At 38.7% G+C, this 561898-nt stretch overlaps 4 protein-coding genes across 11 annotated transcripts; 3 read left to right on the top strand and 1 right to left on the bottom strand.

The window, feature by feature from the left end:
- The first annotated feature begins 41840 nt into the window (after nucleotides 1-41840).
- On the top strand, nucleotides 41841-79106 carry znf618 (zinc finger protein 618). Of its 8 annotated transcripts, none has more exons than XM_044333305.1 (16): nucleotides 41842-42135; nucleotides 42302-42387; nucleotides 53100-53439; nucleotides 54984-55061; nucleotides 55382-55426; nucleotides 62142-62231; nucleotides 63127-63207; nucleotides 65058-65147; nucleotides 65538-65627; nucleotides 65890-65967; nucleotides 67727-67804; nucleotides 69108-69152; nucleotides 69891-69968; nucleotides 71031-71255; nucleotides 71675-72774; nucleotides 73156-79106. In XM_044333305.1, exons 3-16 carry the CDS (start codon nucleotides 53127-53129, stop codon nucleotides 73702-73704), a joined length of 2940 nt encoding a protein of 979 aa, XP_044189240.1. In that variant the 5' UTR covers nucleotides 41842-42135; nucleotides 42302-42387; nucleotides 53100-53126; the 3' UTR covers nucleotides 73705-79106. The 8 variants fall into 8 exon arrangements, with proteins under 8 accessions (XP_044189242.1, XP_044189240.1, XP_044189241.1 ...); XM_044333306.1 differs by having other exon boundaries at nucleotides 41843-42135; nucleotides 53100-53385; nucleotides 65890-65979; XM_044333304.1 differs by having other exon boundaries at nucleotides 41844-42135; nucleotides 42309-42387; nucleotides 65890-65979.
- A 17332-nt stretch (nucleotides 79107-96438) lies between these two features.
- Nucleotides 96439-189788, top strand: pappaa (pregnancy-associated plasma protein A, pappalysin 1a). Its single transcript, XM_044334387.1, has 22 exons — nucleotides 96439-97620; nucleotides 103569-104673; nucleotides 112599-112744; nucleotides 113011-113304; nucleotides 113676-113868; nucleotides 114170-114291; nucleotides 123697-124198; nucleotides 132477-132605; nucleotides 132753-132844; nucleotides 135142-135338; nucleotides 150309-150419; nucleotides 151091-151226; nucleotides 151359-151572; nucleotides 155088-155262; nucleotides 162874-163057; nucleotides 163621-163822; nucleotides 164005-164203; nucleotides 164912-165062; nucleotides 165470-165585; nucleotides 169497-169568; nucleotides 170522-170620; nucleotides 183756-189788. Exons 1-22 carry the CDS (start codon nucleotides 97230-97232, stop codon nucleotides 183858-183860), a joined length of 4935 nt encoding a protein of 1644 aa, XP_044190322.1. The 5' UTR covers nucleotides 96439-97229; the 3' UTR covers nucleotides 183861-189788.
- A 5147-nt stretch (nucleotides 189789-194935) lies between these two features.
- LOC122968412 (astrotactin-2-like) lies at nucleotides 194936-482075 on the bottom strand. Its single transcript, XM_044333604.1, has 23 exons — nucleotides 481424-482075; nucleotides 425158-425345; nucleotides 392675-393104; nucleotides 367034-367186; nucleotides 342719-342826; nucleotides 339030-339176; nucleotides 335064-335231; nucleotides 323453-323537; nucleotides 322401-322475; nucleotides 319120-319257; nucleotides 302107-302257; nucleotides 284327-284493; nucleotides 281653-281841; nucleotides 259878-260002; nucleotides 258601-258705; nucleotides 258058-258237; nucleotides 246345-246667; nucleotides 238093-238226; nucleotides 236278-236426; nucleotides 212544-212685; nucleotides 200555-200655; nucleotides 199651-199834; nucleotides 194936-196653 (listed from the first exon to the last, which is right to left on the bottom strand). Exons 1-23 carry the CDS (start codon nucleotides 481839-481841, stop codon nucleotides 196416-196418), a joined length of 4098 nt encoding a protein of 1365 aa, XP_044189539.1. The 5' UTR covers nucleotides 481842-482075; the 3' UTR covers nucleotides 194936-196415.
- trim32 (tripartite motif containing 32) lies at nucleotides 250935-255553 on the top strand. Its single transcript, XM_044333603.1, has 2 exons — nucleotides 250935-251045; nucleotides 251992-255553. Exon 2 carries the CDS (start codon nucleotides 252004-252006, stop codon nucleotides 254059-254061), a length of 2058 nt encoding a protein of 685 aa, XP_044189538.1. The 5' UTR covers nucleotides 250935-251045; nucleotides 251992-252003; the 3' UTR covers nucleotides 254062-255553.
- Nucleotides 482076-561898: the final 79823 nt, after the last annotated feature.

Below are 561898 nucleotides of genomic sequence, written 5' to 3'. Positions count from 1 at the left end.
AGAAGATTGATACCGTTTCAATCATTTAACTCTCAGCAAGAAAACACATATTTTCAAAAAAGTCTAACTACTCTTTAAAGATTTTAGCCAGAAGCACAAACTGAGTGAAGTGACCTTTTAGCCAGAACTACGAAGGATAAAACAAAATGCATAAAAGGCTTCAATTTTTGTATTTAATTTATACAGCATGTGTACTTTGAGGGCTGCCAAACTTACAAAGCATTAAAGAAAAAAGACATCGGAAACTTATTTCTCCATAGTCCCACAGACAAGCAAGGGTGTCTCTATTATATAATGTTGCGTAACACTGAAAAACTGCTGTAAATGAAAATAACACTCACTGTCACTCCATATCCTGATGACAAATTGTCACTTGACAAGAATGTAAGATAAGAGACCATCACGTTGGGGGAAACACAAACAACCATATTTGGAATAGCAGGATGCAAGAGATCTGAGCGGGAAATGCGAGCTGGCGAGTTTTGCGGCTCACGTGATGGCTGAATTTGAAAACAATGACAGACACTGTGATATGGTTTATACAGATGACAGAGAGGAAGGAAACTTGGGACAAAAGGATTTGGTAAAGGTATCCAGCTCGAGAGCAGGGCCTCCATTGTATGGCATAAAGGATGAGTATAAAAAAAAGAAAGAGAAAAAATAGAAGCGTGGGTTGCAAAGACAAAGAGACAGTCAACAGGGAGCGAGACAGAGAGGAAACAGGCCGAGAGAGGCGATAGAGGAGTTGATGACAATTCCTTTTTGGAAAAAAGAAACTGTCTGTCAAAACAGATGGCAGCTGGTAAAGAAGATTAGGCGCTGTTACTGTCTCCAGCACCACTTCAGACTGATCAACCCCCTCATGCAAACACAGACAAACACACACGCTGCCTCCTCAGAACTCCGACTGTTTCCTCTAATCCCACCCCGACAACTCCGTCTACGCTCAAACCCGGTGTCACATTCACTTGCTCTTCTTTTTAGAAAACAAGACAGCTAGGATCAAGGCTTGATGTCCGGCCTCACCGTCTCCACCCTTGTTGGGTTATTGATAAAGTTTGAAAACAAACTATTTTTTTTCAGTTTGTATGGTAGTTCAAAGATGTTCAAAACTAAAGAAATTTCATTTAATTTTCCACATCAGAAATGTTGTAAACAAACCAAAACCTCAGCAAAATTATTTAAACCAGTTTATTTGGAGGTAAAACCAAATTGTTGGAGGTACGTCTGTAATGTGTGATGGTTTGTTAAAACCTTCTTTTGTCACCATGCTGCCACATCTTAGTGGTACAATGTTATCATTACCAATGGGAATGATGGCTAAAACTATACAAATAAAATTCAAATTGTAAAAAAAAATCATTTTGGTTTTCAATATCAGATTACTTAAAGGAATAGTTTGACATTTAAGAAAATGCTCTTATTTCTTTCTTACAGAGAGTTAGATGAGAAGATTGAGAGTATCAATCTTTGCATCCAACTTTCAGCAAGAAAGTGAATGCATTTTTCCCAAAATTATCAGTTATTACCCAAGCCTTAAAACTCTTACAAAACTATTTCAATTCCATAAAAGCAGACATGTTGCAAACATATTTTTCTAAGTTTTCCTTTGTGCACAGCAAGTTATTTTAACATCATTTATGGGCATCGCCATTCCTGGATAAGAATTCAAAGTTTATTTTTTCCCCCATGTGAATTTTGTACACACTTCCAAGAATGAACAGTTGTAAAAATGCCTACACAAATAAAGACATGAAACTATGTTGGATATTACAATGATTATGAAACATTCCCATTTTTTAATACATCGATTAGATAAGTATAAATAACTATCTCAAAAGCAAACTGTTAAATTGTGTATTTGATATCTGTTTTCAGCACCGTGAACTGAATTTGTGCAGCAGTCAAGAGGCTTTAGCCTTGATTAATCCTTATAATTCCCAGATCAGCCTATCCTTTCAACTCTTGGCAGGTTTACAAAAGAAACATCATGTCTCCCTAGCTGCCCTCGCTGACTCAGTGGACCCCTCAATCCTGTTTGGTGTGGAGGGACTTGTGTGTTTGTTTGATGTCTGCTCTATTTTCTGCATGAAGCAACATTATCATTATCCCAATTGTCATTCACACAGCTTAGCATATGTGATGGACAAATAAAAGAACATAAGTTAAGCGTAAATGTGACGCATGCTGAAAATGATCGCTTCCCTTTTTAGGTGTAAATTTCTTCACCACGCTTCTTTCAGTTATTGTCATGTGTACGTGTTTTTTGCAAATATTTGCACTGTTGGTTTTGTGGAGTGGCCTCATATGAGAGTCTGTCTTATCTGTATTTGTTCTGCTACATGTGTTTCATCTTCTGACCCACTACATTGAGGTGATGTCACAATGAACGTCATGATACTTGTATTTTCTTGCAGCCTTGCAACTATACCATCTGTCAATTCACAGGTACATGTTTCCAGATTTCCCTCAGTCTGGCGCAAGTAAAAATTACCTTCATAAGCAGATGTTGTCACTGCTGCTGATAGACAGGGACGTAAAAAACAGTAGCAGACAGAGGAAGGCACAGTTGAAGGATGCTTATGTCAATGACCCAGTCAGACTAGATCAGCTTTACATACATATATAGATGTACTTTATTTAAATAGATAAGCTTTATACAGGCATTGCTGTACTGCTTCATGTCCTCCTGGACATGAAGGATTATCTTATTATCCTGTCTGTGACTTTGCATGTTTTTGCCTATTACATATAAACTGTGCATACTTTACGTCACTGCTGACCATTTTCTAAAGCATACAATATCTTCCAGGCAGCCGTTGCTTTCACTTCACTTTGAGATCCTTTCACACATACTTTGAACTTTTGCTTTAAACACAGCAAAGCTATATCTTTAAAGGGGACATATCATGCTTTTTGTGATTTTCTGTCATCATATGTATATGTAGTGTAAAATGTTTGATGATGTCTATGTTAAACATGGTCAAAGTTGAAGTAAACATATGTAAAATTGCTCCCTGAAAGTTCAAAGGACTTCAGCCTACTCTGAACACTTCCTCTGCAATGTTCACAAACAGCCATCTATTGGTAGCCTTTGTCGCTAAAGTTGTTGCTCAGTTTATTCCACGGGTTGTTCACATTGTCCCCTCACGTATTTCAGATCAGATCTGTGCTCGAAACATGTGTGGATGTACAGACAGGCGACGAATTAAAGGAAAAATCAGCATAAAGTATCTTAGTAAGGTGTTAGGCCACCACATGCTGCCAGAACAGCTTCAATGCACCTTGGTGTTGATTCGTCAAGTCTCTGAACTCTACTGGAGGGATGAACACCATTCTTCCAAAAGACATTTTCTCATTCAGTGTTTTGATGATGGTGGCGGAGAGCGCTGTCTAACACATCAGTCCAAAATCTCTCATAGGTGTTCAATGGGGTTGAGGTCTGGTGACTGTCATGGCAATAGCATACAAATCACATCGATTTCATACTCATCAAACCATTCAGTGACCCCTTGTGCCCTATGAATTGGGGCATTGTCATCCTGGAAGAGACCACTCCCATCAGGATAGAAATGTTTCATCATAGGATAAAGGTGATGACTCCATGACAGCAAAATGCCCCCCACAGCATAACAGAGCCACCAGATCCCTCCGCTGTAGGGGTCAAGCAATCAGGCCTGTACCAGTTTTTCGTTTAATTTGTCACCCGTCTGTATTTGAGAAGTTTTAGTTTGGAGTTAATAACAAGAAAATGAAGTAAAATCGTACTGTTAGTGTTTGTTGCTGGAAACCTTAAAGAGACTAAACGGCCTGTTTTACACAGAGGCTGAACTGAGGGGCTGCATGAAGAGCCAGGATAAGATAAATAAAGAGTTTTTTGAACAGTAAATCATGCAAGTATATTCCAGTGGAGCCCCAGAATATAAATATAGTCCTGGAAATGTGCATGACATGTCCCCTTTAATCTTATACCTAACATAAATACAATATTTCTAAACTTAATCCTAAACTTAATGATGATTTACGATTTATTTATAATCGAGTTTGGAGAAGGTCTATGTGTTTGCATGCATGCATTTGTATCTGTTCATCTATCTATGTACTGTATATAAGTATGAGTGAATGTGAGGACTTGATGAAAAACTTTTCCATTCATTCTTGAAACATGACCAATTTTTACAACAGATTCAGGCAGGCACAGCTGGACTGACAGGAAGCAGCTGTGGACCGCCGAATTTAACAGCCCACACAAAACACACATACTGTAGATACACACATTGCATAAAACGCTTGAAGAAACAAACACTTGAAATGCTCATCAGGAAGGCAATATGTGTCATGTGACGTCACAGCTACCTGACTTGCATAACATGAGAAACCTCATAAATCTTTAAGGAATGTCTTGTTTTCAGCACTTAACAAGGTACAAGAACAAGAACAAGGCCTCTTGAAACTTTTAAAAACCCTAATGTTTTAGTGTCTCGCTGTGAACTTGACTGTAGGAGAGCTGTAGTTGTGCATGGCGCAGTGCAATTTTGGTGTCATGGATTGGCAGATTACCCCCTCCCCAACCAAACTGTTCCTGTGTATAACTGCTGGTTCTGTTAAACTCCTCTGCGAATATCAGCAAACCATCAATTACATTACATAACAGTTTTTCTTCCAGGGACCAGAACAACACCTTAAAGCAATATGTTGTCTCATTGTCATTGTCTCCTCCTGTTATTTCAAGGTGCTATACAGTTTTCTATATATAGCCCTCTGCTGTTTCTGAACCTCAAGGACACAGTTTACCTCTCAGGAGAGGATTGAGAGGTGAAACCATTTTAGCACTCCAGATGGTTCTCTCCATAATGAAACAGCATTTAATCAAACCCGTGCATCAGTTTATTTTGTGCTGTACAACTGTACAATCAAAGTAACCTTCTACAAAGGACAAACAAAAGAAAAAAAAACCCAGACACCAAATGGAAAGCATTTAGATGCACTTGAGGCATCAGGTAAGAGATATTTTTCCTGGCTGTGATTCAGTCCATACGCCCACTTGAAACCATCTGATGTGTGACAGCTATTTCCACTTTCACGTTTCATTTCATTTCACGAGGTTCGATGACATTTGAGACATTTACGGTAATAGTGTAAGAGGATCTAGCCCTTTTTTTGGTCATGTTTCTATAATAACACTATGTGTTTACTTCCTGATATTTTCTTATGCCATCAAGCTAAATTATGCCCTTATTTTAACCTTTTACATAACAAGTGTTTTTTTCTGATTTTTCCTACGCAAGTGACTGTGACTTCTCACATCCCCAAACACCAGTCATATCCAAGTTCCTGAAGGTTTTTGTCTCACCGAGCTGTTTTGATATGAATCCTATTAAATGTCCCAATAAAGGGAAAATAAAGGAAGGCACTGGAGTAGGGAGTCGTCGATGGGAAGCCTGGAGCCACAGAGAAGCCAGAGAAAAAGGCAGGTGGGTTATTCCACAACAAAACACTTTAAATGATGAATGTTGTAAGTAGAGGAACACTAAGCTTAAATAATGCACTTCACTAATAGGATTGCAATCAACTGAAAACCCATTGACTTCATCAGATTACTCTACCAGCCAATAAAATCCTACAGATACCGTGTTGTTTCCTAATCCCCCTTCTATAATAGAATGGACAACATCTCAGTTTTTACTCAGTGTTATTTTGCACCTCTTTTGGGTCTATTGCTTGATCCGGTGGGTCCACTGATTTGTTCATTAATCCCCTACAATGCTGTCAGCCATCTCTTTGTCCTTTTACGGTATATTACCTTACTAATTGATTTATAAAAACAAAGAGGCTGTCCTCTCCATACAAATAACAGTTTTGCTTGTTTGTTACCTGTGTTTACATTCTGTGCCAAAGCAGGAAGTAGAGGAATAATCTTATACGTAAGGAAAAGGTGAAGGAATTGAGGTCAGTGTGGTAGGTGGGCATTTGAAACCTTTGATTTAGACACCCAGGAATGAAACTAGAGATAAAGTAAACAAACTTGTGCTGGAAATTACAGCTTGTAAGCCATGGGCAGACAGTATTTTGTTAGCAGTGGTGGTAAAGAGTAAAGACCACTGAAAAGACCACTTTTCAATGATGGATTTTTGTTTGGTCAATTATTAAACAAGCCAAGATGTCCTTGTTTGAACGTTAGCTTTAAAAAAAAAAAAAGGAGGCATTAGTAGGAAAGCTGTGTGTTGTTCAAAGTCTGTGGCGGTTGTGTTTTCTTTCAGGCTGCTATCTGGCTGTTTGTTATCATGCTTATAGACCGGTGACATCACTGCTTTATGCAAATGCAGCTTAAAGTTAAACAATTTGATTGGTTGTATGAAAACAAGCTCTCCATCTACATAGACGAAGAACAGGACTTTTCCATAGAAGACATTTTAATTTGTCATAGTAGGAACAGCACAGGTGTTATTATAATAACATTAACATGACTGTCTTGTGTTCAGCAGTGAGTCATGACAGTGAGCCAGCATGCACCAGGTCTGTGAAACTGAAGCAGCTAAATGGAATTGAGCCATCACTCATTTTATTATTTACACCTGTGCTTTTCCTACTGTGACATGCCAAAGTGTGTGCTGTGAAAAAGGCCTACTAATGTTATTTGGACTTGTTAAGCAGAGGACGCACAACCATGAAATCAAAAAATATTACTATAAATTTCTCCCTTTACGTTTCTGATTTCTTCTCAAAGGAGAACACAGGACATGTGATTTACAGAGCAGATATGTTATGCTGTAGTAGAAAAATCATTCAATTTAATTTAGGTTGGACTTTAACAAGGCAAATGTAGTCACCATAATTATACATTAACTAGGTAGAGGCTCAAAGTCAAGCTAATTCAACAACAGCAATTATATCTGTGGTTTCATTTTCTGCTTTGAATAGATTTTTTTATTCTGTGTGAAGTGCTCCTGGCTCCGCTGTGTAGCTTCCATCTCCAGACTCCTGATGACAGCTACAAACGAGCACTCTGTGCCAGTTACGACACTGTTTCCTGTCCATGTGCTTTGCAATGTTGATTGTGTGCCTTGATTCACATTAACGAGCCGTTTGAATCTGTGGTGAACTGGCATGAGTGAGTGAGTGTGTCATTCGAAGTGGGGAAGTGAAACAGCGGAAATGAATCAAGCTCATGATGTCAGTGCAGCTTGTCCTACCTAATACCTAAAATCTTGTTTGTGTCATGGGGCTGGTTCACGTTTCATTACAAATTACACATTATTGAGTAGCCAGTACAGAAGAATGCAGAACAATCCTGGGTGAGTTTTTTTTCTGCATCAACCACCATATGAGCAAGAATCTCTACCCAGGTTAAATGATAAACTCACAGTTTTTCATTCACTCCTCTCGCTGTTACAAACACAGCTGCACAGAAATGATGTTATGCTGTCTTGGTTTGTATCTGGATTCAAAGCTTATGCTATTCTTGGGACGTGTGAAATTATTCAAGTAAAAATAAAGTGGATAGAAACACTTTAAGAGACAAAGTTTCCCTTTTTATATGGAAAAAAGGTCATTCTAGCAGCTCAGAGGTGATGGAAAATTTGAAAAAATGAGAGGCATCACAAGAATGATGATCCATGACTGTGAAAAGCTCACACATCTTTTCATGTGACCATGAACTTGGTTGGAGCCAAATGCTTTCTTTCTTGCATATATATCTCCATGCGCTGAAGCACAGAACGCCACAAATATGTAATTTTACCCTCAGTTAGCTGATTTCACGCGTTGGCAAAAATAGCATCAACATCCTCAGCAACGTCAACACCTCATTGCCTGAGTCGACCAATGGCAACTGTCGGAAATACACACATTCTTTACATTTAAACACATGGCATTTATAATGTCACAAACCCTTTGGCAACTCTGGCTCGTAAAAAAAAAAAATCCTGGAAGTGTTATTGAGTGTACTAAAAAGGCCAGTGTTTGTGCCAGAAAACAGATAAAGGTTTGTGTACCAGTTCTGTTGTGACACTCTCAATTCTGTAATCACAGGATATGAATACAAGATTTCATGCATGGGAACCTCAGGGGAGGACAAGAATGACAGTAAGAACTGACACGCTCCATCTATCTCTCTTTTCTCTGTTTCTTTTGTACCGATCCCTAGATACACAGTAAGTCTTGAGTCCTTGAAGCTATGGATAAACAGAAGAAACTCCCATCAGCAGAAAAAAGAAGAGACACGTGAGGTAAATTTCAGGTCAGCTCCAAATAAAGTTGTTTGGTTGACGTCCATCCAGCTGTACTGCGAGGAAATGTTCTTTTAACTACTGTTCCGTTTGACCCAACTTTGTTTACCACTGTATAGTACAACCGGAGCCACCACACCTCTTAACCTTGCCAGATAAGGTCAAACTACTCATCTATCCTCTGCTGCCATGTGGCTCTGGATTATCTTAAGGCCACGGCTTGGAACATACACAGAGGCTGAGGCAGAATCAAGGGAAGCTCGAAGCAGAAGGATTTGGGATCTGGATAATAACTGTAAGACACAGAATTACGGGATGTGATTTTCAGTCATTTTTCAACTCTGGCATATTTTTAGTTACTGCTTGAATTTATGGACGAACAGGAGTGGGAATCGTTGGGATGGAAACTTGAACACAGATTTTGTCCTATTATTGTGGCCTGAAAAAGTCCAAAAAATGCTTCATGTAAAACAGCTGCTCTTAAACAGGCTCAAAGCGTAGATTCAGGCTACAACTGAAGTCAATTAAGCAACTCAGATCAGCTGACTTCCTTTATCACTTATATTTTTGATGCACCATCAGGGAGTGGATTTCACTCATGGTTCATCAGTAGCCCCTTTTATATGGCCTATTCAAAGCGGGAATGTTGCCATTATTCCGCATCGCCGTTCTGTATAAAACACACAAACACAGAACGGGGGGACGTTGTTGTTTTCCCATTAAGCCAGCAGTTGAGATAGTCACATTGCCACATCGACATCTGTATAAAAGGGAGAGTGGGAATGGCGTGACAGTCAACACTAGACGCCAATGCTGTTGCGTTACATGTCACACCTCTGATTCTGGGACGCCAGCATGCTATCTAAAATCACACACTGGGGCGGCATTATGCTGGCTTTGTTTGGTTCAGTGTAAAAAAAGCAAAGCCAACATAATAAGGGGTCTTCTTTAAGGCAATATTGTGGGATCTCTGTTTAAAAGGCCCACTGTACTTGCTATAGTTCTGAATGCACACAGTTTTTCTGCGTATTATTACTGTCATTACTGACAATCCGGGTGTGCTCACTTCTGGTTTTACCTCTAAATAAAATGGCTAAAATAATCAGGCTAAACTATTGGCTTCCGAGTGCTCAGGGTTCTTGCCCTTTTGAACTTCTGCTCAGCAATGTTGCGAAATTCCCACATTTCAGCATTTACTTTGGTGGAGTACAGTGTTACTGTAACCAGAAACACTGCCCCCTCAAATATTTGAGATTGTATGGTTTTAGACATCGTAAATTCACTTTTCACAGACAGTGTGTTGAATTAGCCTTAATAATACAGTATATAAACAAAAGCTGCTTTTCATTTTTTTTTTTAACTTCACATTAAATAATCAATAGTGCTGGCTAGCTAACTAGCTAACGTTATTCTTGAGTTTAAAGCCTTTTTCACAAACATTTTCCTGTTCAATGTGGCTATTTAATTGAATATATTGTCTATAGGTGTCATTCAGTTATAGTTCTAGATAGATAGATGATCATAAACATAGAAGACAAAGCAGACAATTACTGGTAACAACTTGCATTGTGAGACTGTACCCCCTCAAAAATATCCCTGATCATAACCAATAAACATAATGACCAAATCAACAAAAATAAGACATTGAATGTAACCTGGGGTTTTGCAGAATCAGTCAGTATTTACATTCTTGTCTGGTGACAAGGTTGCCTTTAAACCATCTAGTAAATGGTCTCATGCACAAATAACACTGAACAGTCTCTTCTCTCTCCAGGATTTTATTTTTGCCCTTAGGGGGTGGCTTTTTGTTTGGGCAGTGCTTTGATCAAGCCCATTATACCGAAATTATCTTTCTGTTAAAAAGGAAAATGAAAGGAAAAACATCCGAACCTCCATTAAGGACATGAAAAGAGGTAATATGTGGCATTTTTATTCACAAGCTAAAGAACTGAAGCCATCTCTTTGCCTTTCCATATCATATTCAGAATTTGTAAAGTCCATCTCCATCTCTAGCCCCTACAAAGCAGAAGGATGCTTCTTTATAAAAGTACACATGTCATGATAAAATCTTAACTTCCTTGTTTTACTAACACAAGACTGTTTTTTATCAAAGGTGCTCTGGAGACATTGTATATCTAAAACCCCCTCATGTTCTAAAGAGTGCAATTTCCGTTATTTTTGTTTTAGCAATTCATTATTCAGAGGCAGTGCACAAGATGGAAGGCATTAGTGCTTCAGAAATCCATGCTGTGGCAAACACACAAACATCACTTTATTTCCTGAGATACACACACAAACACAAAGCCACACACACACACACACACACACCTGCACAACTCTCTGTGTTGCACACACATGCAAACACTATCTACATGAACTAATCAATACAAGATTTACACATGGATTAGGTGTACTGAGCTGCATCTGCAGGTGTTTGCCCCATCTGAATGATTTATCCTTTTTCCGTTTCTCTGTCGCAGCCATTTGGTTATGCAACTATTTAACACTAACCAGACCGTCTTGGAGTTTTTCTTGCTTTCCATTGCTTCCGTTGTCGCTTTGTCTGTCCTCTATGTGTTGTTAATACATGAAGTACAGCGATATTTGCTGAAAGAAGAAGAGATTGTGTGTGTCAACCAGTGAACCTTATGCAGAAATAAGCCTTGCATAATGCTGTTTTTTTTAAGTTTTGTAACATGTATAAAGGTGTAGACAGCATGCACAAGATACAGTGAGATGGCTCCAACTGAGCTTGTTCAACAGCAAATATATTTTGTATGCAATTACAGCAAGAAGCCAATGTTCTGTTGTAGAAATCTAAGCTGTACCCAAGTGGTATTTTCCCTCCTCCTTACAGAGCAACAAAAATATCGGATTTCAGAAATAGGAACATCTTTGGGCCAGCTAGGTGGAAAAGAGAACTAAATAATTATTACTTCTATATGCAGGAGATTGGGATGCAACAGCTATTACATAATATGCATCTGAGTTACATCTGGCAAAGGTCTTACCCACTAATACAAAAACCTCCTTTGCAGGGAGAGAAATATTCAGGCAGCAAGCATAAATCTGAACTCAGTTGTATTAAGTTTATCTTCCATTACTAAGAGTGTGGTGACTGATGTCACTGGATGAACTACAGGGGTTTTCAACAGTTTCCATCTTGGCAATGAGTAATACATCTGCAAACTGGATCTCCCTGAGGATTTATGTGTCAGCCAAGTCTGCGCAAGTTAAAGCATGAGGCAGAAAAAACAAAGCAGAGGTTCAAGTAAGTACACTACATTTATCTGGCAATTAAGGTTCTTCAGAATGAAAAAACTCTGATGACAATGATAGTAAAAAGAAGATCTTTTAATGCAATTTTAATATAAATTATCATGATGTATTTGTTGGTAAACAAATGTCACAGGTGCATCACTCAGTGTTGAAACAGCACATTTAATGAAAGATGTGTTTCATATCATTAATTATAAATCTAATGTTGGTTTTTGGAGCAAGCGGGTAGTTCTGGGTCTTAAAAGTGAAGCCAATGTAGAAGTGCCTTAAACTTACTTTCTCTCTAATGGCCAGAAGCCCGATTGTATGGAGGTCTATGAGAAAATGACCCTACTTCTCACTTGATTTATTACTTTACTACAATAAACAGTTTCCTAATGAGTTTAGGGTCTCGATCGATAGTTTCAAGTCTTTTTCGATACAGCATGATGTTCATTTTGTAAAGTATGGTCCTATTTAATTTAAATTCAATGATAAAGCAGCATATGCTTTAGGGTGTGGCTATGCTAGGATTGCCAAGTCGCTACTACGGCGACAACGTTGGTTAGGTAATGTAAACATGGCATAACCTCATATTCACAGAGTATAGGCGTAGGAGCAGGCGTAGCTGTCGGTTTTTCAGTGTGTTTTCAGTTCATTAAGTTAATTGTAACATTTTGGTCGCCTAAAAAAGTCTTGCTCGGTGTTTGGTTGTACTAAAAGATCCTCTAAGGAGTCAGATGTTCAGTTTTCTGGTAAGTGCATTTTGTTTTAATGGTTTTAAGCCTGTTTTTTGCTAGCAAAAATTAGCATTAGCATTATCACAGTTAACCACGGACTGCAAATGCACCGTGCTAACCAAGCTAGCAGCTAGCAGTTAGCGTTAGGGTAACCTCCATGTTCTCATCCAAATATGGTCACTTCTCATCACTTCTGGCTCTAAAAATATGAAATGGCGACAGTCAAAATGCAAACTCGAGGCTTCAAAATGGGAGTCCACAAACCAATGGGTTACATCACGGGGGCTACGACCATTATTTTTTTTTACAGTCTATGGTTTTGAGAGTGTTACATGTGAAATGACTTAACAATTTTATGTTAGTATGAAACGTTTTGGAGGAATTCTATTAAGTCCAGAACTGTCATCATTCAAGTTTTTAAATAAAAAAAAAAAGAGTCATAAAGAATTAAAGTGGACAAGATTTCACCTAAACTAACATTAATTAATATACATTGACATTAATGTAAACATATAATAACGAAACAATTGATAAATACTGTGATTTCTTACCTCCCATTTATACAACCACATAAACAAAATGTTCTTAAATTTTGCACAGCAACATGTTTTCAGATCTGCTGACATGCTCCTTGTCCACAGTTTAGTGGCATTTATACTTTTCCTCGAAGGATCTGCTGAAAAGCCATTGTTGGCTCATGCCGTGTGTATGTGGGTATGCATGGCAGGAGAAAAATAGGATAAATATACACAAGGAGCTTGGCCACAGTTTACTGTGTAACTGCATTAAGTAATTTGTGACTGTTAACATGCAGACTCCAAAACAAACTCACTAGAACAATCCTTCAATACTTTGTCAGCCTTTTAAGTTTTTTATGGTTAACATGTCAGCAAGTATTTTTAAGAGGCACCTACGTGTCTGTAAGAGCCAGACAGACAAAGGGGGGGGGGGGGGGGGGGGCTGTATCCTGACACCCAGTGGGAGCAGTTATAGATTTGTTGAGGCAGGTTAGTGTCTGACATATGAATGACTTGTTTCCTCTGCTCTTCCTGTTAGTCTCATCACTCAGGAGGGCTGGGTGGCATCGGGGGTGTGGGGGTTTATTTGAGGAGTGGCACTGTCATACTGGATCAGAGGCTGACACATCAACAGCTGGTTTGTGCTGGCTTTAGGCCACATCCTGTGATTGCAGACCACTAATTCTTTAATGGTGCATTTATAGGCTGTGAGATAAAAATGGACTGTAAACTTGATGTAAAAATAGACCAAGAAAGGAGGGGTTGGGTGTAAAAAAGGAAGCACGCCGTAAATTATAAAGCAGAACATCAGGATGAAAGGTTGAGATAGAGTGGGTCAGGATTCAACATACTTTACTCCAACACAAGAAAGACTGTTTGTGCTAAGCAGTATTTACAGGAGATTATTCATACATTCTACCAAGTTTATATTGTATAAATGACTGCATCAATGTAGTTTCTTGACATTATAAAAATGTGGGCATTCACACCAAAGCTGAATGACTACAGGGCCAGCTTCTTTTCTGATACAAAGATTACTGTGTGTATATGAAGCAGACAGTTGTATGTCTTACATTTTCTGATGAAATAACACTGTTTTAAGAGAGAGAAGTTATTTCCACATATACGCAAAGTCCCCCTCAGGGATAAATAAAATGTTGCATGGCAACTATGCAATCCATCAATAATGAACACTAGGTGGGCCACATCCCAGAGTAAAACTCAGCATATTTTCGATCAAAACTACACAGTTTAAAATATTTGATATGTTGCAATTTTAAAAGCACAGCGCAATTAAGCTTTTAAGTTATCAGTTGAGCCAATGGAAGCAGCTGCATTGGGGCCATTTGAAACTACCAGAAACAAACAGGGTGATTATACTGTAGTTATAAAAAACAGTAGGGAATAATGTTCAATGCTCCAACCCTCACCTAAAGGAAAATGAGGCACTTTGGCTATATGTAAATGAGTAGACAAGGGTCAGTCTGTTCAGGAATGTCCAGCTGGACGATAGGTTTATCCCTGCCCTGCAGTTCCTTGTCAGTGATTCAGGTGATAGGAAATGTCACTGAGTAAACAAAACCCAGATATAAGTATATCATTAACCTTAGCAGCAGAAATGCATGCAAAGTGTAAAAGCCACCTTTTGTGTGTACCTGTCCTGCAGATAAAAACCTAGCAATCCATTGACTGTCACCTGGTGAAAACAAGCCTTTATTTCCAACAGGAAAATAAAGGTTTTGTTGAAACCAGTGTGCTTCCATGTGCTCCAACTAACACTAAATAACAACATCATAAGGAGTGAGGCCTGACGGCCATCTGTCTGCAGTGGCATGCAGTTTGGCGGTCATTATCACACATGAGGGAATATTTAGTCTCTTCTGATATACATCAATCCTGGAATTTATTCATAAAAAAGTCAAAAATTCCAGCAGATGATGGGTTGCAGCTTTTCAGTATTCTTTATTTTTCATTCTTTGTATGTCCTTTGTTGATTACGGCTCCTTCAGGCTGAAATCTATACACTGCACTCACTTTGGTTATGTCACCAAAAGCAAACACATGTGGAAAAAGCAGTGGTGCAGTCTTGGTATCCAAACAACTCTGCTCCTGAAGTTGTTCTTGTATTTAAAAGCACCTCTTCCTGGTTAAAAAATGACTTTAAAAGGATTGTTTGGTTGGTGGTTGGACAGAATAGCTGGGTTTGAATCTACAGTAGTAACCACAGAGGTCTAGTAAAGACCTAAGTGATGACAAATGAGCTTTTCCACTGTGTGACTGCTTTCACTTCCCTTGGATCTATTCCTGTCTCAGACAGTTTGTCCCACATACTTAGCTGGTGGCTTGAAAAAGTGCAGGTACCCAAGGATTCGCAGCAGCGTCAGGTCTCCTACGGTATTTTCTGTGAACCTCTTAAAAGCAGCAGAAGTTCTATTGATTTCTTGAGGTACGAGTTAAAGTTTGGATCATGTAAAAGCTTTCTCCTTCATGTCTCCTTTGACCATTGCAATCTGACAACACGCACTGCAGAGATGAAGTGAGGGAAACCATTTACATTCAGACAGGAAGTTCAAAGCACCTTTAAAGTATGTTGTACTAGTTTGCTTCTTTCTATCCTTCCTGGCTACAGCAATCTGTGATGCTTAAGGTTTATTTGTGATTCTTTAAAATGAGGTCTTACATTTGACCTTGACGTCATCTGACATCTTATGGACAATCAAAAATCAAATTCATCTCAAGAAGAACATTAAAGTCCTTAAATTTACAAGCAGGTTTCTCTTTCTTAGTTGCATATTTAAGGATTGTGCCCCCTGGAACAGAACTTTCTTTCAGTGACTCTCTACACTGAAGCTGTTTTGCAAATGGTACAGTGCTTGCTTGTTTGCTGAAATGCCCCATTATGCGCCTGTGTATAAATACACATAAATCAAGCTGTCATAGCTCCTTCACATTGTAGAAAAGGATGGAAAAGAATTTCTAAACATTTGCTGTGAAGTCTATTTTTGGTAATATTTTTCAATTGTTTGTGCATGTTATGCCTATTCTTGTATCAGGTTTGTTACTTTATGTGTGCAATAATTACCTTTAGTAATTATCTAATTATCTTTCTTTGTGTCAGTGCATAAATCTGTGTTAATGATGTACTGAGAGCAAGATAAATAAACGGCTCTTGCACAAAAACAGCTTTGTGTTAATAAAGCTCTCTCTTTCACTGCAAATGTCAAGGAAAGACCACAGTGTAGATTCACTTAATCGTGCTAAACCTAACAGGAACACATAGCCTCCCCTCGCCCACAGACGTGTTACCTAATACTACAACGGTTAATGTCAATGTGTACTGCCTGGTTTTTCAATTGGGGGACCTAAATTTACCAACTGTGAACAGAAGCTACAGAAATAAACACTTGAGCAAAGGTTAAGCAGGCTAAAGGTGAGGTGACAAATGATGTGGCGTTAATAAATATTCATGGAAACAAAAGTAAACAGATGTACCTTGTTTCTTACTACAACTTCTGTATAGATGAAGTGTGTACAGCTCATTGACAGAAATGTATTCTATTAATTTCAAAGTCTAAATGCTATCAATGTATGTGTGATTTTAAAATGATAAACAATGAATGAGATGTAACAAGAACACAAGTGCATTGGACTTATCCTGGACTTCATATAATGTACATTTACAACTCATTAACAACAAATCTTTTATGTTGTTTTCATCATTTAAGTTACAACCATAGTAAAAGTCTTGAGTGCTAAACCTGATGATTATAGAGTTGTGGAGTTGAAGGAGATGCTGGTTTCAGACGTGTTTTTTCCCCACTCTGTATTACCATTTCTTTAAACACGGGACTCTCTCAGTTAATGTAATGACCATAAAGGTTTATGTTCTGACCATCAGTTTGAATTATCTCAACTTCCTTTGTGAGAAATCAAGTTTTGCATGGTGAACGGTTCTAAAAACTACAGTATCCATAAGCTGAGAAGTCAGTCAGAGGTCCAAATCAGAGCAGTAATGAATTCAAAATGTTTTATTAAGGAATTTGTGAGCAAAATATAGTTGCTGAATTAATCCAAAATGGATAAATCAGAATCCAAAAGTAATTTGATTTAAGCTACAGATTGCATTCTCAGTGTGCTCAACAACGTAATCTTTAGCTTTCACTCGCTGTCAACGATGCACAACACAGAATTTTAAGCTTTAACTATTTATGAAAAAACTAGATAATTCAAACACAATTATTCATCTTTTGTACTGATGATATTGGGAGAGTTTCATGCTGATCAAAGCCATAGAAGAGCTCCGACCGTGAATCACCTAACATTGTCTGTAGGAACAACGATGGGACTTTAACTTACGGAAATGGCGTGCCTGAAATAGCTCCTCCAACTTTGCAACTGTACTCACCTGGAAACCAGTGGTGACTCAAGGAAATCACTGGTCTGGGTAGGAAATAGTTCCAGCACCCACAACTTGGTATTTTTACTTTTCTGTTCTTGCACAGATTAAACAAAGGAGATATAACATGTTAATTAGTTGTAGAGGTGCTGATAGGTGGATTCTTTTATCTTTGGACAGAGCCAAGCTAGCTGTTTACTCCTGTTTCCAGTCTCTATGCTAAGCTAAGCTAACCATCTGCTGGCTGTAGCTTAATAACACACAGTTATGAGAGAGGTATCAATCTTTTCAACTAAGAAAGTGCAAGAAAATGAATAAGCATATGTCCTAAAATGTCAAGCTAATTGTAACTGATAAAATCAGATGGAACCAGAGAATGTTTTTGCTTTATAAATGACTTAAATCATACTAAATTTTCATAATTGTTGATTCATTTTCTGTTAATCAACTAATCGTCTAATCATTTTGGCACTAAAAGTCTTTTTAATTACGTTATTATCATTACTTCATAGAAATGTTCAAAATGGGGTGACCCATATAAATTCATATAATCATAGGTGAGGGATAAAATGTCATATAATTTTGACCAAGTTTTTCTTCTCCTGAGGAAATGTTTCATCATGTGTAAGTTAGTAACTTTTCAAGGAATTGCTCCGTATTTTAGTTTCGATCCATGAAGTAATTAATCCAAGCACAAATCCGGCCTCATTGTAGTGACGTCACCAGAATATAAATAGCATTGGGGGCGGCCAAATGATGCGTAATAATTGCCGCTAACCTGCTCATCCTTCTCACTTCTCTAATCTCTGACACATAATCAAAGACACACAGCACAGATGTGTGTGTACAGAGAGACGTACAATCACACAAGCTTTGTCTTACTGTAAGTTCAATAAACTTGTTAAAGTTCTGGAGGGACTTTGCAGTGAGTCTCCCTCTGCGTAAAAACAATTACTGTTGATGCTGATGTTATCTTAGAGTCAATTTTCAGTGTGTCTAATTATTGGAGGGATAAACCTCCATAATTCTGAGTTGTGTCTTGAATTTAAATTCCTCTTGCTATTTTCATCCAGGAGCAGTGATCAATAAAATCATGTCACTCAAAAGCAGGCTCCCTGAGAGGAAGTGGGGTTGAAGATTAATGTAGGCAGATAGAGCACATGCACACAACCAAATGGATAATTGTATGAAAGAAAAGAAAAATGAGTAACGATTTTTTCCATAATGTATGATAGATGATTTTGTATCATTTCCCCTTCTAACTGTCTCTTTCCCTCACTTATACTCTGTGTTTTCCCTGGTCAGTGACTCACTCCTGCCATTCCTTTAGCCCCTGACTTTCCATTAGTCTCTTAGCAACCAGGACTTGATCCCTTAGGACGCAGTCAGGAAACTCCTCATCTCCTTTTTTTCTGATGTAAAATTAGAAAACAGGAACCAGGGACTGGCAACGTAATCCTTCATTCTACTCCCCACTGACTTGACAACCGGCCCAGGTCTAACTTAAGTCAACAGAGTGCTTTAGCATGGTGCTTTAATAAAGCTGCTAAAATGTCACAGCAATCATTAGAGAATAAGAGAGAGACAACATGGTGCCATGATTTGTTGTTGAATTGGCGATGTGTACAAGACTAAACACCTTCCTTCTATGTATGTATCTATGTAGGTATCTACCTTTCTCTCTACTCTCAGGAGTTTAAATTCATTTTCATGAATCTATAGAAATTATATTGTCTTATAACGTTATTCATATTATTTATATTCGTGCCTTGAGCCCAAGTACGTTATGCCATCGAGAGCTGCTGTGACTAAATGCATTGAAAAACATTTTGAGGAGGATAAGGATGAGCTAAAAGTCAAGCTAACGTTACCTCTGACCACCGACTGCTGGACAGCTCTCACAAACTAAAGCCACATCACGACTTTTCTTAAAATTAACAGGTTAGTTACTGGTTCACATCCCTAGTTTTAAGAAACGTGTGAAGTGAAGATATTTCTTGAACCGCCAAAGAGTATGAAGACCTTCTTGGTGCCACAAAACCCAGGAAACCACATCTAACATCTAGTATTTGAAATGGACATCAAATAAAATATCTTTTTCTAATATCCTTTTTACTTTTCCTTAGATACTTACGAAAAACACACATCAAAGTATGTGTAAGTTTAAATAAGTATTTTGACATAGGTGCACTAAAAAACGGATACTTACAATGTTTTCTATTCAACAGTAAAACTGTTTCTGAACTTAAAATGCAATATGGGACTAAAATAAATCATTTACACAACATGTTACTCTGAAAGTAACTGCCTCTTCAGCTTTTAGGTATTTTTTCTTCCCCTCAACATGCCAGTAGCCTACGCTAATATTGTAATTGGCAATACTCAGCAGGGAAAGGATGATAAAACACATTCTGCTGAACTGTCTCAGACTAAAAATAACTAATGAAATTATAGCAGAGGTTTTACCAGGAAGGCCACCTCACCCTTTACTCCGTATACAGGCTCCACGTCTCAACGGCCTTTTACAAAACATTCATCCCACACTTAATCTCAAAACATTAAGTCATTACATACACATAGTTTTTTTGTTCATCCACAAATGATTCCCTTAATCAGTATTTTTACTCCCAAATTGTCAAATATGTATAAATACTAGATGAACACAAGTTCATCCTCTCACCTACAGAAACTCATAAACCATTACTCAGATATTTAATATATTTGAGCCAGTGTTGGAATTGGTGCTAAAAAAAATTATGTAATTAATCCTTATTATAAGCGAAGAGCAACTCCACTGATCCACTGATATTAGTGTTTCAGCCTTTCCATCCATCATCATGAGCAGGTAGAGGTGTCAGGAAACAACGGCTAATTAAAAGACCCGGTATTTATTAGCAGCTGTTCCCTGACACCTCTACCTGCTGATGATGGATTTCAAAAGTTTCAAGCTGTTCCTTTATTGCAGTACTTCTACTGTTATATGCTTTAAATACCAGTGGATCAGTGGAGTTTTTTTCTCTGGTAGAACTGATGTTATAACAGGAATCGTCTGAGTGTGCCACTTAAATCAACTCCCCCTCACATCAATGGATGAGTGGTGTGGATGAGTAGATGGGTGTAGTGTAAACAGATCACTCAGCAGAGCGCTGAGTTCACTGAAAGAAATCTAGCTAGAAAATATTTGTAGAAATTCAATAACACAGAGGAAGTATGAGATTGAGTGTCTTTTAGTCTTTCTTTTTGACTTTTGGTGAGTTCAACGATGTACACACAGACACCATGTTTCATGTAATCATACCAAGCACATGCCCAAAAATCAGTTCAGGTCTAATGACGCAGGCTTAACGTCACACTCTGACTAACAGGCTTAAGCAGCTGTTTAAAGATTGTTTTGAGAATGAAAGACAAAAAATGCTGCTGGGAGGAGGTTAAACATTACACTGTATATTACTTCCAAGCCCCCCTGCTGGAAATGCTTCAAGAGAGTGTGACCAAACACCGTGGCTAGTGGCTACCAGAATGACGCCACTCCTGTCTCTCTCTGGTCTGAGAAGGAATGAGACATACAGTAGGGAAGGGAAACATATAGCAGGGGTTTTTTATGTTTATGGTGGATAACTCAGCATGTCCACCCACAGATTCAATTTTCCTGTAAAAAAGTGTAATTCTGGTGCTTTTTTTGGAATGCTGTCTCAATTTGTCTGACTTTCTCGTCACATGAGGTTATCTTCTGTGTTTTCCGGGCCTAAAATTTGCAGAACACAAGAAAGTGCGGGTTTGCTGCGGCCCACAGCAAAAGGTTGTCTGTTACCTTCAAAAGAGGCCCAGACAGAAGTCTGCCCTGCCTGTTTGTGAATGAACCACAATGATACGGCTGTCTGCTCTCACCAGTGTTCCTCTTGGTATCTGATGACTTTTAGTTGTATGGACTCTCTTGAACTTTTCAGTCATATTTTCTATTTACTTGACAGTGCTGGATATTTATCTTGTTTCAAGACATAAACAATCTATTGACATTTTTGACAGGTTTTAGTTAAAGGGGACGTATTATGCACATTACCAGGTCTATATTTATATTCTGGGCCTCTAATGGAATATCTTTGCATGATTTACAGTCATAAAAACTCTTTAGCATTTTAGCTCCTGTCTCGTCAAGGCCCCCCTTCTGATGAGCCCACTCTGTATTGATTGATTAGCTTCCAGACTTTTGCCAGCTCTGGAGATTATGTAAGCAAACAATATTCAGATTTCTCATTCTTTACTCAAAATGGATGCTTCTCAAATACATCCATACATGTTCGAACAGAAATCCGATCTGAAATATACGAGTGGACAACACAAAAAACCCGTGAAACAGCCTTTTGTGGGCATGCACGCATGATGTTAGCACGAGGAGGGAGTAGAGGTAACTTTGCAAATGAGGCATTCAGAGGAGACTGAAGCCCTGGCTTTTGACTTGCAGGGAGCATTTTTACATATGTTCACCTAAAGTTTTGGAACTTTGACCATGTTTAACATTGAAATCCGACATTATAACAGTATAAAAATAAAAGAGAATCACAAAACAAAGGATATGTCCATTTCAACACTAAGAATGAACATTGTAATCTCATTTCAGATCCCAAGATACAATCCATTGATTAACCAGGTTTTCATTCTTAATCTAAAATGATTTTGGTAATTTAATTATTTTATCTATTGCCTTGCCATGTTGAGTAATTTGTGGAACTTCGTTCTATAGTATTTTACTTACGTCAATCCTGTACAGATTTGGAGAGAAAATAGCATAATAGGGTCTGATTTACGGAACATGATGTAACAGTATGAAGGTGGTATAATAAATATCACTATGGGAGGTCCTCTCTGAAAATGTCTTACACTGCTCATGACTCACTCTTGAATGACAGAGTGCAGGCAACAACCTGACGCCAAGTCCATCCCTCAACACTCAGGGCAGTAGCATCAGTGTCTAAAGCATATGAATCTATTTAAATCTTTTGGGAAATGCGCCTTACGTAACTCCCAGACTGTGGATAAATGGTGGAGCAGAGAGGAGCCAAATGGCAGGAGGAGCCCAGAGGACAGTGGAGTCCAAATGGTCCATGACACCCATATCGCATGATTGTAGACAATAAATAAATCAAGACACACTGCTAGTAAAGTCTAAAAATAATCTTAACTGGACCTCATTCATTCACAAGTAAAACCATGACTGGAAGTCTGGTATAAAGCATCTAGGTCACCATAGAGCTCCATTCCCGCTCAAGCCTCGAAAATGAGATAGAAGCTGCCAGAAACTCATCCAGATTAGAGCTCACGTTTGGTTTAGCATAATCCTCAACTCTGGCAGCATCAGCAAAGTGTTATGATTAGAAATGATGCACAAACAAAAGTGCGCATTCACATGTGTATGTGTGTGTATTGGTGACCGCGCACACAGCTGCATTCGTAGCTCCTGACGTCACAGGAGGGGGAGTCATCCATTAAGGTTATTTGATGTCTACTTTTAGCAGTGTGTAGCAAAACAAAAGGATGAATGACATCACATTTGTGTTCACAAATGTGCAGAGAGAGAATTATGCAGCTTGTTGCTATGTTGGTTATAAACTTATAGGTCAAATCTTTGTTTAGATAATTGCCAGTGTGATAGGCGGGATGACGTTGAAGTTTGGTGTGATTTTCACGCTTAAAATGGATTGGTTTTTCATTTTCCTATACTAAAAATGAAAAACCAAAGAGTACATTTAGTTTGAATATTCTGTACTTCTGCACTATCCATTATACTCTCTATTAACCTTTTTTCAGTTGCAGCACGGTGACAGAGGATTTTAAGGAAAGGAAATACACTGGTGCTTTTACATTGCATGGAAACCATTGGCTGAACAATGAGAAAATAAAGGCAAAGAACAGCCTATTCCCCTGCTCTCCAAGCCAGTTATACCTGTAGGTCAATTATGTAATTTCACACAATTAGAGCATGTGCTCGAGTGGCTCCATTTCTGATGCATGTAGAGACAGAAAAGGGACTGACACAGTCCCTAAAAAGAGGGAAGGACGGACAGAACCAGAGTACATGATGAAACCAACAAAAAGTGCACTGCAGTACTGAACTGACCTATCTCCACCAGGTCTGCATGTGAATAACATTCTCATGACCCACTGAATTCGTTTTTAAGAGGAGTAAATTTAGACAACTGCACCCACACAAACACACAAAAGCTGCAGCCTTGTTTACTGGAGTCTGCAATGTAATAGATCTTTTTCCTTTCTTTCTTCTCATGTCTAAGATCTGCTGGTGTGTGATTGTATTCATCATACTTAGTAGTTCTACATATGTATTTTTTTTCTTGTTGAATATTGTATTTGGATTCTGAAACATCTCTTGTCTGGAGGCACCTGTTTTGCAGGAGAAAAAGGACAGCTTTGGTTTTTGGCTTTGTTCAAACACCTGTTGCTTGTGAGCTATCCACAGCCGTCCTCTGGCACATTAAGTAAATGTCACTGCTCATTCATGTCTATCATGCTCATCGAGTGAATACAAATATGTGGAGATGAGGTAAAAAAAAAAAAAAAGTGTCCTTCTAGTACCTCTCTGTGAAGGGCGATCATGACAGAAAAAGTATTGCTTTCTGGACCTGCTCACTTTATCCTTATGTGTCACCATGTCGCAGGCAAAACATTAGCTGCTTTGTGGCTATCTTTATAGTGGCATAAGCTTTTTAAATAACACCCCAATGTGGAGTATAGTATGTGCTTGAGTAGAGTATGTGATTAACGGAGCACTCAATTTATCTATGCATGAAAAAAAAGCTTTATCCTGAATGCAGGAGTGACTGACATCAAGGCCAACTCAGGATAAAGTGGATATTCATTTTTTGTCTTTACCGTAAGTATATGCAGTAAGCAGGAACCTGTATTTGAATATGATAATCCGTGCATTGGTGTGTGGTGGAAAATCACAAACTCATTGTGTGATGTAATCTCCCAAAATCAGCCAAAGCAGTGGCTGCTGTGAAACACGGACAGTGCATTAACATTATTCATTCAAGACCACAATATACAATCTATAAAAGTCATTTTTGTTAGCAAACCTACGTGCTGTATGTGACTCACTCATTTTGCACTATTATTAATGAACTATTTGTGAATCAATCCATTCAGTGTAGGCGTGTGTACATCCAAGTACAGGTACTGATGAGAAAGTAGGGCAGCTCTATGAATAACAAATGCTGCAGTGTTTTGTAACATTCCTGTGTAGGCCGCAGAGTCCCATTCTCAATCTCAGTCCCTGCCTCTTCATTCACAAGAGAGACAGACAGGGAGAGAGGAGGGGGATCGGGCAGGGAGGACCTTAATGACATTAAAGTGGAAACTAGAAGAAATGAAAAAGATGTGAGAGGCACTGCAGAGGAAAGAGGACAACACAAAGGTATTAGAAAGGAGAGCAAGAGGGAGAACATGCTCAAAATAGCAGCAGTTGGGTCAGATGATGAGAGAATCATAAGACAAATTTTAAAGACGAATAAAACAAAGGGCGAGTACAGAAAGAGCATGTTTCTCTCACATGCCATAGCTATAAAATGTCTCCCACCTACTTACAAATTAAGATTAATTAGGAGATTCTTTAAGGTCTCTCTCTGCCTAAGTTTATCTTTAGTTACTTATCATGTTACATTCAGGACAAGTGAGACCAAAACCAAGCAGCACAAGAGGATCCTAAGTGTAGTTTACACAGCAGTGATGCATACAGATAATGAAAAAGGCTCTTTACTTAAGAACAGTGGCTTTAACAAGCTGAATCCAGGTCAGGCAAGTATATTGAAGGGGCAAACATTATGTAACCTGGAACAAGGTTAAGGAGTCACAAAGGTGGAAGAGAAAAACAAAGAGGGATGAGGTGACATGAGTGCACAGCCTAGAACTAATGCTACAAAAAAAAAAAAAACTATTCATTGGCCCATTATGCATTGAAATAATCTACTCACCTGAATTATAAAAGTTCCAAAACAAGCTCCAAATAAATTAGTTTCTAAAAGCAGCAGAGGAGATTTTTAATGAGTCATAGTTTAGACTTAGTCCAGCAAAGTATTGGATTACCATAAATTTAAGTGACATCATCAGGGTTATTTTTTCAAACTTTGGAAAGTTCCCTCCAGAGCCACAAAAAGCATTACACAGCTGTTTTCTGTTATGAAGGTTATGAATCCTGCTGTTAGGTATTAGCAAATAAATGTTTGTGATGCGTGGAGACTCTGGTGACAAGCAGAATCCATGTCCTTGGATTTTGAAATATGCAGTAAGTAAACATCGTATGAATTTTTCAGCCTCGCGACAGTTATGGCGCTCACAGCATTTAACGCTTCTCAACGTGTTCGCAAATGAGAACTTTGACATGAACTCTTTTGTGGATGAGCCAAGGAGACATCTCTAAGTGTTGCATCACAGGCAGAATTGAAAGCCCCCTGGGTGCTTGAGATGCCCTGTCTCTATTATATCAGCCCGCTAATGAGGTTCCATTTATAGACTGTTCATTTATATGATGTCAATGCTCAGGTCAAGCCAACACACACACACGTATCTCCGTATTCTTCTTTTATTCATTAAGAATAGTCTCAAAGGAGAACATTCCTAATGGATAAATGTGATTTACGAATACCTTGAAAAGTCTTGCTTTCCTAGTTCATTAGTCCAGTAATTTATGTTAGGGATTCCACGTGACCAGGATGCATTATGTTATGGTTACATAACTGCCTCTTATTTGATTAGAAACTTGAGGATGTACTTGACAATGAGAGGCTTCAGCGTGATCTTAGAAACCGCTGACCAACATCACGAGAAACCATGACAAACCATGACCAACTGTAGATATCAAGGCTGCCACTTTGGGATGAAGCTGGAAGTATCTTTCTCTTTTGCTCAGCTCTGTCTTCATTATCACAGTCCAACAATGCTTGCAATAATGGAAAACTCATCCACTTGAGGCAGCTGAATGGCACAAACCAACTTTTTCCAAAAGAGATCTTCAAACTGCCTCACATTGAACAAATAACCATTCTGATGCATTTCAGGTATACAATGAAGGCCTCTCTATTGTATTCACACTGGACACTTTAGATTGCATTGCCACATTGAACATATTTGCGTTATGGCCAAGATTACCTCACACAGGATAGGAAACTGATCATAAGCCTTTTAATGATGACCAGATTTTGAAAATTCTATGACGTCTGGATAAAGACATGTTCACCCACAAGGTGACATGAAGCTACCAGAATTCAATTGTAACCATGTATCTGGAAAAAACTTGAAGTTCTAAATGAGTTCTAACTTAACATTGTAAGAAAATTTATGTGTAACAGATAAACGCCACAATATAGTTGTTTTATCTACAACTAACTAGAACAAACACATTTTGTTTTATTTTATTTACAAATTTATGTGGAGTTTTTTTAAGTTTTGTCCAGTAGAAACAGGAAGTATTGTGTCAATCTGTCTGTCTGGTCACAGATCAGACAGTCTGTCTCTTTTCAGCTGTCACAATCCTGTTCTGGGTTGGGACAAAGGTCAGCTTTAAGACAATGAGCGTGCCACATGGTGACAAATTTCCAAACTCATCCAGACATGCCAGAAAGAGGCATTCTTTGTGTGTTATAAATGTATGTCAAACTTACAGGACCCTTACAGGACGGCTTCTCAAACTTCTTCAGGCTAGGAAAAATGTTCCCATTCATGAGAGAGAGTCTTTACTACTCTGGTTGCACTTTTTGATTCAACTGAAACATTTTATATTCCAATACATATTGTATGCCTGACTTGGTTCACAGCAGTAAAGGGAAACATTGAAACTTGAATCATATAACTATGACTTAGAAACATTCAAACCAAGGGTCATTAACTGTACAGTTGTATTTATGCTCAACATAATAAAAAGCCATCTGTGCTTTTTCTGAAACTTTGTTTTGGTTGGCCATCTGTAGTTTCTGGCAAGTATATTATTCCCTCTGCAGATGGAAAAATCTTTTTCTTTTCCTTCATACTTTGGGTGCTTTGTAATCAGATGTCGCTTTAGCTCTCTGGCTTTGTACTCTAGCAAGTTATGACAGATGGTGCATTTAGGTCACTGTCACTATTTTCAATAAAACTAAATTTATCTGTCAGTGTACTTTTTTAATTAGGTGTGCTGGCACCAAAGATACGAAACACAACTGTAGCTATTCTGCATACTTACTGTGTGATTGCTGCACCTGCACTCCTCGCACTGACACACTGGAAGGTCACGAGGGGCCAGAGTTCATCTCCTGTTGACGTCATTTTGTTCCTAGATTGACAATCAAAAAGTAATAATTCTTACACAAAAAACACAAAAACACAAACTTGCCAGAGTTGTAAAATACTGACTTGCAGTAATCTGGACTACTTGCGTCATATTTCATCATCTCACAGCTACCTGAAGCAACATGTCTACACTAATACGGAACATCTTCGGTCTGAACAGGGTTCAGACAGAATTTCAGTCTGGTAATAGTTCAATATACAAAGCACTGAGTCTAGATATTCTTGAATAATTCAATACAAATATACTACATACCTCAGATTGCTGTACAAAGGGCAGTGTAACTTAGTGGTCAATTTGATACTGTGGGAACAGATTTAACAAAAAATATGAAATAATTCTTGTTACAGTCCTAATTCCTCATTATTTCAGTTAATAAGAGCTTCAAAACTTAACGATGAAATGCTTAAGTAATTTCTTAAATTCAAAATGTAACTATTTATCTGACTTACTAATACAATAGTTGCTTTCTGGTAAGTCAGGTGATTTAGTCCTCTTTAGTTCTAGATGTGCACAAAATATATGAATATGAACATTTGATTAGTTTACAAAATAACAGCCAAGTAAAAACGTCAAAAAGGAAATATGGGCAGGGTTTGAAGTAGAGTGTTTAGTCGTTTAATGTCTAAGTTGATCGAAAGAAAATTAATTAAGCAATTATATTTTGATGATCCATCATTGTTTCACTATCTTTTTAAAGAAAAAATGTCAAAAATGTGTTGGTTCCAAACAAATGTGCGGATTTGCTGCTTTTCTTTATTTCATATCACTGTGAATTTAATATTTTGGGGTTTGAGATTGTTGGTTGGACAGAACAAGACATTTGAAGAAGTTACCTTGGGCTTGGGGTTTTTTTTTTCTACTTTTTGACATTTTATAGTCTAAACTATTAATTGATTAATCAAGAAAATAATCATTAGTTGCAGACCCAGGTTGAAGTTGTGAGCTATTAGTTTATTTGACCTTCAAAATAGATGTGTTGAGTATACTAAAGAAACTAATGGACTTTTGAGTGGGACGTCATATATGTCAGTCTCAGCCACCCACACAATCAGTCTCTTAGCCACAGTTTTCAGTTCCTCGCTGAGTTATTCTTGGTCACTCACTACAAACCCTTATAAGTACACATTTAACTTGGACCGTTTGGTTACAGCTTGCATTAGAGGAGTGTGTTCATATTTTTATGTTTTATGTCTTTATCTGTGTACAATGCTCAGACAGACTGCACTACTTGTTTAAGTATTTACTTTTTGTTTTTTTATTACTTTCTAATTTTTTACAAATATTTATTAACATTTTAAATGAAGATGCTGGAGTGAGATGTAGTTTGAAAGAAACACCTTGAAGTTGTATAATTTGTCTTAACTTTTTAAGTCACAGTTCAAATGGCTGTTTATTCAGTGTTGTAAATACTGCCAATGTTAAATTATAAAGTCTCCCCTTCAGTCTCTACAGTTGTCAACCTATTACACTCTCCACTCTCCATGGAATACTTTCTATTCTTCATCATGGCTTTTTACCACATACGTAGATTTGCTTCTCAACTGTGTATTTTTGTTGGCCTTTATGGGTTTCTAAGGTGTGGTAATTTAGCCGACTCTTCTAATTCATTCCTTACCTAAATCAGTGTTTCATTTTCTGACTTCTAACTTTTCATCCCAAATTCTACTGTTTATTTCTGAAGTGCTCCAAACAAAAGGTGCTTGTTCCATTATTATTTCTCACACTGATTCCCCTTTCTGTCCTTCTATTTCCATGTTAACATTTTTAAAGCCCAGAAAATTCTTACACATCATCTCCTCTTTTTTTATTGCCTGATACTTATCCCATGACTAAATCTCCTCTTCAGCAACTGGGCCGCTGGTCCTCTTCAGCATACTCCACATACGTTCTACCTGACGTCATCCTCTTTGTTCAAAAAATCCCTCAAGACCTAAGACTCATGAGTAAGTCCATGAAAATTGTGCGATTTTCATGCTCCCAGGCCAACACAAGGCAGTTAAATGGCTTATTAAAATATTTTCTAACACTATTGGTTCATGTATTATCTCCTCTCAGCTGTTACAGTGTTCACTTATTATTAATAATAATTATAATAATAATCAAAGGAGTCTTCAGGCTTTGAGCTTCAGTTCCATCAGAATGAAACTGAGAACAAAAACAAAAATTACTGTTGCATGAATTATTTTTTTTAAACATGGACTTTTTTAAAAAACTCCAGAAAAGTGTTTGAATGTTCGGGTCAAAGGTCAAACTGTCTCCTTAAACCACTGTGGAAACATCGACGCTGCTCACTGTGAAACTCCAAAACTGTTCCAGACCTCCTCCAAACTATCAAAAACATTCTCCAAAACTATCCCAACCTTCTAAAGACTATTGCAAACCTCCATTTCATTGGCCGTGCTGAGTCACGCGGCAGTGTTTTTACAGTTGACCCTAAAAAGGTGAAATATTTTTATTGACCCCAGTGAGAGTTCTTAAAGGATTAGTGAGGTCGCAGCTGAATAAAAACATAATCAAAAGAAAGAATCAAAATCAGTGAAAACGTACTTACAGTCTGCATGCTGAAGGACGACCGGCTAGACGGATAGGGTTAGAGTTTGACAGACTGTGGATTTAATCTGATTACTGTGATTGCAATCTGATTACTTATGATACCTTTTGTGCTTTTGGAGCAATTTAAGTGAGGGCTCTTACAGCAGTTTTCATATCTCATCAGTGTGTGATATCAGGCATAGGTGAGAGCAGAGATATTTTTAGACCAGAAAAAAAAAAAATGTAAACACGTCTCATTCCCACAGTTTTAACTCTCATAGCACATATCATACCTTACATGTTACCACAAGCCTCCTCTCTCTCAAAATGTAAATATACTTCCCATAGGAGTTATAGTTTTTGAGATCTAAACCTTACTTTATAGGGAGCACACTGTCCGGCTCTCATTGATTGCAATACAAACTACAGGTGGTTCCTCCTGTTTCTTTAACTTACATATTCTCTCTTCCTCCAAACACTGTGAACAGATATTATACATCCTCATTCTCAGCTAATCCTGCTGTGACTAATGATATACAAATCCTGGTTTTACAAGCTTTAGTTTTAGACAAATCAATTCCTCTTCAACAACCTTCTTAACATGTCACAGGAGAAAAAAAGAGGAAATAGAACAGAAGATACATGTTGGAACAGAACGGCCTGACTTCAAATGTATAATGTTGAACACACAGTAAGTTGCAGATACTGAATGCTGGAACCACTTTTGTGATAAGGTACTATCAAGTGTAGTAATGGTGATAGAGAAAGTGCACTGGTTGCACAAAAATGTTATCTTTGCTGGTTTGGCCTAAATATGAATAATGATGTTTTGTGCAGATGACTTTAAATAATATAATACCAACATTCAAAAGTTGAAAACAAAGTTTTTTGGGTGTCTTATGGGTGGATCTCAGATTCTTCAATAAATACTGAAATAAATCTCTACAGGAAAAGAGGAAATATGTGATTGTTTGGTGTTCATCAAAGTGCAGACAGAAGGAAATAAGCCAGACTATGACTCCAAATGACAAATGAAGTAACAGAGTCTTTGATATAACCCAAATACAAAATCCCCAAACTTCAAAATGAATATTACTTCATTAAATTTTCAACTTCCTCATGGTACAGTATTACCGTATATTCCTCATTGTGCACTGTGATAAAGCAGTCTGATAAGACTGAAGGACCTTCAGCTGTGCTCTCACTTATAGGTAGAGGAAGAAGGAGTAATACTGTAGAAAAGGTATCAGAAAGAAAAGAAAGTCACAAGTACAAATGATGGCTGAAATGTCAATTAAAAGTAATTCTTCATATTGTTCACTGATGTTGGTTTCAATTAAGGCTCCTCAGGCAATAAGGAACAAATATCTACCAGAGCAAATACAGAAAACAACGGAAATTGTAATTTCCCAAAGAAAATCTATGAAAACAACACAAATTAAAGCTTAATCATATGATGCTGTTTTGGTAGAAGTTATACAAACGTTTATTATTGATTGGAGAAGACATGAATGGAATGAGCTGTTTACTTTGGCCTTAATGTGAACATTTTGGAGTTTTTAATAGAAAATATGTACTTTTTCAATAGCAATACACACTACACAGTGGATTATAAAATACAAAGTTGTAGGCGTGTGACAAATGAATGGAAATGGTGATATACAAATGAATATAGGTTGGATCTACTTTCTGTCCACAGTCAGTCTTTTTTTAGGACAAGTTTCTGTTAACCTAAATTGTAGTCACGTTAATGTGAACTTTCTTCATTTATACCTTACAGGCTTTCAAAAGTATGATGCAGTGTGACAGACAATAGCAAAAAAATAATCCATTAGCTGATAGTGAAAAGGGTGTTTCAGCCCTTCTCAACTTTAAAAAACTAACTTTATCATTTTAGTTTCAGAGATACATGACATTTTCACAAATCCAAGCATGGGTGGCTCTTAATGGTAAGGTTATAAAGGAAAAAATGGGGGAAAAATGGGTGAGAACTCTCTAATTATTTACTTACTAAAGTCTCTGGTTGCCTTGTTAAAAGGCTCTTTGTGATTATTTTTGCCGTGGGCAGAAAAAAGTATAAATATATCACATACAGCCTTTTATATTTTCAGTTTCTTGATGATGATTTTAGGTTGTGGCCTCGACTCAACAATGACCAAACAAAAAACAACATCCAAGTACAGAAAGTGGATAACTATAATTAGCTTTGGAAAGTGCACTGCTGTAATCAGATATATTTTGTCATTGTGGGCAGCAGTGGTTTACTGTACAACCATTGTATGTTTTATTCTTAGCTTCTCCCTCAACCTTTGTTGACTTCTTATGTATATGTTTGCTTAAGCATAGGAGGTTCAGTCAGTTCAAACAACATAACTATAATTATATTACTCACTCTTCTTTTCTTAATCAGGTGCTCACAATATAAGTGCAGAGTTGGCATTAGAGCAATCATGGGATTTTTTGCTACGTGCTCTTGTCATAGTTTGCAATCACGTAAGGAACAAAACAGCCAGGAGACTTTGATTACCTGCAGGTTGAGAAGAACATTATAATTTGTCCCAAAATAGACAAAGTGCTTCTCTTGCTCTTGTGAAATGTTTTGTTGCAGTACATGTACATATTTATACAAAGAAGCACAGCTTTTTTCACCCATAACCTGCATGTGCCCTCAAATACAATTGTACTTACAACTTACAGTTGTATATGTGTTACATAAATGAGAAGGGTAGAATTTGACAGCGGGTGAAACTAGCACAGCCAGGTAAAAAGTCACAAATACAAGTTGAAAGTAGCACACGAGTAGGAGTGTGAGATACTTGTATGAGGTTTATTTTCATATCATTATGGTTGTTTCATTGATTATTTGATCTATCATGTAAATTTATTAGAACACATTCAATCTCATAATGAAGAGTTAGCAACTACTGAATTAAATGTTCATAGATAACATTATAATCTACAATACAAGTTTTCAGTTTTTAAATATAAATGCTACGATAACAAATTTTCATTACATTACTCTTCTTATTAGTGCACTGATATATACATATCTCTATAGATGCAGGGCAAGTAGAAATCAACATATATCAAATTTAAACATCCAAGGTGGGAAAAAAGGCTAAGAGAATATAACAGGCCATATGTTAGTCCAAAATGTAGTAGAACTTGTGCATATGTAATAAAGAAAGTTATTTATGCAAATGTTCTGTACATATAACCAGCAGTATGGAAAGTGTGATGTGACCTGTGTATTTTTTGGTTTGATGGGGCTACTAAGGTCATGTGATTCTCTCAGCTTTTGTCTTTAAATTCAACTCAGCTTAAGTCCCAAACTATGTCTATCACAGTTAAGTGAAATATATGTTGATCCTCTCGACTAACTCCGTGTGAGATGGCAAATAAGTATACTTTCCAAAACATCAAACTGTTCCTTTAAATATGTCTATTAATTAAGCCTAAAGTGTTTCCCAGATTGTTTTTGAATCACTGGCCTTAGAAAAACAACACTATTCTATTTTTGGTGTGAGCTCAGCATTAGTACTTCACAAGTTTGCCTGGTTCCAAATAACACACTGCACATGAATAGAAGTAGCCTTTGATTGGCCTCTGACAAAAACCTGCAATTACCAGAGACAACGTAACGAACAGGCAAGATTTTTACCTGCTTTTATTTGTCCATGGTGAGCCAATAACTACTGTTTTCTTGTACCAACAATACATAAATATAATGGCTGGTTAGACTGACATAGCTTATATTTTAACTGACAACAAAGACCGTTTACAACACTATATAAGTGTAATGGACATCTACATCAACACTGTCATCATTCAGTGCTATAGCTTGAATGAGGCCAAATACATGTGTGTATGGTATATGTACACAGAATCGATGAATCTGAGAATACATCTGCCAATACCAGGGATGTAACACCGGTCATGGGCTCCAGTCCAGGATTTTTTGGGGCCCAGAATAATGAAAGTCAGACAGGTGATGATTCAATTACTGATTGATTAACTCTGCTCTGATCTTATTCTGCTTTTATGTAACTGAGGTTGAAAATATTCACTTTGTCAGGGGTTAAAACTTTGCATCTCCAGCATGGGAGGGAACATTTCAACCACTGAACCACCACTACTGAAGTAGAAGAAATTGAAATAACAGCTAAGCGTCTACGTTGGCATCTTGATATAGTTGTTACTGTCTTTGCACCTGTCATCAACTTTTTTGTTTATGTATACATGTAGGCCTACTGTGCACATGTATTAAGGCTTCTATCCTAGGCCTTACTGAGTGTTGTTTTTTCTACTAACCTAATGTGTCCAAGCGATTGCAGGGGCAGACTTTACCATTAGACAAAGCAGGCAACTGCCTGGGGCCCCCAATTAAAAGGCCCCCAAAGAGCTATAGGTTTATTATGATGTTTAGATATGAAAAAGATTGAATTATGTTACTATTCTAACTCACTGTACCCTGAAACAACTTACAAAAGGCCCCCAAAGCACTTCAAAAATATGCAACTGTATGCTTCTACTTCAGAGGAAAACATTGTACCACTACATTTACCTGACAGATAAATGTTACTGGCTACAGATTCAGATTTTATTCACTAAATATAATAATTGAAATATGATGCATTATTATTCTGTCCAGCATTATATAAAATAGTTAAAATTAAAAGCTCCACCTTGAACAGACGTTAAGTTAATTTAAGTACATTGTGTTAATAATGCCTCTCTTTCACTCTTCACTGTTAAGTAAACATTATGAATGCAGGACTTTTACAGTATTTTTACTGTGCAGTATCACTAGTTTTACTTAAGAAAACAGTTTTGTGTTCTTCTACCACTGCCAATACCAACGTTCCCGGTTTGATAAAGGGTGAAAGTAAAGCAAGACAGTGTTTGCCTGGGCCCCAAAAATCACTAAATCCAACCCTGAGTAATTGTTTTGGCTTTGAAATACTTCACTTCAGTACTTCAAGCCATGCTGGAAGTAGCCTATTGTCTATGTCCAAATTTATTGCCATGGCCAGAATTGGACTTTGGGGGAAAACCAACTTTTAAAAGCAGTGCTTGCTGGTCAGTTTTGGGCTTGTATGTCCTTCATTTTTTTCTGAACAGTGACCGTTGTGGCCACAAGTTGCAGTTACAGCAGGAAACATTGAATTTCCTTTCACTTCTGGTGAGGTACCATGTATTTACTTCTTGTTTTACAGTACAATAAAACCATTTAAATGTTTATCTGTGACAGGCTAAAACATAGAGTTGATTGTTAGTTACATTTCATTCCAGTTACATTAGCTGCACAGCAAGTTAGGCGGCAGCAGCAAAACCTGTTAGTGTATTTAATTAAATAAGAGTGCTTTTTATTGTTTATAGATTCAACTTTTCAACTTTTAAAAGTTACATAGTCTCAGTTTAAAAGTCATGCAGGGCTACAGATTATGCTTTAATATAAATGTGATGTTACACACTAATAGAAACAACTGAAATTAAAGTTTTCTTTGTGGAACAGTGACGATTTGTGGGATAAAAAGATAAAAAGTATATTTGAATATCTTTCTGCCATACCAAAGCACTTTTTAGATTTTACGCATGTTTTTTATTTCAAATTTTGGAAGACCTAGATTGTAGTCACATGAATATGATGGAAACTGTCTCCTAAATTATGCCAAGCTCTTGAGCATGCAGCAAAGGTCTGGCTGCTCTTAAGCCCAAGTAGGTCACAGAGAAAAAATAGCATCGTTGTTGTCAGCCCCTCTCACCTGTTGGTTCTTTTGCCTCTTGAAGGAATATATCTCAAAAAAAAAGTAGGCTGAGAGGAGGTCAGACCATGCTGTGAGGAAAGATAGAGTGTGTTTTGCAGAATTAGGGACACTGAGGTTGCTAGATTTTATCCCAAATTTCCGAGCTGCCACATGTTTTAGCAGCAGACAGAAACTCTTTCCTCAGTATTAGTGAGTTTGTTCTCGGCTCCTGTGAGGAACTTCCTCATTCACCACAGACATTTCGAAACATCCATCAGTCTCACTTGTGCATGAGATCTCCAAATAGAGTGTTGTCACCACTATAGAAGAAGTGAAAAACCTCTTATAGCAACATTGAGTGCTTTAAGTGTCACAGGAACTTCCGCACACAAATAGTGTGGTAACATGACTTCAGAGTTCACCAGTGTCCTCAACTTCCTGTTCACACAGTCCAAATCATCAATTGTTTTTCTAATACTTGTGGAGGATTTGGATTCCTTCAGTCCAATGGCACTGAAAACCACTGAAAGATGTTATCCTTCCTGAATTTTGGAGCCATTTCCAAGCTGCAATACTGGGATATGTATTGTCCTCACCCTTGTTCTGCTGTTGTTTACTTAACAGCTACATACAACAGCTAAATATCACCAGACTCTGAGAATGGATGATGAACTTTACACACAATCCCGGTGATACAAAAAGAGCAGACGTCAGAGGCAAGTCTCTCTGAAACTGGTGGGATGAGATGGATCAGACATTTGCAAAGCAAAAGCAGCAGAGGGAGACAGTGAGGAAAAAGGGAGCAGACACTAATGTGAAGAGTACTGACTGGCTGCTGCATAGGTGCAAAGAAAGTGATGATTCAGTGGTATGTTGGTGCTCTCTGCTGGACAGACAAGATAAATGCAGCAAGAGAAAGGGAGTAGGATGTTGGGTAAAATTCAAAACAAAAGATATGCATTGAATGCAGATCATGTTTATTAACAGACAATAACAGAAGACTAGTGTCATCATGTTTCAGGCATTCTTGAAAAAACAGGAAATTGTGGAAGCCTTTTTAATCATGTCTTTATACTAAACTGCATTTCTGTGCCATAATCTACATATTGAAGAAAATGGGAAAGGGGCCCAGCTTCATTTGATATTAAAAGTAAAATAAATCATGCTACGCCCATGAGGAAAGGAAAATTAAATCTCATAATGGAAACACTGCCTATAAAAAGGACTCACCCCTCTTACATTTTTCCTGTGTTGTTTTATAACAATAAATCACTGGATCAGGGGACGCAATTAGGATTTTTGACAGAAAAAAAGAAAAAACAATAAATAATGTGAAATTAAAAAAGGACTTGGAAACAGCAATTTCCAAGTCCTGCCACAAATTCTTGACTGGATTGAGGTCTGGACTCTCACTCGGCCACTCATTAACATTGTTGTTTTTAAGCCACTCCTGTGTAGCTTTAGTTTCATATTTGGGGGTCATTGTCTGGCTGGAAATTGTCTCCCAAGTTGCAGTTCTCTTGCAGACTGCAAGTTTTCCTTCAGGATTTCTCTGTTCTCTGCTGCATTCATTTGACCTCCCTACCCTCGCAAGTCCTCCAGGACCTGATGCAGAGAAGCATTAGTATGATATGGATGCTATGTTTCTGCTGATGTGTACAGTATCTTGTATGATGCCGCGAAACGTATGTTTGATCCAACCAGACTATTCCACTTCCTCCGCTGTGTTTCAGAGTCTGACGTGGTCCATCTGGAAAAAAACTTGAGCCCAGATGTCATGTGAGTTTTTTGGCTTTCTCTTTGCCACACAGCTAGAGAGAAGTGACTGGTGAGGCACCAGGAACCTTGCAGCTCTTTTAGAGTTGACACAGGCCTCTTGGTGGCTTGCCTTAGTGCCCTAAATTTTTAAGGATGACCTGGTTGTGGCAGATTTGCAGCCATGTCACATTTTTTCCATTTTTCATGAATGACTGATTGTACTTTGAGGGAAATTTTGTGCCTTAGACTTTTTTTGTGCCCTGATTAATACTTTTCAGTAACTTTATCACAGATTTGTGTGGAATCTTTCTTTGTCTCTTTGTCATCATGAGGCTATTTTTACCTGGAAATTGACCTTCCAGATACTGTACAGGTGTGTTTAACCTAAAATGACTTTGAACACCTTCATTTTATTATGTCAATTTGAAAAACAACTGGCATTGACAGATTTAGATGTGTCATAATAAAAGGGGACAAATAATACCAATTAACATTTTTTACAGTTTTGTAGAGATTTGGTTTACCAGTGTAAAAATAATTACAATCTATGTCTTAAATGTTGCAAAACAATAAAAACTACCGTAAATTCCCAGGTGGAGGGAATACTTTTGGCATTGTAAGTGAATCCTACTGAGAGAAAGTAAATATTGGGCTGACAATAGATGATGAAATAATACTGAATTAATATATCACACATTTGTGGATACATTTTTCATTTTTGCAGATTATAGATTTAAATGTCAATTATTGTGGATTTAATGTATTCATTTTTTGGACTTTTCACTAATAATGAAATCCATTAATTAGTAATTAACAACAAATTAAAAATTAATAAATGAAAACTGGACAATTTAAAGACTGATTAAATAATGAAATTGGCAAATAATGAATTAATTAATCTATTAATTCATCACATGACTGAGCATCCTTATGAAAGGTATGCAGAGATTTTTCTAAGGTTCTGAATGTGTCACTTTGGATCACACTATCAGAGAAACTCATTACCTCTTACCTGAACAGTCCACCTTGTCCTGACCAAAGAATAAATGAAGATTTAGATTCAGTGAAGTGAATATCAGGACAAAAGTTCAAAACAGCACAAAATAGAATTACCATCTTTGGTATTTACGTTATTGCTGGCAAATGCTGCTTCTGTCCATAGAAACTATTGCTATATTGTTACTGGGTGATTCTTCAACTATTGTAATTTTTGTGTCCCTGGAAGAAATAAGAAAAACGAAAAAGTCCTTCTATTTTTTAAATTTTTTTTATTACACTTACTTGACAGAATTTCAAAAATTAGCTAAGAACTCAACCATTATTTTTCAACATTCAAACCTGCTTAACTTTGAATTTAATGTTAATGTAATATTAATTTCAAATACAAATGACACATAAATGCCTATTTTAATGCAGTATATCATGTGTTGTAAGATATATTAATATTTTCTGGTATTTTTAATAAAAAGAACACCTGTCCCTTGGGGTCACTGTCATTTTCACCACAATGTACAAAATGTAAATTCAGGGAGAATTTTTAAAGATTTGTATACTTGGTGACTACAGCAACAGTCATGAGACAGGTTTTCCATTTCCAAACAGCTCATATTTCCTTCAAATGTGAAAATAATTGCAAAAATAACATTCTATATTGTGTATTTAGTGTATATTTGATGCTAACCCCAAAATTGACTTCAGTGGGCTAACAAATCATGAGATATTGAAAGAAATGTGACAAAATGTCATTTCCACAACAGTCATTTCTACCAAATATTCAGGGTGATGGAAAAGACATATTTTGATGGAAAAGAAAATGCCAAAGCTAAAAAGCAATTTGTTTGGCTTATGTTGAAATATATGAAATTAAACAAAACACTTGATTTGCGAATTCATGTATTGTATGGTAGGGAATTACAAGCAATGTGGAATTTCAAACTTTGTAAAAGGTAGTTTCAATTTGATTGCATTTTGAAATTCAAGTCACTAATTTCCAACTTAAATATATGTTTCAATTTGTTACATTTTAAACAGATTATATAATTTCAAACTATGTAAAACTGAAGTTCTTGTGGAATTTTGAGGTTATACAGTAAAATTCTTTGTTTTGCTCTTTGTTTTCTTTTTAAATAGTAAACTGACCCAAAATCACATATGGCAGAAATGTTATGTTGCTCTGTGTTGGAACCTTATATTGCACTTGTGACAATACCCCAGTTATGAGATAACATGAAGTATTTTCCATTAGCTGTCAAAGGTAAAATAGTGATAAACGACATTGTTCACCAATGTAGTTTCTTTCCACCACACCCAGTCTTGTCCACCACACCATGTCATTCCCAGTACAACACACATATTATTACATAAAATGTATAAAAATAACAGAGTCATGCTAATAATATTTTGTAGTTTTGGAAATTGTGCAATTATGGCCACAATTGATTAATAGAATTGGAAAACTCATGATTGTGTAATGTAAAAATATATCAAAGAATTCATGACAATGCTTAACGCTGTTTCTCATCTGAACAATGGGGAAAAAATATCTTTAAAATCCTGAAAATTCGAGAATTTATATATTTGGGAAGATCAGTGTGTGAGATTGTCTGAAATATTTTGGAAAACAAGGTGTGTCACTAATTTTGTTTAAAAAAAAACAGATGTTTTGTTGTGTGATGGAAATGACGATTTCCTCTGACTGTTGGAATAAAATGCCAAAAATGATATATTATTTAAAAAAATTTGGCACTGTCACTATCACCTGGATGCAGACAAAATGGCAGACACGTTTCACACTTGCTTTGGCAATGTAAACACGTTTCCCGTGCAAATAAAGCCAATAAAGCCCCTTTGAATTGAACATTGAATTGATAGAGAGGGAATACAGGATTGTGCACAAATGTCCCTGTTTGGTTTTTGGTTTCCAGCGCAGATTTCCTTTCTTTTCCAAAAGAACATCTTGTAGGTTTAAATTGCTGAGGTCAGTTTGACCCCAAACATAACAGATGTCTGTTTATTTTAACATAACAGTTGGGTTAATTTTGATTTTAACAACAGAGGATGCAATAAAAGTGCTAAGGGTCAATGTCTTTCATCAGCAGCTCAAAGGGTCTTCCAGTCAGGCATAGCCTAGTCACATTGTTTAATAAATTGTTTATAAGAAACTGTTTAATAAATACATTCGGTTTAAACATTACATAAAACATTTAAAAGAACTGGCGACTTTTTAAAGACTTGTTGAATTAACTTTATATTGACCCATTATTAAAATCTGTACTAATTGCAAACTTCTCAACTTAAATATTGTATGAAGCCTTTAAGAGAGTCAATTGACTTTTAAAAATATTTTTCTAATGATAAAATTTGTATATTTTTTAAAATCCTGGTGCTACTTCCCAGGGAAAAAAAACAAGAAGACCAACTTCCTCTGCTAAGGTCATGTGATTTCCTGTCAAGTGCAGAGGCAGAGGTCCAAGACGTCTGCCTTTGTGCCCGCCATTTTGTCTGCAGCCAGGTACTCTGGTAGTGGGGGGGGGGGGGGGGTGGGGTGGGGGGGGGGGGGGGGGGCAAAAATTGATCAATACAGTATATCAATACATTTCTATAGAAAAATTTTGATTTTCAAAAATTTCCTAGACCAAAATGAACCATAGTTGTTATAATGTCATATTATATTTAATGATTTCTATATATCTATATATCTATATCTATATCTATCTATCTGTATATATGTATACAAGTATAGTTGAAATAAGTCAAACTTCTTATTTCCAGCCTATACCTGCATATTAACTTTATTTGAAATACTGAATATTATTAGTTGATGAATCAGAGCGTGGTTCTTCAAACATCCTGTTATCTTTTTCTATAAACAAAAACTAAACTATTTCAAAAGAAAAAAAGATACGTAGTTAATTCTCAGAATAGGGTTTTGAAATCAAAATTTGTTGGCCAATCAAAAACTTTCTCTTGACAAGACATCCCTCAAACTAACTTTATGATGAGACTGCTGCAGCAAACAGCACTAACACGAGTGGATTTCGAAAAAAACAACTCATAATAAGTGTAGTTTGTTTTAATTGCGCACACACTGAACAGTCTCCCGAACTCAGTGTTGAACAGTTTGGGAACAAACAGCTCATAGAGAGTTGCTGTTATTCTTCCCATTAAAATTAATAATAATAATGAAAACCTTTTAGAAAACAACCGTGACACTAGAGCAATTATCTGACCAAGAGACTATAATTTTACAGAGAAATTGTCCATCAGCCAAACAGGCTCAAACACTGACCTAATCGGAAATCCTCATCTGAATAAGCAAACAGACTCATGTCTCAATAGCAAACAGTGTAGAGCTGCAGTAAAGTCTATAGTGCCTTTTTTCCTCTGCGTAATTTCCAGTCTCATTTTTCCCTGTGTAACTTCATAGTCGCCCAACCCTTTTTTCTGTCTTCTTCCCAGACTTTTTTCCTTTTTCTTTTTTTTTCATGTAGGCTAATACACAGGCCGGCGCTGCAATTTCGGAATCTGCCCTTGTATATGGCGGACGAAAATTTCCACAGCAGGAACCGCACCACAAACCCCCCTGTGCGAGGCAGAAACGGAGTAGAGCCCGCACGGACTGAGTAAAAAACCTCGGCTAATTCATCATTCATTGCGCCATTACTCTTTACCAAAATGTAACGTAGCGTGTCGCGGAGGAAAACCGATCCGGTGGAAAAAAAATTTAACATTTGGAATTTCTCATAACTAATTCACAATTTTTTTTTTTTTTTTTTTTTTTTTTTTGAGGAAGCAGTTGTGCAGTCACCTCTGGTCGGGGAGGGAAGATTTCTGGAGCGGGAGCCTGTTTCGCATGAGCTGCATCGTTTTTGGAGGTATGTCAAACCGCTGTTTGTGTTCTTTTTTCCCCTTGATTTAGAAATCCTAAATTTGAGAAATTTCACTTGCGGATGTTAAGTTTTTGTCCCCTCGACTTAATAAACGACACCCGGCAGTCTTTTTTGCACTACTGCTCGCCACTAAACCAGGTGCAGGCTTTGAAGCCATCCTAAATAGACCTTATCTGTTGATGTTTTTTGGCTGAATTTTTGTAACGAAGCTTTCGTGTAACTGCTGACCAGTCGTCTGCTCACCTAGTTTTGTTCACATATAACGTTACACCACGCAGGAGGAAAAAAACAGTATATTCCGATGAGGCAAGGGCTACAGTGGCAACATGAAGGACGATGAGGGGAGGAACAATCTGAAACACAAAAACCTCCTGCAGCCATGTTTTGTGAATTTTCCTGCAAATTTGAGCAGGGCTCCGGAGTTGTTCCCCCCTGAAACTCAGACAGCTCTAACGACACTTTGGGTCGTATTTGATGTCCTTACAGTCGTTGTAGACGAGCAAGAAAAAACAACAAAGTGTCGTCATGTCAAAATACATTTCGAGTTTAATTTTTAGGAAGATAGAGGATTTTAAATCTCGGTGGCATTGGCGCCACCTGTAGGCAGTCATTTTGAGAAATTACAAAAAAATTATAATGAGACTAGTTTGAGACTTGTTTATTGAATTGAATGTTAGTTTATGCGAGCCGAGACGCATGTTATAACGCCTTTTAAATGAATAGAAATCTTCCGTAATCGATTCCCTCAGATTAAAATGACAGGTACCCCGTGCTTTTCATGCTAATTAATGCACAATGACCTTTTAAAAAGGCTGCATTCAAAGCAAAGTGCAAGTTAATTCTTATCCTTCATTGGTTTTATTCATGATGAATATTCTGGCCTTGAATTATATTGATAAAGGTTTTAAAACAGTTTGTCATTTTCACAAATCTTATAATGTGCCTCTATTCTGGGAGACTAATATATAAAAAAAAAAAATCTGCTTAATCTATCCTATATCTTTTCAGTCAAGCATAAAACTTTGCATGAACTGTGATCCTCCTTGTTTACTTATGTATGAATGTTTCTTTTGTGATGGATACACAGATATTTACTATTTGGTAAACATGTGGACTTTTTTTCTTGTTGTTATTTCTAGAGATTGGAAATGTGTAAGCGGAAAAATAACTATCCAAAGTGAACTGAACAGCAGTGGAAGAAGAAAGACCCATGTCAGCATAATTTGAGGGCAGGAAAAACAATCACAACCAGTGCCTCTACTGTTTATATTAATCCTGCAGACGCCAAACAGTTTCCCATCGTGCATGGCTTGCTTTTATTTTAATGTAAGGGGAAACTGCGGAGGCCATTTTGCTGTGGGTAATATTAATGCTGACCTTCAAACCTGTATAAATTCAAAGAGCTGGTGGAAATTGTACATTTGGTATGTAAAATCTGGGTGTAAATTCTGACCTTTGCTCGGAAAGTTTAATCAAAATTCAGTTAAAGTGCAGAATTAAAGAGAGGCAACCAGTGTCATGAGTTTAATAGGGTTGGATTGCTCTGTGAGTGATGGGAATGTTTATGTGCAGAATACCTGAAGGACCAAGTAATATGTTATAAAGCTCTTAGGAATAATGCTGCTATGTGTTACAATGGAAAACACCTTACTTAAACTCTGATCTGGTTAATGAGAACTTGTATTCCAGGATGTCAGGAAGGTTTTTAGGTAAGGTAAGAGGAATGTTGGTCTGTCAGGACTTTAATGAACAAAAGCTTTGTTTCACTGAGGATATTCAGAGCGAATAGTTTGGATGGAGAGGTGAAACTTGTCCCTCCACGCCCTGATAAACACAAGATGGTGAGGGATCATATCACAGCCTGTGGGTTAGTGTTTGAAACATAGTTGCTGTTCTAACTGTCATTAACCGAGTACAGGTTTTGTTTTCCGTTTAAAGGGCTGATACACAAACGGTTGCTGTCTTGGATGTCATGTCGTTTCTTTTTGTCTTAATGTACAATCACAGATTCATGATTTGGGCTCAAATGTGTCTGATGAAACATGCATCCTTTTTAAAACGTAGCACACATCTCATGTTCTGCTGTTTTCTTAGTGGCATATTGAAAATGTCTGAAAATTGCTTCGCTTAAATTAGTCTCCAGGGAATGGCTTTTCAGGGGTTGGGGCTGCTGTATTAAAAAAATTCTGTTCATTCTGCACATATTTTTCCTGCCTCTTCCTTTGTAAAAATGAACCTTATTGGTTTCATGAATAATGCATAAGGACGTTCAATTGCTGCAGCAATGAAAATTAGGCCTGTTTACATGCAGTGGTTATGTACACAGAGGCTTCTTTTTTTTTTTTTTTCCTTGACCATTTTCTGAAGGTAGAGCAGAGCCTGAGTAGCTTTTCTGAAAATACAAATTTTCAGCAAAGCAAATCTCATTTCTTTGAGTGAAAAGGGGAGGGGTGAAACTCCCGCGGGTTTAATGAATCCATAAATCACAATAGTGCCAGGTTTGCTGCGCCTGCGTATGTGTGCAGTGTAATTTTGATTTTCATCAAAAATTTAATCTGCCAGCCTAGAAGGGTTTAGCAGCAGACCAGATGCCGCCCTGAATTTCTAATTTTAGGGGCCTGATCTTTCAGGATTTATTTTTGTATAATTCAAGTCTGCTTTTCAATATCTCTTGTTATTAAATTTTAATTCGTAGCATTAACATATAGATTGAAAAGGTTTTTATGGGGGTTTTTGAGTGTATGCTGATGGAATTTTACTAGACGACACAGTTTCTTTTTCCAGAGTATCCTGTGTGTGTGTGTGTGTGTGTGTGTGTATGAGGAGGTGGGGTTGGGGGGGGGGGGGATTTATCCATTTCTCTGCATTATTGCTTTTTGAAATCATTGGTCATACACCATCTTGGAAGACATTTATTACAGAGGACAGGAAAATGTGCATTTGATTAGAGAAACAGGGAAAGCAAAGCATTTAGTGTGAAACAGGTTTTTGGTCAACCCCTTGCTCCCAGGCACTGACTGTGCTTTGGATAATACAAACATGCAGTGAAAGCAGTGATTGAAGTGACCCCTCCATCCTCCATTTTAGCTGATTCCTATTTTTAATCCCTCCAGAGTATGAGCCTTAAACAAATTTGTATTTTATATTTGGAATTTCTATTCCAGTGTACTTAACATGCAAAGCACAGTGATTTTTGGCAAAGTAAGGTACAATTCAAAGTAAGAAAATCTCTCAATCTAAGTTAGAAGCACAACTTTTTTTTTGCTATAACCAAGCGCAGTGGTTGAATTACTTCATTATTGTGCAGAGGCAGATACAGTACTGCCCAAATATAGGCCAATTATTTTAAGTACCTCGACTAAGCGCTGAATTCTGAACAGAGGACCTAGAGATGTTTTCCTTGTATGCCTAACCTCCTTATTCTGTAACCCTAGATAAATTTAGTACAGTGATATAATATGCATGCATTGACATTTTAAAACACAGCTGGGCCAAATCACAAAGAGAAAACTAGTCTAATAAATTGACATAAATTACAATGCCACCAACCCCTGCTTACTGACTTACTCACTTATTGATCTTATCTATACATCCTTGATATGCAAATAACATTTGATGATTTAATTTAAAACTATTTCCTGGTCTTGTGGTTTTGTTTATCTCCTCTATTGGTCTTTTGTTTTAGTTGGTTAATGTTGTGCTTTTTTTGTAAGGAACATCAAAGAAATGTGCATCTGGTTTAAATTTATGCTCTTTCTATGGTGCTGTAGGTCACACCATATCAGAAGTTTCAGACTATGAAAGAACAGAAGGCCAGATGGCTAATTTTGCATTTTGACTTTAATGAGTGGAAAACAGGCCACAACTGGCATTTCATATATTCAGGGTATGCATTCAGAAAATTGCACAGGAAATATTACACAGGTGATATGCATGTGTCCTTGTATTATTTATAGGTTTATAGATGAGAAAAGTTGCTTAGTTTTTGGTTAAGGAGGTATTGAGATACATTGCTTTGATATTCTCAGCTCTTTTCCCCCCACACTGGGGATACTCCAGGCACCAGTCCATATTAGCTGATATTCATTAGAAATGCCGTTCAAGGTGGCTTATGGTTCTCTCTAACCCCACATGGACTTGAGGTGACTGCTGTGGGAGTGGGACCTTGTCAACTGACTCTTGTGACACATAGAGTAGGCAAGAGTAGCAGAGAATTTCAAAGTTTTTTTCAAAACAGGAACTTTTTTTTAGGGTAAGGATGCAGTTGCTAAATGTATTGAAATATAGATATAATGATTAAGCAATATCTCATGACTGGCCATGATATATTGTGATTATATCACAGCTAAGGGGCACTGTTCGTACCCCAACCCTTTTTATAAAACAGTTGGCAAATACTACAATACAGAAATTATAGACACAATCCAATAAAAACAATTTTATTTAATACATTACAAGTCATTTTACAAGAAAGTAATTCCCGGATTTCTGTGATTGCTATGCAATGTTAGTCAACTGCTGAACTAATGTTCAAGCTAGTCGGCGAGCTTACCAGAGTTTATTTATTCACATTAATTAGAACATTTCCGTTATTTGTACACCCGTGGAAAACTGTCCAGCGTCACTGGGGTCATGTTGCAAAGTGTTTGCAATAACGTTAGGCCTCCTCATTTTGTTAGGAGATGTTTTGCATTGGTGTGGCGAGGATGCTGCTCCACCTTCTCCGGACACTGAGCTTTGGTCGCCAGTAGTTCTGGAGAGAGTTCTCACATTTGTGCTCATGGACATTATCTCTCTTTCTTCAAGACCCGCATCTGAAAGATTTTACACCATGGTGCTGCAGAGAAAGTGGTTGGTGTAGCTCTGCGTCATCCCTGCTTGCTTACAGATTGTGGGCAACATTTTAACAGCAGCTGCGAAGTGATAGTTAAAAATAGAACTGTAAGCATGGACATTCAACGTCATAGCTGTAGTAAATGCTCATTATACCAGGGCTATCAACCAATCAGATCACAATGTTTTAACTACCTGTTTTAAAAGATGTAATGGTTAACTTTTAAAATGAGTATTCCTATTCTGTCACCAGTATTTGGTTCCTGTTGGGTGTTTTGCTAGTAGCAACCCCTACTGACACTGTTCTGTAGCATTTGCCACATCCAGCTGTTTGTCCAGTCGGTGACCAAGCAAATATTGACATTTTTTATCTAATCCCTAAATGCCCTTTTTGGAGCATTACCGGATTGTAATCTTCTTTTTTAAATTTCAGCTGTCTGGTGATTGTTTTTCCTGATATAATAGAATTTAGTTTTTCTGTGATCAGCTTACTGCTAACTAAGCTAGCCACTGTGCTAGCTAACGCTATCTGGAACTAATGTTTTGCTAATGCAACATTCTAAATACTCTTTTTACGTTTACTTTTGTGGACTCTGTGTATGTTTACTAAATGAATTATAATGCTGCGCTGGGTCTCAATTTGCATACTTCCATACTTACACTTGCTATTTTGAGTCAGTGCATTCACACTGACATGTATGGCAAAATGCAGTGCACTGTGAGTACCCGGATGGTGCACTCAAAAAGTTGAGTGTGGAACGCTGGACACTTATCACCCTCAGTGGTTGCCAGGGTCCACCGACCTAGCGTAGATTTTAAAGCAGGCTAAAAGCTGTTGTAAGTTTTGCTGTAGGACCGTTAATATGTCACTTTATAAAGTTTTAATATTTTTTCAGGCGAGAAAGTAATCAGTTCTATCCCCAATATGTGGTCAGTTTATCCAAATAACGCCTGTTTGTAAATCTGTTGCAACGTTTTCGGACATGTGAGGAGCCCCAGCTGGCCGGGTGAGACCAGCCGGTCATCTCACAGCAGCAGCCCGACTCCTGCGTCATCATCCCGGGGAGAACATGATCCGATGAACTGATCTGTGCAGCTCTTTGGTGATTTACCGCCGGCTCTAATGTCTCTGTAGCATTTTGATATATGATGTAATTCCTTTTGGAAGATAAATGTTGGTCTCACAGATGAAATCTAATAATTGTAGCTGCCACATTAATTTGTCTGAATGTAAAGTGAAACTTCATGTTTTTACTGGACAGAACAACAGTGCTGCCTCTGGGGCTCCATATGTACATTTATCACCACATTTCAATAAATATAAATGATTTAAAGTGACCAGATCAGTCTATATTAAATTTTGTTTTATTTTATTAAGCTACACAACAGTTTGGATTTTTATTGTAGCTACAATAGAGACTGAGTAACATAATTTACTGCATCTCTCTGTCAGTGAGGTTATTTTTTTGTGAGAAAAACAGTGTAAGTGGAGCTTTGAGTTGAAATTATTTTGTCACAGTACAGTCAGGTAGTTGTGTTGAAGCTGAGCTGCTGCTGTCAGCAAGGACGCTGCCGTTCCATTTGCAGAATGACGTAAAAGCACATTCATTTTTAATAAAATTCATTTGAATTGAAGTCAAGTGATATTTTGGTGGGCGACAGTCGTGGTCAAATGTTATAATGCTCCACGATAATGCTCCACTTAGTTGCAATTTGCGATTAAAAAAAACAGAAGAAGCGATCAAATGTTGTGATTTTCTGATAAGTGTATAACAGCCTTGTTAGATTTGAGACAACACTACCCTGTCAAAATACACGCAAATAAGTACACAGTGTACAGTATACTGCATGGAAGTGTAGTAACGGAAGTATCTGAATTGAGACACATGACTGGACTTCCTGTGGGGACTTCATGTTGACCTTCACTAGTGTTTCTTACTGGCATGAACAATGTAACTAGTTAATTTGACACATCCAGCAGTGCACTGTTGGATGTGTAAATAAGCACTGTTTGCTAACAAGTGCACCGTATGAACTTAATTATATATCAGAGTTGTATTCACAACTTGTTCCCTCTTCACCCAAATGGCCAAAACATCAGTTATCGCAGATTGGAACTGATTGGTGATTGGTATCAGATCAACTGATCCTAATGATATTACATTGGTGATTGGTAGTGGCCTTAAAAAAACCCCTCCACAATGACCTTTACCCAACAGCTTTGAATAGGTCTTATCAAATGGTAGTTAATGGCAGTATATCTCTTATATATATATATATATTAATAGATAAGAGATAAAGGTGTAAAACTTATTCATTACAAAATCATTCAGCCAGTGGTTGATCTCCAACAGCTTCATGCATTTCCTTTAGTGTTAATAATTTATAAACAAGTGATGAATGCAAGTTAAGAGTCACTGTATTTGTGCTGTGTTCATTTGTTTTGGGTGAAAATTAATCTGACAGAAGGGCCTTTAGCCTTGCGTACATGACAGCAATGATGACACATTGTTTTTTGTATGTGTGGGGGGATTAGACTTGTCATCGGAGAAAATTTTCCACACCAGTGTAAGTTCTGCCACACCACCGCCAAATACCGGTGTTGCCGACTTTGAAATCGTTTCCCTTAGGTTACATTTTAAGTAACACTTAGACAGAGAAGCCCGGCTTTACTGTGTATTTGACGAGTCACTGTTAAATTTACACAGAAACACACATTTCACACAGAATTTTCAGCAATAAGATGATTACAAAACCATAGCCAGTCACATTAAAATTGCTCATTTAAATACAGACTGTAGTTAAGCCTGTTAGTCTAAACTCTGTAGGTCTAGTGAAAATGAGAAACGGGCCTCCTGAAATGTCAGTTTCACATATACATTGCGCAAACTTTCCTGTAGAGACAAGCTGGTTTTACACGGAACCTAAACTATTGCTGTGCTGGACTAGTTTATTTTATTTTGGCAAACAAATTGCCTGCCATAAACTATCTGCAATTACATAATTTCTTGCTCCATCAGTCAGAAAATTGAATTTATTTATTTTTAGAAAATTATTTATTTTTGAGTATATCACTTTTGTTTGTACTGTGGCTTCAATCATAAATTGTGCAGCATGTCTGTGGTGACGCTAATTGAATTCATTCGAATTTTCCAGAAAAGTTACATGACATTTGGGATGTGTGGACTTATACTGATGTAATATTGTTGTCCATTTATCACTGGTGATCCTGCCCACTGCAACAACCCTTGTGGGGAATCTGTTCAAGAGAAATATTTTTGAGATAAACACCAGCAAATCTCTTGTCATGGGTGTGTTCTGTAATACAATGCTTGAATTCCAATTATTAAAAAATAGTACTTGTATGATTTGGACCCACTAGAGCAAAACATTTAGGGTCATTTTCTTGTCTTAACTCCACAATTGATCTAAAATAATAATAATAATGATAATCAATAATGTGTGTGCCCTCTGCATCAACATTTGAGGTTTTCTTGTGCATGGCATTTGAAAGGGAATGCCAGCCATTTCAAGAATTCACTTCAGTCCTAAAGGTAGAAAATGGAAAACTGACCATTAAATTTATGTCGCCAGGATGTAAAATTTGGCACTGCTGCATAGACAATAAATGGGCCACTAACTTTGCTGACCCATAAGATTTCTGTGGGAGTTGTTGCATCCAAATGAGCTTTAAAATCAATCTAGTACATAATTCTCCTACTGCAGTGCTAAATTATACACTTCATATTGCTATGACAGCTGCATTTCATAACAGCACGAGTGTCACAGTTTCAAAGGTTTTCTCAGATCTCTAGCTTTAGAAACAAAAATGTTGCATAAATACTGAGTAAAAATGAATTCTTCAAAAGGGTGATATATGCTTGCTGCTCAGTGGTGAACAGGAGAGGAATGTGGTTGTACTGGGCAGTTACCATGTGTGGATGGCATTAGAGCCTGACTGATAAATCAGCAGGGCTGATGTTATTGACCAGAACTAGATTTTCACAGATACTGATATTGGTGTACGTTGTGGATAGGCAAAAAGAAATTGCAGTGGAGTAAATCGCAGTCTCTGGTTAAAGCCTGGTTTATACATTAGTTGATACCATTGAGCAGCTGTCTGTTTCATTTATGCAGTCAAGTACAGTAGTTGGGAGACATTTCCTCTTTTCAATAACAGTATTTATGTTATTCAATGGTTTTAAAATGCATAACAATGTTGCATAGATAACCAGTGAATATAAATACAGCTTGTTGGCCAGTTCTTGCTCACCCTTTCAATCCATGGATGTTGTGGATAAAATTAAACATTTGTATCCCGCACATCATATGCCACTGGTGAAACTGGACACGGTGACTAGCCTAATGGAAGAGGAAATTGAAAAACCTGAAATGGAAATGCCCAAAAATAGCATTTGCCTTAAATGTCTTGAAAAGCTTTAAAAACATTTCCCACATAGAAAATGGCAATGGAAAATCAAAAAAGTAAGCATCTTTAATGAAACTGAAAATGGAAAATGACCATAATGGAGAACTTAAAATAGAAACACTCACATTAGAAAGCTTAAATGGCAATATTTGCCATTAAATGGATGGTTTGCCATGATATTTGGCAATCATTGTCCCCAGATCATACTGGTTTTTGTAAACCCCTGACCTTTCCTATTGCACCACCAGTAGGTCAAATTTCTTCTTGTCCGACCATTTTGTTCATTACAAGATAGAAAAATGTGAATTCCCTTGAAATTTGCTTTGGATTTTTATGGCACACAGAAGATAAATCCCCCAGTTTTTTTTCTTCTATTGAAACAGCCAGACTCAAATTTACAATTGTACATGAAATCTACATTAAAATCTTAGAGGCCATGTTCAAGCTTGTACCATGCAAAGGTTGTACAAGGTATTGGGTAAGACATAACTTACACAACTTTCAGGCTTGTTAAGTATTGCGCATACTGTATGATTTAGCTGACAGCACTCCAGTAAGGCAGTCATTTTTCTTTGGAGGAAGGGTAAGCAGTTTGAATTGAATGTTTTATCATGTTATCCAATTCACGGGCCTGTTTGCTGAGGCTTCCAGTTGGTCGTGTGTTATATCCAAAGAAAGGTGTATTTTGGCTATGAAAAGGCTTGTTGTTGCTGTATTGGTGCGCTATTATTAGCAGACCAATTTTCCCTCTTTCCATAATATCAGTCATCCTGGTATAACTCTGTTTTGCTTGGTTGCATTTTGAGCACATTCTCTTGACAAGACCTTTTATAGCCTTGTGCTGAAGTGGCAAGTTGTGTAATTTGGATATTTCTGAAATTAGAGCATTTGGGTGCCACAAAGCTGTGGATTTTATGGCATCAGAGGTCACTTATGAACAGTTAAGCCACTCTGTTCCTTGTGGCTCACCACAATTTTTTTTCTGTCCTCAAATCTATCACACTGTCACAGATATATATATATATATATATATATATATATATATATATATATATATATATATATATATATATGTACCTGTGCATTTTTGAGCTCACACATCTCTTGACTGTGAGGAAATTAAGGGTGGTTGTCACACAATTTGTGCCTTTTTAGACTTTCAATAGTTATCTGGTGCAGGCTATTGCTTATTTTGTGCAGGTTGCTCTTAGGTTCTTTACTCAAATTAGAGCTGACATTTAGAGACAGCCCTTTTTTTCTTCGATGTTGGATGTTACCATGGCAGTTTCAAAACAGAACATTTCTCTTTGACCTGGCAGAGCTGATATTGTGCTTAGGTACTATATATTGGACCAAAAGTCATGCCCCAATCAAGCCTGTATACTGCTACATGACAGTAAAGTTTGTTTCTCTGTTGTTTTTTCCCCTCCTACAGAAGAACGGGGTCAGAGGAGGCGGAGTCATGAGTGCAAAAGAGGCACCCAATCCTGGCATGGAGCAGGCAGACGGTGGGAGTGCAGCCACAGATGGCCCCTCACCAACCTTAGCCTCAACGACCAAGAGTACCAGTCCACCACCTGTCACAGTAAAGAAAGAACCTGGGACCTCGGAGACGAGTAACGGGAAAGTCGGTGATCCCAACCCTGCTGAGATCTGTGTTGTCATCGGAGGAAATGATGGAGGAGCAAGTAGAGGTGGATCCCGTAGAGCTCAGACCGAGGGTATGTTTGCCCTTGGTACTCCTCCTCCAACGAAGAGCACAGACTCGTGCATAGGTGTGTGAATGAATTGTACATATGGATATATATATACCTGCATTCATGTCCGGTGTCTCTTGACTTTGACCTTGCTCTCCAGAGCTGAACAACTTTCCTGACTTTTCAAAACAACATGAAAAAGACAGCACAGCATTTAAAAATGACATTTATAAAGATTCAGCAGCACTGTGTCTTTTCAGAAACAATGTCCTGGTTACTCTAGATAATCAGCAGACACTGCTGTGAGCCGTTTTCATTGGAACTACTTTCTCTAGAAGAAATAGCCCCTATTACAGTTGACAGTATGTTGGTGCTGCTGAATTTTTTAATGTAATTTTCCAAAGCTGTGAGCTCAAATGAAATTCCAGTCACCTCTAAGTATTGGCTTGGCAGCTGAACTCTTTAAGATATCCCAACACCTGGGTGAATAAAACCAAAACTATCTGCATGGCTAGAGAACGCACAATTAGAGAGAAATGAAACAATATGCATTTTTGCAGTTTGAGTGAGTTGTTTTTTTTTTTTTTTTGAAAGAGGTAGTGTGTTTTGTTCATGCTTGACTCTGCTTTCCATTGATTTCCAACCATGAAACTCTCACATGATGATGGCGATTGTTACTATTACAACACCCATTTGGCAAATTCCTTGGTGAAATAATTTGCACAAATGCACTCTGCAGGTGTACGTGTGCAAATGTGTGTGTGGGTGTGTGTGTACTGTATGCAGATTCATTTGCCAGTGTATTAGACACACTTAGCTAAAACTAATGCAGTTCAAATCAACAGCCCTGCAATAAATCATACCTTCACAATGGTCATAATGTTTCTAATATTTAGTGTACCCTCATTAATGTAAAGAAGGTGGACAAAATATTAGAGCCTCCTGTCATTAAATGCAGTATAACTGAACAACAGCACAAGCCACAACCTCCAAAAAAACATTAAGTTGAACATGTCTCTAAAACTTAACATTGTAACCTAGTCGACATTAGAACTAGCTAGGTGTACCTAATTGTCACTAACAAGTATTTGATCCTGATTTTGTAGCATTTTCAAATTATACTTGAACATTCACTTCTAGGTTTCTGTTTTAACGGAGCACAATGCATTATTTTTGGCTCATATACTCAGAGCACAATAAACAAAGACTTTGAAATGGAAGCAGGCTTTTTAAAGCTGATACTGAATAGTTAAAACACACCAATCTCGGCTCAGTACATGCTTATTATTTCAACCAATTAATCGGATTTGTAGTAATTCTTTCCTTTTTGGCAACAAAAGCTGAGTAAAGTTCTCAGTGGAATGTGTTTTCAGCTATCCTGCAATTCAAATTCAGAAAACAAACATTGTGTGGAATGTGACATTTACTTAGAGCTCAGAACATTAACTTGTTATTGGTAATGTTTTTGATGGTTGGTTTGGTTACTAAATAATTGGCAGATGTGTGTATATATTCACAGTAGTTACAACGAAATTCTCTTTAGAAATGAGAGAATCTGCTACATGCACTATCGACAACACCGTCGCTTTGTTTTTATGACACTGTTTTGAATTCTCATGCAGGTTCCTATGTATGTGGGGTATGTGGGAAGAAGTACAAGTATTATAACTGCTTTCAGACACACGTCAGGGCACACAGAGGTAAGACACTTGAGGTTTTTGCCTATGTATTCGGTCTTTATGAAAAGCCAAATAATGACTGTCTGCTCTTTTTGTTTTTCCTATCTTGACAGTATGGTCCTAAAATTATTCACTTCCTCTGCATGAGTCATACATGTCCTTTTGGCCAGGAATTGTATTTTATTTATTTATTTTTGGCCTCTGAATTGTTTTTTATCTGAGTGATGACAATTTTAGCACAAGTTGGAGGCAGCGAGCAGATGTGAGCACACTAGCATTCATCTATTCATAGAAATCTTTAAGGCTGACTTTTTTTTTTTTTTTTTTTTTTCCCACTATAGAATCAGAGACCATGGTTGGAGATGGTCTACCCCAGACACCCAACAGTGAGTACACTATTGCACACTCATCCACTGAAAACACTCAACTTTATTAGCATGCAAGCACAAGCTGTTTATTTCATACTGGGCTCATTTAACAGGACGGATCATTATGTTTTGTTACTAGATATCTTTGAGATTTTCATAAAAGCCGACTAAAAATAATCCACCACATTTTATAACTGAAGATACCTTTGTCTCCATGTTCCTGGGCAGGCTAAAAGCCACATTATGTACCCTCATTGTCCTCGTTTTTGATCTTTGGCTTATCATCCCCTTTCCTCTCTCCCACAAGCCTCCTCACTATAGCCAACTTCCCAGTGACATTTTTAATATAAGGACACAACCAACTCCACCTCAAACTTCCTGGCATGGTCATGTCACATGTGAACCGATGTTTTGATGGTCACAAAGATATTTTGCTGGTAAAATTAGTTTAAAGTTTAACTAAATTACCACAACTAAGCCAATTTAAGACCACGTCCTCACAGCCAAAACGGTCACACACCCGAGGTAAATCTGAAACTACCTATAAAAATAATTGCCGACCTGCAGGTATGGGGATGTTGCTCTTTTAATGGCATTGTATGTAGCTGCCAGGGCCTGTATTTATCAGGCACCTTAAAATCACTCCAAAAGTTTGATTAGCACTAAAAATACTCCTACCTCAGAGTAGCACTTGAGTTATTTATAAAGCTTCCTACAGGTACTCTCCGCAATCATTACATGAATGTGCACATAACTTAAAGGCGTCAGTATTAACTAGAGCTGGGACGATATGCTTATCTCCCTATTTGATAGTATCATGATACTTGAGTGCCGATTCGATATGTATTGCGATTTTTAAGTATTGCGATCCTACAAGTATTGCGATTCGATATTACGATTTATTGTGATTTTTGTTTGCTTTTTTTAAACAATAGACCATGGGCAAAAGTTAAATCATACACTTCTGACTGTATCATGAGTCATATTTCCAAAAACAATGCACATCACATATCAGTCAGTCTTTCTGCGTTTTATTTCAGCATTGCTATACAGCATATAAAAGTGTACAATAGAATAAATAAAACATATATATACTTTTTGAAGTAAACTGCTCCATTTAGCTGTTCCTGCTTATCAAGCTAGTGCCACAAGAAAATAATAAATCAAATAAGATGTTAGGCCAAAATAAATAGAGCCACTGAAAACTGCACACAGCACAAATGTGAGCCTTTAAATTAACATCCTTCACATAGGAAATTGAACTTGAAAACTGTCCTTTCAAAACCGTGGATTGCATATAAAAATGGTAAATAAAATGTACAACAGATTTGTCCCTGTAAAAATAAATATGCATAGCCAAAAAGCCCTCATTGAATAAAGGTTATAAAATATAAACATGAGATAATGAGACCAGCAGATGGAGCTGCAGGACCTGAAGCTGTCACCATCTGGTTTCATTTGCATCTGGGAGGGGAACAACTGTTTCCACATCTCACAGCTAAACAGCAAGTAGTCTGAAACTTTTCTAAAATAGTAGAATGAATACAGAATATACACTTTTTGAAGTAAACTGCTACATTTAACTGTTCCTGCTCATCAAGCTAGTGCTATAAGAAAATAATAAATAAGATGTTAGGCCAAAATGAAAAGAGCCTCTGAAAACTGCACAAATCACAAATGTCAGCCTTTAAATTAACATCCCTCACATATGAAATTCAATGTGAAAACTGTACTTTAAAAACCCAGGATTTGACTGCATATAAAAGTGGTAAATAAAATATACAATTGAATGAATAAAAAATATATACTTTTTGAAGTAAAGTGCTACATTTGGCTGTTCCTGCTCATCAAGCTAGTGCTCGGGAGTGTCAAGATTCTAGTGCAAAAAACAAGAGCTGGTCGACGTGCTCTGTGGTGAGGCTGCTCCTCTGAGCTGTCACAATGTACCCAGCTGTAGAGAACACACGTTCAGTAGAGACGCCGGTCCCTGGTACAGACACACAAGTACCGCTTGGCTAGCCTGGCCAAGAGAGGGTACTCAGGATGTTCTTTCCACCAGTCCAGCGGGCTTCCAGACAGTGGCAAAGGAGCAGCTGTGTTGTACTTTTTCACCTCCTCCTCTGCACTGTCAAAGGCTGACTGCTCTGGTGGTGCTGGTGCCTGACTGGCATTCCCAAAAGTGTTCCCAAGTAATCCAGCCAGTGCACAGGACACTCTTCTTTAATCAGATTGGGGGGGGGGGGGGGGGGCGCCCTGCGGAGCTGGTTTTGCTTTTTTATGTTCTATCTTTGACAGCATTCTACTTATTTGATAGTTAACATTGCAACACATCATGACATAGTATTAGCAAAGCAAAGTGTTCTACATATCATATTCATATTGTAACAATTGTAAAATAAATATACATCCAGAATATTCAATGTAAACAATATGCAGGTGAGCAAAGTATTCTGGACTGTTTGCTAGAATCAGCAAGGCCAAAGTTATATAAACATTTAATTTCAGCTACATGTCTTGCAGTGCCAATGTGCATGCGCACTCACACACTCACACACTCACACACCTGTAGTGTCTGTCTGTGTAGGGGAAAGCAGTGCAGCTGTGACTGCTGGCTGTTGCTTGGAAACATCTGACCATGTCATACACACTGTTCCATCTTGTTGATATGTCTGTTACTAGTCTGTGCTCAGGAAGCTCCAGTAACTTTTGTTTTTGCTCCACAGCATGGAGTCCTGTGGCACTCCTGTGGAAAAACCCAGTCACATGTCGTACTCGTCCGAGTAATCTTGCAACAGCTGGCAGCTTTAGTGCACGCTGTGAGGCCAGGTTGAGGGTTTGCGCGAGACACTTGACATGGAGAAAGGCGGCTAATTCTTTTACTTCTGACTTAACCTTGTAGAATTTTGGCACGACTGTCTCTGAGAAAAACTTAATTGATGGTATAACATACCGAGGCTGCAAGGTGTAAACCCTGTTTTGAAAACCTGTATTTTCCACCACACTATATGGACAAAGGTCTTTGCAGATAAAATGAGCAATTGACCTTGTGGTGCATTTTGCTTTCTTTGAACTGCTGGGCAGTTTATTCAGTGTTTGTCTGGGGTCCGTTGGCTTGCTGCTACAGGCTATTTGGCTAATTCCACATTTAGCTCTGGATGGTGTCGAGCAAGATTGGCACTAATGTTGGTCATATTGCTACAATGCAATACACTTAAGCATACAGCTTAAGTCATGTCTAGCTCTGCATTTCCTGGTAATGTGTGAAACCTATAGTGTTTTCATACTTTAGATTTAAAATGTGAGGGTGCTGGTTGTATCCCTGAGATTCGCGGGGATATGACCTGCACTGTCCGCCATCATTTGTTTTTGCTGTCTTGCTTCCGCTTTGTTTTTCTTGAAACGGATATGACATCACTTTACTCATAGATTACAACAAATACATTTTACCAGCTGCTGGATAAAAGCGGTAACTTCTCTCCACCTTGTCTAATAAGCAAAGACTAAAATGAAGCAATTGAATTTGAATTATATCGATTCAGGAGTCAGTGTATCAATTAAAAAAGCATAAAAAAAGAATCCTGTAATCGTGTTTCATTTTTTTTCCACCACACCTAGTATCAACATAGTGGAGAGATAAGAAACAGCTGTAAACACATTGGAACCAAAAGGTCTATGACGGTGTTAATAAGTAGGCCAGAGAGGCTGCTGCAAATAAAATGCTGATAGATTAAATTCTTAAGAGGATGGAACATGCTGGGATGCAGTTTTTTGGTTGACGCCACATATTTAGACTTTATACTTCATTATGACTGGCATGCCAATTTATAAGTGTATTATTAAATATAACTTGCTTCTGTGAGCAGTCCAAGTGGCCCCAAAATAACATGGCAGCAAATAAAGATAAAACAAGCTTTGTCAGTTACCTGAATAAGTTGAAAGCTCAGGTTTAGGGCTTCACAGTTAAGATATATAATCTTAACTTTAAACATTTTCAAGACCAGGCTTGTTCTAAATGATTGGTTACTGTAGCATCTTATTTCGATGAATTGTTAAACTTATCCTGCATTTTAAAACCCACTGAGGATTATTAAGCTAGGCCAACTGCAAACCATTTTCCATTTGTAACTTCACAAATGGAAAATGGCTTTCAACTTTGCATTTTTAGTTTTGTTGAATTACCAGACAGTGTGTAACCTAAACTTGAAAATGCAAACTGCTTTGACATTTGAATGTGAAATAGGTCATGGTATTAATGCTTATCAAATGAAAATGAAATGCCAGTTTGCATTTTCATTTGAATAATGGCAGGATTTTCCCAGGCTGTGTTTTTTTTTTTTTTTTTTTTTTTTGAAAGCTTTCATAGTCATCCATCAAAACCAATGAGCAGGATATAACATCCAATTGGTTGAATTTTTATAAAAATACCAAGAAATCCAAGGACATTCGGGTTTGTTTTTTCCAGAGCCACTTGAAAATAAAGATAAAAGCACAGAAACATCACAGTAAAGAGACAAGTCCGACCTTCAAAGATCATGCATCCATAAGCAATTATCTGTGTTGTTAAGCTATGTTATCGATTTACTTGGAATGTGTCCTTACCTGTGCTTGGAGCAATGATGTTATGTGAGCTTTTATTACATTGACAAATGCCAGGAATCCACTATTTTGTGGAAAATATTTTTAATCATTTTAATTGTTGGGGAAATGCATGGATTGTAAGCCTCGAGGTGAAGTAAATGCAATTACAGTTTGGCACCCTAATGATCATTATTGTGGCTGTTTTTCCTTAATGCTGTGTCAACTTTTTTTGCTGTGATGTGTGTTGTTTTAAATCAAATGTTCTCTTTTGATCATTTTTGTATTTTTGCATCTACCAGAAAATTCATAAATGGAAAGGTTTTTGATCTGCTGTAGGAGTTTCTGTATGTAAAATGCAGTTAATTAATATATTAATGAAATCCTATTTTTCCAAATCAGCTTCTTACTATGAATGATGGGGTCCTACATGAACACACAAGTTTCTGCCCAAGCTTGAACAGTTTTGGTTATTTCACCTGAGAGGTTTCAGAATTTTTTTGTTTCGTCTGTGCTCGTCTCACTGGTTTGAAGTGAGCAGGGCTCAGGTGTAAAAAGGTAATGTCATGTACTACCAGGCACCAATCAGGATTTAGCAACATTTGAATCAAAAACAATGAAAGTTGGGGTGTTGTTTGGTCACCGTCAATTAAATCTGATCAAACCACACCTGCACAGTACTGATGAAGCAGATTAACTGAGTGTTAATAGATAATATTGAAGGATGTTTTCCCCAATCCTTAACTTAAATTGCTGGGTATTTAATCAGGAATATTTAATGTTATAAGGAAAAGAAGGCAGCTGATTGAATTCACGAGGTCAAGACAGACTTAAAAAAATGTAGAAGTTGTTGCTGTGCTGTTAAATGATAAAACATTTGTCTCACGGGTGTGTGAGGTGAGGGGGGCCTTCTGCTAGGGCAGCATCAGTCAGGCATATTACTGTGGAGAGAGTCACTAGCCTCTGTCAGTGGACTAAACCTGGCCTGGAGGAAGTGGAGAAAAAAAAATGGTTGAAATTGATTTAGTCTTTTAGTTGCTCTCTGCCATGCTGTTTATGCAAGAGATTGCCTTCAGACAGGATTTCACTGTGGTGTGCTAAGAGGCACTTCGGGTGTTCTTAATTGTCAACAGCCACCTGGCTGAACCGTGCTTTCCACTGCAACAGAATTAGCGGGAGCAGAACAAGTAATCTGCATCCCTAATGTCCTTTCGCTTAGCCCTCTACAGACTTGGCAAGAAATGGCTGTGAAAGTTATTAAACTTTAAACATGTTAATGAGGGGCAATATTAATACGCATTCAAAAATTTATGCTTGCAGGATTTGGGTCATAGCAAAATTTCAGTTCAGTATCTCAGTTAAAATAATACATTTTGAATGTGCTAGTGGCATGTACAATCTCACAAATTCCAAATAAAAGAAAATTTCCCACTTTATATTATACTTTATTATACTTTATAACACAATTTTTAAATTTAATTCCAATGTAAAATGCTGCATTGAACAAATTGGCATTGGAATTTACATATTTGTAGCTCTGTGACCAATCTGATAAATTGAACACCTGATTTTTTTTTTTTTGCCTACATTTTTATATTAGCATTGTTTGTGTGTGTATATGCAGATGTTACTTAAAAGAATAATTGAATCATTATTAACTTTTCTCTCACATTTCCCCCCAAGGATTAAACCAAATATTTGTCTTGTTTATCCAACCTCATTTAGCCTTCCTGTCTGTCCAAATATAATCAAATACGATCCTATGTATTTTTATCCTATTTGTTTGTTCAGTTATCTATTTTTCAAATGTATAATGACTAAAAACAGAACTCTGCTCTCTCTGCCCCTGTTTTCTTTGTGGCACAATGAAATACAGTGTACACACTGTACCTACAATGTCCAAGGTTCACTTTAAGGCTTGTCATGTGTTACCTTCTCCTGTCTTGCCTGCTATCTGTACTGTAAACTGCACAGCAAAGCAAAGTGTTATGTAAAAAAAAAAAAAAAGATCATTATCATCAAAAAATCATTGTTATCAGTCATTATCTCTCCAGATTGCAGTTTTGGATTCAGCCACAAAATACTGTCCATTGTCTACCTGCCTGTGTGTTAGTCATGTATAAACAGTGCTCAACTCTCTCTATCTGTTTATCTGTAGATAGCTTCCGTTACTCCTGTGACATCTGCGGCAAGAAGTATAAATACTACAGCTGCTTCCAGGAGCACCGTGACCTGCATGCAGTTGATGGTAACCAGGAATTTTTGTGGACAATTTGCATGACAATGTATTTCTTCTTTGAAACACGAAGACTTGAACATGAAGGCCATTCATAAGTGAGCTTCCCATTTCACACTGTTGTCCTGCTACAGGAACTCTACTTCCTGCAGCAGCAGAAAAAGCCGAGTAAAATATTAAATTGGATCAGAAAAACAGAGAGCGTTTTAACTAAAAAAACACATCAAAAAGGACAAATGAGACGTAATAGTATGGCATACAATAGCAATTTGAGATGGGCGCTATTTCACTATTTCAGAATTTACTGTAATCTGCTTTAGTAATCTGCCAATGTCCGTGATGCACTTTACTATAGAGTATCACTCCATGTAGAGTCACACTTGCAGCTGTAGAGGACACTTGGTATTAAGGGAGAGGGTATAAATATATATACGTAAGTAAACTGAGACGGCCTTGCCGCTCTCCACTGTATTCAGGAAACAAACATTGGTACTAATAGACTCTCAGCATTGGTTGCTCTATTTTTCTGTGACATTGCCTCTTATCCTGAAATGAGCATGCTGTAAAATAACCTTAATTTTTATATGATGTGTACATGCTAATGGGTTCAAGTCAAGGGAATTTAGGGACATAATATTGTACTGTTTTATGTTTTAGCATCAATACACATTCTGTGATTTTGTTAAAATCCACCCTGAAAAAGAAGAGTAAGCAGATCAGTGCATGTAGTTTGTGACCAAATAACATTTGACAAAGTAGCAAGTTGAGACTACACTCAATAGGTCAACTTGAATGTTGATGCTGTGAATAATATATCTCAAAGATTTGCATTTTATGATAAGAGAAAGGAGTCAATTAGGAACAAATTTCCCATTTCTTCCCCATCTCTCTCCTCCATCTCTGCCAGATCCATATGAACAGGTAGTGTTACCTGTGGATGGCCTTAAAGAGGAGGAGCCAGTGGAACCCTATCAGAAAATCGGACCAAGTAAGACTGTTTGATGTACTTCATTTTTTTTTTTAGTTCCACCTCTTTTGTGATGGTAAAACTACAATGAAGACAGACTTGCCATAGCAGAACAAGCCTACAAAACTTAGGATAAATATAATTGCTGCTGCTTTTTTTGCATTTTGTGTTGTTTATTCCCTGCAGAGGAAATAGATTACTTTGGGATAATTTTTTACTTTAACCCTTTGTTTCAAAGTATTTTGATTTAATTTGTTTGTTATATTTCAATTATACGGAGCCCAGGAGGGGCCATGGAGGAAAAAATAACTAATTTTTGTTCTTGATTTAATAATTCGTGCTCATGATTTAGTAAATTGTACTCTAACCTGAATAATTTGTGTTCTTGATTTAATAATTTGTGCTTTCGATTTAATGAAATTCAGCTTCATGCCATTCTTTCTTCCTGCTTACACCCTCATTATGGATTGCTTGGGTGTGATAATGTTTTATTTTGATCTTTGACTAAGATATGTGGATAGACTTTGGGTTTTGGCTTGTAAGCAAAACACTGCGTTAACTCTGAGATCCCTTAAACGTACACAAAATTGTGTACACAAAATCTTAATTGACCACGCCGCAGCACATCAAGAAGTAACTGATGTTACAGAGGAAATCTTCTTTCTTCGTTGCTTTCTTCAAACTTCTGGCTGACTGAATGTGTTTGGTGTCTTGAACAGGCAAAATAGATAAATTGAGAGTACTAATTAAGTAATGTGTGCACACAAATTATTAAATTGAGAGCACAAATTATTAAAACGAGAGCACAAATTATTAAATTGAGAGCATGAAATATTAAATTGGGAGCACAAATTATTAGATCAAGAGCACAAATTATTAAAGGGGACATATTGTAGAAAGGGAGATTTCACTTTTTTTTTAATTATAAAGCAGGTCGAGATGCTGTTTAAATACTGTGAAAGTATCAAAACACTCCAGTCCACGGAGAAATGCACACAGCCCGTATTCAGGAACTGCTCTTTTAAATGAGCGGTTTGTACTTAAGTGAGGTTGTGATGTCACAACTATATGCTCAGCGTTTCCCCAATCTTTGCCTTGGAGGGACAGCCCGCCCCTCCTGAAAGAAACCAAACATGTTTATTTATTTTATTTACCTAATTTATGTGCACTCTTTTCATTTCAGCTCAGTGTGAGAGTCTCTACTGTGTTTTGCCATCATTTATGGTCACGCTAGTTTCTCTCTTGTCCTCTGCTCTCTGTGTGCTACAATCCTTTACTTGTGGTTGGCCTGGGCGTGCGTCACTGAGAAAACAGTCAGCCAATCAGAAGAGAGGGGCATTGAGCAGACAAAAAATAGCTGTTTCGGGCTGAGTGAGACAGAGGGGCTGCATCCATGGCTTTTCAGCTGTAACCAGGTGCTTTTTAACCACAAAAACATGCAAATGTTTACAAATAGACCACTTAGAAAGGGGCATAATATGACGTCTTTAAACTGAGCGCCCAAATTATTAAATTTAGAGCACAAATTGTTTTGTTTTTTTTGTCTGTGACCCCTCCTAGGCTCTGTACAATGACTATTTTAGAAGAGAAAATCAAAAATCTGAGTCAATACAGTTACTTGGCATTAAAACTCTGACGTGATTTCAGGTACATCCATCATTTCATTTGATTGCTCTTTACATGCCATTACAGCTTGACAGCTTTGAGTCCACCTGTGTCCAGTTTAGTGTATCGGACACCATTTGTAATGAAAGATTTTGAGTCATGGTGCTAATCCATGTTAAAAAAAAACAAAAAAAAACACTAAGCATATGAGCTAACTCCACACTGGAAAGGTTTCAGAACATGAGTCCAAAAGTCCTCCTTCGCAGGGGAAAAAGCACTCGCCCACCTCCTCAGAGACCGCGGGTTCAACCGACGGCAGCGGGTGTCCCTTCAAACACAATTGGCAGTGTTCGCAGGTGGGAAGCCTGCACTTGTCACTGAATTAATGACTCCTACTGATTGGGGGCATAGCGTAAAACTTCCACGCACTATGCAGGGAGACCTCAGTGTTTTTATGTTCTCTAATATTTGAGGTATTGCTAAATGTAAACTTGGGGGGGAAAAAGATGAGAATTTTCAGTCGAGAATCACAATCAGCAGCTCCTTCCTCTTCTCCACTCTATTATCACCTCTTGTTTTCTTCTTCTCCTTAATGACATAATACATGAATTAACAGAATGATTTTCACTAAAACTGAACACAACTAATCAACCGAATTAGATTTTAATGGATATGATACAGGTTTTTATCACAACATTGATTTTTGATGAAAACAAAGGTTTCTTTTTGTGTTTTCTTTTCTCCAGAAACTGGGAGCTATGTTTGTGAGTTCTGTGGGAAGCAGTACAAGTATTTCAACCCATACCAGGAGCACGTCGCTCTTCACACACCAATGGGTGAGTCTGTTTGCTACTGCTTATAAAGCCACTATGTGTATGATTTGAAAATGTCCAACTTTTAGAAGGATATGCATAAAGTAAATTATGGCTCTCTAATCTAATACAGATAGAAAATGACTTTGCATAGTGTTCTCTCTCTTGAATTTTTTTCTTAAAATTGTATCTTCTGTGAGGAAAAAAAAAATTGTGTTGGATATCTGATATCACTGGTCTAAATTAGAGCATTGAACTTCAATTCACTACAACTCTCTTGATGTAGGCTCCTTTGATATTAAGGCATCACGGGTACAGGAATGTGGGAGCATGGATATGAGTAAATTTGGCCACAGCCAAACTGGTAAGATAAAAAGTAAGCATCATTTTTTTCCTCCTACATTTTACAGTAGTTATGTAGATTGATTGTGTAATGCAGAACAAAGAAAATTTGGTAATCAGAGTTCACTGCCATGCACCTCGATAGCAGCTTTTTTTTTTTTTTTTACCTTTTTACTCAGAGCCAAGTATAATATTTACAGACCATACACATTATATATGTCATTGGTGATGTAGAACTTGAATGCTTTGTAATTGGTTGAGGTTGTCAACATGACAAATTGTAAAATTGTTGAAAGTCAGGTCAAAATTGAACAGAGATTGATGTTGGTTAAATGGGAAAACAACCTTGTGAACATGATCAGAAACCAAATACCTACTGCCTGCGCTATTGAATAATGTCTTTTCAGTGACTCTTGTCGCTCACATGACCACATAAGTACAGCCAGTCCGTTTACCATGATATTACCATGATGATTTCATAGCTGGGTTTGAGGGCAGAGACCGTGACAATAATATTTTGGTTCCTCATGGTTAACTCCTGCGTTGTAAATATCAAATAAATATCAATGCTAAATATTAAAACAAGCATACCTCACCATGGCTAATATGTGTTACACAGAGCCAGTGGAAAACAGAAATAAAGAACCCTAAGAGATTGGATTTAAGGTTCTAGGTCACCTTGCCACTGTATTTATGGCAATCCCTCTGGAAACTATTAACCTTTGGTGAATGGTTAAGTGCACAATTTAAGTGAGGACACGTTGAGATTTTTTTGTTGTTGTATTTCCACAAACTTAAATACAAAGATTTGTATTTTACCCTGTTATTTTAAACCTGCAGTGAGGAACTTTTACATATAAATGAACATCCATTACATTCAAGCCCTTGCCAAACAAGTTCTCACAATGCTGATTAAACTTATCACCTCCAGATAACTCTCTCTGTATTTCACAGTATACCGGAGTTTTTAATCTGGCGTCAGGTTTGACATTCCCACGCTGGCGGGGTGAATGCATACAGAGCATGCACACTAGAGACTTCCGCTGGCCAAGCCGGGGATAAAATAATTTAATCGTGCGGTTCTTCTAGACTTTCTAAATGTTATCGGACTGAATGGATCAAATTCTGATAGTGAAACGAATCATTTCGCGGGGGTTGTGTGGCGCTCAAAACAATTTATCCACCGTTTCACAGCCGCAGCAGTAATGACGGAGTAGGCTATGGCGGAGCCTATGACTTAAGCGCGTGTTGACAGTGTTTTGTAATTACTCTCACTGCTAGAAGGGGGAGACAAAAGTCCAGCACTCCAGCTTTAACAGCACAAATAGTCCATTGTCAGTAATGCAGTCAATTTTAGATTAGATTAGACTTAACTTTTTTCCAGCTGTCATATATCATTTTTCTCCTAACTGGTACTGAATTTTGTGGTACATGACACCCCCCCCCCCCCCCCCCTTCACAAATGTTTTACTGAGGAGCACTCTGCCATAAAGAACTATTTAAAGCATGGCACACGCTCACATCTTAAAAGTGGGTCAAAAAGATGGAATGAAGAGGAAGAATTAAGCCCATATTTAAATGTGATATGGACATTTGGATCCTTTTGTTAGGGCTGTTAGTGTGATTGATTTGCATGGCGCAAACTAAGATTAAGAATAAACTGCATGTAATTGACTTTGCTTCAGCTTAACTGTTGTATGAGCCAGTAGCTTGAAATATTTTTTAAAAAACGATCCACGTTATTTAGCATGGGCATGCCACTCATTGTTTTTCACTTACAGGCAGTCCATTCAGGCGGAAACTGGAGAGTGCGATTCAGTCCAGTCTGGTTGACACAAACAGTTCTCAGAATTCAAGCGGTGAGTACTGAGTCACTCACTTTATGTGGATGTGTGTGCATTTGTGTGGAAAATATATCATCCCTGCTTTTTGTATTTTCAGTTGTGCTACAGAGCAGGTATCTTTGCATAGATAGAGGCAGTATTTCTTTAGACGGTGTTTAGCTACTGATGCCTGGGCTAAAAATTGAGATGGAGGGGGAGTAAAGCATGTAAAGAGGTTTGTGTGACCTACCTCTCATCTTTTGATACTATATAAAACTCAAGTCCAAGAGCTCTATTATTATTATTCTACTCCACACTCAGACCATGAAAATGGAGAGCATGTTGGATCACATTTTGCTCCGATAACAGCTGCCATTCATCACCACAGTGACTAAAAAAGAATGACGTTAAAGGCCCTGAAAGCATATTTTCTTAATCAGCTTCTTACTACGAGCAATGTTCTCCCACATGAACACAAAACCTCCTGCCAAAATAATAAAAGTCTGATAAGAGAACTGTCTGTGCTGTTTTTTTTCCCCTGTATTTTTCTTACTGGTTTGGAATGGGTAGTGATGTAATGTATTTCTGCACCAGTCAGATAGCACACTTAGCACAGGCCGTTGTCAGTTAAATCTGATCAAGCCACACCCGCACAGTTTTGATTAAGCAGGTTAGCTGAGTGTTGAGTGATTGTTAAAAATAGATCCTTGCTTATTTAGTCATAAAAACTTAATTTCATTGAAAGTACAATTGTCATCCAATATGACAATCTTTTTCAAAGTTTATTAAATTGTGCTTTTAGCTCATTCTCAGTAAAATGTTCAGTGTGGAGTAGCTGTTGTGTCCTCCTATTTATAAAGTGACATACCCAAAAATAGAAAAGGGCATTCCACTTTTTCTCTATGGGTGTGGTTGTATTGTTCTGATTGATCACTGTGTGTATACTGAGCATGTGATGTGATGTAAATAAAGGATTTTGGTTTTTTTTAATGGGCTGATGTTTTTTCTATCTATCTTACCCTTCATCAGGCTTGATTGTCTGGTGCTTGAATTAATCAATAAAATGTGTATATGCCTGTAATGAATTAAAATTGATTATATACAGTTTACATCATCATCAGTCACTGATCAAAATTTCTGAGACGCCTTTAATGTTCTGTACTGTATGAAATCATAGAAATATAGAGTAAATGCTCTTTTATTACAAATCCTGTTTGTTTGCATAATTATCATTAAATGCTAAAGGTACTGATTGAATAAGGGAAAAGAGCACTAGACAATGGCCCGCTATGCCTGTCTGTATGTAGTCTTAACTCCCTCCCCATCTTCCTGTCCACAGGAACTCCGAGCCCTCTGGTGGCCAGCTCCTTCTCTACAACACAGAGTAAGTCTGAACCCCACCTTCCTGCTCAAACAAAACATATGCATGTCGCTCTCCATTTCATTTCACCTTTTTTTTTTCTGGTATGCTTCAATTTGTATGAATCTGTCATTGTTTGGTGCAAACAGTTTCTCTATAATCCATCGTGATTCTACAGATTTACTGCATTTAGCTTCATTATTGCTGGAGAATGTCTGAACAGGATAATTACCATTGGTCTTATTGTACATTTGCATTGTGTTCAGATATAGCCGTGTCCTGTGCTGACTGACAACTAAGCACTGGCTGAGTCATACTGTTAGAAGATTTTCTTTTGGAGGACAAAGATTGTTGGAAAAGCTAGTACAATTTTTATTTTAAAGATGTTAACAGTTATGTCTTTTCCTTGCCTTTATTCGATAGGATACTAGTGCAACAGACAGGAAATGAAGGTTTAGAGAGAGGGGGGATGGTATTCAACAAAGAGGTCAGATTCAGGGACATTGAGGTTACATAGTCAGCGCCTTAAACCCCTAAGCCAAAGTATCACGAAAACCTTTGCAAAATGCATCACAAATTCAGTCACTTTTGGAAAAAATACAAAAACAACATTGTGAGATCTTGGTGGGACCGACTTTCAGAGCTCCCGCATTTGGCCCAGATGCAGTATAGATCAGGGCTAGCTGATCGACAGATGCACAGTATTAACGTTTTTGCCTCTGACAAAGAGTCAACGCTCTTCTGGGCCTTGTGATTTTTTAGAACCCTACACTTGTGGTGCCTGTGGCATCCAGTTCCAGTTCTACAACAACCTGCTGGAGCACATGCAGTCCCATGCTGGTGAGTCCACTATTACAAATGCATGTTAAGCTCGACAGGAAAACATATGCAGAATGTGAACACACCGTCAGTGGCTGCAATGCATGTGGAAATCTGAATGATAATGCATAATCCTTTTATTGTTTATTGAGGTGTAGGCATTACATTCTTGTATGCAACACAGCATTTGTATACAGAGTTCCAAGGAATAAATTGTTGTAATGAGGGTTGTTGCAGATCTGGTTCTGAGGCCTGCTGGATGCGGTTTTTATGTTTTTGTTAGTGCATTATACATGTGACTTTGTATATACACAGAGAGTGCGTTGTCTATGTGTGCTTTGTCGACTGATTACAATCAATTAATCTCATAGGAAGATAAGGCAAAGTCCCATCTCATATATCTATAACCTAAAGTGATGACAAAATTATTTTTGTCTCACCAATAGTCACAACACAAATATTAATTTTACAGTGGTATGAAGAACAAAGATAGAAAGCAAATAACCATATTTCAGAGACTGTGACCACCAAATGTCTGGTATTTTTATTTGATAAATGACGTCAGGGTAGTTTGTTTACCCTCTTGTGTATGATTCATGTTGGCTATCTTTGCATGCAGTTTGAATTATACAGTTATCATTTGGACAGTCTTAAAACACTGTTATCCTGACTTCACCAATGAAAACAAAAATATATTTACACTAGTAGATAAATTACGATGAATTATTGCTGTTTGGCATTGCTGTAAGGTTCTTGCTTTTGGAATTATTGCTATGAGTCTGCTTTCATTTGATGACACACCATGCAAGATTTGTGGCTGATCTTATGTGAGAATTGACTTGGGAAACGATTCAGTTGATATATTTTTTTTAATTATAAATATGCACACACCTGATTTTGACAGACATAGGGAGCCTAAGTTATGTATTTTTGTCCTTTCTTTTGCTGACAGTTGTTTTGTTGGTTTAATTTAGAGTCATGATTTTATTCTTCACATTTTCCTCCACAAACATACACTTTCTCGATTTAAAACCGTTCAATATCGTCGCCTCTGCCTTATGTTTCATCTCTGTATCCCATCAGCCGACAATGAGAACCACACCAAAGGGGACTCTCCAAAAACCTCCTCAGCCTCGGGTCCTCAGGAGCAGATGTGGAGAGGTTCTCAGGCTCAGACCCAGGCTCAGGCTCAGGCTCAGGCTCAGGCTCAGGCTCAGGCCCAGGCCCAGGCCCAGGCCCAGGCCCATCCCTCAGTTAAACTACAAATCCAGCCTCAAAGTATCTCCCAGAGAAACCACACTCTCAGCCGTAAGTACTGCTATCAGCTTTATTTCTCTCTCTTTCACTCAGACAGACAGAGATACTGTCTGTATGGAGCTATAAAAAAGGTTTGTGCACCCCTTGACTCTTTCAAGACTGTATTGTGTTAGAAAATTGTTTAAATGGAAACATTTTGGGCTACAGGTGGACTGGTGGTTAAGACGCATACCCTAACCCTCATATTTTCCCTAAGTTTCAATTTTAATATGTGCTGTAAAATAAGGTTGTGTTTATTTCCATGTATATCTGTATTTATGTTTATGTTTATCATTCTGTATGAGTCTGTATTTATTTTTCCCTTTGAAGAAATGTTTTCTGCTAATATATCAAATAAAAAAAACATGAACACTAATTATATTTCTTATTTTTGCCTTGTTTATCCATCCATCTGCTGTCTGTGCTGACAGAGAATAATGGACTACCTGAGAAGGAGCGACAGCAGGTGGCTGAGCGGCTTTTACGGGTAATGTGTTCAGATCTGAGCATGCTAAACGTGCTCAACAGCAAGGACTTCCTTAAGTTGGCACAAACCCTAGTGGATACGGGGGCTCGTCATGGTGCCTACTCTACCCGTGATGCCCTTGGCAACATGAGTGCCTTGGCACTGCGCCAACTACCCCGCATGTACAACCAAGTCAAAGTTAAAGTCACATGCGCTCTAGGCTCTAATGCTTCTCTCGGCATCGCTGTCACCTGCCACTCCCAGACATCAGGCCCAGATGCTTGCTATGTTCTAACAGCCTACCAGGTGGAGGGGTCAAGACTGAAGCGCTATGTTCTCGGTGTGAGGGAGGTTGAGCTGAGGGAAGGGCCTGAGCAGGTTCACCACTGGGTGCAGAATGTTCTGTCTGAGTTTGTGATGTCAGACATTCGCACTGTGTATGTCTCAGAGCCCAGGGTGTGGGCAGCAGGATTTGGGGGATCACCACTGGGCAGTGGTGGCCGGGGGAGAATATGTTTGCGATGCGCAGGATGTTCACTTGGTGCAGTTGTCCAGGCAGTTCTTGGAAAGCGCAGCCTCCAGGCTCGAGGGCTCCATGAGTTGGCTGAGCTTCTCTCAACATGCCGAGATATTGCCTCCTCCACCACCCTGGCGTTTCGTGAGGAACAGTGCACCAACACATCCACAAGCACAACTGAGGAAGGTACACAGGGCAGCCCTGCACAATGCCCCACCCCTCCTTGCTGGGATCGTATGGCTGAAGCTCTGCTGCAGGTCCATGCCCACTTTGAGCAGATCTGTGAGGCTTATGGTCGCAGTAAGTCGACGGCTCCACTCCTCCAGGGTCTCAACAAGCATCTGCTAGGCACACTGGCTTGTCTGCTGGCACCTCTGCGTTTGGCAGCTCTGGAGCTCAGCAGCCAGAGGAGACCAACTTTACAACAAGTGCTGCCTGTCTACCTACGCTTGGAGAAGTTTTTCACATCCAAAGCTGGAGAGGCTGGAACCGGCACTGCCAGCAAACTCTGCCACTACTTCCTAGAAGCACTCAAGGAAAACTTCAAGGTATTGAACTGGTATTCCTAACATTAAGTTTCATAAATGACCCATTTGCTGTGAAAGTGAAAAGATTCACTTTAAGTTACTGAGATTCTGTAAGGGGTAGGGCTGGGTATTGTTTACATTTAACTGATGGTCAAACATGAAATCTTGTTGAAACAAAAGTCGTTGTAGAAGAACTGAAAAAGATTAGGAACTGTTTGAGAATGAATAAACCAGATTACAAATCTGACCTGACATTTGATGCGAGTTTTAAGTACTAGACAGTCGGTACAATTGATGCTAAAAATGGTTTGATACCCAACTCTAGTTGGTATGTGATGAATGTGTATGAGTAATTGCTCTTACAAAGGATTGACAGTCACTGAAATGTTTCTCTGTCTCTAGGTCGAACGAGCCCACCAGGTAGCCATGGTACTGGACCCACAGCTCAAGTTGCGCTCAGTCCCAGCCTACCAACATGAGGACATAATCTCCCGTGCATGCGAAATGGCTGCTGAATCCAGGGATGGAGGTATGACAGGTGGTGGAGGATCAGGTGGCGAAGAGCGTGACACCGATGGCCCGCCAACCCCTAAAATAAGCCGCATAGAGGGAGGTGGAAACAATGGTGGCAGTTCAATGGGGACGTCATCATCTTGCTCAGTGTCTGGTAATGATGAGAGTCAAAGCCAAGTTAGACAAGAGATTTTTCAATACCTGGCTGAGCCTGTTCTCCAAGGCACACCTGATCTTTTCCAGTACTGGAGCTCAGCTGTGGGTGAGAAGTTCCCCAGGCTCGCTCGCCTGGCACTGTGGCTACTTGCTGTGCCTGCTGTGGGCATACGCAGTGAATGCATAACTGTGTGCGAGCAAAGCCTAGCTATGAAGAGGAGGCAGCAGGTAACCGCTGAGGAGATGAACAAACTAATTTTCCTTCGCTCTAACATGGGCTAGAAGAGAAACCCAACCAACCAAACCTTCACCTCCAACCAATGACTATTATTTATATAGGTTTAGACCAACTGTAAACTTAAATGTGTATGGACAATAAATACTTCTTGAGACAGATATTTACCGAAAAAAACTCACGTTGTATAGGTTGCAAACACCCATAAAACAATAAGGCTTATATATTTTATATGGAGAAAGAACAGCTGTAAAGTACTGTGGACAAAATTTAGGGGTGGAACGGTAACTCTCAAAAGATTGTCCTGTTTGGTACGCCACCCTCGGTTTGGGATGCACATTTGAGCAGGATGAGTTTTGTCTTATTGTGGCCAGTGATTTGATTTACTCCAGCCTAATGACAAAACCGCTAAAAGGCTATATGCTGTTATTCTCATTGGATGGCAACATTGTCAGGTAATGTCAGCTCTCACTGCTTGAATTAACTGTCATCGACCTCTGATCAGAGATGCCTATGAGGAGTATGGCAGTAAATACTGTAGCATATACAGTAGGTTGTAGAATCATCCTTTTTGTTTGTGTACGACAAAAAAATCTGTGGTGAATCTTCACTGCCATTGCACCTCTGACAATTAAATGTACTTGGTTCATAGTTTACTATCATGCATCACAGAAAATTATATTTTTCAGCATTTTCAACCATAGGAGAATGGGAATGAATGAATGGGAGGAGATAATGTGGAGATAACTGCAATCTAAATCATTGCAGCTAATTTGATGGTTGCTTCAGTGGCCTCAAAATGTAGCTGTGGATCATTTGCATGCACCACACTGCTTGCATTTTTAATTCTAAAGGGTAAAAAGTAGCTGATTAAACATTAATTCCAATATGATGCCTTCCTCTTTGTTTATTACAAATTGTAAAGAAAAGTCATCCAATGGTTTTGTTTTCCTTCTAAAATTAACTTGAGGTCTTATGCTGCTAGATATGCAAGTCAAACTGCTAGACTCGCATAGAAAAGACAAAATTATGAAGTTAAATTGAATGAAGTCAAGCTTTTGGTTGAGTTTTCAAGGCAAATACTACATGCACAAAGAGGAAAAAGCATCATATTAGAGCGTTTTTGGTCAGACCTTACGCTGATTTAATTCAGCCTTATTATACAGTAGCTAGGTTGCACCAACAGGGAAAAAAATATTTTGATAAATATATTATCCTTTAACTTTTAATACTTGATGGTACAACCGAGCGTGCATGTCAGGTAAATACACAATACAATACAATAATAACATCTGTTGTCCATTTTGGCTGGCTTGATGATAGTTTCGGATAATTCCATCAGTCAACTCTGTGTAAAGAGACACCTACAGTCAACTTTAAGTTGCATCAATACACTTATTTTTACACCGGAGACGTTTTACCTGTGCATTGCCCTCAAATAAACAGCAGTAATGTTATTAGCCATCAGTTTCGTAAGCTAGAGGTGTCAACAAGCAGTAGGCAAGGATTTAATTCATAATTGTGTAAATCTTGTGTGGCTGCCCGCTGTGTGTGTGTTTGTGAGAGTGTGTGTGTGTGTGAGAGAGTGTGTGTGTGTGTGTGAGAGAGAGAGAGCGAGAGACTTGTCCATAGGAAACTTACTATCATTTTATTTATTATTCTTTCCTCATTTATCACTAAATATTGTCTTCCTTATGTGAGCTACAGATTTTCATTTTTCAAGGCAATAAGCTTTATCACAGGGCATAGTTTCCAACCTTCTCTATTAAACATGACTGTTCTAATAATGCTCCTATGGTTAATTATTAACAGTAAATTATTTTCAGTTTGTGAAATCAATGGGATTTTCTCAGGAATGAGTGCACCCAAGCAGGCACCGCCACTTTTTTCCTCACTGTACCGAAAACACACCAAACTGTGACCTCAATGCCGAGGCATGTACTGAACCATGACTTTTGTGAAACGTTCCACCCCGAATGCAGTTAGTGCCACTTGCAACAAACGAAAAATGGATCACTGAGGGTTTATTTCTTATTTTCAGGACGAAACCAATTCTACCAGTACATTCACTAAAGTCAACACTAATGAAGACAAGTTATTTATTTTTTTATGGATTCTAGAGTACATTTAGCTAATACCTCCTAAAATGACTTGGATGAATGGAAGCTATACTGTAAATGTGTTTGTTGCTTCTGGTACTAATTAGTCAAGTACTAGTTTGTCATCTCTGTGTTTGGGCCTTAAGTCACTTTCATGCAATCACCTTAAACCCTACAGTCAGAGCCAACATCATGCCTTTATATTGCTGATCAATGGCCTTCTTTTTACCATCTTCTATGAAGCTTGTAGTTTGTTTGTTTGTTTTTTTGTTTCTTTTTCCACTCTGGTATACTCAAAGGGATGTATGGCTGATGGTTGGAAACAGTGTCCTCTAGTGGTCAAATGTGGACTATTTAATCATGGACAACTGCTATTTGACAAGTGCTTTTATACCCAAGTTCTCTAAAAAGATAGAACTAATTAAGCATGTATGTTTTTTTGTGTTTGCTCTTGGTTTATAAAATAGGGGTCAGGAATTATTCTAACAATAACACACCCAAGCACAACTATCCACTGTATAAAGCTTATACTGAAATGACTCAGTAGTCGAGCAAAAATCAAACCAGTGCATATCATTGTTGCAGTTCTTCATTGGGGTCAAACCAGAGTAAGAAGGTATATCAATATACTGATATTTTGATATGAAACTCATTAGGATTTTGGTTTGAGACTCATTTGGATTTTGGTTTTCATAATATTTATAGTGGGCATATTTTTTACTTGGCCCTTTACCTCTTATTTAAAAAAATAAACCAATAATAGTCCTGAAAATGTTAATGTATTATCAACAGTTAAAAATATTATAGTCTTATAAATCTGTTTTTGTCGTGTGTCCTAGCTTGAGGCCTCAGTACAGTCACATTACACTTCTGCCCCATGAATAGTCGCTCCGTCTCCCTTTCATTTCAGTTGAAGCCTGTACAATTGACACATTCTAGCTTGTGTTTCCTGTTTCTGTGTTATCTCCATTGGTCAGAGCTCACCCTTGTTCAGCTTCGACCTTGCAAATGTGCAAGCCAATAGAAACTTGAAAATGGAGAAGTTACTATTCTAGCACTGTGTCACCACCTTGTTTTGTATTGTATCACACTAACAGACTGCAAACTGCAGCAATCAATCTCATATTAGATTGATCTAGAGCTGCAATGATTAGTCAGTTAATCGATTAGTTGACAACTTTAAAACGAATCACCAACTATTTTGATCAATTTAATCATTTTGAGTCTTTGACATTAGCAGATGTCACCTTGAGATTTGGGAACAGTGATGGACATTTTTCACCATTTTCGGACATTTTATGGACCAAACAACTAATCGATTAATCAGGAAAATAATTGACTGATGAATCGAATGAAAATAGTGTAGCTGCAGCCCTAGATTGATTGCCCTGATCAATGTTTATCACCCACATAAAAATCATGACATCACATCCTTTTTCGGAGCTGAGCATGGGGCAGTTTTGTTAAATGGAAGGCTAATGTGACTGTACCTTTTTAGGTTGTGAGGACATGGGAAGTAGGAAGTTAGCACACCACACACTGGAACTTAAAGGGCATGTGAGTGAACAGTCTAGTGTAAAGCCAAGAACAGATCAATGTCTCATCAAAATGAGAATCTGTTAGTTCACGAGTAAAGGCAGTTGTGACAGTTCTCATTTATATAATAAAATGTGTCGGCTTTTATTATAATTGCAAAAAATGTCTAAAATGCTGAAATTATGTTAATCAGTGGTCAAAGGCTCTGCATTATAAACTGTTTAACTACTACATGAGATGTTTTTTAATAGTCTTTAGGCCTCCTTACCTCCATTAACAGCTTTTATGTTGTTTCATAAATGTTTTTCTTTCCTAAAGGGTTTCTTAAAAACATCTTTTTTTTTTTTTTAAACATATAGGTTCTTGACACAAATTATTATTGTGTCTACGTTGATTTTAACACAGTTTAAAAACGCCGTTCATCTGTTTTACCTCTGTAAGGCTTTGAGAGAATGACTTTATTCAATGTATCCAAGACATACATCATTGCATTGTGATCATTTGCATTCCTGAAATCAATATATGTATACTGCTGTTTTAAAACTGATTTATGTCAAACATTTATATTTTGGTAAAAAAAAAAAGAAAGAAATTGCTGTAAATTATATTTTAAATTTAATTTTTTAAGTACCAATCCAATGTTTTACCTCAAGTACTCAAAAGGTAATATGGTAATTTAAAGATTGGAAATGAGCTGTTCATACAAAATTTAGGTTTGGTCAGAGAAATAGTCAAAATACTGTACATTGGTCTGTGGTTTTAGCGGCGATCCTCGATTGAACCGATGAAGGGATTTTTCTTACAGTTTTTAAATAAGTATTTTAAATAGGATATGCTCTGGGACAAAATGCCATTGTTGACGTAATGATGTCAACTTAATTTTACTTAGAAATAGCATTGTTTTTGTTGATTAAATGAGAATTATATCTAAGATATGCATGCTTTTAATAAGAGTACTGATATATAAAGTTATAAGCCAGTGTTTCTCATCAGGTGGAAGTGAATCATGTTGGCTCTGAGTAGACGTTACCTTAAGACGCTCATCGAGTCAGATGAGCAACCCCGGATTGAATTTGAACCTTTTCGAGGGGGGAGTAGCGATGCTGATCATGGGTTGGTGTTTCTGGGTTGACATCATCCATTTTCAGAGGATGTATTATGTAAATACAAGAGAACTGCTGTTTTTATGTCACAAGGGGGCGCCTTCATTTCAGAGATACAGTAGGGAGCACCAATAACATTATACCTCTTTTTTCTACAGTAGCATTTCAAAAGGTTTTGATATAATAGAAAACTCAACTTAGATACTGTTATTAGAAAACTGAGATCAGTTGTAAGTTTTATTTTGTTTCAGGATTTTAACTTATTCAGATAATAAAAAGTTCAATTGTAAAATATGGTATAAGAATGCTAACATGGAGATCTCTTCTGTTCAGCTATGGATTATAGTCTGCATTATCAATTCAGGTTAAGAAACTAGTGTTGCTTTCATTGTATTTTACAGGCATTTCTTCCTTTTATACTCTGCTAAAATGCAAAAAATGTGTTTGATTCTATTCATTTTGTCTTTTTTATCGCACTTTGGCAGCAGATTCCTGTGTAGATTCCAATCTGAGTTGTCTTATTAGTAAGCCTAATTTATACTTTTGTAGCAACACTATTTTTATATAATGGCAAAGAAAAGGGTTCAGTGTCTTTTTTTTTGTTTTGTTTTTGTTTTCCTGTGTCATATATGGCAGCGCTGTTCAATGTTTCTTGAATACATTACCCACTGTAGTATGTGATGTGTGAATAAACTCCAAATCTGTGTCAAACTGTTGTGTACATGCAGTCAGAGGAATGGAGCTTGAATGTATTTTAGTTGCCATAAAGTCCTGTTTATCCCCATGGAAGGGTGTATTCAAGGTGTCAGAGTAAGACTGAAACTCAAAATATTTCCCTCTGCCTGCATTTCGGATGGAAGTAGTTTCTTTTTCAGTCAAGGGGTGAAATTTAAATGCTTAGTTTAGAGAATCTGCCTCTGTATTTATGAATCAAGAGAACCTGAGAAGATATTTGACTACCTCCCTGTAAAAATGAGGCTGGTTGCTTATTTTCACTATGAATGAGGACTCCCACCTAGAGAGAAATGAAGCAGAGCTTTCCACAGTGGCTGAGAGGGAGAGACGGAGGGCCTCAAACACATGTAGAGGGGAAAGAGGCCTTATATAAGGGCAGAGCGATTGAAGACTCACACATGGGGAGTGAATACACAGAGGCTGCTCGGAGGTGCGTGCAAGGGTTCCCCAGGGGCGACAGATAGGGCAAAAGAGCAAGGGAGCGAGACAGAGAGAGGCAAAGAGCGAGCAAGCGTTCGCCACAGCCTGCTGTCTCTCTTCCCTCTCCTCTTGCACCCGGGTCAGTCATCCCCCAAAGGTGCTGCAGCCATGCAGAAACACCCGCACTCTTGTCTCCTCCACTGCTGCCTACACAAGACCTGCCTACCGAAGGCCTAATTTGCAGCACATGCATCTAAGTTTGCCTCCCCCACTCTTCCTCCATTCCCCCACCAACCCCCCTCACCCACCACACACACACACACACACACACACACACACACACACTACAACCACCTCCCTTGCTCCACACCCCACTGCTGAAGGTGACGTTTTTCCACCAGCTATTACTACAGTGAGATGCAAAGTTTGTTTTTGCTTACGGCACCAAGTGTTTGCGAGCCGAGCCCTCATTTTCAGTCATTTAGCAAAGCGAAATGTAGGGAAAACAACCCGCCCATTGGACAATTGCTTCCGTTTTGTTCAGGGTTATGGAAAAGTTGCAGATCAACTTTTTTTCTCAAGGAAAGTAAGAAAGAGCAGTATGTGGGGTATTTTGCAATCAGCATACATGCACACAAGTTACATAAACAGCTATTTTTTCCCTGGATGCAATTGTTCAAATTCTTAAATCATTAAATTTAGGCTTTAGCTGCATCAGGAGTGTCATAAATGCAGCTGAATAGAAAGGGGGTTCCCTCTGTGTACCAGTATAAGAACACTAGATGGCAGTGTCTGGCTTTTTATTAGCCACAGAGTTAATGCAATCAAAACATCACCAAATGTAGGATACAATATAGTGCAATCTACTACAGCAACACCACAAAGTTAGGCCTAAAAAATTATCGTATATTTGAGAACACAACCAGTTTGGACAAAAATGTAATATAAGGCAGTTTTGAATTACATCATGTTGCTTTTGTTTTGTCCACAAACCTTTGTGGAGAAGTTACTGCCTTCCACAATTAGTAAAGGAGTGTAATGCCTCTTCATTGGGTGTAGAGTAATTTTAGTGTCATTTTACTTGTGTTGTGGGTAACCCTTCCTTTTACTTAAATTATAGTATATTATTGGGTAATTACCACTGGTAATAAGTAGGTAAATACAGAGAAAATACTAAGAAAAACCTCTATATTACCCATCAACTCAACTTAGTGCCTTGTAGTTGTGACCCTTGTAGGTTGGTAACATAATTGCCTCCTTCCTAGGAAAGCAGGCAACCAATTCTTAGAAACACCTCCTCTGTTACCCATCAATTCAAGTTGCAATTGTAGTTAACCAAGGTTAATGTTGGTAACAGCCCAAGTTTAATTATGCACTATCTAGAAACTAAAATTCCTATAAATTACCCTTTCTTATACAGTTATTGTTCATGGCTACAGCCATTTATAGAGAGTAATATTAGATTTACCTTATACTTACTTGGTAACAACCTATGCAGGAACAGTTTTCCTCTAGTGTCATGGTACATCTTAAATACTGGGTACATTCTTGCAGATGTTTTTAAAATTTACTCAGTAAGTAAAGCTTAAACTGTACTCTAAAAAGAGGTCTTGTTTGTTTCCATGTTATTACCAGGCTCTTACAATATCCTTTGTAACAGATTATTCAATTGTACGTGCTGTACCATATATGTTCCATAACATTAATAAATAAAACATGACAATTTACTTAGTGATTAAGCTGAAACTGTACTGTAAAAGGCAGCCTTGTTTGTTTCCATGGTATTACCAGGCTCTTACTATATCCTTTGTAACTGGTTATTCCCTTTTCCATACAATAAACACAAACTTTTACCATTTATGTTCTGCAATGTTACTAAGTAAGACAATTTTACAATTTACAGAGTAAGTAAAGTGAAACTGTACTGTAAAAGAAAGCAATGTTTAATCCCATGGTATTACAAAGTCTCTACCACATCCTTTCATCAAAATAGATGGTTTCCTTTCCCATGCAATATAGACAAATGTGTACCATATGTTCCATAGTGTTACTAACTAAAACATGACCTTTTATTGAATAAGTACACTGAAACAGTAGAACTGTCAAAGAAAGTTACGCTTAATGACATGGTAGTTACATTGTACTAAAAAAAGTGTGCTTGTGATGTAAGGATCATAAAATAAACATGATAATACAATGTAACAATATGTACCAAGACAAAGCTTTAATTGTTGTTACCATGTAAAAATATAACTATTATACACTTAATAGAAACTGGGTTCAAGGAGACAACTCCCTACTGTAGCACTTGTATTCAGTTTACGCTGTGATGCTACTTTGTTTACCTGGGATCTGAGGAGTTAAATATGAAAAGATCGAGTGGTTAACGGAACAGCTGGCAGGTTTATTACATTGCATTCAATATTTCTCTTACAGTTTACACAAATTGGAAAAAATAACAAAACAATGAAATGAGCTCTCGCAACCAAAAACAAAATTAAATGAAATAAAATGCCTTACTGCCTCTTTTTTCCCCCTTAAATGTTTCTATTAGGGTAGGATAAAGTGGTTTGCGTTGATCATTCTCTATCTGGCAATTTTCTGCAAATTTGTTGCATCATTCCTGTAGAATGGGATCAATCACAAAGCCATCATGTTCCAGCAAAGAGTTAACTCCAAGCTACAAATTCAGGGTCATCAAAAAACCAATCAGCTCGTACAGTGCAGAATAAATCAGATAAATCATCATACAGTCTACTTACAAATGAGATCCCATCCACTTACTCAAAGCTCAATTTCGCAACCCTAATGTCTGGGGATAATTTTACAGTATTCCACCAAAAATTAACTTCATCTGGTATCAGTAAAGCAAGGCATTTCTCATACAAATGAAATACAATTCCCACATCTCTCGTATAACATAATTTTATCTGAGTTATTACCAATCTAAACACAGTACAACTACTGTACTGTGTACAGTAGTAGTTGATGGGTAATAGTGAAGGTTTTTCTTAGTATTCCAGCTGTAGTTTCTCTTATTACCAGTGGTAATTACCCAATAATATGCTATAATTTACCATATATTTACCAGGTACTGGTACCAGGTATTTAAGGTACTGTAAAAGGAAGGGTCACTGTGTTGGGTAAGGTGTAAAGACATAAGCAAGTTCTCCACTAACTTAATCCTTCCAAGTTCTCAGTTTATCACAGCAAATATTGTGGAGAAGGCACAGGGACAGCCTAAAGAAGTTAGGAGTTCATTTCATAGCTAACACAGGCATATATTTACAGTATATTCATAAATTTTAATACAGAGGATGTTTTTGGACAGTAAGAGGAAGCAGCTGGAAAGTTTGTAAACCCTACAAAAATAGACATGGAGTCAAGGTGATAGCTGTGAATCAATGAGATACTACTGTATGCAGCACTGTACCTACATAATTTACTCTTAACCTCCCTTTATGTCCACCGTTCACACACTAAGCATTTTTGGTCAGAACTCATATATGTTATCAGTCCCTGAAGCTGGCTGTTAGGCTCAGTAAGACACATTTAGCTGTCCGGCTACATTTACACTTACAGAGAAAGTTCTGTAGACTTCCCTTTGCCCTTGGCTGTTACACAACCAGAAGAGAGGCATCCAGGTTTCGTTTTCCAAGCCCAAATTAGGCGGTGCCATGCATCTTTGCTCCCACCTCTGGCATTGACAAGGTTGGCACTTTCACCCCTGCCCAACCAATGGCCATCACAGCTGTCCCGACTTGTCTGCTCAGTGAGCATTGGAAGGACATGGACGGACAGGCGGAAGGAAGTGTTCTCATCCTCCTCTCCTTGTCCTGTATGGAGGACCCGGTGGCACTGGCACTGTGGTTTCTCCTGCTCAGCAGGTGCTGACTTTTATCAGGAGTGACATGAATGTACAGAACTGCCAGAGCGCATCCACCTAGTTGCTGTCAGGTGTCGTTCCCGCTAACACTCCACCTAGCCCCTGACCTCACAGGCACCCGGTGGGCCTGTCTGTTCGCCTGCCTGCTCTGCTCCCTCTGCACACCTGTGCAGGCACACATACTGTATATACACATGCACACACATCATACACTGACTCAGATTAAAGTCTGTCCCCACAGTAGGCCAAGATACTGAGTTTGTGGCTTCTCATGCACCTCTCAGACTTTATTCCCAATGCCACATAAGATAAAATATGATTTACACAATGATGCCTTCACTGGCACACATCGTGAGTGTCCAGGTGTTTTTAGCACTCCCCATATGTACCAGCGCACAGGTGCTGGCAGCTTCCTCCCTGAAACAAAGCGAACACAGTCTGTGAAACTTGTGATGAGGAATTTCACTGCCTATTACAGCAGGCAGAGCAGCATTTGAATATTTCATATCTCAGTCAGAGTTATGAGATGACGGTGAAGTGTGAAAATATGATGTTTGACTCTTGGCTTGAGGAAGGCAAGTGTGGTCACTGTGAAAAAGGAGGTCAAGGTTAAATTTGCTCTGTGGATATAAATAGCCGTCCAGTGATGTCCCCCTGATCTCACTGTTATTATTTATTAATCACTGTCATGATCTGGGGAGCCTTACCATGCAGTTTCAGTCAGCTGAAGACAATGACAAGAGGAGGACAAATATCTCACCTGAATTTTAGACCCTTACAATGAAGACCATATATTTTGAGGTTTAGTGAAACAGGCCCATTTGTCTCATGTAAAGACGTCATTGCCCTTTTGTTTTTTCTTTACAACCATTGTTATTGCCAGGGCATATCAGTGGTTGTGTTCCCGACATGACTCTGCCTTTTGTTAAGTATTTTTTTCATTTACATAATTTCTCCATTCCACAATTAACGCACACCACAAGAACCTAAGGCTTGACAAGTAACATTGCACATACCAATAAAATTGTGTTATTTGGCTGGCAAATTATTATGAAATGTCAGATGTTGAAAATAATCAACTCCTCTGTCTTGGCTCATTATATAATCTATTCCTGCTGTTGCCGGTTTTTGCTCCCTTGTTGTGTCCCTCCTCTATAGTGTCTGCGTAGTCTTCGGCTGCTTGGTTCTGCCTCACCTTTCAAACTTTCCCCCTCTTCTTTCCCAGTGAATGAGTTGTTAGATATAGTCCCTTAGGCTGTGCTCACAGCTCACTAAGCTAAAACATATACCATGTACTTGTAACATGGTGAACTTCAATCCAGTTCATGATCTGTTTGTTCTTCCATTTTCCCTTTCCTCTCACTACTTTAGCAATCTGTCCCCTCTGCATGCAACCGTTATACTATAGGCCCAATGCAAAGGAACATATGAATAATTAAAATCTATGTATTAAAGGATTGGTTAACAATTTTTAAAGTCCATTAAAACAACAGTCAGGTACCCATATGAACACTGAAAGAGGTTTTCTTCACTGTAATCATTCATCCTGTTCATACTGGCTATTAAAAGATTCTCTTCAAATGCGCTTTCAATGTAAATGATGAGGGCTAAAATCCATAGTGAATCCACGCAGTATTTTTGTGTAAAAATGCATTTAAAGGTTTGTATGGAGCTTATATGAAGTTTTAGTAGTCTGAGTTAATCACATTTACAGTCTTTTTAGAATAAAATTCCATTTTTTAATGTTGAAAGATATCTAATTGATTTGACTATTTTGTGTGGCAGAAGCTTCATATTAGCTTCAGATAAACTTTTAAACACATTTTTGCAGAGAGACTTGTGGATTTTGGCCCCCATCACTTGCATTGTAAGTGCATTATGAAGGGATCTTCTAATGGTCAGTATGAACAGGAGGAATGCTTATGGCAAGAAAAACCTATTTCCATGTTTGTTTGGGTACCTGACTGTTGTTTTAAGACAGACTAAAAAAAATGTGAACCTGTCTTTTAAAGTCTCTTTGGCCAGTTAAATGTTCTTAAACTCAGCTATCACACTTCTGTTCTGCAGTATTTGTATCTTGTCTGATTACCTTTTTTTTTTTTTTTTAAATAAAAAAGTTGTTTCTTTTAGTTTTAGCATTGTGCTCACTCAGATCTGTGAAAAAAGGTCTTTTAAAGGCTAGTTCAACATTTCAGAAGATACACTTCTTTGCTTTCTTGCTGAGAATTAGATAAGAAGATTGATACCACTTTAACATTTTTTTTTGTTACAGCTAGAATATGCAAGTTCTGAAAATCAAGCTAGTGCTAGCATGACTCTCGAAAGTAAACCACTCTGCTCCACCCTCTTTCCCCTTCCGGTGAATCGATTTCTCCCCAAGAACTTGAAGTAATGGAGCTCTTAGATTGCAGGTATCGGAGCTTTCTTTCCTGTGAATAAGCCTTTATATGCTAAGCTAAAAGCTTGGCCTCCTCTGATTGGTTAGAAGAGCGAGGCTCACTTAAAAACTTTTGAAGAGAATATCTCTGTACTGCTGCCAGGCTTTTTAATGAGCCTCGGTCACAGACGTCTTTGACAACACCTCTCTACATTAAGATATATTTATTTCAACTAAAAAAAAAAGAAAAACTTACATTCTATAGCTTTAAATATGAACCTAAAGCCAGGAGACTTTTAGCTTAGCTTAGCAGGGACTTCCCTCTTCTGGCAGTCCTAGCGTCATCGCTTAAGTATATTGTATAAGTAAATATAACTATACCGTCTGATTTTAGGGCATTCAAATTGTATTACAAACGTTTTAAATCTGTTTTACTGCTGCATGTCATGACTGTGTTGTTAGGATATTGCCCTTAGTTTTAAAAGAATTATCTTTTACCACAGAACAGCGCAGGCCAGCTTGCTCTTTATGCTTGGCTCTTGGCCAACTAATGTCATGCAAGGCGTCGCTCTGGAGCTGAGGTAAAGAAAGGACATTTTTAATGATTTAGCATTGAGTGCCTTTCTATTCTATATTCCATCATCTCATTTCCATGATTTGTAACTACTTGGTGGCTGGAATTATTCCTTAGGGGGAATAATTCCTTGGCACAGAAGCAGACACTCAATTGAAAATACACACTGGGCAATTTTAATTTGAGAGAATACTGAAAAATGACCCATTTATTAAGTTTGATAATCAAAGCTAATGGATAATTTCAATTTTCTTAACTCTGCAATTGCTAAAAGGAAATGAGGAGAGGCTGCTTGTGTCTTGTAATTTGGATATATGAAATGAGGTGATGTATAATTAAATGGAAGTATGCTTTTATAATCGTAAAGCTTAATTGTTTGAGTTATTTTGTAAAAGCTGGGGGTTTTTTCCACTGTAATGATTCGTGATGAGTATGCACTTCTACAAATATTACCCCTTTTTAAAAATTATTGCTACCACTAAAGAAGACCAAGACGGTCGGTGTATACATGTGTTATTTCCATTACGTACTGATCACTATGCAGCCAGAGATCTAAATCTCTCACAAGGTGTCTCAGATGTGGAGCAAACACAGAGGGACCCAAGGGCATTACAGGTGCATCATGATGACGCACTGCACTCATCAATGTCCTAGTCCTTGACAATGTCATTCTAAACTAAGAAAAAAAAAAGAAGCTTCTGGGATCTGTTCAGCGAGGCAGGCTTGTTTACATTCTCCCTTTTATCCCTTTACTCCTCCTAATTCTTCCTGGCATTCTTTTTCCTCTCACTCCTTTGTTTTTATGGAAGCTGGTATTTTATTGGTGGAAAGGAAAAGACGAGTTGATTGATCGGGCCAGGGGGTATTGATCAAGCTGATCCTCTGCCATGACCCTTGACCTTCCAATTGACAGCAGCTCCTATAATGAGGCCTCAGAACAGAGAGCATGGGATAGGGGGTTTTGGGAAGAGCATCTGTGGGGAAAAAACTAACCCAAGGGGATGGGTAGCATACACACACACACAGCCCAGCTCAATCAACTTGGTGCCATTGTTACATTGCAGCGCCCTCAATAACCCCAATTTGCATAATCGGCTTTTGCATTGTTTGGCCCAGACACATTAAGGTGCGGCATTGCATTGTTGACTGCAAATCAGCACGTGCCCATTGTTTGCTCATCTCGATGTAGCATTATGCATTGTTTACTTATGCTGCAGCATGTGTTTTTCTGCTTATTGACTTCACCATCGCACTAAACGCATTATGTTTCCTCTCTCAGCCAGAGTAAAATATACATTACATCTTACGCAACACAGTGTGTCTACAAAAAACCACAATGTTGTTTACGTACTCCACAGAGCACTTTGATTATTTACGACACACCCAAAGAGCGTATAGGTTCTTTACAAAGTCCACTGCATTTTGTTAACATTGTTTACTGACCACATTTTAGACATTCCAGCCATTTTTCCCTCGGTTATAGTCGGCTAAGGACTACACGTCTACTGTGAGACATTTGTATCATTGGCACATGTCAAGAAAAAGGAGGGAAGTTGGGATTCAGACAAAGACATAAGCAGAAATATTGCATTCCATGTGTAGGTGTAGTAAACTCTGATTAACACATTCACTCTAACACAAAGTACATTTGTTTATAGATACACTGTATGCACCTAAACACAGGCTCCCACCTGCACTGTGCGGGTATTTCCACTTCTGCTCACACGCAAAAACACACTTCCATCAACCATGTCCAATCTATTGAAACGCAGTCATACAGATTAACACTGCTGTGCAAGCATGCACAGTCATACACATGCACAGCGCAGAGCCGTGATGCTGACGCCACCCTCTGAATCTGATGCTTTTATGAACATTTGGCACTTAGTTTATCTTTTATTGTTTGGATGAGTGTAAATATGCCCTGCCAATGAAACACACAACATCAAAGATATTGAGCAATAAGTCTTGGTTATATTGGTAAAGGGAAAACTTTAATAGGTGTGAAGCTTTGAGATGTGCTCACAAAGAATACTTGAGAGAATGTTGACTTTGTGGACAGGCCCTTTCGTTGGGTTTGTCCAACATTTGAAAGCCGCTGATTTAGTTTGAGTCATTCTTGCATCTACAGCTCAGTAGCACATACAGATATTCATATTTTCTTTTCGTATTTAAAATTGCAGACTGATAGTGAACACGAGTGCAGCTAGACCTGCAAAAGACATGGACACCCAGTGGTCTCTGTAATTATTCGTATTATTATGTTTTTTTTGTTGCTTTATTTAAAAATTGTCACTGTGTACAATGTTTGCAGGTGTTTTGTGTGAGTGAGGCAAACTCTAAAGCAGCATTTACCTCCACTTTGAAACCAATTAAATGGTGATGTACAGTTGTATCTATGGTATATCTTTCGTCTGTAACGTTTGTGGTTTTCTGTCCTTAGTGCCTAACAGTGTAACTGTGCTGCTCTGCGGTCACTGCTGTCAAATTTGATTCATCCCTTAAAAGCCTCTGTACAGCCTCATGCAGATAGTGTTAAAGTGTGCACAGTCATTTCATAAAGTTTTCCAATACAATAACTTCTCCCTACTTCTATGAAGCTTATACATTTTCAGTTTTTGTTGACATTGTCAGAAAGGTGACTATTCTACTTTATGTTTATTATTGAGCTTGTAGTGGGTGGTGGTGATGTACTAAAGTGCATTATATTGAAACGTGCGCCCAATATTTTTCCAACCCATGATGGGGGCAAAATATTAGGAAGAATATTAGATTGCACCGATGTTCCTAATAAAGTGCTTGGTGAGTGTACATGTTAAATACATTTGTTTAAACCTATGTTAATTGTGTTTTTGGCCACTTGGGGGCTGTGCAACAACTGTGAAAACAATATTGGTATCAGATGACAAAGTTGATAAGGCAAATGTGTTACAGTAGCATGTAGCGGCTTATTTTTTACATTGAGCAGACAAAGATTGACATTAGTGGTCATTTTGAGTCTATTTGTGTCCCCCTGAAGAACATATGTTCAACATTCACTCTCCTTTTAGCTCTGATTTGCTCTCCACCAACTCCTGAGGGAAATCTCTGGCTCTTTAGCTGCCGAATGCTCCACTAAGTTCACAAGCTAGTCGCTAACTGTGTCCGCCGTTTTATTCTGTGCAGATAGTGTAAAGTGGATTTACAGAGTGTTGTTGCTGAAAACAGCTGCCTGCTGTGTCTGGAAAACAAAGTTGAGAGTGGTGAGAGTGAAGCAAAACAGTAAAGTTGTGGGTCATAAAACTAAAACAATGAGCAAAGAGATGCTAAAGCTCTGTAGATCTGAAGGGAACTGATTCGGATGATAATTCTCTGTGGGTCCAGCTCTACAAGCAACAGCTTTGACAATGCATTAAGTCATTTGATCCATTGTTAATGTAAAACATATTGTTTATAGCAGCTTTAAAGCTAAAATAAGTTACTGTGTATTAACTTAAATTATTTGATTTAAATTGGGACAGGTTTGGTTTTACTTACATTAATGTAAAAAAAGGAAAGACGCGGTTAAATCATTGAGGGCTGCAATTTTTCATGCATATCTGACTTTCCTTTTTGCACAAATAAGTACAATTTTCTCATGGTATCAGGTTCCCTAATCAGGCCTGTGTAGACCTCAACTTGACTGTACAGTAGGTGTTGAAAGGAGATAATCTGCTTTAATCTACAACTCCCCAAATGTCGAAAGAGTTTAATGTAGATAAACTTTTTTTTCTCTTATGAGTATATTTTACAACGTGCAAGTCTACACAATATTTATATGTGGAACATCTTGCAAGTGAAGGACAGAGAGTTTGAGTTTTAGTTCAATGAGTTCAACATGTGAATATAAACCTGAAAATTCAGTAGTGACAAACTGGGAATGGCTGTTGCATGAATTTAGACTTTGCTCTCTCTTCCTCAAATCTTCCCTTGCCCTAAAGCAAGCAAACCCTAAATGTTTTTAATAAGACCAAGCCATTTTTCTTCCAATGGGCCATATCCCATTCACCTTACCAGACATTTTTCCACTCTTCCTCACCCAGATGGATCAGGCTACCTCAAGCAAAAAGTTCCAGAAATCTTCCAAGAAATAATTTCTTTCCTTATTCCTTTCTTGGAAAGCGTTCAGTTTCAGCCATCATTTGGTGAATTGAAGGCCTGCGCCAAATTGTTGTCAGTCCTGGGGGCTTGATGCCTTAACCTGGTTAATACCACTGCAGAAACCACTCTACTTTGTGTTTTTATGGACAAGCGTCACTGCAACTGTATTTCAAGTAGGCCAGCTAATGAGCTTTTTAACCATCTCCATATGGACGTGCTCTAACGTCTAGACGGAGGGGCAGTAGTGGTGGCAAGCGGTGGTGTGCTGACTGTGCCGTACTCTGCACCCCTGCACATATAATTCTTCCCCACAAGCAACAGAGTTAAACCAAGGGCAAGCCTTGGTTGCCGTTGGGGACCCATAATGGGTTATTGTTTACCACACAACTCACAACAGCAGCCAAAATCCTTGATGTGAAGATGATGAGGAACATTTGCTTATGTAAATTTACATATGTAGACAATGATGTGATGTTTAGCGTGGTTCTGTATTTCCTGAAGTGCCCAACTGAAATAGCTGCTATTTACTTTGGGACCACTTTGAGCTTCAGCCCTCCTTTTAAATTATTTTGTCATTCTTTCTACCTTTTTAAAATAATTGATCTGCTCAGAGAGTCCCAAGAATGCAAAAATATTGGCATGGAAAGACAATTCAGTGCTAAATTATTGTACTGACTAATCAATCTAGCCATGCTGGAGTGGTGATAAACGTGTACATCTTCAAAAGCATTGTTTGTTGAGTTTTGGCATTCCATCTTCATTCATTTCCAAGTACCAAAAACAGAACTTTTTAAAAAAAAAAAAAACACACACTCCAAAGCAGACACAGTTGAATGCCAGTCTTGCATTGTATTGCGGGTGGGAAAATTAAGCTATTGGAAAACACTGATGTATAATTTTCATGCAATCAAGCTTTTACAAACATGACATGCCACCTCCAACTCTGTTATGCATTAATTTGCTAGCACAGTTGTCTGACAACAGAAAAAGCAGGATGTTTGGATGGTTGATCAGATCTGCTAGAATGCAAAATAAGCGATCACAGAGAGAGTCAGCTGTAATGAAAGTGAGCTTCACCTTGCTAAGGCTGGGCGAAGTGCATCAGTGGTTTCTCAAAAAAATCCACCATTCAACCAGACTGCTTACCAGATACTGTTATATATAACCATTTAACCAAAATAGTGTGAAGAAAGAGAAAATTAGATTTTTTGGGAGGTGGTTTTTTAGTCTTACAGTGCAGATAAGCAAACTTTTAGTCAACAATCTAAAAATGCAAAAATGGACTTAAAACTTTCAACATGTAAACTGCATTTTCAGATGTATCCATGTTCCTCTGACTTAGCTGTGTTGAAAACCTGAGGTTTATCTGTGAGGACTGACTTATTTCTGACTGGGAAGTTTGCATAAAAGGTGTGAAGGTTTGTGTTTTACAGTCGAGTATGTATAATTTCATGATGACTTGAAACTACCACCAATAATGTGTGGATTTGATGTGTTAAAATGTGATGTCTTTGCTTCTTAAAATGTACTGTCAATTGTTTTTGTTCATCCTGAATTGTGTTAGCTGGCAACTTGGCTGAAACTGCTTTTCACTCTTGGAAAGAGTTGTAATTTAATAGCGAAAACCTGCCTAAAAGGTGCAGATGAACAGACAGGTGTAGTCTGACAAGGAGTATAGAAAGACAGAATTCTCTATGATGAGAAAAGCTAGAGGCAGAAATGTAACTTAGTCACATCCTGCCTTCTCTTACTTTCTGTTGTTCCACAGCTGGAGGCTATGACTAATAAATGATGTAGCACTTGGATAAGGGAAGATAGAGGGGCAGACTGGAGCATTAGGAGGGGGGATAGCGATGACATATGGGGAAAAAACTGGCTAGAATGTGATATATCATAGCATGGTGATACACATGCACGTAGGCGAGGTGATTAAATTACAGATACAAAACCAGGAACTTCTCCCTGTATGCCTGGATCTAGAATGATCTACTATCTGACTTCATTCAATTTTCTGTGATAAATTAATGTCAATAAAACAGTAGATTCCTTCACTAATCCACATGGAGTAAGATGGAATAGTTGACATTTCAGTTTTCATTTACAAAGTATGACGTTTTATTGATTTTCTGTATCCACACCAGACAGTAATCTGACCACTCTCTGCTATGAATTCACGTACCGTTCTGCCAACACACTGCTTATGTTTTGATTATTAAACCGTAACACAATAGCAGTCTCTATTTTCAACGTTGATATATAGTATGCCTGCCTGCCCTTCCATGCTAAGCGCATATAAATGACAGCTGTCATAAGCATTAGAAAAGATTAAACCCGATTTATGCGAATGTATACATTTTCTGTAATCTTTGCAATACTCTGTTTAAACAAACAACACCTACATCTCAGTTAGCATGACTCTTTTTGGGAAGTGGTTTCTTTTTTAGCAGAGACCACCTGCGTGACATGGAATCACAGAATCAAAGTTCGACCTTGTATGAGTTTGTAGGTAGCACGGGATTATACTCTTAAGGGCTTTAATGGGTATTCTGTAACGGCATTATATTTAGAAAGAGCCACCCTTACAATGCTCTGGGCTCTATCATGGAATCCTATTGTCGCTACAGCTTTTATTCCCCTTTTATTTCTCTCAAGCATTCAGAATTTCCCCATATTTATTATAAACCTAATCTGCATTATTCTTTAATGTGTTAACATTGTTGACACTCGGGGGTATATCATTTTACTCTCCAGATCATCCACAAAAAAAAAAAAAGAAGAGGCAAACGCATTTAGGTTTGCACTTTAGAACAGCCACAGTCACAGATTAAGCTCGGTGCATTAATGGATTAAAGGACAATGTTTTTTTCCTATTTATCTTGCACTGCTCCACAGTCACTCGGATGACGTAGTGGGATTATTGTACAATACTGCAACCACTTTTCTCCAAACAGAAGTGATAGGGGGACAGCAATGGTCAGATCACCATGGGAGCACAGAGGAGCTAGAGTTTATGAGAATATTTATGAACAACATGCTGTTAGACAGACTTAATATGGTTTCACATATCTTACTTTATGATTAGTAGCACATGCTTGCAATGTCAAAGCTTTGTGTTTGTCCAGTGGTGTTTTTATTCACTCTTGACCCCTGACTGATCTTAACATGCTGTCCTTGTGAAAGCCATGCAGTGGGTTCTACTTTATGAACCGCCTCAGATTTGCGGCGGGATTTGCAGAATAGCACGGGGCTCCATGACACGAAACATCACAGGTCATTGGGTTAAGATGGGATGTTGTCTTCCTGCACCATTGAATCCAGGAATAACTGGGAATCAGCTTGTTTTTGAAAAGGAGAGATACTGTGACGCTGTTTTACTGGCAAATGGCGGAGTCAGGGAGGCACCCAGTTTGAACTTTGAGCATGTTGATTGGTCCATGCCCTGAGGGGTTTTGGATGGTGGGTGCAAGACTAAACTAAAACAATTCAACTCAATCTCCTTGCATAACAGAGGGATGGTGGATGACCTTTATGTGGGCATGTTTCAGAGGTTTTTTTTTTTTTTCTCCCCCCCTCTAGTCTGTACATAGTGTACCAACCTGAAAGGATGCTGACTGTAAGACATTAGGTCATCTTTTCTATCTTCAGCACTCATGTTCCTTTACAGAGAGAGAGAGAGTGACAGTCTTGGGTAAAAAAGTGGAGAATGTAATTACAGGACTGGAGAAGTCTTTCACCTTCTGTCATGATACTCTGTCACCTCAGTGGGTTTGCATTTCCATTTCCCTTCAGTGTTAACTCCCGATATCAAGTCAGTTTTATGAGAATTGACTTGCACTACATCACAATACTACATTACATTCAAATCTGTGATCCAGTAGTATTTTGCTGACAAAAAAATATAGGCTAATTGAAAAAAGTTTAAAGTTTTATATTTTCAATGTGAGCACATTTAATGGCCATGATGCTCATGCAACTATAATGTCATTTTTAAGGAGATATAATTACCTGACATTTGACCACAATGCATACATCCAAAGCAAGCAGTCTCATGGGAATCAGGAGTGACCAGCATTAGAGCTGCAATGATTAGTTGATCGCCAGAAAATTAATCAGCAACTGTTTTGCTAATCAATTCATCGCTTTGAGTCATCTTTCAAGAAAAATGCCCAAATTCTCTGGTTCCAGTGTCTTAAATGAGAATATCTACTGTTTTCTTTAGTCTTCTGTGATAGTAAACTGAATATCTTTGAGTTGTTAACTGTCATTCGGGGCAAAACAAGACATTTTAGGTTGCATCTTGGACATTTTTTCCCCCAAACCACTAATTGATTAATTGAGAAAATAATCGACAAATTAATCAATGATGAAACTTATCATTAGTTGCTCCCCTAAAAACTCTTTAAAAGAGATGGAAGCGTTGCCACTCAACCAAATCTGAAAGGAGAATGTGTTAACAACCTGTCGTGTGATGGTTCGGATACTCAAAGTTATCCACTGTCTCCTTTGACAAGTTTTAAATTTGTGGTCCATGTGAAACTTTTCTCCCAGCAACTTTCAAGGTCATAACACCTTCCAATATATCATTCCCCCCCCCTGCCTCGAGGCACAAAAGGAAATATGCGGCCCAAAGTCGCAACACCATATGAAGAAGAAAGCAAATATTGAATGTTTGTTCCCTCTTCCCCTTATGGTAGGTGGCAAGTTTTGGCTGTCTAAACACACATTTACAACAAACAACCATGAGAGAACAGAGAGGACACGTTGACATTCCAGCTGACTGTCTCTATGGAAAGCCATTAAAGGTAAAAAGTCACTCCCTCTTCTGTGTCAAAATGTTCTTGGAGGAACAGTAACACTGAACAAAAGGATTGTTTTCATCTCACTCAGCAGCTGAGACTTACAAAGAGGTCTGTCACTGGTGTCAAAGACTCACAAACCTTAGTCGAGAGTGTGGTTTTCAAACTTACATCCATCTAAAGTGACGGGTCAGTAAACTTTAGTATGTGTGACTCAAGCTGAACCTTAGAAATCCCTTAAATTTTCTTTTTCAAATCCAGTTGACAAAAATCCTTCCTAATAGAAATTTGGGACAAACATTCGCAGTCAGAGAATACTCACATAAGTGCACTAATTGCCGTTTTGTGGCTAAAATCAGAAAAAACAGACATGTAATATGATCCATTAAATAAAGTTAATTCAAGACAGGACAAAAATTGCTATGACTTTGTTATTGTTCTCTCATTACTTTGATTTACTGCTTACTTATTTTAAAACGATGTTAATGGGAACTATGGCTTTGACAGCACAGTTCGGTCTATCTCTATAGAATAAATCATGCTTTGCCAAACCTAAAATGGAGGACTTTCCCAAAAGTCAGTGAATAAACCATGTTTTGAGATGATTTTCCTTGATTATTTCATTTTGCATCTTATTTATTTCTTTTGGTTACAAATGATAATTGTAATTGTTAATTTTCAACATTACAAAATACAAGCTTTGATCTCTAAATAATATTTGGCACAGTCTCTACATAATGTAAATATTTTAAACATTTACACTAAGGAGCATCCATTTAAGCTTCCATATATGTGTTGAGGAATGTGCCAAAATCTGTGACTTTAAATATGATATGAACTCTAAAGCAGAGCTTTCAGGAAAGGTTTCAATCAAGAATAAGACGGATTTGGATATTTCTTTAATGTCCTCCGAGTGCATGGCTATGGTCCTGTGTTGGGGACTTGATGGAAGTGTTGGATTGTTTAAATTGTAACCGCTAGAGGGATACATATACGCCTTCCAAACTCCGTAAACACCATCCTATCACTATGTGCCACAGAGAGAATTACCGTCAGTGAGAGTTGCCTACCTGTGTGACTTCCCACTTTGAAAAAAACACAGCCCCGGAACATTTGAAACATGAGTTGTTCTTAAAAAGACTTAGGGGAGAAACTGCCTCTAAAGCGGACGACGAGCTCCGACTCCTCCAAGTGTATCTGCTCCAGGCAATCAATGAGGACCGCGATGCTTACTTCTGCAGCTCTCTGTCCCTCTTTCTCTCTTTCGCCTTACCAGATATTATAGTGCATTTCAACTTTTGTGCAGGCACATAGGCAAAGGGAAGTTTGGATACCATTTTTGACCACAATTCACCTCTTGTTTCCTGTAATAAATATGAGAGGTCGGTTTGTTGTCACTTTTCTTTGGAATTTAATATGTGCAATTTCTTATGCTGTTTTACGGGTAGGATAAGGAAACAACAAAAAGGTGTGACAAGAGCTTGGCGGACAACTGTGGATTTCTGCGAGTAACTCCTACCGTCCAAAGGGGATGAGGGGGGCATCGGCCGGACCCCCCTCTTGATTGATTACTTATTAGTCATCCCTTTGGCTAAATGGGACCCATTGAAAAGGCACCGTGGAACACATACATGAATCAAATATTCCTGTGTCCCCTGAATGTCTCCAGAGTAGTTTTGCTTAAGAGAGGGGGTCGTGGCTTAGCATTATAAAGAGGGGAAAACAGCATAGCTTTATGGGTTTATTTAGACAGTTTCTACGGTTTGACATTCTACCGCTGTAAAAAGAGAGAAGGAAAAACTCGAGAGGATTCCAAAGAGGAGAACATTGTGGACATACATTTTTTCCCCTAGTTATCCCGTTGTTTCTTTTATTATTTTTTTCTTTCTTATTTTAAATATTTTTTTGCAATTTCCTCTCCCGAAAAATGAAACTTTGGACATCTCCCTGGGTGTCTTGCCTGGTGATTCTCATCTTGTGTTTTGGATCAGAGTGCGGGACAGTCCGGAGAAAGGGGAGATCCAAGAGGGAGTTGGTGCGCATTAGGGAGGCGAAAGCCACCTTCCCAGGGGCTTGTGCCACACGTCTGCCCCGGGGCAAACGGTCTTTGCCCGGCTTGGAGCGACGGGTGCTTCGCCAGCGTCGGCGCTCCTCACAGGCGGAGATGAACTCTCCAGACCGGGGGAAAGCTGTCTATTTTACCGGCAGGGGAGATCAGCTACGGCTGAAGCCTGGCGTGGAGATACCTAGAGGAAATTTCACTCTGGAGATGTGGATCAAACCGGAGGGAGGTCAACGATCACCCACGGTGATTGCAGGTAGGATAGTCTACACATCCTCAATCCACACTGTCAACCCAACTCCTTTTTATAAGTCTAACTCCAAAAACTGGTGAGTTAAATGCAAAACATGCAAAATCTGCAGCATTTTATCCCAGTGTCATGTAGTCTATCAAACAAAGCAACATGCAGTTTCAGTGAGTTGAAAATGAGTTCATCTATCAGACTAGACAATGATGTAATGCTCTGAAAAGTACAGCGGATATTTTAGGTAGTGCAACCATAGGGTCACTAAAGATTTTGATCACATTTAAGTTTGCCACCTTACAGAGAGATATCGCTGCAATATGGTTGCAATATTCAAATGTATTTTCTTCCCATTTTTCCCCACTATAGAATTATGATCATAAAAATCTAAGTGAGGAGTACGGGCAGCAGATATCGGCTACTGCATCATTTGACCGGCAGCTGATGTCACTGTGCGTAAAATGTAATTTCTCTGAGCCGACTTGGCTATTTTAAAACTATGATGTAATGGCCAAAACTTTGTGAGCGAGCACGTCACGGCAGGCACAAAGCGGCAGAGAGTCGCTGTATGTGGAGGCGCTCAAAGCTCGCAGCTCAAGCCGCAATCTTGAGTGTCCCCCAAAATCGACACCCTTGGATTGGCTACCGGAGTTACGAGACAGCACTGAGAGATCCAGGGTTTCCCCCCTCTTGCACGAAAATGTCCTGCTTGGTGCTTGTGCAGTGCATGGCGGTGCGCTTTCGTGGTCATGGTGACCGGCTGGGTGTTACAGTCTCTCCATAACGCAGAGCGAAAACACAGGTTATTGGGCGAGTTTCTAATTAAAGGGCGCGATCAGATAATGATGATGCATCTCTGTTAACTGACTGCGCAGAGGAGGACACACAGACACTTGAATAGATCCCTGTCGTCAGAGGAAAGCTTGATACTTTGTAGATGTCATCTGTGCGCACTCCTTTTTTGCGCTGCCAGGTCTGCAGCCATGCGTAAAGGCACACTAGAGAGGTGTTAAAAACTGTTCTGCATCATCTGTTTTGACCAATAGCGCTTTTGTGCAATACAGTATGGGACAGTTTTTTTGTAGCTGTGCCTTGCCGATAGGGAGCGTTGCATACACAACACATTGCCTGCTACAGTAATTGTGCAGATGGCTGCCTTTGAACTGAATTGAACTGAATTGAACTCAGTCCTCCTCAGCCTCCTGTATGTCAGACTGCACGTTCAGGGACTTAACTAAACCGTATGAGCAAATTTACTTGTTCCTTTATTTTCTATCTGTCTGGCTCTCTCAACCCCTCCTCCCCCCTTTACCATGCACCCACCCACCCACACCCACCCCACGCACACATATATACATAATCACTCAAGTGTGTGTGTGTGTGTGTGTGTGTGTGTGTGTGTGTGGGGGGGGGGGGGGGGGGGGGGGGGGGGGGGGGATATTGAGATGCAGTACACTTTTAGGTAGTGGTAGCCAGTTGGCAGGGACATGCTCTGCAAAGCCAATCCCTTGTAAGAGTCTGAAATTGGGGGGGTGGGGGGTGGGGGGGTGAGAGGGTCTGTTGTGACCTGAGTGACTCTTAGATTTACAGAGGATGGACACAATAACAGGAACATCTGCACAGTTTAATGCAATCCAGTACAACAACAACACAAAACTACGACCTCCACAGTTACCGCAGAGTTGAATAAACACCTTCTGACACAATTTTTAACAGAAAATTCTCATTATAGCCTTGACAGATGTGGTATTTACTATATGTCATGACTCTGGTATTGGATTTATTGTGTATTGGTATGTGTGTTTTGGTTCATGAGCATGAATATATGCAGGTCTTTACATGTACAGGTGTTGTTGTTGTGCCCCACCCCCATCTCGCACTGGCTTTTGCCTACTAGAGATTACTATTCATGTGTAATCTTATGTGTTCATTTTTTAAGATGTGCTCCCGTCGAGCTTGTGCCAGAGGGGCCCTAAAGAGAGCAGATATGATGATCAGACAAATTCAATAAAGCCTAATCTTTTAAATCCAATTCAGGCCTCAAAAATCCCAGCGCCTTTAAAAATGCTCCATCCCCTTGTTTTGATCCCAGCAGTGTTGTTTGCAGCAGCTGTTTTTTTAAAAACTGTGTTGTTTTGACCGACACAATTTCTCTCCCTCACTCTTTATTTCTTTTTTCTTTCTTTCTTACATAGTTGAATTTTCATACCTGTTACATGTTTTCTTATGTTGTTGTTTTCGGTGCATTTGCTAAGTTAAGGAATCATACAGGGTAACAAACAGACACATATACAATGAACACAGTCTCTGCTTGATAAATGAATACTCAAAGCCCCGCAGTATACTTCTGCGTCCTTGTCCAATCCTGGTGACGTGTTCTTGTCTTTGTTTTTGAGTTGTTTTTCTCGTGCCCACAAGATTCTTCTGACTCCATTTAGGAACAATAGATGAGAGGAATGTAATTGACCTCTTAAGATCATCAATTTATCATGACTTATGAAGGAGAAACTTCAAGTCACAGACTGATAAAGTTGCATTTGTATATGCTTTTGCCCTGGGTTGATAATGTAATGAACGTAAGTTGTTAAGTGGAATTAACTGGTTTTCTTATAAGAATTCTTTGGAGAGGTTTAGCTGATTTGGATGGGTTCTTGCTCTGCCACTTTTGGGTGAAAAGAAGGATGTTCAAGGATCAATAGCTGTTACTTTATACTCTACAGATGACTAATCAAACCATCGTCAAATACAAAGGTAGATAGTCTTGTGCCCTTTTAAGTGAACAACAACAAAAAAAGTGAGTCCTGTGCTGCCATTTCCCTAGTGTGACAGTTACATGTGGTCAGAAGTGATACCAGGTTTAAAAGCATTTCAACCGTTATAATGCACACACACACACACACACACACAAACACACACACACACATACACACACACAACCAGAACATCAAGTTCTGTGTCCAAATGTTATGCAAACTTTGTTGTGCCCTATTAGCCTTGTATCCGGGTCCTGTTGGGTTGTCCCGCATCAAAGGAAGAGGAAAATAAATCACAAGAGGAACAGAGGTTCTCTTCCATGACCTGCTGGGGACAATTATATGCAGACGTTGGCAGATAATTGCTGCGATAACAGATATATCTCGGTGCTGTCATCTAGTGTGATGATACAGAGGTAAAAAACAAATTTTTTCCTTGTTGAGGGTTCCTTTTTTTCATGGACACTTAAAAACTGGAGCCTCTCCCTTTTTCATTATAGTCAGATGTAACTGGAATACTAAGAGGACGATGAATAATCTTGAGAACATGACTAATCACCTGGCAAGTGGTTGGAGTTTGAAGAGGGGTTGAAGGCTGAGTGTAACACTTATCCTCAGCGATCATTACCTCAACCAGAAGCATCTTCATAGTCTTATTAGTTTGAACCATTATTATCATTGTGCACCGAGTGACTTATTGTGCTAATTTAAAATGTTCGGAAAAGTGCTGTTAAACACTACAAAATCCCAACTTGTGTCCTCATATTTAATGTGAAGGTTGTTTTTGTGATGTCAGTGTCACAGTGTAAATTACAGTGCAGAAAAAGTGGTGTTAATTTATGTCATCTGGCACGGAAAAACATTTTTTTTAAGTGAAACCTTTGTTAGATTATTTATGACTTATTAAAACCAGCATTTAACAGTTAAATTAATTCAAACTTGACAGCCAAGTTAAATGTTTAAAGTCAAGTGTTTTTAAGTGACATGATGACATTTTTATAATCAATATCCTTGTTATGTTCGTTAAGTTTGTTTTTTTAAGTATCAATGGAATTTTCCATTGTTTTTTCAGGGAAATTGCTGCGGCGGTCACTTTGGTATGACTATGAAAAGTGCCTTTCTTTGACCTTTCAGAGCCAGAACAGCTCAAAAGTAAACGGAGTCTTCATTGTTCCCTTCCTCCCTGCTTTTTATCAAGTCCTTGTGACATTTTTCTTTGTGTGTGTATGTGTGTTTTTTTACTTTTTCTTTTTTCCTGAGTGTGTTTTTCTTGGAAGAAGACAAATGGCAAGTGCGAGGAAGGTTGCCTTTGAACCTGACAGGAACAGCTCTCCACCGTAGCGTGTGCACATGCAAATCCCTTAGTGTGTGTGCCTGTGTGTTTGTATGTGTGCATTTCTGAGTGGACACAAATGTGTACTTCGTGTTTCAATTTGACTGTGCGCATGGGAGTGTGTGTGTGTGTATATATATATATATATATATATATATACTATATGCAGGTCTCTATAAGTATGTGTGTGTGGTGTGTGTGTGTAGGTGTGTTTGTGTGAGCCCGACCAGTCACAGTGCAGGGTCTGGAAAAGTGTAGTGTGTTAGATTAATTGAGCATGGCAGAATTATGACAGCTGTTTACACTAGGAGCCCTGCGAGCATTTTAGCACACCTTTTAGCCTTGAGTGCACTAGCTGACAGATGGAAGGCTTTTTCCTTCCAGTGTAGTGGAAAGCCTGAAAACGTCATCCACCAAAGGACTGACCTTGATGCTGAACCCAGCCCTCACTCTTTGAACATTAGTCCATTGAAAAACCAAGTTAATGAATGCATACTGGAGTGTGCATCTAATTAGAAACAGGTCAAAGTTTGCAAGATGGCAGTGCAATCACCATTAGCCAGCCACTTATTCCAGGCTCAGGTAGCCTAATCGATGGGGGACAAAGGCATCTGAAGTGGACAAGCACGTTGAGGCAAAGATGTGATGGTTACTGTTATAATCATCTTATAATTTCAGACCATACTGAGGGTAGCAGAGTAAAATATGAAGGGTATTTACAGGAATTTGTTGCACAGACAGAGAGAGAGAGAAAGCAACTGCAAAGGACACTTCACACCTATATGGGCTGGGTGTGCAGGTCACAGATTGAGTGTCACATTGTGGATTGATGTAATTGCCAGAACGCTCATAGTTTGAAGTGCTACTCTACCTGATATTAGCAAAAATGAGGGATGTATTCTTGTGACACGGCTGGAGTCCAGCTCTCTCCTCAGGATCACCTGTGAACACACAGACTTTCTCATGCTGAGATGGACCTTGTGAGACATGTCAAGGTGCTTTGGAATCTTTGCACACCATGACTATACTTTATGGATCTATGCAAGATAGTCACAAACGTGCATTAACAAACACACATACATACGCATAGACCTGAACTTGTGCGCCTGCACATACGTACCTCAACAAGCACTAAACAAACAAACAGTTAGCATTCAGAGATCCCCTAAGAAGTGAAAACACATTACCATGCTGAAGCTGACATACATGGTCCAAATGAAACAGGAAAAAGGTGTTTTGGTGCCTCTACAAAAACAAGGCTTTAGCAGAAAACTAGCCTTTTCTGGCTACCCCACTGGCAAGGGACATTTACACGAACAACTTTAAATGCATTCAGTGTTCACGAAAAGCCTATACAGAGAGATTTCCATGGGGTCTCCCTTAGTTAAACATGCACTTCAACCCAATTTCCAGGACAGCATGCCTTTAGATATCAAAAAATATATCATATTAATACATTAGCTCCCTGATCTCAACTACATTTTCAGTCTGCCTCTGGAAATAACTCTTCAAAATATTCCAGAATGATCCATACAGTGTGTAAAATGTATACATTGAAACCTTTCTTGTATATTGACCAACAAATACTGAATTAGCATTAAGAGTCGGATATATGTGGCTTGTGCACATGGCAAGTAAAGCTTTTAATGGAAATGGCAGATGTAGTGAGGGTGTCAATATGACATAACCAATTAATGCATTTCTTCCATAGCTGCCTTGTTGTTTTCACCAGGATAAATTAGCTCTTTTACAGGTGAATGATGAACAGTACTTTTTTGTTATTAATATTCATTTTGTCTTGTTCATATCCACATCCACACTTGGATATAAAGGCATTCACATATTGATTGACTTTTTTTTCATTCTCTTTCCAGGCCTTTACGACAAATGTTTCTACGCCTCCAGTGACCGAGGCTGGCTGCTTGGCATCCAGGCAGTTAGTGAATATGGGCACGGTGACCCTCGTTTCTTCTTCTCCCTTAAAACCGATCGTGCCCACAAAGTGACCTCCATCCACTCCAATGCTCGCTACATACCCAATCAATGGGCACATGTCGCAGTCACATATGATGGTGTATATATGAAGCTCTTCGTCAATGGCGCCCAAGTGGGTGTCAGTCGGGAGCAATCGGGTGATGTCTTCAGTCATTTGACCAAAAAGTGCAAAGTGCTGATGATTGGGGGGAATGCACTGAATCATAATTACAGGGGGGCAGTGGAAAGGGTGGGTCTATGGAGGCAGGCCCGAGGGCAGAGGCAGATTATCAGGGATATGCAGGGCCATGAGGACCTCCACGATATACCTCAGCTGGTCATCCGTGAAACATTTGAGCAACCAGGCCGGAAGTGGCTGACTGTGAAAGATGGTAGTTTTCCTCAACCTGAGCAGGGAGTGGGGGGACGATTAGGTTTTATGGGTGGTGGTGGAGTTGGAAATGCTGAAGGATTATTGGACACAACACTGGAGCCTCCAACTTGTGGCCAAACGATTTGTGACAATGTTGAGGTCATCAAAAACTACAACCACCTTTGGAGCTTCCGACGGCCCAAGAAAGTACGATATCGGGTGATAAATATTTGGGATGATGCACAGACGAGGCCAACCGTATCAGACCACCAAATCAGCCTGCAGCACCAGCAGCTAAATGATGCCTTTAGTCCCTACAACATCACCTGGGAGCTCAGCATTCACAATGTGACCAATTCCTCCCTTCGTAACCGGCTGATTATAGCTAACTGTGATATCAGCAAAGTTGGTGATGATAACTGTGACCCAGAATGCAACCATCCGCTGACAGGGTATGATGCTGGTGACTGCATGTCCGGGCACCGGAACCGTTGCCCTGAGCACAAGCAGGGTAATGGTATATGTGACCCCGAATGTAACTGGGAAAACTTCTTCTATGACCTTGGTGACTGTTGTAACCCCAATGTGACGGATGTGACCAAGACCTGCTTCAACCGCTCTTCTCCACACAAGTAAGTATTTTCACAATCACTTTCTTCAGATTTTGCATTTCATCAGCAATGATAATACTCTTTGTTAGTTTAATTCGCCAAAAAGTTTTAACTAACCACAACATTCCTTGCTTAATTTGATAAATTTTTTGACATGATTGAATAATTATGGTAAACCAATTCCACATCATGGCCTCACATGCTTAGAATAAATCAAACAACAAATCTCTCCATACATGTGTCCCTGAAGAGAGGTTTTGATGCCTAGTCCTACTGTTTCCTGACCATTTGGGCTGAGGCTGAGTGTAACTCAACTCCCAGCCTGTGTGGCCTGGGAAATCCTCAGGGGGCAGCTAGTCCAATCTAGCCTTGGCCTGGTTCAATCAGTGTTCCACACTTAAGCAGGGCAAAACAAACGCAACAGGATGAGTTTCCTGGTAGCAAATGCACAGGCCAGACCGCTCATTTTTGTATCCATTTTTCAACAACTCTCCCCACCTCTTTCTACTCCGTCTCCTATACCCAGTGGTCCTAATTAAGCTGGCTTGATTGGAGAGGGGAGTTGGTTTGGAAAGAGTGACATTGTAAACACAGTGTTAGAGCAAATAGAGGTCAGAAAAGAGAGTCCAGTATGGCTTTTGCTTGTAGCAATGGAAATCATTTCAAAGACATACCACTCTCTCCAGGAAACCGCTGACAGACATGTTTCCTGGAGAGGCAGGTATAGGTCCCAAAACGTGGGTGCCTAAAAGAATTTTCCACGAAAAACAGTGAAGAATGTTTACATGTGAAAACCAGTATTACAGACTCTCCCAGGTGTGCTGTACATGAAGCAAGATATTATGTGGTTTTATGTGACTACTTTAGAAGAATACAGAGGCTTTCATAAATGCATACAAATTTTTGTTTTTGAGGTAATCTCATTGTGGCTTGTAGATGATGAGTAAAAGCTGGCAAGGAGAATAAATCTCTGGAATTCGCTGTAATAAGGTTTGTGCCAGACCTCCAATTGTCGGATTGTTTGTTTCTTGGTACACTGAAACTCAACACAGTAGACTGAGACATTTTTGTGGACAATGCAGGGGGTGTTTATGGTTACGCCGGAAAAAGAGACAAAAATGACCGAAATTCAGATGTTTGTCAGTATTTTTTACCACTGTCACGTAGGGACAAGCAAAAGGGAGAAAAACTAGTAGACCTAAAGTGTGGGATTGTTTGGGTCTTTCTGATAGCATGAATCGAGGAATCAAGGAGGCTGTTTTCAATCATAGTTAAGCTGGAAGCGCTGTCTATTTGGCACTATCCTGTTGTTTAAAATGACCGCTAAATAGCTAAATAATGACATCTAATTAACAACATCAGAGGAGGAAAGCAGGTGGGTTTGCCGTTGCTTCCATCTCTCAATTCCCACCACATCCCTTCCAGCTTAGTCATCATTAGAAGCCCATTCATCAACTGGTGGGCAAACTACTTCATTTAGACATCAACAATTGGCAAAAAGCTTGCTGTTGCAATGTTCAAATCTCCCTGCGGGCATTTGAAAGATGGGCTTGTGAAAGGAAGGATACCAGCAAGAGTAGAGAAAGAGACAGAGAAAGGACAAGAGAGTTCTCATTCTAACGAAATAGATATAATCTCCCAAAGTGGTTGCTTATTTTGCTTTGATTATGGTATGTCTGGAGAGACTTGCAGAGAGCTGCACTACAAACATTTTGACATTCCTCCTTGATTATGGAATTCTAGATGAACAATGTACTGTGTATGTAGGGGAACAATGGTTGTGAGGTCCTGCATTTATTTTTGCAGCATTTGCACCTGTTACCACTTACGTGTAGTGTTTTCAAAAAATCTGGATAACATAGGACACAGGCAGCTCTGTGGTCCTGACACAGTCTCTCCTCTGAAAATACCATTGATAATAACCCTCCGCCCCCTCCCTCAACATTTGGCTGAGGGAAATATTTTGCATTGTTTTCACAGACCTTGGTTTTGACACTTCTTATGGTTTTGGTGGTATTTGATGTTATCTGACAGCATTTATTTTAAGGCTGAACATTCCTTTGTCTGGAGCTAGGGACATCTGAAATTGTGGCTGTAATTTATACAGTGTGGATTTATCTGATGTGTGCAGAAAGGCAGAAAACAAAGGGCACAAGGAATAAGTTTTTTGAGACACTGATATGCATGTTAAACTGTCAATGAATGATCAATGTAGTATCCGAGAAACTGGATAGAGGGCAATTTTGATCATACGCACCTGTCACTAAGACTTGTTTCGAAATAACTGGCTTTGAGCACCTGAAATTCAAATGCTCTTTGAAGCACCTCCCAAGCTAAAGCAAGATGGATACACAAACTTTGTAAGGTGGATCTTAGGACCATTTCAGCCTCAATATGTTTTTGGGAAATGAAGTTCTGGCTTGGCTTTGTCAGAGGCTAATAGGTCATCTGTTTTCCCTTGGCCTCTGTCTTTCTCACCCTCCTGAGTCAATACCTCTCACTGTGGCAGGTTAATGGATGGACCACCCTTTCTCTCTCCCTCACTCCCGCTCCCTGCTGTATTCTAGCTCAGTGCGGGGAGCTAATCTCCAGGGCCCTTAACTTGGGTGTTTTACAGTTGGTCGTCTAAACCTTAAGGCCCCATCCCATAAAACATAATGGAGTGCTTGGGCATAAATACCAGGACTTTGCACTTCCCCTTTAAAGCCATAGCACACTTATAAAAGCACCTGTTGTTGAAGTTTCACCTGTGCTCTCATGGTGGTTGATAGAAAACCCTCTGCATAAGGGAGAAGGGAGGGTGAAGTATGAAGCAGGTGCCATACATGGGCCACTAGTCAAGCAGGGGAGTTGTAGCTAGCTGTAATGGAAGATGTTCACAAACATCTGCCAGGACTGTGAGTATTCATACCGGTTCTTGATTGGGAGCTCCTACTTCAGATAGGAACTTGAAGATTTTGGGGGCTTTTGAATAGTCCCATCGTCCATTTAAATCCCACTTTTTCAAACTGTTCACAACAACAAGCAGTCACGGCAGGATCTCTGGAATCTGAGCGTTGACACAGTTCTTATGCATGTGTCTTTCTTGGAAAAAAAAGGAGGAGTAAGCTGGAAGGTTAAAGAGGAGCGTTCAAGTATAGTAATAAAGGCAGAGATGAATGATGGGTTTAGGGGCTGTGGTGTTGACCGACTTGATGACAGGGGCGCTGAGGGCCCCCTCCAATTTTAAAAGTGTTCTTGGCCGTGAGACTGTCATTGCCATGCCAGCTCACCCCTGCTTTCACACTATGCTGCCCCAGACATATGTATACGAGGCAAATTTATGGGCTTATATGAATTATATATGGATGTAAATGGATGAAGTCATAATCCCCCATTTAATATGTATCAGATATAAAAGCATTAACACAGCAGTTTGAGCTGCCACACGTACCCCTGGATCTCCCTACAACAGATGCCCTGCAGTGATGCTCAGTTTTCTGCACTTACCTTACCTTTCTCTCTCTCCCTCCCTTAATTTCTCTCTATCTCTTTCTCTTTCTGTTTTACAAGTTTTTTTTGTTTTTTTCCCAGGACATGTCTGAAAAGTGGTGTGGTTAAATGCATGGAAAATCTTCTCCTTCCCAAGTGGCTCATCTCTGCTGAAAAAATGTATGATGAGAAGCAAGAGAGGGGAGCAGGGGCTATGGGATGGGGAAATAGTTGAGGGGTGTGTGAGAGTGAGAGAGAACACCAGGGGCGGGGTAAAGCGGGGTAAAGGGTTATTGGCAAGGAGGTTTGAGTAAGATGTGGATGGACAGATAGAAGGACAGAGTGTTTGAAAGGCCCAAACTATTCATGTTCTGACTACAAACATGCATTACAGTGCATCAAAGCCTATACCAAATCTTCACATATGTGTTCATTAGACAATTGTGTGAAATCTAGAACATGCATATGTGCACACATACACACACACATGCAAACACAGGCGCACAAAGGATCTTTTATTTATCTAATCTGATCATTCTAAAACTGTGTGTTTTTGCTCTGAAAGCCTGTGTATCAATCCAGCATGTGATGCACATTGTTTTTTTTGAAACAGGGCCAAGGACGTTGAAATAATTGAACTCAGATTAGACAGGTTTTGACCTTACAGTAGGATTGCTGCTCTTATTCATTGCTGATTCAATCATTTCAGCATCAAACCCCTCTGACCCTTTCCCCCCTCATGCATGTCCAAAAACTCAGGACAAATTATTTTCTAAGGAAATAATGAAATTCCTGAAATTATTAGGAAGAGGGACCTTATATCTACTGTTCTCTCTTTCTCTCCTTTAACCTGGCCCCAGTGAGTGCCCCCAGTTGCTCTCACATAGGCTTGCAAAAAAACATTTGGTACACTGAACCCTTTATTCAAAACGTCTGTTTCGGGGGAACGGTGCATCTTCACTAAGCAGCTCTTTATCCAACTTGTGATTTGAGGCAGAGAGACTTGTCCAGCGAAGGTTGTAGAGATATTATGAAACATTTCGTGTAGCTGCATATGAAATGTGCATTGGTGGTAACCTTAGCAGGCTTGTCGCGGTGGGAAAAATTTCTCACTGGTGTAAATTCTTCCAGAACACTGCCAAACACCAGTGTTACTGACTTTTAAATTGCTTCCTTCAGGCTACATTGAACATACGCTATGAGACAGCCTGGGTTTACACTCAATTTTAATATTTTATGCAGACACTTGCTTTCCAAACATAGAACTATTAACCAAAAAGAGCACATTGGTGCAGCTGGCCACATTTTAAGTGCTTATTAAATACATTTTAAAAATGCTGAGTACGGAATAGATTCTGCATGTCTAATAATCAACTTCTGAGTCTAGACTCCAAATACAATGTTATGTTTTTTGATCGAAGAGAATAAATGGTCTAATAAAAATAACAGCAGCAGCAATTGGAATTTCCTTTCTACATTAAATAAAAACTCGCCAAAAGAGAGAAACAGGCTTAACACCGAACACCGAAGTGGTACCACTCAAGCTGTTACACTTCTCTTAGGTCCCAAATTCCCCCGTATAATCTAGATAAAATCATGAACTGTCAAATTTGATCCCCTCCACTCTAAGCTTATTATTATTTATTATTATTTTTTATCACAGTGCCATTCATCATGAATTGTGTTACATGTCAGAGATAACAGTAGTCACAGTAGTGAAATTTCACCAATGCGTAGGCTATATTGTTGGTGATAACCTCAATCTCCTTAGATTATACTCAAAAGAAATCAAATCAAATACAGAGTCTGTAAGTCCAGTGGGACTATGAACCACCTTGTAACTTTACCACAATGCAAAGCATAGTATGAATATACTTTATTTCAAGTCAGCCATTGCGTGGAAGAGTAAATAAACTTCACAGTCTTTGAAATTTTGCTTTTATCATTATATTTGCTCACTTAAGTGGACTTATATAAATCATACATGCACACAAAAACCAAAGCATGACATTTACTTTTACAAAACGATTCATTTGTAGTACAAAATTAAATTGTATATATGTTTAAAGATTTGTACAACGTAAGTGACTGAAATGACCAAAAACTGTGACAATGTTGCATTTTTCTTTGCTAATGTACTATAAAATATCAAAACTGATTTGTAGTTCATGTAAACAAATAATGTGATAATGTGGTACAAGTGCAAATTGACCCTGCAACATAGCATTAGCAACCCAGATATGACTAAGCAATCTTCATTATTTGGCAAACATTGTCACTGATAGCTAACAAAAGTCATTCCTACACTGTATTTCATGTTTACAATGCCACACTGTAATTTATCAGCATGTTTACCACCTACGTGATTCTCTTTTGTCTCTCCATCACCCTGCTTTTCACCATGTAGGTTCCGTTCTGAGAACCCTACTTTTATTTCACCTACTCTCTTTCATGCTTGTCCATTTTTATGCCAGTACACGCCAAACCAGACTTTATTCATTATTCCAATATGTAGCTACTGACTTAAACATGTATGATGGCAAGACATCGGCTACCATTTACAAAAGAGTGCCAACAGCATGTGGTTTATTTGTTCCAGCGAGAGATTACATTGTGTTATTTTACCGTTTATTACACATTTAACCAGAGAGGATGGTTAAATTCACGGTCGCCTCTCTCAGCTGTATTGGGTCAGGTGCTGTATGTTGTTTTAGCCTCACTGTTGTTGCACTTAATCTTATGATCCAAGAACGTACAAAATATGAGTACAAAAAAAATGAGGCGGGCAAGTAGGTCATGCAAACTAGGTCAAAACATCCAAAGAGGATCTAATTTGTGATAGTAAGGCCATGTTTTGTTTCTGATAAACTCCCATTTTTGTATCCATTGCGTATCTATTTCCAAAGCCTTATAAAGCCAAAGGAACAGAATAAACTGACACTTGAGCATATGCAACAGATTATGGACTCTTCCAAGAGATGACTGAGCTTGTTGATGCTGTTTGCCAGGACCACCAGCCAGGCTCATAGAGAACAATGTGTTTGATGTGTTCATAAAATGAATGACAGTTTCACTGCTGGAGATACCTCATTGTATTGAATGATTGCAGTCATTAGTGCTGCCGTTAGTATTCCCAGGGCCTGAGATAAAACATTATGTCATTGATAGGGAAGCAGAAGAATAGTTAAATACCTGAGTGATTAATTGAAGTCTCAAGCAGATTTGAATGAGTCAGGCTGATCTGAGATGTTGACAACACGTTTTGTGCTACGTGCAACCACAAAGCTCTATTTCATGGTTTTGCTAATAGAGTATAATACATTATGCAATATATTTGGGACTAAGGGTAAGATTTTAATATCTAATATCAAATATCATATGTGGATAAGATAGCTAAACAGTCATTCACTGTTTATTTCACTCATGAGTCTATTCAAATAAAACAAAATATTTTAATTTGTAATTTTATTGCAGTGCAGCCTGTAAGACCATGAGAAAACATTTACGTCACAATATTATGATGTCCAAAAATCCCAGATTATTTTTAGTCCTGCTGGTAAAGTAGATTTATTCCTACCAACACCTGTTTGGTATTTATGTGGGTTGCCATGACATCTCTTACTGTTACAAAATAATGGGAAAAAAATGTTTTATTATACTGCTTATGGGATGATTCACTGTCTTCCAACATAAAACACCCGACATCATTATGCGCACAAAAACATTGTGGCTTGGCATTTAGTGTCTCTGCAAGTGAGAATTCAACTCAAAGAGCACTATACGCCCATAGCTGCATATTTGGCCTATTGTACTGTTTATTTGCCTCTTGTACTTTGTAGACAACAACATCAACAACATGGTCTGTAATCTTTTTTCCATTACACAAGTGTAAGTGAGCAGGGACTGCAATTAAACTTAATGGAATGAGAACAAATTACTCAACTGGTCAACATTTTTACTAGCCCCATTCACACCCATTAATAAGTTATTATTAATAAATGATTTTGTGACCAGGGCTTCTAGTCACAAAATTACCAAAAAAATCCAGCCTTTGTAGTAAAAAGTGACAAAAACATCAATTGTTATGGGACTTTCAAACTACAAGGTGGTTTGCAGGCAGAGCAAAGAGAGAAGTTACATTAAAAGCCTTTATTTAGTTGGGCATATTGGCTTAAAACACCAACCGTTTTGACGTCATCAGGTTATTCATTCTTCTCCAACCTTTATTCTGTTGGTTTAAGGGCCATTGCAATTGCCAGTACACTTTAAGAAAATATTTGAATTCAACAGAGGCCTAATTCTGAGCTGTTTTCCTCAGAGATCACACTCCATAATCTCTTTTTGGCAAGGGACACTGTTGTTGTCTGTAAAACTTTGCCTTGGTGAGATCTGTATTCACTGCGAAGAGACTATTCTCATTGTAAAGCTATTCACTTAATGTGAAATACTCTTTTTCTCTCTTTTTTATTTTCCAGAGCCTATTTCGATGTGAAAGAGCTCAAAGAGATTCTGCATTTGGATGGCTCGACTCACCTGAATGTCTTCTTTGCCAATTCTTCTGATGAAGATCTGGCGGGTGTTGCCACTTGGCCCTGGGACAAAGAAGCCCTCACACATTTGGGTAGAAGACAAATAAAAACACATGCATGCATGCATGCGCACTACATGCACACACCCCCCTCTTTGGCAGCCCAGATTGTTGATTTTGAGTAATTACAGTTCAAGCCCCAAGCAGTTTCTGTCTTCATCACTGCTCTACCAGGGAAGAAGGTGATAATGAAGCTGAGGTGGCTCATGAATAATGCATTGTCTGAATCTTACCCTAGTTCCACAATTACTTACTCATGTACTTGTTTATGTGTCTATTCTTCATATGTATTTTCTCAGGTGGAATTGTGCTGAACCCTTCCTTCTATGGTACATTCGGTCACACTGACACAATGGTCCATGAGATCGGTCACAGTCTTGGGCTTTACCACGTGTTTAAAGGCATATCAGAGATTGAGTCGTGTAATGACGCATGCTTGGAGACAGAGCCCTCAATGGAGACTGGAGATCTGTGTGAGGACACCAACCCCACACCCAAATACAAAGGCTGCCACGATCCAGAACCAGGCAATGAAACCTGTGGCTGTCGACATTTCACACACACGCCGTTTAACAACTACATGAGTTATGCAGGTGAGATGGAGCCTCCACATGTGTTTTGCTGCTTACCTGGCCACAGTTATACCGTACCTCTCACATGCAAAAACTGACACACAGAGATCACCATAGAGGAATTTGTTGACTCTGTGTGCATACTGAGACAGGTGTGGAATTTAGCAGGGACATTTCATGGGGAAAACACAGTAGGGGGCACATCCTTTCATGTCACTCATTTTGTGCAAAAGTTTAATGTCTTTTGTTGTCATAGTTACACAGAAAATAGCCATACAGCTAAATAAGAGCATAATTTATTCATGTGATCTGGACCTTCTACCACCGTCCTCTATCACATATCAATCCAAAACGACATCTCCATCCCTCACATTGACCGACTTTTTCTGCAGATGATGCCTGTACAGACTCCTTCACTCTGAACCAGGTGGCTAGGATGCACTGCTACCTGGACCTCATCTACCAGACCTGGCAACCCGCCTCCAAACCTCCTCCAGTGCCAATGCCCCCCCAAGTGGTTGAGCAGCATCATAATTCCATCATCCTGGAATGGTTTCCACCGATTTCTGGACACTTTTACGACAGGTGAAATGAGCTAGCTAGGTTGCCAAACAGATGTGGGTGTGTATGGTAATAAAGTTGATCGAGATTTATTACATTATTGATTATTGTGTGAATTTATATAACGATGTGTGTGATTTAACATTCAATGATGTGTTTACAGACTACAATAATTGGAAGCATCATCTTTCAACTACGTTTAACTCTCATTTTTTGGAACATAATTTTACATCATACATCATCATTACTGTATCTTTACTGTATAAATTATGCGTATATGACCTGTATCTAAGTTGGTTGCTGTGCCTGTCTGTTGGTTTCCTAGAGAAGTGGGATCAGTGTGTGATAAATGCACTGAGGGGAGAGTTCTACTGCAGTATGCCTCCAACTCATCTTCCCCACGACCGTGTGCCCCTTCTGGACACTGGTCCCCACGAGAGGCTGAAGGTACAGTACAATATCATATAATATACCTACTGGGTGTTTGGTTTCATGTCATTGGATGCTGTCATTGTAAAGTGGTAGCTGGTTTGCAAGTCAGACACTTCTTTGGGACATGCAGTGGCTCAAGTGTACTGATGCTTATCATAATAAGAATGTGAATATTTTTCCTTCCTTATCTTGCACTCTGCATTGAATTTCAGTTCTAAGTCAGTTTTGTTGAATACAATGAGTTGTTTCTACTAAAATTAAATTAAATATAAAAGCTAAACCATATCCACAGTATAAAGTATGATAACATGATTTGAGGTTTGCCTTTTTTTGGCTTTATGAGTCAATACTTCAGCATGCAAACATTTTGGTGACTGACTCATCCTCAAAACATGCAAATGAATCAGTGGACTCATGACACTTGGGCCGTGGGACAACATGGAGGGATCGAAGAGGTCGCTTCCCAATGGATGGTGCTGTATGGTACCACAATTCCCACATGAAGGCTCAAGCCCAAAACCAATGTCAAAGATCATGTCTTAGATGTAATTCCACATTTTAAAAAAGTCACTTTAGGGGGATTTGAGTGCAATAAATGCTGAAATTAGCAGGATTTTCTATTCTTGCCCTGCTAGCGAATCCATATTAGAACAACTATACAGGGATTGGCATTAGGGATGAGGTATTAAAGCTATAAAAATAGTTGTTGTTGTCCCATCTGTGCACCTCTTATCACTGTAGTTCTGGCAGCGGCAGCATCAAGCATTCCCTGGATATTATGCATGTGACTATGTGCAGCTATATGTGCACATAGTAGTTAAATCAGTAACAGTAATAGTGTTTGTGATCTTCTACACCTTTGATCCCATATTAATATACACATACACTTTATAATAAACATTTATTAATAGCTTTTTAAAAAAAAAATCAAAGTCAATTACACTAAATAGACATCATGCATTGCAATGTTGTATTCAGTCAAATATCTCAGGATTAGCACATGTACCGATGTGTCTAGTGCCATATTGGCCTGAATATAGGACTTTTTAAAATGGAAATTAGGACTAGACATCTACTTATTCACAACAACATATTTCTTTAAATGGAGCAAGTACCAGCTGTGCTACAGAGTGAGTCTGTTGCCTTAAAAGCATGTCGCAAAGCGTGTTGTTTGCAGCCTTAATGTTGCAAGGCTTGCAAATTTTCAGTCCACATCTAGCCAAGTACAGTTCAAATGACCGGAAGTGTTCTTGCTCCGCCCGTGTTATCAGCTGACTTGTGTGGACTTGGGATAGACAAGTATTTCAGAATGCATTTTGCACCAGCCAGCAGCAATTGCGGAGATTTTGAGCCAGGCTAAAAGCTGTTGTAATTTTGGATGGCAATATCAGTCGTTCAGTTGGTCCATCACTATGGTCCAACCTGAAATATCTCAATAACTTCTGGATTGATTGCTGTGACATTTTACACGCACATTTCTGGTCCCCAGAGGATGAATCTTCTGAATTTGGTAATCCTGACTTTTCTTTCAGCACCACCATGAAGTTGACATTTGTGGTTCAGAGTGAAATATCTTGACAACTATTGGCTTGATTTAAGGCTTCAAGAATTAGGACTAACTGATTAATTTGACACATTTATCTTCGGTAAATCTTCCTAACTCCAATTATGTTAAAGAATAGGGCAGAACTGCTACACACACTGCTATAGTAAGCAGGGTATCAGTAGCCTACTTAGTTAGCTAGATTATTAATAGCTAGCTACTTAGCTGAAACCTCTGAAAACAGCTCCCTAACAGAAGACAGCTCCTCCGTTAATGTGGTTAATGATTCTCTTCAAGATGATGAAATGGAAAATTGTTAAAAATGTGATTGTTTGTTGATATATTTTTAATTGATTTAATTTAATATACATTTATATAATCAGAGTAAATGTATATTTAGGCAAATAGATATATTTTATAGATATGACAGTGATAAGTATAACACATATAGCAAACAAGACTTCCAAAACTATTCTATTTACAAATTTTGGGACAATTGGTCTGAGCATATGAATGGACAATGGAATTGGAAACAAATCCCATAGTTTTCTCATAAATAACAGTTTGGATTTCTCAAAGAATTGTCCAATTTGCTGTAAGTCCACAGAGACTATCATAGAGTGATGCCAATTGTGATTGTCCTCATGATTTTAAAATGTAGGTTTGCCAGGTGTCTGTTAATCAGGGCTTGTCAGTTTTTAGATGCATATTGCATGCAGTGGCCAGGCTCTTAACTAAATGTAGTCAGTGGTCCCATATGTGAATGTATTTATTCCAGGTCATGCTACCATTCATGGCTACCAGTAAACTGTAGCATATATTTTAATGACTATGGCTCTGCACAGTCAAATTTCAGCATCATTAATGAGATGCTGAAACCTCACTGTAAGGTCATGTAGCTAGTCTGACCAAGGTCTATTATCCATCCATTATCACACCTTTAAATCACTGTTTTGGCGCTCACACTCTGGAACTATCTTCCTCCATATAATATATCAACTGAATCTGTCAGCTACTTCATGGAGCATCAGATTCATTGATATAGGCGATCCCTTATTTGCTCGGGAATGTCATGTTGGCGCGGTACACCTTACCTATCTACTTTTTAATGACAACAACACCACACCAATAATAATAATGGTTGTTATAATCATATTAGACCAAACAATTGAATTTAATGCACTATTTATGTCTCTATCTCTAATTGTTTGGCTTTTTCTGAATGTGTGCATGTTCATGTCTGCTTCTTTGTGTGTGTGTGTGTGTGTGTACACGTGTGTGTGTGTGTGTGTATGTGTGTGTGTGTGTGTGTGCGTGTGTGTGCATGTGTGCGCATGTGTGGATGATCTATAGATTCTCTGAAGTCACTGAACCTTGCCTTAACACTGGCTATAGTGTGTGTACCAGAGGCAAGTCTGGGCTTGTCTAACATGCTGTGTGTGTAAACTGTACTCTATTTTCCCTCTTGGAAGGGGTCCCTGTTTGTGGCAGCTCCCCATTCCCTGTTAACTCCGCTTGGGCCAGCTTCTCACTGGATATCACAGCTGCCGTTTCCTGCTGTGTTGGTGCATACACGTCCAGCAGTTACTTTCTTCCAATAGACATTCTGTTAATGCAGTGACACTAAACAACTGACTGTAAACTAAACTATTTGCATATTCACTATTGGCATAACAGGCTTATATTGGAAGATAAACAACGCTGTGTGACTACATACATTCATAAGCAGTCATGCATACACATGGCACCTGTTATCTAAGGACTTGTGGGCTGTGTCCTCACACTACTTGACAAGGAAACACTGGCGTGGTCAGAGAGAGCCAGAGTACCTCTCATAAATCTTTCTATGCCCCAGAGAAATATGGCTGGAGGAAAAATCAAGCATGAAAAAAAAGGCAAAAACACAAATGGATATGGATTCAGGGAGTGGGTAAGAGAGGTTGGGTGGGGTGGAAACCACCCATGATAGTTAAGAGAATTGCATGTGGTTAGAGACATTCACAAGGGAGGATCCTGGGCTGATTGAAAACAGAAGTGTGCATGAATGGAAGTGAAAGGCCCAGGATGTGTATGTTTGCAATCATATATGCGTAAGTCTGTGTGTGTGTAGCTCTATGTATATTCACGTCCCTGTTGTTTCATAAGTGCAGCTGGAGATGTTTGGCGAAGAAGTAGTATGTGTATGTCTTTCATATATATTTACAATATAGTGCGTAAAAAAGTTTGCTTGTATGGCTGTACTCTGTAAGTCTTCACAACAAGCGTGTCTCTATGTGTATTTCTGTGTAACCCATAAAGGTCCAAGATATTATTAGAAGCCTCCGTAAGAGAAGCATAGTGTCAAACCTGGTTGGTTTATATTATGCCCTGACTTCATTCAAGAACAGAAGGCTCAACTTGTGGCATGCAGGTCTACAGTCCAAATGAGGACAGCCAATCAATATGAAAAAAGCATGTCTTTTCTTTAATTGTTAGATGTGTGACACAAAAATTTAAAGTGAAATATTTGAACACTTTCTCCAGTGATGCATATTTGCCTTGATGTACAGGTTGTTTCAAGTCACATCCTCTCAAAATCCAGTCATTCTTTAGCACACTGTTCAACCAAGCAACCTTTTCACTGCAGCAAAGATGCCAAAGCTCATCCACAGGTTTTAACAATCATGAAATTATTTGATTCAGTAGATTTGTTCTTACCTAATTAATTTGTCTAATTAACGTCTTAATACTTTCTCATAACCCGAAAAATAGTTGTACTTCAATAACACTTCAGTGAAACAGAACAAAGACACTCACTTTTGATACTAATTGTATCACTTATGGTGGTTTGTTACTATATACTTATGGTAGTTCATTGCTATATCACGTAATTAGGTATACTGAAACAAATGATCAAAGTTTGCCCATTTTATGATCAAACACACTGGCCATGTTTGAGATTAATGTCTGATGTAGATGAGTGAATATTTATTTTATCGTAACATTTGTACCTGTACTTTACAGTAACCCTTTAATGTACAGTGAGAAAAACACCCCTTCAAAAGCCCCCTTCAAAAATCATATCTGTGCAGGGGCAAACATTATACATTATATAAATATATAATGTTACAATGTTGGATGTTCATATTAAATGTGGCCAAAGTGTAAAATAACAAGGTAAACGTATGTAGAAGTAAACCCTGTGAGCAAAAAGCACCGGTTTCAGACTGCTCTGAACGTTCGGTTTCCAACAATTTTTTCTACTTTCAGTCTGGCCTGACGTCAAACCGTAACAGATTTCTTTATATGGTCATCTGCTCCACGCACAGCGCGCAAGTTCTCTGTTCCACTCTGCTAACATTATGGCATTTTTCCATTGCTTTGGGGGTAGTCATGCTGAGCTATGACTCGAGTGGAGCTGGCACGCTGTGAGTGTTTTTCCATTACACAGCAGGGCAAAGTAAAAAAAGTTGTTTACCTGTTGGAGGTGTGTTGGACGTCAGCAGCACATCATCAAACATCATCATGACGGTGGCTGTTTCTGCTTGTACTATTCCTCCCTGCATTATTTCTAACTGATCTGCTGAACAAATAGCTCCAAATTTCTCCATATCTTGTTGTATTTACTGTTTTAGAGCTGCTAAAGAAGTTCAGCTAATTTGATGAGGAACACGTTAAATTTCCTGTAAATTCTTCACAGTAAAAGTCTCCTGTTATTTAGTCATTTAAAAGCTGTTAATATGAAGCAGTAAAGCAGGAAATGTTGGGTTTGCATCCGCGGTAACTTAACACAACTTTGATACGGCTGCCCCTAGGCAGGCTTCCAGAAAGCTGGCCAATCAGAATAGAGTGAGCTCGTGGGGAGGGGGTTCTTAAAGAGACAGGAAGTAAGATTGCCTGTTCGAGACAGAGGCTGAACTGAGGGGCTGCATGAAGGGCCAGTATAAGATAAATAAGGAGTTTCTTGAACTGTGAATCATGCAAAGCTATTCTAGTGGAGTCCCAGAATAAAAATATAGAGCTGGAAATGAGCATAATAGGTCCCCTTTAATCGTTATTTTTTTCTTTTGGTAAACCACTTATTAAATTAAAATAATTAGCTATATTTAAGGAAGTACTTTCTAAATTTGTTTCCTATAGTTTGCTGCCATCCACTTATGGTCCTGACCTTTCTATTCAATGATTTTCCTTGGCTCCTTTCATTCAATAGGTCCTCCAAATTAAATGACAAAATATGTAGTAGGTCCATGCCCTCCAGAATGGCACACAGCCTTTTCTGACCTAATGCCCCTTTCAGCAGGACGGCGTCGCAGTTTAAAAATAAACAATTTTTTATTTTATGATCTGACAGTGCTATAGTATGGTTAAAGTTTGGTAAGATTTAGGCACAAAAACAACTTATTTGGGGTTAGAAAAACATCATGGTTAAAATAAGTACTTGGTTAAGATTAAGGAAAAATTGTGGTGTGGGTTAAAGTTTAAGGTAAGGGGACCTTTGTTGTCATGGTAACAATAACAACCACTTGGTTACAGTAAGGGAATGGCCACGGTCATAGTTAAAAGAAACAAACGTTGACTGTTGACAGGAAAGGAGAAAGGAACTGCGGCCTCCCATGTTAACATGTTAAAGTGCAATGTTTTGTTTATCCATCCATTCACCCAAACCTCCTGTATCTGCAGACTTTGTCACTGTAGTTCCTCTGTTACTGTGGCAGTTAAGAAATATAATTCCTATGGCCACTAGAGGCCTTTGTCGCTTGATTGTAAATATTTCTGGGCATTTGCTGAAACGACTAATGCTCTCATTTTTCTTGGGAGAACAGTTTCCTTCATCAGTTTGTTTTTTTAACTATCAAAAAATCTGTAGTGATGTGTACCCAAAAGTAGCACCTGTGCCATCTGCTCCATATGTAAAAAAAACAAAAAAACAAACCCAAACACCAGCTGCCAACAGCTATGACAGATTAACCTCTGAAATACCCTGAATGCAACGTGATGTGACATTGATTCCCAAGCCGTAGAGTGTCTATTGCCTCCATAAAGTGTGTCTGTGAAGTGTCTCTCTATTTGTGTCTGTGTCAGGGCAAAAGGGTTGGAGGGGGTTTATGTCTGCATTCTGAGTGAGGAAGTGTGTAACAGTGTGTGACAGTGAGTCATCGATAGTGAGAGCTAGAGCCAGACACTTCTTAGAAAGCATAAAGTGTGCATGCCCGGACATATCCCTGTCTGTTTATTCATCCGGCTCTCTGGACTTTTTGTGGATCACTATGATTCTCCAGAGCAGAAGGATTATGACTGGATAGTGGGCAGGCACCAGCATCTATCCTGGAGTTATACTTCACCAACCAGTCATTTTTTTTAGCTGATTTCCGCAAGTTGTATCAAACATTGATCATATACTGATCCTAGTGTCAAAGCAGCACAGTATCTGTATTTGTTCTTTCCCTGTGTATTAAAAAGATTATGTTTAATTCCACAGTTTCTGATTATGAAACTCCCCATCCCCTGGTGTTGCACAATTATCAGATATCAAAAAATTTTCTGGAAAAATGACCCCAGCAGTGTACAACACTGCCAATTCAGTTAGTGTTGGAAGTGTTAATTTGACAGAAAGTCAAACCTAAAAAACCTAAAAAAATGTTAATCTTTTCCATTACAACCCCCATGCTTCTTTGCCCATATCAGCCATAACCCCACTAAAGAATGCTAGTATTGCCAACCAATATGTCTAAAATTCAAAAGAAAAAAAAAGCTTCATAGATGAAGACTAAGGCTGTGTTCAGATTAGTGTTGCATGGAAAAAGTTCTCTTTGAGATGATAAAATGGAATACTTTGGTGGTTCGTTTGCATTTGCTGATTTGTAATCAATCCATTTTTGGCCACTGGAAAGGAGAAAAACATAAAAACAATCTGACAGATACATAGCTTCTACCATAGCCCCAAACCCCAGGAACAGTGCTGGCTTGTGCATCAATTTTGGCCGCAGTTGAAATGGCAGGTCACGTGATGCTCTCTGGCACAATACATAACCATTACCAACCATTCTGAGGTCATTATCAGAACATAAAAAGTTGTCAAATGAGATAAATCTTGATTTGTAATGAAATCTTTTATTTCCTCAATCCCTATTGTTTAATGTATAACAGGCAGGGGACATTTGAGGCCACCAGATTTTCCATAATTCAGTTGTAATCATTGTACTCTGCAAGCAGCAATGTGCTATTATTAAGTGTGTTACCATGATGGATACCATTACTGATCCCCAAAATTCCAGTGAGATGCAACCTTGTCCATTTCAGTCATATCTGTTTAGACCTCCACCTTTGCACCTAATGTTTTTGTGATACTGAAAAGCTTTGAGATCATAGATACAATGGCTTATGTTGAACCTAGGGGGCAATTACACTGCAGTTATGCCCACTGCATTTCACTAATTTTTCACAGAATGGGTGTTTTTGTCGACAGACTAATACCCAGATGGGATCAGCTAATCAACAGCGAATGAAAGGCTCATATTCAAAGCTCAGGTCTGGATGGTTCACTCACCTTGGGGCCCCCTCTCTCTGCTCTAAGGGAATTATAGGTCAAACACTTCAGAGCTGGGCTGTTTATGTAGCAGTAAGCAGCTGATATCCATTTTTGGGGGCCCATGTTCTACTGTGAGACATTCACATGATTTATACAATCTACTTTCTTTATTGTGAATTTTGATAACCTGTTGCAGGTAGCTGCTGTGTCTAAAGTCAAGCAGATGATTACATGTAAATCACTGAGGTTTTGATTTTGGATTTCGAACCCTTTGGTTGCATAGAGTGTATTCTTAAATGCATCTTTGCATGTTTGAAATATAGTTTACATTGCCTTAGGTTACACAGTGGATGACACTCCTATTTTGTCTCCTCTTAAATCTCCAACCACATTAGCAACAGCGCCAGAGCAGGAGTAGGGCCCATCATAACAGCTGACATTACAAAATATTTTCAGTGGCTACAGCTCCTTTCCTTGCAAAAGCCAGGACTACATGAGGGGGGAGCTGAGCAAAGCCAAGCTCTTGGAGTATCTTAGTTCATTCTCTCCCAGCTTCACCCCCCCACCCCCAACCCCCCACCCCTTTTCTTTCTCTCTGTCTCTCTTTCTCTTTTCCTTTAATTCACCTCCACTCTGGCCACACACACACTTACAGTACAATAATAAATGTGTTGAGATAATGTGGCTTGGAAACCATATTCAGTCCTCACTTGATTAAACACTGGAATTTTGCATGGTGCCCAGAAATGAGGTTAGCAAATGGCTTCGTTGGTTGCCAGCTTGGAAATGCACAAAAGGAAATCGAGGGAGAACATAGTGTCTGCCGCTTGCTGGCTTCTAAAAGTGCTTGATGAATGTTAGTGTACGTCACTTGGGATAATGCGAGTTAGCTGTGTGTGGACTCCAAATATGGCTGGAGTGTGACTGTTAGAGGTTGTAATGACTGTGCTGAAGTGAGAACCCTGCACAGGGCCTCTCTCAGAAGGTACACACCTCAGCTCTGCCTTTCCTCTGCAGATGGACTCACAATGAACTCTCAGTTTCACCTCTACCTTGATGTTGCATGAAGTGTAGATACACTAAAAAGATCATTGATGCAAATACTTGATCTGTCAGCACTCAAACATGCAATGAGCTTTGTTTAAGAACTATCTTACCTGTTCACTTTCCTGCATCCTTAAAGGATTTAAAATCATTGCACATCTTTATGTAATTTAACAATCCTTCATTATGTTTTTGTAGTAAATGGCCCAGTGGCTTTTGCTTACTGTGTCTGATTTATATTTAATGTGATGTTGTTGTTTCTGTCCCTTTTTTGTTTACAAGTTGGGTGTGACACTGTGTCTCTTTTTGTAATTTTATCCCACAGGCCCTCCAGATGCGGAGCAGGCTTGTGAGCCAAGTGTGCGCACCTGGAGTCCCAATTCAAGGGTCGAGCAAAGCATTGTTGGTCTGTCTGAGTGCCCCCTCCAGGGCTGCATGCTCCAGCTGGAGTTCCCCTACCCACTTATACCAGACTCCCTGACTGTGTGGGTCACCTTCTTAGGCCCTGACGAGACAGCACTGCCTGCTATCCATAACATCTTGCTACTGACCGTCAGTGGGGAGAACAGGTCATTGGGCCCCAGTAATGTCTTCTGTGACACCCCACTGACTCTGAAGCTGGACATAGAGGAAGAGGTTTATGGGGTACAGTTTTTCACTATGGAGCAACACCTAGAGATTGATGCCACCCTGTTGGCATCGAAACCAGACTGCACACTTTGTAGGCATTGCCAACCACTCCGCTACCGCCTGTTGCGCCAACCACCCTTCACCCATGCACCACACGGTCTGATTTTGAATGAACCTTCCCGCCGATATGTAGACAGGTGAGTGACCTGGTAGGTGAATATTTTGTGTGACTGCATAAAGTTCTACATCAGTCAAAACTGAGTGTGTCAGCACGATGCATAAAACTCAATATGTTATCTCTGACATACCGGAGTTCAGAAATAACTAAACAACATGTTCAGGGGTTGAAAAAGTCCAAACTTTCCTCCTGGCAGAGGAAAAAGCCATACAATATATTGGACTTGATTTGGTTTGAGACAATTGTTTTTATCCAAAGTATTTGTATTTTAGAAGTTGAGAATTGCTAGTGGGTACCATTTTGGTTCCTGCTTTGATGTGATGTAATTAGGGATATTTAGACCTGACAGTGAGAAGGTGTTTGTTTATCTGTGGAAACTATTCACGAAAATATGTGCTTGTAATACCAGATATCCTTTTCAATACCCACAGGAGCACTAGCAAGCCACCGCTGCTTCTGCAGTTTCAAATCTGCTGCTCACCATTTGTTTCCTAAGTCACAGGTCAATCGTTGCCCACATTTGTTTTTTCCCATGTTCCATGAAGCAAGGGCAAACAGATGGCTTGTTGAAGGTATTATCTGCACACTGTGGTGAGAGTTTAGTGCTTTGCTTTCATGGAATGTGCTGACTCGATAAAGATTGTGCTATACATGGCACTGCTGCGTGTTATGCCATCTCACTATTGTGCTGTCAGCGTGGTTCACATGAGAAGGAAAGCGCTTGATAAGAGGCGAAAGGATGAGTATGCATGTTATGCACGATGGAGTGATGATACCTGTTTTCCATAAAGTGCCCTCACACAACTTCCTGGTTGAATGGCAGTGTCTGTGGAAGGCTGTCTGCAAAGGGATATATTTATTTGGGGGTTTTGGCACACTTCAGTGATTATTGATGTACTGTAGGTAGTTTTACAGCTGTGGTATATTTCACTAGCTGTGGTTGCATTCCAGTGGTAGTGGTCAGTGGCACTGGCTGACTATTTTCTGTTGTGAGAGCATATGGGATCTTGTCTCTGTTAGATGGTCAGAGAAGTTTTGTAGCAAGTAAGTATGTGTGTTCCAACCATCAAAATCTTTAACTCATTCAAATATAACAACAACAAAACATATATGTAATCTTTATTCTTAAAACATTTATCTAAAAACATTCTGGAACAAAACCTAAAAAGAGGAATTTTAAAAACATCACACTGACTGTCTCACAACAAACATAGCCTTTGACATGGAGGAGTAAAGAGCAAAGTTCCCCCAGATGTTTTGGCATGCCACAAATCCAATGTAAAGTGCTCTGCTTGATCGCCTGGGTCCAGCTGCTGAAATGCTTTTGTTGACCACACAGTAAGTTGCTTCTTCTTCCAGCATGTTTCCATTGAGTTGGATAGAGTGATGGAAGTCTTGATGAGGGGGTTGATTGACCTTCCACTGTCAGGCCATTGGCCTTTACCTGAGCCGGGGGCAAACTGAGCAAGAGGACATCTTGGCTCCTTTGGCTCCATCCATGGGTGGTGGTTTGTTTGGCATTGCTAAGGGCTGGGAGGTCAGGGTGACAGGGTGAATTATGGTGGGGAGTAAGAAGGGTGAACTGAAGAGGAGATGCAGGGGTGGGAGGTTGGGCCATTTAAATCATTGCTAGGCTCGGGGTGGGGGGCATAAGGTGATGGAGGAGAACATTAGGGGGTCAAGAAAGTATGAAGAGACGGTAGGAGGATTTGGTTAGTTTGACCCCATCCCTCTGAGGCACCCTAGCCCAGGCTAATCCTCTCCCTGACACGGGGTTCAGAGCTGTCATTGAGTCAAAGCCTATCTCAGAGCTGATGTGAAGAGACCTCCCAGAGAAAAGAGAGGGAGTGCAACTCTCCCAGCATCACTATTACCCCACACCCCCTCTGTAATCGGACTCTACCCTGGTTCAACACAACTCTTCCCCATTATATGCCCCATCCATCCCCTGGACTCCTCTGCTGACAAGTCTGCTGCTGCTTGAGAACTCAGTCTACCTATGTCTCCTCTTAAAAATAAGATACAAGATTTTCTTGTCCATGTTTCATGCTCCAGCAGTCATCATTGTGGGTACCCTGTGTGTACACCAGTAAAGGTGCCAGTATACACCAACAGAAGTGCAAGAGAAAGAGAAAGAAGCATCCAACAATTGCAGTATCTTTCAGAAATCAAGAATCAGACATTAACGTCCATCATGCAGTGACTGGCTGGGTGTGTGGTGGTGAGAGAATAATCATGGTTTTAACTTCTCTATCACTCTCTATGTTTTCTTTCTTTGCACAGCTCTTTAAGGCACTTTCCATGTACGTACAAAAGAGGGCAACACTTGAATGCCAGGAGAGATTGTCTGAAAATGTGTGGCCGTTCAGAACAGCTACAAAGACTTTTGCCTTCCAACGTGGTCAGAAAACATGTTGCACGAACTAGTTGTTTTTGAGCATATCCCAGCCTTAAGTATGGAGCAGACTTAATCTTTGTTGGGGAGGCACAGTTTGCCCTTCGATAAAAACTTGATATAGTAATGTATTCCCTGAGACAATTTTGGTTCATTGACAAGGCAAATTTAAACTGTTTCAGTTTTGATACATCGTTTGATTTTGGTATATTGTTTGATTTTAGTAGACTAACTTTTAGTGTCATTGTAAAAAGATTAATCGATATTTTGAAGGCTCTGGCATCATTCTTTTTTAGTTCCCCATCAATTTTCATTCCCTCTCATCACTCATTGATTTTACTTCTTAAATTTTTTCTCTTTTCGAATCAGGCTGACTCGCCCCCGGCAGCATCCAAAACCCCTCTCTCTATAGGATGTTGGACTTAAGAAATGAGCCTTGCATAATCCCCCTAATATGAACCATACAGTATTCATGAGTTGCAGACAGAGTGAATAGTGTAGTCCTTGTAGTGAGTCCTAGGATGTCTGGTGCATCTGAATTTCTTCAGCAATATGTATTCCAGGATAGGAAACACACAAATCATGTATATATACAGTATTATATAGGCAGAAACTTAGACTTACTCCAACAAACTTTATATCAGAAGTGGATCGGCCAGTTTGTAAGCGTGAATGTTCGTGAAGAGGGTTGAATTACTTGGTCAGCGGCTGCATAGATAATCATATTTTTGTTTTTTTCCATATAAAGATAAAAAAATATAATCAATAGCAACAATTTAGATACTTTGCAGACTTATCAGCAGATGACAACAATCTTCAGCTTTCTAGTATTTTTGTGTTTGCATATGTTGGAACTCACAGAGGATATGAACCGTTGTACATGGGTTTTGGGGTGAGCTGGTCAGAATGCAAGGCCTGGTTCAGGTAGGGGGTCGGGTTTCAGAGGGGACGGTAATATTTATCTATCTATCTTTAGTATACCTATCTGTCTACATCAAGGAAATGCTGCTGAAAATAACACCACAGAGGCCCTCTATACGTGCATTATTTGCCACTAAAAATGATCTCCTATCGTTTTAAGAGTACCTATAAAAGTTAGAATTAGATTGTTTGACATACCATAGGTGTAAAATGAATAGCAGTGCAACCTCAAATGCATGTCAGCTGCCACACTGTCAAAAGGAGCATTGCCCTGTTTATTGTTCTTGCAGGTGCAATCTAAGATTTTCTTCTCAACTTCCTTAAATTTATCTGCTTTTCTCATCTGGGATCTCTCAGCCAAGAACAACAAGCAGCTACAGAACGGAAACACATCCATATGCATGCTCACACATAAGCCTAGTGCACACATCAGTGAAGGCATGAGCACACACAGATGAACACAGACACACATCGACACTCCTCTTACTCTCAGCAGCAGGCACATACGTTCGCACATTCTTCCATGCGTAATCACCTGGTGCTACGAAAACACCTTTGAAAGGCATATTGCATTGCCTTATGCCTGACTTTGAGAGTGAGCCAATATGTACAGGGGTCTTGAAAAGAATGTCTAGATGCACAAAGAAGCACCAATGATGAAATCTTATCACGTGACACCTTGTCTGTGACTGTAAAGTAAAGTCTTTTGTAGTATGAGTTGCATATCAGATCAGTTACATATCATATCATGTCCAGATGAAACTGTGGTTTTATGAATTCTGCGTCATGTGTCAAATTATTGTATATTAACTCCGTTGTCATTCTAAATGTTGTTCTGATATGTTCTTCTCACTAAGTAAGATGGGTGATGGGTGGATGGATAATTCATAGAACTGTGATAGATCTGCACCACGTCTTCTGTTTCATTCTTCTTAACACAGCATGGCTATTACCACCAAGGTCAGGAGGAATCAAGAATGCACCTAATTGGGAACAGGTTGAATGCCACGTTTAAACAGTTGTTATCACGCTATGAGGAGTAGCACTATTGACCCTGTAAAACCAAAGGTGCATTATAATACCCAGGTAACATATGTTGCTTGGAGGCATACTTCAAGTCTCAGACCAGCACAGGATATAGGAACACTACCAGTGGATTGGTAGATATGCCCTTGGATCTGTATTTATCTTCTCTCTACATCCACAATCTGTTTAGAAATACTTTGTTTGACCATGGCATGGCCTTTTTAAACCAGCAAAAAGACTATCAAACTGACAATAGTCAACTGCTTCACTGTGGAGCTTCTTGCCATTAGATAGCTTTGAGGGCAATGGCTAGTTTTGTGAGTGAGGTGCTAACTGTATAATTAGCAATCATGTTACTTATAAGACTATGGAGCCCTTTGATAGTGACCTGAGCAATTAGATGGGAGAACTGCTGTCATGTTCCGTGGGAGCCCTTTGTCTAGGAAAGGTGTATGTTTATCTTGCAAACTAGCAAACTGTGGCCAGTTTAATTTGATTAGATGCTATACTTTAAAGCTCGATGTGCTACAGAACCAATCATTTTATCTGGGACCACAGAGAAAGGCCACAGTGCTTTAGTTTGTGACAGGACAGAGGAGTCCACACTCAAGGCCTGCAGGAACTTTTTCAGGGTGAAGGAGCGGCCTTTGTGGTCAAAGTAGGTAGTGATGTATGACACAGAAGGCATCTGAGGTCTTAGTGTAGTCTGGAGAAACAATTGAGGATGGTATGGGTTGTTCCGCTGCTGCTGCTGTCCGGTAGAGTTATTGGTGTTTTAAATTGAAGCAATGACCCTGAAAGTGAAGGAAAAGGACGTTTAGTGAAAGGACTTTAAGGAAAACACTTTGGGATGCTGCTCAATGTAGGCTCAAGGCTCTAACAAGGGAAAGTTGTGGGCCCCGCTTAAAGAAGTGAAAGTGCGTTGGATTATGTTAGCCCAAATTTCCCATTATCCATAAAAAGGAAACTCAAGTGCTTCCTTGCTGCAAAGCAGTATCTGTTTCTCTCTTCTTTCTGTCTATTCTGTGTGTTTGCTCTCCTCAAAGATAAAGTCTCCTACAGCTTGACTTTTCCAGAGGCTAAACTAATTCAATTAGAGGGGGCATGTTTGAGTGTAGCCTAAGGTTGCACCGGCATGAGCCAACATCGCAGAACAGGACATACTGTAGCATAGAAGAGAGTCTGTCAGGTCAAACATTCTGTGTTGATAATGATAAAGCCAACATAAATATCTCATCCTAGGCACAATTTTTGCTGTGGGGAAATTCATTTTGTTATTTGATCTTAAGGTCCATCGGTTTTTATGTTTGGGACAGCAGTGATAACTTGAACTTTGTCTACTTTTGTCTGCCGGGAATGTGATGAACAAACACTAGAGAAATTGAGAAATGAAAATGAGGGGAGGGGGAAACAAAAGTCACCAAACATAGTCAGAGATGTCATGAAGAAGACACTCTTTCCTGTTGTAAATATTTTGTTTGTGTTCGTTTTAACACACATCACTTGAGGCAGAGCACAAGAGCACACACAAACAAACACACAAACATGTTTAACTTTCATCCTACTGTCCCGTGTATAATGTTTGGACATGGGTATGCAGAATATCTGCTTCTTCATATTCACTACTTTGCAAAAAAATTTCAACTGAACAGTTTGACTTAGGGCTCATCGAGAGTTATGGCTTCCCTGCACATCACTCAAAGACTTTCTTCATTTGATTGCTGACTGTAGCTTTGGCCTTGGATGAAACCTTTGTGGTACCAGAGTAATGTTTGCTGCTGGTGCTGCATTGCACTCACACTGGGGATTATATGGCAGCAGTGGGAATAGTGGTTTATGCCTGTGTACTCTTGTTTAAATTTGAAGGCCGTAGTTGGCAGGCAGTGTGTTACGAATAACAAAGGTATTGTGTGTGTGTGTGTGTGTATGTGTATGTGCGTGCATGCTTGTGAGTTGCTTTGTGTATGAATCCACATATGCCCTGGTACTTAAATGAACAGTACACTATCCTTGCATGCTTCTCATTGCATTTATAGCATTGCAAAGGGAATTCCAAAATTCGGTGTACTGTACTTTATGGTCCACATGAAATGATCTATGGCTAACATATTGGTCCTGTTTACCCTAGTTTACTGATGTTGTTTCCCAACCATGCACATACATTTTTTTGCCATATACTTAACCAATACTAGTCATGATTACACAAAACTATTATGCATTCCTATCCCCTTATGCATTGAATAATAGAGATCATATAGCATGCATTACAGTACATCCACTTATTTTCCTTATTTTGCTGATTTAGTTACGCTTAGCAAATACCATAGTGTTCTTATAAGTGTCATTAACTGGCCCGCAATTGATAAGGCGGCCAATAGGATTCCTCTTTGTAATCTGACATAGTGATCAGCTGATGTTCAAGCAAATTGGAATAGCAACACCAATACATGAAAGTTAAATGGAAACCTTGTTGTGTGCAGGACAATCTAACTACTTTAGACAACAGTCAAAGCAATTTAAAAAAGTAATTAATAAAAGTAGAATAAAAGAATATATAGAATTATATATAATTATAATTATATAAATCTGTATTTAGCATATTCAATAGACTGAGTACACATTCAAATAAAAAAAAAGTAGACTGTAAAGAAATTATATTTTATCTACACACACACACACGCACACACACACACACACACACACAATTTAGGGCCAAAAACTCTGAAAGCCAAAAAACGAAAACCATAAACGAGAAACCATGACCATAAGTGACAAATCACAACTATAAATGATGAACCAAAACTATAAGCAAAAGGGAAAAAAAGTCGAACTGGAAAGAAAACTGTAAACAATACAACTGCAAATGAGAGTGCTGATGTGAAATCAGTTATCCTGTTTTTTATTGTTCATGATAGTCTAAATAGATAAATAAAATAAATACTTATTGATTCTTTGGTTGCCTTTACATGTTTTTTTTAAAACCTTTATTTTGAGTTCCATTTCCTGTTAACAAGCTTGTTAACATGACACGAACTGTGTAGGAGCTAAACAAAAAGTACAGGCTACTTGTCCCATGCTACATGTTTATACAGTGCTTGCTTTAAGCAATTGAATCAGAAAATTGTCGATCACTTGATCAGTAACTTACAAGACTCAGTAAACCTGGCCATTCAACAGAATCCAACAGAGATTATTTGACCTAATGGGAAATACAAGAAACATGTAAAGGCAAACAATCGATCAGAGAGGAAAAGTAACTACTTGTCATCATAAAACCGGGACAATTAATGTCATTACAGCACTCTCACTTGCACTTGTTATTTCTCATTTACAGTTTTCTTTCCTTGAGTTTAGTTTTGTTGCTTTGCTTATGGTTTTGGTTTCTCATTTATAGCTTTGATTTTTTTTGTTTATGGTTTTGGTTTTCTCATTTATGTTTTTTTTTTTCCTTTCAGACTTTTTTTTTCAGACTTCCTTATCATGATGACTCAAGAAACCATCATGGCGACTTACACCGGCAAAGTGAGTAGTCCACAATATTTCTCCTGTCCATTGTGTATTCATCATGATGGTTCCTTGAATCACTATGATAAGGAAACAAATCAAAGCTGGACCCAAAGTGGGTAAACTCAGCCATATCAGTGGTTGACCCATGCTCTTGGTAGATGTGCGGAAGTGTGTGCTGAGACAGATGTTCTTATTTGTGTTGGCTTGTGATACCTTAGATGCTAAAAGATTGCTACAACACACACTCACTAGCAAACAGAGCAGCAGTTCTAGTGCTAACCGGTTCCCCACAGGCCTGGTCCGCATCTCTTTCTCAGTGTATGATCATTTACACTTTTTCTCCTTTTCTCCTTTCTTTATTTGTGATTCTTTATCTGACATTTCTTCGAGGATTCATGTTTTCCTACAGTACACAGACTCATTGTGATATTTGCCGCTCTCTGTGCAGGGATGTGGTGCCACATGTTGTGTACACCTATCAGGTTCAAACCATATCCAGCCGGAGTGAGAGTGAGCCCTCTCCACCTCTTGTGCATGAACTGGGGGCACCCTACTGCGGGGATGGACGAATACAGAGGTAACAAACACTGACACACAACTATATATATACAACTATATCTATTAAAATACATGCATACAGATGTTATAAATACCAGTTTTATTTGGTATTAATAAGTTTGGCAGTGTGTGGATGTTTTCTAAGAACTGCCTCCTTCTATTTTAGTTTCAAAGGAGAGGAATGTGATGATATGAACTCTATGAATGGGGACGGCTGCTCCAGTCAGTGCAAGAAAGAGCCCTTCTTCAACTGTGTTGGTAAGTCATATGGACAAAGGTAATCTTAAAGTTGAAATAGGAATGAATGCATTCACTGGTTTAATTCTCTGAATTGGTATTGAGATAAATACTGGAAATGTATCTACATTTACCCTCAATGCACCTTTGATCAAGGTATTTAATCCTTGATTTCTCAAGAAGATCTGCTCTATTGCCACTAGTAGAAGGATGTGGCTGTAATACAATCTTTTACAAAAATACTTCATGCTTTCTCAAGAATAAAAATGCCATTAGATATCATAATCACTTTGACCTCCTGTAAAAAAAATTGTTATAAAAAAAAAGAAAAAAAAAGAAAAAAGAAAAAAACAAATCTGGAAATAATTTTGTTTTAAAAGGGTGAGTCATTTTATTTTACATAGTTTAGTGATTGGCATCTCCTGTGTTGTTTTGTTTTATAAATAGATTGATGAATTCCTGTCCAGTTCTCCTGACAGTCCTTTTGCCCCCCTGTTGTGATAGTGTGTGTGTGCGTGTGTGTGTGTGTGTGTGTGTGTGTGTGTGTGTGTGTGTGTGTGTGTGTGCGCATGTAGAGTACATGCATGCATGCACACACATGTGTGAGCCTCTGTGAAGTGGCCACTTAATCCCTGTCAGATTGCTGGATGACTGCATTGGCTGTGCTGTTTTTCCACCAACTGCAGTGCTCAGGGATGTGTGCAAGTGTGTGTGTGTGTGTTTGTGTGTGTCCCACACTGTCTGACATAGTTGTAGTTTTGCACAGAAATCGGACACTATAATGACGGGACCTTCTGTCCATCTGTCTGTATGTGTGAGAGAGTGCCTGCTTGTCAGTGTGTTGGTAATTGAAAGGGAGAGTTGGATGGAGAATTGACACTAAGTATACAACAGGGCCAGGGTGCTACAGTCTGGATGAGCTTTAATAGACTATTCACACGATCGAGCCGAATTATATCTGCAATTGATGAAATGGACAAGTTGTTTTCACACGACCTCACCTGGCATTACAATCCCAGTGGCTAATTCTCTATAGGGCTCTAAGCCACAATAAACACAGGTGCAGATAAAACAAGGAAATGCAATCTCATTTTCTTTCGTTATATTCCTCCCATCACAAAAGTGATATTTTTGGAAGATCAGTTTTTGCCCAACATGTTGTTAAATGTAGCTTGTGGAAGATGTTTTGTCAAAATGTTTGTTTTGTCAGCTTCTGTACTTTTCTTTTCTAAATTTCTTCCTCTAACTCTAGGGCTCTTTTCTTTTTGCTCTTGCACTCAATCACCTTTCCACTTTTTCCGTTATCTGTTTATTCTATCCCTGTCCAAAATCAAGAAGCAATACTCTTTCTCCTTTTCCATCCTTTTCCTCCTCTCTTTAGCTCACACTCTACCTACAGTACAACTCCTGCAGCTTTCACGAGCCACTGTTTGAGCTTCCTCTTGTCTCTTTCCCTTCTCCTTTGCCTCTGTTCCTGCTGAGTGAGTGGCGGGAGCGTATTCTGTATGCCCCCTCAGTAGCCCCTCGTTTCACCATTGCCAGAGCACAGAACTGACTTTAGTTTTTGGCTGTGCTGGGGAGGGCTGGAATTTCGAGGAGGAGGCCCCGGCCAACTTGGCACAGAATGCCGCCTTTCCCCCTAACTGGAACCCCACCGGCTGACACTGCTTTAGCTGAGAGCAATGAGGCCCAGGCAACCTCCCTGCTCTGCTCCCCTCTCCTCCAGCCCATAAGCTTCCAGTTCCAGACCTTAACTCCGGGTGGGATGTCTGGAAAAATTACTGCTGTATCTTTCTTTACCTCTTGACTTTGTCTGGTTCCTCCCCTATACCCCCTTCCTCTCTCTTGTGTTTGTCTCTCTCGCTCTCATGTCATCACTCTCCCCCTTTAATTCTTTCTTGTTTCTTTCTTCCTTTCTCTCATCTCTGTTTTCAGAGCCTCACGTGCTCAAGAATTTATCCTCCTTTTTCCATGCACCTTTTATCCCTTACCTACCCTCTCTCCCTTCTGTATGGTCTTCTCCCTCTTCACCTTCTAAAATAATAGAGATATGGTTAGAAATGATATCCCAAAAGATCAGGGGGCATGTTCTATAAAAAAGGATGAGAGAGTAGTAAATGTTGGAATGTGTAAAACTCACCTGTATGGCTTTGCACAAATAAAGACATGCTAGACAAGGACGAGTCAGGTGGGGGATATGTAGAATCTGTACTCGATCATCACTTTACGTACAAAGTAACTTGCACTATACGGGTCAAACACAGATACTGATTTATTTGAAATGACAACTGTTTTTTCTGTTGTCTTTTCACCTACAGAGGAGCCAAGCATGTGTTACTATTATGATGGCGATGGCGTTTGTGAGGACTTTGAGCGAGAGACGGGTGTGATAGACTGCGGACTCTACACCCCCAGCGGTTTCCTGGACCAGTGGGCCTCCACTGTTGAAGTGTCCCATGAGGAGAAGCCCTACTGCTCTGGTGAGGTGGCTGCTGGATACCCTGCTGTTACTAAGGTAAGGTCAAACACAAGCACAAACACACGCTTGTTCTATACACAGTATATATATATATTTCATGGAATTTCTGATGTGAGAAAACAATGCCGCAACACTAAGCCGACTAACAAAATACAACAAAAAGCATCAACATGCTTTAAAATTCTCCACATGTAGACATGAAATTGAAATTGAAACAAGTTGTCCGTCAATGTAAGAGTATTCTGATATTAAACATACTGGAATATAATAGGTCATGTTAAAAAAAAACAGGCATTCTGCTTTGTTGTTTGGGTGACAGTCTTTGCTTTCTCATCCATAAATATTTTACACATCAATGCCTCAATGAATCCTCATTTTTGGGGAGACACTTTCAAAACAGCTTCTTTTGCTGGTTTGCCAGTAAAGTAATTTTAAAGATTGGGATATTTAATTAGATGTCTCCCAGGGTGGATGCAGAAGTTTGCTGCTCTCATTAAAGTAATGCTTATTGAAGACAGGACAAGACGCCATTGATTCCACCTAAGCCTGGTGGAAGCATTGATCTGTTGCTGTTGCGACGCAGAGAGGGGCTGATTGCCCAAAACATTAGGGTGATGCATACATTCATGTACACAGACAGACACACACACACACAAAGCTTCACATACATAAAAGTGCATTAGGCTCAATCCTATTTAATCCCCTCTCAAAGGTAAGTCATGTTGTTAGAATATAGAGCACTATCTCCTTTAAATCCATATTTAACATTTCGTTTCAATATTGTCCAGTCTCTTCATAGCTTTCAGGCTGTTTGTTCTTCAAACCAAATACAAAAGACATAAATCTGGCAGTATCTTGCTTTTATGTGAAGAGCGACATCAATATGTGTTGTTAAGTTTTATGCGCAGAAATATTTTAACCCTACAAAGGATAGACTTTAAAGGCAGGCATTGAAACTGTAAGGCTGCACACCACTACACTGATAGTGCTGTCTCGTCTGAGTCATGTGTGTAATGTTGGAAGTAGAGCTTGTTTCCACTACTGATGGTGCATTTTACAAGGCCAGTGAAGTAGTTATTCTTGAACAGCTGTGGGCAGGTGCCTTGTTCAAGCACATTTTGGCAAGGATTCACACAAAACAAAGGCAGGAGATACCATTTAACACATTTAATATGTATATGGCACCACTTCTGTCAGAGCGAAAAAGGGAATGTGTTCCAACCAACAACATTGCAGATGGTTTATTCTCAGAGAGGAATGAGACACCAGTGGAACATGTCCGTATAACCATAAAGAAAGGATTTCTGCTGTGAAGGACACATTGTTCATACAAAAAGCACTTTTACTGTTGAGAACACACTGTTCCCCAAGGGTCATATGTGATGAGATCACCTCGTTACAAGGCCACTGACTGTACACTCTATGTGGACACACAAGTGTATGTGCATGTGTGGAAAATATGCAAACGCAGGTTAACAAAACACAACAGTCTTGTCGGTATCTCTCCCCGCCTCTTCGTGTCTCCTTTTCACTCTGTCATCCGTCCAGTAAATCGTGTTTTGCAAAGCTTGCGGGTACACTGTTCCATCAAAAATGGTGTCCTCAAAGCCCCGTTCCTCTCACCGACATCAGTACATGTTGATGTAATCACTGACATTTATTTTTCCACTCCAGTGACATGCGCTACAGCAGCATCAAATACCATCTCTTCAACTCAAAATTAACTTTGATTACACTGTCCTGTCCTTGCAGTTTCAAACACACATACACACATACATGCACACTGAATCGTGCAGACTTGTTTGCTTATGGTAGTCCCTCAAAAAAACAAAATAATGTTACATGACCTCAAATAACTGAGTTGAGATTCTGGTTCAGGCTCCTAAGCAATTGTGCATGCATGCATGTGGCCATGGCGATTGTCCTAGAGGCTCATGCCACAGATGAAGCATGTGAGGATTGGCTCTGGAGATGAATACCAGGCAGTGAGCTTGTATGCGTTCATGGATCCAGTTTAAATGTGGCCACTTTAGAAAAAAAAACATATAAAACACCAGAGCGTGGCTGATCAGTAGGAAAACAAAGATGCTGAAGATGTTACCTATTTTCAAGAGCTTTCAGTGATGTCTAGCCATCTGGTATTTTAATCGGCCATAGAGTGCCCAATGAATAGTCATTCCTCAGGCATCTGGATTGCATTCCCCATCTAGTGTACTTCATTCTAGTTTCCTCAGTTTGTAGGGGGTTGTGTAAATAAGGGGTTTGATTTTCCATGGTGACTTTGAGTAGCTGATCTATGATCTTTGTTGAGATTTTGATGTAATTTTTCTGCGCAATGTAGTCGCACTGTGGCTTTGCTGATGCAGACCCACATGTTGGCCTTGACAAGGAGTTAGTGAGCTGTTGGGGTAGTAAATTGCATGGCAACTCTGAGATGAGTGTCATTAATATGAAAATGGTGAGGCCTGAGAAATGGGGACTGCAAGCTTGTTTTCAATGGAGACAACACTGAATACATTACTACTTTACATTTGAATTGGAAAATGATTATGAACTCAACTCATGAAGTCACCTTCTGTTGTGGTGGAACATAGCTGAGGTTGCTGTGTGACAGAGAAATATGCCTTTTGTTAGTAACAGATCAGTAATTACTGAGACTAAATCTAGTCTGCATGCCACCAGAGAAATGTGTACGGATGTAGACCAGTTTATAAGAAACAACAGATTTCATGAGTCATTATAAGAGAACTAATTGTGCTACATAGAGCTAAAACCTTGTGTGAATTTGATGAAACCGGTGTACTGTCATTACCTGTCCTTTTTCTTGCACTTGACTCTTATTGTCATTCAAGTTTGGTTGTTTTTTCATATATTGCAAGATGTGTATTTCACTCATAGAATTTTATAACATTGCTGGAAATGTCAAGCGTCACTGGATAGTTCATAGTTCATTGCCACTTCTTTAAATGAGGATGTGATTTATACTGTATGACATATTCATCAGTGAAAACACTGTAGCCTTGTAAGAATCTGCAAGGTGTAAAACATTAATTAATCACTCTATTTAATCATTTTGATAATGTATCTTCTACTTGATGTCACCGAGTTATTAATGCGGACCATATTGCGACATAGCATGTCTTCTCAAGAAACAACTGTTGAGAGAGTTGAGTGACCATGCATAAATGAGCTTAAGGGTGACCCTGCCAGGAGCTAAGCTGCTGTTGGAATGGCTCTTGGGTTAAATACTGTAGCATTCACAATGTGGTTACAACACACTCAATCTCTCTTTGTCATTCATCCTACCCGATCCATATACAGTAAACTTACTGTAAGTGAAGTTACATTTACCACAGTACTAAACAAGTACAAGGAGATTCTTCTGCTTGACAGGATCAGTAATAGAGATACAGGGGGGCACCCGTCATTTCTTGTTGGAGACTTGGCACATCGAGTAACCCTTTGATCTCAGCTAACCACATTCCCGAGACAATGTCATTACCACGGCACAAAGCCAAAATGACAGTAAAGTTCTCTGCTGGAGTTAGTGTCTGGTTAACCACTAGCATCCATCCCACAATATGTACCATTATTGTCCTTCTAACGCTTGTTTGGTTGCTGGTGTGTGTGAGAGAGAAAAAGACAGAGATGAAGGCAAAAGGAAGAGGTTATGAGTGCATAGATGGGTGACAAATTTAAAACAGGACTAAGTCAAAACCTAGTATATGGCTGGACCGTGTCTGACATCTTTGAAGATATACTTAGATCTATTTGTTTAAATGTAATATAAGATGGCAACTTCTTCAAGAATTTTATCTTATAAATGTAAAATTTGGCTAAAATAATGAGCAAATTAATGGCATATTGTTAATTAGAAGAAATTAGGATTGTTGAATATTAATAACAAATCATGTTCTTTAAGTAAAATTTCCTTACCATAACATATTTTAAGATCCAACTGAAAATCAGCCCAAAACATTGTCACATACACACTGAACAAACACATGCTAGTGTTTTCACCATAAAATTACAAAAAGAGCAACTGTCTTCTATATTAGGAATATACGTGATAAGCAATATCAAGCAAGGGAATGTTAATAGTTACTTTCTCACCTGAAAAAATGTTAAAACTAAATAAGGTGACATATTAACAGTCCTGCAGCAAGCACCACCATTGCCACCATTTGGTGCAAAATGCATTCTGGGATACTTGGCTGTCACAAGCTGCGGCAGCCTTCGGCCGACCAATGGTATAACGTCATAGCTCAGCTACTCACTCAGTCAGTCACGGACAGTTGCGGTTATAGGGCTGGCTCCACTGTTGTGGTCCAGCCAAAAAACATCAAGTGTCTTAGTAAGGCACGGGGTCACCGCAACATCTTCAGTGCTCCTTGGCGTAGATTCTACAAGTCTCTTGAACTCTACAAGATGGATGAGCACCATTTTGTCAGGCACTTGAAAAACAGGCTGCCTAAATGAACCAACAGCACATTGTCCTGCCTCGTTAATAGCTCACTTCATCCTCTGTGGTTTCATTTAATCATGTTCCCATGTTCATGGCTTACAGCTCTTTGGTAGAGTTGGGCTAGAGATGTTCTTCCCTGATACAGGACAATGCTAAAGTGTAACAAATTCTCAAGTGTTTTATGTTCTGAATGAGTGTGTTGGGGGTAGGGGGAGCGGACAGTACATCATTTCCTTCTGATCTAGTAAACAAGTCCCGTATTGGCTTTGTGTATCAGTTCTGTTTGATGTCTAAAGACAGTGTTGATACTGTCTGTGTGTGTGTGTGTGTGTGTGTGTGTGTGCCTCAGAGAGGGAGAGAGAGGGGCAGCAGTGATAGGAATCTTTGCGGATGCAAGAAAGCAACAACAGCACAAGAAGGCACTTGAGGAGAGAGATCGTGTATCTGCACGAAATCTCAAATGCTATGTACTTGTGTGTGTGTGTGTGTGTGTGTGTGTGTGTGTGTACACGGGAAATACACTGAAATATATTGTAAAAACAGACAAACAGAGATACAGAGGGATATTGAAACACATCCATGTATCCATTAAATCGCATGATGAATGATAAGCTCAATATGCAGAATTTATGCACAAAAGCTGAGCTTTTTTTTCTTAACTTCTAAATCTTCATGCACCAGAGCAAAGCCAAGGAGAAGGATGGGTGAATGCTCCCACATTTAAACCACTGCTGATGGAAGGTTCTGCATAAGAATATTAAAATAAGAATAAATGGTGCATAGAGCCATAAATACATACTGCCTTTTTTGTACACTATAGCGTAGTAGCCTGCTGTCCACCTTACAGAATGTAAATGTGTGCTAGATCTTTTAGATTTCAAAACATTCATTTTTGGATGATAGAGTGTGAATCCCAGCACTCACCTGTAGAGTTATGTACATTGTTGAGGTAGAAAGCTATTACAATGGCAGTGCAGTAAAATTGTCTTGGGGTAAGATGTACATGTTGAAATGGCAGGGAGTAAAACCAAAGAAGAGGAAGACAATGGAGGAGAGATTGAGATTTGTGAATGAAAATGAATACAAAGGAGAGTGCACAGCAGCCAGTTAAGTAAGAGTAAAGGTAAAGATACATTATATGACGGTGAAATGGCATATACGATAATGTACAGAGTGAGAAACATTGACAAATGACATATGGGGTTAGTGGTTGTAATTGGAGGTAAAACAATCTAGAAATTAGTGTGACTGACAGTCTTGCTGCATTTACAAGAAAATACATCATTGAATAAAAATTGTTGTGAAAGTGGAAAATGGTTCAAAACCACTCTCGTTGGCCATTCCCACATTAAAATGTCCTCAAACGAGCAGTTTGATCCAATCAAAATACCATATGGACACCAGAGAATGTATGAACTTAATAAAGTTGAGTCGCATTAATGATCACAAAAAAATGCGTGACTGCCAATGTAACATTCTAGCCAGGTTTAACAGTTGCGTTGTTTTCCTTTTTTTTTTTTTTTAACCTTTTGCCTCATTTAGTGTCAGACCCATAACAAAATGTTGTAGAAAACCTCTAATATGGGGTTACCTGCGAGCGACAGTAAAGTGGCTTCAGCTTATTTATAAGATTCTCCCTTCTTTCCTGATGAAGCTCACACACAAGTACACAGTCAGACAGAGACACACAGGCAAACACACACACACACACACACACACACACACACACACACACACACAGTGCCGACTCCATGCAGGATTATAGGGCAGGTCCATAGGGGACTGAAATGTACTACTGCTGTCTTTGTGGAGCAGAACATAATGTTCCCCCACTACCACACCATGGAATATGGTGAGCCAGCTCAACTTGCTCTAGGGGGATTGGATTGGAGAACTGGCCCTAGCAACTAACCTGTGTGTGTGTGAGTGCCCATGTGCGTGTGCAAACTGCTTTCCTTCATGTACATGTGTGTAGATGAGTTTGTGTTAGTGGGGAGTGCGCATGTGCATTCAAACTTTAAGATCAAACAGCAAGCCAGGTGATGTCTCCAGAGAGGGCTGCTGCCCAGGCAATCTCTGACGCAACCCCTGGGCACCCCTGGAGAACACTCCCCTTAATTATACATAAGCAACAGAAGGGATAACATTTTAGTCCTCTCACGCTGCAAGAAATCGCCTATATATGAAGTTCACCCATCTTGAGATGTAAAACAAACATATGGGGTCTGAGTTAAATAACCCCCTCTATATTCATATTTATGTAGGTAATGCTTAAGAGGGAAAGGATAAGGAGAGGAGAGGCACTATAAAATAAATAATTCCTGTTTGTAAAAACAAGGAAATAATAACTGGCCCAGTTTTGTCCTACAGTAGGTCCCAAAAAAGTAGGCGGCATGTATACATTAAGTGATGGATACATTTATGAAGGCTACTGCAGAGCACATTTCCACACATATTCCTGTACGAGCAAACAAACAACACAGGCAAACTTGCACATACCACTGCACAAGCTGTAACACACACACACACACACATCCACAAAAACAAAAGCTCATACAGTAGCTGAGCTGTTGCTTTCAGCAGTACAGGAAGGCCAGCTTCTCTGGCACTGTGTCTTCTCACCAACATTCCCTCAAACCGCACAGCCCTCGTCAGGCACGGTGCCAGTGACATAAGCGTGTGGTAACATTAAAAAGAAACCTCTGGGATGGCGTTCCTTTTTCCCTTTTACTTTTCCCGTTTCAATTATTATTGTGGTTCTGCCATGTGGAAACCTCATTGTGGCTGGTGTATTTTTTCATGGCACTGATGACCCCCCATAACATTTTCAAGCTGTTAATATGCAGGGTTTTGGCCCTGTTTTATTGAGCAAAGGGGGCCACTGACTGAGGGACATTTATATTCTCCGCAGACCCATCTGTTTTCAACTTGCTGGCATTGTACACTCACCAATCCCTATACATTAGTTTGTGGTCTGTGTTCCCTGCCACCCAGTCACTACTCATGTCTGCCCTGATGAGATGTGGATAGGTAAACTGCATAATTGCGCTCACTCACTAAGTTTTACTGCCCGTTCTCAGTAGGCCATGGAAGTCGCCCATCATTAGCCCCGGACCAATGAGACGGTGAGTTTCAGTGGGTATGGGTGGGGCCGGGTGACAGGACATTACCTCACACACCAGGCGCTCACCAGCATTCCAGTAAACCATGGGATGGTGCTTGGAAACTCATACTAGTTTCTCTCTGTTGCTCTTTCTCTCTTTCCCTCCACAAATGCCTCACAGATGCTCACCCCTGCTTCCCAAGCTCAGGCTTCAAATTCATATATATGGTTTTAACAAAGAGAGAGGGGGGAATGGAAAAGAAGAAAAAGAAATACCTTTTGATGGAAATAAACACGTTTTAGGAGGTGCTGTGACAAGATAAATATTCACATAGGAAATTGTTTTCTTAATGTGTCCAAAATTTCCATAAATCCAGAAAAAAGGTTGCTGTCTGACCTCACAGACGCCTCACAACAATTTGCACAGCAGGTATCTCTGACTTCTGGTGTACCAGTGTTTACATTGAGTCATATAAAGTGATTGGATATATGACTCAAAATGCATCAACAGTTTATTCACTGTAGTTTTTATGTTTACTGCTAAAGTGAATGAATGAATGAATGAAGGCAAAAACCATGTACAGAATATTGAGATTTAAGGCGATGGGGTTGGAATCATTTTGGGAAATTGGAACTTGTAGATAAAGGGGATTGGGGGAATGTTGGTTGACAGTCCGGACAACAGTGAACCAGTGTCCTTTTCTTTTGCGCATTCTGCCACATGGTACACAGTATGTGAGACATTATGTTGTCATGAAGGCGTCCTCATGTCTGTCTGTGTGTAGATGGGGTATGCTCCCATGAACACAACTTCACATCTCAACAATTCATAATGGTAGCATCATACTTATATAATGTCAGCATCTTTTAGCTTTGTGCTGAATACTAATTCCATACGTTAAAGGAGACATAATGTGATTTTCTTTTATATTTATACTGTTATGATGTTGGATATCTATGTTAAACATGGTCAATGTTCCAAAACTTGAGATGAACGTATTTTAAAAATGTTCCCTGCAAATCAAAAGCCAGGTCTTCAGCCTGCTCTGAACACTTTGTTTGCAAAGTTTCCTCTACTTTCTCCATGTGATGACATCAGATTGTTCGCACATGCCCACAAATGACCCTCCATTCCATAGCCTTTGGTACAGGTTGTTGCTTAGGCTCCATGAGTTGCTCACATTGTCCATATTTTGGATTGGATTTGGTTTGAACATGCACAGATGTATTTGAGAAGTTTCCATTTCAAGTAAAGAACAAGAAAAAGAAGTGAAATCCTACGTCTACTGTTTGTTTACATAGCCTACGGAGCCGCAGCTTACCAATCAGAACAGAGTGGGCTTTAAAGAGACAGGAGCTAAAACAGCCTGTTTCAGACAGAGGCTGAACTGAGGGGATGCATAAAAGGCCAGTATAAGATAAAAAGGGAGTTCTTTGAATTGTAGTCATGCAAAGATATTCCAGTACAGCCCCAGAATATAAATATAGGCCTGGAAGTATGCATTATTTGTCCCCTTTAAGAACAAGTTCATATTTATACCTCAGAAGATTTGTGAAGATGTTGACATAGAAATATTTGCTAGTTAATGTATTACAGGAACTAGCTTAATTATTGACCTTGTTATGTGTGGCCTGGCATTGTATGCCAATTTGAAAAATTACCTATCTCTCCCTCTCTTACGTATTTGTGTTGGGCTCTGTTCAATGCAATGTACAATAAAGAGACCTGTATATTGAGTGACAAAACTGAGTCAAGCTCAGGTCTTCCTCAGGCTCCTGGGCTGTCCTCTAGGGTTTGGAGGATACAGGGAGGACTTTGCAGGGCCTCCTAAATGTCTGAGGGTCTCAATAGTCTTTCAAGGACATATGGCCCATGTTTATGTGTGTGTGCTGGTGGGGTTTATTGATTTGGATCCAAGATAGGACATTTAGAAAACCTGGAGGCTTCAACATCAGTATCAGCACCAAGATAGGTGCAGCATATGTGTATGTTTGTTTGAACCTGTGTACGTGTTTGTACATGGATATGCGCTATGTGCCCTCTGTAGAGGTGATCTAACTTCACACTGGCACCAGATTTCCATCTCAGGGGGAAAGGCTGTGGTTGAGTTACATTATGCTGTTAGAGCCATTATTATTGTCATTACTCTGTCTTTACTAAGAGCGCCACTCTCTATTTCCTTCCCCTTTACATTTTGCTTCTTGCTCTTAATGAACGTTTTTACTGTACAGACATATTGTCACGTTAATGAGTCTGACAGTTGCACTCTGTCTTTCTCCTCACCTAAATCTCCTTTGGTTTCCCCTTGGCTCAAGACGCTTGGCTCTCCTTTTATCTAAAGCGGTGATTTACAAACACTAGTTTGTTTCTACAGACCAGGGTTGGCTGTTTTCTGCCACTCTGACTGGCCAGCTGGTACAAATTAAGACTGTGTGTGTATGTGTGTGTGTGTGTGTGTGTGTGTGTGTATTTTTGAGTTTAGGAGTTGAACTCATCTGCAGTGTTGCTGATACTGTTTTCCAAGGAAAGCGAGAAGCTTTTTCCAAATTGACATCTCAACATTTGTATTTATGTACTTGCAAGGAGACTGTTATGTTCTTGTTGTGAAATAGAACAAGGGAAACATGTGTTTTGTGTAAGTTGAGGGGTAGAGGTTATCAGAGCTAATCATTTTCGGCTTGTTATTTTACGAAATGGGCATCCCCTTTGTTTCTTTTCAGATTAGTCAAACAAGTGCTGCTTTAAGGCAAATCTCTTTAAAACAGGCATTATACATTATCAGCGATACAACTTTAGGTTGTCCTTTAACAGTTTTATTCATCTGCTTTTTACTTCACAAACAACAGATTTACCATCTCCTCCCCTTCTTTCATCCAGCTGAGAGACTTTATAATCTTTGGACTGTCTTTTTGTCAACTGATCCTGCTGTGATACTGTAGTTTTAATCAAGCACTCCATTTAAAGGTCTGCTGGCAGGTGGTTTATTTTATAGCCATAACAGATTGAAAGAGAGCAAACAAAAATATGTCTATGCTTAGATGCATATGTGCTGTTTCTTTACTTTATTTCCATCATATGCACAGTAGGGTGGCCCTGAATACCATATTCTACAAAGATTCAGTAAATAATGTATTTGACACCGATTACTTTTTCGTTCAAATGTTAGGCTAATAAAAGGCTCATGCCAAAGACATTGTAGAGAGATTGTTTTGTATTTGTCAATAACAGGTATATTTTCTATTCTAGAATAATAAGTTTATGCAGCAATAATACTGGGACGTTATGCTGCTGCCACAGTTGCTAAATTGGTTGAAGTTGCCTTTGTGTATTAATAATTGTAGCCATATGTTGTGAACTTGCAAATTCTGCGTAAAATGATCAGGTTTTGGTACTTAACCTGTGATAAAGTGAGTGCTATAAATGTTTCTGGGCTCCCATCCCTCTCTCCTCAGTGCATTAATCAATGCACGTGCCTTTTACTGTCCTTTGGGACTTACTTTTGAGACTGCATTTACCCCAGTCCTTAAATAACACCTGATCATAGTACAAATGAGCCACAGGAATTTTTATCCGTGATCTTCAGCAGTCTGAATTCATTTTCAGTCTCCTAGTCTAAAGAAATGACGGGATGCAAGGTTTTTTACACATTTTCTAGCAACATGAAAGCATTTAGATTAAACTTTCTCTGCTTATATTTTACACATAGAAAATACATAATGATGTTTTGTAATTCAAATGTGGTTTTATAGTTTTAGTATAAAGTTTCTGTGAAAGTAGCCTTATTGTTAATGTAAAAAGCATTTAGTTTTGATGCGTCATTGTAAGCTCATTCACAATAGCAACAACCATAGCAAGAAAAAAAAAGCTTTTCAAAAATGTATTTGCTTAAATATGAATTAATGTTCAATAAGATTACAAAGTCCGAAACTGTTGGTGTGATCTTCTCAAAAGATAAAACTTGAGTAGCACTAAAACACTGCTACTTTTGAAGAGAGTGGGACTGGAATTTTCTAATGTATGCAAAAGCACTGAAACATTGTTGAAGTTATAATAAAAAATAAAAAAATATAATAAAAATGTAAAAGTATTTTACAAAGTAATGCTTGAATTGATGTTGGCAACTGAAATAGCTTTGTGTCAGATATGTCAAATACATAACCAAAAGGAACAAATCTGAATGCCATCTTTACTATTTGGGCAGCCTTATTTGTAGATCTTATCATGAAGGGAAAACACATCTCAGAATTCATTTCAGTTTCCTATACAGTAAGATCTGTTCAACGATGTTTTCAAGAGAGAGAACTGGCATGATAAGAGAAAAAAGGGGTTTGGACTGTAACATAGTGCCTCAAGAAAACAAACAAACAAACAAACAAATAGAGGATTATGAGAGGATGTTTTTTGTGGCTTATCAACACTTATGTTTTTAAAGCTTGAACTAAAACTAAACTAAAATAGATCGTTAAAATAAGAAAATATGGAAACATGCAGAGTTTAAAGCTAAATTTTTTGTATAGAAAATAAAAATTGAAAGCAGTGACACTTCGGTGCAGAGTTTAGCACTGCTGACTCACAGCAAGAATCCAGACCTGGCCAGCTGGGGTGTTTGCATGTTCTCCCTGGGCCTGTGTTGCTTTCTTCCAGGTGTCCAGGGTGTAACCCGCCTTTCACCCAATGTATGATGGGATAGGCTCCAGCCTGTGACCCTGCAAAGGAGGTGTTAATGATGGATGGATGAATGGATAAAATTTGAAATCGCGGAACTAAGCTGAAGGGGTGCAATAGTGTATTACCATCACCACCCTTTCCTCCTCTTTTAATGACTGAATCAAATCAATGACAAATCTATTTAGAGTGCTCTGACTCGTGCCATTGCATGGGGAGGAGGATGTAGGAAGTGTAACGACCCATGGGAGACTTGTGAATTGCCTCCCACTAGTGTGATGGTTTACGGTGGGGGGGAGTGTTTGCTTGAGGGCAGAGGTTTTTGGCATGCTAAGCAGTGTTTGTCTGTCTCAAACAGTAAGTTGTTAGAAAAACACACCCAGAAAGGTGAGAGGAGGAGGAGGGGTGTGGAGGAAGGTGTAGCTAGTGCCACCTGTATTTACATGAATAAGTTTGCACGTGGAAAGGGTTTTGTCACCCTGCTCTGTCAAAAAAAAAAAAAAGGTTAGCAATGGAAACCAGCTCCTCTTGACTTCAATTCTTCATAATCAGACCTATAGTCACTGCAGCTGTGTCCACAAAACCTCAAAATAAAATGGAGGTCTACATGACTGTACTCAAAAAGACTCATGGTGATGGATCTCAGGTGTTTGTCACCTGCATTTCTCATTTCTGCCGCTTCAGCTCTAAGCAGAAAGGTCATGTCAACAGATCCAGGGGACAGATATATGGACAGATAGCTGGTCTGGCCAGTTTTCCACGGTGGCAGGATCCTACAGTAGCCTCTCCAGCAAAACTCTCATGTTACCGGTGTCTCATTTCACTAGCTCAGGGCAGCGGGCGAAACTCACCGTCCTTGAGTGTCTGCCCTCCCTCCCCTTTATCTGTGTTTATCTTCAATAGTCTTTTACTACTGTATCCATCTATCACCTCTACTCTCACTTTTCTTTCTTTTTAATCACAGAGTGTTCACATCATCTCATTCCTGTTTTCTCCACATCCCTTCTCGCTGCCTTGCTGAACATGGCTCACCCTCCTAATGTAGCTAATAAGGTGATGATGTGTAGGCCACAAATCCTAGAGTGGGTCCTTTGATCTTCTGTATGTCAGCAAAGCCTCAATAAAGAGGTGACTCTGTTTGGTGAATTTATGATGACTGGGTAAAGTAGTCATGATTTCAATTGCATTCCTTGTCCTTTTAAAGCTCTGTCTTCCCACCAACACTGCAACCATAGAAGTAAGCAAAAATGAAAACAAAAAAATCAAAATGCAGAAAACAAACAAACAAAGACTAAAAACAAAGACTAACAAAGACTTTTTAAAAGCTGTATGGTTTTGGTTTTCTACCTCCTCCGTATGCCTTGGCCTGTGGTCACACCAGATTTGGAAAAAGGGAAATTGGGTTGAAAGCTGGTTAACAAAATCATCCCACAAGTTGAAAATGATACACTTCTTTATCAAACATTTTGCCTTTTCTCTTTATCCCTGTCCTTGCACTCACTTTACAACCACCACACCCCTCCCCTCATGCTACTAGTATTCTTTAAAAACAAGAATACAAACAATCAGGAGGGACAATTCCCACCCTCTTCCTCAAACTGGCTTTACATTGATTAGTAATCTCTACATTCAGTCTCTTTATTTGGTTTGAGGAACAAACATACCTTTTCTTTAGTTGAAGTTGTAAAAATGGTTCAGGACTGGATCTAAATCATTCTTGTTTTTCACAATTAGCTGTAACTTTTAGTGCAGCCAGAGCTTGTGTTGTCTTTGTTTTACATTTAAACATTTCCATTGTCATCTCTCACCAAAATTTAAAAACTCTATATATTCCTTTGCTGGGATAGACCTCTGGTCACACTGAGTGTACTAGCATTTGTGCATATACAACCCTCTGGGACTTTGAATTTGAAAATCTTATATTGAAGGCTGAGTCTCATTGTTATACAGATCAGATTTCACACAGACCGAACTCTAGACAGTTCCAAATACATGTGATTAGCATGTCAAGGAAACCTAGACCACCTGCCAAATGATGGCTACTACACATAATTAGTGAATGTGTTGCATCTGTGAGACACAGGTGACTTATTCAGGTGCTACACAGAATCATGGAAACTCTCTGAGGGTGTCTAGTGGGCAGGTGTGGCATGACAGGGTTTAAAAACACATTTCAAGGTGAATACACAAAAACACACAGAGATAAGTAAGAGAGAAGAGGAGAGGGGAATATGGGGCATATGACGCATGACATAGTGCTGTGTTTGATGATAAGACACAAATAAACAGTACCACACAGAATGCACGTCATCTGCATGTCCGCCCAGACAGAAAACAGCTGACAATTGTGGAAATAAAGGGGTCACAGCATTGTCAAAAGGCCAAGACTGTTACCAAACTGCTCATTTCAACTTCATTTTAGCACGTGATCTCCTGAACTTACTACTCTGCACCTTTTCCCAGCTTTGAGGTCTGGTGTATTGTGATGAGAAACAAGTTGGCAAAAGCATCAAGCTTTTCAGAGATGATATCTGACAACAACAACTGATAGGAACAGAGATTGTCAAAGTGTAATTGCTTGCTGACTAGAATTACCCTGTTTGCTGTTTCAAAAAAGCAAAACAAGAAGCAAGTGGAATTCTTCCTAGTTATAGAACCAAAGATGCCATATCACAGATCACAGATGCTCCAACTGTTGTTGATACACTTTTTTTTGAGATAGGATGTAATTCGGAAGTAACTTTATCTTCTATTCTTTTTATGTTTCCCTAGACATGTCAATCCAAGGTGTTTGATCTATCAGATGGAGTGTCCCAGTACGCATGGTTCCCTTGTCGTGACAGCCATAAGTCATCCTGGGGAAATCCTAACTATTGGCTCAAGGTAAGACCTATATCCATTGAATATGTCAGGTGACATCTCAGACACTTTTTGAGAAAGCTAATGCATTTTGGTGGAGTGCTCTGTTATGTGAAGAAAAATGGACAGCATTATTTACATTATATATAAACATATTCAACAATAATAGATATAGAAGGTGTTGTACACCTTAAGAAAATAACTTAAAGAAATGAAACAGCACTGACCTCACTTTTGGGACAATGATTGGTTGTTTTCTGTCCAAAGTGCAAAGACATAGATTAGCTTCATATCACTAAGGTCCCATGTATAACAAGCTTCAAACCAATGTTTTATGCTTGCTTGTGGTCTTAACACTAAGACTGTCTGTTTTGGTCTTCTAAAAAAATACTAATGGTGATGCTCTTGTGAAGGGTTTATATTGGTGTATGTCACTGTTTCACAACTCCACTTTGAGTCATGGAGTTCCCTCAGTCTACCCTCTGGACTGAGGCTACCCTCAGTCCATTACATTTTGTGCTGGGACTCAATGCAGTGCAATTGTACATAATGGCATCCTTACAGTGGCTGACAGAGTACAACACTCTTATACTTGAAGAACACAAGCCAATGCAGAAGAAATATGCACCAATTTGACAACACATATGATTCAAATTTGTACTTAAATTTCATACATTTTCTTTTCTTTCATTCAGGCCCACTTTTCTCATCCCATGGTGGCAGCAGCAGTGATTATACACCTGGCTGCTGATGGGACTGACTACGTTGACCAGACTCAGTGTAACATCACTGTTCAGCTGGTGGACACCAAGGAGGGCATCCATAGTCTTGGTGAGAACTGTCTTAAAGTATATACTGTACTTCCAAACTGCAATCCACCTCATTCACCTTCGGGGTCAGATTGCTAATTATGATTCAATCGAAAGCTGAACCCTTAATCTCTTCTCCAATAACTTTCCACAGGTGAGTGGCACCTGAGCTGCCGCACCAACCCTTTGGTGATCCCAGTGAGCCATGACCTGTCCGTAGCCTTCTACCACACCAAGGCCATCCTGGTCATGTTTGCCTCTGAATTTGTGGCCATCTCTGGTGTAGGCCTGCGCTCCTTCCAGTCCTTCGACCCCATAACAATAAGTGGTTGCCAGAGCAATGAGATCTACAACCCCACAGGCCAGAGGTGAGGCCAAGAAATAACACTGGTGCACATGAGGCCTACACATGTTATATGCATCTCACAACCAAAGACATGCAGATGAAATCATAAGATTATCTACACAAGCATGTAGCCACACACACAACTTCCACCATTTCTTGCCTCTAAGGTACAATTTTTATTTGGAATCATATTTTCTCCAATTCCCTATATTTACTGTACTACAAACCATCTAAAACTACATAAACTATCAAATAACCGTTAAAAACCACCATAGATTATTCTTACCCTTCTTACGGAAGTCCTCATACAACATGGATAATTACAATATAGAGAAAAAGAATAGTAATGTGAAGAAAATAAATTACATAGCATGTTATATTAGGTAAATATTAAGTTTAATAAGTTAGAGGAAGATAAAATAGAGTTTCAGGCAAGATGTGAAACTGTTTGGAGTGGATCAGAGAGGATGTCAAGGAACTTCTAGGTGCTGCCAAGCACTGGTAGGACCTCAACCACAAAATGTCTTCTCTACCACAGAGACCTGGAAAGTTTACAGACTACACGTACACACAAGATGCAATTCAAGGGCGCCATTCACACAAAAGAAGAGGAGATATAAGATGCTAAAAGCTGTTTTTATATGTGTGTATTTGCGCCAGAGAAAGGGAGAGGCATACTTTAATTAATGATGCCAACAAGCTGTTTAATGTTAGACATCTGCCCAAAAGGTACAGTCATAACAGTAAAATGTTATAGGTAACAAATAGAGTATCACTGGAAATTTAAGTTGGAAAAAACTTTCCAACAAAGGAGCTGCTGCGTTGCCTCCAGCTCTACATGTTGTTTACCACCTCAGTTTGTTTTGTATTGAGTTCGGCTGAAGTGCACACTGTATACAGATTTCCTTTTTTTTGAAAAATCCTGCCAAAATGGACATGCTTCTCCTGTAATAGTGTTTGCATTGCTCGACACTGAGGCCGTCAGTTGCTGTTTTCTCAATTTGAACTAGTTTATTAAATAAATGACATGTCGATACAACATCAAAGGTAATGTCGTGGCGGTATTCCATATTTGGACATTTTTGTGTGTGTGATGAAACGATTAGCAACAGCTGAAAACTGAGAATCTGAATCAGGAAATAAAGAAGATCAAAGTAAAAAGCCATTAACAGTTATTGATAACATTTTAATGTGCAGTTCATAAGACCAATTTAGCTAAAAATTCTCATTTTTTAGTTTCCTGATACCTTTCATTTTAACATCTAACCGTAGGATGTCAAGTCACTCCTCGCAAACATAGCTAAACCAGGCTGCACACACGCAAAAGCAGTCACAATTTACCAATTTCCACACCACCGTCATGCATGAGACAATTCATGCTGATGATGCTCCCACAACCCTTTCAACACCAAATGCACTAATAAACATACCCATACACAACGAATGGATGGTCGGGGGGTCTGTGTGGAGAGATAGAGCTGTTTGTGGCTTTTGTTGTGTGCCAGTGAGACATCCAAGAGCACCTAAATAGATTAAAACTGCTGTGTATCTGCATCAGCCAGGAAATTACTTGTTACTGCACACACACACACACACACACACACACACACACACACACACACACACACACACACACAGACAGACTAGTTGCTTTCTCCCGGAGTTCTTGCTGACTTTCCTTTCTTTCATATTCTCTCTACTTTATCTAATTTCCACACACTTGAAAATGATTGTTAATATGTGTATATAATGGCAGTAAACTTATCTTTAGAAATTTTGACTTGCTGCAAGCTGAATATTATGATGTAGTATTATCATCAGTTACGTCGTCTATACCTTACTTTCCAAGTTTCTTGTCTCTCACTTCCATTTTACCTCTCTCTGTCTTTCTCTCATTCCCATTTCCTTGCTTTTCCACATCTCCCCTCCTCCTCCTCCTTATCATATCTGTTATCCCATGCTATGTTCTCATCCTTTACTTTCACGTCATCTCGTTCTGTTTGCCATCTCCCTCTTAATTCTCCCCTTTCTGTGCCTCCTGCTGCCGCTTTCCCTCTCTCATTCTCCTGGGCTGAGCAGCACATTTCCCGTAATACTTATGCCTCCACAAAACACCACATCCCCTTTTCCCTGAGTTGTTAACAACAGCAGCTATTAACATTACTCCGTTTTATGTTCCATGCTTGTCTGCAAGCGCATGCACATGTATGTTTTCTCTTTTTTTCCTCAGTTTTTCACTTGAGTCTTGCTTCACTTGAATGTTTTTTTCTTAAATTTTATACTTATCATCTCCTCCTACATAGAGAATTGTTGAGTTATGTTTGTTAGTGTATGAGGGATATTCACACAAGTTTTTGTTCTGTCCTCCCTATTGTTTTCTCTATTTTTTGTGCTGTATTGTACTGTCCTTCTCATTCACAAGGGAGGAGGATAGTTTTCCAGGTAGTTAATTGTAATTTATGTCAGAAATTCCAGAGTGACTAGCAGAAAACCACAAAGACATTTTGTTCCAAGCCAAGTGTCCACAGAGAAGGCTTTCCTAGTTTGTCCTCAAAAAGCCTAGATGTAAGGAACTGCTACTCCCCTGTTTTCTATATGCAGGGCACTAGCAATTCCCCTGCATATAGAGGCTGAGCAGGTTCCCCTCACCTGCTCAGCTTAGCATCTTGTTAACATGAGTGTTTTATTTTATTTAAAGGACAATCTAAGAGATTACTTTTAATAACAGGTTTTTCTTCTCAGTGTTATGTTGGGAGGGGCAGTGAGGTTGAGAGGATATAAGGAACACTGTAGGTGCATAGAAGGTTTGCATCATAAATAATTTGAAAGTATAAACATAGGGATAATTAAAATTATGTCTGCAATTGAAGCAGTAAAACAGAAATGTATGAAGACAGTAAAATAGATACTCCATTCTTGCAGGAGCAACTTGAACAATATTTCTCCAGACTTGTATTTTCTTTCTTTCTCTCTTTGCCCCCATACCTTCCCCACTTTCTCTTTCCCTCTTTCTCTGTCGACTTCATAAGGGAACCCTATACTGTAGAATGTGGACTGTTGTAAAAAGGTGCCTTGGGCATCCAAGCATTCCAAGAGCATTAAATGCCTTCTCCATCAGGCTACCAACACAGAGCTGTGGCCAAACACTGCTATTGTAGCCTGCTCATAATATATCCTGTCGCTCTTAATTCACAAACTACACTCTGCTGTGTGTGTGCGCGCACACAGACACCCCTTTCATGTGCACAGCAAATATGGCAATCTTTTCTCCATGTGGTTTATTGATTTGATATGTTAAGCAGTCATTGATGGATGGATGTGGTTGACTAAATGTGTAGCTTTTCTGTTTGTGAGCAAATGTGTGACTGCTTCCATGTTTGAATGTCTGCAGTGTTATATATACTCTAAATTTATGTTGGTTGTAACTTTGAATGTGGTGTTAAGTTTCTTTTCCTCTGTTTGTCTCTCTCTCTCTCTCTCTCTCTCTCTCACTCACTTTCTTTTACCACCCCCACATGCACACATGCTCCCTCGTAGTTGTGTACATTATTCGTGCGAAGCCATTGACTGCCAGGAACCCTTAATCCGCAATGCAGAGCTCAAGTGCAGTAGCCCTGGCCGCCACTTCTTCAATGGAGACCGCTGCACCATCTCCTGCAACTCTGGATATGTCTTGCAAATCCACCAGGATGATGACATCATCAAGAGCCAGGTAAGCACACTGCTACACACATGTTTAGACACACACATGCAATTAAAGAACACAGTGCGCAAAGAGGCAGACAAATGCATAAATGCACACATGCCAACACTTAAGTGCAAAAGCATCTCAACAGCATATGGGGACATGTGTGTAAACATGAATTTGTGAATGCACACATGAACATGCAACGATGAAAACTCTAGCACATGAGTGGCCATAAAAGAGAAGCACAAACACGGTTTCTCTCTGCTCTTCTCTCCATCTCTGCATTTATTTTGTCACCTGCAAAAACTAGGCTTGGCACGGCAAGCCTCTAGGGAGAATGACATCATGGACATCCAGGTAGATGAGTGCTGCACTGAGGAGTGGAGACGCCCCAGTCTCCTCCTCTTGCTGGCTAGCTGCACATACACATACGCCCATACACAAACACACACCCACACACACACATGTACATGCACGTGCACATACCTCACATATTCTGTAGCACAGACATAATAGTGTTTAGTCTCTTGCTGAGCATGCTGCACCATCACCTCAAACAGTCACTTTGTATCGCTACTCCACCGGGACGATGACATCATCGCATAGTGTCTGCTCCCTCTCCCTCCCTCGCTCCATCCCTGCTCATTTCGCACACATTGAAGTCACCGTTAAAGGGCAGAGATTTGCTACCGCTCTCACACAGCAGCACACATTCAATGCTTGCGTGTACTGTAGGCACCAACACACATACGGTAAAGTACAGACAATCTCACTCTCAATCAGGACACAGATGCAGGCAAATGCAGTATACACACAGATGCATGCACACCACAAGTAAATAAACAAACAGGGTAGTTGACACCACATCATAAACCTTTTGGACTGCATCCAAGCTGCTGTAAAGGCCGTATAAACGCTTTATCCCTCTCCATGGCTCTGTTAAGCAGTCTGCAAGATAATCTATTAATGCTCCCTTAGAGAGATGGGAGGTTCAGAGAACAAGGTAAATTTTGTTTTTATGTGCATTTGAGTCCCGGGAAAATATGCCTGTATGTGTTGGTGTTTGTGTGTAAGGGTGTGTGCGTGTACCAGACAGAAAATTGAAGAAAAGAGAAGAAGAGAGGAAGAGTTTTACAGAATTAAGAGGGAAAATAAAGACTTTTTTTTGGTATTTGGTCAGTGTTAACAATGTGTTCTTTCTCCCATCTTTCACATGGCTGTTTCTGGTATCTGTAACTTGTCATACAATAACTGAAGGGTTTCTATAACCACAAAGCCGTTCAGCTGTCCCTCTGTCTTCCCCTAAATGCCCATATTTACACATATACACACAGAAATAAGCACAAGTATGTGTGTGTGTGTGTGTGTGTGTGTGTGTGTGTGTGTGTGTACATGCATGGAAGCACATTTACATCCAAATACATACATGTGGTATGTACAAACACTATCAGAATAGTCCGCCATTGAGTCTGCACAGACTTCTAATTGCATTAGATTTTGATTGACAGTGCACTATGTGGCTATTCATCAATGCCAATTCATTTAGTGATAAATTATGCTTTTCAGAAAGGGAGAGGCAGGAAAAGTACAGAGAAAGTGGGGTGAAGGGGGGACAGGAGAGAATAGAAAAGGAAGCAGGGCTGTGCTGAATGGCAGTTTTTTGGGCTGCGAAGGTTTCCTACAAATGATGACTGACAGTTCAAGGGTATTTAGAGGACCTGTTATTTATGAATAACTCATCCTCATCTCATCCATTCACTTTACTGAAAGGGATCCGGTCAGTTTTGTTGGTCTAATATCATATTAGCATTTTGCTGTTTATTTTGATGAATAATGCCCTGCAGAATTAAATAAATATCTTCTGTATATCTGTATATTTTGAAATGCTACAATTAAAATGTTTAATCTCTATTTTTTGGAATAATGTTGCTTACAGATGCTGTGGTAAATTGCTCGGTGGGATGATTAAAATGATGGATTTTGTCATTCAAAATCCATAATTTGGCAAAACATATATACAGTACTTTCAGCAGGAACGACAGAAATCTATCAGCCAAAATCTTCTCCCTAAGTTCCGAAACCATTTCAAACTCAGCCACGCACATGTCCATAAGGATAAGTAAATAATTGTGCTTAGTTTGCGTCAGTGGTAAAAAAAAAAAAAAGCTGATGCTGCAAACTAGATATGCAGACTGATGTATATAATTACCATAACAGAATCCAATCCTTGAAGGGCAAAAGTGGACAAAAAAGGAAAAATAGAACAAATACAGATTTGAAAGAAACATCAAGAACATTCATTCTAGATCAAAAGAGTAAAAAAAGTTCATTGGAATGAGTCAACAGGCCAGTCATAAATCAATCAGGCCGTATTCACAGGGTACATCTGCTCTCATCTCCCCCTCAAACGGGCTGATAGATGAAAACCTTGTATAAAAAGTGGAAGGATTTTTGAAGTTCAAAAACAAAAGCAAAACAACAAAAGTGTAACAAAATAAAAAAAGATTGTCAGATTTTTCTTATCCCTACAGCACGCCTCTCTTTACGTATGCATTTCCTTCTTTTTTCCGCCAGTGCTTGAAAAGGCACACATATCCACACTAAGGTTGAAAAGTGCACCGTGAAGCACAATCTTGTCTCCTTTCATTAGCCAATTACATTCTTGTGTCAGTGATGTCAAAGTGGTTCTGGGAACACCACTTTCTTAGATAATGCTATCTTCAGAACAAATCTGTTTCCCTCACTCGCTTGATTTGTATATGTGTGATTTATTGCTGTCTGTCTTCTAACTTTCTCTCTTTGAAGTGGTTAGGGAACACTGAGTTCTGGCACTGAGAAAGGCCGTTCTATTTGACATAGGCATTTCCTTTAACAGGCCTTGTAGGCTTGACTTCTGTCCACCATAAAGTCGTACACTGAAACTTGCATATTACAACAAGCCCACCAAACCACTACTCTCTGCTCTCCATATGATCGCCTTATTCCGACTCGATATCGGTAAATGAACAAAAGACCATCTTCAGGTCTCATCAAAGTGAGGGGTCCTCATTCTGAATGCCATGTATGCCCAGGAACTATGCATGTCTCAAACTTTACCTCACTGGGTGTAAGACCCATTTAGAAATATCCTGGTATTATCATAATTTGAGCCATTATGTCCAATATAAATTTAAAAGCTATCAAGACACATATTGACATATATTTTTTGGTCATATTCGTACATCAAGCCAATTTATCCAGAGACTTTACAGTGTATGTGCTATGAGCATAAAAATGTGAAAGCTTGAAGAACATAAACACAGGATGAAGGCCCTGATGAAGCTCCGATTTGCCAAATATCAAAAATGCAACGTACTTCGTTGCGGTAGTCCAGGTCGGACCTGGTCAGACCTCAATTCATTCACCTGCTAGCTGCTAGCACTGATGACTTTGCTCATCTGCATCCCAGTATGCAAAGCTCATGTGGCTAGTGGAGCCATTTAGCTCAAACTTGCAGGAGTATGCCTTATAGTTGGGTCGGATCAAGGTTGAATCATGCACCCACCACCAATGAATGAGTTTGTTCGGGACCAGACCAAGACCATTCCTCAAAGGGTCTCAGTACAGTTGTTTTGGTCCATACATGAGTATGACTGGTGTGTTCAAACCTGCCCAAATGAATCACACCACGGGGGAAAATGAAGAGTCCAATTCAATTGGACTAAATAGTGCAGGTCTGAAAATGCCTTTGAAGACCTTATCCCCAGCTTACATCTCTTGCATCCAAGCAAGGAAGTGAAGTAGTGAACACTATGTACCTGGTCCAAATGAAAATCAGCAATCAAGCAAGTGCAGGAAGTCCACAAGGTTTGACCAATGACAGCACCCGCCATCATGTGCCCTCTGAATGATATGGTATGCGTTTTGCATACACTGTAAGGCAGGTACAGCAATGGTTTAGGCACCTGGCCTTAGATTTTACTTGGTTAACTGTGGCAGCTACCAGCCATTCTATGAATCTGTTCCTTCTAAATGGTAATGGTAATACTGAGGTGTCCCCTTAGGCCATTGGTGTAAACTGAGGATCTACTGGCAGCCTTCGTTATAGTTTATGTGCAGCAGGCCAACAGCCCCCCTACAGGTATGTGGGGGAGTGTTGTTTTCTTGCTTTCGCACTACGTAAATCCGGCCATGTTTGAATATGGCTTTTTACCTTCCCACCAACTGCGCAGAGGGGTCATGGAAGGGCATCCTGCTTCTGCGTGTCTGAGTTCTATTCTGCCTTGATAGTGCCACATCAGAGGATATCTGCACAGGGCTTCTCCCTTGTAAGCCTATAAACAAAACCTGTGTGAACAAGAGTGATGGTAGTGCATTATAATTCTAGTTCTTAAAGCATAGGCCTAGCCCTTAAACATTATCACCATGTTGCTCCTCAAGTGGCTGACTTTGTAGATGCTGAGTTTGGATGTGAAAGTTGTATGGCTGATACCAAGTGATTAGTGAAGCGCTTACTGACTGAACAAGCATGTGAATACAGATTTTACTGTGCTGCTCGGCAGTAAAGAATGGTCAAACCTATAGAGCCCATAAATTGTTCAATTGTAGTTGTGGGAAAAGAGTTTCTCTCTGAAAAATTGTCCATTTTCATTCATGCAAAAATCTTAATTCTTCCACTCAAAAGAAAAGTTATCTGATGATGGTTTGTAACACAAGTTGGTTTGAAATCCACAGTGTCCAGGCTGATGTGATTATCATTTAAATAAAAATAACTCTCCCAGAATTTTATGTACTTAAAAGCATGACTACTTCTAAGTACTGTTAGATTCTCAGTAACACCCAGCCGCATGTTGAACACATTCTTCTCCAGAGTCGTTTGTGTAACTGTTAAGTTTTTCTTCCAGAACGTGTGCATATTCCAGGCTAATAAAACCCCTCTGGTTCTAAGTAAAGCAGATTTCTGTTCTCCAAAACAGTTTCTTAAAGGCTTTTCCATGAGGACTAGACAATAATAAATCATACTTTATTCCAACACTGAGCAATACAGTAATAATTTTACCTATCAATGTACAACTGTGTGCTTTTACTATACAGTTTGCATGTGCTTATATGTTTGTGTGCCGTCCAAGGTAAGTCAAACCCCTAGTTTGAAGGAAGAGGCTGTCATTCTGTCGGTTCATTTGTCTGTTAGTCTGCCTGGCTTGAATTAGGCAGAGTAGCCAAAGGTTGTTAAAATCGCTACTGGAAGACAAATAGTCAGCTGTAAATTTTTTAAAGGAAGGAAAATTCCCACACATTTACACACATACACACAGGCACACAACCTTACACAGTATATACTTAAAGACTTGGGGATACATGTGTGATTAAATGCGAAAACAGCTCATGGCAGATGTACTTAAATGTAAATGTGTTTGTGTGCATCTGTGTTTGTACACTTGACCACAGTTTTACACACACATGTTTTTAGGATGGGCAAATCTTGTAACTTAACACACTCATACACAATTTCACAAACTTACTTAACATTCCATTTGCACACACACATATTTACAGTCAGCACATTAACACTAAATAGATCCTTCCACATTTCTTCCATGCAGGCTTAGTTCACAACCTCCCCTCATTATTGACTCATTCAACTCCACACTGAGATATTTTTCAGCAGGCACTCACATGCGATGCATATGTTACTTTGTTGGATATCCAAATATGAAAGGAGCTTATTTATTTTGAGGGAACCTGATACTGTTATGCAGTATCATATAATGGGATCAAGATGAAAGATAGAACTACATGGGAAGAGAGAGAGGGGGTTATGAAGCAACAGATACGTAATGCTAACTGAGTCCAGCTTGTGTGGCCTTAAAGTTTGGCCACTCTTTAGAAAGATGTGTGTAATTAAAGTGAGGCAAAAGGGGGATAAGATGTAATTCATGGTAAAAACACAGGTTTCCCCTTTTTTTGTTCTGAGGAGGAAAAGTCAAAATGATTGAGCTCTCACAGCTTTGTTGTGAGATTTCTTGGCACTGCTATCGATTTAAGCATTCCTGTTGTGTTACATGGTGCTATTTAATGGAAGAGGATGAAAACAGTTGAGGTTTGGATGATGCAGTGGCTCCCCATTTTGGTCTCATCTCTGCAAATATCATACCAAGCCAAATAATTTACAGGAATCAGAGCTATTTGTAATAGGAAATAGACCTAAGATCAGGAAAATTTTCTGGCAAGCCCTTAAAAAATTAGGAACAAGAGAATGTCATTTAGAAAATTTTGGAAACATTTTGGTTGCCTTTTATGTTTCCAGGAACTCACATACCAGCAAATGTTGTGTCCTTAATGTTATGTTTTTCTTATCACTCTTGATTAGGAACACGCACTGTATGTGTACAGGGTGTATAAACACTGAGTTCATACACACACACACTTACACACAATTAATGCAGGACATGTGGGCTTTGCAAGTGTCAATCAGACCTTGCTAGGTCATAGCTCCCCCAGCAGTAACCTGAGGCTGCTGTTTCTAATCAAGGGCTAGACTCTATGATACGTCCATAATGGGACTATTACACTGTGTATATCACGCTGTAGTTTTGAGCATTCCGTCGTCTTTGTTTGGCATAGTAGAGTGGACTTACCACTGTTGTCCCTGAGTAAGAAGGCACTGAGTTTGACTCATGTCCTGAGTCAGTTTCTTGTGGATTTTGCATGTTCTCTCCATGTGTGGATTTCCTCTGGGTTCTCCAGTTTCCTTCCACATTCCAACGACATGTAAGGGCCCAATCACACAGGATACATTTTGTAGGCTTGAAAATGTGAGACAGTCTTGCCTTGATTTTGAGAATACTATATATGAATAAGCACTGGAAAAATAGTTTTGTTTTTCTTTTGACAGACATCTGCATATTCGACTGCCATCAATCACCAAGCCATGCGGCTTAGCTAATGACATTAGCTAACGAGACAAGACAACAAGAACAAAAACTACTCACACATGGCACACATTTGTCTGCAAAGCTGGTGTGCGTTATTTTACTGTTTGTGCAACAGCCACATATCGACTTGTCCTTCCGTTTTCTTTGTTTCTCAACTAAAAAAATTGATTGATTGTCTGATTATAAATTTCACTGTGTGTAACCCCTCACTTATTATAATGACTACACAGGAACTACAGTAAGAAAGATGATAAATTCACAAGAGGATAGTGTTCTAGTTGTGGAAGATTCCCCCTATGTGTGTTTGTTTCTTAGAAGTTGTCACATTTCAGCCAAAGTCAATCTGTTTTGTGTTAGGGCTGATTGTGCAGTTGTTGGATATCAGTTGTCTGAGTGGCATGACTTGACCTTACAAATGCTATCAGCAGTTACTTGAGCTGCTGAGTGGCCTGTGAGGCTTACTGACATACAGTAAGGTAAGCCTGATTGAGCTTTGTTAGGTTACACACTGATGAGAGACTTGTTGGAGTGAGTGCTGAATTGCTGTAGTCATTTTTGTGAGGTAAACATTTATAGGATATGTGTGGGACATCAATCTGTCATGTCAATGCGCAATTGAATGCTTGTGTGAATTATGCATATAGTCTACTTCTGAATAGGTCTGTGATCCATCTATCTATGTCTATCTGACACTCACTTCATATCTTGTCTTGTTTTCCAGTCGGACTCTTCAGTGACTATAACGTGTGCAAATGGGAAGTGGAACAAACAGGTGTCATGTGAGCCTGTAGACTGTGGTCTGCCAGACAAATACCATGTTCACCCCGCCCATTTCAACTTCCCCGAGGGCACTACCTACGGCAAGAAGAGCACTTTCCAGTGTCGAGAACCTGCCCAGCTCGTAGGTGAGATGCATAGGGGACCATGAAAACATGTGTGCACACATAAGCATTTTTAGCCGGCCCTGAAAGATCTTTTGTCAGGTTTTCTAAGAACTATAGTTTCCATGAGATTAGACAAAACTGATTCTAATGTCACCTGCAGAGGCAGATTCACTGTATATACATTTAATAGTTAAATTCTGTGTTGTTGTTGTCTTTTTTTGCATTAAATTTAATGCAGTTTAGGATCCTTATTAATTGTACTGTATATTTTTCAGGAATAAATGGTCTTTGATGCATGTGTATTATTTTTCAACTTTTGAAACAATTTTACCAAAGATTTCACATTAAAAAACCTCATAACATACAGATTGGAATAATTTAAAGTCCGATTTTTTTCATTCATTTTGCTTTCAGCCACTTAATTGTCCTCAAACTCTTTTTCATTGACCATTTGACCAACTTTACATTTCATATTCTGTCCCTTAATCAGCATATTTTCATCATTTTTCTAGATTTTTTTTGTCTTCTTTTGATTTACTTTTTTGAAATTCACTGACCAGCACTGAATATTTTCATCTATCCAGGTACAAACAACACTCTTACTTGCCTAGAAGACGGTCTGTGGTCCTTCCCCGAGGCTCTTTGTGAGCTTCGCTGCCCAGCACCTCCTCCTGTACCCAATGCTGTGCTTCAGACGAAGCGCTGCAATGAGACAGGCCTCAAAGTGGGCACGCTCTGCAAGTACAAGTGCAAACCAGGCTACCATGTCACCAACAAACCTAAGAGGTAAAGAAAGAAATAGAAACAGCTGTGGTTGATTTATTTGGTTCTTACAGTCTTTCAGACTTCATCAGAAAAGGTTTCCATTTGAAAGTTAAATGATAATTATATTAAAAACATCCACCAAACCTCACCAAAGTTTCACAAAATCCACAAGTATAAACATTAATCTTCTGCTGTCTCTTCAGGCGTGCATTTAAGCGCCAGTGCACGGAGGATGGCAGCTGGTTAGAGGGGGCATGCGAGCCAGTGACTTGTGATCCCCCGCCTCCCATCTTCCATGACTCCTATCACTGTAGCGATGGCTTCCGCTTTGACAGTGTCTGCAAACTCAACTGCTCTGATCCTGCCGGTAATACCGCCGCCACAGGAGGCTCTGCCCATACGGTGAGGCTGCTGCACGCTCCATGCAAGCAGGTCTGTCCATCTCTTTCCTCTCTTTCTATCCTTGTTTTACCTATGTGTTTGTCTCCTTTTTGTCATGTGTATAAAAAGTAGACATTCTCTCTTTTTCTCTCTTCTACACATCCTTACTAGGCTCTACATGTGTTGATAGCACATAAGTAGAGAATAATATAATGAAAATAATTATAATTTATCAAAAACAATCTGTATTTGTTGGATATTTAGCACCTAAACCCTAGACTCTTGTCTAATATCATATAGGTATATATACATATGATAGCTGATGATAAGATGCTGAATTAATGAGTGAGAAAACAAATTTCCCCCAAAACACTCACTATCCTCACTATGTTTTATCAGATACTTCTTATACTGCCCTCACTGTCTGAATGCTTGTCTCTCGATGCCTGTTTCTCTCCCTGTCTCCCTTAGCCCTACTCAATTTGACGCCATGCTAATTAGATTGCTATTGATTTCCAGAATAGTCCTGCCGCCACAGACTTCTGAAATGTATACACCTTTTAATCTGTTCTGCCTCTCAGGCGTTGTGGGTTGGATGCCTGATAAAAATTGGATTGTATTTCCCCCTTTGCAACGGGATGCCATCTCAATGTCCTTGGTCTAGCAATGTTTGTGTGTCAGTGTGTGTGTGTATAATTGTTTATGTGTCAATATATGTGTTATTTTCAGGGCACTGCAGGGTCCAATGTGATCCGCTGTAGGAAGGATGGAAACTGGACAGGGTCATTCCGCTTATGCCCACACAGCAAAGGCCAGTGTTCTTTACCTCAAAACCTCCATTATAGCCTACAGTACTCATGCAAGCGAGGACACGGCATAGGTCTGTATACACAAATTTACTGTTACATAAATTCCGTTTTCTTGCTGCTGATGTCATGTTTTATTGTTCCTATTAATCACTGCTTTTGTTAACTATGCTATTATTCCTGATTGTTCGCATTACTCATTCCTTTTCAGTTTGTACTGCTTACAATCATTTTAATTGGTTCCTAATGAGAGTCAACAAAATGTCTAAACCACAGTTATGTGACCTAGCACTTTGAATATCACACAATATCACAATCATTTGAAAGTGATGGGAGGGAAGGGAGGAGTACAACTAAACAGTGCCAAAAGATGTGCATTGATTTCAAAGGTCTTTGATCTAGGTGTAGTTTGTGCATAATTTTATTGGTTTCAGTTTTCGCTCTCTCTCTTGCTCACACACATACACACACACACACGCAGGTGAGGAGTGTGAGCTGACGTGCAGAGAGAGTAACAACGAAGTGGTGATCCTCCCTAGCAACATGACAGTAGAAAATGTACTTAAGGAGCACTGGAGGAACCCGCACAAAGTCAAGGTGAGTTGTGTTTGTGTCCGCCTCACAGTTCTGACAGACGCACTTCGCAAAGTTCTGCGATCCACAACTCTTCTGTAAGGAATTTCACGTTTAGTATCTACATCCTGGCTCTATCACCCACAATGCAAAATGCCAGCTTGTGCCTGTCTTTTGTGCCCAATGCCAAGCAAATATTTATCTTAGAAGCACGGCAACCGTTCAGACATTTTTGATCCATTTTTGATTGGAAGTTCAAAAACATGCCTCTGCCCTCTTGCATACCCGCCTTTAATATGACATTTCCTTCTTTAGATTTAAATGTCGTCCCTTCACTCACTCAAATAAGTTATCATGCCACTTTTAACATTCAGTTTCCCTTGTATTTGTTATGCTACCAGAAATAACATGATGAAGAAAAAATACAATGCTCCGGTAGTTCTTTGTTAGTTTAAGTGGCAGACAGAAAAACATAGAGGTTAGAGGCTATGCTGGGAGAGGTCATTAAACACAGACCTGTACATCTTGTCCCTGTGGGGGTGCCACTCACACAGCCATGGTTTCATTTGGGATTTTTATGAAGCTTGTGGGTGGGGTCAAGAGATGGGGGTAGGGATATGATGTATATATATATATATATATATATATATATGTGAGTGTGTGTGTGTGTGTGTGTGTGTATACCTAGTCTTCTTATTTTACTGTAATATACTGATATACTGCAATATACAACATTCAGCCCCATTAGATGTCGCACTAGAGCACCAGCAAGTTGGAAAAAAAAAAGAAAGCAGCATCTGAGCACACGGCTCACAAAACTCGGATCTAACTGTCAAACTACGCAGTGCAGATCAAAAATGGATCAAGATTCTGTTACTGCATTGCCTATTTCTTGCCTAATGTACTGTTTAGCTATAATATAATTTGCAACCCGGCCACTAATTGAAGACGGATGCGGAGTGGACAAGGAGGGACTCACATGCACTAACATGCAAGCATGGCCGAACCGGCTTCTAAAACAAAGAACTGAGAAGCTTGGATAACAGCACACACAGAGGGAGTGTGACTTCATTCTCTGCTCAGGACGCCATTACTTCACTATAGCTTTACATAGCAAATAGTTGTTTGCTGACATCTAGTGGGGCTGAGTGTCATATATTGCACCTTTAATGTCAATGATGTTCAATTTGTTTTAAGTGTTTTTTTCAGCTGAATGCCCTTTTAGCTGTAGAGTCAGACGAGAATATTACCAAATAGCATCAAGTTTTATAACTAGAGAAAAAGAAAAGAGAAGCCACGGTCGAGTTAAGGAACACATTGTGTTTCTCACTATATTTTTTTCCCTACAACTCCTTTTGTTTTGTTTTAGAGTCACGCTGAGTCAGCAGCTTTTTGTGGTGACTGTATGGAGAGGGATGGTTCAGGCCACGTGGACATGAAATGATCTGTTTTTCATGGATTTGTGTAATTGATATGATTTGTGCTCAGTGGTAATTTTAGACTTGAGGCTATGCTGTTGGGGGCAGTGGAAAGCATAAGAGAAGTCAGAGAGGAGAAGGTGATGGGGTGAGGGTTTCAGAGGGGGTGAGTGCACCAGGGTTAGGAGGTTGGAGAAGGTACAGTTTTTGCAGGTAGTATGCACTGTTGCATGTCTCATGTTTTTCCTGTGCCACCACCTGCCAACTGATAGACTCCAAATAGCTATGTGTGTTGATAGACGCAGGTAATGCAAGGACAGTCAGACACACACACACATAAGCTCCACCTTTTTTTGAATGGTGTAATCGAAATGATTACAAACATACTAATGTTGAGCAGACAGAAATCATAAAGATCGCCAATAATATAAGGCTAGATTATCCTTATGGTCCACCTTGAGAGTGCTCCCCAATTAATTCCAACAACAGCAATATCGATGCAACAGAAAATGCAATAAATTCCCAAGGACTAAGCAGAACAGATGCATATCGTTGAGATACAGTATAAGATACAAAAAATGCACAGGGCAGGAGAAAATGCACAAGACTGTTACGAAATGGTATTAAGAAACAAGAACAGGAGGAGATTGCTGTGGTAGAGAAAGAAATCAATCATGACAATGGCTAGTTATATTAACAGTAGGAGTTTAGTAGGTAGGAGTAGACATCATAACATACAGTACTTCTAAACTCCCCTCTTGGATGGGATTCTTCATACAGTATCCAAAAAAGAATCCATGTCCCCAAAATGCACTTTCTAGTTCTACTTTGCTGAGTTGGAGGTGAATGTTGCCCACCTTAATAAGTGATGATGATTTATTGCCTTTAAACCAGTTGTATTTCGGTTCTTAGTATGACCCACTTAGAATTCTCTCCTGCTTTTTCTACCTCCACCTCCTCCTCTTCTTTTTCCTGTCCCTCTATCTCTAACGATCCTGCGCCCCCAGCACCCTCCTCCCCCTTTACCAGCAAAATTACCCTGTCGGGCTTGCTGTGGAATTAGTCATTTTCTATATGACATGACCTCGTCTGTGGTGGCGCTGAGATAGGGATCTATTTTTATGTGGTATCAGCGCCCCGGGGAGGCTTCAGAGGGTGAGGATCCCATACGTAGTGAGGGGTGAGGCCAGGCCACGATCATGGATTATCATGATTTACGGCCTTACTGAGAGAGGAAAAAAAAAGAGTGAGAGAGAGAGAAAATGAGAGAGAGGGGAAGAGAAGGAGTTTCTGGATGACATCATCATAGCGAGCACAAGAAAGAGAGAATAAAAGTACAGTAGTTGCAAAAAGTTTCAGTTCTAAGACAAAATAATGTGCTCCATCTTCCACTATATAGGGACATACCATCATATCCCTCACCACTGAACACAGTACACCACAGACGTCCCTGCATTCTGCTATGCAGCACTACATAGCAGTAGTACAACTGTTACTCCCGCAGCTCTCAGTTGTCCTCAGATGCTATGTTGTTCTTTCTCTCCACCTTCAACCTCCCATCTTTCTTTTTTGCATTGATTTGCTGACAGCGCTGAAATGAAAAATACCTTAGTTTGCAGCAACAAAAGAAAAGCACGTCAACTTTGTGAGATATTGGGACACAGGGGGTCTGAGAAATGGACTATCTGAGGTCAGCCAGTCCTTTGCTGTGGATGGCACTTTTGATCATGCACACTACTATCCAAGTCTGGTGACAACACAATTATGCTTTAAACAAAACCCTTCTCCGACTGCTGGCTCAAGTAGATTCGTACACAACTGCCCTTATGCCACACACACGCTATATGGAGACATGCTTACATACCAGAGTCATGTGAACATACGCATTGACATGTTCCTACACAGTACATGAACACATTAGTGCACGCAGGTACACATTCTATGCACGCCGCTGCCCACCTCCCCTGAGCATAAATGTTTTCTGTTGCATTTCATGGAAGAGCACAGTGGGAGAACAGGATGGGATTCCACACATTCTGCAAAGATATTTGAGAACATTTCTGCTCTATACCTCTTATCTCTCTCTCTTGCTCTCAGCTCTTTGCTCTCCAGGGGCCATGACTTAGTAATGAAAAACACCCTTTTTTTATCAAGTTATATCTTGTCGAAATCAATTTTTTCAGCTTTGTTCTAAGGTGAAAAAAGGTCAGTGTAAATCAAAGAAGGCTTCACAATGAAAGTATGTAGGTGCGTTTGTGTGTGTGTGTGCGTGCATTCATGTGTGTGTGTGTGTGTGTGTGTGCGCGTACCTTGAAGGTGCCCAGTGACCTTAGTTTGAGTTAGTGTTATGTGGACTGAAGTGCAGTTAAAAAGAACAAAGTCTTTGCAAAGCTGTTCAAATGCTGCACGTATGATAAGGAAATAAAATGTACAGACCAAACTATGTGTCCACTGTTTGAAAGCACTGGTATTTATTCATTGATTCAACCTTGCTTCAATTTTTTTTTTATCTTACAGAGTATAGTCTGTACAATGGGACTGAAGTGGTACCCACACCCAGAATTGCTCCACTGCATCAAAGGATGCGAGGTAAGGGCTTGTCTCCAATCTTTATTTTTTTTTCTTGATATGTAGGGTAATAGTCTCATCTATCACATGAGACTTTAGCACTTTAATCCTTCCATGTTCATTGATCTTAGATATATGAGGTACGTGTACAGTAAGGTTACTTTAAGCAAGTGGTGTGCTGAGAGATTTGCCAGATACAATATAAGATGCACAAATGCAAGTAAAATAACACACACACACACACACACACACACAAAACAATTTAGCTTTAAACAAATCACTCGCTTAATAACCTCCAAATGTAGTTTCATGAAACTTTATTTTTAGTTATTTCATTTTATTTTTACTTTAGAGTTTAAACAGACAACATACTGGCAGATATTGAACAAGTAAAACACTTAGATTAACCTGTAGGTGAAGGCTAAACCTCTTGTCAGAATGTTTGAATTTACAAGTCTTAGCATACTTCCAGGTCGGCTTGAGGTCATGTGCTCATGGGCTAAAACCGTCTTTCCTCTAAAAATGTTGCATTCACATGTGAAGGAATTCCACTCCACTGCATGGAAGGATGATGTCATTTGCTCAGTTTAGGCCAGTTGGATAACCTGATTGGTAACCCAAGTGGAGAGGGTGGGGCCAACCCTATAAATCACCTTATTGGAGTGTTTTGTGCAGTGAATAGTTTATGGTGTCCTCAGTTTGATTTACGGGTCTGGCCCACTAAGGGCTTAAAAAGTCACATTGAAAGATGAGGGAAATTTAATGTATCAGATTCATCAGCAAATTTATCCAGAGACTTCTAAAAGGCCGTGGAATGCACAAGAAAAAACTACCACCAGATCACAAGACTTCTTCAGTTATTTACCTTTATCAATTAGTTTGAAGATAAAGATGATTAATAGCGGTTTTGTATATGGCAATTTCCATTCTGTGTGTTTTTTTTCTAATTGACATGCTCTCTCTCTCTGGTATAGCCATTCATGTCAGACAACTACTGTGATTCGGTAAATAACAGAGCCTTCTGTAACTATGATGGAGGAGACTGCTGCCAATCCACTGTCAAGACCAAGAAGGTTAGTGGCATGCTTGTACCTCAGAATAAACATCACCCTTCAGACAAAGAGATGATGATGGATTTGGTCCTGGTCACACTGATCAACAGTCAGTGTTTGCTCCCCAACTCTGGAGTCACACATAGCTTAGGAATAAATCCCACCTCCCACATGTGAGTGTTTTCCCTTTTGTGCCTAACCCGCTTGGATTTATTTACTTTCTCACTGTTTCGCATCCATTTGAGGTTACATGTCGCCTTTATCAAGCCTTTAAATTTATAAATTATAATCTCTACCCATACTAGGAAAGTATAATGGAGACAACAAATAAATACACTGTTGAAGACTGCTGTATTTCAACTCTTGGACGATCTTTAAAGAGATTTTTCCCTCCTTTGCCTTGTGTCCAACCTTAGATTACTGGTAGACAGATTACTGATTCCACATCCAAGAGAGTGGGAGTTTTCAGACTTCATCAATGGTCTTTGTTTTTTTCTGTGGTATTCAGTTTCCTTATGTGTAAAACAACATCTATATTTGTATTTTTGTGCCTTTACTCATGTGAATTTATCCAATACCCAAAAGGTGGGTAGTAATTTTAACCTTACTTATCTGTTACAGAGTATACAATGAGTCTCTTGACTATAAGAACTTGCCATACTGTTTATTTCATTTTAAGATTAATAACTATATATATATATATATATATATATATATATTTTTTTTTTTTTTTTTTTTTTTTTAATTTATTTTTTTGTGTGTCAATGCTCAATTAGCTGTGTCACATTTCAGCATTAAGCTGTGCATGTCAGAAAGTTTGGTCATCCTTGTGGTAGTAACTCTCTTAATTCAGGGAGGTACTTTGTCTGGCTCGTTCTAGCCAGCTGGCAAGGGGTTTGATTGGAAGTGTATTGTAGCTTCTGTGCTGCAGCATCTGCTTCTCTGGCCTGGCCTCTTTCTGTGAATCTGGCAGGGGACTTTTCTTGTACTCCTGGCATATTCATCTGTATGTCTGGCTGGATTTATATTGCAGTCTATGTGTCTCACTGGCTGTGTCAGTGTGTCTGACTGGAGAGCCTCTTCATTTCCTCTTTGGGGACATACAAGGCACATCTCACCATCTTCCAGAGTACAATCAAAGAAGCCATGATTGCTTCCGGTCTAACTTCACAGAATTTATTTACGTACTTTTGTGTCCTCAGTCATGAAGACAGAAATAATCTGCAACAGTGTTTTTCCGGAGACAGCTTATTTATTACAGTATATGTTCCATATGTAAGCCTTTGTCTGCAAGTTGTCAATGAAATGACCCAGGCATGGCCTTCGCTAGAGGAACAAGCTTTTCAATCAGTATTGTTGCGTGTTTTTTAAATGGTCACATCCACATTGTTTTCCTGAGGGTTGAATACCAATAAGAAGCACTCAAGAGTATGTCTAGTACCGTAGAAGAGATGTGCTAGAACACCATGACCTGGCATGTATGTAAATGACTTACTAAATCAGTGGGGGAAGAAGAAGAGACCTTTTAGTTGAGTTAAAGTAGCAATACCGAAAATACTCCATTACAAGTAAAAGTCCTGCTTTCAAAATCTGCCTTAAGTAAAAATGCAGAAGTATTAGTTGCAAAATGTACTTAAAGTATCGAAAGTAAAGTGCTCATTATGTCATCAAATGTTTGGCATTTTTGCTTGAAAATGAATGAATAACAATTAATCAATTATCAAAATAGTTGCAGATTAATTTTAAAGGATTAATCAACTAATCATTGCAGCTGTACCCCTTGCTGTGTTATATTTATTATATATATTCAGTGCCTGTAAAAAGTATTAACGCCCCTTGCGATTTTCAATTTCATTGTTTTACAAAACTGAATCAAAAACGTGGCTTTTTTGACACTGATCACCAAAGAAAATACCCTTTAATGTCAAAGCGAAAGCAGACCTCTACAAAGTGACTGAAATGAATTATAAATAAAATAATAAATAAAAAATATATATATAAACATCCGAAAAATACGTCTGTTTCACGTGTAAAATCTAGATCTGATCTAGAAGTAACTAGCAACTAAAGTTATCAAAGAAATGTAGCGCAGTAAAAAGTGCAATATTTCCTACTGAAATCTAGTGGAGTAAAAGTATAAAACTGCATAAAATGGAAACACTCAAGTGAAGTACAAGTATCTCAAAATTGTTCTTAAGTATAGTACTTGAGTAAATTACTGTACTAAGTTACTTTCCACCACTGTACTAAAGTATTATCACAAAGGACTATCTAGGAGCCTCAAGCAAGTGAAGTATTACGACCCCATGTCTGTGTTTTGTGCACTGTATTCCCACAAGATGAACAAAGTTTGAAAACACTGCCTGCCAGCAAATTGTGCCTTTTCAAATGGCTTGTCGGTGCTTTGGTTGTAGATTTGATGGGCTAGCAGAGAAATTGTGCAAAACTTCATACTCATTGATTACCAACCCGATCTCTCAACCCTCTGTGAAATGGTCTCTTTGCTGTTATAAAGCTACTTGTGTCTATCCCATGTGCAGTTTTGACTAGAGTCTGCCAGTGGTTATTAGAAATAATGAGTAATAAAACCACAAAAATAAAAATAATGAGTGAAGTAATATTTTCTAACAATCAACATTTACAGTGAAACATGACAGGCTGATTTGTACAAGGTTAAGATCGCTGTGATTTTTGCAATGATCACAGATTACTGCATGTCAGGTAAAAAAAAGTTCTGAAGAAATGGGGTCTAAGAGGCCAAATAACAGTTTTTCATATATTTACGACTCATGCTACTCGGCCATGAACATATATTACCCACCTCCTACTGGAAAGAGGTTCAGAGGTCCATGATTTGTTTTTGTCCTTTATTCATAACTTCAGTATCAGATGTAAGGTATTTTACCCTAAGTTCAATAGCAGCAGGAAAGTCAGTGAGCAGCCTGCTGGGAAGTGACCTCACTCCTGAAGTGGTTTCGCTGCTGTTGATTGACGCTATCTCATCTCTACATCTTCTGGCCCCAATCCAGTCCAGGGGCTCAGCCAAACTTGCATAACTCACTTTTACTGACAGACCCCAAAGGGAGGATAGACCATTGAATTACTTCAGCAACAAGAGGTGGAGTTGGGTGAGAAGAGAGCAGGCCACGGGTCTTGTTTGAGTTAGTTCTTATGTTGTACATCAAAGGGATGCATGGTCAGTTTAACTGAACATCTTATGTTTGGGTAGAAATATTTCTTGGTTTTGACATTTTGGTCAAAAATGGGTTGGGATTAGTCCAAGACTCCCCCCAAAAATAAAAAAAAATAAAGTTCTTAGAGAAATTAACAATGTACAGTGTAGCACAAACTCAAGAGGTTGTGATATGTAGCACAACAAGCTAGTGAAGCACTCTAAACGGAACCGCATTCCTGTGCATGCACAGTGGTGTCTGCCTTACATGGAACTACTCTCCAGAGACTGAAAATCACCGTTATTAGTCTTTGGAGCTGTTTCCAAACACAGTGCTCTAACTCTTCGTAATGAGGGACCATGTCACCCGGTGCAGCAGTGTTGGCTCACTGATGTGTTTTGAATAGTTTGTGGACAACAACGGAGGTCTACAGTACAGAAGAGTAAGATACTATATCAGGTTTTGGATATACACACAATACTTGTAAGTAGGATCAATTCATTGTCGGTTTGGCTCTGCATATGAGACTTGTCAACAATAAGAAAAATACAGAAAATTGCTAGCCTTATCCTTTAAGGTGAGCACAGATAAACTTTCTACTTTCAGCAGATGAATGTGAAAACCTCTAGTGTTAAACTCTGCACATACAGTACCAGTCAAAAGTTTGGACACACCTTCCCATTTACTTGAATGAGAAACTGTGGCCAAACATTTGACTGGTACTGTACATCATTCTGCACAGTGGAGCTCAGACATCCAAGTGAAATAAGAAAAACACATTTTTAAATGGAGGCAGACTTAAATCAACATTTAAGTAAATATACTGTATTTACAGACTCTGACTCAATATTAAAGGACTCAAATCTGGCCCAAAAATCTTCATCGGGACATCCCTAACTGAAACAATGTTATTTTCAGTGGGTGGCCCCAGTATTATAAAGTAAGTGGATCACCTAAGCTCAAGAACTCCAGACTGCTTGCCCAAATCCTACTTGAAGGCATTTTGCCCTGGCATTATTTGAAGAAAACAGTCTGGCCGGTGTTTTCCACTTCTAGGTCCGCTGGAAACGATTCGGAAAGATACGAAAAATTGCTCTGAAATAGCCAATGATAATTTGATTTATCAGCTGCCAGGAGCAAGGGTCAGTGAAGGTTATTGTGGGTGAGAAACAAAAAGGAAACACTAAGGAATGAAACTGATTTGTGAAATTGATATGGGAGCAGAGGAAAAGCAAGATGTTTGATATAATCCCTTTTGATTGTTAGTTTGTAAGTCCATTGCCTAATTGATGCTGCTTGCTTGCGTACACATGTAGCCTAATGCCTTGGCTCATATAAACATAGCCTATTTCCATGAAACTCAGATTAACCTGAATATCGGTTTTAAATTATTTGCCAGACGATTTTCCTGACAACTTTATGTTGTTTTTTTATTGCATTACTTTGATATTTTTTCATCCACATTTAAATTTTCTCCATATTTATTTTCGTTCTGGTACTTGTGCTTGGTTAGGCATTTGGATTTAGTTGTTTATTCCTCTTGGGCAAAACTTATCCTCATAGTCATCCCTATTTGATCAACTCAGTCAAAACAGAAACAGGGTATTTTGCACCTGATTCTGATTTTCCCCAAGCTGAACACATGCGTGGCAGGCAACCAAGGACGGAGTTGCATAAAAACCTTTAAAAACAAAACAAAATGACACAATATATGACAAAAGGAATCTGTAACTCATTTATGACAGTCCCTCTACTCTGAGATGGTGAATAATAGATTTACTGGGTGACAAAGGCAGGCAGTGTTTTCCTCTTTAGTGGGAAGTCACTGTTTTTGTCAAGACCACAAGTGAAGACTTTGTCCCAACTTATTTAACTGTTCCTTAACACGGATTTTGTTTTCACAGAATTTGTTGTCTGTGTCACAATGGGGTCATGTGATGTCAGCTATGATTGATCTGCATTTAATGCGGGTCCTAACATTTATTTTATACAAAGATATTATATTGTGTTCTTACTATGTCTTTAACAGAAGTGATCAACATAAAGAAATTGAATGAATGGTCAAATAATACATTTATGAAGTTTATTTATTTGGTATAGTTTGATAAGCTACTCCATCAAACACCTAAAAATGTTAGTGTCTGATTATGAAAAACACTCACTTAATTTAGAAGTAGAGTAAAAGATATCTAAAGTGTATTTCTGGGTGAGTGTACTGTAAACCATACATCTCTTATTGCATGATCTGCTCTTTCAAACAAACATCAATGAAAAACACCTGTATTTAAACAGTGTAGTGTAGTGTATATATATGTATATAAATTAACAGTCTGGTGATATTCTATATATTTTTATGATTGTCAATAAATCTCATGGAGGAAAAAAAAGCAATAAAATGAATGAAAATGAAACTATATATTTATGACCTGTTTTTAAAGATTTACATCTTTAGTAGGAATAAATGGGCTTTGGGCTGAATGCCTAAGACAGGGTTGAAAAGTCATAAAGTTAAAGACACACCTAAACACATTTTTGGTTTTGGTCTTTTAGTGTTCTTTTATTCCCCTTTTTTTAACAATTCAAAAAATGTAGAATATTGCCAGCCATATTCTTTAACACCTGTTATTAATATTATTGATAGAGAACAGCTCTCATTATAGAAACATGGATGTAAACAATAAAGGTTTCAAATTATTCAAAAAAAAAAAATTGGCTTTGCAAATGTTTTATGAGGAAGGTGTGCATTCTACGTGTTTGTTAGACCTCAAGGATACAAATCATGCTTCTTTGGGTGGGAAACACTGAATGTAAACAGAACAGAATTTAATAAGACAACTGCACAGGGTACCTTAAAGTTATTGTTACTGAGTAGTTTTCAAAAGTTGTACTTTTGTACTGTCACTTGGTGGTGTTGTAGCTCATAAAAAAGAAAAACACATTTGTATTTATACAAATATTCACATGTATACACAGTTTCACGCCCTCAGAACAGCAGTTGTTACTTTTAGTGATTTTGGACATTATGGCTAGCCATGATGTAGGCAGGCTAATGACAGACTAATGTCCGTCTTCCCCCTCTCATTCTCATACACTCATTCACTCTCTCATTCAGCTTTTCTTCTACTCATTCACACTCTCACTCATTCACATTCTCTATTTCTCACTCTCATTCTCATTCTCACTCACAGTCTCTCTCTGTGACACACACACGCACACACACACACACAACCAACCATACGTCTCATGAATGAACACACCAAACACAAATTGTTATGTGCAAGAGGTCCCAGTGTGTTGTGACACAGCATGTGAGAACAATGATGTTACGCCTTCTATAAAACCACACACACACAGACACACACCTGTTATTTATTCCCTTTGCCAAAACGTTAATACTCTTTCCCTCTGATCTTCAGTAATGAGGTAAAAGAAACGAACAGGACCAAAAATAAATTTTTCATCAGACTTTAATTTTCCCTGATCATCTAGAGCCATATATCTTTTTGTCCTTTTAGTCTTACAGCAAATCATCCAAAGGTTAAATGAATCTTCCCTTGCTTCATTTGTTCATTTATTTATTAAACCAAATGTTCATACCATCATTATGTCTTATGTCCACTGAGATACAGCACACTGAAACATCTGCTCACCCCTCCTTAACAGAAGATGCTTCACTGACTTCTTCACAGCAGCTGCATGATTGTTTATTACTTTTTCCCAACATCAAACGCCGTTCTGCACAAATATGAAATGATTCAACAGTTTAATATGAAAAATCATAATTTTTGGAATGTGATAAAATTTCTTCCAGATACAACTATTGAGCAATTTCTACTCTTTCCAAAGTAGCTTAAGCTTTTGTAGGAATTAGGTTATTATCAATTATTAAAGTTTTCCAGATTCTTCCTGCTTCTTCTCTTGTCTTTTTCCTTGTCAACTCAGTTTCATCGTAAAAAAGCAAAAAGCAAAAAAGAAGCATTATTGTGCACTATAAAGCAGTGGAACTCAGCTGCTCATTTACTTTTTCTCCTCTTCCCAGCAAACACAGCTCTCGCCTTGTATTTTGGTAAAGATTTGTGTATTAAGGAGTTCTGGATGACTTGCTGTGTATTATTCCACAGGAGCTTTGAAGGTGCAAGGACTGGCTGCACGTAAGGTCACCACAGGATCTCCCCTTAATAGTTGCAAGCTGTTGGCTGGATTTGGAGAGGCAGGGAGGAGAGGAGGCAGGGGTATGGAGTATGCCTTTGTGAGGGTTGCCTGCGCAAGACCCTTTTTGTAGAGCCCCCCCCCCGCACCCCCCTTGGTTGGAAGGAATTCCTTTCTTGGATGCTTGAAGCAGTATGCAGAGGGCACTGATTATATAGTTATATGGCTTGGCCCCTCTAAAACAACTTTTTCTACATGTGTCTGTATGTTTTTCTGTCTGCGCTGGCAGTGGGGTCTTGGGATCACTCCCAGTCCCTCACCCCTGTTTACAACTCTCAGTCTGGCACAAGTACGCTCAATACGTGACTTGCTATGTGTCATGATTGATGTTTGTGTCTAAGCTGATGGTCCGTGATAACCACCACTGACCACTTACCTCTCCGTCTCTGTCGGTTTCAAACAGAAAAAGCCCTTTGCTCCCTTTCAAAATAACATTGCAAATTTTATTTGTCTTCTCTGAGTTTTTGGCTGTTACCAGATTTACATTTTAAAGGTGACATATTATGCATGTTTACATTTTAATCTGGGGATCTACTGGAATATATTTGCATGATTTACAGTTTGGAAAACTCATACTGACCCTTTACACAGGCCCTGAGTTCAGCCTCTGTCTGAAACAGGCAGTTGTAGCTCCTGTCTCTTTAAGGCCCCCCTCCCAATGAGCGCACTCTCTTCTGATTGGTTAGCTACCGGAAGCTGCTTCAGACAGCTACGTAAACAAATAGTAGTGGTGAGATTTCACTTCTGTCTCTCGTTCTTTACTCGAAACTTCTCAAATTCATCCGATCAAAAATATGAGAGTGGACAGTGCAAACAACACATGGAAAAACCTTAACAAAGGCTATGGAACAGACGGCTGTTTATGGGCATATGCAACAGCTTGTCCACAAGGTCGAAAAAAAGAAGCGGCAGAGCAGGCTGAAGCCAGGGCTTTTGACTTTCAGGGAGCCTTTCTAAGTATGCTAACCTCTAGTTTTGGAATGTTGACCATGTTTACCATAGACATCTGACATCATAACAGTATATAAATAACATAAAATCACAAAAAGCACGATATGTCCCCTTTTACGCATTCCTACAAAATCCACAATTTCTAACAGACTTCATCTTTTGCAGCTGCTGCGGATAGATAGATGTTTATCAGTGGGGAATAATATTAATTCCTATTTCTCAACATTTGAAAGCCTTTAATTTTCTGCTTTAACATGTTCTATATCAATTACTCACATAACCGGATGCCAAAAGCACATGCCATCAACAGCCCCCTATTTTTTAAACGTCTGAGGGCAGCTAAGTTGACTTTCCCGTTGCCAAAGCTCTGCCAAGGCAATTAAAGGGAAGGAAGGGGCCGGGGCACAGATAGGAGCAGGCGCCCGCACATGCAGCAGGGGGATTTCTTGGTCACGGCATTAAGAGTCGCTTTCTTACCTTCTTACTTTCTCTTTTTTTGTCAAGCCACTGCAATGCAAACAGCAGAATGCAATAGCTTCCTTTTGATCCTAACTTTTCTGTGTATTTTTGTGTGTGGGGAATGGGGGCTGACGGTTGTGGGGCAAAATGCATTTAGATGGGAGGGGAAGGAAGGGTAATGTGAAGGGTGGAGCAGGGCTTTTCTACACAGCTGAGCAAAGGTAGTTACACACCAGTGGGGACACACTCCCCGCAGTTTTTTTTTTTTTATCGCTTTGGCTGTTTGCGGATGCCAAGTGCTTTCACTTATTTTGCCAAACACAGTAATGTGTTGTTTTGCTCTTAAGTTGCCCTTTCTCTTTCCTAACCTCATCTGTTAAAACTTTTTTTTACTCAGTTTCTTTCTGTCTCTCATTTAGACATCTATTCAAGTTTTTTTTTATACAGTTACCACGACCAAGTGACAGTTCTGTCATACAAAACTGTTTGGAATCATGAGACTGTCTGTAGCATGAATTAGTTGGAGTACGGGCTACTATTTGTGTTCCTTTCACCTTGAGGTGGACGGGCAGTCCACGCCTTTACTTGAAGAGTTTACCAACTTTTATGTAAACAGTGTCATGGCTCTTGTCAATCAGATGTAATTGTCTTTTTAATATCACTCGTGTGCACAGAATCACTTGTGTGCACAGAATCATTAATTTTTTTCATTGATATGTATATATTCATCAATATGAAAACATGCTAAAGAGGTACTGTGATCCCCTTAGATGTCTCTTAATATATTTTGAAGACTGAAAAAAATGTTGCTAGTTATCATTCAGTCTAATAAGCATTGTTACTTACTACTGAACAGTGTGTTTTGCATCTCTAAATGTAAGGTCAGCCAGTTCCCTTCTCCCCTAGCTTGTGCCCCTTACACACCTTCTTCCTTTTAAGCACAGGCTGACATGTACATACTGCACACACAGAAATGAGAGGAACTCTGTGTTATTTTGACCTGTTCCTGAGATGGAAGGATGGGGCTCTGACAAGGTCTGCGTTCTTCAGAAGGGCTTTCATGTTGCAGTTAGTGGGTGTCCTCCCCCAGCCCTCCTCCAGCCCTGGGACACGGGGCAGCATGAGGGCCCCCAGGCCCACAAGGCCAGCCAGTCCCATTTCCCAGCCACCCTGAGAGAACCTCAAGTCAGGGCCAGATGTAGCAGCTGGCCCAGCCACCCTGGAGGTCAAGGTCAAAGGAAACCATGTCAAATTTGCCACCCACCATCATTCTCTAGATAGAGAGATAAACAGAAGTGGCCTTGGAGGGGAGATGAGGTGTGGAGGGGAAGTGGGAGGGGTAGTGGGGAAGTGTGCTGCAAGAGAGAGGAGTAATAAAATAAAGTTAACTAAGGAAGAGAGTCTGAAAGGAGACAAAGTAAAAGTGTGAAACTGAGAGATAGTGTAATTAAACTAGGAAAGGGTCAGGTGGGAGCGAGGAGCCCCATGCTCTTGGTTTCAAAATGCCACAGAGGAAGCACGCGTGAGTCACGCGGTTGACAGCTGTTTCTGAAGTGTGTCCAGCCCTGGGCTTGTAAAGTTGTCATATGTAGGCCTCATTTTCTCAGAGGAGTCAGGGCAATGCCCACTCCCCACCTGGCCCTCACATTAGGAACACCCCCCGACACAAACAACTTATTTTATACCCCATTTCAAAGGGGAGCCTGCGTCACCGCTCCTCAGTGACTAGCATGCTCCCCCATGTCATTCCACAGACCGGCTGTCTACAAAATCCCTGATTCTCACAAACTACTGGTGGTGTTTCCTGTGTGTTGCATTTAACACAAACTATAACTGTTTTCATTTTAGGCACTTACTTTACACTGCTACCCAGAGCAAAATAAGAGACTAAATTTACGACATACTTTTAGCATAACTAAAAGAAAGTGGTGAGTTGTAGGCTCATTATTTAAATCAGCTATAATCGTGTTTTAATCTAATATTATATCAAATGATGTGTAATGTCAGAGGTGTCACTTGTAGTGATGAACCTATCAGAGATTATCACCCAACTCTGCAGCTCCCCTCGGCTTTATGAGGGTTAATAGTGAGTTTCAGTTCATTGTTTAGCTGTCTGGCCCACAACTTTACTGTTTTGATTCACTCTCAAAACTCTCATAGCGTCATTCTCAGCCATTGTTTTCAGAGCAAAAATTCTAAAAACCCACCGATGCTCAGCATCAAACTAGCTGGTGAGCATAGTGGAGCATTTAGCAGCTAAAGAGCCAGATATTTCCTCAGGAGTTGGTGGAGAACAAAAACAGAGCTAAAAGAGAGTGAATATTGGACTAGCATGCACCAGGTGGACAGAAATATGACTCCAAATGAATGATAATAGTGCTCCATAACTGCTCGATGTGTAAATAAGCAACTGTTTGCTAACAAGTTTGCCATATCAACTTAAAAGGTTATAATATGAAAGTGTTGTGTTCATGTTTCCGCCCCAAAGTTGCAGTTTAAGTCCAGGTTTAAGGATATTATGTTTTAAAAAATCCTCAAATTTATTAGTCTTTATTTCAAAACTATAAATACAGGTATAAATGTGAGATTTTGAAAATCTAAATTTTAAATGAATAAATATGTACTCTTTACAACGGCACTGAGCTGTGGAATAACACAATCTAGATGCATGAGGACATTATTAAATCTAGATGAAAAGCAGTTAAAATGGATTTGCTCCTTTTAAGAAACCTTTGTGTTTTCTCTGAAAATCACTGAAAAACCTAAACAGCTAGCCTTCATTAAGCAACCTATCACAGCCCACAATGAGGTTGCCATCACTATCCAGCATAACAAGATGAATTTCGATTTGCCCATGTTAAGTCAGTCACTTGGAAAGTGGGCCTCAAAAGTCCCAAACTTTAAAGCTTATGCTGGCATAACAATGCCTTTTAGTGGATGGGAAATTGTTTCCTAGTCATTCTTTTCTAATGCATTCAGTAAATGCCTGACTAACCCTCCCAGATAGTATTAGCTGATGATGCAATTTGTTTGATGACATTACAGTACTAGTCTGGGTAATTATACAGCAGCTACTCAGACCATCCCCTGGAAACAAGTAGCAGCCACACAGCTCTCACTAATAGCATTTAACTAATAGCTGTCTTTGGCATTAGCTATGCTATCAACTTAGTATCTGTTTTGGTTACAGTGGCCAGTATTGTTGTTACATTTACACTGTATACTGGGATCCATTGTGTGAAAAAGGTAATACCACTTAACCCTAATAAGAAAAAGTGACACCGGCAGCAGGCCCCTACAAATTGATCTGATAAGTCACCAGGACACAAATGCAGACATGCCCTTGATCTGCTACTCACCTTCCATGACTTGGACCACATGTGTTCCTTGTTTGGCTTGGAGATGGGGGACACATTTTGTGTACCCAAACAGCTGAAGCAGGCCCCCCAAGAGGTGCGCAGACAAGGCAGCAGCAGCTGGTGCTGGTGATGCACTGCCAACGTTATCCAGTGACGTCAAACGCCGGGGGCAATGACCACTGATCTTCCGGTTCTATTTTCACATATTTCACTTTGGCATCAGAATATCAGAGAAACTGGGATATCAATTGTTCTGATTTTCCGAGACTGTGATACATTATGGGTCTTCTATGAACGCCAAATGCAGCACCATTTCCGACCTCCATGACATACATTACATACAAGTAAGATACCAACAGTACTAAGGATTCATGCAGTGCTAACAGTTTAGCTCTGAGTTCTGGTACACTTTGTACGCAAAGTTTGTGTACCCAATACAAAATGAGACAAATAGTGTAATGAGAACCATGCCATTTTAATTTCAAACCTGTTTGATATCTGCGAGAATCTGGACTACATCAGCTATGACGAAAGCGAGAGAAAGAACAATATGTATGTGTTCGGGTGCATCTGACAGAAAGAGAAAGAGAGAGAGAGGTGGGGAAAGCTAGGTAGTTTGCATGTCCACCTGAAATATTATACATTAACAAATATAATAAAACAGAGACATTGAAAAATAACAGTCCATACTGTATTTTGATCACATGGCAGATTGTATAGAATTCACACCTCTTGTCTACATGTTAGGTACTATACAGCGCCATTTTTTAATTTGCGGCACCATATCATCAATTGGAAAGATTATATATTTTTTCCTGGGATTTATATTTGTTGTTTTTGCAAATTGAGGATCTTGATTGGAATTTAAAGTTATTGCTGTGGATGAGAACCCCTTTTGATCCCTCAATATGCATTTGTAATAGATGCACTGATTGAGCCAGTGGCTTATAGAGTTACAGGCAATTACATATTATCAATGTGAGTATCTTTGTCTCTCCCACTCAGGTGATTCCATTCCCCATGTCCTGTGACATACGGGATGAGTGCTCCTGTCGGGATCCCAATGCTATTGAGAACAAAAAGGATAAACACGTCCCTTCCCTGGGGTGACCAACCTGTGCAGGGACCTCTGTTCAACGTCCCAGGACCCTTGCTCCAACACAACACAGCCAGAGTGGCCGAGGCAGACCCCCCTCCTTCATCCTCCTCTCGGCCTCCAATTTCCTGCACATGCTGCTTAACAGGCATACCTCTCCATCCATACTGCAACCCCAACCAGCTGAAATGCCTCCGACACCACATCACAGAAAGATCTAGAAAAGAGGATGGGACTCATGAGACTCCACGGAAAACTTCATTTCTCAGCTAAAAAGGAAAGTAATCCCCCTGCAATACCATCATTACAAAACATATATAGCAAGGAGGGAAAAAAATACATGAAACAGACATTTTTTGAGAGAATAAGAAAAAAAAAACCTAAACAAAAACATAACCAAGCCTAGCTAGCATGCCTTTTGTTCAGTTATGTGCTAGCTTCAGTGTCTATATTAGTGACCTTGCTCTACAATCACATGATTGAACCAAAGGTATTTCAAAATGTGCAAGTGGGGGATTGTGTTGTTGTTGGCTCTATGATTTGCAAATATGAAGGAAATTAAGACAAACGTTAAAAATAATCCTTAGACACTTTGAAGGCATGTCCACCACCTCTTTGGAGGGGCTAGAAGTTTGTGCTTATATCATTCCTGGTTTCAAACTGGTCAGACATTCTGTATCTCTGTCCTTTTCAGTAAACATATGTTCCTTCATAGGCACATCAGAGGCTATAGAGGTTATACCTAGCTTGGTGGGGAATGATACAGCCATATTGTTAAGTTTCAAGCCACAGATTCAACACAAAAAGCCAAAATGAAACACACAAATAGAAACAGAAATTGTCAGCTAATTGTTGAACAACCACAGAAACAATTTTCCAAGGCAATGTTATAGTTAGGGCAAAATTCTGAATGCATATTTAAAAACCTTTTTAGCATGGCTTCCGCTACTGTGTTTGCTGCTACTCGCCATCTTCATATTGTAATATCTAATAGGGTTTGACAGCTTTGTCTGCCTTGCTGCTTACAGTACCTCTTTACAGCATTCATCCACACTTGCATGATAGTACAGATACCTTCAGCTCACATGAATACAGAATACATGTTGACAACACCACATATGAAATGCACTAAGAACCCCAGAACCTCACTTGTTATTCCCATTTATCCCAACTGCCCAAGAAACATACAACATACATTGACCACGACTTAAAGAAAGTCATCAATAACACCTCACTTCGGGTTGGGGTGATTTTAGTTTCAGTTTGAACTCCTCCCTCATGGCGCTTGATAAGAACTTTGTTACCTCAAGCACTGATTCAAAATGTTTAAACTGAAAATAAAATGACTCCAGCCCTGTTCAGAATGTAGTCAATGCTTGTCAGGAGTCTGTGGCTTTTTTGATCGCACAGTACAGCACAGCACAGCACAGCACAGTCACACAAGAGTACAGACATAAAGGGCTGGATATAGGCCATGACTCTTCATGAGAATGAGTAAAGGTGGAATAAGACCATATCTGACACACACAAACACACGCAAACACGCACAAATAAATGCATACACACATCTCTTTCATTCTCCCCCTTCCCAGTAGTATTGGACTCTCAGCTGTAGCTCTGCAGGCAACAATGTTGTATATGAAAATGACATTTGGATGTATATGTCAACACAGCATTTGCAGTCACAATATGATCAAAGGTCCCTTAGATTCTCTGCTGGGTCTAGTGATTAAGTAATTAATTTAACCATTGCATTTGTCTCTGCAGTAAAAAGTGCACTTGGCTGCTCCGCACTTTTCAGTATTGTGAACTTGGGTGTCCTTCCCCACCAATTAACTTTATTAGATTATATGGCTGCTACCATCGCTTTGTATTTTGTTATTCTTCATTCCAGACACACATACACTAGTTTTTTCTCATGCACATTTGATAATGAAGGCTGCTTGGCATATTGGTCCAAATTTTGCTGCTCTTATTAGGCTGCAACCATAATCGTGGTTACAATCAGCATGATTATGACTTTTCATTTCATCCGGGCCAATGGCACGGTCCCTCTGACTCATATTAGGCTGCTATAGCATTCCAGATCATTCTCATCAGTAGGGGAATCATCATACACAGCAAGCTGTACAAGTGGCAATGTAAGATCAATTTCATGTCATTGTAGAACAACTTAGACAAAACCACAATATACAGAGAAAGTTAAAAAGGTATTATTTTCCACCAAATACAAACCAAAAAAAAAAGAAAAAAAAATCAAAAATATCATGTAAATATTACTATATGTTCTTGATGGACAGGAGCGTTGAAAAATGTTTTTAGGTTTTTTTTGTTTTTGTTTCATGTATTTCATTTTTACAAAATGTCATATTTAATCAGTGTTTGTATTATTGACCTCAGTTACTGCACTTTTTAGTTGCCATGTAAGAAGAAAAAGTATATCTTTCAAAAATGTTTAGAAGCTGCTATTGTCAGAATGGTGATCTGAAACAAACTGTATGATATTCGGTCATTTGACTCCCTGTGTTGCTATTAGCTTTCCTTTCATTAGTGTTTTATTTGTATCACACCCTAGATATTCCTCTCCAACCTAAACTGACTTTGCATTCGATGTTGTCAATTAAGTAGGGAGGTATTGTCACTATGAACCATATATCCACCCACTCGTCATCCATAGAGACTTCAAATCCCCCGAAAATAGGGTACACGCCAATGCATTTTATGTATAAAAATATTGTCACATATTTAAGGTCTGGCTTGACTGCAAATCTGTTTGTCTTTTGTTTTGCCCTGATGTTTGTATAATACATCATCTTAGGTTAAAGGTGTAAATTTTGGCAGAGAAACCAAGAGATGTCGAAGGAGAAGGAAAGCTTAAATGAAGAAATTCCCATTAAAAAGGGACTATTGAGAGACTTTGTAACTTTTATGAAATATGAAACTTTGTAAGGACGTTCTAACGGCTACATCATCTTCAAAGATTGCATTTAACACTTTATATGAACAAATATATAACCCTGGTAAAAAAAGACTTGTATTATGTTGATATTATAAAATGATATGTAATATTAGTACTCCAGATACTGCTGCTTTACATAGAACTGTTACCAGTAGGGAGAGACTGACCTGCAATCACTACACTATACCAATGACATGCAGTACTGTGGTTCATCATCTGCCATTGAGGTCACTGGAAAGCCATTCCAGCCATTTGAATGGATGAATCCGAAATCTGTCATTGGATCCTTCCTTTCATTCTATAAACTGAGTAAACATAACCGTTTGTTGCTTCCACCTACTTTGACTAACTTAGAAATATCCTCCTTAACAATTACTTGTATCATCAGTCAATGTCTGGATACAACAAATGATTGTTATTGCTATCAGAAAGGGATACAGGCTACAGAATGTGACTGCATGTCAACTTGAAAAATTATATTCTTAATATTGGAGAAGGTACCCATAAGCCATAGCTAATCAAGATATTCATGGAAGGAAATATAAGATTGCGCATTGGATGAGGACATCACCTCTCTACTGTAGTCATCACAGGATCCCTTGCTGTACCTCATGCCTGTAATGTTTGCTGCTTCTATATTTTTGGTATTTTAGTGACATTTTTGCGTCTCATAACAATGGTGTAAATAGTAGAACTATTTATTGAGAGTGTTATACTTTTTTAAGTTATATTTAATGTCCATGTAAGTTATTTTTTACATTGTTCTTACAAAACATTATCGGTTGTGAGTCAAAACTGTCATTTTGTCTCTGTCATCACAATCTGTTGGGATCATTGCTGCCAAGCCTTGATCAGACGTACAGTACCCTTCAGGCCCACAACCACAAAAGAACTTGTCTCATTGGTCATTAAGTGTAGATGGACACTGCTTGTATCCAATGAGGATTCACCACATGTGTAAATGTTACTGAGTGCAGTGTATCTTTTTTCCCTTTAAAACCAGAATGTAAAGTTTTTTTTTCTTCATTTGCTTATTTTCTTTTAAATGCACACAGCCATACATACAAAGAGTTGTGAAAAAAGAACCAAGTATATAATGGTCAAGTACATAAATCCATAATATAGCAAACTATGTTTTGAGAGCCAGTGTAAGGCACGAGGAATATATGTACACGGCCGGCTGAGGGCAGGAGAAAATGGACAAGTGGCAAAGAGAGGTATCAAAATAAAGAAAACAAGGACAGGAGGTCAGAAGGCAGTCGATGGTGCCCCAGATAGAGTGTTCCGGGATGGGGGAAAAGTAGGAGGTGGGCAGAGAGAGGGGAGAGAGGTAGGGATGGGTGGGCTGCTTTTCCTGGCCTGTCTAGGTATTTGTCCAGGTGTGAAAATGTGTACTCACAGAGGCTGCCCCTGGGCCAGGGGTTGCCAGCACTGACTGGCAACAAGCCGAGGCCAATGAGTCAGAGTTTCTCTTGGGGGTGGCAGCCATCCCTCTCTGGGACTCCCACCACCCCTCCCTCCCCCCTCCTACCTCCACCTCCCCACTCCTCAACACACTGCCTCATCTGTCACTGTCAGGTATGCCTGCACAGGGCGGCCAGGGTCAAGCTGGCCCTGTGAAAATGGGAGAGGATGTTTGCCCAGCTTACAGAGCCTTTTGAAGTTAGGCTGAAGGAACACAGTTCTCCTCACCTAGAGCCTGGCTTATCACATAATATGATTTGTAGAGCAGTCTTTTTTGACAGGCTTTGATACCTCTCCACATTTTCCACCAACAGTCGCTCCTTTGTTTCTAATTTAACACCTGGTTGTTGTATTGCTTGTCTAAAAGTGGCAGAACCTTTGTGGTGTCTAACTCATTACGAAGCGACGGGGCGTGTAAGAAAGAGTGTCTGAAGCCCTGATGTTTTTTGCTCAGATAATTGTGGAGAAAAATACTGATGTGCCATCTTGTTGTAAGACATTTTCTTTGTGTATTGTAACACATGAAGTACCTCTCACAGGCCTCTGGTTATAGAATGGTCCACATATGTCTGTTTCCTAATCCCTCAATAAATAAAAAGGTGAATTGTCCTTTTTTCTAAGTGGGAAGTACAAAAAAAAGTGTATTTACATATTACGTGGATATCTAGTGGTATTACTGCGATGTTTCGTACCCAATTGCTCAACAAATATATTTTAAGATGTAAATAATAATATTATATGATGATTGTATTTGCAAACAATGTACTAACTGTTTGGGAGTAGCGCTTGGATTGATTTTTATCATAACTATTATACAAAGAGATGAACCGTGAATATGTTGTGCATTGTGTCAAAGTATCACCTGCAAGACAGAAAAAAAAAAAAAAAAAGACCTGTGATGCTTTACCACACCACTCGCTGTCAGCATTTATTTGTTCATAATGGCTCAGTACAAGCACTGTTGTCAGTTGTCTAAACCATGAATTTATCCATTGAGTCATAAATTATTTATTTGTTGTCAAGATGAATAAAGTCATAATGATCATTTCTGGGTCTTAAGAGTCTAGTGAAATCGATCTTCATAATCCAACTTGACTGATCTTTATTATGCATTGAGAAGTTATTTCAAATTTGTCTTAGTTAACTGGCACCAACCAACAGCTTTAATTTCTCCTTACTTTATACTGTATATTGTTGAGTCTTATCCCTATGCCTATGAGTTTGCTGAAAATTTCACCAACACTGTAAAGGTAGCCATCAGACTCAGTAGTCTCTCCCTCCCTCTGATGGCCTCCTCTCTCTTTGGTTCTAACACAGTATGCACTTTTTCAGGCACATATACAACAGATTGGACTTTTATGTTTCAGTCGATGTTTCTCTCTGTCTTCACAGTTGCAATTATATATATTTTTGGTGCTCTGGTACATGGCAAAACATGTCTGATGTGTACTATATTTTCATAAGGAAGAGTCATAAAGATGAGTATCATGTTCATTTTGCTGTCATTTATTGTGTAGAAATAAAACACTGGTTAAAGTGAACATAAGCTTGAGGAGTGTGGTCAGTTCTTTGAAAGTTTTTTTTTTTTTTTGTCATTGCTGAAAACATGATATTTTTAACTTCTGTTTGCCTCTTAAGAGTAACTTTCCTCTGGAAGCCATTGAGGTACCACAAATTTATAGTGAGCACTTTCAACACAAAAAGCGGTTATACAAGAGGAACTCATTCTTTAAGCCATCATTGATACATTGGCATGGAAATGTGAGTGCTGTTCCTGGCACACCAATGACGTTAATGGCCTAATTTGTGAGAATGAACATCAAGCTACTGATTTTTAAAGTGCAGTTAATGTTGCATGACTGGAAAGAAACTGGATCTGAGCTTAAAGGAACAGTTTGTTGAGGGAGGTGGAAAAAGAAAATGCTTCCCAGCAGCTCACATGCAGAGAGGCATACCCACCTTCAGTTAATGATATAAATTAGAGTAATTCATAGGGGATAGCTGTCTGTTAGTTCAGTGACTGATTTCCACCCTTTCCAGCTCAATGTAAATATTTTTCAGCTGGATCATGTGGTAAATTGGGTAAAACCTGGGAAATAACAGCATCACACCGCATTCTACAACTGCTAACTCAAAATATGATTACAGTTATATTCATCTGAGTCTCATTTTGCCATCATGCTAATTAATTCTGATCCAAATATTTCTATTACATTGTGAAACTTCACTGTAGTGGTTTGTACTCCAGGGACTTAACTTCGGTGAGGTCTGTGTCGGTTCAGGCAAAACATATGACACATGTGCACCACATCAGCTGATCAAAACCATGTCAGATTAAGTTTGACCACTTTACATGGCAGTTCATTGAAGTCCACTCCACATTATCCTCTATGCTTCTACATGTTGGTGGTGATGACCTGTGCTGCTACCTACCTGGGTTTCACTTTATTACCGATATTCAAATACAGTCTGATAAAAAACAAACAAACAAAAAAAATCTACTCAAACTGTTAAACTTACATTTACATTACAACCCAACACAGTAACACACACTGTGATGAAACCTACCTACACACACTTCTGATTATCAATGACCTGTACCATACATGTAGGGGACACCGGGGATGTTATAACAAAGCATGCCAAGACAGTGGGTTAGAAAAACTGACAGGGGTGTGCCTGCACACATAGTTAAATCTGCATCGGATGAGGTGAGGCAGGGAAAGACAATAAAGTCCGTTGCCAAAGAATACTCTATCTGCCGAGTGACATTGAGCAGACACTGCAAGAAATTACAAAACCTCAGAGAACAAGGATCAAGACAGCTGTCCAGTGTGGGCTAAAAGTCAAAGGATGTGTTGACTGTTTACTTGACTGAGGCAGAGGTAGGCCTGCTAAGCATCTGACAGGTGCAGATAAGTGTGTTAGACCTAAGTAGGAATTGGTTACTAGTGTACGTATCAGTTCTTTATGTGTATGTATTCAGGTACTATTTTTACTTTCTTTTAGATCAGGAAGTTTGCATATCAACTTACAGTGGAGTACAACATCCAACACGCCCAGTCATAGGATAAGAACGACATGGCAGGTCCTTATTGGTTCTCAGGCTGCATGAAAAGGCATCTTAACTTTTCCATGAGAAGTATGGAGGCAACTAGCTTGGCGTAGGCTACAAGTTTTAACTGTACAAATGTTGAGGCATTTTTCAAGAAGCTTGGTATTGAGAGTTATAGCTGATGGATGTGATATATGGAATATGGACGAGACTGGTGTTACCACCATCCAGACATCTGATTGGGTAGTTGGGTAGCATGCTGTGGAGTGAGGCAGGTTGGATGAATGACTTTTGCTGAGAGAGATGCCTTGGTTTTAGTAGCATGTGCAGTGCAAGCACTGGCAAATTTCATCCCATCCTTCTGCATTTTCCCATGCAAGAAGTACAAGGATTTCTTCATGCACCTTGGACCACCTGGTAGTGCTGGGAGTGGTATTCTGGCTGAATGCAAAACAATGATTTTCTCTTGTTCCTGGAGCATTTTGCCAAGCATACTAAGGTCAGTCCAGAGAAGAAGGTGTTACTCCTGCTTGACAACCACAGCTCACACATTTCAATGAAAGCAGTTAATTACTGCAAGGCAAATGGGATCATGCTACTCCCTCTGCCCCCACATTGCTCACAGAAACTTAAACCGCTAGATCAGAGTGTTTATGGTCCATTGAAAACGATGGTGAACTCCGCCAAGATGATGACCATTTATGATGTGCCATGTCTTGTGAGGACAACTCTGCCCACAGCTGCATCACCCATCAACCCAGATGTTTTTCAGGGGCATGACTTTGCACCTTCCCAAGTCACTGATGGTCCAGACCCAGCTTCTGCAGCTTCCCAGCAAGACTCCTCTGCAGCCACCACAGCCCTCTGGGCCCACAAAGACTGCACCTTTGGCAGATCTACATACATCTGTCACCACTGCGACTCTCATTAAAAAGGATAGCACACAAACACTTTTTTGTTCACAGCATAGCTGATGTTCTCTAAGAAAGCTCTTCTAAAGTTTAAAAGGATAAGCACCACTGTCAAGGGCAAATACAAACACAATGACTCTGTTCTTTGTATAGCCTAGTGCATATGTTCTAGAAGAAAGTTCCTCTAAAGGTTTAAAAGTATCAGCAACAGCTCATTATTGTGGATTCATTCTTAAAAGTTATTTAAAGTCAGTTAAAGTCAGTGGGGAGTTCTTTTTGTTTTTGGTGAACCACAGGAAGATGTTGAAGTGTTGGCACATGCGCAATAAACTTATTTGGATGCATATTTTGTGGTGGGGTATCAATTTTTAATTCTTCACTCTTATTGTTACAGCTTACCCCAGGTTGTCTTACAACTTGTTGGGATAGTGGGGCAGGTCGTAACAATGGAACACCTTGTATTTGACATCAGTTAATGAATTCTGTAATATAGTTGAAGAAGTTGGAAACATTGCTATTTGTAGTAGACAAATAAGGGTACTTTGCGTCAAAATTTGAGAGCTCTGTCTTTGTTGAGAAAAAAAGTGTTACAACCCTACCAGGTTTCCCATACTGTATATATATATATATATATATATATATATATATATATATATATATATATATACTCTTTTTAAAAAAAAAATTTGTAACTGCAGTCTTAACAAGACTAAGATTAAACACCACACAGACTCTGAGATGTACTGGTACTTTGAACTAAATGCTACTGTCAGCATGCTAACATGCTGATGTTAGGTAATGTTTACCATCTTAGTTTAGTGTGTTAGCATGCTAACATTTGCAAATTAATAGTAATCACAAAGAGCAGCTGAGGTTGATGGGAATATCATTAGCTTTGCAGGTATTTGGTTACAAACCAAAGTATTGGACAAACTCAAAATTTGACCTAATGACGCCTCTAAATGAAATGTTAAAGAAACACTGTGGAGTTCTGTTGTAAGCAAACAAAAGTTATGTTTGCATTGAGTGTTACTTACCAAAACACATTGTGCAGTCTAACAATTGTGTTGAATGTATTTCCTTCCTCAAAAAACAAATGCAAAGCCGATTATTTATGAATTTTAAATTGTGCATTGTTTACATCCATGTTTACAAGCTTGCGGTCTTCTTCTTACCTATCTTTTTAGACAAACTGCTGTGTTTCTTCACATTACAGACACCTGCAGATCAGTAGAATAATGCAAAATCATTGGCAGGACTGTGTATTGCGACACCTGTGTGCATGTGCCACCTCATGGTGGTGCACAGGACAAACAAATGGCTCTCATAAAAATAAATAAATAATAATTTAAAAAAAGCTCCACAGCACTACTAGAGGTCAGAAACTCCACAGGGTACCTTTAAAAGTTCAAAGTTATCACAATTCATCCTGAGGGAGACATTAATGTCTGTACCAAATTTCATGGTAATTCACTAAATAGTTGTTGAGACATTTCACTCAAAACCACAAATGTCAACCTCATTGTGGTGTTAGAGGAAAGGTCGGGGGATGACCAAAGTCAGTTGCTTCATCTTCTGGGAATCATGAGTGTGTACAAAGTTTTATGGCGATTCATCAAATAGTTGTTGATACATTTCAGCCTGGACCAAACTGCTGGAATGACCGACAAACCATCCACTAGTGTGGCTAAAAAGTCTCTCACGCCATACCTAGAAAAAAAAGAAAGAAAAAAAAAAACAATTTCCAAGCAGTATAGAAAGTATGACGTGGAAAGATTTAGCAAGATCTATTATTTTCCACCATCGTCTGCTGTGGATGTGTTAACACAAAAAGTTAACATTGTAGAATCACTTGTTTTATACTTGTTTTAACCACAAAAATATGTGCTGCAGTTCATCGATTTTGAAGTCATGAATACATTTGGTTTTGGATGTGGGTGTTCCAACATGTGTTAGCACTTTCAAGTTGAAGCAACAACATCCCGTTCTTCAGTTTCTTCTGATATGAGGTAAACACACCACAAGAGGAGCACTCAAGATTACACGAGGAGGCGTGGGAGTATCAAGTACTAGAGTATCAAATGGGGTATTAACTAACACGCTGTGATGATTATTCAATCAGCTGTTTTAAGATGTGCAATGGCAGTGTGAGTGTTATTGGATTGAAGGGACGTGTAAGTTTTTCATTGCTACATCGGGTGCCATTAGCAGAACTTGATGCAAACTGAAAGGTATGTGGTTCCAAAGTTAAGTATTTTTTAAATTAAAATTAATCAGTACGATGGCACACCAGGAAAATAACTACCAGGTGGAAAGCAACAAATAATATTCATGAAAATTGGGAAAGCTTCACAGAAAATCATTAGTAAATACACAAGGAAAACATTTGATCAGCAGATGTGGTAAACAATTTTGGAATGCATTATGTTTGTGGGGGTGTGGGGGATTAAATTATTATGCCATTTGTGAGGTTAGATTTAAATAAATGGTCCACAGCTGTTCAAGTGAGAATAACTTTTTACATTCCATTGTAGCAATGAAAGAAAAGTGTTCCGATTTATATACATTTTTAATATTTCACATTCTTCAGAAAAAAGACAATCAAAGCCACATAATAATACAGATGTTTTTTTTTCTTTTTTACAATTTAAAATTTACAATATAATAATTTATTACAATTCATATAACATGAGATGAAAATATTTGAAAAAAAGGCATTGTTTATCTTCAATAAAACAATATCCATGGCTTTGAAGATAATGATATTGGACAGAAAAATAAGGGGATTAAAAGGACCACAGTTGATCCCTACAATCGCTGATACTTCACAATTCAGTGTACAGTACTTCACATGTTCATACAGTTGGCCCGACACAAACTGTAAATGTTCCTTAAAACTATTATCATATATTCACCTGCTCACCATGTTTTCTATGAGCGCTCATAAGTGAATAAATATCCAATTCTTCTGTGGGGGAGGAACTTTTCAAAGATGCATGTGATCATATTGTTACCATATTGTGACTGTAAGGTCATGTCTAATACTGCTCCTCTTATCTGTGTATTACGGCTGACTTAAATCTATTATATCGTCAACTGATACCATGATGACAAAAGTCACATTCCACTGACTAACTTATTATTAGATTACAAGCATTTTACACGGGTTTGCAGAAATCATTAGAAAAATTTGCTGTAGCATCTGGTTTTTAGTTTTTTTTTTTTTTTTACTATCAATACTGTTGGTGAGTTTAGTCACATACCAAACCCATCAAACTATGTAAAGCATTTACTTTAAAGACATCAGTGTGGCAAAAGCATTGTCTCTTTTGTCTTGGGTGCAAAATAAATTGGTGTTCAGGTCCATTTCTAGTAACATGATGACATGAGGATTCCTAGATTCCACCACTGAAGTTAGCACTAAATGAAAAGTTTATGAAGGAATGATGTTTGTATGATACCCTCTCTGTCTTTGCATAATTTCAACAGGCTGGTAGTAGCCTATTTGTCAATCCTGTTACCACACAAAGCCTTGCTATTTCAGTTGAATTTATCAAATGTAATTACAAGACTAACAACATCCTTTTCTCACTTACTGATTGCAAATTCATGAAGCAAAGCTTTATTTTTTCAATTAATGTGAACTTGAAAACAGGTAAGTGGTTCTCAAATGGCTTTAACACATTTTAATTTCTCCTTTCAAATGAAGGTATTAAAGGCAAATAAGTTATGCTATTGATTTTTCCTTTTTTCTCTCTTTTAAGTGTTCCAGGTAAGCTTCAAAGCACCGAAAAGGAACTACAATATTACATTCAAAGTATTTAAGCCAACCAGTTTTTCTCTTGGCTGAAAGATATTTTACATGTTCACACTGCAGTTTCTCACTGATATGTGCAATCACTGGCATTTTGCAGTTCAGAAATACATTTGCTCCATGTTTTCTTTTTTGTAATCTTCTGTCTTTTAATAAAAGTAGGCCGCACAAAAATACGTCTTTCGGTAGCTTTAACACAATGTCCAGTGAATTCTGAGGTTTTTTAGACTCTCCTGGTTTTCAAAGTACACCATTCACTTGAGAGATACCTGCTGCAGAGTGATGTGACGAAGTACATCAATCAATCAGTGATGTCATTTTGCAGGAAAAGAAAAAAAACACACCGCTTGTCTTCAAACTCTTGTCTCATCGGAGTTTGGTGTTGCTATATGTGTTACGCTGTACAGAAATGAGCTTTTCCATGCAGGCGGTGCGACTTTCATGTAAAGAGCCATGCCACGTGTTACTGGGAGGTCGTCCCTCTTCATTCCGGCAGTAGACATATGCCATGGTATCGGTGCGGCTCTGGATGTAGGTGCTGAGCAGGAGGGAGCGGCAGTAGTGGCTAATCTTCTCCACTCTACGAAGGATCAAGTTTGCTTTTCTGTTAAAAGAGAAGACAAAAGAATACCCAAGATCATCACAAAAATGTAATTTAAAGAATCCCATCAACATTACATTTCCTCTCAAGTTTAAATTGACATTCAGCATTGAGACATGCAGATGCAGAAGGACACATCAATGTAGGAAATTCATTTTAGAAATTTTGGTGACCATGGACATAAGCAGAATGCCCGTGAATTCTGGAAAAGGCTCTGGGCAGGATGATTCATTCCGGGATTTATTTAAGGTACGCACACAAACACACTTTTGGACACAGCACATCCCTCAACTTAGAGACTGCAGATTGGTGGCACATGTTAGTTCCACTGCTGTATGTTTACAGGGATTTGAAGAACTCAAAAGCTAGTCCCTTATACAACCTACAAGCTATTGTGTGTGTGTTGGTAAGAACAGCCCATGAACAGGTACAAAATCTGCATTAATGGTTGCATGTGTTTTTAAAATCTGTACTAAATGATACATTTACATCAGTTGTGAAAATCATGATAATCAATCATGCAAATAGTTTATAAAAATTTGCAGGCGAAGTGTGTGTCACTACCAAAAACACTATATAAGACATGCTTTTTTTTTTTGGGTGGATGGGAAATCAGTCACTATTTAGTACAAAGAATGTTCATTTGATGCCACAAAACAAATACATGCACATAAAATATGGTATTGTGTCTGCATGAAAAGAGAGCTTTATAATGTTACCGGAATTGAAAAAAAAAACTGCAAAAGTATCTCCCCTCTCACTCTGACTGGACTGCCAGCCTAGGTCAAAACTACCACATGCAGTGGCATTTTGAATTCTCGGATACTGTTCTGTCGAACACGAGAGGCAGCTGTCTAGAGTGAGTGAAACTAAGAATTTTGTCTCCAGGTCCAGAGTCTGGAGCTGCTGTTTACGACATGAAGGAGCCATATGTCAGGTCAGCTCAGTTTAGAAAAGATGCCTCACACACACACACACACACACACACATACACACACACACACACACAAACACACACACACACACGCATCCATTCAATACTGACAAAAGAGAAAAACACCTACAGAATACACCTATAGTAAGCCTATAAGCATTTAAGGTTGTTAAGCTCATATGGATACTGAAATGAGGAAAACACACACGGAGAAGGGCAAAATTCCATTTGTTTTGAAAAGCAGTGTCTGCTGAGCATCAACATCTGTCTTTAGTTAAGCAAGGAGTACAGACATCCTTTTCACTTATTTGCTGAAAAGGGGGGAAACATTTTCTCATTTCCCTTAAATTCTTATGTCTGAAACAACAGAATACCAAACACATAATCAAGGGAGGCTTGCAAGCACGTGAGCTAGGGACAAATTAAACATGTTTAATGTTATTTGACAAACAAAGAAACTAAAAGAAAAAAAAAAAGACACATTGAAAATATTACTTGTGTATTTCAGGTTGCAACTAAGGCAACTACTGATTCAAATACTTCATGAAATATCATCAAATACGTCAATGCTTCATGTGATTTAAACAACTAAATTCTTAGTAATTGATCATAGCACAAGCACAGCTTGAAAGGAATGCAGCCCAGGACTCAAATGATTAGTGTGACTGATGTGTGGGAAAATAATTATTGTGTATTATGTACTTTTTGTGTTTACAGTAAAAGTAAAAATAAACCAGTATCACAACGTGTCCAGAGAACAATACAATTATGAAAGGAGCTAGTGTTCAGCTGTAACAATGCCTGTGGACATTTGGGGGCTCCTGGGATTCTCGGCTCCTGGAGGAGTGCTGACTGTGCTTACGTTTCACTTGGCCATTCTGTTACCTTTTAAAAAGGCACCACCAATAGAGCCTGCTTGTAAATTACCCCAACGAGGCTCAACCCTGCCAACTTCAGGCAGTAAATAATCCATGCTCGCTCATCCAAAAGCCACCCCCACCCCCGCAGCTGCCTACACACAAATACACGTACACAAACACACCATCCGACCACCCCAATCCCTTATATTAGGGCCCAATGGCCAACCCGTGCCTCCCACCCCCCTTCACCAATCAGAGAGAGGCATAATCTTCCTACAGACCAAAGTTATTCCACAATTATTATATTATTTATGGCTTGAAAAGGAGCGCTTCCAGGCAGTGGGGGTGGACAAACCAAAACATTGGGCTGTAACTTAAGATCTTGTGTTGCTATCATCAGTGCTGGACCAGTTGGTGCCTTGTCAGACTTGCATACATGAATGTTTTTGTTCTATACTTTTTTTTCTTCTTCATACTGTTTTTTTAAAGTATTGTTTATACTTCCTCACTTGCAGTTTTGTCAGTCAGTGAGCTTCCCTTTATCTCCATGTTGTTGTAATACCTCAGTGTCAGTTCACACAGCAAGCTATCAATGGGGGTGTTGCTGTTTAGAGGGTCATGGGTGAGGGGATGTCCGGGTGGCATGTTGTAGACATGGAACTTTTTTTACGAGAAAGAAGAGGAAATGGTGTTGGAAGTTGAGTTAGTGTTAGCTGACTATCAAGTTTAGTGTTTAGCTTGGCTGACAGACACTGTTTTGGCATCACCATGGTAATGCGAGGAGTGACTGTAACCCCAGAGTTTTCACGGTGACCTTGCCCACTTGCTTTCCAGTAGAAGCACTTAGGAAAGGGGGAGGGGGGAGGGGGACTGGGGCAATTGTGCAATGGTGCTCCTGCTTAGAGGGGAGGAGTGGACAATGCCATGAGAAATGGCTGAACGGTCTCAATCTAGTAGTGCCAACTCAGACAGCTTTGGCATTTTGTTATGTAAGAAACCTCAGGATGACTGTAATTGATTCAAAACAACACAACAACGTCATCAAACAAGATGGCAAGGAGACTCTGATGAATAGCATCTGACTGAAATTTCTAGACAGGAAAACAACTGTTGCGCATTAAAATACTTAGACGTCTAACTGTAAAAATGGTTTTGAGCATCTTCTAAGCCTGCTTAATAGTTGTGCTTCCATCAAAATCTTCTCACCTGGGGCCCAGCTCATCCTCACTACGCCAGACAAAGTCTCCAAACTTCTCATAGTGGGAATTGTAGTGATGCTGGACTCTATATAGCAGCGGAGGAGGGATCTCCATCAGCGTGTTATAGGCCATTTGCTGCTCCTTGCCACTGGTGTAGCCATTGTACAAGTTGTACACCTTGTCCGCTATCTCTGTGAGTAGGTAAGAGACAGACAGAGAGGAAGGAAGGATTTAACATGAGTGAGGAAAGCAAATAAGCAGATGAAAATGTGTGTGACAACAGGAGGGAAGAGCGGCAGCTGAGGTACCCAAATTTTTAGCCCCTAATATAGGTCAAGCTTCTAAAACACTGAATTGCGCACTTCCCACAACCCAGCTTGACAGTGTCTCTGGTTAGACCTACCCCGTAAACTCCCCCATACTTAGAAAATTGAATTTGACATGTGCAATTGGTGGAGTGCTCTTTTACGTTTTGCCACAGCTTGTTTTAATAACCATAGTATGTAATCATACATGTGTACACATTGTGAGAGTTGTTAGAGTTGTGATCAAAGAAAACCATTTGTGTATCCTGACCTCCTTCTTGTGATGTTTTGTCTGAAATTTTGTAGCTTATGAATTAGGAGTCCATGGGATAAAAACCTGATACTAAATGACTGCTGTGTTGTGGATTTATAGTAAGCATTTAAAAAATTGGGTCTGACTTGCTGTATATAAAAACTATAACTGTAAAAAAGAAAGATTGAGTTTGATGAAAGGGTGTAGTACCAAAAATGTACATGGTCGTTTTTAAAATGGGTAGAAATTTTAGGCAAATTGTGATTAGATGAAATTATGTAAGATATGAAAAAGATGAAATAAAAAGACGAAATAAAGATAATTACAAGAGAAAAATTCTGAGGTGAGAATACCTTCAGCTCGGCTGTCGTCCACCATCGGGCAGGATGTCCGTACTGAGACAAAGCTTGACTCAGAGTGACTGCCTCGGCTATCCACTGCGTAGAGAGTGAATCTAAAAATTACAGGAAAAAAAAAATTGAACATCCCAAGACCAAGTGACGTGGCAGACCTTAAAGTACTCAGAAAAACTTCTTGAGAGCCATTACCAGTGTACCCTTGAGCAAGACACTTAAACTTCAAGTATCCAGATACAAATGGATAGTGCAAAAACAAAAACATACCTCATTCCTCAAAATGCATCAACTGACAGTGTCCACAAAAGTCAATTTGCTTGGGTTTGTTTATAGGTTTGGAGGATAACGATATTTTGTACCCAATGTTTGTGCTAGCATTTTTTTCCAGACCTTTGTGAGCTTGATGAGATGGGGTTCTTGCGAGGTGAGATTATGGATTGTGGGATTTAATTATATCTGAAAATGAGTGCAGCCAGTACCACAGAAACAGAGGAGAGAGGAGTAAAGGGGCATCTGGCTTGACTCCAAGTACCCTATGAGGACAAAGTTCTTCCCTCTGAAAATGTCAAACATCAGAATTTTTTGGGTTCCATGACAGACTTCAGGACCACTCAGTCCCCTGATAAGATACCGCAGCAAACAGTTCAAGACATTGAAACAGGAGATGAGACACACAGAATATGTAATGCATCTCAAGTAATGTAGGGCCACACAGCTCGGAATAGAAAAACAAATGACCTTTACATGTCCTTTTGAAAATGCCAATCTGTGTTCTTCTGAAAAAGTACGACGAGGAACTGGTCATACTGAATCTGAAAAAAAAAAACGGATCAAGGGGGGCACAGATTCAGACATCAATATTCTCTCAGTGGCAAAAAGAGAGAGGGCAGCTGCTACGCTCATGAACTCGCACGGCTATTTGCCGCTGCCATCTTGATGATGGTTTAAACTTAAGCTTGCCGCCGTGGCAACCACAGAGACCACACCAAGGAAACTGTAGCAGGAGCAACAGTACTTTTACTGGTTTCTGAGTTCCCTGAATTATACACCTCTTCACCAGCAGTAAACAAACAAAACAAAAACACAGAACACTAACATTGCCTGACAGCACAGCTGAAAGCTTGCTGTCTGAAAGCAGCCTCAAGACAGACATAACAATAAAAAGCACACAGATAAAGCTTGTACAAAAATGTAAACAAGACTACTGTAAGAGCTATGCTAGCAGTTCTATGAGGCAATATGGTGCTTGAGCTAAATGCTAAATCCAGTATGCTAATATACTCACAATGACAATACTAGCATGCAGAGGTTTGACAGGTAATCATGACTGGGGCAAAGGAGGAAATCAGGTGATATTATTATTTAGTGAAAAAGTCTGCGTAGAGAAGACGGCAGGGTGTATGGATGGACCAGCAAAACATTGGAACATTGTTTTTTCAAAAACCATGACCACAATCATCCCCTAACCTTAACCTTGATGACAAATATGGAAGATTTAGAATGCCTAAATGAAATGAAACAAATCAAAGAAAAAAAACAACAACAAATGTGTTATTTGCATTTCTTTTTTATGTATGCATAAAGAAAATCAATGCTTCAGTAATGTGGATTCCATTCACATGTGTTGGTGTGCAGATGGTGATTGTATGTCTGATCCGTTTATGTAGAATGGTACTGGTGTTGCTTTACAGGTATGGTAGCTGACTGCGCAGTGAGTGCTGTTTGTCCTTGGTCATCTAAACCGTTATCACTACTACTTCAGGTTCAAGGTTGTATGTAAAATTTACTGTATGCATGCTATAAATAATGCACACAGCCCAGTTGCCAGAATAAAATGTTGGCATTGCACGTTTCTGCAAACCACAGACACGTTGGATCTCTATGTTTCAATACGTTTAATATGTAGCATGTCAACATTTCTATAATATGTAACACAGGGAAAGTGATGTAGTTCAGATGACATCTATATGAGCTGACTTTCATATTAGGAGGAGGTGGTTTGGGTGCTTGGCTAGAAAATTGGTTGCATGGCACAAAGTTGCAAATCCATCAAAGCAGCAGAGACCACAGTTCGAGACCACTGCTCGCTTCTCGTTTCAACCGACAAAACCGGGTATTTTTAGCGAGACGTCAGGACATTTGCAGCCGTTTTTCTGGCAACAAAACTGGGTATTTTCACCCAAACCATGATCTTTTCCTAACCCTAACCAAGTGGTTTTGGTGCCTAAACCTAACCAGACCTTAACCACAGCGTTGTCACAACATAAAACATTATTCAACTGATAACAGCCATCTAATGCGATTTTAAATGACACGCGAAAAGCGATTGGAATGTAGAGATTCAACGTATCTGTGGTTTGCAGAAATGTTCAATGCCAGTGTTTTATTCGGGTGATTGGGTTGATGCACAGTTGTGGTGAAGGTTGTTTGAGTGAATTTTTTCTGGAAAAAAAAAAAGAATTATCCTTTGCTCCACGTGCACTGTTTTTCTTACTGCAGGGGGAGTTTTGAAAAAGTGAATTAAGTATTGAGAAATGTTTGTAACTAGTTATGAAAGTATTTCAGCAGTATTTCCACAGAGTTACCACTGTAAAAACAACAAAATGACAAAAAGGAAACCACAAAACACAGTGGAGACAAAATGAACAACTGACATGGCATTCCAGTACTGAATACTTGTAGAAATACAGGAAAATAAAGAAATGAGGATATTATTGTTTTTACAAAAGTTGCTTTTCTTCCTAAACCTATTTGCCTTGTTTTAAGTAATGTCTTTTGAGAGCTGTTCCAGTGTTGTCAAATGATTGTTTTGTTTGTAATATGACCTGTTTGGACATTGCTCACATAGTTTGTCTGATCTTGTTATTCAGTAGGGTGGATGCGGTATTCCCCAAGAACCTCACAAAAGACGCACGGGCCTCGCTGGCTCCTCTGCCCAGCAAAACAATGTCAGCATGTAACAGTCACACTGTTTAAATTATGTGGCCACATAACGTGCAGATGGATACAATGAGGTGGGAGAGGGGAGGGGAGCAGGACAACGGTGAGGCGGGAATTTTATCAAGGCAATTTGTTAAAAGTTTCATTTGGGATGCAGGATGTGAGCTTGCCAGCATTTTATTGCTATTTTTGGTTGTTTAAATGGTTGGCATCAATGATAGGTACTGTTTCCCCTTTCACAGCCCTTGCAGCAATTACAAGGTTGTTATGTACAGTAATAAAGCCATTTCTGCCAGGAGATTAAGCCTCTCAAGAGATCTGCATGTGCAAGGAAATTTGACATTTTGCAGAGAATGCCTTAACACAAAACCTTTAATTTTTTGAACACATTCATGCAAAAAAAAAGGACCCTATGCCAGGTGTAATTCACACTGTTAGGATCTCATTCATAGACAGATAGTTGCAGTAAAAGGGGGAAGGATGGACAGAGTGTGGTGATTCAGCTCAGTACAGGCACTCGGTGATGATAAAGATCGCCTGGGAGAACAAAGGAACCAGCCACGGTCTGGCCTGCCATGAGAATGTCAAAACATCAAGTAACAGAATTGGCAAGACACACACAACCACCACGGCCACCCACACACATACACACACTTTCCCGTGTCTCTATTTTTCTATCTACATTGCTTGCATATAGCTCAGCTCTGTCTATCCCTCTTTCTAATTCCCTGTCTCTCACATCTATTCAAAGGCTGTCTGGCCACACATGGCTCGGTTGGAAGCGGCTTGGTTTTGTCCGTGTGCCATAGTTTTGAAAGCTCAGCAAACAATGAAGTGGACAAATGGCAGATTAATGTTTGTGTAAATTAACAATGTTGCCATTAAAGTAACCATTGTCCTCTAATTTAATGAGACAGTGGAGAGATGGCTGAACAAGAGATGACATGACAGAAAGCTCGGAGACAGAGCAAGAGAGGAGGAATGAGAGAAAGTGAGAGTGAGAGAGGATCAATTAGGGCAGTATTTTTGGCATGCTGAGAGAAGCCAGGGCAGTAGGGGATGCCTTTTCCATGACATCAGCGTTTGGACACACATCAGTTGAGCCATTCCACAAATCAATCAAAGCCAAATAGAATTGTTTCTCACTGCCTCAAGAATTTGTGGCAGCTTCCAATATCTCATGACTTTGAAATCCTCAGATTTAAGTGGCATCACACTGGCGCAACAGCCATAAATAAAATATCCTTGCCTTTCATTGTAAATTAGAAAAAAATAGCTCAGCTTTGAATGATCTTACTTGCAGATCAGCAAGACATCATAGTCCAAAGTAATAATGACAACGCCCCATTAAAAGGCAATCAACAGTTTTAAATGCATGTACCAGATATTTCTGGAAACATATTTCTAGAAAACTCGACAGGACCATCATTTCATTAATACTTTGAATGGCATTTGACAAAATCTAGGCAAGCTCATCATGTTGGATGAACCAGTAGCAGGATGTGCTACCATGACTGCCACTTTTTCAATTGTGAGTGCACAGAAGTAAAATATGCATACATTAAAAATGGGCTATCAGTTTCCACATGCCTTTTTTGCTTTTTTAAATAATGGGACCTATCCTTCTATTGCTCCTCAAGCAGACACTAGGTTTTGTGCTACACTTTTCCAATAAAACCAACACAGGGAATGAGCTTCAATATCAGTATGTGTGACGACTGAGTAATGTAAACCAAGTTTCAGTGATATGCAGCACTGGACCATACCAATGTACTTTTAGCTAAGGTTTCCACTGGTCATTCACTTATTATATTTTGAATCACATATGTATCAGCACCTTTATGCAACCTGCACATACAGTATGATACTGCAAAAAGTGCATGCATTCACAGGCTGTCATGGTCAAATGGTTGTCATTGTTCTATTGATTGGTTGCAGAACTTCAAAAAAGGTGGGTCTTATCTAATATGAGGCTGTCAGAGGCACTGGGGAAAAAAAGTGGGGGAAGGAAACGAAAACACACCATGGTGGATGGACAGCGAATAATAACCCTTATCCCTCATATGTTCATGAGTCATTTTTGGAAAGAACACATGGGTTATTTTGGAACCGACAACCATTTTTGTCATGTGGATTTGTTTTGTAACTACTGTCTCATAAAATCTGAGTTATTATTTTAAAAATGTATTTAATGCTTTGTTTTATTCATATGTGAATAAAGCGCCTTAGTGTATTCATGTTTTGAAACATTCATGCAGGTTAGAGTGAGGAAAATTGTTTGCTGATAGACTGCAGGGAAAGATTGATATGTGTTGTGGCTAGACACTGCACACACTTTAGCCAGATTTTAAATTTTGCTATACTGTTAAGCCATAATAGAAGACAGACTGGAAATGGCTGAGTCTGGGCAGGCACTGCTAGCATACCAGTAAAGAGAGGAAACAAGATAACAAAAAAATCTGTAATAAAGCAGTTAATTCAGGCTGACAAAAACACGGCTAGGGTGGTAAAGGAATTCAGACAAACTGACTGACTGGGTGTCTGGAGATTCTGCCTTAAATAGTCTGGAGCAATTAGAAGCAGCTGAGGAGCAATCAGGAAGATGCAGGGCAGCTGGGACTGAGACAATTCAGGGAAGATTCAGGAACTCAAGTGGTGCAGAGGGCCATGATGTACTGTATATAACACACTGATCATTAAAAAGATGAAGGAGCACAAGCTCAATCTAATGCACACCCATAGAACACAGACATTAAAATATTTATATATAAAGCTTTTGATGTCATTTATAAACTCATTATTAACAAGTAAGATTTAAGACTTTGCTTCATTTAATTTCCTTTAATAGATTTTAAATATAAATTATGGAATATCATCTAAATACAGATCTGCACATAACTGTTTAGTATAAGTAGGGAAAGAAAAGTTAATCTTAAATTTAAGCTTCAGTTAGACATGTAATAAAACATTAATTAACAACACTCTTTAAACATTTTAAATATTGGTTCTGATTAGGTTGGATCCATCTGATCCTACTTGTTTACTGCTGGACTTCTACAGTATTGTACCTCTTCACTCACAAATGTAATATCTTTTGGATTACATTGCCACACTAGTGTTGCCTTTTATAAAAGGAAATGAAAGGCACACTGCATGTTCCTTCATGTGAGAAACAAACAAACAACAAACTCATACCACTCATACTCATATCATACACTAGAAGACTTAAGTCTGACCCTCTCACATCTAAAGACAATGTGTCATAAGTCACTGAGTTTTTGGTCACAGATGATTTTGCAAAGATTGGGGATCTTGCAGGGTTGCTATTTGCAACACTACAACTAGATTCCTCTTGAGATTATTTCCCATCCTGCTCCTGGTGGAAATTTACAAGAAGAAAAACAATGAAGCAGAAACAGAAGCCGCTTTTGGCCACAGCTGCCCTTGTGTGTGCAGTGGTTTGTTCTGAAAACCCAGCCAAAAACAAATCGTAAATTAATTAATTCATTCAGTTGTAACTGAACAACAAAAAAGTGAAGAGAAACAACAGACACTACATGCTGATTGTTCCTGTTATTAACTAAATTTTCATTTAACAACTTTTTTGGGGGGGGGTTAATGTTTCTTATCAGCTAGGACAATCACATTTCAAAAGTACTTGAAAAAAGCCTTAAATTTCCAGGTTTTCCAGGATATGTGGGGAAAACGAAGTATTTTTACAACTTTAAAACAGCTACACAGTTTATACAGCTGCCCACAGAAACCAACTTCAACCATTAACTATCTGGACATAGCACTTTCAGCTGCTGGATGTTGGAGTATTTCTATTTGGAAAACCCGCAAACTGCATGAAATACTGTAGAAACAGCAACAGCCTGGACAAAGGCAGAAAGTCACAGGTTTAACTCCTCCAACTGGCCTGAAATCATGCGTGAAAACCCAGTAAATACACTGCAGACACAGCAGCTGACAGAAAGAGGAGGTCATATTATACAGAGAAATATTAGCTTTTTCTGGGTGAATAAATGTTAATGTGACTTATAAAAAGGGAAGCTAAAGGGCAACGAGAATGCTGAGCTTTCAATTTTCATCAGGTGTCATTAATAACACCATCAAGCACATCATGTTTAATTAGGAAAGTAGAGTAGAAAGTAGTAAAACACGCACACAAAGGGCAAACATTTACTGCACACTTCCATTAGAAACTGAATACAATTAGCTGATACTTAGCCTGATCAGCCACTGTCAGTAATCAATACAAACCCACATTATTAGACTGTAAACCCTTAATCAAACCAATAACTAACATTAGACAATCTAGTGTTTCTGTAGTGGTGAAAAAATGTTAAAAAATACACTTATACATATTAGCAGTTCGAATTAAACTGAAGCTCCCTGCACCCTCCGGGGGAAAATATTGCGCCAAACTCTCTTTAATAGTGTGTTCACACCAAACATGAAGCAAATTTCACGTTTGGTGTGAACACATCATATGACATATTATCAAGATAAAAGGCGTCATATGTCGACAAACTTTTTGTCAATTTGGCATCAATATAATCCATAAAGATAAAACTTTATATTTTGGATTTTGTTGCCTCAACTCGCTACCAGCCCCAGTTGGTTAGCTATGCTATTTTAGTGGGAGAAGACTGTGGGAATGAGAGGTGAACCGTTTCAAAAATTCAGATTTCTCACTGGAATATGTGTTGATTGGTGGATCAGATACACGCGGAACTGAACACTGACTCATAACATTGTTAACTCACTGTCTATCATGTGTGTGCGATGGTATTTGAGTAACTACCCAGTTTGCTACTTCCTGTTTGGTGCTGGAGAGAGCGCACCTATTGGTTGTCGACAATGTTCACGTCATTGCATGTTACTGTTTGCATGAGCCAAGATTTAGGATAATATTAAATGTGTGATTTTATCAGAGTCAGGATGAGAAAAAGACTGACTGCTCGAACTGAGTTTTTTTACCACCTTACACCAGATGATCGAGATGACGGAAGCATGCCACAACTCTAGCAAAACTCTCATGATTTCATTCCGACATTGGAAATTTGACTGTGACAGTGAAATCGTTTGAAAAGTCATTTAGTGTAAGACGAGCATCATGTGATGTGTCAAATCTGCTGACGATAGCATGTGCCTCTTCATCAGCACCAAAGAAGCAGTTAGAAGCGTAGGTCCTCTAGTTTCTGACTTCTTTTTCTCACTGCTTTCTTTCTGCTTCTCTAGATAGTTTTGGTGATGATGACAGTTATGTTGGCATTGCCATTTTTGTGTTATGTACTTTTTTATGGTTGTTTGTATCTATTAAAGCTTTACTCAATGAATTAAGACACCACTTTGATAATCCCACTTATTGGTTTAGATGCACAAACTTGACAATAACATAAAAGGTTGTGGTTATAGTATGATGCTGAAAGTATGATAGTCCAACAAATATTTTATTGAGTACTATTTTTCTCTTTCTAGAGAAGGTAATTCTTGCTTAGTACATACTGCATACAACATGTGATGCATACTTTCTGGCATCAATGGGTTAAAGCACAAGAGACTGTTACATTATATCCAGTAAATTGGTAACTGCCAATTATTTTCTAAAAAATCAGCTTTTGAAATGAGGTGTGTAACTTTTCATAGAGCAAACAACCTTGCAGTTTGCAGGGAAACATTAGAGAGCCTTTAGCAGCCTTGGTAATGATCAAGTGTAAAGCCAATACCAGTAGAGGTCTTATCGGGCTCTTGATTAAGACAAGCGCAGTTGGCTGCAAACAGATGTGCTCTCAGACGTAATTCCGACGTAAATTCTGCTCTTATCAGAGAAAAACAACACTGTGGAGAATGCCTAAACAAAGATAACGGAGCTACAAAGTTGGAAATTAGCCTCTTGTTACAGGTTTTTGTTAGTAGAAGCTTGTCTTCTACAGATTAACCTAATAGTTGTTCCACCACTATTCTTCATCAACTGTCAAGGCTTGTAGGAAACTCAAAATCGTGATTTTTAACTAAATAGATGGTAATGGTGTTGTTGGCTTTGCCATTAGCTTCTAGAAATGTCAATGACTGTTGACCACTTCCCTTCTGTTTTATTACATTTATTTTATCTTCTTTATTTCCTTGTGTAAACGCTTAGTTAAATGCTCAATCACAGTCAGGGAAATCTTTCCAAATATGGAAATACTCTCTTCTGCCCTGGGTGCTACTTTTTATGTGTGATACACATACAAAGGCTTATTAGCTAGTGACCACATAGTGTAATGTTAATGTTAGATTAATAAAAAAGAAACTACGTGACACATATTTTACAGTTAGCTGTGTTGTTAGACATTAATGTTAAACAGCTTGTTGGCATTGCTACATTTCCCACTGGCATGAATAGACACACACACACACACACACACACACGCACACACACTTTGTTTTGCATGCAATGCATAACAAGTCATACACCTGTATCCCTGCTCTGTTAGTGTTTGACACAACTAAATAGTGAAGTTCCTCTTGTCCCCCAGTGTGTCATCATAGCAACCAGAGCCATGTGGATTTGTTTTGTATGATGCCTATAGGTCTTTTGCATTATTTATTATGTCATCTTGATTTGCATTTAATAGAATCTACCCTACAATCCTGACGTTTTTCCAACTAAACGACTGCATTTTTTTAAAGTTATTTGATGTTTTTTTTTGTTTTGTTTTTTTTTTTAACTTTGGTAAGTACATCATATGTATACCTAAGATTGGGAACAACATGACTCCAGATCAGGTTTCCCATAGTTTTAAATCCTGGCTGCTTCTTTTACAGGGGCAATGTTGATGTTCCCAAAACAAACCAAGGCCACAAAATAGCAAGATCATTATAAACATTAGACACTGAACAAAAGCTGAGAAGACATTGAAACCCCAAGAAGATAGTATGTTTCCTGCGTCCAGTGACAGCCACAACAACATCTGGGCCCTGTTTCACCAATTGCTGCTGCTCTTGCAACTTTATTTTTTTAAGATGTAAAGGGGGGCAAATAGTTCTCATAGGAAATGCTCATCACAGCAATGTACTAGTGGTATTACTGAATGTACTGCTCGTCTGGAATGTCCCTCAAAATTACTTTCAATACAATGACTGAACAACAAAATAGAAACCCTTGATCACTGTAGTGCAGATATTGTGATTAATGCTCCCAACTTTTTTAATTGTTGTGACACTGCATCAGAGACATGTTGATTCAGTTCTATGGTAATTTTTGAGGCTATAGTTTGTGGTGTTGCTGTATTGTGGTGCACTATGTTGCATGGTATTTTGCTTATTATTGCTCCTCCATGTATGTAAATGAGGTGAACAAAATATTAAAAACAGGTTTCAATGTAATGCAGTCTGGTGCAACACCATCACAGACTGCTGACTCAAAAACTAACACAGAACTGAGTGAAGAAAACAACAACTGATGTATTTAAGTAATTAGTAATATGTATTTATTGCGGGGTAGTTGTATTGCATTACAGTTGTATTGTGTTGCAATACGGTTGCTCGCTGTGTACTAGATATATGGATTTATAAAGGCATGTTCAAGTAAAGCTTTGGGGTTCACTACTTCACTACTTCACTACTACTATTACTACACTTTGTAGTAATAGGCCTACGAAGAATGATCCATTAATTAGTAACTCAAAAGTCATTTTTTGTTGATAAAATTGTGATATACGAAGATGTAAAACTGACAATTTAACAATGTTTATTGGACTGTGGACATGTGGGTTGTTTTTTTTTTGTATGAGTGACTTCACTGACTAATGACATAATCCCATTCACTAACAAATCCACAATCAGCCACCACAAATATACTGGCCTCTCCATTTCTCACTTTGACAGTTTGACTTCCTGCTGTAAATGCATGATGTGTCAGGTTGATGACCACAATGGATATGACCGTATGTAATGACCTCACGCGAGGTCTGTCTGTTAGCTAAATGCCCCCCAAAATCTACACAGACAGAGTGGTCAATTTGTTCTTTGAGTTTAACAAATAGTGCCTCTTAACAGGGATCCTTCTGTATTCACTAAAATCATGTTCCCTCTCTGACCAAAGAGAACATAAAAGAACGGAAGCATCCACCACTTCCACCATGTTGAGACTAAGTATGCTTCCCTGGTTAACTCAAGCCAGCTGTTGTTCAGGAGTAGGTAACAAAATTCACCCCCTGAAACAAAATAACATTTGCAGTGGGAATTGTAGACACCCAAGAGAGGATGTGGTATTGCTGATATTTGCCCAGTCATTGTTATTCAGGAAAGATGCAAACATGGCCACAACATAATGTTTAATGAAAGATCTTTATATGGTAATGGGAAACACTGAACTCATAAAAAATGTGGTGAGAAAAAAAGGATTAAGTCAATTGTGTTGCAATAAATTGCGAGTCGAGAACAAGAGCAATGTCACATAATACTAGGTCAGTTGGACACACATTTCAAGGTTATAAGAAGTTATTTGCTCTCTGATAAAACTTTAGTTTTAATGATACAGAATTAGATTTTTCATTCAAGTAAGTGCAGTAGTTTTATCAGTGCCATGTGATGATAAAAAATTCCTGTACCCATACTTTGATCCAGTCCAATTGTGCAATAACCTGATAAACAGAGGACACCCTCTCAGCTCAGCTGCTCACCTGGGACAAATGTGCTTTCAAAGATCCTAGAAGCTGCACAAGAATCACAGGGGCACAGAAACCCTGCCACCAATTCTCTTCAGGCTTCTAATACTTTGTATATACAGTAGCTTCATTAACACACAAACCATGTTTTCTCATAAGTTTATTTAGCCATTTTCTATTAATTTTACACCCATTGAGATCTGGAAATAATTAAAGGCTTTCCATACTTTACAGACTCATGCAGGAACCCTGAAACTATTTCTGCACTAAGTACGACACAATACAATTTATGACTCATGTTTATTCATGCAGTGAAGAAATAAACAGCCACAGTAAATCAGTTACTCAATTGTCTCGGAAAACTTGGCAAAGGCCATCTGCAGACTTACTTGTAGAGACTGTCGGGTTCCAGGCACTTGAAGACCACTGAATATAGCACAGAGTGAGGATGTTCTCCACTCCTTCTCCCGGCAACAACACAGGATGAACCCAAACCAGAGAACAGATCATCCACCAAGCTCAGAACCTCACCTGGTAGAGAGATGAAATAGGAAGAAAAGAAGAAATTGGAAGGACTGAGGAAAGGAAGGAAGGACAACATAAGGCCAGAAAGAAGCAGAGAAAGAAAATCTTATAAAAAGGCCATGTTGGAAATGTTATTTGTGCTGTTTTAACATGTATCATACTTTTTGCCAAGAAGGAGAAAAAAGACAAACTTATCTTTCAACATTAACTTTCATCTATTGTTCTTTAAAGTTAAACAAAACAATGCCACATGTCTTTGGTTCATGCACCACATGTTTCAACACAGGAAAAATAGTGCACAAAATAAACTTAGTCATGAATGAATTTCTACTTCTAGGAAAGTAGCTCTTTCCTCATCAATGATTGTGCCATTTGACTCTGGTGTAGTGAGTTTCACCTCTGCTCAGTCCTGTGGGAGTCATTTCACCAGCTCCAAGCCCAAGGCTAAATTCAATATGACTTTTTTCTGACAGCAGCCCATACACAGTACATTATAGAACAGTAAGAAAACAAGATTTCTTTCCTTTATGGGCACATGGTAATGTTACAATGATATCTCACTGAACACCCTGGCGTCTCACAAAACACTACTTCAAAAGTTGTGAAATATCTTTCATGTCAGCTTACAGGAAAGGCGAGCGACGCACACTTGTTCATTTAGACACACACATACACAACGCCAGTTTCCAGTGCTCATGGGGGTGATGGAAAAAAGAGGGAGCTGTCAAAATAGTTTAAAAGCTCTCAAACGGTTGGATTTCCAACTATTTCTACACGAGGTAAAGGGCAGCTTAGTTTTAGCTTATGATACATGGGCCAACATATAAACACAGGGAGTAAGTCTGGCTGGTAGGGCACAAGGGGATGGTAAGAAAAGGTTGAGAAGAGAGGAAAAAGAACTGCACGAATGAATGATTTGACCTTTTCACAGAAAGAGCTCTGTGTATAGGAGGTTTCCCCAAAACACATTCCTGCACTGTTGAAAGGTTGCTCTTTCGAAGGTTTTACCTTTCTAAACACAAATTTCAAATTGGATTCATTTATTCCGTTGTTAAAGTCTGCTTAATGTTAGTTTTTGTCAAAGTGTTGGACCAATCTGCCACTGGTGCTGATGAAGTAGTATGTTTGTGCTATACATTTCAATTAGAATTCTCATTTGTTACCTTTTACTATAAACAACTTACAGCATCACATACTTTCAAACCTCAGGACCACCTGCATAGAGTGTTGTATATTTTGATAATCTCTGGATAAAATCTTAGTCTAAATTAAAATCATTTACTAAACAGACAAATTATCTTGGTTTGTCAACAGGAAATTAAGAAGCCAGACGATTTACATAATGAGGATTTTCAGGACAGATGAGCTCGATTACATTTTATAATAAATTAACAGTCCATAGTGCTTTAGTATTGCTAAATGTAAACTCTAGCGAGAGAACAATTGCACTGTCTTCCAGTCCAGTATGGGATTTAAATAAACACTTTCCATCATTTGAAGTTTGCAGGCATTACTGGTCATAGAACAGATCTGCACCTCATTTGGTTGCCTTCTAAATGTTTATTTTGTTCTTTCTGACATTTGTTTTTATTAATTTAAATAAGTCTGTCTTTCATTGGTGCCACCTGTTTTGTGTTAGCTGCTAATAGGCGTGATAATGAAGATTTGCAAGGTTAGCAACTGGCTAAATCATAATTGCATATATAACAGATACTATACACAACCCTGTCTCCTTGAAATTACATTTATACACTAACTTGCAAGAGTAAATATGCTTTGGAAACGTAATGCTGCCCCAATTATGTTTTATATCAACATAATGAAACAGTTTTAATGAACCTATCTGCAAAGTCACAAAATTTTTATACTAAATGTATCTGTAAAACATTTAATGACAACATAATAAATTTGTTTTCCATGCAATACCAACTCAAAGCACTTAGTTAAAATTAGTTTTTGCAGTATTAGTTAAATATTTAAAAAGTCAATACATACTGCACATGCACAAGACAGGACATGACAAATCACAATCTTTCCCGAATTCATGGAACTCAGGATGTGAACCCGGGTCTTCAGTGTCAAAGTCCTGTGCTTTGTATGCCCACTATTTTAATTGCAACTTTGGACAACCATTGGGTCAGTTGTCAAGCATGGAATGGATACTTGAGCATAGGTATTAGAAATCATATTTCGCCATTTGATCCTAATGAACTTAAACTGTATAAAATGATTAATCTGTCTGGGATGCCTGTATAGTAGGTGGTCCAAGAATTGCAATTGTACAGCAGCATGAGGAATAATAGCCTGATAACATCTTCAGCTTTGTGGTAAGGGTAACACTTTTGTAATTCCAAACACTTGTTCATAGTCTACCAAAAGCAGTACTGTCTTTAGCTATTCTGCTGTTAATGTCCACATTGATGTTCACTTGTATGGAAAGTGTGCTGCCAAGGTAAGTTTTCTTCATTGACTATAATGCAAGGCTTCACAGAGGGTTTTCTTGAAGCAGGTTGATGAGTAACTTCCTTAACTGTGAGACTGAAATTATCACATTAGATCAATAATACCCTACATTTTTGTTCTTTAGGTGAAAAAAAATATTATTGGATCCACTGTTCCCCTTCTCCGTCAGGTTTAATTGTACAGGAGCTGTGCAGGAGCTAGTATTTGATTTGTCTGGAGGCTCCTTACACTCAATAATGCTACATTAAACTGAAAACTGTTTTGATGTGATAAAAACTCATGATATTAGTAGCTTATAGCCTATAGCTGTTACTGTCCATGGTCAACCTGGCTCAATATTTTTAATTAGCTCCACCTTCTTAGTTGGTTAGTGCCAGTTGATTCAAAATAGTGAACCAACCTTTTGGCCACTGCAGAAGTGTTTACTTCTCTTATTTTCTTTGCAATTAGTGTATTTAGTGGGCCAAGTATGCTAACACACCGCAATTTGGTGGAACAATAAATTATCCCTAGCAGACCACTTAATCTTTTGCAGAAATAATTGCTAATGATCTATTTAAGATTGACTGTTGACCTGATTCGGCCTGCGTTCATTATTCCTTTCCAGTGCATTGCCCCACCTTTCATTGCAAGCAGCTACGAGAGGAATGCCAATTGAATGCCAGATTTCTGTTACTTCACAAAGGCTAAAAGTACAGAGAAACAACTAAATGCAGGATGGGCAAACATGCGGTAAAAGCAGGGAAGGTCAGAGAGAAAAAGACAAAGAATGAGAGAGGAAAGGAAATGAAAAAGGACGTTGAGTCCTCTGATGTTTCATGATTTTGGAATGGGTCATGGAGAGGAATGATGATGTCAGTGGATGTTTTGATCATCTGAATAAATCAAATAGCTGATGCATGACTACTGTACAGTTCAGTAGCAATCATTTGTGAGTGGGGGTGAATTAATGTGTGTGATTATCGCATAATCTTTACCTGTAATTTTCATATTGCAGACCTACTGACTCATGCTGCTGTGGCATAATGTGCCCACTGATGGCAACCCATTTGTTCTGTCTGACATGGATGCTAGATACGGATCATTGCTGGGTTACAATATATACATTTTTTTTTTATCAATCCCATTGAAAATGTAGCTTGTAGACAAATACACAAACATGCACATTGACAGAAAAGCACAATCTCCTGTAACAAAAGAGCAAAATAAGTGTAAAAGGACAGGAGGGAGGAAGAGATGATATAGCAAGTTGCTTCCATCCCGTGTTCTGTTGCTGCTTTCTGCATGCATGGTTAGCTCAAAGTGAGATTACTCAAATGTGTTCACATCAGATGGTTATAACATACCTGCACCTGGTGACTTCCCGGAATTACAGGACCTGTGCCTGGGCTTTGCATAATATCAGGGGTAATATGTGAATAAGGAAAGGATTATGTGAGAGAGACATGTCTGGAAAGTAGCAGTGGATTGCCCAAACACAATGGAAAGTAATAAAGTTGTGACCAAGGTGTATACTGTATATATCATATATTTATCTTAAATTTAGACAATCTAACTTACTCAATATGTTTTCTGTTATGACTTTTTTAGCTAAAGTTGTATTTATGTTACCCTAATAATAACTTATGACCTAATGTGATAAAGAAATAACAAAAAAAATAAAATAACAACTTCAATTAATGTTTGTTTGCTGCTGTCTAAATTTCTTTCTTCTTCTCTCTAGTTGTCTTCATGTTTAGGGTAAACGTGTAATGCAGTTTTGATTTATTAGGAACATAAATCCCTGAATATGTAATTATCAAATGTGTTGATCTTAGTGTTTATACTGTAGTTAATTTGCAACACTATTCCTTAACAGTTTGCGTCCCAAACCAACACTTAAAATAAACTTGACTTTATATCCATGTAACAGAGTAAGAAATGTGTTATGTCTCCTAGAGGCATAAATAGAGTGGAGCAACATGAGTCTAGCTTAGCTCAGTGACACGAGGCAACGTGTCATAATTGGACATTACATGTACTGTGTGAATAGACCTCTTATGTCACTGACAGCACGAGGATGTGCTTAAGTAACCTTGATCCATCTGTAAGACAAACAAAAGACAAATGTTGGGCTGACTGGTCTTCAGTGGCCCTTGAATGGCTTACTGTATAATTATCAATTTAAGGACTCAGCAGGGGAACACAGTGTGTGTTTTAGTTCTCTTAACAATCATATACTCTTACCTAGAAAACTCTACCACACATTCCATGGGTCAAACTCTCTTTAAACAGAGCCATCTGAAAGCTATAAACTGTTATGCAATTACATAAATATAAGACCAGTATGCAGTAGTAGGGGTACACAATGTACCATCATGTGAACTCAGAAAAGGCGCTGATACTGACCCATCTTTTATAAATGTATATGTCAGTTTGCAATAAGCAAACCAATTGAAAATTACATACTGAAATATTCTTAACTATCAAACCAATAGTTGTTTCACAAGGAATAACATAGCATGTCATTAAAATCCTATCTGCTTTACATACAAGCAAATAACAGCAGTTTTTCACATGAAATGCAGCAAAAGCAATGTGAACAGGGGAAAGAAATAGTCAAATTAATGGCCCTGCCTCTTTTCCCCACTGATTTACGAGACATCAAATACAAGGTACAACCCTGTCAAACCAAACAAAACCAAACTTCTGTGTGTGATCTTATGACTGCAAAACCTTTAACACAAGTATTCTAATTCATTCATTCTACACCAAAATGCAAACTGAACTAAAACTTTGTCTAATTTTTCAAAACCTGGCTTTAAGCTTTTAACATATGGCAGTAGTCTCGCTCTAAATCTCTACTAATCAAGCCACTGTGTGATTCAAAGTAGAGAGAGAGGAAATTCCAGCAATGCTTGCTGCATGACAACTGTTTATGAAAAAGCAGCACATGTTTTTGACAAAGACAACACACTAAAGCACAATGGACTTTCAAATAACTATATTTTTTCTTTTTTCTCAGTGCTACCTGCCCATATTACGCATACCAGAATACTTTATCATTCACTGCCTCAAAACATATCCCAGGATTTGGTGTAGCGTTGGTTTCCTTAAAAACACTCCCTGTATTCACACCTTGCTCCTTCCTGCTTATTACGGCTCTCTGTTTGAGTGACTACAGATAAGATGAGCATACAGTACCTGCTTTCATTCAGTATCACAAGAGAGGAGAGGTATGGAAGAGGAGTTGTATGTGTGTGTATACATTTGAGGGAGTGGAGACTGGGATGGGGTGAAGAAATAACACAAGGTGATGAATTGAATGTTGAGTGTTCACACATGCAAAATGATGGTATGACTCAACTGCTAAACTGGAAGTGTTTTTACAAGCCATTGGCACACATGTATGTCTGTGTCTATGGGAGTTTTTCTAATTCCTACTGAACTACTGAGGAACAATCATCTACTGTCTCCAAGGTGGTAGCGTTTAACTGCTTGCATTCCTATCTAGAATGAGTTAAAAACCCTCAAAATCGAATCATTAGCTGTTGAATAAGATATTAAAACCCACCCAGGAGCAGCATTTAAGGTTCTACCCTTCTGAGGGGTTCCTCATTGGTAGGCCTGTGGTCCGTCAACATTTCTGTCAATACCAAAGCCAAAACAGCACACAGCTGGCAAAAATTAAGGCCCCCGAAATTCTATTACGGTAAAAGCCATTTTGCGTGTTCTCCAGCTTACATGGCGATTAAAACCTCATGGTAAATGCCAGGTGACCTTTTTAGTAAGCAGAAAGGGGAACAATTAATAGTAAATCATGAGAACATGATGAGACAAGCTGACGGACAGCGTAGAGAGAGAACCACTCTGATTCAAACACACACAAGCCTCATAACTATGATGTAGTTGCAAACAAGTCAAGTCAAGTTTATTTGTACAGACCAGTATCATATACAAAGTCTCAAAGGGCTTCGCAGGCCCACAACAGCAACAGTTCCTGACCCAGACTGACCCAAATTCGCTAAGAAGACAAGGAAAACCCCTCTCAAAAAACCTTGGCACACAACAAAAAACAAAAGAAAGGAGGGGGTGAGCACTGGAGAGGAAATTCAGAGAGAGACCATTCCTCATGGGCAGCATAGGGTGCAATAGGGGCTGTAGGCAGGAAAGGGGCAATTACAAAAAAGAGCAGAAAGTTGCAACAGCAGAAAAATTGAAACACAACAGTGGGATGATAAACCAACACATGCATACACATGAATATAAGCACATCCACATATAGGCAGTAATACATAAGCACAACACACATTCACCTAATTTAACCTTCTGTGAGACAAACTCATATATGGTGGCAAAGTAGCATTTTGTCTGATGTTGGAAGCCAGACTTGTTATCCCTGACATATCATTTCAATTACACTACTGAATTCAGGCAAAGTGTAATTACCTCAGCCATTAGCTGTGTGTGTGTTTTATGTGAAAGTGTGAGTGTGAGTGAGAGAGAGAGAGAGAGAGCGAGAGAGAGAGAGAGAGAGAGAGAGAGAGAGAGAGAGAGAGACAGAGAGAGAGAGAGAGTGAGAGAGAGAGAGAAAGAGAGAGAGAGAGGGAGAGAGAATGTGTAAATCCTCAAGGTCAGTGGGTTCACACATTAGGACTTTTTTTCTGCTGCAAGAGGAAATTTGAGGGAGAGTGGCGGAAAAAAACACTGTAGTAAGAAACTGTTCATTCACTTTCTTGGCTAAGAGGTGAATTTGGTGTAGATGGTGTAAAATGTATCTAGATTTCTATACAGTAAATAAGTGCAGTCATGTAGCTATTTTTCTATAATATAGGTACAAATTACAGCTTTCAGAAGTAACACTAAAACATTGCATTATTTAAAAAAAAACATGCATGGCACTATTGTTTTTGTTAAAACTGTCCATTTCTACAGTTGTTACCTTTAGTTTATATAGTAAATTATTTACCAGTAGAAAATCAAACATAAAAAACCTCAAAAACTGTACTGTAAAATGTTTTCTATTATAAATGACAATATCTTGTTTTTATCAATACTGTTAAGAATATTATGTTCCATGTCATTTAATTGAAACAATGTTAAATATTACATCTTGGTAACAACTAAAGAACCAATTTTGTATTTTCAAGTTTTTCAAAGAAAGAGGTGTTGTATTAATGTCACATACGAATGACCATCAGGTCACTAATATCTTGAAATAGGGCTCAGACGTAGTTGGTAGTGCAAATCTGAGTGCATGTGGGCATGACGGCAGCAATTGAAGTGGTGGAGGGTGGCTGTTTGTTGGGTTATCATTTACATTATCATTTCACAATTTAAGTTGACATACAGTATGTTGTAATAATATATTTAAATCAAATGATCATGTACTGCATGGATTTATCAACATGTGCACTACATTATGTGCTGATCTATTTTTTCTTACATGTTCTGTGTTTTTATGTTCATCTTTCATTCTCTTACTCAAACCACGATCCTGTTTGTCCTTAAAGTACCCTTTTTCTCCCTTCTGTTTTACTGCATCTCTTTCTCTATCGGCCTACTATCAGCCAAAGCAATTGCACAGTGGACTCATTTTAAACAAACAAAACACAGGCTTTATATTAACAAACAAATCACAAGCTTTATATTTCCTGTGGGCTGCCAAACCTGCTAGGTGCCTGTTCTGTTAAACTGTCAGCACTCAACCCTCCACTCCCCACACTGAGCCTACACAACGTCACCTACCTCCCTTCCCCTCTTTCTCATCCACACATGCACACACAGAGACACACAAATTAGATCTAACTCAGGTATACACACACTGCTGCATGGAACCTAACATCACACAATGCCATCTATGGCAGGATTTAAAGGTAAAAAGAAGAAGAAGAAACAAAAATCAAAAAGAAGTGTGTCATTTAAGTGTGTTTATGTCTGGGATGGGGTTGCAATTGAGGAGTGGGGATTTAATGCAGAAATCTAGAGGTAGGAACAAAGCACTGTGGGAAACAGATTTCTCCAAACAGGTCAAGTTGCATATAATTGTCAAAGTTTTTCTAATCAGGTAGAGGGATATCCCTTTGGACAACCCTGCTGAGGCATTTTGCTGGCAAACAAATACTGTACGTCACTTATTTTTAAAACAGTTTTTTCATGGTTTGAGAGAGAAGGCTACAATAGATTGGAATGGAGTAACATGTTATAATATTAATAATTTATTGACCCTGTGCACACAAAAACTCAATTCAAACTGTTCTTATGCAAATACAATATAAGTGTTGTGTAATAACCATCCTGTATCAGGTCATGAAGACCTGTGAAGGCCTGTGTGTAGACTTTCAAGTCCTGTGTCTTTTCTGATATTGAGTTGCTAGCTACTTCTTTTCATCTGTCAGCAAGGATCTTCACCTGCCTTGCTCAACTAAAGTCACTAACAAGGTGTCACAAATTCCTGAAGCCTTCAGATAAGATTTACAAGTTGATACTGCTATCTAAGTCATCAAAAAGTCAAGGCACTACAATGACAACTTTTTTTTGTTCAGTATACCTTGATCAACATCTCAATCAACTTATTATGGAAACATTACAAGTTGACTTGCTATAGCTTACATTGGACAGGTATTTTTTTCACATTTTGCTATCCTATCCAAAAATAAGCATGTGTGCTAGTTCAGGCCAACTCATGTTTACCACTATGCTCACGTGGCTTACTCCTCTTGTTGATCCATATATCCTATAACGTACATATATTGTCATATATCCAAACATATATCATGGCGGTGTACTTCAGCCATCAGTGTTCTGCCCTGCAGGTCAGAGTCTAGATGCCAAACATCAATACTGTACATTCTGCATTCACATAATAATCTATTCCACATGAGTTGGCAGGCTGAAATAACTTTTTGATAGGTGTGACAAATTTTATGGTCTGGGAACAACAAAGTCTTAGGAAAATGTACAGTGATCTGTGATCCACTGGCCAGGAGTTGGCAGCTCTGGAAGCAGACCAGAGTGCTGACTGTCCAATTTGAGTCAACAGTTTTGTTCAGCTTGACTGAAAGGTACAACTGTATATCATCAGCATATCAACAGACAGGCAGTCCACTACTTGTTCTCTGATTCTATGATGAATGTAATGAAGGTAGCATATGGTTAAAAAAGCATGATGCTCCAAGAATTTAACCTTTAGTACCTTTAGCATAAACTCGGAGATGCCAATCCACTGCCTCCATCTTTCAATTGGGATAAGATAGTATATAGTGCCAAATTCTACACTAAGCAACACTGACCCTGTTAAGTAGCATGAAGCATTATGGGTTGACCATTTTTAATTCTGATTTCTTTACTATGAAAGACTACATGACTCTGTCATACATTAACCTCTGTCAGACTGCATGCACTATACACATATGCTGGACTTTGATTCATGCTGCCATGTGTAAAGAGGACACTAACCTAGAAAAAAGGCTAGGAGTAAGCAAAAGAGCTGATTCTGTGGTATATGCTGTTCTCTGATAGGTTCATTGTGAAAAACATGTTGTTGAACTATGTCTCATGAAGTAATACATATAATGACCCAATAGGCTAGTAGCTTGGGTGGACAGTATCATGCTATCTCAAAACAACCAATCTTTGTAATGAGGTGTGTGTCTTGCTGTAAAACATAAATTGTGAATGGATCTGTAACTAAATCTCAGGTAATGCTCTCTCCAAATGTCATGTACATTGCATTTTGTAATTGTACTTCGATTCCCATCAAAAAGTGTTCTGTGTGTGTTTGTGTGTTTCATTCCTAAGTCCAGAGTGTTTACAGGCAAATTTTCTGCGACAGCACTTAGAGGACATCTGCATCTGTATTTGACAGGATCCTACAGCAGTTATAGTGTTATGCTGAAAAGAAGGCTCACGTTATTACTTTCCTTCATTCTTTTTGGCTGCTTGCATGGATAGTGCTTATCATTTAACTAAGAGCCCCAAGTGTATTCAGTGCTCATAGACATCAGAATTTGTTGTTGGTTGTTACGTTACTGCTGGACTGAGAGAGGGCCTACACCTGTTTTCCTACTTGTCTTGTTCAGCCGACAACCTCAAGATTTGCTTCCTTTGCGGATCATCAACAAACAACCAAACTTGAACAAGAACGTCTTCTAGGAAAACACTATTTGGGCTGGCCTCTGCTTGAACTAGTCTCTGCTGACGACCCACTGCCAGTCGGCCTATTTCTTTCCTTTTTCTTTCACACACATTATGTTAGAGAGGGACTGTAGTCTAGACACTGATAAATAGCTGACTCACAGTCAGAGAAACGTAACAGATGTATAAATCACAAACGCAACAGGTACAAACTATATAAGAAACAAAACAGACATTGTCATAGCTGTCCAATTCAAATTCTAATCCTGGCAGTGATGTCAAATAATCCCTCTGAATTTATCATTTTCCCAACAAACTGGCAATCATCTGTCATTTTATTTGTACCAAGGACAATAAATGAATTAACACTGTATCTTTTACTAACTAAATTATCTACTAAACACCACTTTTACAAAATATTTACTGAATGTATTGACTGATGAGCTTGTGTGTTATTGTTAAGCATTACGTAATACAATGGACAGCTCAGCCGAACACTTACATCTTGTTAAAGCTTTAATTTACAAGACTAATAAGAGTATTACATCAGTAATACAGTTATCTGAAATTAATCAACTTCCCTCCAGCTAATAATAATTGAGTTTTCCCCAGGCCATGGTATAATCAAAGATAAGATGTCATATTAGAAGCTAAAGCAACATATATGGGTCTGAATGAAAATACTGTACAAAAAAGTTAAGCAAATGTAATGGATAAAATTGATGAATTCATTATTTGATTATCCCTTAGGACACATATAATGTTTGATTTTACTGTCAACCTGTCAATCATACACAGTATTATAATATTTCTGCAGCTGTAACCAAAAACACAAATGATAAATATGCAGCTCCTCATTGATAGTCGAACTGAAAGGTGCATTATGCAAACATGAATGTATTGAACAATTCTTCACATTCATCAGCTTCATCTTAAATCTATAATGGTAGATATATACAGTGACACACAGCAATATATTGAAGAGTCTTTACATCTGTATGGCTTGTACACATAACGCCTGTAAAGTGATTAAAAACTCTTGGGGTAATTCTTAGCTCAAATATTGGGTAAGGACCCTCTCTTGGCTGAGAGGTCCATAAAGAGTATATTAGTTCAGTCTAACATTGGGATTTGTGCAGTGGCAACATGGTCAATGTCGTGGCTATTAGTCACATTCTTTGTATTGGACATTCCTGGATTCCTCTCATGAACTATGCAGCACATTGGCTTTAACAACCTAATGACATGCTGTGTGACAATGGGGTGCCCCTGCCCTTTCTGCATAGCAAGAAATTGGGTCAGGTGTGTTGGTTCATCACAGACTAATGGCCCCCTGCGTCCATGTCTACCATTTTGATGTGACCCGTGTGTGGTCTGTTTTTACTGCCCCTGGCTCCTTTTACTGTGGCTCTGTCTCCCCCTGGGTCTGTACTTAGCACTAAGAATAGACCTGTGGGTGTTGACAGGCTGTTGGCTTGTGTCTTACTGTGATGCTGCAGCGTATTGACTGGTTGATGTGCACTGCCATCTTCCACCTGCTCTACCACAAGACTTGTGGGCTCTAATGGCTTCAACTAGTTCTATGGCATAGACACTAGGAGGAAACTCGTGTAGGAGGAGCAATTGTTGCTTGTCTCTTACACTAAGACAAGCTTGTGCCAGTTAGCTTTGCCAGTATAGTGGCTAGTATAGTCACTGTGTGATTTTTCAGTAATGGTGAATGCATTGTTATTCTCCTCTAGCATAAAGTGACAAGAAGGTGACATAGAACATGGGTTATGCATTGTAACCCTTGTTCTATGGCTATAGGAGGCACTCCCTGTAGCCATGGAACTTGCGTTACAGGCAGAACTCTCTATCGTTTCTCCCATGCGGAAAAGGCTAAGCAAAACCTTTATTTGGGTCAGACTCCTTAGTTTGTCCCTGTATTGTTCATGTTGATGCTTTCGTTCTAAATGAACTCATTTTCTATCAACATTGCATCAAAACGCAATGGAAATATTTTGTTGATTACTGAAAAGCTGGGCTATTTGATTATAGATCTGTCACATTAGCTATGCAGGACAAATTACCATGCCAGTGTACTGAGTTGAAATGTAAGACTACAGTACCATGTTTTGGGGGGGGGGGGTTACATTTGAAAAAGTGGGGGTTGTCTTATATTTGAACACTAGACAATTATGTGTTTACAACATCAAGGATTCTTCTTTAATAGAGAGATCATTGCATTAGGGGTTGTTTGTAGCCTTAATGTTGCTAGGCCTGCGAGTGTATTCAAGTTTGTTTACAGTGTGTCTTTTAGAGATAGTCATCTCTAAAAAGTGTAAAAAAAGAGAAACACATGCCAGAAGAAGTAAAGTTCACTTCAGGGGTAGACATAGTATTAGAAACAGCTTTCAATACAATACAATACAACAAACTAAAGCACCAAAAAAAAGGTATAAATTTGAATCAACACCTATGTCACTGTCTCAAAAAAAGAGAGAAAAAAAGATATATATCTAGGTGTACTGGCAACCTAATTCATACTTCATTGCAAAATTGATTAATTGTTTAATTTCTACGGCTGTGGATGTTTTTATGTTTATTTACATACAAAAACACTGGATTTAACAGATGTAAGAGAGAAAATACAGGTTGATTGAGAATCTCATGAGAATTAATTGAGGATTTTACACAGCTACTGCATCACCACCAAAATGTGTCCGTGCAATGATTATCATAGCTTCTAAACAAATCTAGGCAGGGTTGTTGGTCCTTTCCTGTATACTAATACAGAGTGCAAAGTCCTAAGTGAGTAAATATTTATTTCTAGCTCTGTAAGTGTTTGTAATGCCCTGAATTGCAAAATGAGATTAATCAATCCCAATTTAATACTTAAATGTGTTTTAAAAATTGATTTTTAGCTAGCACCAAATTCAGCAAAGAGTTTGTCCAGATCACCATAAGTTGTGTCGGTGCGTCATAACACTCAAGGATCTCATTAGTATCATTAAGACTGATGGGGACAACACAGTATGATGAATGAAAAGGAAGGCGCTGATGAGCAGCATCCTTATTGCAGTATCTTGGACCAATTTCGTCTCAATTATATGTCCAGCACAAATCCATTAATGTGAGTTAGAGGTTCCATGTACACACATCACTTTATGTATCTATATCAAAACATAAGGAGACTGAGGGAGTGTAATGGTTATTGAGAGATGCAAAGACGAAGAATTAAATCAAGAAAGTCTAGACCTACGGCGAAGAGAGAGAGAGACTAACAATGTGTGTGAAGAGGCAAAATGGGAAAGAAAGCAAAAAGGGAAAGGGAATGCAGAAAGCCCTTGGCCCCCTGCCTGCAATCTGCAATCTGCTGATGGCGAGGCTCGTGACGAGGAGGTGCACAGCGTCCATTTTTAGCGATGAGGTCATCTTTAATTAACAAAACAAAGAGAGTCAGCTGTGTCACTCCAATCTGTTATCTGCACCCATGCTCAAGGACACCGTTTATCTCCATATAATTCAATCTCTTTGAATGAGGGCTTATCGACGCATTGGGGGGCATTCTTGGTCTCAACCAATAATGGAGCTGTTACATAAACAGGGGAGGGGGATACCACCGACCCTGATCGCAGAAGAAAGCGGGACATGAGGAAAGTAGAGAGGTATGTGACAGATGAGGAGAGTGAAGCAGAAGAAGATCTACATGCCATGTATCCCAATAACCTGGCTGGGTGAGCTGGGAGGAGGAAACTGGAACTAAAATAAGGGCAAAGATCAAATGGCTAATCTGTTTCTCAGTCCAACAGTGCCAGCATGAGGTGACATCATTGATGTGTAACCCTCAGTGCTACTGCTGTCTGCTTCCCCCTTCCTCTACTCTATGTTTTGATCTCTCTTCCCTCTCCTCCTTGTCTTATCCTTTCTGCCCCCTTTTTCTCTGTTCTTCTCACTTCACTGTGCCTTTCCACATTTTCATGCAATCTCTTCTCACTTTCTTGTTCCTGCCAATCCTTGTAATTCTCCTGCTCTGTCCTGCCCTCGGTTGTTCTTGGTGCCACAGACTCAGGTGTCATACAGCGGTGATGCAACACAAAGAGACTCACAGGTTTTTAATTAGCATTAAGCGTGTGCATTTGTGCAAGAGTTGTGGGAAGCACAGTGCTACGCTGATGAGCACATTCACAAAAAAGTGTCACCTCAGCAGAACTGTGATTTAAGGACAAGCCACCCAAATTAGCAGCTGACGAGACAATAGAGGGATTATAAAAAATGTGATGATGGAACCCAGAAGCATTCTGAATTCAGCCAATAAGAGGTACTTTTGGTTAAGCCTTTCATTAGACAAATTTCATTACATTTTTGGCGCCTTCCATTTTTTTCTGGGAACCCCCAGTGAGAGACAGGAAACAGAGCTTAAGGATGTCTGACATTATAGTGTAGGTAAACCACTAATTATTCCCATATAGTCAAAATATAACTTGCATTCTCCTGCAAAACAATCTGCAGTGGATGCTGTGGTACCTTAGATGATTAAAATTTAAATTAAACCAGATGTTTCTTAGTATTGGCCTTGTTACAAATGCCTAATCAATAGATCCTTAAAGGGTCATATTTGAAATTCGATTGCAGGCTTTAAAGCACAGGTTCAAAGGACACAGCTTCAATGTCAATAAAGTATCATTTACACAACTTACAATGGCTAATTCTTTTGTTGCTTTGTCACTTGTTTTTCGGTGTTGCAGGTATCAAAGCTGCCTCTAGAGATTTTCTAGCATTGGTCCATTTTAATGCTCTTATCAAATTTCTTAATATCATCTGTGATTGTCAATATCTCCTTACATATCACAGCTGGTTTGACCTATTGTTGTAGAGGAATGCTGAGCCCCAGACTAATAAAGCAGCACTGCCTATCTAACTGGCTTCTCTGTGAATGCTGCCTCTGCCTTGGTGTGCCATCTAGAGGCCTGTTTGAGCCCCAGTGAAGTGGATCACTCATTTTAGCATATCTATCACTGATGTGACTGAAATCAGAGGTGGAGAAGAGACTTGTAAGAGAAACCTCACAAGGGTCCAAGGCCCTAAGGGAGGAAAAGTAGGAGTAATCCAAAAGTGTGTTAAGTGTACATACAAAACTCCATATGGTGTTCTTATTGACTGTTAGCAGAAATGACAAGGGTAAAAAAGCAAAGAAAGAGAGCTTAATGTGGGACAGAGTAGTAGCTGTACATAATACTTTATGTGGACACTCCCGTCTGAAATGATACTTTTCAGTTATATTTTAATTCCAGCTAGTTTGACATGTTTGTATACTTTCCACCTGTGCCAATCTAGATGTAGCTTTCTGCGGCTGATACAATACACAATTAAATACTGATTACATATAGGGTTTCCAGAATATGATGCTTTTCCCTATAGCGTTGGTCACTTGGTTGAATCATATTTACAGGCAGACATACCACCAACAGGGTATCATTTGACTTTTGCTTCATATCTTGAAACATGAGGAATAGTAGACAGGAAGGGGTAATATAGGAGTAAATGATTCTGCAAAATATTTAAACACCACTGATAACCAGGGCTTCCTTTACAAACTGTAAAGCAGGGCACCAAAATTTAGATTTGAATTTGCTTGCCAATCGGAATAAGTTATCACATTTGGAGATTATATATGGGCATCAAATTTCACCTTTGCATCTGCTTTTTTTCTGCACTTGAGATGATTAACTGCAATCTAGGATGACCTCATCTTCACCTACACATCATCACAATGAGTCAGTGCCCCTCTTGCCACACTGGCCTTATAGGAATAGATGATCCCTCTATGTCTGCTCTATCTGTACATGTGGCACCAGCAGCATTGTGCCCTTTTCTACGCTAACCCTCCGGACCAGGATCTCGGCAATAACAACAGTGTCTGCAATACCAACCCCCTCCTGCTGTTAGCTTTTGGTGACAACTGACAAGCCAGGGGGTGCCCCTGCTTCACCTGTTCTCGAATGCCAGCAACTGGAAATTATGCATCACTTGTGTCCTATATTGAGCACAGCCTCTGTGAGCAAACAGCTATGGTGAAATCAAAACAATTGGCTTATGATTGTATCTCACAAGCAGGACACTCTTCCTTCCATTCAAACACACTCCACAGTAAGTATAGTGCTTTTTTAGACTGCTATGTTCAGTTGATCACTTTTTGTACTGCTGTATCTTGCTCTACAGCGTGTGGTTCCACAGGGCCCCTTCAGCACTAACTCCCCCAAACTAGATGATGGATTAATTGCACTCCCTCTCTCTATCTCTTTCTTTTAGTAGTTTTGTTTTATGTAATCAGGTGACTGTTATATATCAATTACTGTAATATCACAGTGTCCCCACCTTCAACTTTTCTGCAAGGATAGGTCGATTGTTCTGACCTGAGATGATCACAGCCTCTCCATGGATCTGCCCTAGGTGTGCAGGGTCTGTCATGGTTGTGGGGTGTCTTACTGAGTGATAAGTGGACAGTGATAGCATCCCTGTGTGCTACAGGGTAAGGTTGAGTGTTGCTCTGTTGTTATCACAGTCAATCAAGTATTTCAGATGGGCTCTTTCTAATAGGAGTGAGTTGCCTTAGTGACGTTGTCTCTGTTTGATGGCAGGGTTTCCCCCTTTGCCCTCAAAAGCGGTATGGTTTTCCAAAGATGTTACAGGTAACCTTAGTTTGCAGAGATTTGCAGAGAAGCCAGCGTGCCGCATGAACGCATCGCTCGGGTCTGTGCATCAAGCAAGTTGATTGGTTGATTAAATTCCTTTTGGGAAGAGGGATCAAACACAGATGAAGGCAAGTGTAAATATACTACATAGTATAAAAGTATATGAGCTATAAAAGTAAATCAAAAAACAGCCACATGGACATATCCGAGTGACCACCGTGCACATTTTTCTATGTGCAGTTTCTATGTGCACCCTATGTGAAATATACTCTTGTGCTCCATGGTCATTTTGGATTGACCAAAGAGGTCATTTCTCATTTCTCATTTCTCTGATTGGTTGGCATGTACTGTACATACTTTATGTAAAGGGCAAGGATCAGAGCAAAAAAAATCAAAAATATTTATAAATGACAGCCTTAGCAGTGCCTTACATTTTCCACAATGCACGCTGCTGCACACACGTTATTTAAGACACCTATACCCTTCCCACCTTCTGTTGTATACTGTAGCTGATACTTCCAATTAAATAGCAACATTTATAGTATCGAGATGGTGGTTCCAGCAATAGTAGTGTTCAGGCAGTTGTCAGGAGGTAACAAAGTTGATCAGGGCCAGACCATGCACCTGCCTGCTCATATTCCTGGCAGAGGAGGCTTTCAAAGACAGAAGGGATATGTACCTGCTACTGACAAGAGATTTTCCTTTTTCTTTAAGTGCCAGTGAGCAGACAATTTTTGTGATTAACTGCTAATAAGCAATAAGATCAACTTTGGTGTATGTCAGAGTTATTGTGGGAGGACATAATACAAGTCAATAAATGAGAGCCTGTTGATACATTTTATCTGTTACTATTTGGTGCTGACAGCCTTGAAGTAATGATGGAAAACAAAACTAATAGAGAGGATTCTTTGTTGGCCTCAGGATTTTTGCTGTAATGTCAAGCAACAGCTTTTCAATCCTTTTTTCCCCTCAAAAGGCATCTTTTTAATTCAAAATTGCTCTTGGAATGATAACTATATGTCAAGAAAGGTAAACAGTGATGAGGTGTTTCAGGGGCTGCATTGTCATAGTGTAACATTCTCTCTTCTTTACATGTGAGCTTTAAAACCATGTAAATATGGGTCCAGACCTGGGTGGTGGTGGGGCCACTGAAGGCTGCCAGGAGAGCATCATGTCCATATGAACAACAAGACCTATGAAGGGCTCAGCTGCTGTCTGTGCACATCAAAGCAGCATGGTTATCTCCCAGTCACTGCTGACCTCAGAAGAAGATTTGTGAGGGACCAGGGAGAAGCCTTTGAGGAAAGATGTCTTTTTTTTGTTCTAAGAGCACTGTAAGTGCGGTGATCTAAGGGGATTGGAGACAGGAGCCTTGTTGCTGATGGTTTGTACAGATGTGAGAGGGACAGGGTGGTGCTACAAAACAGCATGATCCCTCTGAAGCTTCCCTGATACACAAAAAAGATGGACAAAGACAAACTAAAAGAGACAGAGAATAGTGAGAGATGTCAACAAAGGATGTGAAAAGTGAAAAATGTTATCTAGTGCTGCCTGGTTTCAGAGGCCATATCAGTGAACGTGGATGGTTGCTTTAGCCATAATGGAAACAGCAAGTGGAAAAAAAGCAAGGTAACATCCTGACACATAAATCAGCTTTTTTATCTCATTTCGTTACCTTTTATAGCACCTTATTTTCTTGAATCAAGGGGAAGACAGGTAGAAATGTAAACTGCTCTGCACTGTGTCAACATGTTGCTGTCCTTTTCTTTGTTTACAGCCAAATGCAGAGCTATATTCAGTCAAACCTATGGCTGCAGAAAATGTGACTCTGATGCCATGAATGATGATGCATTTGTGTTCAGAGTCAGATGTAAGACAGAGGACACTGATCTAGAAAATGACAAATTGCAGGGAGAGGCCTCGGCAGCATTAGAAACAGTCAGTGAGCTAACACGGTTGATCCTTACACCACCCACCAGAATGATGGAGGGTTTATAACTTAAGAGGGCACTTCCAAACAACACACTCAAACTTTGACATGACTTTTCCACTCAGCACTGATGCCCAATGCCAGAAAATGCGCAGCCCTATGCTATGTTATGCGCAATATAATTTCCAGGGTTTACGTCAAGCAAGAGGGAGTCACATTTGCTACATTTATGGATATTAGCTTAGAAGAAGAAACCATTCACTGTCAAGATACTCAAGGACTCTATGATTGCATCCATTCATGCAGGAAGCTGTTACGGATGAAAAACACGAGTCAAAAGGGTGGCATATTACATCATTTGAATCAGCTTATTAACATGGATAAAACTCTCTATCCAGCTTGTGGAAAAACTCACTGCAATGCAAAAACAGATACACCTCCTCATGTGTAGTGATAACTGAAATGACGACGTGGGTTTTGGTGGTTTTACAAAACAATTTACCCCCATGTATCCCCATGGAGGTGATGACATTTGTAAATGACTCTTACTCTGCTAATGTTGCTAGGGATTTTTCTACATCAATTTAATCAGTAAAGATACACCAACATATACAATAGTTAACTAATAAATACAGTATATGACTCGATGTAGGCATTTGGGTGTCACTAAACTAGATTGTTTGTTTTCATAAGTGCATATCTCAATTAAAAATGTGAAATTCAATTGATAATAAATTATCAGTTGATGTTTATCTTTAATCCATTTTAAATTAGGCTGCTTGGATAGCTCTGAAAAAAAGTAACAGCATGATAATGGCAGGTAGCAGACAGAGTTTTCCTAATGAGCTAAATTACTGGAATCAAGTCCCCCTTGCAATTACAGAAGCCAAATCTGCAGAAATCTTTAAGCCAAAAAAAAAAAAAAATCAAGATATATCTATTCTCATTTTCAATTGATTGACTTTAACAATGTGCCGCTCAGGAGGGATACAGTCTCGTCTCCTATTCTAGTCCAGACAGCACTGACATAGAAATATGGCTTCGGGAACCCATTGAGAGCTGCATCCAAGTGTCTGCGTCTCCACATTCACTCTGTGAGTGTACACATTGCTGAATGTGTGTGCTCTGGGTGTGTGACTCATGCTCAGCATGGCTGAGTGTCTGTGTGTAGCTGTCTGTTTATCTTTCCTCTCTCTCAGACACCAGCCCGAAGCAGTGTTTCAACTTGGCAATGGATGCGGATGCAGCCTCCAGCCTCGGTGGATGCCTGGGCTGGTTGAATTCCATCCCCTGGATGCAGGTGCTGCCCTTACTGTTGACGATGCCCACGATGGTCAAAGTCCTGTCACTCCACCACCCCATGTTTGTCTGTGTCTCATCTGCCCTCTGATTTCAGTGGCTCTGTCCATGTCATTGTCCTTTTTGCTGGTTTGTCCCAGCACATATTGCAGCATGAGTATCTCTTTTTGATTTTGATTTTTTTTTCTTCATTTTTTAGCTATTTGGTGTGCTTTTATGTCCTTTCAATATGATAATTAATTTTATGCTTTGATTGATTGTTGTATATGTCTGAAAGATATTGTTTGTACTTCTGTGATTAGCTGTCAGTACTTCTGGCATTCTAATGTCCGTAATAATTGCCCTTATTTTATATGATAATTTATTATTGACCATTATAATTTTCATTATCTTTTCATTTGTGACATCAAACTGGGTGGAAATTCAAATTGTTCAAATTGTGCAGTTTGATCATATAAAAACTTGACAAACGTGACTAAATTGAGGAGTACCATCTCTTTGCAGCACTTAATAATGCAAAATCCACCCCATGTCTTGTTTTCCACAATATCCCCTCTTTAACACTGTATAAATGAATCTGAACACCTCACACTGCTCTATATTGCCAAGTATAAGCCTTGACTATCCAAATCCTTTGGATCAGGATTTTTCCCCTACGATTGTCTAGATTGTCAAATATGGTTTACTGTAAATCAGCCGAATAATCCTTTAGTGTGTACCCACCCTTAGATGTTAGCAGAAGAAGGCTTGACTGCAAGCTCACTGGTTCAAATCATCACACAGTCTTGGAAAATATGAACAGGGAAAAATGAAGGAGAAACACTTGCTTTCCAGAAAACCAACAAGATGCCCTCGAGCAAAGTATTTATCCCCAAACTGCTCCATTAGAGCTGCTCAGTGGCCAATGGTAGAAGACTGGTTTCACTGGCAGCTTACATAGGGGAAATGTATGTGTGTTTCTGTCTGCAAAAGTCAAAAGGAGAACTGCTGAGAAAAAAAGCAGTGAGGAATGATTGAGCTTGAGAGCATGAGATGAGTTTGCACCTTTGTATCCACAAGGTGAGCAGGGTGCAAGGCTAAACTGGACTTCTTATTTAGCTCAGCTTTTGGTGTCAGTATTCCATTTTCCTAGAAAGTGCCTCAAAGATGTTCCTTAAAAAAGAAGCCAGCAGTGGGTAGTACAAATCCAATAATTTCAAAATAAGTCAGAGTAAGTGTGAGAAAATGATACTTCTCAAACACTATACCCTTTTATTTGCTGAGTCCAGAGAACAAGATCTCATCATTTTAAGAGGCCCCTATTATTTCATAAATCTACCCCTGCAATCCTTTCCAAGTTTGTATCAGCAATATTGGAGAACAATGATGGTTTTTGAGTAGCTACAGTTTTCAGTATTTACAGTTAAAGTGGGAGCCATCCAGATGTGTGCCCATACAGTTCAAAATACATTATGTTTCCACTGAAGGAGAAGCTATAGCCTGCCAGAGTTCCCTGTCAATTGACATTACCTACTCGTCACCCACAGGGTCATATACGTCCACACACATTCATTCTACACATGTAAATTATACACAAGTATCACGATGTCTTTCAATGCACTCAACTAAGTTAGCTTTTTCAAAACTCACCAAAGTTCTATTTCAATTTTGTCCACATACTCAAAGAAAGCTGGGAGAGTAAACAAGACAGACATGACTAACAGGGAGAGATAAAGAGAGACAGAAAAAGGAAGCGAATAAGACAAAAGACGAAGACAGTGACTTATAATCTGTATTACACTGTCTGTTATGACATGATTTATAGTGGTGACTGGCACATAGCAGAGTGAGTCACCCACACCATCTGCCCCTTCCTACCTCACCTCTGCCAGCATGCCTGTGTCTAGCTGTCTGTACGCTCTCCTCGCTTGCTGGTGCCCACGCTTCATCAGCACTCCTCTCAGGGGTGATGGATGGCCTGTCCATCCTTCCCAATGACTAAAGCCAGCTTCTTCCAGACCACCTAATTTCTCCAATATTATTAAATTCCTATCACCCCTCTTCTGACTCACCCCAGCCCCTCGTCACAACCATGACCACTTTCCTAGCCATACGGCACAATGGTCAGCACCATTTATGGCGCCTGATAAATTGCCCTGCGTCATCTTATCCCATCCTCAATCTAATCTCCCCCTTATGTTCGGTATCCAGACCAAAATTTTAACCACATTCCCTTCAATTATAACTTTAACTCTTCCCATTGTAAGTCATCCAATCAACTTATTAAATATTTTTATTTTATCCATCCTTGGCATTTAACTCCTATCTGCCCTTCTTATCATTACCATCTTCATCTCTTCAGCCTTTGGAAAGAATACTCTCATGGGGAGAAAAAGCAAACTAGGTTACACAACAAGCCTGAAAGAGAACTTAGTTATCTCTGATTCCATCTTGAAATAAAGCATGGTTCATCACTGATTTCCCAACAATACATCGACTGACACGGGCCTTCGGTTTCCCTACAATCAAGATCCGATCTCAAATGTCCCAGTACAAAGTTATTAAGTAACTTCATGCATAGCTGATACTCTATTTATGTGAACACAGTTAACAATGTGATTTCCTCCTATTTCCAGTTGAAACGTGCAATGGAACACCAAATCTAATGAAACTTTCCCAAACTTAAAATAGTTACAAGGCTATCACAGCACTAATACAATTAAGAGTTCTAATCCACCTAATTCCAACATTCATGGACAGTAAAGGGATACCCATGAACATGGAGGAACATGCACCCTCCAAACATACCAACAGTGCTAATGACCATCACCCATGAGAGTTTATGAAACCACCAATATGATTAAAATACAGAAATTCTCTTTCTCAGTTCTTGTATTTTTATGTGTAAATATTTGTATACAACAATAATTATCACTCAAATAATAAAGATTAACATTAAGTAAGCTAAACAAAAAAATGGAAAAATGTAATCAGGATACAATTTTTTAAAGCACTGAGAAAAAAAGAATTTCATACCAACAGACAACCTGGCTTCATCACAACACTGTAATATTATTTGAATCTATACAGTCACAAAAACCAAATCAACTCAAGCCTGGAATTTACTTTTTATACCTGTGTAGACCTCTGCCTCCAAGGGGTCCTCCACTCGTTTATGCTGGATGATGTAGTCAGAAATCTTGCAGCCAATCAGAGGCTCCACATCCATCCACTCCAGGGCCACCATCGTGCTCGAGGGCTCCAGGTAAGGGGCTAAGCGCAAACTAATGGTGCAACACAGAGAAGATAAGGAATAAGAAATGGAACAAGTATAAATAGTATATTTATATAGGCTACCACAACTGTTGCCCCCATCTGGAATAACAACTTAAATTGTGTATATATATGTGTGTGTGTATGTGCGAAGTGGTAAAGTATGGGCCTGAACCTAGAAGGGACCCCATGAGGTTATTGTCCTGTTGGAGCAAAAACTGTCACACCTCTGCCTCTATCTCTTGGAACAGTAGGATGGCAGCAGCTTCTGACAAAACAGCATTCCGATGCCACCTGTTCTCCAGCAGTGTTCCCTGTGCAGTTTTCCCTCTTTAATCCTTCAAAAGAGATAAAAGAACAATATTTCCATTTTGCCTGCCCTCCAGCTGTGTCTGTGACAATGGCGTGAGAGAGGTAGGTCATCCCTCTTTCATAAAAATAATACCGCTCGGTTTCATCCTCATAGATAATAATAAGTACTGCAGGTTATTACCGGTCTAACACTCCAGCACTTGCCAGAGTTGGAGAGTTGGCTGCTGCAGTGACTCTTCCCTGGTCCTTTCGTGCCAGTAGGCATGGGCCCAGGGAGGGCCTGACAAAAACTCTGGTTGTGGCAGTAACATGCCCTTCCTCTCCAATTCCACAACCACAATCCACAAACAAAACAATATCAAAACTGCCATAATATCTCAAACAGCTTGTGCAATAATTGCGCAACATAATCCATGTCTCAACTGTCAATGCGTATATCCAAAAAAACACTATTTTTAACACCAATATTTTAATTTTTTTAAGTATTTAGAAATTAATTTCCCGGTGTTCATAGAGCTGTAAATGTTCAAACCTCCATTGTTTTCCTGTGCACTTTAAGGACTTCTTGTCCATGTTGGCTTAAACCTTTAGATTCAGTATTCATCTTGATAGTATGTATTGTAACACTATGTATTCAAGCCCCCAGGAACAGCACTGGGCTGTGAGGTGATTTCTGCATAGTGGCCACAGTCGATGTTGCAGAATCACATGTCGCACACTTGCCCACAAAGACTTTTTGTGGACAATCAAAAATTTAAAAAAGGCTTATTTTCCATTTCTTGCACCTCTGCCATTAAATCTGTTGCACATGGTGTGGAACTCGTGCAATTTCAGCAGCAAGAATAAAGCAAAACATTTGATTATGGTTGATAATGTGGGCAGAGCCTTTGCAAAAAAGGTCTTGGACCACAGAATCCTCTCTTGCAGCTACTACTATATTTTGTTCTTGTTAAGCTTGTATTGTTTTGCCAATACATGGAACACAATATACTAATAAGAGCCTTATCCTCTGAAGTCTTGCCCTTTCAACTTCCAGTTTCTCTTTGAAAGTTCTCAGGGCAACAATAGCTGGAGTGGATGACTCACAAAAGCCTCAAGAGTATTATTAGGACACCTTGAATGAGAGCATGTTCTTTTCAGAGGGGTGTAAGGGCTGACTGACAGCTATTAGAACTTTGAGGACTGTGCTTGTGTCTACAACTTTCTCAAGTGCCCCAGGAGTTGGTAGAGACAGGTGTGTGTGTGTGTATGTGTGTGCATTTCCACGTGCATATAGAAGTGTGCCTGCAGTGCATCAGTGCATGCATCCATGAAATCTCTCTTGTGCATGAATTCCTAGGTGTCATGGTGTCACATCACACTTACATTGGCTGCCTAAGGGGACTGCAGTTAGGCAGGCCATCTTTGCTGAAGGCACTCAGGTCACAGCGACACCAGTTATCAATGACATCGCCCTTTCCAGCACACCAGTATGAGCTCATTGTGGCGCTCTTGAAGGCCTGTAAAGGGTAACAGGTGAGAGAAATGCAATTATCTCTTGGAACATGCGCTCCCCGTCCATCTACCCTTGCCCCACCCCCATCTCCCACCCCGCCCACCTTCTCCACCATTGCCCTCCATATCCCAGCTCACACATTGGCACACACATCCTTGTACTTTTGTACATATCATGACTCTCCACTGACTATATTCATTTCCTTTTGCCTATCGCCTAAAATTAACCATGGGCACTAACATGTCATACCTCAGGCTTACTTTGAAGAAGTGAGGACTGGCCAAAATGTCCTCACTTTGCAAAAATGTCCTCTCTCTAAAGGTCTAGAGCTCAAAATGGGTCTCACAAAGATAGAAGTACAGGTAGACACACACACACCCCCACACACAGAGTGACCTTTTCATAACCACCGTTCCCAATTACCGGAAGGCAGGAACATCTCACTAACATCGACAAGCTTACACTGTGATATCATAGATGCACTGTGACTTGATGGAGGTGTGAAAGCTGTGACACTCCCCACCTCCCCCATTCTACGCGTATGTTTGTGTCTGTGTGTGCGTGCGTGTGTGTGGATCTGTCTGTGTCGCTGTCGGTCTGTCTATGGAGGGGATGGAAGGGGAGGGTGGTGAGATGTTAGGAGATGACATCATCTCCTAACATCTCCTTGTACTGCTTCATTAACGGGCGAAAGAAAAATGAAAGGCAGAGGCTCAGTCATCCTCTAAAAGGCAGCAAAATGCCAATATAACCGTCAAAGCAATAAAGTATAATGTCAGGGCTTTCCCTAAAGCCACAGGCATGATAGAGAGGAGTTCAAGGGAGTTCGCAAGCACTCTGGCTCCCCCTGTCACACTATGGATCAATGGAGCACTCAGTTATTTATGTGCTCTAACTGGTTGGCAGTGCTGCCTCATGCAGACAACTTTGGAGATGTGCTTGATCATGGTCACAAAAATAGGATGCTGGAACCATGCGGAAACATTATCACTGGGTACCAGGCATCCAACAAAAAGCAGAGAGGAGCCACTCCTTTGTTCCAATACACCATGACATTGACTTATCCAAAAGCAAAGGAACTGATGAGACCACACACATCTTTAAGATAACAATGCACATGCAGCGTGCACACATGGGTACATGCAAACGTGTACCCACAAGCACGCACTCAAATTAATGATTGATTTCCACAGTTGGTTGTTTCATTTCATTGGAGAAATGCCAGGGAAGATTTCTGCAGTGTGTTGATTAGTGGAAGTGACATTTTAGATGATTTTGGGCATAGTCCTGACCAGAGAGGCAGAAAACTTAGCCAAAAAAAGAGTCAGGGTATGCACTTAGAAGCTGATGTTAGCATTTCCACAACACTGCATTGTTAGCTGTAAAGGAGGCTCAACAGTCTTTCATGGGAACTGACTTCTTCCAATGCCACTTGCTTTCACTCCAGGCAAAGAATCTTGAGAGTGAAAGTGACCTAAATGAGCAACAGAGTAGGAAAGAGTGTAAAAAAAAAAAAGAAGATGAGGCTGGAGAGGCCAGAGGAAATAGGACAGTAAAATCAACAAGATAAACAAGGAAACAAAGGTGTGAAAAAAGAGACTCCCAACTCTCAAAGCATTCCCCACCTTGGGGGACAGGATTAGGATCCTTCAGCAGTCAAGGCTTTCCCATTACTTATCCTCCAATACAAGCCCCTCTAAATGAGCCTGCTGAATGAGCAGTTATTATAGGGGGGTAGGCAAGCACTGTAATCCATGGCCATATAATAACCCCCCTGGCAAACCAAAAAGGGGAAAAAGGTTATTACATTTCTCCCCCCTTGCCTGAACCCATGTGGCTAACTGCTGCCAGAAAACAACAGCAGCAGGGGTCTTGCCACCTCATGTCAATGGGAAGCAGGCCACAGACAAAGGCAACAAGAAAAACCTGGACTCGAGGTCTATGCACGCACACAGACTAGACAAATATGAGAAATGAGAAATGACCTCCGCTGCTAGGGGCGAAAGAGAGAAAAGACCACAGGACCGCCATGCGTTTACCATCACCAGATTCCTAGAAAAAACCCATATGGGTCTGCGCGCTTGATTGCATGGCTGCACATGTGAAAAATAGACAAAGCGATTACCGCCGTGTTTATGTTTGAAGAGTAATGCAAGCCAGTCTCCACTGGGTAAACAGGGAATCTAATTGTGGTTTAGAGAATGCGGTGGGGGGTTGGGTGGGGGGCACAGGAGGTAAAGCAGAGATGAGGGTTTAGAGAAAAGCAAGAAAAAATGATAGTTAGCTGATACATGCTAAGTGATAATATGTCAAGTGTGGGGTGGTGAAGACGGCAATATGTCCTTCTGGTGCAAGTAAAAAAGGGGCTTGAGTCAGTAAGGAAAATCCTTTAGTGAGATGAACAGACACATAGAAAGGCCCAGGAGAGGTTACTTCTACCATGTGTTCAATGCAGTTACAAGATAAGTCATAACTGAAAAGAGGAGGATACCCTATACTTTATTGATTAACTGCAGATCATGCATTTCCCAGAACACTATAGATCCATATACATTCTATCTTGGCCTAACAGGGGTAAGAAATTATCCATTATGCTCATATTAGAAAAGCCAGTGTTTTGACAAAGAATGTCCTATCTGAGCCTCAAATGTAACAGTGTCAGACAGTTTTTTGTGCAGCCCTGACAGATTTGCATTTAGGAACTGGTGATGCCCTTATGGTTACAATAACACACGGTTCTACTGTTTCACAAATGTGCCACAATTCATCTCCATTGACCTTATCGATACTGAACAAATTGAGCCGAAATGTAATCACCCCCTCCTTTGAACAGAAGACAAGATCAGTGAACTGCAAGGCCTCTGAGCATCAGCACAACTCCAGCCGCAAATTCCAAGCCTTGACGTCATTTAGACCCCACAGACTCACTGGCACCAAAATACTATTTGGACCTTTCACTTTCGTAGAAGCCTGTCGTGACTTACAAGAAGGCAAGGGAGGCCATTGTGACCTCTTTAATGTATTAATCTGTTTGTCTAGTCTAAGCTGACCATATTACTGTCCGTCTTCTGAGGCTAATACATGAAAACACTGGCCAGCTGGCCCACAGTATTGATTTATAAGATGATCACCAGTGGTGGTAAAGAGTCTAAGTCAGCACACACAGGACACCATCAATGGTGACCTAAGTGTGTACGTGTGTGTGTGTGTGTGTGTGTGTGTGTGCCTGGACACAAATGTGTTTATGTGGTCTTTCCAATCATTCAGGGCTAATGGTGTTAACAAAGGAACCAATGGGCTGCTTCTAGGAACCTTATAAGAAGTAGTACTTCCAGGAAATTGGACACTGGGGGCAGCTGGAGGGTTGGTTCACCTAGAGGTTGATGGGGGATTGCCATGTCACTGGAGAACCCTCAAACAGCAGGTATTGGTTTTTAGGTGTGCCAATTCTGTCTGGGGATGTTCTAAGCTAATCTGACCTGACCTTTCCAGCAAAGGAAATTGACCTTTTTATTAGTCTGCTATCTTATTATGTGTTACAAAACAACAAACTAAGCCAGCAATTTAAAAGAGACAACTGAGAAGGGGAATACAAATCTAATTGAAAACAAATACAATTTGTTTTCTGTTATGATTTAAAAGCAATGACAGATCCAACCCTAGTATATCATGTTTTTAGTCTTATTTTTCTTATTTGCCCAAGGGTTTATTTATTTATCTTTTTTGATGAATCTGAGGAAACAGTTCAAGCATTTCATTATTTAGACTAATAGCCCTCATGAAACAAGAAAATGAAATGCTGAATACAGAATCTGAGATGACTGGACAATTTTACTGGCAGCTAATGACAAGAACAGTTTGCTAGACATTACCCTCTATACATAGTAATAATTATCAGTGTTGCAGATGTTCATTGTTAAAGCACATAGGCTAGGGAAGTGAAAAAGTATTATTTGGTGGGGGGTGGGGAGGTGGGGTTGTGTCTTTTGTTGTCTAAAAGAAGACAACCTGGGATTTAGTGTCCGTGAAGCTGATTTGTGGACTAGAGTATAAAGGACAACCCTGAACTATTGCTGCTGTAATTGATGCTTTATGGACAAAATATTGACAAGAACAATGTACTTACTGGCCATACAGAGTTGATATGAAACTGCTCTATAAGAGCATGCACTCTCCTTGGTACTGAAGTAATGTTCCTGCAGTTGAAACTCACATTTTTTCTTTCCATCTGTACATTAGATTGTGAGAGCTGCTGGATTGAGCTGCGTGGCAGATTATTGCTTTGAGTTTGCAGTGATTTTCAAGATGTGTTGCTTTTTAAAATTTGGTGTTCTTCTTACATAATCAGAATGGGAAAATGCTAGTTAGAAGCTGACAAGATACTAGGTATATGTTAATGTGCTCCTCTGAAAGCACCCCCCCCTCCAGAAATGTTCTAGACACGGCCCTGTGAGGGGCTGCAGTACTGCGAGAGCATGACAGCGGCCACTCGGCAAGATATAGAGCATTCTGACCCATTAGACTCACAACCAATTTGTTCAAAAGGTTTGCCATAATTCAGTCACAGCAACACAGGACACAGGACCACTGGCAAGCTCCACAGGCATAAGCTTATTTATTTATCCACTGAGGTACTTTTCTCTGGCATTAAAACAGGGGAGTATCTGTGTGCGTGTGTGTATTTGTGTGCACACAACAGGCCTGTAAGCAAGACCACCTTAGTCGAGTCCAAGCCAATTCCAAGACCGGTTCCAGTCAAATTCAAGTCAAGACCAAGTTTAAACTGAGCCAAACCCGAGAACAGAGCAAATCAAGAAGTATTCAATACTAAGACAAAGAGGGAATAGATCTCAAACCTTTCCTTGAAGTGCTAAACATAATTATTTGGTTTCTTACAGATGAGTAAAGTCAATGAAGAACAAATTGCTACAAATTCAGTTATACAAGCAACTAAAGAATGCATAATGTTTAGTTTATCACATCATACAAGTTATTGAGACAAGTATCTTCACAGATAATTGTATTGCTAGGGATATAATAAACCAAAAAAATAAATAAATTAAAACATCCACATGTTATTCAGTATTTTAAAAAACTAACCTGACATGAGTATTTAGCCAGGCAGTTTTGTTTTTATCTGTTAAGGTTTTGAGATATAAATCTCCATACTAATACAATGGAGAATTTATACTTAAAACATTCAACAGCAACATCTCTTTCCAGAAAAAGTGACCCCATTACTCCGAATAATCCACAGATTTCACTGTGAACCGTTTTCATCTGGAACTACTTCCTACTGAAGAAATAGTCCCAATAACAAAAGTTGACAGTGAGGTCTGGGGATAATCCAGAATAAAGATATTGTTTCTTATAAGAGATGTTGCTGTATATTTTTTTAATGTAGCTTTTCAATGCTGTGAAAAGCACAAACTAAATTCCATCCACGTCCAGTGTATTGCGGAGACAAATATATTGGTGGCAAATATCTTAAAATCTGTGAGATACACTAGAGGTAAGTGAGAAAGTATGTTCAATATGTCCAATATGTTTACACTATGAATATTTGCATATCCTGGGCAATATTTTGTACATTTCATTTAATTCTCTTCAATTTAAATTTAAACTTGTAGCAGCTCTTCTCACTTATATATTATATAATATATTTTACATGTTTTTTTTATTGTAAATTTCTTTCTTTCTTTTTTATGTTATTTAGGATTACTTAATTTTGTGTATATTTTGTCTGCTATGCACTACAACACTAAGGTAAATTCCTTGTATGTGGAAACCTACTTGGCAATAAAACTGGCTCCGAGTCTGAGGACAGGATCAGTTTTCCAGGTATTATTCAAATCCTCAATTAGTAATTGATTCAATTAATGTCAATACTGGACATATGAACAAAGAAATACTTTATTCCCCATTTTCGTTTTTGACAGAGCCACACAGAGCAAGCTAAGAGGGCGGATATGTCTTTTTATTCACTTTCTCTTCTGTCTTGATAGTAGCCTTTTTAGGAAAGAGTTAATTTCACCTTGTAACAAAATCCCCCTCTGGCTTAATAATGAGTAGACTGATGTGAAAAGGACATGACATGTCCTGTCAAACAGTCAGGCAGCCAGGAAGAGGCCGATAGATGGAGGTAGCTGAGAAAGGGAGGAGGAGGGAAAGAGTGACAGATCCATGTAAACCCGGCAGTGGGCATACAAAGACACATACAAATAGGTATACACATATAGGTATAACCTCAGTCCACCTTATCATAACCTGGACAACTAAGCCTCTATTTTGATTACTTCAGGGGGTTTAGGGTCAAAAAAAAGAACCTCATCTCTGAGAAAGCTTTTGCAACATGGCAGCTGTCTTTCCCAATAGACCCAGCCAAGTAGAAAGATAGTCTCTAGCAAAAGTGTGTGTGAGAAAGACACACACACACACACACACACAAAGACAGGGTAAGAGAGAGGGAGAGGGGGAGAGAGAATTAGCGGTTGTGTGTGTGTGGAGGGGCAGGTTGTTGTGTCGCTAGTCTCTTAATGCAATATACGTATGTGCCTTTCAGACTAGCAGCAGCAGTTGGGGCAAAGAGAAGAAGCGAAAGAGAGGAAAAGAGGAGCAGAGTGATGGACTCTCCTCCCTCCCAAGAGGTCGATGACATCAATAAGAAGCTAATAATCCTGCCTCAAGCTACCTCAGAAGGGCTTGCCAGAGCAATCCACTGCAGTCTACCCCATCTCCTCCTCCTCATACATCTCACTCTCTACATCCCCAGAAGACCACGGGTTGGGTAGGGGGAGAGAGAGGGATGGATAGCGAGGTGTTTGGAAGAGAGGGAAAAAGAGACATTTTGCTCTTCCTCACGTTTAGCTATCGATGAAGCCCACTAGGGACCGTCTGCTATTGATTGTGCCTTCTTTTCTTTGGGGCTGTGGTGCTTGTTATGGGCGGCACGTACAGGGGGGCTTTGTTGTGTGTGTGTTCATGAGCGTATATATATGTGTGTGTGTTTGTCTTTTTGCCTCTGGTATTGTTGTTGTCTGCAGTAATTTCAGAAGGTAAGGTAATTAGACGCTTGATTGGGGGAAGCGTGAACCACTCTGCTCCCAATGGCGTGTGCATGCGTGCGTGTTGGGTGTGAGTCACCTGCAAACAGCTCTGTGTTGGCTAACATACACATGGGGAAGACATGCACCGGATGTTGAGTAGCAAGACAATGTCAAGATGAAGCCCAAACAGAACAAAATGTGGTAAACTAAATGTCAAGTGAAGCCAGAACCCCCTTCTAAATTACCTTAGGGAAGACTTCTCATACAGGATGAATCATAAACACAACATGTGGCCATTACGCTGATATTACATTCAGCTGTGTGTGCTTGTTTAGACACAGACACACTTATATATCTCACACATATACACATTGACTTCCCCACAAGGGGAGAAAACCATGATGTCATCTTTTTTATGTCCTCTGTATTACAGTGCTCATTTCCAGTGGTCAAAGATAACAAACTAATGCCACCTAGAGGTGATTTGTTACAACTGCATCAGTTAAATGCCTTAGAGGACAACGGATATGTACAGTATTAGAGGATTACGCCACTTCCACATGGCACATAATTGTGAATGAGTAAAATAACCTGATGAATAAATGTATGTCTCCTACACTTTTATCACAAGACAGCAAAACAAATTTTGCATTCATTTACTTCACACTATGTTGATGTCACATGCTAAATTGCATGCAAACGTTTTATTAATTAATCATTCAGTGAATGTGTGAATTTGTAAGTAATCCCTTTTTTAGGTATATAATATATGACTTTGTGTAGATATTAAAATCTTCTCTTTCAAAAATCCTTTGATTTTACAGAAAAAAGAAAAAAAATCCATCACAAGATAAGTTTTTTTTTTTATTATTTTGCTTTTGTCTTCCAACTCTCGTAGGTATGTTGATGTACTGTATTGCATCTCTTCACTCTCTTTGTTATTCTACAGTTATACAGTCACTTTGTTAGCCTCTCATTGACCTTTTATGCACACATCCACATGCACGTGCACACAAGCAGACACACACACACACACACACACACACAGACATCCTACCCCCTCGCTGCTTTCTCACCTCTTTGGTGACGTTGTCTTGGACCAGGCTGTAGAGGGGCACCACACGGCTGACTTCCAGCAGAACAGGGATGGGTGAAGGCTGTTCTCCACTCCTGCTGTTACCACTACGGCCTCTCCCCGACACACTTCCCATCATGGCTTGGTGATGGCACAGGTGGCAGCCAGCTGGACAGCTGCCTTTCTCCTCACAGCGGATCTCTACACCATTCACCATGTCGTCAGACAACAGCTGGCTCTTCTGCAGTGCCGACAGGTAGCTGATGAAGGGAACTGACTTCAGCTCACGCCTCCCACCTCCACCAACCCCCTGGTCTGTTGCCTCTGGAGGGGCAGGAGAGAAAGAGAGGGGGGGTATGAGGGGGTGCAGACAAAGATATACAAAGTTAACAACAACAATGATTTATATTATTTTAGGAAGAGGTTGGGAAAAACAGCCATCTCTTTCACTATCATGTATTCTTTCCAAATTGTAAAAACAATCTTTCTCCCTTAACCTTCTTTTATCTTTATTTCCATAAAACAATTTATGAATCTCCACTTGGAGTAGCAAAGAAAATTCACAGTCCCTCCGCTGCATAGAACGTCTGCATCTGGATTTACTTTTGCATGCTGCCAAGGAAAAGAAGACAAAACAACAACTAATCCCTTACTGTCATCAGCTTTCATAGACAAAGGATGAATGGGAAGGGGCAGGGAGGGGGGGTGGGGAGGGGTGTCACTGGCTTCTTCTCCTTAGTGTCAATAACCACTGTTTGTTGTTCTCACTGGAGTTTTGGGGGGGGGGGGGGGGGGGGGGTTGGCGGGGGGGTGTTCTTTCTCATCATTTCCTCTTTCAGAGAGAAAACAACACACCATGCGGAAAGAAGCGGGAGAAGCAGGGGAGGAGTAAAAGCAGGACAGAATGTATTTTGGGTGTTGAGTGTTTCATTTGGAGGACACATCAGGCCGCATGTTACAGTGGAGCAGATCTGCCATCTGCGCTGATGTGGCAAATGTGTCTATTTGCTTTCCAAGGACAGTGGACACATATGTTAGTTTTCCAAATGAGTGATAAGGGATTCTTTCTAGTCACAAAAAAAAGTTGTATTGCAGAAAAGTGCATTACAGTTGGAATTACTGGCCTATGAACATGAAGAATCATCACTTACTGTTCTAAAACGTGGATTTGAAATTTTTTCACTCTAAACCCTCAATATTCCAGTTTAAAAAACTGAGTTTACATTAGGTTGTCAGAGTATCTGGCAGCGTAGACCCTGTTCACATTAATTAAGCTTTTTTGTCTGAGGGAAAACACCATTAACTCTCGACATGAGACCAAATGTATGAACACGCTAATGTGAAAATGTTAAACTCACCATCACACACCCCCAATCACATACATACAGAGGCACATGGATGGATGGATAAGATTACCTATGTACATTACATAAGCACATATACACTTAACAGATAATATACTGTGCACACACACGGACCAAGTAAAAGGAAACCCCAAACCAGAAAGGAAGTGGATAGGGCAGCAACAACCCTTGACATTTTTCAAGGTGGGCTTATTGGGACCAATTAGGGTTAAGGTTTCAAATTACTCATTTCCTGTTAACAATTTTGATGGCAGTGAAATCAAATATCCTTCAAAGTATTCTCAGTGGCAAAAAGACAACACAGTGCATGTGGGTTTGTGTGAGATGTGTCTACGTGTGCAGTTTCACTTGGACACACTTCCTGTAATATCACATGATAAAAAAGTTTATCCAAGACACAGAGAGGGTGTGTAAACTTTCAACCATTAATTTCTCAAACACAAACACATGCCAGCACATGTGTTTACCAGCAGGCATTTAATAGTTGGGAGAAAAACATACATAACTCAGGTGGGGACGTTTCAAGGACTATTTTCTAACAAATATTATTTGTGCATAGGTGTCATGGGTAATTAATATGGAGGATGTGATGTGGCAATTCAACCATACGAATACAGAATGAAGAAATTATCTAATTACAATACATCTAAGACAGTTTTTCAATTTCACATCTGGTGATAGATGCCTTTATAAAATATAAAAGGCCTGTTGTTACAAAATGTGAGCTATTGTGTACATGTAACTCAATGGTAAAACGTTTTGGTTTTGTTGCACTGTTAACATCACAACACTGGCTTTATGTTAAAAGTTAAGATGCACACAGGAAGTTCCTACATCAGTCATTTCCATACTATAACAAACAAAAATCACATTCCATAATCTAAAAGAAAAGCATTTATTTCCTGAACTCACTATTAAAAGTACATGATGAATAGAAAACTTTATAAGAAGCCTGCATTGAGCAGAGAAGGGTGTATAGCTCCACCAACAATAAACCGCTACTGAAGAAAATGGCTGTAGACATTTTTTTAGGATTACTGAGACTATGTGTCCACTGGAGAACTACTCCTATATAGAACTAATATGTTTCTTTATATGTGTAACATTCAACTACCAAATGTAAATAGCATCTCAGGTCACTGATGCTTCCATATTCCTATAAGCAACACCAAGGACATGACCTTCATGTCCTCAATTGTAGCTATGACCCTGGTGTGTGTGTGTCTGCACATACATATGTTGTTGTGACTGACTCCTTGTGTGTGTCTGTAAGACATTGACAAGCAGTTGAAGGGGTGGGTGGTAACTTAATGTGCAACAGTATGTAAACAGGCTCAGGGGGTGGCCCAAGAGCCCAATTACATGCACTTCTTGAGGCAACACAGACGCAGAAAAGAGCTGTCGTCACCCAGCTCTCACAATAAAGCTCTGTAGCTCATGTTGGCTGTGACTAGCCAGTCTAATTCACTCTGACCCTTTAACTAATTTCACCCCAGATTACAAATGTTAATATCTATCTAAAAAATGCATTTGATTAAAATTTGGCATTGTCAAGTATTTCTAAACTGTAACCAAGGCAATGCAGTTGTCAGAGTTAGCTGACATTAATAGTGCACAGAGTCTTTCTTCATGTGCAATCATGCTTTCTCTACTTTTTAATTTTTTTATTTACTTTTGGAACTTCTTCCAATTTTCTTTAAGTGTCTTTACCATAAATCTTGTTTTGAGACTGTTATAGCACAGACTGCTGTAACATGTAATTTCCTTCTGAAACCACTAAAGTACTTTGTCTGTGTTTCTGTTTATTTGTGTTTGTGCAATGTACAGTTTCATTAAGATTTGACCGAAGGCGACTCCCTTCGCAAGGAGAAATTAAATTGGACCACATGTATTTTTTGTGCAGTTAAGGGAGTGGCCCATCATTTTGCCTCTTTATAGTGTAAACTATGGCAGCTCAATGCTGTGTGGAATGAATGTGATGCTTATGCAACACTTGCTTGTCAACAAACATACTGAAGAGATAAATGGAGTGAATTTCCCAGTCATTGATCTTGCACTGCCTTTCTTAATTAAAATGTCTTTGTAGACTGGTTGCAGTATAATTACTCATGAGGGACACATCCCCTCTGGCCAGGGTTATGTTGCCCAGGCAACAACAGCAAAGGTGTCAGATATCTTCCACAGCAATTTAATACAGATGTTGTTAGATATTGTTACTGTCGGCATTGCTGTTAATACTTTATTAAAATAGTTGCGAGTGCACTATATTGCTATACAACATTGGTATAGCAATAGAGACACATGCAAATAAAATATGCATGTGTGTGAGCTGTACCTTGTCTACAAAGTACCATTATGATTAAACTTTGTTATACTGTATCTTGCTATATCAGTTATTTCAACAGCATTTTCACTCCAAATTGCATGCTAAAATAACATTAACAAATATGTTAAATGGCTAAAAAAAAATGTTGATCTAAATGCATATTCTTATTTTCTTTCAAATTTATTAGTTTTAAAATTGTTTGACCAAAGAAAAGCAGACGGTTTCTTAGATGGCCCTGTCCCCTCACTTGATCTTTACACGGGTGCTGCCTGAGCATCTTTTTGAAGACTAATTCTGACATCTAGTGGTGTATTACTGTAACTACTGGCTTATGTCTAAAAACTGTTCACATTTCACCACATCTGGATGTTTTCAAATGCAGTTGTAGCCTGTGGGCAGTACTTCAGGTTCTCTCTGTGAGACTCATTTTCTCAGGTACACGTCTGTTTACTTCACTCAAGTTAACCAATCTTACATGTTTGTTTTTTTGCAGGGTATACGGGTGAAATAATGTCTTTCAGTTGCACATTAAAATGATTAGTTGCCTGTCAGAATAAGTCATAGTACATCTTAGTAATGTTAAACAAATTTGATTTTGGGAGTATTGCAGTAGGTATTGTGCATGAAAATCATTCAAATCCTAGTTGCCTAATATGAAAAACTCTTTTGCGGATTGTTCTGTGTGAAAAAGGGGAATGTTGGGAATTAGGCAATTAAAAGACAGTAAATTATTTAAATCTTTATGTAATCTGCTCGTGTTGTGAGTCAAATCACAGTAAAAGCCCATAAACTGCATCAGGACCGTCCGGACCCTCGCGTGGCCGCGTACAGGCGTACACAGCAGCCAATCAAAACAACCGTCAGGCTCAGCGCTGTGCGTATTGCGTAACACCCCTACTCTGCCTACGTAACGTCGTCAACACTGCAGTCTCTGACTAGCAGCTGCAGTAGCAGAAACACAGCACGCCCATCAAAACCTCTGTACTTTCAACCAGCTAACACTGAAGGAAAGGTAACGTTTTAAAGCAAAAATGTCAAAAGAGAAGCATTACGACGAGCCGCATACCTTATTTCTGAATGCACGTTCATGAAAGTCAGCCCTGTTGAATGTTGAATAACATTGTCGTCTTGTGTGAAAGGACAGCGTTAACGTTTGTTGTTTTGTGGAGAGGCCTCCGACTTACCAGTATAAAATTAGGGAGATGTCTGTGTTATTCGTTTTTAAATTCTGCAGTACAAGGTCAACCTATTTTTAAGCAACAAGACAGCTCTGTAGTGCCGCAGATATAACCTATAGTTAGCTTGCTTATCACATTGTTTGTCATTAGCATTGCGTGAAGCGACCGTGTGTCTTTTAGCACACTGATGAGTAATAATTACCTTTACTGCTATTATCATCATTGACTTAATGTGGAAGTTTATTTTCTTTTGCGTGCATGAGGATGTGATCTGTGACAGCTAATGTCAGCGTTGCCTAGTTATGGACACATCCTATTGACTTAAGATTGTTGTCACTTTTCGTCAGTGAATGCTTTCCTTGTTAACTGGTCGCCCAACAAGTAATCTCGGCCGTATCTTAATGTCACAGCTTGCCACATATGCTTCTGAATTTGCCGAGCAAATGAGCTGCAACTAGCCTCCTAACATTAGGTTTGTGACGATGTTCCGGACTTAATTACTCAATGTCACGCTGTCACAGTGACTGCATCAGATGACTGTCAAAACAGTCACACAGTACAAACTGTCATACTGCACAGTATACTTGCGTGCAATCTTCCTTGCATAATCTCAGTATCCATTTTCTGCAGCTGCAAAACATTGTTGAATCCAGTACAACACATACACACACACTGACTGTGAAGCATAACAAATTTAATACAATATGCACATACTGTAGTATGTGCCCATGTGAGTTAGTGACATATTTTCCTCTCTTCCCCTCTTGTTGTTTCACTCAGGCAAGCATCATAATGGCGTCACCCTCCTATCCACTGGACCCGGATTTAATGAGGGAGGTTCTCGAATGCCCTATCTGCCTGGAGACCTACAGCCAGGATCAAATGAGACCCAAACTCCTGCAGTGTGGTCACACAGTGTGCCGTCAGTGTCTAGAGAAGCTGTTGGCCAACACCATCAATGGTGTGCGCTGCCCATTCTGCAGCAAGGTCTCCCGTATGAGCAGTATCTCCCAGCTGGCTGATAATCTCACTGTGCTCAAGATCCTAGATTGTACTACATCTTGCAGTGCCGCTGCTGCTGCCCTGATGTGCAAGTCCTGCTGCAGCCGCCTACCACGACAGTACTGCCATGACTGTTCCACAGTTCTCTGTGAACTCTGTAAAGGGGATGGCCACCTGCATCAAGGCCATTCAGTCCAGCCAATTAGGGTGGCTGCTGAACAACGTCGTAAAGAACTGGGTGGGAAGCTGGCTGCTCTGCGCAAGGTTATGGGCGAAATTCAGAAGAAAAAGACAACTATTGAAAACATCTCCAAGTCCTTGAGGCTAAAATACCGAGCAGTGCAACAGGACTATACTACAGCTGAGCTACGTCTTCAAGAGGAACTCAGCAGGTCTCGAAGGACGTTCACAGCTTCTATGACAGAAGTGGAAAAGCTCAATGGGCAGGTCCTGGAGGAGCAGACATATCTCCTGAACATTGCAGAGGTAAAAGTGGTGTCACGCTGTGATTATCTGACAATGCGGGTGAGGCAGAGTGATGTCGCCTTGCTAAAGGATGATGGTGGAGGCAGTGATGATGAGGAGCTGGATCTGAGGAGCAGCTTGCCCACGATGTTTCAGCTGCAAGAGCCAGAGCTGATAAGAACAGAGCACTCGAAACCTGTAGAAGTGGGCCAATTGACCACAAACACTTATACTGTCAATACAGATGACGAGGAGAGTGGGTTGGAGATTGCACTTGAGGGTGATGTAGACAGCGTAGGTGGGGCAGTAGGCGCTACAGGTGGTGCAATGGGAGCTCCAGTGGATCTTTACCGAGATATTGACATGGTTACAGCTGTAGAGGAGGCGGTAAGTGATTCACCTGGCAACTTTAAGTCAAAGTCCGTGGATGCAGGGAGTGGATCACCTGGAGGAGCTGGGGCGAGTGCAGGGCCCCCAGTCTGCCAGTTTGTGAAGAAGATGGGTTGCAAGGGAACCCTACCTGGCATGTTCAACTTACCAGTCAGCATCTGCGTATCAGCACAAGGTGAGGTCCTGGTGGCTGACCGTGGCAACTACCGCATCCAGATCTTTAATCGCAAAGGCTTCCAGCATGAAATCCGCCGCAATGCCAGTAGCATTGACAACTTTGTCTTGAGCTTCCTTGGGGCCGACCTGCCTAACCTCATCCCCTTATCCATTGCTGTCACTCCTCAAGGTCTGATTGGGGTCACTGACAACTACGATAACTCAGTCAAAGTTTACACTATGGATGGGCACTGTGTGGCTTGCCACAAGAACCAACTGATTAAACCTTGGGGCATTACTGCCATGCCATCAGGCCAGTTTGTGGTGTCAGATGTGGAAGGCGGCAAGCTGTGGTGCCTTGCAGTGGACCGCAATGTAGGTGTGGTCAGCTACAACCGATTGTGCTCTGCTGTGCGGCCGAAGTTTGTGACATGTGACACAGCTGGAACAGTCTATTTCACCCAGGGCCTGGCCCTGAACTTTGAGAAACGCCACAATGAGCCCCACCTGGAAGGCGGCTTCTCCATTGGCTCAGTGGGTACCGATGGCCAACTGGGCAAGCAGCTCAGCCATTTCTTTGCAGAGACAGAGGACTTCCGCTGTATCACTGGCATGTGTGTGGATGCCAATGGGGATTTGCTGGTAACGGACAGCGGCAGGAAAGAAATCCTCCAGTTTCCCAAAGAGGGTGGATTCAAAATTCTCATCCAGGAAGGGCTGACCTGCCCTGTGGGAGTGGCCACTACCCAGAAAGGGCAGCTGCTAGTTCTGGACTGTTGGGACCACTGTGTCAAAGTCTACACATACATTCAGAGGAGACACTCCTCCACCTCATAGAGGAACAATCCAATCTAACTGCACATAAGTATGAGAGGTTTAGTAGGTATGTGTTGGTAGGTGTGGATGGAAGTTTGGAGAAGGTAGAAACACACTGTAATCTGTCACTTAAATTTGAGTGCAGTCCAAATAATTCTCACTCCAGCTTTCATTGGTTCATTAAATGAATGTTCTAGTCCTTGTATTTCAGTTCATGGCCTTCTGAATTTTAGTTGTGTTACCTCAAATTAAAAATTGGCCTCTAAAGCTGTTTTTGATTATGATTATTTTAATAGATCACAACACTAAAACTGATCTTGCAACAATTTACGTCAAAGAATGCTGGCACAAGTTGCCAGATTAAAATAAGCCATTGATGTCAAAGCTAACGCAGGCACAAAATACAGAGGATTTCCCTTCCTCTCTTACTGGCTGCTATATCCACCAGCCTGACTGTGTGTGATGCACGGCTTTCCCTGATTTGGCTCAGCTTTGCAACAAAAAAAAACGAGAGGAGGAAGAGCTAAAAATGAACCTGTATTTATATATGAAATAAAACATACCAAGGCTTCTGGCCTGTGAAGCACTTTATTGTTGACATGTCACTGTTCCCTAGTGTTTCTAGGTTTTATTAGCACAGACTAACATTGATGTTGCTGAATGCAGCTGGCAGCTTTAAAGTTTACTGTGCAGTTTGCTAATGGCACATCAGTAACCCAAGTATCAGCATTCATTGAATTGCATTCAGTAACATTCAGGGAACATACAGTAAGTGTAGAATATCAAGTTACCTACAGGGAAAGGAGTTGAACTACAAAATCACAAGCTTATGTGCTTTGATGGAAAGCTGGGGAATATGGGGCGTGGTGATATGACATTTACTGGGGTTTCTGTGGGTTTACATTTTTTACTGACATTGTCAGGAAAAAAAACTTTTGTATAGGTCTACAATGGTAAATAGGATATACCTTTAGCTGTTAAATTCATCTATTTATTTTTGTTAAAGCTGCTTTGAGGGTAGCTGAGTTGATACCGCCAGAATTAGACACAGACAATATTTATTATCATTTTTCTGGAACTTATTAATACTGCCTAGCTAGCCTGTGTTCGTGCTCCTTTATTCAACCAACTGCTCCTTACTTTCCAGCCACAGCCTCACTTATGTCACTACTAGGCAGGTTGAGGTAGAATTCTGCTCCAGATCGTATACCAGCTGTTTTGCTCAGTCATACATCTGAATCGCATTACTGTGGGCAGTTTTACTTCCGATCGCAAACTGTCCTGTTGACCGTCCAGTCCTACTTGAATACATCCACAGCACCATGAATAACAATTAATCGATGAAAGTTTTAGTCCTACTTCTCAGACAGAGCTGTTTCCATTATTAACAAAGTAGCAAAGTTCTGAGGTCCTACAGTAAATGTCCTTTGTAACAGATCTATTCGCTGTGGAAACTGTCAGAGCTATCTTTAATTTACTTTTTGTTGCTATGCCAATACAAGAAACACAAGCACCCAGACCATCAAAAATGTTTACACAACTCTGTCCAAACCCGACATTTATTCCACTTGTTCCGCCCTACCTAGTGCTTACACACTCTTTGTAGGGATCACTGGCAGGAGTGTTCAGAATAGCACTGTTAGGATAATGTTGAGTGAAAACTCCAGCAACACACACCAAACCTGGCTTTGTTACACTGCGATTTTGGGTCAGTGTTGCTGTGTCTCCCTCAGGTTTTTATTCAACACTAGACGACTTGCAACCAGAATTCTCTAGCGTTGGTAGATACGGTGAAGATAGCAGCCATATACAGGGTTTTCCTAGTTAGCGCTAGTGTTAGTCTACATGAAGTTGGTCTGTATCAGCATGCATTTTATGTTTTATTTTATCATGTTGATTTATTGAATTTTTGAGTCCATATAAAGCATGAGAAAGATGATGCTTTCAGGTAAAATAACAAAAGACGACACTTTTGATGAAAATATTTTGTGGCCTAACTATGGGGAATCAAATTAATCATTGAAACCCTCCCATCAATACTGTATCAAACATGTTCTGTTTCCATATAGTCCCAAATATGCCTGAGACAATACACATCTTTCAGTCCAGGTTCGCTCATAAGAGCATATCACATAGTTTGAGCCTTAAAAATAAATACTCTCACAAAGCTGACCTTAACTCTGCACGTGGAGCCCTATTAAACAGCAACATACAAATATACATATCTGATAATCAAACTGTATCATAAACAATAAGTGTTTTTAATATTTCTAGCTAAGAGATAAGGTGAAAAAAATAACAAAATTTAAGTATCAGATGAAGTCTGTCACAGTCATTTTCTTGTGCTTTTTTATTTCACTATGTATTTGTTTACCTCAACACTAAACTAATTGATTTTAATAATAGATTCAGCTGCATGTCAACCTTGCCATCAAAATTGATTTTTGTCTCAGTGATTACACTTTATGCAAGTGGTAACTAGAAGTAGTCATTATTAGAGAATATTCAGACTCCTAACAATAACAGAAAAAGGCATACAATGCTAGTAAAATCAAGTGTCCTTGTGTCAGTGTGCTGAACATGTGAGTGTGTCACATTATATGAATATGATTTATTTAATTGGAGGAAAGTTATGTCCTTGCATTTTTATTAGTTAATTGATTTATACTACTGGATTGTATTATTGCAATATGTCTATGAACCAAACTCCCATGTCCTTCAGGTGTTATGTCGTTTGGAGGTTGTGGATTTCACAATGTGTTGAACACATTACAGTCGTGTGTGTAGTCAAATTCATGTTTGTATTGTTGATTATCTGAGTGCAATAAACATTTATGAAACAAACAACAAAAAATGTCCTAAGCAGTTTTTTTTCATACATTCTAACCTATTATCAAATATGTATCCAGTTTTTCCATGTGACCCTGACTTGTAGTGAACCAAACGTATTTTGTCACAATAATTGTCTGGCTTTTAAGTTCCATTTAAATTTATTTTGATGTATAGGTAGTGGTGGGTGAAAAGGGCAAAAATAATATTGCTGATAATGATAAAGTACTGTATAGTATTTGCAAAAGTAAGTCTTACTCTTCTCAGAGTCCACCTTCAAAACCCACAACTGAAGCTAGTTTTCAAAAGCATGACGTGGCCATGTTATGTCTTGGAGTGTACTACTGAAAACAGTATACATTTGATAAGGTCTTATGTGCTTAATTTGGTCCTACTTACCTTCATACTCCTACTTCTGAGGTCTTTAGAACCAAGATGTTTGTCGGATGGTCAAGAGCATGCATATTTTACAACATTAAGAACACATTTTTACAGCACTTTTTAGGGAGTTGTGTTTGTTCAATGCCGGTCCTCCTTGACCCAAATTCTGTTTCTCCTTTTTCCTACAAAGTGAGCAAGTATGGAATAGTATTTGCTTTGAAACCCTGGTGCCAATCAACCACACTGAATCGCTAGACTGCAAATTAGCACTTTTTGGATCACAAAATAAACAGGATTAAAATAAAACAATTCAAATGGAACAGTGCTGCAAGGTAGTTTTGGGATGCTGTTAAGTCACACTGATGTTTAATTTGATTCATGCAGCTTATGCTATCTTTTAACCAGGAGGCAAATTAAGGGGGGGTGAAGTCTTCAAACATAACCCAGTTTAGTTTATATTCAGATGAAGTGTGACTCTCCCCTCCCACCTGTTAAATTATAAGAAATCTTTCTCTACTTCTGTTCATTGTGTATTTGCAGTAGGTTGCTTACCTTGATTTAAAAAAGGTTATAGTGTCTTGGTTACGTTTGATTGTAGCCCTATCAGCCCTGAAATTGTTTTACTTGCTGTTCTACCACTGTTTTACCTCTGCTGCTACACATTTGTTCAATTTAAAATTATATGTTACATAAATCTCTCTATCTTTCACAGATTTCCCCCAAAATCCTTATCTAGTACATAGGGGCAGCATCTTTCTTCATCCTTCTTGAATTCAGCCTTTTGTTCCTGTCTGTCAGCATGCTCACCTTTCTGGTACTGCAGCCAGAGCTGCTGCTGGGCCTTCTTGCTGGGGAAGTAGATGCTGCAGCTGAGCTCAGAGCCGTAGAGGGCCTCAGATACATAGTGGCTGCCATACTGCTGGAGAAAAGCCAACAGCTCCTCACGTGTGCTCTCTGCTGACAGTGTCTTCAGCACCTTGGAAAAGCCTACCAGGTCAAGACGGAGTTAGAAAAATTGTGATTTTGTATCCAGTATAGGGAAGATGGGGTTGGTTATTAAGGTCAGGCTTAAATGTGCAATTAACATTAAAATCAAGGTCTATCAAGGACACAGACAGATGCAAAAATAGGAAGATAGATCATGTGACAGCCCCAATTGCCATAACTGTAACTGGGAGCAGCTGGCCAATGTTCTGAGTCAAACCCATACACAATAGATAGGCTGACAATATGCATACTGTACACTACACATACTGTATACTAAACCTGCATAGCAATTCTCTAAGGCACTGACCAGGGAATTCTTCGTGATGCTAAGAAATTACAAAGTCAAATTATTCAGACACTGACCCGTTGATAAGGTAATGGAGCTGAGTTTGACTTTGTACAGATTGCTTCGGACTCTCCACTGTTGAACCATAGGATAGCCCACTGCTTCACTGAACTGGGCATCCCCTAAGAGAGACAGAAAAAAAGAGAAGACACAAATTAAGACAGAAGGACACAAGACAGACAGCAAATACAACAATATAAAACCAATTACAAAACTTAAATTCATAAAGAGCAGCTGAGATGAAAAATAAATGTATCAATAAATAAATCCATCATTTCATTTGAACAGTTTATTGCTGATCCATTGTTATCCATTATTGCCTTAACATTGTTTATTATCACAGCCCATATCCCAGCTGCTCCCAGATCAATGACAGATATATAGTGCAGCTTGAACTCCAATTGGATTGCTGACATTAGAAGTGGGAGCAATCTTGCTATTCTCCACAATTCAATTACCAAACTTTCACACTAGTTTAGAACTAAAGCTGCAAAAGTAAAGAGCAAGGGAAAAAAAATCAGCTGCTTATGGGAACCTTGATCCTGTGCCTCTGGAAAGCATTTTACACCTGAGACATTCATGCACAATGAGTTTTTTTTTTTGTGTGTGTGTGTATGTGTAAGTGTGTCCAATTCTGGTGAAAGCATAAAGCCAGTGAAAATCTCAGGGGTCAGTGTGGACCAAATGGCAATTTAGCTAATGGAGGGATTAGAGAGCAGAGGTGCAGGTGCAGGTTTCAAGCCAAATGTTTAAGTGACTCTGTCCCCCACGGGATGGGGTGGAACAGTCCAGAAAAGGATAAAATAATGAAATAGGAAGTTAAGTGTTTTTAAGAGTTTACAAGGTCCAGTACATATGTATGTGTGTGGATAAGTATATGCTTTATACTATGTGTGTGTGTGATAGTGTCTTGATGGGTTTTGGGATTTTACAGCACACAAGCACAAAAGAATGCTCTGTGACCAGCGCATATTTTAGAACACAGAGGTAATTCATTAACAACAAGAACACGTTGACTTTTTGCATTTCTCAGATTCTACACAAAATATTCTTTCAGGTATGTATAGCTTTGCTCATGCACCTTGACGATACATAGGTTTAGACTGCAAAGCCTTATAAAATTGCTGGAACATTTTAAATTCATTATTTGTTTAAGATGAACATAGTTTTCTTTAGCTCTATTTGCTTTAATCAGTTCAGAAATAGTTTTAGTAGAATTAGACTATGAGTTGAAAGTACAGGTGTAATAAAGACAAAAATAAAAGTTGATATCCCCAAACGTACACACCCTTACCTGTGAGGAGCTGTAGGTTGGGCAGGGGCTCAGACAACACGCCTCGACATTGTTCCTCTACTGGTAAAGGGATGACCATGAGACCATCAGCTAGTTGGGGAAAGTCCTTAATAAAGTTGTTGTCCCTGAGAAAGAAAGAAAGAAAGTCAGAAAGAAAGAAAGAAAGCAAGCAAGAAAGAAAGAAAGAAAGAACAGGTAAGCAACATGTATTTCTTCAGGTAAGAGTTTACAACAACAGTCCGTGGTGACTAGTCAGTATAACACCTCTACTTTATGTAAAGGTTTTGTTTAACACTCAGGGGTGCAACTACAAATTCGGAGCCTCATGAAAACAGCTCCACAATAGCTCACAATAAATATCTGCAATCCCGACATGTTCCTGTGCCCCGTCAAGCTGCTGGCCTCCTGAATCATTCAGAGACGGGGATTTGGAGATTTCACTGTTTTTCTGTCTTGCCAGTTATTCTATGATATTGTTTTATGTGCTGTAATTTTAACAGTCTCCTCTGGTTCACAGAGGTTAGAATAGAAGTGTTGGGTTGTTTATGATTATTAACAAAATATTTAACCTTTAAACACATAAAAGTGCACATACTATTTCATGCCTTGTCATGATGGTAATTCATTCCATCTTTGAATGATGGCATTAAAAAGTTCTGCACTGGTTGTGTAAACAGCAATAACATGGGTAAAACATGTACATATATATGTGTGCGTGTGTGTGTGTGTGTGTGTATAATGCTTGGCGGCCCAACAAAGAAAACAGTTGTGTCCCTCAGTTTGAGGGCAGAACAGAGTGCTGCAGGCAAAGATAAGAACAGACCTCTTGGAATCTTTCTCTTTCTCTCTGCTGGAGAGGATAAGTACCAGAAAGAATGATAACGTGAAAGGAAGTGTGAGGGAAAAATAAAAGAAGATGACGACCCACATTCTGTAGTTACAGTAGAGGTAACAAATAACACCCATAAATGCACACAGAGCTGATAGATTTGAATACCATTACCATTAGCTCTAAACATGTTTTCCAGTCTTTTCTATTTTTCTGTGTATCTGCACCTCCATTATATATCACATCAGACACATCACTTACGAAATAAATGGCAGTACTCCTGCAACTACAGAGATAGTGTATGTTCAGCTCCATTTTTGTTCAGTAGATAAACCGCTCTGGATTAGTAGATGGTTGAACCAAGCCAGTTGTGGTTCATTTCCTGTCAAAAAAGATGAGTTGTCCTGCTGCATTCTGAGAGCATGGCAAGCAGCAGCAACCCATCACCCATAATCCACTTTTATGGGACCGAGTCTCAGAGCACAGACCTTGTGCCATGGAGACTCATCCTTTCTCTCTTTTTGCTTCCTTTAACCGCAAAGCCTGTTAGATGCAATGACAAAGTTAGTGTTACATTGGAGGGGTGGAAGGATTGACTCAAGGGCAGAGGATGAGAGGAATGAGAGAGAGAGAAAGAGAGAGAGAGAGAGAGAGAGAGAAAGAGAAGAGGTGCTGTAAAAAGATTACCGTGGCTTATGCTCACAGAAAAACTATATTGATTGCTAAATTAAATCAGCCAGCTTCACGCAGAGGCTCAGAGAACATTTGGAGGCGTGTGGACCAAGATGACATGTAGTTTTATGGATTTTCAGGCCCAGATGTGGACTGTCCTTGACACTTGATCTGCAGAGTTCCTTTTCTTTAACCCCTGTGCTCACCCATTACTCACCAACTCACGAACACCCATTCATATTCTAGGGTTGAAAGACATCCTCATAGTTCACTGCAGAGTTGCTCAAAAATAAAATTGAAAACCAACTTTATTTGGAGCACAAAAAAGGTGTAAAGACTTGTGCCTCAGGTCTACGCAGCGCCTGAGCTCACGCAAAATTGCCTTCTTCTTCTACTATCCTTGACATTTGAGGCGAGTGTAGATTGTTGTGACATCTGTCCCTTTTTGCAGAGGTTTAAGCGGTGAGGCAGAAAATTCAGAACAGGTGGCTTGAAGCATCTATTCTGCCGACAGCTCATTAGAAGAAGACATTTATCTGTACCAGTACAACCCAAACAAACAATGTGGCTAACATGGTCAGACAGTTATCTTTCAAGAAAGATCATCTCTGTCTCACAGAAATGGTAATACTATGGTTTAGCTGTTAGCTGGCCATAACTAACTTATCTTACCTTGGAGCAACAAACTGACATTTGTTAAACTGACAAGATTGCCTTAGTTTAACAAGCTTAAAGGGCACATGTCATGCACATTTCCAGATCTATATTTGCATTCTGGGGCTCCACTAGAATATCTTTGCATGCTTTACAGTAAAAAACCTTATCCTATAATGGCCCTTTGTGCAGTCGCTCAGTTCAGCCTCTGTCTGAAATAGGCTGTTTTAGCTGATGTCTCTATAAGGGCCCCCTCCCGAGGAGTCCTCTCTGTTCTGATTGGCCAGCTTCCGGAAGCTGAACCTTGGTAATGTAAACAAACAGTAGTTGTAGGATTTCACTTATTTTTCTTGTTCTTTACTTGAAATGGAAGCTTCTCAAATACAGGTTGGAGCCTGAATCCGATCTAAATATGCAAGTAGAGAATGCAAACAATCTTAGCAACAAAGACTATGGAAAGGATGGCTGTTGTGGGCATGTGCAAACAATCTGATGTCATCATGATGGGGAAGTAGAGGTGATGTTGCACACAAAGTGTTAGAGGAAGATAAAGCCCTGGCTTTTTAATTCAGGAAACATTTTTACATACATTCACCTCAAGTATTGAAACTTTGACCATGTTTAACAGACATCCAACATCATTATAGTATAAAAATGACAGAAATCACAAAAAGCATGATATGTCCCCTTTAAGGAAACCAATTCTCATGGCTGACCTTTTGACTTGTGTAAAAATGAGTTATTACATTAACAACGACTGCATTCTACTAATGTGCTCCAGTACAACGGACGTGCTAACATGTCTGCTGACCCACTGATACGGCTTACTGAAACATAAATGGGATAGAGCCATCGTATATATTATTAGTCACACCCATGATTTTCCTGTAATCAGGTCAACATATCTGCTATGAGAAAGGTCTACAGATGACCAGCCACCAGCACAAAGATGCCTTCCCAGCTTTATTTTCTCTATACTAAATCCATCTGGTTGAGTTAGATTAATTATCTACATGACAACACATGCTGGTTGTATTATCCCTTAACCTATACCATGTTCCTACTAAAAGGCCTGAGCATAGGCGTAAATAATAAAATTAATGACGGCTGACTTCCATTTAACTGCATTGGCTTCAGGGTCCTGGTATTGTGCATGCTGGCTTACTGTCACACTGTCATGGCTTACTGGCAGACTTGAACTAGAATGAAGCCACTGTTAATGTAATTAGTTACACCTTTTCCTACTATGACGAGTCAAAATGCCTGCTGTGAAAAAAGGCCTATCCTCCACCATATTTATTAAATGTAAAGTTTACATTTCATCAAAAAAAGGAGCTACTGGCCAATAACATACAGTACCATGCCAAATGTACCTATCCAAAACATTTGATAAAGTGTCAAGTTTTAATTTCAGAGGTGCTCTTAGCTCATAAGCAAGGAATATCACAAATTGAATGATTGTTTTGACATGAATGCCACTGATGTAAATATAAAGGCTTATATTTTATTTTAATACTGGTATTTAAACACACAGAATTCCCAGTTTTTCAGTACCAAGAAAAGCACAGGTGTAACTAGTAGCATTATTGTTGGCTCAAGCCAGCACAATACCATGTATGTGCAACAGTCCCTGACTTAGACGAAACACAGTCCTTATACCGTTATTAATTACACCTGTGCTTTTCCTAATATGACGTGTGCTATGAGTAGGATTATTGACTTATAGTTTCCTAACCCTTTGAATGTATCTACAAAAGCTTGTACATTTTGCAGATATACAGTACTGTGCTAAAGTTTTAGGCACTTTAGATGTTTATATTCTTATCCATATGCAGTATCTTCAGGGAGGTGTCTGATCGGTCCCAAATTTATTTTGCAGCTTGACAATGACCCCAAACATACAGCCAGAGTCATTAAGAACCATCTTCGGCGACAAGAAGAAAGAGGAGTCAGATGGTAACAGATGGTATGGCCCCCACAGAGCCCTGATCTCAACATCATTGAGTCAGTCTGGGATTACATGAAGAGACAGAAGCAATTGAGACGCCTAAATCCACAGAAGAACTGCGACAAGTTTACAAGATACTTGGAACAACCTACCTGCCAAGTAGGAGAATTGGTGCTGTTTTAAAAGCAAAATGTGGTCGCACCAAATACTGATCTGATTTAGTTTTCTTCTGTTAACTACACTTTGTATGAAGTTAATTGATAAATAAAAATAACTTATGGTATTATTTTTGAAAGCATCTTCACTTTACTTTTAGTGCCTAACACTTTTGTACAGCACTGTATATCTGCATCTTCATGTTCATTAACATTTAATTTTTTCTGCTTCCATGATTTTGTCTGAATCTACTCTGATTCCATTAAATTATGGTCTTTTTGAAGCAGCTCAGGAAAGAGCTGTGTGTACCGTACATACTGCCTCTAACGACTTATGCAGGTGGCTGACATTAATTGACAGTAGAAAAACTTCATCCAGGACTCTAAGGGCAAGACTTTAATAATGTGCTTTAGAAAGCTACTTTTTAAACCAGGATCAGCTCTTCTATATAAAGGCCTATTCCTGGATTGATTTTTACTCTGTCCAGGTACCCAGCCTATTATTTTACCAACCGAGCTTACTTAAGACACACATTCACATACACACCAACCCAGACAGCCTAACCACACTTAATAACCTCCGATTCACCAGACCACATATGTGAGACTGGACTTCCTGGGGCACTGCCAACAAATCTGTCTATTTACTCATGTTTCATTCAGTACTTATGTGTGTTCATTAGGAGCAGTGGACACTGGGCTCCTTCCTGGCCAAACAGGCCTCCTATCCTACTTGAGTCCACAAGTGGCAAACTCTTCCCATTTGAATGAGAATCTCCAAAACACAAGCCCCGCCATCCAGTGTAGAATAAAATTATATCTGGTGGGATGAATACAAATATTCAAGGCCGGTTCATGCATATATATTAAAGCTTTCTCTCACTTTTACTCTCATTCTCTGTGTCTCTTCCTGAGCTCAGTGTGTGCTATTTCAATTCATAACACAGTAAAGATACATCTAGATACATAAAGATACTGAAACTCAGGTTTCATTCAAATAGTTTTTGTTTTGTTTTGTGCTGTTTTTTTGTTTTTTTTTGTATTTCACAACCGAGCTTCAATGTCAGTATTTCTCTCTCAATAGAGTGAAACAATTGTTCGCTGTTTGTTCAACGCAGTCCCCAACGGTGACACTCTCTGGTGTGCTCTCTGCATCCCTTATTCCTTCTGTCTCTTATTCACTCTTCCAGCTTCACCTGCTCTCTCTCCTCCCAAATCGCAGGCGTTGTGGTGATAGGCACAGATGAGAGCTATCTACAAGTCAATTTAGAAAAATGTTTGTGTGTGTGTGTGTGTGTGTGTGTGTGTGTGTGTGCATTTCTGTCTATTTGAGTGTATAATAGGGAAACACATGAGGGCTATCTACAAGTCACTTAATTTAAGTGCCTGTGTGTTTGTGTGTGTGTGTGTGTGTGTGAGAACAAGTGTGCTCACGCATATGTTTGACTGTGTTATATTTATCTGGGTTTGTAACTGTGTAACTGATATTGAGTGGTACTTATCTAAACATTGTCTGAGGTAATTGGCTCTTGTGCTGTTTAGAGGGAATGTCCGTGTAGAAACCTCATCCCTACACCGCAGCACTAAGCAGACATATACGACCACACTACATCTTAACTACACTGACACAAAGTGTCAGTTCTTATCTACAACCTCAAGACTTATCTCAACCACCATATAGGCGAATGGTGCTTTTCAACAGTGGCTTATATTGGGAAATCACATCCAACACTGTCCTTGTTATTTCTTTATTTTTTTGTCAATTTTTGCTTCACAGTGTTAAAAATTCTAACCCATCTACTAAATATGAGGTTAAAACACCTACAAGCAGCCAAAGGTTTTAAACGATACACTTTGGCATTCAGAAATCCCATTTTCTAAACAGAAACTACATTATTTGTGCAACCATTAGTTTCAGAGATGACTGAACCTGCTGGCTTCAAACAGTTCCCCTAACAATTAGGACTTTCAGAAAACTGTAAGCCATGCAGGATGCTCTTTTCCACTCATTTAGATGCAGCCTTTGTGGACTGATGCAAGCACTAACAAAGACTCCTCTAATTCCCTGAGGAAATGAGTATTGAATATACATACAAATCTGTGGTGCCAAGCTTACAAAGGATATATTCTAAGTATCAGTCTCTCTCTTGTGGCTCAGCTGCTAATTAAGAATGAACAACCTTCTTAGGTGAAAGCTGAACGAGGAAGTATAGCTCTATAAAAACTAAAAACAGTTGTGGGCGATAATTGATCATGTTTGTTTTCAACTCCAAATAAACATTTTAGATAGCTGCATTAATTTGTATGCAATGCCTTATGAGCCATACAGTTAAGCTGTGTTGAGTCACCATGTCTCAGCAATAAACACGGTAACTAAAATGTTATTGCCAATTACAGGAATGACAGCCAAACCCCTGACAATAACACATAATAGGAACTTTTGCATCTTCAGCAGGAACTAAAAGACACTGATTTTGACAATTCTACCAATTTAAGTTTGTAATGTCAACCTTATGTTTACATTTAAGTTAAGGTTAGGCAACCTCAGTTAAAGGTGGGGTCAACATAAGGCCAGAATGAGCCAGAAAGGTTTTATTAAAAACAAGCAAACCCCCCCCCCCCAAAAAAAAAATAAAAAAACAAAACAAAACATAACAAAACAAAAAAACAAAGAAAAAACACTTAACGTTTAAACACTTATAAAATATAAAATCATATTTAAAAAAAGCAGAAGTAGAGGTAGATTGATTGAGCTGACAATTGTGAACCAAGTCATACATCATTTGTCAGGATTATACGATCCTGACAAATGATCCATGGTAGAACTGCAACCTTACCACACTTTAATGTCCAACTGATAACTGAATGGTAGGAAAAGAAGAAAGGGCACTGCCATAATCTTCACCACTAGAGGCTGCTCTTTCTCTGTGCCAAAATAAAAGGCTAATGGTATCAGGAATAGTCCATGAACATCAGTGTTTGTGTGTGTTTATGTTACTTTATGTGTAGACTGTAGGGTGCTCTTGTTCTTGCTCTGTTGGACTCTAAGGAAAAACTTTCTTTGGTGTGTGGGAACTAAGGCATAGTGGTATCATACAGAGCATAAATAGAAAAAACAAGATAATTAACTGCAAGACATGCTGGGTAAAATCCCTCCTATTAGCTAATATGTCAATAAAAGGTGCACACATTATAATTACTTTACACTGTAATGACACCAATAAATGTCTAGCTATTGTGTGTGTGTGTGTGTGTTTGTGTGACAGAGATGCAGGATATGAAGGGTCAGGTTGGGCACAGAGCTGGGATTCAGGGGTGAGCTGAAAGAGGCAGCTTTCAGAATCTTTCAGAAAGGAAGTGATTACGGTTCTGACTGAGGTGGAAAAGATTACTTCACCACTGGGATGCCAGAAGGAGGAAGAACCCAACCTGAGAAGGGGTTGAAGAGTCAGGACATGTGGAGTGATAACCAGTTTGCCACAGAGAGGGAGGGACAGTGAGGCAGTAGCTGAGGGTGAGACATGGACCAGACTGTAGGGTTGGATCATGATCTGGAGATATGAGGGTTGCCGTGCCCTTGGTAGCCTCCTTGGCTAACAATAGTGTTTTGAATGGTATGTGAGCAGCCACTGGGTGCCAGTGCAGTGCAGATAGGCGGGGGGGTTATGTTGGAGAATTTATGGAGGCTGAAGACAAGCAGGGCTGCAGCACTCTGGATAAACTGAAAGGGTGGATGCAAGAAAACCAGGAAGGCGGCGGAACAGAAATGTAGATGGAGAAAATGCCTTTCTTGCTTGATGAAAAAAAAACAACACTTTTCTGAGCGATGTCAATCTTTTACAGTTGAAAATTTCTTAGAGGAGCAGGCTGCACTTTACCAGATCTTTCTCTTTTTGTCACATGACTTGAAGTAGAAGAGGACAGCTAATAGAACAAAAAAAATAGTATATGGAAAACACTGCAAAAATGATGCTGGCAGGAGCTGACTCTATAATTTGCCTGCGCATTGAAAATAAAAAGATACATTGTGAGAGAAGACATGCCCAAATGCTACATCTCTTGCTATATCTTTCAAAATGTATCATCAAGAAATCATTGCTCTACCAAGGGTTTAATAATTTTAAAGATAAGAAGACATGGTGCAGCTGCAAGAAGATAATACCAATTATGCTTGTGCACTGGGTCTCCTCCCAATCTTCTCCCTCCACATCCAGAGCCAGAAAATTTGACATCCAGCATGACACAGCATGTTTGTAATTTCTATGGCTGCCACGCTGTTTGGATTCAACCCTAAATGGAATAATTACCCAGCATTTGAAAGAGAAGCGTGCAACAAAAGGCAGCACAGACAAAAGAAGAAAAAAAAAGGCCTTATTCAAAACAGTTGTCTCTACCCCAAAATATACACAATATACACAAATGGCCACTGCATGGATGTTTTAATTTTAAGTTATTGTTATTCACCATTATGCAAAAGCCAACTGGCAGTGTCAAATACACAGGCTGTGTAATAATGTCAAATATTCAAAACGTCTTTATAGTACATCTCAAATTGCTCAAATAAATAAGTGGTTGGTTTACATAAAAACATATTTTGTCACTTAATTTTAGTTGTATCTACTATGCAGATAGTTTTGGCTTTATTAGTCCATTTATTGCTGGCATGGTTTGTGCTATATATTTAAATTAAAATGAATACTAAAATTAAAATGAATACTAATACACACACACACACACACACACACCACACATATATATATATGTGTGGTGTGTGTGTGTGTGTGTATAAGTATTCATTTTAATTTGGATGCTATTCAAACTTAAGAAATTTACATTCATTATAGCTGAATGATATTATATGTCATTTAATGTCTCCTATCACATCATCAATCAATCCAAACGGCTCTCATCCTGTCTTTCTCTACTGTTGCTTTGATAATGTTGCCACGCTTGCCCTTGAGAGCCATCCACCAAGTTTTTGGACTGCACAATCAAAGATTTATGAGGGCTGGTGTGTGTAGCCGTTCCAATTGCATGTAATATGCTTAATAGCTCTAATATCTGTGATTTGAATAAACGCTTGGTGCAAGAGGGGCCTGTCAGATGAATCATTACAAAGATAAAGCACGCAGTGTCACCCCCGGACACAGGCCCCAGATGAAGAATTAAAGACTTATTAAAGGACAGCATCCGAAAACAGGCTAATTCGTAGCGTAATAAAACAATCAGAGATGTTTACCTTGAGACTCGTGTTACAATCTGTTATTATAGCAGCAGCCACAGCTCGTTTGATAAATGATTCCACTGAGAGGAGGAGATCTGGTGACTTTTCATGGCCAATATTGATTAGGCTTGGGATGTGATGCTGTCAATGAAACAACCTCTGATGGTGAGTGTACTGAAGAGTTTGTGTTTGTGTGCATGAGTGAATGTGTACATGTGTGTTCGTGTTTATATGCAAGCTTCAGCGTAGACGATTGACTAATTTATGAGTAGCAGGATGCTGCCCGGCCAATCTAATTTAAGACAGAAAAGTTTTTAAATTCTGATTTAAAATATGCCTTCATGCAGTGATGCAAATATGTGTTAAGTAGGATGATATACAAAGTATTACACATGGTTCTTGTTGTACAATATTATATTACTCACTGTTTTTGTCACTCTTTCTCCCCTTTAGAAACACTTGCATGCGCGTGCGCACACACACACACACACACGAAACTACTCAACCTCACTTTTATTCCCTTGGGTTGTACATACAATTGAAATACAACGTGAGTGTGCACAGACATTTTTTTTTTTGTGCCTTGATATCTCTGTTGGCCTGCCTTAGGAAATTGTGGAAATTAACTCTGTTGGCCAGGAGCATTACCATAGAGATGGAGCTTGGTAATACAGAGTGCGGGAGGCATGCAGGCCAGCTAGCTGTGGAACTGATTAGAGACATTGCTTTTCTACTTTTTATTATTCCACTTGCACTTTCCCACTTTCCCTAAATTCGGCGTTTGTGTCTATCCATCCTAACAAACTTCTGTCACTCTTTTTCTCTTCCTCTTACTCTCATTCACTCACACCTGCACACACACACACACAGGGGTTAAAGTGGGCCGGAACGAACCAGAACAACGATTTTAGCCCCTCCACACTGGTCCTGTTGTTAGTATGAGGAGCATAAAGTGCCCTCAAAATGGGTTGAGTATTTCTCTTCTATTATTAAAGTATATTATTAACAGTAATGTACGATAATGATAACATTTAAAGCTTGCATAAGTAATGTCATTCATTTTAAAGTTGTTTTTAATCGGACAGTGGATATGTACATGATGTGTTGTTGAAGTTATCTGGTTAATTCAAATGCAGCAAAGCCCAGAGCCACAGCAAGAAACGGGTGCTTAAAAGAAGGTCAGCTGATCACATAGCCTGTCCACAAAGAAAACAAGTACACCAGACTTCACTGTACAAATTAGGGAGTTATTTTGAGTTGAGTCATTTTTTCCCCGCTGCACCGCTACACTGAATCTTAGGGTTCCCCCACTTACCAAATACCACTTTAACCCCTGCAAACACACATGTACAACCCAGAGTGTTATGACGAACCTTAACCAGCAGCTAAAAAATCAGTTCCTGACACGAGAGGACTCTCATGTCATCACTCTGAAAGCAGAGAAACACTTCCAAGTTTTGGATAAAGGACAACAGGAATACAACGGAAAGTTATCTTTTCTTAGTTGGCACAGAGTCAGATCTGTTTGACCATCTTCTATTTTGACGAAAAAGACAAAACAAATAATTCATTTTCTGTCTTTTTGAAAAAGACAATTAAATTAAATTGCCCATATTTTCATATTTCACGCTGCCAGAATGGTGATTTTGGATTGAGAAATTCATAGCAGTGAGTCTTTGCACAATAACACTAGCATAAAAAATTAAAACTGGCTGTGAAGCTCAAGATAGGAGCCCTTGATCCACTAGTATTTCTATTGCTTACAGTATATCAAGGCCTGGTTTATTTCCTGCCATCATCATACAGAAAATATACACATAGGACTTTTAAGTGTCTCATCACAATTTTCCTCGGTCCTATCATCTTATATTTGATCAGCAGTAATGTGCCATGACAGCATGTCACTCTTTGTATTTTTTTATTTTACAGTGTAATTACAGAGTGATAGGACTGACATTAAAGCGTGATTAAATGTTATTACGTTATCTGGTATTCTGTCTATCAATGTGGTATGACTAACTGAATCTGGAAATCATATCACAGAAGTTGTAATTAACTGCTTTATGGCCTTGCAGAGGTGAGCGTGGGCGAATATTCAGTGTTGTGAACTTTATATAATTAAATAAAATTGAGAAATTGCTTGGAACTGCCATCTACTTATGAATTGATATTTATGAATAATTTATGAAAGATAAATCTTGGGAAAGCAGGGCAGAGTGATGCGGAGAGAAGGATGGAGAAGTGGAAGAGTTAAGACAGATAGTAGTCCAGAGGGGATACAAAATTACAAATGCTGCCAACCTGCAGTTCACGGCTGCAGCAATAGTTCATTAATCAATACTAAAAACATCTTGCCACTAATTCAGGTTTTAGCCCTGGTCCGCAAATTACGCCATACAGTTTTCCTTCTGTGAAAGTGGGAGGCAGCTGAGGTAAGTTTTTGGAGGACTAGCATTGTTAGTTACCCCCTTGTGAGGCAACTCCATCACCTTCTGAAGTTTTAATGCTTTATGCTGCATATTCTCATTTTTCACCCTCCAGCCTACTATTGATCCACCGGCTGCTGCACACGCAAGTGATTTTATCAGTCTAGCACGACTGCACAATAGCATCACCAGCTAAGCTAATTAAATACACAAAATCCTTGTTCTTATTTCTGGTTGCCCCTAAAGCATCATCCATGTGGAATAGAAATTTTCAACTTCATAAGGTAAAGGTTTCAGAGAGAGGCTTGAGAGTGATTTTACAAAAACATGCAGAAGATAAATTAAGTATGCAGTCAGATTTACTGTGCAATTGCAAATTCTCAGAGTGGAAAAGTGAGGAGGCGGTTCAATCCATAAAAAATATACTTTCATTTTAATGATGAATTAGCTCGTTAGTTGAACAAGACTGTGCAAAACTACTTCAGCTGAACCACAGGTGGCAAACACTGATAAAACTGAAACCTCTGATTTAAGAATTTCTGTCCGTACTTGGTAATGGATGATTTTTTTACCATCTTCACCTCTTCCCAGAATAATTCACTCCCCCTTTTAAAAGTCAGTGAAATGTAGTACATTGGGTAATGTGTCCTAAACCCATATTTGCTACTCACAGGCAGAGTAGTAAAAAAGTGGTACGAGTGCACTCATAGTATGAGATGACATGGCCCCTTCTGATCTGGACATAATTCTAAACACGTGCATACTATAGATACGCCTCTTGCATTCTTCTTTCTTCTATACAATGATATTATATTACTGTATATAATGAATCTTATGAGTATAAAATAAAAGTCTTTGATCAGTTTATCATCTGATTTAATTCCATAATTTAATTACATATCAGATTACAGTTAGTAGTAAATATCTCGGTTTTTGTCCCTGCTGTCTTGCCTCTCCTTTCTCTCCCTCCTCTCTGCCTGCCTGTGCCTGTCTCAGTATGTTTCCCGAACAGCTGAATTACTGTTAGTGACAATGACTGAAAACCAAGTCAACAATTGCAATCTCCAATATCTTTAATGTATCCTGGCATGTATCCAACGGTCACCACACGCTCCAACTTTCCTGCCACAACAGTTTCAGATTCACAATCCTCTGTCCACAATAGTGGAAGATACTATTGAACAGTCTGGGAAACACTACACCGATCACTCATAATGACAGGAACAGCAACGGTGTATGTTTTTACTAGCACTTATCTTATAAAGGGGCTTTTATGTATGACTCATATCATGATCTTTGTCTTCTGACATAAGGGAACAATATATAGCAAATTCAGATATGTGTAAAATTCCAATAACACACTTTCTAGAGCCTGATATCAAGAGGATATCATTCACAAATCTCCTGAACAGAATGATAGAGCACACACATACACACACACACACACACACACACACACACACACACACACACACACACACACACACTCACAAAAAGAAAACTGGAAAATTCCACAATAAAGAGACCAGGATTATCTCCATGCAGTCTCTTTAAATGATCATTTACAGAAAAAGTAAATACCAAAATTGTGTCAGACCATACAGGCTACATGTACTTGGTCGACTGATAAAATGTGTATCAGATACAAGGTGATCCACATCAAGTGAACTACCATTTGCTGTCAAAATATGCGGAAAGACACGGGGTGCAGATTGATTTGACTTGACAAAGATCTATCAAAGGAATGAAACTCATGAAACACTCATTTCATTAAAAAAAAAAAAAGATGTGAAATGAGTTTTGGTGTGCAGACTCAACCTTCTTTGAGCTGCATATCCCTTACACCGTGGTCTACAGTATATGCTTTTAACTAACTGCACCGGTGTGTGATGTCTCACTACTGCCTCACAGTCCAGCATGCTTAAGAAGCCTCATTTGCTACACTCCTGCTATCTGTTTTTCCTCACATTTCTCTTGCAGTTACTCTTTCCCAGTGCCTCGCTCTCTAACTTTTGCTTGGCTCCGCTCTTTGGATTTAGCCTTTTCTCTTTCCATTTATTTTGCTATTCATTTTCCTTCTAAACTCTTATCGCTGCCTCTACCAATTTACCTCTCTCTCTCTCTTGCTCTACAGTCAAACAGCAGGTAGTCAGCTGTAAGCCCCTCTGACATTAGCTGATATTAGGCTAGGGTCTATTAGGTCCTGCCTTGCCATGTGAGTTATTGAGCACAGAGTGACTGCCTCAGGAATGATCACACTCGTGTATGCAGTTGCTCTGACTCACACAAGCAAACACATACCCACACAAAGGTAAACATAAACCCACACAAACACATGAGCACACACACGCAAAGCCTCTGCAATCTCCCGAACTTGCTCACCTTATGTCCTCTAAGTCATGGGGGAATCACTGAGGCTTTAAGAACTTACACTTACACGCACATACATAATTTTTGTGAAATTTCCTCTGCTAAGGCGTGAGGTGTGAAGAAAAGACACAATCCTTTCTTGTTAAAATTTGCACGTAACATATGTGAACACCAAGCCTGTAAATGGGATTAATAAAGTATGCAAGGCTAATGACTGATGTATCTGGATAGGTTACTGTATCTGGACAATGGCATCTGATCACTGGGCTTTGCATTTACATTATCAGTATCAATAAGTGTTCTTGTTATCTCAAGTTTTCCTGCAAGATTGGATCTTGGTATGCAAATTAGACAGGTGGAGCAGGCAGACTTGTCGACAAACGAGGGAAGTGATGCTACTCTAGGCTCTACTTATTTTCACTTTTCCAAGGGAAAGTCTCTAGCTTTTTACAAGGCTAGCCTTCGATATTGTGAAGTGGGCCATCTAGAATGTGGCCAAACCGTACAGATTGCATTTACACCTAACACATCCAGATGTGGCCTGGCTGTTCCAAAGGCATACCTATTGCAATACATCCCATGTGCGTCCACAGCTACCTTCACAGGCGTTTTTCCTTATCCAGATTATATCCAGATACAGGATTCATGTTATTACCAGGTGTAAATAGAATCTTGGTAGTTCCAATGCTCTCACAATGCAACAATAGAATCTTTTCAATCAATCCTCCTTCCTGGTAAACACACATCTTACAAATGCAAGGACCCCAGTCTGAATCGCCGGCTTTCTGTAAACATTTTATGGACTCTAAGCCTAGGCAGAGATAACCTTGATGACATTATCAAAGGTTATCTCAGCCATAGAAGCAAGCCACAGAGCCACAGAACATTATACAACTGTTTTCACAACTTGAATAGTACTATCCATGACTTAATGACTGAACCTCATGCATAAAAATGGTAAAGTGCCCCTTTAAACTACATACCCGCTACAATTAAAGGGTCAGTGGCAAATATAGTGTCCTCATTTCCAGGCTGGGTAGCAGTCATTTATGTGTCTACAAGCCTAACGCACTACATTTCAATATATAAAATTAAAACCAACTAAATGTGTGCAAACACTACAGGCAGTGTGTTAGTGATTGAAGTTAATGGTGACTGAATGCAATATTATTTGAGAACAACTGTCAGTGCTTCAGAGTCAGTGTCTTTATATTTGAACTGTTTTGAAACAGTATTAGAAAAAAAAATAGAAAAACACATAAATCTACATGAGTCCACAAATCTGCTCCACACACATATGCACACAGGGAGGAATAAAAAACTAAATTCTATGTTTGGAGCTTAAAAAAAGAAAGAACAAGCAGACCACTTATTTTAGGAAGAGAATTAAGAAGCTTCTGTTCAACCTTGAGCAGCTTAACCCTTCACCTGAACAGTCTGCCTCACTGTCTCATGGCTACTCATTATGTGGGAAGAAATTGCCTTATAATGTTTGTTGACTCAACTCCCCAGTAGCAGCTACCATGTGTGCACCAAGGAGATAATTACTGAAAATTACAGAGGAACATGGAAATGTGGCTGTGTTTGTCCCTGTGAGCCTTGTGGGCTGCCAGATTCACAAATTATTCATGTTGTGGCGTCGTCTTAGTTTGAGAGGTGAGTAGTGATGAGGAGTTGGTGTGGTGTGCCTATCAAAAGCGGTTTGGTCTCTTTTCTTCTTTACAGTATCTTTTCATTTTTTTGTAAAAAGCGTCGTCAACATCAGAGTGACAAGGGTAGCAGCTTCACCTTCACAAAGCAGGTGAAACTTCTTTCTCTTCTCTTTCTCTACCACTGCTTCTCATTTGTTACAACCCAAACTTCTAACAATCGTTCACAGCAGTGCATTCTTGCTGTGCTGGAGGGAAGGAAAACACTGGACAGAGTGTAAGTCCATAACAAGATGAACACACGAGCTTGATTCAGGCAGGACTCTATTCTCTGGGTGATGAGTATGAGAAGATATTCATCCTATCACTCGTCAGTCTTGACAGCTTTCAAATTTACATAGAACATATGTGATTGTTATATATACCTGGCTGTATTTGGAATTTTTATCCTCATTTAATTACATTTCCAGTAGCCCACCTGGTGCTGAAAAAATGAAGACAATGTTGTTTCATCATCAACAATGAAATTTCATCATTCTAAATTACAGTATCACTGCAGGGCCTCAAGATGTAACTGTTCACTTTTCACTTACACACTAACGCTGAGCTCCAACCCAAGTCCGGCCAGCTCCAAATTATATTCAATCTAACCAGGTCTGGGTAGGGTTCTGTTTAATTCCTGCTGGTCTCAAGTCTCTGTGTCAATATGTTCAATACCTGAAGTGGATACAAGCAGACTCGCTATCATCTATGATCATGTGGTGATTACAGGTTAAAAAAAAAAAAAAAAAGTGTTTTTTTGAGGTGAGACAGTGTGTGGGAGCAGGAAAAAGACGATGCTGTATGGATTGCTACACTTCACTTTTCAACCGCCTCTGCTTGTTAGGTGATGGTGCATCATGCTACTTGCTGCCAGTTTTTGTGTTCTTTCTACTACTGTAGGGTCTGTTTGGGTCGACCACATTTTGGATCAGGTCTAATTATCTTTGGGTCTTTTTGGATCAGTTTTTTTCCCTTTTGGATTGAGTCTCTTTTCTTGAAAATGTATTTATGCACATCAAATCCAGGTGGGTTTTCCAAGGTAACTCTGTGCTCATCTACTGTGGGCAGTTTAAAGGTTCAGTTTTACCTGACCTGGGACGAACCAGCCTTTTGTTTCTCCACTACATGCTATTTGTCCCTGCTCTCAATTTACATCCCCATGTAACGCATGGCATATGTGTTCATCTGTGTGTGTGTGTGTGTCAGATAGGTGTTGCAATTCATGTGAAAGGGCCACAAATGTTCTCTTCAGGACTGACGGATGGCCATTATCACTGTCTCACTACCCTTCACACATCCACATTCATTATCTACCTATTGTCATTTGGTTTGTGTGTGTATCTACATGCCTCAATGAGTGGCAAAGTGTTATTATCGTGCATATAAGGACACAAAGGATTAAATTGCTTGTGGACTTCAAATAAAAAAGATGGGATAGTAAGAGAAACAAGTGTTTTTCTTCAGACGCATTAGAAAATTGGATGGAGAGGCTGATATATGTTTTATTATCTGAAGGATATAAAGTGCTGTCAAAAAGAATCTTGTAATTAGCCTGCATTCACGTCACTTCACTGGAAGAACGTTTAAAAATGAAAATTAGATAATATACATTCTCTGTTGGGCGTATTTTCCTATTTTATACTACAAGTTGAAGCAACATTGCAGTCATAATGTAATTGAATTGTTCTCAGCCATACAATTCACATGTAACTATATCGTCCAAATGCATGATTGCATTGATTATTTTACTCTGTAATTTCACAACAGCAATTTGCAAAATTCATTCCCCTGACCAACTTCAAGAGGCTACGCAAAGTGAGATCAATTTGAAAACAAAACATATGCAACGCAGTGCATACACCATCCGTGATGCTGTGACTCAAGTCATATAATTCATCTCAATCATCTAACATTTCACTTTGAGCTGCTGATGCAAAGGGAACTGGTGATGTGAGACGGAGGGAATCAGAAGACAGTGGAGGTGAGGGAAAGAAAGGGACTGTGGGATAAGACTTGCATCTGCATATCAAAGACGGCATGGAGGAACATGAACATGAAAATTAGGTGAATAAAAATTTAAATTTACATATTGCTATAAATACAGAGAGTGTATGTGCTGAGTGTAAAGTAGAATCTTATGGGAGTGAGTCATTTAAGAGACAAAGCTGTCGTTGTTTTGACAAAAGACACAGTGGATTTGATCAAGCCCATAATACAAAGATGGCAGCGCAATGTTAATACAACAAAACATCTACTGCATAGTGAGCAATAAACAAAGCTTTTCCCCCAAATTTAGTGCTTAGTTCAATCATGGATTTAAAGTAACTTTTTTACTTACTTCCTTCCTTTTTCCTTTCTTTTGCCTGTCCTCTCCAATAATTGCTGAACCGTGTACGGTAGGTCGGTTTGCATAAATGTATGCTTCGTTTCACACTCTGAACCTAGAGACATGTGTGTTATTTATCCAAAAAGGCACATCAGCCTGGAAGTGCACTTTGCCTGTCATCTGTATGTAATCAGCGAAGTGTGCCTCTAACTGCAGGGAACATGATAAGTGCAGCTGAGTAAGCGCCTCGCAATTAGGATGGAAATTTCTCTAGCTCCTAGGAGCAGGTGCAAATTGTGCAGGTGTAATAAAATGAAGGTTGAGGTGGGAAAGAAAAAATTTAGTCGAGTCTCAAAGCAGACAAAGTGCGAGTGCACCACAAAAACATATGCAAGCAGCACTGATTTAGTTTTCTTAGACAGATAAATAACAGCAATATCTGACCATTTTATAACACCAGACAATGATTGGATGGAGAGCTGTGCTTGAGTGGCTTGGAACTGTAGAAAGACTGCATGGTTTACAAAATGTTTCTATAAAGATTATTAGCCCGTTATGAGAAGTTAACGGACAAGCAATAACATTTTCTCAGGTAGGGCTGAACTGTGGCCATGTATATGTTTTGTGGTAATGTTACTAATCAGTATTTCTCCTTCAGCATCACAATATTTTCTGAGCTTGCTGATCTTAACCAAATCCCTTCACTGGGCAGCATCTTTTTAGAAAAAGAAAAGAGTAGCTTCTGGCTCGTAAGGAAACATTATTCATTATTACCATGTGCATGGTTTGAAATGTAAATCTTGCAGCAGCAGAAGAATAAAGTGAATTTAATGTGATTCAAAGCTGGTTGTAACCAAAGAGATTCTGAGCATCAGTGGTGGGACAATCACTAAAATGCTGGAAATGGGAGACAACTGTGTCAACAACTGTGTCAGCAACTAAATGCACTCTGTTTTACTGGCTGATGTATTCTTATTTTTCAGGGCAACTTTTTAGGTATTTCATTTTCAACATAATAAATTTGACATAATAATGCTGGCTTTGTCAGCAGGATGTGATATCAAGAGGTGGTAGTTAAATCTATGTGTTGAAAACAGCGGGAGCCAAAACATGTCTTTCAATAAACAACAGAATGACCTGATTTTGAATTGTTCTCAAAGGATGCCATGTACTCCATGTACTTTCCCCCTCATATAAAGATCTTTCATTGCTTGTCTCGGTCTGCCAAGGTGTTTGACTAGTTTAAACCTGTCGTGTGTGTAACCTCACCGGAACCCAGGCTTGAGTGCAAATCCCCTGACTGGGCATAGTTTGATGTAACCCAGTGTGTAAAGCTGGAGTCTGGAGGCAGAGGACCCACTGTGCTCTCCACTGCTTGAGGGCAAATGGATCAAGACTGTCTGTTTCCCCTGGTTTTAAAATCCTCAAACTGTACCTTTGTTCTGTCTGTCAAACTGTGCCCTGTTCAGTGTATTAGAGATAGTTCCCAAATGGTTTAGCCCCTTCAACCTTTGGGAAGCATTAGGCTTTTAGTGTATTTCCCATATTAGTGTGCATACAAAAGCTCTTTAGAGGGGTATTAAGCCTGTTTAGCTTATAGCTCTTCAGGTAATCAATGTTAGCTATTCCTCTTTCAATGCAAGCCCCAGCTTATTTCAATCATAGCTCCAAAGTGTCACAGCTTGTGATGTGTGGTTCCTCAGTACACACTCACGCCATGAAAATGCAGCAAGGCAAAACAATGTGACCTTTACCACCCTGTGCTGATTGCTCAGCTAAATGACTGAAATCTTTCTAATCTGTGTTTATTGGCTACTTTTTAAAAATAACTTGCTCTTAGTCAATGCATGCAGCAGCCAGACGCTTCCTGCTTGGGTAGTTAGGAACGCCGCATCCCAAAGGCATCTTCAAGGACAATGCAGGCACAATTGTGTACGAGTGTATTAAATTCCAAATAACTTCGATTTAATGTCATTTGGAACTACTCTCTGAAAGACATTTATATTAAGAATATGAGAATATGAAGAGAAAAGTGCTTTTTTCATGCACTTTTCTGTGGATTACATTAAATGCTGACTGCTTTGAGGAATTACAAAATGCAAAAAGAAAATTACAGTACTAAATTATAATACATTTATGAGAGAAGACTTTACAAAATAAGCTTCATAAGTGAGCTTGCATTACTCTTCCTACATTTTCTGTGGCTTCATTGAAAAAAAAAAGACTTCTTGTAATAAAAGCCATGATGCAGCATTGTAGACAAGAAAGCTATTTTAAAAAAACATCCAATGGCCTTTATGTACAGAAGGAGATCTCTACATAGAATATATGTATAGAATTTGATTATACCCAAAGAAATTCTCCATCCATTGAAATAAAATTCCACGTGGACCTCAAATGTTTGTGTTTCATTTACACAAATATATGTGAGAAAGTTGTATCACGTGTTCCATGTATGCTGTGGAAATCCTGAATCATATCAATATACATTACAAAAGCCTGGTCTTGGGGGGCCTACAGCAGACAGATCATGTGGCTGTGTTAAGCCAAGCACAACTATCATGACCCATAGGGCAGAGCAGATAAAAACCATTTCATGGTTACACCCTTGAAAAATAGTGTGTGTAGTATTTGTGTGTGTGTGTGTGTGTGTAAGAGAGAGAGAGAGAGAGAGAGAGAAAGAGAGAGACCGAGACAGTGAGTTAGTAAATAAAAGACAGAGAAAAAGCAAGATATAGGTTGAGCATGCTTTTCTGTGTGCACTGTATTTGTGCATAGATAGAACGTCATCATCTCTCTGTGATTACAGGAGCATTTCACCACAAACAGCATGCGACTTATCAGAGTGAGCCAGGTTTTCAGAGGGATGACAGTTTAGCGAGAACTGCCATGGGATAAGTCTCAATCCTAACTCAACCGTCACTCTCTCATCTCCCTCTCACTCACTCGTTCTCTCACACACATACACATATATACACACACACACACATCTGTGCAAACACAGATGCAAGCACCCCAACGGCAAACCCTGACTACTGATTCTCTGAGCTGCTCCACCGAGATCTCAAGCCTTTCTATCTCTCCTACAACCTAAAACTGATAAAAGATGGCCGTTACTCCTGATAATATGTCTTTGGAGACGCAGAAAAATGTAAACAGTTAATATGTGAACCAACAGGTCTCGAGGGGGAATTGTAAGTGTAATCTAAACCAGTGAGTGGAAATAATGAATAATGCTTTTCAACTAGAAACAAAAAAGAACAAAAAAAGGGCTAAGAGAAAAAGGAATTTTTCATATCCTGTATTTATAAGATAAGACGAGATTATAGAAAAGATTGAATAAAAGGCAAAAGGAATATAGCGTATAGCCACCAACAATAAGAAATTAAATGTCTTTCAAGGAAATAACATCCATACTTCATTCTGATGATAACTGTGCATCTGTGTGAGTGTAAATGTGTGTACTTGTACACTAGTTACCGGAAGGTCATTTGGAATATCTGTCCCAAGTTGACTTGCTGGCTTTTGTTGTTGTATCCATGTAGCATCTCACCAAACAGGGTGTCATTGAAGTGGACATCCTGCCTTGGGCATTTTGGTCCCTCACAGTTGTCTGACTGCAGAAGGCAGGAGCGCCCATCCCCTGCCAGTTTGTACTCCTGCACACACCTATGGAGAAGGGAAAACTGTCAATATAATGTATAATATACAATGTGTGTGACTGTATTTACACTTGGAGTAAGAGGATAGCTATGTATAGTTGCTGGCAAGATGTCAAACATGATAAAATAAAATGTGGCATTCCAAACCAATCAATCTGTTCACACTTTACTACTTTAACCTTCAAATAATGAGAAAAAAATCTTGAACACAACCAACAGAAACAGAAAACTGCCATGTCAATATCTTAGCCCTTTTCTTTGGCATTTCTGATATCTGCAGACCACATAGAACCAATCTACGGATGCCATCCACCAAGCTAAACACAAATACTAGCAGCCAGCACATATCCTGGCTGTACTTAAGTGTTAATGCAAGGTTAGAACTTTCTTTTTAAACAATCTGGCTTATTTTTGTAGCTTCTGTAGCTTTATTGTTGTAGCTTTGGCCAAAACGCCTTTTACACTGGCAGAGCAGTGTACTTGCCATTGTCATGGTAGAGATTGTGGACACAAACGCTCTGCTGGAAACAGTTTTTAAACAGATGCCAATGGTGCAGAATTCAGCAGACTGTGCAGTAAGTGACAATTATCATATCTCCTCCAGTTATTTGCACAAGCCTCTCTTACAGATGGGGTTGAGTATATCTTCAGCTGTTGGCTGGCTCTGAGGTTTGGGCTCAGGCACTTGATCAGGTCTCAGCGCCCCAGCGGGAAGGAGGACTCCACTTTTAATGGCAACACTGTCCTGAAAATGCAACGTCTTCCTGTGGCATGAAGGTAAAGACATTTCACTTTCTATAAACCAAAGTGTTTTCCCAACCACAGAAGAAAACTACTATGCCATGCTGTACACTGTATTAATTTCCTCTATTAACTTCACAGTGCACTATTACCAAGCAGCTTGTCATTACACAGATTTTCATCCTCACACTGGACTGATCAATCATGGAAAGAATCAATCGTGGCTTGACCCGCCCTATTGTCCATTGATTGTTAGAGCCAAGTTGAAGAGATAACAATGTATTTGACTGACAAAAACAAATTCATCCTCTTGAGGTGTCCTTATTGAAACGCGAGTCTATTCAATTGTACTGATGGCATTAAAGAAAGTGGACATTGCTGCAAATTGTATTTTGATGTGGGCCTGTTCACTAGTGTAAGGGAACCTAATGTTCTAGGAAAAAATTATGCCATTCTATATTGTGGACCTGACACAGCTCAAGGATGATTAGGATATCTTTCACCTGTCAGCCAGCTCCGTCAGTAACACACTGTCAGCTCAAGGCTGCATGTAGACAAGTAGTCAGTTTCTTTGTGTCAGTTTCTTTGTGTGCATTACTGGGCCCAACATTGCATATGAATTAAACAACTTTCAATGTGGTATGATCAATGTTACTAGATCAGCATCTGGTAACCAGATCACCATCTTGAACTTGGCCTCTTGGAATCTTCTTAACTACAAAGACAGAATCAGTCAACTGTAATCTGTAGAAACCCCCTCAAAGATGACAGATGTTCAAAGAAAATGGAAAGTGCATTGCAGTAGTAATACTAAGAATGAGAAGACAGTACAGTTGGCAAGTAAATAAAAAGTTGTTTGGTGTACTGATCCATGATTTCTATTGTGAAATACCACTGACAAACATGGCATAAACAGCCTGGACCCATTGATCCATCCTACCTGATGTATAGCGCATAAAGGGTAGTAATGGTATAAATGGTATGCAAAATGCCTTCTTGCCACACATTTCACCACTTTGTAAAAAAGTATGTAATGTTACAGTGTTACATCACTGGTAATCAGCTGCACCCCTTCATGGCCATAGTATACCCATTTTCTAATGGAATGTCCTCAGAGATTAAGATACAGTCTAGTTCTAGGGAAGTTGCTGAAGAAGCTTGCCTAACCCCCCACATAAAGTATATCAGCTCAGTGGAACATGTGTTGAGTAAGGAAGAGGGCACTCATAGGGTGAATGTATCACTGAATAATGTACAGGAACTACCGTCAGTATGATATAATCCTTGATGCACCTTTTGAATACCTGCATTGAAAAATTCAAGCTTCTCTGCAGGCAAATAGGGTACCTACCTACTCACTGTGTACCACTTGATCTGAATGGCACTTGTATTTATACTATTTAAACTGTATACAGATATAAATGAAGGAATTGGTAAAGGTTGGATGTCAGAGTTGGTGAGAAAATACTGTAAAATTGTGACACATGAAAAAAAAACATACATATGTATATGACACCAATGCTTTCTTATTTGTAATTTTGGGCAAATGTCTTTCATCACATGTATATGTGAGCTGGTGATTATGAAGTCAGTGGTCATTTCTTATTTATATATCTAATTTTCTTTGTGTGGTTGTTTGTCTGAGAAAGAATTTATCGATTGAAAATACTACTCATGAAGCCTATTTCATGAGGAAGCTTTATTTCCAGCCTGCAGACACCTTTCAATTCTTCACTGTTAGTTATTCTCACCCGCAAAACATGAGCACGTTGCTGGAACTGGGGTCATCTTCAAGGGGCACAAGCTGCTGGAGACACAGCTGTTCACAGCCTCCATTGAAGCCATCCGTGCAGTCAATGCCCCTGGAGTAGTCATAGCAACCTGAGCCATCCTTCATTGGCCTCAGCCCCTCTGGACACTGTGAGAAAAGAAAAAAGAGAAAGAAGAAGAGGTGGTGGGAGGGAGACATAGAGAGAAGGTGAGGAGGAAGGCAGAGATTAGGAAGAGAGAAGAAGAGAGTGAGGCACAGAGGTCAGCATGTGCATTTTAATCAGGATCAGGCGGCACTGAGGAGGTAAAGATTAGAAAGATGATGGAGGAGAAGTGAGCGGTGGGATTTAAGAAAGGCGAGAGAGGCATTCATAGAAAGAAGATTGAAGGTTGCCAATTATCTTATTTGACAGAATACAGAAGGAAACACTTTGTCATTACTGCTCATCTCACTATTTGAGTTAAATGGCACTTTTAGTCGACACAGAGGTCTGTGCAAGCAAAAACCTCCACATGTTCTTCTAGTGAAGGTCCACACTGACAGGTGGTAAAGAGCATGCAATGAAAGCAATACAAAGGAATGTAGCGTAGGGGGAATCCTCCATTCCAAATTAGATCAAAAAAGGGGCATGCTTAATTTAAAAAGGATAATAAATGAGTGGTACTAGATATTCTTAACACAGAGGCTTTGAGGAGCAGAAATATCTCAATTTCATATCCAGAACCTTGAGGTGACATTAAGGCCTTTAATGGCGGCTATTTTGGTAAAATCAGTGGTGATGTACGGTACAGATTTTAAAGAAAGACTGTCAATGAACCAGCTACATGTTATTGATATCATTAGCTTTTATTACAGATAAACATATTGTTTCATTTAGGTCAAGGTCAAGGTAGAATTCAGGGGAATGAAATTGCAACTTTCAGTTTACCAATTAGACCCACCAACCTTCCACAACCCTCACATTTACCTGGCCATACACACCCTGAATAGAAATTTGAAGTTGCTATTTAATGATTTATATTTCCTCCAGCATTAGAAATACAAATTAAGCACAAATGAAACAAAAGGAAATGCATTCTATAACAAAGCTGGACTCCATCTCTCTACTAAAGTAAGCACTCAGGGTCCAATACACAATGACTGTAGTTATGCACGTGAAACAGAGAAAATACTTCCACAGACAGTTCATAATCAGTTTGTCTGATATGCTCCAAGACCATGGCAATTGTGAAGTAGGAGCACAAATGAGCGAACATACCTTCTCAAATCCAAACTGAAGGCACAGAAAATAGGAATGATCCAAGAGCCAAATATGATCAATCCACTTTATTTTAGGATGCACATTATTTCATTTTTAAGTTTCCAGTTCTGCCAAGTTCATTCCATTAGCTGCCTCTAAATTCTACACACTGCACCTTTAATACCTACTAGACTTAATAGCTAATGTTTATTATATATGTTACATTATCCATCTCAGATGTAAACAAAAGACTATCCCGCAAACAAAATAAAGAGGTTACGCTTTATTACCTTTCTGCTGGCTCAGCTTATTTGCTAGCAAGCATGACAGGAAACACTAATAACAACAATTGTCATAATGAAAAAAAAATCTTGAGAACAATGTCTACTTAGTTTATCATTATATATGATGATAATATTTCTTTAATTTTCTTTTAAGCAACTGTAAGATTTAGTGACTTAATGGTAACATTAACATATTTTGAATTATTTCATGCTATAATACAAGTTGCCCAACATTTTTACTCTTCAGATGTAGTTTTACATTTTTCAGCATCACCATTCAAGATCTACCAGTCCAAAATCCCAGTCTCTGTCTCATGATTAGTTACATAAAGCTACTGTTGTACAGCAGACACATGTTTTCCATTTCAGAGAAGGGAGCGATTACCTTAATCAGATCTTTGGCATTGGGAAGGGGATGCAAATTTCTCATATCCAGGGGTGTAGCAGCTGGTGGCAAGTCTCAGGCAAGCAGATAGGTGGTCATCTGTCATGGTGGATCTGAACTTGGCCTTTATGGTTTTCATGTGGGAAAAGGCAGATTCACATAGGTAGGTTGATCCAAATAGGGCTGACAGGTAAAAAGGCACATCTTCTTATGTTAGGATACTTCTCCTCTGAGAGGAGGTGCCAAAATTCACCCTTCATGTCGGTGGATGCCCTGGATTTCATCTGAACATCATTCTGAAGGGTGAGAATTTCCTTCTCCATTGAAGTAGTGTCCAGGAGGAAAAGTGTTCCCACTTTGGAGGCATCATTCACATCAATATCTGTGCCAAATGGGAAACACATGTATGTTTGGCTTGAGTGATGCAAAGTCCGTGACACATCTTTAAAACTCAGATGCAAAGCACTCAACTTGTTCAATATAATGGGCACTGTCGAGTTGAGCTGCATCTTTGCCCAGACGCTCATGTTCTAGATACACACTTTGAAAGTAGCGCAGGTCCTGGCGGTGCAGCTTGGTTGAAAGTAGCTGTAGTTTGCGCTTAAAAGTATTCACGGTGCTGATCATGTCAATTGTAGTTTTGTTTTTCCCTGCAACTCCAAATTCAGTTCATTCAGAATGCCAGTCAAGTCAGTGAGGAATGCCAAGTCCATGAGCAACTGCTTGTCATCAAGCTGGGCATACACTGCATCTTTAGACTGCCTGGGAAATTCTTCAGGCAATAGCTTGCAAAATCTTGCCAGAAAGCCATCTCACGTCAGTATGCAACAGCAACTCAGTGTGTTAAGCTTCAGTCTCTCACCTGAGCATGGAATAACTTCTTCTGAAGGCTTCTTGTGCAGATGGAATTCACAATCTTCATGGCAAAATCCATAACATCTTTCATGTTCAAAACCTTCCTGCACAAAGCTTGGTGGTGGATGATGCAATGATAATGGATAATGTCTGGGAAAGAACTGTGTCAATTACACAACCGCGACCCACCATTGTAGGGGCCCCATCAGTGGTAATGGAGACTAGTTTCCAAATAGGCAGGTGGATTTTGTCTACTAATTCCATAAAGGCTTGGCTTGAAAATATCCTCTTCCCCTGTATGTCCTTTCAGTGGAAAAATGGCGAGTATCTCCTCTTTGGCATTCATGTCGTCGAACACCAATTTTAATGTTAATACACAACTGTGCCACATCTGTGATGTCTGTGGACTCATCATAATGAAGGGAGAAAAACTCACAACAGTCAATGTCATTTTTCAGTTGATCCTTGAGGTTTCCCACTTTGTGCACACAACACCCTGTTACTGTGTTTCTGGATAGCTGAATATCCCTGACAGCTGCCATGATTTCAGTTTTATTTTTAAAATATCTGAACAGCGTCAAAAGCACAGCCTCCAAAATGCCTCTGCCACCATTTCTCCATCTTTGAATGGCCTTTTATTTTTCACAAGAACATGACTCATTTGACATGATACTATGGTGGCTACTTTTGCCCTGGTGTTGGGCTTTGTGAAAATGGGCTGTTGTGCTGCTAGTTTAGATTTCAGTTCTTGACTCTTACTTTTCAGAGCTCATTCTTGGCTGGGAAATCCATCTTGTAGGTTTTGTGCATGGTTTTAAAATGCCGTTCTAGATTGCCCTTCTTTGCCAGCGCGATGTAAGCTTGGCATATCAGGTACACACATTTTGAGTTTCACATAACAACAAAAAATCCTCTTCCCCTTCCGTGTGAAAATGATAGGTCTTCCGTTTCTTATCTGTTCCAGTTGCCATCTTTGATCAGCTATTGAGCCAACTTGCCACACCCAAGCCCAAGACCTATATCAGATCAAAAAGTTTCACCACTTCTGATGCATGTGCAAAGTTTTGTGACTTTTTGAGCACCCCCAGCACCTCAAAAATGCTAAAAGTAATTAGGGGGCGCTATAGAGCCGATGTGGCACACCCAAGCACAATTGTGATAGCAAAGTGAAGTATTTACTAGTTCGACCATGGGTTTAAAAGTTTCATGAGTTTTTGTACAACCTAAAGGCCTCAAAAGTTTTTGTAAAATGAAAATTGACACACAAAATCCAGAATGGCTTACTTCCTGTTGGGCAAAAGGATTTTTTCTTGACACTGACAAAAGCAACTAGTTTCACTGAGAGCTTAGGCTTATTTAGTGATTTTGTAGCATTTGTCTGGTGTCAGCATAATATTATAAGTACTGCGTGAATTGTAAAGCATATCTCTGTGGCTTTTATTGCATTTCATATTTCTAGCTCAGTCAGTGTCCTATTCAGAGGCTCTCCAAATAAAGGTCAGACTTAGCTTGCCTGTTAGCTATCATTTGTAGTAATGCAAAGTCAAACTTGCAGATGGCAGTCTGCAAAATATTCATAAGAAAACTGATTGCTACACCCAACACAGCAGTACTGAGAGATTCTGTTACCCTCTGAGTGACAACCCTGCTCTGTGGTGTTATTGCAGATTATACCAGTTTACTACCATCTAATTAGAGGCCTGTGTGTGAAATAAGTACACCTAGTAGATATGTACATATGTTGATGGTGTAGTATTTTATTTCATAGTGACTTGAATAAAAGAAAAAAGGAAAGCAATATGCCACATCCAGAAAGGTGTGCTTTTTATATCAATTTCTCCCTGAGCAAGAACATCAGCGTTTCACAGGTTAGTAATGTGTCATTGCTGTGACTTTCATGTTTCTATATTGTATCGTACTGAGTAATACATTGAAAAACAGCACTTATTTACCATTCACTTGGTACAGGGTACATAAAGTTGGATGAATATAATTGATACTATGAATAGTTTGCAGTCATTATGGAAAAAAAAGCTCATCTTTGAATATTTGACGGGTTTTGCCTGCTGGGACTAGAATCCAACAATCAATTTACACTGTCAGACTTCAGATACATGCTGAAAATGTGTCGGCCTTAACTAACACATCCCTTCTCTCAGAGCTGCCAGCGTTGCTTTAATTTCAGTGGTCCTACGGTTCTGTCGGATAAAAAGAAAATTGTAAGAGATACTGAGAATATTTCACAGTTTTCAGAGCACTGTCCACCAGTTTCACTGATGGCCACCCTTACTCATCTGTGATTCCTCATGTCCTGTGTTCCTGCGCAGGATTGGTTGTGGGTGTGTGCGGCATGATACAGTAAAATGTTGTCTGTTGGTGTGCCTCTGTTATATACAGTATAAAAATAAATTATGCTGTTTTCCCTTCACTGCAGGATGTGCCATAAGGGACAAACATAAAAATTCTGGGGAAAAAAAAAAAAATTTCTTGCCCTTCAGCATTGTTTTGATAATACAGAATGGACAGTGATCCTCTTTTAACAATAGAACCAAAGTAATGAATCTTGTATGTCAATATTGGTCTGCAAGGTCCCTGTGATCTGTAGTAATCAAGTTAAGATTCTTCTTGGTAATGAACCTTAGGTTTAATTAAAGGCATCATTTGGTAGGTTTTAATAAAGGTTATGTAATGCAGGGCAGGGAAATTAGGAAGATAATCAAGTCAGAAATAAAAGAGCCAAAATGCCATGCAAAGACAAGATTGAGCCACGCTTGAAATTAATATTAGAGATGTTTAGAAAAGCATGAAACATAATTGTATTACCATATCTCGTCCAGGACAAGATAAATAGTTCTTTTTAGTTCTAATAAACAGTTTGCTGCTTCATTTAACACAATTAAAGTTACAGGAGTTTAGGGGAAGAATTCACTGTTTGGTAATGTTTTACTGTAAATACTGTGACAAACCTTTCTGCAAGATAAGTTGTAGGAAGAGCTCTGGATCCGATAAGATCTGTTGCTGGATTCTTAAAACCAGAGTAGAGCAGCTTTCTTATGTTCTCCTCCGCTTTTTGGAGCATTTCACCAGCAATAAAATATCAAACTGTTCAGAAAGCACACCACTGTTAAATGTGAAACCTTAAAAGAGTTGAATGCCCTCAAAGCAGCAGCCATTCTCCAGTTATCGAAGCTTTTGTGAAAATTATCAAGCACAAGATTTTAATACAGACAAGGGGGAAAAATGGAGACAGAATATGTAGATACGCTTAAGATACCACCTTAAGATTACTAAAAGTGCTTTGACATTTGGAAGACCCTCACACTCACCTCAGGCTTTAATTTACAGATATCTCTGCATTAAATTCTTATTTCAAGGATTTCTCCATCTACTTTCTCCCTCTATACACTAACAATTGCCACACCAATTATGGAAATAGATATATACTAACTCTGTTATAGTCAATTTAGTCAAAGGAGGGGTGACAGGTCATGAGACTGTTTAATGTTATCCTAAGTCTTTAGGATATTCATGTTATCAAATTAAGATCGCTATCTCACAAAATTGAATGAATGCAATTTTCACACAAAGGGTACAAAAACTGAAATAATGTTACATCAAATTTCTCTTTGCTGTGGAAATGTTCAAATTTTACAAAACAGATTAAGCAATGGCATGTTGGATATCGTAGGAAAACCATTGCCAAAAACTAAAGCAGGATAAATGCATGTTAAACTTTATGTATTGTTCACATGTGTGTTCTGAACAAAGTCCTATATGTGAAACTTTCAATGAAAAAGCTCTCTGGTCTCAGATCCATTTACTGTATCTCATGAATGTAATGCTAACTTCCTTACCAGAGCAAGATTGGAGCCATTCATCACACTGAGGCAGGGCCATGGGAATAACTGTCTGTAATTCACGATTGTCATGCAGCACACTGCGGCTGAATGAAAGGACTTAAGGTTAGCCATTAGCGCAGCCCACTAACTACTTGCTCTTTCTGCTCGGACAACTCTCCAAAGACATGAGGGCTAGGAAGGGGGAGGATTTGCATTTCAGATAAATGAATTTCAGTCAGTTCTTCTTTAGTGATTCTGTTATAGCAGCACAACGAGAACAGGCCAAGAGATCGACTGCACTTGTTAATGAAACACAGATACAACTTTATTGACTGAGATGATGTTACTTTAATTACCAGCTTGACAGCTGATCAGTAATTGAAAATGCATCACATAAAAAAGAATTTTAAAAAGAAAAAAAATTCTGTCACTGTGTAAATACTTAATGTTACATATATTGGTGGGACGGGCAGTAGTGCGTTTGGTTATTAGCAATAATTCACAATTATCATAGATAATTATGAATTATGAAAATAAGATATTGTTAACAATCAATAATTCTGGCACCAACTGTTGGATCTGTGGGGAGCATGGTTGGTTATTAACAATAATTGACAATTATCAGTGATAATTATTTAATTATAAAATTAATAGAATTATTAATATGTATTAACAAATACGGGGCACCATCCGGAAACCAGGACCAATAACCAAACAAGGTAGTCTCATAAATGGGAGTTCACCTAGGATGTTAATATCTGAGAGATATCAACATTCAAGGGTGAACAAAGAAGGGTGAATTCGAGCTCTGACTCCTTCAATCAGCCACTATTCACAATACGTTACACACAATAATGACAAAAGAACTTCTCTTTAAAGATATAACAGTGTTTATTAAACTTAGCAAAATTAACAAAGTTAACAAATGCTTCATTCAATAAACAACTATTCTAAAATCTAATTCTACCAAACAAAACACAAACAGCTATATACAGGGTTGAGCACATGCAGGGGAATGCATGTGCATGAGTAGGTGTGTGTGTGTGTGTGTGTGTGTGTGTGTGTGTGTGTGTGAGTGGGTGTCTGTGCCAAGATGGCGACTTGGCCTGACATGATGACGTCATCGGTCTGCAACGCGGACGTGACTATGGGAGGAAGTCACATCATGCGAGACCCAAATGGTGGAAGTACGTCGGTGTCTTGGTTAGACAAAAGCAAGATGGCGCTGCCTGGTGGTCGGCGTCTTGCACTCACCCAATTCCGTGAAAAACACACGTGTCTGATGGCGGATAAGGAAAGGCAAAGCAAAGCTATGTCCGACGTTATCTGACCATCAGATGTGCAAAGAGATGTCGGTGCGTGTATCTGTGTGCGTGTGTGTGTGTGTTAGTCGCAAGAGAGGGAGAAGAAGGAGGAAAAGCCATCGTGAGGGGAAGAGAAGCGGCTCCTTTGTCCACAGACAGCATGCGTACGGACAGCAGTCTGTGATGCATGTTGTCTGGTTTCCGATCGACAAAGCAACTTACTTTCTCACTCATGGTGGCACAAATACAGCAGTAGTCCCTAGCGGGACAAACACAAAACAGTCTAGCATGGTGAACACAACTAAACAGGCAGCAAACTTAAAATACTCCTAAGAGTAAGCAGGAAAAATTTACTCGGTGGTCCGTCAACTCACACAACGAGAAACAATAGCAATAAAGCTAAAAAGCTAAATGCTAAACAACAGCACTGATGCTGAAAAGAACACACAACTAACACTGCCTCTGCCCAGACTTATGCCTCTTACTTGGTCGCTTCAGGAAGCGAGCAGGGTGTGTATGTAGTCCATCTTTCCGTCCTTGGCTTGGATGCAGATGGTGACCGTTCTCGCACGGTCGGCGAAAATCATGGCAGCTGGCTCTCAGTGGCGTGGCTTAGAGAACAGCAGAGTCGACTTGGTGAAGAAGAGCGGGGCAGAGAAGTTCCACGTCTTCCTGAGGAAACTTCGTTTCTTCCTTCTCGAGGGAATTTGAGGACGCTGGTTACAGCAGCGGTCTCTCTCGGATCCAGGGATTGTGTTCGGGTGAACACAGGTGAAGTCTCGTCTCATCCGGCGAGGGGAGTCTTTCCGTGAGGGGAAAAACACGTGCGTGGGGTACCCCCTTTAGTCAAGCTGACTCACAGAGGAACAGAAGTTACCCCTAGCTCAGTGACATGGGAAAGGCGTGTGTTTCAGGGTGTGCTCAGTTTTTATAGGGGCGGTGATGTCATGGCTGCGTCATCAGGATGCTCCGCTGTGCAGGAGCGTCTCCGCCAATGAGAGACTGTATGTTGACTGTTCCCTGCTGAGGTGTGAAAATCGCAAAGCATCCTTGGAAATGGAGTTTGCAATGGACTCCCATTGTCTATAAGCAGCACTTTGGCACTATTCCTTTGTCTCGGGGGAAACAAAGGAAAAAGCACCTCGTGGTCAAGTCTCATAGGTTACATGTAGGCCTTCTCTGTGTGACCTCGTGGTTTGAGGCCCAACAATATTAAACTCTGAAAAGTAGTTTAAAAAGGGACACATTAGACAGACGTGTGTTTGTGTGTTTTTGTGCTTACAAATTTGAAAATTCAGTTGAAAATGATTAATATCTTGAATTATTAGATAAAATTTGATGGATTGGATGTTCACATATTATCTTTTCCCTCTTTTACACCTGTATATCTATATTTGAAAGGAACATAAAACACCAAGGGTCTATATACGTATGATCTGGGGGGAAATTACAAATGAGAATTTTATGACACCATTAAGTACCAGAGTGATGATATTTCATTCCCGAGTATTGGGATTAAAAGTACAACATAAGCAGGTTTGAAGAAATCAAAGAAAAAAATGAAAAAAGTAAGAGAAAGAGTATGCATGAAATATAATTACACATATACTGTATCTCCCTCCACATTACACTACACATAGATCACCCCTGCAAATTAAAGTTCGCACATTCTGAATGAATGCTATTCATTTTGCTAATTACCCATTAGCCCCCTCAGCTTTAATCAGGAACAGAGCATGATCTATTGAGAACCCTGTCTCTTAATGATCTTGTCAAAATTAAGATGCTAGATGATTGTACTTAGTGGCCATCACACATTTCAGAGAAAGACGAGATGAGATGAAGTGTGAGTGATCAAGGATTTACATAATTCTCCCACTGCAACATCTGGAGTTAACAACAGAATACAGCTAGGGAAATGCTGTAAAGACTCGAGAAAATCTTTTCAGTAATTAAAAAATACGGATAACAAGGAAACAATATAGGAAAGATGTGTGCTGAGTATTTCATAAAACAACACACATTTCAAAAAGTCTTTGAAACAGCGTGGCTCTAAATCACTCTGACAGGCGGGGGGGGGGGGGGAATCAAATACTCTAAAAGCATATTTGACAGTCTAATCTGGTTTAGAGGTGACAGAGATGCATGCCCTTTAGCTCCACTGCTGCTCAAATGGGTTATATTAAGCACAACAGTTTTATTGCTGCAAGAGCAAAAAAACTTGCGAGGGTGCAACACAGTCCCTAAGTGAGAAACAGGAAGTCTCAACCCAGCTGTATGTTGCCCATATTCATGTGAACTCGAGCTTCATATTTAATTTTCAGTGTGAAAACACACACTTATCTCTTAGCTTCTGGGAATGGTGTTGCCCAAAGACAAAAATAGACTTTGCGATTTGAAATAGATTTAGCTTGTCTTTTTAAAATTTTGATCCTCTTATTTTTTGTGTGAATGGCTTATATATGCAAGCATACAGCATGTTTAGATGAATATACACGAAAACACAATTCTTTGTTCTATCTCACACAGGCGTCATTCTAACAGGATGATTTAATCTTGAGCACTCATCTTCACATCACAGTGAAAATCTGCATGTATGAACTCAGATAATCAGATTGAGTCCATTCTACACTTTGGAGGCTGTATTTAAAGACCATATTGTGTATATTTTTCATCCACCACAACAGATGACTGGTGAGAGTGAAGGATAGCTTTGTACTGCGACTCCACCAGACTACGCAGCTCAGCTTTATCGCCAAAGGCATTTATGAGCTGCTGCTGTCTACTGCTTTTGATGATGAAGACAACACAGACATCATCTGTTAAAGATGAGTTATGTTTGTTTATGTCAGGAAAGCAAATAGAGAAAAATATAAACACTGTTACTGGACACACATTTATTTTTAGTATTGTTAAAATTAATATGTTAACGTGTTTTTGAAAGTGTTTGATTTTGGTTGGATCATTTGAATTGTTCCTTAATTCATAAAATCTATGCCATCTACGGATTTTCTGAAATATGCTTCTAAGACAAAGATATACAGAGATAATGATAGGGACCAGTATATGAGCGCAGCTATTTTCAGATATTACTGAAGATTATTTAAAAAATAACAGCAATATACAATCATTTTGTGCTCTTCTTGACATCTCAATCTTGCCACATAGACACAGCAGATATTACCTGTATTTTATATTCAAACTAGTCAACCAGAGTTTATTGAATTATTAGAAGGGAAAGGAAATTGAAATACTAATCTTTCTCAGCGCATCTTACCTGCTAGTTGGGAATAAAGCCTGCGTGATTTAATACTCTTTCTCAGTCAATTTAATGTTTGCTTAGGTTTGGAATTGAGGCAGACTGAATTGACTGAAACTGATTCTAATTCAAAAATGGTCCTTGTCAACTAATATATAAAATATTGGACCAACTATGGGTTAGAGAGTGACAGATTATGATGCAATTATGATGTAAAACTAAAGTACTGCATCAGTTGTTCACTGATGTTGCTCCTATAGTGTTTTCCTTAGAAAGCCTTTATCAGCAACTGTGCACAGAATTAGATTAAATTTAATATCTATACAATATTATGTTTTAGTTTTACTGTTATGGTGCAAATATTTGTGGATGTTTCCCTCTTAAAGCCTGTCTGAATTGTACACAGATCTTAATTCCCACCTTTGGCTGCAACAGTGTTATGTGGATCTCCACGGCACACTGAATGACACACTTGATCCGGCATTTAACCAACAGTGTCAGAGTAAAAGGATGAAAGAATTGTTACAAGGCATTTTCTTTAAACCATAATGCATTGAAATTCAATAGTAATGAGGTAAACTGAGCTGTTCAGTGCAGCGGAGCAGGGGGAGTCATGATGCTCAGTTGTCAGGAACATAGGACTGTGGGGACATGCAGGAGATGGTGGGCAGAGGGATTAGGGAATGAGGGTTTGCACAAAACTTTTGTTTGGGCGGAGTTGCCATTTTCCTCCCTGCTGACTCTTTATGCAAACCAGAGGCAACCAAGTGGAAATCTGGCTCCACACGGACAACTCATCATTTAATTCCTGACTTTTGGAGTGTGCCACACATTGTAATAAACTCTTGCACACTGGGACAGTATACAAGCGCCTTAAAATGAAATTGGAGACAACACTATGTGTCTTCTCTAAACTGTTAAAAACTACTAGAGTTTGACAGGCCAAAATTAAAGTTTCGGATGGTGCTTGAAGTTAAAAAAGCATCTTTGCCAACCCAACTCTATCAGAGATGTCCCAAAAGGGACTTCAACTGATGAAAGATATGCCAGTGATATCATACCATCTGCTCAGCCTCTGAGTACTTCCTTTAGGAAGACAGATACTGTAGCTGGATACAACAATGTGCCATAAAGAGAAAAAAAAAAACATCCTGCCATTTTCTTAAAGCACACAAACCAGAATATGCTGCAGTTGTCAAAAAGTTAACCTTAAAAATGGCAAGCTACCAGGAACAGTCATGTTTACTGACATTTGAACTTCATCAAGCAGCACCAGGAGAGTTCACTGAGTGCATCAGTAATCCATCAGAATTTGACCATTCATTCCACACCACTGGGTAAAGGCTAGATTGTTGCTGTCCACACAGTACTCACATCTGTCCAATAAAGTTCCCTACACCTCTCTGCTAACAGGGTGGTCCTGTTGCAACATAATTAAAAAGACCTCTGAAATTTTGCATTTACAATTTACATTCGACATGGCAGACAGTGCACTGTGAAACTTCATATTTCTTGTCTTTGTTCTTCCATATGAAAGGTTGATACACAAGTTTAAATTCTACAATTAGATTCAAGAATCTTTTTGATAAAGAGATTCATGGCTGAAAGATGTATTGCAGTATAATTACCATGGTAACTAAATTCAGAGCAAGTTTTGTCTCCTTGAGCAAGGAAAAATAGATTTGAAAAATGAGACAACTATAATCAAAACCTCCACACCAAAAAATTTCTATCCATTTCACACAGTGGGAAAAAAATGACTGTGATCATGGAAACAACGGTGCAAGCTGTATTATAAACAGCATAACAATATTCAGTTTTACACAGCACATTGTGTAATATAACCAACTGGTGTTTGATGAGCCAAGTGATGAAAAAAGAAAGCACCGGCACAAAAACATTACCTGTCTAAAATCGCTAAACTTCGCTAACAACAGCTGTTATTATAATTTGAGGTTAGCAAGCAAAAGAATAAACCACCTGTCATCCTTCCTGGCTCAGCAGCAGCAGAAAAGCAACACAGGCAAAAAGCGGAATAAGCAATGCCTCCAGAACTTCAGCACTGACTCTGACTGGAAGTTAATTCATTCCAAATGCTTTTCAACTGTCTTAAGAGCAGCAGACAGCCTTGAAGGACTGACTCTGATAATGGATTTTAAGCCCTCTGTGTGGCATGTCGCGGCTCTGTGTTAGCCCCCACTCTGACAAGGGTGGTTAAAATAACACCAACCCAAATGCATCAGAAAGAAAATAATACCACTATGTCTGTGATCCTCTGAGATAATCTTTGAAGACTAGAGGGCCTTGTCGTTCTTTTGTCTGCACAGTAATCAGCCACACGCAGTGGCGTGAGACTGTTCTGAATCATTTTAGAGTAATTTTTTGTACCACATTTATACTCTCTAAAAGTGTGAGTTGAAGTGAAATATTTCCAAGCTGCTTCTCCAGAGGAAAAAGAGGCTTGAATAAGACAGTAGATATTAGTATGTAGTCACTCTCTCATGGTTTTTCTACTTCTCTATCTTTATTGAATGTGCTAATTCTTCCCCAGACTGGACAAAGCATGACAGTTCTTTGATATAATTCTGTCTGCATGCTGATGGTTAGCCATAGGACAAAAAGTGTGTGTTTGCCTGAGTGTGGAAACTGTTAATAAGATATGCTATGATATCCAGGGGTTTGACGTGGGATAGAGTTTGACAAACAACCCAAAGGCTTATTAGCATGCACTCATTCATATTTTCTACACACTCTCACCACTGTCCACTACTTTCCACCTCTTGGTCTAATTAGGATTCATCTTAGTGGCACAGGTTTAGTATGAGAAACTGCCTGTTCAATTTTAGTCTCCAGCCCTGTATAGGATGCAAATGCTACTAACACGATGCAAATGAGCCATGGTTGAGCCCACTGTTACGGATGTCACTATAAATTATTTTACAGATATCAGCTATTTTACCCTATGCAAAGAATGTAGATAAGCTTATGTGACTGAAATTGTATTTACAGTAATACCACAAATCCCCTTGTGAAACATGGGAAACATTTTTGAACAGTTTAATAAATGCAAACACACAATGAAATATGTTAAATTAGTTTTAACAGTTTTACGTGGTTACATAAAAAATATGTGGTAGCACACACTGAATATCAGCAAGTCAAATATTCTTACATTCATGAATACATTTATATTTATATTATACATGTATTATACATTTAAATGAGATATTTACAGAATTGGTAAGAAAGTTAAATAATGTTATGTATGTTACTCTTTTGGGAGAATTCACTAAGGCTTTGCAGTAAGGAAAGTGTCACAAAACATACAGAAAAAGGCCTGAGATGCATACATTACTTGCGCTGGTTATAAGCCACATTTGATTGTGCAGGGAAGAGTGACACAGTGCACCTATCGGTGTTCATGCATATTTTTAATAAATTATCCATGTCACGGGAGCTCAGGTGGCATAGCAGAAGAACACTAAACAAATGCAGAGACCTTGGGTTACTATAACGTGTTATAATATTATATGTAACAATATGATGAACATGTCAACAATACTGTCAACATGTTTGGGGCAAAAGATAATTACCAGTATACTGTATGTAGGCAAAAACCTACCTGGATCATTAAAAAACAGCTACTAAATATGTCAAGGGTGGAAATTTATTTGGTTCAGATGAATGATGGGGAATATGACTCACGTTTATTAATATGGAATAGTCGTCATGGTAACACAGTGGGAGGTAAATCGTGGGGGATGAGTTGCAGAGGGCATGTGCAGGATAACTTGATCTGTTTCTGTATACACGAAAAGTGATTAAACAATGTCTTGCAGAAAATATTACAAGCATTATGTATGCACTGTATTTCCTCAAATAGTGGCCAGAGTCTTTATTTACCTCAACTGCAGAGGGTACCAGGCCTTTATCAGAAGCAGGCGTATATTAGCGAGAGGCCTTTATTTCTTTCTCATATTTTAGTATGAAGCCTCCTTGTTTTCTTATTTGCTTCTGTTTGCTCTGTTAAATTTTTGTTATTGCATTTCTTGTAATCCACTTACTCCAACATGAGGAACAATAATTCTAGGGCTTGTGTTTCACCTGGAACGTTTTGGCATTGCACCCCTTAGCTGTAGCATGCAGGTAGCATGCTCATGGATGCATGCTTGCTGGCTTAACCAAGTTACCCTTGATATCCTGGTTACTGTTTACCATGCTCATTTAGTGTTGATGCTGTCATTATTATTAAAATATATTATTAAATTATTGCTTAGCGACAGTGTCACAAATAAAGCTGTGTTATTCATCATTTGTGATCAGTGCCAGACAATAGAACCGAAGGATAACAGTGTAACGAAAGTATGTGACAAGTTCCACTGAGTTTGTCACGATTATTGTCAAAAGACGTTTTTGTTAGAGTAGAAGCAATTGTATCTTTATTTCTGTTAAAAGATGAGGAAGTAGAAAGGGAAAAAAGGAAATTGTATTAGTGTTTATCTTTGGTCGACACACAGCTGATTTATAGCTTCGTCCAAGCTCTTAATGACTCACCAAACCATCCTCCAGCATTTGAGATGGGTCATCAATTTAATTGCTTTACAACCCAGGCCCGCCCCATGCTGTCAAAAGCCTGGCATCAGAAGTTTCCAGTCACCCTGTACTTGTAAATGTGCCAGAAGAAAACCTCTTTTGCACCGCAATTTACAATGTTTCAACTAAAATTAAACTAGGCTTTTTGAATAAAAGAGGGGGACATTTGAAGACAGCTACACGTATATTGTTAATGAATAAATGTATCAAAGTACATTTTTTAATTAGATTTTAATAGATTTTAATAGAACATTCAGAGTATTCATGTTCTAGACATAAGTATAAAAAAAAGATAAAATATGTACATTACAAATGGTATTTGTAGCATTACCTCTACTGTTGTTGTCTCTGGACCAGTTCCTATTGATCCATATTATATTGTGAGTAGCAGCAGTGCGATTCCCCACCACATTCATTACAGTGATACACCTTATGTCATTAATCTTTTTCAAAAGGCAATTTCTGTGTTTTCCCTAAATTACAAATTGGTAAGGAGCAGAAAGTATAATGAAAGGTTAAGTTCATGTATAATGAAGGGGCATATACTAAAGCAGTGTGAGTCATAGCTGCCTCTAACCATAGTCCCACACACAGGAACATACACACAGTGTACATACGTACACTAGAGCATAACACTAAAGCATTCTAATTACTGCTGTAAACAGCACATAAAATATTATGGATTGCTTGGAAATATCACAAAAGCCAAGTTTGAAATACCAGATGGCATGCAAATTTAATGAGTGGCATTATTTTGGGAAAGGAACATTAAAAAGAGGTGATTATGTAGACGAATTTTAGTATATATGCTGTATCATGCATCACTTCAATACTTAAATTAAAACGCTATCGCAATTGTTGGTTGTCTGCTAAAGCATACATATCTGCTCTGAAAGTCATATGTCCCATGTTTTCCTTTGAGAAAAACAACCAAACACCAAACAGTTAATCTGTCTGAGAACTGTTAATTCTCCATCTGTGTAGATAGAGTACTTTTTCATACAGCCAATGAAATTGTTTAATTTTAAACCATATTTGCATAAAGCAATAATGTCACCTTTCTACACTAACAGCCAGACAACAACCTGCTACACTACACAAGAGCCACAGACTTTGAACAACAACCCACATTAGCTTTCCTGCTAAAGTCTCCTTTTTATTTAACTTACAAATATGAACATGCCCAGTCTTGCACCTTAGCTTTTAGAACGAGCCACCACACAAACATTCACTGGAGAAAAGTTCACTGCTAACAGCAGTTTGCAGGCTAGATAGCTAATTAGCTGCTCAGCTGCAGTGCATTAAACAGCATGTAAATGCATCTGCAAATATCTCTTTGGTCCAGTTAGATGACAAAACATTGTCTGCCCATGACTTGTAAGCTACAGCACAAGTTTGTTTTCTTAATCTCTGGTTTCCCTGCCAAGGCTCAGCCTTCCAGCCACTGTCTATCAAACACAGACACTGTGTTTGATCTTTAAACTAAAATTTTATACACTCTGTGCATTCAGTTACAAAGCTGATTGGCTATTATGTGCCACTCATGGGTCTCCTTAATCTGATTCCAGTATCTCCCAATGTGCCCCAAATTTATGGGAGATTTTAGATGCAACGGGAAGGGTAAAAATACATGGAGTGTGACAAGCTTGAATTCTATCATGCACAGACAGCATATCTGTTGTTTGTGTCTAGCCAGACTAAAAGCTTGAATCCAGCATCACTAGTGTGGCACTATTCTGCTGTCCCACTGAAATTGGTTGTCAAAATCCTCTGAGTTCTCCTAGCTAGTTAGTTACAGCTCAGCATCAATTCAGCTGACAGCAGGCCTTTTATCAGTCGGTCTATTGCTGGCAAAGTGTACTTTGTACTTTAATTTAGTCTTGGATCAACTGTGGCTGTAACCATAAATAATACTGTACATTTACCTCATCTACAGTAACTTGGTCATGACAGAGTGTCATCTAGATACAAAACCAGCATATGGCATCTGTTTGCACTTACCATGCAGCCAGACGAGTCTAACTGTCGGTCAGACACGCACTTGAAATTCTTCTTGCAGCCACCATTATCTTTGGAGCAGTCACGGACAGGCCCAAAAGATGCCAGTAGGTCCTCTACTGTCTCAAAGTATGTAGACATCATGGCCTCTTCCCTGAAATAGAAAAAAAAACATGTTAAAAAAAAAACAACACACAAAAAAACCAAGATTATACACATGTCTTTGCATAATGTTTTAAAAGTGTAAATAAGGCCATATCACTGCAAGTAATGACAGGTGAAAATTAATGCTTGAGCAGTTAAACATAATCTCTCACCACCTGGAATGCAGCCTCTTATAACCTTGTAGGTTCTAGTGCAATTAAGAAACTATTCATGCATACACATAATGTGAAGAAATCGTGGTGTTTTGGTGGCTTTCGTACCCCCACCTGCAATTAATGACTACTTGTAATGTTTGCAAGTCAGGTATTCAGGTATTTCTGTTTTCTTTTTCTCTAAAAGGGAATGAAAGTCAGTTTAATGCCTCTTATATAATTAAAATATAAATTCTGAGTGTGAATATTAATAACAGAGATGTTACTGAATACATCAACAATGTTTTGACATGATGTGTCTAAATTTCAAATTTTTTGAGATTTCAGAACAAAGTTGTATTTGTGTGTCAGCCAAGGTTTTTTCTCTGTAAGCCTTAACTTTATTTTGTGACTGGAGGCAAATATTAATAAACCTTCAAATAGCAGTTTAAATTGATGTATTCTTGAGGCTTGTGTTGAGCTGTAGCAGGCTACAGCATTTTCAAAACAGCTGTTTCAAAAGTTTCACCAGAGTGATGCATGCAGGGATTCATGCTGGTTCATCGTAGGTCATGTCTGGGACTAATTGGTGCACTGGCATTAATTGGACATGTTTGTCACGGTGTGTTGACAGAGAGTCGAGGGAATCAGTGTTTACCATCCATTAACTTCCATCCTGTTTGCAGAGAGGCTCATCTGTCATTTTAAACTCAATCCTAACCTGATTGGTTGGATTATGGACTTTTTAACTGATCACAGCGTGTGAGAGTTAATGGTGCTCTCTCCAACAGGCTCGATTCATCCACTGGTTCACCTCAAGGTTGCTGTCGCTCTCCCATTCTTTACATCTTATTGTTATGTTTCTGTCCCAGTCTGGCCCTATGTCCCTCCACCAGATGCCCTCAGGCTTTTCTGCCTGTTTAAGACTGGACTGAGCGAGAAGAAGGACAGATAAGAGAGGTTGCAGATTATATTTAAGGACCACTTGAGAAAATGTTGTTTTTTACATTGACTCTCATTGGAACTAAGTGCAAAAACGAACTGGAACTCAGAGAAACAGTTGTCTTTCAGCCCAATTTATGTTACATGCAGCCTTAATATGTAGACCACTACTCTTTTTGGTAAAGGTTCCCAGGGTGGCAGTTAATGCTCAACTTTATTTGCTGTGTTTGCTCAGTGTGATGTGTATTTATGTGAGTTATATTTTTGTAATTCCAGGACAGTTTAGTGAATGACAATGATGATATGAAGAGGATTGTGCATGGTTATATTGTGGACTTTTATTTGGCTCATGAATGAAGTTCTGTTTTTTTTTTTTTATTTGTCTTCAGCCCAGAGCAGCTATTGCCTTTTGTGTTTTTTCTTGTTTTCCCCAGCCTACACTTCCCTCCACACCTGCCCTGAATTCAGCTTCCCAGCTTGCCCTTGTGTCTTGCCACCTGTTCCTTGTTGTTTCATTATTTGAGTTTGTATTTAAGTTTTAAGGTTTTCAGTTCAGTCTTGTTGGATCCTTTGTTCAGTCTGCTCTGTGTGCGCTGCATTGTTTAGCTCAGTTTTTCTTTGCCTGCACTTGAGCCAAAATGAAGTTATTCTTCAGTCTTGCTCAGCCTATGGTCTCCTGCATTTGGATCCACCTGCTCCACTAGTCATAACAGAACGATCGAAGCAGTCATGGACCTAGAGGAGACAAACCCTCTCCAGGGAACCCATCTGGCACTGGGAGGACCTTGATTTGCCAGATGAGCCTTCAAGTCTGTTGGTGAGCAGCCCTGCATTTCCCTGGGCCGTATTTGCCTCTGTGACCACCATCCAGAGCATGTCCAGCTGGCTCTTGTCGATTTCCAGTCTTGGCCCGTGGGCCCCCCCAGTGCTGGCTCCAAGTCCAGCCCCAGTCCCCACGGACACTATCGACTGGACAAACTGGCCAGACATGGACCTAGCAGACATGCTGAAGGAGGTAAAAGAACTTTCGTATGCTTTGGAGTGATTTTGCTGCCTAGTACCATGAAACCTCCAGCATTAATCAGAAGAATGCAGCTTTTTCTCTGGCACTTGTTCATCCAAGCCATGGCTGCTGGAACTACTGCCTAATATGAAAGAGATCGTGAACACTTACACTGCTGATCCTGTTTCAGCTCTGGCTGGTACCATGCCTGTATGTCCTGCACCTGATCTACCATGCTCCTTGCCTGGATCCCCTATGGTCCTGCCTTCAGAGTCTCCACTCCCCAGCGCCACAGAGTCTCCACTAGGGATGTGCAGAGAGCCCAGTATTTGTATTTGTATCTATAATTGTTGAGGCAGGAAAATTATTTATATTTGTATTCAAATAAAAGTGGAAATGGGTGTAAAAATCCAGTTTGTTTTTATTACACTTTTAATTATAGGATATTATAGTGTTAAAATAAGTGTTTATGAATAAACAATAATATATATATATATTATGAATAACAATAATCTTACGAAGGAGGTCCCCACACTGGATCTTGAACTTGAGTTTCCCAGATCATAGACGACTGCGCTGACTACTGAGCTAAAACCAATTGCATCACAAATGCGCAGACAGACCTCTACTTATTTATACACCCATAACACAGAGACAGTACAGCATGTTATGTGTAGAGAAGAGCATATTTTATTTTTTAATTATTTTTTTAAATCCAAAAAACAGTTTTTAAAATATTTGTATGAAATAAATATTAGAAAAACACTATTTGTGCTTTGCTGAATAACGTATTTGTATACAGGCCCACTTCTAATCTCCACTGCCCAGCACCATAAAGACTCAGCCCCTGGTTTCCAGCTTCCCAAGCACCAGCCCCAGCAGCCAGGCTACCAGCTGTCTGAGCCCATGCTGCAGCAGTCCTGGGCCTCCTGTCCCTGCTGACCTGCAGAAATCTCCTTTTCCTGCTGGGCTGCAGCAATCCCCTGTTTCTGAGCTGCAACAATCTTCAATCTCCAAGTTGCAGCAGTCTTCTGTGGCTGTGCTTCAGCAGCCTCCTGATTCCCTGGCTCCTCTGGCTCACCTCCCAGACCTTCAGCAGTTGGCGGTCTCCACCAACCTCCTCCCAGATCTTCAGCAGTCAACCATCTCTGCTGACCTCCTCCTCCCAGACCTTCAGCAGTCATTGGTCTCCACCAACCCACAGCCAGACCTCCCAGATCATCAGTCTGTCATCTTCACCAACACCAAACCAGATCTCCAGCTGCCTGCCTCCTGCTCTGCTCTCCAGCAGTCTGCCTCTCCTGCACCTTGCCCCGACCTGCTGCCAAATCTTCTGGTGCTGGCTACCCTTCCTGGCCTCTGGCTTTGTCGCCTACCTCCAGAGTGGCCCTGCACATTTGGTCATCCTCCAGAGCAATACCAGCCTTCGGTCCTTGACTTGCCCTTGAATGGTTGGGACGTCTGGAATCCGTCTGTTGAGGTGGGGTACTGTTATGGTTCTGTCCCAGTCTGGCTCTCTGTCCCTCCACCAGATGCCCTCAGACTTTTCTGCCTGTTTAAAACTGGACTTAGTGGGAAGAAGGATAGATGAGAGAGGCTGCAGATTATATTTAAGGACCACTTGAGAAAATGATGCTTTCTACATTGACTCATTGGAACTAAGTGCAAAATAAACTGGAACTCAGAGCAACAGTTGTCTTTCAGTCCAATTTATGTTACCTGCAGCCTTAATATACAGACCACTACACTTGACAGATTTAATGGTTCTTGTTTGTCAACAGCAATTTATGTTTCTAGTCTTTTTGGTAAAGGTTCCTAGGTTGGCAATGTGATGTTCATTTGCTGTGTTTATTCAGTGTGATATGTGCACTTATTTGTGTAATTCCAGGAGATTTTGGTGAATGACGGTTTATATATGAAGAAGATTATGCATGGTTATATTGTGGACTTTTATTTGGCTCATAAATGAAGTTCTGTTTTTGATTTGTCCTCAGCCAAGAGCAGCTATTGCCTTTTGTGTTTTTTCTTGTTTTTCCCAGCCTGCTCTTCCCTCCATACCTGCCCTGAATTCAGTCTTGTTAGCTGTGCCCTGCTCCCTGTCACTTCCCCAGCCAATCAGCTCCCAACCTGCCCTTGTGTCTTGCTATCTGTTCCTCGTTGTGTCATTAATTCAGTTGGTTTTCAGTCTTTCTTTGCTTGCACTTGAGCTAAAATAAAGAAGTTATTCTTCAGTCTTGCTCTGCCTACCGTCTTCTGCATTTGGGTTCACGTACTCCACTACTCATAACACTTAGACACTATGAGTGTTGCAGCAACTATAAGACCAGACACATCTTAAAGTTTGCTAATGATTCTGTTACTCTTAGCCTTCTTGAAGGGGAGATACAGGATCATGGGCCAGTGGTGGATGACTTTGTGACTTGGTGTGAAAAAAAACTCTTTTGAATCTCATGTTGATGCTACCTCTAAAAAAGTCCAGCAAAGAATCTTTTACAGAAGTTTCATTTGTTTTAACCTTTTAATTCTGTTTGTACCTTTTTGTATTTGTATTGATTTGGAAACCTAAATCTGTCCAATGAGAACGGACTTTTAAGTCTTGTTAAAATGGCCAGTAAGATTTGAGGGAGGAGTCAGACCAAGCTCTTGGGCATTTATAACAGGCAGGTCCTCAGGAGGGCTAATGCTATATTGGACTGCCTGGACCATCCACTCCAGATGGAGGTTAAGCTATTGCCCTCAGGATGTCGTTTCAGGGCACCTGTTTGGAGGACTAAAAGATTCCATGCCTCCTTCATCCCTGGTGCTATTAATATGCTTAAAGGAAAATAGCTCCCTGGCTGCATCCCTTGCACTTCCCTTTCACATTTGCACTCTTGCACATTTGTACTTAGTATGAATTTCCATTTCCTTGCTCTAGCTCTATGTTTTGTTGTGTTGATGTGCCGATGCTGTTGTCTTTTTGTATTCTGTCTTTATGTGAACCCTGGCTGCAAAACAAATTTCCCCTGGTGGAAAAGTAAAGATAACCTTGAACTCTCAGAACTAATCCAAGGCATCGAGGCCCACCCATGCTGGCAATGTTGAAGGAAAAACAAAAACGGGAAAAGCACATACAACTGCATGCATACAGACAAACTCAAATACAAAGCCCATGATATAAGTGCAAGTGTAAAACAATTAATTTATTCAATTTTCTTTATGTATTTAATTTATGCATTTAATTTTGTGTCTGACATACAGGACAGCATTATAATGATATTTTTAATTTGCAGAACTCCATAGAGGGCGTGTATTTTAATAGATCAGCATAATAATATAATTAATTATACAAATTAAATGCATTGTTGTTTTACACAGAAATCAGCAATGAATTCATAAAAAAAAATGTTCACGAAAAAGTTGAGCAAATAATTAGAATAATTATATGTTTTCAGTTAAGATTGGAATTACAGTAAGTCTTAGAGATCCATTGATCTGTGTGTGTGAGTGTGTGTCACTATGGCACTGTTAGAGCCACTACTGGAAAAAAAATATATAAACAAAGGAGGGATCTATCAATTCCAAATGCTGGATCTTTGTACTTCCTTCTGGGAAATGTCAGCTTGACCAAGGCTGCTGTTATGTTCACTTCAGCATGCTCAGCCATATACTGAGCTCTGCATGCCCGCTGTCAGAGAGGACGAAGGGGTAAGCAACCCCTTTGTTTTTCTTTGCAAAGAAAGAAAAGCACCGTCTCTTGCAATGGGACCACAGGGACCACAGTGTGTTGTGAGGGTGACTTGACTCTACAAACAGCAACAAGATCATGAATGATAGCAAGACAGATATGCCGTGCTGAGCAAGGAGGATTTTCACTATCTGTTGTCACTGTCACTGTTTGTGTGTGTCTTTGTCTGTGTGTACTTGTCTGTGTGTACTTATGAGGCAATGTCATTTCAAACAAGACACCGAAAACAGTGGCTGAACCAATAATATGCATCTTGATTTGCTGCTAATTAGATTAAAATGTCCCTAAATAACCTCTCATCAAAGTGAATATAAACCATTAATCTAACTTTGCAAGCCTTTTGTCTTGCAACATTTCCTCAGTAAGCTAAGATGGCAAAGTGAACTCTTGTTGACTCAGTATACACTGCAAAATATTTTTAATATTTTAGTGAAACGAACTGTATATTGTGACCTTGTCATTGGCTTTAGGCAAAGATGAAAGGCAAAGCATTAAAATTAATCAAAAAGGTAAGACTGCTCCGTGCACAGCATTGACATTAATACCCTCAAAATTCATATCTTGATATAAGCAGTATATGTGGACCTACATTTTTTAATAACAAATAAACATTTTTTAATAACAACATTTAATGTTGTTTTGTTTTGTTTTTTCATAGTGTCTGCCTACATGTGATCAGCATTTGGAATACTGTTTAACACATCACTGTTTTTAGCTTATTTGTTTTTTCTTGTTAGATTTATGGCACATCAGCCCATAATTGGCACATCTTCCTTGTGTGAATGGTGAAGTATTACGGCTCACTGACAGCACATCAAGACTGTCCCCTTCGCAAAAACAAATCTTCACTGACACAGTGCTGTGCTGATGGCTAATCAGTCACTGTCCTCACTGTTACATACACTGAATAGAAAAAAAAAAACTTGTCCAGACAAGTAACCTATCAGTCCAAAATGTGGATATTCTTCCATTTACTTGATGAAGTCAGGAGTTTGAGTCCCCAGTTAGTGTCATTTGCAAGGGGGAACAAAAGCTGCTATGAGACATCAAACATTTGGGCTTTGTGTTATTAATGACCACCTAATTAACTATGCATATGATCCATCTTGTGTGTGCATCCATTCAAATCTGGTTATGAATGACAGGAATTGCTTTTTGAAATGGTTTTAGTCTGTTGATCACAAGAGGATGAAATATCAACAAACTACAATATTTGCACAATTTTAGATTACAAACCCTTTGTTTAAATAATACTATTTGATTGGAGAATGTGATTAAAGATATTAAAACATTTACAGATAATTAAATTGTCACTTTCTGCTTGCAGTAGATTAAAACAGTTTTATGTTCCCTAATAGAAATTGTTGATGTGGTCATGGCACATGCATTATGCATTAGTATTGATGTCACCCAGTACCACCCAGTGCACTCCCAGTACACATGATTAATGCACTAATGCAACCCTCCAAACACACTCTTTTGGCAATAAATAACACATTACTGTTTTGCTGGCCACACAAAAAGCTCTGCTGTAGCCAAGCATTTTGGAAGATACAGTACCAGACAAAAGTTTGGGTACACTTTCTTATTCAAGTGAATAGGAAGGTGTGTCCAGACTTTTGACTGGTACTGCACATGTCTTCCTTATGGCCAAATAAACAATATTTGTAAACAGGGTGGGGAACTAACCCTTCAATCAAACAGCCACAGTAGATGAAGGATGTCTCCATGTATTTAATTATATTTATTCAGCCTTCTTGGGTAAGCATTTCTAGGTTAGCCACAGGATGTATGAGCTGAACTCTCCAAATACATAAAATGAGAATAACAGCTAAGAAACTCATATTTGTTTGTTTCCCACATATTTACTTTGAAAGTTGGTAGAGTTGTAGATTTATATTGTTGCCACAAGGACCCATTACATTAACCATCAGTCCTTAGCCTCAGAATCAAAGCAGTCAGAAGCTAGAATAATTACACATCCCTTTCCTCACTTTACAAAAACAAATTGGATTGGCCTAAAATTACTTTTCTGGACAATAGGATCCTTTTCTATTGCAACTATGCCCAGCTCTACCCGGAGATATCACTAGGTGTTCCCAGGTAACCTGACACATAAAGTCATTGGTCTACTTCAAGGACTGGTCTTCCACTGTAGTACACCTCCACAAGAGGAAGACTGAGGGAGCCATTATACTGTAGGTGCCTGAACCACCTCAACTAGTCCATCTCAAGGTGTAGGAGTAAGAGCCCAATACCACAGGCTTCTTTGATTTTTGATATTCTAATGTTATCATGCAGAGTGAGGCCGACCATCTTGTGGAAGAACCTCATCTCAACTGTAAAAGCCTTAATCTCAGTCTTTTGGTGACAAACAAATGCTCAGGTATGGAAAAAGACTGAATGGAAAATCAAGATCTTTGCCTCATGTCTCCACTCAACCAATCATGGGCTGATGCTACACCTGTAATAAGACCCAAAGACATCTCCTGGATTGTACAGGCACATGACCAATGGGCCTTCAAATTGGGGGTGTTAACGTGTCACAACTTTTTGATGTACTGTACATCAGAGATCATAGACTACTGAAACCAGAAAGCCCACATCATCCAAATAAAGTGGAAATGCTGCCCTATCATCACTGAACTGGACAGTCTCAAGACCTCAGCTGTACCTTGATGAATATCAAAAACAAGAGGGGGCAGGGTGCACTCTTGTGAGAGTGAGCCACATTCATCGTGCTTGACTTAATGTCAAAAAGGGAAATACATTTCCCAAATGTATAGGAGCTGCATGGCTCACACCAGGGACTCTGACCCTGATACTACCAAAGCACATCCCACACAATATCTGAGGGGACAATGCCTTTGTCTAAATCCTTAAACACATGGACACAAGAGAGGCAAATTACAGTGACCACTTGATTATCTCCTTGGGGCTAACAAGCTGCTCCAGTGTTCCAGAGCCAAGGACCCTGCTAGTCAAACAGTGGAGATCAGTGCAATACATCCCTGGCAAAGGCTAGGGATGGAACAGATTCAGTAATTGTGGACCTCTGCAGAGGACACTGGCCCTTACAACATGGCATGTCATTTCTTTTGGGAGAAGATGCCTGAGTTGGTGCGTGAAGTTGAGAGGTACCAACAAAATGCAGTTGGGCTCACCTCTATGCACAGCTTTGGCCACGGAACCAAACTCCTTGATAGATGGTGGACTCTCTCCTACTCATTGATTATCCATGGTGAGACGTGCCAGACGATTGTGGGACTACTGACAAATCACCGGCTGGCTGCTGCACAGTTGGACTTTCTCCCGGTGGATGAGAGGGTCACCATCATGTGGCTGCATAATGCAGAGAGAAAAACTATTACTGTTGTTTGCGCATATGCGCTTGTTTTTGGTCGTTGGAAATAATGGCTGGTAAGTTGTTGTACAGCGCATCCCAGATAACGGAAGATTCGCACAGCTAAAAAACTTTATGCACTGTATATTTTGAATGTTGACAGAGCATGTCAAAAATGGGACCAGCTTTATATTATGAGCACCAAATCAATTTTACAATTTCTATATCATGCTTTATTTTAGGAGGCCAAGTTTAAATGGTATTAAGGATCAAGAGTGCTGTGAAGTGCTGAGTGGTAAGACATTTTTGTTGACTGGGCCCATTACCTACTTAGGTTGATTTCTCAGTGTATGTTTTCTTGACTTAATCTTGTAGTAAAAACTGATATCAAAAGATTTAGTATTTGTGAGCATAACCTCAACAGCACCTGTTTTTTTATGTAGGTCTCTAAAGACTTGCCCATCCTCAAACTAATCCTCATCTACTGAACCAAATACCTCTCAGAGTGTCACCTCGCATGAAGTCACTCTGTGTTAACGGGCAGGGTATTCATAAACGGGTGAACTGTGGGATACATTCACCATTATCCATGAGCCATCAGCAGGGAGCATCGGTCACCATGGATTTTTAAACAAGCTATGATTGTTGAACTGTGGAGTTACTGTATACAGCATATGTAAAATTTAATTGAAAATTTACAGCATCCCTAAAATAATCATCATATTCTATAAAATATATGGTGTATTCTTTTTTATTGATTGATGCATATATACTTACCTGTATATGTGCACAAAAGACAAGCCAAATAATTTAGCGTGGGACAAAGTTATGGTTCCTTTGACTTTACTGCACATTATGTGATTTTAAAACCACCATAAAAAGGCAGTGTCAGGAATGTGTAGTGAGTTTTTATGTGCATGACCAAAATAATGCGAAGAAGCAGGATGGAACTTAAATTTGTATAACATTTGCTCCATTATGCAGCTATCGTGTTTCTGGTTAGGGGTAGTGGAGAATGACAAGTAAGCACCCTTGTGGGTCCACTGTTGAAGGGTTTTATTGTCCATTTTCCTTCCACACTAGGGCAAGAGGCAAGGTTGCAAATGTGATACAGTTATCTAGTGTCTAGTCTGCTTAATTGTTGATTATATGAATATAATGTACTTATTTTTTATTTTTGGACAGTGACCCCAAAACCTCCTTATGTTTTTTTGGGTCGAGCCCCTGCTTAACACAGTCACAAAGGAATATTGTACCACTATTGTACCAAAGTCTACAGAAAAAAAATGAAAAAGCATTCATTCTCTGTCTCTGTTGCCCATGTCTTATTCTTCTCCTTTTTATTTGGCAACTCAATTTTTCGAAATTAGACAGGCAACACATGGCATTCTGTGCATCAGTTCTTTCTGCCAGGCACTCAAAGCATTGACAAATGACTCCTTAATTCAGAGGAAAACAGAGGGTGGGGAGGGTGAGACAGATAAAAATAATGGGTTGCCTCAACTGTGAGGTGCATGCTAACTGGCTCTCCTTCTGGATAGAGGGAATAGTGAGTCGAAGATGAAAAAACAATCAATTCCAAGATGCCTGTTGCAAGACAGCCCAGAGGGAGGAAAACTGGGAAAACAAATGCTGGGGAAAACTCTCAGTAAGGATGTTGAAAAGTTTCTTAAAATGTTGTGTTGTATATTAAATCATGACATAGTGCACAAAAAATATTAAGCAATCTCATGGTCTAATTAACAGGAGCCAAGAGAAACTATATTTTCTTCTGTTAGTATTTGTAAATTATTTGTTACCAAATTCAAAAGAGTTAAATCCTGATACTGTTTCTTTTTCAAATCATTAGCTAATCAAGATCATCTCTTTTGGCACTCTGACTCTGTTGTGTGACCCAGAAGCACATTGGTTGCATCTAAACACTGACTAATGTACTTGTTATTAATCTCCCTCTCTGCCTTTTGCTTTTCCAGATGATGAATGACCAGGCGACACTGCCCAAAGTTAGAGCGCTGCCCCAGCATGATTACAGAGCCCGTTATTGGTCTGCCCCTGCACTTGATTAATGCTCTTGTTCCAGCTCTCCACAAATATGCTGACTCTAATCAAGCACTTTCGTCATTGAATAGAGTGCATTTTCTTTAAACTCGCTGCAATCACTGAGGAAAAATCTTGTAGGTGAAAAAAACAGGTAAAACTAAGTGATAAAATAAAGATTGATACACAGATTTTTGCTTTGAATGTAGAGTTGTAAAACATGTTTCAATGGAGGCTTAGAGTAAGGGGAGGTAGATTTATGTACTTAATTTGTTTCTGATGTCAACTTCTTGCAGTTGCATTGAATTATTGGCAATGGCACATTTTGATGGTTCACTTGATCATGGTAAGTGAGGTCATTAATCACCAGTGTGAGGTGTCACTGTCTACCCTGGGTTATTAACAGTTCCTTTTTGACAAAAATGCTAGTGTTATAGCACAGTTTAGAGTGCCTAAATCATTAGTGTGATATTCATGAGGTGTTTGTTGACACATTGGCTTTAGTTCAACAATAAGCAGCAGAAATACAAGGCTAATATTAGATATGATTAAATTTTAATCATAGCTAGTGGGAGTCAGAGAACTCATTCATATGACGATTCATTGAATAACTGTTTGAGAAAAGACTGAACATACACAGATTTAAACAAAGCTCAGCTCCCTCTCTACTTTACAGTTGTAAAAACAACCACAAACACGTTTTTTGTATAGCACAGTGCAAGGTAAGCTATGATCTTATGAATTATAATAATGGCTTGGAGGCAGCATATACAGTGGCTCCTTGTTTCTCTGCATCACCGATACAACAAAAAAGGCTCAGTCTGAATACCAACACTGACACAGTTATTGATCCATACCAAACATTAAACACAGCAAAACAATATGACATCATGATATGAGTCTGTAGCAGGTTTCGGCTGTTAAATGAAACCTTATAAAGTGTGTGAATGTTTACTTTGAACAAAAAGTACTGTCTCTACAGTCCCTTTCCTGGAGGCTAGGCTGTTGGTGCATTCACCAATATCAGGTAATCTGTGTGAGTTTATGATTTTGCATTCACCACTCAAGGAAATGCACAGAGACAAATCATTTATGACTATCAATTCACTGATTCATAAATGAAGCATGATCTCATGCGTTATGTATAGAATGTATTAGATGTCTCAATTCTTAAATAATCCCTTTCATACAAGCAATAATAAACCAGAGCTAAAAGCTGAACACCACAAAATCAGATGCTCTGCTTTTATTATCATGACTCAGTTTATCCTTTTTATATCTCTGTATTTAAACACACCTTACAGGACAGTATGGACATTCACTGAATGTTCCTCTTCAGAGTCTGGTTTCAAATGTCAGGGACTACGCAGGTATAGTCAGAGTGTATTTAGCAAAGCACTTTATTTCACACAGGCCTTACCTTCTAATAAACTCTGCACGCTCATCCCTGTGGAGCAGGGCACTAAAATTTGCATGTGTTGGTTAAGGAAATCAGGATGGATACGCCAAACCTTCCCACAACAGGCTGTATCCTATGCTGTATCCTAAACTATGATTTGTTTTCTTTCAAGGAATGAAAGATTAACCTGAAAAAAAAAACAAACAAAAAAAAAAAAAACATGATTACCTGTGGTCTAGGTCGCCTTGACTGCTTATCTGAGGCAACACTGCTCCTTCTGTCCTAATTTTCGCAACCCTAAGAAACTAATTTGAATGAATTTTTGACATAATTCAATGAATACAGGAAAAAAAAATTCCAGTAGAAAATAGTTCTCACTGAAAATCTCTAAAAGCAAAGTCTGTGGATCTATCCCTGGACTAACCAAAAGTATTTTTTCAGTGCTATAAAGACAAAAAAATAATAATAAACATAAAATCAATCCAACTCCACTGAGGTAGAGGCACAAATCTCAGTGGTGAAAACCTCAAAACATGGGCAAATATAACTGAACTTATCAGCATGGCCATACATAACTACGGGAAGGTGGAAAATGTGTTTTTTGTATGTATTTGAGTGTGTTATTTTAAAACAAGCTTATTTCACAGGTTCATTCAAGCATAATCAGTGAGACCAGTGAATGTTGACATCAAGGGACAGGATATCTTCAGTTAAAAGATGAGCTTGGTTAAGCTGACACTTACCTTGACACTCACTCACTCACTCACTGTTTTTCATAGACAGTAGAATATATTTCATTGGATTTTGCAAGAGAGCCGAGGGGCAAGTGAAATGGGGGTGCATCCTTTTACAAGCCAGAGGTACAGTGCATTTCACCACATCCCACATCAACATTTCTATCATGACTGACTGACTACATCAATGCCTGTATAAACACTTTGGGAAAGAGCATCAGCCAGAAACTCCATAAGCTCCCATGGGACCGTGTTCCACAAAAATGCTTTGGATAATGAGTTGTCTGCATTATTCATGACAATCTGACAGATCCTCCTATGTTACAGGAACTAATCATTAACCAAATACAGAACATTAACTTAGTATTCCACCTGAAGTGGGCTTTTAATCTGTCATGTTTTCAAAGTTATTTTTTATTACCTGGTGTGATGCTGTTTAAGACTGATTAATCCTTCAGCAGTTCAACTCACATTGACAGACAAGTCTACAATGAATATATGGCTTTTTCCTATTTATTACAATGAGCAAAAATACATGCGTACATGCATGGTGCCATAAAATGCCTTACTTGAAATGAACAATACTCTAGGAAATAAATGGTTGTCTCTAAATGGAGCTCCTACAGTGATGCAGCTTTAAAAAGACGGTTTAATTTCATAAAGTGACAACTTCCATGAAGGCACATCCTTCCACTGACGAATAGCTTTACCTTGCTGTAACCTAAATTGAGTTCCTCTGCTGCAAACTAAACAAAAGCTAAGTTCTTGCTCTCCGCTGAAGTGCTCAATTTGCACCTGCAGTTGTGATGTAACCCAGCAAGGTCTATTCATCATGCAGTGGCACAACGGTGGCACTTAAGTGACATTTGAGAGAAAGAATATGCACAAAAGAAATAATTGCTTTGACATAATTGCTTCTGCTCCTAGCTAAATGTAGAGACTGTAATCCTTCATGATTTCAATCTTAATTTTCAAAATTTGATCAGATCAACATGTGGCAGATACATGGCTCTAAAGTTTTGTTGCTCTAAAATGTGTCCTAATTGTTTAGCTCACCATCACTGATCACAACCCATTTTCAAAGTAAATGACATACCTTGGCTAATTAATAGAGCAGCCTACTGTAATCCCATTTACGTCAGAATAAGCAGATGTCTACAGCTGTCTTGGGAATTCTGTGCGCCTGAGGCAATTTTAGAAAGCCAATGTAGAGTTTGAATTTTTGCAGTAATGGATAAAAATTGCTGCAACACTTTATATGATGCACATTCGGCATAAAACTTAAGTATTCTGTGATTGCTGAATTTGATTATGATTGCTTAGCTTATTGAATATTTGGTATGAAAAACACCTAAGAGTGTTGAGAGCATAGAAGAGTCTGATGAATCTACCAGTCAGGTTGGGTGAGCATTTGCTGCACAAATGTGTTTTTATACATTCAAATAGATTTTCAGTGAAGTGGCACTCTTTCCTAGTTTCAATATATAGACGTCATACTGAAGTACAGGATAATGTGTTACCTCAAATGGTGAAAAACAATGTAAAGAAACATAATGAAAATATGGCATTTATGTTTGTTTCATATATCAATTTAAGGAATGTTACAGTCCCCTCATCACTCAACACAGATGTTATGTTTTCATCTACCATTATTTTTCACCTCTTCAATGCAAGCTTCAGTGATGAGTGAGTCATATGTTTCATGTACATCATGATTTATTCGCAGATTCTGTTTCCATTGTTTTGTCGCGTTTACTTTTTATTGATAAAACAACTTTTCCATGTATTTCCATGCATTTCCAACTTCTTTTATATGCAAATTGGAAATGTGCATAAAAACGGAGGATGGAAACACACCTACTGATGTGAGAGGGTTATTGCTAATGTGAATAGCAAGCTATTGTTCTGAGAGATTGCAATGAAAAAGGAAGGAAGGATGAAGAGAACAGAGAAGTGAAAGAGGAATGAATGGACAGAGAAATGAAAACCTGCGTGTTCATACTAAAGCTATGTAAAGTTATATGATATAAAACAAACTAACAAAAAACAACAACAACAACAATAATAATAATAATAATAATAATAATAATAATAATAATAATAATAATAATAATAATAATAATAATAATAGAATAGATAATAATATTTATATAGCACTTTTCCACACAAAAAGGGCAAACAAGTGTTAGATAAGATATACTACAACAGGGACTCTGGACCTCTGACAGGTCTAACAGCAACATAACACTGAATTCTGAAAATGAGATGTCCATTTCAAATTTATATAGACATTAAAAATCCCACTTACAATGTAAACATTACCATGGCATGGGAAGGGATAAGAAATACAGTATTTTTAGTGGTGGCTTTGAGTGGAAAATGCTGTTTGGTGCAGAAAACAAAAAGTAACATTATATGTATATGTATATGTATCTTTTCTGGCATATCAATCATTTTTGGGTAAACACATCTTTGTTTACAGCACTAAACTAAAAAACAGACAAAACTTAGTTTGTGTGCTAAATTTATCATATACTTTTATGTGGCACACTTTCTGCATTTTTTATTAATATAGTCTGTATATAAGCATTTGTCATCTTTAGGGTACTTCAGTGTAAAGAAATGTGCTATTGGTGATATAGTGATTCATTGGCATGCATTAGACTCATGTATCGCATTGTTATTCTTTCCTTTAGATAATGTGACAAGTGCTACATTTTATGCCACAAAGGCAGACAATTTGGTTTACAAATTAAATATCAATGCCCAGGCTGATGTCAGTTGAATTCCAAAGATCTCTGATTGTTTTAATGTGTAACTAATGCTCTGACATGTTTTGTGATGTTCAGCTGCATTGATGCATGCCAGCGCCCATTGGCTGGTTAGATGAAAAAAAAACATAGGCTTTATGTTGCCAATATTTTGTTTTGCACTGTGGGATTGCCAAATCCATAACCTTGTTGACTACTTTCCTGCTTGAATTTGTTTTTCAAATCCCTGTGTGCATAGCCCAAGGTTAAGTGTTTGTAATGCTGCTTTGCTCTTAGTCACTTTAGTCCATTAAACCTGAGACCTTCTGAGGATTTAATGACCTGATTAAATGCTTGATGGCTATTTTTTATTATTTAATTTGAACTGTTTAACTTTGGTTTAGTTTTTTTAAAGCACTTTTATATTTTCTGTTTGTGATTCTTTTTGAGTAATAAGCTTAAACTTTTTTTAATGTACATACAATAAGATCATTTTTAATGCTTAGTTGTACTTTTATGTCAAATAAAGCAAATTACAGTTGCTTACAAGAGGGGTCAAGGAGCATTATGTAGCATGATGACTAAAGCCAATTATAATAAACTAAAGACGCATAGTGACTAAAGCCAATTATACTGACATAAACGATGGTAAGAAGGCAGCCATGAGCCTATGTATGTATGTATGTATGAGACTATATGCTTATATGGACCAGACAGCTAAGAGACTGTTTCACAAAGTTCCACTTTCAACAGAAGTATGGCACTCTGAGCTGAGTCAGACTGACCTGACCTCCCCTGGATCTTCTGTAACCAGCACGTCTGTCTTACAGCTGGCAATGGGATTGATTGACAGTTCCACTGGTGGCACCACAAAGCTCTTGCTGACTGGCAGCCACAACCCTTGGCCCAGACTGTAGAATGATCTGTGTTGGCACAACCACAAGACATAAACGTCAGTCAAACTACTGTCACATTATCACATTTTGTTATGACACACAAGCACATATAGTACAATATGCATTAATATGGCTTTAAAGAGTCAGAAAATGGGTAGTGAGGCCCTGACAGAAAGACAGCAAGATTTATTTTTTACTGCTGGCATACTGTATAAATGTATATAGAGTGTACTACTAAATAATTGCCAGTGTATGATGTCAATCTTGTGTGGCAGCAGCAAACACAGTTGGAAACAGAATTGGATTTGGAGAAATTAGAAGTAGCTGTGGTGGCATGGCTTTTTTATTACTTTTTTAAAACCTATTTTCCTTCCCTTTAAAAGCAATGTGTGCTGCACCCCAGTGCTTTGTGTGTGTGTCATGTATGCTAATGCCTATTGTTCAAGATGGTGTAAAATAATTTGTTTTTGCCAGAAATGTTTCTCCTGAGTGAAGATTAATATCCTCAGGAGGACACCCTGCAGGAGGTTTAGACTTGCCACTTGGGAATAAAGGCACCTGGTAAGGCCTCACAAATAGCATAGAGCACACCTGTGCTTGGCATTGCGTGTTTTTAGTAGATCTGAGCAGGTGGGCCACAAAAAAACAAAGTTCTTTTAAACCTAGAAACTAAGCTTGAATCTGCTTGTCAAAAATCTTGGCAATGTAATTAATCAAACTCTCTCATTTGACACATTAAAGTCACAAAAGACTTTTTTTTACACTGTTAAATATTGCTAATCTGTCAAGCATCCCTTTGTATGATTACACACATTGATTGCACACCCTGGTTTCTGGACTGCCAAACCTCAACATTAAAAACCTTTGGTATTTACAAAATGCTGATAGAATCAGTATATTGGCTAGAATCAGAGAATCTGAATAATTCTGACCTACCCTCACTATCTGACAATTCAAACCAAATTTGTTTTCATCCTTTTATGCTTTTTTCTCACTGTTCCTAGCATCAAGAAAAAGCAGAGCTGGTTTCCTGCTAAGCTCCCTATCTGTGAAACCAAATCCCTGTTCCGATTAAGCTGCTCTTTTCACCATCATATGACTGACTCTAACACTGTCCAGCTGAGGAGCAATGCAGTCTTTTCTCCTATCCTCCCCTTTACACCACAGATATTGAAACCTTCCAAAGGGAAACCGGTGAGGGTTTCCACTTGGCTGCTGCATCTTTACTCATTTTGGCTGCTATCAGTGTCAGTGTGTATGTGGCTGAATGTATCCATGCTCTGTAAGTGTGTATGTGTATAAAGTTGTCCTTTCGTATTTCCTCTTTCACAAACTCGACACAGTGCTTCTACAGTACCAAGCAGCGGATTTGGTTTCTGCTTTTGTGTGTGTGGATGCCAGCACCGTCCAAGTCCAATCTCCAACATAGTGGTTTTTAACAGGCAAAGAAAACCTGAATGTATTTATGTGAAGAACAAAGATTGTGGATTTTGTCCCTTGTTTGTTAGAGTGGACCCACACTGAGGAGCTAACTCTGCAGGGTCAGTAAGAAGAGAGGCAAGATTACTGTGACAAAGAACTCTTCCTGCCTACATACTGGATCGGCTGTGAGCATAAAATCCAAACAGATTTCACAAAACTACAGCCTATCTTTTAGCTCACTTTATTTACACAGCTAAATAAAACTGAATGAATTTTTTTCTTTCTTTTTTTTTGCAGTTGCTGGCTTTGAGAAAACTGCCATTTGCACTACATATCCAGTATATGTGGCTTAAAATACTTATTATTTATCATCATCATCGTCATCACTGTCATCATCATCATTGTTTATTTAAAAAATGAAACCAAATTTAAATTATTAAATACACTGTACTATACATACAGTCAAAGTGCTTCTTTTGCTTCTTCTTCTTTTTTTCTTTTTATTTTTTACAAAATTTTCATGAAAAGCCTTGTGAATTTATTAATTAATAAGCATGGCCAACAGTCCTAAATGGCCCATGGCCTAAATTCCACATACTGTAGATCGAATCCATATTATGGCACATAACAATAGTACAAAAGTCCCCTAAAAAATGTGTTTTGCTTAAATGACTTGACTGTGATGCTGGAGCTTCACTATGCAGAATGATGTATGTGCAGAGTTTGACACTAGAAGGCTATTTTCACCTTCATCTCCTGAATAGGGAAAGTTTCTCTGTGTTCACCTTAAATCGGAATTTAAGGCGTGTACTTACAAGCATGATTTGTGACATCACAACTAGTTTGGAGCCAACTGTGGTCCGGTATGCAACTTACACAAGTGTGATGTGGAAACTTAAAGACGTCAGGGCACATACACTGAGAATTAACTTTTCAGTGAAGTAGGAGACATCTTGTGTCCAACAGTTCAATTTTTGAAATGAGAAATATTTGCATATTCATAGATTTTGAATTTTTCAATTACAGAGAAAAGACAAGACAATGACAGAGAAGTAGTAGATATATAAAATATACATATCATATCAGACACAAATTATTATTCAAAGCTGAGTCTGGAGGGGATCTTCAGCTAGGTAATAAGTGGCTAAGAAACTAGGTGATATGTTTTGTAAAGGTATACCCTCATGAGTATTTGGTTTGTTTAAAAAACAAACAAAAAAACTTTGTCTGAAAGTATGTATAATGCACTAGGTCGATTTGATCTAGCACAGGGGACAATAAGGGACAAGAAGAAAAACTCCAGCAACATAAAATACACATTTAAAATAACATAAAAATAGGACAATGAAACCTTTTATAAAGCACAGCTGGGAGAAACTGAATGGGTCCTTTGAGCCTTGCACTTCTTGAAAAATGTCTGACACAATGATCCCATCAAGATTGAGAAGTGTAACAAAAATGGCAGTAAAAGCATTTGAAAGGAGTCCTTCCAGGGCTGCCCCTTGGGCTATTTCTCCACGCAAGAGCCCATGGGTAAAACTTCATCCCTGCAAGAGTTGTACGTGTGTGTCCATCCAAGTGTGTTTATGTGAAACTGCAAGCCGCTCATCTGTATGCTCCATCACACACATGCACACACACATACACATGCCGAGAACAGCACCATCATCCCATTGTGTGTCCACAGAGTCACAGATGGCCAGCAGAAGTCATGAACTCAGGAGATGTACCAGAAGTGAAGGACTCACCTGAAGATCCTCTCTGGGGCCTGCTCTCCCGTAACTAGGTCATAGCCTTTCTCCAAGTTAGCATATGGCCAAGGACTTAGCAGAGGATACAGAAGAGGGAACACCAGAACAAAGAGAGAAATATAGAACATGAAAATATGAAAACAATGATTTACAACGGTCATAATTACAATTACATTAAATTTTATTTATGTAATCTGTAGGAGACAGGATTATCTTGATTTTATTCATGCATATAACCATAATGATGTTGCAGTTGTGCATTTTAAATACTCCACATGGTCTATATAATAGTATATACTAAACATAAAAGAAACACAGAGTCATTACTAACATCAATGAGATCTATTTTCATATGGATAAGATCTCCTTCTGTCAGACACCACTCCTACAAAACAGTGAATGGGAATTTGATCTGTGACTGGACTGAATCCAGCGGATGACAGGTGGGGTTGAATAACAATGTGGGCCCTTTTTTAATGAACCAATGATTGGGCAAGCCAGCTAACTGTCAAACAAGGTCAGAGTCAGGTAGATGGCTCATTTGACTTTTCTCTCCATATCATGTCAATTTCCACAATTTGCTTTCTCTCTTTTTTGTGTTCTCTATCTGTCTCTTTCACTCTCAGTCGTTCACTATTTGGCCTCCCACTGCTGTTTTGTTTCATTACCTCCCCTCCTGCCTTCTTACTTCTTACTCTACTTTCTCAAGTTAAAGAACCGTACAGGTACATTTGCATGTTTTAACTCATTAACTACAAATTGCATAGATATTACATTACAGGTGACCATTTCTGAAAGCATACAGTAAGTTTTTAGATTTTCTACCCCATAGGGATTCATTTTTATACTCTCAAGATCAACTTCAAAAGACTTGAAACTTGCCTCAGACAGCTAATCCATCACAGTGAACAATTCACCTTTATTAAATGTAAAGTTAATATTGTGTGCTAATGCAGTTGGGAGTAGGGACTGTGAAACCGCCCTGTAAGGTCAATTAAGTACCAGTGAGTTTGTAGATATGAGTGGAAAGAGCAGACAGGACTTCTTACCCTTCATTGCGACCCCAGTCGCTGCGAACACAGAGGTGTTTATGGACGGGATCAGGGGAATAACCCTCATGGCAGCTGCATTCTCCTGTGACACAAGAGAACAAGAAGGGACACAGTGGCAGATATTTATTTATTGTCAGTAGCTGAATAAATTACCATGTAAGTGACCCTGGACAGCTCATTCATTAGAGATGTATTGAATAATCAGTTGCTATGCTACTTCATTTCCAGCCACTCCTCACCAGTAAAAAACTAAATAAAAAAAATGCATTTACACTGACACAAGCATTATTAGCTGGCACACTTAAATATTTTACCTAAACTTAGTAGCAATACTTTTCTTGGATTATTTTTGTTCAGCCAAATGAGCCACTTTGATTTAATCCAACACAGAGTTACCATGAACATTTTGCACATCATGTCAGCCATCAAGATAGGGTTTCATGTTTGCAATATAGATTTTTCTGCTAGAACACTATGGGCATACAGTAAGCTACATTACTAAGTTGACCTGCTAAATCACTTTTTTTTAACAATATGACAGCACGTTTTGTTAAGTGTAATGACTTAACAACAGACGTCACCATCAGTCAGCACTGAACTGAGAAAATAGTGCCTATCTTGCAGCTTGGGTCTTGGGTTTTTGCCAACTCGTGCCTCAATGGCTAGTCATTAAGTTTAAAACCATCTACTGCTTTCTTAAATGTAACAATCTTGTCAGTTGACAGCGATGCATAAAATATCTGTGGTTTTCTGGATAACTATCCAAACACCCGATGAACCTCAAATAAGATATAAACAGTCTAGTTACATCTCTTGCACTCTAGTGAATTACCACAGTTTCAACAGTAATGCCCATTTATTAGAATTACAAATAATGGGGAAAAATAAACCCTTTATCCTTACTGTAGCTATACAAATAATGTTTGTGATCTCCTGTACTGTTAGATTGCTACTACTCAGATAACATTAAATAAACCAATTCATATTTTGTTGGTTTATTATGGGTCAAGTCTATAAATCGTATGAAGACGGAATTGCATTATGCTGTCACGTATGGTAAATAAAAACAGAGTGTGCTGCACATATAATGCGACTTAAGGGACGGATGTATTTGTGAAAAGGTCATTGATAGATTTAGCAGCCTTTGTATTGGTACTCTTTCCAAAATAAATGGTACTGACTGCTGTCTGTTGACCTATATGGGGGTATAACACTGGAAAATAGTGTAATGGCCACCCAGGCAACACTATTCACATTTTATCACCTAGTGTTTAATAATTTACTGGTTGAGTTTATAGGCTCAAGAATCACTCGTGGAGTAATGCACCACCAGGATGCAGTCAAAGAAAAGCCACAAACATGTTTTTATTTTCTTTGTGGCTGTTTCATGTAGCCTTACTAATTGAATAGTCAGCGCTCTTGAAATAGCTCCACTTTAAAATTTGGAGATTACTGGATAATTGTTGCATCCAAGACAATAATTTATTTTCATCATTTAATCAAAGAACTTTTGTTTTTGTTATTTTTAGTTCCTAACAGTGTATTTTCTAAGAGTTTCAGACAAATACTAATGAATAGCAACAACTCATGGATAGGTTCACAAGACACAAAAAGTCATAAAACAACTGTCAGCTTCCCATATCAACACTGGTTTTTTTGCTGAAATCATTCCTCCTGTTCATACTCTCAACAGGAAGGGCCAGAGTCGGCTCTTTTTCCTGCGGAGGCTCTATTCCTTGAACATCTGTGGCACCATGCTGTGGATGTTTTATGAGTCTGTGATGGCCAGCACCATTTTCTACGCTGTGGTCTGCTGGGGCAGCAGCCTGAGGGTGGCCAAGACTCAACAAACTGATTCAGAAGGCCAGCTCAGTCCTGAGTGTGGAGCTGGACCCTCTGCATGTAGTTGTGGAGAGGAGGATGTTGTCAAAACTCCTCTCCATCATGGACCATGTCTCCCACCCTCTACACAGTGTTGTGGTTAGCCAGGGGAGTATGTTCAGCCAGAGATTTAGAATAACTAAGGACTCAACTGAACCCAATAGGAGGTCATTCCTTCCTGTAGCCACCCAGATATACAATTCCTCCCCTTTCTGCTTAAGTTGAACAATTCTTTAAACTTTTTTCAACACAATCTACTGCCACTACTGCTAACTTACATTTAAATTACTGTAAATCACTGACTTTTGGACATCTCCATCAGTACTCTGCTGTTAAACTGCTGTTAAATTACTGTTGACCCACATTACATTTTCCATTCAGTTTACCTTTGCACATTGCAGCTAATTTACTGTTAAATTACAGTTAATCTACTTTGCATGTTTCAATTTTTGCACTTTTGTCCATACTGCAATTCTACCTCGCACAATACTTTTTGCATTTGCATTTGTACATTTTTCTATTTACTTACTGTATTTATTATTGTTTTTATTGTATTTTATATTATAGTAGTTTTTACCTTTTTACTTATTTACTTCCTCTTTCCTAACTATGTGTTGAGCAATCGAGCAATTAATCAATGTACCTGCGGGGATCAATAAAGTTATTAGTCATTTCAAAAATCCCCTCTAATACACTTTCAACGTAAGTGTTGGGGGACAAACCACAGTCTTAAAATGTATTCAAAAGTTTATCTGAATCTAATATGAGGCTTTGGCAGTCTGAGTTAGTCAAATCAAGTTTAGTTTAGTATAACATTCCCTCTTTGTGTTTCCCTGGGCAGTCTTTCCCTGCTGAGCTGCAGAGGAGGGATAGGATAATAACAAAAAGAGGGAATTTTAAAAAGATTCACGTTGAAAATGCCCACTTTTCTCTCCCAATTTTCATTTTTTAGTTTGCCAGAGGCTGGAACTGGCATTTTCATCAGCTGCAGTAGTGGTTAGGTTAACATAGTATAAATGGTGCCCTGCTTTGTTTTGGGGGGAAAGATTAACATAAATAACTGGAATTGCCTGGTGAAAATGCCTGACTGCTCCGCTGATAAATTGGAAGGGAACAACAGAGGACAAGACAATGACAAGACTGCCTGCTGCTGACAAATTTTATACTCAGCTTGCGCTTAAGAAGAAACATCTGATACGACATGGCCAACATTCTTTTTTTGGATCTGATAATACACTCCAAACAAAAAGCCAATCAATATCTACATTAGCGGTGCTAGTAAAGCAAGCAAAGCACTAACAAAGCACCTCTGGAAACAAGAGGCAGTAACAGAGCCAAATGCTACTCTTGCATTCTGTCATGTAATGCATTCCCTTGATGTCCCCAGCAACTATTTGTATTTGGACAAAATACTGGGTGTTTTGGATGTGAACATCATACAAAAGTGTTCCAACAAATGTAAAGTAAACTAAACCTATAGGTTGCTTAAAGGTCAAAGTAGCCTATCAGTTTTATCAGCAAATCTGAGACATATGTATGCAAATGTTCTTCCCTGTAAACACACTACATGGATACAATTGCACTGTTTCAAGTCCATGTTCTATATACTAAAGCAAAGTTGGAATAGCTTGTACTCAAGAGTATTTTTTACCGTCCTATTCTGATTCTACATCACTATTTCAGCAGAAATGTGGTTGATCTCATAGGTGATCGGTGCATCTTACTAAAAAGGCTATGTTTCTCTTTGATTTGTATGTTAGATTTAATGTGTTTTAAATGGCAGATGTTTGGATCTAATATAACAGCAAGAAATTTAGACACTTTTAGACTCAATTCTATATCCCAACATTAATAATTTAATACAACTTTGCAAAATACAACTGGTTAGATATAAGAGAAGTCGGTCTTTATGTAGTTTAGAATCATAATTTAGACATAAAATGTAGGTAATAATACAAAGGTTGGCAAATACATAGATTAATATGGGCAGAAAGGACTACTCACACTCAAATTATGTGTGTATAATTGATTTAGATATGTAACTTATACATAATTACACAAAGCAGTCTAACTGCACTGTCAGGAGAGATGTTCAGTTATTATACAGCCATATGTGTGTAGGCCTGCAGGGTGCAGAGGAACACATTCACAAAGTCTTTTACACCTTGTTTCAGATGAGGTGCAACCAGCCCAGAAGCACAGTTTGCCTTTAATCTGAGACAAACCTTGCAAGTAATCAGTGAAGTACGGCTCTTTTCTTTATGCAAATGCGTTCAAGGGTGGATCAAGCAATTAACAGGAAGAGATATGTCTGGTTGATTACACATTCCGCTGGATTAACTAACCTTTACACAACTTGAAAGCATCAGTTTTGTGGTGCAGTTTCTCTGCCACTGAAAAACTGTTTCAGCTAGCGCGGGCGTACTAAAGGGAAAATTGTGGTTGAGAAGAGAAACTTAAATTGACTGTAGCCATTCCCTAGAAAGCTCAATTGCCGCAGACAAAAGGTGATTGCACCACAAAAAAAGTATGAATAGGAGGAGTTGTGCTGAATTAGTTATTAAAACAGCTTCTTGAAAAGATAAAGCCAGTGGTAAAAACACCACAGAAGGAGGGGATGGGGAGTTGTTGTTGTGTTGTCATTAAACTTGAACTTCATGTTCACTCAGCTGCAAATGCACTATGGCAACTGCACTCCTTTTACATTTACAGTGTGCATGTGGCTGCAGTTACCTTGAAACTCCAGGGAGACATCAGACATATCGATGCTCTCCATCTGCTATGTTATGAGTTTGGACCAGTTGCTGATGTGGCGGCTCATTGATTCATTTATTTTTTTATGAGCTATATTTTCTTGCATATGGGCTACAACATCATTCTATTTTCTAAATTATCTTAGGTATTTCATTACTTTATTAACCAAAATTTGTATTTCAGCATCATGTTATTCAGATTTCTTTTCTGCTATTGTTAATCTGAGACAGATCTCACCACCAAACTGTGCATTGTGAGGTATTCTTATCTCATTATGCTTCCTTAATAAATCAGATGTTTGTTTTGGGCAGATTGCAAGAGCAAATTGAATGTTTTCATGTATGTCTGGCCCTGGGTTTGTGTAAACAATGGGTTAATTCACTGATGCCAAAAGTTATGGTTGCCTGATTTGAACATGTTGTCGGCCTAATTTAGAAGTAATCACCTGTGAGTGGTTATGGCCATTCGATGACAACAGTTATTTAACTGTGCTCACCCAGTCCCTTTTCTGTTACATCCCAACACGGTTTCTACTCAGATACACAACCTGATAAATACTAGATCGCCAATAAAATTTGTCACTGTCACCATTGTGCCCTCATTCTCCGCCTCTTTCCTTTGCACTCTCTTTTACCATCCCACCGTTCATAATTAAGTGCCAATCACTTCAGACCACAAATTATCTATTTTTTTCTCTCTCTCTCTTGTATTACCAATCTCATGTTATAAATGACGTGTGTCATTATAATCATTTCTAGTATCTCCCTGTGGCTGCATGGGTGATTTTCATATTTCAAGGTTCATGGTATGAGTACAGAAAAGAGTTGTTATCCTGATGTATATTTACACTTGTTATACAATTTACACAGGGAGAAGGCACTCTGATGACCTTGGGCAGATTCAACATAGCTTAAGTGTGTCTCATAAGAGTATGTTTGTGTGTACTTCTGTCTGTGAATATGCGTGGACAGTATTTGTTGAGTGGAAGGATAAAGCAGGGGTATATGTTAACACTTAGGCAGCTTCAGTTCCAATTAGGTGTGGCTGGAAAAGCCTGGGAGACATCATTTTAAATGAGGAAAACAAAGGCAGCTAAGGAGGTTCACAGGTCTTTATGAGGTTAGTTATGATGATAGATGGAAAGGTACTGGCTGCAATCTATTCTTCCTTATTAGGGTATATAACTATGTGAGATAGGACAGATTGACTAATAATGCAATAACTCATGGTAATAAAGTGTTAACTTGAGTCATCATATTGTAATGGCTACATCATCAATTAGAAGTATTTCATATTTCTAATTTAATTATAATCACCTTTTATATACTGATGATGTTATTACACATAACAGGAATTTATTACATTTATGGCTGTATTGTATTTTCAACCCATTTATAGGGACATTTTTATCACATTCTGACAAATTACTACAATATCATGCTGTTATTACATTACTTATGACAAAGATGGCCCATGTTCCAAGTGCAATTATAGTCAGATATCAGGCAGGAGGGACAGTTGCATCATGCCATTCATCCACTAACCTCAATGTTCCTTTTATCAGATGAGGGGAACAGTTGAGTCAGGGAGTGAAGGTGAAGGCAGAGTGGATTGATTATCCAGGCACAGTGATACAGTGACTGGTAGTCAACGGTGACAGTCAACCATGACATTGAAGCAGGATGGAGGCATGTGATAGAAATGGTGTGAGAAAATGTGGTATATACAACATAAACTTGTGATCATAGAGCATAGAGAAACTTGACAAAGAGATTTTTCCTGCTTGTGTATGAGTGTACTTGTTAGGGGGCAAACTGATGACTGTGAATTGATGAGATGTTCACAGTAAATGTGTTGATTTTAAGTACATGTGTAAACACAATGTGTCCTCATGAAACGTGGGCATGTTTGGATGATTGAATTGGCAATAGAAACGATGTGTTAATGCCACCATGTGTAAAATTTGAAAATTTCTGACTTGGCAGCCCCAGTGGTAGATGAAGAAGACACTATCATAGACAGCAGTGCACACCACCTACACAAGTAGATGTTATTTATCTGTTTTACTGTCTTAACACTAAGCAGCCTTCTGTGTTTCCTGATGTGCATTTTTCCTGTATATAATAGCAGAACTTTCATTTAGGTAATTCTGTAGTTCTCTGTCCAAAAACCTACAGCCAACACTAGGACATGCCCGATGTCCTCAACCAGTTTTTATGAGAATGATGCAAAAAAAAAGTCCTTAAATATCAATTTCCAACAAGTTACAACTAATAAGAGCTTTGGTTTTGTAAAAAAAAATAAATAAATAAATAAAATTGATTATGCAGCCCTGATTTTTCTTAAAACCTCCAACCTCCTTAAAAAGTCCCTCTCAGGTTCAGAAATGACAATCAACAGAGCAGATGTACAGTATAAACTCACAGGATACAGGATGATGATTACCTACAAGCTTTCTCAAGCACAGTTGTGCTTTGACTATTTTACAACAGATAAACTGGACAGCATTCCTAGTTGACCAGTAATCAGGTCTTCCAACAGCCATTTACATTTAAACACCATCAGTCCACATGTATGTATGGCTTTGGCAGCATTTTTGTGTTTTCCATGTTTCAACAAGAAAAGTATACTTTAAACCTTTAGAGTTACCCGAGCAGGTGTTTTCTCATTGTTTGGCAAAAGGTAAAAGACCCACTTTAACATTGCTTATTTGTTGTGGCCAGAATTGCAGCGTGTTTGAAAGTTTTAAAGTGCAAAGAGCAGTGTAGCTGCACTTTTCTCCCCTGTGTGATTTGCCCTTTAACATTTCACAACCAGTGGTTCACCCTACTGTTGAAACGGCAATAAATGTGCCTGGATGAAAGAGTTCATTTCAGGTGTTCTGTCTTCAGAAACAACTCTGTGTGTGTGTGTGTGTGTGTGTGTGTGTGTGTGTGTGTGTTGCAATTTGCACTAGAGGACAGTGATGGAAATAGAAAGCTCTTTTGAAGAACACCTTTAATTTTGCTGCCGGATGGATGAGGTTGCCCTTAGGAGATACAACATACTTGAGGGCAATTACTGATCAAATAATCTTGCTGCTGAAAAGGACAGATGAAAAGAGAAATAAATGGAGAGAGACAAGGAGACGGGGCGAGACAGATGCATTAATGAAGTGAGAATGCTGAATGTACTAGGGTCTGAGAGAGTAAATGAGTCCGAAATTGAATTACGACCATTACTGATCTCAAAATATAAAAAAACACACCGGCATATACACACCGGTAAACACACATTCGGAATCAACAAACACATAAAGTATGTGCCAACTCCATCTTTGGCATCATCATGTGTACTGACCGAGTTTAGTATCTGGAGTTCTAATACATTATGCATTAGCCCTCAACATGCCCTTGACCAGGGTGACATAAATTTCACATACATTACAGATGTAATCCATTCTAATGAGCTTAGACTTTATCTAGTTGGGCACGAAATACACAAGGGAGTTATACCACTCAAGAGAAGATTAATGTGCCATGCTGCACTCACAGCTTGTTGGTATCGTTTTAATGTCAGCACAGATAGGTCCAAAATAGTATGAGCTGATTGTGTACATACTGTACTGTAAGTAATAACTGCCCCAACACTATAACACTATCACTATTGAATCTCTGCCATTTTACTTGATTATAAAGTATGTTAGATGTGTATGGAGCAGTTCCATCTGACTCCTCTGAGGAATTTCTTTAGATCAGAAACACTGAAATAAATTTATTAAGGTAACTCTGTAGCAAAAAGGACTGTCCTTCCTTCCTTCTCATTCTGGGTATTGCTGTCCTTGCACTTATCAAAACATAAAAGAAGTTCAAATGCCAGCATTTTCCTTCTAATCTCAATGTACTTCCTTCTAATCCCACCTTCACCCCCAGCCAATTGGAATACTACTTAATGAATAATGCAAATTCTCTTACGCCAGATCTTTACTGCGAGTAATGGCTGCAGCTGGAGACGTAAGTACAGTATCACTGCAAAAACTGCACATCTAACAAAGTGTAATAATCCTGTATTTAGATTCAAAATCTAGTTTGTCTTGTTTTTAGTACATGCTATGAAATGCTGTATAAATGTTATCTAGTGCTTTTTAAGGAAGATCCTTACTCCTTACTCAATTCGATTAAATGTCACTTGCCTTGTCTTGATAAGCAACTTTGTCTTACTTTTAGTTACTTTTAATTAGATACAAGGGACATGTCTGTGAAACACCCCTTTCAAGGATAGAAGGCTTATTTTAAGCACTAGTATGACAAGACAAAACTATCTAATTTCAAGCATCAGCTCTGTGGTTATCATGAGTTATTTTCCCAGCTCTGTTATCATTGTTAGATGGTACAAAACAGAGCCTAGCACAGGGAGTGTCAATAGGGTGATGTAATGAGATTTCAGTAGGATAATGAACACCTTTATATAGAGCCACAGAACCTTTAGGGACTAATCTCATTGCAAGGTTATATATTAGTCGATATTGGAAAATTAAAATGGGAGATGAATTCACTGTAAGTCATGTGATGACCCTGTGGGTTAAGCAGCTGACCCACCAAAACAATGTCCTGTTTTTGTATAAATTCTCATCCAATATAATAACACTGAGGGGAGAAATTGTTCTTGTAGATCATAACATTTTTCATGACAATAAAGCTTGATTGTTATAGTCTAATAATTTAATTGGAATTTTGTCTATTTTATAATTACACATCAGTAAGAAGGGGAAGCCACATCTTAAATGTGTAATTCAATGTGGAAAAATCTAAGAAATCCATTTTTGCATGAATTTGACACTAAGAATCAGACACACATTATATTAGAAAATCTGTATGCAGATTTAACGGTTGAACTGAAATTAAACTTGATATGCCCGCGGTTTATTCTTGTTCTACTTTTTGTCTTTACTTTGTTGCTCTCAGCCATTTGAGGACCCCAATATGTTTCTCCAGAGATGGCCCATCACCAATGCGGTCCTCCTGGCAGAATCCACTAACCTCCTTCTGGCTGTTGGCACATTGCCGCTGATGTCCTTACTTAAGGAAATGATCCACGAGGCTCCTCTCATCCTGATGGGGTGTTATTACACCTTCCACCTCACCTACCCCAAATGTGTTGCTACTTTATTATCTGTCATCCAGACTGAGGTACTGAAAGACAGTAGTCATGAGTGTGACCTTACTCATTCTTGCAAGAAAGTAATAGCTGAATGGGGAAAATTCACTAATAAAGTAGAGTAATGCCAGAAATGCACAGGTTTGTCCATTGCTAATTTTATTTTCATTTGTATTTATTTTTCCGGTTTGTTGACAAAACTGATACATGTGTGAACTTGAATTCTGTGTTCAATATTTGTTAGTTCTGTGAGAATCCATGCATATTGAACTGCTTTATATTTTTTTTTCGTTTGTTTGTTTTTCGAAAATAATTCTATTTGTTCAGGACTGTTTGATGACTTGAAAGAGTGAAACTGTTTCTCCACTGGAAAATAGTCCCTGGGGAAAAGTTTGCTTTACACAGCGAATTATTATCAGTTCTTTGGTTTATGAATGTTGACAACTTTGTTAGCCACAAAAGAAGAACATTTTAAGGTGGGTGTTAAAAGCCAGTTATCAAGACAAGACCATGTGAATTGCTGCATCTTTCCCATGGTCCTTGATAATAAAAATGTTTTTCTCTTAGAAAATTGTCATGCTTCCTTATTTTATGAGCATGTGGTCTAATTTAGGTCGGGTAGAGAATTTCATAAATCTCATTTTAAGTAATTTGATGTTAAAAAAGTACCCTTGCTTTGAGTGATAATAGGCTTCTTTTGCATTAACTAGGCTTACCTAGATTGTTTGAAATTAGTCTTTTTGATCTTATTTCAAGATTTTATGTGCTATAATGACAGTCAGACAGCCTTACTTATTTTAAGACATCTTATCAAGTAAAATTCACTTTCTACACTGGCAGCCAAATGTGCTTGTTTTAACTGCAAGCATTCTTTTGTAACGGTCTATAAAGTGGAGTCTGATCCTGAATGGGAGTGGGAAGAACCTGCTGTTGCACAATTGAGACTTGAGACTAAAAGGTTGTTTCAGAATGGTAAGATCGTGTCTAAGATTCATAACAAAGTAAAAGTAATTTTTTTCAAATGTAGCTGAAGGTCGCTAGCTTGGGTTTAGCACATATATTATATTCCTTTACCCGAGTAACAGGAAGAAACAATGTTTACAGTTGCGCTTGTTTTAAAACTTCATCAAAAGATTGTAGGTCAAAAAGTTGAAAATCCTGCAGCATACTGAGTCTTATATAGCAGCAAGTCAGTTGTAAAATGACTTGCCAATAATGGAAGGAAGATTGTCTCCAAAAATGAATTTCAGCCATGTCTGATGTAAATTCCCATCCTTTTTAGCTGCTGAGCAACCAGCAATAGCACACTTCCAATGTCCTGCTTTGCTTGTCATGTGGCTGCAATGCAAGCTCCGACTGCAGAAGTTATGTACACACTCAGTGTAGTGCTGGGCTTATGCTAAAGCTTCCTAGCATATTTGATTTGACTTTCTGGTGTGATGTAGCAACGGGTAGCGCCTCAACACTGCTTGCACTTGGGGCATGAATTTCAAAATTTCAAATGACTTAAAAAGACTGAGGAGATAGAATTTAGCAATTTTATATCACAGGAGGGCCCCCACTATCACCCTAATCCACCCCAAAGCTCATTTTTTCTTGTTTTCCACAGTTCCAGCCCTTTAATGATATATGTTTTATTATACCTAAATAGATGTACCAGGTGTTGTGTTAATCAGTCAAACAGCATGGCAATTATGACATTGTGACCTTACTATAAATCTGGTAATAACAGTTTTCCCTACTTTGCAATAAAAACAAATAATTAGTGAAATTATATTATTTGCTCAGCAAATAGACCCCAGTGTGTACGTGTGTCTGCATGTTTGTGTGCACTAACCTGTGTCCTGGTCACAAATCTGCTCACAGGGCTCCGTGGTCCTCTGGCCACAGTAGTCTCGCACCCACTGTGTGGACGAATTGGTCTGATAGTACAGGGTAAGCTTGGCTGGGTTCAACCAATTAGAAACATCCAGGAAGCTGCCCATGCTCACCACAAAACTACTTCCTGAAAAAGTAAAACACAAGACAATAATTTTGGTTGTAGAAGACACAATAAAAAGGTAGAAAACAGCTTGATTGTTTGGGTATTATATATAAGAGCGGTTTTCCTGGTTCAGTTGCAAAATCAATTGGAAAGAAGCTAATTCTTTTGTTTTCACTGTAATTTTAATTCCCTTCCTGACTAGGCTGAATTTAAATGAGAAAATTAAGACCTATAATGTGTGTGTATTGATGGGATTTCCTTGGTAATTGCAATAGAGGGGCTAAAAGGCTTTCACGAGTCAATCAGTAAATGCTATGCTCATTGACGCTGACTTACCTTTCTTTCTTACTGCTCCCAGACCAATCGTTAAACTCTGATCACTGAACAAGATTATCCCTAATTGATGCCAATGACTTTTAGTTCCAAAGGGAACTGTGAGGAGATTGTGTTTCAGCTCTCTGGTGAACACAAAGATTCTTTTACAGCTATATTGTGTGTACTGCTGGGTTGTGGAAGGTAAGTCTACATTTGTGTGTCAAAGTGAATTTAAAATGTATTTCAAAAGCCGGGCGAGGACACAAAGATAAAAATTGTGAAATTAAAAAGGATTTCTACTCTGTTTTGTGATGCGAAACCTTGTGATGACGGTCTACAGGCTGGTTTTCGAAAGAGAAGATAAATGTAGATGGAAAAAGCTAAACTGCAGTAGCCAGCAATCAAGTCTGAGTCACAAGAAACGTTGCAGGACAAATGCCCTGGAGTAAAATGAGTGATTTGCACTCACACTTTGCAAAAAATAAAGCACTAAAATCCCAAGCCTCACTGATTCTTTTTTTTTGTTTGTTTGTTATTCTGTCTTATCGTTTTAGTTCTGGCAAATTCCTAATAGCTACCATTTGCCTCCTACATACATGAAGTCACCAGCTGCTTCTTTTCACTTGTCAGGAAAGTGTCTCACCAGGACAGTCTGACCTCCACAGAGCCTTACAAAAATACAATCATATGTTGAAGGTTTTATCTTCTGACTGACTCGCAAACTTGACTGAAGCGACATGTTTAGACCATAGTACAGACCAAAAGCAGGCATGCTGTGTCCCCTTCAACATTTACTGTAGCCATTATTCAGCTACACCTACACTATGGACAAAAGTGTTTCAACTTAAGCTGGTGAAGTCATATATGAATGGTCTGTATAGGTTAATATTCAGTGTATAGCTCTTGTTTCATAGTGCCTGAAATGAAACATATTATAAAACATTTCACTACCTCCTGGTTGAGGTTATTCAAGATGCCTTAAAGAACTGTATTTTTCTTGTAACTGCATTTATGAGTAATTATTTTTAAAAAATGTATTAATTTATAATTTACACAATATAAATATTGAACAATCATAGACCCACACTTCCTTAGAAACAAGGGTTTTTGTTTCTATTTAGTTGCTGTTGAAAAGCTCACAGTGAGGATGCAATTACTAGATTATGGGATGGTTTCTGTGAGACCTGTAAAGAAACCCCTCCTGAGCAGTAAGAACATTGCTGATCACTGGCAATTTTGTTGTGCATATCGTGAATTGAGTGCAGGAGGCTGGGGAAAAGTTATTTTGTTAGATTAATCCCCTTTCAACTGTTTTGGGAACAAAGGTGGGGTACGTGTCAGGAATCAAAAGCATCACACATCTGTGTAGTTGCTCCGGTGATAATTAAAAAAGTTGTGCACATCTAGCAGTCGTTTCTTCTATTGAATTAATTATTTGGTGATTATGAATATCCATAGCAAATTTTAACTGAAATCTAACCATTATGTTTTGATATATTGCGATAAAGGTTGAGAGCTGACGGGAGCAGAAGGGTCAGGAGGTTGCTAAAATCATTAGGAGGACCAAACATCATATTAATTTATATATATATATATATATATATATATATATATATATATATATATATATATATATATATATATATATATATATATATAATGGGTGCATAGCAATATTTAATATGTTTGGTTTGACTAGTATGAGGAATAACAACAATAATAATACAAAAGCAATAATATTTAAAAAAGGAATAAAGTCAAACTAATAAATATAGAAAGCTTCTGTCTTTTGTATTGGCTTACATGATATTTTACATGAGGCCATCTTACATTTAGCTACACAATATTCTGTAGAAGTTGAAGTTTTCCCTTTCCTATTGTGTGTCCATGCACACACAAATTGTGGGCGTGTGGGCGGACTAGAAATGAGGCCCCAGTAGCAAGAGCACCTGATCAACTGATATGTGAATGCACAGCTTTCATTAGTTAAATTGCCTCATCTCTTCACTCTCTCTTACTTCACTTAACTTCTTCCACATTTTCTATTTTGGTCTTCCCTCCCAGTGAGGTTTATACCTTGGTATCTTGCCAACATCATACATGATACCCAACTTACAATTATCTCATAGCCAGCAATGAATTAAAAACTGACTGAGTTTATTGATTCTCTACGCCTGAACATTCATTCCTAAATACTTTATTATCTGGAATCTAACTGTATTTTGTGTTTAGTGTGGTATCTGTCTCCATGTTAGCATGCAAATAGCTACAAAACAGTATTATCAACTAACTTTTTTTTCAAGAGCTTTAATCAAGTTGATGATTATAATGATATATCCAGGGTCCATTTAATCTACTTTCTTGATATCATTTTGATGTTATATATGGCTTGTTTGTATGCTACACAGACTGAGCTTGCTTTATGGCATAAAGAAAATAGAACTTAACATTCAAGTAGTTGTGTCACATTAGTTCAAAAGAATGTTATTATCAAGTCAACTGATCGAATATGAAAACCATAGAAGAGGTTTATATTCCAATAAACAGCATGCAGTGTCTAGTCTCATGGAAAGTCTGCACACTAAAAGCTCCCGGTGCTGTGCAAAAGAAAAGAAAAAACAATCACGTTTTGAGCACACTGCTCTTCATCAGTCTGATGGCTCAAAATGTCACTCAGTTGTTTGTGGTGTTATAAATCATGTTTTCCATTGGGAGCTTTCAGTGTGTGGGCTTTGTTGTCCTGATTTCTGCTCATTTTTGGTTCTAGCACATGATTTACTTTTTTGTTGGATGAATGTGCATCAGTCGAGCAGAGGGGGCATTGACACTGGAAAGCATTGAAATTGAAAACCACAAAAAACAGTTGAGAGGGTGGAGATTTTACTGTAAGCCATTTCTAAATAGAAACAGAGGAAGCATGTCGAGCTGTCCCTGGTCCATTAGCTGTTCCTCTTACAGCAAAACCTATACGAATTATGTAATACTGTATTTTTTCACCACACAGCGTGAAGCTACTCCACAGTCATCTCTGCAGTATGTTGCTTACAGGATGACTATATCCAATTACGGCTGGAAACACAAAATAAAGTTGTTCCAAGGTGGATAGCAGACAGTTAATGGTCATCATGATAACATGCTCCACAAATCTATGTGCTTTGTTTTGGGCTATACGCTGAGCTTGTTAGCTAAAAAGAAGTATGTACAGTAGGTAGAGTTTATCCATCATTTCCTATGGGTGTATCGCAAAAAATGAGTTTAGTGGGTTTCTTCTCAGTGACACGCCTTTTTCCATGTACTGTACATGATCTCTGTCAACTGGACACATAAGCTTGTGATATGTGAGAGCAACTAGGTTTCTCACATCATATAGTTTTAAGTGAATTAATGAGAGTTCAAAAAACAATTCAGAAAATAGATATAGGGCTAGACAAGTAAAACTAAGTATTTTGGAATATTCTTTTGGTTGGATATTCTGCCAAGGTCTAATGAATGTGTTGCACTTACCATCCGCAACAAAATGCTCTGGCACATGGAGGGTAACCTTGACAGTGAGGGGGCAGGAATCCTGCGTAGCATAGACAATGGCAATGACACATGTGCTGATGGTGATCAACGTCAGGGTGACCTTATTTAGAGGACTGTGTAAGTGGCCTAGAGGTAGAGAAAGAGAAAAAAAAGGGAAAGGTGAATAGTTTGACATAGGCCCTTTTGTTTTGATTGAGGTCTTAAATAGACGACTATATTTGAATATTCTTGATAGGAAGCAACGGCTTTCTACTTTTGCACACAGGAATATAATATGCACAGACACGTACACACAAACCTACATCTAAATCATCCACTTTAGCACTATGCTTTACTGTAAGTAAGCCTCTAACTGTCCCTTAATCCTTGAAAATGCAGTACTGTCCTCCTGATTTATGACTAATACCAGGTTCAAGTTTGTCCTGAGTAAAAGATGACTTAGAATATTCGAGCTGCTGCAGAACAGCCCAGATTCATTTGCTGGTGTGATATATGATCTTATTGCCACTGACAGGGTTATAGATTGGTTGTTTTGGTTGCCCTTTGGCTGTGTCAGGGCTCCCATTTCCAAGCCAGGATATAGGGAATGAAATTAGCCACTTAACCTCCGTCTACTGATATTTATCACGAAATAGAACTTGACATGTTGAAAGGAGGCTTACTGGGATGTGAGAGGGATAACATGGCGATAGTGCTGGTTTGAACTGTTAAAAATTTATTGGCTCTACTGTTGAACCTCTTGAAAATGTGCTCTTGTACTTTTTTTCATCCGAGCATAGAAAATATCACACAATGTCAAAAAATGTGTGAATCATTTCTAAGCACAATGTTACAAGTTGAACATGAAGATGAACATATAGCACTGTGGGGGCATATGAGAGCTGCTCAGTGTGCACTCGGCATTATGGGGGTTTGTTTCGAAAGTGGAACATGTAAGTCAGTCCAAATTTTTGTGCTGGTTAAGTGATATATTAAAAACAACTTGCTGAGTAAAGTTACTAGATCAGTGGGTGACTTAAAAAACACAGCTACACAATCTTAATTTCAGACACCTTTTCCAACTACAGAGTAATATTTATCACCTAAGAAACAGGCAAATGATCAAATAGATTGAAATGAAACAAGGCACCATCACAGAACTGTTAATATCCCCAGTGACAGGAGAGCCCAGTGAAGTTCTGACAGGAGTTTGAAAGTAGTGAGATACAACTCAAGGTCAAAATCAGCGAAGCAGAGTCAGGATAATGAATCCACCCTCACTGAATCACATGTCTATACCACAGTCACAATATTGTGAAGGGACAGAAACAACAGCTGTCTGCGACAAAAGTGCCGGAGCAGCTAATCCCTCTGGGGTGAGCATGGTGCCACTGCGCTTGTGATGGGGTCCCTCAATTACTGTAAAAGCCTACTGAGTAGACAAAAGCATGTACACTCACGATGGCAAACATTTACCTTATGGCTACAAACCAAACACCTAGTCTATGCGCTCATACACATACAGAGACACATAACAACGGACATGTAGACATAAGTGCATGTAAAGCACAAGCAATCACAAATACACAGGTCAACCCTAAAAAAGCTTAATGTATGTTAACTTAGAATTGCTTCCTTTTTCTAATTCCTTTCAATCACTTTTCTCAGTCCATCTTCTAGAGAAAACACAACCTTTTCACGCTCGCTGCAACTTTAACACAGATCATGATCATGAATTTTAATGTCTTTCCCAGATGTGAGTTTTGCTAATAATATCTGTCTGATTTATGAAAAAAATCAATTTCTGTAATAAATTATGATTAATCACATACAGTATTCATATATCAATAGTCTACAAACACAACAAAATACACTGTTACTGTGTTTGTAGCCCAGGGAATGTAATTCATAACCAAATTGATTGAAGCTTATGAAGCTAATTGGAGAGCCCTGCTTGTGTTCACAAAAGGTTGTATTTAATTTAAAATATGAGATGAACTTGACAAACATACACTTTTGTAAGTGTAACTTCACCAAGATTATACAGCGGTACAATATCCATGTCCAAAAACCCATCCATCTATTTAGTTTCCAAACTGCTCATTCTGTTCAGGGTCTCTTGGGTGATGAGAAATTTTCATGAAAAATAGAAGATAGATTTCTTAACTAAAAATTAGCTTTTTAGTTTTTAGTCATTAGTTTTAACTATTACATACATAACTCTTTTTGACAAAAGAAACTTTTTCAAGACCGTGTGTAGGAAATCAGGAACATTTAAACCTTAAGTTTTGGTCCACAGGTCATAACTACTCCTTCCCAAAAATGTTGCTACCCCTGAGGTTTTTCCTCTACCAGCCAAGTACTATCAGGGAGTGGAGTTTGCAGTGCTGAGTGGTGATTAGTAAAACACAAACCTGCCTTGTGACTGCTACAACTTGTGTTTAGCACTCATTCAGACAGAAAACAAACACTGATTGTAGTATGATTATTAGGACCAAGGATGCAGGTTTAACTTGTTGAAATTTAACAGATTGATATGGATATCCAATTTAGTAGTTTAAAAGAAAGAGCAATGTAATTGATTCATAGCGGTTACATATTAGAGTAGAAAAGATTCCAGAGAAAAACACTCTCCTACCACTATTACTACTATTTAACTACTATTAGTGTTGTTCCTTGTCTGTCTCACCACATCTCCATCAATTTACACATTACATACCACAACAACAAAACTCAATACAAGGACTTCTGTGTAATACATCTTGTACGATTTTTGAGTTTGCCAAAGTTTGATTGAAAATATTGTTGTTTGGTCCAGCATAATTCTAAACTGAGCAAGGACTACTAAAATCAGTGGCCCAGGAGATTTTCTTGCTTTCAAATTCAGCCTCTCAGGCTGCACTTTCAATATGAGTCCCCCAACCAAGCTCACGCCTAGACGTAAGTGCTGTCTGAGAGGCGTAATCTAGGGCAACACATTTTCTTGCTCCTGTCCTTGGTAGCCAAAAAGCACTAGACAATTGTGATTCCTAATAAGATCACTATGCAAGGCGTAACTCTTTCTTCTCTTCTGACATAGTACTATGTGATAGTGAAATGTAGGAGTGGAAAATAATAGGAGTACATTATTTATTCAATGTCTACATGGACACCCAAGTGGACACACAAAGAGTAATTCTGTTTTTTTCTGTGTGTGTCACATACACGCAAATGCAAAGTCAACTCACAGTCTTCACTATCATATATCAGTATGTGGGGACGGAGGGTAAATTAATGCTTCCCATCCCAAGTTATTTGACTCAGCTTTGCTCATCACCGAGCCTCCATTTACATCAGCTCATATATCTGCTTTGACTGTCATTGAGCTGCGCTATGGAATAGCACTTTAAACCCCACCGGGAACGTGCACGACTCCTTCCTACTTCCAGCTATGCTGACAATTCCAGAAATGTCTAGCCTCATTTCACTCAGCTATAGGCTGCCCCTCCATTATTTCCTCTTATTCAACCAGGTTGAGGCTGAAATTCATTTGTTTTTCAGGATATTTCATTGCATTTTACTCCCCTTTTTCTTTATTGCCTTCTCAGCAGTATGCAGTGGATAAGGGGGTCCCCTCCTGAGCAGGATAATGTGTTTAAAATGTAACACATTTATAATAATATACAAGGTGCACTTGCATTCCGTCTTACCTTTGCTGCGTTTTCGTCCTCTATGCTGCTCTGTGTAAAACTTCATTTGGTTGTCATCTTCAGGCTCTGACCCTGATTCTCCTTGAGGACCAAACACACCTCCAGTTGCTGGCAGTGAAAAGATAAGAGGAAGAAGGTAGAGAGAAATCCAAGGAGAGTCAATCAGTCGATAGGTATAGTATTTTAGGATACAATCATGGTGAAAAAAAGATGGCAACTGTGTTTACTAGTAGGTTTTTCCAGATAATCAGTACTTAGAAACCCCACATAAGACAAAACACGGGGTAGAAACATGTCTTATGATTAAGAACCCCCAAGACTGTATGGGAGTTATTCAACATAGGGTAGTCATGACCATTGTGATTATAGTGCTGCAGAAGGACAAAAGGGATTTAGTTCCATTTAATTCACATTCTGTTCAAAGTCAGTATAATTTTACGGATTTACACCAGAGTGGGTTAGGAAACAGCTTCACCACAACACTCAGCCAGCACAACCATGTCAATTCAAAACACACACATACATATCCTCTGCATATAATTGGTGTTACACCCACCAAACACTAATGTCTCACAACCATTGTAATCATGACAAACAACACACAGACATAGCTACAGCCATAATCATAGCAACCCGTTCATAGCACACTGCAGTGAAATTACGTTAGCTAGCCTCCACTAGTTATCTTAACCTTAGCAACTATGATACCAACTTGCAGCTGAGCAACCACAGCAAAGGGTGCACCAACTCAGTTGGTGGTCACAACCAGCGGCTGTAATAATATTATAGACATCCATGATGACTAACTACGAATTAGGGTTATGACCTTTGGGTTAGAATTATGATAAGGTTAGGCAGTGGGGAATACGTAGTGACCATCACTTTATTGACTCATTTGTAATGTCCATATATAGCCCCCTCAAACAAAAACAAAAACAACAACAGGAAAACATGATATATTTATCCTTCTAAGTGTTGTTGCTGTACATCTCCTAATGTGGTTAAATTCAACTCATATTGAGGAGGTAAGATTTTGCATTCCCCTACACCCTTTCATGTCTCTCTTTGTTTGATCTGTTGGCCAGTGGTGATAATTTGTCCATCGTTAAACAGGGTCTTAGGAGCTCAATTTGTTAATCAAACTGGGTCACATCCCCAGAGTGTGTGTATGTCTGTGTTCAAGTCAGGGTGGGAGCAGGAGCGAGTATGTGAGAGTTAAGAGGCTTTGTTTGTCCTGCCTTGCCACTGCAACATCAAAACACACATCCCTGCTAAATGCACGGGGGCTGCCACAAAGTGATAATTGTCGGGGATTAGCAATGTGTTAAGCCACTAAGGGATAAATAAGTAATCTAAAATAACCTCACATATGTGTGGACAGTTTAGAACTGCATTCTAAACCTGATATAAAAGGTCCACCAGAGAGTTTCTGTCAAATACTTTTATTGCTTTAAATCACATAACACATTTTTCAGCTCTGTTATAACAAAGTGATTTAGCCCAAGTCACACCCTGAAGAAATGACTTTATGCTAATAACATCCATCTAATTTCCTCACTGTTGTACATATGTTTTGCTTGTATAATCCCGGGGATCACAGTGATTACGCTTCCTAATCTCCCAGAGTGGAAAGGAGATAAAGGACAGAAAGAAAATCAATGCTTTTACTTTGGCTATAAAGCACAATCTCTGAAGAAATGCTTCACCTGTTGACAGCAAATTATAATAAGGGAGCATGGAAAAGTGAATGTGCAATAGGGTTTGTGTGAAGACAAAAATAGAATAAAGATATATTACCTTCTTTCTGAAAATAGATGGATGGGTTCAGGCAATTGATCAATTCAGGAATTTAGAATTATGTGTGAACTAGCTTGGAGCTAAGCTCAGTCATCTCATGTTTGACCATGTTTCCTCTGAGTGAAATTTGTGCTGAACCTACTGTAAGATGACCATGGCAAAGTAAACAATACAAGTCCAAAAAGCTAACAAGCAAGACAGAAGAAAAAGAGATTACTTCTTCTTAAGAAAAAGAATGTGCCACTGAGTTTTTCAGGGTCAAAATTAAATGAAAAACAAACTTTTATAAATGTTTCTAAGCTGGTAGACATAGCTTTCACAAAGAGGTAAAAGAATGTTTTAGCTGGTATACAACACTATTTAAACAAAAGGAGGTGTACAGATTGTCAGACACTCTGAGTTTGTTTTTATTTACCTTAAAATTCCCCCTTTTCTTCTAAAACTCCTATCTTTCTTATTAAAAGTAGTTTTTGCTGCAATAGAGAAACATTCACTATCACTTGTTCACTGGACACAGTCATAATTCCTTGGCAAATGCACAGCAACGCCAGGTGAAATATCCTATCCTAGGATTAGAAAATCGAATAAGTCTGTGTAAAAAGTGTGTACAGAAAGCTGTAGTCATTCTTCTGGTCGGGTGCACTTAAACAGTTTGAGAGTCTAGTTGGGTTTGGAGTGTCAGACTCTGGCGCAATTTGGAGAGTGAAGCCAAGGCAATGTGGTGTAAAATTGGTTCTGAATTTATGCATCGTGTTAGAACATGCCCAGAGAGGTGGCGGGTGGAGACAAAGACACACTGAGAGACAGAAACAAGAAGTCGCACCACTACATCAAGAAAAAAAATGAGCACCATCGACATCTTAACAGATTGGCCTGAAAATTGCTCACATCTTTGAAAATAAATGTCACTTTTTAAATCTCACAAAGAACAAGCTTCATTTATTGAAGCACAGCACATTAATTTCTCTATGATGATCCCGCAGAGGTGCTGTTTTTGAAAACCAGTGTGAGTCTTGCAAATCAGAAACATGGTAAAACAATTCAAATCTTATAATCTTGAATATAAAACACTCTCTGCCAATTCTATATTTCATAGAATTCATTAACCTGTGCACTATTGTAAGTCTATTTTCTTTTTGCTTATTTTTTTTTTCTAAAGATAATTAATTTGTGCTTTATTGCAATGATTTTTCTGTCTGTAGTTCAGTCACTATCTCACCATTAAATGTATCATTCAAAAAAGCCAAACATTTCTTGGAAATTATGGGGTTTTTTTACCCTCAGGGTCTCTAATCAGTAAACAGTGACTGTTTGCAACCTTTAAGTTAGGAAGTGTAGAGGGGCTTCAGGTTTGATCATAAAACTCCAGCTGTGTACATCTCAAATCTGAATGCAGCTTTTTACATAATCACTAACATATAGAAAAGTTTTAGTCATAATACAGTTGAGGTGATTTGAGGTGTTTATTCTGTTGAACAGAAGATGACATAATAATCTTGTAAAATAATAACCTTTGAATAGCACTTTTCAGGGTTCATAACAAAGGGTTTTGAAATGTAAAATAAAAACAGCAGGGTGAAAAGACTTCATAAATGAGATGGAAATATAAACATATAAACATTTTTAAAAATTACTTTAGAGGGTGATATAAAAGTGCAGGCTGTTTTTGAATGCTTGGGATTCAAAGACAAGAAGTTCAAAAATGGCAAAGACCTGGTCACCTTTAGTCATAGATATTTTTCAAATATTCAGGAGGGCTCCACTTGATCTTTGAGGCTGTACTTGAGTTTATAAGAGATCACCATATCTGAGATGTAACCAGGGGCATGTAAGGCTGTGAAAGACATCAATAAAATCTATCCTAATTCTCAGAGTGTAGCCAGTGAAAAGAGGCAAGGATATGATCTCAGTAGTCTGGCTTTGATTAAATTCTGTGTCAATTACATTTTAAAGTTTGGCAAGCAACACAAATGACTTACTTTTGGTTATGTTGCCCAACCCTGTCTCTAAAAAGCTCCTTGATGAAATAAGGACTGGACAAAATGTCCTCAACTTGCAAAAAGACCTCCTCTCTGAAGGTTTTAAGCACAAAAAGGTTGCCATCAAAATAGCAGTAGACTAAAGGCACAAACACACTGAAAGTGTCTGACGTGTGCGTTTTGAAGTACACCTATTGTTTTAATTGGCCAAATGTGTACCAATAGCGTTATGAGGCACGTCGGACACATTAAATATCAAAATTAAATTCAGTCCGTGGCCCATTTTCTCATATTTTTGACTTGAACTTAAATTGAGGTACAAAAAACAAGATGTTATTAGTTTTTTTTTGTGTTGGATTCATAAATTAATGACAAAATAACATTGTTTTTTCGTTTTCCAATTTTGGACTCCCAACTGAATATGAAAAGAACAAATAATACACAGGTTAACAGAGGAGAGGATCTTTTCCTGCTCCAATACAGCCGGTTCAAATGACGAGCCTGTTATCAGAAAGCTTTACTGCCTTACCTGATTCTGCAGCAGGTGGTCAAGAATTTTTGACAGCATTACAGTGTGTTGCTGCAAGAAACGATGGCTGTCCTCAAGATCATTATGAGATTGCGTGTAATTGCGTTTGCACACTCTCCTTAGCAAACAGCACACAGGTTTTAATTTTGATGAAATACTACTACCAGATTATTGCATTGTATGAATGGGAAAGAGTTAACAGAGGCACTCTGTGGCTAAGGTTCACCTGTTCCACACTTCACAAGAACTAAACGGTCCTTCAACCTCTGTCGCGTGAAACTTGTTCCCTCTCGCACACATTAACATACTCGATCCCTCTCGTGTGAAGGAACTCCTTTCTCACTCACAATAATAACTCAGTCTCTCTCGTGCACTTTAACAGTACTTCCACAACAGTCCATCAGCTCATTTTCTATAGTTATTGTGTGTGTGTGTGTGTGTGAGTATGTGTGTAACCAAGCAATGATGACACCATTGTGTATGCTGGCTTACTTTAGGGGGTAGTAGTAGTAGTAGTAGTAGTAGTAGTAGTAGTTTTATTTGTTATATGAACTGTATACAGGTACACAGAGCAATGAAATGCTTACTTGCAGGTAGCATAAGATGATGAGCAACAACAGTAGGCTAATAAAACAATAAATAATAATGATAATTATACATTATGCAATTAATTAATAATGTAGCAAGTCAATTCAGCATTCTGATGCATAGGGATAGAAACTGAAGATTATCTGAGTTGTGAAACATTATAAAGTAATTAAACAGGATTCATTTTAATCATGCCTGCAGCACAATGCCAATTACATTTCTTTGCATGTATCATTAATTAACTGTCATGTAGCAGTGTTTGAACCAACCTCAGTCATGGGTTTGTTTTGAACACATTTTAATATCCCTTTAACAGTGTTGCAAAAGTAGTCATAGGCATATATTTATTTTGTTATTTGCAAAAATCAGCTTTTATGAATTTGGGCCCCTGCCTCTCTAACATCCTCTGCACGTCCCTGAAACAGACGCTCTTTGTTTCATTTTCCTCCTCTGCATTTCTCCTTTTTATTCATTCATTACATTCAACTAATGCAGTTAATACTAAGAACAACAGGACAAATCTGTGTTGGTTCTGTGGTGTTGGCATTTCAAATCTGATGCCTGCAGTGTGCCATATGAGCATCAATTGATGCACGTCAAATGAGGCGCGTCAATTATCGCTTTCAGTGTGTTTGGGTCTTAACACACACAGTAGACGCACGCAGGTCAAGTAAAGTACTATTTATTTTCTTGGCTAGACTTACACACATGAAAGCGCAGCACAAATTAGCCTTCCATTAAATGTGCACTTTCAACCTGAGTCAGATTAACGTCTGATTTACTAAGCATGAGCTAATTACACTGTGATTGGCTTTCATATTGTGATGCAGTAAGATCGTATTGATCAGCAAATATTTACTGTATATATACAATAATATATATATATATATGTATATGTATATATACATAACTTCTCAAGTAATGAAAAAAACATGCAAGATTACATAAGAGAGGACTGCTTATAATGAATTATCAAGAGTGACCAATTGCCACAGTGCATTAACACAGTGGTTGTCAAAGTGAGGTCCATGGACCCCAAGGGTTCCTTGAGGGGGTTCCAGGAGGTCCCCAAAAAAAGGTGAATAATTTATTTTCAATGTGATTCCATCCATACCTAACACAATGACAGAATGTATGATTATTTTGGTCATGGGTTTCATACACTTTTTGTAAAAAAAACATCTAAAAGCAAAAGTCTTATCCAATAGGGGGCCCTGGGACAAAATCTTATCAAATGGGAGTCTGTGGTCTAATTTGTGTCAGTTTACGGGTCCTTGATGTGAAAAATCTTGAGAACAGCTGTATTAGCAGCTCAGTGAACACCAAAATCAATTGCAGCTTTAATAACTACACAGTAGCAACTCTCTGTGCCATCTTGGTTTGATATAATAAAATGGTCAGATGTGACTTTCATTTATTTCTATTTTTCTGTCTGTGAGGCTCTTTTGTTCCTGAACAAGTTTAGTGCAGCTCCCTTGCCCACCTTTGTGATGTGTTCACCTTTTGTCTGCTGTCACCAAGATTTTAACATTCTTCCTTTCACAATCTTCCTTTGAAAGGCCTTTGCAAATTTGCACATTTCTTTTGCTGAAACTCAGTAAATCCAGTGACATATACAATCAACAATGCTTATATCTTCGTCAATAACATATGTATAAGGGATAGAATAACATTTTACTAATCATACAAAAGGTGTGTTGACAGGCACTGTGTGTGTGTGTGTGTGTGTGTGTGTGTGTGTGTGTGTGTGTATGATACAGATGTGCTTCCAGGCTATGGAACATATTTGATAAATAACACACACAAGAATACATCTGAAACAAGGTGCAGAAGTCTTTGGGAATCTGGTCCCAGGTGTTTTCTATTTCACAGCTTTTCTTCCCCTTTAACCACTTTTCTTCCTCTCTCAGTCCATTTTCCCCTGCCTTGATCTTCCTGTTCTCTCCATCAGTGGTAATACCCTCAAAACCAAGTCCCATAAAAACATGTACTCCCAGAACACTAGGGCTAAACTGCAGCATGTCGGTACTACAAATTTCAATTACTGGGCCATATCCATCTCACTTTTACAGTCCTTTTCACAGTCCTGAAATCCATGCGATAATTTCAGACTCCTCTTGGTCGTTTTTCACCTTCTCATCTGTCCACCTGCTTTTCCTCCATCTTTTTTTGTTACAAAACAGGGCATACCACCAACACACTCATTTCACTCACAAATAAAATTCTCAATATAGTCTCCTCACAGTCTCCCGCACTAAGTTCTTCACTGTGAAAAGGCATAGGCACCTGCTGTCACCATTAACATTCTCCCTCAAGGATGACAGCAGAGTGTTTTTCTGTGCAAAAATGCATATGCTCTCAGACTGTTAAATCAAACCTCAGCTCATAGTGTTGTGCAGGCTACAAATTACGAATGCAAAGAGAAAAGGTACTGTGTGGTGTGATAGACGGTGGCATGTACTAGTAAGTCACAGGAAGGAAATGGATGCTGTTTTTTCACTGTGGTATTTAATTCATTTAATAATGTATAAATTAAAAAATATATATGTGTGAGAGACTGAGAGTTTTACTATTACTTGACTTAGCATTTTAATGTTGTGAGTCAAGTAGTCATTTTTTAATCAGTTTGTTCACTGAGTATTAATAGACATAGACATAGTGAACAAACTGATTAAAATGTATAAGTTAGAGGGCATGAATGAAAATAAGACGAGAAAGGAGAAAAATGGAGAAAAGGGCTATAAACAAATGATGTGCAGGCAAAAGGACAATAATATATCATAATTATATACTGAGGCAAGAATGATGTGATTTGGTTTTAAAAGGGTTTAAAGGAAAACAGGAGAGTAAGACAGACAGTGTCACTGAGAGAATGCACACATACATATACAAGGCAGAGAGAACAGAAAATTCAGAGACGAGAGGGAGAAGTAGTTCTCCAATCTCTCCTGTAATGACAATGATTAACAGTTATGGGAAAGCAGGGAGGTGAGGTGATGAGTTCAATCTGAATAGTGAAAGCTAATCATCTTCTGCATAGGAGGAGGGCACATCGTAGTACTATGATATACTGTAATTCACACCATCCAAAAGAAAAAAAAAAAAACCTCCCACCAGTAAACCTAATTGACCTTATCTACACCTAAAAGTATGGAGTAAGATTGAGAGAGGGAGAAGACTGCATAGACTCCAGTACTCCCCACATTACAATGAATTGCATATGAGTATAAATCTTTGATTCTGGATTTATACTTTGGATGAGTATACCCTGATTTTTACTCTATCTACTCTAGAGAGCCTATTGCGGGCTAGAGGACCAATTATTTCCTTTCCCACTCTGACACAACAACCATCATCAAAGCTGATCCAAATATAATAGGTGAGTGGAATTAAAGGAACACCTAACAGTGAAAGGAATATTCTGTGCAGATGACTAGGTGCTTTATTAGTCAATTGTAAAGATATGAGGGCCAAGGTAGGAAATTCAAAAAAACCCAGATCACGATCTTCCATTAAAAAATGCTAGTACCAGGTCAAATTATTTGTAGTGGAATCTTTTTTTAAGAAAACATTTTACTGGTTCTTGCCTCACAGATGTTAACAATATCAGGTTTATGATAGTTAACTGAATATCTTGACAGTTGAATATGCCAATGAATATGTGGCTTTGGGAATATGTGATGGTCATTTTTCACTATTTTCTGACATAGATCCAGTGCTAAATCAATGAATTGAGAAATTAACTGGCAGATTAATTGATGATGAAAAGAATCCTTACTTGCAGCCACTGTAGTGAATTACTAAAATACACAGGTTGGAAGAGCTTTCTGTGCTACAGGTTGTTGATGTCACAGGATTTAATTCTCAAACATTTGTGGCAAAAATATTTGATGGTATATTACAGCTGACTGCACATAATGGTATAAATTATTAGGTTTTCTCATTCATCATCTAAATAGGACAAGGCTTCTGAGTCTAAAATGCAGAATCATGCAAAAACAATTATACTGTTTATTTTTTTCTGTCCACAATAAGCTAAAGAAAAGTTTTTCAGCTGACAAAGAGTTGGTGCCTTCCAGCTCTTGACAGGGCTAAGCATCAGCTGTGAGTAGAGCAGAGAAAGATGGGCCCCCAAGAGCATTTCCGTGAACCACTGTACTAGAACTTGCATTTTCTGTTGCAATAACAAAAACAGAATCAGAACGAAGAAGTTTATTGGTCAAACTTGTGCTTACACATTGTAGATGCTGTGTAGTAGTACTGATAGGACATTTTTTGCTGAACTTGCTTAACACATTTTACACACAAGAAAATTCTTTAGCTGACAGAAGCTACCTACAGTATATGCAGTGCTAACCAATATACACAAAGCAGATATTATATTCAGGGTAAATTGATATACAGACAAATGAGCAGCCAAACAAACAGTTACTATATATAGGTGAAATATGCACAGGGTGCCTGTCCTGGTTGGTACCTCTGCAGGACTGCAAAAGTGTAAGGCAGAACAAATAAGGTGGAAATTAAAAGTGTATGGATTGTACAGTAAATTATATATAGAGGTTAGCTACAGAACTGCATCCATTGAGTTGAGCTACTAGGGACACAGTTCTGCTTGAAAACACTTCAGCTGAACAGATGTTTGTCCACACAAGTGCTTGAACTAGCCTTATTACTCATAATGTATAATGTATACAGCAGTGGAGGCTGGTCCATAGAGGCAGAGGAGGTTGATCCTCCTCTATTTTTTGAGAGGCAAAAGGGAGATCAAAATATAAAAAAGAATATTTGGTTGAAATAAACCATTACAAATCTCAGTATTTATAAAGTATTTTTTCTCTCTTCTTTGGAAAAAATCCATTACTGAAATTCTGTTTAAAATGTTTCGACAGTGACACCTGCAGGGCGGGAGGAGAAAGGGCAGTGTGTGAAGTGGTGGGGTGCAATTGGTGGAGGTGGAGTGGGGGACAGAGGAGGATGGGTGCTTGCTGTCCTCCGCAGGGGATCTCTTACATTGGACTCAATGTATTTCTTTTTTTTTCATGCTAATCTGTGATTGGCCATGACACGTAAAATGACGATCCAAGGGAGGCTGTCCTCCCTTACCAATCAACAACCAGAATGCAATATTGACATTGAGTTGGTCCAATGATAGTTTCCAGATTTCATCTTCAATTCTCTCTGCTGTAAGGCAGAGTAGCAGCAGTAGATAGCTCCTTGCGTTAGCCAATGCAACAGCTGGCTTGTTGTAGCAGCCTGAAGGACTCTTTATACATCCATGGAAGGACTATTAAGGACTGTTGTTAAGCTAATGGGAGAAATTATCTGGACTGGGCAGCGCAGCAGCAGCAGGACACCGCCAGGGAGCGGCTGGAGAGAGAAGCAACCGGAGGAACAACAAGGAGAGTTAGCTTGTTTGTCATTGTTGCTAATGATATCAGACTGGTTAAGCAGCAGCCATAAAGTTCTGTTAACTAACATACAAGATGACCAACAGTCACAAATGGACGTTATGACATGAATACTTCATCTCCATGAAAGAAAGAAGAAGATGTCAGATAACATGAGTCAGATACAGCTTCTCTCTCTCTGTCTCTTTGGTAGCTAATTTCATCGCTGATGGTTAAATGTCTCTCTGTGTGGCTGTTGTGTGAATTTATCTCCTTAACAAGAATGTATCATATGATAGAGATCATATAATGTGCTGTGGGTAACGTTACTTTGCTTGTTGAAGTTACAGTGAGCTGTCTGGACTCACTCATTCATTGTTTTTAATTGAGTGGTTGTTCAGTCACCTGTTGATGTTGTATGATTAGTGTGCAGGAGGTCTGGCTGCTTGCTTCTGACAGTTTCTTTAGTTTGTTTTTAAGCTGATATTGAGTAATAAGCTTAAAGTAACTAGAATAACAAGTGTTAACTCGTGGTGTAACGGATTGTAGTTGATCCGTGATCCATACGGATCGCCCCCCACGGTTCAGCAGGCATATGAACTGCAGATTACTTGCAAAATGTAATGTCTCATTTAAGACAAAGTAAACAAACTGCTGTAAGTACAAGTCATGGGCAGACAGCGTGTTGCTAACAAGGATTTTGAAGAGCAACGATCAAACCAGCATCTAACTGTTCCGAAGTGACATTTGAGTTATGTTTACCCGCTGTTTAATGTGCTGCACCTGAGTAGCTAATTAGCACCTAGCTGCTAACTGACGTTAGCGGTGAATGTTTGTTATCATCAAGTTTTGATGATGTGGACAGAGGCTGTTTCATTCACTGTTTAAAAGAGGAAGGTTTCATGCCTCATATTGCAATAAGTGTGCATTGCATATTATATATATTTTATTTTATTTTATTTAAACATTGGACATCTTAAATGTTGTTTTCATTTAAGACCACCTTGCTGTTCCTTGCTGTAAGTGTGTTACAGAATAAATGGAAAACAAAGTTTTATTTGCCCCCCCCCCCCTTTTTTTTGCTGATCCTAATAATGATCTGATCTGTGACTCAAATCCGTGATACAATCCGAACTGTGAGTTTTGTGTTCATGTTAACACCCCTAGTGTTAACATGTCAGCTATGTAGACTATATTTTGTATGTTGTGCACATAGATCAGAGTGTGTAAGTCTGATGTGAACCTACACTTATAGATCTGTGAATGTTTTTAGTGTTCAGTCTTTCTTGTTTTCAGCACTGATCTGAACCTGAAATGTGTAAATCATGTGATATGTTGTCTGTTTTTGATGAGAACATAAATTTGTTGTGACAATAGAACAGTACTATAAATTTAAATTTCACTTTGCTGGTAAAATGACACATTTGATCCACTCCATGGCTAAAATGAGCACTTCTTTGTTTAGAGACATTATGTATATGCTAAATGTCTTTAAAGAAGCAGCCTTTTCACCACTCAAGCAAATTGTTTTATTGGCATATAAAATTGCCCCCACCCCTCCGATTTCATCAGGTGGGAAAATGATATAGTTTGATGCGGTTTGTTGTAAGATTCCATGTTGGTTTTCCTCCTGTCCTCCCCAATTTTCCAGCCGCCACTGGTATACAGAACACTGTACTTACATTGTGTATGTGTTGCATTTTAATGTGCCTTTATGAATTCTGATCATTAGACAGTCTTCATTTTAATGGTGGCAATCCTACATGCTAAACAATATTTATCCTTTAGAAATGACAAGGTGAAATGCAGCTTTTCCAGAATAACGCCCATATAATTATATAGACATGTGGATCAATAAAGGTGTGTGAAGGCTAGACAATTGCATGAGGAAAGACCTTTCACTGGGTGTATGTGTCTGTGTGAAACAACAACAAATGGAAAATGAGGGAAAATAAGGGAAAAATAGTAAATATAAGAAAGCAACATGTCTAATTTTGTAACAACTGGTATGTATGTTGACAGGTTGTGTATGCATTTGGATGCTCCTGTGTTCATTAATACTGTTTGTGCATGCGCCTGTACTCTCATTTACTGCATATGAGTGGATGTGACTCTGACAGCTCTCGTAACTTCAATATGACCTCAGCAACTTTTGTGACTCTTTGAGCAAAACAAATTTCCTTGACTTACGGCTGCTAGACTTACATCTACTAAACGTCAGCTCGTGTGTGCACGCTGTACAGTGTTTATGCTTTTGTATGCATATACTCACACTGCGTACGTATGTCTGTGACAATGTGTTTGTGAGTAAATTAAGCTGACAGCAACACCAGTCCCCACATGGCTCAGCAACTGGTAATCACATTAAGGCACAGCTGCATTCAGCAGTCAGGCTTTCTGACATCCAGCAAGCAAAATATTTCCAACTCGTACTCGATACAAACTGGCATCTACATTCATACAAAAGTGAGAGTATGCAAATTTGCCATTTATAATGCACAAGACAGCATCTGAGAAGCTGCAATAGCAAATTTGAGAAGTTGTATTCATTGAGTTGTATTTGCAAAAAAAAGAAATATATTAAAAATGTATGTGAGTTTGCATCTTTACTGCATCCACTGGAATACTTAGTTAAAATTTAGATCATGATTATGAACAATTGCTGTATAAATTCCACACTTGCAAGTTTGATGTATATTAGAATGATTTGAAAATAATTTCAACCTATTTTGGTGAAACAGAGAGCAAGCACAAACACAGGCACAGGCTGGAGGGTACAGGATCAGAAAGAAAGGCCCGAGGCCTTCCATCCAGCCATGCTGCACCGAGCCAATGGACACAACAATCAAAGCCATAAGAAATCCAGGGAGTAGAACCTGTGATCTACTTTCTGCTTTCTGTCTGTCCCAGTCTGTCTATTTTTTTAAGTAGGAACTTTGCACATCGGTACAGGATGCCCACAGGTATGTCATGGTGGTCTAACTCTCCTTGTCTCAAACTGACTACGTTTACATGCACAAAATATTACGGTTTTTGCCCTTATTCAGAAAAAGACAATATTCCTTCTAAGCTGTTTAAATGGCTAATGAAAATGAATATTCCACTAATATTCCCATTTACATGCAGAGGGTTTTCAGGGTTGCTCCTGTGGGAACAGGAATCACAAGATCTCTGCAGGCAGTGAAGTAAACCAATGAGGTGAAACACATTAATGAGCTCCTGCCTAATATTTATAATTTATATTGATATGACTGATGTTATAAATTTACAGTTACAGGCACATCCAGCACCTAGGCTGTCCCATGATGTTTACTACACTGCTGAGTGTTTTTGGTGTATCACACCGAGTCATCACCGTCAGTCAGGATAATAACCAACCCCTTCTGTCCCCATTGTTGAGAAGGTGCGCTCTGTTTTTCCAGCCCACCGTGAATAGCTCTCCACTCTCCTCTCATTCCTCTCCTCCGTCTGCCTTTCTGCTCCAGCATATGTCATTTTGTCTGCGCAGAGTAAACAGGTAAGAGGGCCATGTATTGCAAACTGCGGTAAAAACCCCAATTGAGACGCATATTCCGAATGCGCTGTATACAAGTCCAACAAATGTTCCTAAAACCCGAATAATATCGGCATATCCCACATGTCTTAATCAGAAAATGCTACATTCAGAATGAAGCCTAATTTGGAATATCCAAATGGACTATGCTGTTTACATGACCCGTATCAAATTCGAAATATTGTCATAGCCAGAATAATAGGGGAATATTAGTGTGCATGTAAATGTAGTCACTGAGTCTCACTATTTTTTCTTTCATGTCTCATTCTCCCACTATCTGTTTGCTTATCCAAAATTACCCTGATCAGTACTGTTTTACTCTGCCGTTGCACACTGCATTTTTAAAAGCTCTTTACACACACACAAACACACACACACACAAACACAATCCTATTATACATAAACAACCTAGGTATGCTGAAAAGTTATTACAGAGGGCATCACAATATAAGCCCCACCGACACATTTTACAACCCAAATTTATGAGTTGCTTCCCGTTTATATGGGAGAGCAAGGACTTGAAAAAGTGGTAGGCTTAGCAAGGCACCACTTGGCTCTTGTAACTCAAGTGAGCTCAGTGTTTGTTCACTCATCTCTATATTTTTTTTATCACATCTCTCCTGCATTGAAAACATACCCGCCAATTTAAGACTAATAAGCAAATAGTTAAGTGTAAGGAGACCACTCAGAGAATTTAGATATGTGATTTTTGAAAAGGTGTGACAGGCTGTTATGGGTAATTTCAGATGCAGTGGCCCTTGGCACCCTGCAGTATGTTGTTTTCTCACCTGTTATCAACCAGCTTGTGCAGTGGTAAAGCCACAGAGGGTGGCATAGGATAGCAGCTGTTCCCCAAAAAAAGTGTTGCCAGCCACTGCAGCCATCCAAAGTCGAGTAGTTAAAAAAACTACTTGTCCCCACCACCTTTTCAATTGACAGCTTGTTTTTATTGTTGATAAAAAAGTTGACATTGATGGATTTAATTGTTTGTCTTTTTGTCTGTCACACTGTGTCAACACAGAAAGTGATTCAGCCCTGTTTTTCAGTTGTTTGTCTCACAAGTCTGATGGAATAGTACACTTCTATGTTAATCCAACATGCAGATGACCTACGCTCATCAATGTACCTGAACCCCTCCAGTGTAGACACACAGATGGAGCACCCACTGCTGCTGCTCATGCTATGCTTTTAGCATTAGACTCTAACGCCGTGTCTACACAGGAGGTGTAGTGAGAGTGGCATGTTAGCAGAGCAGCAGCTAGTGCTCAGTTTGTGTATCTACACAAGACATTCAGGTACGACGTTGAGGGTAGGTCACTTGCATTTTGGAAGCACTCAGAGCACAACACAAACACTGTAGTTGCATATGTGAAATTAAGTAAAATGGATTTGAAGCGTAAAAATAAGCTAACAGTTTGTCAGTCATTGTAGAGCCATTCACCAGCAGGGCAGTGAAGAAAACACTCGACAAATCTGGTGCTTTATTCTCAGTTGACTCTGTAACACACTGTAGAAAGGGAGAAAATTGAACAGGCCATATTTATAACTTCATTAGGTGAGGCTTAATTTTACAATTTTACACAACACTAAGGTCTTCAGTCTCCTCAGTTACTCCATATTTAAGACAGTGGAAAATATGTCTGGTACCGTCTGTCTCAAAGGAAGTTAAAAGGTCAGAGTAATGTAGCTCAAGTAATGGATAATTCATGCTGTGGCCTGATAAAATTAAATCTTAAAAGCAATCCTTAAATGAAAAGGCAACCACTGCTGAAAGCTGCAATTAGGCTGGAACTATCAATATATCCAGCAGCAAATAAAATCCCTTTGGCAACATTATGGATATCTTTTGAGTGATGTACAGACAAAGGTAATTGTAATAACCTAAAAAAAAGTGGAAAGAATATGTGAAAGACCTACAAATAAACAGAGTATTTCAGTGGCTGTGGTTTTGCTTTTTAATTACTCTAAGACACAACACAAGCAGCAGATAAGAATGTCAACACAATCCAAAACACATTGGACATTGAAGGTTAAATTGGAATCACAGAACATTTGTAGCTTTTTGGCTAAAACTATCCAAACCCAGTAACCCTCGCTGACATTACACACTGAGCTAGACCTCCTTTCTTAAGTGGAGGAGCTAGGCTAAGCAAGGCTGTTTCTTTGGCGGGGGGAATCAACATAGGTCTTGCATTGGTCCCCCAAAAAGCTAGAAACAACTCTGAGTCTAAGAACCTAAAATCATTCAACTTGTTAAAGTATAAAATTTCACAAACTTTCACAAGCAGTACATATTGTCATTGGTCAACTTAGCATTGTTTTGATAGCAGTTAAGGTCATTTGTGTTACTTCTTTCTAGGTGTGTGATGTTCTTTTTTTATTTTCCTAGTGAGTCCCTGAAGTGTACATAAACTTTATTTTATTAAACCTGCAGTGTGAAACTTTTACATATAAATGAACGTCAGTTACATTCAAGCTCTTGCCAAATGAGGAGCCTATGACGTAAGTACATGTCATTAGTGTTTTTGTAATTACTCTCACTGCCAGACAGGAGAGACAAAAGTCCCACATTCCAGCTTTAAATCATTTGTGTCAGTGAAAGTCCCTTACCTTATCTTCTCTCAACAATATGATACCAATATATAAACTTTTATAAAAAAAACACTTACAATCCAAAATCACCTGCCTCCTGAATAGTGATACCACTGCTGTAAGCAACATCAGAGAATATCCCCAGACTCTTTGAGTCAAAGTACAAAAGACTGTGGTCAGGACTAAGCAATAGTATCAACAGATTATACTTAAAGGGGGGCTTTAAAGAGCCATTTGGAGTTTGATTCCAGCAAATTTAACTCCATTGAACCATTGACTCTTTTTACTTGTTTTTTAAAAGGACTTGAACATGACTAGCCTATATGACATTCACACATACAGTTAGGATCACTATGGGTGTGTTGTCAGCAATGAAATGATGCAGAAAATAACCAAAGGACAGTAGTGCATGGGGGGAAAAAACAGGATTTTAACCTGCTTCAGCTTAAACTCAGCCAGCCAAACTTCATCACAATGACTTCAATGAGAACCAAATGAGAGCCACTTCACCAGCTGCCCCTGTAGCTCTTCCCAGCCTGACAGGAGAGACATGACTGGCTGTGACAGGGTATAAACCCCAATAGCACAGCTATTTGCTCTACGTCCCTTCCATTTGTCAACGCCAGAAGTATTCTCACCCTTTGCCACACTTCTCTGAATAAACTAATAAATATTGTTCCTCATCATTAACTGAGCAAAATTAATGCACTCTCCACTGAACTTTGACCGCGTTCCTTGGAAAGACAGCTTAAGTACAACAGACTGGCTTTCTACACAAGCATCGAGACACTCTTTTTCTGTAAGGGAAGCTGGTGGGCATGTCCACATACACTTGTTGTCTGCATGGTCCAAGTTCGACTTGAGTGCAGCCATTCCATCTTTCATGTGAACATAGCCAGAAATCTCATGTGACAAAAGCAGTTTTTTTTGAGCAGTGAGATGCTTCATAAAGCAGGATTGCTGTTACGGATTAGAGAAAAGCATGCTTTAACCTGGTGATGCTGATTTTAATTAGATTTAGGCATATTATCACAGTTGTATGAGTTGACTGTGCTCACTAGATTAAGGTGTCTGCTTATGTAGAGTAAGATGTCCAATAAATTGTGTGGTGTGTATTGTCCTTACCAAGATACTATAACTCATTATTTTCACTTCTTCTAAAAAAAATCAGAACTTTGGCTTTATTTGAATTAAAAACAATTGAAACTCAGATTTGAAAACATAACACAAAACAAAATTTTATGAGCTGTCCTCATCACAAGACAACCCGATTTGCTAATTTACAGGAAACTGTGGTGATCATCATCTTCTTGACAGCAGGAAACAAACATCAAAAACTTTTGGAAGCTGGGGGCTAAAAAAAAATCTGAGTTAAAATGGGTGCAAAATCATTTGCTTATTTTGAAATATATGACCAATATTATGACCATTAATGGATTGCTTAGAATTAATTAGAGAAATTACATGGTTAGATGGGTCGATAGTTAGTTAGTTAGGGTCTTTCAAACACAAAACACACACAAAAATAGAGTCACTGACTGCTTTGACCTGGCAGTAGATCAACTATATGGCCTGTTATAGAGGAGCCTCAGGGCTGCAGACTCAAAGCTGTAATCACTGTGTTTTGTCTGCAGTGAAGACTGAGGACTGCTGAAAGTGGAGCTGAACACAGAATGAATTCAAGCACCGTGGAACACAAACTCTCTCTCTTTCTCACACACACACACACACACACACACACACACACACACACACACACACACACACACACACACACACACACACACACACACAGAACAGCACCAAACTACTTTCATGTGCTACTTCAAAGCGTCAATTAAACAGGAGAAAAGCTAGATAATAACCATAAGGTTATCCTCATCGTAATGAGCCAAAGTATTCCTTGTGACACATCAAAACACTACCACAGCTTCTAGCCAGCACATGGAAATGCATTAACACCACAGCAGGGAATAGCATGCACAGAGGTGCATGCAAATAAGGGAGTGAATTTTTAAGGACAAATCTTAATGCTTGACAAAACCAATGTGTTGTGACTTCAAAGTTATTCTGGAATGATGGCTAAAGCAGAACAATGGTGGTTACATATTGTAATGCTAGCTTAACAATTACAGACAACATACTGTAACAGGGTTCCATGTAGGCGTTTCACAGAATACTGTGTTGATATATGAGAAATAAACATACAAAACTAATAGATTTGTGTCTTATTTAAAATGTACAGAAATATTCTTTCATTGTCAAACCCAATTTACAGCTGGAGAGAAAGTGGCCATTTTTCTTCTGCAGGTGGTTTAGTGGTAGCAATTTTGGGTGATCTACACAAGCATTTCTTGCAAACTCTACGCTTGACTTTGGCTTAACAGAATGACACAAGGAAATAGCCTCTTAATTCCAACAGACTCTGTTGTGTATACTGAGCATAAATCCCGGAAATATAATTCTGTCCACTCTGAGCCATAAATGACCAATGCTCTGCCCCTAGCACCAAGCATAATGTGGGGGAGAGAGCAACAAACAAGTGCTTCTCACCTACTGGTCTCTTATTTATGCTGATGGGTCTGGAGATGAAGGAAAATACATCTCCAGACAATCAACATTACTGCCACTACCAACATCTGTAATACCAGGATGGGGGTTAACCTTCTCTCCACTCTTCTTAAACTGAGCAACCTTGAGAGCGCAGCTCAATGCTGGCATCATGCCTACTATGCTGTTCACATGAGGCGCACATTTTCACTTTCAGTGACAACTCTACCCACTCTATCTCCTGTTCTGCATGCTTTTGCTTTTTGAAATCCAGTCTGCCCACTCCATTACTTCTGGGTAACATGCTAGAAATTGTTTGGCTAAGCTTGCAAACTACACACACAAATGGATGACTTACATGGATGGAGTGCACGCAAAAATAACACAAATTTTGCTTGCTATAGCACTGCTACTTCTGAACACCACTTAACTGACTGGCCATTTGGCTTGGCTTTGACTTTTTTGATTATCACATAGCTATCCTATTTACCCAAGAAATTCAGTGGCTAAGTGTCTGACAGCTTGTTAGGTGTCATGGGATGCCATGAGATCGCAGGCCAGGTAGTATTTCAACCTCCTTTTAAAATTGTTATCAATGTGCATAATTGTATATCTATGAATTATGCATGCTGACAGCAATTTTAAATATGGCTATCTTTCTGATTATGCTTTGAGATAAGGTGCTGTGAGTGACTGCTAAGGTTGGAAAAGAGGAAAGCGAAGGTAGTAACTATATCTACAAAATCTGTCCACGAGCCAATATTTTCTGAGATTCCAGGTATAAACGGGTGTGACAAGAAACTAGGGCAATACATGCAGACAAGGAAGTAAGGAATGTTGCCACAAAGCAACTTGTGAACACCAGAAGAAGAGCAGATGAGCAGCTGCAGGGTTTAACTGAGCAGACATTAATGTAAGAGTAGTTTTCCAGCTGAGTAGATATTGAGATGTGTTGTCCTCGTAATGTCAATATGAATCAAATTAACATAGGTATTTTGCTTAGCAAACTATAGACAGTTTTACTTGAAAACCAGGTACAAATATATGTGTCTCTATATTATTCCTTTATTTTTTTTTCACTCACTGATCAGCCATTAGTCACATGCTTTCTCCCCCATCTCTCAGGATCATGGGGGGAAAAAGTGTGCTTTTTAAAACATTGTTGTGTGTGCAGCTGGAAGTTGATTGCCCATGCATCATATCTTAACAACCTACTGTTCCTCCTCCCACTCAGACGTTGAGCACAATAGCTATCCTCTTGTGTTCAGACTGTTTCTGTTTTCAATAGTGGGATTTTACCTCCTTGTTACTTGTGTCGCACCTCAGCAACATGGCACAAGAAACCAGGCTAATGACAGCATACCATATATAAAGTATACTTTGCATAAGGCATATTAACCCTCTCCTTGGAACTTGCCAGCCCAGGGCCCATTTCCCAAGAGTGTTTTAAGGATAAGATGATCAAAGCCTATAGATTTACAATGACTAAAATCATTTCAGCTTTAAGATGTTTTTGGGAATGCTGGCAGGTTTTGTCTGTCATGGTTGAGTTGATGCCAAGGCCACAACCGATGGAGATGTATTTTTAGGCTTCAAGTCTATTTTTCTCTGTTTTACACATGTAACTACAGTCATTGTGTATTGGGCTCTTCCAAAACGTGGATGACCTATGCTCTGCACCTGAACGCCTCCAGTGTTGACACAAAGACGGAGCCCTCGCTGATGCTCTGCTAAATGTGCTGCTCATGCTACACTTTCTGTGTTGACATGGTGTAAGCTTAATCTACTTTTCTACCACCACACATGTAAACATGTAAATATACATAGGGGCTACAGGAAAATGCAAGATAAATGTAGCCATGGCAGAGTATGAAAAAAAAGGTCCACCAAATTGAGTAATATGGAGAAGAAAAGCATCTGCCTAACACAATCGACTTTCCTCTCGGTCTCTTCTTGATGCATTTATGCAGCACTTACCTTCTGGGCTTGACCAATCAAGTTTCCCCTTTTTAACATCCAACTAATGGAGTCTCCTTCTCAGTTTAAGTATTTGTCCCATTATAGTTTGTGTTGTATTGGCCTATATGCTTTTGCACTGAGGTCGCATTTACACTCCTAATTTTAGGCCCTCAAAGGAGATGGTAAATGAACTGCATTTACATAGCGCTTTCCTAGTCTTCCAAGCACTCAAAGCACTTTACACTACATGCCAACATTCGCCCATTCGCACAAACATTCATACACTGATGGCAGAGACTGCCATGCACGGAACTCAGCGCAAGCACCTCGTTCCTGACCACATCACTGTTGTGCCAACAATGACGGTAAAGCACACTCTCTCATGTAATATTGCAATTATACAACAGTTACCACCAAAATAAAAGGTATAAACAAAATGTATTCATATTGTGGGGCAATTCTCTCTAAAAATAAAAAAAACCTTCTTGCTAGTGTTATCTCCATTTCCATGGAAATACATGGGGTATGACTAATATCTGGAAAACAATCAATTACGTCTGTAGAGTCCTGTGTAATGAAACCTAGTTTACTCCTCCAGCAAGCAGGCTGACCCTTAGTAACGACCTAGCAACAGAGAGGATTTCTAGTCCCTGTTGTGTCAGCCAGCCAACTTGAGCTAATGCTTTCTAGAGATCGTGGGATTTCCCAAACTGAATAAATACCACATTTCTAAACACAAAACTGCTTTGCTAGCTCAATCTTGTTGTAACTAAGAAATCCACTGAAATATTTTTTTTCCATGAACAGATTTAGCTACTATGTCTGCGAACTTCACAGACATTTTTAAGCTAGTAGCGTTGTGTCACCAACTCACTGGCATAGCTTATGGAGAACGCTAGAGTGAGATATACTCTCAACTGAAGGGAAAATGGTTAAATCTTGTTGTGTATGGGGGTGCTGGACAATGATAAAGAGTGGAGAAGGGTTCGAGTTGTTCACTGTGTGTAAGTGTGTGTGTGTAACTTGTCCCACAGTCTCAGAGTTAAATCCACTTGGTGAAGGATCCATTTTGTTTTCCCCACAACCCCTAATCAGTTCAGTTCAATCCAGTTTCACAAACATAAAAGACAAATCAAAAGTCTGCTCAGTTTTACCTCTGATCCCCACAAAACAAAACAAACCAACTACACTAGCAAAGCAAAACAGTACATAAAATAAGCACAGCAGAAACATCAGATAGGTTGGACCACCATGTTTAATGATATATATTCAAACGTTACAGTTATGGCTGAAAATGACAACAGGAATAAACAAGTTTGCCAAGTTCACCTATCTCAGCAACTCAAATCAACTGCCAGTTGTCTACCCAGAAGTGACTGTTGTTGTTAGCATGACATCACGGCCTACAGTTCTAATGAATGGCGGAGTAATATTTTTAGTGATGAGGCATTTTTCATTTGAGCATGGCTAGGCGTGCTGTCATGCTGATTTGATCATATTCTAAATGTCTAGTTGACCAATCAGATTACTTGGTCGGAACTACCTGTTGTGTATAATGCTCATTCACATACACACTCACACACCGATGGCACAGCCTTCGGGAGCAATTTGGGGTTCAGTATCTTGCCCAAGGACACTTTGACATGTGAACTGGAGGAGCCGGGGATCGAACTGCCGGTCTTCCGATTAGTGGATGAGAGGTCAGCATCACCACAGAGAGGACATCTCTCAGCAGTGTCCTTCACAGAGTTTTGAGGAGCTTGACCTGCATTTAATATTAGAGGCATCAGCTGCTCAGAAGGTTGATACGTGGAACCATTTCATGTTACAGAGTGAATTCTTAAACAGCAAACAGCTCAAACCAAGCTAGATTACAAAGAATAGACTCTCAACGACTGGCTATGTGACTGGAAATAATGAAAATCCCCACATAAGTAAGTATGCATAATGTGCAAAATTGCTCAGTGTTGTATTTTGCATTTTGAATATGACAGTGATCAAGAGGTAAGTTATCTCTCAAGGGTACGTGAACTCATCATGGTTAATGTCTCATTTTCAATGTTAATGTCTCATTGGTCATAAAGGTATAACCAATGACACAGGATGCATTTTTACAACATGTCTTATTAAAATTATTGGGAATGTTTATGGTATGAGCTTAATTTATCGCTGTGGAGAGGGTGGTGTCACCAGTGTGTCACATCTCAAAACTGCATCGAGCATAGTTTGAAACAGTTCTCTCACTGATGTTTAATGAAACAGAAAGCCAACAGAGTAAGCTGACAGCAATTATAATGAAATATGTAAGCACTAAATGACAAAGGTTAGAACAGTATAGAGAGATTCCTTTTTAGATGTGATATGACAAAGGGTAATCTTTCTATTCTAAATAAATTGAATAATTGTCTTTTATATTTTGAATTTAAGTGATGCTTAAACTGTTTTTATGCACTCACGCAAGGCAGATGCAACCCTATCTAGTAGACACAGGGGTACGTGGTCTCAATGCAAGATGTGAACCTGAGTGATGACCATGTTAGTAGTTGCATGCATGCTCACTCCCATATTATGAATGTGGCTCTGAAGTACACTTTCTACTTTATTAATTGTGCGCCTAACCCCCTACACTATGCATGGTGTCTTTATCAGTTTTGTGATGTAAAAGAAAATCAACATATCAATAAGCTCCACATATATCAAATGGTAAACAAAGTGTTACGTCACAGATACTAATTAATTGTGAAATCCCTGGGAAACATTGTTTTCAAAGCAATTTGACAGGTCTCCATAATGGCATGGTTGCTTACTGGTTATAACACCCAGCTAGAGAGAGTATAGCTTCAAATATATGTGAGAGAGTTGGCTTTTTTTTTTTTTTTTTGCAGTGTCTGCATGTATTTCTTCCCTCATTACAAAGGTATACAGGTCAAATGAACTGGAACATCTAGATTCCCCTTATATGTGAATTTGTATTATCTGTCATACTGAAATGAATTCACCTAAATCAATGCAAACCAACTGATACCTGGACAGCATTAACAATGTACAACAAAATAATGGTTATATTATCTGCTAGGGCGTTAGTGGGTGGGAAGAAAATGCACACTTTAGTTTATACATCCAGTAAGGCTGAGTGGAAATAGCTCAAACATGTGACCTTGTGCATATTTTATATTGTACACTGGCCCATGAATGTATGCATCTATTAAAATGTAGTTCTAAGAGCAAATACCCCCACCCCAAACCAGTCAGCAAACATTGTCCAGTATACACAGTAAAATGAAAGAGAACGTGCAGATATTGTAAGTCATCTTGCTTGCAAGGTCTATTACATTCAGCCAACAAAACTATTATTTTTTGAATAACTTTTTGTCCTACCTCTGGTGTGGCTGGGGACCCTCCGGCGGCCTGTAGATGAACTGTGCATGACATGCTGGTAGTGAGACATATCTGTTGGCGTGTTGGGAACACGAAAACTGTCCTGGAACCTCTGCATCAAATCCTCCACTGCCTCCTTGTTTGGGTCAATGGCTATGACACAGAGTGACAAAGTGAAAATGGCAGGCATGTCATAAGAGTTTAAAGTAAAAATCACTTTGCAATGAGTGTCAGACACTCAAGATGTAGTAAAAATACATGCACAGATGCATAAAGGCATATACCCCAAAATAGCCCTTTTTTAATTTTTTTTTTCTTTTTTTAAGAAAAGATAAGAGATTATGATATGCATCATAAGCCACTAGGCTGTCCCATTTAGACACAGTAGAAAAGCTGTACTGTGTTATTTCTTCCATTCTATTTTTTTTTCTGGCATTTAAATGATTCCATCAATTCAATATTGCTTCATCTCTACAGCGATCCTGCCAACGCTTCCCCTGATGGCTCAGTCTCACTCTTCCTGATGAATGAATCCAAAACAATTGGCTGTGGGGAAAGAGGGTATAGTAGAGAGAGCAGTTTGCTTCCCTTACAGTTAGAAAATTACAAAAGCAAAGAACATAGAATTTTTATGACCTGTCTCGATATTTTCTGGCTCTTGAATGTCACCAGAAAGACTACTTATAAGTAGAGAACATTGTCCCCCCATTCTGTCAAATGCACCTAAGAAGATAAAAACATGTGGCTATTTAAGAGAGACAATGATATCCAACTTCTGTATCTCTATAGTCTCTCTTAATAGATTTATAGGGTTGGGCAACTGTAGCCCAAAACAACTAACTGCAAGGAGAACTGTGAAAACAACTCTGTCCCCAAACTTCAGTATAGCAATCTCCAAAAGATGGGGCCATTCATCACCCCAATCACCACTACCCCCACCTATCATCAACATCTTTTGATCTGTCAGTCTGGCTCTGAGGTGTACTCTTTCCATGAATAATGGTGATGTGTTGCTCCCAGTGGATGCTCATCATACATACCAATGCATATGCAAGAGTAGAGGAAGAGGGAGATGAAGAGGACAAGGGTGAAAGTGGAGAGGCAGACGTACTCACATTGTATTTGATATTATAAATGGTAAACCGACCGAGACATTGCAGTTGACTTCAGAACAAATATCATCCTTGCAGTGATATATATTTGTTCAGATTCATTTGTGGTTAAACTCAGCACACTCTACTGTGGTTAGTATTTTGTCAAACAGGGAATTGCTATCAGTCTCTACAGTAACAGCCCCCCCCCCCGTAACCAGATCTAACCATGACCTCATCAGGGGGACAGATGTTGAGGGGTCAGACCCTCCAGTCAAATATATCTTGGCTTTATAAAGTTAGCGAAGTTTTGTAATAATTTACAATATCAACAAAAGACATTAAAATTATTTGGTGCTTGAATTTATGTCCAAGAAAAGGAAAAGTCCTGATCTTGTTTTTTGAAACCATCATATCCCCAACTGAGTCTTATGTGTTTCCTGGTTTTGAGCCAACAGGCATACCGTGGTCCCTTGCTTCATTACATACATCATTATGTGCAGTCATAATACTTTATAAAAGGTAAGGATTATTATTTTCATTTGTGCAAACTACTTTTTAGTGTTTTTGTGTAAACATCTATTCATACAAGATAAAAGAGGGAGTCTTTTTTGATGTATCCAGCCTTATCTGCAGCCAAAGGGCTGGGTATGTCCTTTCGGGAAATATTTCCATTCTAATGGTGTGTTAATAAATATTTCATGACTGTGTTACAATCACAAAATTAATTGATCTCAGATGCTGCAAGTTTGAACAAGTGTTGAGAACACCACCACACACATTTATTCATACAGAGATGGTTATAATTAAGTAGTAGGTCAGCAATGGGGAGGTGTTGGCATACAGTAAGTTTACACTATGCTATTTTCAAGCATGAGGTTTGGCAAGTAGGTTTAGAAATTGGTTTAGGGAGGTTATGTTTTGGTTATAACATCTTGAAGGCATGATTTCCCATCCCCACTGTGCAGTGCATGTCTAAATCCATCAATCTGATTTAGGTATAACCTAATGACCGTTATTTTAATGTTTTTAATTGAATGTCCTGTTGTAGTGTTTGCTAATATAGCTCACAGACTAAATCTGGACCCAAACAGTTTCCTAGCAGCAATTCAGGTGAAATGGACAATAAAATATTTTAATGAAAAATAGGAGCTCTCTCTCTCTCTCTCTCTCTCTCTCTCTCTCTCTCTATATATATATATATATATATATATATATATATATATATATATATATATATATATATATACATAGCTCCTTTGACATTATTTGTAATTGCAACTGTTGATGTTATCCAATGTTGTTGCTACTAAGAGGCCAGTATCTTCAAATTCGCTGTAAGCTGCAAGGTATTGACCGCTCACCACCCCAGCCGTCACTCATACATGTACTGTATGTTGTTCAATTTAAGACACTGCTGCTGCTCACCGCTTCTTGCTCTTAGCTGCAATTGCTGATAACTGCCACATTTACTAGCCAGCAGCCTTTACTGTATCACAAAACAGAAAACCATCCACATTTTTTTTAAGTTAAGCTATCTCATGGACTACAGCTATAGCCGTGATACACCAAGCACTTAAACATAAAATGTATTCCTCTACTATTCTGTCATATGTGCATATACTTATAAGACAGACAAGTGTGATGTCTGCCTTTACTCTATTCCAAGTGCTATCCTTTTTGCCCAGTCTAATAGGAGAGGGTAGTCCTCTTGGGCAGGGAAACAGCTTTGAAGAGAGCCATCATGCCAAAATCAATTGTATTTCCCATTAATAGTACAAGAGAGGACAACAAAAGTGTTTCAGACTGACACAAGACTTTTTTAAGGTCGCACATTGGCTTTGATGCTGTAGCAGCTACTGTAGCTGCTGCTTCTGGCAATGTTTTGTAAACCGAAGTGCATGTGCACCAACCCAGGGTTGTGAGTAGGATCTGCCTTCTGCTGAAGGAGTGCTTTCTTACTTTTAATGCCATACAGGAACTCCTTTGAACACATGGCACGGAAACTGAAAACAGAGTTCCCCACATTCTCTGGCGCCTAGATGAAAATGATTTCCCATCCTCACTGTTTTATTTAAACCCACCAAGCCCAACATCATTTTTCTCACCACTGCACGTCCCATAAGAGTGCATAGTGATGCAAAGAAGGTAGCTCACTTTTCATTGGACAATACACGCTGTTACACACACATCATTGGATATGAACTGTGTTACTGACTCTGTCGCTTGTAAAAGCTTTGATATGTTTCATTAAGAACATTCATACCAAAAGATGTGTTAATCTGTGTAGATAAACAGACACATTTTTAATCATCGTTGTAAATAAAATGTAAACAATTAAAACAATCAAACATATATAAAGGACCGGTATGCGTCACTCCAATGATGTTAGAGATGTTCCCTACGATACAGTATTTGATAGAGATGGACCCTGAACCATAGCATGATGACCCTTATTACTCCATCAATTACCCAAAGATATACTAATTATTAATAAATATTGAGTTTGAATTAGAAAATAAAATTTGTTTGACAGAAATCTTGCATTTAGTTCATGTGACATACACCAACAGTACACTAATAGACAAAAGTTATGGCACTCAAAGAACATTTTGGTTACAGCCTGAGATGAAATGGGTTGTTCACGCCAAGTTGCGCCAGTTTACTGCCCTCAAACTAGAGACCTAAAACATTCTACCAATGTGATCACTTTGTGAGATGTATGCAGGCCTACTGAGTTCATACTGTATGTCCTCAATTTGCATTTATCCATAGAAGTGAACTGGACTGTGTATCAGAACAGGGCCATCATGCCAAAATCAATTGTATTTCCCATTTATAGTACAAGAAAGGACAACAAAAATGTTTCAGACTCACACAAGACTTTTTTCAAGTTGCACACTGGCTTTGATGCTGTAGCAGCTGCTGTAGCTTTTGCTTCTGGCAATGTTGTTGTAAACCGAAGTGCATGTGCACCAACCCAGGGTTGTGTCTGCCTTGTGCTGAAGGATTGCTTTCTTATTCCACTGCCGTACAGGAACTCCTTTGAACACACGGCATGGAAACTTAAACAGAGTTCCCCACATTCTCTACCATGCCAGAAAATAATCCTAGATATTTTGATCCTAGAAAATATCCAACATATTTTGACAATTATTGCTATGCATCAGCTATATGGTACAGACTCTGTGACCCACATGAAATGTAGTCACATTTTTGGTTTGTGTATTTCTCTTATTTTGGTGCAAAATTAACTTTATTTTTGGTATAATTCAGTTTATCGATTTTAAATGGATCAGTGTTTTATCCTGTCCAGGCCAATAGAGGGCAGTAGCTGAGCATTTGTAACTCTGCCCAGGGACTGCTAGCCTCTCGTCATTCTGCCGAGAGTGTCCTGTTTGACATCAACAACAAACGCTTCTCTCTCATCATTTCTCCTGCTTAACAGGAGAATAGATAGAGGGCTGGCATGAAGCTAACGCTAATATGGCTACAGAAAGTGGGTCTTTCTCAATACCAAGTACGCCAAGTTCAGACTTGTGTACTTGTTAGTTCAGACTTGGCAAGTTTGACTTAGTAGTACAAACTTCCAAGGACAGTAGGACGCAGTACGATCATTCTGCAATTGGAACAGCAGCGTACTAGCTGACAGCAGCAGCTTACCTTCAACACAACTACTTGACTGTACTGTGACAAAATAATCTCAATTTGAGGCTCCACTAACACGTTTTTCTCACAAAAAATAACCTCATTAATAGAGAGATTCAGTAAATTATGTTACTCAGTCTTAACTATAATAAAAATCTTAACTGTTATGTAGCTTAATAATATAAAACAAAATTTAATAAAGACTGATCTGTTCATTTTACTACATTTATTTTTACTGAAATGTGGTGATATCTGTGCATATAGAGCCCCAGAGGCAGCGCTGTTGTTCTGTCCAGTACAAACATGAAGCCTCATTTTACATTCAGACAAACTAATGTGGCAGCTACAATTGTTAGATTTCATCTGAGACCAACATTTATCTTCCAAAAGGAATCATATCATATATCAGAATGCTACGGAGACATTAGAGCCAGCAGTAAATTACCAAAGAGCTGCACAGATCAGTTCATCGGATCATGTTCACCCTGGGATGATGATGGACGTTGACTGGCCGATCGGCTCAGGAGTTGGGCTGCTGGCAGCCCAGATAAACAGCTGGTCTCATCCGGCCAGCGGCTCCTCACATCTTCAAAAACATCAGAGCAAATTTCCAAATAGGTGTTATTTGGATAAACTGACCACATATTGGGAATCTAAATGGTTACTCTCTCACCTGAAAAAATATAAAAACTTGATAAAGTGACATATTAGCAGTCCTACAGTGGAAACAACAACAGCTTTTAGCCTGGATCAAAATTTCAATCATTGCTGCCAGTTGGTGTGAAATGCATTCTGGGATACTTGGGTGTCCCAAGTCCACACAAGTCAGCTCCCGATGTATCCTCAATAAAATGAGCAAGTACACATCCGGGCATTTGGTCTGTAGTCCGCTGGATGTGAACTTTGAATTGGAACAGTTCTTGGGCTACAACTGATGACAATTCATGAGTTCACAAGAAGAGAAGTACAGACAAAAACACAGACTGAAAAAGGCCTAGTATTTATGTAGTGAATTCCCACCTCTTTCTCTGCCTTTGGCAGTGTAAGAGGCTCCCGTTAATTATTGTAATGTGTTTCATATGCTACTGTAATGTGTTATGTTATTCCAATGTGTTGAAATGTGGTTGTTTGTTAGGTTCTCTCAGTATGTTTCTATTTGTAATTAGACAGATTTCATGCTAAAAGTGGTAACAGAGGGTAAATTAAGTGTTGATGTATGTGTAGATTACTGATGATGATAAAATGCTATGTACAATAGGTTAACATCCCTGAAAGAAGTATGACTGAAGTTAAAAGTCAGTTTTCATTGCGTACATGTTTTAATGTGTACATGTGAACTTATTTGGTATGAAGATACATGAGATGAAGAGTGTCTTTCTGTTCGTGGTAGAATAGTGGTCAGGTTCTTAATGCTTTGAGCTGATCTGTGAAAATGGAGATATAAGACATGGATATGGAATATGCTGTTAATTAATTCTGCCGAGAGCATCCTGTCTGACAACAACAACAAACGCTTCTCTCTCATTTTTCCTGTTTAACATTTATGTCTGGTTGCTTGCCCTGCCATGCAGGACCTGCAACATCTCCTTAAGAAAAGAGAAATAGTCAAGAGTCTTACATTGGGGAGCAGGAAAGTTTCTGTCTTGCACTAGAAAAAGAAGCTTCTTTTCTCTCCTCTTCATAAACATCAATGTAGTGTGAATGCCCTTGGAAAAAAGAAATCACATTTGAAGGCTATACTGGAGTAGTGTTCTCCATTTGGCAGAACATAATGCATCTTAATGTCCTTGTAGATACAATAAATTTTAAAAGGTGAATAAGCGCACAGGTTTATTCACATTCAGCCTCCTCATGTTCAACTGAACACTATATTCAGGTTATGTTTTGATTTTGTGTGTGTGTGTGTGTGTGTGTGTTTAACAATGGGCCTTCGATTTACCTATAGTGTCAATACACCAAGTGGGCTAAAACCATAACCTTGAAATGAAAGTGCGTAGACAGCTAGGGTGCACGAAAATGGTTAAATGAGCTCCATTTCCTGTGAGTGCTTATATTAGTGCTAGGTTAATTTTGGTACTTTGAGTTAGCAAATAAACAAGAAGGGCTGGGCCAGTGGCACTTAAGCTTTGACCTGATAGGATTGAGGAGAGTCTGTGGCAGCATATTTGAGCTTAACTGCTTACAGACATATTTCATGGCCTCTTTTTATCTCTCTTTCTTTGTTCCATTTCGAGGGGAAAAGAGATTAGGCCAAATAGAAGTGCTTTGAGCCACAGTCCATGTGTCATGTCTGTGTGTCTCTCTTTTTGTCTTCCCCACTACCACACACATATGTATTTAAATCTCAATCATCTTAAAATACTAAAATGCCATCATAGAAATGTGTTTGCACCACAAACCTCATCCTGTGAAATGGACACATATTCTCTGGCTAATATTCAAACATGCAAAACAATCATTTGACTTAATTACCAACAAGATGGTCATTCATGTTACCACAGGTCATGAATATAAGACAGATATGTGAACATTACAGTATTCTTTCTTCTCTCTCCCTACTTTACTGTTTCCCCATTTCTCACTTCTGTCAAAAGCAGCTAGCAAACTATTTTACTCTGACATTTGTTTTTCCCCAGACCCCAAGTCTACACTGGATTCTCATTTTGAGTTCAATGTCAGCTAAAGCTCTAGTGCCTTTATTTCACCCTTTTCATCTCCCTTATCTGCAGTTACTCCCTTATCAGTGCTGAGAGTGTGTTAACAGTGTCTCATAAGCAGTGGATGCCAACAGCATGCTGCCTCAGTCAACGTATTCCTGGTGGTCTCACACTGCCCAATGCGAGCAGATAACCCTCAGCATTCTGATTTTGTTGGGCTGCAAGGTTGTGCTTGTTTATGTATTTATGCAGGCTTTTCATGAAAGTGTGTATGTATATGCAAGTGTTTGTTTTTGTGGATGTAAATGTTTACTCATTTCTTAACTCCCACCCCGCTTGTATTTCCTAAATCCTGTCTATTGAGTATATTGCTTTCACAGCAACACCAAAGTTAACATAATTTGAACTCAAGACCCGTGTTTTCATGTTTTCATGGACCTCACCATAGTCTGAAAACAACCTTCAAACCAAACGATTTGCAGTGTAAAAAGACCAAGAATAAATTAAAAAAATAAAAAACATCCTAACATCCTAAAAGATTATATATTCTACATATCCTTTCACATCCAATGTAAAGACCATGAGCAGTGTATATCTGAACAGGATTTTTCTGAAGTGTCCACTCCAAATATAATACAATCCATCATTCCCTTTCCTCTTTCTGCATCTTGCAGACTCAGGCCCCCCTGAGACCTCATCAGTGAGCGGTGCATTAATACAGAAACCCAGAAAGGTAAAATATGCTGCCATTTGCTCAGTGATGGACATGTACTCAGTGTCCTTATTAAGGGTCTACTCAGGCGACAGGGAAGCATCAGTAGTCAGACAAAACACAAAAAGGCATAGCATTAAAAGAGTACTCCACCGACTTAGCAATGCACTCATGTAACATTGTCAGACTCACAATGGATGAACGGATTTTTAAGCTAGAAGATAGGAATTGAACTCAGGAGCAACCTAAAAATATGAATTGGTAATGTCAAATCCAAATTAACATTTTGTCACATCTATTCACTTATGTTTGTAAATCATTTCTGGTAAATACCTGCAGGGCCACTGCTTACATGGTGAACAGAAGCACTTTAACTCTGTTTTTAAAATGACTTTTCCACTGCACCATTACTGAGGTAGATCTAGCAAATGAAACAGAATCTAAAATAATGTGTGACCAACTCTATCTCTTTAATTATTTGTGTATTCTGCAGTTGTGACATTAACCTCTACCACAGGTGTTTGGCAAGACACCCTTTTTTTTGTTTTTTGACTTTGTCATTCTAGTTTGACTGGTGAAAAAATGTTTCCTTAATAATGACAGGAAGAAAACTGATTAATTCATCAAAAATATTTCCCCCATGCAATTAATTTCAAAGCATACAATATACTCTACAGCACCATAAAAATCAGTTTAACTTGTTTGTAATGCTAACTGACACTACTAATACTACTAATGCTATATATTTTTTAGTAATTTGCAGATATATATATTTCTAAAAATATATTGTTAGATATCACAGCAAAATCTGATACAATGCCTGCATCTGATGCTTGTACCTTCACAGAAAATGATACCCAGCACCAGGAAGGGCAACAGTTGTTCTGTCAGCGAAAAAATACCCTGAAGGACTAGCTACTCCAAAAAGCCAAATGAACAAGACTAGGCTGGCTTCCACCAAATTGCTGATACAGCCACGGGAATTACTGTCTGTCAGAAACTGAAACCTTTGACCATGCTCTCCGTCCATAAATAGTGTTTGACCCTTATTTCTCTTAGGCTCAAGAAGATATTTCCTCTCTACTGAAAGTCAGTGAGACACAAGGCAGCATATCCAGGCTCTTCAACAAAGCCCTATGCCCTGAGGCAGGTGGTGATACAGCTTACAATGCAGCTTGGAAGATGGATTACAGTGCTCTGAATTCATGGTAGGACACAAGGGTATTGACAAGAGCCTACAAATGTCGTCTTTATAATTAAACTGGACTCTGCATCTTCTGTTTACATTCTTAAAGATGTCATTGCATTACATGTTGCTTCTATTATGGGAAATCAAGACTGTCTTCTCCAGAAAAATGAAAACACTGGTTGTTTGTTCAACCAGCATAAAGCAACAACATATCAGTCAACCACTTTGGTCCAGACAAATATATCCAGACAAACAACTATTAGATGGATTGCCATAAAATTCAGTACAGACATTCTTCATCCCCAGAGGATGAATCCTAATTATTTTAGCATCACCTGCAGATCAAGGTTTCACTTATCCAATGAAATATCTCAACATCTACTGGGTGGATTAGCACAAACTTCTAGGGCCACCATGAGAGAAACCTTTCTGCTTTGAAGTGAAATGTCTTGACAACTACCAGATGAATTGCCATGAAATTGCCAGACATCTATGTTCCCCTTAGGATGGATTGTACTAACTTTGGACATCCCCATCAGGTCAAACATTTTAATACTTTGGTTTATGAATCTATACCTGAAAAACACTTACATCCTTGTACTTAATATTTAGTGCTAATTAGAACATTTAGCATGGTAACACACTAAACATGGTAAACACTGTAAAAATTGTACCCGCTAATCATTAGCATGTTAACATTGTCATTGTGAGCATGTTAGCATACTGACTTTAACATATAGCTCAAAGCACAGCTGTGCCTACAGTACAGCCTAAACAGAGCTGCTAGCATGGCTGTAGGCTATACTCTTGGTCTTTGACCATGGCAGCAATCTTTTCATAAATTAAACCATGACAATGATATTTATCTCACCTCAACCAAGTAGCATTAGTCGTCCAAACTAAACCACACCTTACCTCCCTTTGACATTAAAGCAATACTCATTATACAGCCAGAATGGACACCAAAGAGTAAACTAAATGAAATGATAAATGTTTACCCAAGGTGGAAGCAAATGCAGTGATATAATGTATGCACCTATTGGCAATTTAATGCCACCTCTTCCACATGCATGTTTTAACAATTTGGAATCAGTTATGGACTTGTCCTTTTCTTAGCCACCCTGCCACGCAGCCCAACAGCATTCATATTCACAGAGGCAGATGTAGCCACAAGGGAAATGATGAGAACATTTCTGTAGATCTTTGGACCCTACAAACCCCTGCTGTTTTAATTTGGAGCAAATCTGCAGGAAGAAAAGACACTGTGAGCCAGAGAAATTAAATTCCTGGAGATTTCTATTTTTTTCTATTACATTTCCTTTTATTACTCGCTTTCTCACTTCTTCTTTTTTTTGCCTCTACCTCCAACACATGCCAACACATACACACACACACATGCATTCAGGCAAAAGTCCTGCACACATAGTACTCCAGTCGCATCTCTATTTCTTGTTTTCTCTCCTCCCCTTCATGGCTTGGGGAGCAAATGAGTGCAGCTGAGATCAATGGAGAGGAAATAGGGGTTCGCCTCAGCTCTGATTCCCTCTGTGATTTATTAAATTTGCCATTGTTTCAATAGGAGAAGTCCAGTGTAGCTCTCTGGGAAAACTTTGACAGCACTGCTTCTAGACATGTGACAGGTACATGAGAAGAGAGTAAGAGGTTAGACAGATACAAAGAAAAAGACAAAAGTGTTGGGAAAGACAAGGGATACAGAGATGAATAGAGAGTGGCTGAGAGAGAGAGAGATAGAGGCCGAGAAGCGTCAAAAGGAGATGGGTAAACAATGGATGCCACGGATGTTGAAGGAAGGAGAAAGGAGATAAAGTTGGGAATGAGATGCAGATAAAAGAGCCAGGAGGAATAAAGAGCAGAGGGTACAGGATCATGAGCTGAAAATATGAGAAGAAGATGGTAGGGGGAATAATAATGGGGAGAAGAAAGTCATCACAGAAGAAAAAGAGCAAGAATGGGCAAAAATAAGAGTCGACATATGGTATTAGGGAGAGAAGAACAAAATAAAAAGGCATCAGTGAAAAATAACAAGCAAATCACTCACATGCAAATGTTGCATATTGATACTGGGGAAAAAAAGTCACAAAAAGAGGGTAAAATCATCATAGTCAAACAGTGCCATTTAATGGTGATTTATGCATCCAAATGCACTGTGACAGAGCTGGACAAGCATTAAATAGCATGGTTTCTTTCTATATAATCATATCTTACATTAAAATATGGTTCTCAACTGTCATGTCTAAATTAAGTTAAATTCCTGAAAATCTGTCACACTGGAACATCATGAACAGTTATCTTTTTGTTAAGATTATAGGATTATGTTCTAGTAAGTAGTTCTAGTCTTTAAGTGATGGGTATGGAATTTGGATTTGGAATCCACTTTGATATTTTAGATAATATCGTAATGTATGAACACTGAGATAATGCCGATCTATGCCATCATCTAACAGTGGCTGAGTTGGAGGCGACAAACTTTAAGAATTTTTGACAGGAGATAAAAAAGATGGATACCCATAAAACGAAATTGCAGGTTTCACCATTTCTCTATAAGAAGAAAGGCAGGGACATTGCATTTTTGTCAGGAGAGGAAAATATATTGACAAATGAAAAGGCTTCACATCTGAGGGATGTATAAAATCACCAAGAACAGACAAAAACTCCCCCACTCTGCTCACCTCTCTCTCTCTTCTGTGCAGGATTTGAACATTTACCATCTCATGCCTTGTCATTCCCAACCACTGGAAAGCATGTAATGTCCCATCTTTAGTCAGATGCTTTTCCTTTCTGCTAGCTTGCACCTCTACTATATTTTAGGCCCTTTGCTGTTTGCAGAGGAGCAAGAATAACGTGCTATCTATAGCTCGGCTCTTGCCATGGACCAGAATAAAATATGGATGTGTCTCTCCATGCTGTGCCAGCTGAACCCTCTGACCTCTAACTGCTCAGGCTGAAGCTCCTAAGTGATAACCACAAATTAGTCCAGGTCATGAGATTTGAGCACAAGATCAGACCTATACGAATATTTTAAATAGATTTTCCTGGTGCGACATGGTTGAAGACAGTATGGCTAAACACTGTATGGGTAAATTATTCTGTGTAAATCTTTAATAAGTAATAATGCCACAGTAACATGCAGCCTACTCCTGGCAGGAAATACCTGGAAACACCTACTGTAAGGCTTGTAAGCAATACTGTGCTCATGTGGAAGGCAGATCAGTAGCTAGAGGTAGTAAATAAAAAAAACAACAAAAAAAAACCTTTCTTAATTTGACAAAGCAAAAACTTTTTTTCCCCCCATAATATAAAATAAAACAGGAATAAACCAGCAGTAAATGCATTTGAATGCAACAATAAGGGATACAAAAAAACAAGTCGCAATTCACTCAGATCTGACCACATACAAGTATAGCCAAGGTGAACACAATTAAAACTTTAAAATCAGCCAAGGAGATGCTGTTTCAAATCCTGTTGCAGTCTATTCCATCTGAGTGGAGCAAAATATTTGAAGGCCTTTTTACCAATCTCTGTTTTGAATTTGGAAATTTCTCCTGAGATCTGGTAAAGCAGTGAATTTGCTGTTGGAGATGTAAGATATATGGGCTGTTTTCCTAAAAGGGCTTTATCAATTCATACTAAAGAATGCAATCAGTCAATCAATAAATAAATAAATACCCAACATAGTCTTAAACTGAACATGATAAAAAGTTGTTCTCCTCTATCCTGGGGGTAGGAATTGCATGGATGCCAATGGCCAAAAACCAGCGGAAGAAGTCAAGCACAAGGCATGACTCTTGAATCAGATCTCTTAAATTTGCATGTACTGTAAGTTACATGGCTTTGTAAGCAGTCCAGTGCAATCTTTAAAGCTGAAGGGAGCCAAGATCACATACATAATCAAATGCAACAGTAAGAAAAGCAGATAAAAACAGAAACATTTTGATCTTTCTCAGAAACATCCTTTGAGACTGCATTATTAACCATTTTCAGGCGTCATCTTAGATAACAAGGCGGAAACACTGTCGACAACGCATCCTGGGGAGGGTCGATGGGTTGACCATGTTCCACATCACATCACAAGCATCTCTAAACATGCAGTTTGGAAATTAATCAACTTTCTACAACCTGTCTAATAGTATGTAAAAACTTCTGGAATTGAACCTGAGTGCTACTTCTTATGCATGTTGATAAAAATTTGGAGTGGAGAGTCACAAAAGAGTAAGAAAATCATCATACTCATACTCAAATTGAAATTGCAGTGTGTGTATGGCCAGCAACCTACTATTAGAGGACATGGAGTATCCAGGTGACACTGGTAATTTCCAAATGCACCTTGAATCATCTCAAAGGTACTGTGGATACTGTAAGAGTCAGTCTTTTCCAATAAATTATCATTGTAATTGCACAGTGTCTTATTGTGTACTGTGATCTGTAGTTTGTGGCTTATTATATGTAGTTATGTATATTTCTGGCTAACATGTACTTATTTGTTGTAGTGTCAGCCCCCTCTCTAACCTTAATATTCTTGACTGTTTGACTGTAATATCTTCTTTAATTATAATTAGTTATTAATTACACTTCATGAGTCGTCTGAGTTTTTTTTTTTTTTTTTAACAGTGCTTTAACCTCGCACAGTGAGACACTGATATATGGGTTCATGGTTTTAAACATTTTGGCAGATCCCAAAGACAACAATAAATGGTAAGAATTATTTCCAGATCTTGCAATAGTGATAGTGGGAAATTTCCTGCACATGTAGTAACGGAAATGAAGCAGAAAAGACATTATGCAAATATAATTATGATAGGGTGCCAATTTATCATACCCCAAGATGATTCATCACACCCAGAAACAATTCAGTTAATTTAATACGCTGCAAGCAACAGTATTTTTCTTACAATTGCATATTGAGTGAAGGCAGGCTGAGGAGAACAGCTGCACTCCTGGATTCTCTCCTGAACGACCCAAAAAATGGAAGATGGTGGCTCAGACAGAGTTCAGACACGAGATTTAAAAGCATAAGGATATAACACAGGCTAGGAGATGATTTCAGCTTTGGTATCGAGAGTGGGTGTTTTCTGGTACTGCTGTGGGCCCAGACGAATGAGATATCCTTTCAGGCACTCAACCATGTAACATTTAAATTGTGTTGCTTTTGAATTGAGCAGCCTGTCTGGTAGCCCTGTAGATTCATGATAGCATAATCATACACCAGCATCAACGTAATCATCATTTGTGGGTTAGTGGATCATTGTTTTAATATCTGAATTTCACTCTTGTATGAATGCTTATCTTTTAGTACAAGACCACCTTTTAATATGATGTGTAAATACAAGGATCGTTGCTTCTTTTCCAGGCTTTATGTTTTGGACACTATAAATTATTAAGTTTTGTTTTTCACTGCCTTTTCTCCTTTAGCTTTTTCTGTTTTCTTCTCTAAAGTAACTGCATTCAAAAGTTCAAAGACGCTGTCCATGCAGTCATTTTGAATAAATAGCATAATAACTTTAATGAACTTAGAGTCTTTGAAATACTGGGAGCACAGAAACATTGAGGGATATATTGGCCATTCCATGTGGGTGAGCAGCCCAAACCACATTTCAAAACAACTTCATAAAGATGGCTCAGGAGTTGGCATGTGATCGATTCACATATATTGATTGGGTGTGGCCTTGGTGCTTACAAACCCATTTCTTCTAGCATGTCTTGCTTTTTTTCCTGTGTGCCTCTGACAAATGCCTCATGTTGGATCAGATTGCCAAGGCTTCATTTCTCAATGAGTTACTATACTTGGACTTACTGGCTGCTACTTCTTTATTTGCCTTTAAATTATTCCAGTCTTTTCTTCTCTAAATGATTTCATCGGCAGCTGCACTGTGCTTGGAGGGGTTTGCTCATTTTGTGCTCCTTTGAAACTTCCTGAAAACCACAATGCACTAGAGATAGCAGAGGCTATGATTGATGAAACTGACGCTGGCTGGTTTCACACTGGAGTGGGTAAGAAAGACTAGATTTTTATGATGTACTACTTAAAAAATGTCAATTCAGTCCACATTTATTGGATTTATTGCCTTACTTTATCTTTTAAGATACTGCCTACCTATTTGACCTTGATAATGCAATGACATTTGAGCATACTTGTACATACAGTATGTTTCTTCAAATTGTCTTATGCATCTTACAAAATTGGTCTCATTGATAACACACAGCTTCAATGCTTTCCATGGATAGGGCAACAGAAAGAATGGGAAGTCTTGGCAATTAACTCCCACCTTATCATCGGGAAGGATGACAAGCCTGATTCAGTATTAATCAAAACATTACCCTGAGCTAGCTTGAGTGTGCCAAGCTGGCAGCCATTTCTCATCAATGATGTCACATTAGCGATCTAAAGCTTGACACTGGATTATTACTCTCAAGTCTTGAGTTCAATTAGAGCTCAGTAAACACTTGATAAGCTTGTTAATGACAGTGGTCTTGTGGATGATGAAACAATACCTTTTTTTTCTTGGATGCTACTTGATTTCTCTTGAGAGTAAACCTCCCATAATGAAAACATTTAGGCACACACAGTAGAGATCATTAACATTGTAAATCTAAATCATTTTTTATCCAGACTTTCTCCATGGTTATAACTGCAAAAATACTCGGAGCACTGAAAATGCATTAATCACTGACATGACCTTATTCTCTACCACTCACTGGGTAAATTGTTGCTCTGGTTTAGCTGAAAGGGCAAAGTTTTAATACAAGCTCAATTGTTCCCTAAAAAGAGGGGAGAAGAAACAACATCCACATTCACTGTAGTTCTTGCAGTCAACAGGGAAATGTGTGCCACTTGTTCAGCTTTTGTGGAGTGGCTCCACAGGGGGGAGGAAATTTAAAAATCCACTGTACTAGCTAGGGATCTTTCCAAACTGCATGACTCTCTTTTTTCTATTTTCTATTTTCAAAGTTGTAAAATCTAAAATCTTTCAGCAGATTCTCGGTGGGTTACATGTGGTGCCCGAGGCCTCATCTGTGTTTACAATATAAAATAAATACCCAGTAATTGCATTCAGCACCCTTAACAAACAACTTAATTTAACTGAAAGGGGGAAAATGGCACAACAGGAAAGCCTTATGGGATAGTAAAATGCTTAACTATAGCAGAAAGTTAAATTTACAGGCCAAGCTTCTTTCATTAGCTACAGTAGGGTGCTAGAGTTTTCAAAAGAACAATCGCTATGTTGTACTAATATCTTTGGTCATTTGTTGGATCAGTTAATTCAAGTAAAAAAACAATTCTTTAGATGCACAACCTCTGATATCACTTACTAACTAACCTTTACATAGTAAAAATGTAATGTTTAATTACCTGTGTTGTACTGTACACTTACAGAATGTAATGCTATACTTTAGCTTTTCAGGCTAGACTGAATTTATTTTTCAAAAATGTTAATATTCTAAGTTGCTTCTTAATCCACCATGATCAGCAAGCACCAGACGGCACATTCTTGCTTGATTATAAGTTGATTAAAAGTGCAACAGACTGCAGTGACCTTCTGTCCACAGTGCAGATACTGTGCTGTTATCACATAACAGCTTTAAGTTAATTTTGTTCTTTCAGTTATCACAGCATAATGTGACCTTGAATTCTGCTGCCTCCATCATTTCTTACTGTATAAATAAGTGAGAAAACTAATGAAAGCAGGAGAAAAAAAAGCATTATTGTCAGTAGTCATAGAGGAACTTAGGCAGCTAAATGCATTGTGCTGCCTCCCCCAGCTCCCCCCGCTTCAGGAGTGTGTGTTAGACAGGGCTGATGAGAGTCATTCTACATGAGAATTGGATGGATTGCTTGTTATTATTGTGAGGACCAGTTCAATGGCCCCAGCCAAGACACCCTCAGCACTGTGTTGGCAGAGCAATGGTGTGAAGTGCTAGCCCAATCATATCTGAAGTAGTTCTTCAACTATATGGACTTGTATTATGTTTGGTTGCACTATTACAAAATAATATTCTCTGAATCAAGCTATTATAATTTTCAACTCAGTCTCTCTATGAGCACCTTACTATAATCCAGAAGACTTGTTTGGTCTCTAATGGCCTAAATTTAAAAAAAGAAAAACGAAAAAAAAAAGAAAATTGGCCACTGAATATGTTTCTAAATCAATACTGTGCAAAATAGGAAACTCTGACAATCTATTACCTAGTCACACAGTGCCGCAGAAAAAATTATGTATGCTTTTACAGTTGACAGTAATGAACCACAATGTAATCTCTTTGCCTGTTTGTCCTCCAGAGGCCTGAGGCCATTTCATTCCAGAGGGAGGATGTTGTTGACCATCCAGAACAATGCATTAGTAGCATTAGCTGTATATCAACTTCTGGTATTAGCTCTGGTCCCTGCTGCTGTGGCTCCACTCCATGAAAGGAAACAATTTACAGTACATAAGATCTTTGTCATGAAAATGTCATACAAATCCACACCACAATCTCAACATTTAGAATTTCCAGTGCTGCTTGGGGGCAACCAGAAATTGGTGAATTATTTTGATTTGAGATTTGATTAGTGCATATAACCATCTTTCTTTTCTCCTAACTTATAGTTTAACACAGGAAACAACCAACACTGTCAAAAGCAAGGGGGTAGTCGACTGGTAAGAGAGCCAATGTGATCGGATGCTATTTTTGATTACTGCTCACGATGGTGAATTCAGTTATTTGCTGTGGTTGTATGCTAAAATTGTAGCTGACAAGAAATTAAAATAGTAGGAAGTGTATTAGAAGCTTCATTTCTAATACATTTTGTACTATCTGAAAACAGGAACACAATTTCTGGTGAGTATTAATTTGATAAGATAAAAGCAAGAATACATTTCTCAAGGTCTGCAAGGACAGACAGCACATTATTTTCAAAATGTGTTTATAGCTGCAGGACAAAAAAAATAATTTTGACTCCCTTATTGAAACTGGTAGCTACCTGCATATTCAGAGTTTTTATGGTTTGTTTGTTTCTTTGTTTTCACAGCAGGTTTTGACCCACAGTTGAGATGTCTGTATTTTCCATTGTCTGTGTATTCACAGAATTACAAATTGTATCTTACAGACAAAGGTTTTCAGACTGCAGCTGAGATATGTCTGTTCTCATCTTAAAGTTGCTTTGTTCACATTCAAAATAATAAAATAGCTTTTAAATAATCACAGCATTTATTAAATTATTCTTGGTATTTTTTAAACCCAAATTGGATGTCCACAGTAAAAGTACTACCTGTGTAGAACAGTCCAAACAGATAAGAAAACACTGTTACACATTGTGGTAGTAAAAGGAAGCATTCACAGTATATAGAAAAAAAGAGTGTAGTCTATTGATGAACGATGGGGCATGGAAACTGGGCTGAAGAAGATGAGGCATTACTACCAACTACAAAAAGGGATTTTTGTGATGTTAGAATGTGCGGTGTCCATGGTGCCAATCTGATTAGATGTTAGTAACAGTACAAATGGTTGTTGTCAGAAGTAGCAGTAGTTACCGCAAGTAATTCATCTCAGTCAACTTCATGTTGACTGAGATGAATAAGCAACAGCTACTGTTAAGTAATCACTTTATCTAAAATATGAATAAAATACAATTTACAAATGCTAGGTTACTGAATTTGTTGTGTAATATTTGAATAATTGCTTGTTTGAAGAAGTTGGATACAGTACTAGTTGCACAGGGCTGTAAATCATTATGATAATGTGCAGGACCTCTACTAGGAGCCCTTGAGACTTTTCTATATAACTCCCTCAGTATCTCAGAGCTGCATTTGAACTGTATGACTCCAAGCACATGATATGTATGATTTCCCCGTCTGACAACATTGAGATTAGGTTAACTGTTCCAGTGGAAGATACAGGTGGCTGCTGTACACAGTAACCCGAGAAAGAGAGGTACAATATGTGTGATGATGGCAGTCTGATGGTGATAACCGGCCCCTGAGCACTTGTCACGCAACAAGATTTTCAGTGTGCTGCTAAGGTTTTTCTGCACCTCATTTACACTGTCCATGCTGCCCAATGCATCCCCAAAGCCATGGGAATCTTGCCTGAATAATGAAATTGACAGGCCTCATTTGTTTGGTTGTCTGTGTAACAAAAGCCAATGCCATGCACGACCCTGAGTTGGGCATTGCCATAATCCCTGGGGATAATACTATTGAGTTCAGTTGAATGGGGTTATCTATCAGTAACGACAGACAGATAAAGGATGGCTGGTATTTGGAGACTTTTGGGATGCCAAGCAGCAAAGAACAGGTTGGACAGGAGTTAATTGTCACTGTATTCAAATGTTGCCTCTTTATGCAGAGTACAGATGGGGAGGCAGAGGCATCAAATTAAATGGTGTGTGTACTATCTTTTGGAAAATGCCAGATTGTTCATGACGTAGATTGAAGGATATGTCAAGAGCTATACTTGGAAAAAGAAAAAAACAAAACAAAACAAAATCTGACAATGTGGCACATAAATTACTACAGCTTTATACAGAGTGCAAGGAATCCACATCAAAAGCGAGACCTGAGTGGAGCCTATGCTCTACTGAAGCATCCAGTCCACATCCAGTACGACCTCTGTTTGGCCGTCATCGTCCTCAGGACCAGCTGTCCTGTAAGCAGCAGAGGACAGTGGCCAGCCCAACTGTCTTCCCTGAGCTGACTAATTTTACTGGACAAAACAAGTTTTCAAGTAGGCTCCACAAGGAGCATGCAGGAAGAAAGCTGCATTGCCTTTAGTAAGCTCATAGCAACACTGGGGGTCTTGATAAATCATTATAGAAATCATCAGCAAGAGATTTTTGTGTTTTGAATGGCTGTCTGTGGAGAATACACTTCACTAAGCATGCCAGATAAAAAAAATAAAAAAAGACTTGGAGCACAAAAAAATGCAGGGGGTTCCTGTTGTGACATGCGTCACACATTTTATCTTTGAGTCTTTGTGGATTGAGACATTTGATAAAATGGAAGTGTAGGCCTATCTGTTCCCTGAGGTAAGCGAGTGACAGATGTCAAGAATGCTACAAAAAATGCTTTCTGTGTGGACTGCCCATAAGAGTGCAGCCCAATACCCTGCCTACACTGTATTTGACCTTGGAAGTAGTTGTTAAGGTGTGAAGAAATAGAGCTGGAGCTTAAAATGAGTTTCTCAGCGTCTCTGTAAAGAGCATAGCCAAGGCATTTTATTTAGGATCAGAACTCCTTCCTGGTAAACCCTTAGATATCACACAGCAACACCATGTTGCTACAATCACTCTCGACTTCACGTTCCTTTAGCCTATATGTGGGTCTCAGGTCTTCATTATTTTGGAGGTAAAACAGTTAACAGTTTAAACAGTTAAAGAAAATATGTGGTTGAATGACAAACTTTATGTTTGGCATTTGTATTAAATTTTGTAAAAAGGAAACTTGAAAACTGGTGTGCAGCATAGAAGAAAGTGACAATTTCTCCTGCTTGCAGATAAGGCTCAATTTATTTAATGTTGCACATGTTGTCACTCTAGTTGAAATACGTTCCTTAACATTAGTGAATGTACATTGAGCAGTCCATTGTCAATCAGTATGTGGTTGGTTGATGGTCCATTGTCAGTCAGTATGAGGTTGGTTGATGTGTGTTAGTGTGCGTGTGTATGTGTTACATCTTGCTGCTTACAACCAGTTTGCTTGGCTCTCTTCTTAGTGCCATTTAGACCCAATGGTCACATTTTTGTTATTTTGTAACAATGGCAGCCATTCACTGATTAGCCAAAAGGACATGCTTGTACAGTAAGAGCCTTGACCTCTCTGCCCTCCATCTCACTTCTCTATCCCCAGTGTCTAATCCCAATATTCTGCCTTTTCACATGGGAATAGAGCAGAAATTAACCTCTATCCCCTCACCTTCTTCTTCAAAATGTTCTGTTTCTTTTTTAAATAAGGTCTGCTTGATTTGAAACAGTTTCCACAATGGGGATCACAAGAGCAGGCTATAAATGCTATGGTAGTGAAAGGATGAAACAGCAGGTCAGCAGACAAAACATCATGGGCCCATTAAATCTGAGTTTGTCCTAATTATAATGGGAGAGAAGACAGAAATAAGGATATTTTGAAGCAGTGGAGAAGATAATTCACCTGTTAGGTCAGTGTCAGTAAGGCAGGGTTAAGCATGAATTGCAGTGATTACTTCTGCTACTTGTCCAAGTAGTGGTTGCACAGATTGAGAGAAATGGAGGTGATTTTTAAGGGTAAACATGATATATTCAAGCCTTAAGTTTTTGTCATGGTTTATGTGCAAGTTAGATATTTAGAATCATTATCAGTTACTGTCTGGGTCAGCGAATGTAACACAATTTTATCCTCCATTCAAATAATGTGAATGTGAATAATATGAAATTTCATGCATAATCATTTCATCATTGTTGAGATGTCAGTGCAGACTTCCCTTCAAAATCTGAATCTGCATTGTTCTTAGGATAAAATGAGATAATGTTCACTTTAATATGAACAAAAAATATCAGTGGTTTATCCTGTTTTCAATTTTTTTAAGCAACTGACAAACAAAGTAAACAGGGTTATGCAGAGTGATAAATACTATGGGAGTAAGAGGGCATTTCCACAAACTTCACCCATGCATTATTCAGTATGACATGAGTAACTGGGACTCCCTCTAACTCAGTCAGCACCCTTCAATTATTCAAGTCCAACTTTGCAGAGGAGTACCCCAGGTTCAACAGGATATGATATCAGATATTCATGCAGAATATTATAGATATTATAGATTTATGCAACAATGTGCTGCCACTTTGGACACCGTAGCTCCTTTTAAAATGTCTAAAGCCTGTCCTGCTTTAACAAAACCACCACCTTGGGTTAATGATGGTATCCAGAGCATTAGAAGGATGTGTAGACATGCTGAACGGAAATGGAAAGCTTCCAAATTAAGGTGCAATTTTAATGCCATGAAAGAGCTTTTAAAACAATTGAGCATGTGAAGGAAGAAAGATCACAATACTTCTCACATCTTATTGCTGCAAATCCTCACAACCCCAAGTTGCTATTTAGGACCATTAACTGTCTTATCCGCCGCCTTCCTGATTCCAATGAAGCCTCTTCTATTGAGAGATGTGAGACATTTCTGCCCTTTTTTGTTGATAAAGTTTCCAGCATTAGTACCCAAATCATGCCATCTCTGTTTATTCTGCCACACGGTGAGGTGTATCAGACTTTTGATTCATTTTATCTGGTATCCCAGTCAGGTTTACTGAGGATGATTAATGGCATGAAATGCTCTTCCTCTCCTTTAACTGTTTTACCCACAAGATTTTCAAAAGAGGTGTCTGCCTTTTTATCTTTGGATATTTTAGCAATATTTAACAAGTCTTTATCTTCAGGGGTTATTCCTCCAATTTTTAATCAGCTGTTGACCTCTACTGAAAAAATCAAACCTTGACACTGGCAATCTTAATAATTTTAGACCCATATCATCTAAATTACCCTTTCTGTCCAAAGTACTAGAGAAAGTGGTGTATTCTCAGCTCATATCTTTTATGAATGACCACTCACTCTTTGAAAAGTTTCAGTCCAGTTTTTGAATTCATCATAGCACAGAAACTGGACTTCTATAAGTTTTAAATGACTTTAGGATGGATTCAGATGCTGGCTGTTGTACTATTTTGGTGATAGACCTCTCTGCCTCATTTCATACAGTTGATTGTGGCAGATTAATTGATCAACTAGACAACAGGGTAGGCATGACTGGGATTGGTCCAGACTGGTTTAAATCTTACCTTAGTGACAGAACCTTCTCTGTATCAGTTGGGAAATCTCTTCTCTAGCTACGCAAGTATCACCTGTGGCGTTCCTCAAGGGTCTATCCTTGGCCCTTTACTGTTCTCCATCTACATGTTACCACTAGGTCAAGTTATCCGCAACCCCAAAATTTCTTTCCATTTTTATGCTGACGATACACAAATCTATTTGCCCATAAATCCATCAGATCTCCCCTCAGTTACCTCATTCACTGCCTGTCTTGCAGACATAAGGTCCTGGATGTCCAGTAACTTCCCAATATTGAACAATGACAAAACTGAAGTGATAATGTTTGAACCCAAAGCACACAGGGATTGTGTAAACCTGACTTTAGTTTCCCAGGGTTTGCAGTGCACCCATGATGCCAGAAATCTGGGAGTAATATTTGATTCAGACCTGAACTTCTCTAAACATTTTAGCAATATCACCAAATAAGCTATTGGCCATCAGGAGTATTGCCAAGATTAGATCATTTCTTTCATTCAGCGATGCACAAACTTTCGTTCATGCTTTTGTCTCCATCCATATAGATAACTATAACTTATTATTTGCTGGACTGCCCCAGAAATCCATCAACCACCTCCAACATGTACAAAATACTGCAGCTAGGGTTCTTACAAAAACTCAAAATATGGGCTCATTTCCCCTATTCTCGCCTCAATGCACTGGTTACCTGTAGTGTTCAGAAAAGACTTTAAAATTTTATTGCTTGTTTTTAAATCACTGAGCAGCCTTGCCCTGTCTTACATTATCGACCTTCTCACCCCTTACACCCCTGCTCGTGCTCTCAGATCTGCAGACAGAGGGTAGTAGAGCATTTGCTGTGAGGGCTCCACAACCTCCCATTGAGAATCAGACAAACTACCTCAGTGTCCTCTTTTAAAACTCTTTTTAAAACTATTCTTTTTTAATAAAATGACTTTTAATTAGAGTTTTTCTTTTTGTTTATGGCTTTATTTATTCTTAAGATTTTTATTCATTGTCTTTTATCTATGTTTCTCTTTATTGACTGCATTGAAATTATTCAGATTGCTATTGCACTGTGTATTTTCTGATTTTATGTCTGTGAAGCACTTTGTAAACTCGTTTTTGAAAAGCGCTACATAAATAAAGTTTTATTGTTATATATAAGTATTATTATTAATACTATTATAATTATCAACAAATGCCTCTACATACATATAATGTATGCTTTTAATCTGTTTTGCAGACATTTTTTGAAAAGTACCTAGTTTTGTCACTAATGGCAACATAGAATTTTTGTCCTTGCTTAAAGTACAGACCCCTGACTATGTTTAGCGAGGCCCAACGTGTCACCCGATGACACACCTCACTATCTAATCGACCAGACCAGTGGACCCTGTCACTTGACCTCCACACATTACATTAAATTACATGACACTGCATTACATTACTGCATGACACAATGATGTAGAGTCTATGGCTATGTCAACCGAGAAGGGGCAGTGGGAGTGAAAGCGTGTGGTTTCACTGTAGATGTGGAAATATTCATAGTTAATATGACTCATGGAATACAGGATTCTTAGATATCATTACCAGGGTGAAGAAACGATGTAAGTCATACGAAACTGCTTATTTTTGACAAAATATAAGCAGTACATGCTGTGCTATCAAGAACATGGGTGGGCTGGCCGGAGCCAAAGTGAACTGTCCAGGCTGAGCCATCTGGGGAGCTGGCACTGAGAGCCTTGACGGATGTACAAATCATGCTTGCAAAAGCAGGACAGCCACCACTGAGCACAACAGATTTTATAGGAGAACTCGCTATTTTTTTTTTGAATGCTGCTCGTAGTTGTATGATAGGCAAAACCAGGATCATGCTGTTAAAGGATAGATTCACAATTTTTCAAGTCTATTTTAAAACAATATTCAGGTGCCCAAATGAACATTGAATTAGGTTTTGCTCACTTTAATCATTCCTCCAGTATTATTAAATTATTAAAAACTAAAAGATTCCTCCAAATATGCTTACAATGTAAAAAGATGGGGGACAAAATCCAGAGTCCTTTTTTGTGCAAAAATGTATTTATCAAAAATAATTTATCTGAAGCTAATATGAGGCTTCAGCAGTCTGAGTTGGTCAATTTAAATAGAGATCCAAAGTTACAGTCTTCATTGGACAGTGGTTCCCTGTTGAACTATGGTGGAAGGATAGTAACAAAAAGAGAGACATTAGCACTGAAAAGACTTGATTTTACTAATTTGGATGGCTGAAGCTTCATATTAGCATCACATAAACTTTTAAATACATTTTTATAATGTGGATTTTGTCCCCCATCACTTACATTACAAGCACATTTGGGAGGGATCTGTTAATAGTCAGCATGAACAGGATTGCTACCTTGATTACCTGATGATGACCTATTTCAGTGTTCATTTGGGCACCTGACTATTGTTTAAAGACTTAAAAAAATTGTGAACCTATCCTTTAATCTTACAGCTATCACACAATTAATCTTCATTTTACTGTGTTTATTAAGGGAAAATGTATTTAAGACAACCAACCTACCTCGTTTTTCAAAATTATGTTTAAGTTCATCTTCCTTGCACATAATGTCAGTGTGTCCTCCGATGCCAATGCTAACTCCATAGTCCTCCTGAACCTTCCCATCACTCAGCTTGTTGTGGAGCTGGTTGGGTGTGGAGTTAAGTGAGTGTCCACCTTGCTCCTCTTCATCACAGTCGTAATCATCAAGAATGGGAGTCTCGCGAATGGGCATACCTATGACAGAGGTGCCATGCTGGTGAGTGCTCCGAGAGCCCCGGTAGCTGTCACGGCCCTGGGGTCCAAGTAGAACAGAGGGAATGTAATGGATCTCATGGGTGGCCTCGGTGCTGGCACTCTTCTGGGGAATACGGCGACGCTTGCACCATCGATGGCGTGTATACAGAACAAGGGTGAAGAGGAGAATTAGGAGGAGCAGAGCGATGAGGCCTCCCTGAATAAAAGCAGGAGAAAAAAGAGAAAGAGAATGTGAGGACAGAACACAAGGACAACAACTCTGATGTTAACACTTCACTGGTAATGTCAATATTACATGTGTTATACAAAAATGCGAACACATAATACATAAAACTATACCTCAAACAATAGCAATTACAATCACAGCTTCAGTGCCAATTATATTAGGCTGAATGCCAGTTAGCACCATTTGTCAGCTATTAAAGAGGTCTGGCAATCAACATTTCAATATGAGTTCTCAAAGCAACATGAGGTAACTGGGTCCTCAAGAGACCAAATACTTTGTACAAAGACTACAGTACAAGTGCATTGGTCAAAAATAATTAAATCAATTTGGTAAGTAAAAAGGGAACAGTCTAAAAAATAATGACAACCTCATAGACTAACTGCATCAGGAACAGCACTAACAAGCACATGTCAGACATATAACGTTTCTAGGGCTTGATAAATAATAATTGATCTACCAAATAAAAATAATATAATTTAGTGGCAGCGTTTGAAAGATGATTTATTTGCTTAAGTCCTTTTGATTAAGTGTTAATGTTATCCTGGCTAACCCCTGGATAAGACGAAGGAAGCTGGTGAGGATCAAAAGTATTTCTGGACTTATTCAGGAAAAGAGAGAAGAATGAAATGCAGGGCATCCCAGTAGCAATGATGACATTAGCAAGTAATTAGAAGGTAGGAAGGATATAGACACACACTAATTCACACACACTAACGCGCTTGCACACAATTAAATTGCTAAACAGCACATTGCAGATTTTTAGTGCTTGAAATCAGCATTTTGTTAGCACATTGTGCACTTTCTGCAGTCAGACATACAGTACAGTAGATACCTGCATACAGTATTCACATACATGAACATCTACAATACAGAAGAGAGATTAAATAATAATAAATAAAAATAATGATACATTTCATTTGTACTGTAATTTTCATTCATAGTGATACTCTATTTAGTGCTACAGTATTAATAACACACACCAGTACCTACAATACAACAATTAAAACAACACCAGTAACACCTTTTAAAATAATGCAATCTAATACAACAACATCATACACTACAACCTCAGAAATTAACATAGAGTAGACTTAGCACTTCCCACCACTTCAGCCTCAAAAATAATCTAACATTATAAGATCCACAAATGAAAAATTTACTGCAGAGATATTAGATTGAATTGCATTACACTGCGCAGGTGTCCCTGTTTTTGTGTCCATTCCTTATGTAAAGTCACACTAACAGATATACACAGCAGGCTGATTTTTCTTTGTTTGCAGCAGTGCTGCAATTGGACTCCTATCTTAGGAGTGTCACACACACCAACACACCAGGGTTGTTAGCCTGTTTTACCCTCTCTTTCTTCCCTAAGCCCTTTCTATGGTCCTGTAAATTCACCAAGGAGCATCACATTTCTCCATGGTTCATTCAATATCTCGCCATCACAGAAACATCAAACATCCTGCCATACATGCTGTGGCTGGATGATAAAGTCAATCCATATGCACGTACAGAATGGTGGAAAGAAAGGGAGGGCATGACTTATTCTTTGATTTTTCACAATGGCATCAAATAGGGGAGACATGGTATTTTGATTCAGCTACACATGGCAACCTAAGGGTGACATATTTGTCAGACAGAAAAGACAAGAAAATGCAGTGTCAGCAATTTTATGAGCACAAAGGAAACGTGTGCACATGCTGACACACACACACACGCAAACTAAATCAGGACAGAATAATAAATAAAAACCACAAGGGGTCATTCATCATAACATTTAAAATTCCATCTTCATGAGGAAAAACAAACCCCTTTCAAATTATAACTCATGCACTGCTGGGTGTCCATAAATCAAACTATGCTGAGAGGAGAGGCGGCACAGGGAGGACTAATACCACGGACAAACTTGTTCATTAATCTCAGATAGGATGGCAGCTTTGCAGAAATGCAGTCCCGCAAACTCCCCTTAGCCTGCACTTCTATATTAATTCCCCTTGAAGAATAGCAGAAACATATGAAGGCTTATGTTTCGTTTTAGCAGCAGAGTGATAATGGATTGACATTGCATGGCTCTGCAGCACCACTAAAAAATGGTGACGTAATATTGACGAAGAAAAAAGGATAAACTATTGAAATCTCAATTTAAAATATTCCTCTGATTTTCACTGAAGAGCAAAAATGGGTTTGTCCATTCGTCACGGACTTTTGAAGGTATTAACCTTCTACAATCAAACCGTATGCTAGCAAGTCAACATTTAAAACCTTAATTTACCTCCTTACATTTAGACTTAAATACAGCAGACTTGATGCATGTATCAACGTCTCAAAACAATCATTTCTACTAAAAAGCTTTGTAACATATATCAGTTTTTGTCTTTTCAAATCTCTGTTCACTTAATTCTGTGTCGTGTCAGTGCCCTTCAGAGTTTACATTTCATGTACTTTTTCTAGCTTCCTGATTCATTTATCTCAAATTTCCTTCCTGTATCATTTCACAATGTTTTCCTCTGCACTTCCCACCGTTCTCCTTTTTTTTTTTTTTGGTTCTTTCTTCCTCTCGATTACTATGTGTCTCTCAGTCTCCATTCCCCTTCATGTTTGATCACATCTTTCTTCCACTCTTCAGTACAACAGCCATATAAATTCACAGTGGCAGATGTAGCCATGAGGGAAAATGGGTTTTCTGTTCATCTTCAGACCCTACAAATCCCCACTGCTTTAGTCTTAAGTGACTTCATGGGGAGGAGAGAGGCTGGAAGCCGCACGATTCCACTCTTTCTGTAGTACAGGTTTCCTTCACCACCTGATTACTTCTTTACTTTTCATCCACTATTTCCAATAACTTTGTGTGCTAAAAAATACTAAATCATGCTGCCACAGGGTCATGTTTACTGCACATTATTCTAGTGCTTATTGTATTTCATGAACTTCTGCATAAAAATAAAACCTTCTAATTCTGTTTTGGGCTGGGTGAGAAAACAATCAATATGACACATATGACCATAATACATTCTAGTAATTTTGTTTTCTGCCACATTCAAACACATTACAGTAAAATATCCACCATGCAAAAGCAATGAACAGGATTTGTTTAGATGGCTGGCTTAGACAAGAATGCAATGTAATTAACATGGCCTCAAGTTGGCCTCTATTAAATTAGCAGATGTACAGACATCTGCTAATTTAATATTTCTTTTTCCTGGTTGTTTTACAAACACAACTGAGAATTCATTTTTATTGTTCTAATAAAATGTCTCCTAAAACAGTATAAAGTATCTGGCCTAAAGGATAGAGACTGTCTAACAAAAATTAAAAAGACATTATTAAAGTTAGAAAAATTTTACTGAACTTTAACTCACCAACATGCAAGGCAAATGAACAGCAGTGGTCTAAACAATGATGGATGCAAAGTAAAGAAAAAAAACCCAAACATCTTTCACATTAAGCTTTTAATTTTCAGGATCATAATGTAGACATACAGAACTACACTTGCGCAGTCATGACAGAGCACTTGAATATGGTGACACTGTACTGTAGGTACCTGGTTATAGTGCACCACTTGTTTAAGTAGTAAAATGTCTAAAGGTTAAATAATCCAAAGCAAAACCTCATTAGACTTAATCATTAAGCCTGATTGAAGTGAATATGAATTAAAGATATTCAATCACTGATTAATTGCAGACATCCCTACTGTGTGGCAATGAAAGAAGTAGGAATGTGTAAGTTTGGGAATTTTTTTAGGCTTTAAAATAAGACATGCTTTTTCTTTAATTTCAGCTGTCAGTCTGTTCAAGAGTCACAATAGAACTTTTAGGTTTTTTACTTTGTCATATAATGATGTTTATTTGCACAAGCTATTTCCAGTGTAATTTCCTGTTCGGCCTTCAACTCATTTCTTCTTAAATGATGAGTACAATATGCATCCACTTCATCATCAAGCATCAAAGTTCCAGAGAATAACTGCAGTATATTATTTACTGTACATGTTGTCCTATGTTCTCATGAAAACTCATCATATTAGAGTTACTGGTCACATTAACACTAAAGTATGAAAATAAACACCAGAACATGGCGCAACATCTTGAGTGCGTTTTTGTAAGTTTTACTGTGATAGTCTTTCTGCTGTTGTATCTAATATCTTCAATGTTCATGTGACACTCACTCTGATGGCATTTCTTCTGTTGAGAACAGAAATAGCACTGTCACCATGGATCTGGTCGTGTCACCTCTCTTGGGCCCATTCACAGAAAAAGAAGGGAGCCTACATTAGCAGATATCTAGACAGATGCTTTGCTGCATTTTCTATCCAGAACAAAGGTGAGCAGCATGGAATCAATAATGTCTACATTATTTGTAAAGATCACCATTCACTATTAAAAATTATGCTTTGATAAAAAAAAAAAAAATAAAATAATGTATCTGTACACAAAGGAAAGGATGAAACTGTATTTTTTGTTATTTCTAATGTTCTCCCAAAGCATACAAAAAATGAACATACTGTAACCAAATAATTGTGTTTAAGTATGACATACGTGGAACTTTTTCTATTCACTAGAAAATATGTATAATAAATAATATCTTAAATAAATGATGTATCTAAAATGTATAAAGTAATTATGTTTATATTTTTGACTATAGTATCAAAACAACAGTGTGAGTATATGCCTGAGTGTTAACTGGTTATAAAGAAACAAACACAAAATTGCATACCCTCTAATGATGAAAACTCGATCAAACCCTCAAACCACATCAATCTCTTTAACAGCTAGGAGGTTTGATGATCAGTCATATTGATCCACTCTTTACTCTTGGTTCAGTAGCTCCAGTAGAGACTCAAGATGTGGGAAAATGCAACTTTTATATCTACCTTGGCATGACTATGACTCCCTTATGATACTAATAAGCTTTTTTATGCAGCAAAACAACACAATTTGGATCCAACAATCCAACACATGCTCTGTGGTTTAGCCACCATCTGTGCACAGTGGAGGCAGTGGCTCACATAACCCCCGCAACCATCCACATCCTGCTTCAAGGGGAGAGTGGACGACAGCAATCTTTAGTGTATTCTTTGGAAGAAATGTCACTGTAAAATACTCACATATTTAATTGACAGCCCAAAAGAAAAAGATAATGTGAATGTATTATATCAAAAAGCCACAGATGACATGTAGAAGCAAGCATATCATAGCCAAAGGCACACAAGCACAGGTGTACACACAGTAATATACAAGCACTCCCCTGACATGTCAATACACACACCTTTAATGGCCTGTTTCTGTGTCCATGCCACTGTGTGTCAGGCATCTCCAAGACAGAACTACATTCTAATCCTCTCTCTGCAACTTTTTTTTTTTTTTGTCAGCATCTTTTACTCGTCAACCTCCCACTTACTTTCCCTTCTTGTATCCATTTTTCCTACCCCTCTCTCTCACCAGGAAGTTCAAGTGGCATGTGCCCTAGAATCTGCTCTCCATTCTCTCTGTCCAACTAGAAGTCACAGCATGAATGACAGGACTTGGCTCTCTGGTCAATGTTTCCACTCTGCTAATTCACCTTGGAGAAACCATGCTTGTCTGGGCACATGGAAAAACACTAGTCAGGTCTCAGACACATGATACAGACACAGCGTAGCCAGACTTTTTAAGATGAATAAACTAATATCGTTTGTCCCACCTCCCCCCCAACAACACTGTGTTTCCCAAAACCATATCATAATTGGTAAGGCAAAGTTAAAGTTTTTTTGTTTTTATTTTTTTGATGGAAGTGGAGGTAACCAAAAGTCATTTAAGTCCACAGCCAAGGCTATGTAAATCACTAGAGAACTTACACTGACCAAAAGCCCATACCTAATCATAAAATCAGATTACGGTGTGATTGAAAACTGAATGAAAATCTCCCACAGCTTAACTAGAAAGCACCAGGTCGACCTTTCCATTTTGTCCCTCTCACCATGGGAACTAATACATGTTTCCATCATCCTCCCCTCATCCCCTTTTCCATCGCCTTGAGTCCTAACCCTTTCATTACTCCACCTCTCCATCCACCCCTTTTACATGCCACAATGCTCTATCACACACAGGGAAAAGATTTCAGGTCGGATAATGCTGTCTTGAGCCCTGGCCTTGTGAATTATAGCACAGAATTAGGGCTGATTTGCTAGTGCGGTGCTCCCGCCCACTCAATACCTCTCTCCCAGGCTTTTTCTAGCTTTAGCCCATGCCCTACACCCACCGCTTTCCTCTCTCTGTCAGCCTAACAGTAAGTCTGGCTCAGGATCTCCAAGCTTGGTGTCTCTACAGAAAGATGAAGTCTGCATCTATACCACAGATTACAGCGATAAATGGCATCTCAGTTCTGTAAGGGGAGTTCTTTATACATATGCAACACTTGCAGAGCAAAGTCATTTTTTAAAGGTGCTGTTTTGTTTGCGTTCACAGAAAATATATTGTTTTCCACATTTAGCCATACCCTATAAATTTCATGACTGATTTTATACAATGTAATATACTATATACCCACTTTGCAATTTCAAACCCTCATTGTAAAATGTAAAGACTAGACTATATGCACATTTGTTGATTACTACACATCAGAAGCATGCAAATTGCTTGGTATTGTCTTAATGTTCTAACATATTACAAACATCCAAAATTGTTATCATTGTTTCTTGTCTTGCCAGCTGGTTGCACGCTTTATATTGACTTTAATTGGAAGGCACAACTACAGTCTTGTTCCTGTTTTAGTCAGGAACAAACTAGAAACCTTCCCGACCCAAAATAATATGCATTGATTATTTTAAAACAATGATCCTCCAGCACTGTATCCTCTAGTGTATACTTTAAAGTGAAATGTTACCATAACACACTATGTAAATTAATTTGCTTCAGCTTGATAATAGAGGACGTGGGACCTCTGCATTACATCTCATTCAGCTATGGGCAATATGGCTGATAGAGGACATCAGTGTTTACTAAAACCTACAGGGGCATTCTGTTAAACATTTTCCATTATACCACGCAATGGGCATTTCAAAGTATAATCATACATAAATTTGTTTTGGCACTCACAAGAATGAAAACAGTTATCTTTCTCTCTGTCTGTTTGTTTTCCGCATGCATACAGTTTAAGGAAAATTAGGCATTTCAGTTTTTTCGTTTTGTTTTTTTTTTATTTGTAAATAATGGACACTGAGTATTTTTTGCACGTGACAAACCAAACAATTACAAAGCAAACCATATGGAATCCCTCTATGTTTTTTTTTGATGCAATTACACTCTGAATAATGGGGAAGTGAGTAGTGGACAGAAAAACAAACAGATGACTGTGTGCATCAGATTGATATCCATGAGGCCATCCCTTGAGGAAAAATTGTTTGCATTTCAGAATCACACATAAGTAGCAAAAATAAAGGGTCTGCATTCAGAAAATGGCTAGCATTTGTTTTCTCCCCACCACTGTAATGGAGCCTGGGTATATTTCTCAGTATAATGACATCCCATGATGCTCACTGTTTGCATGGTAACCAAATATAATTGCCTGATGACCATGCACCGCTGCTTGCTCATTACTGTGGCAAATTAGTACTGCTGGAAAAGAAGAGACTGCAATGCCCCAACACACTAACACCACCCTGCTCACCCACACTACATTATGGCTCTTTCATTTGCTTTTGTAAGAGATAAATTATATCTTCACATTGAAGCAGTGCAAGCTAACTGTAAGCACACATGCCCTCGTCAGTGACATTTCAGGGAAAGAAATGTGATTAGAAAGGTAATGCCAATATTTGCAGTGTTGTCACAAGGGGCCAATACAGGCTTGCTCCAGCTGTTGATAACAAGGCAATAAGAGGTCCTGGACAATGAGGCCCTTGGGGTGACTTTGATTGAGAAAAAGGAAGGGCTGAGGACTGTAAGGGATAGGAAATGGATTTTTGCTTTTGTAAAGATACAAACATCAGAGTGTGGACAATGGTGTATAAAGTATTTGTAAGAAGCAGCATGTGGGAAAATAACTGTGGACACACATACACATTTTGTCATTTTGTTTCTCTATTTTGCTTGGAGACCCATATTAAAAAAAAAAAAAAAAGTTTTTCGAGGCTTACAAGGATTACTGCCAGATTGTTCTTGTTTCTGTGCCGTCAGGAGCTATTGTGTGGTATTTAACAGAATACAAAATATTCATAAGACTAAAACTGTGAAATGAATGAGTTCACACTGGAGGAAGAAATATGCTTGCCTTGAAAGCTGACGAGTACAATGGAGCTATGTGTGATTATAGGTGTTTTTATGTGTCAGCGTGATCTTGTGACCATGTACTTGCATCAGAGGCAGCAGGGGCCTCAGCCCTTGTTATATTCCCTGTCGTTTAGCTTGAAGTGAGGCCTTTATTTGTATCTGCAGCTGTCGGCCAAGTGTTACCACAACAGCTTGTGAGAGTACACCTGTCAGCGAGCGCCAGCAGCTGAAGAGGAAAGTAGTCTTTGTCCATTTGTGCCAGATTCAATCAAAAACTCACTTTCGCCCTCCGTCCTGCTCTCCACCACAAACCCCAATTCCTGATTCCTCCCTTCTGCTCCTCATCTCACAACAATGTCTCTTCACTTCACTGACAGCTCCACACCACATATTTCATGTTATATACAGTATAGAGTGTTTCTATTGACACCTGTAGGCAAGGGGTTAAAACATAGAAGTCTGTAGGGAACATGTCAGTTTGTCTTTACATCAGGCTAGGGAGGAGGGGGAAAGAAATGTGAATACACAATTCTGCAGTGAAAACATGTAATGTGCTAAGATTCATTTGAAAATGCAAATACAGTAGATGACACAGGTCTGATTAAGACTTCCAAGCTCAATTCAAATAGCACAGATGTTCCCAATTGGTGCTTGAGTCATTAATGGCTGCTAGCAAAGCACATCTGCTATCATTAGCACTAAGGGGAGGGAAAACAAGCATTTCAAATATACATTAATGGGAAATTTCCCCAAGACTTTAATCACTGTGCTTCAAGGGGCCATTAAAAGAACAGCACGAATTGGGATGAATCAATAGTTAGATATAGAGGAGATGAGGAGAAAAGCTGCTGGTCTGCCAGCCTAAGGTAGTTAGTATGGCAGTGCTTTGTGGTGTTATCTTTAGAGTTCATAGAGGTTAATGAGACATGCAGTGAGGATGGTCTAATTCCCAACAGTAAATACTGTATATCTTAAGTGAGGCATCAACATGAGTGTTCCCTGGTTTTCAAACCCTAATGTTAATCTGAATAACGCTTTGTATTGCCCCTGTACCTGAGAAAAGCTGAAAGAGTTTGTGAAATATGGGAATAAATACTACAAAATATATTGACTATCACAACAGGGAGAGCTAAATAATGATGGTGCTTGTTCCCGCTCTACAATACATAGCATAAGATACAATACATAGTGATGAGGAAGGAACATATTATATTATATTATAAATATTTAAATGTGCTGTAGAAAAATATGGGGTCAGGTCAGGTCAATTTCAGGTCAATATCTGTATCATTGACTATATCAATGTCCGTGTTTAAATGTGAGACTGTATATTCTGTCGATTACAGAAAAGGAGAAAAGTTTGCAGTTTGCAGATATTAATTTTTTTAAGTTCCTCCTGGCTGTAATTACATATTCCTAAAGAGACCATATTACTGATTGTTCTATTTCATGGTGCTCAAGTCTATAGTTTCCACAATTCATTTTCATTCTCCCTAAACAATACATTCATTAATCAGGCTTAAGGGGCAATCTACCCACACCCACCCACACACAAACAAACACTCAGATTGTTCCAAAACATATATATTAAAAAAAATCATACAAGCCATTTCTTGTACAGTATGTCATTTTTTAAAAGTGAATATGTAAAATTCTTAGTCAACATAGTTAAATTACTAAAAACAATCTACTTCCCCATTCCACATCAGCACTGACACGGTGCAATCACATCAATCAAACATCTACGCACACAACCAGTCAAGAGTGCATACATGAACACAGTTATTCCATAATATTCTCCCTTCAGCACCAGGAACCCCTAGTCTCCATCGGTAACTGTTACCCAGGCAACAGAACAGACAAAGAGAAGGTGAGTGAATGGGCAGAGGAAAAAGGGAAAAAAAAAAAAAAAAAAAAAAACAAAGATGGGGGGATGCGGCCAATCCTATCTGAGTTTTGTCTCTCCAAAGATAAACTATTAATAGCATCCTCCCACTTCCACTTTCACTGCATCTGGAAGCCTGAAGAGAACTAATTTGCTTTGGTCATGACACTTGCCCAGCCAAACAAGTGCTCTATTACAACGGTTTGTGTTTTCAAGCATGCACGTGCTGTGTGTGTGAAAGAGAGACAGTCAGATTGTGTATGTGGTGCACATTGGTTTATCTGTACATGTTTGTCACTGGGAATGCTCTCTGAATAGATATTTAAAAAGATGAGAACTACTCAGAGAGTATCACAATGTTCTTAAGAGTTAGAATAGTACATTATATTTTTTAGTTTTAAATAAGTATGATGTACAGTGGGAATAGCCATTAAATTAATGTTTAAATTGGCTATATCATTGAACTGTGTTATGAAAGCAATCCTATAGTTTTTTTACCAACTAATTTATATATGAAGACAACTCAGCCAAAGAGGGTCCTGAGTTCAAATCTACCAACTAGCAAGGGCTGTTTTGTGCAGAGTTTCTGTTTCCCTTGTCTGCTTGGGTTTCTTCCCACAGTCCAAAGACACACAAGTTCAATAATTTTGTAACTCTATTTGCCCACAGGTGTGAATGTGTGTGAATATGTTTGTCCATTTTTGTCAGATCTGTGATGGATTGGCGACCTGTCAAGGCTTTATTCTTCTTTTTGCCAAGTGGTAGCTGGGATAGGCTCCAGCCCCCTGAGATTGTGCACACAAATGAATGGGTGAGTGAATGGGTGAGTGAATGGGTGAATGGATAGGTAGTTACAACACAACAATTCAAATTCTAAAAAGAGGTGTGTGAAAGAGAGAGACCAGCACTATGTGCATATGCATGAAAGCATGCACTCCCGCACGTACATGTCAACTGCATATAATGTAGCACACATTCATGCGTATAATTGCACAAAATATTCCACACAAAACTTCACAACACAAGCAGAGAGAACTCAAAGTTCACACTATCAAATACAATTTTCTCACTGGGTGTGAGTTGAGCACAGTTGAATGTCCAGTTGCTAAATGTGAACTGTTATAACAACAATACAGTGTGATTCATGTTAAACTGCTAAAACAAGACCTATAAAATCCAATTACAGAGCCGCAGTGGCAACAGTCTCAGATCTGGAGTTCTGACCCTGAAGTTCCAGTTCAACCTTCACTGCCTATATGCAAGAAAAGTAATAGTATGAGTTTATGCTTGCAGAAGCCACCTATAGGCATGGAATGTAACAGCTGTGAATTAGACAGTTTGTGCCACCAGGCAATGATAACAACTACTGTTTTTGTCTTTTATTTACAGCTGCTTTGAAACTAGGGTGTTTGAGAGACCTTAAGTAAAGTAATGATGCAGGTGGTTAATCAAGTTCTGTCTTTGATGTTTGATATTTGAACTATGTATATGTATGTTTTATCCAAATAATTTACATCATGTTGATCATAGCTCACCCCAGATAAGGAGCTCACTTGTTTGTGTCTGACAAAGCATAATTTTTTGTTTTTTTGTTTTATTCTTTATGTTTTAGCATAAAACGTGGCAATAGATGATAAAATGTTTTACAGCTACATGTTTTAACTATACTTCTGTTTGAATATTTAATTTCCAGTGGAGGTTTGCGTGACAAAGTGATGTTCCATTTATATTGATTATTTTATTTTAGCTGACAGATGGAGCAAGTATTAAAACTGCAACAGCTATCACTCTCTTCCCCTCACCAATAGACCATTTTAACATCAGATATTCTGACATGCCAAAGCAGGAAAAGCACAGGTGCAATTAATAAAATGAATGATGTCTGCATCCCCTTTAGTTCTTCCAAATTTATGACCGTGGTAAAGTGCATGATGGTTCAGCAGTAGGGCTTCTTTTGACACTTAAATGGAACTGAGCCATCCTTAATGTTATCAGTTCCACCTATGCTTGTCCTGCTATGACAAGTCAAAAAAATAAGGTCTATAGGTGACCACTTCAACATGCTTACATCTGTGAGGCTAAATTAACCTATTACTTTACCTCTCCTACATGAAATACACCAATTAGGACCTTTTTTGACAAACACCGAATAATGGAACCCTATAACTGTGAGGATATACTGTATCCTGTACGTATATGCAGATGATTCAGTGGATGTATGTCCAAATTACATAATTTATTAAAAAGTCAAATACAACAAAGCAGGAAAGACTCCTTTCTCTGTTACACCCGTGTAACAACCAAATCCTGGACCCAAGCCACTGTGACAGAGACACAGTCCTTGTGCAGCACCAGAGCACCTGACCATGTGTTTAGTGCCCAGCTAAAATCTGGGAACAGAGCAGCTATGAATGAGAACATGTGGGAAGCATGCCAAGGAGCTTCTGTGAAGAGCTGCTTGTACCGTTTCCTCCCCTATGGATACAAATAAGACACAGAGCCAAGGCAAAGCAAAACCCATAAAGAACACCTTGACCTATACACATACGGTGTCACTCACTGCAGAAGAGCTTGGTGAATAGTGGTCTGTAACCATATTGCTGGCCTCCTTATGGGCTAATTAAAGGAAATTAGACTTTTACACTTGCCCCTAGTGTACTACTGGCCTCATATCTGTGCACATGTAAAGTAATACATTAGTTGAATAAAAATTTGAGGAAGAAAATATTATGTTTTTGCTCTGTCTGCAGACATGTACAATAATAATTTACAGCTTTCAACAGAGCATTGATTAGAAGATTCATCTTCTTTGTTAATTTTAAAAATGTTACTATAATTAGAATTAATTACACAATTACACACTGCCTTCCTCAGCGTGTGTGTATGTTGCTAAACTGCTATGGCTGGCACACGTGTGGTGGCCACACAGACAGCATTGTTGCTGCTGCGCTGCTACTGTCAGCTCTATCTTTCTACATAGAGTTTGACTTTGATAATGCCCATAAATAATAGAATGTTTCATATCATTTCATTATAAATTTAATTTATATTTAGTTTAGACAGAAAAAGATTAAGAAGTGTGTTCTTAATTGTGAAAAATAAATAAGTGAAAGCAATCTTTCTAATGGGCATCATGGGGCCTGGTTGGCGCTACTTTTGTGTCAGCCACATACACTTCTCACACAGAACTATTTTTTATTAATTATATTGATTATTCCGCCAGTTAAATCCCCACTGTTACCGCTCCAAGTGAAGAAAATCCCTCCAGATGACACCAAGTTCCCCAAACGAGCCAAACACACTCCAACAAACAAACCTCCAAACTAATTGTCAGGAGGGAAACTGACAAAAAATAAGGAAAATAACAACACCAAATTTCCATCTGGAAGCAAGTAAAATGACAGGCAGCAGTCCAGGTTTGAAGTAAGAAAAGAAGCTCTGTGTGTCACGAACTCTCCACACTGGAATTCCCCCGCCAGAGAGACTCCCTGCCCTACCATGCACCACCGTGTAGGCTGACCCACAGTGGTGACACTTTATATTTTTTTCATGTCTGTGAAATGTTCTACAGACATAGACATTGAAAGTATAGTGAAAGGTGTAACGTTGCTGGTATGATGTCAATATGACTATCAACAGATCATTATCACTGTCTTTTTTTAAAATTTTTGCTGAGAACTGCACGTCGTGGAAAAAATAGTCGAGATGTCCAATCTCTAGATCCGCTGCAGCCGTGTGTGTGTGGCTGCTCTAACCTGTTAACACGGGCGCTGAAATAAAGCAAGAGGTTCCATGATGTACATATACTGCTCATGCAGGTAGTGTGCCCCAGGCCTTACACAAAAGCTAGCCTTTATAGGGACATGCAAGGTAAAACAGTTTCAGGTGAGAGGACAAACAGTCTTTCAGAAAGACCCCTATGACTTCCAACAAGAACCAAAGGAGCCATGCCCAGAATAGAGACGCCAAGGCCCAGTCCTGCAACTAGGCACATTTTGAGTGTCCCAGTGGATGAGAGGGTCACCTCAATATGATAGTGTGGTGCAGAAAGGGAGAGAACACTAACTGCTGTTTTATGTGAGCACCAGTGTTGGGCAAGTTACTGAAAATTAATAATTAGTTACAGTTACTAGTTACTTCTCTCAAAAAGTAATTGAATTACTTTGCCAATTACTGCATATAAAAAGTATTTACCAGGGAAAATAACTTTTGCGTTACTTTTAACACAAAAGCGTAACTTTTCCCAAAATCTCAAGAGTTCAATCCACTTAGTAAAGGGTCAGTTTTTTTCCCCCTACAACCTCAAATCAGTTCATTTAAATCCAGTTTTACAAATATAAAAGACAACTTAAAAGCCTGCTTTGGGTTAAGGTAACAAGTATTATTTAATACATAACGTTATAACTCCAGAGATAAGGCTTATGTTTTACCACGAGTTGGCTACTATGACGTGCCTTTATAACACAGCTCTGAGAAACAGTAAGATCAGATGACATTGTGTTTGTGTTCAATTTGAAAAAGTGATTATGTACATTACTAGTTACCACCAAAAGAAGTACAATTATAGTAACTTACTTTGTAACGCGTTATTCCCAACACTGGTGAGCACCTAATAGCAGAATGAAGTATTTTGCTTTCCTGCAGAAGGGCGATACGCTCGATATCCTTCTTACAAATCTATAGTGGTACTTGAAAACCTAAATGGTCTCATTAGTGATTCAGATGTCTATAGGGTTATTATTGTGGGGAATATCTCTCTGTTGGCCACGCATATGGTGCACTGAATATCTGCGCTAGTCATGGATTGCCTATAATGAACACCCTTCAAGGAGGCCAGAGCAGTGGCATAGGCAGAAATTTAAATAATAATAATAACACAGATTAAAACATGGGATACAAAGGATTAATACAGTTTTCAGAACAGCCAATATTTTCCACAAATGGCTTGTTGTAGCTCTCCTTGAAGCTGTGAATGATAGCTATTTCAGAAAAATCATCATAGTAATATGGTTATCAACTGAACTGCTCATCTCTACCAAGTCTTCTATCTTACTGCTAATGAACTGCTGGGGTGATTCACTTCACTGTGAAATGGAAGTGTGAAAATTATCTTTAACTGTGAATTTAAATTTGAGAAAATATTGTTCACCATGACTTTCAAAGACCTCAACTGTCAAAAAGGGTCAGGAGAACATTGGGGAACCCCTTTACCTGATCTGTCTATAAATCCTCTGACAGAAGGCAAGAGGTTCAGCACTGGAGGAAGCTCAGGGCCTCTCCCCATGACAGCATTCATTGGTGTAGAAGGGGAGTTCGAGAGGAAAGCTGAAGGCCCTGGATATTGCTAGGTTGCCAGAGATTAAAATCTCTCTCCAATGTAGTGTGAGCTTGGGGACAACACTGTCTTGCACTTGTCTTGGCAGACTTCAGCTTCAAAGTGGCCAAAGATGATTCTGACAGCTACTATACATGTCTGCCAGGTTATGATGCCGTATTGGATAGATGCCAATATGTTCAATTTGCCCAATACATGCAACTAATACATGATTTGCAAGTCTTTCACTGACTGAGGAGAGTAAGACTTGGGCATTGTCTGAAGTGATGAGGAAGGCACAGCACCACATGGCTTGTCATTAGCTCAGTGAAGTGTGTTAGTCCACTGTTGGCAGCCACAGAGGAGGTGACTGACTTTCAGTCATCATTCAGGGGAAAAAAGTCCCCTATGCTCATGAAAGCTAGAATTGAATGAATAAACTGAATTTGAATTAAATATCAAATTCACTTATCATTTTCAAGCGATCATTTTCAATTCAAAATGGGTCAATGGCTCAATGCAAATTAAGTTTTGAATTAATTTAACACCAGCAAGTGTAAAGTAACTATGTCAGTCTGCCCTAAAACTTTGCTAACTTATACTGTACATGTGGCATTGTGAGACAAAAGACACCAGTGTCGTGGGAAACATATGGAAACAGATGGTCCAATTATTTTTTACTGATTTCGATATATGTGGCGGGCATTTACACTGAATGATGTCCTATTTTTTGGCACCAACGCAGTCGGTGCTTCAGACAAGCAGCACTTTTTGGTGCATACTCCCTTGTTTTGGCTCCTTTTCCTGTCTGGTGATAGTATGTCTCTCTATTGGCTTACAGAGAATCCAGAAAATCCAGACCTTTCCATCTCACAGTCATGGATTTATAATGATACAGTATTTTCAAAAGCCATCTTCTGGCAAGATTGTTCTCTTCAGGTGAGGAATCAAGTGAAATAACACACAACTAAAACAATCTATTTTTACTTGTAGACATGCCATGGCATGAATGATGTGTGCTAGGGGCACCAAATGACAAGTGTCATATGACATGCTGTTATGTTGTAGTGACAATGTGTTTTAGTCTTGAGGCACATCAGCACTTTAAGTTTGGGTCAGTTGGTAAACCACAGGTTTCTATCCTGAGTGATTCAATTTTGTGTTGAAATGGCCTAAGCTTATACCACAAATTAAACACTTTTTAGAATTGTTCAAATGGTAAAAATAAAATAAAAAATAAAATTTGCAATTCTATTAAGTTACATTTATGTATCTGTTTTTCCTTCTCACACATGTTTCTTGATCTGTCTTCCTTAGAAAGACATTTGGGTAAAAGGGACTGGAGACACAACTGACATATACAACAGTGATATTTTTTTAAATTATAAAGTTATTTAAATTTTAAAAAATTAATAAATAAAAGCAAGTTAAAAAATATGCTATTTTAATTCTTCATTTTTTGCTCCTAATCCTTAACTTTTTTGTTTTTCTTTTCATTTTTTTTTAAATGCATTTTGACATTTCCTTTAGATACAGCACAATCATTAGTGCAACAGTAAAAGTGTCTTTCTTTTTTCATTGCTGGACTCTCAAGGACTCTCAAACAAAGCTGAATGTCAAGCTCACTAGGGAATCAATAGAAATGCCAGTGTAAACAAAAAGTTTTACCGATGCACCGAAACCTTCTCGTCAGGTCATATAATGTTACTTACATATCCTAAAGTAATGCAGGAGAAAGCAGCTTCAAAAGAGGGAACTCTTACACCATCTTACAGAGTAACATGGTAAACTTAGCCTGTAAAGACACATAAAACTCAACAAATGGCAAACCCAAAGAAGCACAATAAAAACCATATAGGGCCAATCACAAGTGAAATCATTTTGATTATGCTGAATGCTATAGAATATTATGAATGCACACTGTATGTGGTGCACATACAGTGTGCTTAAAGAGAAACAATAAGTTAAACACCTACAGCTAACAATAGATAATTTGTTTCGTGGAGTGTTCTTCACTTGACACTAGAGTGGCCCTTAACACTTTCTAGTGCTGATTACAATTCTTACGGTGAATGGACAAATAACAATAATGTGTGCCACTCTTTTGCAGAAAATGTAATTATTTACACTATCCAACATGGAGCCATTTATCCAGTGCATTACCAGGGTAACACTAGCTACAGTACTGAGGCTTCAGTGCTTCAGGGAAAGAGCTCTGAGTTTCTGTTGTGTACACACACACACACACACACACACACACACACACACACACACACACACACACACACACACACACACACACACACACACAAAGAAAACAAATAGACAAATAGCCTATCAAAGCTTAACTTATTTATTTACCTAAACCTCTAAAAAGTAGGAAAGATGGGACTTTTGAAATGGCTGGTGTAGGCTGCAGTGTTTGATGAACGCTTACAGAAGAAAGGCTTGTGGAAATGTGTGCAAAACTGCTTTGTGCACAAACTCTAAATATTTTAGCTGAACCAGCACGGCAATGTGAAACAGTTACATTACCTACTGTTAATGTAACTGTTAATATAACTGGCTTACTCATTTAGAATGGCAACAAAAACAGTAGCAGATCAAAGTAATTATCTATGTGCACCTTCATTTCCCTCAAAACTAAGTGTCATTACACAGAATGTAATAGACTGCCCTGATTGGTGTGGCGGATTTTGGAGCGCAGGAAATGCAAGTTGTTTTGAGAAGAGTTATATGGGTCATTTCAAAAAGCAAAACCCTACTGTATATTGTCATTCAGTGTATTGTCATTTATTGTAGAGTTTGATTGTACATATAGTATTTTAAGTAACCTCAAACAATGTATAAGAATGGTAAAAATACAGCGCTCTTCACCAGCATTTTTAAAAATCATTGATACATAATGGTCCGGTGACTAAACAAGTGTGATATCTGTAAAATCAATAGGCAAAAAAGGGACACATATAAATGTTCTTCTCAATATCCATGAAAGCCAGTGCTACTAGTCTTTTTGTGATAAATATGCTAAAAAGCTGGCAAATGAGCATCTTGAGCCCGAGACTTGATGTACCACTTAAACCAATATGTGATGGGTGAGTATAAGATATATACTGAGCAAAGATAATGTGAAGACACAGAAGAACAATTACCTCCTTCGGCAAATCACTTTTCTAATATTTCTTAACTCCAGAAGCTTCATGTCAGTCTCTTAAGCTGCTAGTTATCAGTAATTTTAATTAGAACTGATTTTGTATTCATGGTGCAATAACATGCATGTGTAAAAATTATGGAAACCAAAAGGTGACTGAAACAATTAAAGCTTGGGGCAATTAAAATGTAACTCACTTGGACGCAATAATTGAAAGTGTCCTTACCCACAGTAGCACTATGCATGCATGTGCCAGGGCATGGTGGAAATTAATTTCTGTAGCCCCTGATTCCACAGGAGCCACAATTGCCTCAAATGCCTCGATGACCCACCACACTGATGGTCATATATCACCAGTGACTGCTTAATTATAAGGAAGCCATTTCAACCGTGTAGGGTGCGCGATATCTTCATGCATATCTATCAGGACTGAGATAAGAATAGGAGTCCTCCCTTCACATTGTGTGAGCGCAAGAATATTAAATGACCTCAGGCATATGCTCCATTATAAGACATGAGACATGAGACTGATTTTAAAAAAAGAAATGTTTTCCATTCCTTTTAGTTTTTAGTTAATTATTTTGTTGTTGGCTAACTGGTGTACTTAACATAATGTCCAGATGAAACATGTTTATTTTCCATTTTGTGTTGTGCGACAGACACCCAGATCTCCGGGAAAAGATGATTATGTTCTGTAATGTGGCACATGAAAGGCTCTGGACTGCCAGCTTTTATTGCATCTCATTTTGGTAAAATACTACCTGTCCTCCCAGTGAACTCAAATATGACATTTCTTTGAAAAATCCTCCACAGTGCTTTCCACAATATGACTGATTGCTGTTTCCTCTGAACTTCATATTCATATTCCCACTGCATTATATCATTCCCAATGCTGATGAGAAAGAAATGCAATTACAGTATGTCTTTCCTATGCTTTACCCTGCCACCCCCACCCCCACCCCGGAACCTTTCAATATTGCATCATGCATTGTGCATCATGGATTGTTTCTGGTGTAAAAGTTGCACTGAGTGGAGAAAATAGCTTTTTTTTCCCTCTGTGATCTGTCTTACCATTGGGATGGGGGCTTTGTTTAAGGGCTGCCTCAGTTCTTCTCAGAGGTCTGATCAAACCACCAGTGTGACTCCTTTCCGGAGGCAAACTGTCTGGTGTTAGATGTTAATAATTCCATGAATCACGTTATTTTTTTCTCTCCCTTTCTTTCTACAGGGCTGTGAAAGTTCTTTCTGAAAGGGTATAAATTCTATCAATCATCTTTGCCTCCGAAGTGTGCGCGTGTGTTTGTGAATGTAGGTTTGATATTTTAGAAACACTGCTTTCAATGTTCCCATTTTTGCAAATGTATGATGAGGAAAAACTAGTCACACAACTATTAGATTTTACCTCTCAACACAGAGACTGTGAATATAGTGAGACACAGCAGAGAACTGTAATGAAGTACTTCACTGGTACTGATATATAGAATACTACTCTTTCAGTGATTTACAATTACAGTTTGGCTCCTGCTAACACATCCCTTAAAGGTACAAATCAGGAAAAGCCAGGCAAAAAGGCAAAATAAAAGACTAACAGCAGCTTGACAAAAGGCCAACCACAACTAATACCATCTTTGCCATAGTTATTAAAGTTTGATTGACTGTTATGATGGCAATGGAAATCAAATATTTAAAAGCCTCCTGGCAAGGCCAAGGAGGAGGACATGTTGTAATACATAAATACAGCAAAATACTTGATATCATATCACTATGCTAGTATAGCCAGGTGCATTAGATTAGATTATGAATGCATGACTCCATGTCAGTGGACTGTACTGTACAGTAGGTCATGGTCAGACATAGAAAATAAGGGTAATATGGTCAGGGAAAAGGAGTGCTCACAACAACGGCCCAAAAGTTAACTTTTTGACTTGCTTTACCAACTCACATGAATGTATCATAATGCACTGTATACAAGTCTGTGTACAGTATTTAGAGCATCACATGAAATACTGTCCTCATTAGCGTGTTTTGACGTGTCTTAAAATGCACTATATCAGCACATTGGAACTGATTTGTAATTTAATGACACTATGGCACTCTGAAATTTGAAGCAAATCACTACAGCATAAAAACAGCAGTTTATTATATCATAACCTGGGAACTGCTCTTGAGTGTTGTGTTACTTTTTAACCTACTGTACCTCCTCATCAAACGATTAAACTGCAACTGACAGGCAGTAAGTGCCTCTGCCAATGTGAACTAATGTAACAACACTTTTAAGCTTTTTTCATTACAAAGCTGAATAAGGTAAATGAATTATACAGTAGTTGTTAATTAAAATTCATTTACTAAGTGACATAAGAATGGATATATCAGGAAATGATCTTAAAAAGGATCAAAGGACATGTAAGGTATCTCTGAACATGAGATAATTTATGATTTTTTTTTTTTTTAGGGAAAGCATTCTAAATGCAGGCATTTAAAATACAGTACATTATCTCTGTGAGGTTTTGGATTAATATGATACATTTTCAGTATAAACTGTTTTTCCTTACTTATACAAGAATTGAAAAAAGAAAGAAAAGGAGACTACTGTATGGTACACACACAAAAAATCCAACAGAAACTGCAGGTTTGTTTACCTGCTACCTATATACACTGTCAAAATGTTAAGAATCACATTTATCAAGTAACATATGAGCTTGCAGTCATGAAAGTAGCTAATGGATATTTAAAACTAAAGAGTAATGTAGTCATAGTAACAGTGACTCTTTTTGAAATACATGAAAGCCATTTGAAATGAATATGACCAATGACCAGTGTTTGAATAGGAGTTTTAAAAAACACAATTGCCAAACAACTTCATGTTAAAGGTCTTGCTTTGAGCCTTTCAAAATAACATTGTAAGGACAGTGAAGGGCTGTGGATTGTTTGTGTGAAGGAAACAGTTCTTTCTAGATAGTAAACACATCTTTGTAAGCACCAGAATCAACATGCATTCTTAAGGCTGATATTCTGCTTAAATTTGTAAACATGACCCTTCTTATAGAATATTTTATCAATTCACTATTTTTCTTTTAACATATATGTTCATACTTGTTTGTTACTTATTTATGTGTGTTGATGTGTTGAAGATTCTGCTGCTTTCGTTTTGTTTTTATATATATTGTATATATCGCTCAGGGAGACACTAAATTACATTGTATAGCTGTGCAATGACAACAAAGGCATTTTGTTCTGTTCTGTTCTGTTCTGTTCTATTCTATTTTATTCTATTCTATTCTATGAATTACTTGTGTTGATGCGAGCCTTGACAGGGACATTTTTTATTAAACCATGGAACACACTGAACTTGGCGAATATTACCTATTCAACATACTGTACAGTATTGCTAAATTATGTTGGTAACTTGTAGCCTATTGTGCCCCAAAATAATAAATTCTTACAATGAAAAATATGATATCGTCAGATCAACTGGTTATGAGTGTGAATGGTAAAACAAATCTATCTGATCTCTGTGTCAGTCAATTGCCATTTTAACCTGTGTTAAAACTGATAACTGTCTCTGTCTGCTGCTGTCATATGACAGACAGACAGTGTAGGAGAAGGACAGAGAAAAGGAGAGAGACTTGGGAAAAAGATTGCTTGAGTGAGTGAGAAACTGACAGCTCAATGCCAGAAGAATAGAGTGCTCACACTTCAGTCTGGCCCAGAACTGACAGCATCAGACATAATGATGTTCACTCAAAGAGCCAGGAGACACCTTGGGAACATGAGGCCAAGCCAACATACCTTCTGTCCCATTCTGACTGCCTTGATATGCTCCCCCTCTCCATTCCCTCCTTCTTTGCATTTTATACCCTAATGTCTCCTTTTAAAGAGGTACTAACCTATAAGATAAGATAAAGACAACTCCCGACACACACAATTGCAATAATGCAGTGTGAGATTGAACTGGACAGATAGCATACGTGAATGAATGCATTAAAATGCTATAGCACAATAAATACCATACAGGGCAACTAGAAACTAGCGTAAATAAAATGTGGTAGCCACATATTGTCACACAGGAAAGTTTTGGTCTTTTTTGGTAATGCTAAAGGCAGTTTGTGGCACTATGGAGCAATGCTTTAATAAGCAGGTCCCCATTTCATCTCATGCTCTACTAGCATGAACACAAAGAAGCATGGGGTTTTATTCTACCAAGGATATGAGCTGTAGATGAGAGGGATAGGAGTACAAAGGAAAGACATTCAGTGGTGTCCAGTTATTAACATGTGTGAGAAGATGTTCAGATGAAGAGATGCAATCAAGACAAGGAGAAATAAAAGACCAATAATAATTAATGATTATAATATTAGTAATAATATAATTATATCTTAATTAATTAATCCAGTAGCAAAAAAACAACAAAAACAATAAAGCCATCAATCATCTATCCTGGTTTGTCCTGGTCAGGGTTGCAGAGGTCATAGACCTCTCCCAGCATCCACTAAGCATTAGGTGACAGGCAGCCTACATCCTTGACTGCTCACCATTTCTCAGGGCTAACATGCATAGACAGAAAACCAAATTCAAACATATGGTCAATATTCCAGGAAATAAAAAATGTATTAAACAAAATGGATACACCAACACAATAATATAAGAATATATGAAAAATACATTACAATAACCTATTTTAAACTAAATCAAATATAATACATACTACAGAACATAAAATCAATCCACAAAATTAAAAGTACAAAATGTATAAAAAGATGCCAGAAAGGATGGAGACTAGATTTCTTCCACAAGGCTGCTCTATTAAGTGGTCCCTGAAAGAGTGGCCTACATGGCAATATTAGGCACAATGATAGAGAAGAATATCTTACATCTGAGCAAAGGCCTTAAAACTGAATGCTTAGACACATGTTGGAAGTCTCATATTTTAAGTGCTTATTATTTACTTTTTAATCTTGGTTCTGCGTTTATATATCCATTGTACCTGTAAAAGGGTATTGATAATTAGAGAGGAACACAGAGAACTCAGTAATCTATACAGGAGCATTCAAAGGTCTGAGTGACAGTTTAAAAGTTTTGAATTGTGGAAATATTTTCATTCTGACAGAAACATGTACAACTATTCTTTAGATTTGCAAATCAAAATGAAGGTCACAGAGAGAAATTATATATTTTAAGAAGAAAGCTTTATACTGGTTAGTAAGAGCTCACAAGATTTTTTATAAAAGACATTTTGACATGTCATAGTAGAAAAAGCACAGGTATAAATAATAAAATGAACAATATTTGAATTCCATTTAGTAACATCAGTTTAAAAGTAGTATTGTGCATGCTGGCTCACTGTCACACTGTCATGGCTTACTCACTGGTGCCAGAATAGATGACAACAAGACTTTTTGTCCCCTCACTTTCAGAGATTATAGTAATAAAGTGGTAATGTTTAAGCCAGGTATTACAATCAAAGTGATAATGTCTAAGCTTACTCCAACATCTTAGACCTTTAAATCTAATCATAATCAGAACATATAGGACTGTGAGTGGCCTATTATGGCTGCCAGTTCAGACTAGTTCAAATAATTTGACCACCAAATACAACACCGGGCCCTATTTTTTGTGATAGTGTAATGGCCAGCGCAAGCAGCACATGGACAGTTTGGTATTTTCCTGACCTTGAAATTTGCTTTGCCCGTCTGTGTAGTATTGTGGTTTCCAACACCGCATGCATGGTGAACTGCCAGGAGGAGACGTGCAAATAGGCAGTGCAAAGAAAGTTGTTGGTGTTTTTGTGGAAAATGGGTAGATGTCTCAGAACTACGTCTGTTTCTGGAACAAAGTCACTACGCTGCCACTTGGTGATTTTACAAGTGCAAACGAAATACTTGCTGTAAATGTGCTGCAATAATGGGTTGATGCTTGAAATATAATAAGTTATTTCAATTAGACACTGTCCAACCAAAATTGGCACAGAAAATAACATTTAATGAAGTTAAAGCATCTGTATTGATTTGTAACTGAATGAGGGTGATTCTTACAGTATCTTTTACCCACAGTTGCTTTATACTGTATGAAAATCTCCTTCAGTTCATTAAATCCCTGCAGCATCTGAAGGCAGCAGGACTGATATGTTGATAAATCCGCAGCCTAGAGTCTCATGTTTTATTCTTGAGGCACATTGCAGTTCAATGCTGTTGTATAACATTAATTACTAAACTATGTGACCATTTACAAGGTGAGGTAGGCTACATCAGAGTTATCTATCTGAAAAAAATCTCCCTGCCATTGGACATAACTGATTGTCAAACTGGAAGTCATAATAGGTAATTACTACCAGAATTAACAAAATTTAAAACATAATCCTACTCCCAACGATTTCTCATAATCACATTCACATTCAGATGAGTGAACAGTGAAAGAGTGGTCGTCACGCCAATGTTCCTATCAAATATTCCTATGACAGAGTCTAAAATAATTTCCTAGTGGTGAAGTGGTTGCTTTATAAAGGTACAATAAACATATATGTAATAGTATTATTACAATGTAAACAGTAATAACAATGTTAATTGCTGAACTTATGGACAAATGCTAGAAACTCTAACTCAAGAGAGACATCTTTAGTTGCACAGCTATGATGCCATGGCAGTGTTATGCCAGTTTTATGCATACACGCTTGAATGAAGTGTCACTGAAAGTGTTTTGAGGGTGAGAGAGAAGGAGGTGGGTCTGTGAGCAGGATAGGTGAGAGGATTCAAGAGAAGACGGAGGTGGATAGAGCGAGGAGATGGTGCAGAGAAGAGAGACAGAAATAGAGAAGGTGGTGGGATGTGCAAGGGGAGGTGAGGTAGAAAAAAATCAACAATAGAACAGGTGCGAAACATGATAGTTGAAGCCTGAAAAGTCGGAATTTGGGGAGAAAGGAAGGAGTGAAGTGATGATAACAGAAACTGGGAGGGGAAGGCGGACCTATACAATCACAGCCACAAGTTTTTATGGTAACTTTACAAGCAGAGATAGAGAACTCAAAAAGTATTGACATCAGTACGGGTGAGATGATGTTACCAAATAAATTAAAAAGGCACGCAGAGAGGTTGGTCAGTCTACAGTCGGGATGCTGAAACAGGAAAGGTTAGCAATCAAAACTAAAATGTTGTAAACCTAATCTCTAGAATCTGTGCCCTAGTGTGCATTTAGAGGTGTTTCTGGTGTAGCCTGACTAACCTCACTTAAGGTGGAATGACCTTTAAGGTGGACCAGCTATTCTCATTTTAATGACAATCTCAACCGCTCCTAAACAGTTAATGGACAAATGTCTGGCTGCTGAGTCTGGCTGTCGAGTTTTGCTCAGCCCCCTCACAGGGTGACAACAGGACGATCACACACACACACACCCTGTTTTTTTCTTTTTCTTTTTCTATCAGTTTATTTTCTGTATGTACACACAGACCTATGAATCACCCATTACACTACAGTAGGGCAAATGCTTATTAAAAAAACATTTGGTTATTTTTGTGAGGTGGAGGTCCATCCCAGAGGAAATATGAAACCTAAAATAATAATGTCAACACACAAGTTTATTAGTTGGAACATTTAGGGGAACAGGGTCACTGGCAAAGCCAACCAAAGTTCTTAATCATCTCACCTCCTCTCCTCTCCTTTTGCAAGAAACACGTCACAACAACAGAACATCTAAAACTCAGAACTAAACTGACAAACCACATATTTTCTGGACAATATAATTCTTAAAAAAAGTTTCTATACTAATAAATAAAAATGTTCCATAACAAAACAAAAATACAGTGGTAGACCCAGACGGCTGCTTTGCTATTATTAATGGATTTATTAGGAATGTGAAAACAACAATAGCCAACATTCATGGGCCCAATGACGACAATCCAGATTTCTTTCACACAGTATGCTCAACCCTCATGGCATTCCAAATCAAGACAGATCAAACACCGGAAACAACTACAGGACATGGCACTCGTCTGACACAATAAAACAGTATATGAAAGATCTAGATCTTGGCGATTGTTGACAATCAAAGAATCCATCAAACAAAGAATATTCCTACTACTCATCTTCCCATAAAAACTACTCCAGAATAGATTACTTCCTAATCAGTAACTCTGTTAAATCACAAATCAACAACTCCAAAATACATCCACTTATTATCTCAGACCATGGACCAATCAGCTTTGATCTAGTGCATGAAACAGACCCAACCCCCCCCCATGTAGGTGGCAGTTCAACACCTCACTCCTAACAGACAAAGATTTTAACAATTTTCTTTGTAGAGAGTGGACGTTCTTCATGGTATTGAACAACTTTCCAGAAACATCACCATCTGTACTTTGGGAAAGAGCAAAAGCAGGAAATATAGTATAATCTCATATTCTATACACAGGAGGAAGAAAGAACAAGAAATGCAACAATAACTTTAACTCAAACTTAAACATATGATCTCCAAACTGTCCAACTCCCCCACTGAACAAACCCAACATGAAATACAGAAAACTAAGTTTCAGCTAAAAAAAAAAATACATCAAAAGACACAATTCATCATGCAAAGAACAAGACTGAACTTTTTGAACATAATGACAAAACAGGTAAATTTCTCGCCGATCAGTTTAAAAGAAAAAAAGCTAAAAAAAACACTGATAACAGCAATCAAAGATCCACATGGAAATCTAATTCATAACCCCACAACATAACAATATAAACCGGAGCTTCCAGGATTACTATAAGGAACTCTATCACTCTGATAATAAATGCTGTACCTCAAGTTTCCACTCATTTCTTGACAACATTGAACTTCCTTAACTATCCATAGAACAGACCAACACATTAGACCAACCCATAACTACAGAAGAACTCAAGAAAGCTGCCCTCTCCATAAGTAACAATAAATCACCTGTTTCAGATGGTTATCCCATAGAATTCTAGAAACAGTTTTGGCACCTCATATCTCCTCTGTTTATCAGAATGGTTAACAAAATTAAATCATCAGGGAATATACCACAACAGATGAATACTGCTCTCATTTCAGTTCTGCTCAAACCCTACAAAGACCAGACACTCACCTCTAGCTACAGACCAATAAGCCTAATCAACTGCAATCTCAAAACAATGAGTAATGCACTAACCAACAGATTGGAATCAGTCATATCCTATTTAATCCACTTGGACCAAACAGGATTTATACAGGGCAGACATTCATCCTCCAACATGCACCGTCTATTCAGTTTAACCTCTTCTACTCCCCGAGGACACCAGTGTCCGTGTGTGACAATAATGTCTTTCAGAGGCTGTAGCGGGCTCAGTTCTAAAGCTACAGTGAAGATGCTGGTATCATATGAAACTAGGCAACCTAAGGCATCCATTGGTACCAACCATATCATACTTGTCAGGAAAGGGACTACATAATGGTCCAAAGTTAGACTAAATTTTGGCAAGGGAAAAACTCACATGGCCATTTTCAAAGGGGTCCCTTGACCTCTCACCACAAGATATCTGAAGGAAAATAGGTTCTATGGGTACCCACAAGTCTCCCCTTTACAGACATGCCCACTTTATGCTAATCCCATGCAGTTTTGGGCAAAAACCATTAGAGATGGGAATTGAGAACCAGTGCCAGCTGAGAACCGGTTCCAAATTGTCTAATCCATCAGAATCGTATGCTTATCAATTCCTCTTATCGATGTCCAGGCATGTGATGTTGACGGAACAAAAAAGGCAGAACTCAACTGCAATGGCAGTGCAGCCTCCAGACTGTCTACAGCACACACACGCTAGAGTTATCTTTGGCTATCTTTTAATTCATCTTCAAAAAAGGCAACAGTTGCAAACATTTTTTTGATTTGCTGAGTAAATAATTAACTTTGCGAGACGAATGTGAAGTATACTGTGAACTTTCTACGCCATCACTGAGAGACTAACATTAGTGGAGTGGAGCAGCAATCAGCACTGACAAACAAGACCAGCTGACCAACACATACTTTAGCATTAAACAACCCAAACTCACTCTGAGGTGACAAAAAGAAAAGAGAATAGAAAATAAGAAGAAAATAACTCTGTGCTAAGTCTGTTTTGCAACAGAAACTCTGCACCCGCTTAGCCTGTTGGACAGCAACGTCTTTCCCCGGAGCTAACATTACAGCAGAGCAGCTGCTCTCCACTGCTGGAGACATGATGTTAATAACACAGCGAAGCACTCCTCGTCCTGCTCATTTTGTTATTCTCATACAGACAGGAGACTGCACAATGCTTTCAAATTAATTAATTAATTAATTAATGTAGTTAACTTTTGTTTGCATAACCATTTATGTTATCTGCCAGTTATGTTTCATATATTCATCAGCATGCAAGGTCATTGATAAACAGTGGAGATAATAAAACAGTTGTGTTGACACTGAAACCTTGTGTAGGCCTCCTTTTATTCTACACAGGACATTGATCAGGAATCAATAAGGGACTCGATAAAGAATCAGACTGATAAGCAGAATCGATAAGGGCATTGATATCAATAAAATCTTATGTGTGCTGATGTTGGTCCCCATAGTAATCATTTCATTGTAGTGACACCATTTTTTTGAAACTTAACCTCACTGTATAAAATGATCTATTGTGACCTCTAGGATAATCACAGCCTCATGACACTTTGCAACCACAAACTAGAGGCCCAGGGCATTCAGAGGATGTATGGCTTACCTAGGTATATTGACAATAAGGGAGTTTCTGAGCAATTTCCAGAACAGAAGTGCTCACCATTCATTGTCAAAAAAAATGCAGTTCTTACAGAAATCTCCAAATGTCAAAAGTTTTTTTGATACCAAATCACAGCATGAATTTTTCTATGGTGTTCCTCAAGCAACACCATTTCATCCTAAAGAAATCACTTTAACACCATTATCACATCACTGGATGCTGTAAAGGCTTTTGATAAAGTAAATATACCTTCTCCTCACTCTTGAGAGATTTGGTTTTGAAGTCGTCCATGCAGTGGATCAAAACACTCTATAGCTCACCTTCTGCATCCGTTATTACCAATAATCACATGACCCAGCATTTTATACTCCAACAAGACAAGAATGTCCACTCTCTCCATTACTTTTTGCCATCTTCATGGAGCCTCTTTAGCATCCATTCATCAAAACAATAATATTACAGGTAGACAAACAAAACACTTCCACCACAAAATCAGCTTACATGCAGGTTACATACTTTATATCTAACAAAACTAACAACATCCCTAATAGAAGTCTCCAATCTTATCTCCAAATTCTCAGACTACTCTATAAAGTGATCTAAATCTACAATTCTGTCACTGTGGGGAAGACTGGAAGGCTGCAATGAAAAAACTACCTTTCACAATAACAACAGGTCATATCAGATATCTTGGTATCAATATCTCCACCAAGCTTTCAAAGCTATTTATCCTGAATTTCACTCCATTACTTAAAGATATTGAGGAAGATCTCATCTGCTGGAACTTACCCATGTCTTTGATAGGGAAAATAGCAGCAGTAAAAATGTCCATACTACCAAAAATAAACTGCTTTTTCCATGACCCCATTGCAACCTACATTACACTGGTTTAAGACCCTGGACTCTGTCATCACCAAATTCTACTGGAAACATAAAAAACCAAGAATCAGATTATAAACCTAAAAGACATTGGAGTCTACCACCTCGCAAACCATCTTCAATACATAACAAAATTACTTCTAATAAACAAACAATCACAACACCCATGGCTGGATATTGAACAATATAAATGCCAGGAAATACCAATATCAGATCTAACATTTCTTACACAGTTAGGGAAAACAACATAATTGCATCAAAAACCCATTTATAACAGTGATTCTGACAGCTTGGTGGAAACTTAACCAAATGACCAGACACCTCCTGACTCCAAAAGAATACGTCCTAATATGGCACAATCCAGACTTTCAAATTAAAAATAAACCAATAACATTTAGCTCATGAAAAAAACTAGGTATTACACACATCTGGAACATTTACTTGAAGATGGCTCACTGATACCACATGAAGTGCTTGAACAGAGGTATGATATTGGTGGCAACAGCTTCCTGCAATACTCACAGCTGAGATACTGTCTTAAGGGTAAAATCAAGCTATCAAACACCACTCTTCAACCACCTTCAATGATGGATCAAATCAATTAACCTTTCACCAGAAAAATCCTCTCAAAAACTTACATGATTCTGTTTAAAACTGATAAAAAACTTTCCATTCCAACCCAAAACTGGAAGAAAGAACTAGCTGTTATCACCAATATCAACTATTGGAAACAAATCTGCAACAACACTTTCAATGTCCTCAAACACTAAAATACAACTCATTCAGTATAAAATCCTGCATAGAGTACACTACAGTTAACAGAAAACATTCAAAATGGAACTCATAGACAAGAACATTCGCACACACTGCAGACACCACAGACAACTACTTCCATGCCACTTGGCTCTGCCCACCCATTCAAATATTCTGGACAACTGTTACACATAAATTATCCCCCAATCTGGGTCACAGTATTCCAGTCTCCCCATCTGTATGTCTCTTAGGAGAGCTCTCTTCAGTTGAACCCAGCCAACAGCCAACTTTGATTGCCTTAACAATCGCCAAGAAAACCATTCTACTCAAATGGAAAAATAGACACAACCTCTCAGCAACCAAGTGGCTTCACTTAATAACTGAACAAAGTTGACCAGTTTAATTGTCATTGGTCCCTATTCAGTCCATTCATCAATTCTATATACCTACCGGTGTAAATAACTCCATTAGAATACAAACACATACAGTGCAATCACTCGCTTGCTCAATCACTCACTCACTCACAGTCCCATATAATCATGTCCCAAATAACAACCTCCTCCCTTTGCTGGCGAAGCCAATAGCTCTGCCCACATCAACTACACATCAAATCCTCTGCCCTACCAGACAGATGTAACTCTGACAAAAAAACTGACACCATCCTGATCCTTGAAGATGAACCTCCAGATCATACAACTAACACTGCCATATAAACTTCACTCATGACAACCTCACTGTCTCCACCTATCCATACACATACGGATGTACGTACAGACTGGTGACAAATAAAAGGAAAAGGAAAAAACATTACAAAGTGTCTTAGTAAGGTGTTGGGCCACCACGTACCACCAGAACAGCTTCAATGTGCTTTGGCATTGATTCTACAAGTCTCTAGAACTCTACTGCATGAAATGAAGGCCCAAACACCAGCAACCAACTGCTGCACATGACATTTGTGGATGACCACATAGAGGACAGTCACACTTAACAGATTGTCAACAATGGTGTGCTTGTACTTTCCATGCCACACATGCATTTATATCTAATTGTATGTATATCCATAGCCACATTTATCATGCCTAGGTGTTTAAACTTACCATAACTGAGATGTGCAGCAGATGCATGTGTTCATGTAGGACATGAGCAGGCTCCCGGGCTGTAGGTTGTGTTGTCTGAGCTAGAAGCTCAGACTCAGTCATGGACACATGGAAGTACAGTGTCCCATTTTCCAACCACTGCTGCTTCCAGTGTACCTGAGAAATATCTTCTCCTGTACCCGACATCTCTGCAGATAACAATGAGGGAGAAGAAAGCGAAATAGTTAGTAGCATCAACATTTAATCCATGACAAATTGACATTTAAACTGTGCTTGTTAAAGCACATGCCGGTCTGTGTGCTTGTATATCTGTTATTTTGGGAACATTTAGAAGAAAAACAACTCAACAGTCTTTGAAAGTTCAAATGTTACTGTAGGTTATGCATTAGTATTCTAGTGCAGCGCTCCATCTCAGTGAGCATCAACACTCAGCTGCACCCAGGAACTTTTGAATAGCTGGACAGACTTCTTAGGCTGTCATAATTTTTTACAGTTGTGCAGTTGGCTCAGTAAGAATCACTGTCAAGCCATTGCATTGCTTAGCTGCTGTGATGAAATCTTTATGGTGACAACTTTTTCACCCATTGTATTAGTCAGAGATTTGACTAAATTCAAAATTAATAAGTGCCAAGCATCACAAGTGTTTCAGCCATCACAACACTTTAATCATAAACAAAATGAGTCACAGTTGTGGAAGGCTTATTCCTGTTAATGTCCATTTGTTTACACCCCTTGTTAGGCAAGAAAAACAGACACAAAAAACTCTACACATATTAAGATAATGGATTTATAAAGCTTGATTAAATTCATATGTCCACAGCAGTTGTAGAAATGCTGTCTCACCATTCACTGTCCTCTTCTTATCTGCACAAATCATCCTACAATTTGTACCAATATAAAACCATTAGCTCCAGGCCAGTGCTGGCATTAAGAATCCAACATCAAAGGAAAGCTAGAAACATTTAAAAGCAAAGCAGATGGGAAAATGTGCAAAGTGAAAAAAACAAAGAAATAACACACCCAATTGCAATTCATGGGGCAATGGAAAAAGGAGATGAAAAAGAGCAGGGAGATCGCCAGTTTATCTTTATGGATCATGGCACAAGAATCTAATGCTATCAACTGGGAGTGGTTGTTCAGTAAAGGAGTACTGAGAAGCCTCAGGGAGCTTCAGATTGCGAGGTTTGATACAGTATTTGTCATGTGGCTGGGTGACAAGGGCATAGCCATCTGCTGACATCTCCTATCAGCGGCAGGTAGCAAATGACAAATGGCTTTCGGTGCAGCTGGTTATTAACCTGCTGACTGTAGGTCAGAGGACATGGGCAGGAAGGGAGTGTTATGTGAGCTCTGCTCAACAGTGCCATTGGCCTTCAGGTGCAGGGAGGGAGCATGCAGAACAGACATCCAATCAGAAAATGACAGAACTCATACCATACAGTACATAGAGCCCATATTTCTCTATTAAATCATAGGTAGAATTACTAAAATATTTTTTTCAATTGATCAATTAAGCATTGAGTCTCTAAAATGTCAGAAAATATCGAAAAATGACAGGCACCATGCAGTCTAAGATGGCATATTCAGATACCTTGTTCTGTGCAACAAAAGTCCAAAAGTCAAAGATCTTGACTTAAAACAGAGGCAACAGATCCTCACATTTGAAATGCAGGAACCAGGGGAATGTGGTGTTTTTGCTTGTTAAATTATTGAACCAATAATCGACACTGTTTGACATTGGTTTTCTGACTATCGACTGACCAATTATTTCAGCATTAAGTCACATTATCTTTAATCTTTCAAATATTCTGAAAGTACACTTTAAATATCCTTCCTCTTATAATAGACTTGTGAGATGTTCTATACTTTTGCTGACTACAGGTTATGATAAAAGTTTGCAGGGTGTGAAATTTTTAAATGCCATAACTGCTGGCTATTCACCTATTTAAGTTTAATCTGTGGACTGAAGACACACAGCTTGACCTTTCACCTTGACAGTTAGATAAAGCTTTGTCTGTGGTGCCAACAGTGAGGAGCCTCCTGCCTTCTGTTACTGTTTGAAACAGAGCTTATAACTATCAAGCTCCTGTCAAATTTACCTAGGCTCATGTGCCTTCTGTGCATTTCAGATACCTTTAAATAACTCTGATTATGCACAACAATGACACTTAGTTTGATCCAAATGAAAAGTGATTTTTCTGTTGAAAACTGAAAAAAGCAAATCTTGCAATAGTAGAAGCAATTAAATGCACAATGGGTGGACAGTAATAGTAATGGGTGGCTGTTACCTACCTTTGTACAATTGTTATGCAGATGAGGATGGTTAGTAAGCATGCTATTTAAAGACAAAAGGATTGTGTGTGTGTGTCCTTGTCTTTTGTGCTATGGGGCTTGTCATTGGGCACCAAGCCAGACGTTACTGGGATATAGGTGTATGGCCTCAAGGTCTGCTTGTAATTCATTACGAGGAACATTATTAATGTGTATATGCGCATGACTGTGTGTGTATACTCTATGTGTGTGACTGAAACCAGCGTGCTCCCAGCAAAGGTGTCAGCAATACAGTGTCCACTAAACTGAGTCCAAGGACAACCCAAAGGAATGCTATAATGAACATTTTTAGACCCATGAAAACTGTCTCCATGGATCACAGAGAAATTGTGACACATCTTGAGGCGTGGATCCTTACAGGGTGAAAAAGCTCATTTGAAGTGGTTGTGTGTTTTTCATACTGTAAGTTATTAGTATTGTGGACATAAAGCCCCAGGAGAAGGCAGGCAAAAATACATTATGGCTGTCACATTATTCAAAACTGCTCAAATGACAAAAAAGGTGGGAGAATGGCTTTGTGGAATCATCCATTTCTCTGAATCTATAAGGGACCATATTGGTGGTTTTGCATTGTATCGTACACAGGTTTTAAATTAACCTTGCAAGCAACCATTGATTTAAGTCAGTGAAAATCCATGTGAACATTTCTTAAGAAAGAGATAAAGATATCATCAGCAAACCTATTCTTTTTTGTTGTTGTTGTTGTTGTTGTTGAAGCTGTATAATTCTGGCATGGCAGTACAGCTCTTAGCAATAACCATTTTCAAAAATCTTCTCAGTGATACATTTTGTCTGCTGAAGAACATTACAATGAGTCCAATTGCATCAACAGAACTAATTTTCAAATCAGTCCTTGGAAAAGTAAGAAACTCTGAGACAAAAAATGTTCACTGTGGTGGATCGCCAATTTAAAGTAAGTTAATTTTCAGCATGTGCAAGTTTATTTTCACACCCTGAGGAAATGAACTGAAGTGAGTTGCTGAATGAAATGAAGGAATACGTTAAAAATGTATGGTATGCTTTGAAAATGGTTGTAAGGCAGGTAGAGAAGCTGTAATTTAAAGTATACATTATATATTCCACCGTTACTGTCCTTGAAAGGAAAACTGTAAATAATCAGTTCAGAACCAGGAAATATACCCTTATCCTCAGAAATTCATGCTGAATACTGTCCATGCTTTGGATATTTCCCTTAATTCATTTTCCTTGGGTGATGGTGAAAGCCTTCATTAATGAGTGAATGAATTTCAGTAGGAAATCTTTGGATACATTTGGATTCACCTTTTCATATAGATGTGTTTCTCATTTTGATTCAAACAAAGCATTTTGCTTTCCATTTGTCACTGGAAGAGTTAAAGATAAAACTGGGCTTGAAAAGCTGTAACAACAAATATGAAAACCTTGGTTTAGTCCCTTTTCACTTTTCACAAAGTTTGCATAACAGTCGGGACAGAGCTATGAAGAGCTTGGCCAAATCTTTGATAAATCCTTGCCAGTCTTTGCTAAGTCCTCTCTGCAGGTACTTAAAATATTCCTAAGTGAAATCTATTGAACACTTGATGTCAGCAGAGCTCTTATTACAAGAGCTGGTGATCATATAAGTGCTCACTCTGCATCTTACTGTGTTTTTCTTTATCCATTTTCTTTTATCTGATCCTCCTCTTAGATCTTTTTTTTTATCTTTTGTTCATCATCTACAAGGTTTGACTAGAAGTGCTGAGTACAATTTTGAGTTCTTTTATTTTTCACACCCTTTAAATTCTACCCTGAGCAAGAGTGATTTCCACTTAGCACAGCCTCTCACAGTTGGCTGTTTGATGAGTTGAGGTCACCCACAAACAGATTAAGAACACAAAGGTAGGGAGCCAACACACAATAAGAACTTTATACAGTGTTCAAATCCTTAATTTATGGCATTTAACCCCCCCCCCCCCCCCAAAAAAAAAGAAAGAAAAAAAAAAAGACAGTAGCAAAACCACAAAACAAGAGGTTTTTGGTTTTTATTTGTTTGTTTTGTTTTTCCCATAAGCACCTCTATGGGTCAATTCTGCATTTAACCAGTGAAAACATATCAGCTGCAGAACTTAAAAGTACTACCATACATCTGCTTTTCTGATAAATTATAACTAAATGTTGTATTTTCAAAATATAGTTTGCCACATCTATCAAACATGAATTACACCTAGTAGTCCTAGCACCTGCGAGTTGCACACTTAAGGCCCAATTTTTGCAAGCATATCCAACTGCACCTGCAGCATGAACATGAAGGAAATTGAAGGTTCCAAATATGGTTCATGGGCTAGTAGGGTCATAGAAAGACCGCGCCCAAAACATGATGATTACCTCGGCCGTTGTTGATGTAGGAAAAGAAAAGATGGCACATGGAGCTCAGAAGAGAATGCCAAACTTCAACAAAACATGGTCAATGAACATCATATAGTTTACATTCACAGAGTACATGAAGATTCCAGTAAAGGTTTTGTAATGGACCCCTAGTGCAGTTGACTCATCAGAAATATCCTAAAATAATAAATTTAAATGATTTAGCACATTAGTGGGCCCCCTAATGCGGTATAAAAAAGCAGACAATTATTAATTATCATCATTGTGGAAGGAAGGTTCATTTAAATGAGAAAGCACAATGTGAGTTATTGGTATTGTGGTGAAAAATCGGATTTCGGTGGGGCAGTGAAAATAGAATCAGAATCACATTTGTTTCTGGTGGAACGTCACTTTACTGGCATCATCTGTTATACCACAGCAATAACAGAGTAATGGATAAAATGTTTTTTATATATATACACATATATATATTCAGTAGATGTGTTTAATACAGAGCCAAAAAGGATTTAATGTACAGGAACTGGAGTGTGTCAAGTCAAGTCAAGTTTACTTATAAAGCACATTTCATACGACAGGTGTAGACTGAAGATAAGCACATACAAAAAAGTATTAAATATATAAAAACATATAAGATAAGAATGTATTACAATAAAAAAGGGAAGATAAGAAGGCATAATTATTATTATTGTTAAAAACTGAATACTACTACTACTACTAATAATAATAATACTGATTCAAAAATAAAAGTTTTAGCTGTTAACCACATACTTTAAACCTAACTAAAAGCTTGTGAAAAAGTTTTTAGTCCACTTTTAAATGAAGATGCTGTTGTAGCAGACTTTAGTTCATGTGGTAGATAATTCCAGAGAGCAGGGCCATAATGATTGAAGGCACCATAAGCTGATTTAGAATTTGTTCTAGGTATAGCGAGTAGACCTTTGCTTGATGATCTAAGGGATCTGTCCAGTGTGTACTCAGTAAGCATGTGAACAACGTAGGAAGGAGCTAAGCCATTCATAGATTTAAAAACAATAATAAGTATTTTAAAATCAATTGTTTTATTGGGAGCCAGTGAAGAGAAGATAAAATAAGAGTGATGTGTTTAAACCTTTTGATTTTAGTTAATACTCTGGCTGCAGCTTTCTGAATGAACTGAGGTTTATTTAATACCTGCCTTGTCAGTCCAGCAAAAAGTGCATTACAATAATCTAGTCTATTAGAAATAAACACATAAACCAGCTTTTCAGAGTCTGACTGTGACAGGAAGCATCTTACTTAGGATATATTTCTGAAATGATAAAAGGCAGTCTTGGAGATATTAGATATGTGCTTCTGGAAGTTAAGATCAGCATCCAAAATCACACCCACCTTTTTGGCGTGCTCACAAGATTTTACCAACAGGGGAGATAACAAGGAATGCATCTGGTGCCTCAAAGGTTTGTGACCTACTAAAAGAATATCTGTTTCGTCCTCATTTAGCTGTAAAATATGTTGGCCATCCAATATTTGATATCTTTAATGCATTGGATGAGGTTATATTATGTTGCTGAATGATGGACCCAAGTGAGAGCATATACAAATTAAACAGCAGTGGAACAAGAATTGACCCTTGAGGGACTCCGTAAGGAATGCTGACTTCAACTGATTCAAAGTTACCAATAGAAACAGAAAAGGATAAGTAAGTAAGATAGGAAGAAAGTCAAGTAAGAACTGAGCCTCTAAGGCCTAAACAGTGTTCTAGGCACTGAAGAGGAATTATATGGTCAACAGTGTCGAGGGCTGCACTGAGGTCAAGAAGTAGAGAGACTTCATGGTTGTCTGAGCTAATTTTAAGATTGTTAACAACTCTGACCAGGGCAGTTTCTGTATTGTGGTCAACTCAGTGGTCAACTCTTTACCAAACTGGTAAACGTCAAACTAATTGTTAAATGACAGATACATATGTAATTGTTGGTATACAATCTCTTCAAGAATTTTTTCCATGAATGGAAGGTTTGAGATTGGTCTGTCGTTCTCAAGAACACATGGTTCAAGATCACTCTTTTTCAACAATAGTGTTATAATAGCATGTTTGAGACCAGATTCCAGAGAGCATTAACAATCTCAAGGGGAAAAAAAGTAGCAACACCAACACCCTGACTCTCTCCAACATTTCAAATAGAGATAGGGCCATTATTTGGATGAGCCAGTGTTTGCTGAGGGTTTGTTTGGGCAGTCACTCAACGCTATTCAGGTGACATTTGAGCTGAGGAAGAAGCAGGCAGAAGCTCTGCTTAGTATCATCCTCAAATGTAATCTGAAACCCAAGCAGCCAACCAGCACTCACAAGCCTGCGGTACCACCAGCTCCCCACAAGAGTGCAGTACCAGCTGGGGGTTTGGGCTCCTAGCTGGTAGGGCAGCAGCCACCCGGTCAAACTCCCCGCCACTCGGCTTAGAGCAAGAGTCTGCCACCAGAGAGGCTCATTGCCTAGGAGGAAGAATCCATACACCTCCTAACTCTGGAACTGAGTGGAGAGGGAATCCAGCAGCAGGAAGACGCTACTGCCCCTCATCTGTTGCTGCCCAAGAGGCCACTTCCAAGTTCTGTTCTGGGGTCCAGTCCCAAAAGGCATTGCGCTCCCAAGCACAACCCCCCATGCACACAAATGCACTTTTGTTGCCTCAGGTTGTAGCCCCCAGTTTGGTGCATTAAATGTTTCTCAGGTGACCAAGCAAGTGTTTCCAACGTTTGTCACTTTGTCAGTGCCCCAATAAAGGTGCTTTCAGTTCATTGTGTGAACATCATGAATGTTCAGCTGTTGAATGCAAAAAATAAACAATCTGTTGAACAAGAAAGCAATACAAGTTGTTCCCACTTTGGAGATGAACAAAGGTTGGTACAACAGTATCTAAGGTTTGCATTTGAGGGCATGACCTATGAATACCTAGTGCTGCTGTTCGGCTTGTCACTTGCCCCCCGCTCCCTCACCAAATGTGTGGAGGCGATGTTAGCTCCCCTCCAGGAAACGAGTGTTCACATATTAGCCTATCTGGACGATTGGGCTCTGATAGCGAGTTTCAGAGATCAGGCAATGGCGCAGCTGTTGTTAGTTCTGTCGCACATAACCACCACCATTTATATAAAGTATAAATGGTGGGCATTTGAGCAGTGGTGTAAGGTCCGAAATGTACTCCCATTTCAGTGCTCTATTGTGGATGTTTTGATGTTCCTTCAGGAGCTACTAGATAAGGGTCTCTCCTTTTCCAAACTTAAGGTCTATTTGGCAGCTATATCTGCCTGTCACATTGGCTTTAATGGAGTGACGCCAGGTGCTCATTCTCTTGCCATGTGTTTCTTGAAAGGAGTCCACCAACTGAGGCCTGTGGTTAAATCCAGCGTCCCCTCATGGGATTTGGCTTTGGTGCTTGAGGCTCTTTGTTGGCCTCCATATGAGCCCATTGAGTCTGCAGATATGACATTTCTTTCATATAAAACTGCACTCCTTGTCACTTTGACCTCTGCAACCTTCATGCTTTGTCTGTGAATCCCTCTTGTACACAGTTCACTTTGGATGGCTCCAAGGTTATATTGCGCCCAAATGCTGCATATTTGCCTTAGATTATCCCTACAGCCTATAGTTCTATGGCTCTTGTCCCAGTCCTTTTGCATCCAAGGAACAGAGGAGGCTGCATTCCCTGTACCCTGTGCGTGTGCCACACACCTACATAGACCACATCCAGGGTGTGCATTTACATGACCAATTGTTTGTCTGTTTTGCTAATCCAGCCAGGGGCAAAGTCCTGTCCAAATAATGGCTTTCTCACTGGACTGTGGAGGCTATCTCCCTAGCCTACAACAGCAGAGGTCTTCTGTTGCCTCACGCTGTGAGGGCACATTCGACCAGGGACATGGTGACATCATGGGCTTTGGTACAAAGAGTATCTGTGAATGATATCTGTGCTGCAGCCAGTTGGTCATCACTGCACACTTTTGTTTGGTTTTGTCATTTGGATGTAACAGCCCCTGCAATGGTTCACACTGTCCTTTCTGCGGGGTCTCTGATGCACTAGAGTGCTGGAGGTTTGACCATGGTTCTGTGGCTGCTCTGCAGGGCATGAGGAAATGTCCCATACTATATGTGATGTACCAAGTGAATCAGCTGAAAGGGAACAAAATGTTATGACTATAACTTCTGTTCCCTGAAGGAGAGGAACAGGGAACAACACTAGGTTGCCCCGCTGTAATGCTGGTCTTGGAGCAGCTATCGAACTGAAGGATGACTGTGGTGATGGATGTATATATGTGCAGGAACATAAGTTGTAGTGATAACATTTTGTTTTGGTTGACTCTCACCTCTCAAATTGCATTATTTCCAGCAAACAAGCTATAAAAATCCAGTGTATGCCACCTGCCCAACACCAAACAGGACACAACCTTACCAACTAGCTGATGAACAAAGTGTAAGATGAGAGACATTTATTTTTTAACAAGGTACATTGATTTTGTGTAATAATGGATTTTATGATATAACAAGATAAAGTCATGTGTATTTATAGCAGGGAAAAAATTCTTAAAAATACAGAATCATTTGGTTTGTAGTATAAACAAGAAAATATGACATAATAACATATTATTATATCTTGAAAATGATTTTGTTAAAACAAAAAATGTTTAACTTTATCATAAGAAACTGAGCATATTTGTATGACAGCAATGTATAACAGCAATTGTATGGCAGTGTATTGACAGCAATACACTGCCATACAAATCTGCTTTGTTCCTTGAAAGTAAAATCTACCCTGATATTGAATTTACATCTTTGCTGTTTCAACATCTTAATATTAATTTGAAATAGTTCCTTATGTTGAACAACAGGGAGATAGCGACGGTGATGTCATCCAGACACAAATCCTGGAGCTGCTCCACTATCTGTATACAACAGAGGTACTTTTTTAAACTATGGTACCCATGGAGATTTTGCTGGGATATGGGCATATTCATCACAGCTGGAACTCATTTGAATATCATGTCTCAGAAATTCTACAGTCCCACAGAGTCATAATCTGATTCAGTGTCAATGGACCATCTCCAAAACATATTACCTGGGTACATCTTCAATTCAATCCTCAGTGCTTTTATTTGTAGCCAGGTAGACGGTAGTCTGTTTTTGGGGATACTGACTTGAATTTTTGAAGTGGGGATGGAGAGTGCTTTAAATTCAGGCTACAATTACACCATCTACACCACATTTCTCTGATAAACAGATTTTTAAAACAATATTGTGCGCTTGTGTGGTGAGAGAAAATAATGCTGCGCCTTGGCTTTGTTTCTATGATGACAATATCACCACTCTAACTGCCATTGCACAATAGACTAGCATAGCCCCTTTGCTTTTTATTGTTTTTTCACCATGAACACCAATCAGCGGATACTTGCCCTCATACTTTGTCTGGATGAGCTTAATAATGGTCATGTCCCCACTTTCACCACTCAATTTGATGGCCGTAGAGCAAGGAGGATGTGGATGCATGACACAATCCGTCTGAGATATAATTGGTTGCCTGAATAGGAGCGACAGTGATGGCACCAGCACTTTTCGGAAAAGTTCTGAGATTTTCCACAAACACTTGGAGCGGCTGCACAAAAAAGTTGGAGCACTTTGAGTAAAGACGCTGGGTGCATCGCTTTTTCTCTAGACAGCTGCATGATGCTTTATAGCCTCTCATCATTGGAAACAACTGAAAAAAGATGCTTGCACTCAGAAGAAATGCTAAATTGACACAAACCCTGAGACTCACTAAAATGAGAATAGCTAGTCCACCTTAAAGGTCAGTCCACTTTAAGTGAGCCTGGTCAGGTTGTCGCTAACTTCGGGACTATATATCATGTTGCTGTCTTTTCAACCGCTGAACTGCTGACACAGGTGTTTTCATTACTCTAACTTTACCAGTATGCAATGTAGGGTGCACAATAGCCACCAGTAAATTTGGGAAAGGCTTAGCCTGTTTGCCAGTTTTTACGGCCCAAAAAATCATGATTTTGTTGAAGGTTACATTTTTTCAGTGATAATTTTGGGGCCGCTAATCTTCCCCTAGCATCTTTATAGTGCCGCTTATGGTTCAGAACAACACAAATTGCTACATTAGAATTTATTGTCTTGCAGCTGAGAAACATATCCAATGCGCATATATACAAAGTCGTCTGCCCGCCCACACAAGAACATATGCTCCCAAAAGGTTGGCCTTCATCAGTTTAAAGGTGATCACAGCATTGCAGAGTCAGTGATTGTGCAACCCTGACAGCTCCATGACAGTTTGTCAGTTCGGCAACAAGCCCGTGTCATCAACATGATGAAAGCTGGCACCCTAAAGGCACTTTGCTGCCTGTCATTACATACATGGCATAACGTGTCAGTCTTCCACTTACTGCACCCCATATCTAGCTCAGGCTGCCTATGGCACGGATGCCTTTTGACAACACAATAGAATATAATTCATTTGAGAGTAAGGATGGACTCATTGGTTTCGAATGTCTCAGCCCGAAATGAAAGCAGGGACAGAGAAGGAGAGATGAAAGTTGGTGAAAGAGGGAGACAAGCAGACAGAAAGGGGAAGGGATTTATCAGTCTGGCACTCATCAAAAGTGTTCAAGAATACTAGCATACCTTCTAGACATTCAAATTCTGCCGCAAAGTGTCTCTGTCAGCTGTGACAATGGCAAATTTTATGTTTTCACTATTTAACTTCACACTTCTGTCTACTGCCTGCAGGCTTATGTGTGCCACAAAGACCCAACCAGCTCCCTTGCACTTTCTAGCAGCGCTGAAATCACCCAGAGCTGCGCTGTCACTGACGGACTCTAGTGACTGGGGTTTTTCTTCAAGTGGAGCTCCCCTCATGTTTGCTGTAATGATCTCCACTGTGTGACTATGACTGTTACCAACACTGCCATTCTGTTCAGACGATGCAACTGCTTCAAATATGATGTCCTACACTGCCACACAGCTATGGAGTTTGCACAGCTTCCTAATTACACCCAACAAGGGAATTTTAACCCACTGCCAAGAGTTTGGGATTTTAATAAACAGACCTTGCTATATCCATAGTGGCTTGCGCTGTGGTTTCAATATAGCATACCGAAGCAAAACAAACTTGGGCCTCATTGTTGAAAACATTGCAAGACTTTCCTATACCAGGCGAGATGCAAAATGTGGATCTCAGTGTACTGCGGAGTTTGCAGAGATTTCCATTCTCAGCTCTGTCTCCTGCCACCATGGAACTATTTAATACACAGTCTCTCACTGATAAATCCCTCCTCAAATATGACCACATCTTGGACAAGGACTAGATTTTATGTGCCTTACTGAAACCTGGCATGAACCAGGGGACTACTCTGTGCTTAATGAAGCCTGCCCTCCTGGCTATACTTACATGGGAAAACCCCGCAGCTCTGGCCATGGTGGTGGTTTAGCAATCATACACCAGACTGAAGTGAAACTGTCTCCCCAGCCAATGCCTGATCTTTCTTCTATTGAATACCCTGCTCTAATATGTAAACATCCATACTCCATGACAGTGTTTCACACCTACCAACCCCTGAAACCAAACTCATCTTTCCTCCTTGAGATACATAACCCCCTCCTCGCACTCTACCTCATGTCAACCAACACTGTCATTGTTGGTGATATGAATATACATGCCGACAACCCCTCTTGTCATTTTGCAGTGGAGTTCCTAAGTCTGATCGAGTGTCTTGGCCTGAAGCAGCATGTTTATGTCCCTTCTCACACCAGGGGGCACACACTTGACCTGGTCATCACTGACTCTTCCCCCATCAACAACCTAAAGGTCTATGATCTGGGTGTGTCTGACCAGGTGGTCTCAATGGATTTGACATTCCTGTCACCCCCTACTAAAGCCAAGCATCATATGCTTTTTTGGAACTGGAAAAGCACTGACCCAGCCATCATAACTATGGACCTCCATCACATCACTTGCCCAGCTTCTGCATCGGTGGACGAACTAGTGGCACTCATATACTCAATACATCTCTGAGCAGTGTCTTTGATTTTCATGTCCCTGCCAAGATGCATGAGGTCAGTTTTTCATGCTCTGCTCCCTGGTCCCCTCATGCAGAAAATAAAAATAGCTGTGCGTGTTCTGAGAAGACACATTAGATGCTCTGGGCTCGCTGTCCATAAACTGGCCTTCCGTGAACATCAAAGGGCTTATTCAAAGTCATTTAAAGATGCTTGTTCACAGTTTTATTCCAACCTAATTAATAACAATCCTGGCAACTCTAAGCATATTTTTTCCACTATAAATCATCAGCTGAAGCCACAATCATCTTCTCCAATTGAAGCTACAGAAGAGCAATGTAACAGCTTCTTTGACTTTTTCATAGCCAAGGTCAACAATATCCGCTCTCTGATGTCCAGCTCTTCCTCTCTGCCTCCTCCAGTCATTGACTCTCTGTCTGGGAGCTCGCTGTCTCTACTCTATTTTACTGGCATCAAGCAGAGCCACATTGAGGAAATCCTCAGGAAGACAAAACTCTGTACTTGTACCCTAGACCCCATTCCCACAGTTCTGCTCAGATCATACATCCACATTCTCAGCCCCATGATCACCCAAGGGTGTCAACCTCTCCCTTCAAACTGGTAGTGTTCCATCTGCCCTCCAGGTCGCAGTCATCTACACCCTCCTCAGAAAGCCCACCCTGAACCTCCCTTTCCTGTTCAAGGTGTTGGAGAACGTGGTTGCTTCTGCACCTCAGGACCACCTTAAACACAACAAACTATTTGAAAAATTCAATCAGGTTTTCGTTCAGCACATAGTACTGCAACAGCTCTGCTCAGGGTCGTGAATGACCTGCTGATTGCAACTGATGCAGGGTCCCCTTTTCTCCTGATTCTCCTTGACCTAAGTGCTGCATTTGACACTGTGGATCACACTATCCTCTTAGAGTGTCTCCACACCACCACTGAACTGTCAGAATCCGCACAGTGTTTTCAGTCCTACCACTATGTCTCACTGGGAGTATGCAGGACTAGATCGCTCCCTGTCACCTGTGGTGTTCCGCAAGCATTGGTTCTCGGCCTCATCCTGTTTACCCTCTACATGCTCCCCCTTGGATGTGTCATCAGCAGACATAGGATGTCATTTCATTGCTATGCTGATGATACCCAGTTGTACATCAAAACTGCCCCAAGCCCTTCTGCAGTCATGTCACGCCTCAGCTGGTCCACCTTGAAAGGTCAGTCCACGTTAAGTGAGCCTGGGCAGAAGTTGTTGCTAACTTTGGGGCTAACCCCCTTCACTTCAGCTGGGTGGCAAGCAAGATATGGGAATTTGGCTTGGGTCTTGAGGAGTTGTAGCATTTATTCAATAATAAATAGCCTAAACTGTACACAAACTGCACTGCTACATTCACAGCTGTAATGTTACTGCCAACGTCATACTCACTGTCACACACACTCTCTCTACCGCACACTCGCTATGCACACAACCTACGTACTGAGCTATTCCTTAAAGCAGCTATGCTACTTGTATAACGCAATATAGTTTAAAAAACATCTTAAAAGTACATTTAAAAAAAAATCCTTGATGCTTAGGCCTGGCGGGCCACCGAGATTGCAATACAATAGCGGAAACCCTGATCATCATTATTATTATTATTATTATTATTATTATTATTATTTAAGGGTCGACAGGAACTCTTCATCAGCAAAACAAATGCATTAAACAAATGCATCCTTGATTAGATACTAAATAATCTTGGTGTCATATCCCCCGATTCCCAAAATGCTAATTGTGCCATTACCATTCATAATGACCTGATGCAGACAGGCAGTGCTCCCCTTTTCTATTTAACACCAATGCAACTAAATGCCACCCTAATGTCTCATTATAAACACTAATGAAATAGTTGGCATTCACATAAAGACCAATGAAAATGAACACAATTAAAATGCATAAAGACTTTTTTCTTTCTTTTCCAGAATATATAAGAGTGTTATCTGCACATGGCTGCCACACACAGCGGGATAATATGCATGTATGTGTGTCTCTGTTGAAATGATCAGTGTAGTCCCTTTGTCACATACGTTGGTCCATGTGGTTCTCAGTGAGCCATACCTAAGTTAATTTTGGAAGAAGAGCAAGCCCCACATTTTCAGGCACTTTTGCTGGAATTCTTTGATGCTTGTTTAAATTCAGTGAACACACATCTACATCCACACTTGTTAGTTGTTAGTTGAATAAGACATGCTAGCTGATTCTGGGGGCATAATGACATTCTTTTAATTAGTATTTCCAATTTAGTACTGGTACAAAATACTTGTACTAATGTACTAAATACTAAAAAGACAGAATTTCAGTGAAGTACCACTTTAAGTCTTTCACATTAAGTCTTTGAAGAGTCTGTTGGTGCTGGTGCATGTTTTGCACATTCAGCTGCATTTCCAACACACAATAACATCAGTTTATCCACAATGATGAATGTCAAAGAAGTATGATATCTGATTTTTGTAACAAAACAAAAATATTTAAATCCAATAGCTCTCTGCAAACTATATCAAAAATCTAATAAACTGTGGTACACTTAGGAAAAAGTGTAGTCAGTTATCTTTTACTGGTTTCTATTGTATTCTGTTTTTCTATGTCTCTTCTCTACGGTGGCCCTGAGAGCTCAACGCACTGCAACTTAAGAGAACACCTGCAAATAGACAAAACGCAAGCAAATTAAGATAGCATCGTCATCAATTTGACAACACATGCACAGAACATAGAAAATGCACTGCAAATTCAGACAACACAGCACATTATAGACAACACAACTTAAGTGTTTCCAGAGAACATTTACAAGTCATGAACACGTCTGGACACACTTGTTGTTGCCACGGTTTGTGACTCATGATGTTACTGAAATCATCTATCTGTCAGTAGTGTTGGAAAATGAGCTAAACATTTATTTATTTATTTTTTGGTTTATTTTAACATTGTGATCGCATGTCCAGATGTGTTCATCACTTTTAAGTGTCCTCTGAAGACACTTCCATTGTGTTGTCTGTAATGTGTTGTCTGAAATATATTGTGTTGTCTGAATTCGCAGTACGTTTTCTAAATGCTGTGATGTGTTATCAAATTGATGATGTTTTCTTAATTTGCTTGTTTTTTTGTCTATTTGCATTTGTTTTCTTAAGTTGCAGTGTGTTGAGCTCTCAGGGCCACTGTGCTTCTCTGGTTTTGAACAGTACAGTACAAATTAAAACACACACACACACACACACACACAAAGGAGGAACAATAATATTAAAGTTGATTTTGAGCTTCCATCTTTACAAGACTTCCATTAATTCTAACATCTATAATATTAGGATTTTTATTTGAACATTCAGTTAATGAAATTAACAAAAACAAGCAAATAATAGAAAAAGCTGTCAATAGTTTTCTCTTCCTTTCACACTTCCAAGTACTGTAGACTGCTGCCGCTATACTTCCACGCTCAATCAGCACTGTGGCACCCAATTCTGTTGACTCAACACCTGTGTCTATAGATGACCTGTTTTTCACCTCACTTCCCCACTTGCTTCCCACTGAAAGGCCACTTATACACTTCTACACCTGACATTTATCAAGCTGAAATGTAGTTGCATTCCGCCAGACCTGATAATCATACTAGCCACTAAATTACAACAATTTGTGAGTGAAATGTATTTATCCTAAAAGTAGTTTTTTTCTGTGATGACTGAATTCGCTTGGTACTGTATAAAGGCTCTAACTTCATGGACTTAAATCTTTGTCTTAATTAGTGATGAGACACTGTCCTATGTACAGTGACTAATGCAATGCATTCTAAATCTGTATGTTGTTGCTCTGCATACAGTGCGTGACGAGGAAAACAGCCATTCTAGTTAATATCAACACAACAGGAGGAATGTTACAGGATTTGAGACAGTGGCGCCAACTTTGTCCCTGGAGTTCTTAGTGTGGTCCTCTGAAGGATCTCCTGCTAACGAGAGGTCCTGCCAGTGCCACTCAGGCCTTATCGCTGATGTCCACACCTATGCTAGCTCCTACTGTGCTTAATCACAGTGGCAGCTGTTGGACTGCACACTGACCACCTCCTACAGAAAACCAATCATATTTTCAGAGACACCGCTGGTGAGCCTCCCAGCATGAAGGAGAAGGTGACTTATGACTTCAGAACTCACAAACCAAGGCATGGCAGTAACAATATTAGGCAGCCGCTGTGCATACCTTAAAGAAAGCAAATATTCTGTTCCTTTTTTCCCCAATAAACATCCTAGAAGTTAAGTGAAAGCAATTTTATGGAAATACAAAACTATATAAATTCAGACTACTAAAAAAATATAATATAGTCATCCACAAATATTGCTAAATATTGTCCTACATATGCTCCAACAGCAAAGATGAGTGCAAAACAAGCAATGAATTATAGAACAGCATTTGTTTTATGGGACTAACAGACCTCTGGGAACCTGTTGTGACAGTGTAAATAGAATAAACAAATAGCTGCTTGCCACTGGTCCCACTATGCCACAGTGGGACCCGGATTATCTGTCATTAGCAGTGAATACATTCTGTTTTGTGTGTCATTGTTCATGTGGCACATGCATGTGTGCATTTGCACATGCACATGTGCCTATTTACTATATGTGTGTGTCTCTGACTCCATTGTTGCTCAAGGTCACCTCAGTTTTACATACTTTCAATTCCATAAAATACATTTGAATAAATGCTTCCCTTGCAGATTTTACCATTGAGTCAAAATATAATTTTGGTTTTCTACAGGAAATTACCATCATTAACCCACTAAAAACAGTTAAAGTGTAATTTATGTGTGGATCTATAAATGCTTTGTCCCTTGCGCTCTCCAGGATTAGTGAGGCAAAGTGCCAAAAAAAAGAAAGCAGGAGCCCTCCTACTCCTAATGTATTTAAAGTGACACATTAACGGGATAAACAGTCCCCTTATCTACTGAGTGCATAGGCTTTTTCTAAAACACTACAATCCCATTAACAAGGCCTATTCTGATTTCACATCTCTCTCACTCTCTTTTACTATAATGTAAGGCTTGTCCACCAATGGGGGTTGTCTGCCAGTGCCAAAGTGGGAGGCTTGGGTGTAATAATACACACATTAAGATTTACTAATCCTTTGTTTTGGCCTCTTCAGTTGAGACCTCGGTCAAATAAGAAGGGTAAAATGCATTGACACAGTGATTTTAAACTGCACTAACAGCGCCTGTGAGGGTCTGTTTTAAAAGAGAATGCCACTCAATTTCAGTTTTTCAACCCATGTAGAGTTTGCTAGCAACAAACAAGGCTTATGCCCACAAGATATATGGTAGGTAGTGAACGAGAACCAATATAATTTTCTTTCTGTAACATTTTTCTTTGGAGGATATTTACCCAGCCTGCTACAGATTACTGTCTGGGGCGCAAACATTTTTTCACTGCTATTTTTCAATTTTGTGGGGTATTTACTAAGACTACAGATGTTAATTAGCCCAACTACAGTTCATATGATTTGCATAAAGTCGTGCTGCATAAGCTCTGATGCAGGTCCGTTTTGAGATGTGTTGCACACAACTGGAAAGCAATGGAATGTAAAAGAAAGTGTTTTCTGTGTATGAACTGAAATGTAATACTGGTTGTAGAGCAGACACATTTGGACACTCAAGAGTTTATTCATCCAAAAGAGGAAGGCTATATGTGAGGAAATACTAGGTAAATGCCCAAATGTTATTCAAAACACAAAATAGATCAGTGACTGAATGAGCCAAGAGATTTAAGTATGAGAGTTTTCTTTCCTTTGACTATATTACTGCTTTACACAAATTTTAAAAATCATATAAGATGCCTAATAAGTATTACTGGCTGCTTCAATCATATTGCTTTGGACCATTGGACCAAAGCCAATTAAAGTCAAAGAGTTTAGAAGTAAAGAGTGTGTCTACTTGAGCTATCAGTGCTAGGAAATCAAAAGGTATCAACAATTTTATGCAGTTTGTGTTGAATGAAGGTTAGTGGTCGATACAGTTTTAGGCTTAAAATTTGGATGAAGCTAGCAGTCTGCTTGATAAGCTGCACTATCCTGGTCACACTGATCTCAGTTGCTGGATGGTTTCTGTGATGGCTTGCTTGGAGACTGGTCCCAGGGCCAGCAGCAATGGCCTTCACCAACAGCCTTGTAACAATAGACCATAACACATGAAGTGTACCCAACTGAAAACACACTGGTCAAGGATTAATTTAGAGACGGAATTCCACTGGGTCTCCACCATACAAGGAGTAGAAAGTCATAAATGGCCTGGTCAAGAATCTGATACAAAATGGGTTCTGCTTCTCAGGGGTCACCCCGTGATGTTTCTGTCTAAAGCCAGCTCCCATTTGGTTCCATTTGGTTGCTGTTGTATTGCTGAACTCCAGCCTCTGCCTACTAACTTCATCTTAGTCTCGCTTCAGAGCTGGGAGGCAAGTCCTGCTTTGGTAATTGCGTACATCATAAAGGATTCTGTGGTAACATTATGACTCTGCAGGCTCTATTGCCTCCTCTGTTCTTGATGTTATCTATGTCTGCATCTCTATTGCTAATATTCTCTATATTGGATGCTTTTGGGTTGTTCCTACAGGACAACCTTCAGCCTCATATGTGTAACCACAACCCCCTCCTCCACGGTCTTGAAGTTGTACCTTAAATTGTTGGGGCCCTCATAGAGGGTGAGAGGGTGGGACAATCTTAACTCCTTCCAGTTATACCAGCTAACATTCACATCCAAGTTCTCCACTGGTAAGATAGTTACTTATTAGATGAGGCTCATGGGGCATGCCATGAGCAGATCCGGCTGATTCCATGCTGACACTTTCAGCAAAGTCTGTACTTGTTGACAGCCAGCCATTCAGGTCTTGGCACAAGCCCTGGACTGCTGCTGTGTCCCTCAGGCTGTTCTTTTGCTCCATAATTAATTTTGTCATGGCACTGGCACTGATTATTTTGCAAAGGTAAAGAGGAATCAGTCCACAACTATTCTCTTCTTAATAAGAATTGGTCTAGTTTGTCATGATGTGCTTTTAATGTCGCCAGCTTTCGCAGCTCAAGATCCATCTAGTGCCTGGCACAGCCTCGATAGTGACATACAAGAAGGTCTTAATCAATCTTAACCAGGAGGTGGATCTTGAGGCACTACTCTCTGGCTCTCTAGCCTGTACCAGCATGTTCAGGACAATAGTGCATCCTTTAATGAATTCCATGTCAAGCCTATGACAAAATGATGTTAGTGTGCTGGTTAGGGAGAAATCATTACAGATCTAATATGCTCAAAAGATGAAAATCAGCACCTGATCATGGGTAAAATTTTGAAAAAGGTGGGCTTGTGTTGATTGCTGGGCATTGTTATTGGTTTACTGCTGTGCTTTTGTGATGAAGCAACATTTTCTTCTTTCAGAACATAGTCAAACAACAGAGGGCAAATCTTCTCTTATCTGTCAGACTAGTAAACATCACTAATCCAAAGCTGGATCTGACACATTACTCTGAAAAGAGGGTAAGATTCATGTGAGTGAGTGTTTGCAGAAAGAATATATTAATTACTGAAATGCAAAGTTATCAGTCACCCAAATGACAGCTCTGCCTTTTTAATGCAAAATCTAGTTCAAATGTATCTTGACAAAGATGCACCTAATATGATGAAATACTAATGGCTTAACTTTTGGTCTTTCAGTAGATAGAATGACCACTGCTCGCAAGGAACGAATATTTATTTATTCTTTGCAAGAATTAGGAGAAAACAAGACTAGGTCAAAACCTAGTCTTGCAATTTTCTTCAGTGGTCCCAGTAATGTTTGTAGTTAAAGTGTACTGAAGTAACATATCACATGACATGTTTAAGCTATGTTTGAGTTAAAAAAATGTTATAAATGCAGTTGCAAGAACAATATTTTCCACTCATATCTTAAGATGTCTGATTTGAAAGAGAACCTATTTTAAATGTAATTATAACTTTTCTAATTTCTGTTAACTCTTTCATCTGTTTTTGATCTGTAGATGTCTCTCTTTTTCTATGACTCACTCTGTATTGAGTGTTTTGTCAGAGTGATTGTTATTTGGGTTGCTGTAAAGGTGCAGTGTGTAGAATTAAGTGGCATCTAGCGGAACAGACTTGGCAGAAATGGAATATAATATTCATGTTTTAATTAATGAAAGTAAGAATCATTGTGTTTTTGTTACCTTAGAATGGCACCACCATGTTTCTACAGTAGCTCAGAACAGACAAACCAAACACTGGCTCTAGAGAGGGCCTTTTGTGGGGTTTTTTTTCCGCAACTTTCGCGGCCACCGTAGGTTCTCCTACACTCTTAGAAGGGGAGGGTGAGGAGAGGGGTATTCAGTAGGCTGCAATCTGCAACCTCACCACTAGATGCCACTAAATCTTACACACTGGACCTTTAACTGTGCGCTCTCCCTCATGCCTCTTGGCACATGGAGAGCTGTTTTCTCTCCTTCTCTGCTCTACGCTGGACTGTTAGGGTGCGTAACCACATTTTTGATTTGAAAGAGAACTTATAATGAAGCAAATGACGCTCAGTAATAGTAAATTATAGAGTTTATTAATTATTCAGTATATTATACAGTTTATACATGGTGAAAGTTGAAAGTATTCTGCTTTTTATTGGAGCATGTGTATTAAAAGAATACATGATATTATTGGTGTGTAATCATATGTAAATACATAGTAGGATGATTAATAATGATTTAGGTTAATGCCAGAGAATAAAGATGATGTAGTTGTGTTGTTAGGAAAGGAGTGAAGATCATGTAGAACATGTTGTGTGTAATTTTTTTCCATATGTTTATGAGTTTAGGTTGTATTACTTTACGTATTTCAGTAGTCTGATTCATTACTTTATGTAATTCAGTAATTCAGTTTCAGCAGCCATACCAACATGTACCCTGTTTCTGCTGAATGACTGAAGCTAAACAGGCATGGGCTTGGTTAGTACTTGTATGTGAGACTTCCTGGGAAAAACGAAGGTGCTGCTGGAAGTGGTGTTGGTGGGCCAGTAGGGGGCAGTCTTCCCTCTGAGCCCAATAAATCCCAGATGCCCCAGTGCAATGATAGGGACACTGTGCTGTAGGAGATGCTGTCCTTCGGATCTTTCGTTAAACCGAGGTTAAACCATTAAAGATCCCATGGCACTAATCACAATGACTAGGGGGTTACCCGGTGTCCTGGCTCTCTCCCAACCTGGCTCTCTACATCTGGCCACCTTATCATCCTCCAGTATAATTGGCTCAAACATTTCTTTCTTCTCCACCTCAAACTAATGTGTGGTGAGCATTCTGGCGCAAAATGGCTGCTGTGCATCACCCAGGTGGGTGCTGTACATTGGTGGTAGTTGAGGTGAGTTTCTGACCTTCATTGTGAAGTCCTTTGGGTATCAAGATAAAGCGCTATATAAATGTAATCCATTATTAATTGTTTAAGAGGTTCCTGTAGTATGAAATCATAAAAGTTAAAGTTCTTAGTCAGTGTTACCGAAAGTTTTGGGAACAAAATACAGCCACATTGTTCATACAAGCTAAAGCACAGTCGTGTAACATTAAGTTCAATTTCGTTCTAATGAAGCATTTCACTTACCTTGGAGAGGTAGACAAAATGGTCGTATCAAAGAGCAGCAAAATATTCCGTTCTTACCGTGCAACAAATTTGGAATGAGCTGGAGTCAATGAGCGGGGCAGCTAAATACCTTGAGGACGTAATGGAAAACTGTTCTTGTTTATTCATTTTGAAAGAGCAACAATGGCGAAACTCCAACACTCAGCCATCCAATGATGTAACTTCATCACTCAGTCAGTGACTCACTCAGTCACAGACATTTGCATTTGTAAGGCTGGCCCCACTGTTGCAGTCCAGCCAAAAAATAGCTCTGGCAAGCTTCAGTCCTTGGCCAATGGGGGCTACATGTGGTTACGGAGAGACTTAAAGGTCCAGTGTGGCATCTAGCAGTAAGGTTGCACACTGCAATCAACTGAATACCCCCCCCACTGCGAAACTCATGAAAACGCGAAAGGCCCTCTCTAGAGCCAGTGTTTGGTTTGTCTGATCTGGGCCACAATAGAAACATGGCGGTGAAACATGGCAGCTTCTGTGGAAGGGGACCCGCTCCCTATGTAGATATAAAGCACTCATTGTAATGTAACAAAAACACAACAATTCTTATTTTCATAGGATTATACACTAATTAAAACATACTTATGAATATTATGTTCCATTTCTGCCAAGTTTGTTCCACTTGATGCCACTAAATTCTACACACTGCACTTTTAACCCCTGGATGATTGAGCTGGTGTTTCAGACTAGGCAGTTTCATTTTATACCAAAGGATATGTTTAGGGAAATTATGTTTCTGCAAGTTATTATGTGGTTAAAAAGACTGGGCTGAATTGGGGGAATTGTTAGAGCATGTGTAAATGATGAAAAAGCAGTAGTTGTGAGAACAAAAACCTCTGGCAAGATTCAGTCCTCAGCCAATGGGGGCTACATGTGTTTCCACAGAGACTTATCCGCTGGATTTAGCTGGGCACAAAATATGTCCAACACTGGCATTGACAAAAGCTGCCCACTCTAAAACATTACGCTCATCTTTTTTCAAGTGCTTGGAAACAGTAGCACTTCCCGCCAAAAAGGAAATATCTAGACAAGAAACTATTGCTGATGATTGAGAAATAGGATCTAACAATCAGGTCGGATTTACAGCATTTTATTTGTCAATATGGAGTCATTGCTGAGGGACAGCAAGCAGAGCTAGTCCTTTCTATTTTAAAAGGGTGGTGGTGGTGCTGTTTCATAAAAAATATTTCTGCACTCATCCATGTCATGGAGAGACATTTAGGAGTATGTTCTTTGCTGCTAAGACTGTTCATCTGGAACAGACAGTTATACAAATCTGAAAAAAACCCTTCACTAATTAAAATAAGTGCGAGACAATATATTAGCATTGACTGTCTTAGAAAGCACTAGTTATTTTTCCTTATCTTCCTCTGTCTCAACTGTCTCCCTCACAGGCTTTCTCTGCTTATTCTCTGCTTATACATGAATAGCCCTCTTCATCTGTGAATGTGGGTTTATATGGTGTGGCAAAACATGCACAATGCTGCAATAAATTAGCCAGTATAAATAATGAGCCTATGCTGGTTTTTAAGAGTTAATTAATTTCCTGTGGGCATGACTGTGTCTTGCCTGATTAATGATGGTAATGCCATTGGCATGCTGAGTTGGGTCCTCTGTCACTGGAGATAAATCAGTGGTGCACTGTAATGCGTCATGCCCCAGCTGTGTCCAACATGTTCACTTTAACTGGCTTCTTGACCTACAACATAATAAGGGGGTGACCATGGATGTACATCATCATAAGTCAACTACATTGTAACTCATGAGACAGTGACACATGGAAACTGGACAAGTGTGCATAAGACATGGATCACTATATGATCAGAAAGAGGACCAGAGCCAAATTAACAGTCTGCTAATGTTAGCCATATTAATTCCATGTGGACTAGTAAAGCCAGTATTCAACCCTCTGAGCCCTGTAACCACCAAGCAGAGAGCCTGGTACAAAGAAGACAAAAAACTGGGACTAGGCCATACAAGTATCAGGTCATGTCTTTTGGGTTTCTGTGGAGCCATAGGGAAAAGGTCCTGTACTGCTTCACGGAAATTAATTCTGAGTCAGACATTACCAGCACAGTCTCCCTAGTAATTGCATTCATTTTGGGCGATACTTCAGTGTATGATTTATGTTTAATGCCAGTGTTTAGTATCAATGTAGGAAGTAGCATGTATTTAATGTAGTGAGGGAAATAGCATGAATATGGAGGTCAAGGTGGTGGATGGATGTGTAGTATCCAAACTTTTTACCCATGCCACATCTTGCACCAACAACTAATGTTGGCATTTTCATAGCAGGATCAGAACTCACAATCTTCACGTAGTTTTACTTGACTAGCCTTAACCACATCTTGCATTGTTTCTATGAATATATGAATTATATGATATTGTATATGCATGCTCACTCTTACATGAGCACAGACATGATTGATCAATCATGTTGTTTCTTGAATTAAGGACATTTCACACAGACTTCAGGAGAAACTTCTATCAAGACTAAAAGCTGCACATAACCACTCATCCAACTGGATGATTGTGTGGCTGTGTCTCAGGAGATATAGTGGGTCGTCCACTAATCAGAAGGTCTGTGGTTCGATCCCTGGCTCCTCCAGTCCACATGTTGAAGTGTCCTTGGGCAAGATACTTAACCCAAAATTGCTCCTGATGGCTGCACCAGTGTGTGAGTGAGCATTAGAAACACTGTAAAGCACTTTGGATAAAAAAGCGCTATATTGCTCCTGATGAACAGGTTGGCACTTTGCATGGCAGCCATGCCATTAGTGTGTGAATGGGTGAATATTGGCATGTGTTGTAAAGCGCCTTGAGTGGTCGGTAGACTAGAAAAGCACTATATAAATGCAGTCAATTTACCATTTACAGATGCTTCAGACTAAGCAACTTTATTTCAGACCAAAAGATATCTCTAGGAAAAGAGGTCATGTACTTAAAAGTGTAGGCTGAACTAGGGAAATTGTAAGAGTGAGACTGTGAGAATGTCAAAAAGCAGCTGGCAAAGACAGTGTGTGAAATCACAACCTTTTACATTGAGAGACACTGATGGTACAAAATGTGTCCTTCAAACTTGATAATAATAATAATAATAATAATATCCAAAGAATTTATCAGTCATGAACTACATTCAAAGCAGAGTCTTCCACAGCTGTCTTTTCAATGCACTGTGCATGGCCATGGAGGCAGAACTCACGTACTCGATGTTCCTTACAGATACCCACTGGCTGTCATAAAGCAGAGTGCTTACCAGCATGTATGAATTGAGGACAAAACTCATTCTCTCATTTTTATTATATTCATCACTCAATAAGCTGAATTTAAAATTGCAAGGGCAACTCAATGTTTTTCTTAGATATTTGCAACATGTTCTGGACTCCTAAATTCCCGTCCCAGTGTCACAGGAAAATTAAGCTATTGGAAATGGTTGTGACCCTGCTGGCCTGATTCAGGTACCATGACAACTTTGATTGCTGTTTGTGCAAAGGGAGATCTGACAGTTTGACAAACAAAAGTGGATTAAAAATCTGCCTCCACAGAATTGTATATTCTTCTGTTCTAAAATTACCCACCTCACGACGCAAAGAAAAACACACATTGGCAAAGATCAGTAGAAAGTGAACCAAACACAGCTGTGGTGGAGCTCTGATGGCGCTGAGCCACCTGCAGTAGAATTTTGATTTGGCCCAACTCCTTCTAAGAGGAACTGAGTTGCTGCATCTGACCAATGATGGCAAGTGAAGCCAGAACAACGTGAAATTACCTTTTTTGGACAAAAAAAAACAGGATCTTCTCTGGCCCTCAAAGGAAGGTCAAGTGCTGAAATGAGCAAAAACTGACAGCAGCATTTTTCTTTTACACTCGGTTTCATTCAGTTATTAAACAATAATTTGTAATGTACAATAGGAAATCTAAAACCCTCAAAGCAAGACTTAACTGAGCTAATTAATAATGTAATTATATAAAGACTTAAATGTTGAAAAGCTGTAAATTAAATGCTTCCAATATTCCATAACACTTCCAAAATAAATTAATCCATAACAAATAATCCAAATGCAGATGGTTTCCAACCATCCCTGATGTCCTCAAAAACCTGTCCACCTCCTTGTGAAATGAATAAAAAACTCTAAAGACCTTAATGCCCCCTAATTCCCTCTTTTGTTTTTCCCTCCTTTCTAAATAAATAATATGTGGGGAATCGGACTCAACTCAGCATGGTATACTTTATTACCGTAAGAGGCTTATCGTCAGCATATGAGCCCAGTTCCAATATCACTCAGTACTGTATAAGCTTCCAGCTCTGGATACTGGCAACAGTGACAATGAAAATGAAAAGTAAAAGAAGATTAGCAAAAGCTGCAAAGGACCATAGAGACTTCAGTAGCATGGTTGATAGAAAGTGACAAAAACATCCTGCAAAGTTCATGCAACAAGTACACCGAATGAAGGTCCACTTGACAGTCTATGCTGCTATGAATATTCACACTGACATCTGTTCTAGGGGAGGAACTGTGAAAATATCCATCACACTTTCACTGCAGGCAATGAATCAATGATTATTCTTGTCCCATACCAACCCCCTTCATTACAGCTAATGATAAATAATTGGGCGTATAAGGAAAGATGAAATCATATCTATTCATCTAGCACCCTTTTGGAGCCAAAGGAAAGTAATGCTTCAAAATCTTATGGTCATTTGATGTCAACTCCTCTTTCACAGCCTCAACCCGTCTTTGCCCCTTGATTGCTGCTGCAATCAGCTACTCGTTATGTGTTGTATTGATCATGAGTCATCATGTCCCTTATGTAAAAAAGTCACAACAAAATTTCAGTTACTTTCCACCTCTGTCTCTTTCATTTGTATTGGTATGTACCAGTTTAAAACTTCATGTTGTACCGCAATATTCCAGTGCCACATTTCAGAGCAGGCTAACTGATTTGATTTGATGGTACAAGAGACTAACTTTAATGTTACTGGTTTGTATAGAAAAATAATCTACTGCCACACTAGCAGACCTGTGAGGCTCTACACACACCTGAAAACAAAATTGCTTGACAGATGAAAAGTGTTACTCCATTACCTTCAGCTGCACTAAATGCTAGTAGCATATGTAGCGTGTAAGGTTCTTATGCTAATGTTGAGCATATTAACATTAGCATGTTTGCATGCTATTGTAGCATGAACCTACAGTACTTTGCTAACTTAGCAAAATACAGCTGAGGCTGATGGGAATGTTTGGGGATGAAGGAATATGGCATAGAGGAATAAGATATATCAGGCTTCGTAGCAGAGACAGTACTTAATATTGGGGTAAGTTTATTGTCGCTTTCCATCTTTTCATGGGATGTGTTGATAATAAGAAAAATTAAAAAATGATCATCTTATTCAATTGTATCCTACAGGCGAAGTGTTGGGCTTATGAATAATTTGAGCTGCTTGTGATACTAGCTTGGAATTCATCTTTTGGAAATCATCAATGTGTTACCAAATTTCATGGCAATCCATCAAATTGTTGTTGCAATATTTGAGAGTGTTAGAATCGACCAATCAACCCAAGGTCAGTGCCATTCCTGGAGCTACACCAATGGCATGACTAAAGACATTACGCTTTGACAATCCTGTTTAGTTTACGCATTACATATACACTAGAAGTGTGTTACCTGCTCATAATGCTGTCTTTGTGATTTTTAAAATCTGACTATATGTGTGAAAGTGTACATTTCTCACTCTTCTCACTCCACTACTACACACAGCATACCTTTTAGGTTAACAATCTTAGACAGGTTATGCTTTGACCCATGCACACCACCGGTGCTGTCACATGGATAGGCACATGAGATGGAGGGTTTTGACAGCTTGCTCCATTTCCCAGAAAAGAAGAAAAGTCTTTATGATAATTAAGCACTTAAAAACCCTTGCTGACACAGACAGACACCCTGCCTGCTGACTGCATTGGATAGACATTTCATATTAAATGTGCTGACTTACAAAGACACTTTTACCTGAAGAACTGAGCAGCAAACAGCAGTCTCAGAGTGGAGTTGTATGAAGGCAATTCAAAATTGATTGGAGATGAATGAATACGGTTTTGAAATGGGTAGCTTAGGGAATCTTTCAGATATTTTCCATGAGTTCTCAAAAGTGTATATGTGTGTAAATGTGCTTCTCTGGTGGTAAATTGTGCCCATGAAGGAAATTGTGCATATGCAGTAGAGGTAAAGTGTCATTATTTTTAATGGAATGTCCATATACGTCAAGGGAAATCAATAGGTTGGTGACATTTCCAAATCACATGAACACACCTCCTTCGTGTCACCTGTCCTGCACTCACTTCAGAAACATTTCTCAAAAGGAGAGAGGGTGAAGCATGTATTCCATAACTGGTATTACAGGGTGTCAACCATGATTGTAAAATGAAATCAAAGAAAAGAAAAAAAAGGCAAAGATCAGGTGTGTAGGTGTATTTTCCTGTTTTCTCAATAGAAAAGTTGAGGAAAGAAAAAAGATACAAGGAAAAGGAGTAACTGTCCAACAGCACTGTCACTCAGCCATAATAGTACATTTCATAACGGTGTCCATTCTTTGTCTGGCTACAAATGCCTCTATCATCCTACTTTCGCCTGCTATTGCAGCACAATTTCAATTATTTTCTCTGGCCAACAGACTCCTGGAGAGGTCTCTCCGATTATAGCAGACAGTAGGCCCAACCAGCCAAGGTAACTAAGTGGTCTGGCAGGGAAGTGAAAGACATTGTATGCAGTCCCATCAGGATGGAAAGGTAGAGGCTGCACATTAGACAGGCTTGGTTCTTTGCTATGAAAACAATGCCATACTTAGGATTAAGCATGATGCATTGCATTTGTCACATACCCGAAAGGATTCATTTCCTCAATGGGCATGTGTGTTTTAGATCTCATTGCAAGTGTGATTTTGAAAGGTTTTGCACTGCTTCTCTTGCAGCAACATAATCACAAAAAGCATGTTTAACAATGAATGTACTTATGGTTTTACACTGTGGTACAGCACTCCACAGGATCTCCAGTGTGCTTCTTTGTACAAGTAAATCTAAACACAGCAAATGACAGTAATAACCCTTCATGTTCTCTGACTCAAAGCAGTGTTATTCATGTAGTGATCACATCAAAACTGTTACCCTGGTGTGCACTCCTGCTGACTTTCTCATTGCACCAAATCACATTTCATAGCTTAATATCTTGGGTGAAATCTTTCATGTAACAGTATCCATTTAGGATGACCAAACAACTGCCAGTGAACAGTGCATGATTAATTTTGCTCTCTATGTTTAGAGATCAAATTTCCTACACCTACACAGATAAACCTGATGTGCCACACTTGTATCAGGCTGGAAACTATGCACTCATAGCACTCATCTAACCTCGACCACATACTAGCCTCTGTCAGTCTGTGTTAGCTCTCTGGGTTCAACCCCATGTGGTCTTTCCTAAGCACCACCAGCACCTCCCACAGAGCATCACACAGAGCCTGAGATGTAATCTCCTCTGCTTTCCTTTCCACTGTTGTCCCCCATTGTGCCATGGCCCTGTGTTTTTGAAGCTAAGGTAAACCTGCCCCAATGTGGTTTCTCCACCACTGATTGTGATCAGAGGTCTGTAAGTGGATTTCTATCTCACATGGATTCACCTGACTGGTACATTGATTCGTATCTGAGCCAAAGCAGTTTCAGATGAGGATATGTAGGCGTACGTGACGTAAGGGTGAATGAAACACTGTACGTGACCATGTGAGGTTTTTTTTTGTAAATGTATAATGATTCGATATGATGAGATGGGTTGATTGTTTGATTTTGCTTGCGTGGTCCTAGACTTGTGAAACTATGACATAAATCCATATATTCATCTGTATTTCTGCTAAAGATACAAGCATTTTTTGTCTGTTTTCTCATACACAAAAACTCTGTAAAACTCAGTCCCTTTCCTCCTGTAACTTTGACATGAGAACTGTTGCATCTGTAGTTGATGACTCACACAGATGTAACTGCTATATCTACCATTTCAAACAACAAGAAAAGGAATTTTGAGGTTGAAACAGCAAACACTGAAGAGGTGACACTATTATGCAGTTAGTGTAAATGAGCGCTGCTTGACTTAATGACATGCAAATATGAGTGTGTGATATGGATGAAATCCTTTATCTTAGTATATATAATTTTATATCAAGATATGAATTGTAAAGCAGTCCACATTGATCTGCAAAATTGCCCACTGGTCTACCGAAGATGTTAAAGAGATCAATACCTTGGTGTTAACAGTATGGTGAAATCTCTAAATGATGACAAATTTAATTGTCTAACAGTATTGTATACAGTTATATAACCCATCCCTATTATGCAATATGATGAATTAAGAATCAGCATCTTTGTATGTGGACAGTCGTCTGTTGTCTGCTTTTTTCGTACATGGATTCATGGTCAGACTACATCTATTAAGCAAGTCTCTGCTGTTCTGAGACTGTATCACATGACCATAACAGACGGCCTCTGTCAGATGTCATTAGCGAGCAACTCTGTTTCCTTTAGACAGCAGACAGTGTTAAGATGCACACACTGCAAGGGAAGAGACATAGACACAAGAAGCCACGAGCACACAGAATAAACACATGGACAAATACTCACATATGCAGCTGTTTTCATGCCAACAACCAGGGGCCTGTCTCACACAGCAGGATTACTAATGTAGCTGAATAACTGCACCGAATAAAACCTGAAACAGCTTTTTTTCTTTTTCTTTTTTTTTCAGTCCAAGGTCCGGATTTTTTATGAAGGCTCGGACTTTTATCCAAGTGTCTGGTTTGTGAGACAAGCCCCAGGTGTCTGGAAACATAAGGACACACACAGTGTTAACCAAGCCCACGACACAGATTTATTTTCCATCTTTATGATAAATGCCTCCAAGGCATGCCTTTGGAAATATAGCTCAAGGTAAGATAAATGTGCGTCTGAAAGTATTTTTTGCAGCGATGAAAAATAACTTTGGACTGAGTTAACAACTTTTTTAATCGGCCCTAACATTTGCTGGCCTTTGTGTATTACTGATTTTAAAATGTATGTAGATATTGTGCTCGAACATTTTGTCAAGTGCCTGGCAGTCCACTTAAGTGGATGTTGACCACTTGGGTCATCCTCACTTTTGCTCCAGTGATTTTTGGCTGTGTCCCTCTCCTTCTGTACTCTGTGTTACCACCTCCAAGATGTCTCCAAAAAAAAAAGTGAGGAGTGGAAATGCACACAAGAATGTTAGTTAAACTTCCTCCTTCATGCTGTATAATGTAGGCAATGAAAGTTGATGTCAAGTAAGGTCCACAGGGTAGAATCTAATTTGAAGTATGCTCCTTCTATTAAATATCTTAAGCCCTACAGTACATTAGGAGTTGCAGAAGGTTTCCAGATGTAAAGCTATCTGCATTTTAAACACCAAATGCATTATATATACAGTGTAGGATATTCAAGTTGTAATGGTTTTGAGGCCCAACACTCATACAAATCACAAACAAATCTCTACAATTAAGGAATCATAATGTTTCCTGCTATTTATGTGCCACATTATTGCAGGATCATCATAGTCATTGTTGGGCTGCACAGAGAGAGGGCTGAAGAAGATGATTAAATATGCATTAGCGATAATATATACTCAGTGTATTCAGATGCTCCACATGATGAAGGCTTCAGTCATTAGATAATGTGTCTTTTGAGCAATGGTTTTCAGAGTGAAATTAAATGCCTCACATGATACTCCAGATAACAGTGCACTCCATCTGGAAGACAGGTGCTACATCTACTGCATTAGCTGTCACATATACTGTATATCAGAATGTGCAAAAAGCAGTAAATAAAAAAGACTAATCACTAAATTAAATCAATAAAATATTTTAAATGGCACAATGAAACAAATGTAATACACACCGACTAATAGCTATTTGACTCTAGAAAATAATTTTCTTTGACGTTAATGCAGATTTTATATACATTAACGTGTGTATGTGTGTGTGTGTGTGTGAGAGAGAGTGAAAGAGAGAGACAGAGACAGAGAGAGTAAGAGAGAGATAAATATACTAAAACCATGACATAGTAAATAGTCCATGGCCCAATTTCATGATGGTAAGGACAAAGAAGCCAAGGTTTTAAATAAACCTGAGTGCAAGCAAAAGCATGGCCAAAATCCTCTGAATGGGAACAGCTTAAAGGGCCAGTTCAACCAAATCACAAACAAAGAATTGAGGCAAATGGAATCTGTTTGTGCTGCCTGAAGCACAAAAAGTACATTTCAAAATCTAAAAAGCAATGTCTAGATCTAGAACTATTTCTTTGGTAGCTCCAATGCAGACATTATATTTTCAATGTTTTGAGCACTGTAAACAAAATTTAATTCACTTCCATCGTAGTTGGGTGGTGGCAGAAATATCAGAAAATCTCTCAAAAGTTGAGCAAATAAATATAGATAAAGCAGAAACTATAGCGACTTTGGTGAACTGACCATTAAGCACGGGTATCTCAATCTGTGAAAAAAAGCCACATAACTTAACACAGTCTCTTAGAGCACTTCCTGTTCTACATCAAATAATCAATGTGAATCTCATAAAATGAGCTGTATAATATGAGATGCAACTATGGTAAACAAAGTTTCATTCTCATTAGATTCTTCTTGGTTTTTGTCTGTTTCTCCTGACAATATAATTGTGGCATTATTGCAAAGTTAAACACGAGCTGTTCAGTCAGAAGTGCTGACTTGGAGCAATTTCTCTTTCCTATTTCTCTGTAGTAAAGGGGCTCTCCAGTGCTGAAACTGCATCTGCTGGAGTGAGTTAGAGAAGTCCTGTGTTTAAATGGTTTGAGACAGGGAGGCTTAGCAGAGCTGAAATGAAATGTGTTAGCAGAACTGTCCAGTGCTGAAAAACATTGTCAATGCACATTAAAAGGGCTAAATTGATGTTCTAATATTTCATTTCATTTCGCTATGGTCATTTGAAAGGTAGCCAGAATTAGTTTTCAACCTGGAATTATTTCAACAAAAGAAATGCCTTGCAGGATCCCTTGAGAAACCATGAGTTAAATGAATACATTATAGACAGAAAACGCTCCTCTGGGAGCCTTTTACATATCAGAGGGAAGGTACATCTCAAGGGGAGGTGGAATAAAGAGACACAAACAGACGTTTTTTTTTTTTCCTGAGTCTTTGTTGGATGTCATCAATCATCTTTTATGAAAATGTGGATTAAGGAACAAAGTCTTCAGCTCCCACAGGCCACACAAATATAAAAATAAATAAATAAATAAATAAATAAGAGTATAATAAATGCTCCTTGTCAATTCTTGGATGAGGTCACCACTCAGACCACTAAATTATGCAGCAGCCCCTGAGCCATGTAGAGTGTGAAAGGAAAGCTGTTACATACAGAAAACCTGGCATTACAAATGTATACGTGGAGCTTGGCAGAGCATGGTAGTTAGTCAGGACCAACAGCAGTCTCATATTTATACAGTATATAGGCTAACAAAACAGTTAGCAGAAAGTACAGTAGTGTACTGTACATGCCATGAACCCTACTTTTTTGATTCATTGTGGGACTTTGTGCATCTATTTAACACTCAGAAATCAGACACTCAGTATAGTCTATAGTGCAGACACTCTATAGTGTACTATATTTACTGTCTGAGTAAATATAGTACACTATAGAGGGTGATATCAGACACGGTCCATGTAAACAACCAATTACACCTGCGACACAAGTCTAATCAACACCTCAGCAGCCATTAATAAAAAAGCAGGTTTGATGGAAATGACTCTTGACTTTGGATGTTCTGCTTTTCATTCCATAAAATAATCACAGATTGATAACACTGTCATGATTTTACAGTCATTTAAATGCATTGTTCAAATACAGAAAAGATGACAAAATGTTCCCTTAGTTTCACAAGCTAAATAAATGCAGGCTGATTCAAAGAATGGAAAATATATTGTCCTGTTTTTGCTATTCTGAATTCTGTAATTTATGAAAATATTTTACCGCCAATGCTGTTCAACATGAAGAGACACTAAATACCAGAACTTACAGTGGAGCAGAGTTTTACTATTAGTTTTTATTATATCATATATTGTGGGCATATACCTCTCCCAGTATTTGTAGCTGTCAAAATAGAAAAAAAAGAGACTAATACAGGGCCAAAATTTTGTGCACATTACACCAAAAATAATGTTTTCTTGCAAAGGAGTGCAACAATTTTCACTGCATGATGGCAACAAAAAGATTACATATTTTGCTTGTTTTCCACACTGGCTGCCACATCCAGCTGTGGTTGCCACTTGAATAAAGCCCACTAATCAGAGCTATAGTGGAGGCTAAACGCACATAAACATCTTTTACCCACTTCTTAAATTTGGAATTAGCATTCATACAGTCCCCTTTGAAAATTTAGGCATCACTTTACAGCTGTTAGTGGGCCCAGACTACCTTCCTACTGCTGTTGTAGATTATAGGAATGCTCATTTTCTTTTCTGCTAGAACATTGTAGCCCTGTATGAGCACTGAGACCACTGTGTTGTTAACATGGTGCAAGTATCAAACCACCAGTTGCGCATGTTATGTGGGTGTTAAAAAAAATAACAAACCCTTAGCGCTGAAGCTAGCAGGCAGACCGGGGCCGCTTTCATCCAACAGACAAGAGTTCAGAGTATGGACAGTCTGCAATGTGATACATCAAATAATAATCAAGTAATTAAAGACTATGATGTACTGTAATTTTATAACTATTAGCCTTTAAAGGGCCAGTGTGTAAAATTTAGGGGGATCTATTGGCAGGAGGTAGGAGGAGGTAGAGTGGGTCGTCCATTTATCAGAAGGTCGGTGGTTCGATCCTCATCTCCTCTAGTCCACATGTCAAAGTGTCCTTGGGCAAGAAACTGAACCCCAAATTTGTGAGTGTGTGTGTGAATGGGTGACTGAGCATTGGAAACATTGCAAAGCACTTTGGATAAAAAGCGCTATATCGCTCCTGATGAGCAGGTTGGCACCTTGCATGGCAGCCTCTGCCATCACTGTATGAATGTGTGTGTGAAGTTCTTGGTAGACTAGAAAAGCACTATATAAATGCAGTCCATTTTCCATTTACAATTTTAATTATTGTATAATCACCTGAAACTAAGAATCATTGTGTTTTCGTTAGCTTAGAATGAGCCCTTTATATCTACATAGAGAGAGGGTCCTCTTCCACAGAGCCTGCCATGTTGCACTGCCATGTTTCTACAGAAGCCTAGAATGGACAAACCAAACAAAGGTTATAGAGAGGGTCTTTCTTGTTTTTCATGAGTTTTGAGGCCACCGTAGGTTCTCTTACACACTTGAAAGGGAGGGGTGAGGGCCAGGGGTATTCAGTTGGTTGATATCTGCAACCTCACCACTAGATCCCACAAAATCCTACACACTGGTCCTTTAAGTGAAGCAAAAAATGTTCATATCAAGGTTGTTTTAAGCCTCCTGTTTATGTAACATTAGTTTGTTGATGCTTCAGATTTCAATAATGAAGCTTGATAGTTCCTGTTATCTTGGTTGCAAACACCACAGTATACTGTGAATCCTCAACTGCTGTAAGTAACACAACGCAAGTTTGAGTACTGCTTGATGCACTGTCAGATTTTTTAAACTGAGGTTTTTTTTTACATTTCCAGAGAGACAGAAGCAAGAAAGAAACGTAGGACGCAACAGAGGAGACAAAAATATGAAGAAAGTAAAGAAAGTGCTACTGATTCAAAATTCAAGAACATCAAGAAAAAAAGACGAAAAGAGACAAAAAATATATGCAGACGTAGTCAAGGAGCCAAGTGATGGAGAGACATACAAATTCTGAGAAGGCAGAAAAACTGGCATGGTCTAACTCACAGCTGTCTACATGAATTACATTTCCATTTGATTCAAACTGATAGTGGTGTAGTCAAGACAATACGACTCACTTAAAGGTTAACTATACCCTCAAATTCTGCCAGCATATTTAAAAACTGCAACAGTGTGTGTGTGTGTGTGTGTGTGTGGGTGTGGGGGGGGCGACTGTGCAAGGTATGGCTTTGTGGCCATGTAGCAAAGTAGAGCTGGGGTAGTCAGAACTAACCAGCCATGAGGAGCAACTGTCAGACTCTGTGTGTCCGCGTCAGTGGAGCTTTGACAGTCACTAGAAGCACATTCATGGCTCAGTTACAGAATGTGGGGCATGTTGTAATCTCAGTGTTATTGTAATCAGTGCCTTGTAAACCTTGTAAATGGCAGGAGCACAGCTTCATTTCAGCCACCTGTTAACTGTTTACCTCATTTTCCTGGATTTTACCATGTTTTAAATTTTTAATTTCATTTCTGATTGACCATATTACCGAGAGGAAGTGCATGCATTATCTAGTGAAGGCCTTGCAAATAGAAATTTCTATCTATCTTGCCATTCTTCCATCTACCTACTTAAAACAGGAAGCAGGTACTCCTCTGGGTGGAAAGTCATTAAGCAGACAGCAACACAGGGCTTGCCAGCTAAATTGATTGTTTACTTTTAAATGAGAGTCAGTCATCATGAATGAGGAATTGGCTAAACCATTTGAAGATGTGAACATAAACAAACTTGTGGTTCAAATAAGGACCAAAGAACGTCTATGCGTATATACTGTCAATCTTTCAACTCTCAAAAGTCCAAGACAATAAATGAAAACCTCTCTGAAATTCTCAGTGCTGTCAAGTCTTGAAAGGGGCTTTCTGACGGCATTGTCTTATGACAGAACTTTGCAAAACCAGCAAATGCAGAACTGTCAGAAGTAAATAACATTTTAATTTGTTTTTTTTACAGTACCTCTGCATCTAAGATATTTCCAGCACATCACATTCTGACAAACTCCTTTGACTTGAAGGGTTAATTGTTTGCAAGCCAAACAAACTGCTAGGAAATGTCATGATCGTGACATGATTGAGGCACACTCACCTCTACATCTGGAAGAAATATGGACATTTATGAGTGGCTTCTAATGGGTGACTGTGCCTCAGTGACAGCTTATTACACAAGCCTCTCCAATACTCATGGGAAGAGTCCATAAAACCACACAACACATCATTAGGAATCTGTCTGACTTTAGCAGGGATATAGGCTCATGACTAATCAAATAGCTTCTGCCAGTCAAGCAAACTGAGCAGCGTACCTGCAATGTAACCATGAACTAGCCATTTTGAATGACACAATGGCATATTGAGCAATTAAAGGTGTGCGCTGTATGAAGATTAAAAACCTTGAAATACGGTTCAAGACTCAGATAATATTTACTTAACATAAACGACATGCTGTATTGTTTTTGTGATTAAGTACATTACTTCTTGGATCTGATTATTTTTTGCATCCGTACCATCTCTCAGACTGTCTTGCAATAATTTATGTTGACCTTTAAAGAATGCTTCAAATTCTTCACTGTGGCTTTCTCATCAATTTATCATTATGCTCCTAAATATGTCTGGTAACTCATTGTTGGCTCAGTATAACTGGAAATGACATAAAAAGAATGAAAAGCAAGCAGCCTTCTTCCTTTTTGTCAGTCTGAGAGGCATCACCGCAGTGTAAGAAAATCAATGCACTAAAAATATGTTTGTTTTGATCCCTGTATATTAGATGTTGACTTTCTTAAGCCATGTAACCTTTAACACTCGCTGGATCAATAGGTTGGAAACTAAGAAGCCTGTTCAAATCCACTGACAAAATAGCATTAAGTAGTCAAAGGAAGCAACGGTTTTCATGGAGACAACAGAAAACACAGCGCTCAAGTTGCAACACTGGGAGACAAAAACATTGGCTCAAACTCAATTAGGTTAAGGAGGAAAGGGCCCGCCTGCAAGCAGCTTTCATCCATTAGGAGACTGTAATAATGACATATAAATGCAATTAATATGACTGATGAGTGGCAACATCCTGACAATCATTTGCCTACTTCATCATAATAGTCAGTCTGGCAAATCCCATTAGATCAGTGGATGTAATAGTCAAAGTGCTAAGGAATGAATCCATCACTGGGTTGTCAGAGAGTTTATTAATGTTGGATCATCTGGCTTTGACAGTATCCAACAAGGCAAAAGTATAGACAAAAATGCCAAATAAAAGAGAATATAACATGTGAAATAAATAAGTGTTTGGATTCTGTTGTGAAAAATGCTGCAAACTTTTTATTTCTTGTCATCATTGCCATCATTGTCCTTATGTTTGTATTAAAAGTACTTTGCCTAATACTAAATCAAACTAGAACTTTTATGCAACTTTATGTTTATACTGTTTATAGTATACATTACAGTAGACATACATTCCAGGACAGATTTCTAACCAACATCAGGGCTTATTGGATTTTAAAAACCAAAGCAATATGTACTGTAACTCTGTGGTTGTGAATTTGTTGTTGTACTATTGTTTTGATTTATTTATTTTTTATTTAATCTTATTACATTTTGGTACTTTGTAAGGGACCATATCCGATATTAGACAGATATTTTTACATTTTGCCATTTGATGTATTTTACCAAAGTTAGCTGGAAACAACATGTGCAGTCCCCTTAGCAAGACAAAAAAAACCTTGCAAACATATTGCACAGTACCACTGCTACTGAGGTGAGAATGTTGCATGGGATCATACATTGCTACACCATGCATCATACACTGATCATACCTGCTACTCAATGCATTTGGGATTTTTTCATGTCCTCACATTACAATTAAGGGTTCAGCTTGAAAATCAGCAAAGAGACTCATAGCTAATTAAGGTTCCTGATAAACCTATAAATTAAAAGGGACTGAGATTCATTAAACTATGCACCAAATTACAACTTATCTGACGCCAAAAATGTTTTTTGTGCAAACTGACAATTTTAGGAACATTTCACACCTGAGGCCAAGTTTCTGAAGTATTAAAATGATCAATATTAACCAGTGTTTAAGTTCTAGTTGGTGTAGTGCAAAGTTTGGATGTTAAAACAACAAAATCAATTTGCAAATATGTGTCTGCATTTCAGCTAAGGCAGAGTATGCTCCCTGATTCTGACACCCATAGTTACAAGCCTAACTCAGTGTTGATGGCTAGAGAGTGCCATTTTGAATGGACCCATTAATTCTGTTTGTTGAGCTGTCTCATTACAGAGTTAATAGTGCATTTGTCCTGATTGCGGTCATGTTACGGAACGGTGATCTCACTGTAGAACTAATGAGTAGAAGGCACACCGCAGACACAGCAACATATGATGATCTGTCTAGTTTCCTCATACTATTTATTTTCCTAAAAAAACCCAAACTATAGGTAAACTTTAGAAACATATTAGACATGGGACTAAATATGGTTTCTTTTCAATTTAATACATCTATTTAGGTAGTAGTGGCATCAACACATATGACAGTTGGCCACAGGTATGAACGGTCCAGTATGCTTTTTGCTATTAATGCCTATCCACATTAAAAAAATATATAGTTTATGCTTAAGCATGCTCAAGCACACTATGCCTTAATTGCACACTTACAAAGAATATCTACTAAAAACAAAACTGATCACAATTAAATTCCCTTATAGCACTGTCTTTATGATAGTATAGTGGCTTGTTCACATGTATAATGCTGATCATGCTTGAATAAATAATAGCCTTTATCCAATCCTGTAATTACATGTTTCTGTGTGCTGGATGACTGAGGTCAGTCATGCCTTCGGTAATCATTTGCCCTACCTTGAGCTGCATTTACAGTACCTAGTTTTAACCAATGATCACAGGCTGGGGCATTGATTACAATCATTACAGATTTCCATTAGCAGTTACAAGATCCCATAATATTTATATAGAATCCTTACAGTAAGTTGTATATTCTATTCAATTTTATCATTTTTAAGAATAAACATTTTATAAACTGACTTATAAAATTCTGATATTTGAGTGGAACTGGAAAATGGACATTTTAACAATGTCCACATACATACAATTCTAATAAATCTACCATTACATGATCCTTAAGTTTAAACAGTCCAGAGAGTGAGAACTGACTTCCACATCAAGTTGCCTCCTTTCTTGTGGGCTGTAGCTCAGGTTCACAATTTAATTCAGCTTAAATGGTGTGACTTCATTGAGTGCATTTTATTCATCTCATTGCAGATAAAGGGATTTTACAATAGAATGTGCAAAAAGAAATTACACAAGAAATGTTTTTCTTAATTAAATGTGAGACCCACCAGCAGGGATATCGTGCTAGTCCCATTGAGTGAGTTACAGTGTTAGCACCCTTAGCACCCTTCTCATTTAACTCTAATTGTCAGTTAAGGTAATCGTCAAAGTTGTGATTTCAAAGCTTCAAGCAGGAATGAAGATAGAGCATAGAGTGTATGACAAAAGTAGCTGCAGTATATCTTCTTCACCCTCTGGCAGTGGTTATCAGAAGCAAATCAGTGTACTAACCATCACACATGGATAAGTTGCTGCCGTTGGGGATCTTATACACACAGAGATGTGAAAACATTTTAGCAAAAGAGCCAGTAGCCACATACAGTAGCATCAGTCCTCAACAGTTATTGGTTTCTTGGAAGACTTACAGTAATGTGAACCAAGGCACTAGTGACTGGAACCAATGATTATTTTCAATGTATCTGTTGATTATTTCCATTAATCGTGAAGATAAAATGCTGTTGCTGAGGAAAATTGGAACTTACCTATTTGGTTGCAACTTCAGTTGCTTCTATCCTTTCATTCTTGATTGTTATCTGCTTTCTAGGGCAGTAAATGCTTTACCCCCAGACACCTGTTCCTCGGTCAATGTGTTTACATGCACTTAAGTAATCAGGTTATTCAAAGAAATTAGGTTACATTGGTAATCAGGGAGCATGTTTACATGCACTGCAGTAACCTGGTTACTTATAGGCAGCAGATCAGTAACCAGATTTCTCCCCCTATACCCGCTACCTTATTTTAGAAGTGTGGCTTACTGATTTTAACAGTATTGGTGATAGAAGATGTTGCAATTTTATTCATATATTTTTATTATTTTTTTTTTTTGTGTATGTGTGTGTCTGTCGGAGCAGGCTGACAGAACAGCAAGATGAGAGGACAGGCAGACAGAGAGACAGAGTGAAGCTTTTCCTCACAGCAAGAAAGTGTTTGAATTTAACAAATACTCACATGTTCAGCGGTGGAAAATGACTGATTTTGGATTTCTACAGGCTGCTTTGCATTAGCAGCAGTTTTAGTCGGACTTTGAATGGAATGTGAATACGAGGACACATTTTTCCATGTAATGACCTCTCCTTTCCATGTCTCCAATCATCTGTCATGGGCATGCGTACTTGTAAAAAGCTGATTAGAAACACAGCAGAGAAATCTGCATTCTCCAGGAGAAATCTGGGGAAATTAGTAACCAGGTTTCTCCTTTATGTTACAGTTAAGAAATCAGCTTACTGGAGAAAGCCAACTATAACCCAACTTAAGTTCATGTAAACACACTGATTGTGACCACTGAGAAAACAAAATTTCCAGAACAGGTTGGAGCCCCACTTTTTTCAGAACTAGAGTGAGTAGAAAATCTCTAGCTGCCTCTGAAGGAGAAACCTTGGATATGTTTCCTTCCTTTGGACTGCAGATACCGTGATGCCTCTAAAAATTGGCTACAGACCTCACTGTCTGTCTCCCTGTTTGCTTGATGTGTGATTTATTTATTTAGAAGTCGTGATATTAACATTGAAAACAGACATGCTACATGTGTTTTTCATTCTCCCTGTGAATGTGTAACACTGTGAAGCAGATGGGAGGAGGAGCCTGTTTGTGTAAGCTTTCAACACCTGTTTTATCACCATTTGGTCTATGCATGACTGCATAACTTAGATGATATTTGTGTACAGTCTTAATCAAATCAGTGTTAATTTGCACAGCTTCACAAACAGTACACTCTTTGTGGAGCTGATGGACAATCCTGTAAATATGTATGAATATCCCACAGTGTAGTAGATAAATAACCACAAAACTGACACAAAATAAAGGGCTGCAAATCCATGTGTGCTTGCACTGCTCACCTTGACAATGCTCTTAACCAGTCTAAAGACACATAACCTGTAGGTGACCTCAGGAGAGCATGTTCTACTGTGTTACACTTCTAAGGGTAATTGCTGTTAGATCAGAGCTAATCCAGAGCCAGACAAAATACCTGAAAAAATGCACACAGTGTGCTGTTCCTGTGAATGGAGGAGACAGCGATACAGCCACGACATACCAATGCGCTTCCTCTGGATAAGCATACAATATGTGGGGTAAAATGCTATTTTCCCTTAAGGCTTATCAGAAGTGCATAGCTGTGCTGAAAACACCTCTGTTCAGTTTCACTGGTGATGTTTGAAAGACAAGATGACAAGTTATTCTGAAATAGTAAAGAGAAAGTGGGGAGTTTGATAATAATGACATGGGAACATATCACACTTCATCATTTAAAAACCTGCACAGCACACAGCATGACACCTATCCTTCAGTATGTTCAATGATTACATATTATGTCTCCATGAGCCATAAAAAACAACAATTTAGAATTGAAAACTGTGACAAGAAAAAACGAATCTCAAGGACATGTTATTATGTATGGCACCGCTTCCAAATAACACAATTCTTAATTACTGCATATGATTCTCTGTGTGGCTCTCAAAATAGATTTCCTTTGTAAAAACCTGTACAATGCTGCCATTATCTACCAAATCAACAATGGTTGAGTACAACCTAATCTACAGTACCTGAGGTCATACAGAATATTTTGTCACATCTTACTGACTACTCAGAGTGGGGAAAATGTCTTGGTTTTGTTTGAAATCATGGGGCGATATTATCCAGACTGACAACTGGAAAGAAAAAGAAGACTTAGAACATGTGTCCCTCTGCAGATAAAGCCAACTCCACCAGGAACTTGGACAAATGTGCATGATGGAGCATAAAAAAATGAAACAGAAAAAAATGTGGGAGGGAACCCATCAGTAGGGGGGAGGGGGGAGAGGGTGGAGGGATTAATAGTGCACATTCTTTATCTGAAAGCAAATCTTGGAGATTGCACTGCTTGGAGGCAATGCAAATAGGTACAAACATACCAGCATAGATAAAAGGTTTAAAATCTTTTGTAGGAACCATAGGGATACGATGGTAGTGAGCTGTGCAGCGCTGGCTCGTTTCCAAGGTGCAGAGCAAATTCTGGTGGGAATCAAATTTTATGGGTCTTAAACATCATTGTGACCAGCTTATATGAACAATGACTCTCCTTTTCCTCTTTCAAACACACACAGTGCTTTTCATGTTTGCAAAATAAGACCCCTATGTGATTTCAATAATTCTATTAACTAGGTTAGTCTAGACTGTTTAACCACATTGCCATGATGATGATGAACTAATACACAACTGGTTCTATAAACACAAGACATACTCCCCTGCATATACTGTAAGACTGCAGAGAAAGAAAAAAAAGACAAATTGATTAAAAAAAAAACACATTTTGTTGGAATAGGAACCATTAAATAAATTTTAAAAAACTTTTCATAAAACTATTATAACATAGAGCACAGTATTCTGTTAGCAGAGGGGAAAAAGGAGTTGGAGAAGTTCAGAATAAAAGCAGAAGTTGCAACAATATGGAGAGTGAACGAGAAAAGCAAGGACAAGAGGGTGAGAGAGCAACCGGAGCCCATAAACAGAATGAAACCAGGCTTTCATCCTGTCTTTGATCTGGAAATCTAACCTGTCAACCAGTAGGAGGACATTTACAGGCAGTTTGGTCTGTTTGAAGCCAGAGATGGGGGCGCAAGTGAATTCCAGCGTGCCAGACTCTGGGTAAACCATATATTTCACTGACAGTTTCACTTCCATCTTCTTCGCTAGTCTTAATTATAGCAGAGTTGAGAGGCAAATGTTCTGTTTTGCAGATGGCAATTTGATGTACCAACCCATGCGCTTGCTCAAAGAATAAATATACATTTCAGAGCAATTTCATTTCCCTTAGGGAAAAGAACGCTTTGTGACATCAAAATCACCCCCCAAAAATCATGTATAAGTGGAAAAAACATAAACACAGAACATAAAACACTGCTAAAACTGGAGAGGGGAATAGACAGGACAAATGAAGCTACAGAATGGAGTAAAGCACTTAACAGTCTATTTTTGGCAGTGCTCTGTTTTCTATTTCACTTTATTCCTTTTAATCCAGAAAGATTGGATTGGTCTTTGTTGTCATTTCTGTTAGTGGCAAGGAGTGAATGCCAAAGAGAAAAAGGACTTTGTAAATAAATTGTTTGTACTGGAGACTGACTGATCCTTTGATTCACACTAAATTAATTCTACTTGAAAATGGCACAAAATCACAAAAAAAAGTTAGCAAATTCCATAAACGGTTAAAAAAATATTACAGCAGCTTTTATGGAGGATTCTATAAGATGTAAGCAGCACTACCATTGGTCAAAAGCTACTTTTCTTGTGTCACACAGAGAGTTGGCACAGAGCAGTGTGCAACCAACTGGCTCAGTCTCAGCAGGTAGGTATGCAGCATTTCCATTACAACTCCTGCAAGATAAGTAGGAACTTGCACACGAGTAAGAGCACTGCCAAGGCAAAAGGAAAATCCACCTGCTCTTGAGCTCACTGATAGCTTTCATATGAGGATGAACTGCAAGCAGAAATTCTAATCTGAGCTCACACTGCCTCGAGGAGCAAACAACGTCCATTCCATACACATAATTGCAAGCCTGCTATCCTCTGCTATGTCTGCTGTCTTTTCTCTGCTCATGTTTATTTGGTTTAGACAGACAAAGATGGACTTAGTACTACACTTTTGTGTTCATTCATGTCATCTGATTAGTCAGAATCCCTACCGTGACCTAAAACTATTTTTCCAACCAGACTATGCTACAGGTCTTAAGCAGAGTAGTTAGCTTACTTACTGTCATATTGTAGGAATGAGTAATACCAAAATGTTATTTTTTTCAACTCCAATGAGTACTAGAATTAATTTGACAAAATTAAAATTAATAGCCATTTATCTTTTTTTAGTTTATTTATGCAATAACAAAACATGACAATTTGATAAATATTCCATTTTCAACCGAACCTAAGCTAAACACATTATGTCAACTGACCAAAATAGCAATGAAGTGAATCCAATGTGTTCATTTGAGTCATTTTTCCCTGCCTGTGTGTGAAATGTACCTGTGTGAAAATGTATAATTTCTGTCCTATATAAATATTTGCAATATTTCTTACTTCCAGTTTTGCTCAAAATACATATTTACGTTCATTAAACATAAAGCAATTCCTTCTTATTGAAAACATTCGATATCAATATGTTTATGTGATGATCGATACTCAAAATGAAAGGGGAGAAAAATATCACATTCTGATTGAAGTAGGAGAGAAAAAATATTCAACTTGCTGAACTTCATCCTTTTGAAGCACAGCCTCCTTTTTTTGCAGTTTCAGTAAAATTCTGTTAAATTCAAATGATTGCAAATTGTTGCCCATTTGTTAATGCATTCAGCAATGTGATGAAAACCTTGATTTATCCTTGTTTTTAAAAGTTGAATTCCATGCTGTGTCTTTATACAATTAACCTTTTTATGGCAAATGCCCTTCTATTTTGCTGTCGTTTATTCATTCAGGGATCTGTAGGCAAATTTGAACTTTGTAAAATATTCAACATGTCTACATATCATGCTTGGTTTTAAAGATATTCTGTGCAAGTTGATGGATTTCACCCGAACTCCCTGTGCCACTAATGTCTGGCTCACATTATAAAAGGTATTTTACTAAGAGAGCAAATACATTACACAGTTTTTGTCACATGGGGCTTTCTATTATGTGGTGGGGGACACACTAGAGGCGCCCAAGGAGCAAAAAGAGCAACTAAATGGAATTGCCTTTATAAATCAGTGTCACATTATGCATTCAGTGCACACACTAGAAAGCTCCTCTATAGTATACATGTAGAAAATTTATGAATCTTTTGGGAATCAGCTTGTGACATTCTCTCTTGTTAGATACACCAACCAGGCCATTCTTTGATGCTAGTTCAACTTTACAATTCAAGATAAGTTGTTTTGGACATTCAGTATAGCATCCGCATAAAACAAGAAATTTACAATGAAAGTTACAAAGATAACAAGGCAGATGTGCTACATTATATGGTGAGTACTGTGACAAAGCTCAGCAGAAATCCATCAAAGAGGCAGAATATTGCAACCAAATTCTTACAAGCTTATGAAAAGGTTTAGCTTGCTTTTTATTTTTGATCTTAATGTCTAAATGAATGCAGGCTGCCAGTTGCAGTTTACATAGAAAGAGGCATAACAGTACTGTTGATACTCCCATGGCTTGTCACTGAACCTCTGAAAGCTTTCAAAGCCATAGCAGTCTTATGTAAATGCTAATGGTTAAAATGGTTGGTAACAGCAGGCGTAGTCCTAGCTATAGGCGACCCAGGCAACCACTTAGGGCACCATCTAATGCCAATATAACAAGCCAATTTCACCATGCGCCAGAACGAGCTGCAGTTAACATGCTCCCAGCGTCCCTATCAAATGCACTGGTGCCCTTCATGGCACCTGCCAAGACCACTGATACAGTTTTTTGTTTTTTGGGGGGAGGTGGCGGGTGGGGGATGCAGCATTCGTAATAATAATCCCCATAACTACTTAGTCAGTTGTGCATGCAACCTCATGCACTTAGCTGCTCAAAAGGCACACTACATGTTGGCATTGAAGACCAGCTTATCACAATATACTACTACCTCGACAAGAGCAGCAAGAGAAAAACTGTGCTGCATGACATCACAATTCGGTGCAATGCTGATGTGCGATTAAGTTGTCCTCTACAATGGACTGTGAACAACAAGCTAGCTGACCTGAAGACCGAGAAGTTATCCTCCAGTTTTTCTAAGACAAGAATCTCCAATACCATAATACAATCAAGCAGCAAGTCAGCAGATGGTAACAGGCTCTGACCATCCAACCCCACACAACTAAAATCAGCTGGAGACACCAGGCCCTCGTGTTTGACCTGAATGCATTTGTCTTTCAGCAAACAGAGGTGGGTAACAGAAGAAATTCTCTCAAGAGAAGGCAGAGAAAACAGAAACGAGGAAGAGAGAGACAACAAAACCAGAGGTTTACAAGTTCTTCACTGATCCACAATCAAAGCTTTATGCTCCCTTTTTGAAACGGGCCATTCCCTGTTTGAAACTGCAAACCAAACTCTTCAGAAGGAGGAACCTTGCATCCAAACTTTACTTCTGACATTAGAGCTGCAGCTTAAAAAAAAAATTCTGCTTGCCTTCTGCAAAGCTGAACATGCTGTCAAAATGATGGATGAGGTTAAAAGAGGATGTAAGCCTGCTCTTCACAGAAACAGAGAATACCAGCTGAATGACGAGGACTTATCCATTGGCTACAAGACACATGTATTCATTGAGAGCCAGGGTAACCTTCAGCTAGGAGGATTCTTCAGTGATGTGAGGAACTACTTCACAATAGCAGCAGATTACATGGTCTCCAAGTTTCCTTATGGGGATGAACTGCTGCAACATGCAGCATTCTCAGACATGAATAGATGCCAAACAGCCACATTCTTTTCTCTGAGGTATTTCATGGACAGGTTCCCTTGTCTCTTGCCCAAGGAGGTCACAGTGGATGGTGTTGAAGAGGGGTTCCATCTGTTTCAATCCACAAGCTTGGATGATGGTATCCTTTCCAAGAGGGCTGATGATGTTTGGAGAGAACTGGGTTTGATGGCAACAGGAGGAAAACTTTTTGAAAACCTTTCTACCGTCATGTAGGGTGTCCTTGTCATTTTCCACAGTAATGCAGACTGTGAAAGAGACTTCAGGTTGGTGACCAAAAACAAAACCCAGTATTGTGCCAGCCTTAGCACTGACATGCTAAATTCTATTGTGACCAGAAAGGCCATGATGGCTGCCAAAGACTGTGTCTCACATGGAGAGTTTTAGTGACATCTTGCTTAGAAAAGCCAAGTCTGCCACTCATGAGGCCAAGCTACAGAATGCAACTGTAACTAACACCTGTGTGTGTTAGTGTCAAGTAAAACTGACAAACTGAAACCCATGTGTCAGGTGTATATTGGAAGTGGAGTGAAGAGTGAATGTCATTATTTTTTTCAAACTGAGAAAAACCTGTTTCATTGATTGTGCTGCTATTAGTTTGCCCATTTATTTAATTGTTTTATTTATTTATTTGTTAAACCTTTTACTGCCAGACCTAAATGGGTCACTTTATTTTCAGGTGCATGCTCAGTCAGAAATTATATTTTTCAAGGTCATGCTTACAGTCAGAATTTAATTCTTTAAACCTTTCCTGCCAGAGTTTATATTGAGCTACCATTAATGGTTCAGTTTTTATTTTCAGATACACAGTTCGAATTTTGATTTTAATTGTTTGATTTATTTATTCTTTAAACCTTTTACTGCCAGACTTTATATTAAGCTACTGTAAATGAGTCACTTTATTTTCAGGTGCATGCTCAGTCAGAAATTAATTTTTCCCTCAAGGTCATGCTTACAGTCAGAGTTTAATTCATTAAACCTTTTCCAGCCAGAGTTTACATTGAGATATTGTAAATGGTTCAGTTTTTATTTCCAAGTACACAGTCCAAACTTAGATTTTTGACATTAATAAATGAGTTGGCTATCAAAAAATATACTATGTGTTATGTCTGTTTTTGGCTGCACACATGTACATGAGCTGAATTTTTTTTTGGCGTAAGGCAGTACTCCAAGACTTTGTTCAAGGATGGCAGGTCTGCATTTTTCTCAATCAGTTGATTCAGGTAAATTCCTTATAAAAGATTATACGATGACTTCTGTTCTTGTGTGAAGCTTGTGTGGACATGAGGTAAGAATCTGCCTTTAGCTGCTGCCACTTTGAGCTGATCCTGATGCTCAGATTGACCATTACATCGTATCTTATAGAGTTTCATCAGTAATGTAAAAACAGACAACCTAATTTGTTTGATACATCAGTAAACAGGGCTCATATATCATTTTTTTGTATATAGGTATACACTTTACTAGGATCTAGCTGTGTTTTTTATTCATCCTGCTACAGTAAATCCACCAAAAGATCATATTTTTATAGTTAAATCATTTTAAACATACAAGGTAAACAAAAAATTTTTTAAAAAAACAAAACAAACCAGGAGCTATTGAATTTTGGCATACATGCATTTGCCAAATTTTATCTTTGATCCTGTGTGCCAATTAATGAGACAAAATATATGAACAACTGTGCATGTTTTTGCTTTGCATAAATCAGAAGAAAAAAGGCAAGAAAAGCTCAGTGCATTCATTAGGGATATTTAAATAAACTTCTTTGTTCATTCTGTCAGATAACTACAGTGTGCCTCTCAGCAATGGTAATGATCAAATGGTTATCTTGAGATCAAGGCTGTCCACCACTGCCACAAAGTAGGACTAGAGACACTGGTGGTAAAACAGAGCATTACAAAATACAGTTTCTGCAAACGAGAGCAACCAGCACGGGTCATCGACTGCAATTCATTCATCCTTTCCTCACCATCACTTTGTCACCGTTTAGCTAAATGAGCATGATTCTTTACTCTCTGCCTGTCAATTGAGTGTCCCCAATGGGGTGAGGTGACACAATCACAATCACAATCTGTTCTTTGTTTTCTGAAAGCCTGATCCCTGTAAAAGAAAGGCGCATGTTTCTCAGTTGCTGAGAATACAAACACACAGCATTTAATGCATTCACAAAGCTATTTCATGCGGTGTTTCAAGCAAATACCCGTATGCTCATTATGACTGTAGAGGTTTAACCGTAAAAGCATAAAAAATATGTGTAGGTTCAAGACTAAAAGTGTGAATGCACAAAGGCAGAATCGTGCATATGCACTCTCTGTGTCAAAGCAGCAAAGCTGATTTTCACTTCCACAGTCAGCCATAAATAGATGTATAAATGCATGTACAGACAAATGAAAGGAAGAACCTGAATCAATAAGATGAGGAACATAATGAATGCAGATGCTTCCATACAAGACACAAGGGGTCACTGAATGGTTAGATGAGTATGGAAATGTGAATCATATGCTGTGGCCTTCACAGACACCACATCTCAACCCAATAAAACACCTACAATATGGGAGATTTTGGACCAATATGTTAGACAGTGCTCTCCATCGTCATCACCAAAACTAAATGAGGGAAAATGTTTTGGAAGAAGAGTGTTCATCCCTCCAGTACAGTTAGATTTGTACAATCTTTGCCTTTGAAAATATTCTACAGACTTGTGGTGACGCAACACTTCACTAAGACACTTTATGTTGTTTTTTACTTTCATTTGTCACATATCTTGTGTCAAAACGCAAGTTGTGCCTGTGCAAGTGTAAACCATGGAAAACAGTGGTATATCAATGATCATCAAATGTCAAAAGCATCTAGTCTTAAAAAAAGTTGAAAATTGATGGATATAAATGTATTACTGTAGCTGTGTGGACTGACTGGGATATTAAATCCCAGATACAGTTTCTGTCACGTTTAATTCCTTGCCTGTGTGTTGAAGATTGCCTCTGCACCTTATTGGTCAGGACATGAAGCTAGCTCGCGATCTGAAAATTTATACATTTACATGTATACTTTGCCACATGGATAACTGCAATCAGATGCAAAACAAGGGAAAATTGCACTCAGCTGCAAAACTTTATGGGTGTGTTTGTGCTGTAATATCATTAGCACAATATCTTTTGTGAATCGGACCTTGAGACGGGGCAGATAGCAGTTGCAAGTGATGCACAATTCATGGTGCTATCAGCAGCTGCACTCCATTCTTGGTGAATTCGCCGCTCGGTATTTTGTTTCTGTCTTTCATCTTATTTTTCAATTGCACTTAACCATGTCACATTTAGCTTGTGCCTGTGAACTTTGTGCACACTTGGTATGAGGTATAAAAATCTACATTTTCAATGCATATTTTTATAAATGTGTTTGTGTGTTATTTTCATGTTTGCACTATATCTGCTCATTTAATTACATCTACAACCGATGGAGCAGCTAACAAATCACATTGGGAGCAGACACGACTTAAGTTCTTCGCAACAAAATGTAAAACATTAATTATAATAAAAATAGAATAACTGGAAACAAAGTGATATACATACATACACACATTTCTGACTAATAGCAGGCAAGGTGCCAACACACTGTGTGCAAAGATCAAAGCCACATGCTGAGCTTCTTTTTTGTCATAAACCTGCCATTTTGCTGTGTATAAACATGCCAAAAGACATGAGACTGAAAAAACACTGTGGTAGGGCATAACATGTACAAAGTGTGGTTAGGAATAGAATTCAGTAGTAGAGCATTCCTCTTAAAAAGACAGCCTACTCTAGGTCTATTATAGCAGGTCAAATGATGATGAATAGACCATTTGATGGCCTGTGCAAGCTCCACCATGGATCCTATTTTCTGTGGTCTCCATAAAGTTTATATTGGGATGAGCTTGTCTGTAGTATTTCTAACTACACTCCATTCAAAACCATACTAAGGTAAGTGCTATGACAAATTTTTAAAAGTCCTTATGAAAGCTCACGCCAGAGGAAAACTCACACCTCCACATAAGCTCCACATCATGTAATAACTTCCATCTTTCCTGTTGACCTTTGCCCCCTATTCACTGCTTGTCCTGCAGTGCTAAGATCAACCCCTGACATAAAATTGAGATGTAGTGCAGTGTGTACATGTTATGTGCCACAGGGAACAGAGTGCTCTAGTGCAGCCATTCTTTTTTTTTTTTTTTTTCACTTTACCACTGTTGCTTTTAATCTCTCATCTCTACGCAAGCAGGGTTTGCTGTAACTCCTGCTCAGAAAGATACAGCGAGGCAGAGAGGGGAGACGGAAAGAGAGGAAAAGGCTGGTTGACATGCCAGAGTTCGATAAGATGCGCAAAAAAAGAATAAGATGTGGCGGAAAATGAAAAGTGTCAAGATTTAGTTCTATACTAAGGACAGAGAAGATAAAGGACAGGGAAACATTTGAATGTTTTTCGATCCTGCTTTAAATGCCTGAAGGTTTTCAAAAAGGTGAACTAGTAATGAGGTGTTTACAAAGTCAGCCATGTTGTTAAACATATCGATTTCGACCACAAAGTCCCAACACATCACTTAAAATGAGCAAAGAAAATGATCTAGTGTGACAAACCATAGCAGCACAATTCTCTCCCTAGAATTTCTAAGTATGATGCTGTAAACTTGTATTACCAACATATTTTGTACATTATACAGTATAGAAAAAACAAATGCATGAAAATGTGTATCACCACCCTCTTTTTCAAGTGAAATGACGGCACAACAGTAAAGTTTGATGGTGTAGAGCTATTGTTACCCTTCAGGAAAGCCCTGTAGCTGCATAGTTGGAAACTTAATTCCTTAAATGCGGCTTACATATGTAATAGAAAATCTTCTTCAGTATGCCAGAATGCACCCTCACAAAATATAATGCAACATATCAGCAAATCCAATGCACCATTTTACCAAAGGTCTTTTGCCTGTGTGCCTATATAATGAATTGATATATCTCACAGTTTTCTTTATTATCATTAATTTAAGGAAAGGATCAAGAAAACAAAACAGGAAAGGGGGAAGGGGAAAGAGCATAGTACATCCCCTTTGCATTGCCCTTTCTGCTCATCCATTCTCCATGACACTTATGGTAATAAATCAAAGCTGAGCAGGCAGGCCACAGCAGGAAGGAGACTTGCTGTCCTTTTCCCCCCTTCCCTAACCTCTGACGTTGGTTCAAAAAAACAATCGGATGTCTGACAGTATCGAAGAAGCAGATGCTAGACAGTGCTCTTTATGGTTTAGTGGCATTTGGCTAATAAGGTATGCCCCAGCATTTTGAAATCTCTGTGGTGCCATTTTCAATATTGTAAAAGAAAGAAAAGAAAAGTCAGAGAATATTGCTATGAAAGGAGATAAATGCAGCTGCTGTGATGAAGGTGACATAATGTAATGTATGGGTTGCGAAGAAACAGTATAAACTTATTTTTAAACCTGAAAGGTAAATATGCCCTTTACCAAGTAAAGAAAAAAAAGGATGCAGGTGACTGAAGTGTAATGAGATACTAACAATGCTAGGGCAATTAAGGATTCAATATGTTTGTTCTCTGGTTTCTAGATTCAATTTTCAGTTACTAACGACTTTAAATCCTTTTCAATAACTTGTTCACATTATTTGCTGCAATTTTCTGTGCTTTTATTCACATTACATAATTGGAGGCAGTATTTGTTCTGCTGTTAGAGTTGTCTGTTTTGTCACAGGAGCTGATGCTAACAGCTTTATGGAAGCTTCAGAACAACTGGTGGGTGGTTGCCTCAGTCTGATACTGTCTACATGTTATACACTCCCACATAATGCTTAGTGAGTATTGAAGCATAAATAAAAGAATACATAAAAATTGACAAACGCTCATACTTAAGCCCATATACTGTTGTGTGTGTGTGTGTGTGTGTGTGTGTGTGTGTGTGTGTGTGTGTGGTATGTAAGGCATAAGCTTTAGTAGCATCCTGGAGCATCAAAACCCACCATTTTAATAGGAGAGAGAAAATGATAAGGCAGAATATTCATGCAACAAATGCAATTCTGACAATAAAATATGACTCTATAAAATTCTACTTGCTCATTTTGTTTTAGTAAATCAGCAGCACCGTGTATTTTTATGTCAACTACAACATTTCATTTCACAGGCAGAACTCAGCCACAAATACTGTACATTCATCAAGAGGAAAGCTGTCAAGATGATCTAATGTTTTATGGTGTTGAATACTGAATTTGAACTGAAATTCTGTTTAATGCCATAAATTCCAGTCAACCGCATGCTTCCAATTCTCTCAAGGACTTGATAAATCTGCTGTTTACAGTGAAGCAATTTATTTATGTACATACTGTCCTCAATGTAAATCCTGTCTCTCTATTCAGCAAAAAATGTTTCAAAAGCCTTGTTAAAAGCCAATGTAACCGGTGATTTTTTATTACATTGCCCACTGCTGCTTGACCATTTTTCCCCTATTTTCAACAATTTGTTATCTAAACCTCTGCAAAGCACACACTGCACATGGGTGTTTGATTTGTACTACTATTAAAACCTCTTTTTCTCCTCCTCCGTCCACAGCATGCAGTCATGCACTGGAAGGGTAAAGCAGCAAATTTGCTAGCTGGCTGACTGGGAGGACAGAGAGGCCTTTCTCACCAGTCAACGGCTGTCCTTAATGAGAATAGAAAGTGATTTACTAGCTTAATGCTCCAGCCCTCAGCCGGCATGCCTGCCTTTGCTTCAAGCAGCCAGTTTAGTCGGCACTACTTTTCATAGAGAGAATGAAATCGAGACCGGGGAAAGAGAAAAAAAAAGCAAGGCATAGTCTAAAAACTGTAGTAATGAGAGATTTTCATGGATTGTCTCCACTAGGTCCTGCATCTTTGTATTTGCCATGTGACAGGTTTTCTGTCATACTGAGCCAATCCAGTTGCCCTGAACTGATTAGGAGCTGGAAAACATACAGCGTTTTGAAATAACAGCCTTTCAGAGCATCCTGGTAGCCAAATGGTTACTGCGCATGCCACATGACCGTGACGTCCATGGTTCAATTCCAGCCAGAGACCTTTGTTGCATATAATACCCATCTCTCTCTCTCTCTCCCCTTGTTTCTTGTCTGCCTCTTCACTATCCCCTGTCCAATAAAGCCAAAACAATCTAAAGAAATGATGGTCTTTCACTCCATCCTATGTGGGTCATTTTTGCGTTTAACAAACATTACTGTGTAGCACCCAGTAATGTTTGCTGTGTGCCATGCACTTCTATCAATACACAATCATAAAAAAACAGCTGCTTGGCTCACACACCAAAGGTGCAAGTATACAGTAAGAGCATCCATCTTTAACATGGCTCTATGACATAAGTGAAAAATATGGAGGAAGCAAGGTAAGCAAGTTCCCTTCATGCATAGTCTGCTAGTCTGCTTCTCTTACAAAGCAAGTTTTCTGTTTGTTTGTTTTTTTTGGTTGACGGCAGAGACACTTTCCCCCTAATATGTCCTTTATGATTATCCAATCAGTGATGCTATGCCCAAGACTGTTTTAAAGTGAATGGCTTTCACAGAGAACCTCAGATGACCTGTCAAACACCAGTGTTGTGCTGTCCTGATTCACTCACTTATCTTGGCATGTGTGACTAAACACAAAAAAAGGGGGATGTGTTTTCCCTTATTTTTGACAATGATGCAAACTCTAGCAAAGTATTTTTTTTTTAATTCAGTGAAACTTATACCACCGGCAATGCATGTGTGCTATGAATTATGTGCTCAAGTGAGAATAAAATACCAATTTCATGCATATTTGCAGGGCCAAATTGCATTCCTTGATTGGGACACCATACTTAGGTTACGCATGAAATTTAAAATCATAATCATATTTAACCACAAAATAGGAAAGCCAGACAGATATATAGACAGAGTATGAAGGAGAAGGAGAGAGAAGAAAGGAAAGAATGTCACTTAAAAATGAGTGGTACTTTGTTTGTTTTCCATAGGTGAGCGGCAGTTTTTAAGTTAAGCAAGGGAAAATTAAACCCTATATTTAGGATTTACCTGTATTGCTAGACAAGTAAATTAGTTGCCATGGAATCCAAACAACGTAATGGAAACAGGAAAGCTGATTAAACGCTAGGGAGTAGCTACGTGTATGAATGCATGATTTGGGAATGTAGCTCTAAGTGAGGACAGCCTACCAGTGTGCATGGTCCCTATGCGCACAAACGTGCAGTTGACTGGTTACCATCATGGAGGGGAAACACAGTATCACAGCAGTTCTTACCGAGTGTGAAGTACGGGAGAGCTGTGTTGTCAAGATCATCCATTACGGAAATTCGCCCAGGTAGGTCTGTCCTAACGAATAATAGGAGTCGGGATTCCCCCCCTCCTCCTGCTCCTCCTCCTCCTCCGCCAGTTCCTCCTCCAGTTCCTCCTCCACCAGCACCACCTGCTCCAGCAGCACTCCCTCCTCCGATCAAGCTCCCCGAGGCTCCGCCGGTGAAGCTGAACTCGTTCTCCCGTAGTACGGGAAGGGTCGAGACGGTAACGGTTTTAACCTCACACGGCGTCTCAGCGTCGCTTTCTTTGTCCCGCTCTTCGTCCGGGGATGTCGCCCCTCTGTTTGCCCGGACTGTCAGGGTTCGCGTTAATAGGAGCCCCATGAGAAGGACGCGGAGGTGCAGCAGTAATATCCTCGCCATCCCGCTCCTTGTGTGTGGTTCTCTCGCTTTGAGTGGGGCTCATAAGCTGTCCGTTCACTTATAGTACAGTCGCTGCAAAGGAGTCGCGTCCGTCCAGGAGGCGGCAGCACAGGTGTATTGAGAATGACATCTTTCGGCTCCTCACACATCCATCTGTGCTCACACTGTGCGGGACAACAAATCACTTAAACATGTAGCCTAAAAAGCACGTGTGTTGTTAAAGATAAAAAGTGATGTGACGTCTGTGTGTTGGCTTTTCTGTCTTTATTTATTTGTCAAAGAAGCCCTCCTGATTGGTTTATTGTTACAGAAAGTGTATTCTGAAAGAGTGAGAGAAACGTTCAGTGTCTTCAATCACATTACTAAAGACTTGCCAATCACTTTTGGGGCTTTTTTTTGTTTTGTTTTACAATAGAATCATTGCATTAATGTAGAACTTTATATAAACAAACATAAGTAAGTAAATAAATACATTTGTGTATGTAGCCACAACATTTACATAAGCTTCAGTTTTTTCCAAGCAACTCCTGAAACAGTAGTTTATGAGGTTCGTAGTTCAACTGACAATAAGGTCCATTTAGTAGCTGTTGTGGAGCTTTTGATCATATCACATGATCTTCATCAGCAGTTTCCAATTGTCATGGGATTGTAGGTTTTCATATTTTCATTTTATCTCACTCCTCTCATTCTTGACCATGGAAACAGCAGATGACAAAGCAATCTTTTTATATTTATATGTATTCATATATTTAATATTTAAAAATCTATAGAATATGTTTTCATGAAAGTAATATTTTATTTATTTAAGCCAGTTTGAGTCAGTAAGTTTAACAGACAGCCTAAGGCCCTGCCTATAATTCATCAATAAAACACAAAGTTTGACACCCAGTTTTGTGTGTTAAACCTGTGTGTTTAACATTGTATGAAACTGGTGGATTTTTTTTAAATAATAATCAACACTACAAAGAAATTAGAAACATAAGCATTACAGGTGATTGCCACCCTAATTTTATGAATGAGTCTCAACAAATTATTTTTATTCATTCATACACCTACTGTCAACTTATTCATTATTAAAAAGATCCTTTTCCAGCTCTTGCAAATATAAAAGTTAAATTTAGTCTACTAGTGCAACTGAATGTGTAGTTTCACCTGACAGATCCCAGTTCATACTTAAGTACAGTACTAGTGGAATACATCACCTCAGGTCAACACACCAGAAATGAAAGTGAGCAAATTTATATAGCACCTTTCAGGACAAAACAAGTTATTTTACAAAGAAATACAATTACAAACAATGGGAATTTAATAACATAAATCAGTTACACAGATAAGGTTTAAAAACATATTACACAACAAAGAGCTAATTAAAACTTTCTGTACAAATAGTTTGCAATTAACATTTTAAAAAGTCAAAAGCAATTGACAACCTTATGTAGGGAAACTGTTGCGAAACCTTAGTGCTACAGACGCCTTGATCCAAGACCTCAGAGTCAAGCTGGTGATGTTGATGCAATGCTATGCAACTATTTAAATTTCATTACTGTACTTCAAATTATCTTATCTTTCTCATTTTGGAGGTTAACCAACAAACAGCAAACAGTGACTTTGAAAAACAGTCGTCAATTTAACTTGAAAAAAAGGCTCTTTTTTAATCAAATATTTGTTACTTTACTGTTAGTCTTTGCAAGATTTGCCAGAAGCTTTAACACTACTATGAACAAATTATTCTTTTTGTTGTTTTTTCAGCTATGAGCAGCTCCATCATTTCCTTTATTTATTGCATTGTGGAAAAAGAGTGTTCATCAACACACAAAAACAATCATACAAACTTTGTATGCATGCCGACATCTTTCATCACTGGTGTGAGCATACTGCTTCCTCCAAACATGCTTAAAATTATTAGGGACACAATGCCAGCCTCTGTCTCCGTCACTCTCCATGGTGCTGAAATATTCAAACACACTGTGTGTTTTTCTCCATGGTGCTGAAACATTCAGTTGCATGGTCTGTCCCAGCCAGTACCCACCCTTGCAGAGTACTTGAGGTGTGCATTTATATGTACAAAGGCACACATGTCAAATCTAAACAAGGCTAGGCAAGCCCACGTTCCCCAAATACAAGTAAATCATGCTGTATTCATGTATGTGGAGACTCTGCAGTCATTTACCTGAGTGTGTCTGACTGTTGAGCAGTCGGCTGAACATGCCTGCTGTTTCCCACTGAACACAGCTGAGCCACAGAGAGTAGAAAAGACTGCATACTTAAAGCCTGATAGCTGGCTCTCTATAAGCTAATGTCTGCCCAAAAACTTGCACTTGCCTTCTTTTTTTAATATAAAGTTGCTTATAAGTCACCCAATCTTGTATCAAACTCACTAAAGTGATCCATTGGGTTGCTTTAAATTGTTTGTTAATTGATCATAAATGGTCGTTCCAGGTCGCCTAGTCAGCCAGACAATAAGGCACATTTATTCTCCAAAGTTCGACCCGCTAAAAAAGGCAACCAGCCAAATTATTGTGAATACGACCAAAAGCTTTCATGTTACAGTAATTATTTCTAATGTACCAAAAGTGCAATAAATATTATATGTGACTTTTAGTGATTTTTGAAAGAGCAACTATGAATAACAAAACCTAATAATAACAAATAATGTTTCTTCTAAATACATTAAGTGGTCAGTGGATCCCAAAGCTGAAGTAATGGAACCCTGTGTTCTCTGTTTGGGAAGGCAAGAGCAAATAAACAGGACAAGTTATTCATATATAAACACTATAAAAAATTTTGGCAGAACATCAAGTGAAGTGTTTTTCTGTCTGATTTTAATTCCATATTATTGTTGGTTTGTTGTATTGCAGTTCCTACTTATTTGTGTAAAATGAAACAAGATATAAATAAAAAAGCATCTGAGCTCGAACAACTAAGCCAAAATGTCAGAGTGTGGAGACCCCATTAACAAATTATGTCCCAGTGTGTCTTTTAAATCCACCACACAATTGCAATTACCAAAGATATGTCACACAAGTCAGCACTTTACTTGCACATTGTGCTAGTGTGAGTGAAAGTCTCTCTCAATCTCTCACTGTCTCTCTCCATGGTGCTGAAAAATTCAAACCCAAGATGTTTTCAGTCTCAGTTTCCTACCTAGTCTACTACATTCACTTTTGACCTTTTTTTAAGAGTTGCTCATCAAGCAATGCATTTTAACTTAAAGTATACATTGGCCTTTTCACATTCTGTTTAAACTATGCAAGCAGTGAACATTGCACCCTTATTATTTGGGCAGTGAATACCATAATCTGTAGGCTACACATTAAAAAACCCACTAGGTTAATAAAAGATGCTACCGAGCACTCCTGCACTGTGACAGCTGACCCAGCTACGCAAACTGTCATGAGTCACCAACTTTGCTTCTGATAATGCTGAGAGGGAAAGACGTGCTTCCTTGATTCCACCTTCCTCTCATCTTTACCTTGCATCTTTTCCTTTCCTCTTAAGTGGGAGGAACTAAGACACAGGAAAAAGATGGAAGCAAGGTAAACAAAGAGAAAATTGAGACAAATGAGGTGAACCCCATGTGTATTTGCTTGCAAGCTCAGTCTCTCTCCATGGTGCTGAAACATTCAAACCCAGTCTTTGTCTGTGTTTCTGTTTAAATCAACTTCAATTTAAAAAGGCACACATTCAAATTCAAATGTGGTATTTTCTTCTTTCATTTATCACAATCTATTTTTTGTGCAACACACACTACTGTTGTCATTTCTTTGTGACTACTACAAATGCACTCGGGTAATCATGTGGTTTTCTCTAGCCACTAGAATCACCATCATATGGTTTCTTTTTGAGGATACAATTTAATGATCTATTGATTTCCATTTTCAACCTTAAGTAACCTTATTGCTTCCTTATATAAGAGACATTAATAATTTTGTAACATCAATTGAACACATTCCAAAATTTGATGACAGAGATTAAATAGAGGGACCAACTTACATAACCCATTTTTCACAGATATTACTTCTTTCCAGCCATATGGACTCTTACCTGCTGCACCCTTAAATTAAATGCACAATTGAGGCTCCTAACATTAAACATGGTGACAGTCAGCCACCCCATTTCCTACTCATCAAAATGACTAATCTTGAAATCAGAGTCATTTTATCATTTTGTGTTTTCAGTCTTTGATTCCCAAAAGGTAAACCCAAAAGCTATCTTATTTATCTCTGTGCTGAGTTAGGTCCTCAAATCATTGTTTAAAGTCTTTGGTCAGTGTGTTTAATCCATACTTCGAAGAGCTAACATCACAGTGAATCCCTCCAAGTCACTGCCACATCCAACACCTCTACAGTAATTTGCATTTGGCAATTTATCCCTTTGCCTTCTGTGTTAATTTGACATTTTAGTCAGTCTGTCATAATGATTTCCTGATAGAATAGTTGACTACAAAGATTAGCCTAAAGGGCAAATCTGACGAGCTTTGCTGTCCTCCTAGTGAAAGTGCTGACACTATGGAGAGATCTAGTGTGGGCCGACGGAGCATACGCTGTATTTTTGCAGACATGACCTCTTTTGCTGATAGATTTCATTGAACACGGTCTGTCTTTAATGGGCAAACAGTAACAAGACATCAGATAGGATTGATTGATGTTGGTGTGTTCAGTGAGGTGACGGAGAGCTGCAAGTAGCAACTTAAACAAGGGCAAGGAAAGGAAGACTGCATTTTTATTAGCTGATGGAGAGCTTTTAAACAGTATGTGGTTGGTTATATGAGATTTATTGCTCAGGAAATTGCTTCGACCTGAATTATATGGCAGCTTCTGACTCTCTCAAAATTGAATTTGATAGACAACAAGCTAACGTCCACTGCACCTAGACAGAGATGGTTAAACAGATTTCTGTGGCATAATGAGGAAAGGACCTGATCTTTCCCCCCCTGCTTCCTTCAGCAGGACAGGTAGAGTGTTGTTTGATGTCAGCAAATGATTGAAAATTCTGTCTTCTGCTCTCTCCTTCAAGTTTGAGTGTTACAAGTGTTAATGCAAGACTTGGGAACATGGCTATGTACCAAACCCTAGCCTAAAAAGTTCTAGCTTGATGGTCTAAATCCCCAGAAAAGAGAAGCAAATTTGGATTGAGAAAGAAAATGAGTATTGCTCTCAACTCCTTCATCCATTATTAAAAAAAAAAAAAATCAATAAGATCCAAATCTTTAAGTGGACTTGTACAAAAGCCAGCTGTAGAAGACTGTGGATATACAGATTAGTATGTAACAGTGTGTAACCTAGCAGGTGTGAACTGCAAACAAGCAGCCTAATGAACTATGCATTTATTGCACACTCACCACGGTTTTTTTTTCCAGTGGCTAATATACATACAGGTCAGAAAGCTACAACGGGATTGAGATTCCAATGGTACCACAGGGGTAACACAAATGTTGTGAGTGTGAAAAATTTCATTCTAATGTGGGCAGTCAGCTTGTGCTTTGCAGACTGAGTTTGTGATGGAATTTCATATGAATATGAGAAGCTATTATGACTGTACCCAACCTTTGTTTTTGTTTTTTTGCTTGTTTGTTTTGTTTTCTTGCAATTGTAATATAGAAGCTTGTGATCTGTCCATGCAAACTTCACATGCTACCCCAAAAGTCTTTGAAACATGTTTAAAACATTTTTTGTACAATTTTACTGTTATGAAATCATGAAACAAAAAAACTTGTGTTAGTTTTAGCTTGTTCTTCATGCAGTGATTTTAGTAGAAACAGTCCTGAGAGCAGTGCTGTACTGGCAGTGTTTTCCTGTGTTATCTTTTTTAATTGATTAGTTTAAGTTATCTGGAGAGTGCCCCAGTTCTGTAGGTGTAAACAAAGAGCTCCTCAATTAGAAACTAGGTTACACCTGGAGGACAAACACACAACCACACACACATGCACACGCGCACGCACACACACGCACACACACAGCACAAATAAGCATATACCAAACACCATCTGACAAATTGTTTTCATAGGTGCTGAGCATACATTCCAACAAATGTGCACAGCAGTTTACTGATAAGTCATTTTAGTTCAAAGTACAGAAACTTCAAATCTGTTCCCCTAATTTGTCGAATGATGTAACACATATGGAGGTTGGACCTTGACAAGTTTCATGGTTCCTCAAAATGGCTTACACCAGCACTGGTACATTTTATATAATCAAGACAGATAAATGTGTTGGGATGTAATTATCAGAGTTTCAGTTAAATTTTTGTGGATTTCTCTTACTGAGTGAACATCTCAGGAACATTTAGGTGAATTTCTTATAGGAGCATCGATATTTTGTTCACCAGAAAGCACTTGTTTTTGTTCTTGTCCTCCATAGAGGACATGAGAATTTACCATGTATTTTGTAATAACACAGGAGACAGCTCACTGACTGAGGCAGAAAAGAAAAATGACAGAAAATCAGTAGGGGAGACTCAAGCATGAATTTACTTTGACGAGTTGACGAGGACCCAAAAGCTCTTTGGAGGCAAGTTTTGTGACATGAAAAAAGAAAGCTGAAAACACTCTTAGATCAGAGAAACTCAGATTAAAATTTAGAACAGTTTTCAGCTCTCTTTGGTCAAAAAAAAAAAAAATACAAAAACCCACCAAAATCATAAAAAACAGTAACGGATTAAAAGATTTCAAATTGATAAATAATTTCTAAGGGTCACTGTATAAATGTAATGTTTTCCTGAACACAGTCCAATTATCTTCCACACACACACACACACAAAAATAAAAAATAAAAATATATATGCACTTGGTTGATGTAAAAAAATGTGGTAATTTTTATTAATAATTGAGAAGTTAACTAAAAGTCCATGAATAAGTTTAAGCATGTAACATAATGGGTGAGGGTGGTTTATGGAACCAGGCATTTAAATAGACAGTTCTGTTATGTGAAAAAGTATTTAGTTCACACTTCTTGAGTTTCTGCTTGACCTGCTGATGAAACTGCCAACATTCTCTCTGTGAAGACAGCAGGAGACCAGTCCCAGACTGTATCCACTGGTATCTTATGCCTGCTGCAGTGGAACCATGGAGCTGATTCATGTCCCTGCTCCACTGAAGCCATGGACTGTTGTCATTCAGGGCCATGTCCCATCTCATGACAGTCCTGTTGCTCTGTAACAGACTCCGAGTGTTAGAAAATCTACCTCTGGATGACCCCACCCCCTGCTCATATCCTCGTCCATCATTCCCATTGAGAGCTGCCACATAAGCTGTCACCCCGGTTTACCGTCCATATCCTGGCCCACTGACTCACCCATCCGGTAGTCCTGTTCGTGACGGACAGGGTAGTCAAGCAAGGTCAGAAGTATGGCCTCAGTCTCATTACTCTGGCCTTGCTCTTTGCCATTACTTTTAGCTTTCCCTCCTCCATTCCCCCCAATCAATCTGTCACCAGCATTAAGAGTAGTGCAATATATTCCTCACCCCCAGGCATGTTTTATTACAGCATTTAAGCCGCTACACTTGGACTCTACTGCAGAAAGTTGCTCTGAGAGTTCAGAGATAATTTAATTTTCTGCTTGGACACTGTCAATCAGAGAGTTATTTTTTTTAATCAAACAGCTCGTTCAATATGTGTTTATTGACTGAATGATTATAATTGCAAAACAAAAAAGTGAACGCAGGGCAGTAGAAATTAAAGTCTGTTAAACATATCAGAATTTAACATCACTGTTAAAACTACAAAAAATACATAAATAAATAAAAGAAAGGGAAAAATAATTTTGTCAAAACACATTTCATTGTTGCTCTGAGTAATTTCTGCATCATTATCAACTGTGGAGCGCCTCTATATCTATATGCTTCCACTTCCTCTATTCATAACATTTCTGTCCATTTCTGTGCTGATGCAATTTATTGTGCTTGTGCTATTGCTATTGTGCAGCATCGACAATTAGACTTATAAAGAATTGTCTGGCTGAAATGTTGGATAGCTAATAACATCAGCCCAGTCCTACCAATTGTTTTGATTAATCATGTGGTTCGCTAAACTCTTTGCTAGACACAATTGAAAAATAAAATCGGATGATAACTCTGCTTCTATAGAAAGATGCAGACAAAAGATACAGTATTATAGATCACTTCCTGCTTACTTGTACTGGCCTCCAGTGGATTTTAAGATGTCCCTTATTATAAGGCTGGTTTCTTGAAGGTGGGCCAGCAGCACTGACATTATGTGGAGAATTGTTAGAGAAAAATTAAATTTAATCTAAGGCTATCCTATCCCCAGCACACATTTGTGAGCTTTAATATCCATCTAATCTTAATTTGAAATCCTGTAACACAGTTATCTGTCCCTTGGTCTTGACTGAAGGCCAAAGGTAATTTGCTACTGAGACACACCAACTCTGAAAACAACCTCTCTGGAGATACATCAATGCTACATTTAAATCTTTATAAAATATTTCTATAATATTTTTCATGGTATGATCTGTTGTTAATGTATCTGTATTGAACATGCATCCTTTTTTTCTGATATGTGAACCATGTTTACATTTGTCTTTAGATATGTTCTAAAATTGAAGTTTATTTTTATTATTAGGAATTAATCAAACTTTTAATTAGGGACACATTTATTTTTTTGCAATATTATAAGTAGACAGAGCAACAGAAGGACAAATAAACATATCCATCTGGTTTAAATCTTATAATTGCATTTTGAGCAATTAAAAGGACAAATAATACTGTTTATAAACCGTAGACCTTAATGCTAAGAAAAGGTTCCATTTCTTTGCATGTACAAAACCAGACCCTTAATATAATAATTAAATATTATACACACATGATACAAATTTTGTCATATTGGACAGTTAACCTCTTTGTTACAAATACTCCAAAGAGAGAGGGAAAGTGTGACGAGTTAGAATTATTATCTGGCTGCAAGAGCGCATTGCCTGATAAGCAAATTTCACTGCAAACTGAGCTCAGAAATTAACAATATATCACACTGCTTAGTGTACTGTAGTGTACAAATTGGGTTATGCAACTGATACTTTTGACCTGATACAGACATGGTGTACTGTACATGATTTCAAATGAGGAAGAGGGGAAGGACCGGAGTTACTAATGTTGCAGCTGAGATTATTAGAACGCTACTGTATCTCTTTCATCTGGTCATGGTGCACTCTGGTATCTCCTCTAATGCCCCTGGCTCATCAACAAGACCCCAGCCCTAATTTGCAGTTCCTGACATGACCCTCCCACACACTGACTGCTGTAAAATCCATGCCTCTAAACTAATTAGATGGACACAGAACGCAATTAGTGAAACTGATAATTAATGCTGTGACTAAATATGTGCCTGGAAGTTTTTTTCCCTTCTTTTTCCTTTTTGGATCATATCCTCTGTGGAACATGATCAGATACCACAGTAGCTGTTGAAGAAGGTATAAGTTTATAAGTTTTTAACTTTAAGCCCTAGCTTATATGGAATAATTTTAAAACGAATTAGCCCATTACTGATGTACTGTATTTGGTACTGTATTTGCACCCAAAGCATAATTATGATGATTTTGATATGTTTAAGACACCGCTCTCTCACTCCCATTACCATTGCACCTTGTTTTGCTTGTTTTTGGACAATATTATTGGCATTTTAATTTGTGCATAATTATTACTTTATCTTTGTTTTCTTTCTAAGTAATGATGGAGTAATACATAATATTTTGGCCAGAGGCTGGATGTTCATGAACTCATTTGACAGACAGAGTAAACAAGGCAACATCTGCATTACAAATGTGTGCTCTCAGATACAAAGAGCAGCCATACAGAGAGAGAGAGAGAGAGATACTTAAAATGCAAAACATACAAGGTTGCTACATAATCTCTTTAAGAGTCAAGAACACACTCCAACTAGAATATCAAATTTGACTAATAAACAGTAAACAGTCTTTGTCCATTGTTTTCCTAAATTACACTGATGTTTTGTGCTTATTAAAAGCAAGTGTTTGAGTAACAACTATGATTCCCAAATTTTATTGAAGTAGATAGATGTCCTAGATTCACAAGGCCAACATTATGAGTTTATGCAAGATCTACACTACTTTAATGCTTTCCTGAGCTCCACAATTTGCATACAAACCTCAATATATCATATCTGATGAGGATGTTGGTAGTGGTAGTCTGCTTGAGCAGTGCAGGATGTCTGACTATATTTGAACAAAGCTGCAATATATTACTACAGTACAGAAAACAAGAAAGTCTGTGCTTTAAGTTGGCTACACTTTAACGTCATAGTATGCATCGCACTTCATCTCAAACATAGTATGTACAGTATGTGCTGTATAAAAATATCTGACAGCTTCTAAATACACATACTGTTTCTTTTGCATGGATACCCGGTCTAAGACCCTCTTCAACATTTTTAGACCATATCAGGCTATGATCAAGTGGCTGTAAATAGCAGGTTCTAATTAATTGACAAGATGACTGAGGTGCAGTCATCTTGTCAATAAACACCCCAATAGGGGGGAACGGCACAATCAACACCTGAATAATGAATCGATATTCTGCAATCAACACAGGATGTTGCACCATAAACTGTATAGTACATTAGCAGTGCTGCTGCCTCCATTTTTATAAGACCGCTGGACTTGCTGCAACAACTGACACACAGAGGAGCCGCAGGCATGTAGAAGAAGACTTGCCACCAGCTTGAAAACATCTATCCAGGTGGATTATCTCTTCAATACAGCACCAGCTGAGCTATATGGATTATGTAGCTATATGGATTATGTACTAAATCAAACACTTGATGTGCTGCCCGGCCACAATGGTTCAGTATTGGTCCAAATATCATCACTGTATTTCTATGAACTGGAATCACAAAAATAAACAAATACAAAAAACTGTAAATAAAATACAGTGCATGGCAAACGTACAGAGCACCAAACTGATAAAAAATGTATTTTGCCAGCAAGCAAGGTTTTCAAAATGATTACTCTAAATACAAGCACAACTTCCCCACTGTATATGCACTGTTGTTTGTTTCAATATTGGTTATTTAAAGAGACAATGAGGAAGAACACTGGCACATGCAGTCAACATTTATTATGTGCAGTGTGCATTTGCAAATTTAATTTTACCTTTATATTCTGTGGAACTGCCAAACATGTACAAGGGTGAAATACAATACATAACAATTGCATCTTCAGGTTAAGCCCAATAGCTTACATATAGCTTATGTTTTTTTTTGTATTCTGAGCAGGTGACCTAAAAGATAGAAACAAGGTCCCAACATTACACTTAAATGACAAATAGTCAGTTTTGAGTGGTATGATATATAGAAAATATATTATATAAAATATTGTTTTGATGTCGTCTGTATATGGTGGCTCAAAGATAAATATATATATATATATATATATATATATATATATATATATATATATATATATATATATATATATATATATATATATATATATATATATATAATGATATATATATATAATGATATATATATATATATCATAATTGCCAAAAATAAATAAAGCAATAAAGCAATAAAGCAATCCAAAGGGGAAAAAGAAAATATTTCTTTTTAAAGTAAGTGGCAGTTTTCTCAAGTGGGAAGCTGGTGAGGGATCATGTCCTTGTTGCTGCAATAGAAAAAAAAGAAATAAATGAAGTGCAAACGTAATAAGTAAAAATACACACACAAAATTGCCAAACAAAATAAAAAAAGATAAAAGTAAAAAGGAAAACTAAACACTTCAAACAGGAAAAACAGAATCACAAAAACAACAAAATAACATTCATCAAAGTAAACCAGTGCTTTGGGTGGCTAAATGCTGCCCAACTCCTCAAACCTTGTTCACACAGAATAAAACAGACACATTATTCCCAGAGAGAATCATAATAAAAAGAAAAAAGATGTCCTTTTTTTTTAAACTTGTTTGTAACTGAAGTATTTTGTCTTTTAGTCTGTCCACCAGTTACATACGATGATGATAATCAAAGGGAAGGAAATGAGCATGTAATTCAATGAAACATTTGTGTAGCTGCACACTTGATAACCCCAATGACTAACCTACACTACCTGTAAGCTAGAGTTACTTCATGGTGACTGTGTTATTGTACCTCTTTTGTACTTCATTAAGATGCGAGGATATTCAAGTGATAGCGACATTATAATAAGTATGTTGACAAGGTCAGTGATCAGCTGTGTAGATAAGGTCAATGATCAGTTGTAACAACAAGTGTGTGACTACAAAGCAGATAAGTGTGGTTCCAGCATACATATTATGGCTGCATCAGTGAGGATTTAAAGATTTTCTCATGTGCATCCAACAGGGGGCAATGTTGTTCTGTGATTAAACCGATCACCTCACTCTGAGACTCCAGTGCTGAGAAATCTTTGGAGCATATACAGTGGGAAGGTTGACAAAAGAAGAAAATATAGCAAAACAAATGAATAAAACCACCAGAGAAGATAAGTCTTGGCCAGAGCCAAATGACTTCAGGCAGCTTCATTTGAACCACTAAATCGGATTTTACGCTGAAATTGTTCAATAATTAGGGAATACAGTCAGGCTATCGTAAATGTCAGAGTAAATATATCAGCACAAGCTATCAGACCCAGGTACACCACCACAAAATATCATGTGAGTCATTCCAGGGAGCCCTTTCCTGTGTTTCCTCTGACCTCACGGTGTAGAAATTCCATCTACAACAAATCAGTTTACTGGAAGGGTAGCAAAATGTTTTTCTTTGCTATTTGTGCATGTATATATTCATACATACCTATGTATGTGCATATGTATTCATGCATGATATGTGTATATTGCTGCAGGCAAACAAAACCATAGTTTAAGATGACAGAAGCATTGCTGTTTACCAGTAATGCAAATCCTTTCATTTGCTTAACATATTAGATATTTTTTCCAAAACATATACAGTATTAGAGACATTCACTTTTAGTACACGTGCTTGGCTGCCTGGATAGAGATCCTAATAGAGAGCACTGCAGCTTGTTTGCCTTTTCTACCTTCTTTTACCAAATATTCTCATATCAAGTTCAACATGCTGTTGCGATTAGAACAACGCAGTAGCTTGCAAAAGCTGAAGGTGAAACATTCACACAGAAGCTCCACTAACTTTGTGCTGGTGCAACAATGACACCCCTTATCTTATGAAAGTGAAGAAGCCATGAATAAAACATGAGGTCATGCTTTTTTTTTTTATAGCTTTTACAATACTTCATACATGGCTAGAATAGCTAACAATCAAAGAGTCAAGAGATAGGTTCAGTGGGGAGTGACTTTCTTTTGAAGTTGTGTCTCCCTGGCCAATTCTGAATTTCTTTGAAAAGAATAAGGGAATATTGGACCATAGCATGTTCGTCCCCCAGTGGAAAATCTCAGTTTCTACTGTATTTATCTATTTATGTAATAGAAAATGGACTTCTTCTGTATTCAGCTGAGAGGGAGTTTGTGAGAGATGATTTGCACATCAATGCGTCCTCTGAGTGGCTACTGAACAATATGCTTTTCCTCTTTAAAGCCAGGCATATGTGCGTGATTGAAATCGTTCTTTATTCCTAAGTGCTGTGATAGATGTTAGATTTTGGTCGTAGATTGTGAATTTTTCTAGGTGTATTTAAAATTTAACATGGCTTCGTGTATTTCTTGTGTACCTGTTTTAAAAGCCAGCGTGGTGTATTCGGGTGGCTGAGGCACATCCCAGGTTCCAGAGGTTTTTGTGTTTTCTTCCTCTCTGACTCTTTTCTTTTCTGTATCAAGGGTCTTGGGCTTGATGGTACAATAGTCAGGGCTCTTGAGTAAGGGTCACAAAAGTCTATCAGTGACCCATATGATGCTTTTTCATGGTTTTCTTACACAATTCACAACCAGAGTGTAACGGAACATTGGCTGAGCTTTTTACTGGCTTGGGGAAAGCTCAACAGGTAACGGAAATCTCATATTAAATTCACAGATGAATTAACACAAGACTCTGACAGGGTGAAACAATTGGGAATGAAATTCTATGAATGGAAAACACAGAAAAGGTATAAGATAGAGAAGTAGTTTTTCATGCCAAAATGAGTGAACGATCGATATAGTACAGTTCAAATCAAAAGCTCTCTTGGTTGGAGATTGTGTCCAAAGAGTGTTGTCTTTAGAATACCAAAAAAGGTTGAATATGAGGTTCAGGTTGCAGAGTTGAGGGCAGGGAAACACAACAGGAAGAGCTCAGAGACGGTCACAATGGGTCATTGTGAAGGGTTTTTTTTGTTTGTTTTTTGTTGGTTTTTTTTTTTGTTTTTGTGTTGTTTTCTGGCTGTTTTTTTTTTTTTTTTTTTGTGAATGGGATTTGTGAAGTGAAATAAAGAGCCTGAAATGATGACAAGAAATGAGCTGTTTTTGCATTGTTATAGGTCTCAATCATAGATAGATATTTGTAGTTGTTTTTTGTTGTTACCTTTGCATCCAGCCCAGTATCTCTATGATTACATTCATCTTGTAGTTTTCTACAGCACACAATTTATGTCTGGTGCCTACATTCAGTGCCAACGCAATAGTGTGCCCTTTACAGTATGTATCAACTTTCACACAGGAGATCAGAGTTTACCAAATGTAGCAATTGCCAAACCATAACCTGTCTGCTATAAATATGATCTCTCCCTAAACTTCGCCATGTCTTTGCCATGCTCAGATATTGTAGAAAGACACAATTGAAAAAAAGAAAATTAAAATATGTTTGTTGCTGAACACACAGCTCTGGGTTTTGCAGAGTTATCTGATACCAACATTCTCTCTGGTGATAAGGTTGTTTCATCAGGTGCAAAAGTAGCTGGAAATATAGCACTGCCGTAAGATAATGTATTTCACTCACTGTTAAAGTCCTTTATGACATGGTATTGCCATAACAATCAACAAACCTCAGATATATGCCTGAAATGATACTACAAATGTAGGGTTTCTGTAATTCCACCTATGGAAAATTCTGTATCTCATTTCCTGATAGTGTTTCACACCCCTTGTATACAAAGTAAATAAGGAAGCTGACAGCACAACACTGTGAGGGAGACTCTGTGTTGGTGGAGATCTGATCTGAAGTTATATGTCCTCTAAGCAACACACTGAGCTCGATTAGACACCTCAGAATCCATTTTATTGAGCACTGACATTTAGATTCATGAGGTTGAACTGTGCTAAAAAACACTGCGATAGTAAAACAACAGAATCCTGATGACTCTAACGGTTCTCTCCAGGTGTTCACAGACCCCATGCAATGGCAAAGCATCATCTTTACAGCAGAAATGCAAATTACAGGCTATCCAAAGGTCTTCACAAGCTGTTAGAAGCCACTGGCCTGTTATCATTACGTTTAACCTCCCCCACTGTTTTCTGGAAACTGGGATTATGCATGACTTTTCAAAAGAGCAGGAATTTCTGTGAGAGATTTACCTCACAAGACATAGCAGTGGGGGTACATCAGTGCATGGCAACTTATAGTGTCAGCTGTTTATTCTTAAGCAGCAGTCAGCCATCTTGCTGTCCTTGCTGTTTATTTTTTCTTCCGAGGGTGAAATGCTGATGTTTGTTCCTATACTTTAGGAGCTTAGGATTTAGTAGTAAGAATCTGCAATCCGAATGCAATTATTGCTTTTCCTCTCTCTGTCACTGGCAACTCCATTAGCCAATTAAATTTGCTGTATCTTTTTATTGGAATTGCTTGCAAGGGAGGGACCAACTGTCAGTGTTTCCTAATGATAGATCATTTCAGTTTCAAAATATAACTGGACATGAGCATGAATATGTTGTTATCGAATGCTGTTCAGGAAATGGGATAAACATCTGAAACCTGAAACCCTTGAAAAATGATCTGCAATAGCGCATCTAGGGTTTGACTCCTTTTAGCCATACTAGGGATGGCAATGTCAGACTGTCTGTTGGCCTGCCATGTCCAGACTGAAATATCTCAACAACTTTTTGATGGATTGCCATGAAATTTCCTCCAGACATTCAAATTCCCTAGAAGATAAATTCTAATGAATGGTGATTGACTTTTCCTTTAGCGCCACCAGCAGGTCAACCTTTAAATTTATTAAATGAAATATTTCCATATGTACCATATTGATTAGCATATGGTACATATGGACAAATATTCAAGGTTTCAAAACAATGTATTCTTCTGATTTTGGTGGTCCAAAGTCCACCAGCAGGTTGCCATTTTTTTTTTTTTTAAATCAAAATATCTATACAACTATTAAATGCACAATATGTAATTTCTGCTGCTAGGGGTCTCTCAATCAAAACAATAACAATAACAATAAAGACGGAGTGTGATGATGGTGTGAAGTAGCGTGGGATCATGGGAGTTGTTGTCTTCATTGTTAAACAACCAGCTTTTGGATTACTTCAGTGTTCAACGTTCAGGATGCTTTTACTGAGAGCCGAATCATCCACAGAGGTCTCCTCCTGTACATGGGGAATAAAATTGTAAAAACGGTGAGTAAAGCAGTTTCACGTTAAAAATCTGTGTTTCTCCAACGCTGTTCAGCAGAAAGAGGACGTCAAAGAGGGGCTACTAGCCAAGCTGCTGCTAACATTTGCTCAGTTTGTTTCTCTGATAACTTAGTTAATATGTAACTATTCTGCATTAAAATGTCTAAAAACAACTAGACCTATGTTACATATTTTGTTGAGTTGTGTACTTACATTATCTAAAATGTTTCCAACAATTTTCAAACCCAGAGAAATCTGTAATTTTTATCAAGGTAATGGTCCTTTTCATTTGGTCGCATGTCAATGGCTTCATACCTCTACCAAAGAGTATACGCACACAAAATGCATGGGTCTGTGTTGTGGTTGTCTGCTACAATGGCCTTAACCAAAGAGTATATGCCTACAAGATAATACATCGGTGGCATTGTGGTTGTCTTTCACAATGGTGTATGACACCATTCACAGGCAAACGAATGAAGCGGACTGTTACCTTGATTCAAATTACTGATTTCTCTGGGTTTAAAAATTGTTGGAAATATTTAACATAGGTCTAGTTGTTTTTAGACATTTTAATGCAGAATAGCTATATATTATAGAAATATAGATATAAAGCTTTATACCCTAACCTTTCATCTGGCACCATCATAAGGTAAAACTGGTTGATGACCAAATACAAACTGATGAAATTCCCATCTGCCTCAGGTGCACTTTCTGTTTAGTGTTAGAATAATTAGCAAAAGTTAGCACGCTAACACGCTCAACTAAGTTGGTAAACATTTTACCTGCATCAACATGCTAGCATTATCATTGTGAACCTGTTAGCATGCTGATGTGAGCATTTTGCTCAAAGCACCACTGTGTTTTAAGTCCAGCCTCACAGAGCTGCTAGCATGGCTGTGGACTCTAAGTCTTGTTTAAACCCCATTTCCCTAAAGCTATTTTGTTTAATTACTTTTTTGAAATATTTTATTTTCAATTAATGCAAAAAGGTCCAACTGCATTTTGAAAGACATCAAAGATTGTAGTCACTAGTAAATCATGCATTTTCCATTGTGAATAACATAAAAAAACAAATAGCCATATGTGTATCTGATTTTTTCGCCTCTTGATACTGAGTCACATTTATATTAGCGCATACGATGTACTTGACCAGGCTCAGTGTCTCAGCCACAGCACTTATAAGTGTATTGATCCAAATGCACCTTTGCCTCATACAGCATGAACCCAGAGCAGTGTAAGATAATAACCCTTTCCATCCCTGTCAAAAGGCATGATGACTTAACCATGCTGCACTGGGGACTGCCAGCAAACTATTTAGCCTGGAGAGAGAGCGAGAGAGGCGAGTGTATTTATGTGTGTATGTGTGTGTGTGTGTGTGTGTGTCTGTGTGTCTGTGTGTCTGTGTGTGTGTGTGCGTGCGCGTGTGGACGTGTGTTTAATGTGGGGGTGGACAGCTGGAGGAGGAAAGAGTGATGTAGCTTATGAGCAAGTGTCTGACAGTGAGAAACACCAAATCAGGGAACAAGTCCTCACTCAGCCAGCAGCTATTGATCCAGGTTCAACAGGCCATCTGAAAGACCATTGATCTGAACCACATCTCCTCTCACTGATCATCATCACAAGAGGCAGTGATACATTGCAACAAAAGAGTCTCAAAAAGGCGTGTAGTATCATAATCAAACTGTAAGATGTTTTTTTTTCAAAACAAGAAAACATTCTGCAAAACAGGTGAGATAATTGAAATAGTATACAGTGTAATTTCTCTTGGTCTGGGCTTTTGCTAAAAAGGGATGTTGAAATCTTAATTCAAAACAGAATGAAGACAAGAAAATGAAATGAGAAAGTTGGTTCTACAAAATGACAATACAATGGTATTGGTTTGGGAATAATCTCACCTATCGGGCAGATTCCTTTAAAAGAATTAGATTTTCTGCAGACCTGCCACAAGTCCACCCAAGAGGACTTGCTTGGTGGTCTCTCAGTCAGCAGCTGCCATGTGGTTGCCATTATGGGAAAGATTCAAACTAGCTTAAAGATAGGTGTTTTGGTCACTACACGCTTATTAGGTTCTCAAGGCTTTAGTTTCACAAAGGCCCCACAGTGATGACTATATTAGGTTTTTCTGGCTCCAGTAACTGACAGAAAGTTATTCATTCAAAATCCTAGCTTAACACATCCTTTCAGAAACCTATAGGTGATGTCACAGATAATACATTCATGTTTTTATTTATTTATTTATTTATTTTTATCTATCTAGTAGGGCTACTGTGAATGTGTTTAACCATGTGTGATCACCAAGTCATCCATTTAAAATATAAGGCTTGATGTTAAATCTCACACCTCTGATAATCATATTCATATTGTTTTTTTAGTAAGTGGCCTGGAATATTAGAAGGAAATTTGGTAGACCTAGAGGAACAGATCTATTTAATTTGGTTGAAGGAGCATAAGGGCCAGTAGATGAGAATATGTTTGACAGTACCAAGGCATTCGGTATATTTTTAGCACTGTACGTAATTGAAGATAGGGACACCAAAAGCAAAACATGTGTCCCTCGGATCTTGCACATCAGTCCATAATGGTCATACACATCACTTTTATGTAAATATACCAAGTAAATATAAGTAAATATGTAAATACACCATTGGAAGAAAAAATCTAGTTGGTGGATTATCTTTAGAGGTTAACTATAAGTGGATAGTTAATTGATAGTGTGGCTTAGTGTGACAGTAAATACAGTACAGCTGGCTGAGAACAGCACTGGCTTTCAATGTGGACATTCAGTGTTTTGTGTCAACTTATGCCCTTTAATTACTGGAGTGGCATTATTTATTAAAATTAGAAAAACTGGCACTGAAAACATGACAAATTTATTAAGGACTATGATTTCTGCTAGCCAGGGTAAGACAGGGTAAGTTAATCATTAGATGGTAAACAGTCAAAATAGCACCAGCAGCAGTCAGATCATATTTTGTTACAACACGCAGGTGAGAAAATACCAGCAAAATAACACAAACAGCTTGGTAAAACCTGAGACACAGGAATCTTGTGGGTGCAGAGAGTGTTATTTTCAATCCTATTGATATCCAGGTGATGTGTGCATATTTAGAATGTCTTCCTTTTTTTCTGACTCTCATGATCATCACAGTAAATCCAGACAAGTCACTAACCACATTCATGCAAAACCATAAATTGTCAACTCCATTCGCCAATTAAACTGAGTTCTGACACCAGATGTGAGGAATTTCCAGAGACACCTTTGTCCACCTCTGTCTAATTGAGTCAGAACTTTTTCCTAGCAGTACAATATGTCTGCTTACTGCTTCAAAAAGGACATATTTTGTTTGTACTGCACATCTTGGCGCAGCTGCCAACATTGCATGACTTTGAGGTGCTAATATGCAGCCTTCAAACCCTGGAAATTGCCACTGGGTTCCTCAGTAGGAATGCAGGCAGGGAGATGATTACATCTGTTTAAGTCATTTATTACCACGGTGCACACATACAGAGAACCTTACGTCTGAATTCAGTTCAGTTACATGATTTGTAGCTAAAAGAGAACTTCTCACAAGTGTGGTTCTAACAAAGGTAATATATATATTTTTTACTTTTCCCTTCTATTGTGTTCTTTAATATTTAGTAAGAAGTTATATAATTTAGCAAATGTTGATACTATGGGCCGTATTTCCACTGATGGGCTTCTCTCAGTATTAAATTTTATTTAGCACCATTCAGATACCACAAAATGCATTACACTGAAACCCAGCAATCACATCAAAAGCACAAATGTGGCCCCTTTTTTTCTCTTGTGGCCTTTGAAGTAAGATTAATAATGTAATTGGGCTTCTTAGGCAGTTCTACTGGTAAATCTAATATTATATTTACAAGACTGTAAATATCTGCTGCAGTCTGTCTCTAAATGCGTCGTGCTTCTATACTCATCATTGTCTCCCCACCTGAAGACTCTAAGAACTCAGTAATAGAAATGGCCACCAGAGGCTCAGTCTAATTCCCAAGTTCCCAAGCATTTTATTGCACTTCAGTACGTCCAACTTTTATAATGCCATTTGTTATAACATTAACAGCTGTAAATACTGGAGAGTCCTTTTATGTCCAGGATCGATGCAAGTGGTTCAGTTCCATCATTAATCACGGACGGTACCTTTTATGAAGCAATCTCACTTTATTCATAAAGGATAACTGTATGGCTCCATTAAGGTGTCACGCTATTTATCTTCCTTATAACCTGCCCATGGCATTACAAAGTGTCTTGGCTTGCTACACTCTTTCTCTCTCTCCTCTCCACTCCATTTGTCCCTTTGCCCTCTTTCACATATAAAATAATTGGAAATACATGGAGGCAATAACAAGGGGGCAGTTTACTGGCAATAACAAGAAGGCTGTAAAAGGGGGGATTTCTTTCTCTGTTAAAGTTGTGTGTGTGTGCGTGCTTGCATGCAGGCACCATTTAAAAGATAAGGGGGTCGTAGGTGTGGTAGGGTAGTAAACTTTTATAATCTGTGCGAAAGTGATTAGAAAATGTGCACAATTTAGAAATATTGAAGTCAAAGCAATACATTTCAGTGTTTCTTTTGGTCTCACACAGGCTTCTTTTGGAAATACATAGATTTGGTTTAGGTTTAAAGGCTGCACTGAATGTTAAAATTTATAATATAAGGGTGGTGTGGTTATGGTCAATAACGATCAAAGATTACAGGATTAAATTCATGATTAAACATGCAGCAAATCCCATCTTCGGTATCTCAGGCAACAGTCCTAATACAACCCTCAATACAACCCCGAACCAGTTAGGTTATAAAATATACAGTATGTGATTTATTACATCTGAGCCTATGCCAAGAGCTAGCTGGGGAAAGCATGTTTTATGAATGTCCAGCTCGGAGTATTTGATGAACTGGTGGGTCACTGTTTGATCCTTGGCAGAGGCTGGACCTAATATCATCTGAGCATGTTGGCAGAGCCCTGGAGGAACCACCTCTGTCTGGGCTTATAGAGACTCATTCTGGTCATTATTGGTAGATAAATGAAAGCACTGATTTCATCTAATCTGTAGTCAATGACTTATTTGAAGAGTTTCATTTTCACTGAGCTTACATGCATAGGTCTTTCACTGGAAATCTAAAGGGGATTAAAAAATAATACTATCAGAAATAGTGGTATGGTATATATATGGTTTTTAGATACAAATATTAATCTGGTTTCAAGTACCTTGTATTCTTATTTCAGTCAGTTCAGTAAATAAACTGGTATTCAAAGAAGAATTATTTTCAGCTACACATTGTGATTCAGGGTATATTCATTTACGGTTTCAGCAACCAAGTATTAATTAGTTAAAAAAAAATAAATAAAAAAAAACATTCTTAAGGACAAATGTATTTTAGTCATTATTGGTATTCACAGCAACAAAGATCCAAAATTTGCAAAACAGACCTGAACTCCATGCTATAAACTGCATGAAAGTAAGTGTGAAGAGCAGAGTATATGTTCTGTATGTTCCATACTGCAGTACTAGTTGAAGAAATCTCACATCTCTCTCCCGTTGACAAAGACAGAGTAGGAACAAAAGACATGTCTTGCTATTTATAGGTAAAACCCACTCAGAAGAAAGAAATATCTGATATTTCTATTTTTTCTTGATCTGTTGCAGCATGGTGTCTATACTGCATTTGTGGTTTGCTTCGCTGAACTGCATCAGCTGGATATCCTGCCCCATCAAAACATGAGGCAAGAATGTTGTCACTGTAGAGTGAGCTGACATGCGGACAAAGTCTTCTGCCTTCTGCTTGTCTATTATGTAGCTTAACAGAAAGGCAAACATTTCTCATTTGTAAAGTAATCCCTTTCTAAAGCCATATATCATGATGTACTTTTAATTTTTATCATAACTGTACATTTGCTTTGGAAGATTTTCTTATTCTATGTTTTATCAGTTGATATTATTATTAAATTTCTTGTTTTGGATGGGGATTGTGGCTGGATGTATAATGCATGGCTAAAGTGCTAGTATTCCAATGTTTATACACAGATAGAGATGTGAAACTGATTTCTCCTCACAAAGAAAAAAAAAATATATATATATACAGTATATTCTGAGTAAGGATTAAAAGCTATTCTGGCTGCTGCAAAGGTTTTATCTAAACAGTCCTACTGTGAGCATATCAAACTATATTCTTCCTACTGTATTTTATTAAAGGAGGAAAGGAATATCTTTCCAAGGTTTGAAACAGAAGAAGGCTCTCAATCCTGAATGACAAGAGGGTGAACAGTCCTTTTCTATGTCACATGATGCTTTTTGGATGCCGATAAAATCATGATTGTCGACATTTAGCTCATGAAATTTTCTTGTGAACGTTATAATCAAATAGCTACTAAAGGGGAAGGAAATCTTGTTTTTTTCTTACATTCTAGCAGCATGGTTCTGAGCAGCAGGGATCTGTGCTTTTTTCCATCATCAGATATGTTCAATAGTCTGCTATCATCTTGAATGTGTGTAATTTCTTTTTCATTGTGCAATTTTTCTGTGTAAATTATACAGCAACGAGGTGGGTGGCATTATGTATATGGAGAAGGAGGGATTGACTGAAAGCCTGACATCTCTTGAGGACTGTGTTTCTAAACTGACTGGCCTTATCACAGACTGACACTGCCAAATAAAAAAAGAAGGCCACAGACAAGATCAAGTTTGACATACGTCACTGGCCTGTAGTATAGAAATTGGTCAGACATTATGGGGTTTTGTACTAGTCTGATTGCACAACAACATAAAACCTTACAACATACTATGAAGCTGTCAAAGAGCTGCATCTGAACCAGTCAACTATGTTGTTGTCATGGAAGCTAAGAGGAAAAATGTTCATGTGTGTCCTTCAGTGAGGGAGGTGGTAGAGATGGAGTGTTAGTACACCTTGAATAACTTCAATTAGATGACTGACAGTAATAAAAACATTTATATTCCTGTGTCCTTGCCTTCTGCTATGCATGCTGAAATTGTATCTATATTTTATAATATTGCATTTTGTGAAGCACATTGTAACTCTGGTTTTGAAAGGTGCAATAGAAATAAAGTTCACTGACTTACTTCTGAGACCCCTGCTGAAGATGTGCCATAAGGTTCATGTACTTAGACCAGGGGTCTCAAACTCAAATTACTGGTGGAGGCAGAGTCTGGGTGAGGCTGGGCCGCATCAGGTATTCCACAAAAAAAGCTTAGCAGGCGCAGGCTAGGATAGCAGGCTCAAAAAAGGTGTCGTCATAGAAACAAGTGAAACAAATGGCATCAAAAAGAAATATCTTTATAATGTTTATTGTGCAAGACATTTACTATGGAGTAAAATGTTTTGAGGAATAAATCTCTTTCCACAAATGATTCAGTACATTCCATTCACCTAAAAGATTTTTTCGAATGATTTGTCCGTGAATGTCACATCATTGCAGAGCAAACGTGGAGAACATGAAGCCGGGACAGTGGGACACCATTATCCCATGGTTTGCACCTCCATGGCTGCAAACCATGGGATGCAGCCATGGAGGCATTATTTATTGGCTTTTATTTTCTATAATAACTCCATGGATGCAGCGGGCACTGCGAAGCTAGCGGCGTTGTCAGATCAAATATGACGTGTGACACAGCAGCATCAGCTGTACGGTGTTTTGTTACACTCTGTATTTATGATCTCTGTCGGATAAACATAAGTGTGTTCATGAAAACATATATATTAACTTTTAATTCACTTCACAACGTGGCATTATGTGACAGAAATATGCACATACATTATTATCTGCCAGACTTATAAAGACACAGATACACCTGGTTCTGTTTTTTTAATATCACACACTGTGGAATCACATGCACGAGCCTCACTTGCTGTCACAGTGAGCCAAAAATGGATGAAAAGGTTTTTAAACCTCCGTTTGTACGTCAACAGTTGTGTTCGTTCCACTCATCAGACCTCAGTGAGAATTACGCACAGGCTCTCCAACAGCTGCTCATTACGCACGGCTGCTGTGGATATTTGAAACGACTTTACCCCTAATTCATCACATTTTTCTGCAAACCGTCACCACTGTAAAGTGTCAGTCATCATTATTAAACATCAGAAGAATGATAAATGATTTATTGATAGAGCTCGTGTTGAAACAGACTTTACAAAGTGCTTCAAAACAAAATGTAGTGATCGTTAACAGAGAGATGATGCTGAAATAAACAGAATGATGCTTTAATAAGGTTTAATAATTCACCTTTGAATTTTACTGAGAGCTGTGTAGCAAAAATAACGACACAATCTAGCGTGAGGTGCGCACATTCTTCCTGTATAAATAGCATAGTTGTTGTGACACAGCCATATACCCCTGTGATTGGCAGGTTCGCCCAGCTCCAGCTTGTGCAATAAAGGGACCTTCCACACACAACACAGTAAAGTGCCATTCATATAAAACTTGCAGGCCACACTAACATTAAACTTTCATCAAGGTGGGGGCCACAAAATATCAGCCCACGGGCCAATTGCGGCCCGCGGGCTGATATTTTGTGGCCCATGATTAGACTCTTAAGCAGGTAGAAATTCAATGTGCTTCAACCAAGCACCAACTACCACAGCTTGAACCTTAAAGGGGACATATTATGCTTTTCCTTATTTTCAGACATATGTATAATGTCACAATGTCGGATGTTCATGTTAAAAGTGGCTGATGTGTCAAATAAGCAGTAATCCCTGTGAGCAAAAAGCAGCAGCTTCAGACTGCTCTGAATGCTCGGTTTCCAACGTTTTTCTACTTTTGGCCCGAGCTGACATCAGTTCGTGATGGATTTCTTTATATGGACATCTCCTACATGCACAGCGTGTAAGTTCGCTGCTCCGCTCCGGGAGTAGTTACGCCAAGCTACAACGCCATTACACAGCACAGCAAAGTAAAATAAGTAGTTTACCTGTTGGAGGTGTGCTGGCTAGCTCAAAATAGCTCCATATGTTGTTTCGACCAGTTTTTAGTGCCGCTAACAAAGCTCCGTGAATTCAGTGAGGAACACGTTTTTACTTCCTGTAAATTCTTCACAATTCTCCCATTAATTAGTCATTGAGAAGCTTTTAATTGAGAAGCTTTTAATTTGAAGATGTAAAGCAGTAAATGTTTGGTTTGCATTGACAGTGAAGTTACATAACTCTGATACATAAAGCTGACCAATCAGAACACAGTGGGCTCATCGGGAGTGAGGCCTTAAAGAGACGGGCTAAAACGGAGTGTAAGAGAAACTGTGTATATTGAGGGGCTGCATAAAGGGCCAGTATGAGATAAATAAAGAGTTTTTTGAACTGTGAATCATCCCAAGCCACTCTAGTAGCTGAAATGAGCATAATGGGTCCTCTTTAAAGTGTGATGCCATTGACAGCTGCTAAATATTGGCACCAAAAATTCCTCCAACTGACTACCATTCAAAAAGCGTCAACTTCTCTCTAGAAAAGTCAGTTTTTTTCAGCAAGTCTCAATCTATATATTCAGGCCCTCTAATAAATGTGCTGGTGATCATTTTGGAAATTATTTCATCAAATTTGATGACTTATAATAGGCTTTGATGTCTGCTGTGTGGGCACTGATTGACAGCTGTGATTGGCCATTTGCTCACCTGCTGCTCTCCCCAGCTCTGGGACCTGCACTGAGTTGGACTACTGTTGCGATATTTCGGTAAGTATACTAACTACTGTTACTTGACTACGATACCTGCCCTCTTAGCACAATTTAGCTTAAGTAGCTAACGTTAGCCCAAGTCTGCACCGGTCAGTGATCCTGGTAAGCTAGCATTCGCCTCGGGCCGAGGTAGTGGGGTGTGTTTCCACAGTGTGAAAGGCAATACCCTGCACTGCTTATGTGGAAGGCCCTGGCGCTGATCATAAGCAGCAACTCTGGGCTTCAAACTGGCTCCAATGCTAACCAATGGGTGATGTCACACCTTGCTATGTCCATCTTCATAGCTATACAGTCTTTAGCTTCTACAAATCAGCTAATTTAACTAGTTAATCAAGGTACACATAGTTTATACAGAATTACACACAGTGCATGCCTTAAACTATAAGCTTCAGAGGCAATGCACATAATATTCTTGCTGCTGTATGATGGCTATGAGATTGACTGAAATCAAAAGGAGCTTAATCATATTACAAGCACATGTGAATTACCCAAATAACACTTAACTACAATAAAATTTGCATTTCAATGTGCTAATTTGATGTGGCAATGTCAATGGTTATTTCATCGGTCATTGTATTGATGTCTTTTATAGCTACAGAAAGATTCAATACAGGTTCCACTTGTCACCATGTTAGCACATGCCCTCTAAAAAGTACTGTAGGTTACACTCTGGCCAAACATACACTACATTGTCAACTTCTTTCCATCAAGCCGGCACTATTGAGTTTGCACTAAGTATGTAGTTAGTAGTGATGTTACATTTGATTCAGAAAGTCCAGTTTTTACAAGTTTTTAGTTTTGCTTTGTTTTTTTCATTTTTGTATTTTTTTTTCACCACCTCATACCAAAAACAGCTTGAACTGTTATCTGATGTCTTCTAAAAATAAGGGTGAAGATTACTCCTGCCCCTGAGTGTCCTTCCTCCACCACTCCTCTGCCAATCCTTATACCACTGAAGGCCAGTACTGCTTCTGTAAGGCCATATTTGGCCCAAGGACCAGTAATTGGCAACCTCTACGGTAGTGAGTCTTATTTCAGACCAGCATCCTTACTGGTATATGTGGAGGTATTTTACAGTTTATTGTATACACATACACACACCACACACCTGCAAGCCTCCTATTTTAAGCACATTATTAATAGTGCTGCGTATCTGAACATTACAGTGAATACTTTGGACATACAGCATCTTGCAAAACATCAAACGAAAACTGTATACAGTATGTCAAATTGGCCAAATCGATAGAGACTCTCTTGTGACAAAGACATGACAGGTTCAATCAGCAAATCTTTTCATCAACAGCCATGTATCTCTGAGCAAAACTCGGGAGAGACTCAGCAGCCAGACATCTTTCCGTTTTCTTCGTTAGGAGCGGCTGAGATTGACACTAAAATGAGAATAGCTGGTCCACCTTAAAGTTCAGTCCACCTTAAGTGAGCCTGGTGAGGTTAGTCTAACCCATTGTTGCTAGCTTCATGGCTAACTCCCTTCACTTTTCCAGCATTTGGGGAAACAACAGACAAGACTTTTCTTGGTTTTGAGAAGCTGCAGCATTTATTAACTGACACACTGTAGCCTGTACTGTACATTTACTGCCAGATTGACAACTTACTGCTAACCTTTTCCTCTGTTCGGCTTGCATTCACTGTCACTTTTCTGCCACTGGCTTTCTAACACTCCCTCAACCACACACTCACTACACACACACATTATGCCCTCTTCCTTAAATAAGCTACACTACTCTTATAACAGTACCTTTCATGTAGATGTCCTTTGAAGAATGAGGAAAGGGAGGATTCTGGGATTTGTTGCACTAGTCGCTGGCTCAAAACAATTCCATGATGTAGGGTGTCATCATGCTTGTACAGTGTGCGAGTGAAAATCATTACTAGCCCATTGATATTAATTATCATATAAAATTAGCAGCAGCGCAGAATGAATATAGGGGAAACATTGTTAATACCATGAATGTATAAAGAGAACTGGTACAGCGTCGGAAGCGGGGCCCATTCATTCCTATGAAAGTTGATCAGTGGCGTATGAAGCCAAAAAAGCCACCTCCCGCTATAAAGAAATTACCAGGATGAAAACATACTGTGCATGCTCTATGGACAGTGTGCGCCACGGAGCATGCTCACTAGAGACATCCGCCGGCTGAGATGGCCAAGTTTAGCCATGGCACTAACTTGAATGGGGATAAAACAATTCAATCGTGTGGCTCCTCTAGACTTTTGAAATGTGATCGGACCAAATGGATCAAATTCTGAGGGTGAAACAAGTCATTTCAGAGGGTTTGTGATACTCAAAAAAGTATATCTGTTGATTTACAGACAATCTCACAATGTAAGTCTATGGGAAAAAGTCTTTTTGGTCCTGTGTGTATCACGTGACATTGTAATAACACAATTTGGCCACTATGTCAAAATTGCTTCAAAGCCTGGTGCTCTTCCTGTATCCAGTTCTCTTTATACATCCATGGTTAACACACAGCTGTGCTTCTGTCACTAACATGCTAATGTGCTAAATGTGATTAGCATTATCTTTTACAAATTAGATAAAATTGGTATAGTATTAAAAAATACACAGACATGCCTTTACTGTAGATTGCAGTGAGTCCTCATTCACGTTATATAACTCTGCATTAACAGAAATGACATTAGATATATGTGATGTCTTGCGACATTCTCATCTTATGGGGGCCAGCATAATCATGCACTTATCATAATTAGCACCACACTTTTTACAACGGCATCAAATTGGTACAGTGTTAAAAATATTCACATAAGTGCATTTACCTTCTGCAAATTGTGCTAAATCCTATATATAGGTGATATAACTGTCTCCAATTAACCAAAGTTATTCTGCCGAAAAGCTGTGTCTGCTTTCCTGCCACATTATATCCTGTAGTGTTACCTCTACACACAAGGCTAAAACTTGGATTTAAACGTTTAATAAGAGCAACTGACCCCAACAAAGAATCACCTTGATTTTGTAACACTTGTTACAATGAACCATCAAAATAATGTTTATAGATGATTTACAAACCAATTATTAACCGTTAACAAACAGTAAAATATCTATTAACTAAAGTTTAATTAACTATCAATTTACCATTTATTAATGAAGGTTATTATAAAGTGTTTCCCCCTTTTGATTATGCCAATTTTTGACTGAAGCTAGAACTAACTAACAGTCCATGAACAAGGATAAGGACCAGACGTAGACAAGGGAGGTACATAAAGAGACTGGAATTGAAAATGATGTCGGATGAACAGCCTCACATATGGCAACATGAAAACAGTCATAACACGCTAAAACAAGTCCCATGGCAGGGACGAGATTACAGACAGGATAACAGGAACAGTAATATGCAGGCAGAGAGAGGGAAGCAGGAATATGTGGGCAGAATGGCTAGAACATAATGACAGCTCAGTAACACGGAGGATCTGGCAAGAAATAATATATACATCCATTTTCTTTACCACTTATCCACTAGAGGGTTGCGGGGGAGCTGCATGGAGCCAATCTCAGCTGACACTGGGCGAGAGGTGGGGTACACTCTGTCAATCACAGGGGTAACATAACATTCGTACTCACATTCACACCTATGGGCATATTTTTTTTCAGAGTCACCAATTAATCTGACTTGCCTGTTTTTGGTCTGTGGGAGGAAGCTAGAGCACCTGGAGGGAACCCATGCAGACATGGGGAGAACGTGCAAGCTCCACACAGAGGGGCCTGGCTGGTGGGTTCGAACCCAGAACTTTCTTGCGGTGAGGCAAACATGCTAACTACTGCACCACTATGCCGCCCAGCATTGTTATTCCTGTCTGTATACAATGTATACAGTGTATACAGACAGGAATAAATACTGGGTAGCTGATGAGAGAATTGGGAGCAGGTGTGGAAGTCAAGTGATTGAGAAGGCGGGAGCACAATGCTGGAGAGATGGGTACGACATGGAGTACCATGAGAAAGGGTACGTAGAAAGTAAGATGGACTGAGGCTGAAGGGAGGGAAGGAGAATGTGTCCTCATGACAGCAGTTTTTAGTATCTCTTTAAGGCTTTTGAAAACCTAGTACTTGTTGCTATAAGTCATTTTAGTAAATCAAAGTCAAGAGCCTGAAAATCAATATAAAAACAAAATAAAAACATATCACAGCCTATTGACTTTGTACTGAAGTTCTTTGAGAAATGTACAATGGACTGTAGTAGAAAGTCAAGAGGTTGTTTATGTAGCAGAACAAGCTAGTGAAGCACTGTAAACCACGCATGGGCAGTGCCATCTGCCTTACACAGGACTACTCTCTGGAGACTGAAAACATGATCACAGTTATTAGTCTTTGGAGCTGTTTCTAAACAAAAAACTGTGACCGTACTCTTCGTGGTAAAGGAACATGTCACCAAGTGCCACCTGCTGTGGCTCATTGATGTGTTCATAATAGGTTTTGGACAATGGACAAGTTTGGCTCTGCGCATGGGGTTTGTTGACAATAAGAAAGATGCAGAAAAATATATATAAATCATGAGGCCATATCCTTTAAGATACAATATCATGGTAAAGTGACAGTGGATATGGTACTCTGCCCCATGCTGAAAACATTGCACTGTACTATTAGACAAACTGTAACCTTTGAGGTCTGTAGTCTAGAAAGCCAAGCTGTTGTTCTGCATCACTATGAGCTTCTCCCCAAGGTATCTTTTTATATACCATATTATTATGGTTCATGTAATTCCCATTGCCACTAAATTCTGTGTAACATGCTACATTTGACTGCAGGTACACATGTCAATTCCAGTCATCTTCTGCTATCATTTTACCCCCAGTCGAGAAGACATAACTCCAACACTATCACTCACATGTTGTGAAGTTAGACACCCATGATTATAAGCCCCAAAGGAGTTTATGTTGGGATTCAAAAGTGTGTCATTAAAACATATTCATCCTGGCTGCAATTTCTCCTTTCTATATATCTTTCCCCGCTATCTTTGTGCACTTAGCAACATGAATGGCTGTTTCATTAAGTCCTCCAATCATTAAGCCCTCCAATCATCAACTTTTGAGTGGGCCAAGATAGCGACAGAGGTAAGTAAGCTCCTGAACTAAGATTATCAAGCATGCTCTTTTGTATCTATCAGTGCATCTTTGGTGACTCTCTAGCTTCAGGTTATTATATTACCGAGCTCCCTTCACCTGATTAAGGTTTTATCTCCAGCCACAGCTGTTCCAAAGATTATACACTATTCTGTGACATTATTTGAGCCACGGGAGCTACATCTCCCAGCTGTCAGAAAGAACCTACTACTGTGGTAAATCATAAAATAAAAGAAAATATCCTCCTCTTGCTTTTAGCAGGTGAGTATGTGTGAGCATGCATTTCAATAAAGTCAAAATTATCTAGTGAGAGATCTCAATGCATGACCCAATAAACGTATTTCGAGACAGACTTCACTGTGTGTACAAAGCTTTGTTCTTATGCTACATGTGTTGCCAGCCCTGTGAATTGAGGGTCTCTAAATCCCTGATCCCAGTGGTCAGCCCTGATTCCCTGTCTGTGAATCTAAAGGGCTTAAAGGCTCTGAAGCTCTTTGTAATTATTTTAAAGGTTTATCTAGCATGATTTGTGTTGACATCTTCAATTAAATGAGAGCTTTGCTGTTTTCCAAGGAGAGAATGCGCATTTGTTTACACAGTTCCCTTAAAATGTGTTGTTGCTTAAGCTACAAGATGAATGAATGTTTGACCTCTTTGAACAGTTACAAAGCTAGTATGTGTTATCTAATGCCTTTATGTACATTATGTACACCGTCATGCAGTACACTACCGGCTGTTTGAATGTCAAGTAGGTTGCTTGCAATATTCTTGTCAGAAAAGCCTTGGCATTCATGGAAATAATTTAGACACAGCAAAGAAAAACATAATACAAACTGGAAATTAATGTTGCAAGGGTCTCTCAGAATCCATACATATCTTAAGATTGAATTGCGCTCATATTTATTGTTCTGCACTTTATAATTTCCTGTGAAATAGGCACAAATAAAAACAGGTTACAGAGTGTATAGGTCTGTAGACATGAATAATAAATAACATATACACTTTGACCTGCCTGTTTGGATACATATATCACTATATACCCTTCAGAGTTGTATTATATGTGAATAAACATGAAAGTGTGCATGTGCATTAATATCTGTTTTTAAATGGGTGCATTCACGCAAAACTAGACTGTATAGAAAAATGTACATGTCTGAACCGGGGATGTAAATCTTGTTGTCCATAGCATAGAAATGTGGAAGTAGTGTGACAATTCAGGTGTCCTGCTTCACTAACATCCAAAATTGCTGAGGCTGGTGCAATTTGGGTAGGAAGTGCTGTACAATCTGATGGCTGTCAGCACAAAAGAGTGACTAAAACACTTTATTTTGCACCTTTCGAAGAGGCAAGGTTAGGCTCAAATTGCTCAAAGCATGATAAGCTCATTACAGAGGGAGAACAAGGTGATATGTAAGATGGAATTGAGTTTAGTCCCTATGCTACCCTTTGCTACTGCCTCCTGCACTCCCGTTATGTCTTTGCCATCAGTGATGTATTCTACAATAGAGGAGTCATCAGAAATTGGGTGGAAATGTACTGAGTCTGAGGTGTGTAAGGTGACAGTGGATGTTACTCTGCACCACTATTAGATAAACTGTAGCCTTTGAGGTCTGTAGTCTAGAAAACCAAGCTGTTGTCCCGCATCGCTATGAGCGTCTCCCCAAGCAGGAGAAGCTTGATGGTTTTAAAGCGCTGGCAAAATCAAAGAAACTGATTCTCACCAGTCCCCCTGGTCTCTCCAGGTAGGAATAAGCCCTGTGAAGTAGTTATATTATATACTTGCCTATCCGGGACTGTTATGCAAATTTAAGGGTGGGCAATAGGATTTTTTTTTTTTTTCTCAAAAGTGAAGGGGGTTGAGGCTCAGATGCAGAGGTGCAAGAAATTCTCTCCTGGCTGGCTGCTTTTAAACTGAAACCTTGTCTGCCTGAAACCTCCAAACTTTCTGTCTCCCCTTGGTGGCTTTGATGGACCGGCTAGAAAACTGCATGTATCACACCTACTGTAGGGACAGTGGTTTTTTGTGCTAATAAGTACAGATTTTAAAATGAGTAGTCAGACATTGCATTGCTCAGCTTTAACAAAATATGTTGATACCAAAAAAAACCCAACAAAAAGACATGCTACTGGATGGTCATTTTTGTCCAACATGGTGGCCTGCTATATCTATCAAATCAATGAGCCTGAGTCTAAATATATACAGTGGCTTGATGGTGATTGGTCTTTTTGACAGCTGAAATGTGATGTGAGACCTCTAGGTGGTAGCAGAGGTCTACTCAGATCCTTTTGGTTATATCTCTGCTGATGGAGCTCTACTGCACCACGCTGAGAGAGTCACAGTGAAAAGGCTCTATGACCACAGAGAGCAGCAACAGTAGTGCTTAGACAAAGGGATGAAAGGAGTGGGAAAAAAGACTGAGAGCCCTTTGATTCAAGCAGATATACACTTGGCTAAGGTGTCTCTTTTCTTTCAGCCTTTTTCTTCCAGTCTTTACCATCTTTTTCATTCTCTCTCACTCTCCTCACTGTTACCCTCTTTCATTGTTCTCACCTAGTCACCATGCAATGTTTTTAGAAAGTTATCCCCTTTTATTGCTCTTATGGAAGAGGTTTCCATTGAAATTGAGCAACTGCATTTTTGCTGAGGCCATTTAGGGATACACTGCGGTACAATGTACTGGGCGTTCTGAAGGTGTGGCCTTCCTATCAGTATCACTTTTTAAAAATAGACTGCTGGCTTCCTGCTGGGCAGAAACCATTAAACAAATGACTTTTTAGCCCCAAGCTGACTTTGAAAAACATTTTGGGTTACAGTGTATACTATTAGTGCAAAGAACACAGTCACTTTGTTTTATCTTTTGTCTCTTCCCTCCTCTAGGCTGTACTTGTTTCTGGGTTACCATTTGCATTAGGTTGTTTGAGCTGTGTGTGTGTCTGTGTGTGCATATGCCAGTTGTATTCATGTATGATTTTTTTTCCCTCTGTGAGCACTTTAATGGAAAAGATTTTTAGGAGTCATGGGCCCCATTTACACTTGTCGTTTCAAGTGTCTGTAAGTGTATCTGGATAAAAAATCCAGATGAAATTTAACTCTAACACACTTACACTTTTTCATTTAACCCTTTTCATTGATACTTTCATTTACACTTAGCCACATATGTGTGTCTCCACTGGCCAGATCAGAAATCTGAATGCAACCCGTCTTGAATGCTTTTTTTGTTGCATTTAGCTTTCTTGAGAGCAAATAGTTTTCTGATCTTCCCATGAGATGACTAAATATAAACTGGGTAATGCATGTTTTCCAACTCAAATCTTTGTCATGTGATCATTTTGTTAGGACTCTCACATAGTCTTTAAGAAATGTAAATATATGCAAGTCTAGGTTTTTACATTCTTGATCATAAGTCAAAATGACACCAGCATGGGAGAAGGCATTGTAGTTTGATATAGCCTCATCTGTCTGTATCAAAAAAAGCTGCCACATATTCACACTGAACACTGCAGCTTGTTTAATTAAAATCTTAAAAGTAACAAAAGTAAAATGTCCACTGTCATATCTGACTTTGTATTTGTGACTTAAATAAATGAGCACTCTAAAATGTGGGAAATAAGTAACAAGTATAATTTTTTTCATCAACTGAATGGTGGATTGCATTCATAACATCTCTAATACCCTTTCTACCTCCCTCTTTGATTTATTGTGGGGAGGAAGCCCTCACTTATATTAAGAGGAAGAGAAAACATAATATGAACACATTTTATTCTCATACATAGTGCTTCTCTGCTTGTCAAGCCACATTTGTGACTTGTTTCATCTTGGAAATATCACTGAATCCAAGTAATCAGGAGACTGACAGAATAAACACAACCAAATTTATTTATATAAGCACGATGTATTTCAAAGACTTCGCATGGCAGCAAACATATTTTTTTTCGTCAGGAAGTTTTGTATTTGTGAGAGGCAGCATCAGCACAAACAAAATGTGGAAGCTTTAATGGATGATAGATGTAATTGGCAAACAGAAAGATAGAAAACACACTGAAGCCTCCACCTTAGTCCATGTTTAAAAGGAGGAGAAGGAAACCTATTAATTAGTTAAAGCATTAGACATGAGAACATTTGATATTCTCTTAGTTAACAGATGAAATAGGTGAACATTTCCAGTGCTATATTGACATTCCCATGCTTGGAGTGGAAGCCATGCACAAACCCATTATTATATTTTCTTTCTGAGAAGCAAATGAGGTTTGATTATACTTCATACTTATATTTTCATGGTGAAAAACAGAGAATTAGCGAGAAAACCTTAATACTACAGGGGGAAATATCTAATGAGTGGTTTCTCGAAGTGTCTGCAGCTAACGCAGTCAAGTAACAATAGCTTCTCTCGTTAACTTAATCAGAAATGTAATTCTTTTACCTCGGAAGACACGCCGAGTGTCTGTCTGTGTTCTTGTGCCAGCAGCATTATGTGCAAGACCAGGTGATAATTCACGCTTCACAGGCCCTACAGCTTTTCCATTATGCTATGGGTTCAAAAAGTTCAGGGTGGCATATTGCAGTGCAAATTGCAGGCAAAAGCATGACAGAAGTGAGTGGAATCAATTACAGTGAGTATGACACACATCAAAAGAATGAAGGAAGTAAGCTACCTTGATAAAAAGAAGTCATGTGTTGGATGACGACTCGCATTCTTCGAAGACAAGCTCCGGGACATTTCTAACCTTTTTCTCACTCTTTCTTCACAGTTAATCAAGAGATATGTTGGTACAGTAGTCATAAGGTAATAGGAATTGGCGGTAACTTAATTAAACATTACATACAGCAGCAGGGAAGGGTGTGAGACAAACCCTTTTGAATTAAAAAAAAAATTCTTATGCCCCTCTATCGAGTACATGCAACATGAAAATGGAGGAATTCTACCAGGCTACTGGTGTTAGACCACACTTTTTGATTCTCCTTTATTGGAACTGTACATGTACAGAACCAGTCAAAAGTTTGGACACACTTTCTTATACAAGGGAATGGGAAAGAGTGTCCAGACTTTTGACTGGTACTGAGCTATGAAAAGTGGAACTGCATGTTTTTAGAATATCCAAATTCTGATTGTGTAATTTAAGACTGTATAAAAAAAAAAAACTGAGTCCATGCATGCTACTAATGCTAAAACCAGTGCCACTTATACTTGCACTTATACTAAATGGGGACATATCATGTACATTTCGCGGACTAGATCTTTTATTCTGGGGCTTCACTGGTATATATTTGCATGATTTACTCTCAAAAAAACTCCTAATGTATCTTATTCTGGCCCTTTATGCAGCCCCTCAGTTAAACCTCTGGCTTAAACTGGCCGTTTTAGCTCCTGTTTCTTTAAAGCCCCCCTTCCTTTGAGCCCACTTAGTTTTGGTTGGTAAGCTTCTGAAAGCTGCCACTCAGCAGACTTCCAGCTGTTCTGGAGGCTACGTAAACAAACAGTAGTAGTAGGATTTCTTGTTCTTTACTCAAAATGTCAGCTTCTCAAATGCATCTGTACATGTTTGGGCTGGAATGCAATCCGAAATAGGTGAATGGACAACACAAAAAACCCATGGAACAACTTTATCAACAACCTTGGCAACAAAGACTACAGAACAGACAGCTGTTTGTGGGAATGCGTGACTGATTTGATGTTTATTTGATAGGGAAGTAGAGATAATTTTGCAAATGCAGCATTCAGAGCAGGCTAAGGCCTTGGCTTTTTATTTTTAGGAAGCATTTTCACATACATTCACCTCATGTTTTGGAACTTTGGCAATGTTTAATATAGATATTTCACATTATAACTATATAAATGACAGGGAAAAAAGAAAAAAGCATATTATGTGTATGCACAGAGGAGTAGGAGTAGTAGGAGTTGAGATGTGACAGATATGAGAGTGTAACAGTGCAATCTTTTATCCACATCTTGAAATAAACTAAATCAAACAAGTGGCTGTGTGATGACATAATCACATGAATATCAAGAACTACATCCATGAGTAGGTTAAAGGTACAGTCAAGAACCAGAGCAGCTTCAGTGCACCTTTGCATAGGTACAAGTCTCTGAAATGTTATTTTCCTGCTTAGAGCACCACTCTTCCAAAAGTTCTTTGCTTATTTGGTGCTTTTATGATGTTGGCTGTGAGCGCTGTTTAACACATTGGTCCATAATCTCCCATAGGTGTTGAATTAGGCTGAGATCTGGTGACTGCAAAGGATTTATATAATTTTCATACACATCAAACCCCAGTGACCCCTTTTCCCTTTTAATTTGTCACTCATCAGTATTTAACCCATAGGCTCTCTCACCATATTCCTTTTATTGTCACACAGGGTTCATTTTATGCAAAAGATAAACCACATAAGGTGAGCCACACGGGCCTAAAATAAGTCATAAAATGAATGTTTCACAATGACATCATTTTTGTTTTTCCTGTGAAGAGGAAATTAACAGAAATAGTGGAGAATATTAGCTCACTGATGTTGATGTTAGGCCACAGACTAAATGGCTGCTTCTCATATTATATTAATTAAGACCACATTAAGTTCAGACTGAGCTATTGTGGTAAAAATGGCCTTAATTAGAGATAACAGTAATATTAGAGAAAACTTGAAGTGTTGATAGCTATTTTCAATCAGCTTATTATGTCAGTAGTGCAAATCTCCCTGCAATATCTGAAGATATCAGGAATCAGCTCTGTCAACATGTAATGTCTGAACAAAAGAACTGTTTGTTATATTGTTCATTTTGCTGTAAGAGCTGTCCAGCTGGCTGAGGATACCAACACATAGCTCTTAACATAACTCTTAAGAAATCCTAGTGGAGACAATAAAGACTTCCCTGCTGTGAGAGAAGAGTAGTAACTTTACCAAGAGAACCTACCTTCCATCAGATTCTCGTCAAGTGGGGCACAGGCGCTTTTCTTGGATTCTAACCAACAGATGCACACTCATCATGATGTAGCTGGCAGATGCCCATTCATGGATATAACTTTGTTCACTTGCGAACAAGAAAACCAGCCCAAGCTATGTTCCCTGAAAAACCTTTCAAGGAAATATAGGTTTTCAGCTATCTCTATTTCCCACATACAGACATGAAATTGCTGCTATTACAAGATTTATTTTTGTTCTCTGGATGATGTTGCTGCTTTGCCCTCTGTAGTCCATCCAAAGTCAACTCAGAAGTGGATGTTTTCAGCAACACTGTTCAAAGGGACTATATCAAAATAATTAATCCTGCTACTCTGCCACAACCTGCTGCTATTGTGAAAGTTGTTCCACTAGCCTGCCTTTAGGGCTGGTGTGCCTGCCTTTAGGGCTGCTCAGCTGAGTGCGGACCATGTAGTTTCAACCCTGATGCAATGATGGAGCAAAAAGTGTGCTGAACACTAATCACAGATCGGGGCTTATCTGGGGGAACTTTTGCTGACTGGCAAAGATCTCATGGGATCACTCTCAGCAGTGGTGGCTGCCACTGGCTCAGCATATCAGAGCTCTACCCTGCACCAACCTGTCACCCACATTGGGAGTTTCATGCTCCAAAAACAAATGTCATGACAAGCAGCTAATGTAAACTCTAGTCTTGAAATTAACCCTTCAGAAAACGGTGACTAATATAACAGATGCAAGAAATGCACACTTGCACACACAGTGTCACAGAATGCTGGGCCATGATGGGAACAACTGTGGTGTTGTTTTTCTGTGTTTGGAGACAGCAGGGCAGAGTGGGGGCAGTGTGGTGTGACAACTGGACTGACAAATCAAAGTTAGAACAATAGCTGAATAAAGATTATGAGCACTAGGAAACATTATGATTAACAGTGTTTATAACTAACATAAAGTTGTAATACTTGCTAATACTAGTGATTAGTGAGTAGTTAGAGTTCACGCTAAACTAGTTCATGATAAGATTAATCAATATGTAGATGATGAGAAGCACCTATAGGATTTAATCTAGTCTGTTGTGTTTGCTAATGTTTAAATGTTTTTAAACTTTGACGATGAAAAGCTGGTAGTGCAAAATGGCATAGATAAACAGGTTTTGCATACACTGATCCAATAAAATCTCATGGAATAACAGAGGCAGAATCCTTCCACATAAAGAAAATAACTGGTTAAAATGACAGCTGACTTTGCTTTGCAGCTCTCAACGACAATGTCGACAAACACAGATCGATCAATCCAGGACAGAAGCGTCAGTGCATGTGAGCAGAGAATACAGATGGATCAAGAGGGGGTAGAACTGTGTTTTTCTCTCTGTACACCTGGTATTGATGTTATGAAGTAACATCAACACCTGCTGGTCTGCTGTGTTCACTACATCCCTCCACTCAGTAAATGACAAATTTGCAATTTTTTAAAACAATACGGTGGATTGTCTTGGAAAAGTAACATGAATTAGCTTGCATTTGAGATGAAGTGCAGTTTATGTCTATCTGTATAGTCTCAAAACTGTAGGGGATGTAAGGGTCACAAAATCTGTGTGGAGGGAAAATAATTAGATGAGCTGAAGCACATTGAGACATTTTCTAAAAAAGAAAATGTGTTTGTGCTTGCGGGCACAGCAAATGTTTGCATGGACGTGTGTGTGTGAAATAGTTGATGCAAACACATCAGAGTGAAAAAATGTGGGATGAGTGGTTAAAAGTGCCTTCTGAGAATTGAACGCAGTAAACAGAATTTTTTTTTTAAACACTTGCGATTTTTAGATGCATTTGTGTCACAGTTAAACACGTCCATAAAAACAACAACAAAAAGAAAACTTCAAGAAGAACATACAACCATTAGAGATGTACTTCCACTGGTGTCCTTGGTTGTAATGTGAGATCACACATACAACACCACCAACCATAAAATACCCAAGTAAAAGGAATAAATAAATTATTACTACTACAACATTAAAATAACATCAAACAACAACAACAACAACAACAAGAAAATGATTTAATTACTTTCATCCCACAGCCACTTTTCAATACTGAGCTCACAGTTCTGTATTAGTGCTTGGTTCTTTTTGGCATTTTGCTGACTCAAGCACTCTTGGGTTATTTACTGAAAAGCTATGCAACCCAAAATAGGAGCATGGTTGTTGTGGATAAATTCCATGGTTCCAACCGTTGCCTTCAAGTTCTAAGTTAATTAAGAATTTGATGATAGCAATGTTGATACAACTGGGGGTACAACATCTACTATTCAGCTTAGCATTCAATACATATGAAGAGATTAATATTCCTGTCTGTGCAGGGGACAAGACCAGCAGCCCTTGGTCAAAAGCACCTATTAACTGTTGGCCACCACTGCACCACTTACGCACAGATAAACGAGATGAGGCACTTTATTTGGGATATTATAACAGTATTACTCACCTGTCTGTCTTGTCTTTTTGCTACTCCTCCTCTGAACCTTCAGTGCATTGTCAATATGCATATTCTACATATATTTTACTTTATGAATAAAATGAGTAGGATTATTCAGCATTTGAAATATTTTGTTTTATATATTTTGTTTTATAAGTGTCCTGGATGTTTTAGAAAACAGTGGGCTAGGTTCCAAATACCCACTGGGCATAGAGAGACAAAACAAGCTGTGCTCTAGAGAGAGCTTGTAATAGATTGCAGTGATTCCCCTTGGACATGCTGTTGAGCAGGTGGCGCCTTAGCTGGTGCAACACACGGCAATGAATTTACCATTTCCTGCCCCACCATCTGACTATAAATCATACAGTCTGAAAACACATTTTTAATAACCAGAGAGGCAATTAAATAAATTCAGATGAGAGTCACAGAGAGCTCTCTTTCTCTCTCTCTCTCTCTCTCTCTCTCTCTCTCTCTCTCTCTCTCTGGAGGTTATTTTTCTCATTAACTTAAAACACACATGTACACACATATGTATGAACAACACAGACACATACATGAATATTTTGACCTTACATCTGAGTAGTATATTGAGTAATTTTACTGAATGATTTAATTATGTTACCATCCACTGTGATGTTTACAGTCAAAAGAATTCATATTGAGCTGAACTGTTACAGGCACATTGTTGAGTTTAACTCTGCAAGCGCGTTGTTTGTTATATTCTCATGCACAACAACACAGTGCATGTCTGCTGACTGCAGAGGGCGCTAATGCACATTGACAGCTGGCGGCAGTAATGCGCCTTTAAAATGATCTATGTGCCAATTAGAGAAGAAGAAGGAGACCACAATCTAGGTAAAAAACAAACAAAAAATGGATGAACAAACATACTGCAAGATAGTAATCATATTCAACGTGTCTGTTAGGCCTTAAGGACACGAAGAGTGCAAAACACAGAATGTAAACTAAACTGTGTTAGATTACAATGAAAACTCCCAAGAGCACCCTCAATTTACAACAAAGATCAGTTCACTTTCTATTACATTCTTAAACATAATGCATCATTATGTAAAAAATATATGTATGCAAAAAATTATTTTTCAGGTTTACTGATAAACATTTTTGAAATAGTAAAAAGAAAGAAGACACTATCAAGTTTCATTCGTCTTAAAGCATATTTATACTTTATTAATATAACGATGACTGCACAACATTGATAAATTGTGAACATATGCAGCAGATGCTGTAAGCTGTGCTACTGTACCAAAACATAAAAAGCCCCCAAATGTGTACAATACAAGTCTCCTCCCAACAGTCCAGCTGATAAAATCACTTATTTCGGTCTTGCTAAAACCACCTACAGCAAGAGCCATCTGTCCATGACTGGTTGTTTTCCTCTTCCTGTTAAGTCACACCCTCACAGGTGGTTAATCCCTGTGGAGCTGAGACGGTCACCTGCAATGGTCATATTTTCCCAGCTTCTCTGACAGTGAGGCATGAAAGCCATTAGCTGTGGGAGCTCGGGCTGAATGAGGCAAACCTGATATCGTATTGTGAGATAAAGAGGGAAGAAACAGTTGTCTTCTTTAATCATTTGCAAACCTTTATACAAACCATTTCGATAGAGAGGAAGTTACTGGTTAACAAGTTAATTCAGGAAGACCATGTTTGCTTTAGTCTTTTTCAGGGAGATATTAAGCATGACTAATTGAAGCAAAAGCCAGATAATCGCTAATATATGTAAAATACATGGGGTTTCTGCATTCAGTAAATATAATCCTTATTAGAACTAATTACTCAGCACAGTTGGGTGCTGTTGTATTCCACCACCATTGTTGGCAATCTCATGATTTTTTAAGACAAAAACATTTAATGCAGCTTGGTATTAAGAGTGTCATTTCTTTTTATCAAATAATGGCATTCGTTATTGCTGTAGTTTTTTTTTTCTTTTTCTTTTTCTATCAAGGGACATCACTGCACAAACACTGGTGTTTCAGTCCAGGGATGTACTTTAGTTCGTCTTGGATGGCATCCACCATAATTCGTTCCTCAACAGAGCTGGTGCATCCTCAGGCTTAATGGGGAACAATCAATGCCAACACAAACAGTGTGTATTTTCTTGCGTGTTGCTACAACTGTCTATTACACAAGATTGTTCAATCTGATTTTGTCTTGCTGTTGTTTTGGATATGCTTATGAAAGTATTTAATGGTTCACCAGCTTGTTCTACTGTAACCGCACACACTTATTTAGTGATACATGTGCGCACACACACACATAATAGATGTCAGAGAGGAAAATGATATATACAAACACCATTTATTTCTCTGTCTGTCTCTCAACCTGCTGTCAAGGGTTAGACATATAATTGTGTACATGGCACAGCACATCTACACAGAAATATTCCACCTACACATACTTTGAAAATCTCATTTATTTTCTACGGCCATCTGCAAGTACTCCACAATGAACCTTGTGAACCGAATGAATCATTCTGTGTTTGCAAGCTGGAGCACATAACTTTTCCTCTGAAATGCATAAGTCTTTCAAATTGAAAATGATTTTAGTTGTAAGCACCTTCTCGCTGTTCAGATGCTCACATGCAATACACGCAATCCTACAGGGTGAATTGAAGGACAGAGAATAATAGAGGAATAATACAATTATTACGGTATGTTGTGTGTGTGAAACTTTTAATGGTGTGAAAAGTTATGTTGACTATTACAGGAATAGTTCAAACTAAACTTAAAATCAATTCATCATCTATTCAACCTCATACACTAGAAATTGAAACTCTGGTGAAGTCTGTGTTTTCACATAGCTGGTAAGCCTTCTCCAAAGCACCTAAAGTAGCTGGAGACCATATAGAGGCTCCCACCCAAAAAACAGAAATGTGTGGGAAATTACTTCGAACAGCTTGTGCAGCATAATCCAATTGTGTTGTAGCAAAATCAATCCACTGTGGGTCTAGAAGGCAAACAATTAATGATGCTGAACATGTTTTCATGAATGTTACCACAGCATTACGGAAACAGAACTACTTTTACTGCATTTGAATGGCTGTAAAAAAAACACCACCACAACGTTATTGTCCTCCACAGCGATTTAGGGAGAGGGAGAATAGCTTGGCCCCCGCAAAAAAAGTGGTGGAATTTAGATAGAACTTGGAGGCATGATGCAACTAACAAGTGTATTTCAGCATTTTCAAACACTATCTGGCCCAGTGGTGGGCATTCTTATCACAAGTCTAAACAAAAAGACCTTCTGACCTGCTCAGACAGAAATTATATTCATGGAGGACTCCATGGGAAACTTGTGGGCTGATGCCTAGTTTGATTAATGATCCTGTTCACGTTTCTCAAGTCACTTTCGATAGGTCATAGATGGATATCTTGGAATACACTGGGATCTTCTGATCTAAATGCAAATTCTGTGTTGGTTTACACCACAATTTTCTACTTTGGTACTTCAAACTTAATAATGTTATGCACAGTCAGGTTTGTGTCTGACTCACAATTTGTCCTCCCTTTATTATTGATTTGAATAGATAATTCACCATGCACTGGACTTACACATGAGACTGTCCTGCTGTTTCAGCGAATGCCCAATTATGACTTTTGTCTGTCAGGAGCAAAGGAGGAAACAGTGTGATGTTGTCATAGAGCCATGAATGTTCGCAAAAGGAAAAGGTTGGGGTGGTTGGATGGATCAGTGGTTAACAATAATGATGAAGCTCCCCTAACCTAACCTAAGACATTTTTATGCCTAAACCATAACAGAGTAAGGTCAGGAATGTTTTACTTTTCAAATTGCATCCATTGCGTTGTCATTTTGCTGCATTTTTTATGAATTGATTAATTAATTTGGAGGACTTGTTGCATTCTATTGCTGTTTTATTTTTTAATATGCTATATGATATGCTGCATTTGACCCATGAGCTATTAACAAATGCACCCTAGCAAAAAAACAAAAACAAAAAAAACAAAAACAAATGAAAAGCACAAGTCCAACTCACAAAAATGTACAATTGCCGACAAAATCAGTCTTTATTCAATATGATGTGGATGTCCAATATTCATTGGTGCACATATGCTAATTTACACAGTAAGACCTTAGTAGCATGGCTATTTACTATGCAGTGACTGAATGACTGTATGACTAATAACATCAAATGTCTACTATGAATTAACATGACTGTGAATTTGCATGCCAGTCAAAGAGAAAAAAGCACAATGTTACAGGGGAACTCCACTGATTTAACATATCAAAGGCTGTTTACAGGTCTTCTGGAGTACAGCACTGCTACATATAAAGTTGTACAAAGCTTTTTGTGGCTTGAGAGGGAGTTGTGATAAGTTGCTTAAAGTTATGTCACTTGGGATGGGTGGGGGGGTTACCAAAAAGTTACCAGACCCCTATAGACTACTGCTCATCTTCGCTGGAGGCTAGCAGCTTGAGGCTACATTAAGTAGCTTAACACACCCAAATCTCAGACCGAACTGTCAGCAGTTCAGTTGCATTGTGGGTAATGTAGGCGCCAGGTTATGACAAGGAAGAAGAATGCATGGAACAAAAAAGAAGATGATATCTCTGGTTCTGCTGCAAACTGAAAACTGTATGTCAGGGGTCTGAAAATGTTATAGTGCAATGCTATGCCTTGCTAGTGTTTCCTTCTAGTCCACGGTTTGTCAACCTTTTTCTGGCCTGTGACTTCAACCCTCATTTACATTTAATTATTTTTTGTAGATTTTTTTTTTGCTTATTTGCCCTTATTGGATAGTTGAAAGTGAAGTGGCAGACATGAAATAAGGGGAGAGAGATGGGCATGGCATGCAGCAAAGGTCACTGGCTGGAATCGAACCAGGGACGTTGCGGTTTTGTGGCATGCACAGTAAACATTTGGCTACAGGGGTGCTCCCTGAATTCTTTTAAATACTGTTATAATCCACTTTGTCACTAGTAAATCCTGGGGGACTCTGTCACATTGATGTTTTCGGCATAATGCCATACATTCTGTGGGAGGTACTAGGAACTGACAGGCATGAACTTTCATTAATTGCCTTTTACTTCATCAGTTTAGTGTTAATGAGCTATAGAAATACGGGACAACTCTGTGGACCACTCCTGCAACATCAGCCTTTCTTGAGGTAGTCAAAAGTGAAAGGTTTAAAACTCCCATGGTATTTCTGTTGCATGCCCCTCTAAACACATTGAGTCCCTGTTCATTAATCTGGTATGTGAACATCCATTGAACAATGTTGCAAAATAAGATGGTATTCTGAAATTATAAGCAATCTGGTGTATTGTACAGTTTCTGGAGCTAAAGGATTACAGCATTTCAGCATTATGTCTGAAAAACATTAATAAACAGTATCCTTTGCCATTTTTAGATCATATGCATAGAAGAAATGCAAATGTTGGGGGTAAGTTATGACTAATTAGGACTTCATTAATCACTGCAGTACTAAATTGAGTTTCAATGAGACAGTGCACACATTAATTCTCTACAGACATGCTCAACAATTTGTGTCCCCTTCACAGGGCCAAGTAAGGCTTTAGTGCCAAATACATTCGAACCAACATATTTTCCACACTTGAACACACTGCCACCCAAGAGTTCAGTGTCAGCTTCATTAAAATGCATGGCTACTCACACAGTTGCACCTTGTGTATGCACAAATTAACATGAATGATTTCACTCTGTGTTGTCCCAGTTGGAGATCCTACATGACTGTAATGTTAACAGACTAAATGAGACTACTTGTTTCCAGGGCTAGGTGGATGCATTGTAACTGATTATACTCTCAAAGAGGAGAAACGTCATGTTTAGGCATATTTTGACATCAACACTTCACCAAAGGCAAATGTTCCCCAACTTGTTTAAATATTTAGTCATGTAACCAAAAAAGAGAGGGAATCTCAGACTTGCAAGTTAAGAGATAAAATGTGATTCTGTGACTACTGGGTATTTAGTAAGCTTCAGTATTTGGGACTGATTTGATTGTTGAAGATTTAATCCAAAAATCAAGGCACAAGAACATGTCTTTAACAGGTATTTTAAATGACAACACATGGCAAACCCTTTTGCCACAAGCTTAGTCTCCTCATATGTGAAATGGAGCATTGCCTTGACCATCATTTGCAGGATGTCATTTAGAAAGGCAGGCAGAGAACACTGGTGTTTTGCACCAGTTTGATAGAGATCAAAGCTGTCTCTCATGCAGATCATAAGGATATCTCAGTCATGTTTTATTTATCAAAGTGGGGGCTTTTTTTATTTTTAAATTTTTTTTTAACCTTCCATTGGGCTAGCTACTAGACAGACAGCCAACTGAGGACATGGCCTCTCTTTCAGGGTGGATAATTTGTCTTTGGAGAACATCATTTGCATTGCAATTACCTGAGAAGAACCTATAAGTGGATCCTACTGCTTCTGACAATTGAGATGGAGTGGGCATTTCTGTTCAGTGCATTGGAACGAAAGAAAAATCAATTGATGGGGGGTGGAGAACTGGAGATAGAATTTCTTTCCCCCCCATACAGTGTAATTAACTGGACACAATCCCAGGGAATAGTCTATTACATCTTATATGGGAATCACTTTCTATGGTAATATGTTTTAACATTTCTGCAATTCTGCAATTCTATAATTGTATTGTAGGCCTGCAAATTAACAGCATGTTTATTCAATGAGTGTTCACATTCCTACAGCAGAAATTACCAAGAAAAAGAACAAAGATACAAAAGTAGGGTAGAAGTGCAAAAATCCTAGTTCATTTGGTACAGTAGTTTAGAGTTACGAAGATAATTTCAAAATTGTCTTTGAACAATATCCTTGATATAACTTAACATGGAAACTCAAGACTCTCCTGGATAATGTAACAATCCTTTAGGTTTATATTATGATCATCAGTTTTCATCATTTCAACTGTTTCTTAGAAATCATGTTTTGTGCATGACTTTGGCATGTGACCCCGAAATTTAAAGTGAACTGATTCACTCTGCAGACTGTAAAATCAGTTTTCTCAGTACCGCAATTAATTCCATCCACCATTAGTGGTGCATGTGACTGAAAGCTTGTTGATTGGCAGTTTCTTGCTGAAATGCACCTTGGGAGTCATAGTTAACTTCTGCCCTCAAATGTTTATGTAACCAGTTTTGTAACTTCAACCTTTTATCAAAAACATATATTTTCTAACCCAGTTTATCATCTTTTGTACTAATTATTTAACTGGGAGAGTCACTGTGAATCATGTAGTAATAAATCCATGGTCATGTAACATTAGACTAATTCAAGATGAGCCAGACCTATGCAGCATTGATCACCAGTGATCAGCACACAATGCACACTGCTTAGATTTGTGAGTTTTTTATTTTTCATTTTTTATTAAACAAACCACACATAACAAAATAATATACAACTTAAAGCCAGGGGACACAAACATGACAGGAATAACAAATCAATAATACACATGAGAAAAAAAAAGGCACAAAGGGAGTGGGATAAATTAATAAATATTTTTAAAAAATGATTTTAAATAAATATATGTCAGCTGAGATCTTTCAGAAGCATTGTAAGTAAAAGCACAGTTTTCATAGCTTTAACATTTTTGGAAGACTTAATAGTCAAAGTACCTCTTCAGCGCATTTTTAAAAACAACCAGGAGGTGTCTAGACATACATTTATGTATGTAAAATTTAGCAAAAAAGAAAATAAGACTAATTTTAAAAAATGCTTTCATATTCCTTTTGATAATCAAAAATGCCAAAGAAAACATCTTTAAAAGAAAAACAAGTCATTGAAAAAAATACATTTGAATAAAGAGAACCTCAAACCAAAATTTCACAGTGTGTATAAAAGACCAGAACAGATGCACAGGCGTTTCTGTGCTGGTTTCACAAAAGGCACAAGAGCTATCAATGTTTTCTTGGGAGGACAGGCTCACCATTTCACAAAGGTTGGGAGAAACAACAGGAAAATTAAAGCCAATGTCTCAACATAACTACTCCAGAGGAAATGGCATCAAAAACAATAGAGAACTCTTTAGTAGTTGCATAAGCTGCAAGAAACTCTGAATAGTTATGTAGTTGACCATTCAGTTTAAGCAGCTGACTAACCAGCAAAATATTATTTTAAAACCAATTCTCTAAAAATAGAGGCTTGTTTTTGTTAAGAATGTCCCCATTGTTCCAAAATGAAATAAGTGTGTAGAGAAAAGTTATCTTTAAAGATGAGAGACCAAGAGAGTAACATTTGTCTGTGGAATGTGGACAATTGCATATTAAAAGGAACTTTAAGCCATCTATTTTAGGGAAAACATGAGGAGATAGCATTCCAAATAGAATGTGGGTCATTTAGGAAGTGCTTCAGCCATTTTATTTTGAATGTGTTATTTAAGGATGCAAAATCAAGAGAGTGTAAACCATCACATTCTCCTGTGTTCATCACAACTTGTTAAAGTGGAACTTCTTCCTCCATACAAAATCAAAAAGCATTTTATCAGTTATTCCAAGTGTTAGATTATCTATATATAGTGACAGTGCTGCATATGAAAACTTAGAGAGGCCGCCGGCTTTAGAAAGCAGAATTCTGCCCCTTAGTGATAAATCTCTCTGTAGCCATGAATTAAGTTTCTTTTCAGTTTTATCAATGTTAGGAGTAAAGTCAGAGGGACATTTTGTACTGCAGACTTTGGTCATGACTACTCCTAGATACGTTACTTGATTTTTAATAGGGATGTTGCATAATCTTTAATAGCCATTATTTCACACTTCTCTACATTCAAACATGGTCCAGAGGCTTTAGAGAAATTCTTAATTAGGTATAGTGCAAGTGGGATTTGAGAGGCGTCCTTTAAAAATGATGTGGTATCATCCACCAGTTGACTGATGATGATATGTCTCTTTGACACCGTAATTCCCTTTAAGATACTATGGGAGAGGTAATGAGCAAGAAGTTGGGAAACAATCAGGAAAAGTTAGGGGGAGGTTGGGCATCTTAAATTGCAAAGCAAGTTAAATCATGGGGAGATTCCATATTTCAGCTTAATTGAATTGATACAATTATGTACAATGTTTCAACTGTATGTGTACAGTATGTACTGTATGATACCCTGAGTCATTGTTATGGAAGTGACTCTTTTTCAATACTTTCTTTAAATGCCTCTGTCATAGGAGGAGACAGAACATTTCTTCTGTGATCCTGGTTTTTTACTATTCTTCAGATCACCTATGGCTTGTGATACTTCACAATCGTCACATAACGACCTAGTCAACATTTTACAAAAATTGACAGAATTCAAGAAAGAAACAGCCAACTGTTCTGAGTAATCTGAATTATAGAGTTCTCCATAAAATCTAGCACAATAGTTAGCTATTTCATAGGGATCAACAATCTTGTCATCTATTTGTAATTTATCATTGTTAGGGTTCTTGGGATGACTTCTTTCTAGCCTAAAGAAATATGAGGAATTTTGCTGTCCTTCCTCAACCCACTTGCTTCTAGACCTAATAAATGCACCCTCTGCTTTAAGTTTACATATGTCATCTAATTTATTTTGGAGTCTGTTATCCACTTTTCTCATTATCAATTCAATCAATCTATCCTGTTGGGTGAGAGAGAGCAGCATAAAAATTGTTTCCTCTTCATCAGCTCTTCTGCTTTTAGCCAGGCCACCGCCAAATTTTCTGCAAATTTTCCCTGTCGCATATTTCATTTTTTTTAAGTTTATATACATGCCCTGTACTAGAAAATATTCTTGGACATTGAGAAAGCTTATGATTCATTTGTGGAAGGAGGGACTAATGATTACAATTATGATTTAGGAGTTAGAGGTAGAATGTTCAGTTGAATTAAAGATTTTCTAATGAAAAGAACAATACAATCACAAGTGGGTGGGAAAAGTTCAAAAATTGTTGAAATAGAAAATGGTACCCCGCAAGGAATTAATTAGCTCAGTCCTATTTAATATAATGATAAATGATATATTTAGGAACAATGGAAGAGGGTTTGGACAGTCTTTATTTGCAGATGATGGTGCCATTTGGAGAAGAGGAAGAAATGCAGAGGTTTCTTTAAAACAATTTCAAAGGGCTTTAGTTTCTGTAGAGGAATGGGCAGACAAATGGGGCTTTAAATTCTCAGCCGCAAAGTCTAAATTTATGGTCTTTGGTTTCAGAAGAAAGTTATCTAATCTTGGATTGCACATGTATGGATCATCACTAGAGAGAGTGAAAGATTTTAAATTTCTAGGTGTTTGGTTTGACGAATGAATGACTTGGGCTGTTCTCATAACAAAAATACTAACAAAATGTGATAAAGTGTTAAATGTCATGAGAAGTCTGGCTGGATGTGTCCGGGGGGCAGAGATTTAATATACCAGGCAATGATAACATCTGTACTTGACTATGGCTGTTTTGTTTATGGCTCTGCTGCTAAATCAGTGCTTGGAAAATTAGATATTCTGCAGACTAGGGCATTGGGTTTCTGTTGTGGAGCTTTTAAAACCTCCCCAATTCCTGCACTGCTTATTGAAATTCCCTTACGCTTAAGTTGCATTAAGTTGGGGCTGCAGTACTGGGTAAAACTAAGTGGCTCCAATCAAACCTTCCCAGCAAGGTGTCTTTTGCAGGGGTCATGGGATTCTGGTGGCAAAAACAGACCATTTCTCAACAGTATAAATCAGTGGGCCAGGAAAGTGAGAATTAACAGGAAAGCATAGCAAAACATACAGGCTTGTTATCTGTACCTTTTTGGCTAATGCAAGAGCTGGACATTGATATTACTTTTTTTTTTTTTTTTTTAGCAAGAAAAGGATGACAGAGCATCAAAAATAGAGCATTATCTAAACAGAGTAGTGGGATCTTATTTAAAATTTTTCACTCTCTGGGTCCTTAGAGCCATCTCTAGAGAGAAATTGGATCTCCAGAAAGCCCGATAGCTAGCGCACTAACAGCTGTTAGCCCGCTAGATAGCGAGCTAACAGCTATTAGCCATTAGCCTGCTACCTAGTGCGCTAACAGCCGTTAGCCATTAGCCCTAATGGTTAGTGCCAATGGCTGTTAGTGGGCTAATGGCTATTGGCTGTTAGCGCGCTAGCTAGCGGGTTAACGGCTAACAGCTGTTAGCATGCTAGCTGGTGGGCTAATGGCTAACGTCAGTATAGCTAACGCTAACGGCAGATTAGCGACAGTAAAGTTATATAACTTGCTAATACACAATATATATACCTTGTGTTTAGAGGGTATAGAGCTATTAAAACTCTGGAAGAAAACATGAATGCTTTCAGTCCTATTTAGAACATGAGGTAGTGGTGCACTTGTGGCCCCTTGTGGTCGAAATGAGTATTACAACAACAAACACTTCGAAAAACTCTGACAAAAAAAAAAAAAAAATTCACCTACTACTTTCACAGATGATGAAGAAAACAACAACAACTTTGCCCTCTTGTGGCCGAAATGAGTATTACAACAGAGAACAACAGAAAAAAAAAGAAAAAAAAACCTTAGAAAAATTATCCTGGCAAAAAAAAAAAAAATCACCGATTTTCACAGGTGAAAAAACAAACAAAAACTTAGAAAAATTACCCTGGCAAAACTATTTTTTTTCGCCTGGCAAAACTTGTTTCACAGATTAATTTTTTTTATTTATTTATTTTTTTTTTTATGGAACTTAGAAAGATTATCCTGGCAAAACCTTTTTTTCACTTGTCCTTAACTCTTGAACACAAGAGAGAAAAGAATTAAGATCCAGAATTTTTTTTTTTCTCGCTTGCCTTTCAAGGCTTCCATATTAAACACAACCCAAACAGAGTATCAGAGAAAGAGAAGAAAGAGGATAAATAGCTAGCCAGACAGAAAGGCTAAGGAATTAAAAAGTGAGAGAGAAAGATGGAGAAAAGGGGTTGTGGAGGGGAAAATAAAACAATTAGGAGACATGCATAAGCAATCAAGGAGATTATAGAAGAGGACATGTAAAAGTTCTAAGAGGAGGTCAAGGAAGACTTTCACAGTGTGCAGATAGCAGACACACCACCAGTTAGTCCATTAAATGAGAGCTTTGATGAGCCAAATGTTAGTATACAGTCCCTTGCAGGAGAGAGGGTCAGGAGAAGACATAAGAAAAGACACTTAAGAGAAATCAAGTCTTTAAAAAACAAGCTACTGAGATTGAAGAGAGAGAGGGATCATCTTAAAAAAAGTTAAGTGAGCAAAGCATGCATCTAAAATGTGTCATGAACTCTCCACAAACCATGATTGAGAAAATGATTAGTGGAAGTGACTTGAGAAACCCCTCAATTAAGAGGACCCCTTCTTTTTCACTATGATTTGATAAATTAGCTCTCCACAAACAAACACAAAACTCTACCCACGTTTGGAATATCTTATCAATTTCTAAACAAAAAAAAACAAAGAATCCAAGGCAAAGAAACCCAAAACAATATCCCTCCAGGTCATCACAAAAGACATTCAAGCCATCTTCCAGATTACAACAGATCACAACAGACAATCAAGACAACAAAACAGAGGATGATCTTAATGGACACCATGATAAACTTACACAAATAATTCACCACAGGCAACCCTGAAGTAAAACTTTCTTACTTTTCTGCTTTGAGGCTCTTTCATATTACTGCACCAAAACCATCTAGCTGCAAAACATGCCTATGTAAACTTCACAAGAATGCAGCTTTAATGTTGGAGGTACTAAAATCATCAGGGGTTGTGGATTCAACAAAACTGTAGGATAGTTTTAAATTGGTGTGTTGCACACCAGAAACTGAGTTCTGCCTCCTTCAAAAATGCACATGCTGTGTAAACAAGCAGACATTGCTGCTCCCAGAACACGAGGTAACTAACACCGGAGGCAATGGGAAAGAGTGGGGCAATCAACAGCAGATGAAACATATACCTCAACAATAATAGTATCTCCTGATACCATTATTGCTCTCAGAGCTTATACGATTATATGAGGAAAAACTCAAAAGCGAAACCACACCACATGTGTCTTGTCTGGAACCAGTCACAATAATACTGCAGTGTGATTCAAGCATGCAAAGAGAACAAAGTCATTATACAGATGGATTTTTCAGAGGCATGGAAAAGCAAATACCATGCTGAAGTCCAGGCATGGCATTTTGGACAGAACTTACCTCTGTTAAATTTACATGTATTACACAAAAGAAACTGAGTCAGGATTCTCCACAATCTCTGAATATAAATGCCAAGATAATGCATCCATTTGGACCTACATGGTTCCTGTACTGAGAGGGATCCACAGGGCACATCCATCAGTTGATACAGTACATTTCTGGTCAGATGGTCCAAGCAAGCAATATAAGAATAAGATTTTTTTTTCCTCTTCAGCAACATTCTTCTGAAATTAGGGTTTAAAAGGGCAGAATGGAACTTTTTTCCAACTTCACATGGAAAGGGCTCTTAAGATGGAATTGGAGGGGCAGTGAAGAGGGCAGCTGACAGTCTGGTTTTAAAAGCACATGACATTGTCAACGCCAAGCAGTTCAATGACAAGGTTTTCAACAACCTTAAAAATGTACAACTCTACCTCACTGATGCAAAAGAAATTGAAAGGTTCGACAAACTCCTTCCTCCAGTACTGAAACTTTTGCCTGCTACAAAATGGATTCATCAGGTCATCCCAGATCAAAAGAGTCTCTGGTACAGAGAATTGACATGTTTCTGCATTGAACCAAGAATATGGCACTGTTTCAGTCCAGTTTGTTTTGCTTTAGGCATTGAGCAAGGCAATATGGACAACCAGAGATATCTTGCAGCCCCCAAAGAAAATGTGTTCAGACCTTTAGCACAACTTATGATGGAAATGGTAGAAGAGCCACCATCAGGCCCTGAGGGCACAATATCTTCTGAGAGTATTAAGCCTGGTGTATGGATGGCAGTAGTTTATGATGAGTACTGGTGGTTGACCAGAGCTGTTTTTGTGGATGGTGATAATCAGGATGTGAGAGTGGAATTGCTGTAACCCCATGGCGCCAATGAGAAATTCATACCTCAGCATGGCAGAAGAGAAGAATGCTTTTGCCCTGTTACAGATGTTCTGGTTAAACTGGTGGGAAATGCAACTCTTATAAATCTCAGTCGAACAAGGGAAATATATAGCAGTTCTCCAAATGTAATGGACTTCATTGAAGGTGAGCACATTAATCATCTGCTTTCCAGTGACTAAACAGCAACAGTTTTGTTACAAAGGTTATGTCCAATCAGATTTTTTTTAGTTGTAATGTTAATAGGGATGGGATGATACACTAATCTCTCAAAATGAGTAAATACATGTCATGGGGTTCACGATTTGATACAGCCATGATACAGCCTGTAAACAGCTTCAAAATGTCACTATAATTTGGATGGAGAGCTCGTGAAATTGTGATGGTCCAGTGTCCCATTTGTGATTACTACAGAAGCAAAACATGGGGATAATATCACCATTCATTTTTCAGACCCATACATGCTGTCACATTTTTGTATTGTGATATCAAATTTCAATATATTGCCCCATCCCTGGATGCAATAGATGGTTTCTGTTGAATCTTGAAAGAGGAAAATAGGTCTTTCACAGTTATTTTTATTTTGTTTGAAAGTTGATCAGTTTGGTTACAAAGGCTCACATCTCAGTTTTTTTTTTCTTTTAATGTTTTGATGTGGTAGCTGATTTCTGTTAAAATCTGAAACAAGCAAAAAGGGAAATGGCTTCTGTGTGCTTCCAACTGTTTTTGGTTTAATGAGGTAAAAAAAAGGAAACACCTAAGTTATAGTTATTAATTTTGAAACAGGGCAGGTTTCCAGATGAATGAATGTAATTGCTTTGAATATTTTTTTTTATGTTTCTGTGTACTATTTTGTGTTTATATGTATGCTGTATGCTTCTCAACTCCTTCATTGAGAAGTCACTTCCATCAAATGGATATTTTCTATTATATTCATTAAATGTATGTTCATAATGACTTACAAAAAGAATTTATGGTGTATGTGGCTACATGCCACATTCACTCATTCACACACACATTCATACACTGATGGCTGGGGCTGCCATGCAAGGTGCCAACCTGCTCATCAGGAGGAGTTTATAATGCTCATTCTCACACACACACACACACACACACACACACACACACACACACACACACACACACACACACACACACCGATGGCACAGCCTTTGGGAGCAATTTGAGGTTGAGTATCTTGCCCAAGGACATTTTGACATGCAGAATGGAGGAGAACCGCCAATCTTCTGATTAGTGGATGACCTGCTCTGCTTCTGAGTCACAGCCGCCCCATGTCAATAAAAAGTTGTTATGGTACACTGAATGTGTGCTCTTTATTTTATAAATGATATTATATGTTGTTTATCACAAAGAAAGGTTACATTATCAACAGAAATTGTAAGTGGGCAACATTATAATGGTATTTATTTCTTGAATAAAAAGATAAACTTTTTGATCATACAGTTAATTAATGCTTGCATTTAATACTACAAAAATCATTAAACATTTCCTTCATGTTTTATAATATAATACCATGACTTTTTGTGTGCATGATGAACATTTGAACAAAATTCAAATCCTCAGCTGCAAAAAATATTATTTAAGAAAAAAAATTAATCACCAGGAAGTTGCCCCATCACAAAGTTTAATAGCTAAGACTTTGATCTTTCAAAATATATTTTCCCAGCATAATTGAAGAGTAAAACTAAAAAACCCCCCAAAATAAGGTTTTGTCCCAATTCTCAAGTATGGGTGATTTACATAATTCCCAATTCATGCCTACGAGTTTTCATTTTTTGCTTTACTCCAGTACTTATTGATGAGATCAGAAATCAGCTCCTCCTGGGGGATACCAAGATGCTCCCAGGCCAGAAGAGAGATATAATCCCTCCAGTGTGCTTTGGTTCTGCCCCGGGGTCTCCTACCATTTGGATGTGCCCGGAACTCCTCCAGAGGGAGGCATCCAGGAGGCATCCTAACCAGGTGCCCAAACCACCACAGCTGGCTTGTTTCAATGCGAAGGAGCAGTGGCTCTACTCCGAGTTCCCCTGGATGTCTGAGCTCCTCGCCCTATCTCTAAAACTGAGCCCAGACACTCTCCGGAGGAAACCCATATCAGCTGCTTGTATATGCGATCTCATTCTTTCAGTAACTACCTAAAGCTCATGGCCATAGGTGAAAAGTTTGAATACAGTATTATCAATGCCATCAAAACATCTTTCCAAGCAAAATTTCAAGAAGAGGTATTAGTCAAGCTTAAGGCAACAATCCAGCTAATGACTAGTTAGATAGTCCTATACATCATTAACCGTGACTCTTTTACCACTTATGGAGGCAAAAGGTTCTTGAAAGCCTGCTTTCTTCCTGTCTTTCGATGCTTGTTTCAGAGGCCAGAACTTGTTCAGTGCATCTTTGGCTCCCTGACAGAGGTCTTCCATTATCTTTATCTTCCTTTGTTTCAGTACCACTGATGCTTTGACAACCCTCCAGACTTTGTCCTGGTGTGTGCGTGAAGTGAATTTCACAATTATGCACCAGAAGATTTCACCTTGTCAGATCAGGGACCCAGTCTGTGCACAATATTCACAGAGTTGGGGAGCTGATCTGTGATATCTGGAGAGATCTTGCTGAAGTGATTGATAATCAGTAGTTTCACCTGTTTGCTCCTTGATATCTGCTACTCTTAGGTTCCATCCTCTTTTGTAGGTATCCAGCTTGGCACATATGTCACAAAGCACAAAGCATGTTTTCTTTCTCCAACTAAAAGACTTTACCATCGAGGGTATAAACTTTTTCAGATACAGCTTCCATATGCCTGCCAATAAAATTCATTGACTCAGTGAGGGTTTTAATTGCTGCTTTGTATTTACTGATAGCTAGTTGCACAGACTGCAGGTTTTGTATAGTCTCTTCTTGCAGCCTTTCCATTCATAGCATTACAGTTAGCATGGCCAACGGGTTTTTATTAGCACGGGGTTTAGCCTTCTTGGCTGGGCAAAGCTGAGGGATTTAAGGTAGAGGAGCAAGGTCAGCATCGTCAAACTTGGTCTCCAGGGATTTCCTAGCCTAACTGTGCTGTTGCTAGCAATTAACTAATGTTAAAAAGCGTTGGATCAGTTTGGAATCAAGTTAGTGCTTCAGAAATAAAAGTGATGTTACGCCGAAGCCATCTTGGTCGCCTCCCGTCTCGGTTAGATTTCTTTCTGACTTGTGTGTGATGTCACACATATGTGGGCAACAATAAACTCACAAGGTCAAGGTGGCTGTAGTTTTTTGAGCCAGGTGTTGCAGCTGCTCTCCACTGACTGAGCATGATGGGAAATGCCTGGCTGTCACCTGATCAAAACTGATTGACTCAAGTGTTGGATCAACAACATGATCTTTTATAGAAACACTTCATATTTTGTTTGATTGTAAAGATGTGGATTTCATTAATCTTTCGGGTCCAGCTCGGTTCACACTGACAGGGCTGTATTCATTCTCTGTCAGCGGGTTTGGTGACAGGCTGATCCTCGGTGGGCGTTGCAGAGAAAACAGCAGAGTTGACTCAGTCTGTAGACGGCTAGGTGTAGGACATAATCTGTGTCTCTGTGAAGAAATCCTTTCTTCCTTCTGCAGGCAGTGAGAGTGCTGGGTTGCGGCAGCAGTCTGTCTCTCTTGGATCCAGTGATTGGCCAGTGAAAAAGTTTCAGCTCGTCCAGCGAGGGGAGAGAGAGACGAGAGTTTGGGCCTTCCCACAGAGTTAACACCAAGGTGCAAACTGAGCGAGGCATAATGGGAGCTGGAGTCTGTTTTGGACTCTCTTTGTTTGACTGGGCACCCTTCCTTGTTATCAGGCTTTGTGACTGCATGCAGGCCTGCCTTTGTCTCATGCACATGGAGGCCCAACATCAGCATTATGAACTGAAATAACATAAAACTTTTGGTAAAAAGTGTGACATGAAGATTCTTCTCCTCTGTACAGATGTGAAGCCCTGACAGTCTAACTATTTGACAGATAAAGGATATAATTGATAACATTGATCTGATAACATTTTATTAAACTGGGATCAGATTTAACAGGATATAAATATTTCTGTGACTTTCTGTACATTCTTGGAAGGCTGCTGGAAACTGTCCAACTGCGGCTCTTTGTCACTGCCCCCTGCTGTTGCTGCCTGATTCTGTCCACTTTCCAGTGCAATTCATCTCAAATAAGCCCATTGTCTATGAGAAAAATGAATGGGCGTCCACATTCAAGTGACAAAGCCTTCTTATGGCTGTAGTAATTATGATGGGAGCAAAGGAGGTAATCAGTAGTGCTGGGAAGTTTGAGTGTTTGAGTTTTCTCAGTACACTCCATACTTCTAAATGTATCAAGTATTTTGAGCATTTCAAGTTTTCCAGTACTGGGTCTTACGCACCTCTCAGACCACAATAATTCAAGACACTCCAGATGTGTGTGTATCATGTGGTAGTAAATATATTTATGCTTCATTATCCTCCCAAAGTATTAGACTGCAGTTCTTCACTTATATTAATCCTACAGTGGCGGTGTGCCACTGCAGAATTATGAGCATCATTAATATCATTGGGCTAGTAATGATTTTCACTCGCACACTGTGTGAGCACACTAACACCCTACGTTACTATGTTTTCAGTCATCAACTAGTGCATCAAATCCCAGAATCCTCCCTGTCCTCATTCTTCAAAGGACCGCTATCTGAAAGGTACTGTTATAAGAGTAGCGTAGCTTCTTTAAGGAATAGGGCAGTGTGTAATGTGTGTGCGTAGTGAGTGTGTGGTTGAGCGAGTGCAGAGAGCGCATGGCAGAAAAGTGATGGTGAATGCCAGGGGAGCAGAGGAAAAGGTTAGCAGTAAGTTGTCAATCTGGCAAATGTACAGTACAGGCTACAGTGTGTCATTTAATAAGTGCTGCAGCTTTTCAAGATCATAAAAAAGTCTTGTCAGTTGCTTGCCCAACTGTTGGAAAAGTGAAGTGGGTTAGCTTTGAAGTTAGCGTCAATGGGTTAGCCTAACCTGAACAGGATTACTTAAGGTGGACTGACCTTTAAGGTGGACCAGCTATTCTCATTTTAGTGTCAATCTCACCTGCTCCTAAACAGAGAGAGGTCTGGCTGCTGAGTCCAGTAAATAAATACAATTCAACTATGTTGTATCATGACAAAATAAGAAAGTAAAGACATTTCAGTCAAAATACAAAACAATTATTAACATACACTAAAGTAGTCTCAATATCGTATCAGCCAAAGTGCAGCAGCATGTCCAAAGTCTGCAAGCAGCAAAGTATCCACAGGCTAACAAGCACTTTGTCTATTGTCCACAGGCTAACAGGCTAACAAACACTGTCTGACTCATGAAAACATGAAAAAATGTGGCAAGCCCCCGAGCCCAAGGCGGTCTTCGGTATTCTTCGGCATATGAGCTGCAGATCAGCTTGTACAGGATGTATCAAGGGCAGCGAGTCTGTACAAGAACTGCTATCAGTACCAGCAGTCATGTTGAGTGTAGTAGATGGGTTTTTAGTACTGACCCAAGGGACAAACGTGTCAGTCAGTCATCACCTGCACTGCTTAAAGGAACTAAACATTGTCACACAGTATTCAAGTAAGCTTTTAATATAGTTTAAGATTGTAATGCTTTTGTTTTTTTATCGCTGCCAGTTAGACTGGTGACATATAAAAGAAAGTATGCGGGAGAGCTTTGGTGTAAACATGAAACCTAAACTCACACTTATTCTAATAAAATTGTTTCTATTCAGTAAGGGGTTTGAGAGACAGAAATGAAGCAAAGTCTGCATTTTTGTTTGGAGAGCGGCGTCCTAGCCTTGGATCAGGTGATGCATCAGCTGAGCTTGCATTTTGCCACAAACAATTGAGCGACCTATTTAAGCTGTCACACTCCCTGCTCATTCTCTGTTTCCACTATCTTTGCTCCTCTCCTATCGCTCCAGAATCCACCTCTCTTTGTTCATGGTCTCCCATGATTGGAGGTTGCATTGATGTCTCTCTGCTCGCACTTTTTCTGGCCTTATATTACACTTTGAACACAAAACAGATTAAAAAAGTATAATAAACATTAAACCTATTACTTTTACTCTCATACATGTCACTGTAAATGTCATTGCAGCCAATAATAATAATATAATTATGGTTTGTGAATTGTTTAATAAAACATTTGCTCCTGTTAAATAATTTAATAGTATTCTGGATGTTGGGTAAGGTCATAAGAGAGGTCTAAGTGGTAAAAATGTGCAGTAGCTTATTAAGTGACGGATACAACTTCACAACCTCCTTTATGGGTAAGGAGATACTGTCAGTTTTCTTTAATGAGTTTGACTATAGACTTCACAATACATTAGCTGAAAAAAAAGAGTTAGAATCACTTGAATGTCTATGATCATGTATAATTGGCAGATGCTTGACCCTCTTTAACTGCTGTCATGTGCTGAATGACTCTGATTAAGTAATGCATGCCACATGGTGAGGAAAGAACAGCTGCAATGAAACGGTGACATGTGCTGAGGGATGGGATAAGAGGTGGGTGGAATTGTTTCAAGACAATAAAGTTTATTTGAACAGAGGTGCAATGCGAGAGAAAGATAATCATGAAAGTTGCTGAACCTCACAAGTGACAAGGATACGGTGTTACATTTCTTTTGCACAAATCCAGCTAATAAGAAGAGTCATGAGTGCTAACGATTGTGCTGCTGTCTCCAGGGGATTTTGCACAGCTGTTTCCACCTGCAGAGTATTTTCTCCCTTAGCTTGGCTTTGTCTTCTTCCTTTGAACACATGAACATCCTGATGGCTATAATTAGCTCTGTCACTCTGCACTCGTGAACACGGAGCACGCTGCCATTTATTTCTCCATACTTCACATACCACACCCAACCACTCATACAGTTGTTTTCAAGCTTTGGGTCAGTTATTTTTCATTCACTTCTTTTCACAACCCTCTACTCTGTTATTTAACCTCGCTGTAATATTCCACTTTTACACCCTATTCCCTTTCACTTTCACTTGTCCCTGAAGTTCCCCCAATCTTTCTTTTTTGCTTCAGATGATAAAAAGACTTCAGATTGATGTTGCAAGAACTAATGGCAGTGATCAGAAACGCATTGACCTGTTCCATATTGAGAGGGTCACTTGGCGTCTAAGCTGCCAGATGGGCTTCTGCTGGAAGAGCTAGGTGTTATTCATGCAAAAGTTAGAGTAGTGAAAAGTGTATTTTTTTTCTTTTGTGTGTGTGTGTGTGTGTGTGTTTGTGCTACTAACACACACTTGAATATGCTAAACACTCCTAAAATGTCAAATGGGACATTACACATTAGATTGGTGTCAAAACTAAAATACCACCAAAGGTCTGTTCTGCTAATTATTTTCTACCTACAGATGTAACTGTAACCTACTTTTAAAAAATGGCTTCTGGTTTACCAGAGGCAGTTCACAGTCACCTAAGACACACTATTTAATATATACTCACTTCTTAGAGCGCTCTAGCTCTCTTTTGCAACTTGTCAACTTTATTTGTTTTGTAACCATTTCCTGCGGAGTATCTGACAGATGGGTTTCTTGGTTTTAAAGAAAGTTGTTTTCTTCTCTAGCTAATCTATATATGTGTGTGTGTGTGTGTGTGTGTGTATTTTGGTTTATGCAGTCAGGAAAGGTATGTTCAATATCGGCCTATATGAGTTCAATGTATACAATGGCTAATAAGATAACAATAAGTAGCCTCATCTTTAAAACAGCATCATACAAAATTGACATACAAAAACAGCAAAGAAGTAATTTATCAGTGCCTTTTAAACCAACCAATATGACAACTCTTGAGTATTTCCTTATCATGGTTCCCATTGGTTAAAAGTTGAGGTTTCATTTAGTCTACTAAAAGAATCACAGTCTTTTGCTTCGTACAGCCCTCTTCCCTCATGAGCTGTTCACACATACGGACTCAAAGTAGCAAGCTGCAGGCGTCTTAGTTGAGCACTTAATTTACATAATTACAGTTTTTCCCATTGACATCAGTATAGTGTCAATGGGAAAAACTGTGAGTATGTATCGTCGATGTCTAAATGCATGCGATTATTTTCATCAGATTTATAAAGCCTTGCATAAGCATGGTTCCATTGTATAAATCTCAATCATGGGCGCCCAGGGGAACTTTGCGCATGTGCCCGAGCCTTATTTCCACTCCCACAATTAGCCATAAATGGATGAAGACACACCCTGAACCATCTGTTTTCATATCAGTTCGCCTCCTGCTCCACCAGTCTGTACACCTGTCAGTGAAACAAACAGGAAAGAAGAAGTGTTGTTTCACTGATTGTGTTGCATCGGTGAGGTTCTCCAACAGTAGAACATTTGTCATTACAACCATTATGCCCGGCTATGTGGCTCTTTATATAGCGCCTATATCATTAATTCATCACATGGACCTGTAAACCATTGTTGGCAGTGATATCTCAGAAATGTAATCAATGATTAGTTTGTAGTTCTCATATCAAAACCGACTTTACAAGGTGTGTCACAACTGAGGATAAAATAAAAAGAATATGATGCTTTGCAATATTGTTGTTGTGACAATCATGCTATTTAAGCAAATCTGAATTTGAAATTAAGAGTAAAATAAAATGTGAACTCTTATGTAAATTAAAAAAGTGACAAAATTAATTACACAAATGTAATTGATCAGTGTTACATTTATAAATGGCATTTATTCTGTGTTTATATATATCAGTTTATGTGCAGGAAATGGCATGGTTTTTGTGCATACACATAATTTATGCATCTGGCCCTTGGTAGTTTGTTATTGTTAAGTCATATTGCAAGGGAAGCCATTCACCTTGACAAACGGCCTTAAATCATGCATTTGTTTCAAGTGCTTTTATGTAGTTGAATTGGAGATAACAGTTCAGCTGATAACAGCTTTGCTTCTGGTTCCCAATAGAATCAACTCCCCGTTCAGCAGGGGTTTAAAGTTTTATCATATCTTTTTTTAACTTCTCCAGGTCACACTGCTGGGAGACTTTTGAGCGTGAAAACATGGTGGAGATGCCAGGTGGCCATACGGAGGTTCAATTTACAATGAAGAGAAGCCTGCGGTGCCTTAAGTGTTTGAGTATGTATATGCGAACAGGGTGTGGGAGTAATAACAAGGTCATGCTACTTCTAACTTTGCTTCAATAGAGTACAGTCATTATTTGCACAACCTAAAGAAGTCTGTTATCAGGAAAGGTTTAAAAGTTTGAACAAAAGACCAATGCAATAATTTCTCAGGTGAGGACAGTTTAAAATGTGAAACGCATAGCATGAAGTGAGAGTAGTAAAATGGCCTTGGTGTGGCTTTGATTTGTTTGAGTCCTTTCTGTGTGCTGTGCTTTTCCTCCCACAGTCCAAGGACATTCAAGTTAAGTAATTTGGTAGCTCTAATTTGTCCGCTAGTGTAAATGTGTTTGTATCTCTACATTTATTAGTTCAGTCACAGACTGGGGACCTGTCAAGGCTGTGTCCTGTCTCTCACCCAATGTGTGCTGGGAAAGGCTCCAGCCTCCTGCAAGTCAAAAGAGGATAAACAGTTTATTATTATCATTATTATATAGTTTTTTTTTTATGAATTACATTTTCAAGACTGTTGCATTCTAGGTAGTTGGTGGTTTGAAGATCTATTTTACAGTCCTACGTATATATATATTATAAAGAAAAAAAAACCTGTTCTCTTGGACAGTTTGCTTCTGCCAAAAAATTGGTCCTTTGCACTTACATATCCCATTAGAGGTGGTCTGAGTGGGCAGGAATGTAGGTGCAATTTTGTGCCTAAAATGGATACCAAAATTGCAGTCTCGCCACATCTTCATAAACACACCCTCATATGTGCCAACTCTTCTAGAGCAAGCTGGTCCTTTTGGTTCTATGAAATCACCAATGGCACAAATGCAAATAAATGGGCGTTTACCTGATGAAAATGGCACTGTATATGCAATGTATACTCGTTCGTTTTACTGTAGCAATATACTGTGTCATATTTGTGACAAAGGCGACAGAGAATTATGTGAACAGCTTACTGTAAATCACAGAGCTGCCACTTCACATTTACATCAAAGCAGCTGGTGGACATACTAGGGGGGGGTTAAAGGGACAGTGCCCTTGGAGTCAGATGACACCATTCCCCTGTCTGTGTTCCCTGTCAACTCACTGTTTCTCCTGGATACATGAGTGGGAATTTGCCCACAGCCTAGAGAGCTGTGTGCCTTGGAATCAGCATTACCACCCTTTTTGATGCAAAAGGAAACAGATTTTGAGCAGCAGTGGTGGAACAACTTTTGAACTTAGGGGGCCTGCCAATGGGATTTCTTGCAGATGTAATAGCAACAAGGTTGCTGCCAATGTTAATTTTGTCAGTGAAAACTGTCACAAAAAATAATTGTTGACAACATTTCACAATTACTTGAAAGTAACTTTTGAAAATGAGAACTATGACGATTACATTTTTTGTCAATGAATAAAATGATGCTGCAAAAGATGGACAAATGGACAAATTAATTGATTACTGTCTTAAAGCAAAGTCTTATTCAATGACCTGCATTCATGTGTGGTATCACATGCTGTAGTCTAACTCCTTATTAAAACAGTGGTCTATCCTCTGCATGCTCAAAATATCTCTTGTTCAGAAATTGATTTAGCAGCTAGTTGCACAACCATTATCAAAAACTATCTTGCATTTAGTAATGTTCTGTTTCTGTCAGTTATGTTATCAGACACTTCTTGAAAGGAACAGGTGGACTAAATTAATGTACAATCCACTGAGAATTAGACAAGAAGCAGCAACAAAACAGCTGGAAAAAGTTTGAAAACATGCAGGCTAGCATGCCAACATTTCAAAAAAATGTTTTAGCTGCACTCAAGTTAAACACAGACAGTGAACAGTATTTTAGTGAACAGGTGAGTGAATCCAGCTGCTGAATGATCAGGTGCTCTGCAGTGGAGAGCACAGTAGCTGTTTTAAACTAACCTCACAATAGATGAGAACAACACCTGTTACCATGGTAATCATACACAACAAAGAGGCTGAGAGCTGTGGCCTCAAAATGCTTGGAAGACATACAAACTGAAAAAAAAGACTAAATTAAGGCAAACTAAGCAAATGACTAAAATTTGACTTAAACGTATAACTAACATTTTCAGAAAAAGACTTAAGACCAAAATGAACACAGGGTTCTGCAGATGTTTTCAATAAACCATCTGAGTTCTGCATGAGGAGTGCACTATTATTTTCTCAGTTTAAGCTCCAAACGATTATATGTCCAAGAAAATAATGGTGCGCTCCGCATGAACAACTCAAGATGGTTTATTGAAAACATGCAGTACCCAGTTCTAATTTTGGCACCTGATTTTGATTTAATTTTACTCTAAGTCTTTTGAAGAAAATTGATATTAGTTGAAGTAAGTTTTAGTCATTTGGTTTAAAGATGCAATATACGACATTCAGCCCCACTAGATATCAGCAAACAACTATTTGCTATGTAAAGATATAGTAAAATAATAGCGTCCTGAGCAGAGAATGAAGTCACACTCCCACTGTGTCTGTTGTTATCCGAGCTTCTCTGTTCTTTGTTTTGGAAGCAGGTCCAGCTACGTGTGCAAGTTAGTGCATGTGAGTGCTGTGTGCTCAGATGCTACTTTCTTTTTTTCCCCCAACTTTATTAAGTAAGTGACATGCACATTTGTTTTGGTCTGAGATGCTGTTACTCTAGTGCCACATCTAGTGGGCCTGAATGTCATATAATGTACCTTTAAGACTTAAAGTAAAAAATAAGGTAGGAAACAAATTGACACTGGGACCTGTAGATGTTTTCAATAAACCATCTGAATTGTTCATCAGGAGTACACCATTATTTAAGTTTTAGTTCCAAACCATTAAAGGTCCAAAGAAACATGTAACATTTGTCTGCATGTATTTTATCTGGGCTGCCAAAGTACCCTCATCCCAGCAGCATTAGTGTGTCTTTACTTAATTAACTTTTTATTGTCCTACTTCTTATTTACTTATAATTTAATACAATTATATATGTGTGTGGACAAGTATTTAAATATTACATGCATAAATGGTACACAGTTATGTATCTTATGTTTACAAAACTGAGGACCAGCAATGCAAGAACACCCTGCCATCTCCACACTTGCAAAGCCAGAAAGGACTGTTAATGCCAAGAGGCGAAGACTGCTGAACTGACTGGGAGAACATAAGAACTGACTGACAAAAGATCAGTTTTCTCACCACAATGAAGCACGTTGCCCAGCTTTCCACTGTGAACATACTGTACTGGCCCTGTGCTCTTGTAATTTTCTTGACTAAATGACTTCTTGGTTAAAAATTAGCATCCCTAGTGACAACACAAAATGAGAATATCACCATAGGATATTTTTGGTCATTTCTCATGTCATAAATCCAGCTGGATAGCACTTGGGGATTTTATCTTTCAATTGAAAGTGAAAACTTTGATATTACCACTTTGCTCGCTTGATTTTAGACTGCATAGACACTTAACAATGACAGTAACCCAGACATGCTGGCCAAAAAAGCATTTAGTCTTGTTAGTGATTATGTGTATACTGGCAGAAATGGCTATGTCCCTTGAGATTTTTTGTGCCATGGCTTTAAACTAGAGAATACAAGATACAGCATTGCCAATCAGTGGTGTGTAGCTCAAGTGTGTTGTAGGAAAGATGAGAGCACAATCGATGGATTGACAGTGATGACCTGTTTAAAAGCAAGATGGACTCAGCAACACATGGTTTTTAGCAGGTTATGTACAGTGTTTGAACAGTTCAGCTAACCTGGAGCTCATTTCATGCAAACTGCGTTTAGAAAAAGGAGATTTCTCCTCTCATTAATTTTGACACTTTTCACGAATCATTTATGAAATGTGATGCTGCCACGATTTGCCATCTGCCTGTAAGCAGCGCTTGCAAATGCTTTTGCTAAACGAGCAACTGGCCTTCAGTGCTGTGACAGCTAAAAGTAACTAAACTACTCATAGAGCAGGCAATATATTCAAATGTATCACAAAGGCATTGTAAGTTTGAATCACTTTTAAAGGGTCACAAGCAAATAACCTCTGATTTTAATTGACCACCTCCTTTAATATTTATAGAGCTTGCATGAAAGAAAAACCTGGAGAGAAAAATAGAATTAAATAGTAAAGATAGAGTGGGAAAATCTCAAAAAGAAAAGTATAGGCATTTTCATTTTATGACAGTGCAAGACATTTTACAGTATCTTAAAATTGTATAAAAATGTCTTTTTATTTCTTTTTAAGAAGCTAAAGGACCCACCTACAGGGATGGGCAACAGAGGGAAGAGAAAATACTGCTCCATCCAGGAAGTAGTACAGGATGATGGACGATACGCTTAGATCTAAACATCACATTAATCCTCCAGCCCAGTGCGACTCCCCCAAGGACGCAGCAGCAGTTTCTCCTCCACCACAAGCACAGGGTAAAAGACGGACAGATTGTGAAGAGGAGGACACACCAGTTACGAAGCACAGGGAGCCAGACAGGCTAGTGTAGCTCCAGGAAATGGAGAGCAAAGAAGAGAAGAGGGAAAGGAGACCACTGGAGCGGGAAGAGCATGAGAGGACAGCATTAGAGAGAGCAGAGAGGGAGGACAGACTTACAACAGAGCCACTGGAGAGAGAATACAGGGATAGAGAGGGATTTTCACAGTGTAGTAGTGTAGTAAGAGATGACAGACTGAATGCCATTTTACAGACCCTTTTAACACACACACAGACACAGAAACACAGTCTTGTCAGCCTAAATCTTGTTTTTTATGTTTATACTTTTATTATTTTTTACAATGTTACCATAGTATTTTGATTTTTTTGTGTTAAGTAATTCTTGAAGAGGGTGTGTTTTCAGTATTCATCTCACCTGTATTCTCAGCTGACATTACATGCAACTTTGTTATTGTGTGTCATGTGTTATGGTCTCCTGTCCATAACACCTACTGATGCTGTGTTTGTGTCCATAGTGTAGAAGTTATATAATTTTGAATCATATTTTTACCTGAGGAAGGCCATTAGTGGCCTCCGGATGAACGCCAGAATCATTAACAAGCCATGTAGCGTAACTGCCATGTGCTTTGCTAATCATAAACTTGGACTGTATCCAAAATTACTCCCTAATCCACCCATTTACTCCTCTCTATAACACTATATAACACTAGTTTAGTTATCTGTAAATAGAGATTTCAAGCTGATACTGGTCATTATCACTTTGCGTCATCACAAGGCTCAAAGCTCAAAGCACAAAGCTGTGCCGAAACACTTGATATCCTAAATTAACTTTCTTTTCTTTTGTCAAGCTATGTGCAGTATTGTAACTCCAGTGAAACAAACTTTATGTTAAAATTCTTTTGTGCTTAATAAATTTAAGTATTGTTTTGTTTCAGCCGGCGAAGTTATTTTTTGAGTTATTTAGTAAGAAAGTCAGTCAGGAGACTTCAAGGCAAATTACCTGCTCTTCCATGGACCAGGACATCTTTAACACTGTTTTTCCCAGAGACAACCATAGCAAATTGGTTTTCTCTCCTCCATCCAATGGTTAAACCCTGTGGTGATTTGGCAAATTACCTGAAGAGGCCATTAAAACAATGTTGTGTTTTAAGGCATCTACAGCAATCACAAGTGGAAAACATCCTCTGGGATTCCACAGCCGAACAGCTGATTCACTCATCGCCTGGACGCAGGAGACAACCCGCTGTGATATTACTAGTTCATCTGAGGACAACTCTATCAAAAAGTAGGATAAACAAAACCTCTCCTGCTCTCAATCTGTTTCTGTGGTTAAAGAGTTTGTCGTTTAAATTGAATTCTCCAGTTAAATTCTTAGAGAAGTTAGTCAAACCGGAGACCTTAGTCTCAACAAATTTCTGATGGTTTATGTTATTATTCCTACATTTCACCACTGTTTATGTATCACGTCTAATTTGCCATTTAAAAACATGTTACACTCATTCTAGTTGATTATTAATTTATCTGTATGCATTGCTACCTCATTTATTCACTTGTGAACCAATTTAGTTGAACAAATATGCATTTATAGGTAAAGGTACTTTATTTGTCACACATACAGTTGTACAGTGAAATTCAATCTCTGCATTTAACCCATTCTAAGTATTAGGAGCAGTGGACAGACACTATTCAGCGCCTGGGGACCAAGTCCAGTTCTATGCCAGTGCCTTTGGTCAAGGGCACTGACAGGAGAATTAAACTTACATAAATGTTTTTGATGTTGGGAGGAAACTGGAGCAACCGAAGAAAACCTATGCAAACATGGGGAGAACATGCAAACTTGTGCGAGCCACTGTGCCATGTGTATGTCCTTGTCTGTGGATTCAATTTAAAGCAGAGAGTCAGATCCCTGTATCATTACACACTACTTCAGACATGAGATAAATCAAAGTTGTTTTCTGTGTCTCCTCCCAGCACAGGTAAAGAATAAAGAGAGGTGTTGCCTTGGTTATTACGAGGATTGTTATTAATCAATGTAGATTATCCTACACTGATGATATAACACTGACATAATTTTATGTTGATTGTTGAATTCAGGGATTGTTCAACACATTCAGATGATTACAGTTATTTTGCAATGCAGCTACCTGGAGCAGATGCGGAGACAGTTTGAATTCAGTTTTGAATTGGATCCACATCAAGTAATGCAGATGGCCTCTTTCATCACGGGAAAGAGACGTACAACAACAAGAAAACCAATCATTTATCATGTGCACACTGTGCTTACAAAATAAATAATGAATGCTAGCCTACCTGCTGAGGGTCACTGTGAAATTCATCACTGTAAATGGCTGAACTGCTCTTCACAGAATGAGGAAGATTCCTCTAACGCTTTGTAAGCAATTTGGTGCCGCCTTGTCTTGTACAGCCTCCAAAATACCTAGAGGCAGGAGCATTTATTACTTTCTTCTAATATCAAGGCGATCAGCAAAGCAATTAATCAATCAAACTGTAGCCCCGTTTGTGGGATGAAGATCCTCCTGTATTGTACTGTTCCTTTGGAGCTTGAGGGTATTTTTTTCCCCACAGAGGCTCTAGAGAGCTTTTTGCCTCATGATATCACTACAGAAGCTCGTAATACTGAAAAGACACTGGAGGGTTACATTTACATTACATTACAATGAGTAGGTGCTTTCATTGTTTGGCAACCAGGGAAAAAATTTATTTCAGTTAAAAAAAATGCAATGTCTGAAACAAAATATTAGATATAAAGTTCTGTTTACATTCACTTGTGAAAAATGATCTTGCTCTAACTGAAACTCAAAGCTTTGAGTTTTCCAAATTTCTGTAAGAATAGACCTTCTCTGCTGTATCAGGTGTTTTACACATTTGCCTCTTGTGATGATGGTTTATAGGGAACTGTAATGGGCAAGTTAATCGAGACGTAATTATCTTACTCAGCAGTTATTCAATGATGCATCTTCCGTATTTAATGCATAGAAAATGAAGATGAGAAGTTGTGGTTTAACAGCTTGCCTTTGGTTTGGAGGTATTTACTGACCATTACCAGCTAGCCCAGCCCTGGTGCTTGCACGCAGTGCTGCAGAAGTTCCATCCTCACATTGAAGTCGTAGGGTTCACACACCCTCCAGCTCTCAACGAAACCCAGGTGATTCCTGAATGTAGGCACCAACCACATACAGGCAAAGTAATGAGACTATCCACAACCCTTTTTCCATTACAAACACAATACGTTAGTAAGACAAAACTAATTCCAACAAAACTGACATGCATCTCCATGTCATATTGATGAAATATGTATTTAAAAAGAGGAGGTTAAAATTGAATTTAAAAATAAAAACCTTAATGATATATTAGGTTTTTTTTTTCAAGAAAAGGGAGACAAAAATTGGATACACTTTTTTTTCCAAACAGTAACATAATTCACATCATCTTCTCTTCCTGTGCACCAGAATTATCTTCCTAGTAACGTTTGCACACCAGCAGCGCAATGCTAACTGTGCAGAGGCCTGCTGGTTATGCACCCTGCAGCTGTAGGAGCTGGGCCACTTGAGATGGTGATGAGAAAAGTATATGATGGTAACAGCAGGGGCATGGTGGAAAAAAACCGGTTGACATTTGGACTCACTTCAAATGCATGTGGAAAGAAAAAGTGAAGTATTGTCAGGAGAGAAACCCTGTGGCAAAAAAAAGCTGGGACGAATACTACATACCTGAAGAGACACTTCAAGCTTCATCACATAGACACTGAGATAATGTAAAATAACTTTACATTACAAAGTCATTACTAATGTAGTAGCGGGACACCAGGACCCAGGCACAATTTTGCCAATCAAGGTGAGAGCACCTCAACCTTTAAGAGGCAAATGGGGCACAGGTGTGTCAGCTCCATTCCTGCTCCTGTCATCACTCCTGTGCCCATGCCCCCATGGTAAGCTAAACAAACTCTTTGTGTTTCAATTAAGCTTATTTCATTGTCAGGGTAATGTAGGGGTGCAAACGCAGCCTGAGGTATTAGATTCTTATGTAAATATTGAATTTGTTGGATTTTTACAACAGAATGATTGAATTACAAAATGTGGGTCTGCCAACAATTTATTATTTCTTTTGTAGAGGGTCATAACAGTCCAGGAGCAGTGGCAGCGGCAAGGTATGAGAATGTTTACTATTAAGCTGTGTTTACCTATGTTTAGACAGAGATTTACATGTTCACACCTTGCCTGTGAACAATTCACAGGCAAGGTGCTGGTTGCCGTTTACTTTGTTCAATTTACATTTTAACATTGTTTTATTTCCTGTGTTTTTCTTGCAGATTGAGTATCGTGCTAATTTACAGTTTTATCTTTTGGTGCAGTGGGAGTTCACCTGTTGTGGTGATTTGCTGTAGCACTGGTAGTGGTTTTGTTGGGGGAGAAGGGGGTTTATTGTGTGTAGTTTTGGTTATCCACTGATAGCATAGTTCCAGAGCATCAGCCTGCTGATTGGTGCACTGCACCACTGCAGCAAGACACTTCAACTTTTAACTTCCTTTACAGAATTTATGTTAGTGACCCTGATTGTAAGAAAACAGCCTGTTATGGCACTCTGACCCACACTGAGTCTGTTATCTTTGTTGTTGAAGTTCACTTGTATTAATATCAAAGCCTAGACAGGGGTCACACTATTGGTGCAGACACACTGGATCTGTTGATAGATATCAAGTCAACAGATCCCATTCATTTTCTATGGAGAGCAGGAGATCCAGCTGTGTGGTGCATGATGGATACGGCACGGCGAACTGATGGACCAACTGCCATATCTGAATTTGCATAATCACGACTCACTCTCAACTTTATACAAATGAGGTCTGTCCAGTGTAATGTGGGTGGCTTGCAAAACTCAGAACAAACCATCAAATTAGGCAGTGCTGATCAAATATGAATCAAGATTCTGTTACTGCATCACCTATTTTACACCTCAAATGTTTTCAGAAAAATACTTTAGTGTACTGTTTAGCTGTAAAATGAGAAAGTTTGTAACACGGATATAAATACCTTTCACAAATACAAAAAAAAGATTTGTAAACGTTTGCAAATATAAAACAGATCTGCAAATACACAAACAAATTCCACTAATAAAAAATACATACATTAATACATTAAATTAATTTAGAAATAAATGAAAAGCATTTGTGAATATCTTCCTAACATTTTATGATGTTCCAACAGGAAAGGTAACAGGTATTTATGAACTTAGTTTTTATTTGTGAATCGAAAAAACATTTGTGGATTCAATATGTGGATTTGCTTTTTACACACACAGAGTTTTGAAACAAACTTTCCGCCGGTCCGAACGAAAATCCACGCGAATCACTGGTCATTTTCGGATAGCACGTGATCACATTTCCGCATTTCAAAGTAAGAGCAAGCAGTCTTTCTATGACTACAGTGATAAGTAACGTGCATTCATTGTTTTGTGTTTATGTCATACAGTGAGTATTGGTGTGTGTTTATTTGTTTTATGTATATTAGCTAACACTTTCGTATACATTTCTGTTTGAGTATGAAAGACACGAGAGTGCTTGTGGGCAACATTCAGCTCTCTAAAGCGGTGGCTTGGCAGCTCCTTCAGTTGGCAGTATCAGCCACCTCATCCTTTATATTTTTCATTTATTCTTTCAGATGGGTAAAAGTCACAAAACACTTCACATCTTATTAGTACTTTACTCTTACTAATGTAGGTGTAATGTCTGTGTGAACCGCACCGTGTTTAGTTAGGTTACATTGTTTCAATGAGCCTATGTTAAGATATGACAAGTGGCAGCACCCTGGTTAAGATTTTTGATAGAAAGGCTGTTGGTGTTGATAGTTGTTTTGGTTTAGGAATGTCGTATTGTAGTTTTATTGTTCATTGTTAATATGTAGATTACGCTAAGCTAATGTTAGCCACTGAATCGGCATCTGTTGCCATCGCCATTCATGCTGTGGGCTGGGGGAACAAAAGCAGGGTGAGGGTTGGCTCCCTTCCCTCTGGTGCTGCCGGAGCAAAACACTTCGCTTCTGAAATGCTCCCAATGGGGTATGATGCTGTGTGGAGGACTGAACAAAACCATGTCGCAGCCATGCCCAGTGGAATCAAGGCGTAAGTCAACTCTTAAAGCCCACATTATGTATTAGCATCTCACAACAATGAGATGTCGCATCCATATGGAGGTTTAGCCAAACCGAAGTCAGTAACCTGACTAGTTATGATGGCTAACCTCTAGTTTAAGGCAATTTTGTTTCATTTGGAGTGTTAAACTTGCTATCTATACTAATATAATTGCAACACACATGTGATAGTCCTGTTCATTTGGAATAGCTCCATACCAGCTAAATATGGTATATGACACCAGCTAGAACGCATGGTATTTTATGTGGACGATTGGTTTTGAATGCAAAGCTATTGTGGCTAGCTAACAAGCCCCAACATGGACATAAAAAAACTTGAAATAACAGAATAATTTCTTCTCTCAAGCTAACATGTCCAAGACCAGTCTCTCCACTGACAGCATAAAAATTGTTATTAAACCATCAAACCCTTGGTAAGCCAACCCCTAAATTGTTGAAGTAATAGAATATTACTTAGGGTAGGCTAGTAGGTGTAATACATTTATTTCAAATTGTAATCCCTTACATTATGTGCTACTGAAAAAAGTAATAACATTACTATAACATGTTATTAATGTGTCACTGCCCAATAGTGATGACATTTTTTCTTTGTTGTTGCAGTACCAGTACCATCATTGGCTATTGGAAAAATCATTAACATGGCTGACTCAGCCACACTGTATACAGCTCTCTTCATACATTCATGGCTAAAATGCAATATTGTTATCACCAAGAACAACATGTGCTGTGATTTGAACTCTTGTATTTAGATTCAGGTCCCTGTTTGAGGTTTGCCATGTAGTCTGCAGCCATGTGCGCCTGTGTGACACTGATGTGGGGCTTGAGCATGGTAGCGCAAAATACAATGAGAATGCAGAATGGCTCATACTACATCAACATTTCATTTTCCATTTCATTTAACAAATTCATTTATTACCCCACACCATTTACTTTTTCATTATGTTGACAAAATGCCACCATTATGGACGTTAAAATTTCAGGGAAGCAACAGGATTTTATCCAAATTAATTCCTGGTTTTAACCAGCACCAGAGTTTTGATTCTGAAAATGTTGCATGACATGCTTCATTTACTTGGCTTGTACCTCATACTGGGTATATGAATGTAAAGAAAGTAGCTGGAGTAGGCCCATATGTTTGGCAACTTCATGTGCATGATAAAGCCTCAAGATATTTTCATATGCTGTGCACTGACAGTGAATGTAAAGACATGAGATGCATTCATTAAAATGTAGCTGTATCATACCTCAGCAGTTATTTTCAGTGGCAGAGAGTTAATATTGCCTCATAGCAAGAGGCACATAGGTTCAAGCCACAGCCCTGTAGAGCTCACCCTGTGCAGTGTTTACTTTGGTTTACATCAAGTGCTCTTGCTACCACCCCAAAGACATGCATTGCATGGTGGATTGTAAATACTCAATAGTTCACGTTATTTTGTGCTCTCTGCGTATAGACTTCAGTCATATATGACCCTGAAAAAGAATAAGCAGGCAAAAAATGAATTAAATGAATTGATTTACTTGTCTTATTGATTCTTACACAGATCATTCAAGTCAGCCAATAATCCCAAAGGGACAAACAGTCCATGTCCATGACTGTCTTTTAACAGGGATGCACTGTAAGTAATAGAGGTAAGTGAATGAATGTAGAGAACCAAATAAATCAAGATATAGCTTCATATGACACCATTGTCTGCACACACAGATCACTTGGCTTATAAGATGTAAAGTTCAGCCATGCAGTGCCCTGTGCTTTAAGAGAGTGCCCTCATTCTTCTTCCTCCTCTATTGTGTTTAGCAAGAACTCAGTACTGATAAATGTCTCTATAACCTTGGCAAAAGTCATGCTGAATATATCCCAAGCAGGTTTGGCTGTCAGATAGGGGTTGAAGTCAAATGCAGAGCCTGTGCTCCATTCCTCACTGACAATCGTTATGAAAGCTTGCGTGAAAAATATAGAGAAAATCTGTTTGGAAATTGGTAGCAGTTTATTTATTTGAAGAAAAACAAGCAATAATAAGCATTTTCTAACAAAAGCTTTGAACTTTGCAGAGAGCAGTACTTTTAATTACCCTCTAAAAGCCATCTAATCATATTGGACACCATGGCATGTCATAATGAAGCTTAGTTTCTTCTACAGTTCCATTCAGCTGTGGCCAAAACAATCAATCCTGCGCTATTTAATTAAAGGCCAAGCTCACATTACATCAAGTCATTTCAACCAGACTGGGCTCTCCCTGTATGTGCAGCAAACTCCTGTTTTGCTTGAGTGTTTATAGAAGGGGAAATACTTTGGCATCGTTGGCATTTATTTGGATGTGTGACCTTTTTAACATGCTTTCAATTGGAGGCCATCGTGTTTTCTCACTGAAGCAAAGGTTTTGTGAAAATGCCACAGAGTGGCAGCGTATAATGGGAGAGTAATAGGGAGGTAGTTAGATATGTCTCCGAAAAGACAGATAAGGTGCACATGCAAAAAAAAAAAAAAAAAAAATCCTGCTCGTAGAACAAGCCAATGGATTAAAGGGTTTTAGCTTCATTCATGAATTCCCTTAGTGTGTATGTGTATATATTTGTGTCCATATAGCCATACATACTGTTTATTAACTGGACCAAAACGTATTTCTCACTTTTTTCATCCCTTTGTTTAGTGCTGTGTTTAGGATTTTTTTCTCTACAATTTCTTGTAAATTTAAATTGATCTTGTATTTGACAGAGGTTCATTCACAAAGGTCAGATTTTTTTCCCTCTATTTTTTTTTTTTCAGTGTGGCTCAACACTATAATATATGGAGGTGGTTCTATCTGCACTCTCCCATCACGAGAGTCTGATAACTGTGAAAACTCAGAGCTTTCTTCGAGTCGTCATTTGGCTCAAAAGGTACCATTTGTGCGATCAACAGTGGAGGATTAACACTTCTATTCTGTCAACAGTCAATAATAGCACCCTCTGACTGACATCAGCACACCAACACTGCCAGTGTGCTACATGATGATCCTGGTGTTGGATCTGCCGCAGCAGAAAGAGCTACAAATGGTTATGTTTCAATCAGGTTTTATCCATATACGGTGCTACACTGGTGGATAGCCTGTCTGCTCAAGATTTCTATTAATCTTTTTTTTGTGTGTGTGTGCATGTCATTCAGTTTTATTTGAATTCATTATATAAAGAGAAGACAGAATCACAAGTAAATTCTGTTGGTGTCTTACAATATTTGCAGTCTGATCAGAATCTTGTTCACTATCAAGACTAAAAACTAAAGCTTCTGACAGACTGCTGATAAATATTATTCCTTTTTTTGCATGGTGCAGGTGAGTTAACAGCCTGAATGGTACATCCCAAGCTAAACAACCAAATGCACTCAAGACCAGAAGCTGGTGGAGCCTATTCTATAATAAATCCATTTTGTCATTGCCCATGCAGTCAATTCCTGCCTTCAAAGTAAAGCAACATTTTTCAACTGCTAATTTTTTTATTGTGTAAAATAAACATATAACAATACTGTTTAGGGGAGTTTAATTCCCTGCAGCATTCAAGTCTAGCTTATGTAGACCACTGAAGTGTGTTTGTTGTGTTTTGCAGTTCTGCCATCCACCTCCACACCTGTGCTGTATGCGAGGGTGTCAAGAGCAAAGTTCATCTTAGCAGTTTATTTCTATATGCTGCTTTACAGAAAGACGGACATGTTATCATTCTCAGGTCATCCAATGCCAACACTTTGTCATAAAAAAATCTTACGTTTTTGCTTGCCTTATGTAGTACATTATGGATGTTTTAAATGCATGCAATTAAAGTGCTATAATTGGCAATGTTAATCTTACTTTATTTACCTCACTATACAACATATATTTTATTCAGTTCAGTCAACCATCTGGAATATTATAATAATTGAATAGTGTAAAAAATAATGTATTATACCTGTCTTTCATATTTATTCTATTTGTCTGCCTGTATTTTACAATCAGCTGAGTCTGATTAACAAAGCGCTGATTGATTCTAACGATACTGCAACACGAAATCGAGCCTCTCTTGCATCATTCAATATTGTATGTGTTTTATTGCTTAAGGGCCAGAGAGACTCTTTGTCAATTCTCATGCACACAAAAAATATTTAAAATCAATAAAATTATATTTATTTATTTAATATTATTATTATTTTTAATAAGAACAGCTCTCTCTTACTCCAAGAGGGCTGCACTGTGCCCTATAAATGATGAAAGCATTTTATACAGAGTTGGGGTTAGGAACAATGTGCCCAAGCCTGAATATAGAATCATATACCTTGGTGTTGTAATTAAGGGATCATGGTAAACATGACCACTAGTGTCAAATTTGACTCACTTTGGATGTCTTTGTTGTATTTCCGAAGATGTATTACCGAGTAGCCCTCCTCATTTCACTGCAATTACTAAAAAAAAAAGGCTTTTGTTGGTTTTAATAAGCATTCAAGTTTTGTTTTCATAAAAGACCAAGAACCACAGTTAGTGGGGGGAGGGGGGAGGAAACTGCATTGACTCCCAATTTATCAAAAGCTCACACTAGATAGACACTATTGATCTGAGATGTGGAAAGGTAAAACCAGCGGGGATCTAGATGCAGTCTCTCTTTTTTGCATTCTCAAACCTGCATTGCAGCATTTTATTTTATATTTTTCCTCTTAATAGATGTTGGGGTGGTTTGTCCGAACCTCTTGTCTGGTATTTGTATGTATGTGTGTCATTGAAAAAAAAAAAAAAAGGATCAGGTTTGTTTACAAATTGACTGTCTGACCATTTTTGTTACTTGCCTTTCTGAACTTTATTCTAGCGATGCTGTATAACTATGTCCCCAGATCTCACCTCTCAAGTTGGTTAGTGAGTCAACATAGCCTAAAGGAATTATTAAGAAAATAAGACCCTGTTGCAAAAAAATATTTACCCTTAATGGCTCTTCTTTGCCCTCACCATCTTGCCAAGGACAGTGACAAACGCTGTGCAGCTAAGTGGGACATATTTAGGGTCTGCAATTGACAGGCGATTCCAGGAACTACAGTTAAATTGGGAGGCCTTATTTTGCCACAAGGCCAGACAAAATTGACTGTCATTTATTTCTGCCTTGCACAGGAAGATGTACACATGCAGTATTTTGTAGGTAATGGGACTAATAGGATCCAGGAGATGGACAGTTGTCAAACTGTGTGTACCCACAGGCAAGGGAGATGAACTAATGGATCGAAAATTGATTACTGTGTTTCATGCTATCATACATTATTAAACTTCGTTTTAAACAGTTACACATTTTATACATTATACATCTTACAATGGATTTCTTTCATTCTATGACTTGTATTTATTATAATTTTCTATGACTTGAATCATTTTATGTATTTAGGTTTTTTATTTTACATTTAGTGGAAGAACTGCAGGTTGCTTATATATTCACCCTTTTTATATAATGTTGTACATAACCCGCATATTATTAAATATACTTATATTATACAGCATTTATTTATAGCCTATGGGGAATGCTCTATACTCCAGGAAGCCTGGGAACTCCTGGAGATTGAAGGCAGCGTGCTGAGGCCCCACGCAGATGTAGCAAGCAGGGTGAGGATCAACCGCTGCGTTTTAGTGTACTGCTCCTACTGTGTTCAACAGTGTTCGAGCTTAATGAGTCCAGTAGAGGGCGTAGCCTGTATGAAATTCTGTA

The sequence above is a fragment of the Thunnus albacares genome, chromosome 18 (assembly GCF_914725855.1).
Source record: "Thunnus albacares chromosome 18, fThuAlb1.1, whole genome shotgun sequence".
Taxonomy (NCBI): Eukaryota; Metazoa; Chordata; class Actinopteri; order Scombriformes; family Scombridae; genus Thunnus; species Thunnus albacares.
This window is presented reverse-complemented; position numbering and strand designations above follow the sequence as displayed.

Excerpts from the sequence above, each read along its gene's own strand:
- LOC122968412 (XM_044333604.1), bottom strand. The coding sequence starts at position 481,841 with ATGGCGAGGATATTACTGCTGCACCTCCGCGTCCTTCTCATGGGGCTC. Across the intron at positions 342,827-367,033 it reads GGTCCCCAGCCACACCAGAG|CAACTGGAGGTGTGTTTGGT; the intron begins GTAGGACAAAAA and ends TTTCACTGCCAG. Across the intron at positions 260,003-281,652 it reads ATATTCCAAATGACCTTCCG|GGACAACAACTTTATTAAGG; the intron begins GTAACTAGTGTA and ends TTTCTTTCTCAG.
- trim32 (XM_044333603.1), top strand. The coding sequence starts at position 252,004 with ATGGCGTCACCCTCCTATCCACTGGACCCGGATTTAATGAGGGAGGTT.
- znf618 (XM_044333304.1), top strand. The coding sequence starts at position 53,127 with ATGAGTGCAAAAGAGGCACCCAATCCTGGCATGGAGCAGGCAGACGGT. Across the intron at positions 65,148-65,537 it reads ACAATTGGCAGTGTTCGCAG|AAACTGGGAGCTATGTTTGT; the intron begins GTGGGAAGCCTG and ends TCTTTTCTCCAG. Across the intron at positions 71,256-71,674 it reads GAGAAACCACACTCTCAGCC|AGAATAATGGACTACCTGAG; the intron begins GTAAGTACTGCT and ends CTGTGCTGACAG.
- pappaa (XM_044334387.1), top strand. The coding sequence starts at position 97,230 with ATGAAACTTTGGACATCTCCCTGGGTGTCTTGCCTGGTGATTCTCATC. Across the intron at positions 132,606-132,752 it reads GGGGATGGACGAATACAGAG|TTTCAAAGGAGAGGAATGTG; the intron begins GTAACAAACACT and ends CTTCTATTTTAG. Across the intron at positions 169,569-170,521 it reads ACTGCATCAAAGGATGCGAG|CCATTCATGTCAGACAACTA; the intron begins GTAAGGGCTTGT and ends TCTCTGGTATAG.